Source organism: Megalobrama amblycephala, linkage group LG12 (assembly GCF_018812025.1).
Source record: "Megalobrama amblycephala isolate DHTTF-2021 linkage group LG12, ASM1881202v1, whole genome shotgun sequence".
Lineage (NCBI taxonomy): Eukaryota > Metazoa > Chordata > Actinopteri > Cypriniformes > Xenocyprididae > Megalobrama > Megalobrama amblycephala.
In genome coordinates this window covers 32,937,795-33,458,582 of record NC_063055.1, presented here as the reverse complement: position 1 = coordinate 33,458,582, position 520,788 = coordinate 32,937,795, and the positions used below count along the sequence as shown (strand labels likewise).

Below are 520,788 nucleotides of genomic sequence, written 5' to 3'. Positions count from 1 at the left end.
AACTTCTGAAATCACGTGACTTCGGCGCTCCGAGTCACTGATTCGATTCGCAAAGCTCCAAAGCAGTGTTTTGAAATCAACCCATCACTATATTGTTGAAAAGTCCTAATTTTTTTTTTTTTTTTTTGGCGCACAAAAAGTATTCTCGTCGCTTTATAATATTAAGGTAGAACCACTGAACTCACATGAACTGTTTTAAATATGTTTTTAGTACCTTTATGGATCTTGAGAGAGGAAATGTCATTGCTGTGAATGCACGCCTCACTGAGCCATTGGATTTCATCAAAAATATTTTAATTTGTGTTCTGAAGATGAACGAAGGTCTTACGGGTGTGGAACGACATGAGGGTGACTAATAAATGACGTTATTTTCATTTTTGGGTGAACTAACCCTTTAACAATTTCTCTGACAAGCGGATGCAATGAGACCAGGTTTTCAGTTTGGTCATGTGACGTTCGACACATACCCTATACGGTTTTGGGAAACAGTCGTGACTAGTTGATTTGTTCAACGATGCATCGTATTGTGGTAGAAGCAGCGAGTTAACATACGTTGTTGTATAGGAAACGCACCCCAGAACAGCTTAGTAATTCCATATCAACGTCTCAGCAACCGCCCATAGTGTCTTAGCATTGTGGTGCATTGTTTTCCATGGGCAAACACCACTCATATTTTCTCATAGTTTTTAAATGTCATCTCTCAGCTTAAACTGAGAACTAGACTGAGTTAATTTCCTGGCTCCTCCCAGCGGGTTGGTTGTACAGTAATCTGGTTGTAATCTTCTTAGCTCACACAACGTGCTCTCTGCAGTTTGAAGGTTTCTCCCACATTTTATACAGATCATTAACTAAAGATGACACAAAATGGAGGCATTAGCAAATATAACATGCTGCCCCTGAGGGTGAGTGATTTTTATAAATACTTTACAAAACAGCTGTAGCCAAATGATTATCATAATTGCCACTGCATTATCTAAATGTAAGAAAATAAATGTTTTATCAGTTAACATTTAAATTATTAGATCTTTCATTGAATTGTTTGGAAGTTCAGCATTTTTTAATGCAGACCTCATGGTTATGCATGAATATTTTATTGAGCTGATAGAATGAGACCTTGTTTTTAAATGATACCTGAGCAGATCTGTATTGAGATGGCAAAATGTGAATAACAAGCAACATGCCGTTGCCTGAGGAAAATGCTGATGAGCCTCTGTATGCTCAGAAAGACAGTACAGCTTCATACAAGAACACACCGCTGAGCAAACTTCCCTCTATTCTTACATTTGGTTCTGAGCCCTTCATTCAGCAAACACTCTTCAAGAGGGGAACAGACTGCACTTTTGATCTTCCTCACCACAAGAACATTTATTCGGTTTCAGAGAGTGCAAGTGGCTCAAAATATGCCAGAAGAGCTACAACACTAAGTGATGCTACAGCCCTCATATGTTGTAATACAGCAGCCAAGCATAAGTGTGAGCAATGGAAGACCCCAGAGAGGGATTTTACTGAGTATTCCTCATTATCCACAATTTCAAAGAAAGACAGACCGCCGACCTGCTTTAAATCTGCAGACATTGCTTATAAACCCCAAAAGGAAGCACTCGCTTTTCAAAGACAAGATGAAAGGCTTTCATCCTGTACCTTTCATGAGCTTCTTGAGTCCTCGTGGATGTCTGCAAACTTGCATTGCTCGATGCTACACTTCAACTCAACTGAACAAGCAGTCTCTTTTTTGGAACATCAAACTCCCAACTTATCCGTAACCACCTCCGCGGTTTCCTCTCTCACAATACCTGTCGTCACGGAAAGTGAAAGGCACAGTAGCTACATTCCAAGAGATATCAAAAGACAACCAAGAAATGAGCAGCTTCAGTGCTGTAATACAAGATTCAGCTCTAGTCATGTCCCTAGAGTATCTATACATAGCAAACAACCAAACAAATCTCGACAAAATGAAGATTTTGTCAGAGACAGAAGAACTGATGGTGACAAATTGGCTTTTGATGGCCCTACTGAGATTAACCCTCATAAAAGGCTTGAAATGCAGGAGAATTTGAGTCAAATGCACCCACTGGTGATTCATAGAGAGGATGTAAAGAACCATACGCAAACCATGCAAAGAGTTTATCTTAAAGAAGCATATAAATATCCTCCAGGACTGGCAGGAAGTAGGAATGAACTAGTGTCTACTGATGGACAATATTTTACATCTCATCAACACTCATCTTTTGCAAAGTGTAAAGCCATGGCTGCAACAGAAGCTCGGATTTCTGCTCAGGTATGTTGACATCCAAAATCCCATAGTGAAAATATCCTAAATGAAGCCTACTGAAATTTCTATCATTATTTGGATCCAGTCCAAATGGAGAATTCCTTGGGAATTTTAAATAATAAATACTAAACTGTTTAGACTATAGTTTACTAACAGACTTACAGTGATTAATGATAAAAATAACATAAAAAAATGATTTTAAAACTGATTTCCTTTTCTTTTCTAGTAAGACATTTCAGTACAATACCAGTAGAGTTCTTATATGGATGACACATAATCCATTTGTACAACAAAAGTTAAATTAGAATCTAATATGTACAGTATACAGTACCCTCCACTAATATTGGCACCCTTGGTAAATATGAGCAAAGGTGGCTTTGGAAATAAATCTGCATTGTTTATCCTTTTGATCTTTCAATAAAATAACTTTTAATTTAAGTAAAATAATTGAAAATGGGGGAAAAAGCTCATTATGAAATAAATGTTTTATTTTTATTTTTTGTCACGTTTGTTTAGTTCACGTTGGCCACAATTATTGGCACCCAATTATTGCAACTTCCTTTTGCCAAGATAACAGCTCTGAGTCTTCACCTAAAATGCCTGATGAGTTTGGAGAACACCTGACAAGAGATCAGAGACCATTCCTTCATGCAGAATCTCTCCAGATCCTTCAGATTCCCAGCTCCATGTTGGTGCTTCTTCTCTTCAGTTCACTCCACTCATTTTCTTTAGGGTTCAGGTCAGGGGACTGAGATGGCCATTGCAGAAGCTTCATTTTGTGCTCAGTGACACATTTTTGTGTTGGTTTTGATGTTTGTTTTGGATCATTATCCTGATGGAAGATCCAACCACGGCCCATTATAAGATTTCTAGCAGAAGCGGTCAGGTTTTGATTTTTTATCTGTTGGTATTTGATAGAATCCATGATACCATGTATCTGAACAAGATGTCCAGGACCTCCAGCAGAAAAATAGGCCCATAACATTAAAGATCCAGCATTTAACCGTGGATATAAGGTACTTGTTATCTATGCGTGCACCAAACCCATCTGGTGGGTTTGCTGCCAAAAAGCTCTTTTTTTTTTTACTTTCATCTGACCATAGAAGCCGGTCTCTTTTGAAGTTCCAGTCGTTACCAGTTGTCGTGTCTGACAACTGAATATGCTGGAGATTGTTTCTGGATGAGCGAGGAGGATTTTTCTTGAAACCCTCTCGAACAACTTGTGGGGATGTAGGTGTTGTTTGATAATTTTTTTGGCTTTCTGAGACTCAAAACTCAATGAATCTCTGCAATTCTCCAGCTGCGATCCTTGGAGAGTCTTTGGCCACTCAAACTTTCCTCCTCACCGCGCATTAGGACGATTTAGACACACGTCCTCTTCCTGGCAGATTTGTAACATCTTTAGTTGATTGGAACTTCTCAATTATTGCCCTGATGGTGGAAATTGGGCTTTTCAATGCTTTAGCTTTTTTCTTACAGCCACCTTTCTATTTTGTGAAGCTCAACAATCTTTTGCTGCACATCAGAACTGTATTCTTTGGTTTTACTCATTGTGATGAATGATTAAGGGAATTTGGCCCTTGTGTTTCCTCATGTTTATACTCCTGTGGTACAGGAAGTTATGGCTGGGCAATTTCATGTTCATGATCACTCTGGTGCGCTAAAAAATGTAAATATGAATGGGAATATACTTCAGAGATATTTTACTCATAAGAATTTCTAGGGGTGCCAATAATTGTGGCCAACATGTATTGAAGAAAAACATTTATTTCATAATGTTAGTTTCCCCCCACTTTCAATTGTTTTACTTCTATGAAAGGTTAGAATTTTGTTAATTTTTTGAATAAAGATCAGAAGGATAAACAATGCAGATTTATTTTAACAGCTGCCTTTGCTCATATTTACTAAGGGTGCAAATATTTGTGGAGGGCACTGTATCTTATGGCCTGGTCACACTGTCATAAATGGAGATTATTAATAAATTAAGTTTTTATAAAGCCTTTATGCCTTGATTGGATACTGGGTGGAGAGAGAGGAATGGGATCAGCAAAGGACCTTGAATCCAAATCAGGTTGCCAGAAGCGCACTTCCACTATATGTCGGAGCCCTGCCGACAAGGTTATTGGCTCCGACATATATTGTACACCACTCAATGCTACCCCATACCCTTGCCATCATTCAAATGAAGTTATAATTAATGCATGTAAAAAAAAAAAAAAAAAAAAAAAAAAAATATATATATATACATATATATATATATATATATATATATATATATATATATATATATATATATATATGTATATATATATATATATATATATATATATATATATATATATATATGGTCTGTCTGAATACTTGATTCTGATTGGCTGGAAGGTGTGCATTCAAACTGTGTAATGCATTGGTAGTTCCACACAGTTTAATCACCATTTTATAATTAATGTGTTGCTTTCATTGAAGCGCACACACAGTGAAAAGAGATCACACAGCATGCATATACAGAAACATTCAGGAACAAAGAAACTTGTTGTCAACGCTGCCCTGAGGCAATTATTAATAAATTAACTTCACTACTGAATCAATACATTATATTACTCAGCAACAAGTTTGTAACATCACTGTTTTTGAAATTATTAATAAATCCACAGCTTCATTGTTAGTAGAGAGACCTGCACAGATGAAGGGAACTGCATCTCTCTCTCTCAATTATTCATTCAAATAAATGTTATAATTCAATCAAATAAATTTAATCATAACACACTACTTTATTTCTGTATCTTCTGTATCTTTAAAGAATGCTAGATATAATGACTTTTACCTGACAAAAATAAACATCATTTACCAATAAAATTTTGCACTGCAAACATCAGACAACCATGACATAAGCAGGATAATCGATGGCTGGGTATGCATTACACAAGTTTAATGTAATGTACTTAATGTACGGAGGCTTCATGTGGGGTGTTTTTTGCCTCCACATTGTGCATTATAATCATGTAATGCCATGGATTATCCCTTACATATACAAAAAAAGAAGTTTGCATTCCAATGAGACTGGGTTGTAAATTTTAGATCATGTTGATTCCTGAGTGTACAAAGGTGGGCACTGGACGTCAATGTAATGTCAGAAAGACAGACTCCAATGTTGAACAAGTAAAATTTGGGCAGAAAATGAAAATCGGTTAATGTCAAAGCTCAACATTGGCTTGACGTAAACCCTTACCACTGGACAAACAGCATTTTGGTTTCTTAATACCACGACTTCAACAAAAATCAGCAAAATATCAAAGTGCAATAATGTTATTTAACTTTGTGTGGCTGTTAGCATTATGATGTTTAGCAGATGTTGGGTTTTGGATACCTTGCCTCATGACTAAGTGTAACAACGTGCCTACATCAGACACGAATGGCACAATGCGAGCGCTTGTGCTACTTCTGACACAAAGAAAAAATGGATTAGTGTTAGACACAGTGTTTGTGTTTGATGTCAATATAATGGGATGAGGCATTTGGAAGAAATATGATTACTTAATACCATAATGAAAGTTCATTGGTTTTAAGTTATTTTCCGACGTAGCCATTAGGTTCTCATTCGACTTAAAGCTGCGCTGTGCAGACCGATCGGGGTATGACATCAAAATTCGATTCAAAAGCCTATGGAGCCGTCTGCTCTCTAATCACTCTCGCTGTACTTTGATATCATACACTGATCAGAGCAGCACTACTTTAAGTCACACACCTATCGTCCTGACATAGAATTTTGGTCACCTGACATCAGAACCTATATTCAACCAAATAGAAATGTCTTATGATGTTGGTGGCAGCACTGCTGGGAAGATTCTTATTTAATTCCATTAGGATTGGTTTCCAATAAGAAAACCTATTCGCATTCCTTTAAGATTTTTCTTGACTAGCGTGTTTTGAAGGGATAATATAATTTGATTTTATAAAACTGAACATGTCTTTAACATTTTTCTTTTTGTTTGACAAGCTTGATGTGGCACCAGAGGCTTATGATGGCTTTGATGAAAAGAAAATAGAAGAAAGGTAAAGGAAATAAACTCTGTATCTGTGTCAAATGCCTGTTTTTGTGAAAGCATAAAAATCCTTCTGATAGAGCTGATATAACTAAATCTTTTAACTTGTTGTGACTTGTACCTGTAATTTTGGGCTCAGCTGAATTAATAGAATTAAATGCTTTTTAGAGCCTATGTACTGTGTTTAGATTAAGAGATTTATCTGGAGGTTGGGCCCTGAAATATGTCCGGTGACTGCCATTGATGTGCCATTGTGTGTTATATGCAGGTGTGAAGACCTGTATAGGTTCCGTCTGCGGTTGCGCTGTCTGAGATTGTGGTCCAAAAGACTCAGGTTACTCTCTCAAGCCTGCTGTCATGACAGAAGACGGGTTTTAAGCAAAGCTCTGTATGTTCTGCGATGGGCCGCAAAGATTCATTGTTCTCAAAATGATGCAGTGGAGAAGAGGAGATGTAATTTCCTGCTCTATCAGAGTTTTTACCAGGTGGAAAATTTGTACAACAGCACAATACTCTAACACTAATATATATAAAAATATATATAATAATAATATATTAACTCATATATACTTAGTCAGATTACGTACTACATTTTTATTGAAGATTAAAGGTTTGTTATTAGAATTCTAATATATATTTAACAGGATTGATCATTCATTTTAAAAATATTTTGAAATTTTTTTTTTTTTTTTTTTTTTTTTAAACAGATTTGAGTTATGCTGCATATGCTATTTAACTATTACTATTCAACTACTTAAAAGGTTAGTTCACCCAAAAATGAAAATTATGTCATCTATTACTCACCCTCATGTCGTTCTACACCCGTAACTTTCGTTCATCTTCAGAACACAAATTAAGACATTTTTGATGAAATCCGATGGCTCAGTGAGGTCTCTATTGCCAGCAAAGTCAGTGAGTCAGTGAACCTCTAAAGATCCAGAAAGTTATTAAAGACATATTTAAAACAGTTCATGTGACTACAGTGGTTCAACCTTAATATTATAAAGCGATGTAAATACTTTTTGTGCGCTAAAAAAACAAAATAACAACTTTTCAACAATATCTAGTGATAGCTGATTTCAAAACACTGCTTCGAAGCTTCACAAATCTTTTGTTTCGAATCAGTGGTTTGGAGCGCCAAAGTCACATGATTTCAGCAGTTTAGCAGTTTGATAAGCAATCCAAAACACTGATTCAAAACAAGAGATTTGTGAAGCTTTGAAGCTGTGTTTTGAAATCAGCCATCACTAGATATTGTTGAAAAGTCGTTATTTTGTTTTGCCGTGCAAAAAGTGTTCTCGTCACTTTATAATATTAAGGTTGAACCACTGTAGTCACATGAATTGTTTTAAATATGTCTCTAGTAGTGTTGTCAAAAGTACCGACTTCGGTACCTATCGGTACTGAAATTTTAAAAACGTGACGCTTTGAGCGCTGTTGAGCGGATCTCTGATTGGCCATTGTGTTGACGCGGTCATCGGATATGGCTGTGATTGGCTACAATGATCAGCGTGTGGGAGCATTTGAAAGCACACGGAAGTGTTTGAATTTGAAAGCGTTTTGAAAGTGGGAGCTCGAGCGATTGAAAGCAGGCGTCTAACAGTGGACCGATCCGCGATAGACGCCTGCTTTCAAACGCTCCCGTGTGTATCTGTGTAAGCGCTTAGTGAAGAGATTAATTGATGACTATTTACAACGTTTTTACAGTGTTGATCATTGAAGCCTATCACAGACATATCCGATGAGCTGTGAAAACAACGGCCAATCAGAGATGGTTATGAATCCACTCAACAGCGCTCAAAGCGTCACATTTTTTAAATTTCAGTACCGACTAGGTACCGAAGTCGGTACTTTTGACAACACTAGTCTCTAGTACCTTTTCTGGATCTTGAGAGGTTCAGTGACTTTGCTGGCAATAGAGGCCTCACTGAGCCATCGGATTTCATCAAAAATATCTTAATTTGTGTTCTGAAGATGAACGAAGGTCTTACGGGTGTAGAACGACATGAGGGTGAGTAATTAATGACAGAATTTTCATTTTTGGGTGAACTAGCCCTTTAAAATAATAAATAACACTGTGACAGGGTTGAAATAATGTAACGCTTTATGAATGGACTAGGGTTGGTAGTAATAAATAATAACTGTATCATGGTATGGATTCCCATGTGATCATCCCCAGATGTTTTTGATATACTATGGCACAGTTTCCTGAAAATATGCCGCAGAAATTTACAACATAGTTGACTTTGATAACTATGATTTTATAGACAGTATGACAGTTTTTGCATGGACAAAAGCCAAAATCTGCATGGTGTTAGACAGTAGACATACCATTTCAACTTCATATCTTTAAGGTAATAGTACCTGACATATTCTGTTACAGTGGAAGAATCACTATGAGAGCAGACACCTGGATAACTCATTACACAATGAGCGCAACACAGATGCTTTGAGAAAACGACTCATTCAGCCCAGCAGAACTTTGGTTTTGATGACCACATGTTCCACCTGGAGGAACCTACGTGTGCTCAGAGCAGCTGTGATTCATTATCAGTAAGAATCATCCTGTAATCTGGATCAGATCTACAGTTACCTCACAATGAATAAGAGTCAATAGGGATGTCTGAGTCACTGTCTTGGACAGGAATCAGGATTTTCCTTTGCTATTTATCATGAGTTTAACCTAAGTTGTGCATAGCGTAGGTCCTGGTTGGTTTGTTACCTCTTTTAGAATAGGGCTCCCATGCGCTTTGAAAGTACTTGAATTTCAGACACATGAATTCAAGGCCTGGAAAGTACTTGAAAACAAATATTGGTCCTTGAAAGTGGTTGAATTAAATTTGAAATAATTTTTGTGAAAATTATAACATGCCCCACTTAGTCCTAGTATATTTGTTTTGGAATATTATTTTACAATCAGAGTTTTCCATTGCGGTACTTCCCCTTGCTTGGTTATTAGGTGGGGTTTGGACATTTGAGCAGCTGTGACACTTGCTGTGTCCGAAATGAACATTCTTATAAGTGTGTGCGATATTGATTGTGGACGATTAAAAGGTCTCAGTGATCTGCTTTAGAAGAAATATTGTTGTATCTTGCTGTAGTGCTTTCTGCGCCTCCATCTCAACACAATATGTAGTACAAAGCGACATACATTCACATCACGTTAACACAGCAGTAGAGTTATACTCACGGAACACTGCAGTTATTCACAATCACAAAAGTTTATTATTTGCATGTGTTTTAAAGCCTTGCTGGTTAAACATTTTATCTGTGTGCTGGTCTGACGTGCTTTTCTGAGCGGGTACACCCGAAGCACGAACACTTTAAAAGCCTGTCATACACTGCATTTACTGGACAAAGTTATCATTTGCATTTTATTCTGCTAAAAACTGTCAAATACACACAAGTGTGAAGTGAAAGTAAACAGTTGAGAGAAAATCAGATGCGTGTCAATATATTAGATGCGCGCATAAGCCTTAAAGGGAGAGACAACACATGCTGCTACTTGTCCTTAAAGGTATAGTTCAACCAAAAATTAAAAATGACAACTCTAAAGTTGTTCCAAACCTGTATTAATTTCTGTCTTGTGCTGAACACAAAAGAACATATTTTGAAGAATGTGGGTAACCAAACAAATTTTTAATATGGGGAAATAGTTTGACTGTACTGCTCAGTCACTGGCAAGATAGTAAAATCAACATGAAAAAGATTTGTGATCAAATCATGAATCGTTAGCCCAAATATGAACGTAATTCACCAAATTGAATGTTATAACATGGTCTCATGAATTTATTCTAAATTTATTCTTTTAATATTCACTGTCTAAACGCTTTGCATGACTTAAAGGTGCCCTAGAATCAAAATTTGAATTTACCTCGGCATAGTTGAATAACAAGAGTTCAGAACATGGGAAAGATTCATATGTTGAGTTTCAAACTCCATTGCTTCCTCCTTCTTATATAAATCTCATTTGTTTAAAAGACCTCCGGAAAACAGGCGAATCTCAACATAACTGACTGTTATGTAACAGTCGGGATCATTAATATGTATGACCCCAATATTTGCATATGCCAGCCCATGTTCAAGGCATTAGACAAGGGCAGCCAGTAACGTCTGGATCTGTGCACAGCTGAATCATCAGACTAGGTAAGCAAGCAAGAACAATAGCGAAAAATGGCAGATGGAGCACTGATAACTGACATGATCCATGATTACATGATATTTTTAGTGATATTTGTAAATTGTCTTTCTAAATGTTTCGTTAGCATGTTGCTAATGTACTGTTAAATGCGGTTAAAGTTACATCGTTTATTACTGTATTCGCGGAGACAAGAGCCATCGCTATTTTCATTTTTAAACATTTGCAGTCTGTATAATTCATAAACACAACTTCATTCTTTGTAAATCTCTCCAACAGTGTAGCATTAGCCCGTTAGCCACAGAGCATATAGCCTCAAACTCATTCAGAATCAAATGTAAACATCCAAATAAATACTATACTCACAGGAATCGATGCATGAATGACGAACATATTGTAAAGATCTATTTGAGGGTTATATTAGCTGTGTGAACTTTGTTTATGCACTGTATAACTGCACTTACAGTCGAGAGCTCGGGAGGGCAGGGAGCGAGAGATTTAAAGGGGCCGCGCAGCCTGAATCGGTGCATAGTTAATGATGCCCCACAATAGTCAGTTAAAAAAATTAATTAAAAAAATCTATGAGGTATTTTGAGCTGAAACTTCACAGACACATTCAGGGGACACCTTAGACTTATATTACATCTTTTAAAAAGACGTTCTAAGGCACCTTTAATGCATTTTTCTTTATAACTTTTCTATAAGTGGAATGCATCGTTATATTATATTTTTAGTATCTCAAACTTTCCTGAGCAGCGTTTTGCACTCACAAGGGGAGTATAGCACCCTCAGGCGAGCGCAGGTGGGGTAAAATGCCCCCAGTCTGACAAAGCAATTTTCTTTACACATTTCCAGCAAAATCAGAGTACAGGACGTTTTAGCTTAAAATTAAAAAGAATATAATCAATTATGAATAACAAAATTATAACACACTATTTGAAAAAATATTGTTTGCTGATGCTAGCTAACTAGCTACCTGATGTTAACTTTTAACTTTGGTCATTTTTAAATATAAAGTCCAAATATTTTTATTCAACCATCTAGTTAGATTACATTTGATGGAAAAACAAAGAGTTTGATTCTCAGAACAGAGTAGCTACAGTAATTATGATAGAAGGAAGCCATTCCCCTGGGGCATTTTACCACACGTGGCTGGGGGCGTTTTACCCCAAAGACTAGGTTTGAGTTTTGAGTTTGTAATTTTGGGAAAAACAATAGAGGGGGGCGCTTTCCCCCACTCTATGCTAAATTCACAATTGTGAGTTACAAAGTCAGAATTGTGTGATATAAAGCCACAGTTGTGTCTTATAAAGTCAGAATTGTGATATATAAATTGCAATTCTGATTTTTTTTTTGTTTATATCTATATTATATCTATATTATATTGTATATATTCTTTATAAGCCACAATTACAATCCATATAATCCTTTTTTTTCACTCAATTGCAAAATTTATTTTTATAATATTCTCTCTATATTATAATGTTTTTACTCAAGTAATGATTCAAAAAAATGAAAACCAAAACTAGTGTGGAATAATTGTTAACATTAGGGATAAGAAAGCGGTTTTAATATATTTTCAAAATGAATGTACAAATGATTCTGTACCTCTTTTGGGTTAAAATGGATGCAAATGCAATAGGAGGGTTAAAATGTTAAGTACTGTCAGTGGACTTTCATGACGCTCCATATGCTGGGATGTGAATTTGATAGGTGCTAGATATAAAATAAATGGTGCTTTAAAAAGTCCTTGAATCTGTGTTCATGAAAGAGTGGGAACCCCGTTAGAAACACCACTCTCCTTTTTTTAAGAACATGTAAATACATAGTTGTGTATGTAAGTGTGCCTGTATGTGCTTTAACCCTGCAGTCTATCTGTACTGTATAAGCACTGGCTTCTGTGGAGGCAGGCGTGTTTAAAGCAGTTCTCTAGAAGACAGCAGGAGTGGTGGGCATGTTCGTGGTGGGGCAGACAACTCCAGAGCAAAGTCTGGACCCTGTGGATAATAACCTATCAGAGAAAACAGCTGGCCACTGATCAGTACAGGTACAGACAGAACATTCTGTGTCATGCACAAGTCTATTTCTGTCTCCAAAATGTTGATTGCATTCTCAGAATTTGCTATCTTATATAAATATCTGTTAGAATGAGATCTCTGTCTTTCTATAGCATGCGTTTATTAGCATCAGCATGGATGAAATGGAAGATCAGTAACCGTCAGAAGAAGCTGGAGAAGTTGATGCAGTCCACTCAGATAAACAAGCTTCTTCACTTCTTCCATCATTGGCAGAAAAGGACAGAAACCTGTCAAAGAGAGAGAGAAAAACAGTTCCTTTTGAGTCGGTAAGAGTCCATCTGCCTCTCATATTATCACCCTCATGTCATTCACTGCATGACTGATTTTCTGCCATAGAACACGAAAGGCACCAACACTGTCAGAAAAACAAATGTGCTTTTAGGGGTACAGCAGCTTTGGGACACTGGGACAGTACCCTTAAAGAGACGACCTTAAAGCTTCAAGTCAAGTCAAATTTATTTGTATAGTGCTTTTCACAATACACACAGTTTATAATGCCTTAGTGCTTTGTCATCAAGTTCTAGTGCTGGACATTATAACGATATATAATGATACAAATGATTTAGATCTTAGATCTACCTATATTGCATTTATAGTGTTGTGAGAACATATAGTGCCACAGTCACTCGCATCGTATGGCAATTAAGAGATTTAAATATTAGTTGGTCTTGTTCTATTAAGATATTTAAATATTGGTTGTTGTTTTTTTTCAAAGTGAGAGTAAGCTATTCCCAAAAAGTATTTATAAAAATATGAACTGTTGTTGCAGGTGTACATTTAAATAAATAAATAAAAAAAACATTATATTATTATATTCGGGCATATGTTAAGTATGATGTCTTATGTCCGGTCCAAATGCTTTATCAGATGCCAAAAACAAACAACAATCAGTGCTAATATACAGTTTGTAATACTACCAAATAATCATGATCCTAACCTTTATCTCCATATCGAAATCTCAGATGGCCAGACAGTGATTCATCTTTTATGAATCGTTAAAATATTTGTGTCACTAAGCCTCAAGACTGCAGTGTACACTGTGAGTTTTTTAAAAGCTTAGCTTAAATGTGTTAGGGTGGAACACACCAAGCTGACTGTTGGCTGTCAGGCAGTTTTTGTTCGTTGGCTGATGCGACCTCCGGGCATATGCTTTGGACCCAGACGCTGCCGACATGAGCTAATCCTGCAGTCTGCTTTCGTCGCCACTAGTTCATCGCCGTCAGCTTAGTGTGTTCTGGCCTTTATATGAAGACATAGTGCTTATAAACTGCTGTTGAAATAGTATTCTCAATTGAAATCAGTAGAGGTTTGGACCACAGAATATTCCTTACATAATGACTTAACAAGCATATTTGGGCATTTAGATAATGTTTTTTTTTTTCTAAGCTAGAGTGCATAATACTCAAAAATCATCAATGAAGATACAGTAGGCTACTATTGGTTGTAATGTTAATTTCGTCAGACGAGACGAGACGAAATATGTTCGTCAACGACCTTTTTTTTCATGACTAGAGGAGACGATGACAAGACTGCACCACTGTCCAAAAACGCTGACTAAGACTAAATTAACATGCATTATTGTTGACGAAAAAAGACGAGACAAAAATGTTTTGTATAAAATAAAAACTAAGATAAAATCTCTCTTCATTTTCGTCTACAATCGTCTCTGCTTTTTCATCAGCTGTTCAGAACGAGTTCGCGGCTTTGATACTGACAAAAAGTCAGAATGTGTCATCATAACTGAGGGGAAACACTGCGGACAAAGAATTCACATTAAGCAGGTTATATATATTTTATGTTAACTTACTTATTTCGCCACATGCATGTGTGGGTCTTCACATCACGGGCGCGGAAAGTGGGGGTGCTGTAAATGCATGTTTGTTCATTAACATTTATTTGTAATAAACACTCTGAGTTGGCTATTTAAAAAGTTTTATTTTCATGTTAAATTATGTAAGGGATAATGCAGAGCGAGGCGGTTTTTATAGCTAATACAACCCCAACAGGCTGATTAGGCTGACTACCTACCAAATAAATCAATAATTTGACACAAAATGATGATTTAAAAAGGAGTTTATTGATTTAAAAACGATTGTATTGCTTCCGCTAAACAAAATAGTGCGCTTCGTCTCTACGGTTAGAATCCTGTGTGTCCATGGCAACGATCTGTTTTTCATGGCAACGGTGTGTTATAGTTAGCAGCGGTCTGTTATCAAGAAATAAAATAGTGTGTGCGTAGAAAGAATTCGTCCACACACCGCTCAAAAAAAAAAAAAAAAAAAAAGCGCAAGTCCACCGTCTAGGCAGGCTTTTTGTGTTAAATTATATTTCCTGTCGCTGCGCAGGCTCTTTTATTGTACATGACAGCTTATGTCCCGATGACCGGTCTTTGCATTACGATTAAAAGAAGTATCAATAAAGTAAAAAAATGCGATGTGCAGTCAAGTTCGAGTGTATGCACTGTTTAAACGAGTGTTCCCAACTTCTCACTGATACTTTTGTGATTCGCGGAGTTTTGACAAGTTTTATAGCCTTGATATTGTTTCTTATTCAAAAGTGGTTACAGAAAAAACTAAGCACCCCAACCTGAAACCTCTTCCCACGCCCCGTCACAATCACATCATAATCAAAATTAATAATTAGGCTTAAAAGCAAACGTATATGTAAGGGAATCAAGTTTAACAATTACATGTAATAGTGCTCCAAATATCAATAACGGTGTGTGCAATACCATGTATAACTTGCATTAAGTTGGTAATTTACTTTATACTATATATATATATATATATATATATATATATATATATATATATATAGTTTTGATCTTAGGCTTTTCATTAAGTTTCATTAAGTCATATTTATTTCCACTATAACACGTGTGTTCCTGATATTATTGCATTTAATGAGGCCTCGTTGTATTTATTCTTACAATAGCTTTTAGATGTGGTCAAGCAACCAGCCAGGAAAGAGGAGAGGCCATCTATGTCCGACTAAAAACCTTTGTAACTTAAGTTGTCAGTCGGAGTCTGTTGGGCCCCCAGCTTTTGAATTGTGTTGGTTAAAATAAAATACTCTTCAGCACAGGTTAATCATTTGTGAATGTGTCTCCTAAATCAGAAATTGAAAACCAGACACGTTTAACATTTGCATTCAACAAAAATCATTCAACAAGTGTATTTTGTCGGGTAATTATGACATTTAACCAATGTTTGAGATATGTGAAACACTTTTTTTACTGAAATGTTTATCAGTAATAATCTCAGTAATAATGTGTTATTTTAAAAAAAGACTAAACATTTTTGACTAAAACTAGACTAAAATTAAGACTTTTAGTCGACTAAAACTTGACTAAGATACCTTGAGTTTTCTTTTGACTAAAACTAAACTAAAATGACGAGACGTTTAGTCGACTAAAACTTGACTAACAAAAAAAGATATGTAAATGACTAAAACTAACAAGGACATTTGCCACAAGACTAAGACTAAGACTAAATTAAAAATAGGTGACGAAATTAACACTAATTGGTTGAAAAATAGCACTTGTCAAAGAAGAAGCCATTTGTCTTAAAGGAAGAGTTCACCCCAAAATGACAATTTTGTCATCATTTACTCATCCTCATATTGTTCCAAACCTGTATGAGTTTCTTTGTTCTGTTGAACAAAAAGGAGGTATTTTAAGAAGATATGTTTCCACTGGAACCTGGTACGGCACGGCATGGCACGGCACGGCACAGCATGATTACAAACCGTTCTTGGCCCGGAATTCTCGTGAAGTGATGTCGACACACAGGATTGGTCACTTGTCTGTTGCCTGGCTACCAGTTTCTCCCTGGCTGGCTAAGCGCTCTATTTGAGTGACGTAAACACAAATTAATAATACAATTAAAAGAAATATCTATTCATCTGCCATAACACGGTCATTATTTACATCTCATATCATAAGTAAGCCTTTGCATTATCAAGGCAATGACTGACGCTTTTATATTACATTCCAAAGAGCAGCCGTTATCAGCCCCACAGTGGAAAACAAAACCAGAACCGTACCAGCTGGTCCGGATCGGCAAGGAATGCAACGGTTACGCAATGAGAACCGTTCAGCTGATGGTGGAAAAGCGGCTATTGACTTCCATAGTATTTTTTTTTCCTACTATGGAAGTCAATGTCTACCGTCAAGTATTTGATTACCAACATTCTTTAAAATATCTTCCTTTCTGTTCAACAGAAGAAAGAAACTCATACAGGTTTGGAACAACTTGAGGGTGAGTAAGTGGTGACAAAATGTTTGGGTAAACTACCCCTTTAAGACAGCCATAAATATTAGAATTGTAATTTTACAGTATATCAGCAATTCAATTTTTTTTTCAATTGTGCAACCCATGTAACATGTATCCTTAAGGTACTACTACAAACCTTTTAGGGGTAAATAAGGTAGAGTACAAAGATTGCCTTTTAAGGGTATTGCCACAGTGACAAGCTTTTGAACCTCTAAATGTATAATTTTTGCACTTTTTTTTTCTGAGAGTGAATGGTCTTTATGATGACTTTCACTGCTCTTGGGAAATGCACTTTGAATGAAACAATAGAGAGTGTGTCAGTGGTGTGGTACGAGAGATATGAAAGAAGGTCCGGCCCCAAATACCTGGATGAGCAGTCATTATAGAGTCTAGCTATTGACATTATTGGGGAATAACTGACCTTGGGATGTTGCGACTGATCAATAAGAATTAAGTATTTCAGAGAGCAATGTAAAATATAACCCAAGAAACCATCTAAAATAACCTAGTAACTGCATAACAAAGCAATAGCAACCACCCAGAACACCACAGCATTGTGGAGGCTTTTTCTTTGTATGGTCAAGTGGTTCAAAAAATCTAGTTTTTAGGTGAAGGTGTCAATGCAAATTGGAGTTTACCAGTGGAATACAGTAAAAATGTGCTACCACATCATTTGTTTCCTGAACAGACGTACCCTGCACTACTGGCATTGCTACGTTCAGAAGACAAAACTAACACGTTTGAGCACCAGAGTCCCATGGGTGCTTTCCAGACAGATGTTAGCAGGTAGGTGGAGCCAAAAAAAAAGAGAGAAAAAAGCCAAAAACCCCCTCCTCCAGATAGGAATGACTGACAGCATTCAGTAACAGCCCCTGTCACTGACAGCACTTTGCCTGAGGCCTTTTCATAACTTTGATGAGGGGAGTCTGCTGAGGTGAGAGACTGAGGATGCATTAAACTCCACTTTTAGACATACACTCATGAACTTCCCTAAGCACTTTCCCTCAGGGGAATCCCCACCGCCATTTTGAATTGCGTTCAACTTTGTCAAGTGGACGAGGGAAGTCTATTTGGACAGACCCATGTGGCAAAATACATTGCTGAGCAAAGAGGACACTGACAACACGTCGACAGACAAGAGAGAGCAGGTTACTTATGATATTAAACAAAGTCCCAGCTTTCAAATTGTGTAATTTTTTTTAAAGAAATTCGAACAATAAAAACCGTTTTGTGGCTCTTTAATGTGTCGTGACAGACTGCTGTAGTGCCTCAGCTCAAGCGGCTTGTGAACCGATCATCTCTTCCTACTTGTTCATTTGGAGTGTCCAAACTCTGTCCTGGAGGGCCACTGTCCTACAGAGTTTAGCTCCAACTTACCTTAACACACCTGCCTGAAAGTGTCTAGTATGCCTAATAAGACCTTGATTAGCTGATTCAGGTGTGTTTAAATGGGGTTGGAGCTAAACTCTGCACAGTGGCCCTCCAGGACAGAGTTTGGACATCCCTGATTTATAGCAAATAAACATTAATGAACATGAGAAGGAATGTTGTTTCAAATGCGGAAATACGTAAATGCACACCATTTTTCAAATTCAAGTCCACCGAGGTTAATCTCCTAACTTCTGACTGCTTTGTCGGACAAAATGGCAGATTCGGCATTATGAGTGGTTAGATCGCTTGTCAATCAAACTCCCGGCGGAGGGTCAATAGTGTATGATATTGGAATTATTTTGACATTTAACCGCATTTAATACTTGTTTTTTACACCGTTATAGTTTGTGTTATCATTTTAGTTTATGTATATTTTAATATTTTATATAAATATATTAATGTATTCATATTTAATATTAATGTATTCATATTTTATTTGTTTATATTTAATTTTTATATTCAATTTTTCAAGCATACATACAGGCCTATAGAATTATGTGCAAACAAATTTATAAGGAAAAAAATTACAAATAATACATCAGCTCCGCATCGGATTCAAAGTGATCAAGGGCTTAGGGTGTTACATTTAAACACATTGCAGTGTAAGCAATGACGTACATTCGAGTCAACAAGACGGAGGGAAGTTAGCAAGAGAAGGGCATAAAAAATTTGACGTAAACGCAGGCTGGGAGTCATGGCTGCTGTTGAAATCTGTGCAGTAAACTTCAGGAAGTGGAGAGATTTCACAGGAAGGAGGCAGGAAACAAGGAGATGTCTGGAGAGAATGTGCCACCTGCAGGATAAAGGTAGAATGCAGACTACATTTATAATGTGGCGTCAAAAGGCTCGGGCAAGGAAAGAGTTAAGGAGACTACGGGAGAATTTACAAAAAGCTCAACTCTCAAGGTAAGTCAGCTTGTTCTCCTGTGCTTCATTTGCATTGTGGCTGTTACATTCAAATGAGATGTTGAAAAGCTTGCACTTTATACAAATAATAAAGTACAAACACTTTTTTGAAATGTCAATTGTTCATAAAAATGTTAGTGAAAGAGTTTATCTTTCACATAGTGTTATTCACCAACATCAGGGGGTCAAACTAAATATGAGCTATTTTGTTTCATATTCATTTCATATGACCTGCAGATTGTATAAGACTTTGGCAGAGGACAAACTGCTCTCGCTGAAGGCAGTTTATGCCCCTGGACACTTGAATCTGGGTGCAGATATCCTGTCGAAGCAGGACCTGAGGCCTGAGAGACTCTACCTGAATGTGGTGGAGTTGATTTTGCAGAGGTACAACAGAGCGGAAATGGACTTCTTTGTCTCAGCTGAGTCTACCCACTGTCCTCTCTGGTTTGCCCTCACACCTCCAGCTCCGTTAGGGCTAGATGCCATGGTTCTGACATGGCAAAGGCTGCATCTGTATGTATTTTCCCCAATAGCTCTGTTCCAACAAAAGTATGCCAATGACGGAGTATGCCTGGTACTTGTAGTTCCATTTTGGCCAGCTCAAGTTTAGTTCTCGGACCTAGTGTTTCTCCTGGAAGGCTCTCCGTGGGATATTCCGACCAGGAGGGACTTTTTGTCTTAGGGGCAGGGGTCGATCTTTCACCCCGACCGGAGATTTGGAAACTGTGGGTCTGGCCCCTTAAGGAGATCAGCTCCTAGAATCTGGTCTTTCAGCCGAGGTTGTTGAGAATTCCCTCCACAAGGAAATTGTATTATCTTCAGTGGCATCTTTTTGCATTGTGGTGCAATCAACGACACTTGGACCCAGTCCACTGCCTGCTTGGTTCAGTGCCAGAGTTCCTGCAGGCGCATCTTTCAGCAGGGTTGGCCCTTGTTACACTTGCCACATTCACGTTGATGGAGATTCCCCTGGTATCTTGTTTCTTGCGCAGTGCCAGATGGCTGAGGTCTATCTGCAGACCGTCAGTTTCTTCATGGGAGCTTGCTATAGTCTTGGAAGGCTCATCACACACACACACACACACACACACACACACACACACACACACACACACACACACACACACACACACACACACACACAAAAAAAAACTTTACTTAGCCCAAACCTTTGAACACTAGTGCATTTATAGGGTGTTGTTATGTGGTTGCTAAACTGTTCATTGATGTTGTGGCACTGATTCTCTGTGTGTTTATGGTAGGTGTTTATTGGCGTGGAAAGCACTGGTCCAGCGCAGTGCATTGCTTCTGCATTACTGTTATCACAGAAAGGCTCTGACACTCAAGACATGCTTACAGCAATGGAGCAGATCTCTACAGCTACACTGTCTGCAGAAGGATTTCCTCATCCACCAGTTTCATACAAGACAGAAAAACACAGGTTAGATCATTTCATGAGTATGATTATGTGCTTAAGATGTAAGCTATCTATGATATACACCATCATTCAAAAGTTCAAGGTTGGAAAGATTTTAAATAAAGTTTCATGCTCACCAAGGCTGAATTTATTTGATATAAATACAGTAAAATCAGTAATATTGTGATCTATTATTACAACCTAAAATAACTTCAGTCTTCAAAGCTAGTCTTCAAAGCTACATGATTCTTCAGAGATATAATCCTAATATGCTAATTTGATACTCAAGAAACAGTTCTTATTATTATCATCAATGTTGAAAATCTATTTGGATTTTAGGCTGTACGATGGAAGTGTTCAAATGGAAAACAGGCATTCCAGCTCAAGAACTATCAGCAATGCTGCTGCTCCACAACACTCTTCATAAGTGGACAGTGATATTAGTGAAACAACAGTTGGCACAGTATGATGAACTCCTCTTTTTCTTTTTCTCTGTAACTATGTCTCTCTACCTTTCCCTGCTCAATTCTTTAATTTCTTATTGAGATCTCAGAGATCAGCTCAAGATAGAGCTGTTCAGCGGGCTGCTCTTCTGGAGTGGTACAGACACACTCAGGCTGTTTTCTCTGATGCAGTTCTGCTCTTCACAGCCAGACTGGCTCATGTTCATCCATCCTCCTATTCCTCGTCCAGCTCTGATCCTCTTATGTCCACTGCTGTACCTCAGGTACAAGACTCAGTGCTACCTGCCAATTGCCTGCATTTTGTTTGTTTTGTTGTTTTGTTTAAATGAGCATTTTTCCAGCTAGCAGACCCAGACCATAGCAGAGCCCTTAAAGGGATAGTTCACACCAAAATGAAAATGATCCCAGGATTTACTCACCCTCAAGCCATGCTAGGTGTATCTTCTTTCAGATGAACACAATTGGAGATATATTTAAAAACATCAAAATTTGGCAGCCCAAATTTTGAAAAAATACACCCATCCATAAAAAATGAATCCATACGACTCCAGGGGGTTAATAAAGGCCTTCTGAAGCGAATCAATGCATTTGTGTAATCTATGCATTTTATAAAGTAAAATAAGACGCTTCCAGCACGACAGCCATATGCATTCGACATAACTTCCGCGACGTAATACACAATGCCATGCCATTCTACACTATGCCATGATGTGCTATGCTATAATGCGTAGTATGTCATGTCATTGTTTACTATGTTGCAGTATGGATTAATTTTTTATAGATGGGTGCATTTTTTTGTCTTCAAAATTTCTGCTATTCATAACCATTATAAACCTTGGAGGACTAAGAATATATTTTTTTAATATATCTCTGTTTGTGTTCGTCTGAAAGAAGATGAGTAAATCATGGAATAATTTTCATTTTTGGGTGAACTATCCCTTTAAGACCTAGACTAAGGCTTCCGGAGACCGGAGGTACTGTTAATATTGTAGTCTTGTTGATACAAAAAAGAGATTGATTTGATTGTCAAACTTTCTGCTCTTTAGCTGAGTAATTCCTAAGGAACATAATCAGTAGGAAAAGTATAGGTTTTGTATCATCAATAAGCATATTGTTAACCATTTTTTGGCATCATGACTGTTCAATCATTCAATCAGGTTTCTCTGGTAGAATGTGAAAACTGCACAGCAGAAGATGATAGTTTGGAGCGAAGTGTGTTGACACACAGAGAGCAACACTGCCCTCTACTTGCCACAGAATCACAGCACAGCCACATGTCATGGACTGTATCAGAGGAACACAGATCTCTGCCGTCAGTTATCAGGTTAGCTACATAAGACAAAATTTTATTTTAATCGTACAATAATTTTAATATAAAGTTTAAAGACCATCCTACTTTGTTTTTTCTCCTGCAGTACAATTTCTGAGGAACACAAAGGCCCAGGAGATGAGAGAATGGTTTATAGTTGTTTCTGGGGCTCCTATGATCACTGCAGACTTTGCAGATCAAAGGTGGTATTGGTCAACCAATCAATCAGTTGCAATTTATATTGTTTATACATAAACCTTTTGTTTATAATATGTCCCTGATATCTAACATGCACTTTCTGTTAAATCTAGTAATATTTATTTATTTAGCAGTTTAGCTTTTTTCCCCAGTAACAGTAACTAACATCCTATCAAAATCGAAACATTTACATTTGCATTTTGATATTAGGATTTTAGATTTTTATTGCTTTTTATTGTTTGTTATAACTTAAGTATGGATTCTTTCCACCAAATTGTTAATCAACCCATAATAGGAATCCTGTTTTTGGATCATTCTGGCATTAAATAATTTAAAACTTCATAGTGTAACAGTTCTGATCCAGAGTCAGCTTGGCTTCTACTGTTATATTATTAATAGTAGTGGACCAAACTGTGGCAATTCAGCAGTCAGTTCTATTCATATAAATCTTCCACTTTTTCATTCTTCCTCAGGTTGTGCTGCTAAGAGCCCTCGGCAGGATGATGCATCCTGATTTGAGTCTGGCTTTTTCCCAGTGGAGGAGTCTAGTGCACACTAACAGAGATATGAGACTACAGGCGGATCTCTGTAGAAAAAGCAGGAGACGTAAAGAACTGACTGTGGTTTTCAGGGTGTGGAGAGCTCATACTCAAATGCACTGCAGGGCTGTCCAGCACTGGGTATATGATATTCTTAATCAACAAAATCATTTATATTGGTCCTCTGGCAGAAATGCTGCTCTATAGTAACTATGCCAACTTTGAAAAATGCTGGATGTGCACTGTGACAAGTTCACGCTAAAAAAGCTCCATTCACGTTTGTCAGTCTTTTCAAGGGGAGAGGGACACAGTTGTCTTTGCCTTGTGGGATTCCTCTAAGCCTTCTGACCAGTCTCCAGGGGATTCTTGGAGACAGGATCAGAAGTCAAGTGTGGCTGCTTGTGCCCCCACTCTGAGGAGCAGGGGGCGGAAGCGCTGGGCTACGAAATGGAGGAGGCAGGACCTCAGGGAGGTTATTACTGAGAAGTGCTCTGAAAGAGCAGCTGATCAGTGATTGTAATATCACCCTCCCTCCCCCCACCCATGACCCCTACGTAGAGCTCTTTTTATGGGCCGCATGAGCTCCTGTGAGCACTGATATCTGGCTCTGTCTTGGACTAATGATGAAGTGTGTGTCTTCAGTATTATACTGACCCATGATCTGATCCGGTCCATGGACAGGCCGGGAGGATTACGTTACTGAGGGTAACTGCTTGGTGAGATGATGTGATCTCATGTTAATTCAGTTGCCCTCATTATGTACTGCTTCAGTAGTAATTTCAGTAGTCATTTTGTTTTTTGATTTTTACCAGAACAAATAGCTTCCGCAATAGCCTTAAGCAATAAATTGAAGCATTTGTGGCAACGAGCACTCAGCATGATTTCAAAAACACACTCCAGCGACAGATCACCACTTATTTAACACAAATGAACTGCTAATCAGACGGAGATGTTTCTTTTATATTAAGTACATCCATGCAGCGAAATGTTTCAAAAAGTGGTGGGGAAATGTCCCTCCCGCAAATTATGCCCATGACTGTATCATACAAAAACACTTTTTGCAAAATAATTTGGGTCTGGAACAAAATTAGCAAAAATTAACAAAATTTTAACTTTGGGTGAACTGCTAATAAACTATGTTAGGTAGTTTGAGGGACTTTGGGACAAAGTTGTTTAATTAATTAATTTATTTTTTTAATTTACAGGAGAGGAGGGTGCTCATTCACTCTGTCCTTCAGTGGGAACTAATGGTTTGGCAGAGATGCAGGAAGCATATGTTGGAACAGCATGCAGCACTTACCCATGACACCAGTCTACTCAGACACTGCTTCTGTACATGGACCAGACTGGTAAAATAATATAAAAAGCAGATGTTATGAATTTGCCCTAGTTACTCTAAATGTCAATATGGTCAGAAAAACTCCCATCAGTACTGGGGAGTCTTGTTATTTTATTTCCTTTTGTATTTAAAGCTGTGGTTCTCAACTTTTTTACCCACATATGGGCACTTGTAGTTTCTGTAAAAAGAAAAAAGTAAGAAAAAGGAAACTAAAATAATTACATTTCAGGATTACAGAAGTTGAATGCTGAATGTTCTTCAGCGTTCCCACTCTTTTTAAACCAATGAACTTACATAACTCTTCTAGTTGTTTGTGATTTACTGAATTGTAAAGATTGAGATCATTTAAAGCTACAATATGTAAATTTTTCACCGTTAGAGGTCGCCTAAACAAAGGCGTAGCTTGACGATGCCGAGTTTGAGCGTGGAATCTTGGGAAATGTTGTCTTCACAAAACGTACTGTATGATGGAGAAAAAAAATGCTGTATTACTTAGCTACTTGACAAAATAGTGTTTTTCTCGAAGGCATGGTAAAAGCATGGTACTCTCGGAAAATCAAGAAAACTAGATTTAAACAATAAGACTAAACGTGTTGAGCTATATAGCAATAAATCGTTTTCTTTCTATAAATGTAACCAAACAGTTGTTAACTTGTCTAATAAAACATGTAATATATTAAAGCATCTTTAGTGTTTCCATGGTTTCTACAAAATAAAAACGGAAACCGAGGGTAACGCGGATATGACGCCATTGACAGGCGACTCCATACACGTCCCGTATCCTTGGTTAAAATTGCAATTTTCTCACGATTTACAAATAGTTGGGAACATTTTACAAAGTACACAGCTGAACAAAATATATAACACTGGCCAAGTGGTTTTTGGATATTTTACTGCAAAAATCTTACATATTGTAGATTTAAAGTCGTCATGAAATCAAAATTAACACTATTTACGATTGTTAGTGCATATTACTAGTCTTGTGGTGAACAATTATTCCGTACAGGTTAATACACAGAAAAAAATTGTTTGTCGTGGTAATCTGGTAATCTGAAAAGTTACTTCCGGTCTGGAATGGCGTTCCTTCTCAGATGATGTCAGTTTGACGGCTTGAGTTGAAAATGCTGAAACCACTCCCCTCCAACCTGACCCCCTGGTTGAGAACCACTGTTTGAGAGTTTGAGAGTCCACATGATCTCATAATGGACCCTTTTGACTTCCTTATGCTGCCTTCACATGCTATTGGAAAATTCCTACTTCTCGCTTCTGAAGTTGTGATTATGAGTTTGTCGTATTCAAGAGCTTTGTTGTTGGAAAGAACAGGAATCATGGAGGACAGCAGGTTTTTTCTTGCTTTGTTGTTGGAAAGAACAGGAATCATGGAGGACAGCAGGTTTTTTCTTGCCTATTTATTGGGGAAATCTTATTAAAGCCAAAATTATATTTGGCATCCCATTAACTGACAACTATATATACATCCACCGCGCTATCAAGATAGTCAGCTTGCTGACAATTTTAGAATTTCGGTCAAATACAGCCTATTTTCACTGGATTTCAGGATTTGTTCTCCCCTTCGCCAAGTGTATGGCATGCCCAACTCGGGAACTTGGGTATCAAAATTATCCCCGAGCTTCCCAGTGGTAAATATGACTTGAGAGGGTATTTATGTCCAATTTTTAACTAGGAAACTCGTATTTACGATAATTCAGATAGCACATGAAGGCAGCATTAGTACATGTTCTTATTCATCAGTAATTAAGTCCCTTTGAGGCAAGTCAGTTCACTTGATGGCCATCATGGTAAATAGGTCCAGGTTATTTTCTCTATAGGTACAGCCAAACAAGCACATTACATTATTACCTAAATCTTTTTTTTTTTTTTTTTGTTAAGATTACATCTAAACAAATATTTCTCAAATTACAAACAAAATTTGGCAAAAAAATATATGATCATTTTTGTTTCTTCAGCGTAAATAAAAAATAAGCAAAAGGAGTTAAAGGTCCCATGTGATCCCATGTTTCAAACTTTAGTTAGTGTGTAATGTTGTTGTTAGAGTATAAATAAAATCTGTAAAATGTTAAAGCTCAAAGTTCAATGCCAAGCGAGATATTTTATTTAACAGAAGTCGCCTACATCGAACGGCCAGTTTGGACTACATCCCTCTACTTCCTTCTTTAATGACGTCACTAAAACAGTTTTTTGACTAACCTCCGCCCACAGGAATACACAAGAGTTGCGTTTGTAGAGTGTGTTTGTCGCCATGTCGTCGAAACGCTGTTATTTTCAAAGCTTCAAAAAAACACGAAAAACGGGACCTTTAATGTTGTTTAATGTTGACTTTAAGAAGATGTTGATAAATCATATTTATATATTTAAGGCTTTGACTGTGGACAAATGTAGCTTATATCTGTGACCCCTGGTTTTTGTATGTGTTTTATAGGCCGTGGGGCCCTACTGTGAGCAGCAGAAGTGTGCTGTTGAATGGATGGCGAGAAAAGCAGAGATACACAGACTGAACTTGAGCTTCTCCACGTGGGTAACATGTGTAAGCCAGCAGCAGACTGCCAGAGCCGTTTATATTCGCACACTACAGAACAGGTACATGTCATGTCTGTGAAAATAGCACTGGGCTGTATTTTTAGCTGTTTTACACTGGATATCAGATGTCGTGTTTAATTTATGCACCGTAGCTGCATCAAACAGAGCTGCAAGTCATTCAAAACAAGTCATTATGTTTGCAATTCTGGTTGGTGCTGCTAGATATTGTACATATTGATGATACATCGATATACTGTATCAGTCAGACTGATTAATCACCCAATATTTTATTTTTTACATTATCAACAACCATGTCTGTATAAAAAAGTATAAAAATACAAAAATTATTTAATAGGGAAATTTCAGTAAATGTTGTATAAAACAAGCAGGGTTATTATTAACTAAAACTAAAGCAATAAAAAAAACATTCCCATTGCCTGAAATAAATAAACAGTAACTGAACTTATCCCTAACTTAAATTGTTTACTTAACAAAATTCTGAAGCATGTTCAGGTAATCCAACCAATCAGCGAAAGAGAGGCCTGTATATATAGCTGTCTCTCACATTTGTCCGGTGACAGTTTTGTAGCATTTGGCCCACTCAAGTATTGTCATGCCGCAATCTGCTGACCCAAGGAGCGATCCCTCTCCACCCAACAACCCTATCGAGCCCCCGTCCTCATCTCGGGGGTGTTGGATCACATGATCTGCTCCACACATGCCAAGACACAGAGACCTTCCCACCATCTCTACCCCATTCTCCTTTTCTGCCTCCGTTAGCGGCTCAGACCCAGATGCCACTTTTTCTCCTTCCTGTTCTTGCCTCTGCAGTTCTCTCTGTTTCTCCCTGAGTGGCCGACTTTAGTGTAAGATTACCTCCACACACCCAGCCTCGGCCCCCTTCCCTCCTAATAATCTTCTCCAAGCTCGATCGCCCTTTTCTCTCTTCCACTGCCCGTTTTGTGAATGTTCAAATTTTCAAATTCTCTCAGGTGTGGACATTGGTGCTTTTCCACTGCGTGGTACTGCTCGGCTCAGCTCGGTATGGCACGGCTCGGCTCGGCTCGCTTTACTTTCGGTTTGCTTTTCCACTGCAGTTTAGTACCGCTTCAAAGCGGGTGGGATTAGTCTGATCGTACAGTTGAGCCACCTCTACTGCCGTGGATCCGCTCCTCGTCTACCAACGAGTCTGCACCTCGTTTACTGACCACAGTGCAGAATTTTTTTCAAGTTGCATATGACAGTCATTTAAAGCAAGTTGTTTCACGAACAAATGATACTGCAGTGGCTGTTACTGACTATTTAAATTTAGCGGGTTTGGTATTTTGTGTTTCAAAGTCTTGTTTCAAATTCTCTCTGACTAATGAGTGATCTTTCAGTCTTTGCAGAGAGATAATTTGCTCTGCATTTCCTCATAGATAGCACAAACTGAATTATTTTCTCTATAATCATGGAGCTCTCGCTGGCTTATGGCAGTAGTCATTTTTATATGTATCATAAGCTGTTTTCAGCTAAATGCGCCGTCCGTGTTATCCACTGGAACCAGTGTCTGTTTTGGGGTGCTCTAGGCACTGATCTTCACATCTTCATAACAGGGTCTTCCTAGGTTGCTGCAATATCTTGTGAGTAGTTTGCAAATAATTCCACCATGTTCTGCTCACAAATCAGTCCCCTAAATCAAAACAAAACAAAACCAAATCAAATACACCAGTTATGTTCCGCAGCCCGCAACCATCAGGGCACATTCCATGAATTCTTGACAGAATCATAGCATAGCTGTTCAAATTTCATCCAGCAGACAGGTCTGTAATAACTTTAATGAATGTACAAGTGTGCTCTCCCCTTGGACAGCATGCCATTACATTTACGTGTGAATTCGTGAAATGAAGTTTATTACACATTCAGGTAATCCAACCAATCAGCACAAGAGAGGCCTGTATGCTGTATATAGCCATCCCTCACCTCTGTCCCATGACAGTTTTGCAGCATCCCTTCACCACCCCATTGCCTCACTCTTGGCTGGTTCCTATCCCAGTCAAGGATGGGGGAGTACTCTGGGTTCAGGCCAAATTCCGAGCTCAGATCCCTCCCCTCGGACAGCATGCCGAATATGCATACTTTACTGATTAAGTGTACATGTGTGTCACGGATTCAATGACTCCATCAGCACCAGACCCTGCAACTATACCCACTCATTCACTTTTACCCGAATTCTAACCACCGTCACCAGGCCACACTCATTAATGTCTCCCATATATACTCACCAGTTCATGAATCTCACTATCTGGTCTCATCATTCACTACATTGTGTATGGACTTACCTGATACCTATATTACCCCACCATTCAGCTGTGGTCATCCTCTTCAGCCTTCCTCATCCTCCTTCCCAGTGCCTAGGAATCCTCAGTCTGCCCTGTCCGGCAAACGACAAAGATAAGGACTTTTACCTTTGAGCTAAGTGCTAATGTTTGTCTGCATCCACATACAGTACTTCTCACCTGTCTGTTTGCACTCTTATGTTCAATTAAGCCTCTATTCTATTATCCTGTTCTCCGTTTGTGACAGTGTGAACTCGTGAAACTTATTTTATTTCAGCTCAAGGCAACATTTTCCATTTTCATTTAGTTGAAGTACTAAAATAACTAAAACTAAGTAAATTAAATCTTAGTAAAAATTATATAGAGATATTTATTAATAATAATAATAATAATAATAATAATAATAAATAAATAAATAAAAAAGGACTAAAACAACAAAATTACTAAAACTTTAACTGAAATTAAAATTAAAACAAAATTTAAAAAGGAAAGCAAAAACTATATTAATATGTTAATGATACTAAACAAGCGTTCATTGCATTTCTCATTTGCTGTCTTTAAATTATATATAGAGTGTGTTTATATAGAGTGTGTTTATATCAGCATTGGTCACTGAAACGGGTAACCACTTGTTTTAACCTTAGATGATATATTTTGCTTTGTTTTATCTGTCTGCAACATGTAAATTGATTTAAGTGTTAAGTGCATGTTAATGATAGTGTGTGTTGGTGTGTGTCTGTGTCTGCATGTTTAAGAGTGTTTTTGGCATGGCTGAGTTGTGTGCAGGCCTGTAAGCAGAGGCAGGCATCAGCTCTGTCCTTTTCACACTACAGACTGCGAGTCTGTTTCTGTCAGTGGAGAATGATCTGTGCTCAGCAGCAGCTCGCCAACAGCAAAGTACAACACAGACTCCACCTGAGAGTCAAAGCCATCTTACAGCAGTGGAGAAAACATGCACAATGTGAGTCAAAATCATTACTGAATTAAGCCAAATTTATATCATTGATTTTTTTTTCTTGCTTTTCTGTTGTACTGTAGTTTAAAATAGGTTTAAACATTTCCCTTAAAAGGCATGTATATGATTAATATACATATATAATGCAAAAAAGTATACATTGCCTTATAATACACATTGCAATGCAATATTGCTGTATATTGAGTGTATGCATTATAACGTAACAAATAACTAGTAATAATACAGTATAAGCCAATGCGTATTCTTGACTTGTGATTTAGATAAGGCTCATCGACAGGCTCTTCTATGTGAGTATGATGAGAGGAGGAAGATTGTCATGAAGAGAAGAACATTTCGAATCTGGAGCCAGGCAGTGGAATATTTCAGAAGATCTCAGCATCATCACCAAAGAGCCTTAAAATACAGGTGTGTGTGTGTGTGTGTGTGTGTGGAAATGAAAAAAAGCACAGCGTATTATAAGTTGTCATTTAGTGGACACTTATCCAAAGCAGCTTGTGCTAAGGGGGATGCCTGAGAGGTCATCAAATAAGTGTTTTTCATTGGCTGATTCTTATATGTGAGAGAATTAATATTTTTATGTTCTTTTGAACTCTCTATTCATCAAAGAATCGTGAAATAAAGAAACTTTTCAACATTGAAAACAATAAGAAATGGTTCTTGAGCAGCAAATCAGCATATTAGAATGATTTCTGAAGGATCATGTGACACTGAAGATGAAGAACAGGGGATCTATTTGCAGCAATATTACTTTTACACAAAAACAAAGAAGATAATTCAAACGCAAGGAATGTGATAGCATTGTAAAACAAAGACAACACTGAATAAAAAGAGAATCAAAGGGGTCGTTTACACGACACTGTTTTCAACTGAAAACGGAAAACTTTGTACGCGTTTTGGCCATTCATTTACACAACAATGGCGTTTTGGGGACCTGAAAACACAAACTTTTGTCTCAGTGTAACTACAAAAACGCAAATTTGTGAAAACAGTGAAGTCATAAGCAAGCATATTACATCTTCAGTCTATAGGCATCTTCAGCATTTTTAATAGATTTCGCGGATCAGTGTGAACGGGGATCATTTTGACAACGTTGTCGTCTGAACGTGAAAAATGCAAAGGAAAAACTTTTCTGTTTTTGAGTAAACTGTTTTCTGGTAAATGTACCTAAATATACAAGACAAAGAGAACTGAACAAGAAACAGGTGATAAACATAATCAGTAACTAATTGAACAAATGAGAAACCATGACAACCAAGGAAACAGGAACTAAACAGGAAAAGGTAAACCAGGAAAAATTTAACAAAATAATCTTCAAGCTAATAGTCTGTGAACATAAACAACCAAAAACCATGACAGTATGTTTATATTTATAATAACAATAATAACTGCGAAATGTTTTTGGGCTGAATGTCAGTAAGTAAATAAGCACATAAGTAAAGAAGTCATTTTGATGGGGATTTTTGGGGAAATTTTTTTGAACCATCAAGCTTGATTATGCCAATATAAGTGCAAACAAAGTTAAATGCTGCTAAAAACCTTGTTTTAACTTAAATAAAAAAACATTTTGTGGTGAGGTCAATAAAATTCAGTTCTATTCTACCTACAGATATTTCTCTCAGTGGCTTCATGAGTTCTGGCATCAGTCAGAGCTGCTGTGTATAAGCAGAGAGCTGGAGGAGGTCCGGACGCAGAGACTACAGCGTAGTGCTTTCTGTCTCTGGCAGTTCGAACTCAGCCATGTACATTCTCACATACTTCACATCACAAGTCTCATCCACCGCTGGGAAGACACTCGGCGTCTCCGTCTTTATCTGTATGTGTGGAGGGAGAGACTTGTTGATAGGAAGAGGGCCCGACTGGCAATGCATCAGTGGAGACAGCACATCTCACGGGCCAGAAAGCAGAGAAACAACATGTGGAGGATGCAAAACATGCTCCTGTGCTGGAAAGCAGCTTTCAGACAGAGGGTCAGGAGCAGAGATCACTGTACACAGAGACAGCAGAGGAGGTGAGACTGGGTATTAAAGCAAGACACCACAGGTGAATAGAGTAAAAAACTTCATCTAGATATTACCATACTTCCGCCAGTTGATTATAATAATTATAATTCTTATAGAATTGCAAAATTTATTGGTTTTCTGAAATGTTATGTTTAAATATGCAAGTGAGGCATTATCTAAATAAATATGCACTCATTTGCATACAGAACATTGGATGAAGCCAGGTTTAAAATTCTTGTTTCATTTTGTTGACAAATTAAAGTAAAAGTTTTTACAAAGGAGATTTTGGAAATCACTTTGAGAATCAGAAAATATTGTCAACAGCCAGAAAAAAAAAAATCACCACATTTTTAGGTATATTATATAAGTCAGGTGAATGATATATGAACAAACCCCTTTGTAAAAACCTTCAGAATATAGATAGGGATAAAACTGTAAAGTTTGGTGTATATAAGCGCTACTTAAGTGGAGATTTCTGGCACTGAAAGAAGGTATGTTATGAGAGTAAAATAGCCCCAAATCTCAAAATAGCCAGTGCATGAAGTGTCGAAAAAGCAGTCAATGTGACTTGTGTACTGTATATTATAAAACTTTGGAAACCAAATGATAGATTTGTTTTAGGAACAGTCCAAAATTGAACAATAATTTTTAACCAAATTTTATGGTCTTTTGTGATGTACTTTTTGAAGTTTGACAGACCCCAGTTACATCATTCTTTTTGTAAAACTGTTTTCCAAAACCTCTGATTTTTTCCTGCTAGCTAATAATGCATGCGATACCAACCTTAGCCTCAACAAACTGGCAAAGCCCCTCAAAATAATAATAAAAATACTGATTAGCATTTCTGTGCTGTCGTTAAAGCTTTTGGCTTTATCAGGACTTGTTTTCTATGTAGGGTTCTGCTGGCATGGCACAGACAAACAGTATTAGCCCAGAGACTGAGGTACAGAGAGGCCTGGTTCCAGTACAGCAGTGAGATGAGACTGCTGGCTGCTGTATTCATAGAGTGGAGAAAAGCTCTCATCCAGGGTCAACAGAGGAAGTGTGCAATGGAGAGCCAGCTCATCATCTATCAGAGCAGAGTTAGAGGTCGAGCTTTTCATCGCTGGAGAACTGCTGCCATGGAATGTAGAGCGATTAAAACATTTAACAGCAGATTACTTCACAAGGTTTGATTCAGTTCTTTAATTAATTAGCTATATTTTATCAGTTGTTTGGCTGATTGATCTCATGTAATTTAAAAATGAGGTCTAGATGTAGATTGCAGTGCATTGATCTATTTTTAAAAAAATGTCCAGTCAACACCAGGCTTCACTGTTAACTAAAACTATTCATTATTTCCGTGTACTATCTTCATTATTTGAAATAAGCTAATATTAACTGAAATAAAATAATTTTTTTAAATTTAATTATTAATAATATTTTATTTCAGCTATTTGCAAAGGAAACATTTCTCATTTTTATTTACTATAACATGAAATAGGCCTACTAAAATAGCTAAAGCTAAAAACTAAAACTTAAAAAAACGTTTGTGTTGACAAAACACAACAAAATGATTAAAACAAACATAAAATATAAAATTAAAATCTAATTCAAAATATTAAGGTTAATTGTTAGGGTCTCGTTTGATTAGTGTTTGAATTTGACATTGAATTCCTGTTTCGTTTGTTCCTTGTTCCTGCTTCTTGTTACTTGTTACTTTCAATGGTTACTCATTAGTTCATTGTCACACCTGTCCTGTTTTACCCCTTAATAGTTTGTGTATATATCTAGACCTCAGTTTATTCTTGAGTTTGTCCGTTATTGTCATTATCATGTGATTGTTCTGGTCACGGTTTCCAAGATCACCTGTCATATATACTGCTGCGACTAGATCCTGCTGCCCTTTTCACCTTTGCTTTAACCCCAATGTAACAACAATAGTATATCAATGATACTAAAATGCCACTGGTCAATACAAATGTTTATTCAAATACACAAAAAAATGAGGGTATCTAATTAAAAATTGTTTTTTATAAATTATATTACAAAAAAATTAAGTTACAGTTATTTTTTTTTATTTAAAGGTGCCATAAAATTGAAAATTGAATTTACCTTGGCATAGTTGAATAACAAGAGTTCAGTACATGGAAATGACATACAGCGAGCCTCAAACGCCATTGTTTCCTCCTTCTTATGTAAATTTGATTTGTTTAAAAGACCTCCGAAGAACAGGAGAATCTCAACATAACACCGACTGTTACGTAACAGTCGGGATCATTAATATGTACGCCCCCAATATTTGCATATGCCAGCCTATGTTCAAGGCATTAAACAAGCCAGTATTAATGTCTGGATCTGTGCACAGCTGAATCATCAGACTAGGTAAGCAAGCAAGGACAATAGCAAAAATGGCAGATGGAGCAATAATAACTGACATGATCCATGATATCATGATATTTTTAGTGATATTTATAAATTGTCTTTCTAAATGTTTCGTTAGCATGTTGCTAATGTACTGTTAAATGTGGTTAAAGTTACCATCGTTTCTTACTGTATTCACGGAGACAAGAGCCGTCGCTATTTTCATTTTTAAACACTTGCAATCTGTATAATTCATAAACACAACTTCATTCTTTATAAATCTCTCCAACAGTGCGTAATGTTAGCTTAAGCCCATTAGCCACGGATCATAGCCTCAAACTCATTCAGAATCAAATGTAAGCATCCAAATAAATACTATACTTACATGATCTGATGCATGCATGCAGCATGCATGACAAACATTTTGTGAAGATCAATTTTGAGGTTTATATTAGCTGTGTGAACTTTGTTTATGCAATGTATTAGAGTCGCAAGCTCGGGGGCGGGGAGCGCAAGCATTTAAAAGGGAAGCAGCCTGAATCGGCGCATATTTAATGATGCCCCAAAATAGGCAGTTACAAAAATTAATAAGAAAAATCTATGGGGTATTTTGAGCTGAAACTTCACAGACACATTCAGTCTACACCTTAGACTTATATTACATCTTGTGAAAAAGCATTCTAGGGCACCTTTAAATAAATTTAAAAAAAGAATCGAGTCGTCACCTTTTTTACAACACTTTTTACAATACAGATTTTCAAAGCAGCAGTGTTAACAGGAAAATGATTCAGTGATGCCATCAGAATTCAATTCTGCTGTGAAGCAGCTCTTAAAAAGTTCAGTGTTGATTCAGTTTGGTTCAATAACTGTGTAAAGTTCATCAGCTGAATAAGTTCAATAGGGCTATAAAGCAGCAATGGAGAAAACAGTGATGTCATCATCCAGCTCAGTTCAGTTCTCATCCAAAATTGTCCTTGTAATCAATCAAGTTAATAATATTAATGAATATTGAGTGCTTTAATTTAATCTAATTTACCAATGTGTATTTACTTCTCTTTACAGATGTTCAAGCGTTGGACACATAGCAGGGATTTGCTGAAAGTAGCAGACATGTTTTGTGTTAAGAAGGAAAGAAGTGAAGCCCAGTTAGCTCTAATGACGTGGTCACTGTGGGCCAAAGGTAAACTGGCATTTCTACACTGCTGCCTTGTGGATACTAGGAATTATATATGAAGCTGTTTGCTTATTCAATTGCTATACCTCATGCAAATATAATGTGAACTACAATATAGTCAATCAAGTCACCTTAATTTATATAGTTCTTTATACAATACAGATTGTTTCAAAGCAGCTTTACAGTGATAACAGGAAAATTATGCATTTCAGCTGCTGTTAAGCTGAAGTCAGTTCAGTGTTGATTCAGTTCCGTTGTAAAGATAATCAATTATTAAATTAGTTAATTTAATCTAAAAAGCAGTTCTGCAAAAAATGCTTAGTTCTCATACCACAGCATCAGTACAGTCAGATCAGTAGTGTTGTTGAATATTAAGTGTCCTCAACTAAGCAAGCCAGAGGTGACAGTGGCAAGGAACCCAAACTCCATCAGGTGACAGAATGGAGAAAAAACCTTGAGAGAAACCAGGCTCAGTCTGGGGGCCACTTCTCCTCTGGCCAACGAATGAACATGGTGTGATTTTGATTCAGGCTGTATCACAAGTCAGAATTCAGATTAGGACAGGTAGCATTCAAACATTCATCCAGTTTCTTTTGCTTGAAGATCAGATTCATCACGCCGGTATGAAGCTGAAGCTGGCCATAGGGTCTGTGTGGGCGACCTGTCTGGTTCTAGTGGTCTTTGCTAGGATCTGTGCAGATGGCTGTCATGTTGACGAGGTCTTTACAGGGGATTGTCTAGTAGACGCAGTCTCTGCTGGCATTCAGATCTGAATAATAGAACATGATAATGTGTAATGTTTATACAAGGTTAAAGAGATGTGTTTTTAGTCTAGATTTAAACTGACAGGGTGTGTCTACTTCGCGAACAAGGCTAGGAAGACAATTCCAGAATTTGGGTGATAAATAGAAAAAGGATCTACCACCTGTAGTTGATTTTGATATTCTAGGTATTATCAACTGCCCAGAATTTTGAGATTGCAATAGACGTGAAGGACTATAATGTGTTAAGAGCTCGTTCAACTACTGAGGAGCTAAACCAGTGCTTTGTAAATAATTAGCAATATTTTTCAAATGTATGCCATGTTTAATAGGGAACCAATGCAGTGTTGACAGAACTAGGCTAATATGGTCATACTTCCTGGTTCTAGTAAGAACTCTAGCTGCTGCATTTTGGAACAGCTTTAGTTTATTTATCAAGCGAGCAGGGCAACCACCCAGTAGAGCGTTAAAATAATCTACTCTTGAGGTCATGAACACATAACTTTTCTGCATTTGTCGTTGAGAGCATATGTCGTAATTTAGATATATTTTTAAGATGGAAAAATGTGGCTTTTAAATTAAAGATTGGTTTCAAAAAGCACACCCAGGTTCCTAACTGACGACGAAGACTTGACAGAGCAGCCATCAAGTGCTAGACAGTATTGTAGGTTATTATGTGCAGAGGTATTTGGTCCAAAAATTAAAATCTTTTTTTTTTTTTTTTTTTTCCCAGAATTAAGTAGTAGGAAATTACTAGTCATCCAATTTTCTATATCAACTATGCATTCCGTTAATTTTGTGAATTGGTATGTTTCATCAGGACGCGAAGAAATATGGAGCTGAGTATCATCAGCATAACAGTGAAAATTAACACCATGCTTCCTAATGATATCTCCCAAGGGTAGCATGTACAGAGTGAAAAGCAACGGTCCTAGTACTGAGAGCTGCGGTACACCATACTGAATTTGTAATCGATATGACACCTTTTAATTTACTGATAAGTATGATTTGAACTATGTCAATGCAATTCCTCTAATGCCAACGTAATTTTGGAGTCTATTCAAAAGAATGTTGAACAACCACAAAAGACCGCCTACTCTCTTCGCCTACTGACCTAATGTGTAAACATTATGGAAGCGTGCTAGCCAGACAGGATTTAAACTTTGTCAGCTGAAGACCCAAGTTTGACTATTAGAGAGAAAATTATAACCATGCAACCGTCTACTACAGTATCGCATCAGATGTCGTGCTATAGACCCCTGGAGGAAGTTGTCAAAATCAACAACATGAAAGTTAGACCCCATACTGACTATGCTACTGAAAGAGATGCTTTCAGAATTCATAGATCCTCTTCCTTATATTATTAATTTCATCATTGTTGTTATTAAATGTGCCCTAGAATTAAAAATTGAATTTACCTTGGCATAGTTGAATAACAAGAGTTCAGTACATGGAAATGACATACAGTGAGTCTCAAACTCCATTGTTTCCTCCTTCTTATATAAATCTCATTTGTTTAAAAGACCTCCGAAGAACAGGCGAATCTCAACATAACACCGACTGTTACGTAACAGTCGGGATCATTAATATGTACACCCCAATAATTGCATATGCCAGCCCATGTTCAAGGCATTAGACAAGGGCAGCCAGTATTAACGTCTGGATCTGTGCACAGCTGAATCATCAGACTAGGTAAGCAAGCAAGGACAATAGTGAAAAATGGCAGATGGAGCAATAATAACTGACATGATCCATGATATCATGATATTTTTAGTGATATTTGTAAATTGTCTTTCTAAATGTTTCGTTAGCATGTTGCTAATGTACTGTTAAATGTGGTTAAAGTTACCATCTTTTCTTATTGTATTCACGGAGACAAGACTGTCATTATTTTCATTTTTTAAACACTTGCAGTCTGTATAATTCATAAACACAACTTTATTCTTTATAAATCTCTCCAACAGTGTGTAATGTTAGCTTAAGCCACGGAGCACCATCAAACTCATTCAGAATCAAATGTAAACATCCAAATAAATGCCATACTTACGCGACTAGACATGCTGCATAGCGAACACTTTGTAAAGATCCATTTTGAGGGTTATATTAGCTGTGTGAAGTTTGTTTATGCTGTTTAAGGCAAGCGCGAGCTCCGAGGGCAGGGAGCACTAGAGTTTATAGGGGCCGCGCAGCCTGAATTGGCACATATTTAATGATGCCCCTTGATCCTAGAGAATTAGTTAATTACAGACCGGCTCAGTATTGGCCAAAGCCGTACACATGAGCAGCACTACACATGCGTGTGATACTGACGCAGGAGCCGGCCAATAATGAGTCTACGTTCTGACGTAGTACACGGAAGCCTGCACTGTGCTTACTGCGTCAGCTGCGTAAGGAGGCTGACAGGGAAGAGAAGAGATTGTTGAATAAATTCGTTTTTTTTTTTTTTTTTTTTAGTTTTTTGTGCACAAGTATTCTCGTTGCTTCATAAAATTAAGTTTGAACCTTGAAGTTGTCACGCTGACTATTTTAACAATGTCTTTAGTACCTTTATGGACCTTGACAGTGGTGGTTAAATTGTCAGAGAGCTCTTGGATTTCTTCAAAATATCTTAATTTGCATTCTGAAAATGAACAAAGGTCTTACGGGTTTGGAACGACATGAGGGTGAATAATTAATGATAGAATTTTCATTTTTGGCTGAACCAACTCTTTAAGCTACACTTAAATAGGTCCAAATGTCATTGCATTAGATAACACAATGTCAATGTGACATTAGTTTTAAATAAAAAAATTGATAAATTTGAAATAATAAAACAATGAGGATAAGATAATATTTAAATAAGACGCACTGAACAAAAGTATTGTGACACTTTGTGGTTGACAAATGTTAGTGGAAGATGTTAATGTGATGAACTTCACCAGTGGTTTCTCTGATATGACATCTGTGTGAACTTCAGGGAAACTGAAACTGACTTCATATAGCCACTAAAAATCACCAAAACAGCAAAGTCATTGTAAAAATGGTACAGAAAGTAAAAGTTCCTGCAGCTCTTGTTTGATATTTTATATTTAATGCAGTAACATTTACACATTGTAAGTGTGGCTTAAGTGTCCAAATGCTTTTTTTCTTCACCAGAACATAAAGCCCAGAGGCAGATGGGGGAGGCTGTGAGTCTCTGGCTGGAGGGCAGAGGAGTATCTAGAACTTTCCATCATTGGGTCAGAGTGTACCAACAATACCAGAAAGCTTCCCAACACAGACAGACACAGTTTTCACACAGGTAACTATACTGGTTTTAAGTAAAAGATAAATAAAACAGACTCATACTAACAGACACAACAATAACAAGTTCACATAGACTACACAAAATTCTTAAAACTCAAGAATTGCCACAGTACTGATACATTTAGAGCTAGATTGTAAAAAATGTACAACACCATATGAAAAAATTTTTATGTTTGTAGATTTTAGAAATGAGCTGTGACTGTTTTTGAACATTGGTTATAAAGATTTGGCTAATATTGGCTAATAATTAGTGATATTTTTATGAGCCATTTCAGAGCTGTGAAGGGAAGAGTGCATGGACTGACCCATCTGTATTGGACCTGTTGGAAAAACCAAACTGAAGCATCATTGCTGTACACACAACAAGTAAGTAATCAACATGAATGAACATTTATTATTATGATTGACAAAATCAGTCTATGAACTGCCAAGTAACTAGGGCCATCCCGTTCTACAGGCAACACAGATGGCCCCAACTTTTAATCACCAAATGACAAATAACTGACAAATAACTTAAATCCAAGTGACAATCAATACAGCAACAGTATAAATAGATGCAGAAAACAGTGAAACAAAAAAAAGTAGTTTATTCATGTTGCATAGCATCTCTGGTACATTAAATTGTATTATTAATTGTATTATTAAAAATGCAAAAATGCTCAAGTTATTGAAAATTTACAAAATAGGTCACAAAAAGGATCGCTTTGCAGCTATTTGAGATTGTTTTTTGTGTCAAGCACAACTGGATGGCAGAAACGGCACTTCTGTTGCCAAAGTCTTGTCATGTTTTCTCAAGAATATTCTGTGCAACAAATTCTAAAACTGTCAACATAACGATGCCAAAAAGACTGCTTTTTAGACTGCTTACATAAAATCCATATAAATATCACTCTATATCTTCCAATAATGTCTTAGTTGTCACAGTCATGTTCTGTTTAGTTTTATTGCCTTCTTATTCATTCATTAGTTGTCATGGTTCCTGATTAGTCCACACCTGTTCCCTGTTCCATTAATGGTCTTTCCTTGTGTGTTTAAGCCCTCTGTTCCTTCTGTTCATTGTATCGCGTTAAAGTATGGTAGTAGTGTTATTGTCTGTATTTATTAAAGTAATTCTTTAGCATTCCTTCTGCGTCACACATCGTCTACACTAGTAGGCTTAGGGGCCAACACAGACATTATGCTATACCTCATCGCCCTCCACTGGATGTATAATGAGCAGCAATAAACTACATTTTAGCATTTTAGAATGCGTAGTCACACTTTTGTGGTTATTTTGGTGAAAGTAACTGAAAAGTAACTCAAAAGTAGTGTAACACATTACATTTCAGAGACAGTAATATTGTAATGTAACTAATTACTTTCAAGTTGCAGTAACTAGTAATATATATCCTAATGTATTACATTTTGGAAGTAACTTACCCATCTCTGAAAATGTTATTTTGTCAACAAACTATGTACAGTTGTGCTTAGTTTTAGTGATTTCTTTTTCAGTGTAACTGTTACGTTTGTAGAGGCTATATACTGTAGTTCTAATATTGTCAGTATCGGTGAGTCCCATTTTCTTGCCCAGGGCCCACAAGACCCTGCAAGCAACCAGCAAGAACACAAGCCACTAACAACCAAAATATCCTTGTTTTTACAATAATTTGAGAATATTACCATGACAAATAATTATATAAAGGTGCCGTAGAACGTGTTTTCAAAAGATGTAATATAAGTCTAAGGTGTCCCCTGAATATGTCTGTGAAGTTTCAGCTCAAAATACCCCATAGATTTTTTTTATTCATTTTTTTTAACTGTCTATTTTGGGGCATCATTAACTATGCACCGATTCAGGCTGCGGCCCCTATAAATTCTAGTGCTCCCCGCCCCCGGAGCTCGCGCTTGCCTTAAACAGCATAAACAAAGTTCACACAGCTAATATACTGTAACCCTCAAAATGGATCTTTACAAAGTGTTCGTCATGCAGCATGTCTAATCACGTAAGTATGTTATTTATTTGGATGTTTACATTTGATTCTGAATGAGTTTGATGGTGCTCCGTGGCTAAAGCTAACATTACACACTGTTGGAGAGATTGTTGTGTTTATGAATTATACAGACTGCGAGTGTTTAAAAAATGAAAATAATGACAGTCTTGTCTCCATGAATACAGTAATAAACAATGGTGACTTTAACCACATTTAACAGTACATTAGCAACATGCTAACGAAACATTTAGAAAGACAATTTACAAATATCACTAAAAATATCATGATATCATGGATCATGTCAGTTATTATTGCTCCATCTGCCATTTTTCGCTATTGTCCTTGCTTGCTTACCTAGTCTGATGATTCAGCTGTGCACATCCAGACGTCCTGCCCTTGTGTAATGCTTGAACATGGGCTGGCATATGCAAATATTGGGGGTGTACATATTAATGATCCCGACTGTTACGTAACAGTCGGTGTTATGTTGAGATTCGCCTGTTCTTCGGAGGTCTTTTAAACAAATGAGATTTATATAAGAAGGAGGAAACAATGGTGTTTGAGACTCACTGTATGTCATTTCCATGTACTGAACTCTTGTTATTCAACTATGCCAAGGTAAATTCAATTTTTAACTCTAGGGCACCTTTAACTTTATCCTTATCTTTCTGGTGCAGTATGAGCGTTCTGTGCTGCAAAGAGCCTGGCTTACCTGGAGAAAGAGAAACATCAGGAACAGAGTGTCTGCTGATTACTCATCCAACTTTAACAACATGCTATTGGCCCAGGTGAAGCAGACACAGTCCACAACTCTTTGAAATCTCACCATATTTGCACAAGATAAACAGGGTCACCATGCACGTATAGTATCTCTAATAGCTATTAGGTCACTGTAATCTGGTCTGTGCTTAATCAACCCAGTGTGCCTATGAATACACTCATAAACATTGACTTTCACCCTTATCGTTCACACTGTCTTATCAGTCTTTAAGAATGTTTTGCAAAATTTTTGATTTTACATGGAGAAATGAGTCCTAGAAAGCTTATCATCTAAGGCTCCCTTGAGAAAAAGTGTGCTTAATTGTATTGAATACGTGTAGTGACTTCAAACTTTTAAGAATTTTTTAAAGAACATATAATTTAATATTATTACTGAAATAAAAGACCATTGAAGTGTACTTAAAGAGAGTGCACTTTCATGACAGTTTCGTAACACACATAAGCACACTTTTAAAAAGTTCACTTTGTAATAATGTCAAATGAAAGGTTTTACCATAGTACATTTTAAAGCATTATGTTTTAATAATCTTTTTGTCATGCTTTAAAGAAGTACACTTATTTTGATGTGTTGACTAACATACTAAAGCATAAGGATTTGATTATAATTTGATTATAATTAACCATAGTGTGCTATTCAAAATCAAATTTAAAGTTCATATATTTTAAATGTAATAAATTGCAGTTGTAATTACAAACACATTTAAATACAAGTGGCATACAAGTTTCAATATGTTCAATATTCAATATTATATTAAATATTCAAGTATATTTAAGTTACAATAAATGCTTGTCAGTACAATCTACAGCACACTTTAACCAAATTCCAAAGATGTACTTAAGTCCTACTTAAGTGGATCAAAGCACTAGTTGCATTTAATATAAATTAAAATGGCAAATAACATGCAATTAAGTATCCAAAAACATTACATTCAGATCACACTTAAGTATATTCTTTTAAAGTAGGCCTATATTATTTCTTTAAGGCATACTATGCTAAATCTACATAGTAAAAGTATGATATTTTTAACTAAAGCAACATTTATGTTTTTTTTATTTATTTATTTTTTTATTATTCTATTTAATCCATTAAAATATAATGTGATGAATGGAGGTATGCAAATTGGGTGATGAAAAACAAACAAGTAAGACTTGGATAATAATGTGAATATGTTCAGTATTCTGTTAAATATATCAGTGAAGGGAACACATGGCACAAAAATGGCACCATTCCATAAGATTATAACAAACAACTCTGTACAAATAGATAATTTTTTGTTTTGTTTTTATTCTGCTGTTTTAATTGACAGGTGTTGCAAGTGTGGTGGCAGCGAGCCCACGGATCAGACTTTGAGCCCTAACAAGTTCTGTTTACAAGCAGAGTGTTAACAGATGGAAACCAGCCAGGGCAGATCAGATCATACCAGACTGCAGTAACTTCAGTCATCACTACGACATCTGCAAAATAATGACAGTTCACCTGGAGTATTCAGTAACAGTTTAAGAACACATCTACACATTTCTACATTTCATTATGTGATGTAAAATTCTCATAAATATTTATTACCACCCCCATCCACATTTGAATCAAAAAAGATTTTATTGTATTGGTCAAATGTGTAAGGTTAAAGAGCAGGGCCTAAAACAAACTTTTTGCCACACCTGCCAATGGTCGGTGAAAATATAGAAAATATACCGGCCATATATTTTTTTTACCGGCCATGAAACACCAGTTATAACACCAGTGACACCAGTGAAAAATCACAATTTTCTATTCAAATTTCGATACTAGGATACGCGCTGAGACTGGCATTTTTGACATCATTTTGTGTGAATTTGTCCGTTCAAGCACAAGATGATGTGAAAAAGAGCTCAATTTTGTATTCGCATGCTGCCTGAGACACAGCTTTCTGGGTGCGCCCTCCAGATCTGTGCGCACACAAAACTTTCCACGGGGTGCGAGCAATGAATAGAGTTCCCTTTCATGTTTTCTTGCACTTGAATATTTAAATTGGCAAGGCTTAAACTTTCGTGACGATGCAGCACTGGCCCATCAACTGTCCAGAGCGTTGTTCATGTTTGTTCATGTTCATGTTCTCACAACATGGCATTTTTAGTATTCAGAAAAATGTTACCGGCCAACTGCCGATTGACAACGTTTCATATATTCGCCAACACCAATTTTTACTTGCATTTGGCGCTTGGCGAGTGTTCATTTTAAGCCCTGTTAAAGAGTTTACCAAGAGTAAGCCAAACAACAGGTGTTTTCAACCTATTGCATTATCCACCAAGTCCACAGCATGTAAAAGTAACATGACACCTCTCCTTAAAAAGCTGCATGATTTGAGATATCATTCATCTATGTAGCTGTAGCACAAACCAAAAATATTCAAACCATTTTGTTAGTGACTGCAAGAACCCTTATAGCATATTAGTATAACTTTTTCAGTTACCGTTACTTTTAAAACATTCTAAATAAATTCTAATTGTCTGTCTTAAGTCTTTAACTCGTTCGGTGCTGTGAATGAGCAGCAGGTGCTGATTAATGCTAACTAATTGTGAAACAGTTCGCTAAACGGTCTCATTTTCCACTAGATAAAATGGTTTAAAGTACTTTGACATTCTGCCCAGTCAGTCCGCCTTCATGCTGATATTTGTGCGCAGGTGTAGATTGATAGTTCCAGAAGAAAAAGAATTCCCAGAACTTCCACGAGAAATGCCAGCGGTTCAGAGGGTTCACTTATGTAACAACCCTATAGTGAGTATAGAATGAGTGTGTCAGGTTACTGACTCCTCCTCCTCTCCTCATGTGGAATGAGTACTCAGTGGAAGAACCAAGAGTGTTTCAATTTCTCAGTGGTTTTTGGAAAATGGCACTTAGGTTCCCAAGGTACTAAACCACTTTTATATACTCTATGTATTTAAATCAAGTATCAGTGTAGAACATTTTCATGCCTTTTTTGTCCAATAAAACTTAATAGGAGTTTTTGGGTTTTGACGCCTTTTGATTAATGAAAACCTTTTCAGTTTCTATGATTACTAGATCATTTTTTTTAATTCATTTTATATTCAAACCTTTTAAAGGGATAGTTCACCCAAAAACATTTACTCACCCTCAAGTTGCTCTAAACCTGTATGAGTTTCTTTGTTCATCTTGAACTCAAAATATTTTGAAGAATGTGGTTAACTAAACAGTTTCTGGTCCCCATAGACTTCCATAGTATTTTTTTTTTTCTTTTTTTTTCTCCATATTATGGAAGTCAATGGGGATCAGCAATGGTTACCACATTCTTCAAAATGTCTTCTGTGTTGAGCAGAACAAAGAAACTCATACAATTTTAAAACAACTTGAGGGCGAGTAAATGATGACAGAATTTTTATTTCTCGGTGAACTAGCCATTGAAATATTTCAGAGCAAAGTATAACTAGTAAAAAAAAAATGTATTTGGGTAACACTATTTTAGTCTTTTTGTTATACATGTTACATTACTATAGTATTAACAGTGAATTGTGCATAATTACAAGAAACTAACCCTAAATCAAAACCTAACCCTATAGTAAGAACATATTGTTCATTAATATTACCCAGTATTTAATTGTATAATTACAATGTAACAAGGACACCTTAAAATAAAGTGTAGCCAGTATTTGCTGTAGAATTTTCCATGATTTTATTTACTTTATTTTCCACGATAGCCTATTTACAGGCCTGCAAATCACAGTTTAAAAATAACCTGATGTTTGCAGGTTTTCTATAAAAGTGGGAAACCCGTTGCAAAAAATAACTGATTGTAATTAGTCATGACTCATTACTCATGCTTGTTTGTTCATTTTAAAATATTAAGTTTTGAGAAGAAATCTTTACTGGAAATATTTGTTGCGGAATATGAGTGTAATAGCTAAATAAACTAAAAACTTAAAAATGTTTGAATATGCATACTAGCTTAAAAAAAATACCCAGAAATTTAATTGATTTACCCATATACAGGGAAAAAGAGACATTCAAAACACAAACGGCACCAATGAGAAATGCTGAAAAACAAATGCACATAAAAATGAACATGTCTAATAACTATGTTTAAGCAATGACATTTGCTCAGGCCTGGTCAAGCTCGTGCTGTTGGCTTCGTTCCAACAGGTGTCATGTTTTATCTTACTATGAGATAAGACAACGCACATGAATTGAAATGTGTGCATGCCTTCATGTTTAACATAACATCTGCTGATGGCAGCGCACCGAATCCTTCATCCTCTTCCAAATCTTCACCATTATCAACAAAGCTTCCAACAGTGGCATGGACTTTGAGATATAGGTGAACTCCAAATATAAAACGTGAATCACAGGCAAACAAATCATTATCAGTGATAATGTCAAACTTGGACAAGTTTGCACAGGGGGAGGAGCACAAGTTTATTGAGTTTTCTTTTGGCAGCACAGAAATGATCATACTTCTCAAATGGTTAAAAAAAAAAAAAGAGGCCAAATAGGGAAAACAAAGATTCAAAAGTGATTCACAGATCACTACTGTCACAAACCAATAACTCCACTAGTATTACTTCACACACGACAGTAGAAGACTATGAGGGAATCTCACAAATAATCTAAATCCAGGCAGGTCTTATTTAAAAAAAAAATTCCCATTATTTTCATTACAATTATAAGGATCCCCGCACATGACATGCAGACAAAAATATAGGCCTTATATATCGTGGCCATGAATTAAGAATTCATTCTCTCATTTTAGTAAAACATGGCCACAATTTACTAATTTGTTCCCTCGTTTTAAGTAAATTGTGCGTACAATATAATTTGTTCCCTCGTTTTACTACAATGAGCACCTGATATAATAACTTGTTCTCTCATTTTAGTAAATTGAGGCCGCATTGTACTAATTCGTTCCCTCATTTCAAAAACTTTAATAAAACAAGGAAACAAATTATTATAGCGTGCAGACAGTTTACTTAAAATGAGGGAATGAATTAGTAAAACATGCTGATGCATTAGTAAGTCGTGGGAACGAATTGTTAATTAATGGGCATAATATATATTTTTGTCCGCTTGTCATGTGCAGAGCTTTGTACAATTTAACATGTTCACTCCCAATTCTCATTGCCGTAATATGGCAAAAATTCTATACAAATTCAATTGTAAATTATTTATATATCATGGTAGTAGTTTTTTTTTTTTTTACTACAGTAATGAACATCAAAAGTATAACATCCAGTTGCAATATGGTAATGAGTATCTAGAGTGAAAATGTTCTTAATTGTCATGGAAAAAAAACTCTTAAATCTTTAAAGGGATAGTTCACCCAAAAAATGAATGATCAGCATTTATGTCATGTCATTTCAAACCCATGACTTTCATTTATCAACAATTTTTTTAATATACTCTCATCACTTTTTTTCCATCAATTGGATGTTTATGCAACCACAATTTTCAAACTTTAAAAAGTACTCTACATTGACATCAAAATTTTAATGAGTCTTATGAAGAGGCTTGATCGCTTTTATATGATGAACAGATTTATCTTTTATTCAGATAAAAACATTGATCAACGCATATACATATAGCACATCTGGTCGATGGCCATACTTGCTTGATGCACAAGAACAAACCTCATTGTTTTGCTGAAGATCAAATGTGCTTGCTTGACACGTGAGAACAAACTTCACTGGTTCTCATGCATTAAACATGCACATTTGAGCTTCTGTTGACCATATTTGATGTGCTCAGTGTATGCGTGTTGATCAGATCTGTAATGTGAAGTGATTGTATTTCTTCAGAAGTCTTGGATTACACAACTAGATCCTTATGAATTACTTGAAAGCTTGAAGATTTTGGTTGCTTGGACTTTTAATGGATGGGCAAAAATGATGAGAGAATATTAAAAATATTTTAATTTGCATTTTAAAGATGAACACAAGTCTTATGGTTGGAATTTTTGGGTGAACAAACCCTTCAAACAAAAATTACTTGTTATTTTCTCTTGAATTTAGCAGGAAAATAACCTTTTTGACATAGGATCCACCTATTTCCTATAAGTGAAATACAGTAGCCAAATACTGTATTTGTGTCCACACATTTGACCTGACTTACAAGAGTTCCTTGCTTTTACAATCATATATTGACCATATGCAGTATCCAAAACACCATCTATAAATAGTTAAAAACCTAGGTTAAAAATATAAGAAAATGGCACTCAAAACAGCCAACTCAAGTCCATTTAAAGATTAAGGCAAATCATCTTGTGTAGTGCTACATTTGGCATAATTTTCCCTATATATTGACTGTGATGACAAATTCAACGCTGAAAATGACTAAAAATACTGTGTCATTACAGTAAAGTACTCTGTGTGTGCGTTGAGAGGTCTCTGGATCAAATAGCAGCGCATGCAGACTTTTTGAGTTCTGTGATGCTACAATTCACTTCCCTCATCCTGAGTTACTTGAGGAGAGTCCAGGAGCACAAACATGTCTTCAATCACTTGCCACAGGCAGCTGTCCAGCGGGAAGTCGTTGTCCACAAGATTGACGAGGAAGTAGTTGTCGTGGATGTACTGAATGATCATGCGTGAGGGCGATTCGTCCTCATACAGCTTTGCCCATTGTTCAATCCACAGTGCGAAAGCCTCGTCCTGCGGGAACAGACAGAACTGAGCTCAGTTTCTAGTCTATTTTATCTTTTACTATAGCACAGAATCGCTCTTATCACTGAGACAATAATGGTGAGTGTGTCTGTAAGAGTGCTAAGGTTGTCTAAACTGGGGCAGTGTGAATATGTGAGGTCAATGAGGGTTTTGGAAGTGTCACACATGGATAAGCAAGCCATTTAAACACCTTATTTAGGATCAAATCTGTTTAAAAGCAATGTGAAATTTGCATTGCAAGGTGGTTCTAGGGTGTTAAAAGATGGTTACTAGGTGGACGAATCATCACCTTCCAGTACATAAAGCTGACTGGATCCACCACGGTGGGCTGAACGATCTCTCTGCCTGGGAAAATTCCCCATGTCACAGCGTTGGGCTGCATGTCAGGGGCATTTGTGATATTCCTACCCTAAAAAGAATAGAAAATACTACAAAATGTCAATATTAAAAATTGGAGATTACATAATGTAATATGGATCATGTAGGGGTACAAGTGATTTACCTGAACGTTGACTATATGGTAGTTCACACGAGGTTCATATTTCTTCAGCACTTGCAAAAGTGCAGTAACATTTTCACTTGATGTGAAAAACTCCAAATATGCCTGTTGATTTCAAGAGGTAAAAATAAACATGCTGAAAGAACTATTTCCAAAAAAGTCAGCCAATTCCAAAAGCACCTAAAATAAAACAAACCCCAAAAATAAACCCACAAATCACCGAGTGTACAGTTCCCACAGTTTCACAAGCATAACTAGACCTGATAAAAAACCTGTATGGATTTAGTGTTAGATAACGATAATTATGAAAGCTTGTTTCCACCACTGAATAAAAAAAATCTCACAATTCTGACTTTTTTTCCCTCACAATTGCGAGTTTACATCTTGCAATTCTCAGAATTGCATATGAACTCGCAATTGCGTGTTATAAAATCACAATTGCAGAATATAAAAACTTGCAATTCTGAGAAATATAGTCAAAATGGCAAGATATAAACTCGCAATTCTGACTTTTTTTTTTTCCAAAATTGTGAGTTTATATCTTGCAATTCTGACTTTAAAACATGCAATTGTGAGATAATCTTTCTAAACCTCTTATGACTTTCTTTCTGTTAGAAATCACAAAAGATTATCAGAGTCCAAAAAGTAGTCCACATGATTTTTTTGTGTGCTATATTCAAAAATATACTCTGAAGTCATATGATAGCTTTGTGCAAGGAACCAAATAAATATCTGCACATTAAAACATGGTACACTGCACAAGGGGTGATATCATTTACATCATCATCTCTGGTTATTTCACGTCACATGAATGACAATGTTACTTTAGTATTGTAAAAGTTACCTTGGCAAATAACCAAAATAAAACATGTTTTTTATATATATTCTATTTTACTTCAGTTCACATTTACTTTATTTCCAGTAACAAATTTTTTTTTTTATGGTTTCAGTTTTAGTTAATGACAATAACCTTAAAAGTGTGATTGCAATGAAACATGGTTTAATGTTTTGAATTAAACTAAAAGCAAATGAGATTTTAAATTTTAGAGTGGAAGGGAAGATTTTCAGCATAATGACTTAAATGTCAGTTTGTTCCTCAGACAAAACTATCAAAAGACTTGGAATGTTACACACAAGTCATACAGATTACAGATTTATGGTAGTTGTTTTGGAGCTCAACAAATCCAGTCCCTGTTCCACTTTCACTGTATGGAAAAGTGCAACTCGCTCATTCTTGAAAATATCTTATTTTACATTGTCCACACCGTTAAATAGTGTTTTGCTGACCTTTTGAAAGACGTATCCCCCTGCAGGGCCCCAGCCCACAATGGGGTCGGATGAGGCTTTGCCGTTAATGTTGGGTTGAGAGTTAATGGTAAGAACACCCCTGCGGTTCACCTTCTCCAACTCATCCTTCAGCAGGTTGGTCTCTGGAGCCAGAGGGTCATCGTTCCATGGCAGACACATGACCTACACAAAGCATAAAGATATCAATCATGCATGCAAAATTGTAGTATTTATATATAACTTGCAGCACATACACATACATAACTCAACTGATGACATGAGTGGGCAGGATGATCAAAATTTCATAATGGAAACTGTCAGTTCAGCCATTTTCATTGGTAATTCAACCAAAAAAGTAGTTTATATATTAAGTAACTATATGGAAATGCCCTTTTTTGGATTATCTAGTGAATTAAATGTTACAAACCAAAGTCTGGTTAGTGCAAAAACCACTGCTTAACATTGTTAAACAAAGGACTCAAAACAGTAAAACCATTATTATAAAACAGATGTTCTGTCTGTAAATTCAGATTGGATGATTCATGTTTTCTGATAAACACCTGTTGAATTCTATATTCATGAGTTGTGACATTGTTCGGCAACCACAAAAAAAAAAAAAACTTTCCCTTGTGTCGTTCCAATTAATAAACACACCCTTAATAACAAGTTCTTGCCCATCTTGACAGGTTTAGAATATGCTGTGCTCTGCTTTTGTGTACTATGTGTTCCTTCACAAATCAGTCATGCCCACACAAGAATATCTACATGGCTGTATACTGATACTGGCCGTACCACTCTACCTTGTGTCCATTGCGATTGGTTTCCCCCGTGATGTAGTTGGTAAAGACTTCATAAACACTCTCCTCGCTCATTAGTTCCTCACCCCACATCTGCAGCAGGGCCTCTTTAGGAGACTTACTCTTCAAGTAGAATAGGTAGTAGTCTGTCAGCTCACCAAAGGCTGGTGAGGAGGAGTTACCCCTGAAGAAATGGCGGACATGTTAATTAACATTTTTGTTCTCTACATCTTGAACAAGCCACATAAAGCCCAGAAAAGAGGGAGAAAACATGTTGTGTACCATCTTCCGTTGGGGAAATCATCCCAGTCCTGTGTTCTGTAGATGTAGCTTTTGGGTCGAGAAGCCCAGAATATTGGCCTGACATCTTCTTCCTTACGCTTTGGATGGGCGCTGATGGCCCAGGGCAGGGGTCGCCTAAATTTCACATAATATCAATGTAAATAGGTGAATATCGTAAAAACTGTCAGAAACATGTCCATATTTTCCCCCCCAAATTAAAAGAATAGAATAAGGAAAAAAATGACTTTATGCATAATGTGGGACTTTTAATGATAAAAAAACTAAAATACACTAGGACTCTTATTTTGAAATGTCTGTTCTTTACTACTTTTAGTTGCTCATTCAAAAAGATTGAGATAAAATATGAAGTCTTACAACAATCAACAATTACAATATTAAAGGGATAGTTCACCCAAAAATGAAAATGTGATGTTTATCTGCTTACCCCCAGGGTATCCAAGATGTAGGTGACTTTGTTTCTTCAGTAGAACACAAATGATGATTTTTAACTCCAACCGTTGCCGTCTGTCAGTCGTGTAATGCATGTCAATGGGAATTCCATCTATAAGAGTAAAAAAAAACATGCACAGACAAATCCAAATAAACTCTTGCGGCTCGTGACAACACATTGATGTCCTAAGGCATGAAACAATCGGTTTGTGCGAGAAAACAAACAAGTAAAGTATTTATATCATTTTTTACCTCTAATACACCACTAGGTCCAACTGCTTTGCGCATCCGGTTGGTAAGGTCTGAAAACTTGTTCTGATGACGGAAGTGATCTCTCGCGTGTATGTCAATGAGTGCGAGACATCACTTCCGGCATCAGAGTGCATTTAGACCTCACACACCGAATGTGCAAGGCAGCTGGACATAGTGTTGTTTTAGAGGTAAAATATTATATAAATACTGTTCGTTTTCTCGCACAAACAGATCATTTCGTGTCTTAGGACATCAATGTGTTGTCACGAGCCGCAGGGTTTAATTTGGACTCGTCTGTGCATGTTTTTTTTAATCTTATATATTGAGTTCCCATTGACATGTATTATAAGACTGACAGACCGCAACAGTTGGAGTTAAAAATCATCATTTGTGTTCTACTAAAGAAACAAAGTCACCTACATCCTGGATGCCCTAAGGGTAAGCAGATAAACATCAAATTTTCATTTTTTAGTGTACTATCCCTTTAACACCTTAAAGTAAACATTGTCATATTTCATCAACAGTAGATCATAAGCGATCGCTATAATCACTGATTGAGAACTGCTTTAAAACTGCCAGCCTGTAAAACGCGAAACAGTGCTACTGAACATGCAGCACTCACATTTACTTAAATCATGCCTTTTGAAGTTTAATAATCCCATTAGGCCTTATCGCAATTCCTGTTTTTCCATCCCCAAATATAAGACCTGAAATATGAGACCTTTTTTTTACCATTTAAGATGTTTAAGATTTTTTTTGGCCTTGAATTTGATTAAACTGGACCCTGATTACACCTGCTGCTGATATATAAAATCAATACAGCACTCAGGGCCATCACAATCCATAATCACCTGAGAGCATAGGAGTTGCTAAGAGAAGCTATACTAAAGAGATGAAAAAACTGTTTTTTAGCCAACAACCCTGCATCAGAGTGGAAAGGCCTGAAAGCCATCACCAGCTACAAAGCACCATCCCCCAGCACTGTGGCAATTCAACAACTAGCTGAAGACCTGAATGTGCTTTACCGCATGTTTGAAAAGCCCAGTCTCACACCCCACACCCGCTCTGGGGTGCGTTTCCCATACAACGATGTAACTCGTTACTTCACTACCATAGTACGATGCATCGTTGAACAAATCAACTAGCTAGTCAGGACTGTTTCCCTAAACTGTTTTTGTCACAAACTTGTCGTTCAACCACGTTGGTGAATGAGGTCATGCAAATGGTGGAGTAATAACTTCTTTAAATGAATCTGCTTCAGATCGAATTAATGATTGATTTTTTGCTATAAATTATAGGCATGGCATCTGAGGACTAATTCTCATTTTCCTCAGTTATTTTGCTTTTTTTCCAGATTCAATCAAATGCATGTTCTTACAGACTAGAGCACGTACGCACATGCGCACTCTCCAAAAACGGTGCTTTAAATCTCTTGACAAACTAAAATATATAAATGACATTTGTATATATTCGAAATAAAAGATATACATTGTACTTAATGTCAGCTTGCTTATTTTGCTCATGATAACGATTAAGTCCACATGTCATAAAAACAAGAAACTATGCTTCTAACCACAGGTCGAGAGCTGTCGTTCCAACCACACAAGTTTGCGATGCAGTTTGCGAATGTTCGTTTGAACTGTGCACCAAATCGTTGAACTATGTAAGTAATGACGGAACTTGCGATGTTAGTTGGCTAACGATGCTTTTGGGAAACGCACCCCTGACCGTCTCGCCACACAACTATTAACATATATAAAGCTCATTTTTATTCAGATTCTGAGCCATGAACGCCAGCAGCATTTTCTGTACTATAATAGAAATTTCTTTTTGGGGAAAAAAGAAAAAGAAAAAAGGAGAATCTTCTTAGAATCAAGTTACATTTCAAAGCCACTCACCGTGGATCCTCTGCCCATAAGCCCAGCTGTCTGAGCACTTCCATGGTGGCCACCTCTCTGTTGAGCGTGTAAAAGTGCAAGCCCGGGACCTCTCCACTGGCCAGTAGAACCTTACACATCTCCACCGCCTGCTGGATGCCATAGTTACGAATGGCGGCGTCGTTATCTTTAATGGGCTCAATCACCTGCTTGATCTCCTCTGGCACTTCAAGTTTGGATAGTTTGACCAGCTGACGGAGTGAGTGATACCCCTGTGCAAACAACGGAAATTACAGTTTTTAAGATGCACAAAAATCACAATAAAAGTCTGAAGGCTTATGATAGTTTTGTGTGAGAAATACACTGAAATCTAAAATGTTGTACCCTCCACAATATTTTATAGAATATAAAATTGTGACATCAAATCTGGTGACAAAATGATTCTTCCTTGCGCTTTGGATGGGCACTGATGGCCCAGGGCAGGAGTCACCTAAATTTCACATAATATCAATGTATCATTTTAGTCTAGGACTAGCTTAAAGGGATAGTTCACCCAAAAATGAAAATTTGATGTTTATCTGCTTACCCCCAGGGCATCCAAGATGTAGGTGACTTTGTTTCTTCAGTAGAACACAAATGATGATTTTTAACTCCAACCGTTGTGGTCTGTCAGTCGTATAATGCATTGGTATAATGCAAATGGTAACTCCATCTATAAGAGTGAAAAAAACAAGCACAGACAAATCCAAATTAAACCCTGTGGCTCGTGACGACACATTGATGTCCTAAGACACGAAGCGATCGGTTTGTGTGAGAAATCGAACAGTATTTATATCATTTTTTACCTCTAATACACCACTATGTCCAGCTGCCCTGCGCATCCGGTTAGTGAGGTCTGAACACACTCTGACACAATGCAAGTGATGTCTCGCACGCATTGAAGCAAAGCGCAAGACATCACTTCCGTCATCAGAACGCGTTTTTTGACCTCACTAACCGGATGCTGAACACAGTTGCACATAGTGGTGTTTTAGAGGTAAAAAATGATATAAATACTGTTCGGTTTCTTGCACAAACCGATCGTTTCGTGTCTTCAATGTATCGTCACGAGCCACAGGGTTTAATTTGGATTTGTCTGTGCGTGTTTTTTTTTCACTCTTATAGATGGTGTTACCGTTTCAATGCATTATTTGACTGACAGACTGCAACAGTTGGAGTTAAAAATCATCATTTGTGTTAGAAACAAACATACTGAAGAAACAAAGTCACCTACATCTTGGATGCCCTGGGGGTAAGCAGATAAACATCACATTTTTATTTTTGGGTGAACTATCCCTTAAGCCTTATCTGTGAAACCAGGGGTTAGAGTTTATTTAGAGGGACATTAGATAGTTGTTTAACTCTTTGCTAGTTGCATTAAACTGTATTTTATGTCTCATTTATTTTCAGATTATTCTTAAAAGTTAACAATTAACAAGAGTCACTTACAGGAATTATTAAACAGAAAAATTACAAAATAACTGTTTAACTATTATAGTATTTGATATGCTGCATTAGTAGTAGACCTTAATTGATCTTTTCCAATGGTATGACATCATATGGCAGTTTATGCTGCCGTATTTGGCTGATAAGAGAACTGGATGACTTCCACATCATCAAGGTGCAGTGATTGGTTTGTTTATGTGTTTATGTACCTGGATGGGGAAGATTCCTGGGAGAATGGGGCAGGTGATGCCAATGGCCCGACAGTCTTTTACAAATTTAAGAAATGTTTCTGCCCTGAAAAACAGCTGGGTGACGATGAAGTGTGCACCAGCATCAACCTTCTCCTTCAGGTGCCTGAGGTCATCTTCATAGCTCTCAGCCTCTGGGTGACCCGTGGGGTAACCTGTCATTACATTTGTGAGGGGTTTGAGCTGGTGAATTGAGTTCCATGTGGAAATCACAACAAACAAATGCACACAACTAGATCCAGAAATCTAGAACGTCTGGAAAAACAACTTGCTGCCAAAATACTGGGTGTTGCTATGTGGTTGTAAAGTATTCTGAGTGGTTGCTAGGTGCTTACTGGCTCTGGACCCAATGTCTTGATCAATGAACAATGTTAATTTGCCTTAGCAAACACCATTAATTGTTTGTCTGTCTAAAGCTCACCTGCAACACAGATATCAAAATAGTCATCAAATTCACAGCGAATGTGCTTGACCAGGTCTGTAGCATAGTTGAAACCTCCATCTTCCTCCACCCAATCTTCCCCAATAGGATCTGCAAAAAAAGACAATTTGGGTCAAATTGAGTTTGCTCTTGAGATTATGACTGCTCCAAAGACTAAATAGCCACAGTATGCTGCTTTCTAAAACACCTAATTTTGGCCAAATTCTACAGTAATACTGCATGCAATGTATCCTTCATCGGGAAGGCAAACTCAGAATCAAAGACAACCACAGTGAAAAAAAAAATCCAAGATGGCAGATGGACTAGAGAGAAATGTTGATTATAAGCTATATACCTAAATCTCAGAACTGAAGTGTTCAGAAGTTCAAACATAGAAGTTACCAAATATCTTACATACATTACAGTAAAACTGCTGCTGCCATTCAAAAGTGATTCAAGTCAGTCACTTATGAGGATCCGTAACAGTAAAGGATGCTGTTTTAGAAGGCAGTTGAATGTGTAGACATCATGACGGTTTACTAGGTTTTGAAACCTAGCTTTTTTGGGGGGAAATGGCACGTAAAAATGTGTTGTTTGAACCTATAAGTAACTCTTACAGATTTCAAATGAGTCTGTGTTCATACCTCCTCTCAGGGCCATGATATTCTTTAGGCCTAGCCGCTTGGCTTTATTTAAATGGGCTGTTATTTTCTCCTTCGTCTGATTGCAGCATGTCAAATGCAGGACACTCTCCAGGCCGCAATAATTGACTGCTGTGCTTGCTATCATCATGGAAGATGTTTCTTTATCTGAGCCTGGATCTCCAGCGGGATGCCAAGTGATGTCAATGAAGAGAGGACCTCCCGAACCCATCCGGTCAAATCTAACACACAAAGAACAAAAATAATATTTTTTTTTAAACAAATACCATTATTTTTTGCATTAAAGGGTTAGTTCACCCAAAAATTAAAATTCTGTCATTAATTACTCACCCTCATGTCATTCCACACCCATAAGACCTTTGTTCATCTTCAGAACACAAATCAAGATATTTTTTGATAAAATCCGATGGCTCAGTGAGGCCTCCATTGACAGCAAGATAATCAACTTTCAATGCCCAGAAAGCTACTAAAGACATATTTAAAACTGTTCATGTGACTACAGTGGTCATACAGATGAACGAAGGTCTTACGGGTGTGGAACGTCATGAGGGTAATTTTTGGGTGAACTAACCCTTCAAGGTAATAAGAATTTGGAAGGAAAATAGGATGGATTTTCAAATATGTCACAATATACAGGTGCATCTCAATAAATTAGAATATCATGAAAAAGGTTTTTTTTTTTCTGTAATTAAATTCAAAAATATATTCTAGATTTACTAGACAAAGTAAAATATTTACAGACTTTTTTGTTTTCATTTTGATGATTACAGCTTGCTGCTCATCAAAATAATAATAATAAAAAAAATCAGTATCTCAAATTATTAGAATATTTAATTTCAAGTTCTATTAAATTACCATTCTCAGGGTATAAATACTGGGTTTAGGTCAGTAATCCCAACAGCAGTCATGGGGAAGTCTGCTGACTTGACAGTTGTCCAGAAGATGATCATCAAGACCCTCTACAATGAGGGTAAGCCACAGAGGGTCATTGCTGAAAGAGCTGGCTGTTCGCAGAGTGCTGTGCCAAAGCATATTCATGGAAAATTGACTGGAAAAAAAAAGTGTGGTAGGAAAAGGTGTACAAGTGAAAGGAATGACCGCAGGCTTGAGAAGATTGTCAGGCGAAGCCGATTTAAGAACTTAGGAGAGCTTCAAAAGGAGTGGACTGAAGCTGGAGTCAGTGCATCAAGAGCCACCGCACACAGAAGTCTTCAGGAAATGGGCTACAAGTGTCACATTCCACATACCAAGCCACTTCTGAAACAAAGACAACATCAGAAGTGTCTTACCTGGGCTAAGGAGAAAAAGAACTGGACTGTTGCTCAGTGGTCCAAAGTCCTCTTTTGCATTTCATTTGAAAATCAAGGTCACAGAGTCTGGAGGAAGAGTGGAGAGACATGTTGCCATGTTGCTTGAAGTCCAGTGTGAAGTTTCCACAGTCAGTGATGATTTTGGCCGCCATGTCATCTGCTGTTGTTGGTCCACTGTGTTTTCTGAAGTCCACAGTCAACGCAGCCATCTACCAGGAAATTTTAGAGCACTTCATGCTTCCTTCTGCTGACAAGCTTTATGGAGATGTTGATTTCATTTTCCAGCAGGACTTGGCACCTGTCCACACTGCCAAAGGTACCAAAAGCCTATTCAATGACCATGGTGTTACTGTGCTTGACTGGCCATCAAACTCATCAGACCTGAACCCCATAGAGAATCTATGGGGTATTGTCAAGAGGAAGATGAGATACACCAGACCCAACAATGCAGATGACCTGAAGGCCACTATCAAAGCAACCTGGGCTTCCATTACACCTGAGCAGTGCCACAGGCTGATTGCCTCCATGCCACGCCACATTGATGCAGTAATTCATGCAAAAGGAGCCCCAACCAAGTATTGAGTGCATAGAAATGAAGCCTGACATTTCTGTTTAAAATATCCTTTTTTTTTACTGATCTTATGAATTGTTCTAATTTATTGAGATAGTGAATTGGTGGATTTTTGTTAAATGTGAGCCAAAATCATCACAATTAAAAGAACCAAAGACTTAAAGTACTTCAGTCTGTGTGCACTGAATTTATTTAATACAATATTTATTTAATTTAGAGTTCCACAATTTGAGTTGAATTACTGAAATAAATGAAATTTTCCACGACATTCTAATTTATTGGGATGCACCTGTAAATTGGAAAAAATATAACCTGGACATGTTTTTTGTTGTTGTTGTTGTTGCTGGTGGTGAGATTCACCAATTTACAAAAACATAAAAGTAAAGTAAATCAGCAATGTTTTGCTTTCCTACCTAGAGATAAGATTGACTGCTCCAGATGTTGTACGAGGTGGGAAGAACTCTAGAGAGAACCAGTGGTCCCCAGACTCGATCCGCCGTTTCATCTTGTCCCGCAGCCGGTCAGTGCGGTCGGCGTCCAGTACAGGGGTCGAGCACCTGGAGCTCTCTTTGGAGCTCTCTCCACTGTTACTGGCCCCACTAGAGTCGCTCTTAGAGGACTGCCAACCTATGTCAGCTCTTTGGTTCACCATGTTTCCTGTACCATGTGTAGAAAGTCAACCCAACAAAACAGATAACACGATCACTTCGAGCTAGGTTGACTTTTTTAACGTCTCTAAACCCGTCTGTATGGGAGACTAGACTAGGAGCAGTTTTTTAATTGCAAACAAACTACATTGATGATGCTGCCTATGTTCAGAATGGAATACTAGCTTATCACTTAATACTGCACAAAATCACTGTATTCTGATAATTATAAAAAAATATTAAGTTATACGGTATTCACAATCTTACACATCACAATCAAAAAAAAAATGTTTAAACAATATTATATATCATCCTGCAAATAAAAATTAAAAATATATTTTTAATTAAGTTTTATGTAAAAAAAAGTCTTAACGTTGGCAGTATGATCATGAGTCCAGAGAGAGGTATGTAAAAAAACTGCATACGTAATGACTTAATATTACACTGTGACCATTTGTCACAGTTCAAATGGAAAGTCAGGCCTACTGTATTGTGGGATATACAGTATCTTATATTGTGCAGTGTGCACATGACATATTAATCTTTAAATTGTGTAAAATTATGCATCAGTATTTCAGTTACATATGTAGTTGAATAGATAAAAAGCACATTACAATTATAATGTAAACATTTGATTTAAAGTTTACTACTCAAACATGTGTAACTGACAGCTAAAATACTTAGTAGCAAATGAAGGTGATATGTGTTACAATTGTCCCCCAGCCACTGTTACAATCACTCCAATGTTTTTGCATAAAAGTCAATATCATGCTCATGATGATAATCCTAATAGCTAAATGCATTAAGTCAGTCTATAACGAGTCTCGTTTGACTTATAAGGAAGAAACGTTCATATAAAAACGTTGCTTTTAAAGGCATGATTTAAGGCAAAGCAATCAATGCAAGCAACAAACAGCGTTTTATATGACAAAATAACTTATTTTAGAAATTATTTGTGCATCTTTTGATACTGTCCATTGTGCGACAGGGTCTAGACTGGGACACGGGGGTCCGCGCGACTGCACCCTTTAAATAGCCGAAAGCGAGTCATGCAAAGTCTGTAATCATTTAAAGGAGTCTTTGCTTCATTACCTTCAAACTTTTCCCGATCCCCTATGAGTTATGAGAGGATAGTACAGATCCAGGGCGGCGCTTGTACCCGTGCTCTGGCTAAACAGCGTGTGCGGACAGCATGGAAGACAAAGAGGGTGGTGTTATGGTAGGCCACGCCGATTTTACACAAGTCACGCCCATTTCAGTCCAAACGATCGTTCCATTGGCTGCAGGGTCTGTTATCGCTTATGATGTAAACACACCACATGTACTTATTAATAATTAAATGAGCTATATGTGTATGTACAGGCAGATACGCCCACGTTCACACTGAAAAAATAAAAGAAAAGAAAAGTCAACCTATTTATCCAATCTGTTCTTTATTCTTTGAAGTCTTTTTGTTTATTTTTCCTGAAATATTTGTAATGCATATTAACCGGTTCTGAGCAATTATGAGCTTGTGTCCCTGCTGTGTCGGACCTAGAACGTTACACATGCGTAACTGGTGCGTGCTTGAAAAAAAAAATCAGCTTTTCTGCGTTAAATCTGCGCAGCTGGTGCGCGCTTGAATACCTCAACTCTCGTGTGATGGTCATGTGATCCGGTGCGCTCTAGTAGCGGTGTGTTGCTGAAGATGGCGTGCTGTGGAGGATGTTTGTGTTGTCAGTGCTGCTGCAATGAAGGCGAAACAAGAACACCAGAGGAGCTGGTATGAGTTAATATATGTGTATTATCTGTTTCCTAACGCAAAGCGCCTTGTTGAATGAAATGCGCGTGTTTTCTGACGTGGTAAACGATGCTGTATCTGTTATTCTCCACCCAAATTCACTGTAAACAGCATCATGTAAATCAAGTGTACACTAACAATAGGTTTAGCAATCAAACTGAGTCTGCTGAGAGCAGTACAACTCAACAAGTTGTTCAATTCATATGCAATATTATCACTGAAAGTGAAAATGTAACTGTTTCTGAATCTAGTGTGCTCCCTATCTAGACGACATAGTTGGGCATATTTAGCCAGTGCAGCAGTTTTGTATAATAGCCTATGTCACTAGGAGGACATCGTGTAATTTGGTCGTTATATCACCAAAATATTGTCTAGATAGGCAGCTAAATCAGGTTATGAGACACAACTTGTATTTCTTGATATTGTGATGATTTAATAATACTGTTAATGAGTTCCTTATTATTGTAAAAAATTAAAATAAAAAGTGTTGATATTGTAGAGAAATATTTTGCATTAGCCATTATTCTAGGTATAATAGAGTGAAATGTCAGACATGTGCACAGAAAGAGTCCCTCCATTGTTTAGAGTCATCACAGGCCATCTGTTCATTTTGAGGACTGAGATCCCATTCTTGGAAACCTAAGAACCACCTAAAGGAAACCATCAGATTGGGGGTTTACTTTCTTAAGCATTTGGTCTCTTTTATAATTGTGTTGATCTGATTTTATTATTTTACTGCTGGCTTTTGCTTGTTAGACAATACTGGGTGAAACCAGAGAAGACGATGATGAAATATTGCCAAGAAAAGACTATGAGGTCAGTGAATAATGTACATAAAGTAATTCTAAGACTTGAAACATGATCTTTTGTCTTTAACTGTAGTGTTTGAACAGTATGAATTCTGCATGTAATGTCTTTATTCATATTTGACATTTCAGAGTTTGGATTATGACCGATGTATTAATGAGCCATTCTTGGAGGTTTTAGAGGGGTTGGATAATAAGGTAAAATGTGTGATGTCATCATTTATCGTATTCAGTGATGTCTAGTCCCTGTTTACCAAGCACATCATCTCATTTCTCTTACAGAAAGCCAAAAAGTATGAAGCCATAAAGTGGATTTTGGTCTTTGCGATTGGAGTATCAACAGGACTGGTACGTTTTGGGGTGGTTTATTTATCTTAAATAATTTTGATCAAGGTTTATAGCATACAATATACTATATTTCTACAAAAGAATTTGACATTTATAGAGAATTATAGATTCTGCAAATACTTGAATTGCTCAAAATCAAATGTCATTGGGAATAGAATATCTGAGATATTTAATATAAAATGATAACTACAATATAAAATGAGAACGAATGCCTTTGTTGTGGTAAGTAGTTTGTTGATAATATTAATATTGGTTATCTGTAATTTTATGTTGTAAACATTTAGTACATACAAATATATTTAAACTGATAAATGTGCCCAGGTCACATTTTACCCCAAAATTAAATAAATAAAATACATTCATTTCAATAAAGAGGTCTTTTGGGACCCTTAAGATTCTTAATGTCTTAAGGGGGGTGAAATATTTGACATTTCATCTCTGTATAGTTTATATGGTTATTAGAAATGATGATTTCTCTCTCATTTTTCAGACTGGCCTGTTTGTGGATTTCTTTGTGCGGCTCTTCACTCAGCTGAAGTTCAGCTTGGTTGGACAATGTATCTTTTCTGCTCAATGCTGCTTTGTATTTTGGTTTGTGTCATTTTGCACTATTTGCTGAGTGGAGTCCTTGACGTGTTGTTTAGCTGTGGAGGAATGCAGTGAGAATGGCTGTTTAGCTCTCTCATTACTGGAGCTGCTGGCTCTCAATATGATGTTCATATTCATCTCCAGTGTTCTGGTGCTCATTGAGGTAAGAACATCTAAATATTTGTTAAAAAGAGTAAAGTCAATAGAAACAAACCTTATGTTAAATCCCTTCTCAAAAACAACAAAAAGAAAAAAACAAAAAACTGCTCATTTATTTATTTGATATTTTTGCTCTCTCTGTCAACATAAAATCAAAATTGCATGCTATTATTAAAAAGGCAGATTTAATAATTGTATAGAGTTTGTATGTGGGGGAGAATATTATCAATCTTTTTTTTTTTTTTTTTCCCTATATATAGCCTGTTGCAGCTGGGTCTGGCATCCCAGAAATTAAAAGTTACCTTAACGGAGTAAAGATTCCAGGAATTGTGCGGCTGCGGACCTTCATTTGTAAGGTCACTGGGGTCCTGTTTGCTGTTGCTGGAGGTAATTATGAGGAAAATAACCTATATCAGCAGTACAGTGATTAGAATGAAGCCTGGGTCTGTACTCTATTTGACTTTTAATGGTGATTGCCACTTAAAACACTTTTTGGTTCAGATTTTTAAGAAATATATTTGTATACTGGCCTGATACTGCTAATATGTCGAAAAGTTATGTGGTTTTGTTCAGAGCCATGCAGAACGATGACAGTGATATGTCTTTTAAAAGTTGTTCCAGACTGACTCAGTATTGCTGTTGTTGTTTCAGGATTGTTTGTGGGTAAAGAGGGACCAATGATCCACAGTGGAGCGATAGTAGGGGCAGGACTTCCTCAGGTACTCCTCCATATGCTGAGGTTTCCTATGTGAGCTGAGTAATACACATGCTGATTTCGCTAATCTTTAACCCTTCTGCCATAGAAAGATGTTAAGGCTGACAATACTTTAGATCAGAGGTCTCCAAACTCAGTCCTGGAGGGCCGCTGTCCTGCAGAGTTTAGTTCCAAACAGCTCCAACACACCTGCTTGAAAGTTTCTTGTATGCCCAGCAAGACCTTGATTAGCTGGTTCAGATGTGTTTAATTGGGGTTAGAGCTAAACTTTGCAGGACAGTGGTCCTCCAGGACCTCTGCTTTAGATGTTTAATGATTTTGTGCTCTGAAAGTTACTTGGTATGTAATTTATGCTTTATCTTTCTTGTCACAATCATAGTTAAATCTTTTGAATGCATGTTTGTATGTCTGGTTAGTTTCAGAGCATCACCTTCAAGAAGATCCTTTTTCACTTCCCCTATTTCCGCAGTGACAGGTGAGCAATACATCACACCAAATACTAAGGGCCCTATCATACACCTGGCCCAGTGCGGCACCAGGCACGACGCAAGTGTTTTTTGCTAGTTTTAGCCCGACACAGTTATCATTTTCACATCCTGCGCCGCATTGTTTAAATAGCAAATAGCATTTGTGCCCATTTGTGCGTCCATGGGCGTGCTGGTTTGAAAATGTGGTGTGTTCAGGCGCATTATTGGCACGTTACTATTTTGAGGCAACTGAAACAGAATGCTCCATTGACCAACTGAATCCTGGTCAGAAGTCAATGGCACAATATTTGTTTTGTTATTTAAAGAACCCGTTAGTAATATGCGCCTGTATGTGGGTGCACAACATGCATACACTCTGCTTATTACACACACAGAGACACACAGCAGCACACAAACAAGCCAAATATTAAAAGATTATTATGGTGTGCATAAAGATAAAAATGCTTTGATGGAATCCGGCTTGTCCCGTAGATGGTCTGCTCGCGTGCATTAACCTTGCCCACGAGCAGATCCCTTTCCTCGCTAGAGAAGAGTTCATTTTTTCTGCTTGCAAATTCCGCCATGTAAATAGCAAATTTGCGCCGCCATGGCACGAGTGCAACTGGCTTTTAAAGAGAATGGGAGATGAGACTAATTGGTTTATTTCACGTTACACCCAAAACACACCCATGACTCATTAAGAGAATAGGGATGACCCTTTTAGACCATGCGCCTGGTGCGGCCATCATTCAACTAGCAAAAGTGGATTCGGACACATCCTAAGTGCACTTGTGCCGTGCGCTTTAGACCATGCACTTAGATCATTAAAATAGTGCCCAATATCATAGTGTAAAATGAATGTAAAACAGCGTTTACCTCCACTGTCTGCAACCCTTTACTTCTGTAATGTTATATTTCCATGTGAAAAAAATGCAGTACCGAACATTATATCCATTGATAATTGTTCGGATCAAAAATGGGAAATGTAAATGCTTAAAGCTTGTTTAAAGAAATTGTTTATTGATTAACATGATCCAATAGCATGTGTAGCTTTGGTCAGGCAGATCAAGATATTACATTTTATTTCATTTTAAAGCTGCAGTCCGCAACTTTTTTTGGTTAAAAATTATCCAAAATCAATTTTTGAGCAAGTACATAACCAGCCAGTGTTCAAAACTATCTCATTATCTTAGCTTGATTCACAACGGTTAGCTTGTAATAATGTTTTATAATAAGAGCGACATGGCGGATTTCCGCGGGAAATTTGAGCCTGCAGCAGTTCCTCTGTGCGTCATTACGTCACGTACGTAAACAGAAAGGAAGGAGTCCCGTTCAGGCTAGTCAGTTTTATCACGTGAGGACGCTGCTTGTAGCGAATCATTTATAGCCTTTTCAAACAGCAGCTTAAATAATTAAACTTATCATTTTGATGGCGGATTGTAATCCAGAAAGATCCAAATGACAATCATCAGTGACAACTGGAAATTCAGCCGTAGTCAAAAAGCAAAAGACTTTGGACTGTTGAGTGGCTACAGAAATTGAAATCTACAGGTAACGCTAATATTTACATTTACATTTATTCATCTGGCAGATGCTTTTATCCAAAGCGACTTACAAGTGAGGAATACAACAAGCGAGTCGTCATGATGAGGCAAATAGACAAGAAGTGCTCACAATAAAAGTTATAGGCAGTGCTCAGAGTATCATAAGCTACAATAGAGAGGATAAGATACACATAGTCACGCAATATACACATAGTCACACAATCACACAATGCTGATGTTGTTAACATTAACAATTTGAGAAAAATATAACCGTAATAAAAATTTGCACGGTTTGGCGTGATCAGAGCTAAGCGATCGATAGATTTAATCATCATTGGCAGCGCGATTTATTGTAGGCCTAATGCTTTTCCCCTCAGTTGGTCAGAACAAAAGTGGCAGAAATGTTACTTACTTGTTCAGATTATATTTTCCAGTGAAAATTCTTATATTGGTCATACTTTCAAGATGTAGAATCTGTGATTCTGGAGTACAGTGTCCACACCGGTGCGGTGACTGACAGCAAGCATTAGATTCATCCCCGCTGACGACAACGCACGTACAGATAACTGTTCCGCATATGACTGCAATTGCAGGTTTTAAACAAGAGATGGAGACAGAGGAAAAATCACAGACTGCAGCTTTAATAAAAGATGAATATTTACAATATTATTATTGTACGATGCCATTTTATTTTTCATTAGTTCATTATTATATAATAATTTTATAAAAAGATTATTTTAAAAAATATTTATTCATCTTTAGAATAATGTGCTCTGCTGTAACATGCCATAAGACTGAATTTGTATTAATCAAGTGAATGGGGAAATTTTGATTTCTCAGTGATTTATTTTATGTTGTGTTCAGGGACAAAAGGGATTTTGTCTCAGCGGGTGCAGCGGCCGGAGTTGCAGCTGCCTTCGGGGCACCCATAGGGGGCACACTCTTTAGTCTGGAGGAAGGGTCATCCTTCTGGAACCAGGCTCTCACATGGAAAGTGGTATGTTGATGTTTGTTGTTTTTTGTTTAGGCTTTGTTGTATATTTGGTGTGTGCTCAGAAAGTGCTACTCAGGGCCGGTTCTAGACATTTGGAGGCCCTAGGCAAACTTTATGTTGGAGGCCCCCTGCTCCACACCCCTCCTAATAAAAAGCACTTAAAACAAATACCTTTTCCTTACCTTTTTATTTAACATCTGTTATTACAATTTTTATATTTTTATATAGCTACACATTTATGTATATATTTGTTTTATTTTTATATGTCCATATTAATCAAACTTAAGGTAATCTCTTATTTGTTTGTTGAGGATGCTATCTTTTTTTTTTTTTCTTTCTTTTTTTTTTTTTTTGGTAGTAATTTGTTCAGTAATTTATTTACAGTAGCCTAACACACCTACCCACTATTTGGAATAACAAACTGTTTAGGCCTACAGTAAAATGAAAGAAAAGGAAAATCACTTAAGTAAATGAACATCATGCCTTAATCATTTTTGGACAGGATTTTCCCCTCCTGTTGAACCAATTTAAACTATATTATCATATGTATTGCTATGCAATACTTCAAATATGCACTATACACTCTTAAAAATAAAGGTTCCAAAAGGGAGTTTTTACACACTGATGCCATAAAAGAACCACTTTTGGTTCCCCAAAGAACCTTTCAGTAAACATTTTACTGCACTCTAAAAAATGATGGGTTAAAAAAAACCAAGTTGGGTTGAAAAGGGACAAACCCAGCAATTGGGTGAATTTTTTTTTTTAACTCAACTATTGTTTAAAAATGACTGTATTGCTTGCTTAAAATTAACCCAAAGTATCCTGGAAATTAACATGTATTAATATGTTTAATAAATGAACATTTATCAACAAGTTTAATGAATAACAATTAAACAATAAACATTTAAGTTGCTTATTAATAAATGTTCACCTTTTGATTATTATTGTTGCTTCTAGTAATTATGTGTCTGATTTTTAATTTCAGACCTATTTTTGGTTCATTTTAAGACAGCCATATAGTCATTTTTAAACAGTTGGGTTAAATAAAACTACCCAGCACGTTGGGCAAACATTTAACCCAACCACTGGGTTTGTCCATTTTCAACCCAGCATTTTTTAGAGTGTGGAGCCATTTTTTTTTTTTTTTTTTTTTTTTTTTTATTTAGTGTGAAGAACATTCTAAAACAATGTAATGGAACTTTTTTTCCACAGTAAAGATCCTTTTGTGTTATGGAAACGTTCTGTGGATTTTAAAGGTTCTTCATGTAACCACAGAAGAGTGTAGTGTAGGCTACACAAATCAACTACTATATAGTAAAAGTGAAAGTGACAAACTTCTAAGCATAAATACTTAATTATTTTATAAAATTGTACGCTGATTTTTCAAAAAAATATAACAACAATAGCCTATTTATGTTTTGAAAACTGAAAGTAAGTATTGCGGTAGAACAATAATGTAAACAGCAGAATTTAAAAGATACAGACAGTTGAGATACTGTTTTTGAAACATTAAAAAAGTACTCTAGTGCTGTAATAGCATACTCTAGCTTTTTGACTTTGAATACGAACTTTGCTTTTACTTCAGTATTGGTAGTCCGCTCCCGACGCGATGTCACTCATTACGCACAAATTTAAAGTGTCTAACAGTCTGGACACATCGATAGCGCTCATGCTCGCGCTCTTTTAAACTCATAAACCGGCAAATGATATATCCAAAAATAACGCCGATCGACAGAACAAGTTTATTTTTAGAATACATTACAATCAGTCCAAAAGAGATGATGACAGCTCGCACACCTACATTACGAACTTCTTTGCATGCCTGTTTAGCCTTTCGCTTTGCATCCCACGAAGGATGTTCGTCTCGGCGCAATCATAATTCAGTTACTTAAAGCAAGTCAGCAGCAGAAAAGTTGCATTTTCGTAACTTTTTTTTCATGTAGGCCTATTTAGAAGGTGGGACCCACTTTGATACGGTGACAGTTGGTTTCATTATAGGTGAGAGTCACTGTGAATTAATTTATATCCAATGGAAAACGAGCCTAGTATTTTGCTAGGGGGATGTTACGGTAGTGGAGGCAGGAGGCCCCTCCTCCATGCCGAGGCCCTAGGCAACTGCCTGCTCTGCCTATAGGTAGCGCCGGCCCTGGTGCTACTTTACCTTCATCCACTATAATTCCCTTTCTCTCTGTCTCTTTTCTGTCTTTTAGTTGTTCTGCTCCATGTCTGCCACTTTCACACTCAATTTCTTTCGTTCTGGGATCAACTTCAATAAATGGGGATCATTCCAGCTCCCTGGCCTGCTCAACTTTGGGGAATTTAAGGTGAAGAACTACAGAATGAAAACATTATTTTCCCTTTATTATATGCGTTTTTATTGTGCTGATGTAAATTAGGTGATAATATGGTAGTAACATGACACATTTTAAATGAACCAAATTCTTTCGTGTTCTACTCTACATTTAAATATTTAATTGGCCTATTACTTTCTTAATCCTTAAATGCATGAATGTTTCGCCAATCATTATTACATATTCAGGTCTTAAGCGACCCGGATCTAAGAAATCCATCTAACAGGGATGGATTTCTTACTGCCACAGTAACATAAAACTCTACTAAAATTTTAATAACAGTTACCAAAGAATAAAATAATTTTTGTTTTTGTTTTTACAAAAAAATGAATTTGAAAATAGATATTCTTTTATATTTTTTCTTATTATTTTTTTAGAATAAATAGATTGAGGAATTCTAAGAAGGTTGATGTCTAACCGAGGTATACATTTAAGGGTTAATGCACATTCTTACTGTGAAAAATTAATTATTGGCGCACAGTATTCTAAAAAAACATGTAGTTATAATATTTTATCAAATTGTAATATCCTTTTCACCTGATGTCACCCAGGCCCATTGGGTGGGGAAAAAAAGAAAAGAAAAAAAAAAAAGTTAACCAAAGCCAGAATGCTTTTTGATTTAACCTAACATTATACTGTAGGTAATGCAGCTTTTTTAAAAATTAAAAGATAAATAAATAATAGTTAATGTAGTAATTTAATGTTACTGTCATAAATGCTAGCTAAGATGCTCTTGAGGGTGAACCTTAAGCTTCCACATCCTGATCACTTGAGAAATGCAGTTTCCTGTTGACTTTAAAAAAATGATCAATGAAAAACAAACTGAAGCAGGTTTGTGGTGATGCCTTATTTGTTTTTCTTTGCTATCTGCAGTGCACAGATGGAGATAAGTCATGTCATTTGTGGACGGCAGTAGATTTGGCATTTTTTGTATTAATGGGGGTGGCAGGAGGTCTGCTTGGCGCGCTGTTCAACTGCATCAACAAACGGCTCGCAAAATACCGCATGAGAAACGTTCATCCCAAAGCAAGATTCGTCAGGTGCCAGAGATGTCTCAATTATATGGATTTAATATTGAATGAAACTATTCATAACAACTTTTAAAATTTAACTACCCAGATATGAAGAGAGTAGCTTTCTGACTTGTACATATGGCAATATTTTATATTTCTTTTATTGGCAGGGTGTTGGAGAGTCTGTTGGTATGTATGGTGACTTCATTAGTGATCTTCATGGCTTCAGTGACTCTGGGGGAGTGCCGCGATTTAGTCTCCACCACAAATAACACCACATCAACACAGGTCAGTCTGAGACCAGCTTCCTATCTCTCTTTTAACTTCATTTCTTTCATTCTCTCTTCTAATTCAAATCTATCTTTTTCTTAGCTTCTTCGGTCCCACTTTATATTAATTATCTTTAACTACTGTGTTAAAGATAATTAATAATAATAACATTTAAATTAATATCGTGATATTAAAACTTGACAATTTTTCTCAGGTGAAAAGCTGTCTCGCGACATTAGCATGACTGAGTTGAGTTTGTGGCAAAACCTTTTACAGTGCTTGCATTCAATTGTTCTGTCTTTTACTGCATATGATAATTAACACTCAGAAAGTAGAACTGAAGTAACATTCATTAGACGATGAATAGTGTAGGGCGTATAAATTAGAGTTAAATGAAATACCAGAAGTGGTGTTATTCCATGGATAAAAACCCATGAGCCCCATTATTAGATCATTTTCTAAGGCTACACGATGTATTAAAACAATTTAAAAATCATAATATAGCATAGCGTTATCATTTATAAACCTACACTAACACAGGAGAATACATCAGTATGTTTCTGAATTTGCAAACTGTTGTTTATCGCGATTATCAAATAAGTTTAAACCCTCGCTCTGAGTTTGCGTGTTTTGATGTCCACACATTCTTGTTCAAGAAATTATAGTGGCTGTAGCATTGCTTTTGTAAAGATGTGGCCAAATTTTACAGATTAAATGGACACTTAAATTAAATGTTGTTTGGCCAATATTAAACAAGGATTTAATCATGCTAAAGTGTAGCAACAATAATAACCAGCACCCTCTGCTGGCATTTGTTATAATATATATATATATATATATATATATATATATATAATATGATGTATAATATATTATGCATATTACATTTTTTTTTTAAGTGTCGTTCAATAAAACCATAAAATTACTTGCTTTATGTACTTTATGTAAACCAATTATTATTGCCTCATTGTTACTACATATGTATTTTAAGTCATTTTTAAGGGTATTCACTTAGGTCTATTTGTATCACCACAAAAAAAAAAAAAAAAATCAGATTGCTCAATTAACTGTAAAAATAATTACTCGATTACCAAAATAATCATATTATGATGGATATAATTGAATACACAGCAGATGCATTTAACTTAATAATGCATTTTGTCACCTAGAAATACACTTGAGAGGAAAACACTTTTTGATTTTGAGCTAGGATGCAGTAAAGTAAATTTACTGGTAACACTTTACAACAAGGTTCATTAGTTAAACATTAGTAAAATGTATTAACTAACGTGAACTAACCATGAGCAATACGTTTGTTACTGTATTTTCTAAGCTTTGTTAATGTTAGTTAATGAAAATACATTTGTTCATTGTTTGTTCATGTTCGTTCACAGTGCATTAACTAATGTTAACAAGATTTTAATAATGTATTAGTAAATGTTGAAATTAACAAAGATTAATAAATGCTGTATAAGTGCAGTTCATTATTAGTTCATGTTAACTAATGAACCTTATTGTAAAGTGTTACCAATTTACTGCTATTAAATTCTGTCATCATTTACTCTCCCTCATGTCATTCCAAAGCAGTATGACTTTCTCTCTTCTGTGAAACACAAAAGAAGATATTTTAAAGAATGTTGAAGAGGGGGAAAAAAGACATTTATCAAATTATCTTCTTTTATGTTCCACAGAAGAAAGAAATTCAAACAGGTTCGGAATGACATGATGATGAGTAAATGATGACAATTTTCACCTTTGGGTAAACTATCCCTTTAAGAACTATACCATTTGTAAATAGTTACCACCTAATTTATATAAGACACTGATAATTATCTTTAATTGGGCTCTTATTGAATTAACATTACTTCAGTTAAAATTCATTAGAAGTAAACATATTTAAAAAGAAAGCTTTGTCCTTAATTCATAGGATCCAGGCTTTAAAGCTATTTTGTTAAATTATCCTTTTTAGTTGCCCTAATGAAATTTACAATAGTTCTTGCATAGAATCCAGAGTTTAACTGTAGACTAGTCCTTACCATGGTTATATGGTTTTTCAAATTAAATAAAGTAATAATAAACTATGGAATTTGTAATAAAAATACCTTAAACATGTAGAAACTATAAAAACAAATAAGGCTGTAATTGTGGGTATTGGCTTTTTCCAATTTTCCAATTTACCTTTGCATTGGGTAGCGCCACTTTGTCACACTTTTGGAATATTTGCTTTTTTCAATTTTGCATGTGCTGTAATTTAAAAATGTAATATGGGGAAGGTCTCCCTCGCTTCAGTGATTGGCCCACCGGGAAAGTCCCGATGCTCCCCATGGCTGGTGACAGCCCTTAATTAGTTAAATAATAGGTTAAATGCACCTGCATTCTTTTGCATTTTGTGACTTTCATTCAAATAAAAGACACTTTTTTTTTCCAGTCATACTTTGTCCTTGAAAATTTCATATAGTGTTTCTTTAAAATATCGCCTTTTCTCGTTCTCATGAACCCAATATCATGTATTGTCTCGTGAGCTAAGTGTATAATCACACCCCTAGTATATGCAGTTTTTTTATATTGTACTAATATTTAAAAATCCCTTCATGTAATTACATCTGTAATTTAATTTCTGTGATTAAATTTATAATTACACCAATGACCCTTCCCTTACACCCTTACAACCTACCCTGAAATCTAACCACACCACCAAACTTGTCCCTACACTTACCCGTATCCCTCCTCAGTTTGTGTTTTGCAATATAACATGAACAATATACCAAACATTCTTTTTTTTTTTTTTTTTTACTAAGACACCTAATATAAAGTGTAACCAGTTCTTTTATTTCCTGGGCATTTATGCATATACACACTCCTCAAAAACGGCGCTGATAGTTGACACGCTAAAATATATAGATTCAAATGTGTATATATTTAAATGGGATGAAAGATCTAGAATGTACTAGGGCTGGGCCATATATTGCATGCGATTCTCACGCGCATTTCGTCAGTAAAGCCGGTTCCCTGATAACCTCTAAATCGCCATCACCTGCTTTAAAATGGAGCGCCTTTTAATAGACAGAGCCGTAGTTCACTGATAAGCCACGCAAAATCGGGTTCATTATCGAAGTCGATTCGTCTTCGATACTGAACGCGATTTTGCGTGGCTTATCCGTGAACTACGGCTTTGTCTATTAAAAGGCGCTCCATTTTAAAGCAGGTGATGGCGATTTAGAGGTAATCAGGGAACCGGCTTTACTGACGAAATGCGCGTGAGAATCGCATGCGATATATCGCCCAGCCCTAGAATGTACTGAATATTAGTTTGCTTATTGTGCCCAAGAGCATAATCTATTTAAGTCCACATGCCATTTTAACAAGAAACTATGCTTCTAACCACAGCTTGAGAGCAGTAGTTCCAACCACGCAAGCTTGTGACACTGTTTGCGAATGTTCGTTGGTTCGTTGAATGTTTCCTGGTTTCAGGAAACTCCAAATTGTTGAACCATGTTGGTAATGATGGAACTTGCGAGTGCGACCATAGTTGGCTAACAGTGCGTTTGGGAAACACATTCCAGGTCCACACTTCAGTTTATTTTTAGCAGATTATAACTTCTAATTTCTAGAAAGCTGTCCTTTTTCGTGTGCAGTATGAATCAGACAGTCAGTACAGTAATGGTTTGTGTTTTGTAGGGGTCTGTAAATGAGGAGGTGAACTCAACCATACGGCGATTCTTCTGCTACAACAACACATATAATGACATGGCGACTCTGTTCTTCAACCCTCAAGAGGTGGCAATCCACCAGCTCTTCCACCAGAATGGTAAGAAAGTTAGATGCGGCAATATACTGTTTATGAGCAGATTTTGTTAATTCACAGCATATTTTGCTATTTTGAATGTGCCACCACTTTTTTTCCCAGCAACCTATATTTTCCAAAGGCTTTTCAGAAATTTTTACCAAAAGGATTTTTAAGCCTTAAAGACCTTTACCGAAAATATAAAATGTCTGTCATTTACTCCACATCAACCTGTTTTAGGACTGCTCAATTATGGCAAAAAATGTTTTTTTTTTTTTTTTATTAATATTAAGATCACTATTACTCAATGACTTAAAAATAATAATACACTACAATAATATGTTGTTTTAGTTTTTTAAACAAATGTTATATAAGCCTCTTTTGTTCACCAAGGTTACATTTATTTGATAACAAAAACAGTAATATTGTGAAATATTATTACAATTCAAAAGAACTGTTTTCTATTTTAGTGTATTTTCAAATGTAATCTACTCATGTGATGCAAAGCTGAATATTCAGCAGCCATTACCCCATCTTTAGTGTCACATGATTTTCTGGAAATCATTATAAAATATATATACATAGTATATATATAAAATATATATACATAGTAAAATATATAAAACACAGAATTGTTGACATTTTTGCAGATTTATTAAAAAAGAAAAACTGAAATATCACATGGTCCTAAGTATTCAGACCCTTTGCTGTGACACTCCTATATTTAACTCAGGTGCTGTCCATTTCTTCTGATCATCCTTGAGATGGTTCTACACCTTCATTTGAGTCCAGCTGTGTTTGATTATACTGATTGGACTTGATTAGGAAAGCCACACACCTGTCTATATAAGACCTTACAGCTCACAGTGCATGTCAGAGCAAATGAGAATCATGAGGTCAAAGGAACTGCCTGAAGAGCTCAGAGACAGAATTGTGGGAAGGCACAGATCTGGCCAAGGTTACAAAAAAATTTCTGCTGCACTTAAAGTTCCTAAGAACACAGTGGCCTCCATAATCCTTTAATGGAAGATGTTTGGGACGACCAGAACCCTTCCTAGAGCTGGCCGTCCGGCCAAACTGAGCTATCGGGGGAGAAGAGCCTTGGTGAGAGAGGTAAAGAAGAACCCAAAGATCACTGTGGCTGAGCTCCAGAGATGCAGTCGGGAGATGGGAGAAAGTTGTAGAAAGTCAACCATCACTGCAGCCCTCCACCAGTCGGGGCTTTATGGCAGAGTGGCCCGACGGAAGCCTCTCCTCAGTGCAAGACACATGAAAGCCCGCATGGAGTTTGCTAAAAAACACCTGAAGGACTCCAAGATGGTGAGAAATAAGATTTTCTGGTCTGATGAGACCAAGATAGAACTTTCTAAGCGGTATGTGTGGAGAAAACCAGGCACTGCTCATCACCTGTCCAATACAGTCCCAAACAGTGAAGCATGGTGGTGGCAGCATCATGCTGTGGGGGTGTTTTTCAGCTGCAGGGACAGGACGACTGGTTGCAATCGAGGGAAAGATGAATGCGGCCAAGTACAGGGATATCCTGGATGAAAATCTTCGCCAGAGTGCTCAGGACCTCAGACTGGGCCGAAGGTTTACCTTCCAACAAGACAATGACCCTAAGCACACAGCTAAAATAACGAAGGAGTGGCTTCACAATTCTGTGACTGTTCTTGAATGGCCCAGCCAGAGCCCTGACTTAAACCCAATTGAGCATCTCTGGAGAGAGCTAAAAATGGCTGTCCACCAACGTTTACCATCCAACCTGACAGAACTGGAGAGGATCTGCAAGGAGGAATAGCAGAGGATCACCAAATCCTGGTGTGAAAAACTTGTTGCATCTTTCCCAAAAAGACTCATGGCTGTATTAGATCAAAAGGGTGCTTCTACTAAATACTGAGCAAAGGGTCTGAATACTTAGGACCATGTGATATTTCAGTTTTTCTTTTTTAATAAATCTGCAAAAATGTCAACAATTCTGTGTTTTTCTGTCAATATGGGGTGCTGTGTGTACATTAATGAGAAAAAAAAAAAAGAACTTTAAATGATTTTAGCAAATGGCTGCAATATAACAAAGAGTTAAAAATTTAGGGGGGTCTGAATACTTTCCGTACCCACTGTATATTAGTTGCAAGAAAAAGTATGTGAACCACTTGCAGAAATTGTGAATAATTTTAATTAATTTTTATTTAGTACTGTCTTGAGTAAGATATTTTACATAAAAGATGTGTGGTCCATATATATATATATATATATATATATATATATATATATATATATATATATATATATATATATATATATATATATATATATATATATATATATATATATAAAAAAAATTGCCCGGTTCAAAACTTTAGGAACCATTTATTCTTACCTGGTTTTTTGTTTTGTGATGGTTGTTCATGAGTCCCTTGTTCCCTTAGCAAGGGTGAAATCACACTGCTGTAAAGAAAAAATAACAGAGAGCTTCATTGTGAAACTGAATGTGGCACAGTAATCGTTTTATCTTGTTTTCATAATTGTCAGAATCCAAAATGTAATTAAACATCCAGCCCTCACCTCTATGTTATGCTCTGTAGAAATCAAGTTGAAGTTTGACTGTACCACTCTATTTTCTAACCCCCTCTGCCTCTCTTTCTCCCTACTTGGTCTGGTTTTGTTCACAGCTACCTTTAGTCCGGTCACCCTCTCGCTGTTCTTTGTGCTGTATTTTTTTCTGAGCTGTTGGACATATGGTGTGTCCGTCCCCAGTGGTCTGTTTGTCCCGTCTCTTCTCTGTGGAGCTTCACTTGGACGCCTGGTGGCTAATATCCTCAAAATGTGAGATTTATTCCTGTGTATAGTGCCTTAAGAACTACCAAAGTCACCTTTTGGAACAGGACACATGTATTTAACACATTTTTTTTCATCATAATCTTTTGGCATGAATGTAAAATGTTGTTTCAATATGTGTAATTGCAGTAACTTCCACATGCAAATCTATTCGGGGACCTTTGCCTTGATTGGAGCAGCTGCTTTCCTAGGAGGTGTGGTTAGAATGACCATCAGCCTGACAGTCATCTTAATTGAATCGACCAATGAGATCACCTACGGACTTCCTATTATGATAACACTAATGGTAGGAAAACAAATCATAAAACTGATATCTGAATTTGCTGTTTTTATGTTTTATAGAAAATCATCAACCAGGATGTTTCTGTGATAATAAATACAACTATTTTGGACAGTTTGTGAAGGTGAAGTTGTGAAGTTGACTTTTCAACTATCAGACTACACCCTTTATGAATGTCTTCTCAGTAGAGCATAATTAGAATTTAATACAGTAAAAAAAAAAATCTACAAATAATGTCTCCATTCTTCTCTTTAATGAAATATACACTTCTAACTGCCATTATTTGTCTCAGGTGGCCAAATGGACAGGAGATTTCTTTAATAAGGGAATATATGATATTCACATTCACCTGAAAGGAGTCCCGCTGCTGGAGTGGGAAACAGAAGTCGAGATGGACAAGTGAGACTTTTGTATTGCACGGGTCACAGTGGTTTTTATTGTGACTTACCGAGGCTCCCACAAGTATTTGGACTTTTAAGATACACTTTAAAATCTCTGCATTTCATAGCATTATTTGTCAAATAATCCAAATTCTAAGAAAATATAATTTGTAATGCAGTGATGTTCATACATGATGTGTCTAAATACTTTTGGAGCCAATTTGTTCCCCATCCATCCATCCATCCATCCATCCATCCATCCATCCATCCATCCATCCATCCATGCATCCATCCATCCATCCATCCATCCATCCATCCATCCATCCATCTGAAAATAATTTAAATCTTTAGTTAATTTCTCAAATGTCATTCAAATGTTCATCTCTGTTCATTCGTTCATTCATTCATTCATTGCTTAAAATCATTAGTTCTTAGAATCTCTCAAATTTTCACTCAGATCCTTAGCTTGTCTCTCAAAATTCATTTGTCCATTAAAGGTGCTCTAAGTGATCCTGGGTGGAGTAACTTCCTGTTGACGTTCGAAGTGTTGAAGTGTTGTCAAACAAAACAGAGGCTAGCTAGACCCCCCCCCCCCCCCCATTCTTCCTGAAACAGTCATGAACGCGCATTTAAAATCATTCTTGTCGGTTATTGGCTGGAGCATGTTTATTATGATTCGTGGTCCAGGCTGCACCAGTTTGTTTTTATTGCCGTTTTCGGAGCTTGTGGCGACTACAGAGACCGCGTTTTTTTACTGTGTGTTCAGGGGACAGGCAGCTAGCGGATAGTGAGGAGATGTTTGCTGTATGTGACAAAAAATGTTTTGGCCTAAAAATGTGTGACATCACTTAGAGCACCTTTTAATGAATGCATGAATGCATGATTTGTTTTAATGTCTCTTTATCTTCCTGTTAGATTGACAGCCAGTGACATCATGGAGCCCAACCTGACATATGTGTATCCTCACACCCGTATTCAGTCTCTGGTCAGCATCCTGAGGACCACAGTCTATCACGCCTTCCCTGTCGTCACAGAGAACAGAGATAATGAGAAGGAGTTTATGAAAGGAAATATCCTCATAAGCAACAATATAAAATTCAAGGTACAACATTATACCAGTGTTTTGACCACAAGATGGTGCAAATGGTCTACTGTCCTACTCGCTCAGTAGCACAGAAATGAGCTTTATTTGATACTCAGATCATGTACTTTTTAGAGGAGAGGCGTAGTATTTCTTCTGAGTGATTCGACTTGTGATTTTTGCCTGGCGGATGATAAAATGGACTATACTGAAGGTTCTGAGCCATAATTAAGGATCAGATTATCATAGAGACTATGGGGTGATTCTTTTGACTTGAACTAATACAGTTTTTCTCAGTTGCTTGGGCACATTTTTTAAAACATCCTTAACATTTGCAAACCAGTAAGTGCATTACTCAAAACAATTCATACAAACACATTGAATTACCTGCAAAAAGTCTGTAACTTTCTTAAAATCCTTAGTTCATCTCTCAAAAGTAAATATTTATGTCAATAAACATATCAGTGCCATCAAAGTGATAAGTCACTGTTCACAAACAAGAATGCCCATGTTGTCAATATAACAGTGTACTCCATCAGTATTTCCTGATGTAAACTATGGCTATGCTTTTGATGACAGTGATTGAAAATGTACAAGGCTGCAGTTTGTATAGCATTGCATGTATAAATTTCAACAATGCAAAATGTACACATTGCTGTATGTGGAATTTTGATTGCAAGAAACTGGACAGGTTTCACATTTCACTTTACTGTTGGTCTGTCAACAAATTACAGCACAATGTCATCGCGATACAGAGAAAAATAGAGAAACGAGAAAAATACATAACCATTTTACAGCACAAAGGGAAAAATTCAGAATTCACTTGTTTCAGAATTCATTATTCTATATGTTATTCTAAAGAAAAAAGGTTGGTTTTTATACTATCTCATTAATATATTATAACTTTATCCACTTCTAAAATAATGTATCCATTCTCCACTTTCAAAACTTAATTCCGATGGGCAGACAAAGTCCTACAATATATAAAATTGTAAATAACATTAGTTACATTTTAAAGTTGTAAAGTGTGTTAGTTTATGATTCCTAATTCTTTTTGTTTCTATGTCCAACAAAAACACGTTTCACTTTTGATGTTTCCGCTCCTTCAGAAAACCAGCGTGTTGACGCGTGCGGGGGAGCAGAGACGGAGGTGTCAGTCAATGAAATCATACCCGTCAAGTGAGCTACGCAATGTATGTGATGAGCAGGTTGTTGTGGAGCCAGCGGAGGAAGGGCAGGACATGCTTCAGCAGATGCTGGAGAGGAGGTCAGTTAGATGAACTTTGACCTTTTACCTCCATAACTATTATCGCCCTGTTCTGGTTGAAAAGCATCTATATTATGAGAACACTGAGCATTGAGGCAAGATGAATTTGTATGACAGTTTGTATGCAGTGTATATTGTCACACAATTATGTAATTGCTCCATTTTCTCCTCTTTTGAGCATTTAAAGCTCAATAAATCATATGTTAATATGCTGACATTTTTCAATGAATATTTTTGCAGTTTATTTTCAATAAATGGTGTTGGTGCACTGGGGAGGAGTTGTGACAGTATTGTGCCTTTTATTTAAAATGAAAAGATAAATCTATTTTCTCACATGAGCCCTTTTGTTGACGTTGACAGGTATGTGCCGTACCCAAACCTTTACCCAGACCAGTCGCCCAGTGAGGAGTGGACCATGGAGGAGAGGTTCCGCCCGCTCACCTTTCACGGACTCATCTTGCGTTCACAGCTCGTCAACTTGCTCATCCGCGGCGTCTGCTATGCTGAAAACCAGTCGGTCAGTGTCATTCAAACGCCTCCTCCTATTCCCCTTCTCCTTGATTCTTCTCTCTTCTTCCCTTTTGTTTGTTCTCTTCCTGTCTCATCACCTTTTCACTTGCCTTCATTTCCCAGCTCAATTTTTTTTATCTTACTCTCATCATTCTTTGAGGCGGTCGAATCATCCCTGTAGTCCCCTTATGTTTATGCCTTATAATTACTTGAGTGTGCATGGCTTAAAAATGAATTTAATGTAGTTTATTAATAACTGCTCCTGTTTTGTTTTTTTTAATAAAACTTAATAGCTTTCTCCACCATTTTGCTAATCAAGGCAGCATGAGCAGGAAAGAATATTATTAACCACTGTCATTAAAGGGGTCCTGTTATGCTTGTTATACATTTTCAACTTCTTTAGTGTGTAATTTTGCTCAAATTCCACTCCAAAGGGAGTTATTCTCTATATCAGTAAGCACTGTTTCTGAACTCCCTGAAACGGCTTGATTGTAGTCTTGAGTCACAATACTCCTCATGCAAATAATTCATGCCCAGGGCATATGTAAAATAAAGGGGTGAGGCCTGGTTGAGTTGCATTGAAAGTGTGCTGAAACTCGTGGTTATGGTAAGGGGCGTGACAGTTCCCAAACATGCTCGATGTGGTTCACCAATCACAACACTTTGGTCCAGTTGACCAATCAGAGCACATTGTGCTTTTAGGAAGGAGTGACTTTATAGACACCGGAACTAAACAGAGTGTTACTGACAGACTGGGAAGAGAGGTGCTGCAACAATGTGAAATATGTCAAAAATAATGTGTTCTTTGAAAGTTCCAGCATGAAAACCCTTTCTAGTAACCAAAAAAAAAAAAAAAATCAGGACTTTGAAAGAGGGCATAAACGATTTGCCGATAACGATCTTCTACAAGATATATCAGTCTGGTCAGTCTGCCCTCCGTCGCGATTCGAGTCAACTCCAAAACGTACCGTGCAATCAGATCCGTTTATTTCAGTGACGCAAACAGGGTCACTCTAGTGCGGTGAAAGTCCCTTCAATATCAACAAAGATTGCGCACGGGAGACCTGAGAGTTTGTTCTATTCAGCCGTGAATTCAGTTTTAAATGACCAAAAACACATTAATTATTTACTTTTCGCTGTTGACTCTCTTGTTGCTTTGCTAACGTCATATCCGCCCTTCTCTGATTGGTTTACTCCGCTTCCTGTTTGCTCGGATTTGCTCCGCCCTAGAAATCGTATGTATTTTAGAAATGTATTTTATTTTACCATAAATGCTTTTCAGTACATTTGGCAGTACACTTCTTACACTTACACTACATAAGAATTCAGTCCAACTTAAAAAAAACAATTGCATTTAAGCTAATTGCATTTAATATAAATTTCATTACATTTTCATTTCATTCCAATTAATATGCAGTTAAGAGTCCGAAATTCAGTTCACACTTAAAGGGGCTCTATGTAAGAATGACAGCTATTGGTTGAAATGGGTACTGCAGTTCGCCCCGCCCCCTCCTCCTCAGGATCGACGCTCTCGTGGGTTGCCAGTTTGAAGACATGTGATGGGAGCGACATTGGAAGGCGAGGTGACTTACACACTGTAAAATAATTAGTTGATTTACTGATTTATGATATCGCGTTTTAATATGCTCCCGTTTATAGAGATTTTTAGATAGATGCTGAGGCTCTTTAGGTCGGGTAGAATCTGCGATCTCTGACCCAGTTTGTTCACTGGCTTCAGATGGCTGCAATTCGCTGCATGTGTTTTTTGACAACTGGCAACCCGGGGTGGAGAAATACTATTGGGTAAATTATCAACGTGCAGTCTTGCACAGACGGAAACAAAAACAGAAATTCCGACACAGAACACAAATTTCAAAGTAAAATAACTGGCTGTAGCTATGGTTTTCAGAGAAACAAGTATGTGAATTAAGCATGTTTAATAAATATCTGCAAACATATTATGGTATTTTTATGCTTTGGTACAGTCAAAAACTTATATAGAGCCCCTTTAAGTATATTCTTTTAAAGTATATTTCCATAATAAGTACTTTTTTTTTTTTTTTTTTTTTTTTTTTTTTTATTTACAAGAAAAAAATGCTTAATTCCTTTAGTGAAATTAGTGGTAATCAGAGTTAGGAGTTTTTATGCTTTAATTTGCCCTTGTTTGAAGTGTACACAGCACTATCAGTTGCAACCAAATACATGTGTCAACCAACCGTTTGAGACCAGCCTATCTCTCTCTTCCCCCATCTGTAGAGCGCCTCACAGCCACGGCTCTCTCATTCAGAGATGACTGAGGACTACCCACGATTCCCTGACATCCACGATCTCGACCTGGCCCTTCTCAACCCACGCATGATTGTGGTAAAGTCCTCTGACCTATAAAACTCATCACGGAATGTCGTGACTCTCACAGCAGTTCATAAACTGCTGTATATGTCAGTTATTCGTGATGTGTGTTGGTGTACATAATGACTATTAATTGGTGTTAATTGGAAGTGTTGAAGAGCTCTTGTTGTAAAGTGAGCCATGTAGTGATGACAGTTTGTTCAGTGGTCTCTCTCAGACATAATTAACCTAATTTATCTCAGCATAAACTTTTTTTTTTACAGGATGTGACTCCTTACATGAACCCCAGTCCGTATACAGTCTCTCCAAACACGCGCGTCTCCCAAGTATTCAATCTGTTCAGGACCATGGGGCTTCGACACTTACCTGTAGTCAATGCAGTGGGAGAGGTAGGTCTTAAACTGAGGGGGTGTTTACACTACACTGTTTTCAACTAAAAACTGTTTTATGCATTTCATTTAGGCTGTTCATTTACATAATGTGTTTTGGGGGCCTGAAAACAAACTTTTGAAAAAAGGTTTCAAAGTGCACGTTTTTGAAAACAAGACAGTTATCGCCTCCGTGTAAACTACAAAAATGTGAATTTGTGAAAATGGTGATGTCATGCACATGAATATTACGTCTGTAGTGTAGTGTTTCTTTACAAAGTGACATCGCCAACTACTGGCCTGGCAGAATAATATAAAGTTTTTAGTTGTTTTCGCAGACCCGTGTGAATGGGGATCATATTGACAAAGTTGTCTGAATGCAAAACTTTTCAAAAATACAAAAGAAAAACATTTCTGTTTTAAGTTGTTGTGTAAACATGTATCCTAAATAACACAAACTTCGAAACACGTTGATGGAAACAAAGTGACAAAGGAATATAGAAGTAACTTTCTCTGTCTTCAGATTTGTCTTCATTCATTTTGTCCTTTTAAGGGAATAGTTCACCAAAAAATTAAAATTTCCCTTTATGTCATTCCAAACCTTTCTTTGTTGGGTGGAACACACAAAGAGATATTTTGTACAGTGTTCATGCTGCTTTTTTCCCATTCAGTGAAAGTATATAGTGACCAGGAGCTGTAAAGCTCCAAAATGAACAAAAAAAGCAAAAAATAAAAACAAACCATATGACTTAAGGGTGAGTATATGACAACAGAATTTTTATTTTTGGATAAACTTTTTCTTTATTTTTTTTCTCAGAATATATTTCCTTGGATGAAGCTTAGTTAATTATGCAAGAATGGTTTCATAAATTTATGTTTTGATGTTTGTGTCTCTTGCAGATTGTGGGAATAATCACCAGACATAATCTTACCCACGAGTTTTTAGTTGCTAAACTTCGACAGCATTACATCACAATCTAAGACTCCACTGGCGCCATCTGCGATCAATCAGCCAAACTTGAGTAGTGGCTCGCTCGAGATGAGATGAGCCGAACGCTCCAGGGACCTGAGACCAGATCGCCTCCGGACCTGAACCCCCGCTTCAGGTCGCACCCTTAAGCCATTCCTAGTTCCTGCGTGGACCACTAGAGTTCGGTATCTGACCCGTCCAGGCACAAACACACACAAACACACATCATGCTAGCACTAATGCAGGTGAGGTACCGTTAATCAACACATTTCAGGAAAGCATCCTGATTTCCTTGTACTGACGATGTTCGCTGCCTGTGCTTTACCAACCTCACTGTAGCACTTTTAATTTTGTCTCTTTTGAGTTCTGAATGTTTTAAATTGTGCTTACCATTTCTGTGCATTTATGAATGTTTGCTTTTGCACAAAGAGTGAGATAAACCACTGACCACAGTCCCTGGTCAAAATCTTTTTACTTAAAGGGTAAATATCATGAAACCAAGAACATGTCTGCGTCATTATTCACCCCAGAATCAAAAGAAAGATTTGTTCGTTTATAAAGAATTGTGGCACTGGTAATGAAGGCTCCAAATGATTACTGTACTGCCAGAGTAATATTTAAATTCTATTGCCATCATTTATTCTGATTTCAATAAAATCATTGTATTGCAATAATACAAATATTTTACTTTTAAATATTTGTTTTAAAAATTATTGTATTAATGTAGAGAGTCATCAATACATAAATAATTGGAATGCAATTGGTACATAGCAGTAATCTGAAATTTTGCAATTAACGTTAAAATGCAACAAAATACATTTGTTAAATAAGGCTTAAATAAGGTTCAATAAGGAAATCATTGAAAATGTGGCGTTAAATAAATATTAGAAGACCTCTTGCTAGGAGTCATCCATAAAATATATGCATACAGTTCTGATTGATGATTCATTAAGTCATGCCATTATTTCTATAATGCCTTTTTCTAGTGACACGTTTGCTCTACTTTGAAAAGCAATTTATAGTTATTCAATTCCAGTCTTTTGGCATTTATAAGTGGAAAATATTCCAACTGTAATTGTGGCATTAACAGTATTTTTACAGTTATCATCAAATAATCGTTTTTGCCCATTCCATTGAAATGTCCTGACATTCTTAACATTGCTTTGTCAGGAAAGAAAGTTCTCAGGGTGTGTTTGTAATAATAAACCAATCAAACCACCATAAAGTCACTAAATTACAGGGATTTATGTAATATTCTTCTTTTTGTAATCTAACATCCACTGTAACGTACAGTCATGATATCGGTATCATTATACGACTGGGGTTTGATTTCAAGGGACTTATAAGAGCAGACTAAATAGTATTATAGGAAATGGTGGCACATTTGTACACTACACATTCCTTCTTTTTTCGTTTATTGTAATTTTTTTTTATTTGATTTATTTAAGATGAATTCCACTGAGGAGATTTTGTCACATGCTGCAAATAATGTTTAATTTATGCTTTAAAATGTAATTTATCGATTGCAGTTTTTTTATTATGATGTGAAACAATCACAGTTTTATTTGAAGTGTCTTTTCAAATGTATGTTTTATAACATACGGTTTATTTGAGTTTTCTTTGTTGACTGAATATGTGCTGCAGGTATGGAGAGTTGACTGAACACCATCCGTCTGTTATTAGAGCTTCATAAAGTGACATGCAAATGTTATGTGAAAATCATCTGTAATCTCAATACTCGATTGTAGTGTCATGTACTCTATCATTATGGTTTTTCAGGTGATGGATTCAATGCAGTATAGTTAAAATAAAATGTATTCCCTTGTAAACTTGTGTGAAAATGTGTTCAGTTTTGGTCAGAATTTGTACAGCATGCCTAATAGCATTTATAAAACTTTTTATATATCCTAAAATGGTTAAGGAAACTAATTTTATTCATTTAATATTTGTTAAATGGCATACTTCCGCTAGAAGTATTCCAGATGGACTAAATCAAGTCCTGTCCTACATTTTTTTTCTTGCATGAAAAGACGTTTCACTCGGATACACGTCACAATAGGATAAAAAGGACGGTCACCGCTTCCATTTCATGCTCACTTTAAACCCAGACATTTCAGCTTAATTATGCCATGGCATTAAAATTAACTGGGTTTACTTTTAAATACACAAAAATATATTTTATTTTTTGTTTCTTAAATGGCATATACACACTACCATTTGGTCGGTAAGATTTATGGTGACGCACATTAAGGTCTCATTTGTTATCATCATGACAACTCTGTTGAACTCTCTGTTAGTATGGTAATGGATATGACAATGTTAAAGGATTAGTCCATTTTCAAATAAAAATTTCCTTATAATTTACTCACCCCCATGTCATCCAAGATGTCCATGTCTTTCTTTCTTCAGTTGAAAAGAAATTAAGGCTTTTGATGAAAACATTCCAAGATTATTCTCCTTATAGTGGACTTCAATGGACTCCCAGCTTCAGTGCAGCTTCAAAGGGCTTAAACGATACCAGACAAGGAATAAGGGTCTTATCTTGACATTCCAGGATTATTCCAGGATTATTACATTACATTCCAGGTCAAAGTTTGAACTAAATTGTCATATACAATAGTATATAACAATTAGTTCAAACTTTGACCTGTGGAGGGCAGTAATACACTTAGCAGTGTCTACACTGCCGAAATTCTAATAGAGAAGAAGAAGAGAGCTAGTTCAAGATGCGTCTATGGTTAAAACGTATATAATTAAAAAAATTTTTTTTAGAAAATGACTGTTCGTTTTGTTAGATAAGACCCTTATTCCTCGTCTGGTATTGTTTAAAGCCCTTTGAAGCTGCACTGAAACTGTAATTTTGACCTTCAACCGTTTGGAGGCCATTGAAGTCCACTGTAAGGCAAATAATCCTGGAATGTTTTCATCAAAAACCTTAATTTCTTTTCGACTGAAGAAAGAAGGACATGGACATCTTGGATGACATGGGGGTGAGTAAATTATTTGGAAATTTTTATTTGAAAGTGGACTAATCCTTTAATGTATTTGGTCTTGGCCGAATAGATTAGCTATGCTGCTGCTGCTGTAGATTATAGCTGTTGTTGTAGATTATTGCTGCTGCTGCAGAGCAAGTACAGGAACTTGCTAATGCCAATACATACACCGATACGCTGCTGCGACTAAGACATAGTGCTGCTGCACAAATAGCATATATATACAGGTGGAGCTGGGGAAGGTGGAGGGTTTTAGAGGAACTCTGAAGCACGCTGCAAACTTGTATCCAGCCATTTAAATGTGTGAGCAACAAGCTCATTGGCTGCAGATGTGACATGGACCAATTAGCTTGTGCCAGCAGTTAACACTGTAATTATCATCAGCTTGCGTTAAGAACCATCATCCTGTGCCATCTAAAGCTTCATGACAGAAATATGTATTTAATACTATGTAACATGAACTAACAATGACCAATACATTTATTACAGTATTTATTCATCTTTGTTAATGTTAGTTATAAAAATCCAGCTGTTCGTTGTTTGTTCATGTTAGTTCACGGTGCATTAACTAATGTTAATGATACAACATTTGATTTTAATAATGTACTAGTAAATGTTGAAATTAACATTAAGATGAATAAATGCTGTAGAAGTATTGTTCATTGTTAGTTCATGTTAACTAAAGTAGTTATTGTAAAGTGTTACGGATTTTTTTAATGTTTATGTAAGCATGTCTCTTATTCTCACCAAGGCTGCATTTAATCAAAAATACAGTAAAAAAAAAAATGTAATATTGTGAAATATTGCAATATAAAATAACTTTTCTATTTTAATATATTTTCAATTGACCACTAATGCAACACTGTTACTTTCTGGAGGATGATGGCATTAAGGAAATTACTTTTTTTAGTTTAATGAATAATACTATGAAAGTGATATTGAGGAGTGACAAAGGTAAAACTTGACTATAAATTAACTATTAGTAAAAAGTATGCATATTTCTTTAAAATATTTCCATTAGAGATAAAATTGAAGAAACATATGGACATGTCAACATCTGCTCAAAGCAACATATTGAAATGATTTAAAATTCACTTCATTGTGATATAGCAATACATCATATGATTTCCATCTATATACATTGTGGGTTTTGTTTTATCCAGTATGAAGATATACAGTGCCCTCCACTAATATTGGCACCCTTGGTAAATATGAGCAAAGGCAGCTGTGAAAATAAACCTGCATTTATCCTTTTGATCTTTCATTTAAAAAAAAATCACAAAATTCTAACCTTTCATTAAAGTAAAACAATTGAAAATGGGGTGAAAAGCTCATTATGAGATAAATGTTTTTCTCTTGTTCACGTTGGCCACAATTATTGGCACCCAATTATTGCAACGTCCTTTTGCCAAGATAACAGCTCTGAGTCTTCTTCTATAATGCCTGATGAGTTTGGAGAACACCTGACAAGAGATCAGAGACCATTCTTTCATACAGAATCTCTCCAGATCCTTCAGATTCCCAGCTCCATGTTGGTGCTTCTTCTCTTCAGTTCAATCCACTCATTTTCTTTAGGTGTTCAGGTTGTTGGATTGGGATGGTCATTGCAGAAGCTTCATTTTGTTCTCAGTGACACATTTTTGTGTTGATTTTGATGTTTGTTTTGGATCATTGTCCTGATGGAAGATCCAAACACGGCCCATTATAAGATTTCTAGCAGAAGCGGTCAGGTTTTGATTTTTTATCTGTTGGTATTTGATAGAATCTATGATACCATATATCTGAACAAGATGTCCAAGACCTCCAGCAGAAAAATTAAAGATCCAGCAGTATATTTAACCGTGGGCATGGGGTACTTTTTATCCATGTGTGCACCAAACCCATCTGGTGGGTTTGCTGCCAAAAAGCACTTTTTTTAGTTTCATCTGATCATAGAAGCCGGTCCTGTTTGAAGTTCCAGTCTTGTCTGACAACTGAATATGCTGGAGATTGTTTCTGGATGAGAGCAAGTTTCAAGTTTACTTTATTTATATAGAACATTTAAAACAGCCACAAGACTGACCAAAGTGCTTCACAAGAGAAACAGCATCATATCTAAGTATTTATCACAGTTTGAGAACCAAACATATAGCCAGACTGCAGAGGATACAGCAGAGGATTTTTCTTGAAATCCTCCCGAACAACTTGATGTAGTGGTGATGTAGGTGCTGTTTGATCTTTTTTTTTTTTTTTTTTTAGGCTTTCTGAGACTCAAGACTCAACTAATCTCTGCTATTCTCCAGCTGTGCTCCTTGGAGAGTCTTTGGCCACTCAAACTTTCCTCCTCACCATGCATTAGGGCGATTTAAATACATGTCCTCTTTCAGGCAGATTTGTAACATCTTTAGTTGATTGGAGCTTCTTAATTATTGCCCTGATGGTGGAAATGGGGATTTTCAATGCTCTAACTATTTTCTTACAGCCACTTTCTATTTTGTGAAGCTCAACAATCTTTTGCTGCACATCAGAACTATATTCTTTGGTTTTACTCATTGTGATGAATGATTATGGGAATTTGGCCTTTGTGTTTCCAATTTATACTCATGTGGAACAGAAAGTCATGGCTGGACAATTTCATGTTCATGATCACGCTAGTGTGCTAAAAATTGTAAATATGAATGGGAATATACTTCAGAAATATTTTACTCATAAAAAATTCTAGGTGTGCCAATAATTGTGGCCAACGTATATTGGAGAAAAACATTTATTTCATAATGTGAGTTTCCCCCCACTTTCATTTGTTTACTTAAATGAAAGGTTAGAATTTTATGAATTTTTTTAATGAAAGATCAAAAGGATAAACAATGCAGATTTATTTTCACAGCCGGCTTTGCTTATATTTACTAAGGGTGCCAATATTTGTGGAAGGCACTGTAGGCTATATGATGAGTAACCTACATGGAATACAGGAATGAGCACTTTGGCATCAATAAAGAGTCCCTGCACCTGCTTCTCCATCAGTCATATTCACAGTAGAGCTCAGTGCCTGATTCATTAAGTTCTTCACGGCCGAGTGCGTGGAGTTAAACACGCTCTGACACATGCATCAAACCTCCTAATGTAGGCTGATGTGTCGGACATGGACTATTTCAGTACAGATCCAATTTCCACCAAGGAAACAAGGCTCATAAAATGTTGAGAGCTAATTGTGGCTTTCCTCAATGGCAAATTAGGATGTTGTCATTTTGTTTTCATTCCAGTTCACATCTGTGGCTTTGAACTAAGGATGCATAGTGAAGGAGGAAGGCAACATGTCCATGCACCAGTGTACATTTTCGAAAGTATTACAGGTTTCCAATCTTTAACAAAGATGGTTTTTGATATGTCACTGACACAGACTTTTCTTGACAAGACTCAGACACTATCTGTGATGTCATTTTAGTTCATAAGTGCTGAAATCACTAAATCATAATCTTATAATATAGCAGCTTCTGTCTAAATTAAAAATTCTCTCAAGAAATGCTTGCAAACAGTAAACAGTATCGAAGAAGTTCCTGTATGCTGCACTTCTTGGCTCTTCCCCTTCACTATCCTTTGAAACACATGTATAAATAATAATAATAAAATAATAAAAAAAAGTTTTTTTAAGTCAATTAACTAACTAGCTAACTATATATATATATATATATATATATATTTAGTTAGTTAGTTAAATAAAGTGTGTGTGTGTGTGTGTGTGTGTGTGTGTGTGTGTGTGTGTGTGTGTGTAATGAAATTTTTCTCCAAAACACATTGGCCACAATTATTGGCACCCTTTTATTCAAAATTTTTGCAACCTCCTTTTGCCAAGATAACAGCTCTGAGTCTTCACCTATAATGCCTGATGAGTTTGGAGAACACCTGACAAGAGATCAGAGACCATTCCTTCATACAGAATCTCTCCAGATCCTTCAGATTCCAGCTCCATGATGGTGCTTCTTCTCTTCAGTTCACTCCACTCATTTTCTATAGGGTTCAGGTCAGGGGACTGAGATGGCCATGGTAGAAGCTTCATTTTGTGCTCAGTGACACATTTTTGTGTTGGATTTGATGTTTGTTTTGGATCATTGTCCTAATGGAAGATCCAACCATGGCCCATTATTGGATTTCTAGCAGAAGCAGCAGGTTTTGATTTTTTATCTGTTGGTATTTGATAGAATCCATGATACCATGTATCTGAACAACATGTCCAGGACCTCCAGCAGAAAAATAGGCCCACAACATTAAAGATCCAGCAGTATATTTAACCGTGGGCAGGGGGTACTTTTTATCCATGTGTGCACCAAACCCATCTGGTGGGTTTGCTGCCAAAAAGCTCTTTTTTTTTTAGTTTCATCTGACCATAGAAGCCGGTCCAGTTTGAAGTTCCAGTCGTGTCTGACAACTGAACATGCTGGAGAATGTTTCTGGATGAGAGTAGAGGATTTTTCTTGAAACCCTCCTGAACAACTTGTGGGGATGTAGGTGCTGTTTGATCATTTTTTTAGGCTTTCTGAGACTCAAGACTCAACTAATCTCTGCAATTCTCCAGCTGTGATCCTTGGAGAGTCTTTGGCCACTCAAACTCTCCTCCTCACTCCACATTAGGAAGATTTAGACACATGTCCTCTTCCAGGCAGATTTGTAACATCTTTAATTGATTGGAACTCCTTAATTATTGCCCTGATGGTGGAAATGGGGATTTTCAATGCTTTAGCTGTTTTCTTACAACCACTTTCTATTTTGTAAAGCTCAACAAGCTTTTGCTGCACATCAGAACTATATTCTTTGGTTTTACACATTGTGATGAATGATTAAGGAAATTTGGCCTCTGTGTTTCCTCATGTTTGTACTCCTGTGGAACAGGAAGTCATGGCTGGACAATTTCATGTTCATGATCACCCTGGTGTGCTAAAAAATGTAAATATGAATGGGAATATACTTCAGAGATATTTTACTCATAAGAATTTCTAGGGGTGCCTATAATTGTGGCCAACATGTATTGAAGAAAAACATTTATTTCATAATTTGAGTTTCCCCCCACTTTCAACAGTTTTCCTTCAATAAATGGTTAGAATTTTGTGAATTTTTTGAATGAAAGATCAAAAGGATAAACAATGTAGATTTATTTTCACAGCCGCCTTTACTCATAATTACTAAGGGTGCCAATAATTGTGGAGGGCACTGTTTATATATATATATATATATATATATATATATATATATATATATATATATATATATATATATATATATATATATATATATACACACACACACACACACACACACACACACACACACACACACACACACACAAAGACTTTATTTTTGCTATGTATCGATTTTATTATCATACCAGACAGACTTTTAGTCTTAAACTATGAAAACCATTCTAAAAATATGAATTAGCCTATTATAAGTTATGATCTAAACAAAAAGTTAAATAAAAAGCCTTAAATATTATCATTAAAAATACATTTTTCAAGCATTACTGTCTTGCATTTGTGGCATCATTTCCATCAACAATTTTACCACAAAACATTTTTCAAAAGTTAGTGTACAGTCGTTTATTGTTTGTTCATGTTAGTTCACAGTGCATTAACTAATGTTAACAAATACAAATTTTGATTTTAATAAAGTAAATGTTGAAATTAACATTAACTAAGATTAAAAAATGCTGTAGAAGTATCTTCCAATACTTATTTAATTTCATTCTTATTTAATGTTAACTAAGTAGTTAACTAATGTAACCTTATTATAAAACATATTGTCATTTCCATCACTGTCATTAACATAATTGTTATATATATATATATATATATATATATATATATATATATATATATATATATATATATATATATATATAATGTTCATGACTTGATGAATCCATGATCATTATGTATTAGTATCCATTGATATTGTTAGTGGACAAATGCAATAAACTAGTGAAGTGTTTTATAGAAAAGTCAACAGAACTACAGTATACTACAGAAACTACAGTAGGGGAAAGTGGGGTGAGTTGTGCCAGTTTTTACTCAAAGTGACTTTAAAGTGAGGCCATGGCAGTAATGCCTTCAACTTAAGAATGTACATATATTTCAGGATGTGGTGCATCCCTGAGAACAATAACTTTGGATCTGAAATAAATTGTTTCAGAAATATAGCTTTTGGGAAAAGAAGTGGTCTCGTGGCACAACTTGCCCCTGGTGCGGGGAAAGTTGTGCCTTTGGGGAGAATACGTAGGGGTAATTTGTGCCAGTCATTTCTGAAGTAAAACAGAACATTTTAATGTTATGAACTGTAATGCTATATGAAATCAAGACAAATTCAATACAAAATTACTCATTTAAGGTTTATTTAGATATTGTTAACACTCTGGGGTTGGCGGTCACGCCGGCGTGACCACCGCGTTTTTTTTCTAACCAGTGTTAAAGAGACTCAAAATACTTTGTCAATGTTGCACATACAATTAAGAGCTATACACCATTTTAATCTGTGGAATATCTTCTTTTATTTGTGTACACTCAGAGTAAAAACAAAATGTTGTGCTTTTTGCAAAATAAAGAAAACTAACATGATGCGTGATCTCTCGTCTGCCTCTGAACGAAATCTGATAGTTCTTAGAAAATTAACTGTAACTTAGTGAATAATAATCACAAAACAAATCCAATCTGATAGTTCTTAGAAAATTAACTGTAACTTAGTGAATAATAATCACAAAAAAAATGTGACTTATGTCTAAAAAAACGTTGAAATGTCAGGTTTTAAATCATATAAGTCAAATCGAAAACAAAAATTCTGTGTTTATGTAATCTGTATGAAAAGTGAGCCATGTCAGATGCCAGTAATTCAGCTCATTATCCGCTAATGCGGCCACGCCCACGGAGTCAGCGCTATTCAGAGGCAAATTCAGAGGCAATGCATGCATTCATCGTCTCAATCGTGTATTTATTGTCTTGAAAAGTGTTTATCTGGATGTTAAAACCATGGTTAGCGAGCTCTAGAAGACATGCAATTAGTTCCTGGTTCTTCTTCTTCTTTATATGGATTTGTGGACTAAAGGTGTACAGAGCGCCCTCCGGCTGCAAGTATGAATTGAAAACAGTATCCAGCGTTCATAGTGAAGACAATAAATATTGAATAAATATTACTCCTCTGTATAGAAAATTGACAAACATATGAGAATCCATCAATATTTCTCCAAATGTGCATGCTTTTAAGCTAAAAGCCTATATGAAATGCCATAGAGGTAACATAACTGTTCAGACACTTTGCATCACAGAAATGCATTACATTTTAAAGAATATAATAGAATACCATTGTTTTAAATTGTAATAATATTTCACAGTATTGCAGTTTTTTCTGTATGTTTGATTTACACCATGATGAGCTGAGACATGATTTTTTTCACAGCCTACCTGACTGAAAGAGCTCATTATTTATGCAGGACATTAGAGCTCTTTATGTGATTCTTTTGAGAATCACCCATTATTCAGGATGATTCACGCCTCCACGCATACTGTGTTTCTTGATGTTTTAGAAAATTTAAATCTCTCTATTGTTTTATATGAACAAGCAGGCAGCATAATTTTTACCTAATTTTGAAGCAAAAACTCTAGTCTACAACCTCCAATACCCAGAAGTCTTGTGAACACAAATTTAATATATATTTTTTGGCTTTATTTCAGTGACTTAAGTTTTTTGTTTTTTCAATAACCACGCATAAACATTATTCCTTCAAAAACACAAACATGTACATACATGTTCCTCACATATTATTGTAGCCTAGTTTGTGCTGAATACAGTGCAATGACACTTTTTCCATTAATATGTTTATGAACAACTGAAAAAAGCACAAATGTCAGGGCATGTCAAACCTTCTCCAGGGCCCCAAAAAACCTCAGACCCCTGAGGGTTAAACTGTTGGAATAGGCTAAGACATATTTTGTAGTTTTTGGGAAAACACAAAAAACTTAAAGGGCACCTATTATGCCCCTTTTTACAAGATGTAATATTGGTCTTGGGTGTCCCCAGAATGTATTTGTGAAGTTTCAGCACAAAATACCCCACAGTTAATTTATTATAACCATTTGAAAATGTCATTTTTGGGGCCTGTTTTAAAAAGAGCTGTTTTGGTGTGTACCACCTTAAATATAAATGAGCTGCATATTCCCGCCCTGCCTTTGGATGAGGGCGTAACTTGCATACCTATGGCAATAAACAGTTGGTAGAAGCAGAATGGCTGAGAGTGAGAGGCCCACTGTTTTGTATGGCATTCAGCCGTACATGTTTGAACCGGAATCAGACCCAGATGATGAAGAGTAGTGATGGGAAGTTCGGATCATTTTACTGACTCGGACTTTTGAGTCTCGTTCAACAAAATGAACGAATCTTTTTTCGAGTCATTTCGTTCATTTCGTTCATTTTAGCAAAATGTAATTAAAATGTTACGTGTTACTTCCCCAACACATCTACTACTTATGCAAACGTTGATCCCACTACAAACAATACAAAACTACAATGCTATAAGATTCAGAAATGATTAATTCTTTACCTGAGTCTTCAGTTTATGACAAGCTGATTAAGCTCACCTCACCTCTTGTCTGACAAGTCTTCGGGTTTAAGTCATTCCTTAATGACGTGACAGGCAGTCCCATGCTAAACCAATGCAGTCTGAGCCGATAAGAGAATTGATTAGTTCATTTCACTTTCGGGTTTTTGAGTCGTTCCTTAAACACGTGACAGACCCATACACTAAGCCAATGCATTCTGAGCCGGAAAGAGAATTGATTAGTTCTCTTCATGAGTCTTTCGGGTTTTGAGTCGTTCCTTAATCACGTGACAGACCCATACGCTATTTCTGACATTTATGTCACTGTTTTTGTTATGAGGATCTGTGGTGTGTTATTATAAATAAATAAAGCCCTGTTATAAATAAAATATTGATTAATTTATCTTTTTGACTGTCTATCTGTAAATAAACACTAGGCTATATAATAATATAATAATCCAAGCCTACAATACAAAGTATTTATAGCCTAGTTTGTTCATTTTTACTCCAATTTTGAGTTTGCTGTTATAATAATTGCTTTTCCTAGGCAGACTTGACATGTTGGTCTAATATAAGAAGATTGCTCAAAAAGGACATAATGACATAAATTAAAAGCAAATAACATTTTGAATTTGAGTTATTAATGTTAGTTTAAAACATCAAGGTTATGATAACTTCAGCTTTAACAGTTGTAACACAAACTCAAACAAAACTGGAGAGTTAACGTTATTTACTAATAAATATAATGTGCTTGGGTCACACAGCATAGTGTATGGGTATGTCACGTGATTAAGGAACGACTCAAAACCCGAAAGACTCATGAAGAGAACTAATCAATTCTCTTTCCGGCTCAGAATGCATTGGCTTAGTGTATGGGTCTGTCACGTGATTAAGGAACGACTCAAAAACCCGAAAGACTCATAAAAAGAACTAATCAATTCTCTTTCCGGCTCAGAATGCATTGGTAGCCTATGGGTCTGTCACGTGATTAAGGAACGACTCAAAACCCGAAAGACTCATGAAATGAACTAATCAATTGAATCATCAGGTGAACTACTTCTAGCAGTACAGAACCTGTAGAATATTGCACATGCGCGACTGAACGAATCACCCCCCGAGACGACTCGTTCTTCCCGAGTCACATTAAAGATTCGTTCAAAATGAACGAATCGTTCAAGAACGACACATCACTAATGAAGAGACTCCGGCAGAAGAAACACAATTGAGAATGGAGCAGGACGTCTCTGAATGGTTATTTGATACATTTATGTACTTATAGAGTTTTAATCGCGCCCCCTTTGCAATTATGGATGTGCAACACACACACACACACTGTGATAACGTTCGCGCAATTTTTTGAAACTACAAACACAAATACTGTGATAACGTTTGCTAAGTAAACATACACAGTTTTTAATACAATATCTTTAAAAAAAATATATATATATATATATATACACGTGTGGATACACACTATACAAACAAGGTTTAAATTATATACACAGACATTCTACGACGACGACAACAACTTTAGACGCATTTGTTATTGAATTGGCTGACATCGACTGAAATGACTATTTGCTCAAAAAACATTAAATACACTTACTTCTTCTGGAGGTGACGTTGGATCGCGAACAGTAGGCAACGATCCACACTTGAGGATTAACTTTGAAGCAAGACCTGCTTTGAATTGACCCTCGTTCTCAAAACAGTCAGTCAAAAAATGATTCACGCAAACATAAACGTATTTTGGAATTTTGAGTGGCGCCTTTCTTTCGTAAATAAAATCCATCCACTGCGTTTTCAGTGGCTCTGATGTCGGAAGTAAGTGAAAACTACTATGTTCATTATTACATCCCACAACAGAACACTTATGTTTCTTAGGAGACATTACCGGCTGTCGTTGAAACAATGGAGGATGGTTGACCGATCACCGAGGTCGGGGTCTATGCCAAAACCAGATTGTCAATCAAACCACGTGGGTGGGGCTTAGCGCAATTCTACGTCACAGTGAGAGCAATCTTAGAACAGTGCGTTCTGAGACAGTGCTTATGAATTATTGAGATTGTAAAAAAAATACTGGGTGGATTTTTCTCATTCTAGGGTGGTTTTGCTCACACACTGCCAACACACATTTATGGTCAAACACCATGTAAAAGTGAATTTTGCATAATAGGTGCCCTTTAAATACACAATATATGATATTTGTGAATCATTTCAGGCAAAAAGGCTTTGGCAATAGATGCCTGTTGACATACATAGAACGCTGTCTGTCAATTATAAGAATAACATAAGAATGCGCCATGTTACAAATTATTATGCAAGTGACATATCAGTAAGATTTCAGTAGAATAAACATTCAGATTTTAGTTTTTCCTAAGAAAATGTTTGTTTGTTTATTTATCCATGTCTTATAACTGGTATCAATCTCAGACAAAATAATTTGCCAGGTCTATGGAAACCCTACTTAGAGATTGTTCCACATTATTAAGCAAGTCACAGTTTTCATGCAAAATGGGGAGGAAGAAAGATCTTTCTGAAGATGAAAATACCTGTTTGCTGCTAAACACTGGCTTTTTTTATAGCTGCCCTTTTAATACAATTAATTTTTTTTGACAGGAACTTTCATTAATAAGACTTTATCTGACCGAGTTCTGCTGTGCTCTAAATCAGTCACAAATCTTATGATAATTCGATAATCTCCATTCAGTTTTCACACAATATTCATTGTTTTCATGCCTTTTGCACAACACTGGACCATTTAATGCTTTTCATCTTCAGAAAGTGCGTTTTATAAGTGCGTGGCATGATGGGTTTTGGTCTAAAATCAAGAATGTCACATAGTTTAACTGCTCAAATGTAAGAGTACAATGTACAATTACAAATTAATAATATGTTGAAAATAATCATACGTGGGGGTGAATTGTGCCACTGCCAAAACTTAACCCAGGCCCTCTGGCACAAATCACCCTAGACCCACAAGTTTGAAAAACTAGCATGATCCAGCAGTTAAGAGCTAACATCATGCTAACTGTATAGACTCATTGTGTAGCCTGCTAAAGCACTAAAACATGTGTGAAATGTTTACAAACTTATCTATAATTGTTCAGACACTACAATCAAAAAACCTTGATCCTAGAAATTTTACTTTGAAAGGGAAAAAACAGTTTTTTTTAGCTAAAATGTGCTTTCCTCTCATGCCATGTGTCTCTCTTTTTTGGAGGATGAGTAAAATGGATGGCTTTTCAAAATTATGTGGTCACATGACCAATTTCCAGTTGGAACTACTTCCCCCCTGGCACAAATCACCCCACTCTCCCCTATATGGTGAAATTCAGGTACACTGAGTCACTTTTTGACAGTCATCTCAATTTACCTGAACTGACCATATATATACTCTCTCAGTGGGTGAAAAATCCTGTCTTGGACTACCCAGTAAGTGCATATGAAAGTATAAAAAGGATTTTCCGCCACCTGGAGTACATTTTGCCTATGGTCATACATCATATCTGCCACTTTATCTCTCAGTGTAGTGGATTAACCTGCTGGCTAACACCAATCCTCACCTTCAGGTTTGACACGAGAGTTCCCAGAGGAGCGCTCTTGCAGACTGCTCGTCTAATTGGAGGATATGAAGGTCTCGCTCATTCTCTTGTCAGTGCTATCTAAGTGGATTCACAGCAGAGAAATCCATCTCTGACAGTCTGTTAGTATGTGACGCACTCATCGCCTTGGACCGGCGTGGATATCTGAAGTTTCTAATGAGAGCCGTCCACTGCAGCAGCAGTCTGAAACGGAGGCATTATTCATGCAATCAGGAGAGACCCCGCCGAGCTTGTGTAATAGGATTAAGGCTGACATGGCTGTAGTTTTTTAGGGCTTAGGGCAGGTGTTGATAAGCTCAGGAGTAATAACCACCTGCAGCTGTTCGACTCATTATAGTGTACTACTGATGTGTGCTGTAATGAGACCATTAGAAGAGTTGGTGTGGGTGTTAAATGTATCACAACCTAGATTCCTTATGAATGGGAGAAAGGGGTAGATGGTGAGTTTCTATGTTTCTATGTTGAGTTATTGAGCTCTCTCAAGATCACCATTAAACAATGATTTTAAACCAGGACTTTATTATCATTCAACACTACAGCTCAAAGACCTCAAAGCCCGGCATCCAAACATACTGTTCTTGAAAGAAAAACGTCAGGAGTTTTACATTTTATTTCTAAGTACAGTTTCAGCTGTAGAAATACGTGACACACAAAAAGAATAACAGAAGTGCTATTTTGATAAAGCCCAGCAGAACTGAACACCAGCAGGAGTATTAAAATCTCATAAACCTCATAAATGAATGCAGATCAAGTAAAGCATTAATAATGCACATAATTATGTCATATACTGTATGTATTTTAACATTCCTATTAGCACTCAATTACTTGTACATAATAATAAATATATCAAACAAATATGAACCATGAGATAATGTAAAGCAGATGACAAAACAGGGATTGCAAAATATGGAAGGGTTTTGTTACAAAATCTTGTTTAATTTCCACATTTTACATTAGTTTTCATGTTTAAACAACTTAAGATTTAAACATTTTTCATACAGTTTCAGTTTACCATACATTTTGTAACATTTTGCTTTCATTTCCCTGTTTTCTACTCCTTCTACAGATGTTTACTATAATTACTAATGCAGTTTTATGAGCTCATATTTATATGAGAGACTGCACTCTAAGAAAGGTCAGAAGGTCACTGTGTTAATATGAACTTTTCCGTTTTAATTTTTCACAGGTGTTACCCATATTTTGAATTGCACATTGAATTGTGTTGTGTTTTAGGGTTAAAGGAAATGTCCATAAAATGTTCTGGCAGAAAATTACAAGTAACACTGTTAAAAAGAACTGTTGGTTTAACTTAAAAAAGTAAGTTACCTGGTTGCCTTAAAATTTTGAGTTCATTGAAATTAAACATTTGAGTTAATACAATGAATGCGATTGGTTTAATCAACAGAAACTCAAAATATTATGTACCACATCTGAACCACATTAATTATCTAAGGTGATAAGTGACAGTTACACGACCTTAGATTTAGAAGTACTTCCCCTTTTTAAATATATGTAAATTTTAATCTAAAATCCTAATTTTTTATGAAAAAAGTTCATGGACAACTATCCACATGTAAAATAATTTATATACCATAAAAATATACTGTAATTTTAATGTCACTGTATTCACTCATCGTAGCTAACCTTTTTTAGAGTTGCACCCAAGGGAGCTGGATGACCCTATGCGATCCAGCCTTCCCCCAAAACACCCAGAAAGGCTTTTGCTCCGGGTTGACATGAGAAGATCAATAAGACGATTTCTCTGTGTCTCAAATCCATCTGGGGGGTTGGTGTCCTCCGCTGGAGGTGCTTCTTCGTCTCTGTCTCTGTCCCAGAATGTGGAAGCGGGGCTCTGCTCCAGCACGGTTTTGCTGTCTTCATAATCTACGGCTCTCTCGGAAGCTTCTTCTTCGGTCAGGGCCTCCTCAAACTGCTGCAACAAGCTCTGGTAGAGCAGCAAAGTGTAAAATGAATTGAGTAATAGCCTTTTCGTTGAAATATTTTCTTTTTCTTGAAATCTGTATAACTTTATTCTTCTTTGCATGCTTAAGCTGATAATATACACTCTTAAAAAATAAAGGTCCCAAAAGGTGGTTTTTGCAATGATGCCAAATAACCATTTTGGGTTCCTCAAAGAACCTTTAAGTGAACAGTTCTTGGTAGCACTTTATTTCGATGGTCCACTTCAGACATTTTACTAACTATAACTACATGTCAACTAAATCTCATTAGAGTATTAGTAGACGGTCTTCTTAATATCTGCTAACACTTTATTTTGATGCTCCCCAACAACAACATTCTACTGACTATGAGTAACTTTGCAACTACATGTCAACTTAATCTACCAACCCGAACCTATAACAGTCTACTAATACTCTAATGAGAGTTATCTGACATGTAGTTAGAATGTCTAAAGTAGACCATTTAAATAGAGAACATTCTTAGAACATTTTAATAATCTAAAGAGGCTTTTTTCACTTTAAAGAACTTTTTGTGAAATGGAAAGGTTCCATGGGTGTTAAAGGTTCTTCTTGGAACCATAGATACCAATAAAGAGTTTCTTGCCTCACAATAAATCTCATTCAATTCAAGGCCTTGATAGGTAAACAGATCCAACAGATTTTAACAGCAAGTACTCTTGATTTTTAAGAAAAGGGATTCAAAGCAGAAATACCTTCAGCTTGGCCATGTTGGTGGAAGAACTGTGTCTGCTCAACGTATGCGCTTGTACATCCATCTGGTGCCAAACCAGGACCAGCAGTCCTGTAAGAATTAGTCCTCTGATCATCTCTGGGTTCCTCTGGATGCTGTTTCTTTCCCTCTGAACTGGCCGTCTGCCTGCTTCACTGTTATATATGGACAGTTGACTGTCAGTCGCTCATCCTTTGTAAACTGTGTGAAGTGCATTCCGACACCTCATCTCTGATAACGCTCCTGGACTAGATTTCCTTTTAAGTGGCTGTTTGGTGCAGTGTGAGGTGCCTTGCTGGAGAACTCCTGATCTGCGGTGGGTCCGGTAACTTGGACACAAACAGTGACCTCAGGCATCATCGGGAATGCATCCGCTACACGAGTGTCTCACATGGTTCCGGCATCACCTCAGAACTGATACAAAAGACAACTAAGTATACCATAGGGGGTTAAAGCAGATGATGGTCTATATATAGCCCAATGATGTTGACTGAAAAGATGACTTTATGGAAAAAGAGTAGGGGTGAGTGGGGCATGACCTAACGTGGGGCTAACTGTAACTCACATGGTTTAAAAGTTTCCACACATGCCAGCATGACAAAACTTAATGTATTTACTAGTTGCCATATCAACAGAACAAAATGCACCAAAATTCAAAAATCTTTGGAAGATATCCCTGAACATTAGACCATATTAAAAGTAAATTTCTCTCTGAAATTATTTTTTTTATTTCAGTTTTTAGCGTTTATATAAAATGAGACAAATCTGATATTATTTTAATCTCCAATCTGGCAGTTTAGATAGTTCTTTAATGCTTATCTAACCAGCAGAAGACACTAGTATGGTTTAAATCCCAGTTGCGCAGATGGGGCTTGTTGTAACACTGCTTTGTTTTATGATGTTAGAAAGAGAAATCAATGTTCAGAAATAATTAATTATTATTATTGTTATGTTTTAAACTGTATAGCTGTGTTTTGTGGTCTTTGTTGTCAAACTCAAAAGTTATTCTATTTTTAATTATTAAAAGGTACCAATATTATATATAAAAAAGTGAGTCATTTTATTTATTTTTTTTTTTTAATAAAATATTTTAGTTTGTCTTATATATTTTTTTTATTAGATCAGGCAACATTTTAAGCTGCCATATGGTCACATTTCACTTCCATTCCTTTGGGGTATATAAAGAAAAATGTATACACTGTATTAATGAAACAAAACCACATAATTGTACTAGACATGTGTGAAATTAATGTGGGGAAAAAATAAAAAAGTCAAAAAGTGTGAGGTTGTGCCCCGCTTTCCTCTAAATAAAAATGCACCAGAACTTTTACCCCTGTGCATGTTTGTGCGAACTAAACTAAACTGGTTAATAGACACATTTTAATACAGATGACAATCTAAAACCTAGAGTGATAGTGTTTTCAGTGCCATACAGGTAATCTGAAATGTTTCAGAATAAACATAATGGTTATGATATCATATGGAGTGGCAGATAAAGGAAACTGAGGCTGTTTTTACTGTGACAAGCAATACCCGGAAATATATAATATAATATAATATAATATAATATAATATAATATAATAAAAAGTAAGTAAAAAGTAAGTTACCTGGTTGCCTTAAAATTTTGAGTTCACTGAAATTAAAAATTTTGAGTTAATGAAGGCGATTGGTTTAATCAACAGAAACTCAAAATATTATATTATCTGAACCACATTAATTATCTAAGTTGATTTGACAAAAGAAAAAATGTTCATGTTATTTTCATGATAAATCATGAAAAAATTTTTTACAGTGTAAATACTATCTAAAGTAAAACAAGCCATCTTCCATAATGTATCTGTATTTGAAATTTAAAACAATTATGAAACACAAACAATTCAGGAAAAAAGAAAAAAAAAATGCAATGTAGAAAATACCAAACTGTTTTGGCCACCAGAAATTGTAATTAATGATTTGCTATATATAAAACATGACCACTTGCCCAGACCCGGCATTTTAGTTCACTTAATTAGATCAATTAAATAGTTCAGTTTTCCCATGTTTATTAACAACTTTAGCTGCAAGACTATTGCTGTAAATTCCACTGCCAAACCTTGTGACAACATAGACCTAACTTATAGTCATAGTCAGGATTGTGACCTTGAGTTCCCTTGAGTAATGTGAAGTGATGTTGCTCTCCGTGGTGCTGAAACAGGTTGCATTGATAATGATGCCCTGAGGATGGACTCCGTGGACAGTTTGATCACTGGAACCATGTTGTTGTCATCAGGCAAAAAGTGCAAGAACATTATCATTTATCCTTTTTATTTGTATAACTATAGTACTTATAAACATTTTCCTGTACAGTGACCTTGAGTTTGGGAAAGGCACTTTATAAATAACATTTATTATTATAATTACAGCCTATTAGAGGAAGCAGACCAGAGTTCATTATAACCTCATCACATATGATTTAAAACTTGAAAAGAAAAAAAAGAGAATAAAAGATGTCCAAAACCAAGGCATGTGTAAACATTTATTGTATATTAAAGAGGGCATGTACAACTGATTTAACTGACAATTAAATTAAAGATGCATATAAATATATAACTCCACTATTTAAATAATTTAATAAATATCGAAATAAATATAGTTAAGAACAATTGTTGGAGTCTGTCGCAGATAATAACATTAAACAATATTTTGTCGGGTAACCTAAAAATGTGCTTCAAATGGTAACATTTTTTTTGTTTGTTTTTTGTTCAAGTCAACATCATTATTTAGTATGACTGAATCAACCTGAATACATTAGGTTACGCCAACAAAAGTCATTGTAAGGTCAGATCAAGTAAAATAACAATTGCACAGTTTCAATGTTTACAGTGTAGAAGTTTATGATCATTAAGACTTCTTAGGACCTGAAAGAGAGAGAGAGAAAAATAGAGAAATGTGTAAGTTAGTAAACCACAGGCCTGTACATCAAATTGACTCAATATATTAAGGGGTTGAGAAAAAGCAGCTCTTTAATTTTTATTATAAAGTAGGCTACGCTATATTCCTATTAACTTTGGCTGTGCTATATAGAAATGACGTCGTTACCTGACCGCCTGACAGTGTTACATCCCAGGGACGACATGGAACCGATTCTGTCCAGTTTGCTCCCGAAACACCCGGAGTATCGCTTGGAGTCTTGTCGGACTGTTCTCAAGTCCCGAGCAGACAGATAGTCTCTCATGTCAGTCTTAGGATGAGGTTCAACGAGGGTTTCTTCAAGATTTGCCGCCCCTTCTTTTCCTTTCGACAGTATCTGGTCTTGAGAAGAAGCAGGAATGGACTCTTCCAGTCGCTGTAGAAGAAGCTGAAAGGGCCGCACGTGGCTCATTATTCACTGCCCTATTGTGCGAGCATTAATAAGCAAGTTTTTCCCCTCTCATTTTGGTCTTACCTTTAAGACATCCATGTCCTCCGTGTTTTGCAGCGGGAATGCGCCCGTGAAGTGAACGCTGAAGAGTAAGAGAAGGCCGACTAGAGGAATGTCAAGCGATTTCATGTTTCCTGATCTTTTTGCTGTTCTTCTGTCTTCTCTGTGTCGTTGTCTGTATACACTCAGTAGAGCCTCAAGCTCTTTTATACCTAAAAGTTTGACACAGTAATTTGAAGAATGGCTGCTGCATTCCGACACCTCAGTCTGATAACGGCTGCTGTCGGAAATGAGTCCTTTAAAGCTTAGGCTATAGACGAGTCCAAATGGGCCACACCAGTGACGGAAACTCTTTAATGATTACATGATACTCTCTTCCCTGAAATCATTTACATCAAGTGTCTTGCATGTCACTATAAAGCAAGTTACAGTACATGAAGGTTTTATGATAACATTTTATTTAACTTAATTAATATGTCACTAACAAACACTATTCGCCTATGCTACAATGAGCAGTTAATGTAGATCCTTAATCATTTAACTACAATACATTAGAAGTGAAAATACATTAGAAGTTGCAACTAATAGGTACATTGTGAACAATAAGCAACAATACACTCAAATCAATACGATTTCAATCAAAGTTTCGTGATATGCTCGCGCTCCATGCACCGAGGGTTAGGTATATGAAGCTTATCGTACGATTATGTATCGTACGGGTTAACTTTTTAAATTACTTTTTTGGTCCCATTATATTAGGTGGCCTTAACTACTATGTTAGATCAAAAATAAGTACAATTTAATTAGTGTGTTCATATTGTATTCCAAAACACTTTTGCTGCTATTGAGGTGGGATACGGGTAAGGTTAGGTTTAGCCAGGTTTATGGGTAGGTTTGGCTGGGTTAAGATGTAAGGGAAGGGTCAATAGTGTATTTGTAAATGTAATTACATAAATTAATTACATGTAATTACATACAGATATTTTTTTTAAATATAAGTACAATGTAAAACCATGTGTGTACACAATAAGTGCATTGTATCAAAGATTAATTTAAATGTAAGTAGGATTGTAGTTAAAGGATTAGTTCACTTTCAAATGAAAATTACCCCAAGCTTTACTCAACCTTAAGCCATCCTACACTGTAAAAAACAATAAATAAAATGTACTTAATTTCTCTTTCGCAAGTTTTTGCACGCATATTTTTAAAGTAAATTTCAAATTAAGTAACTCTACTTAACTAAGATAAGTAAAATTAACAAAGAAAATAAGTAATTTTAACTTGGCCAGTAAAAGGTTGATAGAATGGTTTAGCTCCCCAGTACCTGAGCGAGCTCTTAATGCATTATAGTCCTTCACGTCTATTGCGATCTCAGAATTCAGGCCAGCTGATAATACCTAGAATATTAAAAACAACCGCATGCGGTAGATCCTTCTCCTATTTGGCAACTCTGGAATAATCTTCCTAGCATTGTTCGGGAAGCAGACATAATCTGTCAGTTTAAATCTAGACTAAAAATGCATCTCTTTAACCTGGCATACACATAACACATTATCAATTTATATTTTCAGATCCGTTAAAGGATTATTAGGTTGAATAAATTAGGTCAGCCGGAACCGGGAACACTTCCTATAACACCAGATGTACTCGTTACATCAGAAGAAGAATGGCAACTTTCTGTTTATCCCGAGGTTTACCGTAGTCAACCGGATTCGGGCTGTATCCAGGTGAGATCGAGGACCTGCGCCTTGACACGACCACAACGCAGCCCTGAAGTATCAGCAGAGATTGAGTCAACTGTGAAGGCCTCATCAACATGACAACCAGTGGCGCAGCTCCTTAACAACCGTCCATACCGGCGTGATGAATACGATCCTCAACTGGATGGAACTGAAATAAATACTTTGAATGTTGTGATCCTATCGGACTTATGATAGCAACCTTATTCGTAACAAAGCACTGTTGGCCAGAGGAGAACTGGCCCCCCGACTAAGCCTGGTTTCTCCCAAGGTTTTTTTCTCCATTTTAACACCTATTTGCCACTTGTTTGCCACCTGATGTCACCTGTTGGAGTTTGGGTTCCTTGCCGCTGTCGCCTTTGGCTTGCTTAGTTGGGGAAACTTGACATTTGACTTGACATTTGATATTCAACAGTGCTTTGATCTGCCTGCATTGACACTATTCTTTAAGAGCTGCTGTGCAGCCAAAATTATGTACCAGTTATCAATGTAAAGCTGCTTTGACACAATCTACATTGTAAAAAGCGTTATATAAATAAAGGTGACTTGACTTGACTTGACTTGACTTGTTGAAGTTTCTTTTGCAGTACATTTTACTCAAAAAATATAACACTGAATTAAACCATGCTTTGAAAGTGTATGCTTTACTTAAAAAAACATCTAAGTAAATAAAACCACAAAAGCAATGATAAAACAGTGTAAAAACAGCTGGAAAACAGCGAAAAATCTAACTTATTAATTATTCAAGACCCAGCGCATGATGGGAACACCAGTATCAGAAAGGTTGAGTAGTTTTACTTAATTTTGTTGTGTTGATATTTATGCTTTAATTTCTACAAGCTTAAATTGAGTACTAATATAGAATTTACTTATTTTTTAATTCTTGCCTGAACTAACTTTTTCATGTAAAAATTACATTTGTTTTTTGATGTAGTATTTACTCCACCATAAAATCATTTTTTACAGTGTAGGTGTATATGACTTTCTTCTTTCTGATGCACACAATCAGAGAAATATTAATAAATATCCTGACGCATCCAAGCTTTATAATCGCAGTAAGCATTATCAAATGAGTATGAGCTGAAGAAAGTGTCTCCAACCACATCCATCCATTATAAACATATTCAGCACGGCTCTTGGTGGGTTAATAAAGGCCTTCTGAAGTGAAACGATTCGTGTGTGTAAAAAAAAATCCATATTTAACAAGTTATGAAGTAAAATATATATAGCTTCCGCCAGATTGCCTCCTTATTCAAATTACGAAGAAAATTTAAAATGGCTTTGCGTCAGTTACACTTTTTCTGTAAGTTGAATAGGGAAGGCATAGGACGTAGCGTAATCTTTTTTGAACTGCAAGTTTTACACTTTCTTTGTAAGTAGAATACGGAAGGCGATCTGGCGGAAGCTAGATATTTTACTTCATAACTTGTTAATTTTTTTTTTACAAACACATCGCTTTGCTTCAGAAGGCCTTTATTAACCCCCCGGAGCCGTGAGGAATATGTTATTGATGGAGACACTTTCTTCAGCTCATACTCTTTTGGTAATGCTTACTGCCATTATAAAGCTCAGATGCATCAGGATATTTATTAATATTTCTCTGATTGTGTTCATCAGAAAGAAGAAAGTCATATAGGTTGGCTTGAGGGTGAGTAAAGGTTGGGGTCATTTTCATTTGAAAGTGAACAAATCCTTCAAGGCCACCTAATATAAAGTGGGACCCTTTTTTTATTATTTATTTATTTTTTAATTTTTGTTTTAATAATTATTTTTAGATACCTGCACATTTGGACCAGCTATTGCTATGTGGAAGTATTGTCTACTAGAAAGATCTCATTAAGACTGTGGGATTTCAGATAGGGGAGGAAAGCATATCTTAAATAATGTTTATAAAAGACAGCTGGGTGTAATGTGTTTTATACAGTATCAAGCAATAAAAGCTATCATGAAGTCAGTAGTAAAATATATGTTGGTCAGATGTGCTTGTATAAGTATACAGTAATGGTTTAGTGAGGAATTTACTAGGTGTAGGCTAATGTAGCGATATGCAAAGGCATATATTTGACAATGAAACTGAAACACCTGGTGTTAGACCTCAATAATTTATTAGTATGGTGTAAGGCCTCCTTTTGCGGCCAAAACAGCATTAGTTCGTCTTGGGAATGACAGATACAAATCCTTCACAGTGGCCAGAGGGATTTTAAGACATTCCTCTTCAGTGGAACAGTGGCCAGGTCACATAATGATAGTGGAGGAAAACGTTTTCTGACTTGCTCCACCAAAATACCACAAAGTGGCTCAAAAGTATTTAGATCTGGTGACTGTGCAGGTCATGTTCTTCAAGCCATTCTGTCACATAACCAATACACACAGTTTTGCTGTGTGTATTTGTGCATTATCATGCTGATACATGGCATCCCATTCAGGGTACAATGTTTGAACCATTAGGTGCACATGGTCCTCCAGAATGGCTCACAGTAGCATGATTTTGCAGCCCAAACCATCAGTGATCCACCCCTGTGCTTCACTCTGTACTCATCAGAGAACAGTACATGTTTCACATTGTCCATAGCCCATGACTTGCACTGCTGGCACCATTGAAATTGACATGTGGAATTGGCACAAGTGGCCAAAGTTTTGGCTATAGCAGCCTGACCATGAATATTGAGTCTGTGGAGCTCCCGAGGAACAGTTTTTTTGTGGAAACGGGAAAATTGAGGTACGCATTTAATTCTGCAGTGAGGTGGGCAGCTGTGATTTTATGTTTTTTGGATACAATCTGGGTTAGTACCTGGACATCCCTCTCAGCCAGCTTCCCTTGCGTCGACAGTTACTCCTGTTGGATGCGGTTCATCCTAAGCGGTGGTATGCCGACATTACCCTGGATGCCATGGCTCTCTATATACCACTTGCTGTCCTGGTCACAGATAAGCCAGCGAGATGCTCACATTTGTCCTCTTTTGAATTCTGATATGTCTCCCATTATGTTGTGTGGATTGCAATATTTTATTTACAGCTGTGCTATTGCTCTGCAAATTCAGCCTTCACACTCTGATGGAATCTGATGGAATGTAAAATTAGTGAAGAACTGCCACCAGGCTGTGCATATATAGGCGTGAAACCTCCAACAATAGTCAGTGTTTCAGTTTCATCATCCAACCCCTGTATGCCTACAATATATTTAATATCACTGCTGATTTAAAGGTCTCAGCCTTCACTTCCAAATGTTTCATTTTATTTGAAGTTTATAACAAATAAAGGAAAACAGATCGACAGAAACATGGTTAGGTTTATTACTGAATATGAATGAATGCTTGCACTGGTTGTGGGAATTACCAATCACCAATTATTACCAGTTACAGAAGTTGCTTCTCTCAGGGAAACATTTCAGTTATTTTGTGCTCAAATCGTCTGTTTTAAGTGTTCAGCTTGTTCTGTGGTCTGTTTATCATCAAGTTTTCCATTGTGGAGTTTCACAACAGTTACTTAAAAACAGCCTATATATGCTTCAACACTTAAAATATAATAATAATTATTATAATAAGGTCAAGTTTCATTACAAAAGTGGATCAAATTTAATAAAGTCTTTGTATTTTAGTCAGTAGCAAATTATGTATTAGCTAGTCTAATTTTGTCTCTCTGGGTACGTTTGGTCATGCCTAAATTATTACTAGATATTTATTTAATTGATTTTGTCAATAAATGATCCAAGTGATCACAATAAAGTAGACTAGTTCTAGCATACACTGTAAAAAGGTTTATCATGTAACCTAAATGTTTTAGTCATGCAACAGCTAAATAAAACAGATTTCTTTGTCAAAAATCGATGTCAAAATCGATTGTCAAAAAACGAAGCAACTAAGACATGAACATACGCAGTAGCCTAATTTACATTCTAAGCTCATTGTCAAATTTACTGTTTAGTTTTAGACCACATTGACACACATGTTATGCAAAATATTTATTTTGCAGCAATATACATTATCTTTAACACGAGTGGATTTAGAGAGGACATAAATAACAAAATAAAAATAAATAAATAAATAAATAAATAAATAAACAAACAAACAGATGCAACAGTAGGCTACAAAGCAGCAGTCATGGAATCTTCAAATAAAAACTATTTACATGTCTAAATCTTTAATAAATAATGACCAACACATACAGCATCACTTGAACACAAATCTACAGGAAACTTGCAGTCAGCACTTCTTTTTCTTTTCTTCTTTTTTTTTTTATCGAATATGTGCCCAAGTGTGTCAAGTGAAGTCCCAACCTGCAAGAAGTGACATGACATGTAGTAATAAGACATGACTTATTTTATTTCTAATACGCGTTTGAACAATTCCCCATGTTTAAATCTCGTCAAGATGACCTAACGTCTCCTAACATACCTTTACTTAACACCCGAGCCCGCTAAAAGACCCGATTCTTTCGAGTCTGACCCCAAAGCAGCTCCTCAGTCCGCCTTTCTTGAATCGACTCCACGAGCGCTTGGATGTGGACAGTAAGTCACCTAGGAGACGCTCGAACGCTCCGTCTTTTCCCGCCAGCGCCGAGTTGCGCGCGTCTGATTCCCACAGTTGCTCCGCTCGCTCGTCCAGTGCGCTCTTCTCCGCTCTCGCATCTTTCTGCTCCAACACCGACTCATCTGACTCCACAAACGGCGTGTTGACTTCTTCATCTAACAACTGCTTAAGACTCTGCCATTAAAAGTAAATGATTCGTGAGGGTCTAATAAATGTTCAGTAAAAGACCAGTGAGCTAAGACTGAAAGACTCACCTGTAAACTGGAAACTGGTTTGGCACCGACCAAGTTTAAAAGTAGAAGTGAAGACACGCAGAAAATCGAGATGTTGGCGATCATTGTTGTTGAAGTATTCTGGAGAGCAGCACTCGCAGCGGTATCTGTGCGCGGCTCTGTTTACTCTTCGCTCGTACCCAAGCACCGTGTCCAGGTGGGCTCTTTTATTTCGCTGATTTCGTCACGGTCACCCAGGGAAATCCAGCAGACCCTACGGGGAGGGCTCTTCATTTTCATCAAGATCCCACCTCGTTGACCGATCATTAAATGGTGACGTGCAGGAGCCTCCTTCAAATTGACAATGCATTGTATGTCAAGTGCAGAGCATCATCTCGTGTCTTGTCACGGAGGCACACTCTATAGGCGCACTTACCCATCTCATCCCATTGTTTCATACAGAAAGCTCTACCCAAATCAGTCTTTTTATCCAATACTTTGTGCGTTTACTTCAAGTCTTACACAAATTGCCAAGGCAAGAAATAAGTAATGGCATTTTACCTGTATAGAAGCTGCCATGTGTTTGGTCTTGATATTTTCATTTGCAATTGCCTATTTATGTTCTTAAAATTAGACAAGCAAAAAATCACTGAACTGGCTATAGCTAACCACATTTTGACTTTACGAACACAACATGCAAAGATGAGTCTGTTTCATGACAGCTGAAAAACACTGCCTTAGCAGAGAGTAAATGAAGGTTTTGAAGGCAGCATAGATGTATCCTTCATTTACCCGTATAACATTCCACAGTCCTGTTTGTGTTGTTTTGTGGTGCTGAAAAAACTAAAAATGGAATCTGGAGCAGTTTAAAATGTAATTTTTAATTTTAATTTCTACAGAGAAATAATCATTGTAGTTGAATTTGTTTTAGATCATTAGAGGCAACATTATGAAGCCCTGGAAACCTGTCTAAGTTTCCTTAGGAGGTACTTTCACTGGATTCCGGCAACGGCCATATGCTCGTTCACAAGATAGTCGAGTGCTGGTGGAAGGTGACTTCTGATCTGATGTATGATGTACAGGACGTATGACGTTAAGCGTTGCGAAAGCTTAAAGGGTTAGTTCACCCAAAAATGAAAATAATGTCATTTTTATTACTCACCCTCATGCCGTTCTATACCCTATACCCTATACGGAACACAATTTAAGATATTTTTGTTGAAATCCGATGGCTCCGATTTCAAAACACTGCTTCATGAAGCTTCGGAGCATAATGAATCAGCGTATCGAATCATGATTCGGATCGCGTGTCAAACTGCTGAAATCACGTGACTTTGGCGCTCCGAACAGCTGATTCAACACGCTGATTCATTATGCTCCGATGCTTCCTGAAGTGTTTTGAAATCAGCCATCACTAAATAAGTTGATATTTTGTTTTTTTGGCGCACCAAAAATATTCTCGTCACTTTATAATATTAATATTGAACCACTGTACTCACATGAACCGATTTAAATATGTTTTTAGTACATTAATGGATCTTGAGAGAGGAAATGTCATTGCTGGCTATGCAGGCCTCACGGAGCCATCGGATTTCAACTAAAATATCTTAATTTGTGTTCCGAAGATTAACGAAGGTCTTACGGGTGTGGAACGGCATGAGCGTGAGTAATAAATGACAGAATTTACATTTTTGGGTGAACTAAACCTTTAAATGACAATTGACGAGCACAGAAGCTCAGAGGATAGAGCAAGACAAAACGCCAGTCACGAATTAGAAGTCTAAAATGAGAAGTTTTAAAGAAAAATGTCAGAGGATTTCGATGTAAGAGGAGCTACGTACTAAGTCAGATCAGAGGTCACCCTTCTGCCAAAACTCGTTGTACGACTGTTGCCGGAAGCCAGTGATTATAGTTTATACAGCTTTAAATATGGATATTTTTCTTACAAAACCCCATCGCATCACTTCAGAAGGCATTTATTAACCCACTGGAGCCATATGGATATCTTTTATGATGGATGGATGTGCCTTTTGGAGCTTCAAAAACTCGGGCACTATTAAAGGGATAGTTCACCCAAAAATGAAACCTATTTCATGATTTACTCATCCTCAAGCCATCGTAGATGTATGTGACTATCTTCTTTCAGATGAACACAATCAAAGATATATTTAAAAATATCCTTAGTCCTCCAAAGTTGGTTGTGAATGGTACCCCAAATTCTGAAGACAAAAAAAAAAAAAAAAAAAATGTATCCATCCATAAAGAAATTAATCCATTTGACTCCAGGGGGTTAAAAAAGGCCTTCTGAAGCATATTGATGGATTTGTGTAAGACAAGTATCCTTATTTAAAACTTTATAAAGTAAAATAACGAGCTTCCGGTGCAACAGCATTCAATATACGTCCAAAAAACTTTAACTTCCGCAACGTAGTACACAATGCCATGATGTTCTAAACAATGACATGACGTACTACGCTTTTTAGCATAGGACATAGCGTAGTCCGTCATGCCGTAGTGTAGAACGTCATGGTACTACGTCACGGAAGTTAATGCTTTTTGGACGTACGTCGAATGTGTATGGCTGTCACGCCAGAAGCTTGTTATTTTACTTTATAACGTGTTAAATAAGGATAGGCCTACTTTTCTTACACAAATCCATCAATTCACTTCTGAAGGACTTTATTAACCCCCTGGAGTCATATGGATTCATTTTTTTATGGATGGATGCATTTTTGTCATCAGAATTTGGGGTACCATTCACAACCATAATAAACCTTGGAAAATAAGGATATTTTTAAATATATCTCCGATTGTGTATGTCTGAAAGAAGATATAAATATAAACCTAGGATGGCTTGAGGGTGAGTAAATCATGGAAAAATGATCATTTTTGGGTGAACTATCCCTCTAAATGTCATTACAAAGCTGGGAAGACCCAGGACATTATTTAAAATAACTCAGATTGTGTTCAGCTGAAAAAAAAAGAAAGTCATATACACTATATGATGGCTTGAGGGAAAGCAAATTATGGGATAATTTTCATTTTTGGGTGAACTGTTCCTTTAATAATAAAAAAAAAAAAAAATGCTGCCTTCAGTTTTGAATAGCCTTTTTATGTCAGTTTAGTTTCCAGGTTTTCATGCAGGCAGTGTGTGGTTAACTCTCAGTCTGGGAAAGGTTTCTCAAAAGAGGCCCCTTGCATAGCAAGCAGTAGGATTTTGATGTAGTGGTGATGCAAAAGGTCAGAAGTTTCTATACACATAAAGATGACTTAATATAACTGTAGAAATATGTTTTCAAAAAGCTTCAAACATTACAAAGAACCACACAATAGAAGTCTTCAGATGATTTTTCCGATACGGCTGGCTGACTTTGTGACCACCTGTATTTGGTAGATGTTTGAAACACAAACGAAATGAAATATTTGTAATAAACATAACTCCAATCACAGAAACATACAATACACAATAGAAAGCAATGAAATACATAATTTTACAATCAATGCTAAAATACGTTCTCCCATTCCTTGTAGAGACAACTTTAAGTAAGCCTTTTGGAGGTTTATTTTTCCTCAAAAAGTGTAAACACTGTGACTTTGTGGTGCTATCACATGTGGTGTGTTTGGGCCTGGCATAGCAACCTTGTCTCAGCCAATGGCGAGAGCTTGAGGTGAGACTATGTGACCAATGGCAGACAGGAGAAGTGTTTAGGAAACCTATTTGAAAACAGTTACTGTTTTGCTTTTGGTGACGCCAGTGGCTCCAAAATTACACAGTTCAGCTTTAACCCATCTTTGTCTCTCATTACAATCATATTGTCTGTTGGCTTCGTTTATTATATTCTCTCATATTTCATTTGGGAAGCTCTTAACTTCAAGCACAGTTCACTGAGCACTGCTCTTTCCCTGATGAGAAGCCGATGGGGCTAATTAAGATTTTAATGACAGGCTGCACTGCAGTCTGTTCCAAATGTCATTTATTTGCTAAAGAGATCATATTCATGATGTATAACAAATGTGTTACAAATAAAACAATTGGCACACAGCAAATTATGATAATTCAGTATTTAGATATTTTAAAAACTTAAATTTCAACATCAGCCATTTCAACACAACAATTAGTGTTTAAAATTTTTATAGCCATATGTCATTAGACTTGTAGAGGGAACGATATCTTCCAGATGGCCTCCGACCTGTTTTCCTAATAGCTGCTCTAGATGCCGATGGCCGCTAAAATGCTAATCAGTCCCTGTTTGCCTTCATACTGTGCTCCAGTGGAAAGCTTGCAAGAGATCATCAGTCAAGACTTTGCCACCTGTCCTCCTCATGCTGGGTGGAAACCAGCCTCAGGGCTTTATTGGTTTGAACCAGGCCTCTCTTGGTGTTCAACCCAAAACTGAATAGCCAGCGGCCATGTTAGAAGGATGAGGTACATTTATCTTAAAGTTTCTCGCCCTCCCTTGATCTTGCCATGAGACTCAAACATTTTTACAGGATTTAGCTGCTCACATGCTTCATGTTTGAGATCACTGTTCATAAAAGTGGCTTACCTAATTTAAGTGAATATTCTAAGTTAAACTTCATTGACAGCATTTTTTTAGCACATAAAATAATTTTGACTCATCCCATTTCCACACTGAGACCATGTTAATGCTAATATTGCTTAGTGGCTGTATAAAACATTTAGCATTTTAATGTTTATGGATTGGCCCCATTCACTTCTCCACTGTAAAAAATTTTTTTTACAAAAACAAAAACAAACAAACAAGAATCCAGTAAATCCAACAACACACACTGCTACTAAGATCTGTTATGTAGCTTTAACATATATTGACAACCACCATAATAATGCAGATGGTAGGCTGGTAGCCAGGAGGAAGCCACATGAAGAATCAAACTATTAAGAAACAATAATTTAAACAAAATGCCTTCAAATGTGAAGTGTCACACTTCTAACAATAATTGTGTAATGTTTGTGCTAAGAGCTAGTCTCGCTATCACCAGACCAAGCTCAATTTAAAATTGAACATTGGTCTGGGGAGTTTGCTATGTATTTCCTACTGCACAAGAGGCGTGATCAACGAGCATTAGTCACGCAATTGGATAGTCCTTCAACCAATCAGATCAACGATCCGGGTGACGTACTTTGCAGAGCGATGCGAAAACTCCAGGCAGGTTTACCGTGTGTCTCAATCAGCTCCCTAGTTCAGTAGTCAGGGCACTGATCAGGGAATCAGCCACATTCACTTGCATGATATACTGATTCACGACCTAGGGAAATAGGGAGCTGATTGAGACGCAGGTTTAGTTTGTATTGGTTTGTAGCATTGATCCGCGGTTTGCAGAAGCAGCAATGGCATCGAGCGATTTTTGCAGGTTGTGCAAAAAAACATGAAAGTGATTGGTATTTACACCCACTCGAGCAATTTGTTTGCTAACTAAAGAAGTCATTCAACATCATCGAGAGTTTAAAAGGCGACTCTGAAACTGTTCTGGTTCAGTGTAAATGAACGCGGAATATAGCCGCCCTAAACTACGTCATTGTCATGACAACCAAAAAGAATCCCAGTCAGCTCAGGCGGCGCGAGATTCAAGAAGCAGGGATACGAAACATATAGAGCAAATAATAAAAATATTGTCTACCATCAAGGGGCATTGAAGTAAAAGAGTCCTGTACTCACATCATGAAGCAAACCACCAAAATAACAGCAGAGAATCATTGTGTGTCATTAATCGCTGTTTGTAATCTTCCTATGAAGAGACTGTCGGATCAACGCTCTGCTACAAGGTAAATGCTTAACACAATCGGCGTCACTGTGATTGTGCATTGTTATTTTGGAGAGATGGGTAGATCAGATAGAGTTTGAAAGCTACATGCCGTCGCTTCTCTATCGTCATCGTGTTATACCCGCCAATAGCGAGCAAGGTGGATAAGCCAGTCTGTGATTGGTTCCCGCAAAAGTGTAACAGCGCAGCAGGAATGAATGCACGGGTTTCCAGACTGAGTTGCCGAGCGAAATCAAATCGCCGGCAGATCAGGCTGGGTTTACCCAGACTAGCTAAGAGCATGAATGATACCTCAAATTGTTAACTCTTAAGGATAGACAGTACTTTTCATATGTGCTCTCACTTAAGGGTACACTATATAACTTTTGGCCCTCTAGCAGTTAAAAAACAAAACTGCATGCATTTTGTGGAAGAACATTGTTTTGGTTGTGCTTTGTTTCTGCGTGACTGTGTGGATGAATATGGTTATCATACTGCTCATAAAACATTCACTAATGGGCTTAAGAGATATAACCAGTTTAGATTGAAAGGATCTCAAGCTGACTAGCTGAAGACGGTACTGTAGCTATACCCATTAATAGACACAGTACTTCCTTGATAAAATAAATTCCAACACAGCGCTACAACTACCATAATGAAATGATCCTTCACAATAGATAATGCTTTACAATAAACTTTGTTAGAAAGCTACATATGGCAATTTATCTGTTCAATAAAATACCATACTCACCTGTTGAGTAGTAAAAACGGCATCTCCACGTCACTTTTCCAACATTTGTAATCCCTCAGTTCCTGCCATCTCTGAAAAGCCAAGCCAATGTTGATTCTCATTTTATTAGGAGCTGTGTTGTGTTCTCTTTTTGCAGCAGACTCTCCTCTGTTCAGATTTTTTTTTTAATACAAGTGATTCCCCGGAAGTTTGAGATTTAGCTGCTTCATGTCAACCTTTTTTTTTTTTGCTCGTTGTGACAACATCTTGATTACTGTCATAACACTTGTTCGCTGATGGAGGGAACGGAGACATTATGTTGAATGACAAATGGGATCTCACTTGGGAGCCCCAATCACCTCTGAGTTTTAGAAAAACGGTCAATGAAATTGGCGAGTGGAATTTGCATGCCAAGTCACTCCCCTGTACATATGGGTATACAAGATCGCAGCATACATCCACACATTTGGTTTGTGCTGAGGTGCCGAGACAGTGTCCCGGCCATTCAGTGGGGTAGTTCAAGGTTGTGGCAGGAGGGACATAACGTCTCCGCTCAGGGAATGAGGGTTACGACAGTAACCAAGACTTTCCCTAACTGTCAGTCACTTCGACTTTATGTACTTATGGAAAGCGCCACAACCACTGAACTGTGTTATGAGTACTGGCGATGCAGATGCTGGTAAGCTGTAGTATGCCTGTTGGCTACTGCCCGCGCTAAGTGGTAACCTACCCAGCGCACTGCATAAGCCAAAAATCTTAGTCCTCCATGTTGTACGGGGTGGAATGGACAGAGTTTACTATGGAGACAGTTGTTAGCTGTGTTAGCTATACAGTTGTTAGCTATACTTTCACGTTAATGTACTTTAAGGAAAGAGTGCTTTTTTTCAGCCATGAACAGTCTGGGGAAGCGTACCTAGTCCAGGTGGAGAGGGATGCTACAGAGGCCACATCCTACCTGTTGGGAGGAACATGTGAAAATACACATGTGGACTGACCTTTTGGGCAGGTTACATATAGAAAAATCTCTGTAATAGGTCCTACCAAGAAAGAGATAGAAGAAATGGGGCAGAGCAGAATCTGCCAAGGGAAGACATGGGTTCACTGACAAGGAAATTGTACCATGGAAGAATACACATTTGGAATTACCGGAGGGGAATCACAACATATGGGGCATATTGCCCAGTACAATGGATGACCAACCGAGCATGCATCTCAAGTACTGGGCATGGCATCGGATGCCTCCACAGCGCCTGATTGCCGCAGGATGCCTGGAGGATCCCATGAGGAAATCTCATGGAGAGCAAGAAGGTGCTCACATTTAATCTCTTCCTTAGAGGGGAATGGCGCTGCAAGCGAGACACGAGCCAGTCTTCCCGCACTTTACCTGTTTGTACCCAACACACGGGAAGAAACAGATTCCACCTGAAGACTGTAGAATCTCGCAAAGGTGTTAGGTGTCACCCAGCCCACAGTCCTGCAGATGTCTGTTAGAGAGGCGCTGTGCACCAGAGCCCAGGAGGAGGCAACACTCCTGGTGAAGTGAGCCCTCACTCCAAGGGGGCACGGCACACCTTTGGATTGGTATGAAAGGTGATGGCATCCACTATCCAGTGGGCCAAACTCTGCTTGGAGACAGCCTTTCCCTTCTGCTGACCTCCAAAGCAGACAAAGAGCTGCTCAGAGCTTCTGATGCTCTGTGTACGGGCCATGTAAATTTGCAGGGCATGAACAGGACACAGGAATGCAAGGGCTGAGTTTGCCTCCTCCTGGGGCAGCGCTTGCAAGTTCACCACCTGTTCCTGGAAGGGAGTGGTGGGAACTTTGGGCATGTATCTGGGCCAGGGTCTCAGGATCATGTGAGAAAAGGCTGGCTCGAACTCAAGGCATGATTCACTGACCGCAAATGCCTGTAGGTCCCCCACCTTCTTAATGGAAGTTAAGGAGCACTGTCTTTAGAGACAGGATCTTAAGCTCGACTGACTCCAGTGGCTTTAGATTTAGATTTAGCGTCTTGGTGCCTCTCAGGAACCTGACGATCAGGTCGTGCTTTCCTAGTGACTTACCGTCCACTGCTACGTGATGTGCTGTGATGGCGGTAACATACTTTCAGGGGGACAGTCTCGGTTCCAGCCTTTCTTGCAGAAAGAAAGCACAGAGCTGATAAGACATCTCCGGGGTTCTCAATGTTTAGTGAAATTAGAAAATATTTTAGAGATCGTTAATTTAGTTGTATATATGTGTCAGAGTCAGCGTTGGGGATAATGCATTACAAGTTACTTAAGTTACGTAATCAGATTACTTTTCCAAGTAACTAGTAAAGTAACACATTACTTTTCAATTTACAACAAAATATCTACTTTTTCAAATAATAATAAAATATACAAAATAAAATATAGTTACTTTTTCAAATAAGTAAGGCAAGTTACTTTTTTTTTTTCAAATTTATTGACTGACAGCTCTCCTGTGCCCGTATTGAGAGAAATAAAGTGCAGAAGTGTTGTGTTCATTGTGTAAACATGATGGTTATTGTAGTTCTAGACTAAATGTGAAGATGAATTCACTCATCTCACTTGCACAAAAACATTCAGTATAAAAAACAAGCAAGCAAGCTCCTAGGTAAGAAAAAGTCATAATGAACAAAAACATTTGCCAAAAATATAACTTGTTTGTTGTTATTAAAAAACAAGCAAGCAAGCTCAGCCTAGGTAAGAAAAAGTAACGCAAAAGTAATGTAACGCAAAAATTAAAAATTAACTAAGTAACGCAATTAGTTATTTTTTAGGGAGTAACGCAATATTGTAATGCATTACTTTTAAAAGTAACTTTCCCCTGTCGCTGCGGCTCCACCTCTGTCTCCAGTGCCAGCAGTGTCATGTGGGCCCTGTGGCATGTCAGCTCCACCTGGGTCTCCATCTCCATTGGCGTCCCCAGGGTGGTACCGCTCAAGTCTCCACCATGGCTCCTCCCGCCTTCGACCCCACTCTGGGGCCTCATCATGGCTGGTCTCTGGACCACCTTCTGGCTCCCCCTGCTCCTGGCTTTCCCCTGGCTCCTCCCACCCTCCACTCCCCCATGGACTGAATTGTTTGCCTTGGACTGTTCTTGTTTTTCTTTTGTTCCCCACCCTCCCTCCCTCCTTGGACCATGTACAGCATGAAGATGTGCTTTTCCAGAGGGGGCGTACATTCAGAGTTCATATGTTTCATTGTGTTTCCCAGTGTGTCTGATTGTTGATTTACATTCACCTATTTAGTTAATTATCTTATCAGCCCTCTTTATTTAAGTCCAGTGTTTCCTGTGTTCTTTGTCTGGTGTCGTCCATTGAATGTGGTTGCTTTTGCCTGTTCTTACGTTTCTCCTCTCTGGATTTATTAAAGTGGATTTATTCCTGAACTCATCATGTGATTCCTGTTAGCAGCCACTTGTGACGTTCACATATCCATATATTTTGTTCTAATGTCACAAGTACAGGTAATAACTTCAAGGTTTATTAAATGATTAATAAAACTATTTAAATGTACATTTAAATAGTTTTATTAATCATTTAAATAGTTGTCTTATCAGGTTCTTCTTAAATTCGGAACAACCACAAAGCTTTTATATTTACATTATTGGTACTTTATATATGTTTAAAGTATCATTTTAATATTCTTAATATTATTTAATATTCTTAAGACTAAACAAAGAATTAACAATCCCTTATATATCCAAGCATTATAACCATGCAAAGGGGTAATAGAGTTATTAAGAACTCTGGCACTCTTTGTTAGTCACACATATCCGTGTCCGTTAAAGGAATCTCAGAGCTGATAAAACACAGGACAGCCTGTCGGACATTCAGCCTGTCAGCAACATCCTCAAACTCCCTAGAATGACACTCTTGAGTTTTAACATGGGACCTAGTGGCAACAAAGCAAGTATATTACCGTAAATGAACACCCAACAATGATTCCTATAACTGCATAAATTGTTCCCAACATGTAAGAAAAAAAAAATGCCACTTGCTTTGATATTTTATTATCTAATGGCATTCACACATTCTTTTGTTGCATTCTTTTTTTCCTAATAATTTTGGGGCCTTTATATAATGGTCAATAACAGCAAATATGCATTAAAAATATGTACATAAACTGACCTTTTAACCATCCAGGGGAATGTATTTCAGTGATGAAATAAAGGTCTGTGAGCCTGCTCTTAATGAACTTCATATATATTTATCTAAGGAACTTGGCTGTACAGAGCATTGAATTGATAGATCAATGGTGTTCAAATTCATTTACACTTCATAATGCTTCATCTCTTTGGGTTTTTGCCTCTTTCTCAACACCTCTCCCACATCCCCTAAATTACATCATAGTTCACCCGTGGTTCAACGTTTGTCCAGCCCACTGCGTTCCAAACTACTGAAAGCGCTCCACACTACATGAGTATTGTCACCTCTGCACCATCAACTATGATGCTATTTTAGTAAAGATAAGGCCAAGTTAAGGCCTAGTTTGATATATTTAACCTTGCCCTCTGCTAAATTTAACTTGTATGCAAATAGGACTATTTAAGTTTTGCTTGACAATGTTATAAAGTCAAAACAGAAAGAAATATCTTGTTACCCCTCTAATTATGCCTTCAGACAGGTATTCATTGCTCTGGGTGGTTACCAAGGTGTTGCTACACAATTCTAAGGGTGTTCTTTATGGTTACTAGGTGGTTGCTAGGGTATTATGGGATTAGCTGTTTTTGCTTTTTAGACTAAGTCAGAAGAGCTCAGCACTTGTTTCTGTGATCGCTCAGGTCTTTCCTTCAATGTAAGTAATAACATACCTCTCTTCAAGCCACATAATTTGAAGTAGAATCTACAAGTGATGCAGGAACAGGTTAGGTGCAGAAGTTCAAGTGTAAGTAGCAATAGTAATACTGATATTTGCCTTAGCAAACACAACAAATCTATGTAGGTCTGTGGGTAAGGTACAACCTATATCTCTCTGTTGCCTTGCTTTATCTTAATGAATTCCATTGGGAATCAACTGTTTCCATTTTCACACAGACTACCACAGTAATGTGGGAAATATTCTGCCCTGAAGCTGGAACAAGTGTGTTACTCATTGGCCATTGTTGCTCTTAAAGGACCCTGTATTTGGTTCAGATGTGTTTTGGGAAAACCCAAAACAATTAGCACTTTTAGTCTATCAGCAAGTGCAGTTTTTGCAAGCAGTCTTAACTTGGAACAAAATATTTTTTTGTACATTTTGTGGTAGTATATACTGATGAGCACACTTTACATCAGTATTTGGGTACACTGAAAAAAATATTCACTTTTTTTATTTTGTAATTTATTTAAAGTGCATTTTGGGTCTTTAAAGGATTAGTTCACTTTCAAATGAAATTAACCCAAGCTTTGCTCACCCTCAAGCCATCCTAGGTGTATATTACTTTCTTTTTTCTGATGAACACAATCAAACGAGTATGAGCTGAAGAAAGTGTCTCCATCCACATCCATCCATCATAAACATATTATCCATAATATCCATATTTAACAAGTTATTTCAAAAAGCTTACGCTACTTCCTACACCTTCTGTATTCAAGGTACGAAGAAAGTGTAAACTGTCGTCGTGTCAGTTACACTTTTTCCTTAAGTTGAATAGGGAAGGCGTATGATGTAGTGCAACCTTTTTGAACTGCTAGAGATTTACACTTTCTTTGTAAGTAGAATACAGAAGGTGGTCTGGTGGAAGCTAGATATTTTACTTCATAACTTGTTAAATATGGTTATTTTTTTACACAAACGCATCACTTCGCTTCAGAAGGCCTTTATTAACCCCCCGGAGCCGTGTGGAATATGTTTATGATGGATGGATGTGGATGGAGACACTTTCTTCAGCTCATACTCGTTTGGTAACGTTTACTGCCATAATAAAGCTTGGATGCGTCAGGATATTTATTAATATCATACACACCTGGCTTGAAGGTGAGTAAAGCTTGGGGTATTTTCATTTGAAAGTGAACTAATCCTTTAAATAAAAAGGTCATTTTTGGTCTAAGACTTTAGAAATTTTGGACAATAAAATAAATATGCTTTTCAACACTTCCCATTTCTTTTGTTGTTGAAAGCTGTGCATTCAATCAAACTCTATGCTCTCATCCTCGAAAAACATGAACAAAACTACACAAAGTAAAAGAAAATCATCTGTAATTCAATTGACATTTAAATATGGGACAATTAATTATTTGCTTTAACTTGATATTATATATTCTTGTCTACAGTAAAAAAAAGAAAAGAAAAGAAAAGAAAAGAAAAGAAAAGAAAAGAAAAGATTAACAGAAATTAGTACTTTCTCCCCATCTTGCACGTCATCTTGCACATTCAACTGAATTAACTAAAAGACAGGTTTAGTTTCTTTTTTTTATATATATATATATATATATAAATATGTCGCATTAGCCCTTCCAGACATAGATTCTATCCCATCATGCATTCATTAGCCGTCCTTTCAGCTTCATTAAACTGTCTTTGCTAACTTTCTGACAGATATCTATGACTATCTGTAGGGCTTGGGTTCCCTGCGGAGGCTACTGTTGGCGAAAAACAAGAGAAAAAGGAAAAATGAAGCCGTTCTAGCCAGGGTAAAAGACACATTGCCTTACTTTTTTTAACTTACTTGCTTTTTTAACTTCAGTTAGTCTGGGAGATTTCTTTATTCTTCGTGTGGTGTTTCAGTCATTACTCTTTTGCCAAGTCACTAACCAGCTGCTACATTATAACCTTGTGTAATTAGTCTTATAATTAATCCTTTTTTTAATGAACAGATTTGAAAGAAATTATAAAGCAACATGCTGGTGAAACCTTAATCAATCACAGCTCCATTGTTATTCTGTGAATGTATGAGGTATGACTACCTTTGAAATCTACCCAAATGCCCAAAAGCACTAGCTGTGCCATTCAAACCTGGAAAGCCACTGAATTGCATTAACATGAGCAAGAGTTGTACAGAGTGATCTGCATATTTGGTTGTTGTGTTGTCAACTCCTGCTGGAGCTGCTGGCTCTATCTGCCCAACGGCACTGCCTTTTTTGGGGTGGAATGTGGCAGGCCCCTCGGCAGCCACGACCCCCATGCGAAAGCCATGGATATAAGCGCAAAATTTTGCTTAATAGTCCATGGGTTTTCTCTCTTCAGATTTAGGGAAAATATGAAAGAGGTTGTTTTCTGGACAGATTTTTATTTTAGTGTATTTTCAATATTTTATCTAAATATTGGAAACTGTTCCTTCTATGATCCTTTGAATTTTTATCAGGTCATTATATTATATTATATTATATTATATTATTATATTATAGGTCATTTTTGACCAACCATTTTTGTTGTTGGTATTTGACCAAAGTTACATTGAACCAAGTACTAAACCATAAAGGGAAGCATGTGCTGCCTGAATGTGATTCACTGTATATTCCTAAATATTCCTAAAGACTGCATTGCTTATGTTCTTAAAAAAGTAGAGCAGTGGTTATCACTTTTTCTGTTTGGAGAAAAATTAAACGGTTGTGAGGTTATGGCTTATTGACCAACATAATATTAATGCCTGGAGTATAATTTGAAATCATTTCCCGAGTGGATTAAATGTACACTTGGACAGATGAACTGATATTTACTAAACGTTCTTTTGCTTCCAAAGCATTATTTGGACAGAGGTACTAAACTGCACCATCGCTGAAGAGTTACCATGGTGACACTGCTTCATATTCCTAGAAAAAGGTTGCCTGGTTTATTGCGCTTGTCTGAGTATGGCTTAACTTTTTGTCCTCAGGTTGGTAACCAAACAGCACTGCAATGCTTGACTGTATTAGCCTATATATAAATGGTTTGTTCAGAGGAGAAAAAATGGTTACACTTCATTTTGATGGTCCCCTTTATACATTCTGTTGACTAGTAATGTTGCACCTATATGCCAACTAACTCTCATGAGAGTACCTTTTGGGGCAGGGTTAGGTTTACTAGAATAAGGAGTTAGGGTTAGTAGAATAAGTTGACATGTAGTTGCAAAGATACTTATGTCTGTAGAATGTCTGTTGGGGAGCATCAAAATAAAGTGTTAGCAGATATTAAGCAGACAGTCTATTAATACTCAACTAATGCTCTAATAAGAGTTAGGTGTAACATATAGTCAATAAGTGGACCATCAAAATAAAGTAGTACTGAAAAAAATTCAAATAAAACTAGATTTAATTGATTAGATTCTTAATTAGATGCTTGTCTTAGCAAACACCACTAACAAGTTCTAAAAATTTGTACCGATAGTAACTGATAGTTTGTTTTTATTGCATATGCAAGCTTAAACTAAAGATGCCTCGCTGTATTATTAATTTATTCGCCAGCGTTACGCACTTCTTCATAACTTTACCTCAAAACAGACTATTGATTGTGAACGAGATGCAGTTAGTCAGCGAGAGCTGTGGATTATGACTGTCAGCGTGGGGAGAAAAGAGGCTCTCTTTCTGATCTCAGAGGTGGCAGGTCTGGCCATGAAGCGTTCCTGGTGGCGTCTACCCCCGTGACGACCGCATTATCTGCAGGAATGTGAGCCGAGTCATTTCCAATAATGATTCCGCCAGCTTCCACACCTCCAGACAAGTGAGTGTGGGTGACATGGGGCTGGAGAGGGAGGGAGTTTGAGATGCTTGTCAACTTGACTTCCAAGCCCCTCATTCACTGTAATGTGATGCAGAGGTTAATTGTGGAGCTGTGTAATAAGTGTTAATGTTGTTGCCTCTGACGTCAGTAAAGATGCGCAGGGGACATTTGATGAATCCCTTTCTGTACTTGTGAAATAATCATTTACATTATTGTTTTAGAACAAAAAATATATATGATGTGTAGCCATTAAAGAGATTGGCAATGTAAGGAATAGCTTACTTACAACCTCTGCTGTAAATAGTTTTTAAGTTATAATCACAAAGAAAGAAGTGTTTCTTTACAATTTTTTAAAAAGTGCACTTTTTAATAATGTCACATTAAATGTTTTAATTCAAAGAAATTGTTTTAATAATCCTTTTTGTACTTTAAAAAGGTACACTTATTTTGATGTACTAAATTAAAGCACATGTAAGGAACTTATAATTTTAACTGTGTTATTTGATATTACAGAAAAGTTAATATATTTTAAATGTACTAAATTGCAACTTCATCATTACAAATGTGCAATTAATTTAATACATGACATAAATTTCAATAGAAATGACATTAAAGTATGTTAATTTACAATAAATGCTTGTCAGAACATTTAGCAGTACACTTTAACCATATTTAAAAGACAACAGAAGTAATTATGAAAGAAGAGATGTATTTAATTCCTACTTAAGTGGGTGATAAAAAACACTAAAGTTCAACTAACTGTATTTAATATAAATTTAAACTATAATACATTTTCATTCACTCGCAATTAACATGCATGCATTTTGCGGAAGAACATTGGTTTGGTTGTGCTTCGGCTCTCTGTGACTGTATGGAATCTGTTAAGCTGGGGACACACTTAACGACTGTAATTATTAATGTGATTTGATACTTACAACAGATCATGCCCAAACACACTGGGGGCCATGACTTTGGCAGTTTGATACACGCTCCGAACCACTGATTTGAAACAAAAGATTTGTAAAGCTTCAAAGCTTCATGAAGCTGTGTTTTAAAATCGCCCATCACTAGATACACAGCAAAATCTCCAGAGTTAAATCAGCTCTGCTCAGAGTACATATGGTCCCTCTCTAAATAGTGTTAAAATAACACTAAAGCAGAGTTAAAGTTAATGAGATAATTAAGCAATTAATTAAGTGATGATTGTGCATTAGTGATGAACACCTGCTGTTAACAAGCAGAATCACTGAAGAAAAGAGAAACACAAGAACAACAACTGACTTCAGTCACAGCCTTATTAATTGCTTAATTATCTCATCTCTGCTTCAGTGTTACTTTAACATTATTTAGAGAGGGACCATATGTACTCTGAGCAGAGTTGATTTAACTCTGGGATTTTACTGTGTATTGTTGAATAAAGTCGTTATTCGCTTCATAACGTTAAGGTTGAACCACTGTTGTCACATGAATTGTTTTAAATATGTCTTTCTGGGCATTGAAAGTGTTAATTGTCTTACTGGCAGGCCTCACCAAGCCATTGGAATTCATTAAAAGTATCTTAATTTGTGTTCCGAAGATGAATGAAGGTCCTACGGGTGCGGATCGACATGCGGGTGAACTAACCCTTTAATCTAAGCCTAGTCTTTGAAACCGGGCCAAAGTAGCACATTTTATTGGTTCAAAGATGAGTGTATTTTGTACAACATTTGCAAATGCTTTTTATAACTTAATTAGAAGCAACACAATTACTAAATTGTGTCATCTGTTACATAGCCAAACAGACATTTAGAAGTTTATTTTAAAATGCAAAGTACTGAAAATCAAAATCAAGCTCTTTATGCACTTTTAGTTTTACTACAAGTGTGCCCCATTAGGTAACCAAAAGTTCTACACACACTTGCGGTCTTCACGCCCATTTGAAGACTTGGGCCAAATACAGGAAATACGTCATGTAAATAGACAAGTGGTCAAGAGCAAGACCAGTATTTGGACAGGCCCATAAACACTTATCATAGTGAATCAGGGTAAGACAAAAACACATTTTGAAAGAAGGATTGATGATGTATTGACTCATTATTTAAATTTTGAACAACAAAAAAAGTTACATAACTTTAAGTATATTCTTTTATATTATATCCTTAATAATTACTCTTTTTAAAAGTATGCTATCTTTTAACAAGTAACTTTTTCAAATGAGCTGTTTTCTTCCCTGTTTATCATATTTGTAACATATGTGTTGTTGTGCTAGATAAAATTCTAGTCAGATTTCTCTCTGTAAAATGCATTTACTTCTCAATTTCAAGGTTATGCTTTCAATAATGATTCAGTCAAAACTCATTTTCTGTGTAGTGCTTGAAATACTTGACAAACACCACTGCAACAAGGCTCCACTTTTGTGTGAAGTGCATTAAAGAAGCACGGTTCAACTGGCTGCTTCATCTCATTAAGGGTTGTACAGAAGTTTCCATGTGGGACTATTCAGTTAATCACCAAAGTTTTGCAAGGCTACTGTATTATGAATAAAATACCAGTTAAACTAGCATGTCTAACAAGTTTACCCATTCAAAAACATAACAAATGTTTACTGCTGTCAGGGTGCAGCAAGATCCAAATTGATATTATGTAACACTATCTCACTACAGCACAGAAATAGAGCCCATATGATTGCTTGAGGAACGCACCTGTTGGCACATTTGCATTATTTCCCCATGTCTGGTGCTGACTGGATTGATCTGGTTGAGGATGAGAACATCAGCGCAGTAGGTAGCCTACAATCTGAGCTGAGCTCTGAGCATCTGAGGTCATTCAGTTGTATTTTATTTTCCACTTCTTGTGGTCGATTTATTCTTACAGAATTCATTGTAATTGTCATGTCAACTGTTGATTGACACTCTTTATGCACAGGAATGATGCACATTACTGGCAAATGATTCACGATTCGATACATATCACAATACCGAACTCACGATAAGATATTATTGCGATACTCCAAGACAATATGGGTTACAAAAGGATAACAAGAAATGTACCGTTGATTAAAATGCTAAATTTGGTATTACATTGGAGGTGAAAAAGAATAGGTTTGGGCTTGGTGCTGGTAACCCAATGCACAGGACAATGGTGACACCAGAATAAAAATATTCATGATTCTAATGCTGAAACACATATTTATTTTAGATGAATATGTTTGCACTCTCACTGACTAGATATATTTAAAACAATGCAGGCCACTTTTTACTGGTAGGCTAACATAAAACATTTGGCATTATCAGGACCCACAAATATCACAAACATCTCCATTGCATTATTATACATTATATTCAACATTATATATAGGAGTTTATTGTAGTAGTGACACTAAAACTCTGTAAACTTTATTTTTTTCTCAAACGGTAATTTTCATTTTTGGTGAACTATGCATATTGTCAATATCCGTGATACATGTATTTTTTGTATTTTTGTATTGTGATATATTGTGATACGATATATTGTTACACCCCTATTATTTTATGTTTGCAGTTTTTACATTTTTGATTGATCCTTCGTCATTAGATTTTTAGACCATCTTAAGAAACATTATTTAAAGCACTTAGCTATTTTCACTTTGAGTAAATAGCATATTGCCAAGAAAATGATAATGAAGAAATTATGAAGAAAACTGATTATGTTGTAGTTAATATATGCTTTTTTTTTCTGTGAGCCTTTTGTTTTTCTGTATTTTTTTATTTTATTTTGCCAATTAATTTTGTCAAATAAATACCTTAAGTGTTTTGTTCTTCCCTCAAATTTAAAATATTTAAAAGATATCAAATATTTTCCTCATATTATGATGGTTTATTTGAACTTTTAGGGCCATTATACACAAATATTCCTTACTGTATACCATCCCTATGATGTACTATACTCTGAATACTATTTGCACTGTGTTTGTGTGTGTGAAATATGGTATAATGTCTCCTCCCTGTGGTCAGACTCCTAAACGTGAAACTGCAGTCTTTGATGCTAGGAAAATATAACTCATGGCATTTTGACTGATAAAAAAATATAAAATGTCAAAAAGTAAGTAAATCTAAAAACATGTTACCAAATTATTTCTGAGCCTATAAGGTTGTAATCTAAAACTGATAATAAAATGAATTATTTTGTTTCTTGATATTAACCTGAAAGTCATACAGCCATTCATTGCACTGCTGAGAGAAAATTTAATGACTTGGACAGCAAACTGACCTCATGCTAGTAGTGTAACTAAATACTATGACTATACTATACTTTATATACTTTGCTGTCTTAGCACTGCTTTTGCTTTCTATAGAATGGTTTGGCCTTTGTGTGTTTGTTTTTGTGTGTGTGTGTGTGTCTGTATGTGTCTGTATTATTGTACCCTGATTAGCTTGTGCCTCAGCCAAAGTAATTACCCCCAGCCTTCATTTAACTGGAACACAATGGCTCTGGGCGCAGGCCTTTGTCATTTTAAAGCCTCTAAATAAGAGCTTCTCCATCCCTAATCATTCATCATGTGAGCTGGATTTCTCTCTCATTATCTGCCACTTCTGCTAATTGAGATGATTTGCTCAGTGTTCTTTGAGGATCTAGCTAAGGACTTGCTGCCATGAGATACTGCAGGCTGAAATGAAGGGGAAATCACCCTCACAGATTTGGCTTATTGCATTTTACCTACAGTGATTTCCAGGTGCAGACCCTATAAATTGATTATAAACTATAGACTGAGGCACAGATTAGCAAATTTCTCTCTGTTGTGAAACACCACTGAATTGAGTCATAACTAGTGGTAGACCAATATTGGGTTTTTAATGCCCGATGTCTACTGTGATGATCTAATTAAAATGAAATGAACTTATTTCATGCAGTATTTACTCAAAATTCATAAATGAATATTTGTAAAATATCTAAATTTTTAGAAAACGTTTCTTATTAGAATATGTATGTCACATATACTCCAAATAAGACGATGATGATAGTAAAAATAAAACAAGGTTTATTAAATAACTCCAAATGGAAAGCCACATGTGTGTAAACACAAACGATACCAGACAACTAAAATGTGAAAACAGAACAACTAAAATACTAAGCAAATGAAAATAAAATGATGAACACCTGTGTAGATTAAATGAATTACCTTGACAACTAAAGAGTGGTGGGAAAACTGAACAAAGGAAGACAGGTAAACTAGTGAAAACAAACTAAAAGTGCATGATAATAAAACAATGAGTGTTATAACAACATAATTTTAACTGTATGGTCAGGCCCTTATTTCTCTATATCTCCCCAATCCACAAATAGTAGAATTTGGTCGAATCCACAAATGTTTATTTGGTCTATTTAACAGTTGAATACTATGCAACTCATTTTATATGTACTGTCATCAAAAAATACCTATAAAATGTGATAAAGAAAACCACATGGGGAGAACACTTTATGGAATAAAAACTAGGACTAGGATAACAATAAAAAAGTTTACAAATAAAGAAAGGAGACAGAAAAAAATCTAATACACTAGGCATATGAAAACATGAAAGTGGAAAAACATGACATATAACAGAAACATTGAGAGAAAAAACAGGTAGGCCTATAACTGTGAACATACTTGGTAACTATCCTCACTTCACAAATAAAGGGCTAAAGTATTTAAAAAAAAAACAGCTTGATCTTATCCTATATATATATATATATATATATATATATATATATATATATATATATATATATATATATATATATATATATATATATATATATATATATGTTTTAATACATCACTTTCATACAAGACACTAAAAACATCCTGGGTGCATTACTTTGTTAATCTGGACATTGTAGATCAGCTGTGAGACACTGCACCAGGAAGCAGAGAACTTTTATCGTTGTGTCGCTCGGGTGGATGATCCTCTGTCTCCTGTTCCCTCTCCAGTGCCCCCACCATCGAGCCTAATGTGCCAAAGCTGGTGGCGCAGTTCTCCACCTGTGCAGAAACGCACAGTGTGACCTCTGACCCCTCCAGTTTGGGCAGGACTTCAGGTTGAGAGACTGGTGTGATACTGTCACCTATACTCTGGACAGTGATGCTGGACTGCAAAAATGTGGTGCAGATGTTGTAGTAATGTATTCTCAGTCTAACAGAAATGTATTTTCTTGCACAGCTTCTCCAATAATGTACAGTGATATGTAAGTGCATGATGGAAGTTGAAGAGTTGCATTATGTCCTAACCAGGCATGACGTGACAGTATCTAGTGAAAAGCTATTTATCCCAACTGAATGTGAAGCTGCTATGGAACATTATCAGAACAAATATTATTGATGTTATGTGAAGGGCAATTTTGGATCAGTGAGTGCCTACACCAGAAATTAAAACCAAGTGATCAACAAAATATTCTATCAGTTTTTGCACAGTAGCGGTGGGTATGGACAAAAACCTACATTTACATCATGTCATGCCTAGTTAGGACAGAGTGTTCAGGAGGAATTTACTAAGAATTGCACAAGCTCATAGTGTTGTTTATTTCAGTCATCATCTATACGCTGTGTAAACACTTTTCAGTGTTTACACAGTAAACAAAATTTTCAGTAAACAAAATTTTCAGTACATAAATTAAAGGTGCCATAAGTGATTTTTAAAGGGGTGGTATAATGCCACTTTTACAAGATGTAAAATAAGTCTCTGGTGTCCCCAGAGTGTGTATGTGAAGTTTCAGCTCAAAATACTCACAGATAATTTTTTATAGCATGTTACATTTGTCACTTTTTGAGGGTGAGCAAAACGCTCTGTTTTTGTGTGTCCCTTTAAATGCAAATGAGCTGCTGCTCTCAAAAGGGGGCAGAGTTTCAGGAGCTTGTGTTAGCATTTAGCAGCTCCGATTAATGTTACCTCACTGAAAATGTCAGAAACTGTACAGCTCTTTATGTTCAAACCGGAGTTGGACAATGATGGAGAGACTCAAGAAGAAATGACAACATGTAGAATGCAACAGGACATTTCTGAACGGTTAGTTTATGAATTTATGTAGCTGATGTGAAGTTAACTATCTTAAAGTCATTGGTTAGCATATTCTGTCGTGATAATCTATAAATCGCTCATGTGGGAACTGTTGTAAGATCCTACAGAGCCAGAGAATATATGCTGCATGAAGATAGAACAGGTAAAGTTTAGTTTAATTATGGTTATAACTTATGTTGTAATCTTGCTTTTATGACATGCTTTTGCATTTGTGTTACTTACAGTAATGCAATAACATGACATCACCCCTTTGTTGCATGTTCTCGGGGGCAGGGTTTACGTAAATGTTAGGGTCAGTGATGTCACCAATCCGGGAAAAAGCTTGTTGTAGTCTCTACCAGCCGTTTGTTGTAGTCCTTAAACCGAGAATTCTTTAAAAGATAATATCTCTCTTTGCTTTGAACTTTGAGCGTCGTAACTTTGCAGATACTGATTATGCTCAAGCAGCAACAGTACACACTAACTAAAGTTAAAAAAGTGAAATCGCAATGAACCACCCCTTTAAGAAACGCTATTGAAAGTGGATCCCTCATGATGGGGGAGGAGAGAGAGTGAGCAAGACGGAGATTTGAAGAAAGACTGTAGAAAGAGAGATGGCTGAGAGACATTACAAAAGCAACCTGGTCTCATGGAAAGATGTACCTGTGGGAACGTTTTCATGAGTCGCAAAAATACGTACCAATACGTACATATCACTGCAGTTTCCAACAGAAATGAACACTAGAGGCAGTAAAACAGCAAGCACTTTTATGGTTTTCATACACAGTTATGATTACAGGGTCAGATTATGGATTAACAAAGATCGTGTCTCCTTGCACAATATTATGTTATGACTTCAAAACACATTTTACCAAAACGCATGATTTGTAAACAAATATATGTTGAACTTTGCATTAACCAGCTCCATATGTTTCGCTTTTCTGACATAACAAGCGTGCTCGGTAGCTTAGCTGGTACAGAGTTGTACTTAGGACGAGGAAAGCCTTGGGTAGAAATCTGGTGAAAAACGAGTCTCAGTAAAAGAGCTCAAAGAAAGAGATCAAAACAAGCTAAAACGGCATGATTATGGATGCTTTTTATGTCACATTTACTTTTGTTAACACTATCGGGTAGGTTTAGGTGTTAGTGTTGGTGGTACGTTAATTTAAAACTTAATGGAGCATTACACTTTTAGCGCCACTCACTGGACAAATTTCAAATCAGAACTGCGGTGATAGGTATAAAACCAATGTCATAAAAACAAACCATATTCATGTTTATCTGTTCTGGAGAAAAATGAACATGCTTTTAGCGCCACTCAGTGGGCATTTCACATTGAAACTGCAGTGATATGTACGTATTGGTACATATTTTGCGACTCCCACGTTCCCACAGGTAAGTTTTTCTAATGAGACCAGGCTCTACAAAAGAGAAAAGGTCAGAGGAATATCACTGGAAAAAGAAGGGCTATGATCAGGAAAGAAAAGTATTAGAATATAATAATAATATTAGAAAAGTCACTATTCAGCTTTTTGCTTCGGAGCCGAGCATTTGTGCTCTAAAGACTATCTTCCTGTAACTACGAGTGTGTGGAAGCTCTTCAGTGTTAGTGTGTTAGTGGTCGCTCCCTGCATTTCCTGCTTAACTACAACTTCACAAGAGAGCCTTTGAACATTGCAGATTACAGATACAGTCTGTCTGGCATGCTGCAACCTTCCCCTTTGCGCCTTAGCACTTGAAAAGAGCATTATTTCCCTAAAAGAGCAGCACAGGTGCATCTAAAGATGTCATTTCACCATATGCAGTTGTTTCCTATATTCATTGACAGCCACAATCACTGTCTCACATGCTGGGCATAAGCATGCTGAGACTGCGTTCGTGGGTAGCTCATGTTCTTGCATAAGAGCATGACCATGTTAGCACGCTGGTCGCATTTAGCTTTTCTCGTAAGTGCTCGTGCTTCTCAGCGTGTTGTTTGCCATCGAGCTATCGGCTGACATCGCAAGTTCTCATGGCAACCCTGCGTGTCATTTGGCGCTCTAGATGGGTGCTCAGTCGAGACATGAGTACCTCAAATGAGGTGGAGTCCCCTCACCTATACCCCGATCTAGTTGCTACTTCCGGGGGAGGGCTATTTTGGGGAATAGCCAAGGTGACGTGAGGATTACAGTGAGGGATTCCCCCACCGAGTACATCTCTGTGGGCCCCCCACTCCTCTAGCGCATTGCAAGCTGTGATGTTTCCGGATGTGATTACTGGTCCTTCTCATGGGGGACCTAGCATTTCATTTGGGGCTCCAGCAGAGGATCAGATGTCAATCGCTGCATTGGAGAGAGGGCTGTTATGCTCTAGAGATGACGAAGACGTTGAGTTTCCTGCTTCAGTGGTGTCTGCTCATACTGAATTGGATTCAGAGTTGCAGCCATGCTTGCCTGGGCTGCTGCATGCTGGGTTGCTGACCCGCTCTGAGTGATCATGGCTGGATGATTGGTTTCTGGGGGGTGCAGTGTGACATGTAAATTGCCTTGCCCTGCCCCTGTGCCTTTCTTCCCAGAGGCACACAAAGAACTAAGGCAGCAGGGAGGCAAATTTGTGTCAGTATGGAATGCCAAATATGCCAAAATTTGCTTTAAGTTTTTTCTCTCTCACTTTCCCCGCAAAGTACTGCCACCTAGTGGTGTCATCCGCAAAACCCGCCCAGCACCGGTAAGAAAACTGCATCTCCGGCTGCTAAGTCTTACAGTACTGCTGGGCAGGCGGCCTCTGCCCTGCATGCGATGGCCACCTGCAAGTGTATCGGGCAAAAGCACGAGTGTAATTCTAAACTGGGGATGATGCACAGTGACTGACTGTGATGAAAGTCACAGTGCAGGCCCTCGACCAGGCGATATCCACCTTGGTGGTCCAGAAGCACCCCCTGACTAAACCTTGCAGAGGTGCGGGATGTCGTCAAAGTCCACTTTCTCGATGTTCCCATCTCACAAGGTGGCCTTTTCAGTGTGTCCAGTGGTTCTCTGCAGTCCAAAAAGCAGGCTGAGGATGTAAAGAACGTGCCCCAACATGCTACCAAAGCGTTGTGGGCTGTTCCTTAGTCTGCTCGTCGCCAAGGGAATCCATCCCTTGCGGCAAAAAAAAGAATTCTTCGTGGCCAGCTCAACCTTATGGCATGTCCCCCGCAGGAGGACATCACCACCCATCTCAGTGGTCGGCAAAACACCACCCCTGAGACAGGCGACCCGGAGACGCTTCTCCGGAAGAGGGCTGGGTGGAGAAATCTTTGTTCTGCCACTGTCATTAAAAATCATGGAGGCCATACAAAGCACAAGATGTAGTAGTTTTTTGTTGTGGGGTGTGCTCATTTTTGCGTCACCCTAATTTAAGTAAAACTGAAAAATGTGTAATCTAAGTTATATTATTAACCTTACTTTCATGTTATAAGTTAAACAGATGTTATATTAAACTTAGGCCCTATCCCAATTCTACCCCTTACCCCTTCCCCTTTGTTTCGCGCGTTCACGTGAAGGGGTAGGGGTGTCCCAATTCTCATTTGGTTGGAGGGGAAGGGGTAGGGGGAAGGGCCAGGTAGCCCTTTAAACAAAGATTTTTCAGGACCACACTTCAGACGAAGGGGTATGATACATTTCCAACATGGCCGACTGAGCGAGCAGAGAGACCCATAAATGTAAGTATTTTTTTACGGTAAACAGTATTTTAGTAATAAATAATCACTTGTTTTATGTTGCCTTTAATCTTGTGTTCATGTATACGGTTATGTTCTCCGAAAAAAGATTTGTTAAAATCGCTATGAAAAAAGTTCGCTAATGTTTTTTACTTTATGATAGTTCCACAACATATTTTTTTATATTTTATTGAAACCGGCGTTGATTTGACAACATAAATTCAAATCCGGTGGCAGCTAACTTGTCTTTTTGACGCATGCCTGATTAATGTATTGTTTTGTTGTGGTTACGTCCATAAATACGTGTACGTTACATGATATAAACAAAAAGTGCATTCAGTTTGCGTGCTTATTCATCAGTATTGTATGTAGCTGTCGCCCAAGCAACAGAGATCACTACAGCTATCGATGGCATCTTAGAAGTGTGTGATAAACATCGGCGCATCTATGACGTAGGAGCTAGCGACGACTTATGATGACGTGTAACGGTCTAGTAGTGGTGTCCCATTTCTTAGGGGAATATTTACAGCCCTACCCCTTGACACTCTGTTTCAAGGGGCACGGGGAAGGGGTAGGGGTAGGGGTAGGGGAAAGGGGAAGGGGTATAAAATAGAATTGGGATTGGGCCTTAGTCTTGTTAACATTTTGGAAATTGTTTTTGTGTTCATTAAGATATTGTTTAAAATGTTACTTTTCAAAGGGAGTGTACTCATTTACACTGACCACTACAGGCTGGAGCCACCTCAGAGACATTCCATATGTTGCACTGCCCTAAATGCCCAGTTCATATGTGTAATCTCCACATGATACCTCCCTGAAGGCAGGATGTGGATTCAGTGGCATCCCTTTTTTACCTTGAAAGAGCACACTTTCCAGTGCTATCCAATAGTCTTACTGTATAGGTCAAGCGGAACAACAGGAACCGACTCTCTCCACGGTAGCACTGTCCTACCTTCCGCCCCAGTAGGTGTGGGGGAATCAGGTGGCTTACTAGGGGCGCTGGAAGGGGCAGCAATAGTGGCACTTTCATAGGGATCCCAATTCGTCAGTCACTGACGTGACGTCAAATGTGACTGACTGAAAGGGAACATCTCTGTTACGTATGTAGCCCTCATTCCTTGAAGGAGGGAATGGAGGTGTCACGTCCCGTTGCCACAATTGCTGGACCAACCGCTGAGTGGCCAGGTCACCGGCTCGGCTCCTCAGCGAAAACCTGAATATGCATTGTATCTACTTCCGCATTTATACCCGTGCTGCTGGGTGGAGCGCGAGATGCAAATCCCGCACGGCAATGTGCATTGGCTCATTCAGTTTACACTTGGAGGTGATTGGGCTATCAGGTGAGATCCCAATTTGTCAGTCACTGAAGTGACGTCTCTGTTCCCTCCTTCAGGGAATGAGGGTTACATACGTAACCGAGACGTTCTCCATTTTTTGATCATCCTTTGACAAAAATCTCTTTAAATCTGTATTTTGGCCAGCACTATATCAGTATCCGAATAAGATGGACTGCTGATGTTTTTTGCTTGTTTGTTTGTTTTTGTTTTTTTGGTGCTGAATCAGCAAATGGTAAAGTGGTGCAAATGATTAGTAAATTCACCCTTGACTGTTTTGTTAATCTTTGAAAGATTATCTCAAAAAATTGTGCATATGCTTTATACTGTCTATTAATATTTAAAAGTCCAGAGTTTGTAAGGTTTTGTTTGTTTGTTTGTTTTGTTAAAGAAGTCTCTTATGCTCACCAAGGCTTTATTTATTTGATGAAAATACAGTAAAAAGAGTAATATTATTCCATTTTAAAATAATGGTTTTCTATTTTATTTTATTTTAAAATGTAATTTATTCCTGCAATAGCAAAGCTGAATTTTCAGCATCATTACTTCAGTCTTCAGTGTCACACGATCTTTCAGAAATCATTCTAATATGCTGATTTAATGCTTATCATCACAATTGAATATTGTGATGCTGCTTTTGTGGAAACCAATGATATTTTTTAAAAAGGATACTATAGTTAGTCTTTACTGTCAGTTTTGATCAGTTTAATACATCCTTGCTGAATAAAAGTATTAATTTCTTTGAAAAAAGTCTCACTGACCCCAAACTTTTGAACGGTGGTGCATGTTCCATGAACAAGTAGTAGTACAAGTAGAACACTTACATTCTCTATGGACACGTTGCTCCCCACAGGGGCCTTTTTCTTTCTTGAGATATTGGGGTTCCAGTGACACACCAAACTGTCATTCTGAACACTGTAGTTTTTGTGACCAATCAGCCAATAGGTGTTCATTTTTCCTTTTCCCTGAAAACCACATCAAACACATTTATGTCATATTGTTAATGTTATTTTAACATCATTGCATTTTGATTAAATATTACGAAGAAAAACAGATAATTGTGGTTTCAACAGCTTAACCAAAACTGATTTTAAGCAAAGTACTTCTACAAAATGGATTCTCACCTTTACTTCAATCTCGCCCCGTAACTGCAGTTCATACGCATTGTCCTTCATGAGTGCCAGGTATGTAGCAGAGCTTGCATGAACTTTCTGCGCTGAAGACCAGATAAAAGAAACATTAAATGATTAGTTCACTTCAGAATTAAAATGTTCTGAAAATGTACTCACCCCCATTTCATCCATTTCATGTTTATGTCTTTCATAAGTCAAAAAGAAATTAAGGTAAAAAATTAGTGCAAGACGAGCATCTGTGGTTAAAAAGTATATAATTTTAATTTTTTATTTTAGAAAATGGCCTATTGTTTAACTAGATAAGACCTTTATTCCCCGTCTGTGATTGTGTAGAGCCCTTTGAAGCTGCATTGAAACTGCAATTTGGACCTTTAACCCTTTGAACCCTAATGAAGTACACTATATGGAAAAAAATCCTGGAATGTTTTCCTCAAAAACCTTAGTTTCTTTTTGACTGAAAAAAAAGAAAGACATAAACATCTTGGATGACATGGGGTTGAGTAAATTATCAGGAAATTTTCATTCTGAAGTGAACTAATCCTTTAATGATCCCGTCATGCAAAACGACCAAAGAACCAAAGCTATATTGGTGCTGAGGTGAAACTCAGAGACACTATGTTGTTAGCTAAGCCACATGCTAATGTCATGGTTGAAATGGAGGCTGTTATGAGCTCAATGGAGGAATATTATGAGGTCTCTATGGTGATGTAGATGTGATGTATGGTGAAAATATTCATGAATCCTCTGAATACAGAAGAACCAGTGGTGCTAAAATAAAAAAAAAAAAAGGTCAGCAAAAGATAAAAAGGCTGCACATGTTAACTACATAGATGAACATACGTAGACTTGTAGATTCCATTCGAGAGGCCGTGTTGACTGTGTCTCCAAATAAGCAGTACCGGGGCATCTTGTAACCAACAATGCCAGCTACACAAGGGCCTTAAGAGGTATGAGAGACATGAAAGACAACACTGTGAATTACTATAACATAAAATCTATTGTTATGCTATTACTGTCATAATCTTTATTACATTAATGCTAACCGGCATTGATCAAATATTGATTTTAGAAAGAGTTTAGGAAGGCTGCACTGAAACTGTAGCTGATGAATCATTGACAAAAAAGATCAGGAATGTTTATTACAATAGTAAAAATGGTCGATTTGTTGACAGGCCTAACAGTAACAATACTTCCGCTCTTGAGTCTATGGCAGTCCATGGAACCTTTTGCAGAAAATAATGAAATTTGGCAAACAGATTGTCTGAACATACAACAATTTTTGTCTGAACACCACAACAATTTTGGAGTCTGTAACTCAATCCCTCTAGTGCTACCAACTGTCCAAAATTGCACTCATGTTTATGCTAATAACTTTTGAATCATAAGGGCTAGAAACAAAATGCCTTGGTTCAAAATGATTCGATTCAATTTGATTCAATTCAATTCATCATTTTCCATAATAAGAACATTTCCACCATTTTGAATTTTCGAAAAACATACTTTTTTTTTCAAACTCATCCTAGATGGTTCGTCCGATTTTCACCAAAACTGGCTCACATCATCTTCAGACCGTGCTGGCAAAAATATTTCAGAGCTTTTTAATAAACCACACTGTTCTTGAATAACGAGTGTACGAATTAGACGGAGAGCATGTAAAAATGAATGCGAGGCTATATCTCCGCAATGCTTTAGCATATTGAGATGACTCTTGGTACGTATCATCAAAAGCATGATTTGAGGCTATGTGCAGCATTTTGGCACAGCACCACCTACTGGTCAGGAGATATGAAATATGGCTTTTATGCCTATAACCTTTGAACGGTTTACCCAAAAATCATAAAACTGGTCTCTTTTGATTCAGTGCAGCATACCGAGTCAAATGATACCTAATGTGTAGGTGTAGGCATTTTGAATTTTGTCATAAAGTGTTGTATTTGACAAACATCACGAAACTCAGTATGTGTTAAGGCCGGAACACACCAAGCCAACGCCGATGAACTAGTGGCGACGAAAGCAGACTGTGGGGTTGGCTCACGTCAGCAGCATCTGTCCAAAGTTGGCCTGACACACCAAACCAACGCTAGACAGCCGACGGCCAAGTAGCATATCCGTTCTGCGCCTGCGTTGAGATGAAATGCCTTTCCGAACCAGAAGGTGGCAGTAGCTGAACAGCCAATCAGAATGATCAGATGGCCCGACGGACCGACGAGCTCCGACAAGCTCCGACGCCAATTCAAAATGTCGAATCGGCCAAAAAAAGCAGACAAGGACCAACTTCAGCCGACGGTGCGGAACACACTGAGAAAACTTAGTCGGCCGACGAAGAAAAACTGCCCAACTGCCGACCGTCGGCTTGGTGTGTTCCGGCCTTTATCTGTTACCATGTGCTGATGGGACTCAAAAAGTTAAGACAGCACCAAAATAGAATTTGCAAAAAATAATGAAATGTCCAAAAATGCTAATAGATTTTGATTCATTTTCTCAATGTTGATAAAACTAGTGTTGACAGATTCCTTGAGTCATACTGCAAACAATTATGCCATAGTTGGTCAAAATGTCTGTCCACCATATTGAATTTCTTTTTAATCTAAAAATGTCTTTAATTACTCATTGTTGAAGGCTGATAGCTCCTCATTACTCAGCTCTTGACCCCTTAATTGCTGCTTGCAGCTATATTTATTAATAAATCTGTAATCACCAGTTTTTGTGCAAATAGAGGATACACACACCTGTGTGTATGCCGGCTCGGAGTTGAAGGCGTTTGTTTGGCATGTGGGGTATTGTCACCTGTCTGACCGCAGCCACCAGATCCAGAGACATTTTAGCGATCTCATCTGCATGTTTGTCTCCGTTTCTCTCCGGCAGTCCACTGACCACCATGTATGCATCTCCTATAGTCTCCACCTATTTCATTCAAACACAGAAGCTTGTTAACTAATGATTGTGATGGACATTAGATATATTTGATTAAATCAAGGAGCATTAAGAATACCTCTTTATAATTACATATATGTTTTGCATATCTTTTGACTGATATATATATATATATATATATATATCAGTCAAAAGTTTGGAATTTGTAAGACTTTGAATGTTTTTAAAAGAAGTTTTGTCTGCTCACCAAGGCTGCATTTATTTAATTAAAAATACAGTAAAACAGTAATATTGTGAAATATTATTACAATTTAAAATAACTGTTTTCTGTTTGAATATATTTTATAAAGTAATTTATTCCTGTGATCAAAGCTGAATTTTCAGCATCATTACTCCAGTCTTCAGTGTCACATGATCCTTTGGAAATCATTCTAATATGCCGATCTGCTGCTCAAGAAACATTTATGATTATTATCAATGTTGAAAACAGTTCCTTTAAAGGTGCCATCGAATGAAAAATTGAATTTACCTATGAATAACAAGTGTTCAGTACATGGAAATGACATACAGTGAGTCTCAATCACCATTGTTTCCTCCTTCTTATGTAAATCTCATTTGTTTAAAAGACCTCCGAAGAACAGGTGAATCTCAACATAACACCGACTGTTACGTAACAGTCGGGATCATTAATATGTATGGCCCCAATATTTGCATATGCCAGCTCATGTTCAAGGCATTAGACAAGGGCAGCCAGTATTAACGTCTGGATCTGTGCACAGCTGAATCATCAGACTAGGTAAGCAAGCAAGGACAATAGCGAAAAATGGCAGATGGAGCAATAATAACTGACATGATCCATGATATCATGATATTTTTAGTGATACTTGTAAATTGTCTTTCTAAATGTTTCGTTAGCATGTTGCTAACGTACTGTTAAATGTGGTTAAAATTATCATCATTTCTAATTGTATTCAAAATTTCTAATTAGTATTAGACAAGAGCCGTCGCTATTTTCATTATTAAACACTTGCAGTCTGTATAATGGACAAACACAACTTCATTCTTTATAAATCTCTCCAACAGTGTGTAATGTTAGCTTTAGCCCGTTAGCCACGGAGCATAGCCTCAAACTCATTCAGAATCAAATGTACACATCCAAATAAATACTATACTCACAGGAATCGATGCATGCATGCAGCATGAATGACGAACACTTTGTAAAGATCCATTTTGAGGGTTATATTAGCTGTGTGAACTTTGTTTATGCTGGTTAAGGCAGTCGAGAGCTCGGGGGCGGGGAGCGCGAGATTTAAAGGGGGCGCACACTGAATCGGTGCATATATAATTATGGCTCAAGATAGGCAGTTAAAAAAATGAATAAAAAAAAATCTATGGGGTATTTTGAGCTGAAACTTCACACACACGTTAAGGGGGACACCTTAGACTTATATTACATCTTGTTAAAACTGGTTCTAGGGCACCTTTAATAAAAAGTTCAAAAGATCAGCATTTATCTGAAATACAAAGCTTTTGTAACATTATACACTACCGTTCAAAAGTTTGGGGTCAGTAAGAATTTTTATTATTTTTATTTTTTTTAAAGAAATTAAAGAAATTAATACTTTTATTCAGCAAGGATGCATTAAATCACAGTAAAGTGACAGTAAAGACATTTATAATGTTACAAAAGATTATATTTCAAATAAATCCTGTTCTTTTGAACTTTCTATTCATCAAAGAATCCTGAAAAAAAAAATTACACAAATATTTTGTACAATTGTACACAATAAATGTTTCTTGAGCAGCAGATCAGCATATTAGAATGATTTCTGAAGGATCATGTGACACTGAAGACTGGAGTAATGATGCTGAAAATTCAGCTTTGATCACCGGAATAAATTACTTTATAAAATATATTCAAACAGAAAACAGTTATTTTAAATTGTAATAATAATATAATAATTGTAATAATAATATACATAATACGCTTTATGTCACGTCAAAATCAGACTTGAAATGGACTGAAAACATGATGACTGCAGGGTTTTTAGTGCAATCAGCTTGGTGAAATCTAAAATACATCTTCGTGTCTGTGACAGACGGTGTTTACGGAGCATAACTGATTATCCAAAATAACCTAAGTTGACTATTAAAAAGAAAAACATCAATACACAAATAAAATATATTGTTTAAATGGTTACAGCCTTTAGTTATTATTTTGGAATTAATGTAGAAATGCTTAAAACACTAACTTGATGAGATTGACTTGGTTTTGATAAATGGGAACATTAAATTGTTAATGTAAAATTACAAAATAGAATTGTATTTGGTTTCTTTTTTCTTTTTTGATGTAACGTAAAGTAATGTTCATTACTCAAGGAAGATGTATCAACGTTAAGAGTAATGCACATGAATTTAGAATTTACATTTGATTCATAAAAAAAAAAAAAAATGTGCCTCCTCATTTCAGAACACCACTGCACGCCACTGATATATATATATATATGATTTATATGTGTGTGTATATATATATATATATATATATATATATATATATACATACATCATACATACATACAGTATACTACATACTATACCACCATTCAAACGTTTGGGTCAGTACAATTTTGTAATCTTTCTGAGTCTCTTATGTTTACCAAGGCTGCATTTATTTGATCAAAAATACAGTAATATGGCGAGATATTTTTACAATTTAAAGTAACTTTTTTCTATTTTAATATGTTTTAAAATGTAATTTATTCCTGTGATGGCAAAGCTGAATTTTCAGCAGTCATTACTCCTGTCTTCAGTGTCACATTAGCCTTCAGAAACATTTCTTTTTATTATAAATGTTGAAAACATGCTTAATATTTTTGTGTTCTTTACAAATTCAGCAATATATCATTTCCCCAATTTATTTATTTAGCATTATGGTAATGAAAATTTAGAGTCACAATGCAAACAAAAAAGTTCCTAAAAATAGTAATATTTCATTTTTTAAATATAATTCTTTTGATTTTGGGGGGTAAAAATGGACTCAGACATGTTCCTATAACCACTGTAAGAATAACCTTAGCATAAGCCAGACATGCTATGAATATTTTCTGTATGGTAATTTATATACATTATATATGATTATGAATTACCTTGTAGACATCATAGGAGTCAATGCGTGTGTCGAAGCACATGTAGAGGTTATTTAGCATCTCAACAACTTGTAGTGGAGTGCAGGAGGCTGATATAGCAGTAAAACCCACAATGTCAGAGAAGAAAATAGTCACCTGCAAGACAATAAATATATCAGTTGCATCCTAGTAAAAAAAAAAAAAAAATCAACCAAGTATATGAATGTCTACATGTCATAGCTAATCGAGAAAAGCATGATTAACTAGATTACATTTTCTGAAAAAGTGGTGCTTGGCCATTATTGGTTTGTTCAGATCACTAACCTTAATTATGAGGAATAATAATAGTAGCAATTACAGTATTAAATGTAATAAGCCACTAATAAATGTAACATGCTCATATGAGTAATGTTTATTTACCTTACACATACTTGACACATACTGTGTTCCTATTTTGAAATTTATACTTATCCTGCTACATGTGACTATAAGTCCAGTTCTTCGAAAAATCTATTTGCTTTAAGTGCTCTAAATCTAAGGGGACACGCTTCTGGTGCACAAATTTGCCCATACAGACGTGTGTCATTTACCCCACTCCCTCATGAGCTGTTTTATCTCCTGATGAATATGGAATACCATAATTACAGGCAATTACTACAACAAAAAGAACAAACAAAATGGGACCATGTGCGCTTTCCTGACACTGCCATCTTGCCAACATCCCTAATGAATATGCTTGTCTTTTTTAGACATGAGTTTGATTTGTTAAAGGGAATGTTGGACGAAGGGAGGATTTCTTCCGTTTTAGCAGATCATATGGGGATATACAGTATATGTTATAACGATTTACCTTCTCATAACTCTCAGCCTCTACGTGTTTGTTTTGGCGTAGCTGTTTGGCCACGGTTTTGGGCAACATCTGATGAAGGAGATCTTCTGCGAGACGCCTTTCTCTCTTCAGGTCTTCTGTCTTCTCCCTAAGGCTCTGAGCATAGTCTTGGATCCATTCTGTCATTTGCTTAAAGGAGAGCAGCACTATGGGGTAAATGAGACAGGCGATGGCAAGCAGGCAGATCTTCAGACTGATGTTGGACGAGATGTCTCTGGATTTCAGTTTCAGAGCCCACCCAGCTCTAGAATGAAAACATCTCAGAGTGTTCTCCAAGGCTAATGTCAACTCTGTGGATCCTTCGAAAGTTGTGGCAGTAGAGTAGATGAAATATCTTATATTAGTCAGGTTTAGCTCAATATCAGGGTTTTCCATCCAGCAGTGATGGAGGTTTTCAGACATGTCTTTTATGACTGACATAAGTGTTGTAGCATGCCATATTTCATCCTGAATATCTTCCTTCTTTTCACCTGCTATCAAGCGATAGTTCAACTCATGGACTGTTAAGAGCAGTTTCAGAGCAAGGACATCTGTCCAGTCTGGGTTGTGCTTGAGGAGACCAATGTCAACATCTTTGATGCCCCATGTGTTTAATATATTCTCAATTGCAAGAGTAAAAACTGTTGTACCGTTAGAATCCATTAACTCACCTCTCCCTGTAGCATTGAGAAACTCTGAGAGGTTGGATTGAAGATGCTCACAAAACGCAGGTAACTCAACACCACATGGCTGACCCAAACTGTCCGTATCAGTACTAGTACAACAACGGTTAACTGTGAGCATTATCAAAGACCAAGAGCTCAGGAACTTTTCATTCTTGACATTTTGAACTGTTTTCTCTCTGGATGAACTGAGGTTTCTTAATGTTTGGAGCTCAATAATGAGTCTGAGTGTGACGTTTGTCCTACAGGACGTTAGCTTTTTAAGTGAAGCTTCAGTGGCTTGCCATTGAGCCAAAGATGAGTTGAAGTCCATGGTCACAGCAGAAAGCAGAGCCAGGAAAGATATTACACAAGCAATCAGTATTCTGCGAACAGTACGGCTGCGACTGCCACAACTGAGTAAAGACAACCTGTGAAAAGAGCATAAAATAGAGTCATATATGGTGAGTATTTAAAGGGTTAGTTCACCCAAAAATGAAAATAATGTAATTTATTAATCCCCCTCATGCCGTTCCACACCTGTAAGACCACAAATTAAGAACACAAATTAAGATATTTTTGTTGAAATCCGAAAATCCTGCATAGCCAGCAATGACATTTCCTCTCTCAAGATCCATAAAGGTACTAAAAACATATTTAAATCAGTTCATGTGAGTACAGTGGTTCAATATTAATATTATAAAGCAACGACTTATTTAGTGATGGTCGATTTCAAAACACTGCTTCAGGAAGCTTCGGAGCATTATGATTCTTCTGTGTCGAATCATGATTTGGATCGCGTGTCAACCGGCTGAAATCATGTGACTTTGGCGCTCCGAACCGCTGATTCGACACACTGATTCGACACACTGATTCATTATGCTCCAAAGCTTCCTGAAGCAGTGTTTTGTAATCGGCAATCACTATATAAGTCGTTATTTTGTTTTTTTGGCGCACCAAAAATATTCTCTGCGCTTTATAATATTAATATTGAACCACTGTACTCACATGAACTGATTTAAATATGTTTTAGTACATTAATGGATCTTGAGAGAGGAAATGTCATTGCTCCCTATGCAGGCCTCAAGGAGCCATCGGATTTCAACAAAAATATCTTAATTTGTGTTCCGAAGATTAACGAAGGTCTTACAGGTGTTGAACGGCATGAAGGTGAGTAATAAATGACAGAATTTTCATTTTTGGGTGAACTAACCCATAAAGACTTTGTGGTTGTGAAACCTTAGTGCAACATGTCAAGTCAAGTCACCTTTATTTATACTGCACTTTATACAATACATATTGTTTCAAAGTAGCTTCAAAGTAATAAATAAGAAAAAAAAAAAAAATCAATAATGCAAACTTAAAATATGAAACAAATTCAAATTCTGCTGTAAAGCAGCTCTAAAAAGACAATAGTGTCATTATTCAGCTCAAATCAGTTCAGTGTTGGTTCCTCAATTGTTAAACTATTTAATTCCAATTCTGTCTCCATTGTTATATGGACTAGGCTTATACCTCTGCCATGACACCTCTGTGAACTTGAAGAGAACTGACTTCAGACATCCACTTAACATCATCAAAACATCAACTGATTAAACATATATCACAAATAAAGGCTCAGAAAGTAATGTTAGCTCTGAGAAAAGCTCTAGCAGCATTTATTTAATCATTTCTGATTTTTTTAAATGTAACTTAAGTGTCCACAACTTGAAATACATATATTCTGCATCCTATTTGTTAATGTGTCATAATGTCATTCGATAAATCATTTATTTGGTTGCTTTGGTGTTCGTTTTACAACATACCAAACCATATTAATAGATATTAACTATCGTAGTTAAGTTGACGACATATATTAACATTAAATAGGCGACATATGCTATTAATTGTTTAGCTAAATTACTAGTTAAAACAAATGGTGTATATCTTTGTAAATAAAAACTGAAATTGCGTGTTACCTGCATAAGTCACATTCTGCTTCTGGCTCCTGTTTTTTTTGGGGTGAGATCTTCTTTCGAGCTTTATGTCTCCGGCTGTTGATTTTAGTTAAAGTGCCTTTCAGAGAGGCCGATGACAGAGTCCCAGACGCAAAACAATCCTTTTTCATGTACTCCAGAGATGACATGAGATTATACTTGTATTTTAAACCACTTGAACTTAAGTTTCTGGCGTGAAAATCCAAATCAAACGCTATAATATCATATTTGACTGTCTTCTTTTCCTGAGAATACTCTCATGGTGTCCGTGTCTCTGCTCTTCTTTGATATGCAATATGTGACGTAGTTTTAATGACAGGGTTGAAGAGAAATGGTGAAGGTACAGACGGAGACAGAACATTCGAGTAATATTTTCTGTATCGTGTGATTTTTATTCTTTTTTCGAACGCACTTTTGTTTTTCGTGAGCACTTCATCAAAAATAAAGATTTTATTCATCACTATTCGTTTAAACAACTACAACACATAAGCATTATTCCGAGGAAAAAAAGAAGGGAAGAAAAATTACTTTAGGCCTAAGCATGTTTTGCAGCGGAAATGTTACCGATTACTACGTGTCGTGCTCTTTTCTGAACTAAAAAAAAAGAGAGAGAGAGACAAATATATGAAATATATAAAATATATTCACCAAAGTTTAATAGCCATTTGTAATTTTAACAACATAAAGATCTGTTACGCATTGTTTATTAATGTTATTAAAGCGATTATAAAGAGTTACCAAATTATAATTTGGTTTATGTAAAATAAAATAGGCCTATTTTCTTAAAAAATATATTTTATAAAACAGAACGCAATAAAGCATCGAGATAAGTTCACTCTTCAGGTTTTCAGGTTACACGTGCAATATATTATACATCAACAATTTGTTACTATATAGGTAAATGCACGACAGAGAAAAATGTAAAAAAAAAAAAAAAAAAAAAAAAATGAAAACAACTTTATAAAACCTAGACATTATTCGAAATAACAAAGAGAAAATCCTTTAAGACTCCATATGCACAATTGAAGTGCACTGAAAATAAGAAAATAAATAAATGGCTTAAAATAACATTTTATGTTTAATGTAGGCGCAACCACTACTCTTCTTCACACGCTGCCTATCAGTAAATCACATTAAGAGTAAACCTCTTGTTATGGTTTACAAATATAAATGGCTCCTTTTTTGTATTAGTAATAGTAATTGTAATAGTATCAGCAATAAACATCATATTATAAATAAATGCACATGCTTTCAAATGGAAATGTTTTCTTTTCTCCGCCAGACTGACATACAGTTAATGTGGCATTTCTCGCGCAATACGTTTTTTTTTGTTGTTGTTGTTTTGTTTTTTTGCACACAAAGGTTTGTATTGGGAAAAAAAAAAAAAAAAAAAAAAAAAACTGATTGCACTTGCAGAATTAGATAAGTTCTCAAAAGTTCTCAGAGATGAGTGTGCAAATGAAAACCGAACAAACCAAACGAGAAAGTGTAAGTAAAGCGCCATCTAGTGGTTGACAATTGTAAACTTTTTGTGTTGCTTATGACACTGACGCCATAATACAGTACCCCCTGGTTTCACAGACAAGGCTTATGCTAGTCCTAGACTAAAATGCATGTTTGAGCTGTTTGAACTGAAAGCAACTTGTACTGACAAAAATATGTCAGTTACATTGTTTTGACTCAAGATGCACACCAGTAATGTTTTTCTCTAGTGTACGTTTAAAAGCTATTTAAATATCCTAATTGAACTGAGATCTAATACTGGCTTAGGCTAACCCCGTCTGTGAAACTGGGCCTACGTGTGTTTTTTTTTTTATTTTATCATGATGTGAATGGATTGTATACATATACATTTGAAGCAGAGGGAAAGGTAATGTCAAAATTTTCTTCTGCTTTTCCTCTATTTTTGTTATAAGCCTTTCAGTCCCCCTGACCAAGGTTCAGCTTTTTGAAAGTAATTCAAAATGTTCCCAGTTGTTTTACTATTGCCTGCTATGATTAACAAGACCCCTGTTCGGCATGTAGTTCAGTTCCTCAAAAACTACAGTTCCCACCATCTCCTAATTATCCTTTAATTATGTCACTGGGGCTGTACCCTAAGGTACAAAAGTGAAAAGGTACACCTAACTTACCCCTAAATGGTACATATTAGTACTTTAAAGGTACATATTAGTACTTTAAACACACACACACAGTATTTGTAACTTTTCACTTTTGTAGAGTACTGCCCCAGTGACACAGCTGTACTTTTTTTTTCTTCTAAAAAATACTGTATTTACAATTAAATTAAAATTTATTTATGAATTATTAGAGTGCTTTTTGACCCACTTAAGTGCCACTTTAATGTCGAATGCACTTCATGATAAAGTAAAATAATGTAATTTATATGGAAATTACACATTTGTAATGATGTTGCAGTTTAGTAGGCCTACATTTAAAATATATTAACTTTAAAGGCAACATGGAATAAAACACTGCAGTTAAAGTTAAAATCAAATATACTTACATATCTTAGTCAACAAATCAAAATAAGTGTTTGCAGGGACGTGCACAGGAATTTTGAGGGGCAGTTGCTCTGACCTAAAAAAAGGGCACTCCCTGCAGGCAGGGGCCAGCAACCAGTCTGGGGTGGCACAGAAATCTTCATTATAACATAAAAACAAGTCTGACTATAAAGTACTGAACTATGCCTACACAACACAACTGAATACAGTTCATTTGTACTTAATTAATTAAGATGAGTGAATGTGACCTTTTTTTTTCTTTTCTTTATTTGCGTTCCTCACTTGCAGGCATATTAATAAAGTGGCTCACACTATAGCTAAATTTCAACTTGTTCAGTCAGCTTGTTCTGGTTCACAAAACCCCCAATAACTTGTTCTCCGTTGTTGCATATCCATGGATGAGACATCCAGATAACTACATACTGTACTTCAAAGATTATTCTGTTTCAAAAATTATCCAAAAAAGTAAACACTAAATTTTAAACTTTCTATATTGTCAAAATAAATAATTGCAACAGTTCTATCATACCTAAATTAAACTCATACAAAGAAAAAAAAAAGTGTTCTCTTTTGAATTCCCATTTGCTGATGCGGAAGTCAACAGCACCTAAATGCCAGAATGTAAAATTAATTATTTTATGCATTTAAATGTGATAACTTTTGTTTGTACTTTATAAATTATTGCTTCTAATACAAATGCACAGTTCTCACATTTATTTATGCATTAAAAAATTACATATCAGTTTGTGCCTAACTGTGATCTGACATAGCAGAATATTTTAGTCCAGAGACATGTGACGCATAAATCTCAAATAGGCCTACATACATGCATGCACCGTTTTAATGCAACTTTAATCGCCTTTTTGGATATTTCATGACTTAACAGACGACAGAACTACGACGTTGCATGCTCGTAGTTTCTTTTGCACTTTATTTATAGTGAGTAGCCTAAAATATAGCGCGCCGTATTTGCGCGTGATTGAAAAGCGCGCGTCTTGCAACCCACCAGTTGAGAAACATTTATGTGAGCTATATATAATGTTCGCCGTTCACTGCTGTTCTGCTGAAGCTCATTCGGCACCTGTATCATTTCCGCGCGCGTTTGATTTGCGCCTGGCGCTGAGGTGAAGATGGAGTGCGCGTCTGAATAGTCTCCCGTTTTTTTGTGGTCTTAAAGAGACGGTTCTGCGTTTAAATAAACGCAATTCTTGTCAACAAAAAAGGATTCAGAAACAGCGGTTGTGAGCGGGGTGGCCAAGCTTAGGCCAAGTGTGGCCACGGCCACCCCTGGCCACCCCCTGGCTGAATGTTTGCTCTATGAAAGACATTGACAAAGACGAAAACTGAGGACATTTAATCTATAATTTTATTTTATTTTAGTTAGTTTTGCCAAACACAGATTACGGTTTTGGTTAGTTATCGTTTTTTTTTTTGTTGTAATGCCTCGTTTTTATTTTTATTTCAGTTAACGACGATGTTTTTTCCCCACCTAGTTTTCGTTTTTTCGTTCGTTTTCGTTAACGATTATAACCTTACTCACCTTTCCGACAACGTTAAGTCGTCTCACCCGACAACTGCGACAATCTCCGTCTAGTGCAGCTCATGCAGGCTCAGCTCAGGTGCCGGTCGCGTGCAGCGCTGCAGCCACGTAAACAGAGTTTGCCCTTCCCCTACTGACTTTCACTTTCGGACGGGTGCCCGAATATGGAAGTGAATGAGGCTTTGCGATTTTTTTTTTATCTAGGCCTACGTGAAATTCTGCATCCATTGTACGATTTTTTTATTTATTTTTTTCCACCTCGGAAGGGCAACGTGAGTCGAGAAGGGCATATGGGCAGTTGCCCAGGCAACCTGAGCAACCCCCCTGTGCACGACCCTGAGTGTTTGCCTCTCCGATGTTGGAGGCATAGCGGAGAGATTATAAAGATCTCCTCTGATCCTGAAACCAAACAACATACAACATTAAATGGGTAAGACAAAACAATAAACAAACAATCCATCTGAATGTATGCGTGTAGGTGCAACGTGTGTGTTATACTGTAGCAGAGGGGAATATGTGCAGTGGTTTGAATAACCAGGAGGATAGGTCCCTTGATCTTTCATTGTATTGATGCAGCACAGGGCCCGATGATGGTCAGTTTCTAGATCAGACTCCCTTCACAGCAGGGGCGGAGCCAGACGTGAACATTCGGGGCTTAGCCCAAATATTTTGCCCAGTGACATTTTAATTTTCTGTTAACAGCTTTACTGTCATGAAAGGAACTTTGTTGTTTTTTACAGTCTATGGTTTTCACCAACGATGACTGCAGCTGGAGAAGTAAGATGTTTAGATTCCGCTATCACGTCTGTAATAAAAGAAATCGACAGCGCATTAATTTTAAAAGACGAACAAAGAACCGCAATCAAGGCATTTGTCGATGGGAAAGATGTGTTTGCCGTCCTTCCAACGGGATTCGGCAAAAGTTTAATGCTGTGTTCACACCAAACGCGAATAGAGCTTCTGGCGCGAATGATTTCAATGTTAAGTCAATGTAAAGACGCGTTTACGCGCGTCTGGAGGTCTTGCGGCGCGAATGAGGCGTTTAGCGCGGCGCGGAAGACGCGAATTCGCCGCGAATGGTGCTTTTTGTGCATTTAGCGTTTGACGCGAATTCGCGTCTGACGCCCGAGTTGAAAAATTTGAACTTTGGCGTAAATTCGCGCCGCGTTAACCAATCAGGAGCCTGCTTGCTGCTGTGGCGGCAGGCCCGCCCGGAGTCACTCATTCAAAATGGAGGAACGACTGATATTATCAGTGAGCAGTCACCCAGAGATTTATGACACAAGTTCATACTTCAGACAGGAATAAAAAGGACCTCGCTTGGAAGAGTGTCGGTGAGGAGATTGGGCTACCTGGTAAGTTGTAAATACACATTTTACTTTTGAGTCACGTACACGTTTATCGACCCGCGGCCTTCTCGCGACGCTGACCCCTACGCCGCTGTTCTGCTCTCCAGAGCAAATACAAAGCGGTAGCTCTCTCGATGAACGCACGATCAACATCAGCCATCTTGCAAACAGACAACCGCCTAGCACTTGCCCCTCCCACAAGAAGCGGATTTCGCCTCGGACGCGCGTCAATTTCGCTTCAAACGCTTGTTTTTACGCGCGTCTATTTCGCTCTAGACGCGCGAATGCATTCAAAGTGTTCAAGCGGCAAACTAGACGCGGTAGACGCGAATTTGACGCTCTATTCGCGTTTGGTGTGAACGCAGCATAAGTACAAGTTCAACATACGTCACTTACTGCGTTGCTCTGATTGGTTGTAGGTCTATCCAATTGAGTGCAGAGGTTTTTTTTTTTACTGGTTCAGTTAAGACACGCCCCATAATTCAAGTGCAATGGAGCAGTATCAGACTCATATTCTGCCTAGAATATGAGTATGACGAAGTCAGGCTACAGATCACCAGTTGATCTCGAGCAAATGTGCGCACTTCTCTTTAAAACACGCAGCACAAACAGACTGTATACTTAATCGCTGTATTTTGCTGTTTTATAAAGGCACAAAGCCATATCACGGTTTCGATTTTAGTTCGTTGGCAAAATACAACGTTACAGACCAGCTATGTTTTAAATTTTCGGTTCATTATGAAACAATGGCGGCAGCACAGGGTCATTGATGGGAAACACTGAATGAATATTTAGCTGACATATGTGCTAAAGTTGTCATATCAGTTATATCATAACAAAAACCCTTCAACCGGACCGAACGAGCATCTCGAGGCCTGCCGCTGCTCTGAGTGATTGACAGGAGGCGCGTCTGTGTTCAGCTGCAGTGTGCGTGAACTCGCTGTCGGAGAGAAGAGAGAAAGCGCTGCCGGTGTATGGATACTGTAGAAAAGCGGTATTGAACTGCTTAACATATTTTAATAGAGAGATATGTTTAGAAAATTATATTTTGACAGCACTGTTAAGAAACCTCAAACCTGAAAGATTCGGGGCTTTTGGAAAAACATTCGGGGCTCCAGCCCCCTTAGCCCACCCCTAGCGGCGCCCCTGCTTCACAGTAAGTAGTACCAGAGGCTGTCTCTGGACTAGGGTTGTAACGGTATGAGATTTCCACGGTATGATAACCGTCTGAATATCACGTTTCCGGTATACGGTATTAAACAATCGATTTTTATTTATATCATGAATTAAAATGACCAATAAATTAATTAAAATGTTTGTTTTCTCTATTCAGATTTCAATAATCAAAAACAATCAAATACATTTAATAAATTATTTTGGATTAGAAATTGAACAACTTTTATTAATAGCCTAATTAAAATTCAGAAATTCTGCTTTGAGTTCTTCTGGCTTTTATTTTTTTAATACAAATATTATCAAAAATGATGGAAATGAAATTAACTTTTTTATAATTATTTTGAGAAGTACATTCTATTTAACAATCATAATAAATTTGTCAATTTCTTCGAGTTAAAAACCGGTCTTTTATTTTGACGGGATGTAGTTAAGAGCTTTGTGTTTCAGTGTATTTGACAATGGTTTTTCTCAAATAAAATGATGAAATGCTCATTAAGCGCTATCTCAGAGCAACCGTGGATGTTTGTGTTCATGTCCTCTGATAAGAGACGGCAAACACTTAAAAAACAATAAGAGCGCCGCGCATACTTAAGTATGTAGTATACGAAACAGCGCAGCTCATTCACACAGGCAGACACGTTAAACAGACAGATATATTTATACAGCAGTCTGTTTGCGTTTAATATTCAAAGACCCCGCCTAGACCATGTCGCGATTTGATTTATTGTACAGCTCTGCTTTCGTTTTATTCATCAGTCCAACAAATCGCGCGTTTTTACCTGACATCGCTCGCTGCGTTATACTGTACATTACATTTTCATGACTGGATTCCGGGATTCCCTCTCCATCACGCATATCATACGACCTAAGTTATAAACGGAACATACCTGCATCTACACGGATGGTGTTCTCGAATAGCCTATAGGTCAACATGTTAAAAATGTTTGTATGTGTTTGCATGTGTTTCCTCCTTTTGCAGGTAGGCCTACTTTGCGCCCGCATTGTTTTTGGATATCCACACTCGAGGACATCCCCGCCTTTGTTTTTCTATATAAAGTATTCCCATACTGCAAATCGTAACTTATTTTTCAACGGGGCACAGAGAATAGAGATAGCAACTTCTGTCTCTGACATTGTCTGCTGTATGTGTGGGTGTGGAGCAAGTTTAGTGAAGTGGAAAGTTGTTGTCTATGCGCAAGTGAAATTCTGCGTCTTGAATTTTTTTTTTTTTTACCATACCGTAAGTAAGCAAATGTACACGATATGATAATCGTACGTGTTCATACCGTGATATATCGTTACAACCCTACTCGGGACCACTTGATTGGCACACTTTTTTTTCCCCCTCCCCGTCAGAATCGCTGGGAGAAGTTTAGGCTTTGCGGGACTGTGTGAGAGCAAATCCATACCTTGAGAGTCTTGAAAGCACTCTCACACTCCTCTGTCAATGGTAGCTGGTTCCTCACAGCTTTCAACATCTCAGTCAGTGGTGTAGCTATAGAGGCGAAGTCTGGGATGAACTGGGAGGAACCACTTCAACTCCATCTTGGTAGTCGATCATGGGCTGCACTGAATTGCCTCCACTTTTCTGACCACAGGTTTACTCTTAGCTGACCATTGCCTAGAACATATACTAAGTAGCAGGTTTCCTATTGGGTCCATCAGCATTTCCCCATTGTGGAATGTGGCCGGTGCCCCATGCAGTCGGAGTCATTTTTATAAATTCAGCTATTTAAAAAAAAAAAAAAAATTGTCTTGTGGATTATATGTAAACATCTTTTATGTTAAATATCTTGTTAAGGACAGTACTAAATAATAATAATAAAAAAAATGATCCCTCTTATTTTGTTAAAATAATCAACATTTTGCTGATTCTGCAAGGGCTATGTAAACTTTTTTTATATGCATGTGCCTACAATAGCTTTAAAATTGGACTGTTTAGGTTTTTGAAAGAAGCTTCTTATGTTTGCCAAAGCTGCATTTATTTGATCAAAAATTCAGTAAAATCACCAAGCACCATCATTCTGAACATTTTAAACTCGTATGTAAATAACTGTTGGGGTCATCCCTTTTTCTTTTAATCACCACACACACAATACATAGTTCTGTTCTGTAAACCTTTTCTTGCACTAGACACCTTCATATCAGTTAGCTCTCTTCTGGAGCATAAAATCTGAAAAAGCTTTTCTCATATATATTTTTTTCCCCACATAAAAACAGAGGTATGGTGAACATAAGGCAAGTAGGGAGGTTTTGCTGGAGTCAGAATGGAGCACACATGAAATCTTTCTTCTCTTAGACTTTGAGGTTCTGGTAACATCACATCCCTTAAATGTGAATTTATCGAAATTCTTCAAAATCGCCATTGTTTGCCTAGATTTCAGCTCTGCACACTGCGGGCATTTTCTCAACCAACTGTCATCCTCATGAGTCATGGACCAATACATCTACAGGATTTAGGAAAAAAACAGCATTCATATAAAAAGCACACAGGTTTTTATTGCATATCAATTTCATGTATAAATTCTTCATAGCATTGGAAAGATTACATTTGGTATACATATCTATTCTACAGAATTAACATCAGAATCATGTCTTTTCCATGAAATTGCTCTAAAGTACATCTTCAGTAATCACAAGCATCAAAAAAAGAACTTCAGAATTTTCAGTATTATTCTACAATCCTTAAATTTTGTCATTATTTCTCTCCCACAAGCATATTGTTCAGTTCAATAACCATCTGCCCATAGTATTTAAGGCAGTAAACAGGACTTAAAGTCAAACCTACTAACCTAACCACATGTACAATAAGTGCATCTACAAATTCATTATTTTTTTTTTTTCTTTTTAATTTAAGATACACATTTCACAAATGGACACCATTATGACCTCTAAAACACAAGTCATGCACAATATCTTTAATAAACATAACAGAAGCAATATACAACTCATATCCAAATGAAACAAGCACCATCTATTTTCAAACCCATGTTTAAAATGAACTTTCGGACATCTCAATGTCATTTTTTTGAAATACTATACACTTTTTTCTTTCTTTTTTTTTTTTTCTTTTTAGAGAAACCACGTTATCTATGGTTTTTGAAATGATACGTTTGTTTGCAATGTAACAGTGGGCCAAGGAGATCTGCATTGTTCATTTTTTGACCATTTTCCATGATGATTTTAACAGTGTGGGTCAATCTCTTCACCTACAGCGCTTGCTAAGTACAGTAGTATGTGACATGACTTCATACTCATAATTCCATTACATCCCTAGAAATCCTATGCATCCCACAGGCTTTTTACTCAAGGATTTGAGTAAATTATATAGTGAGGAGATACAGTATGAAACAGGGTAAGAGTGCCACCTGGTAGTATGTTCAAATACAACACTGCTGCAAGTTTTTAAACAGCACATTATCAAGCAGATTCCCTGTGATAGGCCAGTCAAATCCATCTTGTTTGGTCTGTGTTCGCAGTGACACCTGAACATTCCTAATTTTCAAAACTGACAAGCTCTTCTGGCAATGCTTGGATATTCCTTGCTGTTTTATTCAAAAGCATCTAACAAAAATGCCTGTTTGACCCATGAGTTAAAGTGCTTGTTAAAACCAGCCTTGCTTAAAAAATTCATTAAAATCAGTACTAAGATAAGAGCTCAGATGTATAGGAAAGTATGAACTAGGCAGACGTGGGTATGTGTTAGGCAGACAGGGGTGCGCTCGGTTTAAGTGCTGATTCCAGAGAACGTCGAGTCGAGAGGAAATAAAGGTATGAAATCCTGTCCAAAAAGACATTCAATCAAGAGAAGGTAACTTTATGAGGAAGTTTGACTCTTAACCTACATATTAAATCTACTCTACACATTCATGATATGCATTCAGCTGTTTACGATTCATTCGCTGGCTTCACAGTTCAGAGAAGTTGGGATAAGGACTCATGTGTATTCATGGATCTCTCAGAACCCTCTACGCTCTTGTGAACATTTAATGTTGCTGCTCACCATTTGATCACAATCCCATTGTTGCCCTCTCCATTACGGTGTCTCTTTTGAGATACAAACAATATTAAGAATTATGTAGAATTTGATATGATATTTAGGACCAGCTGACAAACAAATGGGACATAGGAAACATGCACTTTGAACCCAGAGATACACTGTCGACCCAATTTTTTTTTTTTTTTTTTTTTTTTATGAAGATGTTTGACCATGAGTGATAAAATGTGTAAGAATGTCAAAATATAATGCCCCTGTATTTGAGTTACCTGATATTTTAATTACATTTTTTTTCTTTTTTTAATCACGCAGTGCCTACATTTCTAAATGGTTGAACAGATGCATCATAAACAAGACTTCATGATTATGTGCTCATAAAGGAAACACAGTCTTTTGTAATTCAGATTTTGGCAACTTTCTTTTCTACAAAGAGCTTGAACAATTCTGAATTTCCATGATATTTCAGTAATTTCATTCCTTCAAAAGAGTGGGTAAAACATTTTTTTCTTCATTTTTTCATTAATCAAAAAGAAAAATCAAACAAAACAAAAAAAAATAAATAAAAGACAAACACTCATCAATGTAAGTAGCAACAACAGAGGGAAAAAAAACTACTAACAGTGGAGGCGACCACTTGGAAAAGAAATGATTGTCAAAGAAAAGGGGGTTATTTGGCACACAACACTCTCTGCTACCAACTGTTAACTTAGTTTGTACATCATACAACAATATTGTACAAATTTGGTCCTTCACTAAAGAATTATATTAACATTAAAGCACAGATGTGCTCAAAAAGAAACAATACTGTTTACCGAGGAACAAATCACATAGAAAAAAAAAAAAATCATAATATTACTGAATTCAAGAAGAAGGAGAAAAGATTTTCCAATTGCCCCACTGGAGAATAATTTAACTCTTAAAAACAATTTTTCAGTTGGGACTAAAGGCCTGTATACAGCTAAAATACTTACCATAACAACAATAATTACAATGACGATGATGCTATACACACGAACAACCGTGCTGCGTGATATATCGTATGAAGGTTCGTCTGCTTTTATCTGACTGTTGAGCAGCCGAACAAAAATCACAAAGGTTTCCCAGTGACTTCCAGCATAGACTTTTTGAGCCAGTGGCTTGCAAACCGCGGTCAGCCTTGGGGGAAAGTTAGCATGCTAGTTGCGGGCTAGACTTAAGTGCTTCTATTGCCATTGGAAATCAATGTCGGTGTCTACATTAATGATCTACTGTAAGACTTCGGTTGCGAGTTAATATAAAGGAAACCTTGGTACAGTGCTGTAGAAAATCAACTTGAGAATGGAATGCTGTATAGAAACGGTTAAAATCTCCAGTTGAAGAAACACATCAACTACCCTGTCCACTCAATCCGGCCTTGGGCTTCTCCGAGAACATGGTAAAAAAAACCCTTGAGAGCAGTCTCTGTGAAATGCATATAATTGAAAATGAGGTGGAGAGGTGATTTCAGAGTCATTCAAATGCATCGTCCCCTCTTGATTCAGCTGCTGAGGAGAGAACATCACTATAGTGGCTAGTTGCAGACAGGAAAAACGCTATGGCTGGGATTCGATGATTTCATTCTTGCTTTTATGCTGGGTAATAAAACTCCCCCATCTACGATTGGTTCCTGTGTCTGTTTCGCTCAACAGTACGTTCTCCGTCTTATGCGCATAGTGGTGGTTCGTCTACTGTGGCATTGCTGGTCTTCGTGTTGGTCTCTTCTCCCATCTCCTCCTTTCTCCCTCCATCTCTTCTGATCTCTCTTTTGTCTTGTTCTTGTTCTCAGATGTTGTTGAGGGGGTGAAAGGAGCTCGTTTCCGACGGCCCTCCTCCCATGTTGAGCCAGGCATCCAAGGAGTTCTGGGAGGATGAATGCAGATTGGCGTTCTCAGACAGAGAGAGCATCATTGCATAAGCCTGGATGAAGAAAACAAGAAAAGTTTAATCCAAAACCAGAGCCAAAACACACATCTTTTTAATCTATTGTCATTCCAAATCCATGTGCTGCTATTTTCAGCTGCATGTAGGTTTGTAACACCACATCGCTTTTTGGGAAACATTATAATGCAATCTAAACTATAAATTCATTACATGACAAAATATCAATTGGATATAAATCCTATAAACATAATCAGGGATTCCAAATCGGATATTTTCCTGCCGATAAACAACATTAAAGGAAAACCATTAACTGCGTTCACACATATAAGACATGTAACAACTCCACATGAAATGTTGAGACCAGAAGACAATTTAAAGTTAGATATACAAAGCAATGATACAGAAAGCTAATAGTGTTAGTTATGTTAATGTCATTCAGTTAATATTCAGTTAACATTGAAAACACTATTTGTAAAACAAAATAAAAATGACAATGATTAGGTAGTTTTATTATAACATCTTTTTCTACATGGGCTTAACTTTGCATAAATATAATTCATTTTATCTTTGCATATATATATATATATATATATATATATGCAAAGATTATATATATATAATCTTATAAAATTAAAAAAATATATATATTGTGCTATAATTGTTAATTAAACTTTTATCTAAAATGTCAGATTTAATATCTTCTTCTTGACTACTCAAAACATACAATTTCATTTACTTTTATTTATTTTCGTTTTCCAGTGCATTTTCTGACAAAGTCTACCACAAAACCCCTGGTTGGAAAACCCTGGAAAACCTTTAAGGCAAAACTAAAAAGAACTGCGTCCATATTCATAAGATGCTCTTTAATTCTCAGTCCTTCTCTCGACGTAACGAGAAGATACGGGCTCGTGGCATAGTGGAAGCTCTCTGGAGCAGGTACAGTCACATACCTGTGTTTTAGCCTGCCTGAAAAGTGTTTCTTTCAGCGCCTCCGACTCTACCGAGGTGCTAAAAATGTCTTTAATGTCATAGGGCTCCTCGCCAGCCTTATGGAATTCCAGGCCTTTGGGGAAACCAGCCAGAGGTTCCAGATCTAATAGGCCTGCATCCTCCTCAATACACCTGTACCGGGAAGGGGAGGGGGAAAGGGCCAGGGGTGTGGAGAGGGGAGGGGACCCTCAGTTAGCCCAAAAACTGAAATCTAAATATTGGAACTGGATGCATTTGAGGAGCATGCAGTGGATGAGATGGTGACGGGACATGAACAATATAGGTGGTCATCACACTAGCGGATGAAAGCACAAAACAAATGGACACAGCTTTGGTGTCAAGAACTCTCTCTGTCCATGCAGAATTAAACGAGATGCTGGGAAACACTGAATAAGTCTCCCTTGCTTTTGAATACAATATGCCATAAAATATTGATCATTGAAACATTTAGATGCCAGTGGCATTCCAACAGCAATACTGTTCAAGATGAGAACAGCGAAAGAGGGAAGAGGAACTGAACGCTTTGAAATTCCATAATTCTATGGAATTGTATGGGTGCAAAATTGCAAGAAAGCAGCAAACTGTTAAACTGACCGTTTTTCTTTGTTTTGGCAAACCAAAGTTTCAATGATTAAACACAGATGACATGTACTGACAGATGACTAGTTGCTGATTAGTTGTGTTAGTTATTGTAAGAGGACTGACAGACAATGAGGCAATGAGGCAACAGTGGCAAACACTATGGGAAACAATGAATGTGTATTCAACAACATCTAAAGGTTACAATGGGTCTCATATTGGCCAGTGTTACACTGACACTCTGTTCCTCAATCTGGTGAGTTGCCTTGCTGTCTACATCTGCAATTAAAAGGCAGCATACTAACTGAATTGATTTGAAACTGGGTATAATTTTGTTGGCTACCTTCTGGAACAGGCTTTTCCTCATCGCAAGTGTGTCTATGCAGCTCACTGGGTTTTGGAACAGAGCTATAGCATTGTAGGCCCATTGTTCTTTTACTTCTGATCTTCTTAAATGAACACTCAAACAAAATCGATTCCTTTTCACTTTATAAAAATGTAAATTTAGTGACATTCACAACTGGAGTTACACAATATGTGTTTCTTTAGGATCATTTTAAATATATTTAAGTGTTGAATAATTAAGCTTTGTATGTTTTCGAAAGAAATCTTTTATAACTACCAAGGCTGCATAAATAGTAATATTGTGAGATATTATTACTTTTATATTGTAATATATTTCAAAATGTAATGTACTCGTGTGATGCAAAGCTGAATTTTTTTTAGCATCATTACTCCAGCCTTCAGTGTCACAAGATCCTTCAGAAATCATTCTAATATGCTGATTTGATGCTCAATTATTGTTGGTGCTCAATTATTATTAACGGATCTTATTGTTATCCATGTTAAAAATAGTTTCTGTTGTTTATAGGGATAGTTAAAATCTGTCAAAAACCAAAATTCTGTCATCATTTACCCCCCCTTAAGTCGTTCCAAACCTGTACAAATTTCTTTGTTCTGCTGAATGTGTCCTTATATGTGCTAAATAAAATGATTAATTTCTTGTAAATGAGAATATACCACTCTCTTAACGTTAACATGAGATCAAAATCAACCCGCTTAATGTTTCTCATCTTATTAGACATATTTCATCAATGCATTTACTCCAAACAAACAAACATAGTAATTACTTGCACCAAATGTCTTTTTTGCTAATGTCACAAAGGCATCATATTGCGGTAAAAAGGATCGAAAAGGCTTAATCATACCAACTGTAAGATCTACATTTTCGCATCTTTAAAATACGAGTGTTCATTTAAGTGAGAGTGGCTCTTTAAGCTTTTCTTAAATAGACAGACAGATGTGTTTTGCTGACCTGCGCGTATGTTCGTAAGACATAGGGAGAGGGGTCGGTTCCTCATCCTCGTCGTAAGTGCCCTGCACCATAGTGGCGGGAGAGGCCGTCTCGTCCTGTGACTTTTCTGTCAACGAGCCCTCCTCATCTTCATCATCTCCCTCCATCTCCTCTTCCTCCTCCTCCAGTTTGGAGGCAGCGTGAGTGTGACTCTGAGGATGCTCTTCTTCTGTCAGCTCTGACCTGTAATGCCAAACAGTCGTCATTTAGTTTTACATATGACCATTTTCATTGTCTTTTTGATGCTTTGTATTCAACAGGCTGATTTTACTACTGTACCTTTAACATGTCTACATGCAAACAACTTCTGTTTTTACTGGCTAAGCTCTTTGCAAACAAAATGAGTAAAAATTTGAATACTTTGATTTTGAATACAAAATTTTTGTTGATATGTAAACAGGGAAGGTCATATGCCATTGCGCAGCAATGTGTGGGGGTGTGTGTGTGTGTATACTATCCCTTGTTTTAAAGGGATAGTTCACCCAAAAATTTAAATGATGTCATCATTTACTCACCCTCAAGTTGTTTCAAACCTGTATGAGTTTCTTTCTTCTGCTGAACACAAAAGAAGACATTTTGAAGAATGTTGGTAACCAGAAAGTTGACGGTAACCACTAGCTTCCGAAGTATTTTCTTTTCCTACAATGGCTACCGTCAACTGTTTGATTACCAACACTCTTCAAAATATCTTCTTTTGTGTTCAGCAGAAATTCATACGGGTTTGAAACAACTTGGGGGTGAGAATATGATGACAAATTTTTCATTTTTGGGTGAACTATCCCTTTAAGGATACTTATGTATTGGAAAACAGAACCAAAACCACGCTTTTGGAAATGAATGAATGGAAATAATTTTTGCAGTGTGATTTCTGTTTCTGAATGATCCATTTTCAGTTTAAATTCCATGAATTGTGTGGGTGGATGGGCGAGGGAGCTTTACAATGTAAATGTTATGTTCATATGACTACATAGTACATCAAACTGTTTTATTTCAAAAAGAATAATAGTTTTCCACATGAAATATCCCCTTTAAAATATTCAATTCTTACAATGGCCATATTTTTGGAGTGAAACAGTATCCCTAGCAGAAGGACGACTCCTGTTTTATGTCTTTTGTCTGCATTTCAGTGCTTATTTTTTCATGTTCAAAGCTATCATCTTGCTTTTTCCCATCCAAGTTTCTACCAACTTGGGAATTAAACTTGAAAAACCTTTCAATTTGAACAGGAACAGGAACACACACACAATGTGGATGCATATTTTGAGAATTCCTGTACATATCCCTGTAGTACTGAAATGACACCAGATTTCTAATGGCCACTGGCGATGAGTTTTTATGTCTTCGGGAAATGGCTATGACATATACTGACACCTCCCCAAAATATCAGATAAAAAAATAAACTATTTTCACCCTGAGAGTCCATTGCGGTAATTCTCTCATCATAATCTGACTGCCAAATATCAGTGCTATGCTGCTCTCTGGGTTGTCATCCATCATTTTTGGATTGGTCAGTAATTCCCCTGCCTGGCCCGAGCTCGAAAACACAGATCCACGGATGACAAACACACAGGTTTTGCAATTAATGACAGACGTTTCTTGCAAGCGTGGCAATGATGAATTGGCTAATTTCAGAGAGGCGAGACAGAGCGCGCTAGGCAGGTCAGGAGCAATCATCATGGTTTGTCTCATTGCCACCAAGTTCCAGAGAAAACGGTTGTTCTGCAAAGCAGCTATCAGCACCGCGCCGTTCCACTACCACTCTTTTTCCAAACGTTTCAGCTCATGATGTCATTGCGCAAACCCCTCCAAAGTCGTTTTTACTTCAGCGCTCTGAAACGAACTTCTATTAAGGCAGACAAATGTCGAGTGCGCTGTGAGGGGTGGGGGGGTGGGTCGTAAGGTGGGTGGTTAAGCTATGTGAGGTGTAGACTTACCAAAAACGAAAAGAAAAAAAAAGGAACAAGAAGAACTGCTTGTTTCCCATTTTCCATCATGCTTAAATATCCCATAATCAAATTTGCCCTGGCCTGAGAGAAAGTCCATGCCACGTGGGAGACAGCAGCGGTCCTGCCACAGACCTGTGCTTTGTCTCTCAGTCTAAACATGTCAGAGCGCTGTTTGCGTTAGCTGCAAGGGAGGGGGGCTCCGTCAATGCAGCGCACAGATAAATGTCTAAGTCTGAGAGTCCCCTGATAGGGCTAAACCTGCAGCCCCCTACAGACTGACAGTCAAACTCAGACAAACCAGCCACACACACTTTGAAACACCATTAACCCAGCTGCAGGTAAACCCCCATCATGTCTCTCTGTTTATTGTGAAGAGAACAGATCACGTCTATTTCCACTGCCATTCATGGAGGAAGAGAAAGGAAGAGTACCTAAATTTCTCATTCATGGCTTGTTAGACTTAATGGAGCTCTTTATTGAGGTATTGATTTTGTCTCTCCTAATATTCACATTAGTGAATAAATTAATAAGGGCAACACTTTAGTTTAGGGTCCAATTCTCACTATTAATTAGATGCTTATTAGCATGCATATTACTAGGATATTGGCTGTTTATTAGTACTCATATTAATGGCTAAGGGGCCGTTCACACAGAACGCATTTTTCCATTCCAATGCGCTACTTTTCCATTGTTTTTCTATGTAAACGTGTATGACTGTTCGTCCGCGTTCGCATATCGAGTCTCTTGCAGCGCCTCGCACATGAGCACTGCGTTTTTAAGATGGGTATAAAGAATTTCAGCTTTTACACGCAACGCCTCTCATCAATGTCAGTTCCAAAACAGTGGACCAATCAGAAGAACTTGGAGGCGGGGCAAGCGTTGCGAGCTTCTGTTAACAGTAGCAAGTTGGCGTGGCGAATGTTTTATTTGTTTGTTGTTACCATTATTGCATCACATCTCAAAATCACGTCTTGAGACCCTCACATTCTGTTCTACGCATTCCATTTGCGTTTTTAGATGCAAAGATGAGAACGAGAGCTTATTCTGCCTGAACATATTCAACATCCCTTCATCCTACCCAATACCTAAACTTAACAACTACCTTACTATTTATAAGCAGTAATTAAGAGTTTACTGAGGCAAAGGTCATAGTTAATAGTTAGTTAATAGTGAGAATTGGACTCTAATCTAAAGTGTGACCAAAAATGGATAAATTGTTGACACAGTAAAAGTATAAAGGGCCATACACACAGAATTCCACTGAATTTTGCATTCCACTGTGCTTTTTCATTGTTTTTCTATGTGCTAGATGGACATGTTTGACCAATGTGCTTACGTCTCGCTCATAAAACATCATTTTAAAAATGTAGCACCCAAGTAAAAAGAACTTCAACTTCTAGATTAATTTTTTTTTTTCTCCGCAGTTTAAAACGCAAAAATGCGTTCTGTATGAACAGCTCCTTTAAGCTATAAATTTAATTTGGATAGCATGATACAGATGATGTCATGTCTCATTTGAGTATTAACTTTTTCTCAGATGTTACTCATTAAATTCCTTAGTAATAGCAGAAATAAAAATGGACTTGAATGTGTCAGCTGTTCAAACAGTAAGCATTTATTTATTTAAATATGCTGTACAATTAGTTTGGATAGCATAGCTCATATAATGCATTTCTCAGTTATGTATCATTAAGTCTCAACTTTCTCCAAATAAAAACAAAACTGAGACAATTGTTGTATTTATTTATAAAATAAATTGGATAGCATAGCTTGGAGAACAAAGTCTCATTTGACTATCAATGAATGTTTCTCTGAAAATTACAAATGTGATCAAATGACAGTTGTTGTTGCCAATGAGACAATTGTTGTATTTGTCTGTTAAATTATATTGAATAGCATAGCTCAGATGGGTGTTCTCAGTTATGTCTCATTATCAACTACTGTACATCTTTACTGTTTCTCCAAAAACTCAAATGAGATGATTGTTGTATTTATTTAAAAAATTCATTTGGACAGGATAGCTCAGACTAATGTACTCAGTTATGTCTCATTTGAGTATAAACCATGTCTTGAAGTTTCTTTGAAAATGCTTTGTGAGACATACAAATAGGGTCAAATGAGACAGTCGCAGCTTGTATGGAGCAATGAAGCGAATGTGTATAATTTAGCTCAGATAATTGAGTTCTCATTTATGTCTCACTTGAGCGAGTTTTTCTGAAGCTCTAGAAGAGGCAAATGTCAGACTTGCATTTTTCTCAGGACAACAATCTAAAAAGTAGGAGACTACCAAAATCTCAATTTTGTCTGCTTCTAGTCTCATTGCTTTGTAAGAGAAACAAATGAGATATTACATTTTGTATTATTTCCTACAGAGAAGAAATTAAAAGCAGAAAAAAAGTTCCACCATGAATGCAGACTGGCTGCACAAGAGTGACAGAAAACGAGAGAGAAACAGGCAAACGTCATGAAATAAGATGCATGAGCGCATAGGGGAATATTGCAGCTGCCTGTCCACTTGAAGCGGGTGTTTCTGTGAGGCCGATTTGCAGGGAGACAAAACAGAGCACTTATTTGAATTACAGATATTAAAATGCCAGGCCTGCTTGTTCGAGTCAGGACAGGACTATTGATCCCAGATGGCAGTGTGAGGTTTCAGTCCATGGCAGAGCTTTTAAGTGATGAGGCAGACGCATGGAGTGTGGAGGAACCGGCAAATTGAGGAGGACCATTACACGTCCAAGAAAGAACTCGTGTATTTGGCCATGTATCTGTTCGTACACATTTGTCTGCATGAATCAAACTCTACGGCACCTAAACCAAAATCTGAAGCAACGTGAACCTGGCCACACACCGGCAGGCGTGCTGACGGTTCATGAATTTGGCAGTAATGAGCTTTTGTTTGGTGTTTTCATAAGGCGATGGAATGTGCTCCCTGATGTGTATCTGGCTGTGCTTAATGCAGAACAGAACTCAACAAGGTGAAATGACTCATTGAGATGTCCCTTCCCTCTGCCCACTGAAGGCAAAGTCTGCTGCTACACACACATGCACACACAAGGCTGGAGGGAGTGAAGCAGTTCCACAGTCCTCAACTAGAGGGCAGACTGTAACTTCATTAACAAGCATGTCTGATTCTATACAGTAGGTTATGCGGTCTGTTGCCATAGTTTCAAAACATATTCTGTCCATGTGTGTGTTTGTGCATGCGTGCGAGTTCGTACCTTTTCTCTGAGGAGCTACAGGCCTGGTTCAGCTCACTATTGGAGATGAAGTTCCTAATCTCTGAGAAATACGAGTCCTCCTTCTCATCCAAAAGTGCATGATTGTCAGACTCAGAGTTCGGTGAGGAAATATTTGTTCCTAAATTTGAGAGGATCCCAGACTGCTGACTCACTACAATAATAAACAGATAAACAGACAAATTAATAAATTGATTACTCAACAATCTAAACATATGCAACCTCAAAACTACAGTTGCATGTGCTCTTGCTAGATACTTCTTGCATTTACTAACTCATAGTTTATATTACTTATTTATTCAGGTATTTTAGCACTAATCACCTCCTAAAAAATAAGATAAAATCATAGTAATATGATTTCAGGTTTTCTTTAAATTGGATTATTTACCTCAACTGTTGTTATGTTAAAATAGAAAAAGACTATTAACATCATAGATTTGCATTCAAAATAGAAGGAAATTGATTTTACCTGGAATATTCTCATGTTCATGTTTCTTTAAGTGGCGGTCCAGATTGGTCTGTTGACCGAAGCAGCGATTACAAAGGTGGCACTTGAAAGGCTTTTCCTTGTTGTGAATGTTACGAACGTGTCGCTGGAGGTTGGAGGAGATGCTGAATGAACGGTCACAGTATTTACATCTATGAAGCAAAGAAGGAAAAGAAAAAAATCAAAGATTTCATACGAGGTTTCCGCTGGGCTGAAAACAATAATCAAAAGCTATATGATACATCAGCATGCACACTGACACCATTTTGGGGCTTGTAGGCATTGTATGATTCAAAGGTTTCCTACATATCTGTAATTTCAGTCAAGTGTTGATTAGAAATATAGCACATTTTGTTTGCTTAATATTGTATCATTAAATACAGTATGTACAATGTTTGGTGACAATGACCCCACCAAGAGGCTGACAAAGGTAATGCAGACAGCTTTGCAGGTGTTGACCATTGCTTTCTTCTCTCAGAAAGCTCTTATTTCATTTGTGCATGAAAACAAACACTCCCTTATGTGCTTTTATGGCTCATTGTTTTGCCATCATGTTTTTCCTTCACGCAAGCCAATGAAATTGTAAACATGATAGAAAAACTGCAGTACATTTCCCTTTTTTGATATTCCCTATTTTGATATTTTTGCAATATGTGATATCCTCTGTGTGCTAGAGAGTCTCAAAAGTCACAGTTGGACTTCCATCGCTGTGGCTTACTTGTCAGATCAGCCAGAATAGGCAGGAGAACATCAGTTTAATGCGCTGATAAACAAACATCGCAGCGAGGCAGTGTCAGGAGTTCGTCGGACAGTGCCTCCTTTGTTGGGTGGCCGCTGTAGCTCAGACTCCCGCGGTCGCTGCAAAGTTGACTTTCAGGGCTAATTGCTTTGGGAAAATCGCTCGTCATCAAGTGCTCAGAATCAAGATGCAGGCCCCTTTTCATGTTCCAGTTTATTTGGCGAGCAAATGTGTGTGCGCTTCTGATTTTCCAGACTTGGCACATCACGGTTCATAGAGAATGGTAAAATGCCAAGGCGACATTCTTTTTTTTAAGCCAGTCTTTTCTACCCCCCATTTTGTTTATTTTCATTACTTGGTCCAGAGGGACTTTAAATTACTTCATCATCTCAGTTCTTTTTTCCCTCTGTTACAAGGACTGTACATGAAGCGTTACAATACGAATGGGGTCTTTCAATGGTCAGACCTAGTGGGCCAATTTCGCTACGTAGAGTAGCTGATAGCATCTACAGCAGGCAAATAACCTACTACAATGAAGCCTGAAGCCGACCCGCTCTGATATTGGCCTGACTCGGCCTTTTTTGCTGAAAGTAAGATGGGGAGATGCTGATGATGTCTGCTATTTGTTAGGGTAAATTGTTTCTAAATGAGCTAATCAGGGGATTGTTGTGAAGGAGCCAAGCATGTAGCGCCCGCGTCCCACGGGAGGCTCTCTATCTCGTTGAGTGTGTTCACAGGGCTCTATGGTAGATTTGTAGAACTCAAAGAGGGGTCTGATTCCGCCTGACCTTTTTTGTACGCTAAGGAAAACTCGTGTGAAACCGATATACATTACAGAACTTCCAAATGCTTTTAAGTAGAATGCCAAAATAGATAAATAAATAAAAAATAAAAGAAAGAAAAGAATAATTTTGGAAGGAAACAATGCAGACACCCACATTTTTACACTTTCTGAAGAAAAGGCGATTAGTAGTGCAAGTTGGTGCCGTGATGCTACAGTGTTCTGGGTGCTTTCCCAGTGGTGCTATGCGGGTATTGAGGTGTTGTGAGTGGTTATCATCATATTGCTATGTGTGTTCTTGCTATGGCATTGCAGGTAGTTGCTAGACAGCTCTACGTAATTGCTAGCAGTCTCTCCATTAATGCCTATGGAATTTTTCACTTGTTTTATCAAATGCAAAAATCATTTAAGTCTGTTTGCTTAGAAAGATAATAACATATAGTATGTCAAGAAGTCACAAAATTTGAGGTAACATTCATGTCTGTTGCGCAAATGGTGCGGGATGGGTTGTGTGTCAGTTTATTACTTATGGTCAAGGGTTTGTTCAAATCCCTAACTCTGAGCAATAGTAAAAACCATGTTTAAGCACCACTATTAAGATATTTTCTCTCATAAATTAATGCTTTAACTTGAATTTGTTCAGAAGTTGGACCGTTAAAAAGCCTTTGGCAGTAAAAGTCTTTCTTCTTTTACATCTTAGTCATGCCTAGGTCAAAATATCACTTAAAAATTTGCAAGCCCCCCGTCTTCAGTGCCCTCATCGCCCTCGTAGAGGACTTTCCACAGCTGGTTAGAAGCCAAATCAATGATAATTAAGCTGTTCTATAAACAGAGCGTGGATGTCTCCAGGGTGCTATTACCAGCCAACATTGTCCAGAGCTTGCTCTACCTCCAAAACATCTGCACAGACAGAATCAATCTTCTTTCTTTTTTGATCGTGCTGCCTTTCATGTCTCATGACTTTTATTGTTTCTATGTGATATTTCTCAGAATGAGCAACACTTGTATTGCAACATAATACGCCAGAACACATCTCATGTGCTGATCACATAACTTAAAAACTGTGTGTGTGTTTTTGTGACTACTTGTATATCAGAGTCTAGGAACATCAAGCATGAGTGAAATTTATTTCTCATGTTTTAAAAAGCAGGTAACACTACCCACACTAACACTAAGAGGGAAGAAACCTTTGGATTATGGAGTGATGTGGAACAGTTGGATTTTAGGCTATATTGTTTGTGTTGGATGAGTATGTGGCCTCACACCAAGCAATGTAAGTTACTTGAATGTATGAGTATGTGGTGCAAAAACTCAAGCTCTGTTCCAAAACCTAATAAGCTGACTACATCAGACACGTTTACAATACAAGGGCTATTCCAACAGGTAGGCAGCTTAATAATTAGCAAATGATTTGCTATGTATTTTTATGCATATTAAAGTAATGTGTTGTTAGCTTAGCAACATGCAAACATCAAACTATTGGAATAAATTGTGATGTAAGTCTAACACAGGAGGTATAAAACTTTAGAATTTCAATACTGCATGTGTGTGTGTGTGTGTGTGTGTGTGTGTGTGTGCATGAAAGAGTGTATGTATAAGAGTGGCTTACCTGTAGGGTTGTTCTCCTGTGTGTGTTCGTAAGTGCCTTGTAAGATTAGCTGACCTGGGAAAGATTTTCCCACAGTACCTGCAAAGGATGGAAACTAGACTTTGATACAGTCATCTAGCATTGTTACAACTCTCATATTCAGAGAGTTCCAACTCAATTTCTGCGGACATTCAATGTAAATTTTGATGACTAATAAAACAAAAGCAGAACAATGGTAATTTTATCTCTATATACTCTATTTCTCAATTATGTGTGTATTAGTGTGTACTTCTAACTTCAATGCTATGGTAGAAATGCTCTAAATAAAACTGTAGAGTTAAAGGAATCCTTTAAGGATGTGTTTACTCTTGTTTCATGAGCGGCGCTCACCTGCAGGTGTATCGCTCCTTGCCTTTGCGTAAGATAGCATCGGAGAGAGAGGGAGGCGGGGAGCGGAAGTTAAAAAGATGGTGCGAGGGGTGCTGGAGGGAATTGGGAGCATCCAGTTTCAGAGCGCTAAAGCTTTCCAACTTCTCAGTCATGTTTTCCATCGCAGACACCTGAGGAGAGAACATGAGGCGAGTTCAGAGAGGAATACTCTATGTTTGATGCACAGCTCAGGGGCTCATTTAATCAGAAACTTCTCTCGAATTGATTTTGTGTGAGATTAGGGTCCCTCTGGGACTAAGAAACTTTTTTTTTTGTATTTGTTTAGGGCAGATACATGAAGAACAAAATAACAGTGGTGGTGAGGAACTCTGACAGAGAGCCTGGGAGTTTGCATCATAACCAGACAGGATGGAAAGCTGGAGGAAGTTATATATCAGAAGGTCGAGTCTTGATTGTGCTGTTGAAGAGTGACCTCCCTAACCTATGGCACGTTGGCAGCCACTCGAGCAGCCCCCTGGGAGCCCCCGGCTCCTACTTTGTTCCCAACAAATCTCTGAGAGAAGCGTCTGAATGAGCCATTCACCTCCGTGAGCGGTAACCATACAATGCAGTTTAAGATACCCCTCGCTGATAGTACTTCCCCTGTTGCAGAACAAAGGCTTCGCTATGTGGCTCTATGGCCAAAAACAGCTTACGTCCTTCCTACTTTTGGAATATGGATAAACACAGAGACAGACAGTGTGTTTTCATTTATTTATACATGTCTTGGTATCACCTTGATTCTGTCAGTGTTTTAGCTTAGAATATTAAAAGGAAATTGTGCTCTTGATAATGCTTATACCTTTTTAAAAGCATGATCACACATACAGTATTTGATCTTCGATTCTTGATCTTCTAAGATCTTCTAAGACAAATAAAGATAACATAATGCACATTTTAAAAAATGCAGTAATATGCAATGCCAGACAGATAGACAGACAGACAGACAGACAGACAGACAGACAGACAGATAGATAGATAGATAGATAGATAGATAGATAGATAGATAGATAGATAGATAGATAGATACTATCACCTGTAGATAGACAAACCATAGATGTCAGAATATAGAGATTTGGATAAATAAAGGGTTTCTGAAAAGAGAGAAGGAAAGAGCTAGAGAAGGTTTTGGATTTGGGGGGAGGTAGGTCAGCATTGATGGAGGCCAGATTTACAGGTCAGATAAGACAGTTCCCAACAAGAGAGGCCATTCTATTACACACAAACACAGGAAGTCCCTGATCGACATGCAGACATTATCTAGGCAGCCAGAGCAAGAAAGAAATGCTAGGAAGTTATTAGCGGTGGGACTCAACGGAGAACTTCCCAGAGACAATGGTCTACTCCGAAAGTATGTGGCATAATTTGTTTCAATTCAAAAGGCCATTATTAATAATATTTTCATTATTGTTGTCACCGTTCAAAGGTGGGAAAGGTTTAGAATACTAACACAAACAATGGGGGTTGTTTTTCTAAGCAAAAGATAAAGAATTTTGAATGCACAACATGCCAGAACAGGCAATACCTCTTTTGAGATTATCTTCATGATGAAAATAATCTAATGAAAATAAATACCATCAGAAGTCAGAACTTTTTAAAACATCAAGGCTCCCCTTGAACCAAACAGGTCTGAGGTGGAGGACACTGGGAATGTGTTTCTGACGTCTCGGCATACTTCATTGTACTTGAATGCAATGAAGAGCAGGATCTTTACCAAGGCACAAGAGGATGTAAAGCAAATATAAGAAAAAAAATACCTGAGGATGGAAAAGTAGTGGTGCCGGCCTCAGGTACTTCTCCTTTAGAGCTCCTACTGGGTCTAATAGCTTCCTCTTCTCCACCCTGCTGGACAACAACACCAAGGGTTACGTACGAACGAAGGTTGATTGTAAACCTACTGGGCACCAATACTTTTTCAATAACTTTTCACATTTCAACATATCTCTAGCTACAGCTTTGGATTGTCATTGTGTTAGCTCATACAATAAAGGCCTACTCGGCTTGAAATACCTGTAGATGGGGTCCATGAAGAATGGCGAAGGCTTGGCGTAGTGGAGCGACGGCTGCTGCTGGGGAGGAGGTGGCTGGGGAAGGGATACTTGCGGCTGAGGCATCTGGGGCTGGTGCAAGTTCTGGGACTGAGTTAGTGCTGGGTGTTCATCTTTAGCTGCTTTGCAGTTTGCGCCATAGACGTGATTCTTGCGCTGTTCATGTGTGCCGCCGTTCTGGTTGGCTCGGCTTCGACTGCCTATGCTAAGGTCCAGAGGCTGTTCCTCACCAGGGGCCAGGAGGGCGTTGGATGGCAAGGCTGGCTTGCTGGGGGGTGGAGGGAGAGGTTTGACCTCCTTGGGTTTGGTGGTTAGGTCAAAGGGTGAATCCGCACCAGTGGCTGTAGGTAATTTCTGTATGTGCTCACGAGGGGATTTAGGCTCAGGTTTGAAGAACATGCCAGGATTGAGTGCTCTGTCTGTGAATGGGTACAAGGAATGTGGGAAGTTGGGCAGAAACTGGAAAGGAAACATGGAATGGTAGTTTAAGGAGCCCATCTTCTTCTCCTGCAAGCCCATGAATCCCGGGCCAAAGTACTTTTCTGCAATGGAGGCAATGGCTTTAATGGAGTCAGTGGTGGCCCCGGAGGGTGGAAGTGCTTGCTCTTCTGGTGGTGGGAAAAAGGAATGCTGGGAGGAGAGGAAAGGGCGCTCACAAGGGAGGTTCCCTGAACTGGAGACAGATACTGAACTGCTGCTCACTTCGTCCTGCTTGCTCTCCTGCACCGGTTTCCTCCTGCTCTTCTCCCGTTCGCTCTCTGCCTCGCTTTCTAAGTCGGAGCCAGACACAGTGCCAGTGGTGGTGTCTAGATCTGTGCCACTAGATGTGTTAACATCTTCCAAGTCACTACCATCAGACATGTCGTTCATCTTCACTTTATTCTTGTTGTCTGAGAATGATAAGTCCAATTTGGACTCTCGGTTCTCCTCTGACTGGCTGCTGAGACCACTTCCTACATTGCCATTGCTGTTGTGCATGGATGAGACCACGGAAAGAGTAGGAGCATCAAGAGGAGGCAGCTTCCCATCTTGACTGTTGCTAAGTGGGCTCTTAAGCAGTGAACTAGGAGGTAACAATGGCGGTCTAGGATATAGTGATGGGGGAAAGATCCCTGGGAAGCCATGGGAAATGGCTGGGAATGCAGGGGGTGCTGGGGAAAAGGGCAAACCTGCATGATGTGCCCTGGATGAGAAGTAATCACCGAAGCCAAGTCCACCATGATTCAAGCCAGGATGAGACTTGGATTTGCCTAAAATGGGACTGGATGTCATTGGTATGCCCGGTGTGAACATGCCTCCGGGATTATAATGGTTCTTGCCCTCGCAAAAGCGCCGGTGCTTGTTGAGGGAGGAGGTAGTGCTGAACATTTGCCCACAGTCTTTACACTTGATCTGGGTGCGGCAGTCTGCATGCATCCGCTTGTGACGACACAGGTTAGAGAACTGGGTATACGATTTGTGACACACCTCACCTGGGAGAACACACATGACTGGTTAATTCTATTAACATACTGTTTTCATTTGGTGTTCATTCAATAGAAGTGATAATCCGGCAGCTGTGCATGCTGTTTATTATGTTCAACAATCACATCAGAAGTAGCTAACCCTGCTCCTGGACGACTACCTTCCTGCAGAGTTTAGCTCCAACCCTAATCAGGCACACACCTGAAACAGCTAATCAAGCTGTTCAGGATTACTTGAAAATTACAGGCAGGTATGTTGGAGCAGGGCTGGAACTAAACTGTCCAGGAAGGTATACCTCCAGGAGCAGGGTTGGCTACCCTGGTCTACATTGAACTCTACTCTGTTTTGAAGGTGGAAAAAAAAAAAAAAGTTAAAACTATGATCAATTAGCATATTAATAACTTGCTGATGATATTCTTTATTAATAGTATAACTATTTCAAATAATGTTGTATACATACAAATACATGTACACTGATACAGCATACATGCATTTGGACACTGAATGGTAACACACAGAACATTGTGAAGCCAAGCAAAAAGAAAACGATGTTTTCTCAGAATTGGTAAGAGGGCAGCTAAGACATGGCAGAGACATTTACCTCTAAACATTAAATCTGCCTTGGCCATATACAAGCCTTAATGGGCCCTCAAAAGGAAATGCACAGTTACAAAAAAATAAAAATAAAAATAAAAAAATAAAAAAATAAAAAAGGGTGGGGAAAATGGAGTAATTAAAAGAGCGAAAAAGAAAGCACGAAAGAAAAGCGCAACAAATGTAGAACAAAACAAAGAATGGCTCTAGAATTTCATTTAGTTTCTCTGACCTATAAAACAACAGCTGTCACAATCTTGGGGTGGAGCTAGCCGGGAGGTCTTTGGACACTGGTAATTGTATCTGAGGCTTAGACAAGACTGCTCAGACTTACAGATGAAAGGCTTGACACTGCTGTGTATGTGCTTGTGCTGCTTGAGGCCCGAGGAGGTGGCAAAGGTCTTGCCACACTCAGGGCAGGTGTGGGCTCGGGCACCGACGTGCTGAGAGCGGATGTGGCGCTGGAGGTTGCTGGGGTCTGTGAACACCTGAAGAACCCAGAGAAATATGCCAACTTAGTGCCAAGTGTAAATATACAAATCTAACATTATGTAAAGAAAGGCAATGTAAAATGAAAATAAATGAAAATTAATTGTACTGTTAGCATTATAATGTTTTTAAATTTGAAGTACAGGGGAAGTGAAAAGTAATACTTTTGGAAAGTTGACGTCCTGTGGTGTGACATCCATCTAAAAGAATTTTAAACAAAATTTGGCTAATAAATTTTATAATTATTCTGCAGCTTTCATGACCTCACATTAATCAAGAGACTACACGGAATGTTTGTACTGTTAAAAATTCATTTGTCACATGCATTGCAGGATCGTCTAAAACAAACTACTGAATGTAAAAGATATACATTTTCTTCAAATACATTTTAAAACATAAAATCTTGATATTGTCCATGAGCACGTAAGGTTTCACCCTCCCACATTTAAACTGATGAACGCTTTCAGAAATATAAGTGGTCGCAGTAACCTACCTTATCACAGTTTTCACACTCAAAGCGCTTGCCACTGTCATGTGACATCTGATGGCGAATGAGGTTGGATTTCCAGTTGAAAGCTTTAGGGCACTGGTCACACTTATACTCTCTCTCTTCTGTGTGCACGATCATATGCTGCCCGAGACTAAGAATAAATGAGAACACCGTAAATATTTTCTGTGACCACCGTGTAGGCCAGTGGTTCTGAACTGACCTGTTCTGATAAGATTGCATATCACATCGAAGAATTTATTTTTAATGTATAATTAGAATAGTAAAATCTTTTAAAAGGGTGTTTTCATTTCTTTTTTGACATCAAAGCACATTCAAACTCATAAAAAAAAAAAAATCATCTATCACTTGGTAGCCAAATTAGGCAAATGACCTTTTCCTTTGCGGTCTGTCACGTTATTAATTTTTCATAATGTTTATCTATGTGGCTCATTGTAATTTTAGTAAATTTCAATGTTTGATTCTAAAGACATTTTTGTTTGCCTTTGTAAGATAAACATATTACTCATGCACAAGTTTATTGTACGCATGTTTATCATACACATTTAACATACACATGTGCAATAAACAATTTTGGTTCTGTGTTGGGTCACTGGTACAATGTAAAATCTGGGTCTTAAAGCAAAACCAGTTAAAAACCACTGATGTACAAATAAACATTAGAAAGCATTTTTTTTTTAATTATTCTAACAGCTACAGTAGGGGTTACCTAAAGCTTGGTGGATAATTACAACAATTAGTGCAGTATGGTGGAGCGTGCTGACCTGTACTCGCTAGGGAAGATCTTTTCACAGTCTTTGCACTCGTGCACTGGCTCATCGCTGTCTTCACGCTCCTGTTTGAAGTCTTCGCTTAGCGAGTCAAAGATAGAGTTGCTGCTACTGCAGGAGTATTTCTGATGCCGCCGTAACTCCAGCTTTGATGTAAAGAGTTCATCACAGTGTTCACAGCGGTACATCTGCTCATCTGTTGGGACAGCGTCATACAATTGCTCATGAATAACAATTATAAGGAAATTTTCAATTATAAAAAGTTACAGTCTGCAGAATAAGACCACAAAACGTATTCTGAAACTTAAGCCACATTTAAGTTTGGAATGTCATTACATTAGAGGACAAAATACTTTACTTTTCCAGCAGGACATCTCACAGAAAAAGAGGTTTTAAATGATAAAACAATAGATATGCTGTTTAAAATGAAAACAAAAATATTTGAGCACTTTCTGGTTGTCAGATGTTAGTGGAACATGTCCATAGATAATTTGATGAACTGCACCTGTGGTTACTCTATAGGACACCTGTGTGAACTTTAGGAAAAATCACTGAAACACCAGCTGCTTTCAAAAATGGTTCAGAAAAGTTTATGTTAGTTCTAAGAAAAGCTCTAGTATTTGTTTGCAGATGCCACTTGTTTTGATATTTTGTATATCATTAATGTAATGAAATGTATACATCTTTAAATCTAGCTTAGGAGTACAAATACTTTTATGTTTTATTATCAAATGCATAACATCCAAAAATGCTTGTAGTTTTGATAGTAAGCTTATTTTCGTTGAGTGTAAGGCTATCAAGTATTGTATAGCACACACAATTGTTTAAGATCAATACTATTTTACAAACCTTAAAAAAAAAATCACATAAAACAGTAAAGAGATAACAAGATTAAAGATAAAAGAGTCATGGTTTTCGACTTGCTTTAGACTGAAAATTTGTCTTTGGAGTAATTGTTCATATGACCCGGGGTTAAATGGCTAAAAACGTGGCTGTTTTATCCTTAGTGATATCCTGATACGAGAGCCAAGTTCACAGATAACCCTGGAGTCATTCGAAGGTACTAAAGTTTGCTGCATTAGCTATCATCATCCTCAAATTAAACTCACTGATAACTCTGATATACTCCATGCACGGCCCAGATCAAGCCAAGTTTGATGACATTCATTATTCTTTGACTCGATATTTTGAAAGCAAAGCCCATGAAATGGTTGCGTCGATGCTGTTTTAACAAGAATTACAGCATATATTCTGCTTTATTTTTCAATTCTGTGTAATGACACATATTGACAGAACACACTCCATGGCAATGCTCATAGACTTCCTGCAAAATAAATGAGTATTTTGAATGAACTTCTCTTGTAACCTCAAAGAGGCCTTCACGGGGAAAACTAAAGTGAAAAAAGTCATGAAAAAATTCTGTGCAGATTTAATTTCTGTACTGAATTTAAGACACTATCTCTCCGTCCCATCAGTAGCACTAATGACAAAGGCAGGAATGTTGGGGAAAAAGACAGGGAATGGGAAACTAATAGCTCTTGGAGAGACGTAGGGGGAACACAATTATGTGCAGTTTAGCGGCTAATCTGTGAGCATGGGTGAGGTCCCCCGAGACTCCTCTAGCTCCACTCCAAATTCCACCACCGATAAGCCATGAGAAGGAGGTAGATGTAGAGAGCCCTCATTCTGTCTTTCTCTATCTGTCTGTCTCTCTCAGCCTCTCATCTGACTCCTCTTCGATGACCGTGTTCATTCTACTCTACATTTCCTTTCTTTTGTTCTCTGAATTGATCTGTCTGAGTGGAGCCTGGCTTGCATCTTTTGGCGTCCCTGTCTCTCCTAGCCAAGGTCTTTCTCTCAGAGAGCTTTCTTCTTGCCTTTTTGGCAGGGAGATCTGAGGACACATCTCTATCAGATAAAACATTTTGCATGTGTTGGAGAGTGACTGCTGCGCTGTGACACACTTCAGTGCCTTTGCAATTTTCTAGTCTGTATCAACTACTCTGAGCTTCAAATACAAAATTACCAGATCACTTGGAAAAAAGATTCAGAAGATTATGAGCTTGTTTCAAAATTGCCAACATTCTGTATTCATAAGGAAACTACAAGTGACAACCTCTGCTTAAAATTAAAATAAGGAATTAGGAACGTATTTAGAAAAAAAGGAGACAAAAAACAAAACAAAACAAAAAAACACAATAAACACTGCTACTGTGTACAGTGCAGCCTCTCTCTCTCTCTCTCTCTCTCTCTCTCTATATATATATATATATATATATATATATATATATATATATATATATAAGTGCTGTCAAATTAGTGAATCATGATTAAATCGCATCCAAAAGTTCGAGTTTACATAATATACGTGTGTGTACTGTATATAATTATGTCTATATAAGTACACACACATTCATGTATATATTTAAGAAATATTTGCATGTATATATATTTATAGAATTTATATTATATATAAATATAAATTAATTTTATATAAATATTTTTTCTTAAATATATACAAGCATTTATATAGACAACATAATTATATACAGTGCACACTGTATATATGGGATGCGATTAATCGCGATTATATATATATATATATATACACACACACACATACATACAAACATATATATATATATATATATATATATATGTGTGTGTTTGTATGTATGTATAATACATACATACATATACATACAAACATACATTCATATATATATATATATATATATATATATATATATACACACACACACACGTGTGTAAAAAATTTGTTTTGTAAATGTAATGAGCCACCGAAAATAACTACACATGTAGCAACTTCTATAGTGCGGCAATTTCATTCTAAAGTTCGTCGAATACAAGTTCTGTTGGCTCTGGGCACTTTAAAAATGCACTGAAATGCACTTTAATATTTCTTCATTGCCGAACTTTGTGTAACAACAAGACATGCAAAGGCCACATAAAGCATCTTAGAAACTGTTGGCAGAGGTGAACGAGTGTGGTCTGTGTGAGTTTGTTTAAAAGAGTGCCTAATGACTTGCATTAATCTCACCTTCCAGGTTCGGTGCCATTGAGCCCTCGGGGAAAACTCCGTCCTTCATGTAAACCAGTAACTCCTCCCCTATTTCAATATCTCTAATAGCTTTATAATAGATCTGCAAAGAGAGAATAAAAACGCGTAAGCTTTTTTTAAAAAAACAACAAAAAACATCTTCAATTTTGCTATTATTATTACTATTGTTATCATTATTTTTATCATCATCATCATCATCATCATCATCCGTGTTTTTTAGAGAAATAAGGCTTTATTTTAAACATAGCAATTGAAAAGCAGTAATATTAATTGGTTATATTTTATAAAGTTTTTAAGGATAAAAAAAAAAAAAAAAACACACACACACACACACACACACACACACACACACACACAGCAAACAATCAGAAAGAAGAGGATAAACGGATAAATCAGTAATTATTAAATGCAAAGCGCATTTGAAATCGTCCATGATTCTTTCAGTAATTTACTGACCGAAGGCCAACAAGAAATACATGAAAACTCACGCACACAAAATAAACCAGAGCATCACGAAAATTCCTCTAATAAAACAGGTGAAATTAAAGAATACAATAATAGAATAATATAAATAGAATTTGGACATTTAAATGTAGTAAAAACAATGTAACTAGTTAATCCGATGTGTTTTCGTTTTTAATTTAGTAAAACAAATGAAACACGCAAGCAAACAAATACTTTATTATTTTTAAAATACAAAAGCCATGATAGTATTGTGTTACACGTGCGACAATTAATGTGTAGATTTCCGTATAGCCTAATATAGTGAAATTGTTCATTCAGGGTAAATGTTTGTATTTGTAGCTATTTGTTTTAAACATAAAATCTAAATCGTAAATACAGTTTTATTATCGCGGTCTATTATCAATTTTTCTAAGTCAGTTGTTTTGCTGCAAAGTTTCCTAAATGAATCACAATTAAAATCATTCAAGAGCGCACTGTGATGACAAACCACATCTGTTGTGTGTTTCAACCGAAATACTGACTTTAATAATGCCTGCGTTTATTTTGTAAAATAAATTATTTCTAGAGTGCAACTCAACTAAATACACTTAAATTATAATCATAATACAATAAAAGAACTAGCCCAGCGCTTTTGACTCGGAATAAAAGACACCACAGACTCTTCACACACTGAAAATGACAATACCAGTTGCTCCCTCATGAGGGCGCTCAGGGCTAGGAAACAGCTGCTGATCTGGGCCCCTCTCCGAAATCAAGACATACAGCTAAAAACCTGCACAAACTTCATCTCAGAGCTCTAATGTTGTGACAACTCTAATGTGTGTTACAAAAGTAGGCCAGGGCATCGGTTTGCCGCTCAAGAGGGGTGGCCGATGTATAACACAGCTATTATTATTGTTAATATTAATATTACATTTACATTTAAACGAAGGTAAGTGCATATCTGACCTTTTTCTTTCCCGAGAGTTGATAAAGTTGGGCTAGTTGTTGAGCGGTGGATCTCAAAGCCTCCAGTTGTAATAGCAGCTCTGGTCCCGTAGAGTTCAGCACGCAACCCATAGTATCATGACACTGCGCGCGACAGCAGCGCTAGACAGAGTCCGAACACGCGCGTCTTTGATGAGGTGAGTCGCGCTCATTAGTGATTCTCTCTATCGGCCACTCCTCCTCTCTTATCTCCAACCAAAAGGATTGAACCCCTCCCCATGTCCTCTCCTCCTCTGACCACCATATGAATCTATTATTGATGGAAAATGTATCTTTCCCAGCTAATGAAAATGTAAAAAATACATCAGCTGTTGGGTTGAGCGCGAGCCGTGCCCTGCGCGATGTTTTCCACGGGGCTTTAAATATATACACCTGTTTTTACTCGCTGTCTTCTGCCACAGACGTTTAGCAGACATTTTAAACGAATTGTATTTGCGTTTTGAAGGACTAAATTCAATATTTGCGCCGACAGAAACACGTTATGTCGCCCGAGACGCTTAATTGTCATATTCAGCAGCAACAAAAACAGTTTAATCTTGAATAACCTGTCCATGAATAACCATTACGTGAATATTAGGCTATGTGTAACCTGTTATATTGATACTGATACAGATTAATAGCGTTTTTGCGGGTTGTTGTTCTCCAATTATTCAATTTTTATATGAATAATAGTAATAATTTCATCCACACATGACAATAAAGCATACACTGTAGCCTGTATTATTTAATGTATTATAATATTATTATAGGTCTAATTCTAATTAATATAACTTTAGTTTAAAAAAAAAAATTGATTCCCATTTGATGAATTAACAAAATATATATTTATCACATATTTTCAGAGGAGAGTTTGTTTTTTTATTGCTTCTAAATTATTACACATTGATGAAATTAAACGACTGATTTCATTTCATTTGAAAATTATAATTTGTGCATCTTATATTATCTAATGTTAAAACTGTTTGTTATTGTCAGTTTTTTTTAAGCCAACTCAAATGTATATTATTAAAGTCAATGAATCAAGAAATAATAAAAAAAAGAATATATGAACACATAATATAAACCATGTACAAATAATTCCAATCATCGGAATTCCATTTATAAAATAATTACATCGCAAATGACAAAAAAGTACCACAGTGCCGGTGGTAAACTTTCATTATTTAATGGCTAAGCAAACAGACTGAATCATTGATCTAAAAGATAAAAGTTGGATGTCAAATTGTGCTGTAGTCCTATGACCAGTTCTCATTTGCTCTGGGTTCGTGGTAATGCCTTCCTTTCACCCCTAAAGCAATCTATTATGATGGGGCTAAGCTGTCTCTACAGTAAATCTTTTCAGGATCTGACAGCACTGAGAGGGCCATCTTGACCCCCTCACAATGCTTTCAAGTGCTGGGGGCCGATGCATCATCCATCACTTAGGTGACAATAATCCCCTGTCTGTCACACACATGAACAACACACACACACACACACACACACACACACATTCATATAAGTGCAAGCAGACACAAACTGATGTGAATATGTGGAAATACAAATTCAAAAATAACTTTTGTTTGGGTGTGCTTGTTCACCTGATATAATTCTGATTCTGACATGATTCACTAAGACAAGATCAGAACAAAGTTCATCATATCTTAGGCAACTCTTTGATCAAATGCCAAAACCATATAAAAACTATACTGCATGACTAGACGTCAGGGATTTTTACAAGTTCCTCTCTAGCAAACATGTATATAACTTATATTGCATTTATCAGTCAGTAGCTAATAAGTAATTGAATGCAGACAGTTTCAGCTTGTTTGACAATTGTTATGAAAGTGTTACATGTACGTTTCAGTTATTTCAATTTTTTTTTAATACAAAATTATTTTTTACCATGAAAATCTCATAAAATGTCATAATAAGATCAAATTTTGACTAACAGAAATATTTTTGCCATCTTATAATTGTGGGGTTTGTCTGTGTGTGCGTATGTGTAAACCCTACTTTATGAGGACCAAATGTCCCCACAAAGAAATCTTTCACCTTGTGGGGATATTTTTTGTCCCCATGAGGAAAACAGCTTATAAATCATATATGATATGTTTTTTTTTTTGGTTTTGTTTTTTTGAAATGCGCAAAGTTTTAGTAGGGTTAGGGTTAAGGGATAGAATATACAGTCTGTACTGTATAAAAATCATTATATCTATGGAAAGTCCCCATAAAACATGGAAACCCAACATGAGCGTGTGTGTATGTGTGTGTGTGAGAGTGCGTCCTCAGCCCTTCAGAAACAGAAGGCTATGGCATGGCAGATCTGGCTGTGCACTTCAGTTGTTCTGACAAACAGTTTAAGTGCATCTTGAGAGATGAGGGAGGGGGGTCAGAGGTCAACAGTCTTGCTGAATGGACCACGCCATTGTGCAAAAGCCAGAATACGTCCACCAGCTTTATGCCTATTGTCTCTTAGTTTGGTCCAAAAACCGGATTACACTTTCTCAGTGCAAGTTGATAACATCAGATTATGTGGTCCAAAGCATTCTTTAAAAAACATACTTTTACACATATGAAAGCGTTCTCTTGTCATTTTTTTTTTAAATTGGCACTTTTTTGATTGGTTTTCACCCTCAGAGTTAATTTTGCACCCTTTATAATAACACAACACAATATTCTTTTCTTAAAGCAGAGTGTTGTAACTAACACCCTCGCCCTGCTACAGCACATAACTGCTATTTAGAACCATTCACACCTCAAATGACAGCCATAACATAAAAAAAAAAACATTAAAACATAAGGCCTAAAACTGTGAAATGCACCACTACAACAGTTGAGTCATGTTTTCAGGGGCCCGAACACAAAAGACAAATGCGTAAACAAGTAAATAAATGATCCAGGTTGATTTTAAAAGGTTACAGGCACATCAGAATTTGCTGGGCGTGTGCATATTTCCATACGGCTCATGCATTGTGCATGCTCAAATAGAAAAGCAAAGTACAAAGTTCAATGAATTATGCATTTTTGCATTGTGTCGCCGTTCTGAATAAATAATAGGCTGTTGTCCGTAAGACTGGCTAAAATGTGTACAAAAGATAAGAAAAGGGGTAAAAAAAGGGAAAAAAACAACCGAAGTAGGGAGAAAGTAAATAGAAACCATGTATTTAGTGGGGCGATTTTAGCTGGAGATATTATTCTCCTGTGGGCCCAGCGGTGGCCGCTCATTGAAGTGAAACGACTTTAATGATTGGGTTATGTAGTTGAAGTCAATTGGTGGTTGTCAGTCTCAGAGGTTGTCCCTCTTCTCCTCCTGTCCTCCCCTGTTTGTTAGCCTTGTGTTTTATGTGTCAGCGTCTAAAACTACGATGGCCACACTAGTTGCCCCTGTTAGTCAAGAGACAAAAGCTAAGACTTTGACTTGTTCCACGAGTCAATCAGCTTGTTTTAAGGGAGACAAACAGCCTAAAAGTGGCAGAATAATAACAAGGAAAGAGACCCACTTACGCATACAATCTAAAACACCCCCCCAAAATGGGACACTTAAAGGAACGATTCAGCCAAAAATGAAAATTCTGTCATCATTTACTCATAAGCATCAAGAAGCATTGGCATAAAAAACATCATTAGATTTCGTGCTTCATTGAATCTTGAGGTGCCACATTTGCATGTCCAAGAACACAAATGAGATTTGAGAGTTACCCCAGGTAAGAAAAAATGTGTCCGAAGAACGTTTTGCTAATGTTCCCATTAAAACTGTATTTCTGAGTGATCTAAAAAAATTGAGCTAAAGTTTTAAGCACATTTGTAAAGAACTGATAACTTGGAATGAACGTTCTGTTAACATTACTAGAAGACAGTGGATGGGAATGTGTAATAGACTTAAATTTTAGATCTCCTCACACAGAGCTATCAAATGACTTAAGAAGATTTGGAGTATAGCGTACAAGTGGTTTAGACACCTTTTATGATGTTTTTGTTTTTTTTGTCATTAATGGAGCTTCACTGTCTCAATCCTCATTCTTTTTCATTGTATAGAAAAGAGCAGGTAGGACATTCTGCCTTTTGCAAAAGAAATAAAGTCATACATGAGCAATATCACACTAGTAGCCGTGCTAATATCGCTCCATATCAGCACGGCTGTGATTTGGATCCATGGATTCAAATCTCAAGTTGGCAGTTTAACAGATGAGCCCAAGCCTCCGTTACTAATTCTAAAATGTCATTTTAGAACTAGCAATGAAGGAACGTTGAGCCGCTTAATTGAAGCTTACTGTATTATGTAGAGTAGAGTATTATGAAAGAGTGACTGACTAAGCGAGTGCATTACCTGCATCTAGCTGATATTCTTCAGGTCAATCTTATAATCATAATCAGTTTGAATGTCTGCTGAAGAAAGCGATGTCTTTATCTTTGTCCTTTTAATAATTAAGGGGATTTCCCATTACAGCACAAATCAATGCATTTGTCAGTTGTGTCTTAAAAGGTGTTCTTTAAAGTAAAAACTATGTCCTTGTTTACAACCCTATTTCAGTCCTTTTTAATATAATAGTCTTTGCTACGGACTCACACATAAAGACAGTCTTTGCTGCCATCTAATGATGCGATAATGTAACTTTCATTGTAATCAAAATCATAATCACTAACGGACCCTTTCTCAATACCCAAATATGGCATGTAATTTATAAAAAACATTATTTATTGAAAAATATTTAAATACACAATGTTAGCCATTATAAAATTATAAGATGTTTGTACAATAGGAATTAAACACAAGCAAACAGTTCAGTCAAAAGTACAGAAGCAGCACTCTAGTTAAAGTACAGGATTTCAGTTAAATAAAAATATAAAGTTATGAAACTTAACTTTGACCATTTGCTCTGGAACAAGTAATAGATTAATAAGACCAAAGATTGCCTGTTTGATTTACCCATAATGAACATGTGGCCACTCACATCTCCGAAAAAATGTCAAATAGGCGCTATGTTTATATACAAGTCACATATTTGAGGTCTAAATAACTACATTCTGGCCTAAAAAAACTTAAAACTACATTCCGTGACACAAAAACAGAAGTAATTGAAAAATTATGGTGGGTTTGCTCATCCGCCATGACACTCGCCGTGAGAAATGCTACAAAGAGTGATACAAATAGTTCCCATGGTGATACTGGTAGAATATCGCATGACTGAAAAAGCCTCTCAGCCAATCATATTCGAGAACCAGAACAAACTGTTGTATAAAAGTTTGTAATTACAAGAGGGTGAGAAAATATTGACAGAATTTTCATTTTTGGTTGACCTGTCCCTTTAAACAAGAAAGCGAGCACAAGCTAGATAAGGCAACCACCAAGGACCCCTCACTTAATCAGTTAGATATCATGTAAGCAAAGGAAACAATCCACACTCAACAACAACTACTACACAAGAGCTTCATGATCAGATTAAGACCTCCGCAGTTGCACCAACAAAATTCCTGGTAGGATTTGACTGAACAAAGCCCTCCGTACAGTAAACACACAGCAATCTTTCCTGCTAGACAACGAGCCTGTTATGAGATCTCTAGCTTTATGAGAGATCAGATATCTTATCTTAACAGACAACTGCTCGTCTTTTCAAAGGAAGCAAATAATTGAAGACAGAGGATTGCAAGATTCAGGAGTGTCCAAACTCGCTTTGTACGTGATTCTTGTAAATGACTCCTGAGTCACTTCCTCTGACAAAGACAGGGAACAGCCTTCATCAAACAATAGGCTGTTTTTATCTATTGTTTAAGTGGTGACATCTTGACAGCAGCAGGCCCTGTCCTCATCTTCCTGACAGTAACATGTGCTCGCTGTCTCTTCAAGCTTCTCACAGGATGTACTTGATGGGGATTGTCTGCTAGTACTCTCAAAAAAGGCTCATATATTAAACTGTAGGTCCCACATCCTATTATATGATAACTGTATTTCAATAACAACTACCAAAATAAGCATGTGATAATAAACCGTGCTCCCGCAATACATATTGATAACCTGCGTACATTTATGACTGCAGTTAACGCTCTGCTGCAATTTTAGAATTGATCCATTCACTGTAGGAGTATTGTTGTGCGGATATATTAGTCATGTACATCATAAACTGATTTAGAAATAGTTTTGGCCTTGGATGCAATTGGCCAATTAAACTTTCCAGACATATTACTGTTCAAAATTTTGGGTAAGATTTTATTTTTGTTTTGTTTTTGAAAGAAGTCTCTTCTGCTCAAGAAGGCTGCATTTATTTGATAAAAATACAGTAAAAACAGTAAAATTGTGAAATATTCTTAGCATTTTAAATAACAGTTTTCTATTTTAAAAAATATTTGAAAATGTAATTAATTACTGGGATAGCAAAGCTGAATTTTCAGTAGCCATCACTCTATAGTCTTCAGTGTCGCTTCCGCTTTTCAGGTCATGAGTATGAGGTAACGCAGCTCTGTTTATCATATTAGATACATTTGAGTGTGTTGAAAATGTTATAACGTTACTCTGTGCGTTCGCTCGGCGGCTGCTGTGAGACACTTATTGCACACTGCAGTAACAGTTTATACAACAGCTTGAGGGAGTAGAAGACAACCAATCAGAGAGCGGGGATGACAGGAAAGAGGAGTGACAGAATAACAGCTAACCTGATCTTCGCTGATGTGGCACATGACCAGGTTGTGCTCTTCATGGGAAGGGGCTGTGCGCACATATTTGAGCCAACTCCCACTGGCCTCCAGAGACCCATCCAGACAGAACTTCACACTGCCCATGTTGTCCATTACCTGGAGACAGAGAAACATAATGCATTTTAAAGGGTGCTGTCATTAAAACATCTGCAGACAGTGACAGTCAACTACAATGATAAGAGATGCAATATATAATGGACGTCATATAAAGGAGCAGATGATACCATCTAAATTGGACCATCGAAACCATGATAATGCTGTTTATAATTTGTTATGTCTTGGGATAGGAAATGAAAAATAAAATCCACAAAAGTTAGTGGCAAAAAATATAGGTAACACTTAATTTCAACAGTCCACTGTAGACATTCTACTAACTGTAAGTAACTTTGCAACTACATGTCAACTACCAGTCATTAGAGGATTAATAGTCTGTCTGCTTAATATCTGCTTATATGCATCAATTCTAACACTTTAACCATCATTCTACAGACTACAACTTGTAACTTTGCAAATACATATCAACTTATTCTATTAACCCTAACAGTCTACTAATAATGAGAGTTAGTTGACATGTAGTTGCAAAGTAGAATGTCTAAAGCGGACTATCATAATGAAGCGTAACCAAAATATATTTACTTTATCTGTAGTTTACATGAATCTATTTCTTTCCTCTCTGCTCACATTGTTATACATCGAAAGGGTGGATTTAAACATTGAAGACGTCTTCAATGCTGTGTGAAGTCTCAGAGGCTCACGTTGATTAACTTTGGTTAACCTGACACTACTAGGGAAGTAGAGTTTGGGGTGTCTGGTTTCTTGTCAAGGGAAATGGAGAGAGAGATGGAGAGACTGAGAGAGGCAAAGTGAGACAGGATGTCAGGAAATGACCGGAAGGAGAGTGGACGCTGTTCTCTCGTGAGATTTACGGCGCTCTTTTGTTGATATATTACCCAGCAAAAGTGAGAAATGCCACTGAAAACTGTGGAGTCTCTCTTTGAAAACAGAAACTCTGTGTAAATGTTTGCTTCAGCTCTATGAAGTTGAAACCAAATATCAAGTGTGCCGTGAGCGATTAAGACAGAAACGGAATATCCACACAAGTAGCGTGAATCCATGCTAATAAATCTGTCTCTGGGCCCATGTTAGACCTGAACTCCAGAGTGATTATATTCCAGCACATTAACACTCACAGTAGGCTGTATTTGGAACATCTATACGGAGTTAAATCAAGACAAAGTAGTTTCATAGTAGTTTTGCAATCAAATATTTAATTTTGTTTTTGTTTTTTTCTTTTCATAAAATTGCATTGCTTCTTACAGTACAAAGTTTTTGTGAAAAATTCATCATAAAAGGGTTTTGAAAACATTTTCAAGGTAGGAATGCTTGTTAATGATTGTATGTCTGTACATTTGTGTGTGTTTTTACCTCTCAAATACACACACACACACACACGCACACACACACACACACACTTAATTTTAATAACAGGTCATTATGTGTACATGAGCCCTCAATTCTGTTTATTTTACACAGTCACAAAATAGAGATGGGAAAGATAATATAGGCAAGAAGGAGAATAAATATATGAGGAATTCAGAGTGAAAACTGTGCTGTGATCAGCTTAGGACAGAAAACAAATTCTGCTGAACTCTAAATGCTGCGATTTACAAATCATATTCTTTTTTCTTGGAGCACATATGTATAAATGCCCAATAATGCTATCCATAGTGCCTTATAATTAAAAAGCCATTCACAATGCTTTAAACACTGAAATGCATAACATCTTTTCATAAATAATGCAATCAAATTCCAATACTGTCAATATCAACATTTTAGGTTGGAATTTATATAAATATATACGGGAAAGTAAATAAATAAATCTATTGTAATCAACTTTTGCCTTTACTAACAGTCCTACATTGTGGCAAATGATTTTTAAACATACAAGCATTGTATGTGGCCAACCAATTAATATGGGCTCATGAAAGATGTATGTATAATAATTTTAAACAAAGTAGTAAAAATGGTTTTTAATGAATATGTCAATTTTCTAAAAAATAGTTCATGTTTACTATCCACTTATGAATGGTTACACCTTAAACAAGTATAATGCATTGGCGTTGATCGTGTGTTAAAATAGCATAATCTTCAAATGGGTACCTGTGAATGGGGAAGTATTATAATGTCTTATTATGGTGATTTCTTCATGTACTTGGATAAATTACTGTTTCAGAAGCGGTGTTGGCTGTGAGAGAGTAAGACACATGTGTGAAGTTTGTTAAAGCTGGTTAGGGACACGTTCACATCTACTGCGGTCAAATACAGAAAGCTGAACAACACTTTTAGAATAATTCACCCATGTGCACATTTCAAGTACCGCAAATGAACAAGGATTTAAATCAAGATAAAGGAGTTGTTACAAAATGAACAACTTCAATTTGTTTTTTAAAAGCGCAAAGGTGTCAATTCATTTCTCATTTTTTTGCATTACACTTTATCTAATTGTAAAAAATAACGATAATAATTGATGTGTTTCTGTATGTCGTTTTGGATAGCTGAAGTGATGCTCTAAAGCCATACCTAGACATTCTGGTGCTGTCGTTTACCTGTAAAGACTCCTGATGATGTTATGCAAATTTCCAGCTGTCACTGAAATCTACTGAACACAAGCCCATTCATTCACAAATATGCATATTCAAGTAAGGTTGAACTCATCTGTCTAAACAGACTAACTATAGGTATCACTCACGCTTTATTAAACGATGAGAAACAGGTTTCTCCGAGGAGAGGTGGAGGTATTGGGGCTGTAAAAGGGTTTGCAAACAATGTTTCTCCAGGTGCAACAGTGATTTACACACATCGTAATAAGAGAAATATAACCTATGTATAAATTAGTGGTGTTTGCTATGGCAAGCATTACTATTACTATGGCATTTGAACAAACCTCTAAGTATTCAACTTTGGCATGTTGCATGTTCATGTGCTACAGACAAATCATAACTTAAATCGGCTGTGGCTTTCTGAGGAGAGGTGTGCTTTTAGTTTTCAGACTAAATAAGATCAAATGATTTGCACGGTGGATGATAGGACAGGTTAAATAGGCAAATCAGACTTACATGAAAGGATAGCAATCAGAACACCCAAGCAACTGCATAGCAACATTCAGGCACCCAGCCTAACTGATGTCTTAGTGACACCTTGCTGGAAAACTGCTTCATAGATGAAATTAACTAATTTAATAATTGATGACCTATTTGATAACCGACTTCAGCTGAACACTGACACTATTTTCTTTTTAGAGCTGCTTTACAGCCGAAATGAACTGTGTTCGCATCATTAAATCATTGTCCTTTTATCACTGTAAAGTTGCTTTGAAACAATCTGTATTGTATAAAGCGCTATATAAATAAAGGTGACTTGACTGTCGATAGTGTAGTGATGTATGAAGCATCGCTCACAAAGAAGTCACTTTAAACCAAGGAGCTTTCTGTTGGTCAATGCAGCAAATTCATGCGACCAACTTGAACAAGAATGAAATCTGCATGGGGAACTTTTTCTCCCTCATGCACAAGTACAGCATGTTCCAGGATCAACATCTTTGTTGATCCTGAAACAACATTCCAATCAAACAATCAGATTTAAGAGACAAGTTTACAGTTTATGTCAAGTTTAGGCTTAAAACCAAGGTTAGGTGCTTCTGCATCAGTGTTATTCACCTACCATTTCCCTCTGATTTTAGGGATAACTTATGGGTAGGGTTAAGTTAATGATATGATTAGGATTAAATTTTCGGATAGGAATGTTGTTCCAGGATCAACAAAATATGTTGAACCAGAAATGCGTGTAAGAGGCCGTTCACGTCATGTCTGTGTGGAAAACGTCAGCTGTTCCACTTTCTCCTTATTTCCAAAGCGCTCGGGAACTTGCGCTCCCATGATGTCTGCCATTGATAAGCAGTCATGAGCCAAGAAGTTTCAAAGAGGAAGTTTCTGCATATGATAAATGGATTTCCAGCATTAGCTCTACTACTAGATATATTTATGGAGATGAGAAATAAAAAACCCCACCCTGTACAGCTATGATCAGCTGTTCGTCCATTTTGGCTCAGCTTTCAATGTTGTTATGGAAAGGGCAAAGCTAATTGGTTGATTCTTGTCACATCACCTGCAATGGGCTTGTGGCATTCTGAAAAGTTGAGATTTTTTCGTTTCGCTGCGGTGTAGATGCGCCTGAAATAAACGATCGCACCGCGTCATGGCGGTGTTGCTCTTTATTTGAGCATCTACATTTAAAATAAATTAAGTGAGCCAAAGAAGCGAAATGTGAAAAGCCCTTAACTCTGCAAAATCAGGTGTCATAGCAAAATACATCAATTGCACAGGCGCCCAACCTAACTGATGTCATACTGACACCTTGCTGGAAAACCAGCTGTTATGTTGAATAAATGTGCGGTGACATAAGAGGAATTTTGGCGAAATTCAACAGAAAAAATAGGTTGACTGTCCATGTCAATAGAGTAGCGATGTGTGAAGCACAGCTTACACAGAAGTCACTATCAAACCGAGCAGATCTCTGTTGGTCAGTGTGGCAAATTCATGTGACCAACTTGAACAAAAGCGAAATCTGCATGGGGAACTTTTTCGCCCTCACTCGAAACTCCAGATTGCGCAGATTCCTACTGAAATTACTGGATTTTGCCTGTGAAATTAGCAATGGTAAATGCAAGTAACCACACATTCTGAACTAATACTGTACACTGCAAGCGAGCAGTGCGTTGCGACTAAACTTATCTCTCCTATTCTAATCAGTTAAGCTCTTTACAATACAAGCATGCAGACGTGACATGATACATTCAAATCCAGGGGCGACTTGAAATCAGGTAAGGTTTTTCCTCTTATCTCACTCTCCCTTCTAAGTTTCAGGCCCATTTTCTCTCTCTTTCTCTGCTCTCCCAAAAGTTTGAAGGGTCAAATACCAGAGGGACGGCTCTCGAGTCTGCTTTGGGGTTAAGGAGCCCCTCTGTGCCGTTTTAAGAGCCCAATTACTCCCATCAGGTGTGAGGAACTGCCTTTGCAGACGAGCTGGTACAAAAACACACACACACACACACATGTGCCACGGGGAGTGTTTGAGTCACAAGGTGAAGAATAAGTGTGCTAAACAGCTTGAGCCAAGCTGTATTTCTAAAATGTCGACAACTTCACAGGCTAAACGGGCATAAATGAGTAATATAACGTGATTTTAGTTGTGCTGATCAGTCTTGTAGCTGAAGAAGAACAGAAAGAATGAAAGGAAAGAAAGCATGGCAAGACTGGGAGAGTGAGATGACCTCTAACCTCGACATGGAGCTAATCAGAGACAGAAAGAAAGGAGACAAAGACAATGAAATAGACAGAAACTTAACTAACATGGTTTCAGGTACACATACACACCCAACCAAATGATGAGTGCAAACAGTTTTGTTGATTATAATGGGAGTGATTTAGTTTTGATGCCATTCTTTATGGTTGTTTATAGTTTCCAAGTAATGTTTCAACTTGCCGCATTATCATAAAATTCAACAGATGTGCATAAATATTTTACAGTGGCTTTAAATGTGGCTCATCCAGTCATATTTATAATGAATTGCTTTTTAGCATTATATATTGGGAAGACTGTTTCTGCACTGCTGTACATATACAAAGTTCTGTCATGAAACTCTAGATGGCACAGGCTAATAGGTCCTTCAACTCAACCTGCTTGTAATCACATTGTTATCTATAGGGCACATCTGATTGGTTCCTGCTATATACTATATCGTAACAAAGCACTGTTGGCCAGAGGAGAACTGGCCCCCCGACTAAGCCTGGTTTCTCCCAAGGTTTTTTTTTCTCCATTTTAACACCTATTTGCCACTTGTTTGCCACCTGATGTCACCTGTTGTAGTTTGGGTTCCTTGCCGCTGTTGCCTTTGGCTTGCTTAGTTGGGGACACTTGACATTTGATATTCAACAGTGCTTTGAATGGCCTGCATTGACACTATTCTTTAAGAGCTGCTGTGCAGCCAAAATGATGTACCAGTTTTCAATGTAAAGCTGCTTTGACACAATCTGCATTGTAAAAAGCGCTATATAAATAAAGGTGACTTGACTTGACTATATATTTGGATAGCATTTGCCTTAGCAGTGCAGCGCGCTTTCAGAAACCCTCCACCTTCCCCAGCTCCACCTGTATAGATCTGCTATGGGTAATTCATGTACGCTATATTGTATAGCAGCAGCAGCGTTGCAGACCAAACATATGAACATTGTTATACCCATATTACCATGCCAAACACTCTGAGAGTTGTCATGACAGAAATATATATATTTTCACTTTGGTTTCAAGTTCACAGATTCAAAAGTGGGAGCAAATTCCTTTTCAGCACAATTTCAGTGCAAAATCCAGCATCTGATTTTACCAGCAATCCATCTTAATCAGGTGCTAAATGTGTTAAAATAGCACTGCATTGTCTGCTTCAGTTATGTTCTGTTCAAATATGACTCCTTTCTATGCAAATGCGGCCTACTGCATATTGCGTCTATATTAAGCGTGCGCTGTTTGCCTGGAATTCATTTTAAAAGAAATGTTTGTGTACATTTTCTAATGATAATGGCAGCAATAATTCATGAAATAATGGGGGAGAGTGCTATTTCCGCTGATGATCCAGATGTGCGATGCAGTCAAACACACTTTTGGCATTTTGAAGAGATGATTCAGGTGTCTAGATTGCAGTGGTGGAGTGATGCTGCGCAATTCCTGTAAAGAACACCAGATCACAGTGGTCTGCTGCATCCTCCACAACTTAGCATTCACTATCGACATGTAAGATGGGGATTTGATTTGTACATCCAGCAAAGACTTTTTGTGTGTTTGCGCAATTACCTAATTTGCATAATTCCTTTAGTGGTAATCAAAAACAATGCTACCAGTGGGCTAAATTCATTCTTGGTTAATTCCTCCCTCATTTTAACGTGCGTGTGTGTGTGATTTCCTCCCTCCGTACAGAAGCCCGACAGGATATATGATAAGACGGACCCTGAATTGAACACTTTTGTTTCTCACAAAGGGAAAAGAGGGAAATTCCCCTACAAACCCTTTTAAACCGGCAGCTGCACACACACATGCAATCCACCTTTACGTTATACAGCTCCTCAACCTGCATGACTGATGTAGTGTGCAAAGTGAACATCTCATAAAACGTCACCTGCAGTCAGGCCTACATGTACCTGTAACATATCAATATTTTACAACGCCAGCAAACGCCATTTCTGCAGCCATATATAACCGGGGCCTGCAAACGACTGAAACGCAAAGCATTCACACATTATTCATAGTAATAAAGGTCTGAAAACATGTTGAGCTTTTTGTTGTGGCGCTAAAGTTGAAAAACTGTGAAAGTGGGTCAAAGCACTTATTTAAGTGTGAATGTTTGCAGGGTTTGGGTTCTTGTGAAGTGTTTCATTGATTAGGTGTTGTGTGCACTGCCGAGAATAAAATCGCATTGTGTTGAAAGTTCTTATCTCTCACCTGTGTATGTATTTATGTAAAGCAGGGTGTGTGTGTGTGTAATGTTCGTGAACAGCCCTGCTTTACCCTGAGGTGGTTTTCTATCCTAAACCACAGTGAGGAGAAGTTTCACTTTTTTCACATACAAGACTGATACTCAAAGGACGACATTAAGACAAATTTTCAAATATAGCCTGTATACAAAGTTTTGGGGGAAGATTTATAGTATTATTATTTATTTATTTATTTTTTATAATAAAATTAATACTTTTATTCAGCAAGCATGCAATAATTTGATCAAAAGTGACAGTGAAGACATTTAAAATGCTACAAAAGATTTGCATTTGCTGTTCTTTTGAACTTTCTATTCATCAATTAATCCTGAAAAAAATGTCAGTTTACACAAAAATACTAAGCAGCACAACTGTTTTCAACATTGATAATGGTTTCTTGAGCACCAAATCCACATATCAGAATGATTTCTGAAGAATCACGTAACACAGCAGACTTGGCTGCTGGAAATTCAGCTTTGCAATCACAGGAAGAAAAATAAACTCTTTAAAATATTTATACAGAAAACAATTATTTTAAATTGTAATAATATTTCACAGTTATACTGTTTTACTGTATTTTGTGATCAAATAAATGCAGCTTTGGTGAGGATAAAAGACTTTAAAAGACTCTTTCAGAAGGATAAAAAACTCTTTCAAAAAAAATAAGATGTGCACAAAGTAAATATTTTATACAATATTTACTCAAAATTGAGTAATTCGGTTTGAAAACTGAAAATACCCACTATCCATTGTTCAACATGATGGCATTTTTTGGAATGACCACTTCCCCTCAGGAACAGTAACCATGTCAAATTATTCACAAATCTAATATTTCATAAGCCTAACTATAGATGATATTTTAAATATGTTGGTGCATTGATATAAAATGTACCTAATCCATGTTTATATTCTATTCTATTTAAATATGAAATTTCATTAGGCCTTTATTTGAAATTCATCGTCCATGTATTGATAATAAGACATAACATAAAAGATTTCTTAAGTGCACAGCCGTCACAAACGTCTCAGGCGGTGTCTGTCCTAATTCAGGCTCGAGCACTTCAGAAATGGGGGGCGCTGAGAGAATTCTCGGTGCTTGTCACCCTCATTGTGTAAAACAGGAAGGCTTAGCTGACACCTCTGTAGAGAGCGGCCCAACACAATGGCTAATGCAGTGACACAAGAACAAGCATACACACTCTCAGTGCTCATATCCTGGGGAAGTGTGTGTGTGTGTGTGTGTATGTGTGTGTGTGTGGTCCTGATAAACCCTACATTGTGAGGACCAAATGTCCCCACAAAGACAGTAATACCAGTAATTTTCGACCTTGTGGGGGCATTTTCTTTGGTCCCTGTGAAGAAAACAGCTTATAAATTAAACTAAATGATGTTTTTTTGAAAATGTAAAAATGTAGAAAGATTTCTGTGATTGGTAGGGTTAGGGTTAGGCGATAGAATCTACAGTTTGTAGTGTAAAAATCATTAGGTCTATGGAAAGTTACCATAAAACATGGAAACCAAACATTACTTACTGTTGTTGTGGTGTTTTGTGGTTCTGTGTAGTGCATTGCATTATATATTTTGTCCCCCACAATCTAAATATTTAAATATCATCCTACCAAGATGTATTATTGAGAATAAGCGACAACTGATAATTAAGTAGTGCTATAATAGAATTTAATCTCCTCAATTATGAGCCTCATCACGCTATATGAGCCATAAAAGCTTGGTGTATCAAATATGATATTCAACAAATAACAGATATGCAAACGTTTTTTAAAAATGTTTTTGTTTAAAGGTTCAATAAACTGTTCCATAAAAAAAAAAAAAAAAAAAAAAAAAAATGACGAATGAAGTCTTAGGGTTATTTTTGCTATTTTATCATCTAACAGGTTAAACTTTTAGATGGTGAAACCGAAGCAGAGAAGGCAATAAAAATGGGAAGTGAGCGTCTGGCAGCTAGAGGGCAGTCATGTACGGGGGCCGTGGAGACTGGGGACGGACAGAAGAAAGGTCAAACACATCCTCTTCCTTCACACTCACTCTCCATCCTCTCACACTCAAGTCGGCTGCTCCATCAGTTGACCTCCGACTTTAACATGTGTCCCCATGCTGTAATTAACAGCTCTTGTTAGAGTTCATTAAAGTCAGATCCAGGATCAGTTTCCCATAATCAGATTCTTATCGCACACATTACGTCTGGAATCCAAAACTGGCCACGGATCAGAGGAGAAGCACACCTCGTACAACAGCCACTTTTATTATGCTGAGTAGAAAAAAACCCAACGCAGCGTGTAAGGTAATGCAGAGTCACATGATGCGCTATGAAACAGGGATTGTACATGATTATTCGGAGATTATTTTTTTCCTTAATTTTTATTCTTTTTGCTTATGGATTTTTTTTTAATAGGTTGAAAGGCATGGAACACATTTAGAACATTTTAGAACGCATTTAACTAATGTAATATGATGCATTACAGAGTGAATATTTTGCTGGAAATCATTTAATTCATTTAATTACCGAAAATTTGATCAGACTTGTGATTTCAGCAGGAAGATGGGAAGATGGGAAAATCCCATATATGGAGGGACCAGAATCTCACTTGTGTTTTATTTTTTTTTTTTTTACTTGAGCTATTAAGAATCTACCTAGCAACCACCCAGAACACCTTACCAACTACACAGCAATGCCCTGGTAACACCCAAGAATAAAACATTTACATTTATATTTTGACAACATAATGAAAAGCTATCCTTTAAAATACATTCACTGACGAATCATGAGCAACAAGACCCAAGAACGTGTTAAAAAAGCTCAATTTGATTCTATATTGTCTTTAAAGTTCCGCCTCAGGCTAGATAATTTGCACTTTTCTACCATTTCAGAGGGCCAGTGGGTTATATTTATACATATGGCAGTTTCTTGACATTGGCGCACCCCCCTCCAGCCCTCGCCCAGACAGACAGACACATATACACACACTCATGTCCATTCATTATACCTTATCTAGCCAGGGCTAACCTGCAACCCTGACACAGGATATCCTGCTGCCTTCATTACAGTGCCAGAAGTCATTACTCCACGTCACACACACACTCACGCAGCCATACACCTCCTAACTCTTTCAAGCTGCCTCCAGACGCACGCCACACACACCAATGGCAAAGCTAGCATCAAAGTCAACAGTGTAGTCTGGGCTGCCAATGAGGTGAGACAGAACAACAGCCATCTCCAGACTGACAGACAGACAGAGAAGAAACATTATTAAAGAGGAAGTCTCACTCAATATGTGGTCATAGTAAGATAATAGTGCAGTGATAACGCTTATGAGATGAAGATGTGTATTTGTGAGTTTCCCGATGGACAAATCTTGGTTTACCCTGAAATACACTCACACTTAAAAATGGGTTCCAATTGGGGGTTGCCAATGAAAAAAAAACATTTTTGGTTCTCTTAAGAACCTTTCTTTTCTTAGTGTGGAGAAAAATCTAAATAATCATTTTTTCACTATAAAGAACCTTGAACCTTAAATGGAAATATGGATATTAAACTTGGTCCTTCATGGAACCGTAGATGGCAATAAAGAACCTTGGAAATTTGGATGTCGTTTCATGTGGATTTAAAGGGATAGTTCACCCAAAAATGAAAATTCTGTCATCATTTACTCACCCTCAAGTTGTTCCAAACCCATATGAATTTCTTTCTTCTGCTGAACACAAAAGAAGATATTTTGAAGAATGTCAGTAACCAAACAGTTGATGGGCCCCACTGACTTCCATAATATTGGGAAAAAAAAATTAAAAAATACTATGCAAGTCAATGGGGCCCATCAGCTGTTTGGTTATTGACATTCTTCAAAATATCTTCTTTTGTGTTCAGCATAAGAAAGAAAACTTGAGGGTGAGTAAATGATGACAGAATTTTTGGGTGAACTATCCTTTTAAGTGCACTGCTGTCTTCTGTCCCCATTGTTCTGATGGACAAGACCCTGTGGAGAGGATCCGACCCAAATCGTACATTTCAGAGGGATAGAGAGAAAAGTCCAATAATCCTATTTTATTAACTTCACTGGACTCGGTCGGACGTGCGTATAAATGTGATCGTGTTGCCAGATCTCTCCCGTCATTCTCACCCCCTCTCTCCAAAATCAATCCCAGACATGTATCAATAAAAGTCAGGCCACTGCTGCAGTCTGCAACCACAAACCGTCCGTACGGTTCAGGCAGACAGCAGCAGCTCTGCTCATCAGCATGTACTCTGTGACTATCATAACGCCCGATGAGTAATGACTTCACTTCACTGGCTCAGCCCAAAACACATCTGCAAGTCCTGCAAAAGAATATTTGCTGCCAATGCAATGCAGATCCAAACCCTTACAGCCGTACGGCTTCTATTGTGTAAATGCAATGTCATGGAAAGCATAAAACAGCTTCCTCCTGTCAAACAAGTTTATGAAATTCCTCCAAATGTGCCCAGAATTGTTAAATGGGACCTTCTTGCACCAAACACATTTGATTTTGGAGAATAATTACAGTGGAAAAAGAAATTACAGATGAAATTACAAAGAAAGAAATGACATGCTATTTGAAAATTAATTTCACAATAGCCATTTATTATAGCGGTTCAGGGGGACAAAATACAACAAAATTAGCAAAGCAAGGAAAATTTTAAAACTCTCACCAGAATTAGTCTACAAAAATGGAAAATGAGCCACAGCACAGCTAAAATAGAATACAAAATAGAAATCACAGCCAAAAGGAAACCTCAATACAACAAAAATAAACCACAATACAAAAATTATCCATAATATAGTGTTTCCATTATTCCATTAACAGAATGGAAAAACCACAAAAGTGGTAAAACTGCTGGAATTTTGCTTGAAATCTTCTGCAAACTTTTTTTTTTTTCAAATATTACGTTTTTATTCATTTGGTGCTTTTCTTGAATTTCCATTGTGTTAATATTGTTGTTTTCATGGTTGGTTACATTTGATAATTTCATCTTTATTTATTTATTTATTTTATATAAAGTTAACATTTTTATTTATTATTTATTTATTTTTTAAATTTATTTTTAGTCTCTTATGCTCGCCAGGCTGCATTTATTGGATCAACAATGTAATAGTATTATTATTAAATGCTATTGAAATTTAAAGTAATAGTTCCCTTTCGTGGGAACTATCGACGCTATGTCAGTGACGTGATGGGATTCCCATCACGTCACTGACGTAGCGTCTCGTTCCCTTACTCAGGGAACAAGGGTTACACTCGTAACCCAAGACGTTTTCTATTTTAATATGTTTTCAAATGTAATTTATTACTGTGATGGCAAAGCTGAATTTTTAGCAGTCATTGAGTCATTCAGTGTCACATGATCCTTTAGAAATCATTCTGATATGCTGATTTGGTGCTCAAGAAACATTTCTTATTATTATTGTGTAGAAAACAGTTATGCTGCTTAATATTTTTATGTAAACCTTGATACTTTTTTTCAGGTACTTTTTTCCAGGCGCATTAAAAAAAATACATCTTTACTGTCACTTTTGATCATGTATCCATTGGTTTAAAAAAAAAAAAAAAAGAATAGAAATACTGACCTCAACTTTCAGAACGGTAGTATATGTATCGACTTTGCTCATTTTAATTCATGAATCATTTACATTCATAATATCCATTAGCAAAAAGGGCATGAATTCTGTTCTTTGTTGTACTGGTTACACCCAACAACAGCATCTGGAATGCCTCCTCCTACACACACACACACACTAAAATGTTTGTGGTTTAATCAGGTGTTTGTAGGTGGTGTGAAGGAAAGCCTAGGTGACGGGGATACAAAACCCCCCACCCGATGGCCATATCAAGAGTCCGTCTTCTTCACATACACCCAACACCCTCTAATACACCAGTGACTGGCTCGCTGTTTGGGTACGTAGGGCAAAACTTTCAGAATTTACTACCTGTTTCCCCCTGTGCTGTCATTACGGACGGAACACACAACACAGATGTACCATTACGTACAATAATAAGAGCCATTACCCACACACACACCTTTGTAAATCTGTGAGGAGTCGTAAAATTTATTAGGAAAACCCCCTATTCTGCCGCTATGCGCATATGTGGGAATGTTGAGCTGCGGTTTGTGTTTCGCCGTCATAATTTCTGTGACTCCTCATCTTGCGAGGGCAGGCTCTGGTTAATTAAAAAGCGGGTGAGTCTGGCTGGCTGGCCGGACGATCTCGTAAAACACACATCTGGGCTGCGATATGATTGGCGCAAGGGTGGGGCGGTGCTTCACTGCCACTGTTGAGAGTACGAGCGCTCCGATAGTCCCACTGTCACTCTGAGAGCGAGACAGGACCGTGATAGATTACAGACGTACAGTACATGCACAGAGACGCATGCAAGATGGTCTGTTTCTCTCAAACATAGCACAGCTGCCGCACACACAAATGTACTCATTACACAGGGCTGCAAATTGTCATTTGTATGGTAAATATAATTTATCACTGATAAAATAAGATTTGGTCATGCTGGAGGACAGAGTGCTGCAGGGATGATGTATTTCTGTTGGCTTTAGCACTTCAGGTTCCATCGCCCCATAGTCAATGCGTTTTTTGAATGGGTTTTTGGTTACATGCCTGAAATGGTTAACACAAGCTGAAGATATTTCTAAAAGATATTCTACATCAGAAATACCCTCTTAAATATTTTGCTTGTCTTGAAAACGGTGGTTGCTAACAAATGGCTAAATGGGACTGCAGCACTGTTCGAAACAGAAAAGTCAATTCTACAATGCTCTGCAACAAGTTCCATGAGAAAATAAAGGACATGTAGATTATATATTGATTTAAATTGATTCACTAGTCAAAAGTAGATTCTTTTAGCCAATATTTCTATTTTCTGTATTATGCTTATAGTATCTTATCATTAGCTTAGCAACATGCTAATGTCAAATCAATTGCTTAAAATGAGACAAACTAATGTACTTGTTGCTCATGTAAACTCTTCGAAAATCAGTCACTTATGAGGTTCCATCTCCCTCATATGGAAGCTTGTTTCCGCCATGAAATAAAAAATAAAAATGGCAATTGCAACTTTTATCTCACAATTCTGACTTTTTTCCTCACAATTGTGAGTTATAAAGTCAGAATTGCATGATATAAAGTCAGAACTGTGAGTTATAAAGTCAGAATTGCCAATTATAAAGCCAGAATTGTGAGATATAAACTCTCAATTGCGTGTTACAATGCCCAATTGTGAGGGAAAACAGACTGATGTTTTCTTCTCAAAATTACGAGTTTATATTTAAAAATTCTGGCTTTATAACTCACAATTGCATGTTATAAAGTCAGAATTGAGATATAAATTCTGCTCACAATTCTGACTTTATAAGACAATTGCGAGTTTATATCATGCAATTCTGACTTTATAAATCGCAACTGAGAGTTTAAATCTCGCAATTCTGAGAAAAAAGTCAGAACTGTGAGATATGTCAGAATTGCGATTAAAAACTCGCAATTGCAAGAAAAAATTTAGAATTGCGACTATATCACGCAATTCTGACTTTATAACTCGCAACTGAGAGTTTAAATCTTGCAATTCTTAAAGGAAAAAAATCAGAATTGTGAGATGCAAACTCGCAATTGCAAGAAAAAAAGTCAGAATTGTGAGATAAGAAGTCGCAATTAACCTTTTTTATTTTTTTATTTAGCGGTGGAAACAAGCTTCCATACCCTCAGGATGCTGCCTTAGAAGATAACTCCTACTGTATCTAGACAAGTTTATTCGGTTGAGGAAAAGGACCTTAGAGATGGTGTAGAGTAGAACTTGAAAACAGTGGAGCGACAGCCGTAGGACTCATTTTCCTGTCTTGACCCGTCCTCTTGATAGCACAACGGCTGGTATGTATTAAGGTTTGACAGCACTAGGCCCCCATTAGACAGCCAGACAGATTCCGCTTACAGAAAAACGGCCCATTATCAAAGACACTCAGATGGAAATACAACACTGATGGGAGGAGGAGTGGAGAGGCACAGGATGGGCCCCTGAATACTCATTTGGTCACAGTGGTCAAAAAGCCCAACCACACAAACTTTCTCAAATACACTCAACTGCATGATTCACAGTATCGTTCATGACCATTTCAATGATAAATGAGTTATGCACTGAAGTTTAATACTTTGTAATAGTTATAATAACTTGCTATCTCTGGATCATCCACTAGCTTTCGATAAATGGCCAAGTAGGCAGTTTTACGCAAAGAAAGAAAGAAAAAAAAAAAACCTAGTGGTTTTGCAAAAAAAAAAGAGATACATTTCAGACTGCACCTCCATAATGAAACCCCCTGTATGTAATTTATGGGTCCTCGTTAAGGTCGGCTCAGGAATGGCACTATTGCATTATGCTTTCCTTCTTTACTGGCCGGCTTTGGAAGTCCGCGTTTTACAGCCAAGCTTTATGATATGTATTTAGGGCAATTAGGGTGGAGATATATTGACTCATTACGACAGAGCAGGTGCAGGGGGAGAGAGTGGCATGTATATAAATGCCCCACGAGGGGATTGGAGCCCTGCTCCGACTGCATAGAGACGCCACAGAGCGTGTCCTCTTGCCTTAAGAAGTCCAGGGGTCCATCGCAGGATTTCATCTACGCCTCAACAGGGCCACATCGCCCTTGTTCTCATTTAATGCCCGGTCTGGGCACTGGATCTGTCATGCATTTGGTCATAAAGTCTAGTAGGATTGGGACATTAAGGGCTGAAAACCAGATCAATGCTTGTAAATTTCCTGTTAAATATACAAAGAGAAATATGTGCAATGTAGTGCACGTTAACAAGTATGTAAAAGCAAGTTCTAGTCTTGAAAAGTTCAGTTGGAATACAAGAATTCAATTTAAGTTTTAAGAAAAGAGCCTGATTAACACTATAATATACATTTATACATAATAAATTTAAAAGAAATTAATAAAACCAAATAATTCATTTTAATATAATTGTAAAAAAAAAAAAAAAACAGTAATATGTTGTATTGTTGTCATATGGCCTCAATGTCTGCATCCAGTTATTATTAGTTATTAATACATTTGGTTATTTTGCATTTTTATCAATTTTTGTGTAAAATGTCTTAAAATATGGCAATCTGATTAAATTATTGAGTCAAGAAAGAACTTAAAAATTAAGCTGATATCATTACCATTAGATTTTGAATTAGATTTTATTTTTATATTTTCTGTTTTCATTTGAATTTTAGACTTGTTTGCAAATGTAGTATGCAATCCAGATATTCCATGCATATAGAAAATGTACATATTGTGCACATTTTATAGTAATAAGAGTACTATGGTAGTATGCTATTCCAAACATAACCTGTGATTTTCTTTTTTTTCCTTCACTCTAAATTGACCTTTTTTCATTTGCATGCCTCATCATAAGATCAGGCCCATTATAAAATGAGTACATATAGACTCTGATGGCAAAAGCACTAAACTAAATGACTCTTAACTGTGAGCACACACTGACTTTGAATAATGAGGCTAATCACGGCTGTGCCCCCCACATGGCAAAAAGGAAAATGTGCCACACATGGGGTAAAATGACACGGCTTCTCTAATTGTGGCCAAGGACTTCAACAGAGATCTGTGGCCGTTGACTTTGACCAGGGAACGACATCAGTCGGTGCTCATTGTGGCCTCTTCAACATTTTCATGACTGGATCTTGAAAAGAAATTCATATGCCAATTACGATAGCCAGAGCTTCACAGAGAGAATTTAACAGAATGTGAATATTGTACAAATTACTAGACCTTCACTTTAAACATCAAGAGCAATTGAACAAGCTGAACTTACAGCAATCAAGAAAAGAGTCAATTGCGTTTTTCAACCTGAATTGATCAGAGCTTTCAGTGTCTTGGATTTCACTTACATGACTTTTGTTTGCCATGTTTCAGACGACTTAAACATCATTGTCTCTTCATTTAGTTTAGTTTTGTTCAGAAAGATTCTCCAAAAGATCTAGGCTAGTGGCACAGAAATTACACCTCTATGATCAACATGCTTTTAACTGGCCAACTAAAACCCAATGACTAAAATATTTCTATATTTCTTTAATATAAGCAAATAAGCTGAGGGTAAAGAGATCGAGAAAGAGGATTTCATATTTATATTTTTAAATGCACCCAGCTAGGACACATTAGTTTAGGGTCAAATTCTCACTATTAACTAACTATTATCTATGACTTGTGCCTCAATAAACTCCTAATTACCGCTTATTAATAGTTAGTAAGTTAGTTGTTAAGTTTAGGTATTGGGTAGGATTAAGGGATGTAGAATATGTTCATGGAGAATAAGGCATTAATATGTGCTTTATAAGTACCAATAAACAGCCAATATCCTAGTTAATAGTGAGAACTGAACCCTAAACTAAAGTGTTACTGAATTAGAATTACAATTAAAACATTATTGAAAGCAGACATTCACTGAAAACATGAAATATTGACCCAAACTTTTAAAACGGCCCTTAAATGAACCTTTACCAAACTTTTTGGTAGTGGTCTTTTTGTTGCCCCAAGGTAGAAAACAGACTCTCTAGCAAGATATCATATTTATCAAAGTCACTTAAATTTGTAGATGTTTCAGGTGTGGGACAGTTCTATTCCTAACTGCAGAGAAAAAAGCCTAGGAAAATCTCCCTGGCAAGTGATGGTACAAAAGCTGTCATGTACCATTTAGGTACTAATATGTTCACTTTTGGTACAAATATGCACTCTTCAGGTACCTTCTAACCACACTAGCAAAGCTTTTGTACAATTTTTTTTTTTTCCTGAGAGCTTTCCAGAACTTCTGCATGTGCTGATCAGTCCAGAAGCCATTTAAACTCAGCTGATATAGAAAGCAGAACGTGATCTAAAGGTAAAAGGTGTCAGTATGTGCTGTTTAAGCCTGTAAACTCTTCTTATGTTAATATTTCTTGGCCCTTTGTTGTAAGAAAGAAAGAAAAAAAAAAAGCCTTCTTTTGAACGGGGATGTGACATCATGTTTATGCATTTTCAAGATTTTTTTTTTATCTGAAGAACTGCTCCAGTTGCATCAAATCCCGGTTATTGTCAGAAGGACACAGCGAATGAAAAACGTTGCATTGTTGCCAGCCTTTCACAATTTTCAAGCCTCACAAACAACAGTGCTAGTCCCGCACTTGTCTAGTATTAATGTAATGTGAGATATTAAGAGATGCACATGCAGCAATAACATGATGACATCACGGAAGAATGAATTTCTCTGGACGTAAAACAAAGCCAATTTCCAGAAACCATAGTAGAGTTCATTTTTAACTAAGCTTTTCCTCAAACATCAATGAGGTAATGTTCTTCATCAGATCTAACAGTGTTTGGAGACTTATTTTAAGATTTGGTGAACAGGTCTCTTGGGGTGCTATCAAAAGTAAAAAAAAAAAAAAAAAAAAGACTCCAGCTAAAACGTAGATTTTCAAAAAGAAAACTTTATGAACGCATACTGGGAGCACAAATGTTAAAAATAGAAAATTCACATGTTGCTTTATTTCTAGGAGAACATCTAAGACACTTTAATTTAATTTTTATGGAAGAAAAGTACAAGACAGACAGACAGAAAATATGAAAAGCCCAATAGCTTTAACAGAAACAGTAAAATACAGAAAAACCAATTACATTACACCTTTACCACACACACACAGCTAAATGCAAGCTCATATTTAAAAGAAATACACCTAACCACCTCTCCTGGATGGCATTAACAAACTGTCTTTCCCCCCCAAAAACTAAGCTTGGTATGTGTGGTTTTCCCTTTCCTCTCTCCCTCCCTCTCTCTCCCTCTCTCTCCATTCTTCCCATATCAAGGGCCTGGTAGGATTAGCCTCAGAAATTACAAGCCAGCGTGGAAAGACCTCCTTATATCACAACGATAAATGTTAATTAATATCCAAAAACTAAAAATTAGATTTGGGTGGAAGGGGCTGGGGTAAAATTTAAAAAATATGTTATAGCTACAAAAAAAACAAAAAAAAGAAGCCATTTCATACAGGTAAATCTTGGAATATAGCTATGCTACAATGAATATTTTGCATGCTTTCAAATATGACTGAAGGTTTAGATAGCTTCAGCCAATGCATTCCTGACATTACTGTAATCATGCATTTTAAACAGTTTTATACAAATTCATTTTCAGTAATTCAATGCATACATTTTGTTGTTTTGTTTTGTTTTGTTTTGTTTTTTTATAAATTGCTTGTTTTATAAAGTCTTAATCCATTAAAATGCACTTTATCAAATATAAAGTAGCATTTGTTTCAAATTTGGAGATGTTGCAGTAGTACTGCAATCTTTTTACCTGACAAGCAAATTTTTTAACCATAATGATGGCAAATAAGATGTTGCTGACTGTGGTTTGATTTATTTTCTTATCTTTGATAGACATATGACAAAAAGCGAGAGAGAGAGAGAGAGAGAGAAAGAGAGAGAGAGGTCCCAATTATTCCTTAACTGAAAACAGACAGAAAATCTCCAATTCCAAACAAAAATTTACAGGCATACTCTGTGGCATACCTGCTCAAGATCAGACTGAATCTATACAATCAACGGCTTGAATATTTCAAATCCAGTGCAATTTCTCAAACTCAGTTTGTAAATTTGCAGTGATATAGAGTAAACAGTTGAGTCAACCCTGGCAATCGCATCTGCCTGGGACGAAGAAGTGTTCAATTACACCTCACTTGGAGTTTCAATGAGATGGAGGATTTTCGAATGCACCTCATTGATGCTAATTAATTCAAGACGTTTACTTTTCAGTAATACGATTAGCCTGCAAGCTAACATGCATTAGCCAGCTTATTCTGTGCAGCACTAGCTGAGCAACAAAAGTTAAACTGAACTATAGAAATTTGAATTAATGTCTTAGTATTTGGTATGTTCTCCAGCATGATTTGAGAACGTTCCCAAGTACAACCTGAGATTCAGTGGAAGCAAGAAAATCTGACTTATTGTACATGTGACAAACATCAAAAATTTGCTGAAAAAAAGTAATCTTTTTATTTTATTTTACGTCATTTTTTCTTGTTTCCATGCCAAAATGAAAAAAAAAAAGTATGTATCTGGAGGATATTATTCAAACCAACTGGGGTAATTTTCCCATTTAGTTGAAAGGTTTAAGCCTATAAACCCTATACTGTATCATGTGAATGTAAGAATAGCTTTTATATTGTTAGTAATATTTCAACACGATCACTTACTAGACTGAAACAACTTAGTTCTACATGATAAGTTCTACGCCACATGATTATCCTTTCATCATTTTTTAGAAAAAAAAAAAAAAACATGTCAAAATGTAAGTATCAAATATGATGCACCAGGTTTTTTATGAATGTTTATTTGTAAATCTCTCTATTATCATTGCTCTTTATTATCATCCCCCACCCCACAACCACATGCTCTGATCATACATTTAAGCATTTAAATATCATCTTACTTATACATATTATTGGGAGATATAGAGTGAAAACTGATATTTATATGCATTTTATGTTAATAGTCTGCTATAAAGATCTCATTGATTTACATTACAAGATATCAAAATTTCATTTTATTTTTTGGTCATATAAATATCAGCAACTGTGCCAAATTGCATATTTTTTAATAAAATTGAATCCGAATTAAATTGAGTTTTCCCCCTACTGTATATCATGTCATATGAGCCATAGAAGCCCAATGTATCGAATATGATACTAAAAAAAAAAAAGCCCTAAAAACAATTTTAAAAACATTTAAATTTCAATAAACTGTTCCATTTTTCCTTTTAAAAAAAGTTTTCCTGACTATTATTTCAGATGTCATGCTTTACAATGTGCCGACCAAACCGTAGACAAACATTTCTGACTGCAGCTCAGTGACCTCCAACAATACGAGACCAAATCGCAGGAACTCAAACAAGCGCATGAACACAACCCTCAGCTGCACCACAGGCTGCAGTATAAACAAAAAGTACAGAATCACTGGACCTCTGTGCTTTCTCACCGTGCCATTGGGCCACCCGTCCTCTCCCGACATACAGGCCCTGCGGTGCAGCGCATAATTGTAAAGTGCTGCTTTATGAAGACTGGAGGAGACTTTAAACCATTGTTTAAAGTCGGACGTTTAATATTTCGTAGCTTGTTGGCGTGTTGTCAAGCCTCAGACAATAAAGCTATTGAGCTTGAGCCGTACGTCTGGCTTGATTCATTCTAAGCGCTGGTTTTAGCACCCTTACTGTTCTCGATTTCAGCACCAGAAGCTCCAAAATCTAGTTCTGACACAAAATCCTTAACCATCAAGTTTGATCGTGATGAACTACACTTTTTTAAAAGCATTATCAAGAATAGGTATTAAAATGTGTGTGGCTACTTTTTTTTTTTTTTGAGAGGTACTGTATCTTTATTACGTTATTGTGAATGCTTCATAATACATTAATAATACATTTATATACGTTGTGTGACACAAAATTTCTGAAATGAAAGCGCTGGTTTTAGCACCTTTTCTGTTCTCGCTTTCGGCACCAGAAGCTCCAAAATCTAGTTCTAGGATTCTAATTCGTCTGACAGTTGCCGTACAATATATCACTGTAGGTTTACACTGAGGGAAAGCTCCTCTGCCCTGATCTTGAGAAATGTTTATGGCTACCGTTGGCCTTAACCTCCAGGCCCTCTGGCCTCAACCTTCACCCTTACAAAAGACTCGGCCCCCTCCGCCCCCCCAGCCCTATGATGGATTCTCAAAGAGACTTGGCCGCTAAGGGGGCCGATATATCTGACAGCCCTTTTAATTAAGCCACACGTCTAATAAAGGAGGTGAGCCATTTGCTCATTGTTTAACACAGTATGGAGAACACACCAGTCAAGCCCCAGGACGTGCATTAATTCACCTCTTGGATTGGGAATGAGGAGGGCTGGACGGGTGGGGGCGGCTTAATGTATGGACGCCACAGTAACGGGCCTGACAGTAATGGCCGATGCTTGTGCATTAGGATGATTGCGAGGGCCAGGCACTTTCAGACAAACCAATCCACCACGCGGAGATGCAACAGTCACATGATCGGGCTCTCAGCCCCATTAGAGACAGCGGGAGAGCTGGCTGGGTAATCAATGGGTGTGGGTGTGTAGGATGGAGGATGGGGGCAGAGGCTGGAGTTTGTGAAAAATTCAAGCAATATTAATCTCTTTCTGTCTTGAGTCATATTCCTCTTGCCATATATTACAGTAAAGTGACACTTGATTTTCTCACAGGAACATTCAGAACGCCTGCTATTACATGGTAGCAGTGCCGTGTTATGCCATTTATAGGAAAAAAGTTTCTACGAAAATTTCTATGAAACCTAGAAACGGACTGCATTATAGGATATTCTAAATGCATCTCATTAATCATGAAGTTTGGTGCTGATCGTGATGAATTACACTTTTTAAAAGCATTATCAAGAATAGGTAAGTATTATAATGTGTGTGGCTAAAATTCTTTGTGAGAAAAATCTAATGGTTATGAGGTATCTTTATTACATTATTATGAATGCTTTATAATGCATTAATAATACATGTATAGATTTTGTGACAATTTGTTGTTTGAGTAAAATGTTTTAAAGGATATTTAAAGTGTAATTGAAAATAGAAATCCATTGATAATGCTGTTGGTATTGTAAGTCAAAACGATCAAAACTAAATTATATGCACAAAAAAAACCCTTCAACTAGGCTATGTTAAAGGATTAGTTCACTTCCGAATTAAAATGTCCAGATCAAATTTTAAATTAATTTTCCTGTCCACAACTTCACACATTAAAGGGATAGTTCACCCAAAAATTCTGTCATCATTTACTCACCCTCAGGTTGTTCCAAACCAGTATAAATTTCATTGTTCTGTTGAAAAGAATGGAAGATATTTTGAATAAAGTTTGCAACCAGGCCGCTTTGGGCCACCATTGACTCGATTAGTATTTTTTTTTTTTTCTACTATGGCAGTCAATGGTGGCTCAAAGTGGCCTGGTTAAAAATATCTTCCTTTGAATTAAACTATCCCTTTAAGTATTCACATTGGAAAGGTCATGTATGAAGTAGGCGGAAGTACCGATACAGTGTCTACAAAGGAAACATGCAATAATTAAGTCAAAAATCCTTTACAAAAAAAAAAAAAAAAAAAAAAAGGTAAAACAATGACGTTGGATGATTTTAAAGTTGGAGGAGAAAATGAGATCGAGTTTTTCACCCTACCCTACCTTCTGCCTACATCACGCGTTACCTTTCCAATGTGATTACGTAATGCGCGAAGTCCTGGACGTGAATCGCAGAGCTATTGCAAAATGAGCATTTGTGGTTAAAAAGTTGTTTTTTTTTGTTTGTTTTTTTTGTGAAGATGACCGATCATTTGGTAGATACGATTCTTATTCCTTGGCTGGGATTGCGTAGAGCCCTTTGAAGCTGGATTGAAACGGCAATTTGACCTTCAATCTGTAGGTATTATTGAAGTCCACTATATGGAGAAAAATCCTGAAATGTTTTCCTCAAAAACCTTAATTTCGACTGAAGAAAGAAAGAAATGAACATCTTTAAATTCTGAAATGAACTAATCCTTTAAGGTGGTTGGACCTTGGCAAAGCACACTGCAGAAACAGCAAAACTTATTATTTTTAAAATATATTTCCTGATTGTAATTGATAAGGATCAATTGGAAGTCTGAAATGCTGTAATATTCTAGTAATTATGTCTGTGTATGTGTATTCATGAGAGAAAAGGAAAGAAATGTCTTGTTTTTTGAACATTTGGAGAGATGAGACAGTTTAGTCATGCTCCTCCGAATAAGATAACATTTATGATAACAAGTGGCTGACAACAAATACAAAGTTAGTCATTAATTTCCTACATACACAAACTCATAGTTATGGATGAGTATCAAGATAACACTTTGAAACTGTTCCTGATTTCAGTGGAATTTCCCCCCCAGACTTTTTTCCCTAAATGTCATCATATCTACTGACACTGTGTTGTACATTTTGATGTATCTAAGATTTAATTAATGATTTGTCATGCAGATTCTCTATTAATCATTAGACTGGATCAGTGGCAAATGAATTTGTTTGTTTGAATTCTGAAGGTCACCTAACAAGCTATGCACCAAGGGTAACACAGCTTGACAGTTTCTTCCATAGCATTCAATGAACTGGGGAATGCTGACGTAAATCATGTGCATTTAGCTTGAGTTGAACTTGAGGAACAAAACCGTTTTTTTGACATTCTTTTGCTATATGTCATTGCAACATGTTATTGATTGCAAGGGTGTTACCAAGATGGTTGCAGAGGGGACAGACTTGCTTTAAAAAGAACACAGTTAGAATAAATTACTGAGTTACTGAGATCCCCCATCCTGCCCGACCTTGAGAGAGTAACTAAACACCAGGGTGCTCTGGCACCTGCAGTTAACACTTAGTACGTCACTTTGCCATAAAGTATCTGCTAAATGATGAAGTAACTGAATGTTTTATATTATCATGCTATTTCACTATGAACCATAAAATAATCTTTGCTTTCCTCAGAGCGGTTTTCCGCTAAAGAGCTACTGATGAAAAAGCACCGTGTGTCGTTTTATTCCGTAATTAACTCAGCGGGGAGACACGAGTTAGCCTCTGGTCATTGAGTCATTAAAACCACCCGTCTCTGATGACTCAACTAACGAACGAGCTGTGCATTTAGCCGGTTAGATAACAATGGTGTAAACTAACAAACGGTACTGTGTGTGTGATGCGAAATAAATTTAACAGCTCTGGCATCCTCCTGTTTCTATCTTCTATCTAATCCAGATTTAACAGGCAAAAAGAGTCATTTATTACTGCTCCAGCTAGCCTTTCTACCTGGCACTAGGCTGCATGCTAATGATGTGGGCTTGTTTGTTTTTGTGTTGTTTTGTTCCCTGGCAGAGCTGAGAACTAGTGTGCGTGTGTATCCTTTGCTGACTGGACAGTTCCGTTGTTTTGTGCTATGAAAATAGTCTGAACCTCCAGAGAGAAATGTAATGAAACACCCGCAAGAGCTAATGTATCCACGCATGATCGGTACAGTGCAAACGATGCTATAAAACACACACAAACACAGAGGCAAAAATAGCTGTAACCTGTCTAATTGATTGATTGATCGATTGATTGATTGAAGAAATGAGTGCTGACTTACAGAATAAAAGAGAAAGAAGAGAGAGAGAGTGAGCAGGTTCAAGACCCCCAGCAGGCCTGGCTAAGATCAGAGTTCACAGGTTATCACTCAAGCTCTCAGCTTGACCTCATTACGTAATGTGGCGGCATTGGCTACTATCTCACTCTTACAGCTGTTAGCACTCCAGCTGAGCGTGCATGTGTGTGTGTGTGAGAGAGAATGTGAGCATACTTCACTGAATTCATAACAATAGTTAGTGCACTTTCAATAGGAATCAAGAGGGTTGGGTGTTATGACAGTATTTTTTGACAGTATATAATAATAATAATAATAATAATAATTCATTACATTTATATAGCGCTTTTCTGGGTACTCAAAGCGCTTTACATATGGAAGGGGGAATCTCCTCAACCACCACCAATGTGCAGCATCCACCTGGATGAGGCAACGGCAGCCATATTGCGCCAGAGCGCCCACATATTATGACAGTATTAGTTTATTTCGAGATTTTGCTTTACTGTGATACTGCACATCAGTCAGCAGGATTGCTTTACATTATTTACAAGTGAGAGCTATCAAAAAATATGGAGTAATGCAAAATCACAGAGTGGGAAATTGTCCCAAACAAGTAAAGATAAGGTGTTTTTTAGGCACAACACAGATGTTTAATTGTTTACTGTCGCCAAGCAATGCATTAATATACAATTCAACTGATATACAACTGACACTTAGTCACAGGTGTGCCAGCATCTGCTAATATAGAAAATAGAAGCTAATGTTTTAGAAAATATGCGCTAAATTAACCCTCGTTTTAGGTTCAAAATCTGGGTACAATTGTTCTAATTGCACTCAATACAATTCACCAAAAACACACTATGAAAAAAGAAAAGAAAGAGAAAAAAAAACACTTTGCAGGCATGTTTATGACACTAAATGAAAGAAAGTCATAAAAGATTAAGAAGGTACTCAAAAAATGATTAACCCACAATCTACCTGTTTTTGTTTGTGTGTTTTTTTCTATTTTGCAGTGTTTGTGTGTCAATTTTATTCCCATCTATGTTTGTTCACTGGTGCGTATTTATGTGATAGGATAATTACATTCTCAAAGCAAGGGCATGATTATTGCCCTATGGGTTCACTTTTGTGAACCCACTGCCAACGTCGGGCTGATGCGTAGGTGTGAAGTAAACAATTCAAGCCACACAAACACACACACCAAACTATTTACTCCCACAGTGAGAACAATTCACCCGAGCAGCTAATTTGGACTAAACATACTTCTATGCAAATGAGAGACACAAAGCAAGCTGATTAATGAATCACACAAAACTCACTCACACACACTCACAAACACACACACACAGGTGACACGGGTACAACAACGCTATGCTAACAGCTCACACGGGGCTCATAACTAAACAAAACTAATTAAAAAAGCATAACAAGAGGATGAGTTATTACTGACAGCTGGCTATGTGTGTTTGTGTGAAGGGGGAAACTTGACCCCTGCCTATCATCTGTTGTGTGAGCTTGGTCCGCACAGGCACATTAGCTATTAGCCATTAGTGACATAAGGCCATTACAAAAGACATTGTGGTACAAATAAGCATCTAAATGCCAGCTCCCATTAAAGTATGATACCGTAAGCAAGAAACTTTTATGAACAATAACACTGAAACTCCATTGAAAAAAAAAGCACTAAAGAAATCCACCAGGGGTGGTAAACAATAAAGCAAGCGTTTGTTCGAGTAGGACAGTGGTGGTACATTGATCCTCACAGCAGAGCAAGAGGAAAAGAGATCACCCCGCTAGGCTAAAACACGTAGCTGTCTAGTGGCAGCACGCCAGAACCGTAGGCTAACAGCGACTTCTCTAATAGTGTCTGTTTCAGTGTCCCGCTATCATCTGACTATTCATCTCATGAGCCGCATATCCCCGCTGTTCTTTACAAAACGCACACGCGACCTTAGCGCGCTTGCACAAACAGATACATGCAGACAGCAAACACATCGCCGGCATCTGCTAACATTTACTTAATAATTTAACACCATGCTGCCGCCAATAACATTTTCATAAGAGAGAGGAAAGCCTGGTGAAGGACAGAGGCAGAGAAATAAAACAATTGTAGGATCGATGGTGCAAAAAATTGGTTTATTGAGTGTTCTATCTCACATTTCCCCGCAGACACGGACAAGAGAATGGAGCACACGCCGCCAAGAGAGACGGGGGGAAAAATAAATGAGATTATTGATGTTACACGTCAAAAATAATTGCTCAGATTTCTGCTCAGAGGAAAGAATAAGATGCTGATGGATTTGTTGATCCATGAAAAGGCTTCATTTCGCAGGTGGGCCGAGGAGTCGGAACCTTTCGGGTTTTTTTTTTCTTTTGACCCCAGGAGTGTTTTGCAGGTACATGTGGTTCCTCAGATGGCTAAAATCTTTACTTCATCAGATGGAATTCACTGTAAAGGATTGGAACGCATAGGGCCTAGGGACATAGTAATGACTTGATTAAATAGCGGCTGTATTGTGATGTTCTGTGTTTTATTTATTAAGTCAGTGTTCATAGTGTAACAGCGAGACATTGGTGTCAGTACACATTATGCCTTCTATTTATGCACATGAATGAACCTGATCCCCAACTTTAATCCAGCTAATTAGATCTAATTTAACAGTGTCAGTCAAGACAATTTCATCCATATAAATTAACTGAGATAATGTCATCAAAGTAAACAAACTGATGAATTGATAATCAGTGATGAATGAGCAAAGTATGCTAAATAAAAGTCAGTCAATCATATTAATAAGGGCATATCCAAGACTGAATAATAAAAGAAAAACAATCACTGAACGAATGAAAGGCCAGAAACATACTATCTACCGTTGGTTTCATGATTTTGTATACTGTACAGAAATGTGATAGAACACAATTCACAAAGCAATGCAAGTACAGTTGCAAGAAAAAGTATGTCAACCACTTACAGAATCCGTGAAAATGTGAATAATTTTAACAAAATAAGGGAGATAATACATATAATAAATGCATGTTATTTTTTATTTAGTACTGTCCTGAGTAAGATATTTTACATAAAAGATGTTTATATATAGTTGACAAGAAAAAAAAAAAAGCTGAATTTAATAAAATGACCCCGTTCAAAAGTATGTGAACCACTGGTTCTTAATACTGTTTGTTGTTACCAGGATGATCCACGACTGTTTTTATGTTTTGTGATGGTTGTACATGAGTCCCTTGTTTGTTCTGAGCAGTTAAACTGAGCTCTGTTCTTTTGAAAAAAATCTCCAGGTCCTGCAGATTCTTCAGTTTTCACGCATCTTTTGCATATTTGAACCCTTTCCAGCAGTGACTGAATAATTTTGAGATCCATTTTTTCACACTGCGGACAATTGAGGGACTCAAACACAACTGTTAAAAAAGGTTTAAACATTCACTGATGCTTCAAAAGGAAACACAATGCATTAAGAGGCGGGGGGTGAAAACTTTTGAATTTGAAGATCAAGGTAAATTATACTTAATTTTTCTTCTGGGAAACATGCAATTATCTTCTGATGCTTCTGAAGGGCAGTACTAAATGGAAAAAAAAGATATTTCAACAAAATAAGAAAAATTGGGGAAAAAAATAAGAAAAATCTTCATCCTGTTCAAAAGTTTTCACCCCCTGGCTCTTAATGCATCGTGTTTCCTTCTGGAGCATCAGTGAATGTTTGAACCTTTTTTAACAGTTGTGTGTGAGTCCCTCAATTGTCCGAAGTGTGAAAAAATGAATCTCAAAATCATAGTCACTACTGGAAAGGGTTCAAATATGCAAAAGATGCTTGAAAACTGAAGAATCCGCAGGATCTGGAGGATTTTTTCTGAAGAACAGAGCTCAGTTTAACTGCTCAGAACAAACAAGAGACTCATGAACAACCATCACAAAACAAAAAAAAAACAGTCATAGATCATCCAGGTAACCACACACAGTATTGAGAACCAATGGTTCACATACTTTTGAACGGGGTCATTTTAATAAATTCAGCTTTTTTTTTTTCTTGTCGACTATATATATAAACATCTTTTATGTAAAATATCTTATTTAGGACAGTACTAAATAAAACATAACATGCATTTTGCACGATCTCTCTTATTTTGTTAAAATTATTAACATTTTCACAGATTGTGCAAATGGTTCATTTACTTTTTCACTGTATGTGTCGTGCTACAATGGGTTTTATTGCAAACTGTCTTCTGTTGTCATTTTTTTTTTTCACATTCAAGTGAACTACTGTCATGGCTGAGCAATAATCTTAATCAAGTAACTTAAAGTTAGTTAAACTGTCATTAGCATGATTGAGTTGGAGCCATGGTTCACATCAGTGTAACTTAAAAAAAAAAAACTAACCTTAACACTGGGATTAAAAGAAGGGAAGAGGAAGAAAACAATGTAGGCTTTTCAAAGGACATTTTGATGTTGAGTGTCTTTAAACTGTCGGCTCAGACTCTCTGATCATGGTGGGTTGCCGTAGCGTAGGGTAGTTGGACTACGCCCCACTTCTAAGCGTAGAGTATATCTGTGGGTCCCTGCCAGCGCTGATGTACAATAGGCAGTGTCGGGCGATTGAAATTCACTCCGGCTTGTCCCCGCTCTGTCCTGAAAGCGATCTGGGCTGAGGGGGAAGATAGGCGCTGACCCACTGGCCTCAGCGCCTCCTCTGAGCTGGCCATTTGAGCGCCCGTCTGAATGAAAGCGGGCCTACGTCACACACGGCACACACACACGTGCAGCGGCCTCATCAGATAGCGTTTCTACAAGCTAAATGGCTCCAATGCTTGGCCACTGTGTGTGGCATCAATGGACACTTTTCATTTTGCCGCCTTCAAATGGAACGTCGGCAAGTGTCTCTTTTCCACATAGATTTTTTTTTTCTAACCCTGGCATTGATACAGTAGCTGATGAGATAAGAGCTCTTAGCCATTGAACTGGGAGTAAAGCAGACTGCATAACAATAATATTAATTGGGCTTTTCTTTAAAATGAATCAGACCAAATATATGTTTGAAGAATTATTAAGCATCATGCAAGACAACCGCAAATCTGTTAGACTTCAACAATGGAAATCACAATCACAAAAAGCTACTGGAAGAAAACTGGTAAAGTGGTAAGTGGAATTTGTAAGAAACACCTGAGAACAAACATTCATGTAATAGGAGACAAAACAAAGACAGCAGTGATAATTAACTAAATTCACAGCATGTAACATGCATGCATGTCTCCCCATTTAGCTCTACAGCACAAATAGTCTTTGCAGCCGCCTTTGGAGCGGTGAGTAAGTGTGTGTGGCGAGGAGATAACTTTACGAGCCTCATCTCGATGGCCAAATGTTTCCAGGCCTCGTGTTCTGCTCCCGGGGGCACTTCCTAGCCCTCTCGGCTTACCCGTGAAGGGGGCATGGCGTAATCAGATCGCAGTGGTCGACCATTGTCTCCCGTTGTGAATCTCATCTTTTCAAGCTGACCGTTTTACTATGGAATCTGTAAAATAATTCGGCCAGACCCACCTCTCGGCTCTGGGGTCAGTAAATAGCTGTCATCAAAGTGTCTCTGTGCGGTAATGTTGCACAGATGGGGATGAACTTGTTCAGTATTTTGAGAGGAGGTGGGATGTTTGCTCTTTCAATCTCTAATCTCCCATGTCTTAGGCCATAAATGATCATTATAATGTAGAAAAATCATTAAAAAATTGGATTATTTTATCATTTATTAAGAAGAGACAAAACTGACTGAATTTAGTTCAACTGAGTTATTGAGTATGTAAGTAAATATTTGTGCCCAGATACTGACTGCTTTCTTTGCAAAATGTTTAGTTTAGTTTAGAGTTGGTGCTTCTAAGTTTTTGGCCAGTAGGGGTGCTAGGCTGCCTGTCTTCAAGAAGACTCTATGGCCATATCTGGACATAACAGCCGCAAACAGGCCCAATGCATTGATCGGTTTCACCTTGAGAGTCGAGATCAATGCTATTGATGGCCACCTGGAGTTTTTCTCCAGTTCATTTGTCATAATCACTCAATATGTCAGCATAGTAGAACACTATGTTCACATGAAACTCGTTCACAGATGGAGAAGCTCCACATCAAAACCAGAGCCTCTATAACCTCTCTCACTCTGTGTCGCCTTTCCCCTCTCTATTTCTCTCTCAGTCTCTCTTGCACGGCCGTTATTGACATTTTACCTCTAACCTTCTCTTTTACACTAACTTTAATGCGGAGTCTGTTATCAGATGTGCTGGAGGTGTGGAGTTTCAGCTGCCCTCCTCCTCCTTTTCTCTACGTTATTCATCCCTTCTTCCTGTGCTCTGAAAGTCAAGCTTCCCTTTACAAAACCCCATGGCCTTATCTTCCTGACCCTCCTCCCTCTCTCTCTCAAGTCCTTCTCTCCAATCCCCCCTGGCAGTCAGTAGACCGGTGCCCCCTCTCCCGGGACGAGCCATGGGCACAGGGGCACAGCACTCCGCTGCTTCTGAGGAGCAGGATCACTGATCAAACTGCGGGGCCAGTCCCCCAAGGGACACAGTATTTACTGCGGCACTGTTCCGACATGGCTGATAACACGGAGGGTGAAGCGCCGCCGCATGCGCTGTTACGTACTGTATAGATCTGCCACTCTTCCAGTCTTTTCCTACAATTTACGCAGAGAAAGAACTTTCTTTAAACATGACCAAAGAGTTAGAATTGGCAAAAAGCCAATTCTCATTAGAACTGTGAGAATTCAATTTTAGAAGAATGCAGACACTGGTAACAACTGCAGGAACAGTATAAATCTCTATGGTGAACATGAGTGGTCCCACAAATTCATATCAATAGTGCAATATAACACCTTGAGTTCATTATGAAGTGAGACAAGTTAACTAGCTCCTAGAGGAAGTTTAGAGACTCAGGGAGAAGAAGAAATTGGTAAATACTCAAACTGGAGTTATCCATGAGTACCACAGCTAGAAAACAAGACATAACTAAGTCTAGCTTTATCAAGAATTATGTGTGGTACGGAATTCAGTCCATAGTTCCACGGAACACTCAACAGTTGTAGTTGCAGACTGTTGTACAGAATGCACATACCAGAACATTATAACTATTATAAGTATTGTTTGGAGTTTTGATGGGTATGAGGTTCTGGAAAGGGACACAGGACAGAGCCACAAGCTGGGTGGGTGGTCAGATATCAGTCGTCCTGGCTGGCTCAGAATTCAATCTCGTTCTGTCTGCAGGACTCTTACATCGTCACCCCAGTGATAGGGATCACGGGCAGGGAAAGTAGTGGGGAAACACAGAGCTTTTAAAGAGGCCCCAAGCTCCTCTCTCTGGCCCCTCAGTCAAAGTCAAGAGGTGCCTCCCTGACTCTATAATGCAAGTTTCATTTCACTCCAATTAATTGTAGTGAATACTTCAATATGTGTAAATCATAAATCATGATAGATGGACTTTTTTTCCTATCCCCTAACCTTGAACACATCACACCTTCATTCAAGGAATTGGTCAATAAATAGGCTGGACTGGAGTTTGTGCATGAAAGAGAATCAGTGTTTGAGAAAGATGAAATGACCAGAGAGATAACTATACTGAGGTCACGTTTAATAAAGACATACAAGGGCTGTCTTCTCCACTTTTTGAGGAGAGGATGTAGTCTGGAATGCATCCACCGGAGTGGGATTGCCTTTCCTTTTCCTTTTTTTTTTTCCTGCGTGGCCTTTTGTCCGGGGGGTCTGCAGGTGCTCAAGAGGGCACAATATCCCCATATTCATATCCTGAATCTATTCTGATGCCAAAGCCCTGTCCCAGTGGACAACACCTGCTCCTTCGGCCGTCTCAGCCTCACACAATGCCTGTTGTTCTGGCCGGTACATTCTCATCCATCCCCACATAGCCAATCAGTGTCTGAGACTGAGAAACAGCCTGGGACTAGAATCCTTTCAAATACACCCCCCATCCAACTGGAGAGAGCATCCTGTATCTTGGTTCCCATCCATGCAAACTTCCAGTGATATTAAATTCGATGGCAATTCAGCTTGGACACATTTCATTGAACACTCTAGAGTTCTTTATAGGTGTCTATGGGTTTTACTATTTATCCAATTCATTTTTATTTGACCCTCGGTCTAAAAATTTCCTCCAAGTGTGATGCTAAACTAGGTGCAAAAAAATAAAAAAATACTTTCACTGACATCCTTGAAGTTATCCGGAGCTCTCCGATTGTAATCACAGGTTAAAGCGGGAGGGAAAGAGTGTCCGCCACCCATCTACTTGGCCGACAGTAATTGTGGTGATTTTATATGCTAACGCAGAGCACTCCATCTTTGTGCTTCTCCATGGTGACGAGAGGTGTCAGATCAGGCGTGAGGTGGCTGGAGACGCCATTACCTATAAATAAGGTACAATTTGGTTGTCACAAGGTTGCCTATAATCTCGCCCCAGATCTGCAGCTCGGGCTGCCTGGCTAAGCTGCAGGGGCCACAGGCCAGGCCTCCGGTGAGAGAGAGGTTAGAATAGCTGGGGTGGGGGGTTGAGAGCTAATTGAAAGCTGATTCCTGTCAGGAGCTCCTTTCTATGGGAGACAGAGGGGACATTGTGTCCCTCTGAGGTTGAGTGTGGCCTCAACTGCTGCCAGAAACCCACCTTTTTATCCATGAGACAAAACAGAGACCCCCTCCTTCCCTCTTCTCTCTCTCTGTTGGACCTCTCTGCTGGCCGATGAAAGGGGATATATTAGGAGGGTAATTCTGAGAGGGAGATAACTGCAGGACAGGATGAAAAATGCTGTCTATCTGCAGGATGAAGGACTCAGACCATGTCAAAACTACAACTTTAGGGCTCAACAGGCCTTGGCGAGCTTGCCGAGGCTAGCCAGCATCTAATTGAGTTCTTTGGCCTCTCCTCTTACTGGGCAGGCTACAGTACAGCACAGGATCCCGTTTAAATAATGTTAAATATGTTTAACATTAACTTAAAGGGAAATGTGTTGCTCAGAGGTTGCACTTTTATGGCAACTTAATTGAGTTCTCAGTTAAGTCTCATTAAGTATCAACTTCTAAGCAGCAGAAGACTCAAGCAAAAGGTCTCCATTTGCTCTCATTTTTATCTCCTGGGTAGCTACAGTCAACATAAAGCCATTTATATAATGCACATTATGTGATGTTGAGAATAGGGCCTGAATCATAACAGTCTCATAGAGGTGTACTCCTGCAGATGGCTTATCTGCAGTGTTTGGGGAGACAGGCTAATTTCTTGCAGCTGCAGTAAAGGGAGGGAGAAACGACAGATTTACTCTCTTTTTAAACACCAAGGACAGCTTCCGTCTCCACGAGCTGTCAGGGGGGCTTGTTGGAAGGTTTCCTGTTGCTGGACACCACTCATTGTGATCTCTTTTTATGACACACACTTATTACATCTATGTTTTGGCTTTCTAACTAAAGCTAAAAACAAAATAAATGATGCTTATTTACAGACACCTTTTGGGATGTTTTATTTTATTGATTTATTTATTTATTTGACTAAGACATTATTTGACCCATTGATGACATTTTTACGAATTGGATTAAGTAAATTTGACTTATTTCCAGAGATTTGTCTCTTACAAGTACAATGAAACAAGCACACACACACGCACACACAGCTACACACACACACACACATTAGTCATTCTCAGTGGGAAGGGAGACACTCACAGAGATGTCTAGGTTAATCTGTAGAATAACATTTGAACAATGGGTCATTTTAGCTAAGTGCACTAGAGCACTGAACAGTTTTTTTTTTCTTCACTGGGACACTGGGTGCACTAACACAGATGGGGAGAGTGTACACTTGATATATGCCGTTAGTTTTAAAAAGTGTCTATGCATTGAAAAGAAAATTGTATTTAAGACACATATGTACACACCCATATATGTGTGTGTAACACAGGGGTCAGAGCACAGTGGACAGCCAGACTGTAGTGCTGGCGTCACTGCCACTGAAGCCAATCACTGGCAAATCCCCAGCCAATTTACAACAGTGGAGGACACGGGGCCTTACCCCATAAAAATATTCACTCATAGCTGCTTAAATCTGATACTGCAGTGACCACGTAGAGGCTGCTTGTAAAGCTCTGCTGTACCAAAGGGGAAAAAAAGCACCATAACTTCATTAGCTGATGCGGCGTATTTTACATGAGCATGATTTATGAATGGTGGCATGTCAGTTTTGTAGTGTGTGACGGCACATATTGAGAATATGGGAGGAGTACAGAACAGAGATCTAGTTTATGATAATAAAAAGCTCAGGATTTGTGAGAAATATCATTTAGCAACAGACATAAAAGTCAAACTTTAAATGTTTCGCATCATTGAATAATTAATGAATAATAGTTCCTCTGATGCAGTTAATTTATATATACTATATATACTTCATTATTTTTTTTTTTTTAAGTGGTCCAATATGTTGTAACATGTCCTGGTTTGTGCAAGGGTCATAAAGGCCTCATATGTGTACAAGTGCTCCCAAGTTTCATCTTAAAGGTTGAACAGAAAACCATAAGTGTAGAGTGTAGTGCGTGAGAACGAGGGGAGAGCAGCCTCTACTCCCTCTGCGTCGGACCTCTGTGGCATATATTTGGACAACCGAATAAAATCAGGTAGAAAAACAAACCTTGTTGGCTCTGATAATGTGTTGGCTTAGAGTTGAGTAAAGCACCACAGTGAGGTCACCACACATGTGTTTCTGTCTCACTTACTACCACCACATTCCTGAAACACTTTCAAACCAATACCATACTCAGTAAATATGAACAATGATTTACTTATCAATATCAATATCAATATCAATTTCAATATCAGTACTTCAAGTTATTTTATTTTATGTTTGGCACAGGTTATAAGCTTCAACTATGCACTTCTTCCACTGAACATGTAAACGTACACATGCAGTGATTGCAGTTTCGAGATTCTGCAATTTTGACTTATGCTGAGCTACTGATATTCACTGAATTTCACAATGCAAAATGCATGAGCAGTAGAGCTAACACCATAACACACCTACACACCACCACAATACAGTATGTAGTCTTCAAAAACAAAGGGAGAAGTAGTAAGTGGAGAGATTATGAGGGGGGAAAAATACTGCAGTATAATTTTAAATAATCAGCCGCTGCATGAAGCAGCAATTACACAGTGTCCAGTAGCTGCTGACTGTGGGGAGTGAAGGTTAAATTTGATAATAATAATTTTAAATGTCCAAAAGTTTAGTGGCCTCCATGTTCTCTCAACTAGCTGGTGGATTTAATAAGCTCTTTCTGGTCTAAATAAATGATAATGCATCATAAACGCATAGAAGTATCACAGAACTGTGTGATGACAATTACAATGTAAATGTCTATTAAACAAGAAGTGAAAACAACATTTTGCTACCATTATTATTTTACATCCTTTTTGAAGTTTGAAAGCTGCAGTATTAAATACAATTAATGAAAGAAAAAGTAACTATAGTTAACAGTTAGATATAAAATCATATTCGTTGGTAACAATGTACATAAATGATGAATACATTTTTATTTTGTACTAAACGAAACTAAATGTTTCTTTAAGATGCGTAAGGAGATACACACACACACACATAGAGACAGAGAAAGTGAGAAATCCCCTTCTCTGAGACAGAGCGAGGTCTTTATCTGTGTGGTCCAGCTCGCCTTTCTGCAAGTCCTCTGCCGCTCAATACCGCCTCTTGTTCTCTGTCCGGTGGATAAAAGCGTGCATGAAGTCCGATATGCTCCCATGAGATGTCATTTAAAGCCATTGTCGGACACACAGTGTCATTTCAGCGTGTAACCTCCATCTTTCTATGATTCCCTCCATCATGGCCCTTCTCGGTTGCATCTCGTTGCTTGTATCCTCCTAGACTTACACCACGTCTACCTTTTAAGTGCCCAATGGCCAACTTTATTATAAGAAGAACTTTGCAACGGCAGATCTGTGATACCATCATTACATTCAGGAGCAGGTTCTGACTAGTTTGTGCTAGAACTGATCTAGGATCAGGCTGATCTAGAGTTCTCTTCTTCTATAATGGCCATAGTCACGATGAGCTAAAGGGATCAAACTGACCCACAAACAGATTAGCCTCCTGCAGGACATCTTAAGTAGAAGCTCTGAACCTTTTCGACTGTGTATTATTCCTGTTGAGATAAAACGCTGTCTGTGAAAACAGGATATGTCCAGGCCCCTATCAGCTTTCATCTTGTCTGCATTAATGATGTCAAGACGTGTTTTGAAAGCAACTAAGCCTCCCACAATTCCATTCAAAGAAAATACACAGTACTGAATAGTGTCGATTTTAAAACATGCCAAGAGCAGAGGTTCATTTATTTTCATGTGGGGCTCCTTCACCTTCACAAGTGTGTGTGTGTTTATCTTGTCGCACAATTGTGTGTGTGTGTGCGCGCATAATCCTCGTCATGTCCATTGCAGATTATCTTTCAGGATTTGAGAGGGCTTCACAACACACAGGATTTCTGGACTCAAAGAATGTGTCTGGAACCCGCTGAAGACAAATAACTCAGAAAAGTGCTGGTTGCGTGGTAAGGAGAGGCAGCAGGTGTTTTCATAGATTTAGAACATGCTGAGTGAACAAAGAGAGGGGGAAAGAATTTAACAAACTTTTCCTCTGTCTTGAGGTGAGACATTCCTCTATCTATCTGTCTGTTTTGATTGTGAAATATTTTAAAAGTACATTTTAAAAAAAAATCTGTTCTTGCAGATCTTATAATATTAATGAAATAAAGGCCACTTGAGAGTACACTTTCATGACTATGTTTCTGAAGACACTTAAAGTATTAGTTCATTTTAGAATTAAAATTTCCTGATAATTTACTCACCCCCATGTCATCCAAGATGTTTATGTCTTTCTTTCTATAGTCAAAAAGAAATTAAGGTTTTTGAGGAAAACATTCCAGGATTTTTCTCCATATAGTGAACTTTAACAGGGTTCAATGGGTTGAAGGTTCAAATTGCACTTTTAATGCAGCTTCAAAGGGCTCTACACGATCCCAGACGAGGAATAAGGGTCTTATCTAGTGAAACAATCGATCATTTTCTAAAAAAATTAAAATTGTATACTTTTTAACTAAAATGCTGGTCTTGCACCAGCTCTGCAATGCGCCACACATTACGTAAGCAAATTGGAAAGACCACGCGTTATGTAGGAGGAAGTACCAAGCAAGTGTTTACAAAGCGAACGTGCAAAGACTAAGTAAGGCCTTTACAAAAGGTAAAACAACAATGTCAGACAATTTAGAAGTTGGAAGAGAAAATGAGAAAGTTTTCGCCCTATTTCGGTACTTCCGCCTACGTCATGCGTCATGCGTGACCTTTCCAACGTGATTACATAATGTGTGGTGCATCGCAAAGCTAGTGCAAGATGAAAATTTGTGGTTAAAAAGTATAGAATTTTTGTAGAAAATGACCAATTGTTTCGCTAGACAAGACCCTTATTCTTATCTGGGGCACAAGACAAATATTTGGATGACATGGGGGTGAGTAAATTATCAGGAAATTTTAATTCTGAAATGAACTAATCCTTTAGAGGTTTTGGTAACACTTTATTTTGATGGTCCACTTTAGACATTCTAACAACTACTCTAGTTATTCTAGTAACTTTGCAACTACATGTCAACTAACTCTCAATAGAATGTTAGTAGACTGTCTGCTTAATATCTGCAAACACTTTATTTTGATGGTCCGCCAACAGACATTCTACTGACTATAAGTAACTTTGCAACTACATGTCAACTTATTCTGCTAACCCAAACCCTAACACCTAACACTAACAGTCTACAGTCTACTAATAATCTAATGAGAGTTAGTAGACATGTAGTTGCAAAGGTACTTGTAGTTATTAGAATGTCTAAAGTGGACCACGTATAATAACGGCCGCCCAAGTATATTGGAGACACATTTTTGCTTTTATTATTTTTATCCTCTTATACTTTTATATCCGCCCAAGATAATGAAACCATCCGCGATCGATTAACTAGTCGTTTCGTACCTGCTCGTTATGTGTGCGTCAGAACTGTTTACTCCCGCTAACATTCCCACGGGCACTGCATTTTGCAAAGTCACAAGGGGGCGCTGTTGCACGTTCTACAAGCTCACGCAACAGCGCTTCAGACTGCTTCAAAGTGATTCTCAATCAATGAAAAGCGCAGATTTATGCTAAGCGATTGCTAATGAAGTCAGTTTGATTAATTATGGCAATGTCTACTTCATGGCCTTTATATAAAATGTTTTAGATGATTGTAAGAATCTGAAGGATCAGCCTGCAATAGTACAGACATTTCAAAATAAGAGTACCTGTGTATTTCGGGCTTGTTTATAATTAAAAGTCACACGCCAAGTTTTTTCTTTTTCTTTTGGGAATTATTGGTATTTTGGTTACACAATAAATTGTATTTAATTTGATTTCCATTTAATTCATAGTAAATTATTGTAGTCTCCCCAACAGGAAGAAAAGACTAAGAACATTATTTGACACATATATTATTCATTTTATACATTTTACTAGTAAAATCTGTGTCACTGAGAGAGACACTATATGACAGCAAGGAGAACATAGGAAAAGGTGAACCATTTAAATGCTGTAGATTATGCTTTTGCATAATAATGCATAATATTATTATGTAATTAAATGTAATATGCTATGTAATTAAAATTAATTTCAATAAATAAAATTATTGTTAAAAATCACACATTATTTCTTTGTCACATGTAGTAGACCATTTTTGTGCCGTGGGTAAAAGGAGGATTTTTTGCCCGGCTACCACCACAAGTATATTTCAAACCTGTGGCAAGCACTGTTTTTATTAAGTGCTCCTTATATTGTCAAAGTAAAAGTTTTACTTTAAAGTTATGCGGGTCTTTGTCTTCTCAGGTGTGAATCACAGCATTATTCATGAGGATTCATGCCTCCCGTATATTGTCTTTCTTGACAAAAAAGTGTCTTACAAAATTTAAATCAATATATTGTTTTATATGAACAAGTAGGCAGATCATTTTTACATCATTGTGAAGCAAAAATTCTAGTCTACAACTTCCAATACCCAGAAGTCTTGTGAACACATATTTAGTATTTGTTTAGTGGCCATATTTCAGTGACTTAATTTTTTTGTTTTTTTCAGTAACCACGCATAAAGGTTATTCTCTCAAAACATGTACATACATGTTGCTCACATATTATGGTAGCCTAGGTTTTGGTAAATACAGTGTAATGAGAATTTTGCCATTAATAGTTTTATAAGCAACTGAAAAAAGCACAAATGTCAGGGCATGTTAAAACTTCTCCAGGGACCCAAAAATCCTCAGATACCAGAGGGTTAACCATTATGTTTTAATCACCTTATTTTAAAGTAGTTATTTTAATGTGTTTATTAACATAAAGCCCATGTAAAGTACTTGATTATAACTTAACTGTATTGTGTTATTCAGTTTTACATTTAAAGTTAGCAGTTGCAACCACATCACTACAAATGTGTAATTACAAATAAATGTAAATAAATTACATTATCCGTGGGTCTAAGTAATAAGTCTTATATTATTTAGCAGATGCATTTATCCAATGTGACTTATAGTACACTTATTGCAGAGACCGTTCTGAGCTTACCCCACATCAGATTTCAGTTACTGCTGACACTATTTTCCAAATCTTCAAAATTTTCTTAACATTATGCTGTTTTCCAGACCTATAGCACTATGGAAACCTTGCCTGTGGAAATCCCAACATGCCACAGCACCTGTTTTAGACAGGAAATGTAAGACCTCCCAAAAATAAATGTCAACTTTTGCTAACAGTGTCAGAATGACTCAAACAGAACTTGTCTAAAGGTAAATTTTAAGACCAGCAGAGAGTAAGACAGAGAGAGTGAGAGCTTGCATTTTCCAGAGGTAGTCTGGGCAGGGCAATCGATGCAGCCACACCACTGGAATGTGTTGGCCAACCACTCAACTTCCTCTCTGTGTTTAAAGTAAATCAGACACTGGCACCTGCTGCTGCAGCCTGGACCTTTTCCCTACATGTTTCATAAAGAAATGACTAATTATTAGAATTATTTGTTAAAGTGATCATCACTATAGGCCTAAATTACAGATTTATGTATATTGCACATAAAATTTCCATCTATTAGGAGTTTAACACAAACAAACTTAATGTGGTGAATATTTGTCAGTCATATATAAATATGTTTTTTATATGTATTTATCATCAATAAATCCAACTTGTTTCAATCACATTTAATTTGTTATTTTGTTTATTTATTTAATTTGTTATTATCATTTGTTATTTTGTAATTTGTTTCAATCTCATACATTTTAACTAACTGAATATTGCTTGTTCCACAGCTAGCCATATTTGAACCTTGTTCATACCTTTTTACTGAAAAAATGTAATTGTTTTCACAATTAACACATTTATGCTGATTCTGAGCAATTGAAATAAATGCATTTTGGTAATAATAGGAAATAATAAACTATGCCATGATTTTCATACCTGTTTCTTACCCGTTTTCTTTCTTTATTACTGACAAATATGCAGTAGTTTATGTTAAAACTGTATAATTGGATAGAGATTCAAATGGCTGGAAATATTATATGCAATTTCAATACATAAAAAATCATACATCTAGGCCTAAATATTTTTTGAGTTTAATTAAGTGTATAGATTTCCACTATTTACCAAACTGATTTCTAGATAAAATTCGCAAAACAAAAATCGGCCACTGGAAGTCAAAATGCTAATTTCCTCGTCAAAAATATGAAAATATAAAGTGGCTATAAAAATATAAATATAAAGTGACTATAAAATATACAAAACATGACATGTGGCTTGAAGTAAAAAATGTAATCGATCATGATGTTTTTAGTAAAGTTTAGTCAAATTATAAGCTTTGTTTAATCTATATAGATGATTGTTTAAAATCTGTTATGGTTCCCAGATTCTTTCAAAATATCTCATTTGTTTTGGGATTTGTGATCCCATGGAGGCTCAGACGGACAGACAGCCTCCCGCTGTGAGCGGCCTTTGCCCCACACACGACAAAATAGTTTCTAGGCAAGATCCTGAGCCTCTGTGTTAGAAAACACTTGCGTGCTCGAGTTGGAGCAGGGAAACCATGTAAAAGGGTAAGGTTTGGTAAACAAGCCAGAAAAAATAAAGAAACTGTTTTCTTTGGCTGCCTGGTCAGGACGACACAGCAGTATTTCGATGACACAGATGTTTTTTTTTTTTTCTTCTTCCCATTTTTTAAAGAATAACGGAGGAGCGAACATAAGTGAGAGACTGATAGAGTCGGAGGGAACGGGCCCCGCTGCAGCGGCGGCGGCCCCTGTCAGCACTCGGGGCCGCGTCCAGACTGAACGCATTACAAGTGTTCCTGCTGTAAGATTATATTTGGATTCTCTAGGCTCTCTTCCAATTATTACTGGCACTTAATACTTTTCACACCATTCACAGATCCCCTTACCCCACCTCCCTCCGGTTTGCACCAGTTTTGGCTTAGAGCAGCACTTTCAGCAGAAGAAGAGAGAGAGACAGAGAGAAGGACAAAAAGAAAAAAAAAATGTCCAGCCCTCTCAAGCTGCAAGGAAAAAAGCTTGATGCATTCACCGGGATCCAGGATAGTAAAACCATTAGTGTTGAAAAAAGCAATATAGATGAGTGCAAATAAGTGAAATAATCATGGGTTGTAATCATAAGACTCTTGTTCAGATAAAGTGTGTAATTTCTGTGCTACTAGCAAAACTGAATGGAACTGCAAAATTAATGTGAATGACGTTTCATTGTCGATTTCCTGTCCCTTTACAATTCTTTAAATTCATTTTTTTAGAAGCAAATCAGTGAATACTGATTCACTTGAGGTTAAGAACTGCTTTGACTTCAATGAGTAAGTGAGTCATTACACCAATTCAAACCAATAATTCATTATTACACTGTAAAAAAATTCCTGTAAACTTCACGGTAAAAAAAGCGGCAGCTGTGGTTGCCAGAACTTTACCGTAAAAAATACGGTAGCAACGTAAAAACGTATATCATTAACTGATATGTTAATTTACAGTATTGAAGTACTAATATCCGTTTCGTACCTTTGTAATACACTGACAACCACCAAATACAGTGGTGAAAAGAGTCACATGATGAATCAAAGTTCATCACAAGCAGCTTTCCCACAAGCTGGGAGGAACAATAATATATAGAAGGTGCACACAGTGAGATTCACACAAACACTAAACACCATCATAGTAACACGCACGAAATTTTAAAAATGCAATAAACATTAATTTAACAACATTAGATGTAACAAAAAACCCTAATGTACATAACTGATTAGAAAAAACTAAGAAGAAACAGATTTCAACAAAAATATATCAAATGTGAAGTGTCACGCAGGGAATTGTGGAAAAGTCAATTTACGGTTTTTCACTGTAAATGATACAAAGACTTGTTATTTTTCACTTCCAAAAACTGTAAATTTAATGGTATTTTACCGTAAAATTCCATTAAATGTACCGTTAGATCTATTACAGTTATTCACCGTATATAGTACGGAAACTTTCTGTGAACTAATTAACTGTTCTTCACCATAGCATTTTTTCAGTCTTTTACCATTAAAATCACAGTAATTTTTACAGTAAGAGTGAGTCTTTTTGACTGGATGGAATTGCAAAATAAATCGCAAATGACTTTTTTATGTTGACTTTAACAATACCGGTCCCTTTACAATTATTTTAGTATTTTTTCATAAGCAATACCTTCATTTGGCTCATATGATGTTCAGTGAACAAGTCAAGAACCACACTGAGTTATTGAATCATTAGACCAATTCAAGCCAATAACCTATAAAACAGAGACTAATTTGTGAGTTGTTTGAACTCAATTTATTAAAAAGAGTCAGCCATAAGTGTCATTTGTAAAAGTCATTCAGTCACTGATATTTAAGTATGGAAGAAGGTTGACCTTGAAGAACCGAATGACATTCATTTCATTCAAATCATTTGGTAATCGGGGTTTCATATACTACATGCAGAGCCTAAAACTAACTTTTTGTCACACTTGCCAATGACCGGTGACTTCAGAAAATGTACCGGCCATGAAACTGTTTTTGCAAAAACAGGCAGTAATGACACCAACATTTTAGATACCAGTGAAAATTCACAATTCTGTATTCCAATTTCGATACCACAGTAAAACTACTAGCCTCACTAATATAAACATTATTAAAGATAAGTAAATAGTAAAAAAAAAAAAATAAAAAAAAATAAGAACAAATAATCAAATTACAAGCAATAGCCCAAATAAATACAGTAGAACAAAGATACGAAATAAATAAACAGTGCTTTTCAGGTTTTTCAGATAGGTCTAACAGTAGTTTTCAGGTATAGAAATTGTAATCAAAAGTAATCAAATGTAAAAAATAACTGCATATACCTTCACTGTATAAATATACCTTTTTGTTTAATTAAAAAACAGACTGCAACAGAAATATTAGGCTGCTGTCATTTTAAGAGCTAATGCACGGATCCAATATACTGATACTGTACACATGCTTTGTCTTTCTGGACTGTTTATGATCACTTTAGCCATAACTGACTATGTTTAATAGGATACTCGCTGAGAGAGGCTTTTTTTTTTTTTTGTGTACATAAATTTGTGTGAATTTGTCTGTTCAAGCGCAAGAAGACGTGAAAGAGAGCACAATTCAGTATTTTTGCACCGCACGCGATTAATAAATTGAGTTCCCTTTGCGTCTTCTTGCGCTTTATTTTTTAATACTTAAATTGGCAAGGCTCAAACATTCATGATGATGCAGCACCAATAACTGTCCCGAGCGTTGTTTATGTTTGTTCACGTTCATGTTCTCACAATTCAGATTCACCCGCGATTTACATTGTTTCATATACTTGCCAATGCTGAATTTTACCTGCATTTGATGCTTGGCGAGTGTCAATTTTAAGCCCTGAAGTCTATACAGTATTTTTAAGACAAAAAGTAAGTTATAAAAGAGGGAAATGGTGAAAAAAAAGAAGCAAACACTCAAGAGGAGAGAATGACAGGTAGCAACAGAGCAGGGATTGTTTGACGGCTCTTCTGGTTTTCATTAGTGAGTTGAGGTGATAGACTTAGATTGAGCAGAATACAGGCCCCTTTTCTAACTCTAACCCACAACCCCTCCTCGTCTTCCTGTAGATAGCTACATCTTTCTCCTTATCCCAATATTTCTTTTGCTCTCTTTCCATCTATTTGAATCAGATGGCTACAGTAACTGAGAAGAGAAAGTGTCTCATTTCCCTCCACCAATCATAATCTTTGTTTTCAGGGTAGGCAGGAGTACAACAGATAGAGGGAGGGAGGATATTTCCCTCCAGGGTTTGGTGGTCAACACTGACAAGCTATCATTCGTAAAGACGGTATTGATTTATCACACAACACAGCCTCCCCAAAGACATATCCTCTCTCTCACACACACATGCGACTTTTAGACCCCCATACATCATCGAAAAATTAGAGCACACACACCACTTTCTTTGCATACTGCTCCTGTTTTTGAATTTGAAAAGGAAATATACCGATATTTTAATATGTTAATTTTACATCCATCTCTGACTGCTGCCCGCAGGCAGTTGGAGAGTTGGAAGTCTATACCCGACTTCCTCTGGAGAGTCAGGGGTGAGTGAGCTTGAGCTTTTGGTGTGTGTTAACGCATAAATTCAGCTCTCATCTGCACAACATCCTGCAAAGTGAAATACTAAACAGAAAATGGTACCACAAAGTTACAGGAACTTAAACGTATCCATAGTCAAAGAATTCATAAACATGGTATACCTAAAGAGAGACTCAACAAGAAAGAAAAGTTTCCGATATATATATCCGCTAACAGTAAATTAACTTTTTTAGGTAGAAAGGTAGAAGGTATCTTATCGTTTAAAAGTTTGTGATCAGTACGACTTTTATTTTTCATACTTAACTGGGATTAGCCTTCTTTCATCATTTACTTTATGAAAAACAGCAAAGATTTCACAGAAAAAAACTGTTTTTATAATTATACTAAAAGACCTTTTACTTAGTAAAAAAGTATAAACTATCAATGACACGACAGAAGGCAGATTTTGTAACAGGTTTGTGATCATTTTGATAATTTAGACGCCTTAGAAATTTACGTATCAAATATAATACCGTAAGCTTTATGGGGTTAAATCTATTTGCATACTGATTTTTATTTTTATTTTTGTGCTATTATTTGCATACTGAAATGCAATCCTTTTTTGATACATTTATTTACATAATGAATCCATCCATTTAACCACCTACAGAACTTTTACACTGCCAAAATGGGAATGCATGGTGTATTCTTTTAAGCACTGCTATTTCCTTAAGGAAATACAAATCTAGTTTAATCCAGATATTCCTTCGCAGCATAGTCTGTTATGCCATAAATATTCTCCTTGAGCAGTGATATATCAGAAAGCAGACTCCTCAAGACAAACAAATCTCTCCACAACCCGCTCACACCTGCCTGAAAACTCATTCGGAAGAAACAACAACATCATTTTCCCGCTCTGCTCCGGGGCTCGCTCCCTCGTGACCGCCGGTTCACGCCCTTGTGTACCTTGCAGCTTCCTCAGCTGTGAGAAAATAATGGAATTATATTTACTAGCAACGCATCAAAGTTCACTGGGCTGATGAGCTAGCTTACTGCCTCCGGCAATACAGTCTTTCCCATTACCGCCATGTCCTGTTTCATAGATGGATGGATCTCGACAGAGGCATCCATGCGACATTCAACCACATATTATTACTGGAATCAATGTCCATGTCCGCAAAGATTTATGATTGCGAGGTCTACGGCTTTATGATGTAAATGGAACGTGGTTTGATCCTGTATGAAGCTTTTGCGTTTCAAGCTCGAAAAAATTCAAGCTTGAAAATGGCATAAAACATTCCATTAGAGAATTATTAGCAAAACTATTTTTAGATTGCTCTTTTAAATTTAGCTGCGTTTAATGAAAACACATTCTTTCAGCAACACCGCAGAGAGACGAGACCCCGTGGAATTGAAAGATGTGCTTTTCCACTGACGTTGGACATTTTGGAGATGAATCCTGGTGATGACACGTGTCACTGATGTGGGTGGGGGTGCTATGACAGTCGTTTTCAGCACCCTCACAAACAGTTTTAGACCCGCGAGGCAGAGGAGAGCACCATTGCAAGTACTTTTCTCTGTACCAATGGAATGGAAATGCCATCTCAGAGCCTAGAATCATCAGTTTGGCAGTCTTAAACATAAAGGTTCAACTAGAAAGAGTTTTGGCTTTAAGTTTAAAATGCTTGTGCCAAGTAATCATGCAGGTTTCATGTTTTTTGAAAAATGTTCAAACCATTTTAAACAAAAGTTTTCAAAAATGTCACATATTCATTTTAAATAAATAAATAATTGTATTCAAATTATTATTATTATTATTATTATTATTATTTTTGTAATTATTGTCCTTGACACACACAGCGAGTTAATTATACCACTGACTATAATGTGGCGGACAAACTTTTTTATATAATAAATTCAGCCATAAGATTTTTTATTCTCACACTGTAAACCCTAATGCTCAAAATAATTAATTGGTTAACACAAACTTAAATTAAACAAATTAGTTCAGTCAATTGAACTTTTATGAGTATTTAGCACTTCTTTTTCTTTCAAGTTCACAGAACTGATACATTTTAAGTAAACTGAACTGTGTCATTGTTTTGAGTTTTATAAACGTATTTCTTTTAATTTAGACGAACTTAAGTTTGCCCATGGCACTCGAAACTGCACTCATTCAGATAGGGCTATACCATGCTATTTCTAACATGTTAGCAAATTAGCAAGTTAGCATTATCTGAATTAGCTTGTTATAGTTTACACTAATAAAATGTTCAGGTTACATGAAAATTTTAAGTTAAATGTATGAATTACTGTACTCAAACATTTCAAGTTAAGAACAATTAAAATGTATGAGTATAAAATAAAAATCTGACAGTTCTGCTAACTTAAACTTTGAATTTCTTAACTTAAAAAAAATGATTGCCTCAATTTTTTTGGCAACTTATTCAGTGCATGATAGCTACACAATTTTGAGGAAATTATATATAATTATATATATAAAGGTCCAAACATCAAGTGATAGATACAAAAACCTGAAAAACATTTGCTGAAGAACTTTTCATTCTCTAGTTCTTTGGACTTAGTCTTAATTCTATGCATTTGTGCCGACTCCAGGGTGTTAAAACCTAGAAAACACCATGCTGATCTGTAAAACTTCTAATTCACTAAGAACTTTTTAAATCACCAAAGCACCATATACACTCTAAAAATGATGGGTTGTTTCAACCCAAATTTGGGTCAAAAATGGACAAACCCAACCGATGGGTTAAATTTTAAATAACTCAAGAACTCTGTACAGGTTATTTGCTGATCAAAAGAAGCATCAAATAACCTTATTATTATGAATATACTGTAGCAGAGCAAAAGGTAATGTTAAAAAAAAATTATGTCCATCAAGCCACAGATACAGATTACTGTGAGCGTTAGTGTGTGTCACACACTTCATCTACTACCGTGTGAAGACATTATAACTGTCCCTGCAAATCAAATGGCTAAATAAACATATTCAATTCTGTCTTAATAACAATGTAAAAATGCCAAAAGGTTTATGTCAGTGTTAGGTTTAGGGGCAGGAGATAGACACCATTTCTAGCTCAGTATAAAAACAATAAGAGTCAATGTGTGTGTGTGTGTGTGTGTGTGTGTATGTGTGATGGTGACTCTTCACAGCTGGTGGAGCCAGGGAAGCGCTGGGAGCACTCGGAGCTGGGAGCGTCGCCCACCCCTCATAAACTCACAAAGACACTTAATAAGCCCCCTGACGAGTGATGCTTATGGATTTCTGCGCCGCTAATTTCCGTAACTATCACTGTTTGAAAGATAGCCCTGAGGATTTGGGGAGCAGAAGGGCCCTTGTCTTGGCTAAACACAAGAGACGTATTATGCTATAAAAAAAAATAAAAAAAAATCTTGTTGCGTCCCTTTCCTCTCACTAAGCTCTGTATCTTGCTTCGATGCAGCAATGTCATTCGAAACCATTATATCAAAAAATTTCAGCCATCTAATGTCCATAAAACATCTCAAGAAATATCTCATGAGCACAACAATTCATATACATACCACCAAATGATCTGAACAAGACGGTATTGTGTGAAGGAAAACAAAAAGGATGCCAATTTGGGACAGAACATAATGTTCTGCAATTGTCTAGTCCACTACAAGAAAAAGAAAAGTTGTAGTTGGCTGTGAAATATGTGATAAAGGTGTTTTGTTACGCTATTGAGTTGGTTTCTCCAGGCCACTGCCCAAAAATCCCTTAATTATATAGTAAAGACACATGCAGGCAACTTGAGCTTCAACAGCTGAGCGAGGCTGAGGAGATTAGGACATTGCGATAAAACTCGCTTGCCATCGCAACACGCAAATGGGTCTGACAATACTCGCTGTTTCCTCCCCTGGAAATAGTTCTTCTCTGATATTGAGCAAATCATTTGGAGCGTCACTGGCCAGTTTAATGAGAACCATGAAGCCATGGCTTGAACTGATTACCATTGCTCTGTACGAACGGTCTGTAAATTGAGTCAAAGCAAAGAAACAGTAGGATGAACGTACATTGTGTCTAACAGATTTTCATGGCTCTAAACCCAGACGCTGGTGAATGGAAAGAGTCTGAACCTGCAGACATGTTCATTTCTTGTTCATTCGTTTATTCTTGATGGACTGGTTCAGCAGTCGCAGAAATTTGCCTGGCTTTGGACTTAGGTGTGATTTACGGCCTTTTTCCACTGTCAGAACCGAGCACATGTCAAATGGTACCAAATTGGAAGTTGGGTCTACTTTGGACCACTACTGTGATCAAGATCATGTCTTTATGGATTCTGCTGCTCAGTGCACATGCTTTCAACATGACGGAGAATGAAACGTTCATCAAATATGACAGCAGCATTGAGGAGGAACTAAGTAGCAATTCATTCCCTCGTTTTAATTTACTTTCAGTTTTTAGTTTTTAATTTAATTTAGTCATGGCCATGAGATCGAGTTTGAATGAATCCGCCATGTCCACGCTTTACCTAAAATGAGGTTGAGGGAACAAGTTCCTAATTAATAATAAATTAGTGACCACAATATATATATTTTTTCTTCCTATATAAACATATATATAATTTAGATCATTTATCCCAATGATAAACAGCAGCAGCTGCCGTTCAAAAAAAGTTTGAGATCAGTAAGATTTTTAAATGTTTTTAAATGAAGTCTCTTATGCTCACCAAACCTGCATGGATTATATAAAAAAAAAAAAAAAAAAAAAAAAAAAAACAGTAATATTTTGAAATATTATTACAATTTAAAATAATTTTTCAATTTAAATATATTTGAAAATGTAATTTATTTCTGTGATGCAAAGATGAATTTTCAGCATAATTTCTCCAGTCTTCAGTGTCACATGATTCTTCAGAAATCATTCTAATATGATGATTTGCTGTTCAAGAAACATTTATTTTTATTATCAATGTTGAATTTGAATTTTTTTTTTGAAAAAATTTGATGAATAGAACGAACAGCATTTAATTGAAATAGAATCTTTTGTAACATTATAAATGTCTTTACTGTGATATTCATGCATATTCATTTAATGCATCTTTGCCGAATAAAAGTATTAATTTCTTTCCCAAAAAAATAAATAAATAAATAAATTAAAAAAAAATAAAAATAAAAAAAAGACCCTAAACTTGTACTCTTACTGCTGTTTATCAATAGTTTATATAATAATGATTCAATGTTGACTGAAAAATGAAAGCTCTAAAAAGGAAATGGTGTTATTGTTAAGCTGAGGTCAGTTCAGTGTTGATTCAGTTTGTGTCTGCAGAGTGGTTCATAATGTGTCTGGGTTTGACGGTCTAGCTTTTTTAAAGATGATGTTTGGTAATTCTAGTGCTGTGGATAATTTGGAACATTCAAGTGTTCAGTGAATGATTCATTTCTGATCAAACACTACAGGAGATATATATTGCAAGACCAGATAAACTGCCAGAACATGATCCCTGCATTGAGTTGCCACTGCCTGTTTCAGGTCCTCAAAGTTATTCTAGTCTCAGGAGTCCAGTCAACAGGGTGCTGAGGTCTCAGACTGCTTCTCAACAAACTGTTCAAAAGTTGTGTTTTCTCTGCATAGCTTTCAACCCAACCACAACTATAGATGAATTCCAAAAAAGGTCTCAGCTCTGGAAGAGTTTCAAGAATCATGTGTGTTCTGATATCCTCACATCTCTAACCCATGCCCTAGATACATATGTCTCTTATGTTCACAAAATGTTAATAAAACATACAGTGCACAGCATAAATGAGTACACCCCTCTCTGAAGAAATGCAAAATATGTATTTTCTTCATGATCACTAATACAATTCATGGAAAGATGGCAAAATTAAAATGTATTAAACATATACATAATATAAACTGAGAAATTTGTCATTAATAGTCATAAAATAAGTAAATTAGCCAATTTTGTTTAAATTAAGGATTGCAGAAATGAGTACACCCTAGATTTAATTCAACAAATGTATAATATTCTAGTATTTAGTATGCCCTCCATAATTTGGAATATACTGCTCTGACATGAGTGTACAAGTTCATGACAAATTGTCACATCTGTCCTGTTTAACTCCTGGATGATGAGCTCCTTAAATGCCCTGATCTTTAATGGAGAGTGTTGCTCAACTCGTCTCTACAGAATACCCCACAGGCGCTCAAGAGTGTTAAGACTGAGTGTAATACATGTCCACAGAAGGTTTTTCACCATGGGAGAATGCATATCCTCATTGTCATGTTGAAAAAAATGCATAACAATGCAGGGAATGAGGAAAGGGAAACATCTTCTGTTTCAAGTTTGTGTATTAAATTACACAGTGGTGTGGGAATTCATGACAGCATTGATAAAGCACAACTCCCTCACACCTTCAGCACTCATACATCCCTATATAAGAGCTTTACTACCACTGAACTTTACTGTGGGAACCAGGCACTTCTCACTGTACTCCTCCTCTAGCAACACAATAACATTTTGGATGCTGTTAGATCCAAAATGACTGATTTGGTCTCATGAGACCAGAGTATTGATTCCCAGAATCTATATTTTGTAAATATGGGCTTTGGAAATGGCTAACTGACTTACATGCATGTCATTTCTGCAGGCTGCATCTTACTCTGTGAGATAAACAGTCACTCTTTTCATAGCTTTTGCTGGCTCTGAGACACTCGCTTGGTATTTCTCCTGCTCTTTGTCTAGCAAAAAAATCCCTCATCACTAAATGAAAGCTTAAAATGAAGGCATGATTATTTCAGGGGCCTTGTCACAAGTCCATTGTTTTTGAATTTCTGTGTTACTTCTGCTATATTTTCACACTTAAAACAATGATTTGGTAATCCTCTTGTACCACTGTCCTCTTTTGTGCTAAGAAATAAGTCTCCTGACAGTTCTCTCCCAAATGCTTCCATTGTTGTCAGCATTAAGTCTGAGAAAGATTCAGTGGGCTTTATAACACTTTTAATTGTCAAGAAATTACTTTTCTTTAAATGTTTTGGTTCAACATACTTACCTGTTGATCAAACACTGGCTTAAACTTACACCAGACACATTTTTATTTCGTTTTATTTAGTAACTTTTAGGAGAGTGTACTCCTATTTTTGCTACATAACATTTTATCACCGTGATAAGAAAATCTTATTTTCTTGAATAATTTTGGCATGCTTCTTTGGTAATTGAATAAGCAGACTTGCTGGAACATTATACCTCTAAAGAACCCTAACATGTCTTCTAAGTAATTGGTTAATTGCTGACTTTCAGAAGTTTCAGAAGGGGTGTACTCATTTATGCTGTGCACTGTAAAATAAAACATATTTAATAATAAGAAGAAATGGTTCTTGAGCACCAAATCAGCATTTTAGAATGATTTCTAAAGAATCATGTGACACTGAAGACTGGAGTAATAGTCACTGAGAATTCAGCTTTGCCATTAAAATATTTTTAAATTGTAATAATATTTCAAAATTTCAGTATATACATGGATTGTACCGTAATCTGACAAACTGATTGAAGATTGTCTAAAAAGCAAGAATGCTCTTGAAAAGCAAGATCTTCCCTGTCAAACCAGCATTACTTTGGACAGTGTACCTGACCTTAATATACTGTCTGATGTCAGTTACAATGCTACTGAACACTCTCATTGTTATGCAATGTAGAGAGAGTAAGATGACAAATATCTTACTGACACTAGAGCTGTTAAAAATGACTCAAATGACTCCAAAGTGGGCCTAAAATTGATCTAAATCATGTGCCTCATTCAGATGAGAAAATAGCATGATGTTTGCTGATTTTGCTACCTTTTCATGCAGAACTTGAGTCAGATTGTTTACCTGGAATTGTGTGGAATGTACAAACAACACTCATTTCTAATGAATTTACATTTTCCTCCTTGGGAGGCTACCATGCAATCAATCTTCTCTGATCGATGTTCCTCGGCTTCCTTGATTAATGGATTTGTCATCTTTAGTGTTGTATGTCTGGTCTCTCTCTTTCTCTCTCTCAGAGGGTGAGCGCTCTCTCCTCCAGTGCCAGGGATGCCAGAGTACCTGGGCCGACGCTGCGGCAGCTGCCAACTTTCTGTCAGTCAGGAATGTAATTAGTAAGAATTAAGCTGCTCCGAGCTAAAGAAAGGGGTCAGCCAGAGCTGGGAAGGTCGAGGCGGGTCATTACCGAGCATTTTCTTCTCAGCCGGGGTGAAAAGGTGTCATGTTTACGCAGCACTGAGGTGGGCTTAGCCTGTGACTTCCATTCTTTCCTCTTTTTCCCTTCAGTCACTCCAGTCTAAATAGCTCTGGCTTTTTAGACCCATCTGACATATTGTTTTATGATATGTTTTTACAAAAATGTATAATATTTGGTAATTTTCTGTCTTTTGGAAAGCTTTGAATCTATTATTTATTTTATGTTTAATATCTGTTCTTGACATTAAACAGTTATTTACAAATTTGATACATTTCTAATAGTGCTGTTAAATCGATTACTCATCATTAATCACATTTAACATAAAAGTTTATACATTTATAATATGTGTGTCTGTGTTTGTGTGTATATATATATATATATATATATATATATATATATATATATATATATATATATATATATATATACAGTACACACACACTTTATACATATACACACATATATTTACAAACTTATGTTATGTTAAATGCAATTAATCGATCTGACAGCAGTAATTTCTAACAATTTTCCATGGTCTTACTGAACATGGTTCATTGGTGTGCATTATATAAAAACAACAACAACAAAAATAAAAAAATAAATAAAAAAAACAGGATCACATTAACATATGACCATCCACATATCTATATTTATTGAGTATTCAGCAGTTAGGTTACAAATGCACACTTTAGAGGATCTAACAGCTGGATTTGTTAAAGTTTGCGAAGTTAGTGGAATTACATTTTAATTAGCTATTCAAAGTTGAATGCCATCCCAATGGTAAAAATAGAAAAGGGTAAAAAAAACAAAAAAAACATCACACAGCTCTTTATATAAAGTTGGCTATATATAGTATATTCAACTTTATCCGCATACATACAGTATGCTCAGATAAAAGACACGAAACGATCGGTTTGTGCGAGAAACCGAATAGTATTTATATAATTTTTTAACTCTAAAACACCACTATGTCCAACTGCGTTCAGCACTCGGTTAGTGATGTCTCACACTCATTGAAGTATAAGCGCGAGACATCACTGCCGTTGTCAGAGCACGATCAGACCTCACTAAGCGAATGCTGAACGCAGTTGGACATAGTGTTGTTTTAGAGGTAAAAAATAATATAATAGCTGTTCGGTTTCTCACACAAACTGATCGTTTCGTGTCTTAGGACATCAGTGTATCATCACGAGCCGCAGGGTTTCATTTGGATTTGTCTATGCAAGTTTTTTCGACTCTTATTGATAGAGTTCCCATTCACTCCCATTATTTGACTGACAGATGGCGACAGTTGCAGTTAAAAATCATCATTTGTGTTCTACTGAAGAAACAAAGTCACCTACATCTTGGATGCGCTGGGGGTAAGCAGATAAACATCAAATTTTCATTTTTGGGTGAACTATCCCTTTAATTCCAAGTGCCACAGTAAGGGTGTCAGGAAAACAAAATTATAACTATTGAACACCAAGGTCATGGGCTTGATTGCTTTCATTGAGCCAGCTCTAGCAATAATAACAGTTTTGCTTAAGACAATATGTCCTGGTTCAAAAGCCAGTGGTGATTATGAAGTCACAGGAAGTGAGCTAATATACTGATGTAGCCAATAAACTATGCAAAAGCACAGTTACTCTTATTTATGCAGGGCCACAAAGGGGAAGTTAAGGTGATTCTTTGACCTCTTTGTACGGTTTATAACGACTACTGTGGCATCTGAGAAAGTGGGATTGTGTAACAGCAGAGCCTGTGGTAATTACCTCTGTCCAGCACAGACACACAGACATGAAGTCTGCTATGAGCGACACGACTTTATCAGAGGCCAGAGAACAGACTCTACACATTTAACTTTCCCGTCTCAGTTTCCTCGCTGCAGCTGGGTTTTTATTGCATCTATGCGGAGGGGATTTCCCTCACGGTGCAGCGAGCTGTCAGAGTCTGCGCTCGTCTTCAATGGGCGGCTCCTGCAGTAACGAGATGACCAAGAACTACCAAACATTTTCTCACTGGCATCAGAATGCCTTAAAGACCTAACAAGGGATTTACAGCGGTACCTTGTGAAATGAAGGCCAGGTCTTTCCCTCCTTTGTGTCATCCTTCTTTTTCACAAATTATGAGATTGATAGTCTCCGTTTCCCCCTGTCCTCTTGCATTTCACTTAAGTGCCGCTTTTATGGTCTCACCGAGGGCTCAAACACAAAGCGTGTTCTTAAATGTGTGTGGTTTCTATAAGGGGAGCAGTTACATAAAAGGCAGAAAGAATGATAGAGCAGAGTTGTGGGGGCTGCGCACAAACACATGATGAAGGAGGTGCTGTAAAGATGAGACAAGAAAGACAGTGGGGGAAGAAGAATGAAAAGAAGTAATGGAGCAACTCTAAGACCAGATAAAGTTATTGTGAAACTCCACTAGACAACACATACAAATGATGGGTTTAGCCTAATCTGTTGCATATGGTGAATCATGTAGATGTCCCTGTCACGTAATTGCATTCAAGCAGCACTCTATTGCAGATTTAGGAATGTCATCTGTAATCGACATGCTGTGCTGACGACACCTTCGTTTCACCACCAGGTTCCTATCAGCTCTTCTCAGACACTGAAACCTGTCAAGGACACGTCCAAGTCACGTTTCATCACAAAAGGAAAAAAAAAAAGAAGTAATAAAATAAACCCTTACTGTACAGCAAGGTGTTAGTCAACATTACTGTCTCTTGCAATTAGTGTTATTTTAGTATCACTGATATACTAGCATGGTTTTTGTTAATATTTTGAATTATTTTATTTTTATATTTTCTGTTTTCTCTTTCATTTTAAAGTTAAGTTTGTTCTGTGCTTTCTCTCTCTCGCTTTGTTTTGTTTTTGTCACATTATTTGTCACATTATTTTTTGTCACAATTAAGCATATTTTCTCCCAAAATTCTCATTATCATTTTTTTTAATTCTCATTATCATTTTTTTTCTACTAACGACACTAACCATATATAAAACAATATTAAAACATGAACTGAACTGAAATAAAACACATACTTATTTTATTTCACATATACAACATTTTCATTTAGTTAAAGTACTAAACTATATATATATATATATATATATATATATATATATATATATATATATATATATATATATATATATATATATATATATATACACTGCGTTCCAAATTATTATGCAAGTAACATATCAGTAAGATTTCAGTAGAATAAACATTTAGATTTTAGTTTTTCTAAGAAAATGTTTGTTTGTTTATTTATCATGTCTTTTTAGATAACTGGTATCAATCTCAGACAAAATAATTTGCCAGGTCTATGGAAACCCTACTTAATAGGTTGTTCCACATTATTAAGCAAGTCACAGTTCTCAAGCAATATGGGGAGGAAGAAAGATCTTTCTGAAGATGAATAGCATGAAATGGTGCAATGTTGTGCAAAAGGCATGAAAACAACTAATATTTTGTGAAAACTGAATGGAGATTATCAAATTATCATAAGATTTGTGAGTTATTTAGAGCACAGCAGAACTCGGTCAGATAAAGGCTTATTAATGAAAGTTCCTGTCAAAAAAAATAATTGTATTAAAAGGGCAGCTATAAAAAAAGCCAGTGTTGAGCAGCAAACAGGTATTTGAAGTTGCTGGTGTCTCTGGAGTCTCAAGAAGCTCTCCATGCAGGCTGGCAGTTGTGCGTAAAGATGCATTTTAGACACCACTAACCAAACCTCACAAAGAGAAACATTAACAAACAAGAACAAACTTCCTAATTTTACATCATATATGTGTGTGAAAGAGAAAACTGCAACAGACAATAATGTTGACTAACAACTTGCTGTACAGTCAAGGTTTAAAAGCAGAAATATGAGGTTTGTACTTTTGTTTAAGCACTTTTACAAATTATTTAGTAACAAGGTTGGGCACTGCAGCTATAAAGTTGTCTAAATCATCCCTTTTGAGGTGGTACTTTTAGGTGCAGGATCTTCTGGTGTTATAGTTCCTTGTTCCTGTGTTTTATTCTTCTCACTATTATGAGTTATAATAAAAACAGCAAGTAGCGATTTACAAATCTTACTTGCCTCTGGCTATCGGGCTCAGGTACGCCTGTGCTCCAGCACACATCTGCTGAAGAGTGACCCGGCCCACCCCCCTTCACCCTTCCGCACCCTGCCAGTGTTTCATTAAAGGATGGGTGTAGAGATGGTTCTGCTCTTTAATGAGCACTGGGGGATTGGATCCAGACCCGCCAAGCTGCCAGAAACAGGATGGGTGTCAGCTGCGTTCTACTGTTCATAAAACAAGGGCTGCATACACAGACATGTAGACGCTCACATGCTCAACCACACACATGTGGGACTTGATTTCCTTCGGCGAGGTAATAGGCGACCCATCTCTTCAATGAAGATATATCCTTCATCAGAATGATGCTGGACCTTTAAGACATGAGCCGCTATATGGGCCCACTGGCTCTAACATCTGGCTCTCATCACCGGCAGACGTCAGGTTTTTTGGGTTTTTTTGGGTGAGGGGATTTGGGAGGGGAAGTGGGAGGGAGGCATTGGTATTGACTTGATTCAATTACTCGCACCACTGTGAGGGAACACTACCTCAAGGGAAGAGAGAAGAGGAAACGCATCACTGCCCTTACACTGCACTACAAGGAAGCCAAATTATTAGCATAAAGTCTGCTGACTTTATCACTTTGGCTGAAAAAAGAAAAAAAAAAATCCAATAATTGGCCTCCTCATTTCACACCTCCACCAAAAAGATGACATTTACATTTTAATAGTGTCGGACTGATAAAGGTAAAGGGTCAAACAAATATGTGTGGTGATAGGATTTCATTTTTTTATGTCCCAGCCTGAGGTAAACTCACCTTTAACGGCTTGATGACTTCTTTCTATTCTTTTTGGAAAGGGTGGTGAATTGTTTGGCAGATGTTCATAAACATTTTTTAAAATAACGTCATGTTCAATGCACACCTCATCCCAGTGCATGCAAAAATTGATGCAATCCGTATAAAATGGTTTGTTCCGGGAACAGGGCACTTCTCTTCCAGAGATGACTGTAATGCAGGGTGACATTTATCATCCAGAGGAAAAAAACAGGTAAATGTGAATGTTTCAAGAGGAAAGGGTGGGCTGCCTTATTTATAATGGAAACTTTAAGAAGGAGCCTCAATATAAACATTACAAATGTTACTTTGGATATAACCATACCCGAAAGAACCTTTAGTAGAAAATAAAAAATTAAATGGACAAACATTATCATTTATATCACACTATTATATATGTAAAGACATAAAAAATTGCCCCTAAATTTTCAGAAACTTTTCTGCCAGTACGGCAACATTTAATATCTGGAATGTAAGCTGTGATTCCACCGAAATTACCTGGAAAAATTTGTCCTAGGAATTTTTTCCCCCAGACCTGTTGCTGTCTGCATTTCCATCGCGGTCTAAAGTACAGTGAAGTTTGGGCAAATTAGTCCGGTGACGTAGGACTGCGCATGACTTTCCAGTTCCCACTGGATTTCGTAATCTGCATATAAGCTTAATAAAGCCTGGACCTCGTCGTCGGTCCATCTGTCGTATTTTTAAACTCCATTGTTGATTTGAATCGCAAACAACTCTTACTGAATGCACCGCAACAGACTTTTAAAAATGGTGGTTGAAATAAAATGCTGCGTGAACTCAACCAATCAGCATGTTCAGCAAGTCCCAACCCTGAAAGTTCCTGAACTTTGAAAAAGTACTACCTCACGAGCAGGGACTTTCTGAGGGGGAAATTTTTACCCGGAACCTTCATTTAGACCCTGGTCCCTGCAGTCGAAACACATCGAGTACCACTCCAGAGTCCCTAGTTCCTGGGGAAAGTTCCTGCGGTGGAAACGCGGCTATATATGTTCGAGATCGGCACTAGATCCGGGTCATGGCACCAGATTTCTCTATGTGAAAGTAAGAGAATGTGACAGTCCTGTCGATGTGCTCAGTGTGCTTACAGCTTATTTCACTGTGTCTGATTTCGGTCTATCACTCTATCAGACTCCCGGCAGCTGCAGGGGCTGCTGGGATACGCAAATATATCTAACACAGATGTATCAGTTCATTTAATGCTGCCGTCTGCTACTGTTCTCTCAGAAGCACATGTACTGTAAATCTCAGTAATATCTGTCAGGCTCATCGCAACATTCTCACATATCTAATTTTACTGGCATCTGAATGAGTTACACGTGTTCGAGCAGCCGCACTAACATCATGCTAGTATAAATAATGCATTCCTGTGTCAGATGCAAACATGCAGCCCTATGCAACAATTCCCCAGTCACTGAATGTGTGTAAGTGCTCTCTCCTTCCAGACCACAAACCAAATGACTCTGCCTGCAGTTTGAATTGGAATCAATTCACTAGTTTGCAGACAGACGTTATTGTGGTTAAGGGGTTAACAAAACCTTCAATGACCCCCTGCTCAAAACTTACTCCTTTCTGCCTCGTACACATCTTCCTTCCCCAAACTAAGAAGAACCATCTTGAGTTAACCACAAATTTGGACTGCGGCTCACAGCGCTATGATATCACGACAACGTTGCTGAACATGAACAAGTATCACTTGATTTGAGATATTAGACACAACAAACTCAGGTAAAGTATGTGGAGAACGCAGGAAGTCTGAAGCGACTTTTGTAGCTACACGTGTAGACAAGGAAAAAGACTGGGAAATAAAGAGGATTTGGCAGGGACAGCATGTGCCATAGAGAAACGGTGAAATATCAGCGGGTTTGCTGTTGAGGCGAGAGCTGATAAAAGAGAGGTTCTTTTATGCGAAGGGGCAGAAATTCACATGGCTTTCTCACGCCTCTCAATCTCCCTCGCGCTGAAACAGACCTGCATCTCGCAATATAATACTACTCCTGGACAGACAGAGATGGAAAAAAATCCAGCAACGATTTAAACTCTCAATTTCCTCTTTCGTTTAAGAGCATTTGTAACCTTCACTTATAGAGGCTGAGTGTGAAGGTATCAGTGCAACAGTCATTTCTTCACAGCTTTTTAGACATAAATCTTTGCAGCATTTGTCTCAATAAATTAAAAACTAAAATCCAAGATAAATTCAATAATAAAAAAATAAAAAAAACCCTAAAGGATTAAGTGTTGTAAATTAGGGTAGTAATAATAATAATAATAATAATAATAATAATAATAATATAAATAAATATAGTGCTGTCAAATGATTAATCGGGATTAATCGCATCCAAAATAAAAGTTTGTTTACATCATATATGAATGTATATAAATACACACATAAATACATATTTATATATAAAATATTTATTTTTATATACAATATAAATATATATATATATATATATATATATATATATATATATATATATATATATATATATATAAAAACACACACACACACACAAATATATACATGTAAATATTTGTAAATGCAAATATGTAAATGCATGTGTGTGTATTTCCACAGTATATACATAATAAATATATACAGTACACACACATATATTATGTAAACAAACTTTTATCTCAGATAATATTAATCACGATTAATCGTTTGACAGCACTTATAAATATTAAATCTAAATATTTAGTATATAAATATTAAGTATAAATATTTTTTCTTTTGTCAAATCAACTTCAATAATTAATGTGGTTCAGATAACATAATATTTTGAGTTTCTGTTGATTAAACCAGTCGCCTTCATTGTATTAACTCAAATTTTTATTTAAATGAACTCAAAAAGCAACCAGGTAACTTACTTTTTTAAACTAAATCAACAATTCTTTTTTACAGCGTAAAAGAAAAAAGGTTCAAATTAGCCCTTCATTTTATCAGATATTAATTTATCTCTAAATATTACGGCTAGTATAAATATCAAACCAACAAAAGAAGGACTATATGGAGATTGGATTATATACGGTTATTCATATTTCATATTCTGTCATATTCCACTATGTTTTATATTATTAATAATAAATGTATATAAGTAAAAAAAAAAAACATACAGGGATTTGTGAAGAAAGCAACAGTTCACAGACATGCATTCCTCAATGCTCTACATTTCTTTATTGAGGAATATTAATACAAAGTGAAGAGAAGACAACGAGCATCTCTTGAAGCGAGCACAGGCTGTCTGAGTTGTCAGATGGCTTCATTGAGATCAGAAAGTGTTGAATGGTAGCTAAGGGGGGCTAATTTGTAAGAGCCACATTCACTGTATCGTTTTCAGAGCGCAGCGGGAGAAAGCCAAACATTCAGCAGTTGTCTAAACAGATTCTGAGCGTAACACTGGTTAGACATGCAACTTTTATCCAAAACATCCTCTTTTACTTCTCCGTCTTTGTTCCAGATAGGGTTTGCTGGTCTATTGTGGTGGTTTGATTTTGTATCTGAATTTGTCCATTAAACATTGCAGATATTCAACTAGAAAATATGATACACAGCAGAGTACTGCAGAGCAGCACAAGACTGAATTTGGTCGTGACAGTTCATACAACATGGAGGAATGGAGATGTGCTTTGTTTACTTAATGCAGACGTGCACTGTAAAACTGCATATTTGGTTTTTATGGCACATTACTTTAGTATAGTGCTTGTTTTATACTGCACAAGACGTAGTGGAGCAGTCCCCATGACGAGTCCAGCACACACACACTGGGCTTTGGCAATAGAGGGCGCCTGTGCACAGCAGGATTTCCTGCAGCAGGACGGCTGGCTTTATAGCACACACACACACACACACACACACACACACACACACACACACACACACACACACACACACACACACACACACAAATATAGGACACAAATTCAAAGCATCAAGTCCCCAAACTCAATGAAATTCACAAATAAACCCAACTGAACATTCAGAACATTCAGCTGGAGTGCCAAAAACTGCCTAGTCAAACTGTAAGAGGGTGCACAACGCATCACGTTTGATACAAACAAGAAAGTGATGTCATAACCAGACTGCACAATGGTTTTTCACCTCCGCGGAACCAAGTAAACAGCCGTGATGGAGGCCGGAGCGAACAAGGGGGCTTAGGGTTTCGTCCACCCTCCACTGTGACGTTTGTTTATACTGTTGTTGCTGCCTAATGCAAAGTAAACTGTTGAGGGGGCTTGGGACGAGAGCTCGCCTTCCCCGTCTTGCCTTGCCACGCCTTATCATAATACACAAACTAATTGTAGCCTCCTGCGATTGTTTGAAACACGGCCGCTTCGCTTCGCTTTCCTTTTTTTTTTTTTTTTTTTTCTCAACGAGCAAGGAAACAGGGTTTTTTTAAAAAACAATATGTGGCTCTGGAGGAGAGGAGACAGGAGGGAGGTCCCAGTGCCTTTCACCATGTCTCCGTAGCAACACAAACAGACCTTTCCTCCCGGTGAGACCACAGGAAGTTGAGAGAGAATGGCCCCGAGTGCTGTGAACGCAGAGATTCTTCAGCACGTCAACCTGCTGGGTCCTGACCCCAGATCAGCTACCAGAAACCCTGCTCACTATGGATGTGTTTATAAGGCTTCAGAATGTATATTAGACATTGCTTTTTTTTTTTTTAAAAACTATTATTATTAAATAGCTGGGAAAGACATATGTGTCCCTGGACCACAAAACCAGTCATTAGTCACACAGGTATATTTGTAGCAATAGCCAACAATACATTCTACAGGTGAAAATTATCAATTTTTCTTTTATGCCAATATTAGGATATTAGTAAAGATCATGTTCCGTGAAGATATTTTGTAAATTTCCTACCATAAACATATGAAAAATTTATTTTTGTGAGTGGATATGCATTGCTAAGAACTTCATTTGGACAACTAGTATTTTCTCAATTTTTTTATTTTTTTGCACCCTCAGATTCCAGATTTTCAAATAGTTGTATCTCGGCCAAATATTGTCATATCCTAACAAACCATACATCAGTGGAAAGCTTATTTATTCAGCTTGATTTAATTTTATAAATAAAATAAAAAAAGACCCTTATGACAGGTTTTGTGGTCTAGGGTCAAAATATGTATTGCTCTGCATGTAATTTCTTGAATGTTTTTTTGAAATACTGCCAAATATGAGAAACTTACCAATGTACTTGATAAAAAAAAGTATTTTTTTAGAACATAATATTTATTATGGTTATATTACATCCAATTGCACCCTAAATATTATTTAATGCATTGCTACAAAATGGAAAAGAAAAATAGTGCAGACTAGCAATGCTGATTTTTATATATATATATATATATATATATATATATATATATATATATATATATATAAAATATATCATTCACACAAACATTAATTTTCCCAAATGAATGAATTTGGGAAAATGTGCTTACCAATGTGCTTGTCAAAATACATTTTTTTTCAGGATGTAAAATTGACCATTGTTCTATTTTATAAAACAGTTCCTGTCCTTGATTCTGATTGGTCAATAGCTGTGTTTTATTCACGATAAAACACGGCTATGACCGCTTCACCCAACGGTTCTGTGTATCACTACACAACACCCTTAGCAACCACCCATAAAGCAACATAAACTGTATGTTCTCAATTGATACTGTTCATTGAAGCTAACTGTATTATGTAGAAAAGTGTTGTAAGAAAAAGATCGAGTGAGCGATTTTATTACCTGCATTCAGATTTAGCATTTTCCTTCAGACAGTCTCAATAAAAAAATCTGTTTAAATAAATCATCTTGTCCTTTTAACATTTAAGAAGTTTTCACTTGACTGACAGCGCTAGTCAAAGCATTTGTCAGTTGCGTCTTGTTCCGTTTTCAAAACAATTCAGTCTTTTCAAAGTAAAAGTCTTTGCTACTGACTGACACACTCATAAAGTGTTTGCCGCCATCTAATAGAGTGAAAATGTAACTTCTGTTGCTGTTCACGGTCAGGGACTATATTTCCGGCGGAAGGAAGGCTTTTAGAAAAAGTTTACTTCATGAAAGTTGCATTGATACATAATTCTGGCTTTAATATTTGTATTGTGTGGGAACCGTTTTATAAAAGCAATAAGATACTCGAGGTTAGTGCTGTATCGTGAATAAGTCGCGTCGTGCTTAACAACGCCCTTCAGCCGTGACTTATTTATGATACAGCACAGCCTCTCGTACCTTATTGCTTACATATAGGTCAAATCGCACCCAATAAATGATTTAATATTACTTAAAGCAAAACACTACAAATCAAAAGAGAACAAAAAAAAAAACAAAAAAAAAACAATCGAAACAAAACAAAACAATGGGATTCAAAACAAAACAAGCAAAAAACAAAACAAAACATTAAAAACAAACAAAAACAACAAACAATTCAAAACAATGTTGTTACCCAATTTCTCCAACCATCCCAATTCAAAAAATTAGAGCAGACTCGCATGATGAATAAACCTTTTTTATGAAAAATTTTTTTTAAACAATATGGGAAAGTTACTTTTTTTTTTTTTTTTTATTAAACTGTTCTTAAAACTTTAATAAAAAGGTTCTTTTGTATAGGTTAAAATGCACCCTATGTTTAATTTAATGCATTAATAAAAACAAAACAATGCATTCGAAATAATGTTGTTTCCCAGTTTCTCTAACCACTGGTTGAAATAATTAGTGCAGAATAATAGTGGAGAAACATCTATGGAATCAAGCGTGCAATACTGTTTTAATGGCATGTTCTTCCCTCTGACACCCCCTGTTGAGCACTTCAGAGTTCTCACATGAGGAATGGGACTCAATAGGCGGGTCATCCAGGATAACCCCTATATCCTGATTGCTCATATAACGTGCCCTTCGCTACTAAACGAGGAAATGGCAGCCAACTATGTCCTCAGAGTCAGAAGTATCCTGATTGGTAAACAGCTTGGATTGAGACCGGCATGATGAGATTAGCTGGCATTAATTTTCACACAACTGCTTTCAAAACATTTCAAAGTCCAATGTTTTTAGAGAATGCCAACTTATATTTGCCACTGGAAATTTGTTGTAAACACTATTAACCTTAGTGTTTAACATTAACCTAAATATGATTTTTTTTTTATTTTTATGATGTAATATTTTTTTGTTATAAAAGCAATAAACAACTCCAGCTAGTGCTATAGTCTGAATAACAACCCCCTTTAGGAATGACTACATACACAACATAGCACAGTCTTATTGCTTAATTATTTGATCAAAACATTAATTACTACTTAATTTAAAGGAACTTTCTAATAGGTACCTTTCTTTATTACTTAACACGCTGACCTTTCCTAACTGTTCAGATTTGCGATGCATTGCTGCAGATCAGAGCGGACTTGAGCTCGTGGCTGGTGTGTTTTAAGATCTCATTAGTCTCCAGCTGAAGAGGAACGGCTACATTTGACTGGGTTTGCTGACCAGGTCAATGGAGGCACTTTTGTCTTGACTACGAGCCTCTAAGTGTGCAAGCGCTGGCAGATTCATGTGTTCTCCGAGCGCCCGGGACGACACAGCTTCTAAATAACCACGATATGCCCAGAGAGTGAGCCAAAGGGAGAGCTGGATGTCCATGAATATCCCTTTAATCATCACTACTGACCCATGTGCAATAAAACACAACTGATGGAGTGAGCAGTGGCATTCTTTAACTCTCGGGACGCTCTCAAAAAGCTCTGAAAACCCCTCTTATTTTTGGTGCTTTCACCTTCTATATCTTCTTTTCACACACACACACTTTCCTTCCCCTCCCCTTCACATGGGCCATTTTCTAACAATGCTTTAAGAAGCACTTTCCTCACTGACTGCTGCCCTTCCCTACAGCTCTGTTTGTATTGAACATTGTATTGTGTCTTTTTGCACACTCGCGCATGTGTGTGAGTAAGTAATAGATGTCTGATAAATGTTTTATTATCATGACCTCTTTGTGTGTGGATATCACATTAGAAACATCATTCATCTTCTGTCCCAATCAGTCAATATTGCTTTAAGGGCTGAATCATTTGCTGGAATGAGGCTTGGAAGTATCACTGAAGGACTTCATGTAGAAGAATAGATGCATTTGCATTTAAGAAATAGTTCACCTCATGTTGTTCTGAACCCACACTCCTAAAAATAAAGGTTCTTTATCGGCATATATTGTTCCATGAAGAACCTTTAGCATCCATGGAACCTTTCCATTGCACAGATGTTTATTATTTGTTTTAATGGAAAAAGGTTCTTTAGATTATTCAAATATTCTAAGAATAAAAGTGTTCACTGAAAGATTCTTTGTGGAACCCAAAATTGTCCTTCTAGGTATCACTGTGAAACCCCCCTTTTGAATCCCTTATTTTTAAGTGTGCATATGACTTTCCTTTTGACGTGGAACATTTTATATGTAAAAATACAATGATTTTCTTTCGGCTCCATCATACATTGTATGTGTTTGCCCAAACAAACACACACACCCTGTTGTATAAGAGGTGAGTACACTCATACGGTTCGCCTCTGGCCCTCAGAGCGGCGCACGGCAGTTTATGGGGTACGAGAGTCCGCCCCGGGGCAGATCTGATGTCCAAGAGCGGGACACTTTGATGAATAGCCAGTTTATTGTGCTGTCAAGCTCTGCATGTCTATTGGGAAATTGCGGCAGCCGGGACAGCCCAGCTGATTGCCAAACCTGCGGCCTTGCTGATGATCAATCAACCTGATTGGCTATGGCAAATATGCTTACCAATAGGGAAGAGAAAAATAGATTACAGCACTGCATAGGGGTCTGGAAAAGGGGGGTCAGGGTCAAACAAATGAAACATGAATGAATGAGAGAGGTCAAAGTACACTGACAGAGGAAAGAATGGCTAATATCTCACTCCAACACAAACATACGGTCGTAGATGTAGCAGCAGGCCAAGTTCTCAGGTTTTTTGAGCAAGTGTAAATAACCTATGTGTGAAACATTTCATTGCAAGTTCATTGTACTTAAGAACGGGGATAGGGGTATTATGTGTGTGTATGTTTTTGGCAGTTGTTTAACCATCCTTTTGATCAACGTGTTTGACACAGAGGTCATCTTTGATCTGGTGTCCAGCCGAGCGCGCTCTACCAAGCACATCTTGCTTTAGCATGGACGACATGATGTGCGCACTATCAAATTGGCCTTTAATAGCCATTTTCTCTTCATTTTCTTCAGCCCAGGGGGGACTAGGCAGCAAGAAGGGGAGAATGGGTCATTTTTTATCACTAACTGTATTGTCTACGAAGGAGCTTATGATCGTTTTCAAGAGATCATGACACATGGAAAAAAGGGAAGGTTGTCATACTCTTTACTTAAGTGAATATTTCATATGATAAAAATATATACACTACTGTTACCAGTTTTTTTTTTTTTACATTGTCCTTGTTACAATGTTACATGTATGTAATAACTATGTAACACTGTAGTAATAACAGTATATTATGCAAATTTACATGCAACTAACCTAAACCAAACCCCATTCCTTACCCTAACCCTAGTAAGAGCATGCTATTAATTAATATTACTCAGTACTTAAATATATAATTACACTGTAGCATGGACATCTTAAAATAAAGTGTAACATTAATATTGTGAAATAATGTTACAATTTAAAATAACCATTTCTATTTTAATATATTTTAAAATGTAATTTATTCCTGTGATCATTACTCCAGTCTTCAGTCTCACATTATCCTTTAGGAATCATTCTAATATGCTGATTTGGTGCTCAAGAAACATCATGCCCCTTAATATTTTTGAAATAAGAAATGTTTTGTAATATTATTGTCTTTTGATTGATTGAATCCATCCTTGTTGAGAAAAAATATATATATATATCTCACCAACCCCAAACTTTTGAAAGGTAGTGTACCTTCATTATATTGGTGATGATCTCATTATTAACATTAACATACAAAAGATTGGACTTTAACTGGACTTAATTGGTCTCATGCATGCAAATGAGACTGATCTTGAAATAAACTAAATTCCATTTCATAATATTAAATACACAAACCTACTTATTAAATTGAGGAAATAGGCTACAGATAAAGAGAAAATGAACATTAAACCAACTTCAGGAAGCGAGCCGTCCTCCCCTTCAACCCCCACTCTCTCTCTCTCTGAAGTTGAGAGCAAAGATATATAATTTCTCCAAACACAAGAGATGGAATCAAAGTCCATTTCTCCATTCTCTCCCCCGTCTCCGCCGTCAATCATCTCACAGTGAGCGACGCGTGGAAGTGGCGGGCTGAGGAAGCCATGTGGCGCATCCCTGGAGTTTTATATATTCCAGGAAAAGATGCAGGCGCTGCACGGCCCTCATTAACAACGATCCACCCCGACCTCTCAGGCAGGTGCTACTGTAATTAACTATTGTTTGACTATCAAAAAGTCGGCCGCTGATTAAATGCACTATAAATGCAGAGGAGCACTTTCTCGGCCGCCGTAATTTCAGAGGCAGCGTGCGCATGCTGGGACCCTTTCAGCTCGGCCACTGCCTCCAGCGTGAGCTAAGAGCCTGTTGCCAGCGGTAATCAAAACTCACATGTACAGAAAAGCTTCCCGCGCTTCGGCTCAAGCAGCGCGCCTTCCATTACAAACGTGTTACTTTATGAAATCCGCCGAAAAACGCGCCTTCTCGAGGCAATTGAATGGCATCTCTTTAGTGATTAGAGCCGCAATAATGGGCACCCCTGCTATTAGGGCTCTAAGTCCATTTTATTGCTAATTCATTTATGTGCTGGTTCAGAAAATACTTGACGCAAATCACCTGCTAAGAAGTCATGTTTGTCAAGCCGATATTGCCATTATGGGCAAGATCTTAAATCAAATCATGCGTAATGACAAAAGGGAATGGGTGGTAAAGCAGCTTACGAGGGGCTGATAACTCCGAGAAAGCATTTTTGTGATCAAAGATGAAAATTTACCAACTAATCATCTTTTCTTGTAAATTAAGGCACTTTTACTTAGGTGGGGGTGTGCGTCAAATCGTGGAAAATCCTGTCATACATGGAGAAATTTAGTGAGACAAAAAACACCGCATGCTACATTCATTTCAGGTTTTTATAAAACGAAGACCTTTGCTAAAAATACAAAATTTCTCCTTTACACACTCGCGTACAAAATTGCACTATAAAAACAGATGAAATTGCAGGAGCGTTTCGATCAAAATAAATGGCGGTGCTTTGTCTGTATCGCTCAGTATTGTGAATTATTGCACCGGGGTCTTTGTGATTTCCTGACTAATGTTCTGGATCGCATCATGTAATAGCACATTTTATATGATAATGCCTGCATTAAGGGGGTATTTGCATTTTTTCCATCTGCTTGTGTTCTGTGTCCAGTACAGACAGTCTGTATTATTTGATTTTTTTTTTTTTTTTTTTTTTTTTTTACAAAGAGAGAAAGGTTCAGAGATTCTATAATCATATACATATATACACACACACACACACACATACATACTTATTTACCAGAACATGATGCCACGGTGCACGACTTAACCGCAGTCACAGACAGAGTCTGAAAACCCTTCATGGTCTTTATTCTCTTTTCATCATAGCTGTATAAAATGTGAATGGGCTATTTCACAGACTGAAGGGATTATTGGGGATGAATTGAAAGGAGCAAGACCGGCGTATTGTGTAGGACAGCACCGAGGGGTCCCGAGCATCCCTGCCCCCTGCTTAGGATAATCATTGTTTCTCAATCAGATAATTCCAGTGTCGAACCCTCCTCTCGACGAGCAGTCAGTAATTAACACGACACTCTCTCCCCTCCTCACTTTAATGGCTTAATTAGGGGTGACAGCCTAACAACCTTGTTTACTCAATTGCTTTTCCTCTTTAATTATCCTAATGACTTGCGGATATTCAGACCGTCCTGTTCCTCCGCATTCGTTTATTTAATGAAGCCTGCTGTTTGTGACACTAAACGATCTGTGTTTGTGGTGATGAAGGCCTTTAGCACCCTGAGAGTCACGAGGTTATGTCGCCACACGCCATAATGTGTAACTGGCGCTGATCATTATGTCCTAATTAACAAATAGGGTGCAACTGTTCATTTGCATAAATGAATGTTTCCATCCTAGAGGCAACATAAACGGAGCTTTTATTTCATTAAATAAAGAACTATTCTTTATCTGGGTCATTGCGCAAAACGGGTCTCACGTGTGCGTCAAGAATAATAGCACATAGCTGATGCCAACATTTGTTAATACATGTTTCTAAACCTCATCAGAAAAAAAAAAGTTACTTTATATTATCAATATGCTTTCTATTTCTTTCCTCATAAGGAATTTTTGGGCCTAATCCCCACTTCCCTCTTCTGGATTAGCAAATATGCACATTTTATTCTCTTCTCGCTCTTTTAAAGAGTAGATAATATTGTGTATTATTGAAAAGACTTTAAGCTATGCGTCAACTCCGTTACCCTAGTGATTTTTCCTTTGTAAAGTAATAAACTCTTCTTTTAATAATGAAAAAAGGCATATTGACATTATCATCTTTTAGTTAATGTCTCATTTTTAATAACTTTACAGTATGTTTTGTTATATTTAGTAATTGTAAACAATCTTTAAATGTCAACTCTGTTGACACAGTAACAGAGTGAAAACTGATCAATTAATAGTGGATATTTGTAGAAATTTCTGAGTTATTTCTCTTTCTAAGAAGCACCTTGTAGTTTCACAACCTTGAGCATGGTCAATCCTCTTACAATCCACCCTGAAATCTTATTTATGAACTAATATGTATTAAAATGTAGCTTTATTTAGTTTGAGATACACTTAATTACAATGTTAATCTGACAGAATGTTTACATACAAAACATTATATACTATCAAACTGGAAAAGTCACCCTTTTAAAACAATGACACAGCCAAAGACTTAATAGCTGCTGTTTGATAAAATAAACAGCTTTCTTATGGAAACAAACCGTTAGCATCAGTTCATCTGAATCAGACTGGGCGATAGAGGGTGATGTAGACTCTGATTATCTTTTCCTTCTCAATTCCCTCATGCTCAAACCTTCTTTGCGGGATTCAAGTAAGATTGTCCCGAGATGCCCGCCACTTTCTTCATGTATAATTAATGATAAATCTCCAAAGCCTAAGAGCTTGATTGATGGACGGAAAATGGATGTTCCAAGCACCTATTGTTTCAGGGGCTCAGGATTAGGTGGAGTTATTTAACAGTTCATTTGAGCGGGTGAGGTCTGTGTGTGTGTGTGTGTATCGGCTCTGCGGTGCCAGGCGGGACCAGAGAGCGCGCAGTGGGGTAATGCTCCATAATAAAGATTAAACCCTCAAAGCCCAAATGCTGAGGAGGGGGGTGAATCCCTGTTTTATTAACATATCTGAAAAAAGGGTGCAAATTGTGAAAGCTTAGCAGAACTCGAACTTTAAACCTCCCCATGTTCTTATTGACTAATTCCATCCACACGTCCTTTGTTTTTATGTTGCTTTATTACCCTGAACAAGAGCTGCTTTTGTTCAGTAACTGGATTTTTTTGCGAATTCATATGAAAACAGGAGCTAAAAATGTGAAAAGCACCATTCCATTGAGTGAAATTTTGCTATCAATGTGATAAAATTCATAAAGGGAACTGTGTCTGGCATTTGGCTATAAACTTATTAAAGAATTAATGATTAATCCTGTTAAGACTTCAGAGACCCAAACTGAGAACAAATAATACATTTGGTGCAGTTGCTGTTATTTATATGGCCAAAAAGTAAGATGGAATTCTGATAGCTTGTAATGTAAATCAATCAATGAAGCAAAAAAGCATATACTGTAAATATAAGTTGTCAGTCTATATCTTCCATTAATATGTCTTAATAAGATAATATTTAAATGGTTAGTTTAAGATAAAAGTTCTGTAGTTTTTATTGTGGGGGGCAAAACATAATACAATGCAATACAATGATTATTGAATAAATTGTTCCACTAAATCTCAATTTCTTAAAAAATAAATAAATAAATAAATAAATTGTGGATAATTAAAGTTTTTTCAATCCAATTAGTGTTCATCTTAATAATATTGCTAACAATATCAGTTATTCTTATGTAAAGATAAAAAAAAAAAAAAAAACACTAGAAAAAACAAACATACTATCTATCAGATGACAGAAGGCATGTAGTAGATTGTGAACAACAGGTTATTCATCATTAAGTTTGATCATGTTGATCATTTAGAGGCCTTAGAGATTTATGAATCAAATGTAATACAGTAGGGTTTATAGAGGTAACTTTAATTTTAAAACCTTAAGGAACTTTTTTGGCTGTATAAGAATTTCTCAAAAGTGTTTGTTTTTGATTGAACAAACTCTCAGAGTTGATTTGAACTTATTATTATTATAAATCTTGCTAATTTGTGATTTATAATTTAACATTGACTAACCATTTTAACTATTAAGTGACACACAGGTTTTAATCGTGTGTGTGTGTGTGTGTGTATAGCTTGGCTCATTGATAACAGAGAACCTGTGAAAAATCAAGGGCTCAGGCTGCGAGTGACCCTGAATTGTTCCCACTACTACACAATCTCTCCCATGTGTGCCACAGATGGAGTCACGTTAGCTTCCACCCGCACATCCACACACATCTGGATTCCTCTAGAACAACACTCAGCTTCAAGAGGGCTTTATCTGCTCATGTGTGCGGTCCTACAAAACAGACACATCACACCGCGCTGCATACACTCTACTAATGTAAAACAGTACAAATACATACAGCTCCTTCTGACAACAATTACACATTTCTGCCAATAATTTACCTGTCATCGACCATTTAAAGCTGTAAAGTCACATTTGAACAATATGACATATAGAGAGAAAAAGTATAATTAATAGTTAATAATTATAAACTAGATAATTATGGTTCTGGTAGGTCAATTTTCAAGTTGACACTATAAAATGCTAAAATACATGATGTATTAAAGATGATGTGCAACACCTGTTCACCAGCATATCACTGCATAGCACCAATAAAGACCCACCTGTTAACCTACTGGAAGGATGATACTTAACCCTATTAAGACTGTATCACTTTTGATGTGCAAATTTCTTCTAAGGCCTCAAAACTTTGCTGCAAGTAAAAGCCTTTTAGTCTAATTCTAAAAATACCACCTTCATGTCTTTTTGCTGTATTCATTTATCATTTTTTAGAAAAAATATAGTAAAATGTGAGTATCAAAGTAATCAAGTGTGAGCTCCCTATTCTCACTACTGTATATGAGCCATAAAAGCCTTTTATGGCTTTTTTGGAACATTTTCTTTTGGATTTTAGAAAATAGACAATTTCATATGTCAGGCTTTACGAGGTTAATGTTAATGTTAATTTGTTTAATGAAACAATGTTTTAATGCAAATTTATGTAATATATATTGTTACTATGTAATAAACGTTTTATAACTGTTGCAAGGCACTCAATACCTTGTTGTATTATGAATATTATGAATTATGAATGCTAAAGGGGTTGCAACACCTTTCATACTACCTTATTGCTTAAGCATACTCTACTGTAGATCTAAATAGTTCAGCATTACAAAAAAAAATCCAATACAAACGGCACAATATCATTTTCTTTAAGGAATCATCTGATTCATTATTATTCTCATCAGCTCTGTTTGCAGCCTTGTTGACTAAAAGAAGATCGATAGCATCATAACCCTCATTTTCAAACAATAGCAGTGCTCTGTTACATCCTCATAACGATTATTATTTCTTTGCAAATATAACTAGGAAGCTTTCAAAGATTCTTTGGCAAACAAAAGATTTCTCGAAGCGCATGATCAGCGCTGCAGTCCGGCCTCCGCAGTGCACTCTCAGGTCAGCCATCCTGAACGCTAGCGCCGTAGCATTTATCACATGATCTCCAAAACAAACGAGGGATTTGGGTTCTTTTCTGCAGCCATGGGCTGAGGTGACAGCCACCACAATAGGATGAGAAACGAGCTGTTTGTGAACTTCAGCTCGATCTGCTTTTGAAAGGGATTTTGCGAGACGGTGGAGTGTTCAGCGTGCTAGCGACAACAGAATTCAAAGAGATAAGAGTGATTCAAAAACACCATTTATCAACTAATACTAACAATGCTAAGAAATGGGGTCAGCTAAGTAGAGTGACATCAGAAACTGGCTAAAGTTGTCATAGGGATAGCAACTCTGCTGTCTGATGGGTTAAACATTTTCAGCTGCCCTGAAACATTAGATTCAGTCAACATGCTAACTTGTGTTCCAGCATTTCCACGCTATCAAAACTTTAAAACACATCCTACCTGTGCAGAAATACACTGGAATGCAAAAACAATGAGCCAAATCACTTCAAAACTACTCAAGAATAAAGCATGCTATTATGGAGAGTTCATTAAAACATATCAATCAATAAAGTGAAATCTGTATGGAGGAAATATATTGTCAGACAAGAGGCCTAAGCTATGGAACATGCACTGAAGGTTCCAAAATGGGGTTTTCACAGCAATGCCACTGAAGAACCATTTTTGATTCCCCGACGAACATTTCAGTGAACAGTTCTTAAAAGAACAGTTATTTTCTTAGTGTGAAGAACATTTTAATAATTTAAGAAAAGAATGGAAAAGTTCAAAGGATGTTAAAGGTTCTTCACTGAAACCACGGATGCCAAACAAGAACCTTTATTTTCCAGAGTTGCTTCATACATATTTCACTTGTTTCTGTCATATTATTTCTCCAATAAAATTTAGGGAGAAAATTTGAGAACAACTTCTGAGCATTTGAACATTTGAAGCTCTGAACATTTTCCTAACCGGTCTAACATTCTCTTCACTTCTGCTATCTTTGGTAAATCCATTTCTTTTGATTGTTTTCTATTGCTTAGATGAAGTGGTCCAGATTTGGTGTGTCCTGGAATGATGTGGTTTGCTTTCACATGACCTTCTCTGCGTCAGACAGTGGCTGGCTGGCGGAGTCTCTCGCCTGGGCATTCAGACATTCCTCTGCCCTGCTCCTCTCGCTATCATTTTCTTTTCTTTTCATTCTTTCTCATTCTATTACTCAATAAACATAAGTATTAGCATTACATTATGAGAGTTAAAGTTACCATGAAATCAAAATTGACGATTTATATTTCGGTCACACTTTAGATTAGGGTCAAATTCTTACTGTTAACTCTTTCCCTGCCAAGTTGCCAGCCAGCACCAGCATTTTTGATCATTTTTACAAAAGTTTCAAGGCCCCCAGAATAGTTTGTTGTATGAATATCTGAACATGCAATATATCATGCAATAAGAAAGAACAGACCCTCTGCCTTTAAACAAAAAGCTGAGAAAATCACATTTTTGTCAAAGACTACATGTGGATCGGATTCACAACGATGATCAAAACATAGATGGAGTAGATCGAGCCCACCAACACCCCCAAAGCTTGCACAGTCCTGTAGCTCATCCTGGGTCAAGGCAGTTTTGATTTATATGCTGTTTAATGTTAATGATCGCATTATTTTACATATGCACCTGCTTACATATGCTATCGCTTGTTTCTGCTTCTTCACCTGTTTTCTGTGATTCTGTACTCTTTCAGAAGATGCATAATTGCGCCCCCTACCATATAACAGTGAAAACAAGGAAATTAGGAAAATTCCGGAGAAGCGTTGTCTTTTGAAAAAAGTCCAAAATAGAAGTAATAACTTCTGACGTTCCAGGAAATCCCTTATAAGGACAAAGGCATCCAGCTATAGCTTTATAAAAAGCAGGAATGTTTTGACTGATGAAACAGACAATAAACACATGATTGTGATGATGTATGGTTTATGTGTATTCTTAGGTCATCTGGGGGTATTATCATAACAATATGAATAATGCAGTGCTAACTGACATAGCATTTATTACAGTATAGAAACTATAAAATATATTTTCTTCCTCTTTCTGTGATAAAGAGAAAAAAATTGTGCCTAGGAAAATATAGGAGAAAATATTATAGAATACAAATGATTGGTTATGGCTCAGAAGTGTATTTGAATTATTAGCCAATTAAAAGCAAGAGAAAAAGTCAGAAAATATAGACTTCACTCTGCTACACTGTAATTTTTTTTTTTTCCATTTTGTCTATGGAAATTTTCCACTAACATTTGACAACCACAAAGAGTAACAATACTTTCTTTAACAGTACCAATCATTTTATCACATTAAACCTAACAAAACACTTTTTTATTTTGCTTGAAAACTGTGTTTGTGCTAACTTTCTTTAAAATAAATGCCACTTGGTTTGATATTTCGTAATATAATGCTGTGACATTTTAGGAGTTTAGTGTCCAAATAGTTTTGGGGCCACTGCACACATAGTTCCAGGCCAGAAATGGGCCTGGGGACACGGCTGTCCCTGCTCTGAGACGGCGAAAAACAAATGCATCCCCAGTAAAGAGTATAAGAGGGTCCCAGACCACCATTACCACATGGGCACCCCAACCGTCCCGAACCTATAACGTCTTTAGAAAGGGTTTCCATGTCAACCGCAGCCCGGTCGCATGTTATTATATGAGTGCAGCTCAGACTTCATTCATACAACTGAATTAATGAACACCCACTCGGAGAAATAGAAGAGGACTTTTAGTAAAGACAAAGCAAGCCACTTTATCCTGTCTTTGTTCACAGACAGTTGAGGAAAGTTCCCTTTCAGACATCATAGAGAAAAAATAGAGTGATGCCGTTTTAAATAGTTAATATACTGCTCATTCAGCAGCCTTCTATTTGCTCTCCATCCCTCTTCACTTTCTCCCACTTGAATTCCAGCACAGCCGAGCGGAGCTGTGCCGTCACAGACCAGCTTCTGTCCACAATGGATCATTCCATCCTCAATCACTGATCTTTCTCTTTCACAATCTCTCTCGCTTTCTCTCTTTCTGCCCCTCATACCCCTCTCGCTCTCTCACACACACACATTTTACTTTTCACACTGTATCCGAGGCTCTAGTTCAGTGAACGCTGGGAAGATCAGGGATAATGACAGCATTCTGCTCTGGAAAGGACAATTCCCACAGATGTGGCAGAAAGAGACATTTGTTTTCTGTTCTTGTCAAAGAGGAGCGATAGTATGACAGGAGATGCCTTTGGGAATAAGAGGCCAGATAAAAAATGTCTCGCATCCGCCTTCGCAAACAACCTTCACATACTTCAGTGGTTTCATGTACATGCATACATGTGTATGTGCGCTCTGAAAATTGAAAATCAAAAGACAATGTTTGTATGCTTGCATTCGTTTGACTCATGATACATGAATGAGTGTTTTGATAGCATCAGTGTCATTCTGTCCATTACCAGAGAAAATCATTTCACCTCATTCATAAGTTTGGAAGAACAAACAAAAATTGAGTGCAATGTATAGTAATGCTCTTATAGTGGAATATTTAAAATCAAAATGTAAAATTGCATATTAAAGGCTTAGTTCACCCAAAAATGTCATTTTTCTCATATTGTTCTAAAACCCACGAGACAGTCACTTATCTTCAGAAACACAACTGAAGATATATTTAATGAAATCTGAGAGACTTCTGTCTCTCCATCGAAAGTCCATTTCACCAAAAATTTGACGCTTCAGAAAGTTCATAAACACATTATAAAAGAAATCTGTACGAATCGAGCGGTTTAAGTCTTCTGAAGAAACAAAATCGCTTTTTTATGAGAAACAGATATTAATTAGTCTTTTATTCACATATAAACACGGATGAACGCACATACAGAGAGCACATCAAACATGGTAAACGGAAGCTCAAATGCGCTTGCTTGATGTGAAAGAACCAATGAGGTTTGTTCTCGTTTATATGGATTACTTTTACAGTTTCTTTATACACTTTTACAATAAGGCTTCATTAGTTAACTACGTAATGTAACATGAACTAATGCTGGGTACACACTAAATCAACATGTTGAATATTTACAATTCTTGATCGGGCGGCTCTGATGTCAAAGACTATAGAAAGACGCTTCACTTCTATTAGTTATGAATGGGAGAAACTGCAACCCACAATATGGTGGAATATACGTCCCGCCTTCTACGTAAAAGAGCTGCAGCTGCCGTTAGAAGCTCCGGTTCCCATAGAAACCTGAGACTTGCACGTAGGATGGCACATGTGCATTGCCTTGTCTAGCCTGAAAAATAAGCTTTTTTAATGCTATTTGAGCATAAGAAACAACATTTTTTCAAGCAATTTTTGAGATTTCAAGATTCCCCCATTCAGTTAGAAAGGACTTGGTCTTGGATGCCTGAAATAGGCCAGAGGCGCTGTAAATATGGCCGCCAAGTGAACAGACTTTCCTTGAAAGGGACTTTGCCGACGTTCTTCCGAGCAGATTCAGAGTCACTCTTAACAAACCTCACACCACCGGAAAATCTGATAAGATCATCTGTAGAACCATCAAGATAATCGGGACATTACCTAGGATTGTCGGAAGGGGAGATATCGGCCCAAAATCAGCCCAATTATCTTGTGGTGTTTACCCAGCATTACAATGAAAAATACCATCTAAAGCATTTATTAATCTTAGTTAATGTTAATTTCAACATTTAGCAATACATTATTAAAATCAAAAAGTTCATCTGTTAATATTTTTTAAAGGACCAACATTAACTAATGAGAACTTATTTTAAAGTGTTACCAAATGTTTTTGTCTAAAGCATCAACATTTTGGTGGAATGGACTTTCAAAGGAGGGACAAAAATCTCTAATCTCATCATTTGTGTTTCAAAGACGAACGAAAGTCTTGAGTTTGGAAATGGAACAAAGTAAATGATGACCAACTTTAAAATTTTGGGTGAACTATCAATTTAATTCATGCACATTAATTCTTCCAAATATTTAAGTTCCGTAATTACTTAGTGAAATGATCATTCAGTGAGAAACGAATGACATCAGCTGAACTGGAAGGTTGTTTCATAGTTATTGCATTCTGATGACAGATAAAGAATTTGTTTTTGTTTTTGGAAATACAAATACTGATCAATTTTGCTTCCCCCAATCCCCCTCAGAAAAAAAAGTCCATTTTTATTTCCATTCAACTACAGTATGGGCTGAGTATTAGCTATTGCAGATAAAAGAGTATGTACACAATCATACACACCCTAATTGATTGTTCTCCTCAAAGAACAAAGTATCTTTATACTGTACAGTATATGCCACTTCAGCAAGCGCACACAGAAAAAAAAGATTGTCAGTCAAGGGCCAATAAACGTAACCCAGCCAGGGGGCAAAAAGGGATATTATCATTAAGTCTTCTCATAGTCATGCTAAAAACCACAAATATTATTTCTACACAGCCCTCCTCCCCTCGTAGTGAAAGAAAAGGCTAAACATCTTCAATTGCCCCGTGTTTTCAGACCGTCTAGCGCTCGAGTGCATGAGAAAGCTTTCCGTTTTAATTGAACAGGCATGTTCCGGCGTGGAATCACTTTCCTTCAAATGAGCTCCTAAAGTGACAGTTAGAAAGCGCTGTTAAAAGCGTTCAAGGGGGTGTGCTCGAATCGCTTAGATTTGTGTTTACAAGCATACAGAGGGACACTTGTAAAACTTTTAATGTGCTTTGAAGGACTCGTTCCGAAATGTAATTTTTGAAATCGCATCGATTGTTATTCAGATCGTACAATAATGCATGATTAGCTTGTCAAGTTTTCTTCACACTTTTTAAACGACGTCATGTGATGAAAAAGGAGGAAAGATTTTCAATTCCTTTCCCACCGGCCTCAGATTATGTGTTTGTGTGTGAGTGAGTGTATTGGGTGGTCAGGACCCCTCTGCATTCTTCAGGTCGATCTACTGCCCCTGGGGCTGCCTGGCCTGGCGTATAATTGCCCTCCGCTACAGATAGTTACCAGCCTTCCCTGTCCCTCTCCTCTTCTCTTCTTCCCCCTGTTTATTCTCTCTGATTTCAGGCTCCTTTGGGTCATCATTCATCAATGGGGCCCCCCAGCCCCTGAGGACCCGACCGGGAGGCCCCTGTTACTACGCCTCCATAACCAGAGGCCATTTCTGATGGAGGCGCATTATACGGGGGAACAAGAGCATGAAAATGCAGCACGAGGCAGGGGGTGAACGGCGGTGATTATTATATCCAGATAATCATTTCAAACAAATTATCATGATAATCAATCAATCGTCACATTTGAAGCAACTTGCCTCAGGGTTGCACAACACCCCTTGTGACCTATAATGTATTTTGAGGCATAATCAAATGCCCTAAATTTACAGGGTTGCTTGAGATGATATTTTTACAGGAGCGGATTTCCCTGGTTCGGTTAAGCTAACATTAGAGATTCATCATTTCCCCTGCAGACAGACCTCCTTGTGCTGATGTTAACGGGTACAGCAACTCTCCTTTCACATTTTCATGAAATGTGGTGCAGTGTATTACATTATTGAATGCTAGCGATTAAGGTACAATATGTAGTTGACCATAAAGGTATATACACACACACACAAATATATAAATATATATATATATATATATATATATATACACACACACTGACAAAAATTGTCTTGTGATTGTACTATCAGACCATAATCATTAGTCGATAAAAACAGTGCAAGTTAAAATAACACTGGGCATTTTTTAAAGTCTATGAGAGATCCGTCACAGCAGGGGCCACAAAAGCACTGATAGCGTCTCAGAGAGCTTGTCAAAAGAGCCATTAATCTCTTTCCCATTAAAACATCAGCCGCCTGTTTTAGCTACATTTACAAAGCGAAATGTTTTAATATCCAGCCAGACACGCAGGCACAATGCCGGAGGCGATCTGTTTCAAATACAATTACAACACATTGATTTTCTATAATTAATCTATGTCTCTGTGTACTATCATTGTCAGTTCACTGTAAGCTTACGTGTCTCAGACACACTCACGCTTACATGCACTTTTGGGACAAAGTGTGGTGGATTACATCAAAAAGAGCTCAAATCAAGGCTCAGGAACGTGTGTGTGTGTATGTGTGTGTGTGTTTGTGTGTGTGTGGGCACTGGACAGATAGACTCAGATAGGCATCTCTGTTTCAGAGTGTTTGTGTTGTGAAGGAGGGATAACTGGTTAAAAGCAAAAGATAAATAAATAAAAGAAGCTCTTTTCTCTTTTGGTCTATCTGCTGGGATTTGACTTAATAAATCTTTCAGCTCTCATAATAACAGTGTTTTTTATGTCTGAGCAGATGCATCTCAGAGACAGGGTAGGATGTGAGAAAAATAGATGGATGATGTTATAGATTATCTGGCACAGATGCTTTCATTACATAACCTCAGGGCTGGTTCTGCCCTCACACACATGCACACACACACACACACACACACACACAAATATTGGCCACATATTTGAACTCACACACACATAAACACAAATATTGGCTCTTATTTGCTGGCTCATTTAGACGTATTCAGACGTGTGACAGTGCATTTAGTCTATTTGGGTAGATGATGAGTGATGCAGTTATTCATAACGCCTCATGCATAATTTATGATATTAATAAAGATGCTTGGATCATGTCTGATGAGTTCTTCTGGTGACTCAACTTAGTGAATAAAAGATCACATTCTTAGTTCTGAAAGACTTTGATGTGCAACACAATTTTGTTGAGAGGTCTCGTTAGTTTAGTGAATCAGTTCATTTGGACAGTGGAAATGCTTTGTAAAATTATCACTCTATATTACTACTGGAGGTCCCTGTACAGTAATATTTAAGTTATATAGTGTCAAATATTGCATTGTTTAAAGTGCAGTTAAACTGATTGTTTCACAAACTCTCTGCAAATTGGTTTGTGTGAATAATAATAATAAAAAACAGTTCAAAAGAAAAAGTTCATTAAACATGAATCAAACATACTGAAATCAAGATGTACCGCAAGAAAGAAAGAAAAACACTACCAGTCAAAAATTTGGAAACATTACTATTTTAAATGTTTTTGTATGAAATATCTTATGCTCATTAATGCTGCATTTATTTCATAATAAATACAGAAAAAAAAAAAAATAATAATAATAATATTGGGAATATTATTACACTATATAATTATGGTTTTCTATTTTAATATACTTCAAAATATAATTTATTCCTGTGATCAAAGCTGAAGTTTCAGCATCATTACTCCAGTCTTCAGTGTCACATGATCCTTCAGAAATCATTGTAATATGCTGATTTATTATCAATGTTGGAAACAGTTGTGCTTTTATTAAAATGTATAAAACATTATAGTAAAGATTTATATTATTTGAAAAAATATATATTTTGAATAAATGCTGTTCTTTTTAACCATTTATCCATCAATGAATCCTGAAAAAATATCACAGGTTCCAAAAAAATATTAAGCAACACAACTGTTCGCAACATTGATAATATATCAGCATATTAGAATGATTTCTGAAGGATCATGAGTCACTAAAGACTGGAGTAATGATGCTGAAAATTCAGCTTTGCATCACAGAAATAAATTATATTTTAAAGTATATTAAAATAGACATTTTAAATTGTAATAATATTTCACATTATTATTTTTTTTTCTGTATTTATTATGAAATAAATGCAGCCTTAATGAGCATAAGAGACTTTGTTCAAAAACATTAAAAACAGTAATGTTTCCAAACTTTTGAACTGGTATATATATATATATATATATATATATATATATATATATATATATATATATATATATATATATATATATATATATATATATATATATATATATATATATATATGAACTGAAGGCAAAAATAAATATATTCATAGTTCAGTCACGAAACTCTTAGCTGACTGGTTCTCTTAAAGCCACTTTGGCCAGTCAACTTGTTGGTTCTATCTATGTAACAAGCTTAACCAGTGCACCAAGGGAATTTCCCTAGCCCTCCACCTTCCCCAGCACCACCTGTCTAGATCTGCTAAAGGGTTCTCCCTACTTTCCTTGCAGGCAGCTCACATTCTATTCACTGTATTTATGTGCATGTTATGGCAGTAGCATTTCACTCCTGCAGCAGCATAACAGATCTAGTCCGTAGATACAAATATAGATATACAGTGCTGCTTGAAAGTTTGTGAACCCCTTGCAGAATCTGTGAAAATGAGACTAATTTTAACAAAATAAGAGGGATCATACAATATGCATGTTATTTTTGTTTAGTATTGTCCTGAGAAAGATATTTTACACAAAAAATGTTTACATATAATTCAAAAGACAAAAAAATAGCTGAATTTATAAAAACCACCCGCTCAAAAGTTTGTGAACCCTTAATTCTTAATACTGTGTGTGGTTACCTGGATGATCTACGACTGCTTTTTTGTTTTGTGATGGTTGTTCATATGAGGCCCTTGTTTGTCCTGAACAGTTAAACTGCCCAATATTCCAGTATTTTTTTGCATATTTGAATCATTTCCAGCAGTGACTGTATGATTTTGAGATCCGTCTTTTCACACTGAGGACAACTGAGGGACTCAAACACAACTATTAAAAAATGTTCAAACATTCACTGATGCTCCAGAAAGAAACACGGGGTGAAAACTTTTTAACAGGATAAAGATGGCAAATTTTTTCTTATTTTGTTTAAATATCTTTTCATTTAGTACTGCCCTTCGGAAGCAAGAGGAAACACTTAAATGTTTGCCAGCAGACAAAATAAGTACAATATTCCTTGATCTTCAAATTCAAAAGGTTTTCACCCCCCGGCTCTTAATGCATCGTGTTTCCTTCTGGAGCATCAGTGAATGTTTGAACATTTTTTAATAGTTCTTTGAGTCCCTCAATTGTCCTCAGTGTGAAAAGATGGATCTCAAAATCATACAGTCACTGCTGGAAATGGTTCAAATACGCAAAAGATGCTGGAAAACTGAAGAAATGTTTTGTCTTGTGGACCATAAGTAAACATTGTTTATGTAAAATATCTTATTCAGGACAGTACTAAATAAAAAAATGACATGCATTTTTGTATTTTGTTAAAATTATTCACATTTTCACAGATTCTGCAAGTGGTTCACAAACTTTCAAGTAGCACTGTATATAGATATATAGATAGATATATTCATTATAGTAATATATAAATATATTCATACTCCCTGTCTCTGTGATTAATATATACATTAATTTTCACCTTCAGTTAGCATAAAAACCCCTATAAGGAGCATATTGCTGTTTCTCATTTTGCTTTTGTGTCGTTCATATTTGTGTGTGGTGAGATCAGCATATCCTTTAGATCTGTAAAGAGGGATGGACTGGCATGAAATAAATCCTACCTTTTTAATACAGCTGTCTTGAGACGACGTTTCATGATCATTCAGCATTTGCTGTGAAAACAAAAGATAAACAGTTAATGATTAGCTACTAAACATTAGTTAATGATTACTAATGACTACTGACATATACAACATCATGGCATTTTTATGACCTGAAATCAGCACTTCATTGAATATTGAAAAGACTAATGTACAGTATGACTTCAAATATTCTCATTTTACACTGTGCAATTGTTTCAGAAGGTTTAAAAACAGAAATGATATACTTTGGTTTGCCAGTAAAATTAATGTTGAACCTGTAAAAGTGTCCATATGATCGTGTTGATGTGATACTACTTTTGTAGACGGAGGCACTTGTGTTTTTTCAATGGTAATTGTTAGTATGCCACAAATGCTCTTTATTTCAGTATGAATCCGAATATTGTAAAAACTGACTAGCTAAGATTAGATGTGGGCTTTGAAACGTGTCGAGAAGTGAGCATTAAATGGCTACTGAGTGATGAATCTGTCGTTTGAATCTGCACCCCCCGCTGGGCTGCCACTACAGCAGCACAGGTTAAACCATCCCGAGTGTGATGAAATGAATGCTGTAAAGTTTTAACCTAGACAGTTGGAGGAGATGTGGAATTAGAGGCCTTCAGGAATATTTATACAGAGTGGGTTTTTGAGAATGCACCCAGTGTCTTTAAGGGCTCCTGCTCATTTGAGAAGCGAGCTTGTTCCAGGTTTGGAGATAATGGGACCTCATATGAATCTCAGTGGCCTTCATTCAGAGTAGAACAGGAAGAGGCTGTGCTCTGGGATTATTGGGCCGTACGCAGGTTTTAAAGTAATCTGCAGTGCCCACAGCCCACCCATTTCCCGTCTCATCCTCTGAATGAAGGGTGTGTGAGCGTGTGCAAAGATTCTGCTGGATACTTGTGGCTTGTTTCCACCGAACGGAACGGTTTAGTACAGTTCAGTACAGTTCAGTACGGTATGCAATTTTTCTCGTTTCCATTGTCAGAAGTTGTGAATGGTACCCTAATTCCGAACCGTACCATACCACATTTTTGGGACCCGGCGGATCAGGGTTTACCGTTCCGAATCGTACTGTAGTGTATTGAACTGAACTGTACTGCTCTGTGGAAACGAGCCATTGGATCAGGGGAGTAAATTTCATTTGACAGAAGGGGGGGACAATAAACATAAAATTTCTTAAGAGCAGTTTTTGAAGGGGACATAAATAATACAGCCAAAATTGTACTTATAAAGGATATATATAATGTTACACAGAAGAAAACCTTACTACTATTATTAGTGTAGCATGGAGACTGTGCCATTATGCTCATTGTTTTTCTTTGGTTCAATGAAAAAGCTGACTAAATTGACCAAAATATTCTTCTTCAAAATTATTTATTTACTGGAATATTTTTGAAGTTGTTTACAACCAAGTCACCAAAATACGATGAATACACATTGAGCAAAACCAAAGTCCCTTTAAGACAAGTCATTTCACTTGAAATCCCCAATGAAATCTAACAACAACTGGCTCATAAATGTAGTTTCTAAACTCTCGAATCTTGACAAAATCTGTATTTTTCAGGCTGGATCAAGCTAATGCGCATGCGCAGACCTAAATGCGCGTCTCTTCGTCTGACTGTTTCTATAGAAACCGGTGATTCTAAGGGCCGCTGAAGTGACGCGATGGCTTTACCAGTCAGCGATTGGCTCTTATTTAGAAGGCAGGACTTATTCCGCCATATTGCGCGTTACACTTTCTCCCATTCAAAACAATACGAGTGAAGCGTCTTGTGTTATTCTATAGACTTTGGCAAAACTCAACACACAACAGTAAATCTATTAGCCTTATTACAGTTCACATATGCTTATCACAGTGTTAATTGTTGTTGGTGTGGGTGACTTAGTATCCAACAAGCTATTGTAAACAAGCTAGCAAACAATTTAGGTAACATTATAATCGCTAAAATAGCGATCATCAGTTATCATCTATTTTTTTTTTTTTTAGAACTAATTATTCAGCATCGTCAGTATTAAAGAGAAAATAATCACTTCATCCGATGTGTTTGAATAAAATAGCCTTGACAACCTACTTACTGGAACTCCTCTCAACTAACGTTATACTGTCTGTAGAACTGTTCTCTCCCGCCGGCGCCGCCGGACTTCTACACACACGAGTGTGACGTGTGCGGTGGACCAAACCACTGTGAGGCAAGGGAGGGGTGACTCAAAATGTTTCTAAACTTAAAACGCCCGTTTACTACTTACAGAATTATTTTAAGTATATATAATTTATTTACAATACTTAGCGTGGTTTTTAATTATATTCTTGGGGGGGACAGCACTCAGATAGGGGGGGTCCTGACCTACCCCCCCCCCCCCCCCCCATTTTATGCATAAATAAATAATAAATGTATTTTATCTTAATAAAGAAATGAAATCTCTTTTTTTTTTTTTTTTTTTTTTTTTTTCAAAAAGTGAACTCTGCAAGTAAATGTCTATAAATACCATCACACTTATCTTTTTTTATCTTTCTTTTTTTCTTATATTTTGTTTTAGGCAATAGCCTTAAATTGTCAACCCTGTTATCATGATTATGTACAGTAATTATTTTTTCATCAATTGCTGACCTAAGTGATGACCTTAAACACAATGCTACACTGTAAAAAATTATTTTCATGATTTGTTATCATTACATTTTTTCTTTTGTCAAATCAACTTAGATAATTAAAGTAGTTAATAATAACATAATATAACATACTATTTTGAGTTTCTGTTGAATAAATCAATCACCTTTATTGTATTAACTCAATTTTTTTATTTCAATAAACTCAATTTTAAGGCAACCAGGTAACGTACTTTAAGTTAAACCAACAATTATTTTTTACAGTGTAGCAATGGCCAAATAAACACAGAAATACCCTATAATATAGCATACATCTTGGTTTTGCACATTCAGTCTGTAAGTAACCAAGTGAATGAGGTGAATGTGATTGCAAAGGTGAGTCACTGAGGGGGAAAAGCAAACAGAATAAGTGACTCTTTTACAGAATACTCTCTACAGTCTGTACCGCCTTTATCAGGGTTTGATTGACAGCTCTGCAGACTGCCCAAAAACTGTGGTTCTCTAAATTAGGCTGTCAATGTATCCAAGCCGCCCGAGTGGAAGCAATTACATCACAAATACTCAAACAAGTCTACTTAAACTACTTACATCCATAATTCAATCCTGCAGCTATGTCAGAGCAGCACGTATCCAAAACAACCTTACGCTTCTGCCATGTTCACATGACACATTTTAAACAGGAACCTCAACCCAATATCTACATATTCCTCATTAATTTATTTATTTTTTCTCATTCATGTCTTTCGTTTTTTTCACCGCAGCATGTGAAAGCAATAATCTTACACATATGCACAAGCACATACAGTGTGTGCAATCACATGCATACATCAGCCCACGCTAAACACACACACACACACACATACTTACAGTCGTGTAAGTGTGTGTAGTGTAATTACTCTGCAGTTTGCTGCCAGACCAATGCTCTACATTTGCTCTGGGAAGAAGGTGAGTTTAAAGGTGTTAAAATTTGTTGAATGTCAAGGAAAGTAATAAATGTGACTAAAAAAATAGTGCTGAGAGTTGTGAATTGCTGGTGGGGTGATGAGAATGTGTGAAACACTGTGAAACAGAATTCATAAACAGAGTTTACAGCACAACAGCTCTGTTTAGATTGTAAAACACTACCAGGTGCTCTCAGGTAAGTGAATAGTTTCATGCCAGATGTAAATACGCATATCAAATTGTGCAAAACATTCCATTTTTTTTTTTTTTATCAACTTCAGAATTGCTGAAATTTTGTGTAAAGTATTTAAACAGATGAATGCAATTTTCTCAGTATGATCAATAGAATGGTAAATTCAGGAAAACATGGCATTAACATGCTACCTGAGCTAAATCTGGTAAAACATCAGACTTTCTTATCCGCAATCAATCAATCAATGAAATTTAATCCAATGAAAAAAAAAAAGTTTCTATACTAATGTAAGGATTGTTTATCTAAAGTCCTTTTTTAGTTTTTCATAGAATTCTGTAGTATGTCCTTACTGAAAAATCTCTATGTGTGTGTGTGTGTGTGTGATTATCTACATGTGCTTCGGCTCTCGGCCATACAAATGACTTACCCTCACGTGTATGTGTGTGTGTGTCAAGCAAATAAATAATGTATTAATTAGACGGTTGGAAAAAATGATTTGCCACAAGTGCTGGTGTGATTTATGACACGTCAGAATCATTTTAACTTTCCTCCCTATTTTTTTTTTCTTTGGCGACAGGACAATTTGTGCCACAGATAGAGAGGCAAGAGAGTGAGAACGCTTTTCCCAAACAGACGTAAAACGCACAATTGAACCTCTCACAAGCTTCTCGAAACGTTTGCTTACACAAGTTTGTCAGGGTTTCTTATGTAAATGAAAAACGCTGTGAAGCTCTAGTGATTAGCGTGTCATGCTGACAGTGCTCGAAAGTGTCCGAAAACAGAGGCACTATGGTGGAGAACTGTAAAAATAAATACGAGCAGGCCGTGCTTGATGAAAGCGTAGCCACCTGTGCGGTGATTCAGCGCAAGTGTCTGAAGCAAATTAGCACCAGGGAGTAAGTGTGTGCTGTTATTACTGTTATAAGCCCACCTTTGTTAGCAGGCACCATCAGGACTTCTTCTTCTCAACCTCAGCCCTATTTATATTGACACACAGACTGAACAAAAGAAAACAAGCTCACCGCACACATTCTAGCAACATTTTCCAGCACAGCTGCCCTAATAGACACACGACGGACAAAGAAAACAGTGCTTCGCCTCACAGGCTGGATTTTCCTGTGCTCCGCGCGACACTCGACGTGCCAGTTTGAAGAGACGACAGCCTCGATCAACGCCTATAACAAAGAGTCCTTGTCGTTGGCTAATTGGACTTTGCTCTAATTGCAATTAGAGAAGCTCAGTAAACCTTGGTGAGCCAACGAGGCAGTTTGTCTCCCAGCTTGACGTTGGGGGTATGGAGTAAAACAAGCACATTTTAAGGGCTTTGCAGTGGGAAAATTTCAGAGAACGTTGCCAAAAACAATTCCCCTCAAGTCTGGATAATGTGAGGCAATACAGCAGCGCGGCCAATAGATGGTTATGGATGTCAAAAGCCGCAAGTTTCCAAAAAGAACCAGTAGAGACCAACCTCAAGGCCTTTTGAACCGAGTGAGTGACATCCTGTTGGCTCGGACGACCACACCAAGAAAGCCACAAAGTGAAAGTTTTGCTTTGCAGTTATTAAGAATGTGCTCTCGTTTTGGTGAGCGTGGAGAGTTTAGATATGTAAATGTGTGATTGTTATTGATCTTGTCAATTCATGCGGAAGCGGTCGCTGCTCAGTTTGTGGCACATGCAAACCTGAACCCAAGATATGACTGCAGAACGAGAGAGAGGTTTTAGAAACTGGGGTTTGCTCGTTCTGGACATCATTGTTCCAGTCTGAAACAGAACAAAATCATGATGTAAATCATAATAAAGTGGATTAATTACTGCGATCACACACACACACACACATCTAAACCATTTTACTAAATCATGCAACCCAGGCTGACTGGAAAAACGTGCCTGCGATGACATTTTTGCAAAATGATTTTATGTTGTTTCTTGCATGCATCACGACTTTTTCAAAGCGAAATGTATAGTAGTGCTAAAAGCTGTTCAATTTTCCTGAAACTGATGAACGTGAATCTGGCAAAGTTTTATGACGTTGGTTGTTATACATATTGCAGCAATTCGGTAATGAAATATCCGGTGAGAGGCACTAAAAGGTTAACGCTATATCGCATTTAAAAATTACGAACACATTAACCCTTTAAGCCTGAAGTGTACCGGTACACCACCCCCCACGAAAAAATTCATAATCAAATTACTAAGTAACCACTGACAAGAATAACACAAAATAGTACAAAATAGTATCTTTACAAAGCTTAAAAACTCAGCTTTTTAATGCATCCAACAATTTAGATCAACTATTTGTACCGTCCTCAGCGCCACCTAGCTACAAAAAAATTAATAATCATATTTTTCAAAAGTACTGCCTAGATCAACACAAAATAGGAGTCATTTGAAAGCTTAGAGTCTGAACTTTACAATGAATGTAGTTAATAGTGTTTTGATTAACTCCTAAGCAGTGCTGAGTTATTTGCTGATAAAAAATAATTTATGAAATACTTTGTTGTACTACAGTATGTACGGCAATGTGTCAAAAACATCATACAGCTCAGATAGTCATGTGTCATATGTCATTTTTAAGGTCTCATGGAGTAGAATACAACAAGCATAATTGTTTTGGGCTTTGACTAATTTGAGCGAGTTTTTGTACGTGAAGCCCGGCAAGACACATACGTAAATAATATACGGATACTGCATTTATGTTACATTTTCGCTCATAATTTCATGAAACATGCTCCAATCATAGAAAATGGCACATCATTATTTACAGCAGATTCACATGAAAAAAAAAAGCCCATTAGGGAGCATCAAGGGCTAAACAAAAAGACTACCTTAGTTCCAAATGCTGTAACTTTTGATTACTTTATGCTATCACTACAAAATTTGATCCAGATGCAGCTCACATATAGGGGAACTTCAACAAAGGTTACAGCAATAACTTCCTATATATATATATATATATATATATATATATATATATATATATACTGTATATATTGTATTTTATCAGCAGTTTCTCAGCATGAGAATGTCCAAATGTAATAATTTCTCTATAAAAATTTAAAAAGTTTTCTATCAAACGATACCTACCTTTTGACTCTTCTTGCTATAGATTTGGAGTTATGAGTCTTTACTTGTGTCTGTCACTCAGAAAGAAAAAAAAAAAAACTCTAAAAGGGCTTAAAGGGTTAAACCCTTCCCTAAACACAAGTGTTAGCGTTAACAAGTGTTAGAGATAGTGTTAACAAAATAGATAAAAATGCATTTGCTGTGCCATTTTAACTTGCTTCTACGAGTCTTTGAGCTATTTTATCAAGTGGTGTGACTCGTACCAGAGCGCTAGTGAAATGCTGTGTCAGGTGAGCTGCCAAGCAAGTTTACTACATCAGAAAAGTCATACATATGGAGCTGGTTATGTGATGCATACATAAAAATGTTTGGCAACGGTTCTTTTAACCCTAACAGATGGAGTGTGTAGCTTTTCATTTCTTAAACAACCATGTTGGAATACATCATGGCCATATTCCAGGATGACAATGCCAATATTCATCAGGGTTAAAACTGTAAAAAAACAAAAATAATGTTTCAGAGAGCACGAAGAATCATTTTCACACATGAATTGGCCAGTCCAGACCTTAACCTCAGTGTAAGTCTTTGGGATGTGCTGGAGGACACTTTACAGAGTGCTCACCTCTTGCATTGTCAGTACAAGATCTTGACCAAAAATGTATGCACCTGATGGAAATAATATCACAACATTTATTTCCATCAAGAGGTTAGCAAATTTTTTGCCAAGATCTTGTATTGACAATGCAAGAGGCGAGCACTCTGTAAAGTCTACTCCAGCACATCCCAAAGACTTACACTGAGGTTAAGGTCTGGACTCAGAGGTGCCAATTCATGTGTGAAAATGAGGGCAAGCGGTTTGGATGGATGGATGGATGGAATATTCTTCTAAAAAATGTAGGTAAAGGGAAAGTTTTCCAATGTGTTTGTCCCACAAACACAAAGTTCCAGCATCATGCAGTCGATGTAATGACTCCATCAGTTGCATGTGAATCAAAGTTATCTACATGGACCTATGCTTTTACTGTACAAACCTTTTTTTTCCATCAAGGAGTTGTCATGGAAAAACTTCAACAAAATAAAAAACAGTTCTGCTGTAAATACCAGGAAGCCAGCAACAATCTGATAAACCATATATCATGAGTTTAATAAGCTCATGGCTTGCCGCTTTTTTTGTTGGCCAAGGCAAACATTAAGAGTGCACTGATAGCGAACGCTCCACCGTGGGTAATTAAAAATAATCGCTCCCAGCTTACCATTGTTTGATTCTCTATTATACTCTTATCAACATCTCCTGTCCTGTCAGTGCATGTGAGAAAGACACAGCGGGCAGCGAAACGGATGACTAAAGGAATGTCAAATTCCCATTGTGCGAGCACAAAGGTGAGAAGGGAGAGAGCCACAGAAAGTGAGTTTGTTTAACACTTATCACATGGCTAGAGCTAACAGAAGCCCTGGCACTTGGGTCGGGATGAGATGGGTGTGGAGAGAGATAGAGGGCAAAACACAATGACAGATTTAATAGACAAACACTCAAGACTTTTGTGCGGAAGGTCACGGTAACCTTTCATGAAAGATATATATGTTTTTCGCACTTTGTGACTGCTGTTTGTCCAGGATGATATCATATGAGATGTGTGTTTCAGTTAACTTTGAAGAAGTTGAAGAAATAACTGAAGAACACAAAACAACCTTTTGAATCGCTTTTGAATCATTTATCTAATGTGAAACCTTCAGATTGATTTTGCAAAAAGGCATTTTTTTTCTTTTACTGCTGAAGAAATTTGATTGTCTCTCTTCAATAGAAATAGGAATACTAAGAAAAAGTAATAGAAAATAATAAGTGCTGTGGGTCATGTGACTGAGAATTCACACTATATTTTGAACTTATAATACCTAATTTGTATTGAACTGTTACATGTAGTTATTTTTCGATTCTGTAATTTCCAATATTATTAAGTTATTATTAATATAATAAATATATTATTACATTAGTTATATTATATTAGTTAATAAATATATTAATAAGGACCATCATAATTCAGCTGAAGCTTGAGTTGATTTCATATAAGGTAAATAAAGTTATTATAAAAAATTTATATTATAAATATATATATATAAATATAATAAATAATAAATAAATAATTATAATATTATAATTATAAATAAATAATTAATAAATATATATAATATAAGTAAAGCTGCTTATATATATTTATTTTCTATTACTTTTTCTTAGTATTCCTATTTCTATTGAAGAGAGACAATCAAATTTCTTCAGCAGTAAAAGAAAAAAAATGCCTTTTTACACACACACACTATATAATTTTTCGACTACATCTGATTGCCATGCCACAGAACATTTTTTTAACACGCACAGCAAATGAGAACTCAATACCAAAATGAATGACAGTTACTGCTCATAATATTCCTTGATCCAAAATCTGATGCATGCTCAGCCAGCACTCTTGTACAAAGCTATAACCAGAAGAAATTGACATTTCTGTATAACAATATGGTTGAAATATATTAAAAGGGCCATATTCTAATTTATGATGGCATCATTCATTCGTTCCTTCAGTGCAGCTCATATTGACAGAGTGATACAGATAAATAATGGTGTAGACAGCATTTATTGACAAGTCATTTGTGAAGATGATCAGTAATAATCAAGGAGGAATAAAGGAAATATCCCACCACTGACTGCTGATTCCTCAACAGCCTGCCATTCAACACACTATCAAATAACAGCAATGACAGAAACCATATCAAAAACACAGGGAGGAACAAAACTACAATACAATATAATGTTGGCATCATTATATGAGAGCAATACAATTACAATAAAATCTGTAGTTTTAATAATATGTATGAATAAAAGCATTTTTTTTTTTTTATTATTGTTGCTTCAAAAGTGATATATCACTGTGTATTTGAAAAGAAAAAATTTTTTTACAGTCTCAAAAGCACTTGACATGCATTTTTTAGCATAAATATGCAGCTAGAAAATATCTAATTTTATAAATGCTTTTATTTATGTTGTTGCCAACATTATGATTGACTGTTTGAGAAGCGATACTGCTTCATCAATATGTGCAGAATGTAAAATATTGACAATCTATCAATATTATGCCGAGTCAGACTGAGCAATATGCTTTTGGATGAAAGTGCTTCTGTAGTGTCTGTGAAAGATCAATAAGAGCTCTTAATTCAAAGCAGGACTTCTCGAGTATAAAAATGTATATAGAAACATACTTGCAAGATTAGATTATTCATCATGTGCAGTCTGAAGGCAAGCCCGAGGGAAATTGTCACATGATGACAGACACAATGAAGAAGTAAAAAATTAAAAATACCATTCGGTTTCTTCCTCTAAAATAAATGCTCTCTAAATATTTGCTGCATATTCATGTTGGAGCATCGATGAAATAAAAAAAAACTGTTCATCTGAGACATCTGAAGAACCGCGGTGTGGTTGCATTAGCTCAGAGCTCAGGAGAACAAGTTTTCCAGTCTTCTATTTAAGTTTCACTCTTCGAGAGTTTGACATATGGAAGGAGAAAAAGGAGAGAGGTTAGGAGAAGTCACTCTAACATCCGGACTGCGGCTCTCCAAATATGAATGCGGAAAGCAGACTGAGCCCTGCCAAACGTTAAAGTGAAAAGTCTCTTGTGAGTTGCATAAGTGCATATATATGTGGGTCGAGGGGCACAAACGCTGGCTTTCTTCGGTTTGGGGTTGATGCTGGGGTCAGCCCCATCTGACACCCTCCAGCCCAGAGAAATGCAAAATAAGTCACTGATGGGATTTTTTTTTCGTAGATAAATAAATGGCTGATGTGTGTTTCCTGCCTGCTCACGCTAGCTGATGTCAGAGCGGAGAATAAGAGGTGAGCACACCTGAGGGAAGCAAACTTTGTTAAAGTCTATATAAAAGATTTAGTTTAGTAATACATGGCCCCGATCGCATGAACGCATTTTCTGTACAGGCTATTCTTTAATAAAAGAAAAGTGTTTTCTTTTCCTCTGAAATGACTTATTTTGTACTGATGTAATCAAGGCCTTGTGGGTGGCAAAAACCAAAACAAAACATTAATATCATAGCCTAATCATTGCTGTTTGGGTATTATTTATCCGCTATTATAGTGTTTATTACAGTATACATTCATAACAAATAGTATATAAATGTACTTTTATATTTTCAGTTATCATTTTAGTTTTTCATGTAATCATGCATTTCAATTTTATTTCTATTACCGACAATGTTTTCAATAGTCTTAGTTAGCAATAACAACATGTTCTAATCCCACCCATAAATTCAAATCCTGCCCAACACTATTTCCAAATAAATATTGCTTTTTGTTTTAGGAAACATGTCACATTACAGAAGTTAAATGTGTTGTTTGCATACTGTTTTTATTTAGAGATAGCATATATTAAGACAAAGGACAAGAAAAATGATGTTTCAATGAGAAATGTGGGTGTGGGGATCACTAAATCTGTCTCATCATAATCACAGCGAATCATTCCGCCAATCAAAACACAAATTTTATGAGCCAGCCGTTTGTGTCTAAACACACACATGCTAACCACTCCGCTCTATGGACTCTCCATTACATCCCACATATTTGGACAATCTAATTCATTGCTACCACTGGTGGGTCATATACAATGAAATTCTGTGCAGCAAATGGAAACCAACATTTTCCAAAGAGACAGTGAATCTTTTTACGACTTTGCAACATGTATTTATGGACATGTGATAGAATTATGACAACACAATCATTTTTGGCTGCATTCTCTAGATGGAAACAATCCAGCTTCAAGATGTGCTGAAAAAGCACTAGGGTGATGAAGTTGAGTTGGGCATGTCCGTAGCATAGCGTGATGTGACCTTTCCTTGACATTAAAGTCAGTTGGTAAAGGGAACACACCATGAAGTCTGAAGTCTTTTGTGAAGATTTAATGCTTAAGATTCTTAAGACACATTTAAGGTTCTTAACTTTATGGCTGGTGTTCCAAACTTCCAAAACATATTTACATCTGACAAAAGAGAACTTTATGAAGAAGAGCTTCTTTAGACCTACAGTCTGTTCCAAATCCTATACTGTGCTGTCTACTTAGTCAACATTTCAAGGTATTACAAACACGCTTCAAAAGGTAGGCAACAACATTACTGCCTAATAAGACATAAAAATCTCTGCAGCTGCTTAAACTAAACTGTCAAACTGAATTTCTCCGAAAGATACATATTTCAATAATAATCAATAGTGCTATTCAGAGGTGTAAAGAATACTGAAGTAAAAGTAGACATACCGTACAACAAAAATGACTTCATTACAAGTTAAAAATCATCATTTCCAATACCACTTGAGTAAAAATCTTAGGGTACATTTACACGACAACGATGTACGAAAAACTGAAACTTTTTTCATTTGCGTTTTTCAGGTACAGACGACAAAATGATCCCCGTTCACACCAATCTGTGAAAATTACTAAAAATGCTGTACGCTGTACGTCTACAAATACACGTCAGAGTCTCAGTTAAGCTCTTCAGCAACTACCAGTCAATGCACTCAAATTTGCCTTGTTGATAAGTTTGGGCAAAGCACAGAAGATATAGTACCTTCAATGCTCTGTAGATGGCGATATATTTTCTTATGAAATAAACTGCTGCTGAAAAAGTTGGATGCCATGAAAAATTAGTATTTACACTACTCATTACAAATGTATTGGAGTAAAGAGTACATATTCAAAAGAAAATCAAGAAGAGAGTAAAGTTACTAATATCTGTGATGCTCAGTCAAAGTGTGAAGTAGCCAAAAAGATACTGAAGTACAGTAACCAATTACACTTGCTTTACATTCATTACATTAAAATATTCTGAAGAATTAAGGCCTGTTCACTTCAAGGATGATAACTATAATGATAACGATAAAGATATCGTTCTAAAAATCGGGTTACGCTTTATTTTACAGTGCCGTAGTTACATTGTGATTACTCAAATAAGTACTGAGTATTATTAATTAACTGCAAGTACTTACTATAGAGTTACAGTTAGGGTTAGGGTTTGGTTTAGGGTTAGTTACTTGTAATTATGCATAATTTACTGTTATTACTAGAGTAAGTACATTATAGTAACGTGACTACGGCACTGTAAAATAAAGTGTTACCAAAAATCATTCTAAATATAAAAGAATAGAAGAGTTCACACTGCAACTATAATAATAATGGTACAGAGAAACAATATCTTTGGAATCTCTTTCAGAACGATTTTTTTGTCAGCTGATGAACAACAAAAACATTGACAACCAATCAGAATCCATCTTGAGCACTTAATGCACACGACAAAACTGCAGCACGCTTAGAATAAACAGAACAATATCCTTCGCTGGTGTGGACACTAATATAGTTATCGTTCTATTTATCTTTAAAGTTATCGTTCTTGGTGTTAGTGAATTAACTAAGGTAATGTCAATGTACCACTTTTTTGAGTGGTATAATGTTATAGATAGATACTTCTAAATTCAGTTAGATGTATCAGTACCTGTCTAATTTCTTTTTAACTAGAGGACAATTTGACTAAAATACGGCACATCTTACCCCACTCTCACATTATATAAACAGCAATGTGCATTTTCAGTACCTTGTAATGGCCATTTATTAAACCGCTGAGCTCATGTAATATCTGAAGTATCTGCTGTGAGTCAAACTTTCAAAAAGTCATTGTTCATACAAAAACAGCACAAGGAACAAAACAAGCCTCAACTCTATAATCAACCCTATCAAACCAGGTATCAAGAACTGCTTTTGCCCATCAGCTGGAGCTGAGTGGAAAACAATTACCTCTGACGATAATTGAACCAATGCTTGAATGAGTGAATTCACCAAGAATAACACGACTCTAATAGTTTTAATTGCAGGATAAGAATTTGTATCATTTTAGCTCTCCATGCTCAGGCAACACAAAACACGGCTGTGCGCGTCAAATGAACTGTAGCTAGAGAACCGTTTACCCTCCTGGCTTGAGAGGCGTCCAAATCAGATTAGTCGTCGCATTGACCACTAAAAAATTCAAAGAGTGAAATCTAAGGCTGCAGCCAAGAGATACCGTCTGGAGATACAGGGGAGGGATCACAAACAAGATATTTCCTCTACCAGTGTGGTTGATGAGGGACAAAGTTCATGCAGCCAGGTTTATTCATCCACTGCCAGCGATCTCAGTTGAGGGAAACGTTTCAGTAATTTCAGACTGTTAAATGTGAAGGGAAGCCTTAATGTAAAAAAAACAAACAAACATGCAAACAAAAACTGGTGTACAGTGAAATAATAATAAAAAAAAAAAAATAAAAAAACTGAATGTTTGTAGATTTAAACATCAATAACTTCATTTAAAAATGAAGTCAGCGTTTAACTTATTGACGTAACAACACTGTCTCAAGCAGTGGTTTGAGATTGGGGTAGGACTATCTGTTTGCATCCAATGACAGACAAATAGCATGTTCAGGAAGTCTGTCTGAAAACAGTAAAATATTTTGCAATTCCATTTAGTGACACTAGTGGCACAGATATTACACTCTTCATTCTCAAGTTTATTTGAGCGTACTGGTAAATCAACATACCACGGGTATTGTTTAGATCGTTGTAACATTACCTTCCAAGGTAAACATAATAAGTAAAAGACAATGTATCCTTTGCATTTTTGTCCACTTGATTCTGCATGAGCTAATGGTCACCAGTGAATTGCTGACTGTATGTAAATGCAACAGTAATAAGGATGAATGTATAAATCTCCCTAGCTTGCCAACTCTTCTTTCCCACAAAAGACTGTAGTCTATTTATTCTCTCTTTCTAGAGATAGCAACATTTATCACTGTAGCCGCCTGTCCCCGAGTCCACCAGATCAACCCATCACCACCACAATAAACGTCAAGCGCCGATGATTGATGCAGCTAATGAAATTGATTAGTCTGTCGCCGCACATTGCATTCCCATGATTCACAGCGTGCTGTTTACTTTAACCACAAAGATTAGCTGAAAGATGAGACGTCTGAGGCGTATCGCGTGATGTTGGGAACATCCTTGGACACTCTTTATGACTGGCCTTGACTCACTCTCCTTTTTTTCCTGCGGAAAAATCAATATGGAAGAGTGGTAAAGGACAGCGTTTAGGGATCACTTCAAAGGGATTGTCAATTGTTTTTCTCTAGCAAAGATCAATGTATAATTATGCTCTCTAGTGAGAGAAGAATGTTAAACGTTCTTGTAAATTTCGGTCACAGCAAACTTCTTCGACCAATAATGTGTTTTGTGTTTAATATTGTTAGGAAAAGTGCTACAACAAAATATACTTGACCATATGCTAGGGTAGTAATATTAAAAGCATCTTCTGAAAAAAAAACGTTGATGCAGTGTCCTCATCGTTGTTACTTCAAAGATTACGACTACTCCCTAATATGGAGAGGATGACTTTCCTAATCTGACATCCGCTCCAGAGACAGGTGTCGTCTGCAGCCGCCTCTCTGAGCGTGAACTTCGGCTCATCACAAATGACTTTATTAGCCGCTAGATAACGCAAAACAGCCCTATCAGCCCCCTGAGCTAGGTGATTACTAGTTTATCTGTCTGGGACAAACACTCAGATGAGTATTAAAAAATATCCAAGATGACTTGACACCCAGCTAGAGGCAGATCTAATTACCGAACCCCCTCCGAGACCATGATTGTCATTTTTCTGCTATGGTCGATAGTGTTAAGTTGTTTCTATAGACGCCATCGTCATCTTGTCAGCGCTAGTCGACGTCTGAATGGTGAGAATCTCACCAGCCCCAGACGCCTCTGCTTGACCTATGGTTTATAATGGTCTCATCATCATTTATGCTGAATGATCACTTTATGAGGGTGCAAACCGTCTTAACTTCACTGGAACTTTCCATTAGTCATGTAAGTAGAGTAATCAGCAGGGAAATTGTTTGCAAAAGCAACTCCAAGCAATTTTTTTCTCTCGCTGTTTTTATATCTACACCCACATTGAACCAAAACATCAAAAAAGAGAGAGGAATGAAAATGAGCGCAGCGCAAAGGAAAAGGCAACACGTTTCGCATGGCTTGCTTAGCCATGTTGCTTCATGGGCCCTGAGATTTTATGGATGTGGCCGGCGGTGGGATGCAGCGAGCTGGCAGTGCTGAGTGAGAACTCATCCATACCTCACATGAGAAAACACAAATCCAGCCTTATGCACCCCACGGCCTTAAGTTAAGTAACGATGACACACTCATGTGGCGAGCATTAGACTTTACGGTGTGATTTGTGAAATAACAAGAGACTCTTGGCCAAAAGCAAGGAGACCGGGGGAAAAATGCAGCTAAGGTCTTCTGCCAAACGAGCAGTTTCTTTTTCAATGTTAACATTGGACGACATGCAAATGCGCCGAGGTAGAGCGGGGGCTAAGATGTCAAAGCTTAAGAACTCTCTAATGTGTCATGGTGGCACATAGCTGTTGTTAAGAGCATTATCGCTGTCGACTATCTGAGATAAGTGGTGTTGTGCTGATGGGAGAGACGGAGGAATCTGCCTCTGCTCAATGCCAGTGGGCAGGGCGGCACACAGGGGTTGGGGGAGGGAGGCAGCGGTGTGGCCACTAATGTTGTTTGGGTTTGCATCCAGACAGGAATTCTGGTTTATCGGGGCCTGGGGACCTACCAGAGTAGCCCATCCCCTCAAAGTGTCCATTATAGGAGCGATAGGGCATGAGCTCAGTGTTTCCCATGGAAGTGGCCTCACAATGTTGAGTGACATTGGGTCTCTCTCTTTCACTCACATAAATATACACACTCTCTCTCTCTCTCTCTCTCTCTCTCTCTCTCTCTCTCGCTACGTTATTCATTCCTAACTTTCTTTACAAGGATCTGCTCGTTGGAAAAATGTTGCTCTTTATGAATCCGAATAGCTTCTTCAGTTAATATACCTAACTGGATTTGTTCTCTACCACATCACACAACACTACTGTATCTTAACTACAGTTTGCAGCATTGTGACAGTAGCTTAGCTAATAAGCATAGCATTTTGTGTGTTGCAGCAAAATACTTTTGAGTTTCAATTGCTTGGTACTGGGTAGCTTTGCTAGCATCTGTTAGCAGCTTATACTGTATTTAACTACTTTAAAGAGTAGCTTGACTGTAGTTTACCTACTGAGTAAGCTACAGTGTGATTATGATTAGCTTAACAGGGTATACTTTCTATTTTTCTAGAAAACTCTAATAGTGATGCTAATAACTTAAAGGGTTAGTTTTACCCAAAAATGAAAATTCTGTCATTAATTACTCACCCTCATGTCGTTCCACACCCGTAAGACCTTTGTTCATCTTTGGAACATAAATTAAGATATTTTTGATAAAATCCGATGGCTCAGTGAGGCCTCCATTGACAGCAAGATAATTAACACTTTCAAATGCCCAGAAAGGTACTAAAGACATATTTAAAACAGTTCATGTGACTACAGTGGTTCAAAGCGACGAGAATACTAAGCGATATCAAAACACTGCTTCATGAAGCTTCGAAGCTTCACAAATCTTTTGTTTTGAATCAGTGGTTCGGAGCGTGTATCAAACTGTCAAAGTCACGTGATTTCAGTAAACACGGCTTCGTTACGTCAAAAGTGTTTCGAAACCTTTCGAAATTTCAATGGTTCACGTGACTTTGGTAGTTTGATACACGCTCCAAATCACTGATTCGAAACAAAAGATTCGTAAAGCTTCGAAGATTCATGAAGCGGTGTTTTGAAATCGCCCATCACTAGATATTGTTGAATAAAGTCATTATTTTGTTTTTTTTTGGTTCACAAAAAGTATTCTCGTCGCTTCATAACATTAAGGTTGAACCACTGTAGTCACATGAACTGTTTTAAATTAAAAAAATTAAATTAAAAGTCTTTAGTACCTTCCTGGGCATTTGAAAGTGTTAATTATCTTGCTGTCAATGCAGGCCTCACTGAGCCATCGGATTTTATCAAAAACATCTTAATTTGTGTTCCGAAGATGAACGTGGAACGACAAGAGGGTGAGTAATAACTGACAGAATTTTCATTTTTTTGGGTGAACTAACCCTTTAACTATAGTTTGGTAGCAGAATGACTGTAGCTTAGCTAAACAGTGTAGCATTTTGTGTATTTCAGCAAAATAGTGTAGCAATTGTTTTGGGAATGTAGCACCAATGCTATATTGGTGATTTTTATATAACATTGTATTGCACAGTTACAAGTGCTAAAAACTATCTCTACTGTATGTTTTTGTTTCTACTGTAGCCATTCCCACCACAAGCAAAGTGCAACACAGGCTTTTGTGTCAATCACTTGGTTTCAATTTTTGTGGTGTTGCACTGAGTAGATCTGCTAGCATACGTTAGCAGCTTGTAGTGTAGTTAAGTGCAGTTGACTGTAAGTTACTGTCTGATTATGAATAGCTTGTAGTTTAACAAGCTACACTTTTTTTCAGTGCTTAATGAATCAGCTCACTGTTCTCAGAATTGGTCTGTTGATAGATATGTTTGCCCAACTAATTCCTCAAAACTCCCATGTCTCGTTGACGCCTGAGAGGACAAAAAGCAGAGTGGACAGTTTACTGTCATTATCATATATGTTGTGGCTGTTGATGGTAAATTTAATACTGTTATATGCTAGTCTTTGTTCTAAGAACAACACTCTGTCCACATGTCTGCCAGCCAAGGCTAACAAGTCTTAGTGATCTCCTGTGCTCTCCAGCCCCCTGAGGAGCTTTGGGACTCTAAGGCAGCTCCAGACAGACAATACGCATGTTGTTACTATATGCTGCTTTTGCAGAGAACAGACAGTTGGGGCTGGTGTTGTGCCCGCTGGCCTGACCCTCTTTAGAGTCACTGGGTGGCTTTTGGGGGTATGTTCAATGCTGTGAAACACTGTCAAATGCCGCCTTTCATGGCAATGACATGCTGAAGATTAAGACATCAAGGCCTGTCTGCCAGCAGGAAATTCACAATTCTTCTTGGGTTAATTGGAAATCCAAATGTTTTGAGGTGGAAGACAGTGGGCCAATGCAGAGAGAGCCTTCGTTTCTTACATTTACAATCCTTTCAAAGTGTTCTATCAAAAATGCTAGAGTAGAAACATGGTTAAGATTATACCTGGAAGCCTTTTAACCAAACTAGTCCTTTTATGCTCCATCAGTATTGCTGAAATGCACTTTCGCAACCACACACACAAACAATCGCATCAGGCCCCTGCTGGCTTGGAGCAGCGCACTAAAAGCCAATGAATAGCTTAGTTCACTAGTATACAATGTCGAAACACTATGAATTGATTTCTTCTTCCTTTCTTCTATGTAATTGGCGTCGCCAAAGATTTTTTTCATCTCCTTTCGGTCTATTTTTGAAAATGAATAATGCGACAAGCCCCAGATCCAACTTTTCCGCCATGCTGTTTATTTATCTATTCCCCCCTCCCCTCTTCGTCTTACGACACTTCGGATGAAAAGTGGCCACAGAATAGTGGTGACAGCCATGTCTAATATCTCTTTCTGCCAATTTTGGCTTCTTTCCCCTCCTCCGCACTTGATGTCTTTATATTCTCCTGAGAGTGCAGTGGGAATGAAAGGACGAGGCCTAGCCGCTGACCTCCGAGGGAGGAGAGTATTAAAAGACGGGAGCGAGAGAGAGGGCGAAGGATGGCGGGAGAGAGAAAGAGAGGGAGCAGTCTTTCCTGCTGAGAGCCGGCTATCTGGACTGGCAGGCTAAAGCTGGCCTTCAGACGCCTTTTGTCAAACGGGTTGAGAAGAAGAGAGCCTCCTCTTCACTGGAGCTGAGACAATGCTGGGTTTGTCATCCCTGAGGAGTCTCCCGGTGAGAAAGAGAAGAGCTCATCGTGGTCAGGGGTAGCCTTTGGGCCTTGCAGATGTTGAAATAGGGATGATTTATTAGGCCCGGTGTCCTCGGTGGCACTTGGCCACCGTCCCAGACAAGAGCGCGAGAAGAAGACAACAGGGGAGATCAGCGGGCCGCTGTGGATCAGAGACATCTTAATACCGTGTATGGGCATGGAGAAATTTGCTCTGCGACCGTCATGGTATTTTTGCCCTCTTTTCACTGAGAAAATAACTCAAGATTAAGCCAAAACCCCACAGAGGAGGGTCCTCACAAAGATCTCTTTCTATCTCTTGCCTTTCTTTCTCTTATTATTAGAAGATCTGAAAAAAAATATTTGACTATTTATTGGTGGCATGTTGTGTCCTTTAAGCCATTAGAAATCATTTAAAAAATCGCATGTTGCAACTGCAATGTATCAAACTGGCCATATTTACGTCAACACAGCACAACAGCAATTGTATTTGAATGGTTCAGTCAAACTAATCATTTTTTATTTATTTTCTCAGAGTTTAATACTTGGAATTTTAAAGTAAACTCTTTAAGCATAAGAAATAGTAACAATTTCGTTAACATTTAATATTACAATGTCGTAGTTACATTATACATTATAATATATTAATTAACTACATGTACGTACTATAGAGTTACAGTTAGGGTTAGGGTTTGGTTTAGGGTTAGTTACTTGTAATTATGCATAATTTACTGTTATTACTTTGGTAAGTACATGAAGTAACGTGTAACTACGGCACTGTAAAATAAACTGTTGCTCAATGTCCTTGTTACAGATGTAGTTACGACTGCAATTATTAAAGGGTTAGTTCATCCAAAAATGAAATTTCTGTCTTTAAGTACTAATAAAATTTTTGGGTGAACTAACCTTGTAAGGGTAAATTATGCAAAATTACAAGCAACTAACCTTAAACCAAACCTAAACCCTATACTCATTACATATTTGTGTATTTACACTGTAACAATGACACCTTAAAAATTTCTACTTTCTACTAACGATCTTCTAGAATCAGACAGCTTGAAGAAAGTCACCCAAAATTAAGTGTTGTTGTCCGAGAAAAACAACAAGAAATGGCTTAACCACCAGCTACTTCTCCATTCTTAGACAGCAATGTTTTCTGGAGCTAACTGTTGAACCCAACAGCCTCACTCGTTCTCCCAAAGAAACCACTTCTCAAGCACCTCTAGCAGAACTGAATGGCTTTTAATCTCAGCTGTTGTTTGTCCGGTTTACGTTGGGCATTCTTAATAGACCTCAGAGGGTTAGTTAAAGAGCGAAAGTTTAGACAGCTTTCATCAAGTCGGTGGAGAAGATTGATTGGCAATGTAATTTACCCCCACCCCAATGTCCAGCCGGTAAGTGCCTAGAGGAACTGTATGTGTGTAAAAGTGAGAGTGCACAGATGAAAAGACTGATTGCTTCTTGGTGTCAGGGACAGAGGTCCATTGGTGAGCAGTAGCACAATGTGGCATGTGACCAGCTAGAGTAACAGGGCTGACGGGACCCGGAGGGGGGGTCATCAGTCATCCAGGCCGCACGCTCTTGTGCCGTCTCTCACGGCTGTCATCTTCCTATGCTTCCATTTTGATGGAGACATGCACAATAACACCAACATCAACCGACACAGCTGCAGACAAGCGTGAACTCACCCAAACGCACCTTTTCAAATTCAGGATCCTGCGTTTCCTGTATCAAACTCCGGTCATAAGCAGAAATGTGAATGAGGAGCTAAAGGGCTTATTTTTGATGGACAGGACACTGTGACAGCACAGAGAAAGCACGGCAAGGTAGATGGAGAGAAAGAGAAACTGTCAGGCTTCCCGGCCAAATTATTTTCCATTTCGCTCATTCAAACCACCGACGGTGTCCACTCGGATCTTTGCGCTCTGTTGTCTGTCAAAACTTTTTGCATCAGCATAAAACCTTTCAAAATGTTTGAGTTTTCTCCCACTAGACATGATTAAATGCTTTTTTTTCCCAGGGTGGTAAAAAAAAAAGTGCTGTCTTTGTATAAAAAGTGGCAGCTCCATCCGGGAGCTACAGCAAAGGTTAATGACAAACAACGGACAATGAACACAGGACAAAGAGTGGCATACACATCGCCTCTCTCTCTACGTTTTCCTCTCTCTCTCTTCCCCCTCTTTTTTCTCATCCTCTCAATAGCTGTTTTTCATTTCTGTAAATGGGTCATTCTATGAAATGGGTGCCTCTTCCAGTTTGATGAGTTTTCTTAAGGTTTTTTTTTTTCTTCTTTTTTTTTCTCTCAGTCAAATAATACGTTGAAGACGTTTTATTATATATTTGGACATAATTATGCTCATTAAGGTAACAGGGTGGATGATATTAGGGTTGAAAGTTTAATGGATTAATCTGGTGTTCACAAATTTGTGAAACAAGGTAAATTTAATGCTGATATTTCTACAAATATCAACTTTTAAATTATCAGTTGGTTGCTATATATTGTCTTTTTAGAGGTGCTTTAAGCAGAATTTATGAAGTTTGCATAATTGATTTTGTTATTTTGCTTTATTAGCTGCTTTGAAACAATCTGTATAGTATAAAGAGCTGTATAAATAATGGTGACATGAATTGACTTGCTATCCAAAATCAATGTAACAGGGTTGAAATTTTAAGATTTATACAATGCGTTTCAATGCTTATTGTAGACTGTAGACTGACTGGCAATTGTAGACTGACTCAAATGTATTCTTCACAACGATCGTCTCTTCCCATACACTAGCTGGAAATGAACAGAGAGACTGATAGAGTGTTGATGGGAGTGAACAAGTGAGAGAAAGTTGCAGAAATGCCTCCTCTTCTTTCTTTCTAAGTCTCATCCCTTTCATGTCGGGCTCTCTGCCGTTTCTTTGCCCATGTGAATCAGAACAATGAGATGTATGAGCGTCTGAGGGGGCAGCGCAGAGAATACTGGCCTTGTCCTCCAGTTGAAGCTTGACGTTGATTAATGAGAGTGCGGACATGGGCAGAATGTTGAGGAAGGTTCCGGAAGACCTCAGGGGTGTAAAGGGAGGAAGAGGGTATGGGCGGTGACGAAAAACATGGGCTGCCTCAGGAGGGGAGAGGTAAGGGCCCACGGCTTGGACACAACTCATGAGTCATGACCAACAATTCACAACTCAAGAAAAACAAGAGTTGAATGGGGCACCTCATAAAATCATTAGCAAAGACAAGTGAAAATCAACCCTTGGGATTTTGAACACAAACATTAGGACAAGAAAGTAATAGAAAAACTAAAGGACAATGACCTGTAAGCATTTAACTGTGATTTCAGACACTAAGGATCATGTATTAAGGAAATGTATTTATTTAAGTTTGATGGTATAGATGGATGTGAATTGGCAAACTGACAAACTGTTACCTCAACCAGTTTAAAAAAAAAAAAAAAAAAAGTAAAGTAAATGAGGAGCAAAGCAACATTGTTTTTAATTACTCAAACTGCCACAAGCAAACAACACAGTGAAAAAAAAAAAATGTTTTAGTACCTAATAGCAACAATTATTAAGTTAAGTTATATTTATTAGTTTAAGTTTATTTAGTTTTAGTTATTTTAGTAATTTCAGTTCAATAAAAAATAAAATAAAATAAAAAATAAAATAAATAAAGATACATAAAAAATAATAAAATAAATAAAAAATAAAAATAAATAAATAAATAAATAAAAGTGAAATGTAGCAACAAGGAGTTTTTTTTCTTTATATTTAACTTTATTTCTGGAAATGTTTATTTTGTTTCAAGTAACTATTTTTATAGCTTTAGCTTTAGTTTAATTTAATGATAATATATCTTTATTTATTTATTATAACTATTATATTTATTATAAAATAATACAAAGAAAAAATAAAGATTTCCAACAACATTTTTTTTTATTATTATTATTTTTTATTTTTAAGTGTGATATTTAAAGATCCTAAAAATGACTTTAGAACTAATATTGCAACTAGTAAACTCTTTTTATCGTCAGATTCGATCTAAAATTTTCCTCACTTTGATTAAAACTACTGTGGAAAGTTTATTTCTTTTGCTGTGTGTAAGATGCGAAACCCATCATTTTAAAGCCGTACCCTCCTCCTGAAAGCCTGTCCTCCAGCGGTCTCTCTCTCCAGTCTGTGCCGCGCGGCTCCATTGTCTCAACTTTCATCTGTAGGTAAGCACCTCACTAAAGCCCCAGCCACTTCAAAACACGTGACAATAGCCAGATTTCCTCCCAATTTGCTTGTGGAGAAAGAGCCCAGAAGCTTTTCAGGAGGACCTGAATAGTCTGGCTAATTCAAGCACAATCCAGGCCTGACCCCCCATTTCCCCTTTACTTCTCAGACCCTATTTAGGTGCCCCTGACTTTCCTAATTCAAGAACAATCCCTGCTGCTTTTCATAAGCCTGTGTTTCACTGAAAATATGTGAGTGTGTGTCTGTATCTGTGTGTGTGTGTGTGTGTGTTAGCGAGAGATCACAGAGCAGTGATTCTCAATGTGGGTTGGACTGCAGGTCTGTTCTGATAGCAGCGAAAAATTAAATTCAACTAACCGTAAAGTTAAAATTACAAAATAAATATCAACTTTTTTACTGCCATTTTCAATTTATTACATCACAAGTAAAACATTTTGGTGTTATTCTTTGCTTAGTCAAACAAAGAAATAGTTTCTAAGAAATCAGTTGCGAATTATTTCTAAACTTAAATTGTTTTTGTTCTTTCAGGTTTTTAAAGAAGTTATTCACATTTTTATTATATCACGACTAGAATATTATAGTTTCCCTCTACCTTGGCCTTTCTCAATACTCATTTTTGTGCCTACATATGATGCTGCAAAGATGTTGTCATCAGCCAAAAAATATGATCATATTATCCCAATTTTAGCCTCTCTTCATTAGCGTCCCGCTTACTTAAGGATTCAATTTGAAACACTGTTGATAAAATACTGCCTTCAATGCCCTTAACGCTCAGGCCCCACCATTTACAGTTGTGGCCAAAAATAATGTCCGACCTAGGAAAATTGGCTTCTTTGCACTTTATTCAATCATTTTACTAAATATTTATTAAATGTTTTGTATACATGTTGTGAAGTTGTGCCTGCAGGTTAAAACTAATGTACGGATTCCATGTTTCAACAGTTTCATTTGTCGTCATGATGCAATGAAACAAAATTGCGTGGACGTCATTTTTGGCCGCGTAGACATACCAAGCTTGCACTCATTATTCCAAGCCTATAATTTCATAAATCACTATGTTAAATGGAAGGAGCTGTCCTCTGCAACCAAAATAGCTATACGGATCAATAGGTTTTGGATATTGCTCATGCGCTGGATGTGAATGGTCACAAAGTCCACAGAATTATTTCAAATCACGGTGAGACCAGTACCACGCAGAATGAAAAGTGCTGTGGCTGGTCAAGGAAGACTATTAGGCTTTTGACATGAAAGAGGATGAAAAACACCTGAATGTGGGACCACCTCAAAACAGCTTGAAGACCTGAATGAGACCTCCAACCTCCATTTTCATCTTGAACTGTAAGCCAATGACTATAAGAGGCTGGATTGAGATGTTGTGTACAAGGAAAGAAACTATTTATTAGTTTTATCAACTGCAAAAAAACATCTTGTATTTGCCAAGGATTGGAGTATGGAAGATTGGAGCCATGATCTGCAACCTAGCATTGGATGGTGTCAGGTATGTTCATCGGAGACGACTGGAATGTTTTAATTCCAAATACATGTGCGCCACCATTATGCATGGCAGGGGAAACATAATGGTATTGGGGATGCATGTTTGCAGCAGGTGTTGGAAGGATCTACAAAGTTGCTGGCGCTTTGAAAACGGACCAATACTTAGGAATCCTGCTGAACACAATGTAGCCTGTTTGGAGAGCAAATGTGCATTTTCCAACAGGATAATGATTCAAACACATGGTGAATGCAACAAAGTTCATGTTCAGCATTTTGAAGTCTTAAAGTGACCTCCCAGTCCCCTGACCCTAAAGGTATAGTTCACCAAAAAATGAAATTTCTGTCAAAGACATTGTTAAAATAGTCGACATGACTGCAGTGATTCAACCTTAATGTATGAAGCGACGAGAATACTTTTTGCGTGCAAAAACAAAACAACAACGAGAGTTGGCATTTTGACATAGAACACGGAAGCTCTGTAGTGTCTTCAACGTAAACTGCAAAGGAGAATGACAGGGTATAGAAGAAACTGTCGAATAAAGTTGTTTTTTTTTTTTTGTATTCTCGTCACATCATAACATTAAGGTTAAACCACTGTAGTCATGTTGACTATTTTAACAATGTCTTTACTACTTTTCTGGACCTTGAATGTGGTAATTTCATCGCAATTGAATTGCGAGATAGAAAAACCTCTCAGATTTCATCAAAAATATCTTAATTTGTGTTCTGAAGAACTTTGGGAAGAACATAAGGAGGAATAGAAAAAAGTTAAGTACAACAGATAAGTACGAAAAAAGTTAAGTACAGTACAGTCCAAAAGTTTGGAACCACTAAGATTTTTAATGTTTTTAAAAGAAGTTTCGTCTGCTCACCAAGGCTACATTTATTTCATTAAAAATACAGTAAAAAACAGTAATATTGTGAAATATTATTACAATTTAAAATAACTGTTTTCTATTTGAATATATTTCACAAAGTAATTTATTCCTGTGATGGCAAAGCTGAATTTTCAGCATCATTACTCCAGTCTTCAGTGTCACATGATCCTTCAGAAATCATTCTAATATGCTGATCTGCTGCTCAAGAAACATTTAATGTGTACAATTGTACAACATATTTGTGTACAATATTTTTTTTCAGGATTATTTGATGAATAGAAAGTTCAAAAGAACAGTGTTTATCTGAAATCTAATCTTTTGTAACATTATAAATGTCTTTACTGCCACTTTTGATTGATTTAATGCATCCTTGCTGAATAAAAGTATTCATTTCTTTAATTTCTTTTCAAAAAAATAAAAATAAAAATTCTTACTGACCCCAAACTTTTGAACGGTAGTGTATAATGCTACAGAAGCTTTGTATTTCAGATAAATGCTGTTCTTTTGAACTTTCTATTCATCAAGGAATCCTGAAAAAAAAGTACACAACTGTTTTCAACATTGAAAATAATCATAAATGTTTATTGAGCAGCAAATCAGCATATTAGAATGATTTCTGAAGGATCATGTGACACTGAAGACTGGAGTAACGATGTTGAAAATTCAGCTTTGCATCACAGGAATAAATTACTTTGTCAAATATATTTAAATAGTGCACAGTTATTTTAAATTGTAATAATATTTCACAATATTACTGTTTTTTACTGTATTTTTAATTAAATAAATGTAGCCTTGGTGAGCAGACGAAACTTCTTTTAAAAACATTAAAAATCTTAGTGGTTCCAAACTTTTGGACTGTACTGTACATGAGTCAATTCCCAGGAGAATTGCTGCTGTAATAAAAAAATAAATAAATAATAATAATAATAAATTAAATGATTACATTGTAGTCAGTGTGTGTTTTATTTCCTGTGACCTTTTAGTGTATGTATATATATATATATATATATATATATATATATATATATATATATATATATATATATATGGGAGGAGACAATGCTTTCCATATCTTTTGTTGTGGACATCAAAGCAAGTGTGTGAAGCTCTCATTTGGCAAAACCAGCCAAACTACATATTCCAACATGGACAGGTTGTATAACATGCCCTTGTTCCTCAAAATACATGAAGCTAAATACATTAAATACATTTTTTATGATAATTAATTATTGTTGAGAACATAAAACCATCAAACTCTGAGATATTTAAAAAGCAAGATTGTCAGTTTTGCTTTTGATGACGTTTAGTTTGCATATTGAACTCAGTTCATGAAAATATTAATACATTTCAATTCATACATTTTTGTTGCATTTTGTACAACGAAAATGTTGGTACTGTCCAAAGTAAAATCTAAATAATAATTAAAAAAAAGGGTTAAGCAGCACTGTTTGTTGAGAATGGAGAAAGGAAGGTAAAAATGTGTGTCTGCTTTCTAACTATTGCTTGCTCGATCTATTTTTCTCAGGTATTTGTATCTCTTTTTTCTCTTTGACACTTCATTGTGACCCTAATCAACCTCCCCAGTGCCAGAGAGCAGATTTCCTCCTTATGCGTGTTAATATGCTCCTCAGTAGGGCCTCTCCAGCACCTCTCACTTCCCAGGCCGCCGTATTGTTATTAAAGCAATCAAGGCCTTTCTTCGCTAGGTTAAGTGCTAAGAGTTCATAGGGAAACACGTTTGAATTGTGTTTCAAACAGTTGGTAATCCTCGTTTCAGATAAAAAGACAATTTAAAGAAATTTAAACCACAAGTGATGACATGATGCCAGAGCAAAAGGAGCACCGTGCGGGAGAGAATCATATTTTTGTCGATGTCATTTTCATGGTTTGGTTTTCTCAAGGAAACCACAAAGCCTTTAAATACAGGTCAGAGGACGTGGTATTGAGGTCCATTAAACAGCCAGAAGCAGACGGAGAGACCCAGAGAACTCAAAAAGAGGGGTGAGATATTAAAAACACCAGTGTTGCGGGTAACACATTATCAAAAAAATACTACAATAACGTGTTATTTGTTCAAACCCCCCTGAGATTTATGTTTTAAAAACTTCAGAACTGCTGATAAACAAAAATAAGTCTTAATGTATTAGTAGTCAAATTTACCATTGGTTTGGCTTGGTTTGAAAGTGCTTCATACATCTCTATTGGCCATGGACACTGGACTTGTTTTGGTAATGTGACCACATACATTGCATTAATGTAATGATGTATTATGAGTAGTTTTTTTTTTTTTTTTTTTTTTTTAAATGAGCACTGCAATATTGTAACTTATAAAAGTAACGTCTCCCAACACTGAAAGGCAGTAAAAGTGCATTGAGGAAAGAAAAAGAGAAGAATGCTTATTGTTGCCGTGTTACTTGCAGGCCATGAGAAGATCAGCTTTCTGCAAGAGCATTCAGGAGCTGTGCATGGCCGCCCTGCGCAGGATACAGTGACCGGACGGAAGAGTGAGAGGGTTTTATCTTGAAATGTGATGGCCGTGGCAGAGGAGACTATGAGAGGTGTGCTATGACTGTCCAACGAGCATGCAACTGTAGATTCTTAAGAACTTCTCAAGGCGTCACAGGAAACCTAGAGCGTAACACCAAATCCTTCCCATCTATTCCAGTGCGTAAATTATACGGTGACTTTCAGAGGGAGTCTTTTAAAAACAATTTAAATGTATAATTGTCAGGCCACAATTTTGTCATTTTGATTTAATATGCCATTTGTTTCTCCAAGCCAAAATAAAAGAAATGGAGTACAAAAAAGTCAAGTCAAAACTAATTTTATAAATCTATATATAATGGACACTTTTCACGTTTTCAGGATTCCCAGAAGTGGAAGTCGTCACAGTTGGGTAAAAATCTTTAGTGGTGAATGGGAGACTACATCAGATATGTATTCTCATTTGCTCCAATAGCAATAGAAAAAAAAAAAAATCCACAATAATGTTTTCACGACTTTGCAAAAGAGGAAAAAAATACTGCAGTAACACTTTATTTCAACAGTCCACTTCTGACATTAAACTTACTATATGTAACTATACGTCAACAAACTTTTATTAGAGTATTAGTAGACTGTCTAACACTTTATTTCGATGGCCCCCAACAGACATTCTACTGACTATAAGACTATAAGTACGCTAACCAATTTTACTAACCCGAACCCTAACACCTAATAGTCTACTAACAGTCTACTAATACTCCAATGAGAGTTAGTTGACATGTACTCATAAGTTACTTATAGTTAGTAGAATGTCTACTATAGAGTGAACATCGAAATTACAGGTCGAAATTTTTTTTAATTTAATGTCAAGGAAATATAACACAAAGTATAGTGCTATGAATGTGCATTAAAAATATATATATATATATATAAAAAGCTAGATTTACAGTATGATGTTAATAACTGTGAAAGTGCATCATCACAGTATGATAAAAATAATAATAGTACTTATTTGTTGAATATAGAATATGAATTCTAGAATGTGATTTACATACATTTGAGCATGTATTAATTCAAATACAACTTTGTATTGTTTACTAAATCAAACTTAAGTGCATCTTATAGATCTGTAAATAGTGTCTCAAATGCAGTTAGGTTTGTGGTTACGTTAGAACAGGTAGACTTATCTGTCCGTAGCAGTGAAAGGATATACTCTACTACCTACACACTGACCTCCCTGTCCCGCTCTTGGCCGTGGGCCATATTAAGTGCCTGTCGTAAACAGACTTGATTTCCTGATCTGCTATCACATGGAGTCAAAACAATCTGTCTACAACTGCCGTGCTGATTTGTTCATGGATGGAATCAGTCGTCTTTGAATAAATCAGAGCTTCCTGACTAAAACAATTTTACCATAATAATGACTTTTCTGTAACATAATTTCAGACTTTTAAGAAATTATTTACCTTGACAAAGCACTCTAGTTTCAAATTAAAGCTTATATTGTCTTTTAATGATGTAAACACTTAATGATCTATTTTTTTATTTCATTTATTTTTTTACCGTGACCACCTGTTTCACCCACAATGTGCACAGACTACACTGAAAAAAAAAAATCCAAGAATAAAAGAAAGAAAGAAAGAAAGAAAGAAAGCACAGGGACACTGTATGAGCCGAAATCCTCTCTCAGGACCGTCATGTGAAGAATTCTCTCTCTCTCTCTCCTCTGTCACTCCCTCCTGCTCAGCCTCTCTTCTTCTCTGTTTTTTAATAAAGCTGTTTGCTTGTCAGCTCTTTTCAGGCACGGACCCCCAGCCATGTGAAAAGTTAATCCCTGTGTGTCTGCGAGCAGGCTCCATCTCCCTGGGAACCCCCTCGCTCAGGCAGACTCAAGGACGACCCTGACAAGGTTGGAGTGGGCGGCCCGGGCCTGACCAGCCACTTGAGGCTGGGCCTCTCTCAACCACTTCTGCTCTATTCCATCCTTTCAGGGAGCTTTCGATGGGACAGCCTGACAGACAGTGGGATTTTGGATTTACATCTTCAAGTGCTAATCAAGTTGAAAGATGACAGTGGAGGAAAATAGATCTTTTAATGTACCCCCTCCATCACAGCTTCCACCCTATTCTTCCCTAAGACAGTGCTCAGAAGACTTCAGGTTTCATGTCAATAATAAATGTGAATAAGCTATGACAGTTAAAATTGGAGACCGGAATGCACAAACTAGTCCCAAACTAGATCCATTTTAGATTTTACCCTTTGATTTAGTGCTTTTCTAATCAAAAATTCAAATGCCAATTTAAAGCCCCAAAAGCTGAGCAGAACATCAAGAAAGTTTATATATTTAAAAAAAAAAAAAAATTTTTTGCAACAATTAAGAATACAGTATTATGTTTAGGTGTGTTTAATACATTTTGTATGAATCACTACGGAGCCCCAGACATGACATGCAGGAAAAAATTGTAGGCTAAATCGTGCGCACGATTTACTAATTCGTTCCCTCGATTTACTAAAATGTGCGCACGATTTACTATTTAATTCCCTCGATTTATATATCATGCACATGATAAATATATAAATCGAGGGAACAAATTAGTAAATTGTGCGCACGAATTAGTAAATCGAGGGAATGAAATAGTAAATCGTGCGCACGATTACATTTTTTTCTTGCATGTCATGTGCGGGGCTCCGCAAATCACAAATAACCATCTCATAAAATAGTTATGTTTTCTCATGAGATTTAGCTTGTCTGATCGAGCAACAGTAACCTATGAAGGCTGGAGCTTAGCAAAGAGTGAATTTGAACTTGTATGAAATTTGATGAGAAATGTTTCAAAAAGATTTAATATCTGTCACTTTTGATTGCAAACTTTAGTATCCTGGCAACTCTGAGCAAAGTTTGAAACATTGTCGAGATCTCCCCTGAAAGATTACTGGGATCGTTGCTGTCTTGGAAAAACAACTGAGATATTAATGAGATTCCATGTGTGATTTTTCTTTCCTATGGGGAAGGTCATTTGCACCAGACTGCATGCGAGTATGAAGAGACTCAAAGCAGCTCATTATGAAGAGGGATGTGTTTTACTGACTAGTGTGGAAGAGCGCAGCCAGGGGCAGCCAGCCATCTAAATCCTCTCTTTCTCCCTCCCCCTCTCCCACCCTCCCTGTTCATCCCCCGTCTTACGCTCTCCCAGGCCTGAAAGCAGCAGAAATTAGTTTTGAGGGAAACAAGTGCGATTGGGTCTGTATAGGTCAAGACGGACTTTGTTCCGTCTGAGGGTTTATCTAAACTACAGCTGCGTTGGACAATGGGCCAGGGGTGGCTGACAGAAACCCAAGCTGTGAGGGCTAAATTACTGCACTGATAAGACTGAATTAGACGCTATGAAGTCCAAGAGCTCAAGAGACACTGAAGAGGAGACGAGAGACTCGGTCGATGACACAGAGGAAGAAATACAAAACTAGAAAAAAAAAAAAAATCAGTGCCCTAAAACCTGAGAAGCTGCCTATATAGACAGCATCCTAACTGAAAAATGAATGTCAAATGTGATTGATTTGGAAAACATAGACAGCAACTCTTATATCACACAAATGGGGCTCCTTGTAAAGCAACTGAAAGACTCGACTCTATATTGACTCTATAGTTTAAGTTTGACATTAGCATGTTGCTAAGCTAACCCTGCAGTTGAAGTCTGCGTGGGATTGATTTTTCAGTCCCACTCCTGCAAGATTCTGTCCCCTCTTGCGAAAAATAAGTTATATTTCTTTCCGCTCCTGCCGCAACATTGTTTTGCAAAATCCGCTTGCAAAATCCTGCAAGTAGAGATCAATGTGGATTTATCAGTCCTGTTTCAGTACGATTCTGTCTCGCTCTGGTGTCACAGGATATTTTTAGAACCTTACATTTTAAACCTGAAACATAAGGCAAAAGGAAGGTTTTTCATTCAGAAAATCTAACACTGTGTCATACTCGACCCACTCTGAGCGGGATTCAAACCGAAGTCTCCAGCATGGGAGGCGGGCACGGATGCTTTAACAAGGATGCTAAAGACAGCAGTCTCTAGCGTGCACGGGGAGGGAGGTTTTACCTGCACAGCTCTTTACTAGCTGGCTTCTGTTACACTCACCCCCCTAAAACTCACTCCCATCCGGGTCACGGCACAAAATTTAAATGGTCCTACTCGACCTGTTCCAAGCAGGATTCGAACCGGCTTCTCCGGCATGTGAGGCTTTATTTTAGAGATACTTATACCTTATTAGGTAGATATGTATATTATTTTGGGAGTGCCAAACACAGTTGAGTTGGGTCCTGCAGGAATTCAGACCTCTACCCTGCAGTATAAAAACATGTGCACATAAAATATTAAAAATCTAAATGTTCTGTTTTATTTTAAAAGGTATATATTAGTAGTTTGTGTCAAAGCAGTCACTCTATAAGGTAAAAGTGGTCCAGCGCCAGCTGATTTAGCCCAAACCCCATGCAGACGGCAGACTTTTCTCCATGCTTCTTTAGGAACATATATGCATTTTGACCTCATTAATTGATTTTTCACCCCTCTCCAGCAGAGGGTGGAGAATGCTACTAAGAAAAGCCTTAGCAACATCAGATTTGCTCATATCACACCTTGCATACTGCTAGACGACTTTTGATATCCACCAGTTCTATTAAACATGGTGTGTCTTTGACTTATTAAGCCATGTGACGTGTATTTTAAGAATATAGATCTTGTTACCCACCTTGTTTTTCAAGTGCACCTCTCTGGCATTATTGTCAAATCTACCCTTGAGCCACCAGACACATACTTTAGTTCAACAAAAATGAAAATTCATCATTTACTCACCATCATGTCAGTCCAAACCAATAATAATTTGTTCATCTTTGAAACACAAATGAAGATTTTTTGAATTCTATTCCAGCAATTTAATCTGAGTCTTCTGAACTCATCCGCACATCAAATATGCTAAACAGAAGCACAAACTTGCTTGCTTGATACATCAAGTAACCACATTTTCATTTGACTTTCAAAAATAAACAAATGTCTTTTAGTACTTGATTGATTAGAGAATCTTCAGTTATGGGTGGAGAAACCTTTTTAAATAGAGTACCCTACATATACTGTATCTGTGTCATTAAAAAGCACTTAAGCATTAGAAAAGCACATCACGATATCCTGTCAAGAAGGTGTATGTACAATATATTATCTTCAATTAATGCCTTATGTTAAGAAAGAAAGATTCTCGTGATCCTATTGGCAAACAGGATTTGTGGTACCACCAAGTACTAGATGTCTGACACTGATTTTTCCCCAACAAATGAGATGTTGTTTTACTGAATTAGTGCAGTAAAGAAACTCCAGAAATCTGTTTTACAAAGGAATTAGTCCAAATATTTAATATGAAAACTGATTTGACAATTATTCTCATGGCAGACATTAAGTAAACACGAGGGGTGACGGTTCCTGTTGATACATACATGATATCACTTGGACTCGTAGCCATCTTTAAATAGGCTCTGTAGAAAAGCAAGTGGTGTCATTGATGGAAATTAGTGTGAAAAATGTGTCCCACAGACCAGGACGACAGATTTACAGGGATGGGTTAAGCTGCCGAGAGACACAAGCACAGAAACAGTCATTATTCCTACAACTCAACCACAACTTGACACACGGCTGGGTTTCAGAAAAAGACGAGAGAGCTGGTGAACGGGCCAACTCTCCTTTCCAGAATAATGACAAATTTAACATTTCTGCACAGTGAAACAGAATGTCGTCATTGTCTTTGGGCTCCTAAATGGCTGTTATTTCACATAGTCGTCTTGAGGAAAGAATAACAGTCAAACATCAGTCTTTTCTGAAGAGAGACACACACATTATGGCGCACCTGGGGCGCTTGAGTGTTGCTCTAACTATGACAAAGAGCTTGAACTTTGAGTGACTTAAGAGACGTTTTTTTCCACACCGTTATTATGCTTGTCTGGTTATTAATTTATTGTATTTTGTATTGCTATCATGGTTGGTAATCAAAACAGTATTATGCACCTATTTTTGGCCGTAATGATCTGACAACATTTGCGGCCAACAAAAAGAGGGTGGGGAAAACTACGCCTCCTATTTTTCTACGAAAGAAATGGTGGACCTTAAATACATAGACTTTCCATTTACATTTTAAGTCAAATGACAATGCAGGATGACCTGTGACCATTTATTTTATGATGTAAGTTTATATTTATGCACAATGTGCCATTTAAAATAAAAGCAGTGGGTCTCTTTCAGGAAATGGAGCTTTATTATCCCTCAAGAGACAAATGCTTACAGATGCTTACTTTTTTACAAAATGTTAAAAAAATTGCATTGACCTTCAACCCCATAACATTCAACGCCAAAACATTTTGAATGTAACAGGGCTGAATAGTCATTGAAAAATAAAAATGTTTTTAGACATTTTGAGGTGTTATTTAAGGAGCCCCTAAAGCAGAATTCCTTAAATTCGGCTCTGGAAGGTTGCTGTCCTGCAGAATTTAGTTCAGACCCCGACCTACCTGCAGTTTTCTAGCAACTCTGAAGACATTGATTAGCTTGTTCAGGTGTGTTTGATTAGGGTTGGAACTAAACTCTGGCTCTCTTTCGCATGCACAGGAATTTTTTATATGCTCGCGTTTGACAATTTTCGGTTTATGTATACTGTAACCTATTTCCTTTGTGCGTCACTACCATTACTATTAAGAAAATTAGTGAAATGGGATGTTGCCGCTATACGCAGCTCAGTGTGCATTGTCCTGTATGCTAAAAAGATTGGTACAGTAAAAAGTGCTCAAAATTTGGACTTCGTTAGAGCAGTTCGTCTAGCACGGGGATAAATCTAGCTACATATTCATTTGGTATTAATTAATGCTTGATCCTCCCCGTTATTATAATGCAACGCTTCCTTAAAGGGTTCACCTAAATGTTCACCCAAAAATGAAAATTCGGAACACAAATTAAAATATTTTTGATGAAATCCGAGATGTTAACATTAAGGTTGAACCACTGCTGTCACATGGACTATTTTAATAATGTCTTTAGTACCTTTCTGGACCTTGAAAGTGGTGGTTCGATGATCAATCTGTCTATGGAGGAGTCACACAGCTCTCAGATTTCATCAAAAATATCTTAATTTGTTTTCTGAAGATGATCGAAGGTCTTACGGGTGTGGAACAACATGAGGGTGAGTAATTAATGACATCATTTTTGAGTGAACTAACCCTTTAAGCCCTCTGTGTTTATGGCACTGCTCGCAGTAAGTGCAGCTAGAATTGAATGAAGAAAGTTCTCCAACACCTGTAAGGATGCATTAAATATGACAAAGTGGTTTATTAAAGGGTGTATTGATGTTTTTTAAGCACATTTTACTGTAGCAATATTTTTTTAATTGGCCGTTATTTTTTTTATGGGACAATATATATGTACTGCCCTAACAAAATCAAAATTCTGAGCACTTTTTACTGTACCAGTCTTTTTTATGGACCCTTGAACTTGGCAAATAGGACAACGCACACAGCGGTATTGCGACATCAGCCCATTTTGCGGCATGGTTTCTCGGCGGCAACAGAGGATGCAGACATAAGGCCTTGATATTAGCAGTTCTGCCCAAATGAAATCCAAATTTTGAGCAAGCAGATTTCTATTAATTCATGTGCATCCATGCTCTAGTTTTCTTAATAGTAAGATGGTAGTGATGCACAAAGGAAACGCGCTATAAATGTAACGCGTGAGCACGCAAAAAAAAATTCCTGTGTTTCAAAAAGTTTCGTGAGCACAAAAATGTTTCTCGTGTGCACACAAAAGTCTGAATATTTTCCATTTTTGCAAAGGTCCCTTTAGGGGCTTCAATACAGTAGTTATTAGCTATTCATTAGCCATATTTATGTACAATATGCTGTATAAAATAAAAGCAGTGGGTCACTTTCAAGAAACAGAGCTGTATTGGTCCTCAAGAGACAAATGTTTAAAAAAAACTGTATTCACCCCAGCCCCCAAATATTTTGAATGCAACAGGGCTTTAAAAAAAAAAGTAATTTTAAGCTGTTTAACAGCCATTTTTTAACTGTCATTCAACTCTGAAACATTTGAAATGTAACAGGTTTGAATGATCATTGCACAAAGCATGATTTGAAAGAGAATTACCATTTTTGTTCTTTTTTGAGGCATTTACTAATACACACCAATTCAAATGCCAATTCAAAAGATAAATATATGAATTTCAAATGAACTCTGTGACAGAGTTGAAATAACGTAGCACTTTAGGGTGTTTTTAGAAATGTGGTGAGCTTCAGCAGTAACCGTTTCAAATGAAATAAATAAAAACTTTTCTGAAAATGTGATGTACAAAAGGCACAGTTTCCTGACAATGACCCCAGTGTCAAAGCCACACATCAGTTATTTAGTACGACCGAACGGACTGTAGGAGTCATTGATCTTAGCTTCTGTAAAGAAAACACAAAGTCGTTGAAAACACTGACTTGAATGTGAATTTGATTAACTTCAGTGAGAAGAGACAAATATCATCGTGAAGAAACAAATACACACTTTCAATGTGAAAATATCACTGTAATTAGCAACATAAACATCCCAGACAAACGTCATCATTCAGTGTAGTGGAGAGAGGAGGCAGTGTCTGCAGTGGCCTCAGGGCACAAGAGACCGTGATGGGCCTATTCATCAACACGTGCATGAATGATGGGTTTTCACTGCACGCACAACTCACAGGCCTCCAGTAACCTGCTCATACCCAGATGGAAACCGAGGTTAAGGGAATGTTTGATTAATGTCGCTGGACGATCCACCTGGTACTTGGTCGGGAAACTTGCATGCATCACAAATCAATGTAAATAACGCGTACAGAGCACCGATTGCCCACTTTTTCGGTTTGAGTAAAGTACCAGTAGAGATGCTTGCCTTAGAAAACACGTCTGCTATGCAAGATGGAGAATAGCAAAAGATGAGAATATCGAATTAAAGACCTTGTTATCGCCCGGCTGTATGAACAATTTTCATTAAAGTGCAAGATTAATTAACAGATGGGGTAATTGGTTATGAACAAATGATAAGGCATCAATGCACTAATAAATCTTGACATTTAATTTGCTGCCCGCTTCCCCCGCTATCAATTACTGTGTTCCTGGGAATAACTGACAATGTTTCAGTAAGACGTGAGAAAGGCGGGCATCTTTCAAAGCTCCTAAAATGCTCCTTTGGTGTAGACACCGCAGCATGGACCATATGTTTAATATTAGGTGTAATCTGTCCTACTCAAGTGCTCTGAAAACTGGGAAAATTGGATTAAATTGGCTAATGGCATGTTTAAAACCTCCATAAAATGAATGCGAGTGGAAGGTATTACAGTGTTTTTGACTTGCGCCTTCTTCTCTTTGTGCATAAACAAAGGTTGGCTCTCAATGATGCAAAACTAATATATGCTGGTCAACAGAGATCTCAAAGTCCACAGGAGACATATTGATTAATATCATGTGGGACGGAAAGTGAGAATATTTGCACAATATATGAGCCCGCGGCATTATAATATGTTTTTCCAATAAATACACCTACCTACCTATCTACCTATTTATCTTATACAACTGTCTAAGATAGATAGTTCAAGGGATAGTTTAACCAAAAATGAAAATTCTTCCATCATTCACATTGTACCTGTATATGTCATTGATGTCCTCAAAAAAAAAAAAAAAAATTGGCAGATTTTAAAGAGCAAGTTGCCTTGAGATGAATGGAAACGCTAACATAAAGCTTTCTTCAGGTATTACTGACTTCCTTGATTTTAAGATTGAAAAAATTACTCCCATCACCTTTAATGTTTCTAAATCACAGAGGATATTTCATGCTGCATCTCTTTAAATCTCTCGTCTAATTGTAAATCATTCTCAGTCTTTCTTTCCAAAAACCATTAGCATTGTTCACCTTTAAGGCAACCCCTCTGTACATTCTTCACGAGATGTTCAACAAACTGAGCAGACAAGTTGCAACTGTGCCGATGGAGTATCTCCACAAATGCTTAGCGGCTAAGCAATTCGACACAAAAGCTGGCAAACAGAAAGGTGAAAGGCAGGGTCAGGACAGATAGCGCCGAGGCGTGGCGCTCAAGTCAAGAGGGATGTTAGCGTAAGGACAAACAAAGTCAACCACGGGCATGAAAGCTGCCTGTCAGAGGTGGATCAGGAAACAAAAGAATTCGGGCAAAAATATGAGGAACAACCATGGAGAATCAAACATCTGTCACGTAGACCAAAGGCGCAAAGCGAACACTTCCAGCACCAGGTATCGCTAAGTCAACATCACGGCAAATATGAGAAAATGGCGAGGTAGAGCTTTTTTCAGCAGGATGAATAATGCTGATATGGAAAAGTACCTTGTGTCATAAAGGCAAATAGAGAGTTTGCGTTGCAACAAAGTCATCTCTAGGTCAAAGCCTTTGAAGTTTTCGGAGAGGTGGAGAAATAGAGGATGGGTGGCATCGAAATCAAAATAGTAATAATAGCAGCTTTGGTCTAGAGATCTCTATGAAACAGAATCGGAAGTAAATGCTGAAGCACACATTTGAGCGCTGTAAAATCACTGTTGAGTTTTACTGGCAAAATCAATGAGAGGTTATTCATTACATACAGAGAGGACAAAAACCTTCGCCAACAGATTTCACTGTCTTGAAAACTTTTTTCCTGTCTTTTTTAATTTATTTTTGATATTAAATGTCTTTTATGTACAGAATTAATTGTTTTACCCCTATGTTTATATATAACACCTGATTGGTGTGTGTGTATATATATACACTGCCCTCCGCAAGTTTGGAAACGCCCTAGAAAAGTAGAGTTTTTTTGACAATATTGGCATGAATCCTTTTTAATTTGTGATATTTTGCACTGATAAGGGACAACACAAACTACGAAAACATATTTTATTATATAAACAGTTTATACATAGAAAAAAACTCACATTTTCAATTAATCAAAATATCCACCATTAGCAGCTATCTGACTAAACTGGGTTCTAATTTGTTCATTGTATTCTAAACTTAATTGGCAATCAATTGTTGAAGCTATTAAGGTGTGCTGACCCAAAAATCTTTTACAAACCTGGGCCAAGTTTAAACCAGTAACCAGGCATCACAGCTGGCAAAGGGGCATGTCTGACTTTGACATGTATATATTGCCATTATTATGTAATCAAAATGAAAATTATTATTGCTGGTCTTCAATGATAATGTCAAGTTACTTTAATGCATTTGCACCAAAAAATGATAAGGCTTTATGCTGATATCGTCCAAAACCACACTTTGCCAGGGGTGTTTCCAAACTTTTGGAGGGCAGTGTATGTGTATGTATATGTATTTCCACTCCTGACACTTTCGGCGGTGGACGGGGGTCAGCACGGGCAGCCTGACTAGTCTGCGGCTATGCACCTTTCTGTCAGAACCAGCATTAACTTCTTGAGCAATTTGAGCTACAGTAGCTCGTCTGTTGGATCAGACCACACGGGCCAGCTTTCGCTCCCCATCAGTGAGCCTTGGCCGCCCATGACCCTGTCGCCGGTTCACCACTGTTCCTTCCTTGGACCACTTTTGATAGATACTGAACACTGCAGACCAGGAACACCCCACAAGAGCTGCAGTTTTGGAGATGCTCTGACCCAGTCATCTAGAAATCACAATTTGGCCCTTGTCAAACTCGATCAAATCCTTACACTTGCCCATTTTTCCTGCTTTTAACACATCAACTTTGAGGACCAAATGTTCACTTGCTGCCTAATATATCCCACTAACAGGTGCCGTGATGAAGAGATAATCAGTGTTAATAACTTCAACTGCCAGTGGTTATAATGTTATGCCTGATCGGTGTATATATAAAATTTAAAAAGTGTGGAAAATATTATGTAATATTAATTATGTAAATTTGTATGTTTAATATACATGAAATGCTAGCTAAAACATTAGCCTAAGCAAGGCTAGTATTTTATTATTTTATTACATTAATTTTGAGATTTTTGGTTACTATGAAAATGACTACTCATAAAAAAATAAAAAAAATAAAAACATGACGGAAGTCCTGTGATGCACATACATTTATTGCAGTCAGGTTTGGTATGTGTATCTTACCACAGCTTATACCTGGATTGTTCAGTTTCGCTCAAGCATTACAGAATCTAATGATTCTTAGAAGCAGTTCCTGTTACATGATGATAACAAATGAATTAGTCTGACCTTCCGTTTTCATAACATACTTAAATTTCTGACAGTATAAATCAGAAATTTATACTGTCATAAGGGATGGGTACAGAAAATCTTACGATAAATGACACTAAACAGCATCACTGAGGTCAAACCGGGTTTAACATCAAATCTACCACACCCACTGACACTGCCAGGGCACGGCGTGTGTACACATCATTTATCTGGCTTTTGAAGAAATGCCATAGCAAGCTTTCTCCTTCTCTGATTCCCTCATACATTGATTCTTTTGTTTCTTGGTGGAATAAAGAGTCTCCTTATATGTTTGTTGTTGAAATAAAGTTCTATCAGTGTCACCACCCACATAAACTATTCATTTACTGCTAAAAATACTCACTGAGGTTGCTAATTTTATTTACATGTAAAAATCATGTGTCCTGCACCAGAGGACCAACTTTTTTCTGAAATTTAAAGCACATTAAGTTAAATAAATAAATAAATAAATAAAAATAATAATAATTTTGGCAAGAAATGGCAGATATGTCATATCACTTCCCTGGCAGAAGTCTTGCAAAATAGGTGAATTATCTATTATTCATGTGAACATTCAAATATGATGCACCGAGACATTTTATGCAATGAGAACAAATTTAATTTTATTTCACAGACATCAAATAATCTTACTGCGTTTTTCTTTTTGTGTTTTAAAACAGTGTTAACTAAAACTTAATGGAAATATTTTTGTTAGCTGAAAAATAAAGCTAAAATGAAATAAGATTTAAATATTAGAAAGAATGTTAGAAAGAAACCTTAAACATAAAAACATTACATAAAACCCTTTAACTTAGAAAAAAATTACAATTTGAAATGTTGCCTTGGCAAATGAGTTTAGGTTGAAGTACTGAAATGACTAAAACTGTAAACAAAAGGCTAAATTGGCTCATTGTCTAGAAATGATTTAAAAAAATGACAAAAAGCACATAAAACTTCCAAAACTTACACTAAAATTAAAAATAAAAACTGAAATTATAAAAATAAAAGCTAGTACAAAAAATTAATAAATACTATATATAATAATAATATATAAATATACAATATATATATATATATATATATATATATATATATATATATATATATATATATATATATATATATATATATATATATATATATATATATATATATATATATATATATAAAAGTATATGAATAATACTAATGTAACTGGTTCCACACAAGAAAAAAAGCAAGGTTTGAAACAAAATAAGGGTGAATAAATTATACCAGAATTTCATTTTTTGGGTGAACTGTCCCTTTAAAATCCAGTTAAATAAACTTGAAAGTAAAGATACACTATGTAACTTTTTTGTTCAAAATTAACAAAATGTAAATAATGAGTCAATACATCATCATCAATCCTTCTTCTAAAACATGTTTTTGCCTTACTCTGATTCACTATGGTAAGCCTATTATAAGTTTTTATATTTTGGACCTGTCTGGGTGTTTTTGCAGGAAATTTCAAACATACTATTATCTATAAATAGAGAAAAGTTGCTCCAGCTACTTTGAGAGTGGCATAGGTTAGTTGTCACAATGAGCAAGAAAGGTTGACATGAAGCATGCTAAATCTTGAACCTCCGGGGAATCACCCGTTTAAAAAAAAAACGGCAAACAGAGGAGAGCCTGCTGGAAAAAAGGGGAACGTGACATTTGCTTGGATTTTCAGAGATGGCAAGAACTGTAAAGACAATGCCGATATGGTGTTTTTACTACTCACCAGGTGAGTAAGGTATTTTACCTGCCCTCTCTAACAGATTTCATTTTAAAGCATTATCGACTGTGAAGGGTCATATTCATCATATGAAAACTCACTGTTGATTTCACAACAATGATTTATAGCTGTTGTTTTTTGTTGTTGTTGTTGTTGTTTTTTCTTTCTTGCTCTTGATGACATTCCCTATGCCAGTAAAGGAAGACGTTAATTCAGAAACACACACACAGCCTGTGCTCACACTGTCCCCTCTAGTCATATCTGGCAGTAGACGGACACACACACAAAGGCACGGTGACGGCAGTCCCCTATGGAACTAATCTGACAGCATCTCACGTTGGATTGCCAGCATCCCACCTCACGTTCTATAGTGTGTTCGGCACTTCCGTCAATACCCCAGCTAGTGCCATCACACCATCGACCCCCTTAAACCGACAGGGCCACTGGCTATAAACCTTCCTCTCTGGGACCCCAGAGTCCCGCTCAGAAAAAGATCTGATTGAAAGCGTCTGTGTCCGGGGTCGCTGTTATAATATGTTGTGATAAAGAGAATCATAATGGCTTTTAAATAGACGGGCTCTGTCTCTTGTTCCTGAGCAGTGCTTTGTGGGTAGAGAGAGAGTGTCTCTGGGAGTGAAGCCCTGGGGCTAAGCATCTCGGAGATTGAGCTGTCCGTCTCGCCGAAATGAATCTGAGTTAACACCTCTTCAGTCGAGACAGGACAGCCTGGGGGACAGACAGAAGACGACTTCCTGTTCTACCTGCAGTCTCTTCTCATTAACCCACACCTGCAGCACCAAGCAAACGCTCACAGACATCAGTTCGGTTTGAAAGCCTGGTGAGCTGCCTATCTAGACAGCATTTTAAGGCATATTCATGACTGTTGGAGGTAGGCAGCATGATTATGCTGCCACGTAAGCAGACTAAAACGTACTGCCCTCTCATTCGTAGCTGAAGACAATTGAATAACACAAAATATTAAAAAACAGATTTTGTTTGATTCGGCTTACAAGAGGTGAAGGCCATTCCAGAAAGCTTTGCCATGAGCTCAGATAACAAAAATCCCTCTAAAATGCCAGACAAGAGAGAGAAGTGTTCTGTACTTAACCATGTTGAAAAAGTTTTTCTGGTTTAGCTGTTTGACAAGCCTCTTGTGAGAAAGAAGTGTGATTAACTGTATTGATTGTGCACTTGTTTTTTCAAATCTTAAATGTATATTTTTAAAAAAGTACTTACATATAACCTAATATTTATTAAATAAAATAGTACACTTTTGAGACTAGGGCACTTACACTTAAGTAGACTTTTAATAATATCAAATCAAAAGTGTGGTAACATTTTACTTGAAGCCCTTATTTATAAAGCATTATAAAAGTATTTTGAATGCATTAATAATGCCTTGTAATGCACCTTATAATGCATTGTATGGTCTCATGAATAATTGTAACAGTTAATATACATTATAATACTTGTGTTGTGCTTTTAGAAAGTATAATCCATTAAAACACATGACAAATAACTAGTTTCAGATGAAACAAGAAATCTGCAAATATCATAATGCATTTTAACTTTGGTTACAATTATTTATGATATAATATATAAGATATAATGCTTTATAACATGCATTATGAATACCTTTATAATGCATTATACATAAAGGCTTTAAGTAAAGTGTTACCAAAAGTTTTACTTTTGTCATGCTTTAAAAGTAGTAAAAGTAGTTTTGATGTGACTAACATAAAGCACACGTACAAGTAACATAAAGGACAAGTATTTGATTATAATATTAACTGTACTGTGTTATTCGATATTACATGCATCATTACAAATGTGTACTTTCAAAGTCTAATGCCATTTCATGCATTCTGACTTATTTACACTGTTAAAGAGTTGGATTCCTTTGCTAAACATTGGCAAAGTTTCAAAAAACGAGTTGCACGTATGACGGAGTATTCCTGTGCCAAATACTCTCTTTCCGGATTCAAACAAGTTTCGGAAAGTTTTTTTTCCCGAGTATGGCCCTGTATTACGTAATAAAGGGAGGTATTCCTTGAATGGGCACTTCTCCCGGAAGAGCGCGCACACACACATCAACCAGAGAGAGAGCAAGAGCCACCCATCAATGTGCTTCGTTCGGGTTACGCAGCGCTGCACAGGACTTGCTCAAGAAAAAATTTAGCACTTTGTTTTTAGACCACGAAATCAACAATGTCACCAAAGAAGTGTGTTTTTGGTTGTGAGGTAAAGATAACCTTGCTTCCCAAAGTACCCAGCGTTAAGTGAAGCTGAGAGATTTGTGCTCACGCATTACATTGATGCACTCACAACATTTGTCATTAAAATAACCATAGAAACTAACTATCAAAATAAGGATAAAGTTGTGTCTGAAAGTTGCAATCACTTTTTTATTGGTTAAAATGAAGAGAATATCTTGTGTTTTCCATGGCTGCTCAAGCCCTCAGGATCAGCGCTTATGGTTTTATAAACAAAGCCCAGTTCCACACTGGATTTACAGATCGTTTGAAACTGAAAGATGGAGCGGTCACAGCGGTAAAATATCCCGTTTTGTTGGCAGTCGGCGCATAAGTGCATATAAATGTAAAACAACACAAAGGTATAATGAATCAAAAGTTATCCATGGATAATGCGATGGTGTATTGTCTGTGTTTAAAAACATTAGTCTAGTTGACCATTGATAGATTCGCTACGCAAAAGTTGCGCGTGCTTGTCACTCTTTAGCTTTGCCCACGGCACGCCTCCAGGAGCTCGGCTGTTTTCGGAAAGACTCGGTACAGCGTTTCTTTCTTTTATAAATCTGATTAAACTAAAGACTGTTCGGAGATATGAAGGATGCTAAACTACTCTATATAGGTACCCAAGATTAACATGAGATTGGCCGAAACTGTGTGTGTTATGTACCCTTTATATACATTACATACAAGTTTCAATAGAAATGACATGTATATGTAAGTATATTTTAGGTTTCAATAAATGCTTGTCAGTACATTCAGCAGTACACTTTAACCATATTCCAAAGACAATAAAAGTAATTATGAAATGTAATATAAAGATGTTCTTAAGTTCTGTAAGTGGGTCAATAAACCACTCTAAAGTTTAGCTAATTGTATACAATATAAATTTTCACATTTTCAATTAATTGCAATTAATTGTCTGAAAGCATTACATTCAGTAAGCATTTCCTTTTAAAATAAATAATTTTAAAGTAACCTACTCTTTTAAAAAGTATTCTTTTTTCACAATGGGCTTGTCTTCCAGTCTGGGGTGCATTTCCCATACAACTAACTTTCATTTTTCTCAGTTATTTTGCTTTATTTCCAGATCCAATCACAGGCTTGTTCAGAAATTGCGCTATAAATCTCTTGACAAACTAAAAGACAAAAATGACACTTATATTCGAAATAAAAGATATAGATTGTACTGAATATCAGCATGCTTATTTTGTTACAGATAAGGATTTATTAAGTACACGTCATGCAAACAAGAAACAATGCTTCTAACCACAAGTCGAGAGCTGCCGTTCCAACCACACAAGTTTGCGATGCTGTTTGCGAATGTTCTTTGGAAATTTGGTTTCGGGAAACACTGACTCATTGAACTGTGCTAACGATGCTTTTGGGAAACGAATCCCTGACCAGCTGACATGTACAAATATTCTTTCAGAAGGAGTCGGCTTAGCAATATGTCAACTAAACTTAGCTTAGCAAAAGCTAATGCTAAACTCAAACACTATTTGTGTGACGTGTGAAGTTGCTGAACATGTAGAGCCTTACAAATTGGTCACTTATACGATTCTTTTTCATGTGTATGTGTAGACAGTGGACAGAAAGGAAGTTCAAAAATTAAAGCTATATGAATAAGGCATTGAATGCTTTGTTTGCATGTATTTAGAGCCTAAAATATAGAAAAGTCATGATTGTACCACAGACGGAAGCCTTAGAGAATGACATTGGTTACCCAGCACGTTTTGCAGTCATGAGAAACCACGTGAGCTCTTAATGCATATGAGCCGTGATTCAAACACTTGGTGGATATCTGTCTGTGTTTGGCCCATTGTGGCCGGTCTGTAATCCCACTCTATTAACACCTCTGACTCTTTGCTCTTAGCTGCTCTGCTCTCTCACTTCTGTCTATTTGTCTAAGGGTTGGGCGGTGTGATGACGTAGCCAAGTCCAGCTCCTCAGGGACAGCGGCGATGGCTATCTATGTCTGACTGTTATGACTATCTCTAATAAGAGCTCAGAACCCTCCAACCATGGCGAAAGGGGGCAGACAGGATGTGGCTTAAGATGTTTTCTTTTATTTTTCCACCTTTTAAAGCAGATGTTTTATGAGCTTGAGGTTTCTGAATGATTGTTTTCACTTTTCTTTTCAGTAAAACATTTAATGCCCTATAACGTAACACAAAGTATAACTGTAATAGCCGTGAGGGAAATGATTGCCACACAACAACCCCTCACCCAAAAATGAAAATTATCCCATGATTTACTCAATCTCAAGCCATCCTAAGTGTATATATCTTCTTTCAGATGAACACAATCGGAGATATATTTAAAAATATCCTTGCTCCTTCAATCTTTATAATGGAGTGAAAGAAGGGTGGGGGGGGGGCAAATTTTGTCACCAAAAAAAAAAAAAAATTGCATCCATCCATAATAAAACTAATCCATACAGTTCCAGGGGGTTAATAAAGGCCTTTTGAAGCGAAGCGATGCATTTTTGTAAGACAAATATCCATATTTAAAACCTTATAAACTCAAATAACTTGCTTCCAGTGGATGTCCGTACGCATACTGCAAGAAGATAGTCATATACACCTAGGATGTCTTGAGGGTGAGTAAATCATAACCCTTGTAAAGGTGAAGAGTGTGGTTTCTGCACCATTAGCAGCAACAAAAGAATTGCAAAAAATTTTCAAAACACTCCCCTGACTGTCATTGGCCGGACAAGCAGATAGCCCCGCCCCAACATCACACCATTGGTTGTTGCTGTGTGAGGATGCTCAAACAAACAAAGCAATGTTTTGAAACTGCCACAGAGTCTAAATACTTTGTAGTGGGAATTGGGGGAAGTATTTTAAACCTGAAAAAAAAAGGAATAATGCAATTAAACAGAAAATCCTAAAATGAAGGCAACACACTGTCATCTGCTTTCTGGCAGCTGCTAACAAGTATCATTTTTATAGATGGTTTGTCACAGATGGTCCAACAGATGTCTCTCTGGTCTTTAGCAAGTGTGTGTATGTGTGTGTGTGTGTGTGCATGAGCAAATACCCATAGATGTGCTCCTCGTCAATCGTTACGCTGTCAACCAGGGCCTTGAGTGTACTCTTTATAAAACATAAAGCCAAAGTACTTGAGCGTGTAAATTAGGGCTGAAATTTGAGCGTTGTGTCAGGCAGACAGAGACGGCAAGAGAGAGAGAGCTTTCTCTTGGGGTCGGATTCTGATGAGCATCATTAGTGGCGAATCCAACCCAAAGCAGCAAGACAGTTAGAATGCCTTTTTCTGGGGAATTAAACTAGGCATGTCGAAAGCAGAAATATGAATTCCTTGAGAAAAAAAAAAAAAAAAAGTATGAAAGCATGGTGTTGAGCTGATGCCTCTGGACTGATTATTGCATGCTTCAATGGCTATTTATGGAACGCTAGGGTACTGCATACTGCCAATTGCTGTCAATCGATAAAAATAAAAATAATTAATCACACATTTTTCTGTAATTAATCACAAATAACAGATTTTTCAATATATTTTTATATTGTAATAATTTCACATTTAATCTAAAAATTAATCTAGAAACAACAAATACAATATATTTTAAATATTTGATCTAAAATGACCGTGACTTTAACAGTAAAAGACTGTAAAAATGCTGCGGTGAAAAACTGTCAATTGGTTCACAGAAAGTTTCCATACTATATACGGTGAATAACTGTAATAGATCTAACGGTACATTTAATGTAATTTTACGGTAAAATACCGTTAAATTCACAGTTTTTGGAAGTGAAAAATAACAATTCATTGTAAAATTCACAGTGAAAAAACGTAAATTGACATTCCCACAATTCCCTGCGTGACACTTCACATTTGATATATTTTCGTTGAAATAACTCTGTTTCTTCTTAGTTTTTCTCATTTTTTTCTAATCAGTTATGTACATTAGGGTTTTATTTTACATCTAATGTTGTTAAATTAATGTTTATTGCATTTTTAAAATTTCATGCATGTTACCATGATGGTGTTTAGTGTGTGTGTGAATGACACTGTGTGCTCCTTCTATATATTAGCATTGTCCTCCTCAGCTTGTGGAAAAGCTGCTTGTGATGAACTTTGATTCATCATGTGACTCTTAACACCACTGTGTTTGGTGACTGTCAGTGAATTATAGAGGTACAAAACAGATATTAGTACTTCATTAGGTTGGTAAATTAACATTATATCAGTTAAAGAAATTTTACCGTAAATTTAACAGATTTTTTTTTTTTACGTTGCTACTGTATTTTTTACGGTAAAGTTCTGGCAACCACAGCTGCTGGTTTTTTACCGTAAATTTTACTGGGATTTTTTTTTACAGTGTGTAGGAAACATACAGAAGTTGAATAAAGGTATCAAAACACTTCACAGTCTTTACTTCATAAATTATAAATAACCATAGATGTTTTATTAAAGCTACAAAAGTTACTCAATCAAGAGCAGTGAGTGAATTTCTCTTTTTCTTTTGTTCTATGATTAATAGGGGTGTGACGAGACAGGTATCTCACGATACGAGACGAGACAAGATTTTTACACACTATTTTTAAGAAATCCTCAGTGGCGAAATACATGACTAGAAAAAATATTCTGCAGGTGTATTTGAAATGTTTTAACTAATAATCTTGTAATGAATGTCATTTCAGTTCTACTTTCTGAGTATGAATTATCATATGCAGCAAAAGACAACAATACTCAAGTACTGTAAAAGGTTTTGCCACTGACTCGACTGACTGACTTCTCTTCTGTATGATTTCAGTCTCTTCAGACCTTACTGTACATGATTTATGAGCTTCTACAACTTTTGACCTCCTAACTGAACTCCTTTCCACAAACTGATCATAGAAATAAAAACAGTATAAATAAAAATGGTAACACTTTACAATAAGGTCTTATTTATTAACATTCATTACCAACATCAACTAACAATGAGCAATATATGTGCTACAGTATTTATTAATCTTTGTTTATGTTAAAAATAGTCAGTTGTTGTTAGTTCATGATAGTTCACAGTGCATTAACTAATGTTAACAAATGAAACCTTATTGTTTGTGCTTAATAAGATTAAGAGAAAACTGTTATTCATTTTTATGGTAACACTTTACAATAAGTGCAACGGCATGAGGGTAAGTAGTGGTTTATTAGGCTACTGTCACTTTAAGACCTGACACAAATCTGACACGAATACCATTTTCTCACAACACTTTACGTTCATTCAAGACTTTATTTAACTCATTTAAGATTGTGCTTATGAGGATACTAGATCAAACTGGCATTTTGGCATAATTTTGTGTGTTTTGTTCATTCAAGCTCGAAAGAGAATGGATGCTTTGTTAATTGCGCTAAATATCTAACGCATTAAACAGAAAAAAAAATATGTGTGTGTGTGTAACTAAGAAAATGTGACAATGGACAAATGGTTATTTTGCATAAAAAAAAAAAAAAAAAAATTCTTAAAAATCTATGTTTTCCAGTTTATTCTTTGCAATAAAAACGAAAGGTCAAGTCGAGTGTTTTGTGCGAAGCTCAAAGCATAAAAAAGTCCAAATGTTTCAGAAATAAATTCTCACTCAGGCCCAATGAGTAGGAACTTTGTGGGCCCCCCTCCATCACAGGGCCCAGGACAACATTTCTGGATGCACCCCAACAACGGCCCTGCTCATATGTAATTCTAAATGAGTGTAATGGTATATATCAGTGGAGCTGAGTACACAGAGTGAGAGAAGAGAAAAAGAGAGAGAGCGGCTCACGTCTGATCAGTCATGTGGGGGGAAATCAGCATGTGCCCTAATGAGCTTACCGAAGCAACTTCAATATCCTCCGATGTCATGTTGAAATGAAAATTAATAGTTCAATATGGCTCCACGCAAATGCCACGCGTCTCCCATAACCCATATCATGTGGCGTGACCAAATGAGTGTATTCTAATAGATGTAGGCAGAAGAGAAAAGCTGATATCTTCAGTAATCAGGGTTTTGAAAATCACCATTAAATGAAATTCAGGGATGAATGGAAAAGAAAGGGGGAGATGAAAAAAACCCCCAGAGACATGGAATGAACATCTTTACCCCATAATGTGCTCATGTCTTTCCCACAGCTGTGAGCTAGTCACCGCAGGGTTGACTTACCACATACACCAGTCAAATTGGCCCTTGAATCACTGGAGGCCCTGTTCATCTTCATAGTCTAAACTAAGGTTCTGTCTCAAATGACCCCCTTGACCCTTGCAGACCTCCTACGAGTCCACACTTTGGTGAAGTAGTGTTGCTTGAACATAATGTTCTTGGGTCCTAGAACACTCTGAATTCAGCCAAAACAGTATGGACATGCTTGAAAGAAGCTTAAGAGACTGGATGTCCACTTCAAGTGAGTCATTTGGGACAGGGCCTAAATTGTGTCTTTCAAATTCAAATCGAACGATTTCAACTTTCTAATGCTAATAAAAAGGAATATATAAAGTGCATGCCATATCATCTCCACGTACCTCCCATCCATAAGTGGTCTCTTTTACCGTGGCGCTCTGCAGTCCGTTGTATGGTCCGAAGCGTTCTCCCATCCGAATTTTGACTTTAGCCCAGATCCCAAGGCCAGCCCCTGGAACAGACGACTCGCGGAGCTCCAAGTCAGCAGGGATGGGAATATCATCGGGAATGTAGACGGGCACCTCATAGGGTGAGCCCTCTTTAGGAGTGAAGTCCTCATTGCAGGGCTGAGGGGACGTGGGCCCCACCGCAATGGGGGACATGATGCTGTCTTCTGTCTCCTCTTCTGCGCTCTCGCCAGTCACGAGATTGGGCTCTGTGTCGTACATGCTGTCTACTGCATCACTGTCATCTGAAAGACAATACAGAGACATTTGCAATACATTAGCAGAATAGAGATGCAAAGCACATCAAATGTTCCTCAGCTTCATTTCTCCAGATCACCATTGTGTTTGATTTGCTGATTTTGAAAGGGATATTTCACCCAAATTTCAAATTCTGTCATTAAAACCCATATGATTGTCTTACTATTGAACACAAAAGGAGAAATTTTGAAGAATGTTCATGCAGCTCTTTTCCATGTAATGACAGTCCATAATGACCATGTGTTTGAGGCTCCAAAAAAGGACCAAAAATAACACTATAGCTTTCAAATCAACTCAAATGGACATCATTGGCTGCTCTTACTTAATTTTGTGGCGTTTCTTCCTTTTTGGAGCTTGATAGACACCATGAATTGTTAGAAAAAGAATTATGTGAAAATTCTTGATTAAATAATTAAATGATGATTAAAAATCATATTTCTGTTCCACAGAAAAAAATAACATCATACGGTTGGAACAAACTGAAGCTAAAAAACAATGGTTAAATAATTTACATTTTTGTGTGAACTATACCTTTAAATATACAATCATTTGCACTGCACATTGAACATTCTGTGCTTTGAACATCATCTTTTTATATGTATGTTGTTTTTAAGAAAATGTAAGCGGTGCGAGTCCTGTTTTCACCAAGAATGATAACTATAAAAATAACTGTAACAATAATTATTAGTGTCCACACCAAAGCACAATAATGTTCCATTTTCATAAGCGTGAACTGCAATGATGTCGTCTACCACTTTGAATGCTTGAATTTTGATTGGCTGTCAATGTTTTTATCAGCTGGGGAAAAAAAATATTCCAACAATATAGTCTTTCTGTATTGTTATGTCGTATGGACTTTCTTATTCCCATAGAATTAGAATGATTATTAAAACTTTATAGTTATTTTCCCCGGTACGAATGGGCCTTTAGTCTGTTCAAAACTCACTGTAACAATGCTAGGATGTTCTGGCAGGTTGCCAGGGTGTTGCTAATTGGTTGTAAGTGGCCCAAGTCAAAAAAGTCAACACTCAAATCTCTATGATGTTCTTGTCCTTCCAACCCCACCCCCATTTTATCTTCTAAAAGGCAAAAATCATAAGACCAATCACTTTGAAAAGTAATAGCATATACTCAACAAGCCATACACTTTAAGGTATCATTCTTATCATTGTGAATGTACCAACGTTTAATACTTAGGGATATGGGTTCTTCAAACCACTAACCATAAGTATAAGGAAAATAATATCATTCCATGTGGATATTAAACCATCACCCTTTTTTCTGTCACATGTCCCCACCAACCAACAAGAGACCACCAACATCACCAAGCCTTTCAAACAAGCATGAACGTTTCAAACCAAACTTTTATTTATTTTTTTAATCGCTGGTTATACAGTGATGTGCACTGATCTGTGAATAATGCACTCTGCGTAAACCAAAAAAAAAAAAAAAAAAAACAGACACTCGTGAAGAATTCAAGCTTTGTTAGATCTTTCACTGTAGCTTAGTGAGTCTGGCACAGGGAGGATCCCATTTATTTCATAGTCACCGCCATTTCCTGTCTGATCATTTTACAAATAATGGCAGCAAATGACCCTGTGGCCTGACGCCACTGCCAGCCATCTATGTTTATTGTCACTCTTTGCCTGACAGCATAATTATGGTACTCATCATTCATGCTAGCAAAAGGAACAACTCCGTTTGCTAAAAATAGGTTCTGTTTCTCTGCATTAGTTTCACACGTATCGCAAGGTACAAAGGACGTGAAAGCCCTTTAATACCACACTGTAGGATCATCGGAGCTGGAGCTGTCAATCTTTGAGAGATGTCACCTGCATCGGTGTTCTAAAATTTCTTAGTTGAGGGTCTGAGGCAGGACACATGACACTTTCGATCTGTATCCATGACGACAACTACGCAAGTACGCATGGATGGACTCGCTGTAATTTGTAGCAGCACCACTGCAGTTTGCTATCCAAACACAGGACCAGCAATCAGGGCTAACTAGGCCGCAATTACACCAGGAGTGCTTCCAATCAACCAGACTCGGCCCCCCTGCCAGCGCTGCCAAGAACACAAGTTTATGACTCCAAACTGTTTTCTCTCACATTCAAACGCTACTTATAAACAACAGCAAAGTCATGAATAAGTATAAATTGTAGTTACTGCTAAGTTGGCTTTAAGTCAAACGACAGCGGTTTCATCCAGTCAGTTAAAAGGTAGGGAGAAAGAACAGAAATGTTCCCCATAAAAACCCTGGGAACTTTGGAAAGTTTGACCTTTAATACAAAATTAATAAAATACATTATTACTCTGTGCTCTGCAATATTTGATTTTGATTGGTCAATCGCAGCTAAACTGCATTATCGACTGTTGATTCTCTACACAGTTGTGCTAGTGTGTTGTGTCTCTTTCTTTCTTGCATAATAAAATAATCTATATAGCATGATTTCAAATATTTCATGTCATTTCATGTCATTTCTGAGGTCATGATCACCTGTCATTCCCAATCCATAAGACTGTTGTTCCTCTTTGAAACATAACTAAAGATATTTTAATGAAACTTGAGAGAGTTCTGTCCCTCCATTGAAAGTGCATGCGCCTAAAATGTGACACTTCAAAAAGTTTATAAAAGCATTGTAAAAGTAATCCATATGCTTTGAGCATTTTGAACCAAGTCTTCTGAAGATTTACAAACGCTTTATATGATGTTGCCATATAAACATTGATCACCACACATTCTGCTGCAAACAGAAGCTCAAAAGTACTTTCTTCACAGATGAGAACCAGTGAGGCTTGTTCTCATGTATCACGCAAGCATGTTTGATTTGTGAGATTTGTTCTTAGAACATGAACCAAAGTCTTTTGCTTTAGAAACGACATGAGAGTGAGTAATTGATGACAGAATTTTCATAAGTACGTGAACAATTTCTTTAAAATCAAAAGATGTCCTACCATCCCATGGTAACTTACAGTATGCAAAAGTTAGGACTGGAAATGCAAATGTTTGTGACAAAACCTTTTTCAGCAATTCTCAACAATCAGGGAATGTATCATATAAAAAGCTCCACAGTAAAAAAAAATTAAAAGCTTTAAAAACAGATCCTGCGTCATCTTGCGATTTTGAGGGCAAAGAAATGTTTTACCAATTTCTTTAATGATCAGACTTTCATTGGAGTCTCAATGGAGTCTCAAAGCAGCCAGGCAATTAACTTAAGAACATGTGGCCCAGTAGTAGCTTCCCCTTTTCACAGATCAGTTAAAGTTTTATAACCACTGCCTATCTGGTGCTGTTTGCAAGAATCAAAAGTGTTTTCAAACCATTAAAACTTTTTTCCCCCCTTCTCATTTTTGGCATATGACCTGAGTAAATTTTCAACAACCATAGAAAGGGTTGGAAAATCTATAAAATACGCCAGTTAAAAAGGCTGTAGTGTACGAACAGATAGCTACACTAGAAGAGTGATTTAAAAGACATTTAAAGGACTTAATTGTGATGAACAAAACATCCGAACCATCAGAACGCAACGCAGTTTTCGCAAACATATAGCTACGTGTTATATGTGTTGCTTATGACTCAAAAAGGGAAGTTTTCAGGGTGTTTTCAGACAGATAATGTGCTTTTTTCCAAATTATATTGTTACAATGTTGCAGTTTCTTCTTGGTTTGGTTCGCTTTCACAAGGAAACATTTCAAAGCATGCCAAAATGTTTATAAAAATCACATGTGAGTAAAACTGTCCTCTCATTGGTCAGAGTAAATCTGTTTATCTTCTTCATAGCATCATCAAGATGGATTGAAGTTAGCCGCTGCAACACATTTCCCATTATGAATTATGATACAGATTGGTTTGTTGGTCCGTTTGGTCAGATTGCCTTCTCACCACAGAATGCGTTTTCAATTGGACCGAGACCACCTTGTTCAGGCGATCTCGAATTGATCGTTTTGGTGCGGATCCAAACTAAGGGTATGTTTACAAGACAACGATGTACTAAAAACAAAAACGCTTTTCCTTTGTTTTTTTTGCGTGCAGACGAGAACGTTGTCAAAATGTAGCTGTGTAGCTGGTCCTACTCAACCAGCTCCCAGCATGGGAGGTGGGCACGCTAACAAGGACGCTTAAGACTGTAGTCTCTAGCGTCAGTCACTAGTGCACCTCTTGAGGCCAGGGGAAGAAGGTTTGCTTTCACAGCTCTTACTAGTTTGCTTCTGTTACACTCACCCCCCTAAACCTCACTCCCATCCGGGTCACGGCACCAAATGTAACTGGACCTATTCGATCTGGTCTGAGCAGGATTCAGCATTTCTGGCACCCCCACGGACCGCCCAAAATCTGTTCACTGACTTTTTGATACACTTTTCATGTAAAAACAAAACAGTGTGACAAAGGTTGGTTGGTTTCAATGTCAATCAGACGGTCTCTTCCTGTCTAAGTGAGCGGTTCTTGGCCAGAATAAGCTGCAATGTGAACCAGATTCCACGCCACAAGTCAAAAATCTATAAAACTACCAGAAGAGTGGATTGAATAAAGAAGCATTATAAACCAAGGCTCTGATGTTCTTGGGATAGGGATCTCTGTTGGATCCTGATGTTCAAAATGTCACCCGGAAGTGAAGTGCCTTCTTATGTCTGTGTTTGCTCTCGCTCTCATACTGAACTGTTTATCCTGATTACATCAGGCCGTCATCATTAATTCGCACCTTGGGGGTCCTTCTCTCCTCTGAGCTACGGCCACAATGAAACGCTTGTTCTGCTTTGTTATTCCACTGGAAACTACTGTGCAGCCGGGCCGTAGACATGAAGGCATCAGATTTATTTGATAAATTGTAAAAGCGTCACTTAAGCAGGAGAACAGGGGCCTTTATTATTGCAAGCTGCTATAGAGTCGAGGGGAGACACTGCTATGCTCTGTGTTCTTCTTCCTGAAGAGCTGATCTGTGCTAGTCCAGCAATCTTAGGCCTTTGACCAACATACGTTTTCAGTGTCATTTCAACACACCAAAGTGAATCTGTGCTAGAGCTGAGTATCATTATGATATCGAGCGAACGCTCTCCACACATTATACGTTCATCAAATACTTTCGCTTCAAATTTGCTAAATCACAGCATCAGTCCATTAAGAAATACCGGTTTGCTTGCAGAAACCACTAAACACTACTTCCCTTTGTCAGCAAAAGCCTCTAAGTCCAGAGAAGGACCAATCGGTAGACACCAATCGAATCATATGATTTCAAGACGGTGTGCGTATGAGTCGGCTTTCAATTGCCAAGCAGCAAGATTTTGTCATGTTTTGAATATTGTTACAGTGGCAATGACAGGATTTCACAAGTAGCAAGTAAACACAACAGTGTTCCTTTTGCTGCTGTAAAGCTGATTGTTTACTATGTCTTGTTGTCCAAAGAGAAAAAACACACATGGACTTAGCTGGTTTTGCAGCAAAAGACAGTCAGATTTGTTAAATACCAATGAATTGACTGAAGTGACATTTTTTAAATTAAGGCATTTCAACAACTAACTAATAACATTTTCATTGCCACAAAAGTGAAATTACTGAACCTAAACATAGGAGCCTGGTAAAAAGTGCACATTTAACAGAAAAGATGTAAAATGGACTTAGAGGTTTTTGCAGTGGAACTGTTCATATATATGAGTGCCGCGGGCTGGCTTATGATTCAGTTTGAAGCGACAACTTGACAACTTGGATTGTGCATGTATTCGGCAGCAGCTCACTCTGTGTCCTTTGTTATTTTTCAGATGTGTCTGCAACATCAAAGTACATCATTATAAATGATATTGTCCCATCCTGGGGAGGAAACTTTTGAAATTACATTTCACACAGAAAAGTTACGAATGTGCAGTTGTCAAAACAACACTGTATTCATTCCATACACATGTGAACTGAACCGAAAGATGTACCAAAAAACGAATACATGTACCGTTACACTCCTTGCTAGCAGCACTCAGCACTCACATTTTCTTCATAAAATGTAAAAATCTATTTATATGGACTTGCATGTGTTTCTCTTTAGAGATGTCAAGAAGAGAGACTTGAATGAAAAAAAAAAAAAAAAAAAAAAAAAAAACTTTATGGAGATAAATATAAAACAAGCACATATTGTGATATTCCAAATAAGGAAAAAGCTTCAAGTTTTCAGAGACTGAAAAAAAAAAAAAAAAGGTCCTGGCCAGTTTAAAAACTTTTGTCATCATCATAATCACAAAGAAGCCTTGTGTTCCCCTTGAATCAAAACTTGATGATTTTCTATTCTCTGAGTTTCTATACTTAAAAACTTTGCTTTCCAGAAACATGCTCTGTTTCCCCTCGTAAAAGCAGCAGGGATCACTTCCAAGTAACACTTAAAGTAGCACTATTGTTTCTCCAAAAGGTTGGTGTCATGGGGAAGATATATATCATATTATATTATTATTATATATTGCTCTGGTACGTAAGCTTACTAAAGCACATTTACATGTTCCTTTATTCAATACTCACACCTCAAGCAGTCTACACACACACTAACAGTGTCAGCATGTACTATATATACTCTGCAGGCCAGAGCAAACTCAATATATGTGTGCGGTCCAGCCAACATCTGAAGAGAGTGCTGAAGTAAGTGACCTCAACCACCTCAACTGTTTGAACAGTCAATACACAATGATCTGTGCCGAGCTGCCGGACGCACTGGCACACTTCATCAGCTTCATCTCAACTGAATATGTGAGCCATGAGCTCCATGAATCACACTGGGTCATTTTTTTGCAGCATATATCAGGAGTGATCACAAGCCACTACTGCCTCTGAGAGCAGAATAAATGTTTCACTAATTATGCACAAATATTTGCCCAATAAACATACTCGAACATTATTTTTATTTTATTTCATATTTAAAAATGTATTATTTTGATTATTGTAATGTAGCACTATTATATTATATGATATACTGTATTATTATATTAATATAGCATGGTAACTGTTGTCTTTATAAAACAGTTGCTACATAAAATATTAACAACACAGATTTTCATTAAAACAATATATTTTTTAAGCATATTATTAGGTAATTAATTGCCATTATACCACCAAAAAATATAGACCTATTTTTGTTATCAGCCTAATTATGCCCATGCCAGTAATTATGAAAAGAGGAAGCTTATATTGGCAAATGCAGATATGGTCTCTGATAGATTTGACGTAAGGCAGTAAAACTAGATCTTTTTTTGAATCCAAATGGTTTTAATTATATTTTGCTACATATAAAGGTATTTTAAAGATTCTGAAGTGTCAAAAGGTCATTCGGTTTAACCGTCCAAGGACAATACAGCCAGTTCATTTGTAATTAAAATATCTTAAAATGTAATAAATATATATTTTTCATTCTGGCATGATTTTATAACATCATATATTAACATTATTTAATAAATAATAAAATTATGTGTAGAAGTCGTTGCTTTTTTATGAGAAAGAATGCCCGGAAAAATAATTTCATTGATGTCATTCGGAGTAACCAATATATAGGGGCTATTTTGGATCAAGTCATGTTGTCAATATCATGTGACAGGATATGACATCATTTAGACACCTGCAAAGGACCACATGTTTTCACTTGCTCATACGCATGTCCCGAAACATCAGGTCATTCAGTACAACCGCTATAAAACATGAAAAATGTTGTAATATTTAAAAAATGTGTACTAAATATAAAATATTTGATTGTTCTTTTGCTAGCTAACTAGCTAGATATCGGCCTGTTAGCATTGTTTAAAAATATCGTCATTCAGTATAACCAAAAGTATTATTCGGTAAAACAGAAATTTTGGTTAAAACAAATGACTTTTTGGTGATACATTTTGTCCATCTTGTAAAAAATGACAAAAGCAGTGTTAATTGATTATAAAAACCTCATAATCTCATTGTTAAGACTTAAAGGGTTAGTTCACCCAAAAATGAAAATTCTGTCATTTATTACTTGCCCTCATGTCATTCCACACCTGTAAGACCTTCGTTAATCTTTGGAACACAAATTAAGATATTTTTGTTGAAATCCGAAAATCCTGCATAGCCAGCAATGACACTTCCTCTCTCAAGATCCATTAATGTACTAAAAACATATTTAAATCAGTTCATGTGAGTACAGTGGTTCAATATTAATATTATAAAGCGACGAGAATATTTTTGGAGCACCGAAAAAAACTAAATAACGACTTATTTAGTGATGGCCGATTTCAAAACACTGCTTCATGAAGATTCGGAGCACAAATGAATCAGTGTATCGAATCAGCTGTTCGGAGCGGCAAAGTCACGTGATTTCAGCAGTTTGGCGGTTTGACACGCGATCTGAATCATGATTCGATACACTGATTCATTATGCTCCGAAGCTTACTGAAGCAGTGTTTTGAAATCGGCCATCACTAAATAAGTCGTTATTTTGTTTTTTTGGTGCACCAAAAATATTCTCGTCGCTTTATAATATTAATATTGAACCACTGTACTCACATGAACTGATTTAAATATATTTTTAGTACATTAATGGATCTTGAGAGAGGAAATGTCATTGCTCCCTATGGAGGCCTCACGGAGCCCCCGGATTTCAACAAAAATATCTTAATTTGTGTTCTGAAGATTAACGAAGGTCTTACGGGTGTGGAACTGCATGAGGGTGAGTAATAAATGACAGAATTTTCATTTTTGGGTGAACTAACCCTTTAATAAATCTTCAAATGTAATTATATCTCCATTATCTTCTTTTTACACTTTTAAAAAACTTATTTGTCAATGACCCACTTGCAAAGCAGAGTGTTAAGTTTAAAGTTTACACAAACAAACAAACAAAAAAAAAAGACCTGGAAACCCCTTTGCTGTAAAACCAGAGTTATGAACCAAAACAATGCGGTGGTACAATGATATTCACCATGCTACAAAGCACAAAGATTTCTTACACCTTCAGCATTTAATTGATGCACATAATTAGAAGGCTTAAATCCCCACACCTGGTTTTACAAAGCCTAATCAGTTACCAAAATCATATTAGGGCCTGCGGGAATCTGGCTCTGTGTCTGTGTGTGTGTGTGCGCGTGTGTGTGTGTATGTGTATGCCATTCCTGTCAGCCTCTCCTGATTGCCATTCTAGTCTGCCTTGCTCCCCGGGGAGCAGTGCGAGGCCTTGAGCAGACATTTATTAACACGACAGATTAATAGCACCAGGGAAAAGACATTTTCACAAACATGATAAATATTAATAATAATCAATACTAACTTACATTTGCCAAATTGAGTTGCAAACATCACCCATGGGGGGCAAGAAAGAGGCAAATAGAGAGAGGAGGCAGACGGGGACATGGATACAGGAAAAGGCTAAGGTTTGCTAATAAGTGCCAGAAGGTCTCAGGCGTCTGGATAATGACACAACAGCATATGCTCCATCTACTCCAGAAACACTGCTGCTCATTCTCTTGCTACTCTATATTATGGACATTACGCAAGACCAAAGCCATGATAAGCATTCATTTTAAACTCATGAAAGCAATAAATAATAAAATGTTTCATTTTAAACACTGTGCCACCTTGCAATCAAAGCAATTTTATTTCAGTGGGGAGACTGCACTAAACACACTCCTGTAAGCAAAGCAAGTTTTGCAAAGCAATGACAACTCAAAAATCTGAAAATTAAAGCCATGATCAGAGAGATTTCTGAATATACATTTTAATTCAATTATCTATGAAATATAGATGAATGTTCAGATTTTACCATCATCATCATCATCATAACACTGCTGTTGAATGCAGCATGTACATGGGAGTATTGGGGAAAAAAGGTGACCACACACACAGCACCATATACATTCAAAATTAGGAGTCTTTAAGTAGTTATAGGAGTTATATATAAAGAAATTAATACTGATCAATATTGACAGTAAAGACTTTTACATCGTTCCCAAAAAAAATCTATTTCTAAAAATAGCTGTTCTTTTCAACTATCCTGAAAAAAGCAGCATATTAAAATGAGTGAGACACTGAAATCTTGAGTATGGTTGTCATCACAGGAAGGAATTATATTTAATAAAATTAAAGAGAATTCAGAAAGCCTTGTTATTAGCGACACCGGTGGCTGTTAAGTGAACTGCAGCCAGCAGCACTTGTGCACCGCGCACGTAACATACGAGAGACTGAACGTGACTCAATGCCCTGATATGCCCGTTCTTTGCTTAGAAGTAAAAATAAATTGGAAATACCTTTGTAGCAATCTATTTTAACAAACATACCAACAATGCTGCTAAGAGTGACGTTTAGATGAATATGTAAGTATGTGCTGTGCGCTTTCCTCTCAATAACAAAATAAACACACAACAAAAATGACAGCGGTGAGAAAAGAGCAGTTAAGAAAGCATCTGATCATAGCGATGTGGATATGTTTACACCAGCTCTGCAATTCACCGACATCCTGTCGACAGATAAGGTAAAGCTAATTAAAATTACACAGTTATGATAGTATGATTATAAAGTATATTTGAGACTATAGAATATAGCTCTGACTATGTGAGACTATAGTTTAAATTAATATCATTTCTTTACATGACACATTGACATTACAGTACAGATTATCTCTTTCAGCATTATCCTGAACATTGTATAAGCATTCATTTCATGTGTCATTCAACAGAAAGGATTTTCCCAGCAAAACTGTCTCGAGTCCTTCACATAAAAATCAGTCTACAGGCTTTCATAGACAAACTAGTAAGGTCTAATGTTGTTAAGTTCCATTACAAGCTGTTCACGCATTGGCAAAAAAAAAAAGTGACTAATACATGAAAATTCTTACATATAGCCTCTTTGAAAAAAAGAAAATTAATTTAAATTATAATAATATTCACAATATTACTGTTTTACTGAATTTTGGTCAAATAAATGCAACCTTAGTGTAGTGTTGTCAAAAGTACCAAGCGCGATACTGAAATTTTAAAAATGTGATACTTTGAGCGGATTAACACCTCTGATTGGCCATTGTGTTCACGCGCTCATCAGATATGTCTATGATTGGCTTCAATGATCAACGCTTCAAAAACATGTTGTAAATAGTCATCAATGATGCTCTTCACCGAGCGCCTACACAGATACACACGGTTTCAAAACGCTTTCATATTCAAACACTTCTGTGTGCTTTCAAATGCACCTGTGCGTTGATCATTGTACAAATAAACCATTAGTGTGTTTTCAACATTATCAAAAAAATAAAGTTTATTCATTGATTGATTGATTTATTTTATTGTGACGATTGCATGATTGTTTTCACCTTTGAGCACAAGCTCACAAACTCAGATCAGAGCCATCTTATGGGGCATCATGAACCAGAAGAACATACATTCTATATTCATTTCCGTTTCTATCCTGCCAAGAAGTAAAGTCTCAGTTTTGGGTGTATTATACAGCCTCATTTAGTTACCCAGTGGGAATAACAGAGAAGAGAGAAAGAGAGAAATGCATTAATTTTTATTAACAGGAAAAGCCATTGGTTCGGTTTGTGATGGTATCTGAGTTGGGGGAAATGATTTTCACCTCTGGCTCGGAGAGCACTCCCCACCTATACATCACCCGATTACTCCTGGACTGGCCCCGGTCTTAGTCATTAGCCAGTGAATTAACGACAATCCAGCATGCTATTAATCACACTGACAAAAGTGTTAGCATGCCACTGACCTGCCGGCGCATGGGGACGTGAGCAAAAGAGGGAGATTTCAGAGAGAGAGAGAGAGGGAGGGAGGTAAAGCGAGGGAGGTGAAGTGGGGTGGTGGTTGAGGGGGTTGTTACTTACAAAGATACAGTACAAGAAACTGGCAAACAGCAGGGAGAAAAGCCAGAGTGGGTACAAAGAGTACAGAATGAACACTGGAGCTATGAGCCACTAAAATTTGATAAAGTTTTTTTTTTTTTTTCATTCCCATTCCCCATCAAGATGGAAATCATCCTAGTTTTCCAGGCAATACTGTTTAATTGGTGTGTATATATATATATATATATAAAATTCATTACAGTATATATATATATATATATATATATAGTGATAGTTGTAAAGTTGGAAACAGCACAAAGACTGGAACTGTAATGAATTTTATTAATTATGTTTGCATGTTTTGTGGTAGTTTTAAACATTCAATTATATCTAGCTCTGCACATGTCAGAAAAAAATTTAATAGATATTGTAGCCATTAATCAAGAATTTGTTTCCGACGTATTAATTGGTTTTTTTTTTATTTGTTTCCTAATTTTAGTTCAATTGTGGCCACATCTCTATAATTTTCTCTCTGGTTTTAGGTAAATCATGACATTGTTGTATTAATTTGCTCCCTCGTTTTAACATAGTTAAATGTAACAAAAAAACGAGGGAGTGGATTAGTATAACATGACCACAATTTACTAAAATTAGAAAAACAAATTAAGTCTTAAGAATAAATGGTAGCTCCGTACAATTTTGTTAGATAAAAGACATCTGTGTAATATTATCAAAATTTCAAATGATGTGTAAAAGTATCAAAATTAACTTGACACCCTTATGGAAACTAACTCTCAGTACCTTACTGTACAACTTTAGCTCTTAATTTCCATACCATTTTATAGAACTTCCTTAATTTACAGCACAAGCATATTCATTTCTTAAAAGTTACAGAGTTGAAAAGGTACTGCAGAACAGGAATGAGCCGTCTTGCAAAAGATTACTCAGCTTATGAAGAGAGGAACTCAAAAATGTTTGACTTCATGCAATGGCAAAAATCACTGCTACATTTCACAGCAGAGATATTAACAGTTGTTCATTAATAGTTTAGTTTACTGTATCAGACTAGATCAGAACACATACAGCCATAATGTTACAGAACGCCTGCCCTTCTCCACTGGTCTTTTCATGTGTGTGGACTCGGGCGAGCAGGTCAAGTGAATTAGCTGGGGTCGTTCAATAAGCCAGCCACAGCACTGGGCCGTCTAATCACACTGTTCTGCCTCATTGACCCGCCAGGAAAGAGCTAAAGGAGCCCAGACTGAGGACTCAATACAGAAGCTGGAAGCAGCGCAACAACACCAGAACGCTCCACCACCATCCCAATACTAATTGTACTGTTGTTGCAGCACTGCAGCACGCACATTTTCTGCATGGAATGACCGGATAACCTACTTTGGTCAAAATGTGGAGTATACAACAGATCATGCATGGTATTCTGAATCCCACAATGCAATGCATTCACATGAGCTAGATGAATTAACTGGAAGTAGTATCAGACTAAATTTACTATCTCTTTCCACCCTTTTTTGGGCTTACAGCACAGTATATACTGTGTATACTGCCTACTATTTAAAAAATTGCATGTCAAATAGCAATATGGTAAAAAGAGACATTTGTTCACACAATCGGATTAAAAATTAAAATCAACTATTTTTATTTAAACCATGATTACCTTGTGAAAAAAGAAGTGTGCACTTGTAGTGTACTTAAAAAAAAAAAAAAAAACTGTTTTTGCAGATAATATAATATTAAGTAAAAGGTCACCTAAGTGCATTATAGAGAGTACTATCATCACTAAGTACAATTTAAAAAAGTTAACTTGTCCAATTCAAATCATTACTCTAAAGTCCATTTTAAAAAATTGTTTTAATAATCTTTTGTTGTGCTTTAAAGTAGTATACTTATTTTGATGTGTTGACTAACATACTAAAGCATATCTAAAGTACTTGATTATAATTTAAACTGTAGTGTGTTATTTGATATTATATTTCAAGTTAATATATTTTAAACTAAACTGTACTATAAAACTATATGAAATTGTAACTTCATCATTACAATGTGTAATTATCAACATGACAAACAAGTTTCAATAGAAATGCCTTTAAAGTATTTTAGTTTACAATAAATGCTTATCAGTACACTCCGCAGTACACTTAAACCATATTTCAAAGACAAGAGAAGTAATAGTGAAATCACATAAAGATGTACTTAAATCCTACATAAATGGGTCAAAACTAATTGTATTTTATTCAATGTAAACTATAATACATTTTCATGTAATTGTGAATAACACACATTTAAGTATCTGAAAACATTAAATTCAGTTTACAAGCATGCTACTTTTTCACAAGGGACATCATATGATGTAGCATATGAAATATTTATCAGTGCATGTTGCATTTTCTTCTTAAGTATACAGTGTACACTGCACAGTAACCTACACAGTGAGCAGTATATCGGAACACAGCCACATTCTTACCTATCCTGACAATCTTAAATCAGCTGAGAATGACATTTATACAGAAATGACCACTACTTGGAAAAGCGACTATAAGAAATGTCACACAGGAGGAGATACGCCCTCCATTCTCTCCGATGAGAGATAAGAAACAGGCTTTCTTCATTAAACTTCCCATATGTCTGATAAATGATACGGGAACTGTTACAGAGACCCAGCTGAGCTTCAATCAAATCACTATATGAAAGAAAAACTCATGCAAAACCTAAAATCTTGCACAGTTTGTTCATATCTTTTCCAGTGCCAGTATGATAGTGCTATGATGTTGATTTAGAAATTAAGTAAATGTGAATTATATGCATTACAGAATTGATATAGATATAGATAATAGAAATGTTATAGTAATTTCATAATGTAGAAACTTTAACATTTACATGTAGTGATAACTAGAGAGAGAGAAAAAAACGGTACAGAAATTTCAGTAAGGAATAACTTTTTTACTGTGGTATTCTATTCCCTTCAAAGCATCTCCTATATGGCACTTCTAACCTGTGATCTGAATTTTCTTGGAGCAAAAGAAAGACCACTAAAAGAATAAGACGTCAGGTTTGATTAGACCTTTTAAAAAAGTGCATTTATTTGGTTCTGTTGCGAGCAGGGGTCAATCTACTTATGTTCAAGCCCACTTAAACATAAGCCAGGGAAACTTCTCTGAATGTCAGAACTCACTAACGTAAATATGATCCTCTATTGCTCATGAAGGCCTACATGGTCAGTCCGGTCATTTAGTCCTCTTCGAGAGTGATGAAACATACAACACATCACATCAGAGGTGAAGTGAGAGAGATCTGAACCTAATTTGCTCAAGCGTTTTTATCCTTGTAATGAAAGCTTGACTGGAGAAATGCAGCAGTTGAAAGAAATAATATCTCTTAAAGTGATTGCAGTGGATAGTTTTGAACAGCAGGAATTTAAACAAAATTCCAAAAAGCACAGGGCAATTTTGTCTGAGGAGGCAAGCGAGGAAGTGACTCCTCAAAAACCTTTTGGATGAGAAAATAATTGGCAGTGCAGAAATAATAATAAATAAATAATAATAAAAACACTATGATAAAATCCCTTATTGTGATTGGTCAGTGGTGGCATCACTGATAACATCATTGTTCTGATCTGCGTCATTGCTCAAATGAACTCGTTCCATAATTGCTGAACTTTTCTTGAACCAAACTGAATCAACTCTGAACTGACTTCAGCTGAATAATGACACTATTGTCTTTTTTTACAGCAGCAGAAATGAACTCTGTTTGCATCATTGATCATTATTTTATCACTGTAAAGCTGTGGCTAAATAAGGCTAAACTGTATCTGGCTGTACAAATGTACAAAAAAATGAAGGCAAGGGTTAAATATAAAATAGCTTAAAAAGAATTAGAAAAACCTTCACTAATTCTAAATGTATTTAGAATGTTTTATTACTAAATTATACTTTATGCAATATTGAGTGAGTTTATTAACTGCATTGCTGAGAATTCTCTTGTTGGTTAGAGATCTAATCATTTAGACTCAACATGTGTATTTATTGTAATGGAATATTGTAAAGGAGAATGAAAGTTCTTAATATGTGACTGTAAATATAAAGTTGCTTTGAAACAATCTGTATTGTATAAAGCGCTATATAAATAAATGTGACTTGAGTTATTATGAAACACACATTTCTCTTAAGTAAGGCAGGGTATGTTTTGTCTTCCTTGAGCTCATTGCGTTCTCACTGAGGTCCTATAGCGTGGCAAGGTATAAATGTGAGGGAGTGGATGGCAAAATACAGGTGAAAAGTAAAGTAAGTGTAAGCAATGCCTCCACAACACTGATATTCAACAGATTTGGTCTATCAATGTGATAATGTCAACCTATGATGCCAGCAAATCCAAATCAATGGGACAAATTGGTGGATTAAACTAGATAGAAATAAACAACTTAAAAATTCACCCACTCAGTTTATACTAGTTTGAATTTGAGTTTTAAATGACTTGAATTAATTTTTGGTAACACTTTATTTTACAATGCCATAGTTACACGTTACTACATGTACTTACAATAGTAATAACAGTAAATTATGCATAATTACAAGTAACGAACACTAAAACTCTAACCCTAACTGTAACTCTATAGTAAGTACATGTAGTTAATTAATAGTACTCAGTACTTATTTGAGTAATTACAATGTAACTACGGCACTGTAAAATAAAGTGTAACCATTATTTTAAATGTGTTTAAATGTTTAAATAGTTTAATTACAATTATTATTAAACATTAAATCAATATTATTATTTTATTAATATTATTATAATTTTTTTCTTCGCATAATATTAATGGAAATGAACTACGATAAAAAAACATTAAAAAAAAAAAATCAGACAGTGGAATTTTCCTAATTTTCGAAGACCACCACACACCACTTGTGAGAATATTAAAAATAAAAAATTATGCAATCCATACCCATAACAGTATAATTCATTCTCTTACTTTCCTTAACACTCAGCATTTGCTTTTCAGAAGAAGAAGAAAAAAAACGCTAATCAATAAATCTGTCAATTCATTCTCATTTTCACTATTTTTCATGCAGGGCAGAATAACAGGTCTGAAAAGGAAGTCATCATGTTGTGCCGTGGGAAGGAAGCAGGAAAACAGATGTGGCAGTAGAGTAAATGGTAACAAGTGCATTGAAGAACAATGCGGCCGGTTCTCCTGCAGAACAGAGCTGAGAACCTGCTCGGGCGACAATCAGTCATAGCACAATGCAATACATGCCTGACAAACAATGGGCTTAGCTCTAAGAATTCTGGGAAAGGGGGCCTGACCTCCATCTCCGATGGGTATCCAGACCAACGAGGCACCTACACCGTTAACCCGTAGAGACTGCATGGAGCATAGCATGGTCCATACCTGATGGTCAGTTTAATATCTTGACCTTAATTATTTAATAAAAATGAAATATACAAATTGCATAATGATGAACTGTGTCATTTCAAAAGGTTTAGACAAGTTTCAAACACTGGTAGGCTGCGCAGTAGCCCCGCCCCAATCTCATGCAATTAGTTGAGACAATGTTGTTATGTCCAACCCACTTGACTCGCTCAAAAATATAAATTGCAGTTCCATTTGGTGCTGCTAGTGGCATAGAAATCACACACTGCATCTTCAGTGTAATTTGCTATATATTAATTTTTTTTTATTCCACATGTGATCTAGAACACCTGATTGTGATTGGTCAGTGGTGGCTTTCTGTAGCCTTTTTTTTTCCCCCTTGCATAATAAGGCTAAACTGTATTTGGCTGTACGAATGTACAAAAGAAATGAAGACAAGGGTTAAATATAAAACAGCTTAAAAAGGAATTATGAAAACCACTAATTCTAAATTCTAAATAAAAATGTATTTAGATTTTTTTTTTTTAAATGATACTTTATTCAACACAAAACTGGGCTTTGGGTGAGTTGATTAATTACATTACTGAGAATCATCTTGTTAGTGCTCTAATCATTTTAATATTTTATAGTGATTAAGAGCTTGATTAACAAGAATTCCAAGATATCTCAAGTTTTAAGATATCTCAATTGAAGGCTAAGTAAGAAAGCCTATTTATAATACACAACTATGTCCTAAATATGCCCAAACAACATGCAAGTTGGCATATCACAAAAAAATATGAGAGCTTTAGTGTATGAAGCTGTTCAGATCACTTTTGATTCATATGAATTTGTACAATCTCATTCATACATTTTCACCTGGACCTTCACTTACGTTTTTCATACAAATTTAAAATTTTCATACGAATCAAATAAAACAAATTCTTCCGAAATCACCACCTCATAAAATAGTCACGTTTTCATTTAGTTACGATCGGAAACAATCTCTAAAACTGTACCTTTATTACACACTATTATTAACCAAAAAGTGCCATTTTTTTAAATAACGTTTTGTTTAAAGTCATCTCAATACTACCGAGGTCAGGCCTCATGGTAAGCTAACTAGGACAGCCTCTTCATAATAAACTCTACTATGTCCTAAATGCTTAATGATGCAACGTGTTTCTTCACTTAATTAACATTCACCAGAGCATGTGACTTCATTAGCAGCAGCGGGCTGGTTTTCGCTCACATAAATAACGCCTCGTACCTGAGACAGCGGTACACGTGAGGTAATACAGAGGTGGGACGTGGTGAGCAGTTGGAGAATGAAAGGCAATTTTCCTGTTTAAAGCGCCAGCGAATTGCAGTGAATTCCAGATAATTGGCTGGTAATTAGGGGGGTCGTCGGGTCGATTTGGGAACAAATGGCACCCTTTAACGGAGGTGGTCTCCTAGGTAATCTGAGCTGACCCCCCTGCTTTGTCTCTGTTATCTCTGCCTCTGCTCACTGCGTGACATCCTAAATAAGGTGTCCCTCTCCGGGGACGAAACGGCGCAGAGCAACTATTTGTCATGAGTCAGACAGTGGCGCTTAGAGCTCTTTGCCGCTCCCCGCGGTACCTCCGCAAATTTCGTTTCAGCTGTCTGACTAGACATCCCATTGCCGGGGGAAGCATGTGAGGTCAGAGTGGACGCAGGCTGAATAAATATCCCACCGGTCTCCTGAGATTCAGCAGGTAGCTCACTACCGTGCCTCCGAGCCATGCGGAAGACGAGCAAAGAAAGTAACACAAGAGCCAGATGCGCACAGACTCCACAACCTTTACTGCCACAAAGTGTGTTCGGCACATACAACCCAGGCCATTAACCGCAGCCAGAGGCATCAACAGCACTGCTCCTGCCTCTAGAGTGCCTCCTCGCAGAGTATGTTCCAGTTTGGAGTTTTAACAAAAAAATTGTGACATAATGTGGCAGTTTTTAGCCCACTTAAGTGCTAAGTATGGCAGTGAAGTTTAAAATAGAACAGCAAAAGTAACCCGATATTGCTTAAAACAACCAATAATGGTAAACTACAGAGTGCTGTTGTACTCAATATAAGCACGACTGTGATTTTGCCACACACAAAATGGCCAGTCTATTTTTGCTCCGCTCCACTCGGCATCTATGTTATTAATACATTAACCTAATGTGTTATTTTAATACATGTTATTTTGAAGAGTTTATAAGATTGTAGAAGGCTGTATTTGTGTTGCATGTCCTAAATGTTGATTTAAATGCAGATTCCTATTTGATATTCTCCTTTTTAACTGTTCAATGTTTTTAGTCTCTTTTGAATAGATTATAGGTTTCAGACAGTGACTCACAGATAACTTTATTTTAATAAATATCCTGACGCATTCGAGCTTTATAATGGCAGTGAACAGGAGCTGAAGAAAGTGTTTCCAACCACATCCATCCATCATAAACGTACTCCACATGGCTCCGGGGGGTTAATAAAGGCCTTCTGAAGCGAAGCAATGCATTTGTGTAAAAAAAAAAAAAAAAATCCATATTTAACAAGTTAGGAAGTAAAATATCTAGCTTCCGCCAGAACGCCTTCTGTATTCAAGTTACGGAGAAAGTGTAAACTGGCGTCGCGTCAGTTACGCTTTTTCCGTAAGTTGAATAGGGAAGGCATAGGCTTTTTGAACTGCGAGAGTTTTACACTTTCTTCGTACAGTGAATACAGAAGGTGTTCTGGCAGAAGCTAGATATTTTACTTCATAACTTTTTAAATATGGATATATATATTTTTTTTTACACAAACGCATCTCGCTTCAGAAGGCCTTTATTAACCCTCTGGAGCCGTGTCGAAAATTTTAATGATGGATGGATGTGGATGGAGACACTTTCTTCAGCTCATACTTGTGGGTCCCATTCACTGCCATTATAAAGCTCAGATGCATCAGAATATTTATTAAAATATCTCTGATTGTGTTTATCAGAAAGAAGAAAGTCATATACACCTAGAATGGATTGAGGCTAATTTTCATTTGAAAGTGAACTAATCCTTTAATGCATTGTAAAACACTACTGTAAAATTTTGGCAAATATGCCTTTGAACAGATGTGTGCCAATTCCAAGTGTGGTTTAGTGCGTTGATCAGAATCAAGTATTAAATCAATGCATTTTATACACACAAACCATTTTAGATATATGTTATTAGTAGTAGAAGTAATAGACGGGGGAAAAAATAGTGTAGGATTTACTTTCATTCAGAAATTGCTAGTAAATTTCACAAAATATTACAAAGAAAAGGCAAGTAACACATTTAATTTAATGTAAAAATGTCTTTTTAGAAAGACTGAAAGAGTATTTTTTTTTTTGTAAAGCATACTCCATTCATTTTTGTTTTATTTACAACCTTATTTACTTATTTATTTATTAACTGTGAACAGTATAGTCTGAAAACACAAGAGAGAGGCTAACCCGCCTCTGTGTGACCTAGTATTTCCTCATACAGGAAAAAACAGAATGGCAAAGAATGCAATGCATAACACAAAGGAAAGAAAAAGGGCCCGAGTACAGAGTGGTGTGGGACACCGGGGGTAAATACACAGGGAAGGGAGATTTCAATGACACGACGTCTCTTGGTCATGTGATTCAGCAAGAGACATTCAGCGGTGGCTTTCTGCTTGTATGAGCACATAGCGAAAGGAGAGAGAAAAAGAGAAAGCAAGTGAGCGTTTGTGCTGGCTGAGAGAGACAGAAACGAGAGAGAGGCAGATCAAAGGCTATGTCCAAATTTGCTACTTCCCTTCAGATAATGTGTGACACAATTAGACGGGCTTGACAATTTCCATTACGCCTGATCAAATATTTATCATGCTTTGGAGATGATGTCGTACCCCTGGCTCTCACCCGTCTCATTTGCATAACAAATGGGAGAGACACTTAACAAATAAGTGAAATAGGGAGTAACGAGAGGGCGGACGAGTGAGAGAGAGAGACCGAGAGAAAGAGAGGGGACATGGAGGTGTCAGAGATACAGTCAGCCTCTCTCCATTTGATTTGCAAATGGCCAGCCTCTGTCATCAATTCAGGGCGCGGGGTAGAGCTATCACCATGACGAGAGGGCCGAAGGAGAGGACAGCTCCCCGATGCTACCTTACAGCACTATTAATCATCCAGCAGTGGGAGAAACGCAGCCAAATTGGGCTCATCAGTCTCTATATTAAACAGGAATCAAGGTACAAGGACAGGAGGGGAGGGCTGTGGAAATGCACTGATAGAACAGCCTCTATTTTATCGCTTTCTTCTATCCTTGTATTCATTTTTTTTATTATTATTATTATTTTTTTTATTTTTTTTTTGAATAATTGCACACCCAAAGTTTGGTCTTAGAAGCAATGTTGATTAGCAATGTGCTGATTAAGAAAGCAAAATATATAAGAGACCATATTTGTCAGCCAATATTATTATTATTATTATTGCACCAGTCACAGTGTTATTTCATCTCATACTATGATATATTGAATAGGATGTCATGTCAGTTTATATAATTCTTTTGGGGGTGGGTTGTTTTTGTTTTTTAAATATGTCTATATAGTTATTTATCAAGTTTTAGTTTTAGTTATTTTAATACTTTAGGTTAAGCTAAACTACATTTTTTTATATGTTTTATTTTATTTCAGTTAATGTTTATTTTATTTCAAGTAATGAAAATGGTTTTTATGGTTTTAGTCTTAGTTAACACAAATAACTCTGATCATTTCATATTGAATATACATTTTTATAATATTTTTATAGTGAAAAAAATAGTTCTGTCCATCATTATGTCAGATACTGGCCATAACACGAAATTTCTGTGTTATTGGTATTGGACTTTTTTCTTTCTTTTTTTTAATAAGTTGCATTGGATATTGGAAATTATCTTTCTTAATATATTGGTTTTGGATATTTAACTGTGGACTTTTATTTTACTTATTTTTTATGATAAATAGCACAGAAAAAAATACTACATTTCATCACCAACTTTTGTTCTTTTAGTTGTATTTTTCTAATTCATTTTCCAAGGTGTTCAAACCAATGGTATTACAGAACCATGAAATATTAGCAAACATATCGGTATGAGTCAATATTAATGTTTTCTTCTTAAATTATTCAGTTGGTCCATAATGCAAATTGGATTGTCTGATATTGAAAATTTAGCTGGATTTACGTAGCAATTTCTAATTTAGATTTACGATATCAGCCATCATCATCTACAACATCAAAATAATTATCTGCCAATTAGCAAGTATTTCTAAACTGGCACACCCCCACATATGATATTGTGCAGGTTCAGAGATAACATTTCTACTCATGGCATATGAAAGGAAAAGGATGCTGCTGTTTTACTGTTTGAAGTGATGAAGTGTGACCTGGGGGCAAACTCTGTCTTTTCTGAAGACTCACCCCAGCTGTAGATATCACAGCTTCCCTGGACCTAACAGAAAATGGGCATAATGAGTAGTGGAGTGGAGGTTAAAGGTGAGTGGCCGGGCTGTCGGATGGAGAGAGAGGAGGACAGACCTAACAAGACGATGAAGAATGACTAACTCCTCTTAGATTTAACAGGCCCACACGACACAATATGAATGACCCTCCGAAGCAGCCACCGACCGAGATAAACACAGCAAACATGTGGGAGGAACAGAGAGAAACAGAGCAGGAAAACAAATTTCATTTCGTTTCCCTGTTAAATATTGATCTTACTGTCATAGCAGGAAAAATGGAAGATGACCTTGAACTTAAAATCACTATAAATCATTGTACTGATAAATAATGTGTTATGCAGTTGAGATAAAAAGAGACGTATAGAAGACAAACTGAACTGAAGCTCTAGATTTGCTGTTTTTATGATGCTAATAAAGAACCTGTGAGCATAACGTAAGGATAATAACAATGTTATCTTGTCCGTATAAAACTTTCACTCCTGGAGAATACATCTAAATACATTAAACTCAAAAGAGGCAAGATACATCTACGTCTTGCACACTCTCACGCCACAGCTACAACAAATCATTTAAAAATACCAGACTTACTTCAAAATTATCCAAAATTAAACACTGTAAAAAAAACTCACCAAATGCAGACATGGTCTACGATCGTGTTCGAAAAGCTCTTCCAGTTTTCAAAAACTCTGGTTACCAATTAACTGAGAGGCCACGATAGTTGCTGTCACACACACACACACACACAGTCTCAGATAGGGTGTATAAGGCTGGTGAAGAGGCTGTCCACTGGGGTGATGCTGCTAACGTGAAAGAATGTGAAGCAGATAGCAGAGGTGCAGACACTCAACGAGCTGAAGGAAAGGACACTTCAGAGGTCAGGCACAGAGAGGGCCGAGAGTCAAACTAGGAGCCCTCAGACCTGAGTGCCTGTCTATCCATGTAAGATGACTTTAGCTTTATCTTCCTTTGACTGTTGATAGATCCAACGTTTCAGGATGTTTAGATGTGTCAGACAAGAATGTATTTAAAAAAAAAAAAAGCTTTTCACACTGGAAAAATTACATTCATTGGGGATACTTAATATATCTAGGTAGATTCATAAATAGGAATAAATTCACTTAATTTAGATATTTTTACGTTGCCTGACAAAACTTTTTGTTTATAGTTATTGTTTACTAAAAAAGTTAAACTATTGAATCTATTGAAGTTAATAGCTGAACTATGATTATTCAGATTGACCGATACCGTTAGTTTGGATTTCTTAGGAAAAAAATTCTCCCAACTAAATGTCGAAAACTAGGCAGTGAACCCTCTCATTTAGTACATTACGATAATATTAGAGGTTAAAATTAACAACAGAGCCCAAACTATTATATTTAACTGCTATATATTTTAGGATATAATATTTACACTCAAATAAAAAACTGAAATGTTAGTATACAACTCAGTTAAGGTAGTTTTCATAAACACTTGTCTTCATGACAAATTTATTCAAACATATATAATTAACAGTAAATAAGCTTCTGTGGTGTTTTTATAGCTAACTAACAAACAATGTATAACTTTTCTGAGGGTAATGTTAAGACATATTGTTCAAAAGCTTGTTTATTGAGGTCTTTACGCAGTTGAAACATTGATAGTGTGATTATATGAGACATTATACATTTCGGTAAGTTGTACTCTATCTTTCAATATACCTTTTGAGGTTCATCATACGTTTTTTTGTGCTATAGAGGGTATGCATCGACATCACTTTCCCGCCGGAACGCGCTCCCTCAGCAGGACTGAGTGGCAAAAGAACCTGCTGTACGAATGGATTTAATAGGGGAAACTGCGAAAACGCGAGTAAAAGAAACGATTACTCTAAAGGTTTGGCTCGAAAGTGTTTCTTACAACTTGTCAAATAAACCTAATCCATGGAAATTGTCATGCAGCCAGGAATCGTGTTTCTTGACATTCATATGTGCCTGATTTCGACGCGGGGGAAATACATAAAGCAAATCTGCCTGTGAATATTTTATATAACTACAATATCGGTAGGTCTAAATCCGAGTAATCACTATATCGTCATATCGTCCAGCCCTAAAACTTGTAGAGTTTTTGTCAGTGTTTATTTAAAAACACCCAATTTTGCAGAATTTAAGATGGTAAATATTTAATTGATGATTTGTCAACACAATATATAACAATACAATATACAGGGCATGATTTTACCCCAAAAACCAACATTTTGACAAAATGATAACTGCAAAACATGTTTCTCTGCCTGGAGTCGAGTTGTTTCTGTGAATTGCAGTGATCCATTTGCTTCTTTTTTCTGTAGCTTTCAGCAGTCTTTAAATATATACATCAGGTTTTGTGTCAAAGCTATTTGTACAGTCAATCACAAAGCTCTTTCCCGTTTTGGATGTGTTTTGTGCGTTTTTCGCTGCCGCTCAGTCTTTGTGCCACTCAGTGCGCGTAACCGCAGTCATAACAGTCGACGGTGACGTCACGTGCATACCCTCTATAGACCTTGCGTTGCTCCGCCCCTTTTCAGCGCTCGTTGTGTTCTGTCTTCCGGTTTGTATTTCCACAGCATGAAGGTAAGTAGATTTGTGAATTAACTGCTCGTTTTAAACTCTTCAATGTTAAAGGACATTTGTTATGGCATCCACTTGCAACAATGTAATACTCATGATCACTTCGTGAACTCTACAATAAGTAAATCCACTTCACCCACTAATTACTCTTCAACAGCGATGCCATTAAAATATACATAGCTACCGCAAAAACGGAAGTTCAAAACAAAATCCAAATTCGAAAGAATTTTGCACGCTTGTTTCTCTGGTGCAAAGTGGGAGAAAAGTGCTCCACGCTGCTGGTGAAACAGCGATTCGTCACGTCACATTTAAGAGCGTCAAAACGCCATTTAGCGTCTAAATTGTGTGATAAAATGGTTCGAATTTGAAAGCGGAGACTTTGTTTTTTTATCAGAAGTAAGCATAATCTTTGCAATTATTGGATGGGAGGCGCTACAAATACTGTTTTGTGTAGGGAAAAACCGTAGACCTGGCAACCTTGGCTTGAACTACGGGTGATTCATAGGGTCATATAGAGTGTGCTTTAAGTTCGCTATTTGATTTATAGGCTACAAGCTTTACATTAAGAGGGAAATAGCAGTGTTCATGTTGTAAAATTCATCAATGTTCAGTTGAATTCAATAACTGAACCAATGTTGCAAAGTTCTTAATTTATGAAACAAGTTCAATTCAGCTATAAGCAGCTCTACGGAAGGCAATACTGTCTTTATCCAGCTAAATTCTGTAAAAATTGTGTTCTCATCTGATGTCATGGATGTTCGCTCCGTGTCAGTACAGTTAATATTAATGAGTATTAATTTTATTTTAAACCCTCGGTTATATAAACTATACATTTAAAAAATAATAAAATAAAACAAAATAAAGTAATTGTGCTTTGTATGGTAAGATCTAAATTGTTAAGTTTAAAAAGTCTAAAAACAGATTGAATATGACTGAATCAACTTGGCTGCACTAGTTTACACTAACAAAAGTAATTTTAAAGTGTCGAATCAACAGATCCTTAATGTAGAAATTGTGTGTCACCACTTCTTACAGTGTCGAAACAACAAACGGTCATGTGTAAAGGATAAAACGTGCAAGATGGCAGATGTGTGTACGTGTGTGTTTATGCAGCGGGCTGGCAGCGTCGCTCTGTCCCCTGCACCTCTCTGGACTGGCACACATGAGGTGGCTTTGTGGGAGATCCAGGCGTAGGCAGCATTCCTTTGATAGGATGATACAGGGACTAAAGCTCTTCCATATGACACCCCTCACATGGCTGCTGTGTCTAGCCACCCTCTATCTCACTGTGTGTGTGTGTGAGGATTTCACAGGCACAACGAGGGGTTTGTGATGACAGGAGCCAGGCCTCGTTACACACCAAAGCATCTGTGTGTCTTTATCTGTCTCCGCTCGCCCACCGCGGAGAGAAAGATATTGACGCAAGGCCACAATGAGGCTTTCTGAGTTTATCGATTATCACATTCGGACAGAGATATCACTTTCTCCAGCCGTCTGACCTGATGAAAAGCCATTTGTTGTGATTTCTCTTTCTGTTTTGGAATCTTTTCGATTTGTTGTAAGTGACAGCACATATTAAAATATGTTATTCAAATATGGATTAATGAACACGGAATTTCATTGTGATTTACAGTCATATCTTAATTGAATGTATCATTGATGTATTTGATTTGTTTTCATTTTTAAAAAGAAGTCCCAAAATGTATAGGTATATAAAGTACAATGAATACAAAAAAATATTATATTTGTTGTACACTTAAAAAATAAATGAATTTTAATGGTAAAAGATTGTAAAAATGCTACAGTAAAAAACAATAAGTTCCCTTACTCTATACAGTGAAGAAATGTAATAGATCTAATTGGACATTTCACATCATTTTCAGTGAAATTCTGTTAAAGGATTAGTCCACTTTCAAATTAAAATTTCCTGATAATTTACTCACCCCCGTGTCATCCAAGATGTTCATGTCCTTCTTTCTTCAGTCGAAAATAAATGAAGGTTTTTGATGAAATCCAGGATTTTTCTCCATATAGTGGACTTCAATGGACTCCAAACGGTTGAAGGTCAAAATTACAGTTTCATTGCAGCTTCAAAGCGTTCTACGCGATCCCAGACGAGAAATAAGGGTCTTATCTACAGAAACCATCGCTCATTTAAAAAAAAAAAAAAAAAAAAAAAAAAATTAGAATGTTAAAATGAGCAATGGTTTCTCTAGATAAGACCCTTATTTCTCGTTTGGGATCGCGTAGAACGCTTTGAAGCTGCAATGTTGAAACTGTAATTTTGACCTTCAACCGTTTGGGCTCCACTGAAGTCCACTATATATTTTGAGAAAAATCCTGGAATGTTTTCATCAAAAACCTTAATTTCTTTTTGACTGAAGAAAGAAAGACATGAACATCTTGGATGACATGGGGGTGAGTAAATTATCAGGAAATTTTAATTTGAAAGTGAACTAATCCTTTAAATGTACAGATTTTGGAAGTGAGAAGGAACATCAGAAAGTCATCATATTATTTACAGTGAAAAACTGACAGCTCACATTTGATTGTCAGTATATTAAAAGTGTATTATAAGTATATTATAAGCACTTTTTTTAAACTAAATTTAAGTTCAATCTGTAAAACTTAAAATGTTGCTATCATATGATTTATAGTAAAGTTCTGGCAACCACAACTGCCTTTGTTTACTGTATTTTATTTTTATTTTTTTTACAGAATGACAACACAAGTTTGTCATTCTGGTAAAACAAGTAAAACATGTTTGTTAAGTTTTAGATCAACTGTTTAAAATGAAGACAAAAGTATTGTGACACTCTGTGTTATTAAAATATGTCAATAGTTAATGTGATTAAATGCACCTGGTGTTACACTGCCTGGACACTGTGAACTTGAGCGGAACTGAATTTATACGTCCACTAAAACTCATCAAACCACCAGGTTATTCACGGTCATTGCAAAAAAATGGTTTAGAAAAGTAAAATTAGTTCTGAGAAAAGCTCAAGCAGCATTTGTTTGCAGATGCCACTTGCTTTGGCATTGTTACTAATGAAATGACATCCACACATTTTTAAGTTTGTTTTGGAGTCTCCTACAATAGATTTACATGCATCCAAGGTCAAAAAACACTTTAAAGGTGCCATCGAATGGAAAATTGAATGTACCTTGGCATAGTTGAATAACCAGAGTTCAGTACATGGAAATGACATACAGTGAGTCTCAAACATTGTTTCCTCCTTCTTATGTAAATCTCATTTGTTTAAAAGACCTCCGGAGACAAGAGCCGTCACTATTTTCATTTTTAAACACTTGCAGTCTGTATAATTCATAAACACAACTTCATTCTTTATAAATCTCTCCAACAGTGTAGCATTAGCCCATTAGCCACAGAGCACAGCCTCAAACTCATTCAGAATACATTTCAGAATCACCTCAAAAATGGTCCGTTCAAAGATTCAGTCTCTCTAAACCCCTCCTTTCCGAGAGCCTACTCCGCTCTGATTGGTCAGATGGCCTAGTCTGTTGTGATTGGTCTACCGCTTACAGCATCTGTCGGAAATGAAACGCCTATTACCATATCTAAATTTCAGCTCCGGAGTCTTCCTCAGCACTTGTTTACACAGTGATATGAAGAGTAACGATGACGTCGGTTTTTCCATATCAATTACAGCGCAATTCCATCCCGATCCCTTAGAAGTGCATGCAAAGTAGTTTGCAGCGCTCAAAACACGAACCAAAATCTTCTAGTGGTTGAGGGCAGGTCAAAGTAGACATTGTTCACTGGTAGCCAATGAAGACCATAGGCTGGCATTATGCAAATTTGTTACATTGTTTCGCAAGTATGTAACATGAAGTGACTCGTTTCGACAGTTCCGAATTGATTCTTTCTTTTCGGAGACAACTTTATTTGTCATGCACAAATTTCCATACCGTTTACATTCACAAAAATCTATATTACACACTTCATGAAAAGTAATATTCAAAAAAGCATAATATGGATACTTTAATGCACAAATGATTTTCAGTACACATTTTCTCTTATTGCCCTTCGACGTTCAACCTTTTTATCCTCTCCGCCTCTTGCGTCACTCGCCTCCGCTACTGCCGTGACCTCCTGGGTGGGCCGAACACCCCCTTCTCCGGTCCTAATATTTTTTTCAAGTGCTGTGCTGGTAGGTTGGAGTCTAATCCCTGTCTAATTCCCGGAGCTGATTGGGTTTACAGGGGCAGGGATCAGCAGTGTTGCCCGGTCCCGCACACAGCGACTCGGAGCCAGGCCCCTGCCCGGCACTGTCCGGCCCCTCCACGGGAACAAAAGAGCCCCTGTTTGCTCACCCCTCGCGCTCAAGAGGCTTAGGGACATTTTTCTCATTTTTGAACAGCTAATATCTTGCAAAAGTTGTCTAATCTCTTTAAGTTAAAGTTGAGCTTTTGTAAAAGCCCAGGCTAGCTGTGCTTATGACTTGACTGCTATCCAGCAGCATTTAATTAGGTCAGGGTGGGCCTCCAATGTGCACAACACACTGAGGATTGTGGGTATGCAAATGCGTCATATCATATCATCTTTATTGCCTTCCAAACACTAACATCCAGCATGGAAGAACCAGCTGACTGAAGAATACATATGATGTTACAAATATTTTCTCCAGGTTTTTGGAGGAAGCTGCACTACAGTGACCTGCATTAACCTAATATGTTACTGAAAGAGGATGGTTTACCAAACCAGTTAGCTACAAGAAGCCACGCGATGAAGTGATTTTACCAATGTTAAAAGGTGTTGTTATTCATGACATAAAGCGGTTTTAAAGTCAAAAATCACTTTAACGTCGAAAAGTCTACATTGACTTGGCGACAGAAATGTGATAAGACACCAATGTTCAGTAAATAATTTCATTTGCATCACAAAAAGTAAGTGATTTTGTGATATATAGTGTGTATTCACATTGTTACAGCTTTGAGCATCGATTATCCAATCAGATGCTCATAAACTGATGAGCACTCCCATTTCCTTCAGGAAGCCAGTATAGATATCTTCTTCATCACCATGATGAACCAACCAACTCAAGCACTTCCACACAAGTTATAAGAGCCTGACTAATCACATAATTACATACAATACAAGCTTGAATAGAGAGGGAAAGCACATGACATCAGCATGAACTGCAACGGGAACACTTGAATTACAGTTTTCTGCTCTTCTTATTTACCTTTGTAATGGGATCAAGACACAAGACACCACTTTCGACAATAGCCTGTGCATTCTGTGCAAGTACATTCTAATTCTCCTTTCCCCCCTCTCTTTAGAGTTTGGGTTACAGGAAGTTAACCTGAGCCACGCTCCGCCTCTCAGAGCCGTCAAGCTGTAAAAAAGATGAGGCGTTGAACACCTGGACGTGCTTTTGAGAGACAGGGTCAATGAGACTAAACGATGACGATACCGCACAAACTTGGGAACCTGGCGGGGCTGTGACCTCAATGTTGATGCTCGAGGCCTTGTCAGAGTTGTGCTTTGAGCTGCCACTGTTTGCCCAATGTGGTGTCTGTTTTGACAAGCCTGTCTAATAAAATATATGGCGAGCTTAAAGCGCTCCTCTGGCAAAGGCACCACATCAGCCGCACAAATCCATGAGAGAGTTCATAAAAAAGTCACAAGCAAAGATTTATAGAATTACACGCTAATCTTCATGCCACACATTGGCACTAACCTCATGAATGCAAGTGTTTAACAATTCAAACTATTCTGATGAAAGTCAACAAACTGTGGGCAAGTAAATGAAGGAAAGGTTACATTTAAACTAAAGATACTAGGGGTGTAACGGTACATGTATTCATCCTGAACTGTCACGGTTCGGTGCATGCAGTCAGACGACAAATACAGTCAGTCTCAGGCGATCCACACTCCAGTCCAGAAGGTGGTGCGTGGTAATGCAACGCTGTTTGCTAACTGCCCCAACAGAAAAAAGCGCAGAAGAAAAACAGACGATCTATGCATAGATATGTTTACGTGTAATCTCTCAACCAGTGTTTCAACTGTGGAAAGACATCAATAAAACAGCTTGAGAATAATATCTCATGTAGCATTACATTTACCTCAGGCAAGTCATTTAGTGTCCACAGCATGTTAGTTCACTAGAGAAATTAACTTTAGAGGGGAGCATTTCACTAAATATATGCACTATGTTAGCTTTTATATTCATTATATTTACTTTACCTGTGAGTAATGTCTTAATTATTTAATGTTTAAATAAATGTGTCATGAAAACAAGACATGACAGTAATTGTGAAAATGATCATTTTTCAAAAATGAATTGGAGTAGAAAAATAATTGAAAAATAAGAGATTTAGATTTAGAAGTTAATGCAAAACCAGCCTTATGTGCAATTTACATGTTTTTTTTTTTTTTTTTTTTTTTTTTGTTTTTGAGTGTGGATTATTATATCTAAAAATAAATAGCAACTGAATTTAATAGTTTGGGCTCTGTTGTTAATTGTAACCTTAATGTGCAAGAAAGGGCTTCCTGTATATAGTTTACAGCATTAGCTGAGATAGATTATTTTTATCCTTAAGAAAATGTTAGAGACCAAATTTGTTCAATAAACCACTGTTTAATAAAAAATAAAAAAAAGAAGCAATTTTATGTTTAATTTAGTTTTATGTTTACCGAGGTACGTACCGAACCGTCACGTTTGTCTACCGTTACACCTCTAAAAAGATATGTTTTGAGGGTCAAAATTACTGAGCAGAGTAATGCATTGCAGGATCCAGACCAAAACCAAAACTACACCCCTTGAGGCCCAAACCCAGAACAAGACTTGTTAGTCTAAGAACCAAGCTGCCCATGTTAATGAATGAATTGAAAATAAAAAAAATGTTAAATATATTGCTGTGCTTCATACATGGCTACACTAGTAATGGACAATGGACTTTTTTTGCCCACAAAATGAATGTGACCACACCATTTATGTCACAACACCAAAGTCACAAAATCACATCCACATTCGATTTCATTTGACATGGTCCAAGACTCTCTATTTGCCACAATTAAAATGTTCAGCAAAGGAATCTCTTCTTATCAAGAATCCTTCATAAGATTCATGACTTTAGCTAAATGGACATCTTTTGGATATTAAATGCTGCTCTGTCATAAACTGACATCTCAGATGCCCCTAATTTTCATAAAACTAGAAACAAATAAGATTAGAAACCTAGAGTACAGTATGATGTTATGATAAGACTATATAGTTATCAAACTGAATAGAAGAGCGCGGAAAAATAATTGATGAGAGAAGCTTGAGATTATTTTGAAATCTGTGACCATTTTATTGTTGACTGGTATTCTGGCAAATCTAAGCATAATTTGTGACACCCTAGAGGAGACATATGACAGATTATTGGGGTCTTTTCGTCAGGAAAAAAATATGTAACCCAGGCTCATTGGGAAAACGTGCCTATGGTTATGTTTCTGCAAAATGATATTACTTTGCTTCTTGCACGTTTCACAATACTGTCAAAGCATAATGTCTAGTGAGTGGCGCTAAAACTGTTTAATTTTATCCAAAACAGATGAGCATGAAGCTGGCAACATTTTATTACATTGGTTGTTGTAGATATCGCGGCAGTTCGGAAACGAAATGTCCAGTGAGCGCTAAATGGTTAACGCTCTATCGCATTTGAAAAGCATGCACCACCTACGCTGAACCCTACCCTAAACCTAACCAATAGGGTTCATTTCAACTGAAAACTACAGTGATTTGTATTTATAGGTACGTTTTTGAAAATGCAGGTAGAGGCACATTTTCCAATTTTGAAAATATCTTAGAAAGTTTCCATGTGCTTTCCATCTGGTTCCTTTCTTGGAGACACAACTGACATTAAAGAGATCTCATTTGTGCTTGTTCTTTCCTATGGGTTCTTACAAACTCCTCATACCGCATCCATCCATCCACACTGTTCTGCCGCCCACCACCCCTCATCCCCATCTCTCTCTCCTTCCCTGCGGACACAGATGTGCCAGAGCTGGTGAGTTGTAAGCCGGGTGCGTTGGCACAGAGCGAGAGCTACAAAGAGCGTCTGATTGGAAGCAGCGGGTGAGGACCTTTAACGAGAGCCAGTGAATAGGGGACAGCAGCGGCCTGGACCGCCTCCGCTCTCTACACTTCTTCACACACCCAGCTGCCTCTCTCCATCAAAAGCCACACGCAACAGGCGTCCATCTTCTGGCCAGCTTTACCTTGGAAACACACACACACACACACACACAAAGCGAGGTCTGCGCTTAACAAATCAGCTACACACACTCTGAGCCTTGGCTTAGAACACCGCTATACACAAGGGCATTCAAAGAATCAGGATCTCTCTCGTTGGCCATAGTCTTAACCCATTAATACATATCCGATTCCACATATCCAATAAAATCATCCCATCGTTTCACTCCTGTCCCCCCCACCCCACCCCCCATAATGGAAAACAAGCCAATGTGTTTTAGATACCTGCCCGTTTACTGCTCCGTCAACCTTAATGTGGACAACAGAACAAAACAACTAAGCGACACAGTAGAGCTGTCCGGTTCGGGGCAACGGCACATATTTCACCACTGACATTTCAGACTTGTGGAGCCAAAGGCCTTTTAGCAGAATGACCTTTGGTATTGATCCAGACCCTCTGCATCCATCTGAGCCTCACGCTGGGCAGAGAGGCTGATTTCCATCAGAGGTGGAGGAGAGAAGGTGAATGTAGAGGTGAGAATAGCGGTGGGATAGGTGCACTTTGGAGAAATAGAGCAGCATTTGGAGAATGTCAGAAGCTTGAGAGGTATAGTGCCCATAAATGTGTTATCATAACACACGTGATATACAGTCAATGCTTCAATGTTACAAATTGTCTATTTTGACACCTATTTGCTTATTCAATTGTTCAAAAGGTAGAAGTGAAAAAACCTTCTCTAGTTTGTTATTACATTGTAGTAACAATGTACTGCAATTATTACAATGTAATTACATAGTTATAACAGACCCAAAACATTTAGTCATGAAATTTAAACATAATCTGTGATTTCGTAGAATAATTCCTGCAGTGGTTTACATTTAACAATCCATGGATGTCGTTGTTAATTGAGTGACTGTATAAAGGTTAAGTCAAAACAATAAATAACAATGATCTAATAAAGAGGTGATAATAATGTTTAGAGTAATTCAGGAAATGTGATAGGACAACACGAGCTCCTTAAATAATGATCCAAACGAAGCAATGATATCATTCCACTCTGCTTCAAAAATAATCACTCTCTATTCTATTAATAGCAGCCAAATTTCTTGACTTGGGAATTTGGCACGAGTTCCCAGACATTCTCTTTCTTCTGCCTCATGGTTTGGACTAGGAAAAAAACATTCTGCCACTTTAGTGATGCAACATAAAAAGTATTCTGGCTATTTTAAACTCACTTGTGCCATGCTTATGTATCAAAATCCTGCCAGCAATGCCAAGAAAATCAACAATTCCCCCCCACCCCCAGCCATTTTACCCATTCTCCTCAACAATGCAGAAAATGAAGATGGTAGTGTCTTGCAAACACTGTTAGCATCTTAATTACCAATGCTGATAAACAAGCCTAATGACTAGGGGTTAATTGGCGACTCATGCTTGTCAAGAGAACAACAAACAATTTGAGATCGGCACTTAGTGTCTGTGCTCTAAATTACAGACACTGCACAAAGATCAATGTCCAATCAAACAGCAGACGAGCCTTTTGAAGGCCTGAAAGCACGATAAAGCTCTCCACTTTCCATTCAGACGTAATTAAGGCTTGTTAATTGCCACAAAAGCCAATTGCCATACATCCACACATTATTCTCCAACTCTAAACAGAAACAAGAGAGCTAACATCCATGAAAATGTTTATTTGGAACAAACATGTACCTGTTTCATTTCACACTCTGTGTGTTTTGTGAGAGAGAGTGTCTCTGTGCTTGCATGTGTTTTATCGTATTGATTTGTTTAAATAATCTAACTTACCCATGAGTACCATTTTGAGTCAAAGCAAACTGGCGCTAACAGAAATCATTTATGAGCACAGCTGAAACGTATGTTTTAAAAAATATCATTTTCACATTTTGTATCATATTTGGTAACACTTTACAATAAGAAACCATTAGTTAATGTTAGTTAACGCATTAACTAATATTAACTGACAATGAGCAATACATTTGTTGCAGTTTTTATTTATCTTTGTTAATGTTAATACAAATACAACCGTTTACTGTTAGTTCACGATAGCTGAAGTCAAATGATATTAACAGATACAACTTTTGATTTTAGTAATGTATTAGTTAATGTTTAATTTAACATTAACTAAGCTTTAAAAATGCTTTAGAATGCTTTTCATTGTAAATTTATGTTAAAAATTGGAACCTTATTGTTAAGTGTTACCTTATATTTAATATAGACTTTTAAAACAATGTACATGGTATATTACACCATTTAACAACCTGAACTAACCAGTCCATGTCATAAAAATTATATCATATTTCTATGAGACTTACTAAACTCATTAGAGATATGAATAAGGGGTTATAATATTTTAAACAATATATAAAATAATATTTTTTGAAACAAAACGTTTTTAAGAAAATTACTTTTTATTTCAGTCATTTAATTAAACTTTAGTTCCCTTTATTATGATATTAAAGAAAATATTGTATTTATGAAATAATGTATTTTACTTCAGAAACTGAAAGCATGTTGATAACAGAGGTTTATTCAATTAATTGTATGATATGCACTGTAATTTATTTTTTAATAAATTCACAAAAAAAAAAAAAAAAAATCAAATCAACTCACATATACATATTCTAGGAATGTACAATTAGTGTTAAATCAAACTGTGGTATATTTAAAAGCCGGGAAGGGTAAGTGCATACCAACCCACATGGCATGCTACAAAGCAAGGGTCAGTTATTGACTAACTCTCCAGGCCTTCGGTATTGGTATTGACTCCTATCGGCTCTCACTAATTGTGTTTAAGTGCCGGGTAATCGGCACTCTATTGTCGGTTTCCAAATTAGTAATCAACTCTAACAGGCCTACACAATTACCGCCCTCGCTGTGGCACATTCAAGGGGCCTTCTAAACGATATAAATATCCTCTGTCAGTGGCTCAGGGAAAGTTTGTCTTTTCTTGCTCCCACTTAAAGCCAACACAATGAAGACTAAATCCAACGGGCTTCGATAGCTAGTCCATAGCTTCTCATTCTTTCTGTGATTAAACAGACAATAATGTGGTTTGGTTATACAGCAGTCTACTTTGAAATGTGCTATTAATTAAAGATGCCGTAGAACGTGTTTTCAAAAGATGTAATATAAGTCTAAGGTGTCCCCTTAATGTGTCTGTGAAGTTTCAGCTCAAATTACCCCATAGATTTTATTCATTTTTTTAACTGCCTATTTTGGGGCATCATTAAATATGCGCCGATTCAGGCTGCGGCTCCTTTAAATTCTCGCACTCCCCACCCCGGAGCTCGCGCTTGCCTTAAACAGCATAAACAAAGTTCAAACAGCTAATATAACCCTCAAAATGGATCTTTACAAAGTGTTCGTCATGCAGCATGTCTAATCGCGTAAGTATTATATTTATTTGGATGTTTACATTTGATTCTGAATGAGTTTGATGGTGCTCCGTGGCTAAAGCTAACATTACACACTGTTGGAGAGATTTATAAAGAATGAAGTTGTGTTTATGAATTATACAGACTGCAAGTGTTTAAAAAATTAAAATAACGACAGTCTTGTCTCCGTGAATACAGTAAAAACGATGGTAACTTTAACCACATTTAACAGTACATTAGCAACATGCTAACGAAACATTTAGAAAGACAATTTACAAATATCACTAAAAATATCATGATATCATGGATCATGTCAGTTATTATTGCTCCATCTGCCATTTTTCACTATTGTCCTTGCTTGCTTACCTAGTCTGATGATTCAGCTGTGCACAGATCCAGACGTTAATACTGGCTTGTCTAATGCCTTGAACATGAGCTGGCATATGGAAATATTGGGGGCGTACATATTAATGATCTCGACTGTTACGTAATAGTCGGTATTATGTTGAGATTCGCCTGCTCTTCTGAGGTCTTTTAAACAAATGAGATTTATATAAGAAGGAAGAAACAATGGTGTTTGAGACTCACTGTATGTCATTTCCATGTACTGAACTCTTGTTATTCAACTATGCCAAGGTAAACCTTTAAATAGTACCTTTAGTAAAGGTAAACCTTTAAATAGCACCTTTAAATAGTAATGAAATAATAGTCCCATAGACTTTCAATGAAAGATGAATCCGAGCATATCATAAAGAGTCGGGGTGCACTGTTTTAACCAACCTGATCTCATGGAAAAAACATACCTGTGGGAACATTTTTGCAAAACGCAAAATAAATACAAAAACGTACATATCACTGCAGTTTCCAACAAAAATGAACACTAGAGGCAGTAAAACAGCAAGCACTTTTAATCATTTTTATACACGGTTATGATTACCGGGTAAGATTATGGATTAATAAAGACCTGCTGTCACGTCTCCTGGCACAATATTACATTATGATCTCAAACACGTTTTACGAAAGTGCATGATTTGTAAACAAATACATTTTGGACTTTGCATCGGTTAACCAGCTCCATATGTTTCACTTTTCTGATGTAACAAGCTTGCTCGGTAGCTCAGCTGATACGGAATAGTACTTAGGATGCGGAAGCCTTGGGTACGAATCCCATGAAACATGACTCAAGATAAAAGAGCTCAAAAATGAGAGATCAAAAACTAGCTAAAATGGCATGATTACAAATGCTTTTTAATTATGTCACATTTTCTTTTGTTAACACTATCAGGTAGGTTTAGGTGCAGTGGTGGTACGTTATTTTAAAACATAATGGAGCATTAAGCTTAGCGCCAATCACCGGACATTTCAAATCTGAACTGTGGTGATACGTATAAAACCAACGTAATAAAAATGCACCATATTTAAGTTTATCTGTTTCGGGAAAAACTGAACACGCTTTTAGTGCCACTCAGTGGACATTGAAACTGTCACGAAACATACATGGCGCTACATATTTTCTTTTGCAAAAATGGTCCCACAGGTATGTTTTTCTAATGAGCCTGGGCTGGTTTTAACTCAAGCCAGTAACCAAGCAACCACCTGACAATGACCTAGCAACAGCAAGAAACACCTCATGACAAGTCTCAGAGTGTTTGGCATGGTAATAGATTTGACAGTGTTGATTGGTCTTGGCGGAATAGATTTGCTACGCTGCTGCTGCTACTGCTACTGCCAAAACATACACAACATAAGACATGCTGCTGCTGTACAATATAGCATACATGAATTACCCATGGCAGATGTATACAGGTGGAGCTGGGGAAGGTGGAGAGTTTCTGAAAGCACGCTACAATTGCTACAGCAAATGCTGACCAAGTATTTGAAGGTTGAGCAGTGAGTTCATTGGCTACTGATACAGCAGGAACAAATCAGCTGTGCCCTATAGAGAATGATGTAATTGCAAGCAGATTGAGGACCAGTGCCGTCTAGAGTTTCATGACAGAACTTTGCAATTATGAGTAAACACCAGTCAGGTTTTCTTCAGAATATGCAAAAAATGGTTTTTAATAATGGGAATAAGAAAACAGAAGCTGCCAATTTACATTTTAGAAAAACTCAGGCAAAAGTAGTGTGGTGAGGGCTGATTTTAATATTAAAGAACAAGACTTCTATCATTCTTGTCATATCACTTTCATCTTTCATATTTTCCACAGATCAACTGTTGCAAGAGAGATTAGAAGGCAGTCAATGTTTTAACAGTGCAGTGCCTCGATCCAGAACAAGGCCGCCTCACAGAGCCGAGAGGAAGATCTCGCCCGCTTTTCATAAGAGACTGTTTCCTTTCCATTGATTCCATCTGACGGCAGTATCTGAAGGTGCACTGTTGGCAGTGAACTTCCTTTAAAAACTCCCTCATGGTGTGACTTGGCCTGAGTAAATACCTGTATTGTACCTTTTTTTTTTTTTCTTTTACATAATATCACTGCTGTTTGCATTTATAAAATGCTCTAATAACATGTTATTTTCTAGAACATCTGACTTCTGTTGATTTGAGCAAAGTCGTCAACTAACAGAGAAAGGAGCCTGAAAAAAACAGTTGAGTTGAACACACTGATGCATCTCCTGTATCAGTATTTAGTTTATATGCTGCTCAAAAGCAGAATTAAATTAAGGTTATTATTGGTTATGTTCAATTTAATTTCTGTCGAGCACATCCATGGTATTGTGTCGATGTCCACAGAGAATAATTTTGACTTCTCGTTCAGTTTGTAAAATGTATTTTGGTTAAAGCACCTACAGTATGATTTCATCAGTGAAACATGATGAAACATATTTTAATGCAGCCTAAACAGTTTTTTTTCTTAAGTGGGACTACTTTTTTAGGTGGAGGGACTGCTAGTTAAGCATTACCAATTTAATTCAGAGTTTGCATAACTCAGTTATAACATGTAAACAGTGGTTTATAGATAGTTGCGTTACATTTCTTTTATCTCCCTTCCTGGTATCCTTGTGCAGACAGGGTCAGTAATTCAGTCGATTCTCAGTGGCTTCATGCTAAAGCGTGTAATGTACAGTAAGTGTTATACTTATACTTTCACAACAGTGTGATAGCTGCATATTTTAAACATTTATTTGCAAAGCAGCGCATGGCTTTTAGATTTCAGTTTAATTGTAACACTGGCTCTTGTTGATTTACACACTGAAGTACAAATTAAAATGATTATAATTATCTGAATTTAAAAAAAAAAGGCAAGAGCTGTACAATATATAGAAAATTATCGAAATATCACAAATGTACAAATGTCGCAACAGCTTGTGATAACTGAATGACTTTAATACTTTAAAATCATAAAATGTCAAAATTTGAAGTCAACACAGATAGCAGGGAATAGACTCCGATGACGAAATGTATGTTGGTTATATCATTTTCAGTTTTTAAATATATTTAAATATCATTTAAATTGATTTTAGAGAGTTGTTATTGATGTAACCGAAAGTTGTTTCGCATTAACAAGTTATTGCACACTGTGAAGCCCTACTGTAGGCTAATGATGGTTGCCAATCAATGTAGAATATTTACAAATAAAACAATATATATTCAATGTAAATGTGCATGAATATAGAAAATATGTTAACAACTGGACATTTATCTGGATTTTAAAACAGCTTTGAATGTGGCTTATCCAATCAGATAGTTGGAACTATCCATTTTATAACGTAAATGTTGCTAGGCTTTTTTATTACAAATGAGGTCAGAACGCATTTTTTGCTTGGCGTTTCATTACGATGCAATAAGGCCTTTAAAAAGAGCATGAATCTCTCATTTATCAGACTTGCGGAGGCTAGCCAACTGGACGGAAGATATCAGCGCTTAAGTGTTATCCAAACAAAATACGAAATCTCTGAATCCTTTTCGTGTTAAAGTCTAATTTGCAGTTTTCTCCTCCGCGCAGGCTGAATGTGCTCCAAGTCTGAGCGGCAGGGCAGCCAACAGGCCTCTCCATTTTTAACAGCCTGCAAAAAGGAGGAGAAAGAAGGGTGGTGGGTGAACGAGGGTGGATAAGGGGATGAAAAAAGTGTGATGGAAGAAGGCTCGAAAACAATAAGGCACTTTTCCTGCGCAGCCTGAACAAACACGGATCCTTATTTACCTCCTGTTTTACCTTTCCCTCAAACCCCGCGCAGACACAAAAGGCATTAAGGTATTATGTGGTAATGTTTTTGGAAGTGTATGATAGCAGAGAGGTAGAGGCGGCCCCTTAAACGCTGGTAAAACTGCACATGGCAACCATTAGCGCAAGACCCTCGGTAATGCTTCTGAGACGGCCCGAGTCCTGCCTGTGTGTGTGTGTGTGTGGTGTTTGGACCCTGTGTCAAGAGGTCCGTGGGGGCACGGTGTTCACACACTCCTCTATCCCGGTAGATGACAGTTGGAGTGCTGAGGATGTGATGACAGTGTGTAGAAAGTAATTTGTTTGGACGTTGCTTCAGGCTAAAGCATTGATTTAACGAGGAACAATGAGGAGCATAATTTCAAAACATTACATCTATCAGCACTCAACTCCCAAAAACACAAGCCTCAGAAACTGTGATCACAATAGCACAGATTGTTTTCACCTCAAATTCACATTGTTAAATGCTCATCTACACTGCAAAACATACAATATCAAAACAGAAGCCCATTAGCCCATTTTTTTCACTCCTGGCTTGGTGGCTTGCTAGACTTAGCTAGTTTAGCTGGGCCAAACTGATGTTTAGCTGGTTTTGCTGGTAAACCGAATGGTCCAACCAGCTGACGAATGTCCCTATAAAACTAACAAAGTATACCAACTAACCATATTTATGGGTAGCTAAGATCAGCAAACCACCTTAGGCTGGTTTAAGATATTTATTTTTTCTGCATAGCATTTGTTTTTTGGTTTTGTTTTTTTTTGCAAGTGTTCTTCACGAATGTATTGCAGCCAATAATACAGTTGAGCTCAAAAGTTTTCATACCCCTTGCAGAATCTAGAAAAATGTTAATTATTTTAACAAAATAAGAAGGATCATGAAAATTATTTTCATAATTTTCATTTCCTAGTTATTTTTTATTTAGTACTGTCCTGAATAAACTATTTCACATAACAATTGTTTACATATAGTCCACAAGACAAAAAAATAGCTGAATTTATAAAAATTATGCCATTCAAAAGTTTACATACCCTTGATTCTTAATACTGTGTGGTTACCTGGGTGATTCACAACTATTTTTTTTTTTTTTTTGAGATGGTTGTTCATGAGTCCCTGTTTGTTCTAAGCAGTTAAACTGAGCTCTGTTCTTCAGAAAAATCCTCCAGATCCTGCAGATTCTTTGGTTTTCCAGCATCTTTTGCATATTTGAACCCTTTCCAGCAGCGACTGTATGATTTTGAGATCCATCTTTTCACACTGAGGACGATTGAGGGACTCAAACACAACTATTAAAAAAGGTTCAAACATTCACTGATGCTCCAGAAAGAAACACGACGCAAGAGTCTGGGATGTAAACTTTTTGAAATGGATGAACAGAATAAATTGTACTTTTTTTGTCTTCTGGGAAACATGTAAGTATCTTTTGTAGCTTCCAAAGGGAAGAACTAAATGAAAAAAATATGTTCTTTAAACAAAATTAAAAAAAACTTTCACATCAACTTCTTGTTCAAAAGTTTTCACCCCTGACTCTTAACGCGTTGTGTTTCCTTCTGGAGCATCAGTGAATGTTTGCAGCTTTTGTAATAGTTGTGTTTGAGTCCCTCAATTGTCCTCAGTGTGAAAAGGTGGATATCAAAATCATACAGTCGCTGCTGGAAAGGGTTCAAATATGCAGAAGATGCTGGAAAAATGAAGAATCTGCAGGACCTGGAGGATTTTTCTGAGGAACAGAGTTCAGTTTAACTGCTCAGAACAAACAGGGACTCATGAACAACCATCACAAAACAAAAAAACAGTCGTGGATCATTCTTGACACAATGCAAACAACTGTTATGTGAAATAGTTTATTAAGGACAGTACTAAATAAAAAATAACATGCAATTTTCATGATCCTTCTTATTTTGTAGTTAAAATGATTAACATTTTTGCAGATTCTGCAAAATTTGAGCTCAACTGTATATAAGTAATCAGTAAAGTCTGTTTTTTATGGTATTGAGTCTGGCTGCAGAAAAAAAAATGTGCAGTTAGAACTGTAAGACTAAAGACATCTTTTCATAATCTTGGACAAACTACAGACCAGAAGATATTCATTTATAGTGGAGAGCAGTACGGGAGCTGTGTGGAATTCTGACCATATGCGTATGGAAAATTTTAAGGTTCGTTTTGAGCTTTCGTTTTGCATTTGAAAACCAGTGTTGTGAAAAGTACTGACTGCGATACCAAGTCGGTACTGAAATTTTAAAAGTGTGACACTTTGAGCGCTGTTGAGCGGATTCGTAAACACCTCTGATTGGCCATTGTGTTCACACGCTCATCAGAAATGCCTGTCATTGGCTACAGGGCCGTGCACAGACCTTTTGAGGGGCATGTGCTGAAACTGAAAAAAAGGGCACCACCACCCCCCAAAAATTTAATTAAAAATTAACACAAAATAATAGTCTCACAAGCTTTATATCTATTCACTATTAATGACAGTTTTATATATATATATATATATATATATATATATATATATATAGATAGATAGATAGATAGATAGATAGATAGATAGATAGATAGATAGATAGATAGATAGATAGATAGATAGATATACAGGGTTTCAGGGCTTCTTTAAAAATTATTACAACAGCAATCTTCTGTGAGCCATGTGTTTGAAGATGTTTGACTTCACTGTGATCCAGAGATGTCCCTCTCAACACATTAATACACACACAATGCATTCTGCATTATAAAATATAAAGAAGCACAGTGACCTGATGATTCTGTAATGTTTTTTAGTTCCTACAACATTACTGTAGTAAAACCATGTTTTACTGCGTTTATACATGTGAAGAGCGGGGAGTATACAATACTAGATTAAAATTATCTAGCGAGCAAATACATATTAACATAGTAAACATTAACCATACTGTGTGACCATATATAATACGATTAAATGTTAATTAATTAAGTGTATGCAGATAGCCATCATAAATCAAAGAAAAAATTCCTTAGAAATGTATTTTACCTAGCTGACGACGGGGATCACTCAGTCGCTTTTTTGTCAAACTCAAATGCAGTTACGCCGGGTTTTTGACCAGCGAATATGTGCAAATGTGCAATTTGTCCGTCATTAAAACGATGGCATCACATTAGGCTACGTGTTACGTCGTCATCAATAGGTTATGAGCGCTCAATTTTTCCTGTTGTAAAATACGTTTGGCCAAAATCTCAATTTATAAAAGATGTAATACTACTGTACGGTATGCACAGGCTATTTAAGGCTATTGTAGGCTATTGTAGGCTATTGGTATTGGCTATGACTTAGATGGCAAACGCTAGCCCCCTCCCTCTCCCTCAAATGCATAAAATATGAAACTTTATAGACATACTAATGTTTCTTTCGTAAAGACAATGTTGTAGCCTACTTATTCAAACAACAAGATATTTATTTACCGTAGCAAGACGTTCAGCTGCTCTGCTGTGGAACTTCAGTTCGCTGCACTCAGGGGGCGGAGTTAAGAGGTTTGACTGACAGTTTGAGCGGATCCAAAAAGCTCTTTTTAATACCTTTATTAGGCTAAATATATTTGTAAATTTATTGATTTTTCCAAGAAAATTCATTGATTTATTCAAGAAAATAAATAAATAACATAAAACACGTCAAAAAAAAAGGGCACTTCGGAGTGTAAGGACAAAAAGGGCATGTGCCCTGCACAGGTTGAGCCCTACCTGTGCACGTGCCTGATTGGCTACAATGATCGATGCTTCAAAAACTTGTTGTAAATAGACATAAATGACGCTCTTCACCGAGCGACTACACAGATACACACGGGTGTGTTTGAAAGCAGGTGTCTATCAGTGTACCGGTCACTGATGTCCATTTACAACATGTTTTTGAAGCGTTGATCATTGTAGCCAATCACAGACATATCTGATGAGCGTGTGAACATCAGAGGTGAATCCGCTCAACAGCGCTCAAAGTATCACATTTTTTAAATTTCATTACCGACTTGGTATCTCGGTACTTTTGACAACACTAGGTTAGACCGTATGCAACTGCCTAATCGGACAGGTTTTATTCTAATCAAAACTATGAGCAGGTAAGAATTATCAATATTTTTACACTAAATGATATTCTGTGAATATAATTTCTATACACTTGGAGGTTATTAATAATTATGTTAGAAATAATTGTTTTATAATTATTAATATTTTGGTTGATTAGCCCTAGAAAACCTTTTTTCCTTTAAAACGTATTGGCAGTCTTTGGTTTTATGTGTATATAATTCATATATTCATTATTCATTCATTGTACCATAGTAAATAAGCAGAGGGTAATGGCTGCTTCATAACATTAGTTCAGATATGAGCAATAGTACCTTAGCAAACAGCTAATCAAAAGTAAAATGCTAAAAAAAAAAAAAAAAACTTAAATTATGCGAGCTCCCAGATTCATATGACAAAGCGAGGTCAGCTGACTTTTTATACAAACATCAAGCAACATTTCAGCTAAAATATGCAGCTCGTTAAGCCTCACAGAACACACAAGAAACAAAGGCACATTGTGCAATGCAACCAGTATTCTTCCTTTTGGTTTACAATGTATCACAAACTCACACACACACACCTGAATGCCTCAGGTGAGCTTCTGCACCGAGGCGAGCAGTACACAGACCACACACCAACATGTCTATGCTAACACAGCCCTCCTACAAGTAAACACCACATCAAAACCCCAGTGACTTTCCACTCTCATCCCTATGTGGTATAATTGGTAAAACGTGTTGGCCATTAAAACTTGCTGACATCACATTGTGATGAACCAAGCTTCCGAATGCTAACAAGGCTATAGTGGATCAGCCCTCCAGACACACAAACGCCTGTTCCGCCTCACATCCGAACAATGGGATGCCTTATCAGAGCAATGTAAACAAAATCCAAATGCCATATAAACAAAGAACAACTCAAAACACATTCTGAAATTGTTACTCATACAGTATAGTTGATGTTTTACCTATTCTTAAATCTTAATTCCCTAATCTGCTGAACGATGCAAATAAGAACCGAAAGTGATTAGGGTCAATTTTGATGACTAAGTTCATGTTGACTAAGTTTTGCACATATTGTTTGCTCATGTGCAATATACATGTGTGTGTAAAACATTATACAGCTACTATAAAATATATAGCACACTCACATAAAGCGATATAGCAAATCTCACCTGCCTGACTTTTTTATATTTCATTTCAAAATGTAACTTTATCATCACCCAGCTCTTATAACCGCATATGTACATGTGTAGGACGATACATACTATTTAGCACTGCTTGATTACTTGTATTATTACAAAATGTAAACTATATAGGGTTAGCTTAACCAAAAATGTAAATTCTGTCATTAATTACTCACCCTCATGTTGTTTCAAACCCGAAACACTTTTGTCCATCTTTGAAACACATATGAAGGTCTTTTTAATGAAAGCAGAGCTTTCTGTCCCTTCATTGACAGCCTACGCAACTACCACTTTCAAGCCCCAGAAAGGTAGTAAAGACATCATTAAAGTAATCCATGTGACTCCAGTGGTTTAACCTCAATTTTATGAAGTGACGCAAGTGCTTTGTGTGTGCAAAAAAACATAATTTACCACTTTATTTGCAAATTGTTAATCTCCAACATGCATTTTCATGGTCACGTGGATTACTTTAATGATGTCTTTACTACCATTCTGGGGCTTGAAAGTGGTAGTTGCGTAGGCTGTCAGTGGAGGGACAGAAAGCTCTCAGATATCATTAAAACATCTTCATTTGTGTTCCAAAGATGAACGAATGTCTTGCGGGTTTGGAACGACAAGAGGATGAGTAAGTAATAACAGAATTTTCATTTTTGAGTGAATTAACCCTTTAAGATTATTAAGATTAAGATCAAAGCTGCTTTGAAACAGTGTGGATTGTGAAAAATGCACTTGACTTGACTTAAAACAGTCACAAATGTTTTAATTAAAAGCCTTTAACACAATTCACTTCACTTTACACACACACACACACACACACACACACACACACAAAGACACACACACTTTCTTGAGTCTATTCAGCTCACTTTAGAGGGCAAACAGGAGAAACGTGAGGTTTAGTTTCAGAATGAAATCTAATTAAAACATGGTTAAGTTCACTCACAGAGTTCCATTACAGGCCTGCATTGGAGATTCAGTCTTCAGTCACTGTGCTGGTGCCATTAACACCTGCTTCTATTCCAATTAGCCTTCGCAATAAAGACAAATGATCTAAAGGGGGTCCAATTAATTCACTTCTGTCAAACACTCTGCATCCAAGCTCTATCACTGTACTCACAACACACACACACACACACACAGCTTTGTTTTGCTATCTTAGTGAGGACATTCCATAAGCGTAATGGTTTTTATACTGTATAAATTGTACATTCTATCCCCCTACACTTCCCCTACCCCTAAACCTACCCATCACAGAAAACATTCTGCATTTTTACATTTTTAATAAAACATTGTTTAGTATGTTTTTAAAGCTATTTTAAATGAGGACTCATGAAATGTCCTCATATTTTAATGTTTACATTGTAATACCAGTGTAATACCATGTCATTATACAAATTTGTGTCCTCATAAATCACAAAAACACGCACACACAAACACACACACACACACGTGCGTGCACACACACACTGATTTCCATGTTTTATGGGGACTTTCCATAGACAAAATAATTTTTATACTGTACAAATGGTATATTCTCTCCCCTAACCCTACACGGAAAACTTTCTGAATTTTTAGATTTCCAAAACACTTAATTTAGTATGATTATAAGGTGTTTTCCTCAAGGGGACTGAAATAAATGTCCCTATAAAGGTTAAAATTTAGTCATATTACTATCCTTGTGGAGACACTTCACATCTTTATATGGCTCCTCTATCATAATAATTTAATTTTGCATGAACAAAGTTGTTCTAACAATGTAACAATGTTTTTTTTTTTTTTTTTTTTTTTTTTTTTTTAAATCAGCATTACTTACTGTTTAAATTAATGTGATTAGGTGGTTATCAGGGCATTACTGTGCAGTTTTTGGGTGTTCTGAGTGTTTTTAGTGTGTTGCTATGCAGTTTCTATGGTGTTCTGGGTGCAATTCTGAGGTCATTTTGAAAACCAGGATTGAGTACTGACAACACAGCATTCCGCATCATTGGTCATCAGTGAAAACAGATTTTGTTTGCAGCTGAATGGTATAGTTACAACAACAGGGCCATGCTAACTTGCAAAAGTTTGTCTCCTTGGTCCAAAACATTAACCCCACAAATAAGCAACAGTAATAATGCTTCTAAAAGTCTTCTAAAAGTCAGAGATAATCTCACATAATCTCACCTGTCTACACTTAAAGTGAGCAATGCAACAGAAGTGTCTATATTGTAAGCGTGCAACTTTGCAGCATAGAGAGCACAGAGTGAATGTCTTGAAGCAGAGATGAAAGTTGAATTACTCACAGAGATGAAATGAGATTCATATTGCCCTTCACTTGAATTTTTACTGCTGCAGCTGTAAGAACATTTGGCTGGAAACCCGAATTGTAGACAGACACGAGCCCCCTGCACTGGCAGATCACTTTTACTGACACCGTTTGAGTTCTCATATGGATCTTTATAGATCATGTACCAAAGCTGTATAAATGTCTTGTGGATTAAAGTTTCTTTTCTCTGAATATGGAAGCAAAAGATCAGGGTCAGAAGCAACGGAGTTAAAGCGGAACATTAATTTGGACGCTGATGTTCCCTATTATAATTTAAACTTTTAGGATGCATTTTAGTTTTTCAGTTTTATTTAATGTAAATGTATCAGGTTTTGTACCAAAAAAGGCTAAATTCTAAATTGTAATTACTCAAAATATATATATTCAAAACATTGACTATGGTTTATCTACTTTAAAACTGTAGCATGTCAAATTACAAGTGAAGTAGCTTCTGCAACACCAGTATGAACTCTTCTTCTACATGAAGATGACAAAATCTTTTGATCTTGTTTGAGTTATTTGTGTTCACACAGGTCTCATCATTTATCACACACCACTGTCTTCTTTTGTTTGTATAGCTGCTATTTGCTCTACCTGTGCTTACTACCACCTAACTGGAAGCAAACAAGACAAAAGATCATCTCCATGATCTCCTCACATCTCCCCACCCTGAGTTTGAGAAGGTAGGCCATTCTAACAGGTGTCAGCATGTCAGTAGACAGTCTAAATCTACATTTGTGAAAATGAAAAATCTACGGCTGTTCCAATTACTGTTGCACACAAACGCGCTAAGCTCTTTGTTTTTTGAAGGCAAAGGTCAGCTCAATGTGAGAGGTGTTTTGGGGAACTAATTTTGCTTTGAGTGGATAATATGTGTCCTTGAGTCACTAAAATGAGATGCACCTCTGGCTTATCTGTCAGCTTTTCCCAGCAAAAGACACACGTGACTTTTCCCCCACACATCTGATCAAAGATTGACAAAGGCAGGTTTGTTTATTTTTAACCAACAGATAGATGTGAAAATCACCTTCACGGCTTGTGTATCAATTCAATTAATGCATGAATATATAGACATTAGAGGCCCAATGGATCATGTTTTAAAACTCTTATTGTCTTTTTATATCCACAATGGAAAGCAAAGACAGCTCATTAGAAAATGAATGTGAGAAATTATGATGAATATGGCAAATTGTTTTGGAGATTTCAGTATTTCGTTCTAATTTGAAGCTTTATGCTTAGACCAAGATTGCTACCAAGATAAATTGACTTGTCATTAAGGCACTTTGACAACACCCAGGTATACAACATTGTGACAAATTGAATAGACAATCTGTCCTCACAACTTTGTTCCATTTGCGTCAAATTAAATGTAGCATAAACTATATTGGAGAACTGATAAATAGAACCTATTTGGTGTATTCGTGTACAGTTTGTTTAGCAGTGTTGGGGAAATTTACATTACAATATTGCGTCACTCCCTAAAAAAGTAACTAATTGCGTTAGTTACTTTTTATAAAAAGTAATGCGTTATATTACTTTTGCATTACTTTTTCTGGACTGGGCTTGCTTGATTGTTTTTCAATAACAACAACAACAACAACAAAATCTATTTTTGGCAAATGTTAAGGCCCTTTCACACCAAATGTGAAATGAATAAGCCTCAGGCTGAAGGAAATGCATATTTTCGCCTGTACAGTAGAGTGTGAAGCTTAAACAAACCTTTCAGCTGTGCTGCCATTCTGAATTGAAGAAAAATAGGATACAGGAGAAGAAAGTTCAACACTCTTATTTCTAAATCTATTTTTACTTATTAGTATGGTTGAATTGGATCATTGAAGGTCAGCAGCAAAGACATTGGTTAATAAAGTGGGATTAAATACATAAAGTATATTTGTGTAATTTAATATAGTTAATTATTACAGGTTTGCATACAATTCTACAATAACCATCATGTTTACACAGAACACACAACTCCTCTGGACTTATGATTTCCCTCAACATGAGGACAGGAAAGCTGTCAGAAAAAAAAAAATGTGAAAAAAATGTACTTGCATTACTTATTTGAAAAAAGTAACAGATATTTTGGGTTACACTTTATTTTACAGTGCTGTAGTTACTTTGTAATTACTCAAATAAGTACTGAGTACTATTAATAAACTACATATACTTACTATAGAGTTACAGTTAGGGTTTGGTTTAGGGTTAGTTACTTGTAATTATGCATAGTTTACTGTTATTACTAGAGTAAGTACATGTTGTAACGTGTAACCACGGCACTGTAAAATAAAGTGTTACAATATTTTGTTGTAAATTGAAAAAGTAATGCGTTACTTTACTAGTACTTTAAAATGTAATCTGATTACTTAACTCAAGTTACTTGTAATGCGTTACCCCCAACACTGATGTTTAGGTAATGTGTCCATTGTTGAAATGTAACCAAAATGCACCAATTTTAAAGGGGCTAGTTTAATTTTTTTTTACAAAAAATAATGTTGTAATGTCTTTCAAAAAGTTCTTGAATGAAGCAATAAAAGGTGAGGAGATCACCTGCTTGGTTTCTAATCATGTCTTCCAGGCAATCTCTAAAAGCGGTTTTGTTTTTGAGCATTAGTGAACCTGGTGGGATAACTAACCTTTGGACATGTCAACCTCTTTGTGAGGGCAAGAATTGAGAGGACCCGAGTGAAGCCAATTTAAACGGGATCTCTCCCGCAGATACTCGGCAGAACCCTATGCGGCTTTTTTGATTAACTCTTTTCTATTAACTTCCCGGGCCGATAAGATCTTAATCAGAGCCCTCAAATTATCCGCCTTGACATTTATCAAGTCGAATCATCATGCTCTCAGAGCAACCCGTCCGTCTGCGGACGCCTATTCTTTTCCAGCACTTTGAATGGAAGTTAATTTGGAGTGCATGATTTATCTCGCCGGGACTAACCGCAACGAGGCGACCACCTTTATTTTGTTTTTCAAAGGGAGCGCATTATTGCGGGGTTGTCCGGTGATTGCATTCGGCAGGGGAGGGTGAATGGTGAATCGGCGTGTCGCCGGGGCCGTGGCGCTGGGGGCTTTTCAGAGCACACTGAAAGGACAGATTAGGCGTCTGACCGCGGGGATGACGGACGGACAGCCGTTATACGTGCTGACAATAGCGTGAATACCTGACGGGATCAGGGTTGCTGTGACTAGTCCTGTTATCCACATTCTCCCACTTTTTCCCTCTTTTTCTTCTCATCTTAACAGGACAAAACCGTTCCAGTTGAGTTAACACTTCCTCCGTTTTGAGTAGGGATATCACACGGCAGGCTGATTCGGTCGGTGAGGCATAGGACATGTCGTACGGTGCATTACAATTATAGAATCAGAAAACATTAGATGTAATTACTTTATATCATATCACATTGTGTGTGTGTGTGTGTAGTAAGGGTGAGTGAGTGCGTAAACCGATCCCCCTTGTATCATCAAGACAGTTGACAGTTGTAATGTTGTTGAAGGCCAAAGTGACTCACAGCTGCTAGCATTCACACACACCCTGGCAGTAATGTTCTACATATCACAAAGCATAATGTACCAAACAACATCATGAATCGATAAATATAGGCAAAAATCTCACAAATACAACATGCAATGTGCATTTAATTCAGTTACATGTACTAAGCGTGCGCTTTCAAGGCAGGTTAAGAATGTGCTAAGCTTTACTGAGACTTCTCTGCTAAGCTAGAAGGTTAGCGTTGGAATCTTGGGCTCAGACCGCTCATTATCTGCGTGGCTCTAATCACTGTCATAAGGAAGGGATTGCACCAGAGTGCTCCTGCCACTTACCAGAGACCACTATATGTGTACTCAACCCATAATTCTCAGAGGATGATCTTTAAAAAATGGAGCCAAGCCTATTAACAAGGCGTGTTGTTCTTTGCCGGTTCTACTTGACTAAATGAGAAATAGTAGTTCCGCAACAGAATGCTGAGGAAAAGAATAGTAGTAGTAGGTAATAATAGTAGCTTATAAGGAGAAACACATGGAGAATGATCTGAATTGGAATGCCATTTCATTCAGAAACTTCTGTCTTTTCCATGTTTCTTTGTTTGATATTGCTTTCACAAAAGTAAGAGCGCAGATAGCACACGGATGTCTCCAAGATGTCTTATAAGAAGCACTTTGTCTGGAAAGCAAAGTTTAACTAGTTGCCTATAAGCTTGCATATTACGACGATATTGGCTGATTATTAGTACTTATAAAGCACATATTAATGCTTTATTCTACATGACCTTATTCTACATCCCTTAATCCTAGCCAATACCTAAACTTAAATGCTACAAAAACTATCTTACTAACTATTAATAAGCAATAAATTAGGAGTTTATTGAAGCAAAAGTTGTAGTTAATAGTGAATATGTGTCACCAATACATTTTTCTCCTCAAAATCAGAGCAAAAAGCTTTTTAATAAAACCTAACTAAACCCTATAGTATACACTACAATAAATGTCAAAATGTAGAAGCAGTGCTAAGAATCAGTTTTTGATGCCATTTGGTTCAAAGCTCAATTGTATGGTGAACTTGTCTGGTGTCAGGCTAAACCATTCAGATAACTCTCAAATTACCTCCTGAATGCTGATCTGGAACTAGTCAAAACAAAAATAGATCTTACTTTTGAAAGTATGTGTGTCTTTATCTATTCAGTAATAACATGGCCTGGGTGGCAGGTCAAGTGGTTCTGTTTCGGGCCTCTTTTGAACAATCTGTTTGAGACACACTCTTTTTTTTCTCTTTCATCCATGTGCGACATCCAAATAGATGTGTTTTTAGGAAGGATCAGCCCTCTTAAGAATCAAATGACCCTAAAAAATCATGGGAAAAACTGACCTTAACTATCTAACCTCTCCACCTCAAAAGAGAGGGGGGGATGATTGAGGAAGATAAAAAAGAAAACGTTGTTGTTTTCTTAATATTTTAGCAAATATAATCACAAAACCCAGTTGATGACTAGGATATAAATAATATGCCAAGCTGGGTTGAGAACTTTAACTCAAAATATTCTTGTTTTTTTCCCCCTCCCTGTCGTTGTGGTCAGCGAAAGCCGAAAGAGTGTTGAGGTAGCGCCTAAAACATGGCAAGGACACAGTTCACACATCTGCAAGCATTTAGTGAGATGGATTTGGGTATTCTGTCCTGTGTTCCTCTACTGCTCCTCTGACATCCTTGGGAAAGAGAGACAGATGAGGGCAGACACTTGCCAAAGGGGCTTCAATACCTCATGGATGAGGAATTTCCTCTGACGAAGCTGGGGTTACCTGTCCTGACTTAGAAATAATCCTGTTAAATAAAAGTCAGCTCACCAAATAAGGAGTAACCTCGAATATCTGGATTAAACCACTCACATCAAAAAAGACAGAGGTCATCTTGTTGCTATCAAATGACATTTGGAGCAACAAACTAAACATACACCCACCCATAGAGATGTAGTAGTCAGTAAATTGAGATGTTTTCGGGTTTGACAGTCCATGATTACTGTATGCTTTTGTGTTCTACAGAAGAAAGTCCTAAATATTTGGAACAACATGAGAAAAGTTCCTAAATAAGTTTTTATGATGCCATTTTTTATGGCACTTTTGCTTTTTCACTGCTTGGTACAACTCGGCTCAGCTCGGCACGGCACGGCTTGGCTCGTCTCGTCTCGCTTTACTTTCGGTTTGCTTTTCCACTGCAATTAGTACCACTTCAAAGTGGGAGGGATTATAGACTGATTGTTATATATGCTGCCGTGGGTCCTCGGCTACCAACGAGAGGAACGTCTGCACCTCGTCTACTGATCACGATACCATTTCTTTTTTAAAGTTTGGTGCAAAGGTCATTTAAATCAAGTCGTTTAAAAAAGTTGTGCGAACAAATTATACTGCGGTGGCTGTTATTGACTATTTAAATCTAGCGGGTTTGGTGTCTCGTGTTTCCAATCCAATGAGGCTGGTAGTGATGATTCTCTCTGACCAATCAGTGATCTGCAGTGTTTACACATCCTATTTTGGTATTGGTACCAAACCCTTGGCACCTCAACCGAGGTGGTACTATTTAAGCGAGCTGTACTGTACCGTACTGTACCGTACCAAGCCGCACCATGCAGTGGAAAAGTGAGCCATACCGAGCCATGGAAAAGCGCAAATTAGGTTCCTCCATTGGTGAATAACAACTAGAAGCAATATGCCGTTTGATCTGAAAAACCTATATTTCACATCAATAACATTTTTGTCTCTAAAGAACCATGCTATATAGTCAACTCAAGAACCAAATGTAGTTTTTGATAAGAATAGGGTTCTGCCGAACCCAAGTTGCTGCAGAGAACCATCAGAGAACCGTTATTTTCAAGAGAGACCCAATGAATAGTGAATGTGTTTCCATGGCTTTAGAACACAAACTCCTCGTGGAGCCCCGGTCATCACTGAATAAGGCCAGTCAAACATCACCTTGACAGATCCTTCTACCCTCAGGCCCCAACACCCAAACACCCAAACAAATCAGCCTGCTCCTTTTGTATCCTCCTGGTGTAACTTCCGCTTGCCACAAAACAACGGAGCCAGCATCCGCTCTAGAGGATGCCATGACTGGGCAACAATGGCCTAGCTGCCTCATTGTGATAATTCTTCCCTCTATCCCCCCACCATCTCTGTTTCGTGCTAATTAATTTAATCCTGTAAGCAGGTGTAAGCCTTGCTTGTTAAGGAGCCAAGTCCAGACGGGCCAGAGATGGCAAGAGCACAGCTCCGGGATTGTGAAAGAAGGGAATTAAAAGAGGGCATAAACAACAACAGCGAGTTGCAAAAACGGCAAGCGGAAAATCCTGTTTAGGGAGCAGACAGCGGGTGGTAAAGAATAGACTCTCTCTCTCTCTCTGCTGTGTGCTTTCTTGTTTTGTTCCTGTATGAATCATCAATATCTATCCTTACTCTCCTCCTTCAGTACACAGAAAGGAGTTGCTGAAAAATGGGACACCCACTTTCTCTTTTCAGAGAGGGGCAGTGTCCACAGAAGTTCCTTTTTCCTTGTCTCTTTCTCTTTCACTTTCTTTCTTTTGCGGCTTTTACAAGGTCTGTTTTAAATGCACGCAGAACATGAAGATCCTTCCAGGGCCCTGGTGTGAGGGATCAGTTTTTGGCAGGGCAGCCCGCTGGAGAGCAGATAAAGGGCCGGTGAGAAGGAGCAGAATTTGGCGAGGGCGTTTGCTGGAGGACAGATAAAGTGATGCGGCCATGGGCTTTTCATATGTTGCCACCGCTTCGCAAGCCAACGGTGCCATAGACGGATCGCTTTTCCGGCGTGTGACGCGCTTCCAAATGCCGCTTGGCATCGGAGAGGGAGAGGGTCAGGGGAATCGAAGGAAGGAGTGAATATTGCTAGCTTTCAAAGGCCCAGAGACAGTCAATCAACCTCCCTTAGCGTTGCACCCCCCTCCAGAGGCTATCGTGATCCCGGTCTGCCCAAATGCACATCCTCTTTTAAGTCCCTGAGCTCCACAACACCCTGATTTGCTCTTTGCCCATTGCTCCTTATTTATTTTTTTCTTCATAAGGTGTCAGCAACACAAGTTCACCAAATACATTCCTTTGGGCTTGTAGCGCAACAAGCTATTGAGCAGAGATAAGCCTCTTTTAGAGGCGAAGGAGAATTTAATTCAGGTTTGAGTGACAGCAGGAAGATTTATCCCCTCGTCAGACAATGCCGTCTTTTCGGGACTTTAATCTCCTCCAGACAATGGGCTGTTTTTCGCCCCTCATCCTGGGCTTTTCCCACGATGCGCGCTGATTAGCTCTGGCCGATTGGACACTGGCCATTATCTCTTGTTTTCTGTGAATCGTCTGCATTTGTGAGGAGAATGGAAATGGAGGCTAGGATGAAAAAAAAGAGAGAGAACAAGCAAATGAGAGAGAAAGAGAGAGGATGAGAGGAGAGAAGAAAAAAGTTCTATGTGCCAAGTTCATTCACTGCTCAGGACGTTTGCATGCCGGAGCGCGTCAGGAGACACTATCATAGCCAGAGACGAAGGAAGGCAAGTGAAAAGAAGCAAGTAAACTGTAAGGATGGAGAAAGGGTAATGAGAGAGCAAAGGAAAATGCAGATTCGAACTTGGGTCGGTCGTGTTAAAATCTAAATGCAATTTCTCTCCACCTCACTGCTCCTGTCATCAAACAATTATCAGACACACTGTATAATTATTAATGATGATTCTTCATCATTTATAATTATTCTGAATTATTATAATACAATTATAAGAAGCACAACGTATAACCGTTGAAGGTAAATACACAAGTGTGATGCATAAACATAAATTATATACTTTTTAGGCTAAATGTCAAAAATATAGATTAATTTTGCTTTTATTTTCTATGAAATATCACCTACAAGGGAAATATCACTACTCAATGAATCACTGCGATATCATTAAAAACTCTATATTTTTCCCATTGTTCCTAAAAGGAAAGTAAGAGGGCCTAATGTCAGCTCATATATAGTTAGATATTAATAACTATAATAAATCAGAAAATAATATCAGAAAACGCGATTCTTTGCGTTTATTTTTTTTTTAGTGCAGCTTGGCAGTGAAGTATGCTCCAAATGCTAATCCATCTGAAAGCACTACGAGTTTGAGTCGCTTATAGTGTACATTTGAAAAAGTAACACGCATCAAACATCTTTCCAGACATGAGAGGCATTTATTAACATCTCGTCCAACAAAAGACAACATTTAATAACATGTTTTTATTCCAAACTCACTTCATAACGATAGTTGAGCATCCTTCTGTGAGATGATGTGGCTCCTTCACAGAATAAGGCAGTCATGTGTTTATTAGTCATGTTTAATCAATCAAAGCATTTCTGTTTATTAAGCTACAGCAATATGACGTGTGTTATCTTCTTCTGCGGCAGGGCATATTTGGAGTTTCTGCGCAAGAGCGCCCTCTGGCTTTCACATGGAGAGGCATTTACTACTGATCACAGAGCCGTACAGCTCTGACAAGCTGCGCATAAAATAATCACAGCCTTTGCCAAATCGCATGCGATTTAATCGCGATAAATCATGCAGCCCTACTACAAAACATGAAAATCATTAAAAATGATTTTACTCTATTGACAACCTTAAAACATGCGCTACATTTGAAACTGTATTTTTGTATTAAGAAGCATGATGTTTTGCTCATTATTATCTTTCAGTAGCTTATTAGCACATTAGCTTACTTTTCCTTGTGATTTTTGAAGTGGCAAATAAAGTTTGAGGTTGTGGTGGTCATGTCCGTTATGCTAGAGTTGAAAATTCTGCATTCTGCAAATATCTTGTTATGGATATGGTCAATTTTGAAGTGTTCATATCCAAAAGAAATGATCTTTGGAAATTCTCTTCTACCCTCTATCACATTTGACACTGTATTTTTGTTTGTGCTTGTGCAGTGACATGCAACCATGCTCTGATCAGTGGTGGTGGTAGTTTTGTGGCTTGTATTTTGTAAATCAATTGATATCACAGTGTTTTTTTTTTTTTTTTTTTTTTTTTTTGAAAAATTGAAAAAGATTCATCATAATAATAATTTAATTACTGTTGTTAAAAAAGTCATTCTCTAGTCATGCAATGCAAATTACAGTCGAGTCATTGCTTCTCAAGTGAAAGTCAACTCATTTTGTTAATTTAGTAAACTAGTGACTCGAGTCAGACTTAAGTCATGTAACTTGAGGCTCCCACCTCTGATATCACAGCACCTGAAATCAGACCTGCAACTTGGAAACTTGCAACAACAACAAAAAATCACTCAGATTTACGTCCCCAATATGGAAGAAGAAATCTGTTGCTACTTCCGGTACATCACAACTTTAAAATTTGCAGAGATGCAGGTGCATGACGTCACACAAATATGGCAGCGTCCATGGCTGTGTACACAGTTAATGGTAAACATTCACTTTTAATGCATCGATTTAATGCTCCTCTCTACCAGTATTGTACAGCACTTTGGATCAACTAGTAGTTGTGTGAAAGTGCTTTATAAAGAAAGAAAGAAAGAAAGAAAGAAAGAAAGAAAGAAAGAAAGAAAGAAAGAAAGAAAGCAATGAGTCAAAAGGTGGGTCCCAGTTACTTACGCACTATTCTATGACATTTTGTAGTATAAATAGTGTGAGTAGTGTTGTTCACACTGACAATTCCAAAAAGAAAAAGTGCACTTTAAAGACCCGGATGATGCAAAAAATGCACTCATGCACTCAAGTGTACCTTTAATTATGTAGCAGAGGGGGAGGGGCTATCAGATTTTGAATGACAAAATAACCTTAAATTCATACACTACAAGGTTGAGTATATAGTGCATTTTGGACCCAACTAAAGTTTTGTTTCACAGACGTTTGCAGAGGCAGGTGTGTAAACCACAGTAAATGATCCTCTCTATTGCTAATCATGCACCTGCAGAACAAATGCTGCCACTAGCATCATTTATCATCTGCAATTTGGTTGCCAAGAGTCTTCCATTAGCAACCAAATAACTACAGAACCAGCATTGCTATTTTATTTCTACACTGGTCATCTTCCAAGAGTTGGGCAACGGAAGTCATAGATATTGAGTGATCTCATATCCAACTTTAAATTGAATGCAGCATATAAACAAAGCAATTGCCAAAACTACACAACTAAATCAGAAATACATCAAATTTAAAGGTACACTATGTTACTTTTTTGTTGTTCAAAATGTACAAAATTTATATAAGGATCAAATGGGCTGGGTATTGACACAAATTTCATGATTCGATTCGATGTCGATTCACAAGCTTGAGATTCGATTCAATTCTGATTCGATTTAGTATTGATTATTTTGGATATACAGTATATCAGGTACAGAACATGGCAAATTTTCTCAAGGAAAAAGGAATCTCCCAACTAATGCTGTAAACTATACATGAGAGTCAGTTAGTACTACATTACAATAATATTGAAGGTTAAAATTAACTGATTTGTTATTAATTTATAATACTAACTTTACAGTCACATAGTTATATTTCTACTCCAATTCGTTTTTTGAAATATAAACATTTAAATGATGTCTGTCATAAAAACTTGACTGATTTATTCAAACATACATTAAATATTGAAGAACATTAAAAATGATAATGAATATGTAATATGGTGCATTTGTAATGAGAGATATGGTTATTTAGCAAAATGCTCTTCTCTTTTCATTTTTCTAGCTGACCAACGAGTTTATGGTCACTGAATATGGTTTTCCTGAGGTAAATGTGACGTTACTTGACATATAAGCTGTTTTATTGATGTTTTTCAGCGGTTGAAACACTGATTAAGCGATTACATGAGACATGATACAGAGTTCGGTAAGTTTTTCCATACCTTCAGATGTTCATTCACATTTATTTCGTGCTGTAACTGGTATTAAAGCGGAAGAGATGATCAGTTCATGTGCGCTTCACTTGAACTGAGGCGCTACAGCGATCTGTCACGCCACATTAAACAGCGCTTGAATTTCATAATAAAATGTAGAGAATTTCAAATCAGAGACTTTGTTTCATATCAAAAGTAACAATGCACAAAGTTTATTGTGATTTATTAGATGGGGGGGGCGCATCTACAATGTTCCGTTCATTCATCAACTGAAAACAGGATAGACTAATCGATTCTTAGGATTTAAGAATCGATTAAAATTGAGAAATTTATATTTTTTACTCAGTCATACATCATGAATTTATGTTTTTGTCTTATCCTGAGTCACTACGCCTATAATAAGTGTTTATATTCTGACTATTTTAGACTGAGTGGGACGCCAACCGCTGCGGAGTAGCCCAGTCGTGACTCGTCATAGACATAAACAGAGAGACGCTCCGATTACAATGTTTTTCCACAAGACACATGCAGTTTTGTTTATTAACCACTAGAGCGTCAAAAGTTACATATAGTGTACCTTTAAGTTAAATGCATAAGAAATGCCATTTCATGATGTCTTGAAGCGTCCTCCAGTAAAACATAATAGACACGTATTGGTCTACACTGTGTTTTATGTAAGTAATGTCTCTCTTATGCCGTTTGGTGGGCAGCAACCATCAGTGCAAATAAGCATGTCAAGGTTAACCAAACCCACCAAAGGAAATTAAACTGTTCTATTTATGTTATGATTTATCCCGGCCTGGGCCTTGCCGAGAATATATATCATTACTCTTCACATAATAACTCAACGTTAAATGCTTCACCAATCTGATGGAATACATGCATGATCGATATGGAAAAAGCCTAATCTCAGCCATTGACTGATATTGATCAGAGACCAGCTGAATAAGTGAAGGTATAGATTATGAATAAGTGAATGTATAGATTTTGCTATTTATCTTTACCTCAAAGGGATGAAGCGTTTAGATTTACACACTGAGGGATCACAGAAAACAAGCAAATGTGATGAGATACAGAGATGCTCTTTTTGTTTCTTCTCATTTCCTCAAGCGAACACATGCACATACAACAGAATTGCAAATTCTCATCGCATCAAATCACAATAAACCTCTTCTCCTTTATTTCTCTTTTTTGTTTGTCAATTCCAAAAAATTAGACTCACAAATCTTCACTTCTTGGACAGGCCATTTCCTGGTCCTTCACATCGTCCACAAAACCCAAGCCACATGATGTGCCGTCTTCCCAGAGTGGATTGAAGGAAAATAAATATTCCTATAATTACAGAAGAGAAAAAGACGTAGGCAGATGTCTAACATGACAAACCCCAGATGGATATCTCAGTCGGAGTTGAGTATGCCTCCCAACCGCGTGCCTGCGAAGAGGTCTGCTGCTCTGGAGCATCATGGGCACTTTGTGTATGTTCAGATGCTATTGTGGGGCACGTTCTAGAAAAAGAGGCGACTTCATGTAATTTGGTAAAATAAATATTTGCCTCGGCACTTGGCAGCCGTATCTCTGTTGGGTCTTTTCCGATTCAAAATTGTTCAGAGAAAGCTGCATTGTACATTTGGATTTGTGACGCCGGTCGAGTACGTTTAAAGGTATTTGTTTTCAAACATTTGAGATGCAGATCACTTTATTAAATTTGAAAATGATCACTCTAAATTCTACCGAGCTGGCAAGGGAAGGCCCAAAAAGGCACCTTCATGTGGATTCTTTACAAAAAAGACAATCCCACAATGCATTGCAACAAGTTAAAATCTTCATCCAATAAATTTTAAAATAAATATACTTCATTTATTTAAATATTACATTTACAAATAGTTTATGTATTTTTTTTATACTTTTAGAGTACCATACCATTAGCTTAGCAACACTAAGAGAAAACACTAACCTAACCTATTAACACTGACCTATTGATTTAAATGGCAAGCTTCATATAAACAGCACTACTTTTATGCCACACATAAGTTGCTACCTGTTTTTAGTTCAATTTCTTTAGGTTTCTCCTTTAAAAGGTAGTTTTCAGCAGACTACAAAGCAGCTAGGTTGGAATATAGCCATGTGAATGTCATGATATTCACATTAGTAAAGATTTTTCTTAGTGCATGCTGATGTTTCTCATTACAGTACAGTGTAGTATTGTCCAGCTGCATGTTCTGAAGAGGAAACGATGGGTCATTGTTCCTGTGGCAAATCCCTTCCTGCATTCATACCTGCTCGTACCCTTCAGATCTATTCAGCTGCCTGACTTATAAAATGTCTTCTACGAGAAAGGGTCAGGAACCCATTAAACACCAGCTTTGATAACAATGACCCCCAGCCATGCTAAGACCCCACTTCCTCCATCTGCCCTTGTGCTGTCTATACCCCTCATTCCAACCATCCATTTTTGTGAGTTATATTTGGTCGTAAGATTTGAAATTTGCAAAATCTTTGTAAAGACAAAATCAATTAAATTCTAATAATATTCAATAATATCCAGTATTATGCATTTTAAAAAATAAAGGCTCTTGGAATCTATGGTTCCATGAGGAACCTTAACATCCTTTGAACCTTTAGATTTTTAAAATGTTCTTCACACTAAGAAAAAAAAAAAAAAATGGTTCTTTTAGGAATTGTTCACTGAAAGATTAGTTTGGGAACCAACAATGGGTCTTCTATAGCATTTCTGAAAAAAAAGTGAGTGTATACTCTTACAAAATAAAGGTTCTTCAATGGTACTTTGGTTCAGTAAGGAATCTTTGTTATTAAGAACCATTTTTCGCTCTTTGAGAATGAGAGTTTATTGTTGATACAACAATTGGAGGTTCTTCAGAATAGTATATTGATTTCTGGTTTATTTGAAGCAGGTTTATAAAGAAGTTAGAAATAATATTAACTTTGGAACATAAAAAGGTGATTTAATTTCTGGGGAAAAAACATTTAGATTCTGATTGGAAGAACAGGTCTTGGTGATATTTTAGCACAAAATCTAATAAATTAATAATAATAAATTATATTTTGGTTGAAGACTAATTTTGACCATTACAATTTGTTTGCATTAATACACTATTTCATGACAATTTTTGTTTTGTTTTTGCGCACAAAAAAGTATTCTCGTTGCTATATAACATAACGACTGTTTTAACAATGTCTTCAGTACCTTTCTGGACCTTGAAAGTGATGGTTAAAATGCTGTCTATGGATGAGTCATATACCTCTTGGATTTCATCAAAATATCTTAATTTGTGTTCCAAAGATGAACAAAGATCTTACTTACGGGTGTGGAACGACATGAGGGTGAGTAATGACAGAATTTTCATTTTTTAAAATCTCTCTATTTTCCACCATGCTTGACAACAACACTTTTTCTGTTTCATAACCATCTACGAGATCTGTCTCTTTTAGCTGCACTAGTCATCTCTCTGGTGCGTAAAGCACATTTTTATCAGAATGACTCTTTCTGTGGCACTGCTCCCCTTTGGCCCGCTCCATCCGAACCAGTCTAGGTCTTAACAAGCCCATGCCCATCTTTGCCAGCTATAAAAACAGGCCTTGCTGAAGATGCTTGGAGGATGTGGTTATTATTGCACAGAGGTCCAGGCCAGTTTCAGTAAATGATGCTCCAAACTTAGCCAAAAAGGAATGACTCGGGCTTCTTCTCATCATTTCTCATTTGTGCAGTGCATGAGTCAGCCCTAGTGATATTATTTGTTCCAGAGCAAACACACACTCTGTCTTTCTCTCTCTTAGTCTGTCCGTTTTACTCTCTCTCTTTCTCTGTCTCACTCCTCTCCATCTCCCGCCTTGAAACGCCGTGATTTCAGGCCAGCCCAAGAGTAAGTAATTCAAAAAACATGCTCATAATTTGCTATGACATGTTTCATTTCTGAACTCAGATCAGATAGCATCTCTATTCTGGGCGTCCTGCGGACAGAAAAGTGGGGATATTTGGGCAAGCTGGAAATGAGTTTTGCATGCTTCAGAAAGGTATTGTGACTGGATGGTATCGATTTGTTTATCCTTCGTTTGCGTCTACAGAGCTCAAATGAGCCATAATCTCTCATACGCATGTCGACGCGAAAACGATCTAGCGGCTCATTAAAAAATGCCTGAATAAAGCAAATGACAGATGGGGTGGTGGGGCACATTTAGGCTGAGCATGTCCATTCTACTGGATGAGAAGTTTAGAACAAACAAAAAGTTCAGAAGACATGAATAAACAATTCTGTGTCGAACAGGGTCAGGGTCACATTCAAAATCTACATTTCAGCACCAGCGTGCTGCCAACACAAGCCACAAATATGAGGATTTTCCCTGAAAAGTCAGGCTGAGGGGAAACAAAGCGCTTGGAGAAACAGATATAAGGAGGGTGAGATGTGGGTTTAAGAGCTGGCCAGATACCTGCTGAGCTTTAATTTGGGTGAGAGTTGAGCGAGAAGAATGACTCAAGCGATAGTTCCACTCACACACGGTTTCTAAATGAGCACATACAATATCATAGACTTGTAATAGTTTTACACATATTTACTAACTGCAACCCCAATAATAAATTCAAGCAATTATAAAACAAACATTATGACATTAAACACGATTATGAAATTTCATGATTTTTAAAATAATTTTTTTTTTTTTTTTTTTTTTCAGATTTAGCTAATTTTGGTGATTTTTTTCTATACAGTACCAGTCAAAAGTTTGGAAACATTAAGGTTTTAATGTTTTTGAAAGTCTCTTAATCTCACCAAGTCTGCATTTATTTCATCAAAAATTCAGTAAAAACAGTAATATTGTGAAATATTATTACATTTTAAATTAACTGGTTTCTGTTGTAATATATTTTAAAATGTAATTTATGTCTATGATGCAAAGCTTAATTTCCAGCAGCCATTACTTCAGTCTTCAGTGATACGTGATATTTCAGAAATATTATTGTCAATTTTGAAAACAGTTTTAGCTGCTTAATTTTATTATTATTATCACTATTATTATTATTTGGGGGGGAATCATGATACAAGATTTAAAAGAAAAAAAGAAATTAATACTTTTATTTAGCAAAGGTACATTAAATTGATGAAATTATAAAAAAATATGAAATGAATAAATATTACAAAAAAGTTCCATTTAAAATAAATGCTATTCTTTTGAACTTTCCTCAAAGAATCCTGAAAAAAAAAAAAAAATCACTGTGTGCTTAGCACAACTGTGTTTAACATTAATAATAATAAAAAATGTTTCTTGAGCAGCAAATCAGCATATGGGAATGCTTTCTGAAAGATCATGTGACACTAAAGACTAAAGTAATGGCTACTGAAAATTCAACTTTGCATCACAGAAATTAATTGCACTTTAAAATATATTACAACAGAAACCAGTTCATTTAAATTGTAATAATATTCCACAATATTACTGTTTTTGAGGAACAAAAACATAAAAATAAAGAAAGAAAGAAAGAAAGAAAAAACTTTACTGTTTCCAAACTTTTGATTTTTTATTAATTATTATTATTGGTTATTTTATTTTTATTACAGACTTGGAAAATGAAATGTGTAGAATATATTATTTATAGTATTTATGACCACATTTTCCATTTGAGGACATTCTCAAAAGAGGTTTTGTCAGATTTGGCTTACTTCTGGGGACATTTTGCTGCAGTTTTTGTCCCTAATGTATAGCTAGGTCAGAAACACACTCTCACTCACTAGGGAAATATCTCTCTGCCCTTCAGTTGCCTTCCAGCACCTTTAGTAAGGCCCATTACCTCTGTACCCCCTCCCTAATGTCCCTAAAGCCCGTCTTATCACCTCAAGCCAAAAAAACTAAAATGACCCCACAACCGCAAACAACAAACCTTCTCTTAAAGGACAATGTCAAAATAACAACACACAGCACACATGAATGCCAATGAAGAATATTCTGTGTGTTGGCCACTACTGAATTTACTACTACTTCACATTTCGCCTTTATGATTGTTCATATTCTTCATTTATTGGACAGCATTGTGGAAACTGACATAGAAATTGGTCTTGTTCTCTATAAAGACATGTTAGCATAAAGCTAGCTGTTTTCTCCTCAGGCACAGAAAGACAGATGCTATCAAACAATTAGGCAAATCCTCCTCTGAAAGCTGTCTGTGAGCAGAGAAACCCCCCGAAAACAAATCCTGGAAAAAAGGGCATTCCACAGAGCCCCAGAGAAAGCCCTCACAAATCAACAGCGGTAAACGGGTGATAATTGCTCTCGTTGCTTCAACAGCTGTACAAGCTGATGTGCTCACGGGAGGAAGAATAGCCTCTTTCAGACAGACTCTCTGTCCTGTTCGCACCACTTTTAATCCCAAAGAAACATCCTCAACCGGCCCGTCCAATCCTTTCTCAACCATTTTTAGTCTTTGAAAGCACTTTTAACCCTTTGTCAAAATGTGTCATCCTGTTTTTTTTCTTTTTTTGTCTCAAAAAGAGCAGGCCAACAGTTTGTTGAAAGTCAGGGAACTTTCCAGAGGTCATGTAATTCAAGACCACTGGCCCGGGGGTCAAATGCAAGCGTGGTCAAATTGGATTTGTCTTTACCTGCCTCTTCACTCCAATGAAAAGGGTAATTAACAATGTCTGGCTGATTGAAACAATAGGCCTTCACTGCAACAGATAAGGAGCTCTGGCTTGGGGGACAGAGAAAGTTCCTCCACTTCAAAGCGGACACTGGACGCTATCGGACACCGACCTGATTGAAAATCCAATTTAAGGCAGGGTAGGAGAACGTGCGTACTATTGAAGACCTGAAACAAAACCAGTTGTGACCCCCCCAGATCTGATTAGTTCAAAAAGTCTGTCAAGACAATGAGAAACACGAAGCATGACCTCCTTCAATTGAAAACGGACTTGAGATCTGAGAACAACCCAGCGTTGTAATTGAATCAAGCTTTGCGGACGCCGCAAAACATTTGGGGGAGGGAAAAGACGCTTGGCATAAATCTCATTATTAGTACTTCAAGAAGGATCCTGGCACGGTCATTGACGCTGATGGTCGATCTAGGATGGCAGGGTGGCGTCTTTCCGGACAAAAGTGTGCGATGAGGCTAAAAGGTAACGTGAGATATCGCTCGGTTTGGTGCAAAGGAAACAACTTACAAATACTTAAATTATCCTGATGACAGTTAACATTTTGCAGTTGTGGCCCACCAGTAGAGCGATGAGCTCATATGTGTGAGCACTCAAATTCTATCATACCCGAGAGGCGCTTGGGAAAATAAACCCCACTACTGCATACAAACCCGTGGAGGGACAGGAGGGGCCGCATAAAGCCCAGGTGCTCAGTAAAATAATATTTAAAATTTTGGTTTTATACCCTCAGCAGTAAAAACATGTTCCAGAGTATCTCTTTTATTAACATTTGAAATGTTTTATCCTGCACTTTCATTTTTGATTCCAAACAGATTATTTAGTTGGACCTGAACTTCAAACAAAATATTTGAAAAGATACCAACTATCTTAATTTTAAACACATTTGATAATTTTTTTCTTACATGAAGATTTTGTGTTTTGTTACAGTATGTCTATTCTTGTTTTGTTCTTTCCCTTTTTATTTCTCAATTCTCTCTCTCTCTCTCTCTCTCTCTCTTTTCCCATTAATCCCTCTTTGTCTCTGTCTACATGTTAATACCAGGGAGTGCAACCAATTTCATGCATCTGTAAAAGGTCTTCACTGCCTTCTTGTAACTTCATTTCCCAATTTTGTGTGGATAGAACTGTCAGTACTTCTCATCCACATTCACTACACTTAAAACAAGTTCAAGTAGAGCTCCTGGAAACTTTGAAAACTGGTATTTCGCAACCTTTTGAAAATCCCTATTTACTTGTACTCACTGCAATTGTCTCGTGGAGTCACATGGACTACTTAAAGAAGAGATGGGCATCTTCGATCCTGGAGGGCCAATGTCCTGCAGAGTTCAACCCTAATCAAACACCTAAACCAGCTAATCAATGTCTTCAGGATTACTAGAAAGCTACAGGCAGGTGGGTTTTTATCGGGGTTGGAGCTGAACTCCGCAGAACAGTGGCCCTCCAGGACCAAAGTTGCCCATCCCTGTCCTAAAGTGATAGCTCAAACAAAAACTTTCTTTCTTCTGTGAAGAATACAGTTTTGGAAGAACATGAGGTGAGTAAATGGTAGATTTTTTTTTTTTTTTTTTTTTTTTTTTATGAACTTTCCTATTAAAGTCATGAGTGCATTATGTGAACACTCTTAACTGTGGTAAAATCACTGTAACACACTGTGTTCAATGGCTTAACTCTTTTATTAAAACTGTAGCATGTACAATGCTATAAAATCTTTATTTCATCAATTGTAATAATTGAATAACTGTATTGTTGCCAAACATGCTTGTTGCATTAAAGGGTTAGTTCCTCCAAAAATGAAAATTCTGCCATTAATTACTCACCCTCATGTCGTTCCAAACCCGTAAGACTTTGGAACAAAAATGAAGATCTTTTTAATGAAATCTGAGTGCTTTCTGTCTCTCCATTGGCATATGCAACTTTCAAGCCCCAGAAAGGTAGTAAAGACATCATTAAAGTAATCCATGTGACTCCAGTGGTTTTTATGAATTTTATGAAACGACATGAGTGCTTTGTTTGTGCAAAAAAAAAACCAAAAAACCCACATATTTTACCACTTTATTTACTCACGTCGCTTCATAAAATTGAAGTTAAACCACTTGGGTCACATGGAGTATGTCTTTTCTACCTTTCTAGGGCTTGAAAGTGGTAGCTGCGTAGGCTGTCAATGGAGGAGCAGAAAGCGTTCAGATTTCATTTTACTCCGAAGATGAACGAAAGTCTTATAGGTTTAGAACGACATGAGGGTGAGAAATGAATGACAGAATTTTCATTTTTGGGTGATCTAACCCTTTAATATTGAATGTACTGTCAAAGGCATGCATTTATCTGCATTTTAAATGGGTTGAAACGTTGCTCATCCATTTAGAATTAAGTGTTGGAACTATCCATTAAAACCCAGTTAACATCTCTCTACCATTATTGCTAGATATTTTACTGAAAACACACATGCTTACAGTACTCACTCCTTAAAGACACACACATCCTCACACACCCTTGACCTTTAGCAGCAGGGCTCTTATTTGTCAATGAGTGCGTTTGTAGCCATAGCCTCTTCACCCCTGATCGGGACCAGGCCATGGAAAATTTTATCACATTAGCCACATGTTGCTTCTAATATCATTTCAATAAAAAGGACGCTGCCCTCATACACATAAAGCAGCCATGTAAAGTTCACCGGTCGTTGCTGCTAGCCGCGGAGAGAGCCATGGGGGTCTGCTGCTAATTTCCCGCCCCAAGCTATGTAATCTATGGCAGAGATTAGGGTAAAGCAGTTATTCTTGACTATTTTATTAAGAGGTGCTTTAGGCGCTGGAAGAGGGGCTTTATTGCTTTTCAAACGGCGTGCCATACAATACAAGACAAACATTTGCTGTTATTTCAGCAAACTCAAGTCAGATGTGGCGGATCTTTTTTTCAGGAGGAACTTGGCATCAAAGAAAAGTCTCTTAAAACAAAAATCTTCCCTTCTGCACAGGTCTCGCCCTGAACTGTGTCCGGTAGATAAATAGGGAGGTGTCAAAAGAACAGGCAGGAGTCCCACACCTAGTTTTAATTAAAAGAGAGAGTGCTGACATGCACGGAGGGAGGGACGAACGGATTCGCAACTGTTACCATTTCAGCACGTTTATGTGCGCGTGTGCATTTCCCAGATTATAGCAAACGCTTCAGGGGTTCGGAACTATCATTTATAAGTCGAGTTTACAGTCATGACAATCAAGTGTAAGACAAGAACAAAAATATATTATAAAACATAAATATTTTAAAATATATAGCAAATAATATTCTATTCATCAAGAAATACAATAGAAAATGTATTAGTAGTATAATATTATGTAATACTGTGTGTCTTGGTTTGGGGTAAAGGTTATCTTGGTGTCTGACGAAGTACATAGTGAATGATGCTCCGTGTGTATTGAGATCTCATATACTGCAATGTATACACATAACGCATGTGTATAAATGATAATGCTCCAGGCATTTGCATACATTTGCAAATGTCAAGGAAAGTGTGTGGTATGTGATAACATAGAATCTGTTGACAGCGGTCACGGCGCAGAACTCGATTTTACCAAGTACAACATGTTCCTGGACCAGCATCTTTGTTGATCCTGGAACAACATTCAGATCCACCAAATCAGCTTTGAGGAACAAGTTCACAGTTTATGTCAAGTTTAGACTTAGAATCAGGGTTAGGTGCTTCTGCATCAGTGTTATTCACCTCTTTCATTTCCCTCTGATTTTAGGAATAACTTATGGGTAGGTTTAGGGGTAGGGATATGGTTAGGAATGTTGTTCCAGGATCAACAAAATATGTTGACCCAGGAACGCGGCTAACTCAGCAAAATCAGGACGTGCGGTCACGGCTGTCTGAAAAGCAATTATCAAAAACAAAATCGGACTCATCAAAGACCAGGCCAAAACTTGTTTTAAATTTTTGATTGATTTTCTGTCTAACTAACCCTGTACCAGGAAAATTAGTCAGATCTCCTGTCACACACATAGCTAGTTGAACTTGATCCACATGCTGTAACTGTAGTAAGTAGAAAGGGCAACCGGTGTGCTCTAAAACAACCTAAACTAATGACCTTTAACCTCCTGACATTCCAAATATGCCATTCAAACACCAAAGAATAATAAACAAAATGTGGGTAATGGACCCCAAGTGGCGTATAGGTGCAGTAAGGGGACAGAGCAATGCAGATCAAAAAACAGTTACAATGAGCAACATCACAAAAAATAAGTAATAAATAAATAAATATTGGCAGCTGTCAACAGTATTTTAAAATTCCCGCACCTCTGACATCTATTATGATGACGTTGCACTGAATTTCACAATAGCTGGGGAAATGAATCATATAATTGGCTAGAAAAGCAAAAGTCAGTTTGAGTGTGAAAAAAGTCTTTGTTTCTCAGGAGACGTAACAGAAAACATTTGCAGGCCTGTCCGGAGCTCATCTGACTGCTGCTGCACATTGGCAACACCAGACATGTTGAAACTGGAGTGCTTTGTATAAGATACTGCCTGGTATTGTGTATATAAGTGTATATTGTGTGTGTATATATATATACAATTATTTTCTCATGCATTATTGGCTTGAAATCCGAACCCTAGCCGTGGCTATATTGCCTGTTTACATCATTCCCTCTGTAAAGCCGTAACAGTTGCCAAAGTTGTCACAACAACAAAATGTGCTGTGAGACTGTGTGGAACTCCCTAAAAACCTCAAAAGCCTGAAAATAATTTCAATAATGCCAACATCAGGAACTTCAATTTGACTGACAGGCTGTCCTCGGGAAGAAAAGGCATTTGTTTCGAATAACTTATTTCCAATTAAAACTTTAATTGACATCTTCAAAAACCTCAGAGACATTTGTGAATGGTCAGCTTAGGAGAGGACAAAAAAACCACACAGGCTGGTATTCTAACCGCTCATAAAACACTACTCCGAAACCGGATCTTCACTTTATGCGAGCTGAAGGATGTGGGTTGAGTCGACGGAGAGAAAAAGAGTGAGAGGGAGAAAAAGCAAATATCAGAAGTCACAAAGTAGACTTGTGTGAGTTAAACGCTGCCCTCTGCAAGCCTCCAAATGCTCTAAATCACACAAATCCACTGAGATGCCCAGAGAAAAGGTCTCATTGATGGAAAAGGAGCAGCCAAAATGCAATAATTCTTTCTTCTTCTTCTTCTTCTTCTTTTTTTGGTATGGTTTCATCCTCATTTGCAACTGCAAATTATGAGCCCAACCTTGCCTGCTCACTTTTTCAATTGCTTGATTCTAAGAAAAAAAGAGTCTGAAAATAATTTTTGAAAAGATTAAAGGAGACCTATTATGCCCCTTTTACAAGATTTAAAATCCCAAGAGTGTGTATGTGAAGTTTTAGCTCAAAATACTCCGCAGATCATTTTTTATAGCATGTTAAAATTGCCACTTTTGGCATGAACGGCATGAACGTGCCGTTTTTGCGTGTGTCCCTTTAAATGCAAATGAGCTGGTCCTCCCAGAGCTCATGCTCCGGCATATCAGTGTAGGACAGATTGCCAGAACACCAGCAACAACAAAACAGGACAATCTCACGCACTGAAAATGTCAGAAACTGTCAGTAGCGGTGGTTAGCCTTATATGTTTGAACCGGAGTCGTTAAAAAGAGCCTCGTTTGTGAAGCAGTCTGGCACAAAATGATTGGCGCAAATGTATAAGACTTTCTTTGGGACATTTCCTTCGAAAATGAAATTTAACCACGATGTCCTCAGTGAGTCAGATGGCGGGAGTCTATAGAGACTCGTATGTGCATTGGTACATCCCAAAACACAACACTTGTAACTTCAAACTCAGGGATGTGTCTATAATAATAGGGCAGATCATCATCACCTGTGGCCGGGGCTTCTCCCTACGGTGACATCATCGCAGGGTGGAATCAGTTCATTTGAAGAGACTGCTTTTGATTTATGGGAATTATAAAAAAATGAGTGTGTAGATTTTTACCATTATAGGCTGGTTGTTCTCACACACTGCAGACACACATCGGTGTTCAAACTCCTTATAAAAGTGAATTTTCCATAATAGGTTCCCTTTAAGAGCGTTAATCTAAATTACTTTATAAGGGAATGAACTACTCATCTCACAAATCATTGCAAATGGTTGCAAACAATTCACTTAATTAGAATAGATGAATAGACAAAAAAGTGTCTTTAAAAAAGTCAATATTTTGTTTTACATATTTGCATAAACTGCTTTACTTCCACTGAACATAAACGATCCATTCAGCAACAAATTAGTCAGTCTGTTCAATGTCGGTTTTGAGGCTGTTTACACAGAAAGTGTTCTTGTCTTCATCTGCAATTTTTTTTAATTGTTGATTTAACCTAAAGGGAATAAACTATTCATCTCACAAAACATTGCAAATGGTTGCAAACTATTCACTTAATTCACTGGTTATAAGAAGAAGGGGAAAAAAGCAATGCTTAACAATTTTGGTTTATTGGTTTAATTTATTGTTCTGTGTATCTGTGGAGAAAACGATAGGAATTGTATGCCTAGTTTCAAAGCAAACTTGGTCAGACTGAAAAGGTCAAACATTGCCTAAATATTTGTTTGAAAAGGCCGGTGTACTTCCTCCTCAAGCACGTGCGCCACACCTCTAGGTGGACAACTCTGGCCTGCCCTCTGCAGAATGTCCGAGCAGGCCAAACAGAAGCAAGCTAGCGAGCAAACTGCCGTGTGTCTTTGTGTGGGGGAGTTAATGATTATCTCCCGGGTGGACGAAGACTGTGGCGCACTGCCAGTACAGTGCAGGAACGTCCCTCTTCCCTTTGTAGACGCTTTTAATCTGGTGAAAGCCTCTCCCCTGAGACCATCCCATGATAATGTCATAGACACAGAGGGTATAATAGAGCAATTTGTTTACCTTCCAAAGCCTTGATCTCTCTCAATCCTGCCTTTCTCTATCTCTCTTGCTCTTTCACGTGGAGCTCTGCACTGCTGGAGTGGGATGAGAACATATTGATCGGTGCTTGGGTTTCAATAGAGCACTGCAAATTAAACTCAATGGAAAACAAATTTGTTTCGGGATTGTCACTCTGTTGTTGACCTAAAACGTCCAAACTGAGATTCACTAAGGGAATAGTTCACACCAAAATGAGAATTCTTTTAGCATTCACTCAGACTCATGTTGTTTCAAACACGCATGAATTTGAGAGCGACTTAAAATATGAATCTTAAAAAAAAAAAAAAGTAGTTTGTCAATATATTGATTTATTGGAGCTGTCAAAATGTAATTGAGCCGTTTAAAAATAGTAATTTGCTTAATTAGCACATCATTAATCATTATTAGTGTGTATATATAATACTATACAAATTATACATATATTCTTATTATTCATCTCCTCAATACTAATTACATATTACATTATTTTAAGATATTAAATTATTGTGGCAGACTAGTAAATCAATGAATAGACAAAAAGTGTCTTTTTAAAAAAAAGTCAATATATTGTTTTAAATATCTGCATAAACTGCTTTACTCCCACTGAACATAAACAATCCGTTCAGCAATAAATTAGTCAGTCTGTTTACACAGAAAGTGTTCTTGTCTGCGTCTGCAATTTTTTTAAATTGTTGATTTAAATTTTCCTCCTGCTGTCACCATGTATACAACAGGCACAACTGAAATCATGTGACTTTTAAAATTTACACATTTGGCAGACACTTTTACCCAAAGTGCCTAGATTGCATTCAACATATAGCCTACGTTTTATCAGTTCACGTATTCTTTGGGAATTTAACCCATGATATTGCCGTTGCTAGTGCCATGCTCTACTGTTTGAGCTACAAGAATGCATAGATTTATGACTAATCAAAACAGATCCAACCAGTGGCAGTGCTAACTGACTAGTCTGCGCAACCCCTACCTTTGCAGTCAGCAGCGGACTTGTTACATACTTGCACCAACTCTCTTCAATCCCATCAACACTTTTGCCCCCACCAGTGCTCATTCCTGTTCCTGCTCTCATCTCCTTTTCAGCAAGAGCAGTTTGTCAGGGTCAGAAAGCAATTCAAAACCTCTATTAATGAGTGAGAGAGAGAAAAGTGTGGTACGAGAAGGAGGAGGAGAGGGGTGGGGTGCCTGCCATCAAAGCCGACAAGAAAAGAAGGCCAGGTGGTTGTGGGAATCTCGGCTCTTTTTGCAGAGATGGAATCTTCAGCGTAATTAACAGGCTGGAATCGGGGCCTTCTGAAGCCAGGAGGACAACCCCTCGGAGGGGACAATTTGCACTTTTACAAGAGCTGCTGAGGGACGGGGAGAAAGGAGAGGAAAAGGGAAACTATGGCATCTTTTATCGGCGAGACAAAGCGCCGCATCCTTTCAAAGGCCTGCGCTGGAGCTTCCAGAGCAGAGGAAGAGCGAGTGAAATAAAGAAGAAGAAAAACACAAGAGAGAGAAGGGGGTAGGAGCTGAAGAAGTGGACAGCAGTCGGAAAAGGGGCACCGGTGCCAACATGCGGTTCACAGAGAGAAAAGGGCCGGGGGAAGTATAGCCGAGAGGGTGTGGGGGCGAGGGGGGCCTGACATGCGGCCAACTTGTAGACCCTCCCAGAATTCAACAGCTTCTCTCATTATCATTATTGCACAGGGCCCAAAACCAGCAACAAGCCTCTAAATGGACCTAAACTAGAGGCATGCACCCTCTTGAGACTTTGACGCTGCCTAATATATACACTATAAAAACTACACACGTAGATTAAAAACTGGCAAAAATATTAATATGCATTAGTATTGCCTTAACTTTTCTTTATTACATTACACTTTGGTGTCACATATTTTATTAAATTATTCTCCACAAACGTTTATGGGGTCATTTTAAAGGATTAGTTCACTTCAGAATTGAAATTTCTTTCTTCAGTCAAAAAGAAATTAAGGTTTTTGAGGAAAACATTCCAAGATTTTTCTCCATATAGTGGACTTCACTGGGGTTCAACGGGTTGAAGGTCCAAACTGCAGTTTCAGTGCAGCTTATAAGGGTTCTACATGATCCCAGCCGAGGAATAAGGGTTTTATCTAGTGAAACAATCGGTCATTTTCTAAAAAAAAAAAAAAATTATGTACCACAAATGCTCATCTTGCACTGCTCTGTGATGCGCCACGCATTACGTAATCATGTTGGAAAGGTCACGCGTGACATAGGCCAAAGTACCGCAGTAGGGCATTTTCTCCTCCAATTTCAAAATCATCCAACATCGTTGTTTTACCTTTTTTTGCAAAGTGCGTTTGACTTTGTCTTTGCATGTTCGCTTTGCAGACACTGGATCGGTACTTCCACCTACGCCACGCGTGACCTTTCCAACGTAATTGCGCTTTTATTTATTTTTTTTAAATGACCCATCGTTTCGCTAGATAAGACCCTTGTTTGTTGGCTGTGATTGTGTAGAAACCTTTGAAGCTGCACTGCAACTGCAATTTGGACCTTCAACCCATTGGTAACTGTTGAAGTCCACTATATGGAGAAAAATCCTGGAATGTTTTTCTCAAAAACCTTTCATTTCTTTTCGACTGAAGAAAGAAAGACATAAACATCTTGGATGACATGGGGGTGAGTAAATTATCAAACTAACTGTAGTGAGTAAACTAACTACAATTGCAATTTTACAGTAGCTCAGCAGTTTTATTTGTGGTTTATAGTGTACATTTTTGTCGAATTGGTATTGAAGGCTTCAGAAGTAAACAATTTTAAATTATGAGAAGCATGTAGCTCCATAAAATAGTTTCCTCAACTCACAGCTCAAAGCTCTGAGCAAAACTTTCATACGCTTGATGTACTGAAGTCATGCTTGCCTCTGACTGACAAAAAGCCATATTCAGGTTTCCATTTCATTCGTTAGGACGCGTCAGACTGCAGTGTCAGATGTCTGACAGAGGCGGTGAAATATCCAGGGGTCAGATGCACGGCTGATAACGGCCCCTCAGCTTGACTGCCAGAGATGGGGCGTCTGCCCAGCACAAAATGCCATTTGTTGTCCATCACTCAGACACTGCGAATTTAGCGCCGGCTCTGCGCTGAAAGGCACATTCACACAAGCTCACACACTGGATGTTTTTGCAATTCAATATTTTCACACACAGCCTCATCATTACGCTGGAACCGGAGCCTCACTGGAGAGAGCCTGCGCTTTCACGGACAGGCAAATCGCAGTTCGAGATTGAAGTTAATAGCCCATCTTGAAATGTTTTGCTGACTCCCTAAAAACCCCTTCTCAGCATTTCACTAACACTCTGACGAGGGCTTTCGGTTTTTTTTTTTTCTTCTTCTTCTTCTTTTGACTAGAGAGAAAACACCCATATGCCACACGCTTTAGATCTAGTAGCCAACCGAGAGGTGACAGTAAAGACCACATTATGCAAATACCCTCTGAAAATACAAAAAAAAAAAAAAAAAAACACATTTTGCACATAGTTTTCATAAATATATACATTTTTGTAAAATACTGTCCTGTGTAAAGGTATTTAAAAGCACAACTTAATGAAAGAACATTTATTTTATGACAATTTATTAAATAAAGATTAATGAGCCTGAAGCTTACATGAAGTTTAAGTGTTCACCTGTACAAAAAAATTAAAAAAAGGCAGAAAGTGCAAGTGGCCAGGGTTTGGTGTATGTGCCAGTAATGATTTGTTTAGGATGTCGGCCTTAAAGTGGTTAAAGAAAATGGCGGCAGCTTGAGGTTTTATATATTTTTCCAGTAAGCCGCACTGTAGTTAATGAAATTTAACACACCAATAGTGCCGCCTCTCCCTCGAGAGCAAGAGCTTCATAATCAGCGTGCCAACACTCTCGTTTTTTATGAAAACAAATTGCAGCCAGGGAGATGGACTAATTGTGTTGCGACGCAGAGCAAAAAGAAACAACCATTCACGTAATTAAGCCAATTTTCATGGACAAAAATAGTTGAAGGGGCAGTAAGCAAGAGCATTCATCTGGTACACAGCGCACGATCCCACCCCCGCTCATGCGTACAAAGAAAAGTTAAGCATTAAGCAAATATAGGCTGCCTCACCCTGAGAAAGTCACTGGATAATGATGCTTCAATTACAGTGGATCCCAGAATACCGGACTGTCCAATTATGAAAAATGATGATGGGCTGACAGAGGTCTTTGGGAACATGAAAGACGTCTTTATCAAAGCAAATCTAAGCACTCTATCTCTAAAGTACAAAACAACTCTACCACCGCCATTACGGCACGTCATACCATCTTAATGAGACAGAGCTGCCCATCTTCCCCCGTAATGACAAAAGATGGAGGGACAGAAGATGAGTTCAAAAGATAAATGTGGAGGCCGGGCCCTTTGAAAATGTGCTCTCTAGTAAAGTTGAAAGTGAGCGGCGAGCGGTAATGCTCTGCTCGAGTGGCCCGCTGGGGAATGACATCCACTCTCTTATCGCCAAAGGATGCAACATCAAGGTCTGGCCAAACAGCCTACGGTAGCTGCACGGATGCATGGGAACTTCAGCGGGGAATTACGGAATACGTGCGTGTGCGTGTCCTCACTGCAGGGGTGAATTGCCACTCTAAACATCCCAAAAGTTGCCAAAACCACCAGCCTAGCCTGCTTTGTATAGGAAATGTGTACACTTCCAAGGGAGAATTATGTTGCTACATGCAACAAGGAAAAATTTGTCGTTTTTAGAGAAAATTTCCCTCCAAATATTGGAAACAAATTTTGGAGTTTCAGTGCATGTAAATGGACTCCTCACATATTATAACCTCTTGTTGTTTTTACATAATAAACACACACTCTCAGAAAAAAAAAGTACAAAAGCTGTCACTGGGGCAGTACCCTTTCAAAAGGTACACCTTTGTACCTAAAAAGTCCATATTAGTACCTCAAAGGTAAATATCGGTACCAAAAGTGTACATATTAGTACCTAAATGATACATATTAGAAACTTTTTAAAGAGTACCGTCGCAATGACAGCTTTTTGTACCTTTTTTTTCCCATGAGAGCTGATTTGGAGCCTAGCTTTTGTTCATATTGTAGAGTGTTGACAATCCACAACAATATTAAATTGGCTCCCCATTAAAACGCAGCACAACTGGGTGCCTCAAAATGTTGGATGGAAATTTTCCTGGCACTTTCTGGGCAGCACTTACGACACCAAGACGTTTTACGGCCTAAAATTAGCAACCCTGAACACATGATGCAGGGTTAATTATTTCTCACAGTCCTTCCCAGTTGGGTGTACAAAGCTACTTTTTCCTTGTACAGTATCGACCAAATCCAGCAACGGAGATTTCAGAGGTCGCACAATGTAGAAGATGTTGTAAAAAATAATTTTCCTGATTTGTTATCACAACATTTTTTTCTTTTGTCAAATCAACTTAGATAATTAATGTGGTTGAGATAACATAATATTTTGAGTTTCTATTGATTAAATTGCCTTCATTGTATTAACTTTATTGCCTTCATTGTATTAACTCAAATTTTTAATTTTAACTTAAAATTTTAAGGCAACCAGGTAACTTACTTTTTTAAGTTAAACCAACAATTCTTGTTTACGGTGTGCCCACCTGCTGAAGAGTTAAAACCAGTGTTTGTTTGCATAATACAAGAGCAGCGGATGCTGATTCCAGATCAGTGTTTACTTAATGCTTACTTCAGAAAAGGATATTCTGAGAATGCCGTGATTATTATTTATGTCTTCCCACAGATGCCAGTTCACTGAGGCTGCTCTTGTTACGCCTGCATTTCCTGAAACCTTTTACATTTTTTGAGTACTTTGTGATTGTCAAAGACTGACTTGCCACTGAAGAAAAATATTATATATAAACTGTTCCTGTCATAAATATTATAATATTTATCACATATTATATTATATCATAAATGTCATAAAGATTATAGATTGCATTATTGTTATTTAAAATGAATAACCTTCAATATGAGGTTGTTTGACCAGCACTGTAAAATAAAAAATAAAAAATGAGTGTATATTTACTGTATTAAATTAAAGCAAACATTTCTAAAATAAAATAAATATAATAATTATATAATAAAAAATATATAATAATTGCAAATAGACTAAAAAAATTCATTACAAAAATCCAATGCAAATATTTTCAGCAATTTAAATAAATGATTACTGTAGAGTTCAATGGCAAATACGAGACAACACGCATAACAAGAAAGAATAATGAGCTGCAATTCACTCAAACACCTTAAAAAAACAGCAGTGCGTCCGCTTCTACGGCCAAGGAGTTGCAGACAGCCTGGGCTGTAACATGATAAGCACGTCTCTCTCGCAGACATGGCTTTAACAGTTCTGTAATGGCTGTCTTTCCCCTACTGCACACTGCACCCTACTCTGCTCCACAGCATGGGGGCCTGTTCTTAAATGTCCTTTTTTTTCCCTTAAAAACAAGGCTTGAGAAACAAATAAACTGCGTTATGCTGGGAAGAAACACAGCAAGACACTAAAGTCATCTTTAAGGTATGCACATGACTGCCAAAACATAGTCAAGTGATAGGCTTAGACTTTTCCTACAACTGGGTGAACGAAAAAGGAAAAAGAAAAAAAAGGGTGTGCAGTTCCAGTGCGGCAGAGAACAGCTGAAACAGTGTTTAGACACACGCGTAAAAGGCCCTCCCACGAACGAGTCACTGTGATGTCATAAAGAGGTGCCACAAGCGAACAATAACAGCGCAGTACAGTAAAAAAAAAAAAAAAACTAAAGTAGAATGAATGACGTGTGACAAATGTGAGCAAGGTTGAGATCGAGCTGCCTCACCTTTGGGAAGCACAGGGCGATTCACGCAGTGAGCTGAGCTCAGGTGGGCAGGAGCTCTCGACGGGAAACAGTGCCAGCTCTGCCTGCGTTCCATAAGCCACCCATCAACCTTTCCTCTCGCTCAAGATTGGGGTTAACTAAGCGGGCAGTCTGGTCAAAAGCTGCCCTACAGGCTCCCATTGAGGACGAATATGTGTACGCATGCATTCTGTGTACAGTATTACATGCCAAGATGATTGTAACATTATCAAATACAAATTTAAACTGGTTTCATTATAGTTATTGTCAGTCAGTATGTCAGCATTGGAACAAAGACGTGCTCACCTGTGTGTGTGTGTGTGTGTGTGTGTGAGAGAGAGAGAGAGTGAGAGAGAGAGAGTGTGTGTGTGTATGTGTGTGTGTGTGTGTGTGGTTGTTTTATGAACTCACACACTTATGCACTGCACACACAGACATTAAACGATTTTCTCACAATTCTTCCAGTCTAACTGGCACTTTCATATGGCTTTTAACAAGAACTTCTTATCAAACACAAACTTACATCTCACAGATTACATGCGAGGAGTTGTACATCTCTAATGGCTCATGCACCATTAGTCTGTTCACCAGCTCTCATGTGTGAAAGCATATTGTGCACATACACATTCAGCTAGCTTGAAGCTAAATGTCAGCCATTTTGCCCGTAAAAGCCCAGTTTTGAGTGCTGACAGGCTGTGTCTTCTAGCAAGACATCACACACAGCTTCTATTGTTGCTTTACAGTGTTATGGCTTGATTTTATTATGTCTGTCAAAACAACAAGAACTTTTTTTGATTTGTTATTCATTGCTATTTTATTTCTATGTGCAACTTTTTTTCTCTTCAAAGACAGCATCATAATGTAAACAGCAAAAAAAAGGGGGGGGGGGGGGAGCCCACATTTAAGTGAAAGAGCAAAAAAGTTTGATGAATTTTGCCCTTTGAATGAAAACATATTGTAAGATTTAAACAAAGTATAAATAATAAGTAATATAAAAAGTATATTACAAAATGAAATATGTTTGGAATGTGCTAAATAAATAAATATTAATTTATTTTTACAATATATCTCTGTGGCACTTTATAACTGTCACTTCACTGTATATTTTAATTAATTATGAGTGTTCCGACACACTTTTTCAGTGACGTCATTTAGCCTACTGTATGCATACAGTCTATATGAACTAGCCTGGAAAAATCATCGCCAAGAAAATACATGGACAGTCTCTCGCGTATGGCGGGAGATGGCCCATAAAATCACCCAGAGTCGGACACGTGTGAAATGGTTAATGAATGAATTCATGCATATTTATTGTCGCTCAAAACCAGAAAAAAAATATCCTTCAACATTGTTTTTCGTGACAGAGCCAGGCCTCGTTTGAGTTCATTATTGATTAGACACATAGCTCCAACTGTAGATGGTTTCGAAATAATTCATATTTGTTTCCAAAAAATATATTACACAAATTGCACATACCCCCCCCCCCCCCCCCCCCCCCCCCCCCCCCCCCCCCGGGATTTAAACTGTCATTTAAATTAAAATATGATTTTACCATTTCAAAACGGTTACTAATGGTTCAAATAAACTACACAGAGAAAGAGAGGGAGGGAGAGCCTGTATCAGGCGAATATACCTGGGCGCCAGAACAAACTGATTTCTCTGTGAAACTCAACTTAAACTGTCGTATAATAATAATATATCAAAGGCGAAGCTTGAACTAAGTTGTAAATAAACCACAGAATATTAATGTTAAATCTGAAAGCATTAAACGCTCGTCGAAAATGAATGAATGGCCTAACATTATGAATCAAGCTCTTGTAACTACCTGCGTTTATGGCCACTTGATTCGTTCAGTAATAGCAGATGATCCAGCCGCCAGATGGTGATTTGTGCCTTACTTGGATCCCACATTAACCTATTATAATATCGTTTAATTAAACACAATTATGGCGATGATATTTGATTGCACTTGAGGTATGAGAAATAATTAAAAGCAATGACCGTCGGTGTCTTATAAAACCTTATATTTAAGAAGCTTCTCGGCGATACCTGCGATTGCTTTTGGTAATGACGAGACGGCAAACTGTTGAGTTAATAATAATAATAGGCTAATAATAATTTTGTAATGTATTGATATTACATTATTTGCGTTTTTAAAATAGTTTGGACGTAGCTATATTTCAAAGAGAATATATTGTGGGAAAACAAGAATAATAATTGTATGCATTATGCTATAATAATAACAATACACATTCTTATATCCTCTGTATACTCCCTTCTTCATTTAAATTAAAATGAATACAGATACATTTGAAACAGTAGGCCTATTATATCTGTTTGATGATCTGTATGAACACGGGAACCCGTAATAAACATCTTAACTCAATGAAATCACACACAGATTGAATGCAGTTATAAAGTAAATCTGTCGAATATGAATCTGGAAGAGCAGAACACTGGTTAGCTATTCAAAGCAACGAAATGAAATAAGTTCTAGATGAAATAAGGAAACTATAGAATATGCGCCATATATCAGTAGTCTTTAATGAGCGCTTGTGTTTTAAAAATTGAGATCAGGCCCTCCAACACAAAAACGAAACCTTCAACTCTCAGAGAACTACACAATAAATGCCTTGAAATGTGACTAAAAGAAGGTCTGATATATATGGTTTGAGCACTCGGGAGAGTTGACCTCCAACACAAAAGCGAATTAATCTTGAATGACCAACAACAAAACACGAAAAACGACAGTCTGACCTGTTAATAGCGATTCTCGCAAGTCATCGCAAAACACGTCTCGTGTGCTACAGAAGTCTTGAAGTGTGCATGACAAAATATCAAGGCCCACATTTCTGTCCCAAAACAAACCGAGTATCAACAGGTCATCAGGCCCACGCGAGCTTTACTATGTTCAGATACTAAAATGTCCTAATATTTTAATAATTGTCGCAGCGTCATTGAAACATATAAAACGGGCATTTTCAAAACTGCGCACTTTCATATAGTCTACTAGTTCTTCAGTTAAAAAGAAATTATTTTTAATGATCATTTTCCTCTGGAAACAGAAATATGTATAGCTCATAACATAATACTTCGTTATGACTTCGTTATAACACTTATTAAATTGCTACCTAATTTAAGTATAATGAAGCCTTTTCTAATGAATTGTCCACATTGCACTGAATGCTATAATCGCATGCAAAAGTTTCACGGGCACTCAATGTAAGAAAATAGTTTGAGTGTGAAATCCTACCTATTACAAACAAGTCGGAATACAAATGAAAGCCAAACAAACAATAAGCAAAGACATCGTGCAGAGTCCAGAGGAGATTTACACACTTTTCCTCGCCTTCGAAAGAGTCCAGAAAATAGCTGACTCTATTTTCTTCAATACGACATACAGCCTATATGCATTATTGATTTGTCATTCGCAGATGAAGCACACCGGACCGCAACAGACCCCAAAAAGGACAAGGATTCCTAAACGCGACCTCCTAATTTTAGATTATCGGAATGAATTGTCCGTTTTGTTTCATATTCCTTCTTCTATGGCATCCAGTGGACAGGCAGAAAGCTCTGGAGATCTCCACACTCGGTCTGTGCGTCCTGGGGTCCATGAGCAGTGCTAGAGCGCCCACTATTTCAACAAGCAGGAATATGATTTCACAAGACCTGGAACCACTCAATAAAAAAAGTTACTATCCCTTTCGACAACTCTTCGCTAACTTTCGCGCAACAATTCTCTACGGTTTCTCGACTTCGCTAAAACACGAGAGTGAAACAACACGGCGTGGAAACGCTCTCCTGACCATTTCAGCCAAAGCACCACCACAAACGAAACTTGTGAACAAGCACACTACGGCAGCATCTGCTCTAAAGGGTGGACGCGCGGATCACGGAGAGTTTGAGCGATTTCAATGCAATTGAGAGCTGAAAAACAAACGCACCGGACAAAGACGCGCTCTCAGCAGGAACTGATCAATGAAAATGACACTTTGGTGATGTGCGCAAGGGTTCAAAGTGCCGTGCGTCCGCTCAGGAGCGAAAGTATCGCAATAAGGACCTACTTTTGGCCAGTTTTCTCGCCCTCGCCTTGGATCTCATCTTGTCGGCTTGTAGATTCCTCGCGTCCTCCTTGAGCTCAGAAGCAGCAGCAGCGCTATCTTCATCTCACGAGCATTGTCAGTTTGGACACCTTCGCACATGCGCACAGGCCATTCAATCTGACACCCTCGTCAGGGCCAAAAACTTTCCAATGTATTCATCATCATCACTTTTTGTCCTATCGTGTCTCCTTTAGATCACTTATCTCTTTCCCTCCTCCTCCACTCGCTCCGCAACATCTCGGATCGCCCCCCACCTCCCCTTCTTGAGCTCCTGAAGAGGAATAAGTGCTATTTTTCAGGGACCTGCGGAATTCGGTACGACACTGGACACTGAATCCTGGATGGGGTCAAGGTCGCAGCCCTCAAACGCAAGGTGATCGCGAACATTTCACGCACTCAAATAATAAGCGACGATTTAAAGCATGAACATATTGTACAAAAATATTTATATTAAGCATATTTCTTCATAAAATAAATTATTATTATTCATGCTGGTTCAAAAAAAAAAAATAGAATATGAATGTTCTCTGGGCATATTACTCATTTTTAACTTTTTTTGTGAAAGTCTTTGTACCTGACGTAGATTTAAGAACATTGGTGAGTGCCTCATATTTATATATACATAAAAACTATTAACATTATTAATTTAGGTGAGCTCTATAAATAGGTAAAAGGTGTGTTCAGTTTCAGTGTTGCTATTGAGAGCCACCCGAGTCTCCGCGCGCTAGACTCCAGACGGCCAGGAGCTCCCGCGTGCGTGCATGTGTGTGTGTGTGTGTGAGAGAGAGAGAGCGCGCGCGTGAGAGAGAGTGTGTGTATGTGTGTAATGTAAAAAGAGTAGAAATACTGTATGTATGAGTGCACGCGTGGGATCCGCACTGAGAAGGTATGCATATAAACTCTCTCTTGAAACAATGCACTCTGAGGTTTGTTTGGGTCTTAGGTCCAGATTAAGTTTTGTACATCAGTATTGGTATAAACAAATTCGTGGCAGTTTATGTGCAGGTAAAGCAAGCAGGGAACGACAAGGCAACCGATACACTCATGTAAGTATGATTCTGTTGAATTATTTGTTGTACGTAGCCTATAACAAACTGCAGTCATGTTTGCATGTGCACAATCATTGCATTTTAATGGTCATTGTAAGGCTGTAGGCGTGCTGTCAGAATCAAGCCTCAGGAGTGCATAGCAGGCTCAACATCCGCAGTTATTTTCTGCAATTGGGACGTAATATAGATCCTGTTAGACATCAAAAAAACAGGAGTCAGTATGATGCGGAAAGGTACTGTCGGAAATTAGCGTTTCTTGCTAACTACATTTGAATTATTTTGCGTTTTGCATTATTAAAAACTATATAATACAGGCTGCCGTTTTTTTTTTTTTTTTTTGCCAAAATTTAGCCTAATACAATTCTATATTATTATTATTAGGCCTATTATTATTAATAATAATAATAACTATTAGCCTATTATAATTTCTTAATTGTATTGGAATTCACAGTACAAGATGACGGCTATTAACCTGACAGTTTTTATTTATTATTTCTCTTTGTAATTAGAAGACCATTCTTCAATAAAAACGGATCTCGTGTTGTCATCAGATCCCGTGGGAGCACATGGGCTCGCGCAGGTGTCTTTCAAGATATTTAAAGCAGCCATTAACAGTAATCCATGTCCACTAACTTTCAGTCTTTTTCCGTTGATATCATTCCCGACATATAGGCATTATATAGGTTACTCTTTTATGCTTTTATGAATATGAGGATATTGAAGAGGTCCGAGCTCCTCGCGTATTAAAATCAATAAATATGATTGTGAATACTGTGAATAAATATTGTGAATGTTTATCAAATAAATATATTAGGCCGCACATAACCCTTATGTTCTTCTCTGGTGGATTGCTGCCTTTTGATTTTGTGCAAACTAACTCCAGAGCCTATTTCATTCATAAGTGAAATAATAATTTTGCACCTTATTTGCCTCATCTGCATTTGGCGCGTTAAAGAGGTTTAGATGCTTTAACAGGGCGAAATGCTTTAAACACTTTTACATATATAAACCTGCCGTTACCTGCTCTGAAGGAAGAGGTGATCTTGTTACTAAGCCCCCACTGACGAATGACATTTATAGGTTTATTGATTGACTCCATATTAAACGTTTTATCGGTAAAACCTTCTCTTGTCAAAACAGATGATACGACACGAAACACGTATTGCCATTAAACTTGATATGTGAGATACAAAGATTCTGAGTTTATTTCTTTAAGAAATGCTTCTTTTTTTTTTTTTTTTTTCAATTACATATAAATTATACTTGACCACAAGATGTACAGGTGTTGGGTAAGCTATTAAAAATTTGATATTGTTGAATTATTAATCTTCATATGATTTAGCCTATAATTTAACTGTTGTTTTATTTTAGAGCGAGCAAAGATGACTTGAGATATAGTATATATATATACAAGTTCGTCCATTCGTCCGTTCCTTACACAACAATTCAAATGAAAATCTCTCTCACGCATTGGGGCTGGGCTTTTTTCATATACGGAGCAACACCTTTGTAAAGGCATTTAACTGTAATTACACTTGTAAAGAAAAGTGTTGCTCCTCATCACTAGCTCATTGGGGAATAGTTTTCTGCGTCATTTAAACGTCTGCCTTTTTACAAGCTCCTGGAAACGTGACGGCTATGTAACTACGCATTTGGACTATTTTCTTTCCAGATTGTTGCCATTTTCCTGTGGTTTAGCACAGGAAGGGAGGGATGCTGGCCCAGACCCCGGAAGAGAGGTGTTCTGCAAACCAGGCCTCAGAACATCCACACTGAGAACTGATGTCAATGACAGAGTTTGTGTGATCTTAATTAATTAAGAGCAGAATTCAAGAGGTTTGTCAACTGAGTATCACAAACAATCAATCACATAAATCCCTGTAATTTAAAATATATTAACCCATTATATATGTTTGAGTATGTCTACAGTTGTAAGTGTATTTTATTAAGCTCACTAAATAAAATGTATAAGGCGCCATTTTGTCGTCGTCACTGTGTTCGGTCCAATGAATTCTAATTGTAAAGTGTTTTAATACAATATAATTACAATAAAATAACATTTTTTAACAAATAATGAAGTTGTTTTTATTGTTCATTATTTATTTTTATTGTTGATTTTATTTGTGTGGTTGCTTATGGGTACAACAGACTGCAACAATTTATACCGTCATTAATCGGCACACATTGTTTGATTTTACCATTTATTTATTTGAGCAAAAATTATAACTCCTATTAATAGCCAGCTAAACAATAGTGTAAATACCAACAAGTAAAAAAATTAAATACTATTAATAATAATAATATTTAACTGTTATAAATAAAACTGATTAGAATTAGATGGCCAAGATAAGTCTCTGTTGTTATTGCTATACGTTCGTCGAAAGCAAATGAAACCAAATCTTTATTCATGGTAGGAAAGGGCTCGGCTTATGTGTTACGCACTGATAGGATCTCACCACACTCAATATGTGAAATGATATCCACCCAGCAGTGGCCACAGTCGGAATACACGGGGAAAAAACCCACTTGTTGCGACAACTACGGCTGTGCTCTGATCTTTACATGCTAATACAGTGGATGTAATGGCAAAGTAAACACAACTTCATGATGACGGGGCTTCAGGCAAGTTCCCTCTCTCTCTCTCTCTCTCTCTCTCTCTCTCTCTCTCTCCACTGCACACGAACACACACACACACAGTCCTAGAGAGTGTGTGTGCGAGAGTGAGAGAGAGTGAAATCAGAAAATTGGCAAAGGTACTCAATGGCTGTAGTAACAAAACATTATCAAAGAAGGCAATAGTGGTTGCCGTAAACACTCTGACAATGGAGAGGTGAGGCAGAGTAATTGAAAACAAATAGGCGCGTGTCGAACACTTACAAAAGCTCTTTTACAGATTTCAAGTGAATTCAAACTTAAGTACAAACCTGACTATTAAATATATAGGCTATTAGTGTGTGTGTGTAGTGATGTAGTAGGCTAATACATTCCATCGCGCGCATTTGAATTGGTGACACGCCTGTGCCCTTATAACATAAGGCGCTCCACAGCTAATGAAACCGCGAGAGCAACTACAGTTAAGTTCCCTGGGTAATTATTAGCCATTAATTGGGTTCAAGACCTTGAGAGTGTATGGGAAATAGGAAATCTGACCACTAATCCTAGACAGACTTTTTTCCTCCGTTGTCCCTCGTTCAAAGAGAAGGACTACGGGCGCCACGGGCTACTTAATGCACACACAACCTACAAACAGGATCTAAACATACAATATAACCTAATGCATACATAACCTTCAAAGAAATTATCTCAGAATCGACAACATAACCTACAAACACAACATGACCTACAAACACATTTTCCATAATGCACACATCTAATATAAATACATAACCTAACACAATAATTTACTGTTAAAAAAAGAAAAAAAGATTTGTTTGTAAAATTGATAAGCGCTTATAAACTCCAAATTTTTTATTCCGCTCAATAATGATCAAAATCAGCATTTTCATGCCTGTCACTGCCGTGCTGTTTTATAGAGTCAAATTAAATATTAGGCTACAATGATTTTGTTTGCATTATAACAGTGCTTTAATTTAACAACAGCTGTAATACTGAGCACAACCCCATGCATATGTGATACGTGTATAAGCCACAAGTCTTGAATAAGCGGCATAAGGCATGTTACATTAATTATACTGCAATGAGTCGCCCGCTTTCATTACGCATCTTCATAACCGCTTGTGATTAATTGCGCTGGAAAAAAAAATTGCGTTAAGTGCTTTTCCTGTCAAAATCCCGTCTCGGAAAGGTAAATTTCGTTGTTGTCGTTGTTATTGTTGTCATCCCTGCAGATGAAAAGAGACGGAGTCTGGAGACTTCATGGAAACGCACATGTGAGGATCGCCCGAGGCAAGCAAAGAAAATTACCCCGTGCAGAAACGACCCCTAATATGATGTGATCAATCACTCTGTCTGCGGGAACACCACGGTCTCTTTACATCCCAAATATGTGCTCATATATCGGCAAACAGGAAGATGATCAAATGATCTGATTTCTGAGCGTTTTATAGGCTGTAGGGTCAGTGCAGGTGTGCAGACATTGTACTGACACAAATTAGAATTCACACGTGATTTTACAACAACAACAATAAACAAATATTTATTTAAATATTTATAAAATAATATGTATTTCATTTCTATTTAATATATCAATTATTCATTAATCATTCTTATTAATAAACAAATAAATATTTAAATTATTATAAATGTTTAAATAAAAAATAAAAATAATATAATAATGTTTGTAAATGTTTTAATTTCACTCTTAACGTTTAAATTCTTCAGTCTGAAGTAAAGAGTATTCAACATAATCAAATTTTCTAAGAATCTTGCTACAATCATTTTTATGATATTATGATCGAATTCATCATGTTTAAAAAGAAAACATGCAGTTCTTATATGTCAGTAAAATTTGATGCGAATCACAAACTCTTTAGTAGACTCTTCTTAATAATATGATAATATGGTTACTTTTTTTTTTTAAATTATCATATCAAAATTAATCATTTCAAGACGCACTTAATATATGCCATCTATCTTTATTTAAACAATAGAGATGTACATGAGAGCCACCGCGATTGTGCCATGCGACACATTTCAATATTCCCCCAGTACCTTTACTGTGTTATTCTGATGACCAGGGCTAAATGAAAAGGTTAATTAATCATTTATTACATTTAGGAGCTGTGTGTTCAATAACATTTTGTTTTTGCTCAATAGTACACACGGTGTAAATGGCTAAAGGGCATCAGCAGAAGTCTCGGATCCGCATCGGACATGAGGGAATAAACTGCGTCTGTCGGTGATGCGTGACGGGATGTTTGAAAACCTAAGCGCGCTCACACAACTCACATAGCTTGATCGATTAAACACATTTTTGGCGATTTTGGCGATTTTTGACGATTTCAAGTCAGATGTACCACTCTAGCAGAAGATAAGAAACAACACATACACAATTTGAGCTTTTATGAATAAAGTCTTGAAGTAACATTGCGTGATGTACAACAGAAATTTTATGGCATAACAAAAAGTTTATTTTTCTTGAAGGAAAATTGCTTCCTTTTTGTGCAGAGTGGGTTTAATTAAACTACTCAGTAATTAATGTTCTTGAAATCCTTCCAAACCCTTTAAAAACAATGCATCATTTTTATTTAGGCCCATAGATACACACACTAAACTGTAAAATCGAACAGTACTACTAACTTATAAAGATTGAGTGCACTGCACTTAAAGTCTGTTAAATCACTGATGCAACTTAAAACAATTACATTTTTTGAACGAGGAGTTTAGTTTTATTTTTGTGTCGCTCAACATTTTTGAGTAAACTCTTATAGTTACGTAAAGTGACGTCATCCAAGTCGCGTTGTTGCTCTAACCGACATTATCAGAAGAATCCATTCAACATTAAACTAAATGTTAGGTTATTTTGGTATTTAAAGTAGTGCTGTCAAATGATTAATCACAATTAATCACATCCAAAATAAAAGTTTGTGTTTAGCTACATAATATATGTGTATGTACTGTGATTATTTATCATGTATATATAAATATGCACAAATGTATGTATATATTTAACAAAATATATTATATTTATATACAAAATATTTATAATTATAGCCTATATACTATAAATGATATACAAATTATATATATATATACACACACAAATATAATATTACACATATATGTAATTATTTCTTAAATATTTACATGTATGTGTGTGTGTGTATTTATATATACATAATAAATATGCACAGTATTATGTAAACACAAACTTTTATTTTGGATGCGATTAATCGCGATTAATCATTTGATAGTACTCATTTAAAGGTGTTACTGTGATGTTGAAGTTTTGTAGGGTAAACAATATTTTTTAGTACAGTGGACTGAAACATTAAATAAAATTATAATAAAAATTTTCAGCTTAATTATTTATAATTATTTTTACTTAAAAATGTGGAGCTGCTGTACTTAATTTTTTGAGGCAATCAGTGTCTACAAAAATTGAGTATTCTGAACTTATCAAGTTTTACAGTCACAGCCTACACTTATTATAGGCTATCTATAACATAACAAGGCTTGGCAGAGGGGGTGGTTTAAACGTCTGAAGTATGAATGGCAACATTAATTAATTTAAACACTAACCAAAAATCAAAGTCCCCCTAATGAATTCATTGCTCAGCCTGAGTGTTGACTTTGACTTGCAGATGGGACTGCCTGAGTGGCTCATAAATGGAAGAGAGCAGGTTTCAGTGAAAGACCTCTCAGTGTTCCCCTCCTCTTTCTCATCAGCCCTTCCTGGAGTGACTGTGCATAGTTTCCTTTTGATTAGGACCATCTCCTCACCAGACGTCCCAGCAAAATCAACACATTTGTGTTTTTGCATATGGAGGCCCCAGAGTCATGACAGCAGCTAAAACATCATTAGGTCAAGCATGTAAAGGTGTGGTATAAATTTAAAAAAGTGAACATTTGTGCACTGTTAAAGATGGCATTGTGGTTATTTAGGTAGTCAGAACTTCTTTATTTCTCATATTTTGTTGCTGACATAAAAAAAAAAAAGAGAGACAAAAGCAAATTGCAGTCGTTAAAAAGCTTTCACAATGGAGAAACCCATGCACATGTGCTTGTGAGGGAACGTCATGACAGTTGACAAATATGTAACGAACACAAAGAATACCAAACCAATGCAAATACTAGTGAGACATGCCCTCAAACACACTCACACAAAGACACCAACACACACACTCACACACTCAGAGTGGTAAATCACTCTTATTGTCCCTCATTTAAGCTGAAGACTGCCTCTCGTTGCTTATGCGCTGCTGGGATTAAGACTCGAGCTGGGTTGCTTATTTACCTGTTTATGAGTTTTATTAGGCAGTCGATCTGAGGCAGTGTGCGTGTGACAGCAAGATTAATCAGCCTGCTGCTCCGGCCAAACTACACATCACAACACACATGCAAACACCTCACTCTCTGGCGCTCATTTCCTCTAAAGAGCAGAGATAGATAGATTTCTACTGCTTTGAGGAGAATGCAACCTCTTCCTGAAGACGGGATATTTATGAAGCTTTCACAAACCAGAGATAACCAGTTTACTTCAAACGACCTGATTTTGTTTTAGTTTAAGATCCAAGAATGCGAGTGGATAAAATTTCGCACTAAAATGCATTAAAATGTTATGCACTTATTAGGAGCATTAGAAGAGAAGTGTGTAATGACATATTCTTTAAAAGCAACAACCGTAAAGAAATTAAGCGCACTAAAGAGTCAGTTCAGCAATCATAATTCATTTCCAAATGCATAATAAACTGGAAAACTGAGAGGGAGTTTTGATTCCAATCTGTGTGATGAAGCTTGAATATCTCACATTACAAATTCATCTTCAGAATACAACAGCAAAGAGCACAGACATTTCGTGTTGTCCATTTCCAGGAACATTCAACATTTTTCCTAATATCAGCTTTTGTATTGTATTGCTTTGATTTGCTGCAATCTGAAGCAGTTCTTTGAAGCTGTGTTTGGACACTCTGCACCATATGCACTGTAAACATGTCTGAATATCACTGCATTAGATTGCAAAATATCAAACCAAGTCACATTTATTTTAATGAAAGCAAACAAAGCATCACAAAAAGGACAGTTGTTTGGTTTCGAATTGATAAAGCAATAGATATACTGATCAAAAAGAAGACAAAAAGTATTTGGACTCTTTCTGGTTGTCAAACATGATCATAGTTCATGTGATGAACAACACTTGTGGTTACTCGCCTATATAGGACACTGAAAGTCACTGACGCACCAGTTGATTATAAGCCATTGCAAAAATGGCTCAGGAAAGTGAAGCTAGATCCATTTGTTTGATATTTTGTTATTTAATGCAGTGACATTTATGCGTTTTTAAGTGTTCAAATACTTGTATTTTGATGTGTTTTAAATTAAATAGGTGCTGCACACTGTGCAGTTCCTCATGTGGGACTGCTATTAGTGTCTAAAGACTGCCCTCCTGTGTTCCTCATACAAAGTGATTCAGTTTATCCCACCACCAACTCTACCAATTCAGCATTCCTTCTCCTCTCCCGTCATTCCCATGTGAGCTACACCCCCAGCATCCCAGACCACTGTACGCCGCGTATTACATTGTTTCAAATTCCATCCTACCTCAATAATCCTTACTCATAAGAACATTCGACACTGATCCAGAATCAGCATTGCCACTATTGATATGAGGATACTCACATAAAAACAAGCTCCAGATGTAACTTAAGAAGAATCTGTTTTATAAAGAAAACTGTGTGGGGATGAATTCTGGATAAGAAGAAGTTTTACCTCACCATTTCTTCTCATACTTCTCAAAAAATGTGGCAGATTCAAGTTCAGTTCATATCCACTTTCCTCATAATAAAATAAAGATTAACTTATCTGTTTCAGTTATGAACATTTATATTAACAGTATAAATAAGTCTTAGAATGAGAGGTTTATCATGAACATAGATTAAAACCATAATAAACATCATACACTCTAAAAATGCTGGATTAAAAACAACCCAAGTTGGGTTGAAAATGGACAAACTCGGCGATTGGATTGTTTTAACCCAGCAGTTGGGTTAAATGTTTGCCCAACGTAAAAATTACTATATGGCTGGCTTAAAATGAACTCAAAATAGGTTGGGAATTAAGAATCAGACACATAATTACAAGAGGCAACAGTAATCAAAAGGTGAACATTTATTAATAAGAAATTTAATGAATGTTTATTGTTTAATTATTATTTATTAAACATATTAATAAATGTTAATTTCCAACATACTTTGGGTTCATTTTAAGCAAGCAATACAGTATTTTTTTAAACAACAGTCGAGTTTAATAAAACTACCCAGCGGTTGGGCAAACATTTAGCCCAACTGCTGGGTTAAAACAACCCAATCGCTGGGTTTGTCCATTTTCAACCCAACTAACGCAGCATTTTTTAGAGTGTACAGATAAAGACGATGACAAGCTGGATCCAGGACAATCCTTATTTCTGAGTAAAATATTTTATTTTAAGCCAATGCATGGTTTGAATTTTAAAAAATATATAAAATATGCAGTAGGCTTAGGGAGCATGAGGGAAACTCTTACAAATAAAAGGTTTTTATGGGCACCTCCATGAAGAATCTTTAAAATCCATGGAACCTTTCCATTGCAAAAAAAAAAAAAGGTTCTTTATAGTGGAAAAAGAATTCTTCTTTTAAAAAACTGTTCACTGAAATGTTCTTTGGGGAACCAAAAATGGTTCTTCAATGGCATCACTGTGAAAACCCCCTTTTGGAATCAATTTAAGATTATAGTTTATGTTACAAAATGCATCTTGCACTCTTTCTTCCATCATGCTCAAGTATCAATATACAAATTGAGCAAAGGAAGGCACGCGAAATATGAATTAATTTGCGTGCATGTCTTGCGTTCTGTCACCGGCTGAGTTTAAGCAGCCGTTCACCCGCGGCTCAGAGGGGAGATCAGCTAGCCGTAGAGGAATGTTGTATCTACACGTGAAAACGAGGCCGCCGTGGCTCTGGATGGCTTAAAACTTCACAATTCATGTCGTACCTACCACATAGCCAGTGAACTCTCCAGTGCTTTACTCATAACTACGGCTTTAAGAACATGCTCTCTTGGCGATTATGATTATTCTGTGTGACAAATGCAGCCTGGAGATATGACAAGTGTTGGCTGTGCATTTATGTTCTCCTTAAAGGTACACTAGCCTTCGCTCATAAACAAAGAGTCGTTGATGTCAAAAAATGAAAATACTCTCAAAGCGTTTAACGCACAGGGTCGGCAGTCAGTGTGTGAGAGAGATGAAGGGACGGAGAGAGCATAAAGGAAACGTGAAAGAGTGTGAGGGGGAAAATGAAGTGTGAACAAAGAATAAATCTTTCTGCAAATAGCAGACTTTTTTCTCCACCTTTCCAGGATCGAGTTATGCTTTGCTTTAATTAAAATGTATTTCTCTCCAAGATGGAGGCATGTTGATGGACCCGACCCCGAGCCGTGATGCCAACCTGTCAGACCTTTATTTAGACTCGACTGTGCGAACGACACCACAGCCATTAATCAACACTCCTGTTACCTTTTCTCTCCAATTTATTCACGTCTTAGATTTGTCCAAAAGGGTGGCTGGGAGAGTGAATCTCCAACAGTCTTGAATCAACAACACCTTCCACAACTAAACCTCTGGAAAAACGTGCAAAAACATACCTATACATACAGCTGAACACTAGAGACAGTAAAACACCAACAGCTTGTATTCCTTTTCACACAAATTATGATTACAGGGGCAGATTAGGCCTATCAATTAAAGGGGTCATTGATTATGATTTCACTTTTTTAACTTTAGTTAGTGTGTGATGTTGCTGTTTGAGCATAAACAACATCTGCAAAGTTACGACGCTCAAAGTTCAATGCAAAGGGAGATATTTTCTTTTACAGAAAAACGCTTTTTAAGGACTACAACAAACGGCTGGTAGAGACTACAATGAGCTTCTTCCCGGGTTGGTGACATCACAAACCCCAAAATTTACATAAACCCCGCCCCCGAGGACACACAACAGAGGGGGTGAGGCCATGTTGGGCTGCTTTAGAGAAGAGGAAGAGTTGTTGTTAGTAGAACGTTGTTGCAATGCCATCATTTTACGCCGGACTGCTTCACAAACGAGGGTCAATTCAACGCTGGATTTGCACAAAAGATTAACATGACGGCACATGCTAGTCGATGAGTTGAATCAACTCCACAGCAACTACATAAATTTATTCACTAACCATTCAGAAACGACCAGTTTCATTCTATAAGTTGTAACTTCCTTTTGAGTCTCTCCATCAGTGTCGACTCCGGTTTGAACAATGTAAGGCTGAACACCGTTACTGACAATCCTCATTTTGTCTGCGTGAGATTCTCCAGCTTTGCTGTTGTTGAGCTGTTAAAGCTCCGCCCTCTTCTGGAGCAGCAGCTCATTTGCATTTAAAGGGACACAAAAACGGCATGTTTTTGCTCACACCCAAATGGGGGCAAATTTGGCAAGCTATAATAAATGATCTGTGGGGGATTTTGAGCTTCACAGACACATTCTGGGGACATCAGAAACTTCTATTACATCTTGCATTATAGGTCCCCTTTAATGAAAATTTTTTTTATGCGTTTTCTTACATAATACTACCTCAAACACTTTTATAGTGCATGATTTGCAAGCTAATACATTTTAACGTTTGTATTACATATTCAGCTACAAGTGTATGGCTTTTCTAATGTAGGCTAGTGTACAGTGAAATCCAGTGAAATTTGGTTTGACAAAACAAGGTAAAATGTTTTTTTTTTTGCTTCAGCAAATATATTTTGATCTGGTGTTTGCTTTTGTTAACTCTATTGGTTTAGTTTAGGATATGGTTTAATGTAGATGATATGTCATTTTCAAACATGATAGAACACTAAACTTTCAGTGCCACATTACATTTCCGAACTGCCACTATATGTGCTAAACAACGTAATAAAATGTTAGCGCCACTTACTAGACATTTCACTTTGAAACTGCCGTACAAGGAGCAAGGTAATCTTTTTTTGCAAAAATGTCTACACATGCATGTATTTTTCATGAGCAACAAATCAACTTTGGAAAAACATTTTCCCTCAAGTTGTTCAAATCTGAAACAGGATTTTAGGTGTCTGGTGACAAGGTAACTGCTTAACCCATTAATAGATAGAAGGATTTTTACTTTTACTTTTTTTTTTTTTTTTTTTTTTTTTTTAAAGAAAGACTCCACACATGGACCACACAGGGAGACAGCTAAACTCTAATGTGTGCAATGTCAAGGATTTGCTCACTGAAGCTTTCAAATCTGAGCCTGGCCCAGGCTGTCGGGAGCGCAGGATTGTGGGTAATAGGGGCAGCTCTGTGCCCGGTCAGCCCTGCTGGACACACGTTTGAGTGAGCAGACACAGGGCAGCGTCTGTGCGTCCAGACCAGGGGCTATGCTTTTTTTCCCCCCAAGAGTTCTAAACTCTTGTTGACAGATGAATCTTCGACTCCCTTCTCAGAGTCTCCTTCCCTTTCTCTCTCTATTTCAAAAGCTCAACTGACCTGATGGAGAAGATCCTATTCTGTTCCCCTTCACTTTTTGGCATCGGTGAATGTGTTTCCATCAACCAAATTTTGTTTTGTTTTTTTCTTTTTTCTTTTTCTTTTTCTGTGCCGAAACTCTTGTTACTGAGGAGCGGTTCACAATCTTCTACCTTACAACTTTTATTTTTACCTTATTACCTTCTTCCTCTCTTCCCACCTCTGATCTCTTTCTTTCTCCCCCTTCATCCCACTCCTGAAAGAGCATCTCTGGCCACACAATAAGAGCCGAAGGGGGGGAGAGGAGGAATTTGCCGGCCTGGGACTGCACCTGGATGCCCAGAAAGGCCGGTCCTGCTGTGAGGAGCTATTGTTCGGCATGTCAGCGGCTCCCTGTTCTAATGTCCCTGTATATCATCATTGTGATTATGTCAGATGACTGGGGTGGCCCCTGCACCATGGAAGGCTTAAATGTGGACCCCGAGTCCCACTGGATGAAATCTTAGCACTTAACCCCAGCTATAAGCATTGTTTACTACGGGAGGGGTTTTTCCTCTTTCTCCCTCTCTCGCTCTCTTCCCATTTTTTCGCCTTCTCCTATTCTTTTAAAAGGCCTTACTCGCTTGACCGTTCATTCTGTTTTTTACAGCTTTTCTTTGTGATCTTTGCCTCAGTTTGGTGTGGGACAGGAATCTCAAAAGCACCTGTCTCCTCAAGTTCCACATTATATTAAAGGGAAGTACAAAGGTCATGCCACCAGGTCAAAATGCTATTTTCTTTTAAAATGACTTTTCACAATATATTCATTAAAAGAGACTAAAATATATTATATTTGTGAGCATGTTTTTACTATAGGCAAACGTTTCATTACATACAGTAATGCGCTAATGAATAGCCATAAAAGAATAGCGAGAGAGAAATTCAGCACTGAAAATAGTAAATCCACTATTTGCACTTTTTACATTAACAGCTGCCATTTCACAAAATGTATTTTTTTACAGTGTATGAAATGCTGAGAAATTCAAATGTAACTCACATGTCTGAAATTATGGTACTACGCATACTGCATAGAAGGTATTTGGTTTTAAACTTACTTAGTGTCTGTTAAAAAAGTGTGTTCTATATGTGTGTAGTATGAATGAAATTCAGACGTACTACATCCATCATATTTTTACTGTCAACTTCACCGCCATTCACAAATCCTCTCCCATGGCTTCATGGGATTGTAAAGGGTCCATCGAATGTGCACTTAAGAATTTCAGCTGAAGTAATAGGTCAACTTTGTATTTTCTATCTACTGTTTTTCGAATACTAAAACCCATTAAGTTACGATAACTAAAACCATTTGAAGAAACCCATTGCCTTAAACCATTTAAGTTTTAAAATCAATAAGTATGAGTTCTGTAAATTCATATACATTCAGTTAAATTCACTTATATTTTGGTGTTGGTTCAGTCAATCATCAGAGTAAACTCAACTTAAAGATTTTAAGTTTATTCCACTCATTCAGTTTGAATTCAAGTCTTAACATCTATATAGCTACTTAAATGATTTGAGGAAACTGATTGACTTAAATGGTTTAAGTTCATCAAACCCAAAGTAATAAAGTTGCATAAGAATAAGCAAAAACTAACATTGGTAAAAAGCAGTGATGACAGAACAGGAGATTCATGTATTTATTATTGTTTATGTATTTATTTGATTAGCTTTTAGTTAATTGGTTATGAAAGATATAACCTATTATGACACTATTTAAAAAAAATTAGAAACTATGGAATAAGTTCCAATTTCTTTTAAATTTGTGGTGGTCAGCCATAGACGTAAGCAACTACATTAAATGAATTTCTATAACTTAAATCATTAGAGTTTAAAATAGTATATTATTTCTAGTAACATATTCAGATTGAGTTCTGCTTAATATAATTCATTTTTTGAGTTCACATAACAAATATTTATTAAGTTAAATTAACTTTTTAAAAAAATTAAGTAAAATGAACTTATTTCAGTTAGGTTTTACAGTGATGTATTCGGACATATTACTTTGCTGGCGTACTGTTTTTCACCTACTATATAGGAAAGTATTCAATTTCGTACACAGCAACTGTGTGCTGGCTTATTACTTTCTACATAGGTTCTTATTAGAAGATAACAATTTTCTGTGCTGCTATTTAGTCACCATTTAAAGCCTTGTTTACTGTATGTTTTTATTTATGTTTTTATTTTGTTACTGTATGTTTTTATCATCCCTTTTGCTGAGAAAAAAAAATTAAAACTCCCCTTGATGCCAAAAGCCTGGTGAAAAATAGCACTTACTTCAGAACTCTTGTCCCCTGTGTATCTGGGTTGATTTCCCAAGACTTAGCACAGGACAACCCAAATTCATCATAACACCGCCTCCAGTGCACAATACTGAAAGAAAACATGCATGCATTATTAAATAAGGAATATCTTATAGTCATTCTTCCAAAGTTGCACTTCCTGTAATGTAAGAATGATCACCCTGTCTGAAGTATGATACATTTGAAATGCATATGCAACACTTTTTTTTTTTTCTTCTTTTTTTTTTGATTTTAAGGGTCACACTTTTTTTTATTACTGTAAATATCATGTTACCATTTTTAATGTTTGGTCACACATGTTGGCATTGGTGTTCATGTTGCCATGTATTTACATATAATTACATTTCAAATAATTACAGAATAATTCTTCATATACATTTTGGAGTGTCATTATTTTTAAGCTGCTAGTAATTATATAGTTCTTATTAATACTATAGTAAGTCATTTTAGTAATGTAGTATGTGTGACAAACACTAAAATGAAACATTACCAAATAGGTGCAACCAGTCAACGAGGAACCAGCTTAAATGTATACTACATTATCGCCTGGTTCTAATCTGCTAAATGAAATTAGGAGATATTGTGATATATAAACATTAACATCATGATTTTCTGAAAAGCTGCTTTGAAGCAATGTGTATTGCGAAAAGCGCTACATAAATACATTTGATTTGACTTGGCTTGGGAACTCCTAAATAGCATCCCAGAATGCACCTGATGTTGTTTTTGCAAGCTCAAACATTGGATCGTTTTACATATAAGTTTAACATACTTCTGTTTGTATTATTTCATGTTTTCATATTCTAAAATGTGTAAAATTACAACAATAAAAACTGATAAAGACTGAGCAAGTGTCTCAGTGTAAATGCAATTAATGAGATTTACATGTAATATGTGTAAAACGGGCACTGTGATGTAAAACAGTTACCGATTTAAGCTCATGAAATTCGACATGAAAACAAAGACTCAATTTTTCAGCGGCAGCACAATAAAAACGTCTTGTCATGTCAAAGGTGAGTGGGCAGGTCTGGGAGGTGAGTGGCTGCAGCGGGTCTGTGACGTGAGGCACGTAGATTTACAGCGTGTGAACAGTGTCTGGGTATTTCTGAGACTTAATGAAGCCTCGGGGGAGGTGTAGCCCCTCTATAAAATGCATAATCCCATGGGACTGTGTCCTTTAGGAGCCATTTCAAAATATAGCACTGCTTTTTTCTCACCCTCTGTGAGTTAAATGATATCCAGCAGCATATGTGTCATTAATTGGATTGATAATTGATAAATGAAATCCTATTCACTCTTATATTAACAGGATTTCCTTACTTGCACCAAGAATAAGGTGATGATGTTAATTTTGCATTGAATAATATTAGAGTTGGAAACAGACCTGTGAGTCCCGCATGAGGAACAAGTGCGCTAACCGCTAAACCACAGTTCTCACACTCTTATTTTGATTCCTTCCAGACCTACTGTTCATGTACAGCATGAGGATATTTCCATCAGATTTTCTAAATAAAATAAAATTGAGCGCAGTGAAACAGTTAAGTCTTCATGCAGCAGTTCTTAAACACCTAAATCCTGCTGTATGCAACAATATAAATCAGCTACAAAAACAATTTACTTTGTGGCCAAACTACAGTATTCATTACAGTGTAATTACATAAGTATTACTACGTAATACACATGAACTGCATGTAATTAATATGTAATCATTTTGTGAAGCTGCATATAATTATGCATTGTTGTTCTGGTTGCTATTGTAATCAATTACTATAACATGTAATATGTGCACCATATGTAACATATGACAAAAAAAGTAAACTGTTCTTTCCCCTCCTGACAACGATGGGCAACAATGAACTTTGCTAAATCATTTTATGTGCAGACATTTCCCAGAAAGACTATGTCACTACTTTAAGTGTTTCCAGTAACAGAGATTTCCCTCGTCAGTCCTCGTATGTGCAATATAACCATATGTTGTCACATTGCAAACAATTTCCTTGGTCTACGCATGACCACTACACATTTTCTAGTCTATTTACAGACATGGCTTTTGAAACACGTATCCTAGCTGCCTACTCGAATGAATTAAAACAGCATATTCTTTAGAGAAAACATTGAGTATTTTTACAGTACGACCGTTAAAATCAAGAAACATTTTCACATTAAGCTTTAGTAGCAAAAATCATCAAATTCTAACAAAATCTAAACAAAATCCAAATTGAATAAGATACATTTGATTAAAAACATTTACATCACATTTTATTTATTTACTAAATCCATTGACTGAATTTATTCCTCATTACCACGGAAGTTGTAAAAAACTACTTTATCTTTGAGTTTCACAGCTGTTTTAAAATTTTGAAAGACAGATCCTTTCACAATGTGCAGCGTTTAATAATTACGGTTGCGGTGACCAACACAGCATTAAGTGTAAAAAGCTTTTAGGATTATCTTAATGGACACATGTTAGTTCACTAATCTTTTCAAAATAGGAAAACTGTGATTGCAAAATCAACAGTAACTTGATGACATATGGTACTTAAGGGATGGTGTAGACCTCATTAACACTCGTGAACTGACATTCACGCAACACATTAGCTCAATAATAAACAAAATCACTATCGGAGATGCAGGACGTACATCGTGAAGGATAGGGTTTTCTAAGGGCTGCCGGATTTTCTGAAGTCAAACAATGTTAATGCACCCATTAGAATGAGATTTTCCACACTGGTTGACACAGTTTTAGTGTTTGAAACCGGTTTTCCACAATGTTTGCACTGTTTCGGGATTTGTTCTTGTCTTGGGAACAAATGTATTTCTTCCGTGAAAACAAAAAACAAATGTGCTAATATCTTCCTTTTTGGATCGGTGCAACAGTAGCAGTGCTGGGGGCTTTTCTATATTTACGTCACTTCAAACGCTCAGTCCGTTCACGCAAACATTATGAAGCTTACGCGAGTTTCGAGCTTTGATCCTCAAAAACAAGGAACAAAGTTAGTTAATAGATCTGTACATTTGCATTTCATTTCCAAGTAGCTCAGTCCAGGGAATCTACACACAGCATATTCAAACAGACAGTCAGAGAAACGAAAAAAAATTAAAGCTAACTTACAACCAGAGAAACCACTGTGACCTGCTCATGACCTGTCCATGGAAATTTACGCCCACTCAACCTTACATATACGCAAATAGTGAGTATACAGCATTACAAACAGATGGCAAAAGGAGATCTGAAATCATGGCCAATGAGAATTAACTGTATTGGATTTTGCAATTATAAATAGATGAAAAAGATACAAATTATATATTTGTTTTTACTTATAATTAGGCTATGTTAAATATGACTTCATTAATAATGGGCATTCAAATGACTTGTATGTTGCTCTTTGTGTTTTCCATTAGATTCATGATTCAAACAAGCGTTATTTACATGATAAACAAAGATTTACATTGTCAAACATTATGTACATTTTACATTATACCAGCACATATTCTGTGATGACACAACTAGTGAAAATGTTTCTCTGCTAGTCTAATTTAATAGAAAAAAAAAAAATATTTGGACCCGCTTTATATTAAGTACCTTTAACTACTATGTAATAACATTTAAATTGATCATTTGTTACATGCACTTATACATGTTTGGTTTTTTTTTTTACATTGTACTTGTATTTAAAAAATGCCTGCATGTAATTACATCTGTAACTAATTTCTGTAATTACATCTATTTACATCTAATACTCCTACCCTTTAACTCAACCTTAAACCTAACCATACCACCAAACCTGTCCCTAACTTTACCCATATCCCTCTCAATAGCAGCGAATATAAATATGGACCAAATATTTTATTATATTTTATATTCATATGTTATACACAGTATTTGGTTACACTTTATTTTACAGTATGTGCACTTATAATGTACGTACCCAAGAAAGTACTAGTAATATAAGGTAACTACATGGGTTAAGGTTAGGTTTACTACAAATTATAAACATAATAGTTGGTTAAAAGTTGACATAAAATAGAGTGAAATAATTTCCAGTGTGTAAATGTTTTTTCAGCACTTGGATCTTTTTATGTTGTGTTTATAAATAAATGTTGTTGTAGTGAAAAGTTGAAATTCAGAATGTCTTAGTATGTGGTGTGTCCCTAGTTTAGCTTTAAAAAAGAAACGGGCATGAACTCCACAAGTTTGTTCAGTACCTGATGATTCATGCTATCCAGTATGGTTTGATAAAACCAGCACACTACAAAAGAAGCAAGAAAATCTGACTTTTCATATGGTCAGTGTTACAGAGTTGCTTATTTGGATTAGTGACCTAGAAATATAGTGCAATCTTAAATAGTTCTTTTTTTACATCAAGACTTTTCTTTGTTTTAAAATGTTCAAAATTCCAAACCGTTCCAGATTTAAAAGGGATTTTGAAATCCCAGACTTCTGCTTTGGTGTTTGTGTGCCATTGGTTGGCTTTTTCTTTTGGCAAGACTTAACTCGTAGCTCGATTTGGGTGTGCTGGGGTTGTGTCTAGCATACATGGTTGTGGTGGTGGTGTAGAATCTTCCCATTTAAAGTAGGCTAAGCCCAAAACTCCATAATTGTACTATACAAGAGAGTCAGCAGGGGGAGTAGAGTTGAGATTTATACATTTCTGCTTTACTTTTAACATCCTCATTCTCCTGCCAATCTAAACCAGGCTCATTTGAGAAGGATTTATTTCCCCTATTTACACCTCTCTGTATTTCTGAACAGTTTTTTTCCCTGTGCTCTGTGATTAAAGAAAGTGTAGAAAATAAATGTTACTGTGGAACATTTACTGGACACACAAGTTTCACATTCACTTGAATCAATGACACAAAACCCTTCATATACAGTATCTATTATAGATTGCTTTGTAACAGAAAAACAACATTATAGTTGCCTACATTCAAAACTGTTTAAGAGTGCATGTTGTGCCATTTTAAAACATTAACTGAGCATCTCAACCAGCTTTGTCAAGCAATGCTGTGAGTTTGGGGGCGGAGCAATGTGTTTGTCGACCAATGGAAGACAGGGGAGTGGCATAGAAAGAATACGCTGCAACTTTAGCACATATTTAGCAACATTTCCTTTTCAAAATGCTGAATATTTGTTTCTAAATAACCTTACTGTTTCTGCAGCATGTGTGGATCCAATGTCTAACCTTTAGAGTTAATATCACTTGAAAAAAAAAAGACACTGAACTTCATCTAAAATGACATGGTGATGGAAAAAATTTTGAGATGGGAGGAATGTCAATGCTTTTGTGTTGTCTCGCAAATGTTTGCATTCCCCCCCGAAAAAAATGTGTGTTCGCTTGCAAAATTTTTGCGTTTCGCAGAGAAAATATTTGCACCCCCCCCACCCGCCCCCCAGGAAATTTTGCATTCGCTCGCAAAATATTTGCGTTCCCCCAAGTTTGTGTTCCCTCATAAAAAGTTTGCAAAGTTTCTAAACGCAAACGCAAATATAAACGCAAAAGTTTCTCACAAAACCATTGACATAATTTTTACTTCTATCTCATGTTTTTTTTTTTTTCATCACCATCCGTAAAACTTAGATTGAAAATGAAATGCATTTTTGATAAAGTAGAAACTGTTAATAATAAATCAGCCACTATATTCTGTCATCAAAACAATTCTGTCTATTACTCCCAAAGGTCCAAAACTGTGTCATTTGTTTGTATAAGATGGCAGCAACATTGATCACTGATATGGCAAACTAAAGTTGCCTCATATAAATTAACCATTAAATATCCCACAAGCCATTAGCTTAATTATTATTTCACTCACGGACCATTAAATACCATAAAACAAACATTTAACCACTGATTACATTACAGCAGAAAGCCGCATTGTTGCACTGCATTCACTTGCATCATCTAGTTAAAAAAAGAATGTGCCATGCAATGGAGATTGACAGCTTGTTTGTCAAATAAAATGAGGGCTGTGAAAGGCACCAAGTTGAATTATTGATGAAGAGTTACATGAAATGCTCCACCTAGAAAATAACAGGTTTTTTTTTTTTTTTTTTTTTTTTTTACATGTTACAATGAGAGAAAAAAACACCCCAACTTTTAACATCAGGAAATGGATTTATCATTTTTTTTTTCATGTCACAGCTCAATCCTAGTGAAAGATTTAACACAGTTCCAATCACTGTTGTCCTTGCGTCATCTTTCTGCTGCTCCAGACTAATTAGTCACATGGCATGTGCAGCTCAGTTGATTAGTTCAAAATTCCTGTCTGCAGAACTGAGTACCCATTATAAATTATGGGTAAATAAAGTCCTGTGCCAAGAAAGAGCTAGGCCCAGATAAAAAACTGGGAATGGAATGGTTATGGGAATTTTACATTTTAATATTTTGCTAACATTATGGAAATGTAACTTTTGAATGTTTTCTGAACATTTTGAAACAAGAAGTAACATTTACAAACACCCAAATAAAATGTTTCAGAAAGAATACGTACCATGAATGATGTTTAAAACATTTTGAGAACATTATTAAAGGGATAGTTCATCCAAAAATGAAAATGTGATGTTTATCTGCTTACCCCCAGCGCATCCAAGATGTAGGTGACTTTCTTTCTTCAGTAGAACACAAATGATAATTTTTAACTCCAACCGTTGCCGTCTGTCAGTCGAATAATGGGAGTGAATGGGAACTTGGATCAATAAGAGTTGAAAAACCTTGCATAGACTAATCCAAATTAAACCCTGCGGCTCGTGACGACGCATTGATGTCCTAAGACACGAAACGATTCGGTTTGTGCGAGAAACTGAACAGTATTTATATCATTTTTTACCTCTAAAACACCACTATGTCCAACTGCGTTCAGCATTCGCTTGGTGAGGTCTGATCGCACTCTGACAACGGAAGTGATGTCTAGCACTCATTGAAGTATATGTGCAAGACATCACTGTCGTTGTCAGAGTGCGATCAGACCTCGCTAACTGAGTGCTGAACGCAGTTGGACATAGTGGTGTTTTAGAGGTAAAAAATGATATAAATACTGTTCGGTTTCTCGCACAAACCGATCGTTTCGTGTCATAGGACATCAATGCGTCAACACGAGCCGCAGGGTTTAATATGGATTTGTCTATGCAAGGTTTTTCAACTCTTATTGATCCAAGTTCCCATTCACTCCCATTATTTGACTGACAGATGGCAACGGTTGGAGTTAAAAAATCATCATTTGTGTTCTACTGAAGAAACAAAGTCACCTACATCTTGGATGCGCTGGGGGTAAGCAGATAAACATCACATTTTCATTTTTGGGTGAACTATCCCTTTAAATACCAGGTAACTGAATGAACGTTCTAGTAATGTTACCAGAAGAATGTTTGTTCATAACTTTGACAGAACATTAGCCAAAGCTCTGAGAATGTTTTATGTTAGCTGGGGGATGTTAACAAAATGTAAATATGAGCAGATAACTCTGGCTGGTTATTACAGTAGACATCATTCATTGGTTTACAGAGGGTGACTTCTCGCACACCTATTTAATTGATATCTGTCAGTAAATTTTTTTGACAATTGCTTTTAGCAAAGGAAACTCCTCGTCTGGAGTTGAAGAAGGAAGGAACCACCACAGACAGCAACTAAAGAGATCCCAAATATTATCCTTACACTAACTTAATCAAATATACAAACTGTAAGATATATGGCATTACAAATCGTTCTTCAGACAGCGGGAGACCCGCCACCTTCTGCTAGTACCTCTGACCACTGATCCTCTGCTATGTTTGTGTTCATTCCGCTATTGGTTGCATTAAATTTCATAATTCTGAGACTGGCAGGCCAGATGCTGTTTTCTAAAACTGGGCAAGGCCACATGAAAAACTGGAAATATAAAACATTGCTTATGCATCTGGCCCCGTGCTTCAGTTTGCTTAGTGTTATGAACGCTGGTCAAACATCTGTAACCCACTAACCTAAATATACTCTTCTGTGGTGAGAAATAACAGCTTATGGGTAACATTTACTTGCCAAAAGCATGTAGCTCAAAACAGTGGCTGAAGCGTGTGCAATAGGCTTGGACTTAATTTTTCATAGGATGTTGTCATACAAGATTTTGTATGAAGTGTTCCAAGTTTCAGGCACAGATGAATCAGAGCCAGCTGCTTTATCAGTTCGCAGATTTTATCCATGACTGTTTACGTTTCTTTGCTATCACTTCTGGTACTTGTTTACTGCATGTGGCTTCATTCAAAGCATAATGACTAATGTGTGTAGGGTGAAAAGCCTGAAAATATCATCTTATCTAAAGTCCAAAGCCTTTCGCAACTCATCACCAGAAAACGTATCCATCTTCGGGAATTTCCGTTTCTTCAAGTGATACGGTTAATTGTATTTCCTGTATACAGGACATTAGTCTGTTTGTGAGGCTGATGACAGAAAGCATGAGGAGAGGTGAAGAGGAGTCTGCATATGAAGGTCCAAAAAACAAGCATATTGAGAGCGTCATATCTTTCCGTGCATTTCGCTAATTGTCTGCAGAGTCATACTCTGACATCTGCTGCAGATTTTTGCTGATAATAAATCAGGTTTGTTTCCTCACTGGCTCTTTTCCACTGAAGTTTCTTTTTCTCTTTCTCTTTCTTTTTGCCTGTCTTTCAGGGGTCATGGGCCATTTTAAAGGATAGTGACAGTTTCCGATAGGGATATATATACATGTGCACGGTGAAACCTAACAGTCAGATTTACTAATTGAAACAAGTTAATTCACTCAAATGCTGAATGTTCACTGCACTTAACAGAAAACAGTTAAGTGAACTCAATAACTGACTATATTAAGCAGAACTCAAACTGAATGTGTTACAGCAGATTCTGATTCCCAGCAGACTCGGTACAGATAGTAAACTTAAAAATTTAAAATGAAGTGACATTTTATGTGTTTTTTGCACAATATTAATATAGGGGGAGATGTGTTAGTATTTCATGTTCTGTTATTTTGTTTTTAAAAAAGATTTCTGTTATGTCTCAGTTCTGAAGGTTTTACAATTGTACTGAAGAGTAGAGTCTGTGAAGGTTAAGGATCGGCCAAAAATCTTAATACTATATTAATGTTGCAACAATCTTTAGGTAGGTGGCATGTGTCAATATAATGTCAAAGACTTTATATATAGTAAGATAGTGCACTCGTTTATGAATGGGAGAAAGTGCAGCGCGCAATATGGCAGAATTAAGTCCCACCTTCTGAATAAAAGAGCCAATCGCTGATTGGTAAAGTTATCACGTCACTGCAGCTGCCATTAGAAGCTCCGGTTGCTATAGAAACAGTTAGCACATGGACATTGGCTGCTCCAGCCTGCAAAATAAGCTTTTTTGACACTATTTGAGCATAAGACACCACATTTATGTTATGGTTGTTGTCAGATTTCATTGGTGATTTTAAATATGATAATTTAATTGTAAGATTGGTGAACAGCTTTGGAGAATTTGATGTTTCCTCATGTAAAGAGATAGGAGCTGTACTGAAAAAGCTGCCTGAGAGGCATTTCAAAGATCACACGAGTGAAATGACTTGTTTTAAAGGGACTTTGATAACATCCACATAAATACCAGGACCCCAATGCTGGCCTGCCCTCTTCTCATAGTGCATCCAGCTAGTCATCTGATCTGAAAGAAAACATGATTCATCAGACCAGGCAACCTTTTTCCATAGCTCCATGGTTCTGTTCTGACATTTACATGCCCATTTTAGGTGCTTTCGGCAGTGGACAGGGGTCATCATGGGCACTCTGACTGGTCTGCGGCTACACAGCCCCATACAGCAAAATGCAATGCACTGCGTGTTCGGACACCTTTCTATCATGGGCAACATTAAGTTTTTCAACAGTTTGAGCTGCAGTAGCTCTTCTTTGTGATCCAACCGGACAGGCTAGCCTTCGCTCCAAACATGCACCAATGAGCCTTGGCCTGCCATTACCCTGGTCCTTCCATGCACCACTTTTGGTAGGTACTAACCACTGCATACTGGGAACACCCCACAAGATCTGCTGTTTTGGAAATGCTCTGACCCAGATGTCTAGCCATCACTATTTGGACCTGGCCAAAGTCACTCAGATCTTTTCTCTTGCCCAGTTTTTCTGCTTCCAACACATGAAATTCAAGAACTGACTGTTCCCTTGCTGCCTAATATATCCCACCCCTTGACAGGTGTCATTGTAACAATATAATCAATATTATTCACTCCACCTGTCAGTGGTTTTAATGTTGTGGCTGATCAGTGTAGACAAGAAATCTGAAAACTGAAATCTGTGCATTTGGTGTGACAAATCAAATCTATGCTTCTACAGTATGATTGTTTCTGAAGTTTGGCGGGTTTGATATGACTGATGTGGCACAGAAACTGTCACCACCAGCTACATGCCCTTCCAAACTATCAAATACACCAGTAAAGCTTTCAGATCCCTTGTCAAGTCTCGGTGTTAAACAGATGTCTCTCACCTCTTTTAAAGGCAGGTAGGTGATTTGTTGCAGAAACATTTTTTGTTATGCTGGTTGAAAGTCTCTTCACATCCTGATAGCAGTCACTAAGTTACATCATGAGTGTATACGCCCCCTATGCTGACTGGCTACAAGAGTGTTGTGGTGCTCCGTGGATCTGTCCAATCTATTTTGTTTTTTCTCCTATTTACACAGCCAGGACTATGGCTTTTTTCAGCACAGACACAGAACTGACATCTAGCAAACATTCACAAAATTGTTTGTTTAGGTGTTGATTTCAATTTTCAACAGCGTTTCTCAGAAATCACCTACTGCACCTTTAAAAGAGATCATTTTGATCATTTTTATGTTGTCTTGAATAGGATGTCATTTGCCTTGCATCCAAAGGGAAGACTGTTGGAAACTTGCAGGTTTGAATTTGTCAGAGATCAGAACTCCTGTTACATTTACTGACTATTAATCATGTTTTGATGAGTTTACCATCATCTGTGTGGTCAATTCTCCCACGATCATCAGAGCAGATCCAGTGGTCACCATGGCTCCCATATCGCTATAGTCCACTGAGAGATGTCATTTAGGACATTTACATCTCATTCTTCACAATGCTGTCACATTCACAACTGTGAAAAAGCACCATTTTCAGCCACCCCAAATATGAATATGAGCACATAAGAGAGAAATATTTGAAAATATATGACCTAGTTTGGTGTATCATTAAAGTATATGGAGCGATACCCACACTGTGCATATGGTCTGTGCCAACTTTACTGCACATTTATTGCATGCTGAAGAAGTAACCTCTTTTTTTTCTTTTTTTTTTACCAGAGAAAGTCTTGACACAGTGGACTGAGGCCCAGGTGGAACATTGACACATGGGAATTGGAGATGCAGAAAAATGTCTCTCTGCCTTTTTTATTAACTTTCTTTTCTTTCTGTCCGTCTCATCACAGATGGACATAACCTTTACCATGGTGGAAAACTCTGTATAGTTCCATATAAAACAGACTTTCTTTTCTCTGTCTTGCTACATTTGAAAGGTCCTCTGTAAAAGCAAAGCCATGTCTGAATGGTCTGTATAAAATATATAAACCAAATAACACATTTCACAATCCCAACCCAAGAACCCAAACTATTTTTTTCTGCAATAAGTCATATAGTTCAACACAGTTGAATGTTATTTATCAGCCTTCAAAATGCAGGACCATTTTTGGGGCATAGAAGAAACAGAACCCCAGAAGACCCACTGTAGCCTACTGTAGTTTTTATTTATTTATATAATGTTGCTACGTGTAATGGAGATCTTATTAATGCTCACTCTCACGGTACAAAACATCAACAGTACTAGGGCCAGATTTACTAAACAGGGCAAATTAGTGTGAGAGCGCAATTCCAAAAAAGCGCCAATTGGAGTGGGATCGTTTCCATAACGACCAACTCAATCTACCAAGAGCAGGGCAAATATTGGGGGGCAGTAAATAATGGCGCAAATACCAGTAAAATGACTAGCGCAAACCTTAGTAAATCGCTTTGCATGATTCATTTAAATACTCTCCTCCCATAAATTTTGCATCTGAAAGGGAAACCTCTACAAATGCATATGCAATAAGGTGAGCTGCAAAAATAACTGTGTCCATGCCTTTTCAGCGCTAATTTTTCACTGCATGTCTTAGTTTAGTAAATCCTGACAGTAGTTTTTTAATGCCAAAAGAGTGTTTGTGCTTTCCGCAGTTAGTAAATCTGGCCCCTAATGTGATAAGCAGTATTAACAAATAAAATGTAAATGTAAAAGGCACAATTGTATTTACAATTTATCTGAGTTTCTTTTCTCTATGTAAACAGTACTTTTCTGGTATAATTGTGAGGAATTTAATGTGCTTGTTGTGGGCTTTACAGGGTCATGCCAGGAGTAATATAACTTACCACAGAAAAGGTTAGTAGGGGATTTTTTTTCTCATGTAAACATGCACAACAAAAAGAGAGAGCTTAAATAGTTAAAAAGAATAAATAAATAACTTAACTAAATTAATGTAATAAATTAACTAAAATGTATTCTTTATTCTTTATTTTAAATGCACATTAGTTAACATAAGTACTTAAGTCTATCATGTAAATGTGCCAGATTTACCTATAAATGCTCATTTTTATTTATTTATTTATTTATTTTAAAAAAGCTGTATACTTGGAGATATAAAATTAATAAAATAAGCATATGTAACTGATTACATTTTCTTATACATTCTTGTACATGTACATGACATTTTCACCATAGTACATTTTAGCCTTCATTTAAAATTTTAAATGGACCAAACTAATTAATTTTTAAAAGTACAAATATAACACTTTAGTATGGGGAACACATATACACTATTAACTAAAATTTTTCCCTCAATAAATTTACTGCTTATTAATAGTTAGTAAGGTAATTGTTAAGTTTAGATATTGGGAAGGATTAAAGGGTTAGAAAATTCTGTCATTAATGACTCACCCTCATGTCGTTCCACACCGTAAGTCCTTTGTTCATCTTCGGAACACAAATTAAGATATTTTTGATGAAATTTTTTTGAGGTTTTTTTTTTTTTATCCCCCATAGAAAGCAATGTCATTACCATAATTACCAACATAATTACCACATTCAAGGTCCAGAAAAGTAGTAAAGACATCGTTACGTCGCTTTCTAAGGGGGATAAAAAACCTCGGATTTCATCAAAAATATCTTAATTTGTGTTCGGAAGATGAACAAAGGTCTTACGAATGCGGAACTACATGAGGGTGAGTAAGTAATGACAGAATTTTCATTTTTGGGTGAACTAACCCTAAGACAATAATTATAAAACAACAAGAAAACGCTGTTTACAGTAGTGGAGTATAGCATGACATCAGCTTAAATATACTGCCAGAGGTTAAAAACTCCAGCATTTACTGGCCTTGGTTTTGTTAAAAAAGCAATAAATATATAAATAAAATCAAATAACACACACAAACCCTCAACATGATTGTTTGCCACTCATGATGCCTTACAAATGGCTCATTTTTCCAAGAAGAAAGGCAGAAAATATCCTGCACATCATCTTAGACACAAAGTTGACTGTAAAAATGGTTATCAGGTTAACCACAAATAATAATGGCATTTCTAGTGCCCACTCTTACGAGGGCCTCAAAGCTCAGACTAAGCCCTGGCCAGCGTCAAAACCCCCGACCACAGATCTTCTACTCAGCTTCCTGGGAAAGTGAGCTTCCATCCCCATGTGTTTTTCCCATCAGCCGTGTGCTAGGCTAGCACTGTAGCGTTTATCTGTGTCTATAACACTTAGCATTCAGTTCTGGTCACACCTCTTCACATAGGGAGAGGCCGTAAAGCCGCGGAGAGAGGAAAAAATCATGCACGGCGCTCACTGAAGACAGCCGCTTAGCCCGCACCATGACTCACGTTACCCCCGCCACCATGTCATTCAATACTGCAACTGTAAATTTTACATAAAGCGTGTGAAATCACAGATGCCTGTTCCACAATGGGGTCGTAAACGTAAAATGTTCTGTAACTCATGACTTATTTCCCATTGATAACAAACGTTAATGCACTCAAGAGATACTGCACCATTAACTGGAAGTTGGCTTAAAGATTGATATATGGTATCAGATTATTGTTTCTCTTATTTACCATTGATCATCCACCTTTTGACAAGAAACATTACACTGGTGCCAAAAACGATTTGCACAATTAAGTCACACTTAAAAATGTATGAATGTGTGGGTTTTGCAAGCTTTCTAAAAAAAAGTGATGTACTTAAATATTTTAAATAGGGCCTATGTACTTCAAATCGTAAAACAGTACTTGCAGATAATATTACTGAAATGAAATGCTACTTTAGTGTAGGCCTGCTTAAAGACAGTACACTTTCATGACTATATGTCTTAACACACTTAAAAAGGTCACTTTGTAATGTCAAATGAAAAATATCTTAATGACTTATCTTAAGTCATTATGTTTTAATAATCTTTAGTCATACTTTAAAGAAGTTCTCATTTTGATGTGTTGATTAACATATTAAGGTAGGCTACATGTAAAGTACTTGTGATATATTTAGTATTAGCTAAAGTTATATTATTAAAGTTAAATATATTTTAAATGTAAACTGCAACGTCATTATAAATGTGTAATTTCAATAGAAATACATTAAAGAATATTTAAGTTTACGATAAATGCTCGTCAATATATTCGGTAGTACACTTTAACCATATTAAAAATATATATATATATATATATATATATATATATATATATATATATATATATATATATATATATAAAATAACATATACAGATAGGTATGCAATGTAACTTCTTTGTTTATTAACCGCCCTCTAGTGGTTCATCTCAAGATGACTAGCTGAAGACGTTACTATATCTATACCCATTTATAGACACGGTAAATTCCAGTACAACGCTACAAAAACCATAATGAAATGACTCATTCAAAATAGACACTGCTTTTTATACTTAATTCTGTTAGAGAGCTACATATGGTTACTTATCTGTACAATTAAAAACGTTACTCACCTGTTGAGTAATAAAAACGCCCTCTCTGCGTCGCCTTCACAACATTTTAAATCCCTCAGTTCTTGCCATCTCTGAAAAGCCAAGCCAGTGTTGATTCTCGTTTTATTACGAGCTCTGTAGTTCTCTTTTTGCCAGCAGACTCTCCTCTGTTCAGCATTTTTTTAAACAAAAAAACAAAAAAAATGGGTGGTTCCCCGGAGGTTCGAGACTAGCTGCTACACGTCAAACTTTCTCACTCCTTGTGAAAACTAACTTATGCTATGCCACACCCCCACAATATAGGCATCAAAGGCCCTGTCTCAAATGGCACGCTAAAAGGTGCGTTCACGTGGCCTCGTAATTCCTGTAGTTACGAGATTCTAGCTTGTAAAAAGCGTTCACGTCCTCGTAGAGCTCGTAATTACAGCTTGTAAGCTGGGAGTTTTCTGAAAGCTCCCAGATATACCACGTGGCCGCGCTGTACCACCTGACAGCTGTAGATTCATTTAGGCGTTGACAGTGCTGCCATGGAAACGTATAATTCCCAGTTCAAGGACCAAAAGGACGTGAACAGCTCCGAATATAACGTCACGTGTTGTCATTTCAAGATTCCGGTAAATACGAGGTGACGTGAACGCAGCTAAACACTCGCGGTCTTCCTATGAGTCCGCACTTTCGTGATGTAACGCCGCTTTGACTGTCGGGAAGAAGTCGGCTGAGCCAAAGAATATACACTAACAAGGAGCGACAGTCAATAGAATGTTCCATTGCAACACCGGCGCCCAGCAGCAGCCCTGCGTTTCCGCCATTTTGGGGTGAAAGCGAGTCGGCAGTCCACTAGTTTCTATGGCGATATCAGCTGCTTTGTTTAAAAAAAAAAAAAAACGTACATTAAAGCTGAAATCGAACCTGAATGATGACAACACAGAATAAAATACTACCACTAGTGATCATCAACTCCTTTTAACAGTTTATTTTACAGACTTTGTGTTTAAGTCTTCCACTTTTTTCACAAAACTGCTCTCTAAACAGTCAGTTTGGGTTAAAATTCTTTGAAGTTCACGTATTAGCATCATAAACACTAAATTAGTACCAACATATGAAATTAAATTAAGGACATGCATCAGAAAAACTGGGAATGTTGGACAATAAATATATAACAGAAAATAATACCTTGTTTTTGCAGTGTTGTAAAGCAAAAGTGTCCAAAAGTGTGAATTATGCGATAATGGACACAGCAATGCATCATGTATTATATAATTATGTTTGTAGGGTGATCCATTAAAATGTACAATATATATATTTCAGTTCAGATAGTGGAGTAATACTATTATTATTCCATTAGGTCTGATCTATATTGTTCGCTGCAAACATGATGATCTTAAATGTATTAATTATTAATTTACTATTAGTAAATGTGTAAAGTTGTATAAAATGGAAATACTCAATAAAGTAGGCTAACTACGTTACCTCAGATGGTTGAATTGTTGGATTCCACAACTGGTAAAATAAAACATATATAAGACAATACAACATTTACTGTAGGTGCCATAAAATGTACTGATGACTTAATTTGAAAAATGTTATATTGCGCTTCTGATTTGGCAGTGAAATTCGCCGATTTTGGGTGTGTAAGATGAGAAGGATTCTATGGTCCAGATGGCATTTTCACCCCATAATGACGGCCGCGCTACCAGAGCGCCATCTAGTGGCTGTTGCCCAAAAAGGATAAGAGTTTCACCTCATGGGTTCTATACTCTTTGGCTGAGCTTGCACCAGTGTGGGCTCAGCAAAAGTGCGCATCGAGGGCACATATCGGCCGCAAAGGGGGCGCTCGCGAGCACCCTTCTGAAACCTAAAATTGACAAATGGGGCAGCCATTGTAATGTTGCGTTCCAGAAGAGGTTGGATGTGGGAATATCTCAAATTAAATGTCCCCCTTCAGACCTCAGTGCGTTATGGTCACAATACGTCACGTTCGCATGTTGATCACATGATGTCGCCATGACACCACAAGAGCATATTGTGTTTTTGGGTCAATTATGGCAAAACAGAATAAAATAACATAAATAACATCACGTTGAAAACAATAAAAAAAAAAAACTAAAAACGAACGTAAGAGTACATTAACTTAACATCTAGTGTTGAAGTTTGTTTTTACGTTCATATTCATTGGAAGCAGGACACACTGACATCTTGGAAGTGATGTCAAATGACGCATCTCACTGAGGTCGGGGTTGATGATGTACCTCGAGTTCCCACGCTGAATGTCCGACTTTGAGTGGCTTTCCAGATGTTGGAGGGGAAAATCCAAAATCCGATCTGTCTGAAACGCAGCATAAGTCCACAAGTCCGAAAGTGCATATGAAGAGTGCCATTTGGGACAGGGCCAAAGTAGCTGAAGCAACTTTTCTCTATTTATGGATATGACGAGACACGCATGGGCGTCTGACATATTTAGCCTGCGCAATTTCCCACGAAAACCATCCAGACAGGTCTAAAATATAAACACTTATAATAGGCTTACCATAGTGAATCAGGGTATGACAAAAAACACGTTTTAGAAGGATTGATGATGTATTGGCTCATTATTTAAATGTTGTTAATTTTGAACAAAAAAGTTACATAGTGTAGCTTTAAGTCCTATGGACCAAAAAAGCACTGCAAATTAAATTGTTTATATTTTTAAAGTATATTATTTCTTTTATAAGCAGCCTATTCGACTTTTTAAATGTATACTAAAGTGTTCTTTTTCACAAGAGAATATAAAATATAGACGATTTTCAAGATGAAGACAATAAGTATTGTGACACTTTCTGTCTGTCAAATGTTCCTAATTAATTTGATGACTACACCTGTGGATTCTCTCATACTGTATATGTCCATTGAAACAACTGCAATAATAAAAAGTAATTGCAAAATGTTGCTGTCTTTTCTGAGCCATGTCAGCAATAAGAGCTGATAGAGGAACACAGATATGATGTAAATGTGGGATGTGACTAAAAACAAAACAAAACATAACACATAGGTTTGAAATTAACGAAACACTGGGATTTTGAAAATTGCACTTCAAACGTATGGTTTTTAAAGCACAGAAAGGATCATTCTGGGAGTTTTCAGCCTTCTGTTCATTTAGTAAAGGTGCAATAAATTTTGTGTGCACCCGTAGGAGTGTAGGAGGGACATTAAGAGTGGTCACTTGTAAACTGAGCTGCTAAGTTTAATTGATCTAAAAGAATTTAATGTGCCGCAGTGAATCGGTGCCGGCAGTGCAGATTTATCTGCTGGCCTCAATGAGAACATAATAGTGCAGAGGTTTAGAGAGGAGGATATTTAATTATAGCCACAAAAGTGAGTTATTCTGTGTTGACTTAAATTACAATGCAGTATTAGAGCTTTTGATGATTTAGACAAAAGGGGAAAAGGTAGCGAAAACATTATCTAAATGCCTACTCAAAGTGCAATAAACGTCCACTTTACAGTGCGAGTGAATCTCAGTAAACTTGTCAATAACATGCCCGGGACATATTTTAATACTATGATACCACAAAATCAAAAGAAAGAAATATTGAGTTATTTTGGCAAAGAAATAAAGGAATGAGTGAGAGAAAAGCCTGTTCTCTCCCCAGTTCTCACATTAGGCCTACTTATTACATTACTATAGTAGTCAACATTTGAAGTGGATCAAAACCTTTCATCAAAGATGTCCTAAAACCTTCTTCTTAGGACAACTTAGTTCAACTTTGATGAACTTTTTCGATCCACTTCAAAGACTACTGTGCATGTACATAATAGTAATAATTGCACTACGTTTAATTTATTGATTTAAATGAAAAACAAAATAGTGTACAACTAGTTTACTTAAATAGCCTACAGAAAAATGAACTGGGGTGCGTTTCCCAAACATCGCAATTTCCGTCGTTACTAACATAGTTTAACGATTTGTTTTTCCCCGTAAACTTCGCAAACTTGTGTGGTTGGAACGACAGCCCTCGAGCTATAAGCATTCTTATTTTTATGACATATGAGGACTTAATAAATCGTTATCTTGAGCAAAATAAGCATATATACAAATGTTATTTACATATTTAGCTTGTCAAGAGATTTTAAGCCGTTTTTGAAGAGTGCGCATGCGTACGTGCTCTAGTAAGAACGAGTCTATGATTGAATCTGGAAATAAAGCAAAATAAACTGAGAAAAATGAGAATTATTCCTCAGATGCCTTGTCCATAATTTATAGCAAATTAATTCAATCTCAAACGGATTAATTTAAAGAAGATATTACTCCACAACCTGCGTGACATCATTCACCAACGTGTCTGCTGAACATCAGGTTTGCGACAATACGATTTCGGGAAATAGGCGTGACTAGCTAGTTGATAGTGGCCACTTAGCATGTTAGTCCAGAACATTGTGTTTCTTCTCAATAAATGCAACCAAGTGCCAAGTTCTATGACAGCATGAACTAGTAAAATATTAATGTTATTGATATATTGTTGTAATTCCCGTCTAACTAACCCAAACCTTAACCCATGAGCACTCAATGCATCATGTAGCATCCTGTGTCTCTTGCACAGAGAGGAAAGAGAGATTTCTATCAAGAGTAGGCCTATACCTACTTTTTACTGGTATAAACTGGCATTAGTTGTATAAACCTTTACTTTTAAAGTTAGTATGTGTCTTGCTTTTCTGAAATTCTTCAAATGTACTTTTATTGGTCATGATGAATTGTGGTGAAAGTTGTTCAGCATTATGACCACTTCCAATGTTTGAACTCGATGTTTCATGATGTAGAAATCTGCTTTGAGGCTAGATTAAAATGTAATCTGAAATCTTGAAATCTCTATGCTTTTGTTCCTCACCCTCAATCTTTACAATCATGCCCTGAAGAGAAATCTGTTCCCTGAATAAAGTACACACACAAAAGATGGTTATAACTATAACCTGCAAGAAGATATGAAAAAAATTGAAAGTTTGAGGACGATCTAAAATAATTAAATTATTAATTTGTGATTTATAAACATAACATAATGGAAAAAATCTAAAAGCATGTTTAAAAAATGCTCAAAAACTGAAAAAACATGCTCAAAACTTTTTTGTGAAACATTTAAATATCACAAGGAAAATCATTCATTCAGTCAACAACTTTCTACACAATGTAATTTCTCTGAGATGCTGCAGTAACAAACTGTTTCATATGGTTTCAGGAAACACCGGAATGTTGGTAGGGATGGAACTTGCAACCATAGTTGGCTAACAATGCTTTTGGGAAACGCACCCGTTTGATATCAGACATATATTATGTTCTTGTGAATAGTCTTATCCATGACATGAGATAATCATAAGGGCTTCATCAAAAACTCTATAAAAGGACAGTTTCCAAGGAAACAATATAAGAACTCAATCTTGGCTCCATGCCGGAGGTCTCCACCTCTCTCTGAGGGGGCTCAAGCCATTGCTTATTGGCCTTCTACCCATTCAGCCTGAAAAACAGCAAGACATGCAATTAAATTACGATCCCTCAGTATGCTCACTGAAAGAAAAGGGGAAAAAAGAAGACGATGATGAGGAGGAAGAGGAAACACATTTCGGGGGGCTCGGGGTGGATGAATTACTGGAATGTATCAGACATTGGCTCTTAACCAAGCCTCAGAGCGATTGGCTCCGCAAATCAGAGATGCAAGATGCAGTGACCCAGCAAAGAAATTCAGAAGGCGACTTTAAAGGTGATAGATCAACCATTCTGCCCAAGGATAGGGCCGTACTTAAGGCCATTGTCATTGGTGCAGGTGCAAGACCTTTGATGTTTGTCATTTTAGTGACTCTGCTTTTGAATTCCATCAGCCGCTTTACATACTAATTAACCTGACCAGCCACTGAAACAGATAAATGGACAACCTGAAAAGTGTGCAGGAGGCCAAGAAAGATCAGACAGTAAAACTCATTTATGCTAATCGAGATGTTTGAAGAGGAAAAGCCAAAGGGTTCAGGTGAAAAGCTGCCTGACGTTCCTCGTTCCCCGTAATCACAAGGATCAGACGCAAGGACATCTGAATGCAAATGTTGTATTAACTGGTCCAGCGTATATTTCTCACCGTACACCCAGAGGAAAAATCTTGATGCTCAGATGTTCCTCTTTCATAGGAGTTCAAGGAGTTCTCTATTTCGTTTAACTGAAGTTTGTCTCAGATACTTTTCTATGAGTAACCAAAGTAGAGAACAATTGTGTTCAAACAATGTGGAATAGCTCAGATCATTTGGTCTTGGAAAAATTTGTTGAGAAATATTGAGATTATTTGAGCACAGTTTGGGACACTGATGCTTTCTGAAATTCTAGAGGAGACCTGTGAGAATACTGAATACTTTTCCCAGGATAATTTCTCGATTTAATCTCCTCTTTATCTTATCTGTTTCAATAGGAAACAATTGAGATGTTGCAGAGATCTCATTTTTCTTTCTTATGGGCGTTTAGTAAACTCTGCTGATGTTGGGTTGACTTGTTCACAGGAGAATAACTGGGGGCTCTCAGTCACACCTGAAGCTCAGTGGCACACCTTCCCCTTACAAATCACAACCACATGCTGTCAGCAGACCACAAAACACCCTCCAATCCCAGCAGCCCTCCGCACACATGCACGTAGACGCGCCTGTTCCACAAGTAATCACCAATTACTCAAGAAAAGACCTCTTTGTCTGAAAAACTGCAGAAGTGTCTGCTCCCTCATAATGATGCTGCATTAGCTGGGCATTTACAAGTCCAGTATGACTCATTTTGAGCTGGATAAAGCACTAAGCAAGTTAGAATCCAGGTTATCTGCTTAGCTTTTCTGTGCATGCTCTATTTGAACTCAAATCTTTCATGGAAACTGAAAGAATGCCTGTAATTTTAGACTGCTTTAATACGAGCTCTGATCATTAGGAACGACCAAAAGAAACTCAAGACTGCAGCTCTCAAACATCTTGCTCCAAAACAGCCAGTAGACCACAAAACTTAACCATGAACATAACTCATACTCCAGCTGAAGGACCTTTAATGATTTTTCAGCAGTTTTGTGTTTTCACGGTTTGTAGAAGTTCTTCAGCTTGCTTGATGAGGGCAAGGCAACACCTTAGCTTTGACATCTTAGATGTAATGGATATTCAAGGCCGCAGGACTGCTTCTAACACCTTTTGGTGTTACCTGAGCATTCTTGGTCTCAAATGAATCTGATCATTTGTAGAACAAAGGCCTTTGTAATGCAGTTCATGAGAAATGTCAATCAACATACATGTTACAAAAGATATTTCTGGAAACAATCACTGGGCACTGGCCTGTTAAGTGATTTGTGTCGGTGGCAAAATGCTAATATTTTTATTTGGATTACTTTCAACATATAAAAAATAAGAAGGTTTACTCATTAGCATAACTCATGACAATATTAATGCATAATGAATTAATAATGGCATCACATAATCACTATACTTGCAACATTGCAAGTGTCCACCAAATATACTTCTATAACATATATAACATAGCGTCATAATCCAGCTCTTGACTAGCATATTTAGCATGCTAAATCCTGATCAGTGCTTCAAGAATGAATCGCAAACCCATGACCTTACATTTGGCATAGGTAAGTTGTTGCTAATCAGGCTTAGTGTCTCCCTGCACCAATGGCTCTTTTAACTAAATAGCTCCCCCTAGTGTAAACTACAATTTCTCCACTGGGAGAATATGGAAAAAGAGATTATTAAAGGGTCTAGATTAGAAGCTACAAATTCAGATTCTCCTCAAATAATACTAAGTGCAGTTAATAGACTAATAGCAGCAGGGAAGATGTGAAAAGACATTAACTGTGGGCTTGTGACAGCGCAACAACTCTATTACTACAGCAGCCCTGTGAGGTTTGTTGGTTTGAAGAAGGTAGCTATTAGGGATAACACCTTTCTTAGATCTTTAATAGGTTCACCTGAACAGCTGGGGAACAAAAATAAGATAAAAACATCATAGGATCACCATATACCTTATACTTCCACCCTGACATGCTTCAAGGTGGAAGTGTATGACTAAATGACTAAAACTAATGACTAAACATGAGTGAGAACCAAACAATGACAATTACATGTTAATTAAATGAAAATGTATTATAGATTACATTTATAATAAACACAGTTAACTGAACTTAAGAGTGTTTTTTACTAACTAAGTAGGACTTAAGTACATCTTTATATGGAATTTCATAATTTCTTCTATTGTCTTTGAAATGTGGTTAAAATGTACTGCTGAATGTACTGACAAGCATTTATGATAACTAAAATACACTTTTAAAAACACTTTTATGTCTGTTGAAACTTGTATTTAAATATATTTGATGAAATTGCAATTTATTACATTTAAAATATAGTAACTGTAATATTGGTTACACTTTATTTTAAAGTTTCATTTAAATACTGAGTAATATTAATGTACTTACTATAGGTTTAGGATTAGGGCTTGGTTTGGTTTAGGGTTAGTTGCATGTAATTATGCATAATTTATAGTTATTACTACAGTAACTACATGTAACATAAGTAAATACAGTTACAGTTGTAGTTGCAGGTTCCCTGGACTTCAAACACTGGCACAATATGTTACATATACTTGCTCTTTCCTACAGAAGATCATGTTGAAATTCGGCTAAGGCACAGTCAGGAGTGAAGATGAAGGGTGATGCCGCAAGATCCAATAAAATTCAAATTCTCAGGTGACCTTATCATTTTTATCCTGCTAAAATACAAAGAAAAGTTCCAGTGCATTAAGCATTGTCCCTCAGGCGGATGTACCCTGGTGCCTCACATAACGTCTTATGCTCAGTAACACACACTTATGTTTAACTAGAGTCATAAAATAGATACCAGTTTGCATGAAGGTCAAGATCAGGCCAATGTCTGCCAATGTCAAGCTGGTATGCTTCAGGAACTTGAACTGTGCATGTGAAAAATGATGTGTTCAGCAATGTGCAGGATGATGTGCGCTACAAATAGCAGTCCCTTCACAGACATCATGTGAAACCACAGTGTTAATATTCATGCTATATGGACATTAATATAGACAGATACATAAAAGAGTGAGCATAACAAGAATAATACATAAACACACATACAATATTCCATTACACTCTATTAAAGTCCCACTCCAGACATGGTTCTTGGTCGCTCTCTGCATACTTAAGGTTTCAATATTCACAATGTAAAACCTGCTGTAAAACACATGGCTGTAATATATTATTTAGCCACTCCCTGTAATAAAAGACATTCAAAAACAGTCCTTTTTTGCATTTTCTTGACATTGTTTTTCCATTATTTTCTCTTTAAACATTAATCAGTACTTTTTTTGGCCACCCTTTCTTTCTCTCTGCTGCTTAAAGATTTAAATGTTGCCCCATCAGGATCTGGCTCGGGCTGTTTTGACAGGGCTCAGACAGGAAAATGTTTGGCAAAAATCTGCTGAATTTTTTTTTTCTCTCTTTCTCCTCTCCATCCCATTAACAGAAGATTGCTGGGGCTGCAGTTTGCAGTGCTCCGAGAGAGTGCTGAGTTTGGCCTTTACAGGCTCTCGGCTGTTGATAAAGGAAGTAGCCCAGTGTTAAAGAATTCCTCCATTAGCCCTGCTTAGGATTTATCCACACACACACACACACACACACACACAAAACCTCGGTCTCCTGTACACTAGGTCTTATGACAAGTCTTTTAAATATAATGATATAATATTTAGTCAGTCCATTATATGAATTAAGTAAAATGTAGGTACTTGCATCAATGCTAAGAAAAAAAAAAGACTTTGTATGTAATCATTTACAGTTTGTAATACACTTGTATGGTGCAAAGAAGAAATGTGCAGATAGAAAAAAAAATACACTTGTATGGTGCAAAGAAGAAATGTGCAGATAGAAAAAAAAAAATAAGATCTTTAATTTTAACTTTGTGTCTGTGTGGTAGAGTAACTTTATTTACTACACAACTTATAAACACATATCCTACAGTACCCTAAAACCACCAAAGACATTTCCAATAGTTATCTTTATTGAAAAGGAAGTGTTTATCATCAGCAAACATCTGAACAGCTCAGTGTTGTATGATCTCTTTTTCATTTTTATTTCATTTTTATGTCATATTATTTCATATTTCAATTATGGATTTATTTATGTGGTCAGCTATGCTTGGAAATGACACTAGGTGTTGAAGTATCTCACATACAGTACCCACTAAATGTGGTCTTGTGATTTTCAGAGAGTAATGAAAAGTACAGACCCATGCAGAGATCTGTAAGATTTATTATTACAAATTGCGAGAAACCGAACAGTATTTATATAATTTTTTACCTCTAAAACACCTCTATGTCCAACTGCCCTGCGCATCCGGTTAGTGAGGTCAGAAAACGCGTTCTGATGACGGAAGTGATCTCTCGTGCTTTGATTCAATGAGTGTGAGACATCACTTCTGTTGTCAGAGCGCGTTCAGACCTCACTAACCGGATGTGCAGGGCAGTTGGACATAGTGGTGTTTTAGAGGTAAAAAATGATATAAATATTGTTCGGTTTCTCGCACAAACTGATCGTTTCGTGTCTTAGGACATCAATGTGTCCTCACGAGCCACAGGGTTTAATTTGGATTTGTCTGTGCATGTTTTTTTTTACTCATGCATTATATGACTGACAAACCGCAACGGTTGGAGTTAAAAATCATCATTTGTGTTCTACTGAAGAAACAAAGGCACCTACATCTTGGATGCCTTGGGGTAGGCAGATAAACATCAAATTTTCATTCTTGGGTGATCTATCCCTTTAACTCAATGAGTTTTAGAATTTCTATTCATTAACATACAATTGAAAGGAGAAGGTTTGTTCAGTGTGTTCCTCACCGTCGGCTGAAGTTGGTCCTCGTTGGCTTTTTTTCGGTCGATTCGAAATGTTGATTCGCCGTCTGAGCTGGTCGGTCCATCGGGCCATCTGATCATTCTGATTGGCTGTTCAGATACTGCCACCTGCTGGTACGGAAAGGCATTTCATCTTGCGCAGGCGCATAACGGACGTGCTACTTGGCCGCCAACTGTTTAGCATTGGTTTGGTGTGTCAGGCCAACTTTGGACACAGACACTGCGATGTGAGCCAACCCCGCAGTCTGCTTTCGTCGCCACTAGTTCGTCGGCTTGGTGTGTTCTGGCCTTAAGAGAGTTCATTGGCGATGGGACCAGAACAGCATGGAGACTTAGGGGGTGGCCTATTCAACAGACTTCATAATATTTTTGTCTGTTATGATATTCACTGTGTCAAATTATGCGATTTTAATTCCTAAATTCTTGTCGTATCGTGGACGTATCATCCACGATACGTAATTCTTGTCGTATTGCCTTGTCGTAACATGTCAGACTACACGTTGTTTTCCGACCAATCATTGTTTGCCATATTTAACGACGTGCATGATATCATCGAGATGGCAGAACTAGCGACTGACTTTTGGAAACAAGAGCGTAAATAAACTACCAAAGCAGCATGTTAGCTTAGTGCTAATTCCAGTACTCACTGGGTTGCTGAAGGGCCTCTGCTATCGTTCATCAGCATTAATCTTATTTCACTCTGTTGTGGTAGTCCCTTGAGGAAATGTCATTAAGGTAGGAGTATTGTTGCCATAGCTCCACAAACCTTTCCTCCATTGCATAATTCCACCTAACAGCACCGATTCCATCTCTCTCTCGATGTTTTGAAAGCTGTATGGAAGAGCTTCTGTGCTCCTATTAGACAACTTCACAGATGTGACGTAACCCATCGTGGAAAAACATGTAACGGAGGCCAGCTAATGAGAGCTGTGCAGGTAAACCTCACTCCCCTGATCTTAAGAAATGCACTAGTGACTGACGCTAGAGGCCGCGGTCTTTAGCATCCTTGTTAGAGCACTGCCTCCCATGCCAGAGACACCGGTTTGAGTCCCACTCTGAGCGGGGTCACCGTGATTTTGCCAAGTAAGACATGTTCCGGGATCAACATATTTTGTTGATCATGGAACAACATTCCAGTCTGAAAATTTAGTCTTAACCCTATTCCTACCCCTAAACTTAATCCTACCCATAACTTATCCCTTGACGTAGAAGCACCTAACCCTGGTTGCAAGCCTAAACTTGTCCCTCAAATCTGATTGTTGATTGGAATGTTGATCCAGGAACATGTATTACTTGGCAAAATCACGGTAACCTCCAGAGTGGGGCGAGTAGGACCGGAGGAGTTACATTTGGTGCCGTGACCCTGATGGGAGTGAGGTTTAGGGGGTGAGTGTAACAGAGGCCAGCTAGTGAGAGCTGTGCAGGTAAATCTCACTCCCCTGATCTCAAGAGGCACACTAGTGACTGCGTCTAGAGGCTCTGGTCTTTAGTGTCCTTGTTAGAGCACCCGCCTCCCATGCCAGAAACGCAGGTTAGAGTCTCTCTCAGAGTATGACCGGAGGGGTTACACATGCTAGTCTTTCTGTTGTGACATCGTGAAGCATCATAAAGCAGACGCAGTGTCAGTTGTCGTCCACTACGATACACTATACGAGATGAAATGATCGATTCTTGCGTCTCGACGGCCATTGCCGTTTACGAATTACTACTACACCCTACGTCAAACAGATCATATCAAAATTGGGCTGATATCGTGTAGTCTGAACCCGGCATTAGACAATTAAGAAACCACTCTTAAATATAAAGGTTCCAAAAGGGTGCAAAGAACCCGTCAGCAAACAGTTCTTAAAAGAACATTTTTTTTCTTATTGCGAAGAACATTTTTACATTCTAAAGAGCCATTTTACACTATTAAGAATGTTTTGTCCAATGGAAAGTTAAATGGTCCATGGACGTTAAAGGTTCTTCATGGAACCATAGATGCCAATAAAGAACCTTTATTTTTAAGTGTACCTACAACAGCCTAACAAAAACTTTCTTTAAAAGAAGTAATTCAGAAGACCATAGCAAGGCCCTGAAGAGTTTTGTGCAGGCAATCACCCTCACATTTTCTTCAGAGTAGTTTTTATGTTATTTGTGTGTTTCTTTGCAGCAGTCACTGGTCACTTGTATGGCAGGGGCATTCTAATCGCCTTGTATCTTGATACAAAGGTTTGCAATCTGTAGCTTCAAAGGGCCTGGCTAACCATATTAATTAATCAGTGGACTGGGCAAACACCTCATTAGAGTAGGAGGTGACCCAAGGGCAAGGAGAGTCCTTGCACAGTGGCAGGAGCGTGAACCAGAGCCAGCGGCGACATTATTAAGACACTGCCAGCTAATGAAGGTGACAAGAGAGGAAGGCGGCAAAAAAAAATCATTTACCGAGAGAGATATCAATCCCACGAGCTGCAAGAACAGCGAAATTGAAGATATAGATCACCAATCCCTTTATGGGGATGAAGGGAAATGTGGGATAATTTCTCTGATAAACACGGCGCTGACATTGCCATATAAACGAGCGTGGATTTATCCCTGCGGAGGCAGATGAGATGACTGCGGTTCGGAGGTCCTGGTGAACTCATAACAGCACTGGCAGGCAAAATAAAAATCAACAACTCGGCAAGGCGCTGATAGCAGCCATCCATTCCGCGCAAATTGAACTGTCACCTTTAGTGTCACTTTTCCAGCCGAGCAGATGAAAAAGACAACCGCGTGGCGGTAATGTTCCGCAAAATTAATTCCTGGTGGGAGAAAAAGACGTCGAAAACATCAAACAGATAAAGACTCTCTGTGTGGAAACAGTCTCGCGGGGCCTGTTTACGTCTGCAGTGATCTATTCAGCGGCCCTCCTTTGTTAATATGACAGGGTTTGTCATCCATCCCTAAATAAATGGAGCTAATTTATCCCCTGGGAAAGCATGCAATGTCAGCAAAACTAACGACACGGCTTATTCTCCAAATCATGGTGACTGTGCCGATAACGGGTCATATGACCAAACTCATTTGGCACGACAAATGACAATAGCACTAACATTACATTGTGTATCTCGGTCAGTAAGCAAGAATGAAAACACCATAAATGATCATTCTGATGCACAAATGAGGTACGATTACACAAGCGAATGCACAGAGAAAGCATTTATATATACATATATATTGCATAGTTTAATCTATAATACATATTTAATTGCAATTAACCTGAAATTAAGTATGTGAAAACAGTACATTATTGTCACAATGAGTACTCTTTTTAAAAGTATGCTAAAGTGTCTGTTTTTTTTTTTTTTTTTTTTTTTTTTCACAAGGGAAGGTAACTAAAAAAGGGCAGCAGTATTAAACCAGATATAATTGACATTATAATGAAAAGGTAAATGACTGCCATATTCATTATAGCATGTATTTTGCACGGTACTTCAATGCACTTTAATATTATGGTTTATATAAATATTAAATAATTATATAAATATTGCATTAAAAAAAAAAACATGTTTATACAATTTAAAAATGTGTTGACTTTTGTTGGTGTAACTGAAAAAACATGCTATATTTTCGTTAGTGCATTTGTTGAGTTATATTCAAAGGGCATTGAGCTAATTTATGTTATTAATAACATGTTGAAAGGATTTGTGTTCAAAGCCAACATATAATTGCACCTAAAAGCTGAGGAAAGCAGAAGTGTGTGCCTGCACTCTGGCTATAGTTCATCTATATAAGACTCTCTCCTTCTCACATTCACACACATACACGCTAGTCCTAATCCACTTAAATATTTATAAAGATTCCTATTATTCTATTAACTATTCATTGATTTATAATTTAAAAGATTTATACTTGGCACTTAAAAACTGCTAGAATGACTTTCACCTATAAGAGATGTCAGGGGCCATTTATTTCCAGCGAGTGTCAAATCTAGCCCCCTCTGCCGCTCAATTCCAAGAGATCGACATGCTTGGAGTCCGTTTTCAATATTCATGCTGTTTGGCTGTTGTGTAGAGTAGCTTTGCCTATGGCAGGTCATGCTTAGTTGATTCTGGCTGTCGCTCCACAATGAAAATGCATGGCTGTGCCCAGTCTACTAGCTCCACTTATTGATTTATATCTAAAACAAGATCTTTTCCCTCTCACATGCATACACAGAAGCTAACGCCCACATGTCACGCTCCTGTGCTCTCCATATCTCCCATGCTAGAGGACAATGTGATGACTACTTCAGAAGGGCAAATCTTTCACCCTCATTCAAATGATCAGTGCTAAAGATAGCAGAATGTCATTTAGCTTTAGGGATTTCTTTTTTTTTTTTTTTTTTATCTTGAAGTTCATCTTAAAGAAAATTATGTTTATTTTAGAGTCTTAAAAATATTTATATTTTGTATTGTGACATTTTCAAAATTTAATTTGTGATAATTAAGCACATGCCCCATAATCCTCATTGTGGTGTCACGCTTTGCTGGCCAGCACTCACAAAGATGATGGAGATTCAGTTAACACATTATATTAATTATCCAAAATACTCAGGAGATCACAGGAACACACAGGATAAACGCAACCCAAATAATACATTAATGAGAACCAACAAAGAGCAACTGAAACACAGGGATTAAATAGACAGTTGAAACAAAGGAATCTTAATGAAGACAGGTGGCAATCATGAGTACTTAAATTAGGGCGCAGAGCCAGAAACACCACAGAGGAGATGGATGAAGGAGCAAGAAGATTACCCAGAGTACAGCCAGGATGAGGGCCCTTGGAGGAACCGATGGTGAGAGGAGCCGGCGTGGAGTCGGCAATCTGACCACCAGCAGTGGTGACAGGAGAGTTGGAGACTAAAGGCCCCGGTATACTTCAAATGAAGTTCTTTTTCGTTATTCGTTTAGGAGTAAAACGAAGTTCGAAATGCGTGACCAGCGATATACTGTAAACGAACATCTGACACCGCCCACACTGCTGAGAGTGACGGTTAGATGAATATGTAAATACGTGCTGTATACTTAAATAAACAAAATAAACACAACAAAAATGAGAAAACAGCAAGCATTTATTATAGAAAGCATAAAAAAAGCATCTGATCATAACAGCATGGGTATGTTAGCATGAGCTCTGCAAATTAGCACTCCAGTCACGTCACGTCTTCATATAGCACTTTATTCAATAGATTGCTTAAAATCAAGCAGCTTTACAGCATCAAACATGAAAAACAATGTTAGTGCCTCATTTTTTTACAAGCACAACTTCATTTTGTACTATAAAGTGGCTATCCATTGTGTTCATGTTTTCACCCGCGGAGCTCTTACCTCAACGAACTCAAACAAAAAACATCCCACGCGAGTGAAGGCGGAGCCTCAGCGCACACCTCCTATTACGTTATCATCACTGACCAATGGTAGTACGAAGGTGTTTTGCAGCTGGAGCGAACTTTTCCTGAAAGTTTGCTTTGGCAAGCCGTTTCCAAAAAGAACACAAAACGAACTTCATTTTGGCCTGATTTTGTTCATTACGTCACATCAGTTCGTTCTTCGATTTCATTTGAAGTATACCGGGGCATTAATGCAGAGCCAAGGAAACACAGAGACTGGGCAACAGAGTAGGTCCTGGAGGCCAAGGCATTGACAAGTGGCTGAAGTGGAGCCAGGGTGCCGGCGGACTGAGGCGCAGCCAGTGGGACTGAGGACCAAGGAAGAGCCAGAGGCAAGGCATATCCCGATGGAGTCGAAGACACGGAAGTCTATGGCAAAGGCAGAGCGACAACTGACCAAGGTGAAGCCTGAAGGATGAGGGAGCCCAGTGGAGCCTTGAGGATGACTGTTCCAGGTGGAGCCAAATGGGCAAGGAACAAAGGTGGAGCCTACTGGTCAACAGACCGAGTTGGAGTGACAGGCTCAGCGGCCTGAGGTGGATCCACTTGCCAAGGCAGAGCTGGAGACTGGAAAACCAAAGGCAGATCTGCGCAGCAGAGTGGGCTAAACTGAGGAGGAGCAGATGAACTGTAGAGAACCAGTGGAAGCAGGGCAGAGCAGCTGGCTGTCTTAGGTAGAGGAGGGGGGAGAGGGAGGCTGGGCGGGACCAGCAGAGACACAGCCGATCAGGAGCCAGGCAGGACTAGCGGAGACGCAAAAGAGACTTGGAGCTGGGTGAGACCAGAGGTGTCGAGAGACTACAGGGGATAACCTCTTCCATTACAAATAAAATAACAGAGAGGCTAGGCATAGCTCACCCTCAGTGGCGGGAGTGTAGGCGGGGCTTCTCTCCATGCCCTCGTACTCCACAAGCACACCCACTGGGACGGATGATGTTGCTGGCTCACACACCTGGTCAGACTTTCCATTAGGTTCGGTTCTGGGGCGATGATTGGCTCAGGCATTGTCTCCGGCACTGACATCACGGCAGGCTCAGGCTCCATGTCTGCGGTGGAGCCTGGTGGCTGGTTTGGGCTCTGGGTCTAAAGGGTGGCTGGTGACGTCTTCCTCTGCAGCGCAGACAGTGAATGACAATCCGCAGTTCACCAGCACCCACTCCACATAGGCAGCAAATGTCCCTCGGGGGCCATCAACAGCCATGCATGCCTTGGTCCACTCGTTTAAGCTGTTAAAATAGAACACACACTGAGAGTGGTCAGGGAAGGACGTACAGTAAGGCATGCCAGATCTAAAAATTCTCTTATGTGGTCCTTAAGGGCTTGATCTTTTTGCTCTAAACAGAGCAACTGGACAGCTGTCCATTTTATAGGGTCGGTTCATTATCCAAGGTGAGGGGAGAACCAGTTATCCACAATGCATACACAATGTACTGGAGCAGGGATAATCAGTTTTTCACGTTATGAAATAAATGTTTTTCTCCAAAACACATTGGCCACAATTATTGGCACCCTTTTATTCAATACTTTTTGCAACCTCCTTTTGCTAATATAACAGCTCTGAGTCTTCACCTATAATGCCTGATGAGATGGAGAACACCTGACAAGAGACCAGAGACCATTCCTTCATTCAACAAGATGTCCAGGACCTCCAGCAGAAAAATAGGCCCACAACATTAAAGATCCAGCAGTATATTTAACCGTGGGCATTGTGTACTTTTTATCCATGTGTGCACCAATCCCATCTGGTGGGTTTGCTGCCAAAAAGCTCCTTTTTATCTGACCATAGAAGCCAGTCCCGTTTGAAGTTCCAGTCTTGTCTGACAACTCAATATGCTGGAGATTGTTTCTGGATGAGAGCAGAGGAGTTTTCTTGAAACCCTCCCGAACAACTTGTGGTGATGTAGGTGCTGTTTGAGAATTTTTTTAGGCTTTCTGAGACTCAAGACTCAACTAATCTCTGCAATTCTCCAGCTGTGATCCTTGGAGAGTCTTTGGCCACTCAAATTTTATTCCTCACTATGCATTATTTAGACACACGTCCTCTTCCAGGCAGATTTGTAACATCTTTAGTTGATTGGAAATGGGGATTTTCAATGCTTTAGCTATTTTCTTACAGCCACTTTCTATTTTGTGAAGCTCAACAATCTTTTGCTGCACATCAGAACTGTATTCTTTGGTTTTACTCATTGTGATGAATGATTCAGGGAATCTGGCCTTTGTGTTTCCTCATGTTTATACTCCTGTGGAACCGAAAGTCATGGCTGGACAATTTCTTGTTCATGATCAGCCTGGTGTGCTAAAAAAAATGAATGAATGAATGAATGAATGAATGAATGAATGAATGAATGAATGAATGAATGAATGAATGAATGAATGGGAATATACTTCAGAGATATTTTACTCATAAATTATTGGGTGCCAATAATTGTGGCCAACGTGTTTTGGGGAAAAACATTTATTTCATGATGTGATTTTTCCCCCCACTTTCAAATTTTTTCCTTCAATGACAGGTTAGATTTTTGCTAACTTTATGAATTAAAGATCAAAAGAATAAACAAAGCAGATTTATTTTTATAGTCATCTTTGATCATATTTACCAAGGGTGCCAATAATTCTGAACACAACTGTAAGGACAAAAGTTGGTCCTCTGGTGGAAGTGGAACTGCTGCTAGATCCATTCTTCTGTCAAGCTTTGCTGGTCAGTACTCACAAAGACGAAGGAGATCAAATTAACACAATTTACTAATTATCCAAAATACTCAGGAGATCACAGGAACACACATGGTTAGAACCAACCAAGAGCAACTGAAACACAGGGATTAAAAACACAGTGGAAACAAAGGAAACTTAATGAAGACAGGTGGCAATGATAAGTAATTAAATTAGAAACCATGACAACTAACAAGCAATGAAAACACAGGCAAAATCAAAACCAAAACACAAAAGAAACAAACATGACCCTGGCATGTGGTGATGGAAAAAAAATATATATATTTGCATTACTTAATGCAATATTTATAGTAAATTAAATCAAAGTATTTATAAATATATCTCTTTTTTATGCTATTTTAATTTAAATGTTACCATAATCAGAATCTAAATAGAATTATTATTGAGGAAAAAAAATCTAAAAAAGCATTGCATTGCAGTAATGGGAATGAGTTCAAAATTCGGACCTGAAGAGTTGGCTCCCTTCCAGTTCATGACTTGTAACTTGAATTCAATTGGCAACACCCCACAGGAAGTTGCATTGTAATTGGAATCAGAATTACAGGAAGTTGAATTTTGTAATATGCAGAAATTCAACAAGTAAGGGCATTCTGGGAAATGAAATCCTGGCTAATACAATGAAAGTAAAGTATACATAAATTAGGTACAGGTTTTGACAAACCTTTCAGACAAGATTTTAACAAACCATCATTCAAAGCTTGTCTTACTTTTTAGTTAAAACTTACTTATTACAGATACACAGATTTCTCTGAATTTTAATTGATTTTAATCTACTTCCTTAAATTTATTTCTGCATCCTCTTTGAGTAATGCATCCTACTTTAAATCGAATTCTGGAATTCTGTTCATTTATAAATGGTGCAAAGTCTCATCTTACATAATTTCGCTACTTAAGAAAAATTATTGTGTTTTAAAAGTGTTTAGATGTTTTTACTGGATTAAGAAAACAATTTGTTCCAGAGCAAACAATAACTTTTCATTAACTGCACAAAAAAGAAGAAGTAGAGAAAAAAAAAAAAAAGAGAGAGAAGCCTAAGAAGTCTACTTAATATGAGGACAGGAAGTGAGTAATTTGTTCTCTCATTTGAGAACTTGAAGGCGGACTTTGTGCCAGACTTTAGCTGGATTCATCATAATTCCCTTCAGCTGAATCAAAACGCCAGGGAGAGGGAGAAAGAGGCAGAGTGAAAGAAGAAAAGGAGAAGTGGAGAGGGCCAGGGAGCCTGCGGAGAGCAGATCAGAGTACTGAAAGGAAACATGTTTTCTTATAAGTCCAGTGAGTGACAAGGAAACCATTAACACACGCCGTCAGTGGAAGGGATTACGCCCCGCGCATGCTTGGCTATTATTCAGCCTAATTAAGTCTTTTGGCATGATTTCCCAAGAACAAAGCAAAAGGGGGAGCAGGAACAGCTTAATAGCTTTGGGGTGCCTGGATTCCAAAGAAGAGATATTAATATGCGCCTTCCTTTGGCGTATTATTTTTTCAGAGTTTATTAATCCCCTTTTTTTGACAAACCACAATATATGCTGCAACTCCCAGAGTTACCGGCTTCTAAAGATGATTCTAACGCAAACCATGTGCTCCTTCAATCAGTATTTTTTAAAAATGCATTAATTCTATCCTTCCTACTTGTTTCAGTATGACACATGAAGGTTAGTCAAACTAAAGCTACTTAATTCAGTTTAACTCTAAGTTTAGTGACTGTCTGAATGAATATAATTAGCTACAATATATTAGCTTAATTGCCGTCAATGCAAAATTAAATTACTTACACGATTTTGTCTTGGTAAAAGTATTTTAATTGTTAAAATGATTCACATATAGTAATAACATAGTTACAACATGGTAACAAGTTGCCTTGTGTTTCCATTTACAGTGTTCGTTCCAACTAATTAAAGCACAACACAGATTTTGGGTTATGTTTGTAATAGTATACACTCCGCTCATACTATTTCTGCAATATGTATGGTATGCAGTATGTGTACTGTGTAATTTTTATTTTCTGTGCATCAAATACCAATATGTGCAGTATACAGCACATATACACTCAACCTTTCATTTACAATTTGACTAATGAACCAGAAGTTATATGAATATATTTTTTGCCAAGACATTTTCACACAAAATTAAAAATAAAGTCCAAGATGGTAATATGCACATAAAAACTGATATTGGGATTAATGGGAATTCTAAAGGATACAGTAGTTTTCTTTATGTCCTCCATAAATTGAACAAAAAAGATGATGTGCATCTCCAACAAAAAGAATCATTTGCTTGCTTTTCAAAACATTTGGGCAATTTAATGACTTCAATTAGCAAACCCTTGTTTAAACAGGTGTGACAAAAATGAATGACATGACAGCTTTGGCTCCCTGAACAAGATAACACACCGTCATATTATCCACAATGCATCAGGAATGAAAGAGATTCCTCGTGCCGCAGGGGTGATGTGATGTCTTGAGTGAATCCACAGTATCTCTCTCAAGCCATTAGACATGAAACCCCTGTGGTCGAGCGCTGAGAGTGTGTGAGTAGACATGATCTCTGATGCACTGACACACAGCAGATATGATGAGACACGTCTAATGGAGCAGAACGCCAGAGACCTCAAGAGACACTTAGAAAAGAGAGAGAAAGACAGAGGGGAATCTTTGGTAAATGTAGTCACATGACTGACAATATTAAGTTTTCAGTGTGCCTGTGTGTGCGTGCGTGCGTGTGTGTGCGCCACAGTGCATGTGATGTAATGAAACTGTAGTAATCAGTCTTGATATATGAGGAACTCAATTCATAATACATACTGGCAATACTTATTTTGTTCATTATCAATAATGTATTAATAGAGTAATAAATACTTTATATTTAATGGATGTTTAGATTCAAATATGTAAAGATGGTTTACAAAAAAATGCTTATGATGTATGGTTACTACATCTAATTATATAATGTTTATTATTATTATTATTATTATTATTATTACTAATATGTGCAGTGAAAATATTCTTAACAGGCCATAACAATGACCTCTGCATTGTTATATGGTATTGTGACATAATTTCTAAACTTTTGTTTAGTCAACAATAATGTATTGTAGATACATTGTGCATCATTTAAATTTTTTTAACCCGATCTCACGGGAAAACTCAAGTATTTTACAAGGTGGCGATTTCGTATGAATTCGTATGATTTGATTTGTACAAAAACATATGATTTTCAAACTAATCTCATTATGAAGGACCACTCCTAAACCTACCATCACTGGTGTTTAAACAGGTCGTATGAAAGCGTACAAATGAGATCATATGAATTAGCCACCAATTCAGCAAAACGTGAAATGGTTATGTATTGCAAGTCTATAGCCTTGAAAAATAAAATCCGTGGAAACATCTATTTTTTTTAATATAGTGGCCACCAAAAGTATTTGAACATTTAAACTACACTTAAATTGTTATTGCATTAGATAAAAAAATACCCAAGTAGCATCTGCAAACAAATGCATCAGGAATTTTTTCTTCCAACTGGTTTTTAGTCAATATATGAATTTTATTCTACTCAAGTTGTCAGAAGGGTTTTTCACAATTGAAATAGTTAACCCTGGGTCATTCTAAACCTCGGGTAAACAGAATCCTGGGTTATCATGCTTCACGTTTCACTCTGTTTATATTTTACCCGGGGTTAACAATTCATCCTGGGTATTCATAAACTGGCATTTCACATTGTACATTGTACATTGCTAAATCCTGGGTTAACTTCCTTATTTGCATAGATGTCAGCGTCATTGATTGGATAAACGCAGCACGCGACCTGTTATAGCTCTAGCATTGCGCATCCTCGTATTGCCAACTGTTCTATCGAGTTTATACTGAATGGACATTTCGGACTATAAAGCTAAGAATGAAACGGTCTCTTCTTCACTCAAATTGTCACGTTTTCTGTCAGCAATTGACACTTTTCCTCTCAAACGTTGAATTTACTGTTTATATACAATGCGCAGTGTTTCTGTGACTGTCTAAAGCACGTGAATATGAGGCACGCTACTGGTTATCCATTGCTAAGCGTCTAGCTGTAACATTCTAACACCGCATCATTTCACACTGTACAAGTTTGGCACCGCAATGTGAGGTTAAAGGGTTAGTTCACCCAAAAATGAAAATAATGTAATTTATTAATCACCCTCATGTCGTTCTACACCCATAAGAGCTTTGTTCATCTTCAGAACACAAATTAAGATATTTTGATTGAATCTGATGGCTCAGTGAGGCCTGCATTCACAGCAATGACATTTCCTCTCTCAAGATCCATAAAAGTACTAAAAACATATTTGAATCTGTTCATGTGAGTTCATTGGTTCTACCTTAATATTATAAAGCGACGAGAATACATTTTGCGTGCCAAAAAAACAAAATGATGACTTTTCAACAATATAGTGATGGGCCGATTTCAAAACACTGCTTCAGAGCTTTACGAATCGAATCAGTGATTCGGATCCATTATCAAACGGCTAAACTGTTGAAATCACGTGACTTTGGCGCTCCGAATCACTGATTTGATTCGTAAAGCTCCAAAGCTCCAAAGATGAACAAAGGTTTTACGGGTGTAGAACGACATGAGGGTGAGTAATTAATGACATTATTTTTATTTTTGGGTAAACTAACCCTTTAACACTACAAAAGCGGTGCTAACTCTGCTAACATTTGACAAAAGTGATCTTTGACCTACATTTTGGACAATGTATAATTTAGAACTTTAGAAGAAATGTTTTCTTGCTTTTGCAATATTTCATTTTTAAGCATCTATGACACCAAAATGTGCTCAACCTGTGCTATTATGTTTCACTGCTCCCACAGAGTTTGATACAGTACATCGCTATGGAATTACCATCTCTTCTAGCCCTTAAGCATGCAAAATGGCGTGACCAGTTAAAAGCAGTCACACCAATAACGTTAGTCGCAGGCTTCAGCCTCTGGATCTATAGGCTGCCACCCGAGCACATACATTTTTAATTTGCCCTCTCATTCTGTCCCCGTCTCTTCCTCATTCCTTGCCCAGGCCTCTGTTTAGAGCCTAATTATCCTTTGCCTTCTGTTCAAGACTCTCTTAAATGTGATAAAAAACAGTCACTTCCAAAGCAAACTAGTTCTTAATTTTCCCTGACAGGCTCCTTTAAACATGTGGGCAGAATGCACAGTCTAATTGAAAGCACATTCCTATTCCAAACAAATTAAGCACAATTAAGGCCTCTGAGTTATGAGTATCTATCATGATGAGATGTTTTTGTAAAAATCACCACATTTAGATCAAAGTCGGCCAACCCTTTCCTTAATAGCCTCATTAGAGTCCTCTGCAATGGGCTTCATAAATACAGGGCCAGCGAGTTTCATTTGGGAATTACTCTAAAAGAGGACCCTAAAACTAATTGTTTCCACATTTCCATAAAAGCTTCATCTGTTTTAGGTAGAAGCATAACGAGATATATTTTTTCTGTGCTTTCTGTCTCTTTGTGGCATATAATTCAGTGGTCGTTTTATCTAAACCATGATTTATTCCTTCTTTCGTGACCGTTGTAGGATGCTGCTAGAAACAGCAAGATGAAAATGAAAAACGAAAGAAGTGCAAACACTTTTAACAGGCCATAACAATGACCTCTGCACATCATCAAGAACGAACGCAAACAAATCAGTCGTATCGTGACATCATCTCTAAACTTTTGTTTTGTCTAAAGTACTTAAAGTGATTCATGAATAGAGCACTGCCGAAGAACAGAACCACGGCAGAGAAACACATCTTGCTCTTCCTAGCAAAACTGCCACTTCAGCTCAGCTATGGTTTAATTCAGCTTCTTATATGTGCAAGCACACTTTATATCTGACATGTTTTTCCAATTTTTAAGGAGCACTTTATCGGTTAGATGCAGAAGGGAGGGAGAGACTGTTGAATGTGCAGATGGATAGCAGGTTTAGAACATTTGCAGCTGTTTTATTGCATTGGCAATTAAATAATTCAATTATAGACATTATTTTTGATATTTTTTTACAACAAATATTGGTGAGCAAATGCAAAATAGTATTAAAGTCAACATAAAATTATATGTTGCCCTATTTACCTAAACATTGCTGGTTTTGTTGTACATAATTCATTGGTACTCGTTATTCCAAAGAAAAAAAATGTTTGCCTTTGTGATCTTTCATCAAAATGACTTGCTCCGCCTCTGAAACTACTTTTCAACTTTTATTTTTCAACAAGAATGTTGCACAAAACCAAACACTTCACTAGCAACTACGATGAACTATGACATCAAAGTCCACATAAAGTAAATATCAAGATTTTAAAAGCCCTCCAAAAAAGAAACGCAACTGGTGAAATGTCTACTATAATGTAATGAAATACAATGCTCTACATCTTTTCTAGTGGAATATTATGTTTCACTGAGAACTTTCAGCCTTAAACTGCTCTGAAAAAAAAAAAAAAGTGTGCTTTATGACACCTGAAATATATAATATAATATATAATATCTGAATAATAAAAAAGAAGTGTGCTAGTAGTATCTTTTAAACTAAAAATAAGAAAGTATATGTCTACGTATGTCTATGTACTTCTCAGAAATATACTTCAAATTTCATGACTTATAATGACAGAAAAGTCTAAGTTTGGTTGTAATATTATACGATACTTGTACTCAATCTTTTTGATCAAGATATACTTAAGTGTAATTATTAATTTTAATAATTTATAATTTATTATATTTAAGTATACTTGATTTTGACTGAGTACCTGTTACGTAACGTGGTATTTAAAATCTCAGGACAAGGAAGAATACTGGAAGGCAGACTTTAATGACAAAATACTCAGGAACCAGAAATCAAACAGAAGAAAACCACAATACTATAAACGTTAACAAGAACCGACAAAGGGAACAGAAACACAGGAAAATATATACTAAGTGCAAACAAAGATGATTGGATCAATACAGGTGTGGCAAATGAGGGGACTGATGAGTAACCATGGTAACAAACAATACTGAAATGAGTAACCTAAATGAAAAACTAGTGGCAGGAAACTGAGAACAAAGGAGACATGTGACTAAAGAAATACAAACTTTAAACATGAACAAATAAACCAAATATGTAACATTACTCCCCCTCCCTGGAAGGTGCATCCTCGCACCACAAACTGGGGTGGGAGGGTGGGCACCCTGGAGGCTGACTAGGAGTGTCTTTGGCAGGATAGGAAGCCTCCAGGGTGGTGCTTGCAGCTCAGGGAGCCAGGGCGGAACCGGCAACACAGGAGACCAAGGCAGAGCTGGCAACTCAGGGGACCAGGGCGGAGCCGGCAGCTCAGGGGACCAGGGCAACCGGCAGTTCAGGAGGCCTGGGAGGATGGGCCTTTGCGGCCATCTCCCGGACCCCAGGCTCGGCCACTATGGCCATGGGCATACTGGACCGGACTCTGGAGAACATACTGGACCAGACTCTGGAGAACATACTGGATTGGACTCTGTAACATGCTCAAGGGCTGGAGCATTAATGGACTCTGGTCAGGGGCTGGAGCCATATTTAGGCTCCAAGACATCCCCTCATACTCCAGCAATACTTCTAGGGTCACATGCATGGCTGCCATGATGGGACGGGGCACAGGAATGGCGGCCATGATGGGACGAGGCACTGGAATGGCGGCCATGATGGGATGAGGCTCTGGAATGGTGGCCATCTTGGGACGAGGCTCTGGAATGGAGGCCATCTTCTTGGGACGAGGCTTTGGAATGGCGGCCATCTTGGGACGAGGCTCTGGAATGGTGGCCATCTTGGGACGAGGCTCTGGAATGGTGGCCATCTTGGGACAAGGGACAAGGCTTTGGAATGGCGGCCATGTCGGGACAAGACTCTGGAATAGAGGCAGCCATGTCTGGAAGAGACTCTGGAAGGGAGCCGGCCATTTTGGAATGAGACTCTGGAATTTCCTATTCACTGGGCTGAGGACTGGGATGATCTTAGGAGCTGTAGACGGAGGAAGAGAAGTGGACTTCAGCACTGACCTGACAGATGTAAACGGCGGGTCTGCAACTTTGGCCCCCAGGTCAGTGTTGTTAGAAACCCAGTTTCGGACACAGGGAAATGCAGGAAGGCAGGAATGGATGGAACCATTGGAGCGGTATTAAACATGAACAAATAAACCAAACATGTAACAGTACCCTATTAAAAACTTTTTTCACATAGTTTTACATACTGTCTTATAAACTTACATTGTTTGAAAATTTTGATTTATAAAGAAAAGAGATATGTTCCTAATTCTGAGTATGTACATTTTTGTGTAGTCCACTTTTAGTGTACATAGGAATTTACTTCAAATCTACTTAACTCTTTCCCCGCCATCATTTATGACACAACCCTTCCCATGTTCCATGTTTTCACTGTTATACAGTAGGGGGCGCTATTACACATCTTCTGAAAGAGTACAGAATCTCAAGATCAAAACACAGGTGAAGAAGAAGCAGAAACAAGTGAAAGAAGCATTGCTTACGAACATGTAAATGAACGTGATCACCAAACATTAAACAGCATATGTGACCCTGGATCACAAAACCAGTCATATGTCGCACATGTATATTTGTAGCAATAGCCAACAATACATCGTATGGGTAAAAATTATTGATTTTTCTTTTATGCCAAAAATCATTAGGATATTAAGTAAAGATCATGTTTCATGATCATTCTTTTTGTGAGTGGATATGCATTGCTAAGGACTTCATTTGGACAACTTTAAAGCCAAGTTTCTCAAAATGTGGATTTTTTTGCACCCTCAGATTCCAGATTTTTAAATAGTTGTATCTCTGACAAAATTGTCTTATCCTAACAAACTATAAATTAATGGAAAGCTTATGTATTCAGCTTTCAGATGATGTATAAATCTCAATTTCAGAAAATGTATCCTTATGACTGGTTTTGTGGTCCAGGGTCACATATAAATCAAAAATGCCTAATGTTACTGAATGAAATGTTGACCAATGAAGAGGTACAGGACTGTGAAGTTTTGGGGGTGTTGATGGACTCGATCTACTCCATCTGTGTTTTGATCATCGTTCTGAATCTCATCTGGATGTAGTCTTCAACAAAAGCACTCATTTTCTCAGCTTTTTGTTCACAGTGTTGCTTTTTTATGTAACACCCATATTCAAGATAAAAACAGAATGCATGAAGCTAGAATAAAATGTTTTTGTTTTGCTTTTTAAAGCAGAGGCTCTGTTCTTTCTGATATATTGCATGTTCAGATATTCGTACAACAAAATATTCTGTTTTGAAGCCCCCCAAAAATGCGTCCATCCATCATAAATATAATCCATACAGCTCCAGGGGGTTAATAAAAACCTTCTGAAGCAAAGCAATGGGTTTTTGTAAGAATAATATCCATATTTAAAACTTTATTAGGTATATTTATTAAGAAGCTTAGACTGAGCTTAAGACGTCTTAATCCTTGGATTTGGGGCTAAAGGTATGTTAGCATTATTATGTTGCCTGTTGTTTTAGAACAGTCTTTGTGTTGCGATTGCACCTGTGCCTTGAAATGCTATATGGTATCCAACTCACTAGGATTTGGAACAGAGCTTATGTTCCAAAATGGCAGTGCAGCAATCACAGTGCAGTCAGTGATTAAACTGAGAGACTGTGCCAAGTCATGGCTGGAAGGAAGTCTATAAGTCACCCCCATTCAAGACAGGAAGATGACTGATGGTACGAGAGCAGCCAGAGCCCCCTTGCTGGGTTTATTGCCCCCAAAGTGCCCCTTACCACATATGTCCCCCATCCTGCAATGACAGCACTAATAGAATATGCATAGCCCTATTAGCATACAAGCTAATGGTGCCCCAGAGGGAGGGCAAAGACATCAGACTTTAAGTAGAAATCAAAACATGGAAGAGGGAGAGGACGGGGAATTCAAAGGACACCAACACCTTAAGAAAACCAAGCCTGAGGCGCAAGACAGGATCTAATGCTCTTATCAAGAGCCCATCAGTCTTGCTGATACGCATGAAAACAAAACAGGAAAAATCCAATGAATGTCACTGCAGTGGGAAAACTGCACAAGGGACACTGGTGTAAATATCTACAATGGCATTAAGTGCATACAACCTTCCAGTCCTGGGAAAACTACAGTATACTTTGTTATTGAACTGCTTGTCAAGCTATTAAGCTCCTCATAATTTTAAAGGCATAATTCACCCAAAATGAAAGTTCTGTCATCATTTACTCACGCATGTCATTCCAAACCTTCCCTTTTTGTGTAAGAATTTAAATTTTTAGGTGAACAATCTACAGAGAAAAGGTAGTTAGATTCTACATTGAGGTTAATAGGGGCAATCTTATTATGTTTAAAAAGTTATAATTTCTCATTTAATTAGAGTCATATGTTCTAGCCAACATATCCTCCAACCAATACGACCATATAGGTCGTTTGTCACTTCCCTGAAATACGACCCACAGGAGCGTTTACTAAAGTGGTGCCCCTATCGACAACAGGACACTTTCATTTTAGTTCATGAAATATGACCCATAGGAGCGTTTGCTAAAATTGCGCCCCTTTCAACAACAGGACACTTTCATTTTAACACATTGTTCCCTTTTATCTGCATCATGCTAGAGCATTGTAATAACAATATGCAATCATGTGATCATGCAATCGTGGGTTCGATCCCAGGGAACACATGTGCTCATAAAGTGTGTATGCACTATAAATCACTAAGGTTAGGTTTAGGGAGTAGTCGTTAATAAAAAATTTGTTTTGCTAAATGGAAATAGGAGATATGGTGTAAAAAGTCAACACACTGCATTTAAATGAACACGCATTTTGATTGGTAACGACAGTCATACGTCATTTCATGACGACAGACGTAACACGACATTATTTTTTTCACTATTTTTATGCCCACTAGAGGGCGCATGACTTCAAAATGTAAATATAGGTCGTAATAAGGTGCTTGAAAAACGACCTATAGGGTCGTTTTTTTTTTTTTTTTTTTTTTGGAGGACAGTCTCGTTCTAGCATAATCAGGGTTGTCAGGTTTTCACATCAAAACCCGCCCAATTGCTCCTCAAAACTATCCATTTCAAGGGGTTCCCCTGGTAAAATTTGCATTCCAGGTCGTAATAAGGTGCTTGAAAAATGACCTATAGGGTCGTTTTTTTTTTTTTTTTTGGAGGACAGTCTCGTTCTAGCATAATCAGGGTTGTCAGGTTTTCACAACAAAACCCGCCCAATTGCTCCTCAAAACTAGCCCAAAACTATCCATTTCAAGGGGTTCCCCTGGTAAAATTCGCATTCCAGGGACTAAATATCGCGTTATTTTGGGTCGATTCAACCCGTGGACATGAAAAACAATACACTGCAACAATGTAAAAGTAGCCCAATTCTGCAGGAAAACCGCTGAGCATGATGGTCACACTTTAGATTAGGGCTCACTAATAACAATAATTCTCACTATTAACTAATTATTAACTATGACTTTTGCTTCAGTAAACTCATAATTACTGCTTATTAATAGTTAGTAAGGTAGTTGTTAAGTTTAGGTATTGGTTAGGATTAAGGGATGTAAAATCCACAGAGTTAAATCAACTCTGCTCAGATAACATTTGGTCCCTCTCTGAATAGTGTTAAAATAACACTGAAGCAGAGTTAAAGTTAATTAGATAATTAAGCTATTAATTCAGGGATGATTGAACATTAATGATGAACACCTGCTGTTAACAAGCAGAATAACTGAAGAAAAGAGAAACACAAGAACTACAAGTGACTTCAGCCAAAACCATTTATTTGAAATCAACTGAAGGTAAAAAACATTAAATCTCTCAAGATATGATTTACTTATTACTAACCATATTGACTTTATTTCTGTCACATGTCTAAATCATTTCTTATTGAGAATTAACAGAGGTTTAGATGTTGGTGTTTTATTGGTCAATAAATTATGCCACCATCGTGGTGGTCAGGGTTTGTTTTAGTTGGGCCTATTTCTTGACCTATTTATGTTTTTAAAATAATTTGTGTTTGAGCAATTGCAATAGTGTTTCACAGCAAACACTTGTGCATTGCCGAATTAAAAGACTAAAGGAGCAGATCGTTTCTATGTTAGATTTTTCTCTGCAACAATGCATATGTTGTTGTGAAGTCAGTGCTCATATGCTGATATAGTCATTGTGAGATGGCCTGATTGTATCCAAAGCAACTGATCATATGTTTAGTCATTTGTACATTTTGGTTTTGCATTAGTAACCCTGTGAAACTACAACATGAGAAGAAAGTGCTGCAGCAAACAGATATACTGTTTAATTTTAAAACCATGCAGTGCATAAAAAAAATTGAACTACTGCATCACTTAGACACACACAGACATCAAGAATCAGCATATGAATCTCAACAATGGTGATAAAAATAAGATGCTTCATGCTACAATGCATGCTGGGTATCACCATAGGACAAAACTCCCATCATGCACTGCAGTATGAATAATTATTGTCACCACTGTTGAGGATTGTATGCTATATTTTCTTGTATAAGCCTGAGCTGTAATAGCTGCTCATTTTTAGCACTGAAGTATTATGGTGGCATTTGTTTAATGGAATTTTTTTGTTGCAATTTTTTTGATAGCTGAATCTCAGTCAAGAAACCAAAGAGAACGAGACCTCTTTGTGATGCCTATTTGAAATGGCTTTCAAGCTGCAAATTTATGTGGATCTGTTCCTTTAGTCTTTTGATTCAGCAATGCACAAGTGTTTGCCATGAAACACTATTGCAATTGTTCAAACACAAATTAGTTTAAAAACATAAAAAGGTCAAGACCCCAACTAAAACAAACCCTGACCACCACGATGGTGGCATAATTTATTGACCAATAAAACAACAACATTTAAACCTCTGTTAATTCTCAAAAAGAAATTATTTAGACATGTGACAGAAATAAAGTCAATATGGTTAGTAATAAGTAAAACATATCTTGAGAGATTTAATGTCTTTTAACTTCAGTTGATTTCAATTAAATGGTTTTGGCTGAAGTCACTTGTAGTTCTTGTGTTTCTCTTTTCTTCAGTTATTCTGCTTGTTAACAGCAGGTGTTCATCATTAATGTTCAATCATCCCTGAATTAATAGCTTAATTATCTCATTAACTTTAACTCTGCTTCAGTGTTATTTTAACACTATTCAGAGAGGGACCAAATGTTATCTGAGCAGAGTTGATTTAATTCTGTGGATTTTACTGGTCATGCAGAATAAGGCATTAATATGTGCTTTATAAGTACTAATAAACAGCCAATATCCAACTAATATGCATGCTAATAAGCAAGTAAACAGTGAGAACTGGACCCTAAAGTGTTACCCAATATCTAAATCATTTACTACAACAAAAAAAAATCTAAAATTTAAAACAAGAAAACTGTTTTAGTGTTCAATACTTTGTTGTTCTGCAAAAAAAAAAAAAAAAAAAAAAAAAAAAAACAGATTTTCTTTTGTTTTCTTTTACAGATTGTTGGACACATGACATTCACAGCTGAATTATCCAGAGGTCTTGTCTACAGAGATTTGAATATCAGATCTTCGGTCCAGCAAATTTGCTCAAATATTTTGGCTGTCACCCCAGATTTATTGGTGGATAAACACAATGTGTTCTCTTTGAACTGAAAAAATTCAGCAGAACAAAAAAAAAAAAAATCTACATAAGAAAGCAATTTTTCACAAAAATGCAGCATGAGACTAAAGAAGGAGTAATTTAGTCATGTCGGTGAAATAGATTATAATGATGAAGATTTCAAAACCCCTAGGATATGAACTGAAAAATCTGCTTTGTCCTTTAATTCATACTTCCACCTAGATTTTTAGATCTTCATGATGAGCTCAATGCAACAAAAATTAAGTTTTATGAACAAACATAACTAACTTAATTTTTGTTGTTTAAAATATGAACAGAATCCACAGAATTTTTTTTCTCTTTTTTGCATTATTACTTTAATTTCATTCAAGATTATAAACCCATAAACATATGCTGATCTATACTATTTATTATTATTCAGTCAAGTTCTCAAAATATGACAGAGAGTGGTGTATGGAACACTTAACGTAAAATTTATTTTGCTTTTTAGTGCAGTTTTGTTTCTAAATAAGATTCAGGCAGGCCAATGATAAAATGTCAATGCCTCAAAAAGCAAATATATTTTAGGTTTCCAGAAATTGTTCATACTCAGTTGTAAAAGAGTGACGGTGACTTGGAACGTGCCCAAGCACTCTACTGCCCTAAATCTGTAGGTACTAGGAGGTCTTGAACCCAAAATCAAAAGCGCTTGACTTTCACATTCACAATATTAGTTGAAAATAAATTCAAGTAGTATGGGCTGCACTGTAAATGTCTGGGCTTCCCTCTGGTCCATACAGATGGTTTGGCAGAGTGACAAAGCAAACTGGACCCGGGCCCAGACTCCAACCTCTATTTCATGGTGGCTTAGCACTCTCGCCTTCACTAGATTACAGTCACAGCGCTTCTCTGACACCAGGCCAAAATCAAATCATTTACATAGGGCCCATCTGCTAGAATGACAGTAGTCGAAGCTAGTGAATAATGATCAACTGTGAAAATCATTGTTGTGGTTGCGTATGGTACGGTCATAGCATTTGGATCTGATCCTGTGTGCCTACGATTGATGGTGAAGAGGCGTTAATATAGTCAATGATCAGGTGATTAGTACCAAACATAATTTTATTGTGTGTACTGGGAGAGTGTGAAGTGAGAAGTGTGTTATGGGAAATATGTGTGTCCTCACACTCACACACAGACTATAGGAAACTCTTAACAGCAAGCAATGTCAAGAAATAACTAGTGAAACAGTGTAGTAAACCAAACCCTAATCCTAACCATAATCCTACAGTGAGTAGATGTTAATTAACATTACTCAGTACTTAATTGAATAATTGCACTGTAGCATGGACACCTTAAAATAAAGGGCAACCTTTAATAGTATTTTCTGGTTTCTTTTGATTTTGTTGTGAAATATGACAGTATGTTTTTGAAGTAAGTTGTAATATTTATCCATTAAAAAATGCAAGTAAAATAATTCATAGTCTAGATACACATGAAATACATACATTAGGTGTATTTAACTACTATGTACTATGTACTATGTACTTACGTAAAAATAATTAATTAATTATTAGGTACTGTGTACCTAATGTTGAAAAACACTTTTGCTGCTACTGAGCCTCTGCTAACATCATGATATAAAACAGCAGTATAAAGGAATTCTTGTAAAATTTCCAAATTGCGCTACATTCGCTACATTGTGCTCTTACAGAACTGAAGGACCAGAGAGTCAATGTCAATTTTCTGCTTGGAATGTTTGGATAATTAAATGCGAATGGATATGAAAGAGCTTTTCAAAGAATATGTGCATGTATAGCAGCTATGGCCTAGTGGCAAATTGTACCATGGTGTTCATGTGGAAGATACGAGTTTGAGTCAAGCTCACAATGTTTCAATATCTCACAAATGGAAAAATGGGGTATAAAGGGTACATATTGGTCCCTTAAAGGGATGGTTCTCCCCAAAATGAAAATTCTGTCATTAATTACTCACCCTCATGTTGTTCCAACCCTGTAAGTCTTTCGTTCATCTTCGGAAAACAAATTAAGATCTTTTTAATGAAAGCTGAGTGACTTCTGTCCCTCCATAGACAGCTACGCAACTACCACTTTGACGCTTCAAAAAGTTCATAGAGATTATAAAACTATTCCACTGAACAGATTGAATTTAGGCTTTTATTCACATATAAACAATTGATCAGCGAACACAAACAGAAGCTCAACCGAACTTACTTGACACACGAGAACAAACCTCTTCCACAAGCTCAAACTTGCTGTGTAACACTCGAGAATGAACCTCATTGGTACTCGCATGCATCAAGTGAACATGCTTGAGCTTAGGTTTACCACAACCGATGTGTGAGTTGATGAGTGTTTATATGTGAATAAAAGCCGAAATTCAATCTGTTCATGATTTAAAGTGAGTCTCTCCAGAAAATTTGGACTAAACCGCTCAATTCGTATGGATTAGTTTTACGATCTCTTTATGAAATTTTTGAAGCGTCAAAGTGGTAGTTGCGTAACTGGGACAGAAAGATCTCAGATTTCTTAGAAAAAATTTTCATTTGTGTTCCGAAGATGAGCAAAAGTCTAATGGGCTTGGAATGACATGAAGGTGAGTAAATTAATGAGAGAATTTTCATTTTTGACCCAAAGGACGGTTAGAATTTTATTCCTGACTGCATATTAAGGGTACGTTTGCACAACAATGATGTACTAAAAACAGAAAACTTTTTCATTTGTGTTTTTCACGTACAGGCGACAACATTGTCAAAACAATCCCCGTTTGCACAGATCCATGAAAACGATTAAAACCGCTGTATTATTCATCCCAGGCCAGTAGTTGGCGATGTCACTTTGTAAAGAAACACTACACGCATATAGACTGAACAAGTAATACACATTTGCATGATTTCACCGTTTACACAAATTCGTGTTTTTGTAGTTTACACTGAAACAAACTGTATAATTTTAAAAAATGTGCACTTTGTTTTAAAAATTTTGCATTTTCAGGCCCCCAAAACGCCATTGTTGTGTAAATGAACAGCTAAAACGCATACAAAGTTTTCCATTTTCAGTTGAAAATGGTGTTGTGTAAACGGCCCCCAAGTTAGTACAGGAGAAAGTATTTTATATAGCAAGTATTATACAGTACTTTAAGTATTCTATTGCAAACCAGCAATGTGACGTTGTAAAACTGTAATTGTAAGCATTGTAAATATGAACAGATTTTGTAAGCAAAATTGTAAGTAAAAATCATTCATTATCCTCCTATGATCATTAATTACTTGTTACAACATGTTGTAACATTGTTATAACAACGTTAATTATAATTTGTTGCTTGCTCTCATTGAGGACGGGGAGGAGAGCCTTCTGACTCCAGCCAGGCCCCGTTTTACGCTCTGCCATGCTTCGGTTGCATGCAAGATTGAGTGTAGGTGTACAAAAACGGAGCTGTTGTTGATTACTCATTACTTAACCTGTAATGTGTTCCGCCCCCTTTGTCTGCATGTCGCTCCCCTGTTCCCTCCCTCCACTCTTTCATTCTTCTCTGAAATAAATGGAAAAATATTCCTTGCCCCAGGGTAGTGCTGAACTTCTCACTCTCTGCATCCAATTTAGAGCCAGTACTCCCTGTGATGTAACCCAACAGTCCCACCTCAGAGGAGAGGCCACAGAGGGAGAGACCCTAGAATGCGTCTCAGACCTCCAAGGGTATACACTTCTTAACCTTGGTATTTAAAGTCCAATAACTCTTTATGAACATTGCCGTTTGGAGCAATTAATGCTGGATAGCATCTGTTTCTCAAAGAATGCAAATGAGAGGCTGCCTCGAGCTCTCGCTCTGCCTGTCTTTCGACTCAATCAGCGACTGCTTCAGCTGATTGGCTTGTGGAATACTTTAAGTTGTGGTTTTGCTTTTACATCTGGTTCTTTGATTTGATGTTAGATGTTATCAAATAATGATTGATGTTATCTCATAAATGCCATATTGAATGAACAAAGCTGAAAAAATTTATTTCATTTGGACTCACATTTTGCCCTCTGAAAAATGTAAACCTCTGTGAAATTTTCTGCAGGCAATGTAAGTGTTTTTTCCTCTTCAAAACATTATGCTAGGCTGTTTCCAATGTGTTGATGTGTGCTCACTAAACAGAAGTGTTTTTGGTACATTACTATTGACTTTCTTAGGTGTTCTGGACTGTTTTTAGCATGCAGTTGCAAATGTTTCTGGTCAAAAGTGCTGGATACTGTATGGCTCTGGTCCCTCCTTCATTGCAAGTCTACAGGATTTTTTTTTTCTTTTGGTTTTGCCTGTTTCATTGTGAATATAGTCAAAATCTTAAGTATGATCCAAGGGGTCTGATCCAAGGTTTACATGGGCCAATTAGCCCCTGCTGGTAGATGACACTTACTACAGCCAAGAAAATGTTGTCCATTTATGGACATTCAAGTGTAGCTATATATCCCAACAAACAAACAATAACAAGCAACATAAATGGATTTTCTTCAGTTATGGGCAATGAACATATTGTGGGTAACGCAAGGCATCGGGGGTTACTTTTTTCAAGTAACAAGAAAAGTAATGCATTACTTTTAAATTTACAAAAAAATATCTGAGTTACCTTTTCAAATAAGTAATGTAAGTTACTTTGTTTTTCCATTTATTGACTGACAGCTCTCCTGTCGCCATGTTGAGAGAAATCGGGAGTGCAGAGGTGTTGTGTGGGCTGTGTGTGAACATGATGGTTATTCTAGACTTGTTTTAGACTAAATATGAGCATACATTTACTCATTTACTTCTCCTGCATCCTATTCTTCTGTATTCTAGAATGGCAGCACAGCTGAAAGACTTGTTTGTTTGAGCTGCGCCCTCTACTGTACAGGTGTGAATTTGCATTTCCTTCAGCCTGAGGCTTATTCATTTCACTTTTGGTGTGAAAGGGGATGCGCTTCTTTTTTGGCGCCTTTACATTTGCCAAAAATAGAACTTTTTTTGTTGTTATAAAAACAAACAAACAAACAAACAGCCTAGCCCAGGTGAGAAAAAGTAACACAAAAGTAACGTAACGCATCACTTTTCTTGAAAAGTAACTAAGTAATGCAATTAGTTATTTTTTTAGGGAGTAACACAATATTGTAATGCAAAATTATAATATTGTAATACTTTAACTTTTAATTACTTTAATTAAGTAACTTTCCCCAACACTGCAAATGAACATATTTTTAAATTTAAAAATTTCCACGACATTTCAAATAATGTTTTGTGTTCAATAGCATTCTCTGAAGGAAATGACAGTTGTGGATTTCGTCTCGAGCTTGTGCTTCACTGATACTGTTGTCTCCTTGGTAAACAAATACATTAAATAGTTCAGAGTGGAGAAATTACATCACAACTAGTGGACAGTCATACTTTTTTAAATATGGATATGAATCTTTTTCATGCAATAAATACTGAAATAGTTTATATTTTTTCACTCTTTGTTTAGTTATTCAAGGTTCTAATTTTTATACAGATGTAAGTTCATATCTTTGTTATGGATTTTTTATATTGTTTAAAATTTAAAAAATAATACCCAGGTGAAAAAAAGTACATTTCTATAATGTACTTAAAGTGCTCTATTTTCGTGCACTAATTTTGTACTTAATATACTAAAAATTCTTCTTTAGTACTTCTTAAGATAATCTTAAGAACATCTAAGTGTACTCAACTGTGCTATTTTGAGTCAGCATAAAATATGAACTAAAATGTGCTTTTAATATACTATCTCTGTGTTTAAAAAATGTATTTAGATACCACTTACAGTGCATTTGAACCCATAGTGGTAGCTAAATATATTTTTCAAATACAGAGATAGTATATTAAAGCACATTTTAGTTCATATTTCATACTGTCTCAAAATAGCACAGTTGAATTAGATGTTCTTAAGATTATCTTAAGAAGTACTAAAGAAGAATTTTTAGTATATTAAGTACAAAATTAGAAAATAGAGCACTTTAAGTTCATTATAGAAGTGTACTTTTTTTTCACCTGGGTATCTATGCATAAAATACATTTAAAATGTAGCAAAAATAAAAGATGTGGCATGGTATATATACAAAGTTCTGTCATGAAACTCTAGATGGCACAGGCTAATAGGTCCTTTAACTCAACCTGTTTGTAATCATATCGTTATCTATAGGGCACAGCTGATTGGTTCCTGCTGTATCAGTGGCCTGTGAGCTTGCTTGCTCAACCTTCAAATACTTGGTTAGCATTTGCCTTAGCAGTGCAGTGCGCTTTCAGAAACCCTCCACCTTCCCCAGCTCCACCTGTATAGATCTGCTATGGGTAATTCATGTAGCGTACATATTGTACAGCAGCAGCATGTCTTGCTTGCTCACAGAAGCGTGTCATGTATATATTGGCAGTAGCAAGTCCCGTTTTTTGCGTTTTATGCAAGATCCTATTTTGCGCCAGCTGAGTAAGTGTCATTGTGATGAATGGAAATTCTAACGGATAACTCTCTCCAGGTATTATAGACTTCCTTGTTCTGATTGCTTGGAGAATCCTCTCCTCTTCACACTGCATGATTTGAAATATAATTCATGTCCATATGGTGTGGAACTAATTATGCAACTAAAACTGACAAACAAAGTTTGTTTGATTGCCATCTTTAAAACTTAGTAAATAAGGTTGAAAATGTTCATTTTCTGAAATAAATTTCTGAATCCATTCACAGTTGGCATGTGGCTGAGGTTTAGTACCTCAGAACAAGGTCATCACAATGAGAAAATCCTTTATCAGATGCTCAGGCAACCTTGACTGCTCCGGCATTCTGGAGAGTTCTGCACAGGAGTCCTGGCGAATCGAAGAAGGAGTAACTTCAATCTCAGGCATGACTTCATGCCAGGTTGTCACACTTTGCAGGCAGCATTCTCTTTAAATTGGCACAAACACTCTGGATACAACGCAGATGGAAACCACCATCAATGCTGTGCTTCACAGTGAATACATATTGCTTATGCTTTGACATAATCAAGGGGTTCTGCAAGTTCCCATCATTACGGTTTGCTTTATTTTCTTGAGCCCAAAATGGGTCTCAATCACTCTGTGCGTCAAAAGGGAGGCGCGGCGAAGCCTGGAAACGTGTAATGACAAAGATGACGATGATGATGATGATGAAGTATCTGTATATGACTTAAAGCAGGGCCGTTTCATTAGGGAGTGTGGTCTGGCAGGAGATGCTTTTCTAGCTCCTGACCCCTCGTGTGTGTGTATGTGTGTGTCTGTGACCCCCGAGGGCAGTCTTTATGTGAGTGTGTGTCTGTGCAACATCAGGCCCATTATGAGCTGATAAAAACTCCTCCGCCAGCATCCATCCATCATGTCCCGCCTCTAATCAGCATGTTTGTCACTGTAACTAAACAGAACCCTGAGCCGCGCTGTCATGCGATTGGCTGTGACAGGGTGAAATAAATCTGCCTCCAGCCAATCAGCGGCAGGCAGCGGAGCGTTACGAGCGAGGTGACAGGCGCTTGAAGTCTCAACTGGTGCGAGATTAGGAGAGCCAGGGCCAACCTTAGCCCCGAAGGAAATGACAAAACTGCGAGCAAAATGGCAACCGTGTTGGAACAGCTCTAGCACTTGCTTCAGAGACGGGGAAGGTTTGCTCGCCGTTTTATAGTTAGGCTACAGACAGTTCGATTTGGTTCTGCTTAGAAAGACAGCGGTCTCTCTCTGTAGAAGCACACATTTGTGTTGTGTTCACTTTCGTGCTCACAGTTACAATGGACACACACAGATCTATAATGTGACCTGTGGAAAAGGAAAGAGCTAAAACTAAATCTCTGGGTTTTTGGGACTTCTCGGCTCTTTCCCCAGTTACATATTACTGTAGTAAAATAATCAAAATTTTTAAATGTTATATATATATATATATATACAGCTGTGTTCAAAAGATCTGAAGATCAAGATAAATTTTACTTAATTTGTCTTCCGGGAAACATGTGAGTATCTTCTGTAGCTTCCGATGGGCAGTATTAAATGAAAAAAAATAGATATTTAAACAAAATAAGACAAATTTGGACAACTTCATCTTGTTCAAAAGTTTTCACCCCCTGGTTCTTAATGCATCATGTTTTCTTCTGGAGCATCAGAACGTTGGTCAGTTTAACTGTTCAGGACAAACAAAGGACTCATGAACAACCATCACAAAACATAAAAACAGTCGTGGATCATCAGGTAACCACACACAGTATCAAGAGTCAAGAGTATGTACATTTTTGAACTGGTCATTTTTATAAATTCAGCTATTTTTTGACTATATGTAAACATCTTTTATGCAAAATATCTTATTCAGGACAGTACTAAATAAAAAAGAACACACGTTTTGCATGATCCCTCTTATTTTGTTAATTTGCAGATTCTGCAAGGGATATGTAAGCACACACACACAGTCAAACCAAAAATTATTCAGACATTTTTGATATTTTTGATATATTTTTACTAGTGGGTGCAGGACACTATAGTTCATTTATGTAAGTGAGGATAGCAAAATAAAGTAAACTGTGACATATTATACCCAAAGATTCTTCATACAGTGGACTATGAGTAAAACTGATACAAATTTGGAACCAAAAATTATTCAGACACTTTGACCTGACCATGTTTTGCTTAAGTGTTATCTGACATAATTAGGATTAATTTTTTCTGACAAAGTTTCACTCTTGTCAAGGTCTTGTCATATTTTATTAGCATTTTTTAAACTATAGTGAATAAACTGTATTAATGAATGAAATGTTCAAGGTGTCTGAAAAATGTTTGGTTTGACTTTATAGGCAATTTATTATATATTGATATATAAATATTGATATATATATATATATATCAAGGCAACATTTTCAGTGAATAATGATTTTGTATGAATTTGTACAATGCGATTTGTACCAAAAATATAGGATTTCTAAAAAAAAAAAAAAAAAACAACCTAAAAAAACAAACATAACCTAACCGTCAATGGGGGATCATATGATTACATAATAATGAAATTGTACAAATTCATACAAATTAGCCACCAATTCTCATGAGAATGTGTTGGAATAATGGCTTAAATTTGGAGCAAATTTGGAGGCTCATGACAACATCATAATAGTATAGTTACTTAGTTTCTTCCATCATACCATGCGATCATATGACTTTACAAATCTTGTAATATCATGTAAGAGAATACGGTCTACTTTTATAGATCTTTTTGGTCCTTTTTTTGGAGCTTAACAGCAGCTTGGACATTCTATAAAATATCTCCTTTTGTGTTCCAAGACAATCAGGGTGAGTTTAATTTTGGGGAGAACCGGCCCTTTAATTACAACTGCGTTAATACTGATTCTGAATATATTTACATTGCTATGTATTGAAATTTGATTCAATTAAATTTTAAAGCTGATAGTTGTGATAAATGTGTGTTTTTTTTTCTCCTGGCAACTGTACACAGCCTATAGTTATGCTAATGATGCATTTTATTACTTGATAAGAAGAACTGTTTATTCTGTTAAATGTAACATGATTTTTATTAAATTGCTGATACTACAATTTTTTATGTATGGACTAGGAAACTGACCATAAAGTACTGCATTACTACATAAAGAAAAACAAACCGAAAAGAAATACACAAAACAATACCTTTTTAAAAAATGTGGTTTATAAACACTTGCGTCTAAAGTGCAGTTTGTGGTTTGTTGGTCTGGTTTTCATGTGGCAGTTGGGTTATTGTGTTTACTTCTCTTTCCGCAAACACCACACAGAAGCTCTGGTGTCGATGACCACTCTCTCTCTCACACACACACACACACACACACACACACACACACACACACACACACACACACACACACACACACACACACACACACACACACACATTTTATGGGGACTTTCCATAGACATAATGATTTTTATACTGTATATACTATACACTAACCCTAAACCTACCCATCACAGAAAACTTTCAGCATTTTTACATTTTCAAAAAACATAATTTAATATGATTTATAAGCTGTTTTCCTCATGGTGACCAAAATGTCTTGTATTTTTGAGGGGACATTTTGAACCACACACACACACACACTCAATACACAGACATCTGCACAGCTGATTTAAACAACAGATATCAAACACAATCATGATCAGAAACAAAATATTCTGACACATGTCAGCTGATTCATAACTCTGTGAAATTCATGACAACATCATAATAATATAGTTACTTAGTTTATTCCTTCGTGTCAAGCGTGGTCTCGTCCTGACCCTGGAAATGGACCAAGCAGACTCCCAGCAGCCCTCACTAGCTCTTTACGGCTCAGAGCAGTAACACACATTGGCTTTTTCATCGTCTGTCAAAGGCTCATAATCCGCCTGCTCTCCATCCCTGATCCCTCACTGTGAGGAAAGAAACAGCTCTATTAGAGGTGGGTGGTGACTCCAAGAGAAACTGTAATAAAATAAGACTGCATTCGAATGAGAGAGAGACGAGAGAGAGAGAATATTGAAGTATGGAGCAAGAATATGGTTTGAGGATGGGGAATAAAATTCAGTGGTCTGATAAATATATATTTTTTAAAAAAGGCAGCTTAATAAACAAATAATATATAAATTTGTTGGTTCACTAAGTTAGGATAAAAACAAACAATGATAGATAGATAGATAGATAGATAGATAGATAGATAGATAGATAGATAGATAGATAGATAGATAGATAGATAGATAGATAGATAGATAGATAGATAGATAGATAGATAGATAGATAGATAGATAGATAGATAGATAGATAGATAGATAGATAGACTCTAAAAAATGCTGGGTTAAAAACAACCCAAGTTGGGTTGAAAATGGACAAACCCAGCGCTTGGGTTGTTTTAACCCAGCGATTGGGTTGTTTTAACCCAGTGGTTGGGTTAAATGTTTGCCCAACATGCTGGGTAGTTTTATTTAAACCAACTATTGTTTAAAAATGGCTAGCTTAAAATGAACCAAAAATAGTTGGGAAATTAAAAACCAGATGCAATTAGAGGCAACAATAATAGACAAAAGGTGAATGTTTATTAATAAGCTTTAATATTTTATTAATATAAATTTAATACTTTAATAGTTTATTAATATAAATTTATTAATAAGCAATTTAATAAATGTTTATTGTTTAATAATTATTCATTGAACATTAATAAATGTTCATTTCCAACATACTTTGGGTTAATTTTAATTAAGCAATACCGTAATTTTTAAACAATAGTTGAGTTAAATAAAACTAACCAGCAGGTTGGGCAAACATTTAACCCTACCACTGAGTTAAAACAACCCAATTGCTGGGTTTGTCCATTTTCAACCCAACTTGGGTTGTTTTTAACCCAGCATTTTTTAGAGATAGATAGATAGATAGATAGATAGATAGATAGATAGATAGATAGATAGATAGATAGATAGATAGATAGATAGATAGATAGATAGATAGATAGATAGATAGATAGATAGATAGATAGATAGATAGATAGATAGATAGATAGTGTTTTATGGTTTAGTTGTGTGTAATTATGCACAATATACTGTTAATACTACAGTAAATACATGTAACATGTAACAAGGACACTGTAAAATAAAGTATTACAATAACAGTAAATAATATGGCTTATTCTCCAGTAGACTGTTAATGGTTTAATAATATATCTGTTTTTTAAAACTAGTAGTTAGGCTGGATCACATTTCTCACTTCAGTTAGGGAGATGAAAAAAAGACATATACTCATTTCTGCAATGTAAAGTGACACTACATCAAATCAAGCATTTCCATATGTTGGTTGTAGCCACAGTAGTTGAGTAGTGTGTGTGTGTGGGTGTGTGTGGGTGTGGGTGAGTGTATGCTGTCCCCACAAAGATGGCGATATCCAAAATCCTTGTCCTTGTGGGGACATTTTTTGGCCCGCATGATATATATGTGTGTGTGTGTGTGTGTGTATGTGTGTGTGTGTGTGTGTGTGTGTGTGTGTGTGTGTGTGTGTGTGTGTGTGTGTGTGTGTGTGTGTGTGTGTGTGTGTGTGATTTATGAGGACACAAATTTGTATAATGACATGGGTATTACACTGGTATTACGACGTAAACATGAAATATGAGTCCTCATATTTAAAATAGCTTTAAAAACATACTAAACAATGTTTTATTAAAAATGTAAAAATGCAGAATGTTTTCAGTGATGGTTAGGTTTAGGGGGATAGAATGTACAATTTATACAGTATAAAAACCATTACGCTTATGGAATGTCCTCACTTTGATAGCAAAACAAACCTGTGTGTGGTGTGGTGGGGGGTGTGTGTGTGTGTGTGTGTGTGTGTGTGTGTGTGTGTGTGTGTGTGTGTGTGTGTGTGTGTGTGAGGGCTCTGAGTCTCAGAGAGGTGATTTGGCGGGTTATGGAGCCACCTACTGTGAGGAGTGAAGAGAAACCTTTATACGCAAGGCTGACTTCAATACCACAGTGCTTACTCTATCCGACCTGCACTTTAAATTCTATATAATAGCATTTAATATACTTATAGTATCTTTATGTAATTTACGTCATGATATAACTGTGGTGTTATTAGAAATAAACTGTAAAAGCAAAACTTTCAATCTCCATATATAGATTATCTATCTATGTTTAAAATGATAATATTCAAATAAAAATTACTATTTTATGTAACAGAAAAAAAACACCTAACATTTAGTCATATTTTTAATATGCAACATCATGTGGTCATTCTGTCAATTTTAAAAGCTAATAATAAGAAAAACAAAATACTCTAATATGAAATCAAACAACGTCACAACTTTAAAAAATCTTCTGTAAGTGCTTTCCCTAAAAATGGAGGGGTGCACTGTAAACCTTCTAGCAATAAAAAGAGTGCTTCCTCTCTAGACATGAAATGAACCACTCCACTATGGCACAAGGCAGTGGCCTTTTCTTAGGGGCTTCTGTTGCCAAGCTTGTCTCAGCAAACATAAATTAACCTGAGTGTGCTTACCTAAAACGTCAGGGTTAAACGAAGATTGAGCAATGAGGTCGAACAGGGGAGATTCAGGAGTGTGGGGACCGATAGAGGCATGAACCGGTTCGCACCCCCCACGCCACTCCGGCCTGGCCCGAAACCTCAAGCTTGCGAGGGAGGGGGTCCAAAAACCTCCAGTACATTAGCTGGCACAAGCGAGAAGTCAGGAAGTATAGGAGACGCCTCCTGCCTGTCCTGAGAGTGTAATCCAAAACCAGTGACATAGCCAATACATGTCATATTCCCTCAGTATACATGAAGAGTTTATTTTTCAACCTAAAACCTGTCCCTCATAATTACTCTGATTTGTTTAAAACCGAGTTGAACGGCCCACGCCGAACCACCGACAAGAGACCACTGTTGTTGCCGGGGGGAAAAATAGATACATCCCACACGGAATTACTGAAATTTTCCTTAATTGATAAAACAATGTCTCAGACTATTACCGTTTCTGACGCCGTTAATATGTTAACTACAGCCAATACAATCAAGTGAAGGTACAAACGCGTTCAAGATGGTGGATGAAGAATTCCCGTAAAGCAGCTAGCCCTATAATCCCGACCACAGCGAGAGTGAGATTCCTTCTTGGAGCCGGAGGGTGTTTGGAACTCTTCCAGGTGTGGTTCCTGGCCTAAATAACCTCAGTCAGTGGATGAGCGCTGTTAAATCCCAAATACTGCCAGCTTTGGGTAAATATCTCAGCCGTCTCTGAGCAGTTCAGCGAAGGAACCACAAATATTACTTCCATTCTTAAAACTGGGTAATGTCCCAGCGCTGTGGTGAACCATATTGTAGGAAACATTTTTAAACTGGTACAACTGAAAGGTTTAAATTGGCTATAAAATCTCATTCCCTTTTTTTCTCTCCCTCTTCTGGAACCAACCGAAATTCTGTTATCTGCTAAAGCGTAATCTAGAAAAGCATTACTCGCAGTGCAATGTCGAACGGGAACTTAACAGAACACCCAGGTAATTTCCAGCAGCAACAGCCGCTCGGTGTCGGTTTTCGCTGGATTCCACAAAGGTTCGTTTGAGAAATCACTTGCTGTGTGTAAACATATCAGAGGCTCTGGATTAAAATCTATCGCTTTGCGCCGTCCTCCGAGCCCGAGCCAACAATACCGCCAGTTGCAAATGAATGACTGAATTACGAATTCATTAGCCGGTAAATTGTGTCCTACGTTAAACATCGTTACAATAACAATAACATACATGCGTGTGTAGACCTCCTCACACTCAACCACACAGAACAGAACAGAAAAAAAAAAAAATATGATGTCTGTACCTTTAAAGTTTTAAAAGCATTGCTAACGCCAACTTGGTGAGGGGGGGACCCAAAACATTTTTCAGTGTTTGTTCTGTGTAAAAACCCTGCGGTATTAGGGTGCACTAATCTTTAAAAGGTTAATTTATTCATAGAGATTTTGACAGAGATGTATGGGCCAGCCAACATCTCAGGCACCTCTTCCCACAGGGAGACGTCTAACATGAGGGCTGGGGGAGGGAGGGAGGGAGAGAAAGAGAGAGAGAAGGAGAGATGGATATAGAAAGAGGGAGGCAAAGTGGGCAGTCAACATATTCTAAACACACAGACATAATTACCTCATCGTTGAAGGCAATGACTTTTAACCTCACAAACGTAAAGCTCCCATTTCTCCCATTTCATCATAAAAAAATATAGTGTATGCATTTACAGTAAGTTAAATTTGAGCATATTTATCCTGAGCAAAAGCTGTTTCCTGACAAATTTATCTTAAATAAATCTCAGCGGTATTTAGATTTCATCCAAGTACACGCGTTGATTTAAGAGTTATGAAAAAAATATGCCGCATGTCACGTCTCTACTCAAATTTCAATACGCTAAACACACCGAGCGGTTTATGGCTTGCATATCTCCATATAAAGCACTCAGTTTAAACTAAATGATGCAGAAAGGATATAGCATACAGGAGGTCCCCGGATTTTTTTTTTTTTTTTATTGATTTTCTGAAATGATTTTCTGAAAATAAACAAAGCATTGCTGGTCCAAGTAAAAAAAAAAAAAGAAAGAAAGAAAAGAAAACTCTGGAAACTGTGTGCATAAAGCTACTTGAGAGATGAGGGAGGGAGGTTACATGAAATAAACTTTTGTGGCATTTCATATACAACTGTCACAGGAAGGATATATAAATCGTAGACGTCGGACATTTAGGCGTGAAACATACTTTTTGCAAGTACACAGTCATGAATGCTTGGCCAACATATTGCAAGTTTGTTGTCCAATATAAACACACTTACACTCTTTCAATGCTGTCCTGGTAACTAACTTCAGGGATAGTACTAGTTACCTTCAAAATTATTAACAGTGAGGTAGCTTGCTATAGACGTGAAGGCAGTTTTATCCCATAATTTAAATATGTCTGCTTCCCTAGTTCATAGTATGTGAAATGTGTAGTATGCCAATTTTTGCAGTATTCATAAAACAGTGACAAAAATACCTACTTTGGAGAAGTGCACATCCTATAGACACTTTATTATTCCACGAGGCTATAAGAGAGGAGATGAATGGCGGGAGGCGTCCCAACTGTGGGACTTGTGAAAAAGAAGTGCTCTTAACTGAATTGAATGTACACTTGTAGTGTACTTCAAATTGTATGTGTATTTTTAAACTGTACTTGCAGATAATATATTACTGAAATAAAAAGGCCACTTAATGTACTTAAAGAGAAAACACTTTTATGTTGTTTCACTTTGTAATAATGTCAAATTATAAGTTTTATACCTTATATTTTAGATCATTGTTTTAATAATCTTTTGTATTGCTTTAAAAAAGGACACACTAAACACGTGTAAAATGCTTAATTTTTACTGAATTTTAACTGTGTTACAGTTATTCGATTTTATAAATGTAGTAAATGTCAACCTCATCATTACAAATTTGTAATAATCTTCATATGGGGTAAGCAAAATAATCTTGTTTTTTGGTTTGTAATAAGATTATTTTGTTTACCCCCTAGGCAGATTATTTAGCTTATTTTAAATGAATTATTGAATAATTTTTTTCTGAAAACAAGACCAAAATTTTTACTTTAAAATGCTTCTTGATTTAAGAATTTTGAGATATTTGGACCAGAAATGACAAAAATTCTAAGTAAGAAAAGCCTTTTTTGCAGTGAAAGTTCAATCGAAATTACATTAAAGCATAAGTTACCATATATTGTGAGAATATATTTAGCAGTACACTTTAACTATATTTCAACAACAGTGAGAAATAATGAAATTACTTATATATAGTCCTACTTAAAGGGATAGTTCATCCAAAAGTGAAAATTATCCCATGATTTACTTACCCTCAACCATCCTACAGTAGGTGTATATGACTATCTTCTTTCAGATGATATCGGAGACATATTTAAAAATATCTTTAGTCCTCCAAGGTTTATAATGGTTGTAAAGGGGGAGGGGGCATGTTTTTTGAAGTAAAAAATAATGCATCCATCCATAAAAAAAGTATCCATGCGACTCCAGTGGGTTAATAAAGGCCTTCTGAAGTGAAGCGAAGCGCTCTAGTAAAAAAATGTATCCATATTTACAACTTTATAAATTCAAATAACTAGCTTCCGGCGGACGACCGTACCCAGAATGCGCAAGTTGACTTGACTTGCACCAAATGAGTAATCCTCTGACGCGATGTATGATATATGATGTAGGAATATTGCAAGCTTAGATGAATCTTGCAGTTCAAACAAATAGGGCTGTGCAACAAATTTAAGCTCCTCTTCTCTTATATCGAAATCCTCCGAAATCCTCTTCTCTTTAAAATTTACCATTTTAGACTTATAATCTGTGACCGGTAATTTGTTTTGCTCTATCCTCTGCCCCTCCACGTTCGTCATTACGTTGTGCGTCAGGTCAAAGAATACTCTTCCGTAAATTGACTTGCGCATTTTGTGTACGGTTTCTGTGATTGTGGCTCTTAATCGTTGGTCCTATGTCGTACAGTGAGAGAGGTTCAAAGATGGCCGTTTTCCTGGTCTTGCGAGCAAAGATAGCCTACGATCATTTTCTGACAGTGTCAGAAATTCAGCATGATCATCACACAATGTGTTTGCTGCTATCCTTTTTGCTTTATGCTTATTATGCTTCCTTTTTTTTCAGCACACATAAAAACTACACCTGCCAAAGTGTGATTCAACATGGTCTTTTTGTTTACCACTAGCGCATGCTGATGATGTTTTATTCTTCTAAAGAAACTTGCATCGTAGCCTACGAGTCAACAGGTATCATCATCGTCCGCCAGAAACTAGTTATTTGAATTTATAAAGTTTTAAATATGGATATTTTTTCTTACAAAAACGCATTGCTTCGCTTCAGAAGGCCTTTATTAACCCCCTGGAGCTATGTGGATTACTTTTTTTATGGATGGATGCAATATTTTTGTCTTCAAAACACGGCCCCCCATTCACAACCATGGAGGACTAAGGATATTTTTAAATATATCTCCGATTGTGTTCATCTGAAAGAATATAGTCATAAACACCTAGGATGGCTTGAGGCTGAGTAAATCATGGGATAATTTTCATTTTTGGGTGAACTATCCCTTTAAAGCCCGGGATACACTGCACAATTTTAGCAATCCTATAAGATCATTACAAATCATACTGTGCAACATGGATCTATTAAACTCGGGTACGACATGCATGTAGACTGTACGATGATGACACCTGTTGACTCGTGGGCTATGATGCAAGTTTCTATAGTAGAATAAAACGTTGTCAGTATGCGCTAGTGGTAAACAAAAAGACCATGTTGAATCACACTTTGGCAGTTGTAGTTGAAGGAAGCGGCGAAAGAAGAAGGGAAAAGAGCTTGAGGTAAGCAGTTTTAAGTTTTAGCGCCATGTCATGTTGATTTCATAACGCATTTTTATTGGCTGGTCAGTAGACGCAGGTCGTAGCAGCAAACACACTGTGCGATGATCATGCTGACACTGTCAGAAAATTATTGTAGGCTATCTTTGCTCACAAGACCGGGAAAACGGCCATCTTTGAACCTCTCTCACTGTACGACATAGGACCACCGATTAAGAGCCACAATCACAGAAATCGCCATGATTGTTTCACAATGCCAATCTTTCGTCTGGGACAGCCAAAAATCATGCAGTGTGTCCAGGGGTTTAGTGGATTAAAAACATTACATTTAGTTCGCACTTACGTGTATTCTTTTAAAGAATATTTTTTATGTAATAATTACTCTGTATACTGTAACGTGGGAGCTGTAGAAGAATACACCTGAATGCATCTGCATTCATTCAGTGTGTTTTAGGCCCAGAGCTAGTTTGTGTTACATTCTCGGCATTGTTGAGGGCAGGTAACAATCCCCAGCCTTAAATATTGAGGTTTGTTTGGCCTCAAGAATGTGTTTGGCCTTTAATGTAATTCACCACTGCCAAGAATGGCTTTTAATAAAACTTGGCGGTCTATGCAGTAGAATTTTTTTTTCTGAATCTGTGCTATATAACTAGAGAAAACGGACAAAAAAGGCTTTGCCTAAAACATCGGTGCCCATAATGCATATTTGATTTTTGCTCTGCTCCTCACACATTGTTCATTAACATACAAAAATATAGAGTAAAGAGTGTAAAATTGGTGCAAACACTTGTACTTGCAATGCAATGTTTCTGGCCATAAAAGTGTACATCTAACAGTCTCTGTGTTGATATCTCCTGAAAACACTTTTGTGAAGAGAAATATTTGACTCTTCACATGTCAAAAGCCTTCTATATTCATTTGTGGCTTCAAAGTGTCCTTAATAAGTAAGACCATATAGGTGAAGTGTTTATATGAACCTTTTTAATGTGCCTCCTAACTTTTTAATTATCAGTGAAACATCATAATGGGTTCTTAGTTTTTCCATTTGCAGAAGTCGTAACTGGCTCGACAGTGGGGACTCGCTAAGCCCACCTGTTGGGCCAATGCCAGGCTGTGCGTGTAATAATTGAGCCATTAACAAAACAGAGCTACTTTCAGCCATCTGTGCGAAAGTGAAGCCAGATATAGGGCGAAATCTCATGTACCACCATTTAATACCGATCGACTGGAAGCATATCTATTCAACGTCTTGCTGTTTCCATTAGGATGTCAATGACACAGCTCTGATTAAGTCATAGCTAATGCTGTAGCAATAACATTAGCATGTAGTCTCTGACAAGCCCCTTTATTCAACATGTGTGTGACTAAATGCATTTCTTACAGTCTACTCGTAAATGTTACGTAAACAGGCCACCTTGCTTTTCATTGGGTTTCGAGTAATGACTCGAGGCATCTTGGCAGGAGTATTGGTTCAGACATTGGATGATTGGTTCTGAAAGTCCAACACATGTTGAATCCATTTTAGTTTTTGAAAGACTGCTTTGACTGATAAGATTGACATGGAAAGTTTGAAATTATGCTAGTGCCATCTTTTATTACTGCTAAGCCCTAACATTTGAAGTTACCTCTACCCAGTAAGATCCCTATTACGGCCGCCATCATTCCATCCCTTCATCTGGGCTATTTATGTTGCATTCTCATCAGTTGAAAGTCTACTCTCCAAAAATACACCCAACCCTAGCTGGTGCACGAACATAGCACGTTATCTTCCATTAGCAACACTTGGACGTGACCCCATGCTCACCCCAGCATAGGTTCCTCCACCGAGACGCTTCATTCTCTCCTGATGCTGAATCTTTCACCAAGTCCCTCTCTCTCACTTGCCCTGGGCGCATCTAATTGAAAGCGATCTCGAGGCCTAGCAGAGTTCCGTTTCTTTGCTAATCCTCCGCTGGGGGAAGCTCACATGGTCCCAATTACGTCGTATACTGGTTTCTCTGACTGCCTTTCTCTTTCTCCTCACTACCCTTCTCCCTTAGACTGGCCTGTGCGGGAGTTTATGTTATTAACTACGCACTGCACAGTTCCTGCCTGTCACGGGGGCCTGGAGATGTTATCGCCGACGCTCTGCGTATATGGTTACCTTGAAAATATTCCATAAATTAGATTGGGATTGGCAATTTTCGGAATATGGAAGAGGAGACAAGGCAAAGGGGGGACAGGCTTCAGTGTAAAGAATAGGACAAGAGGATCTGCTGGTGTTTGTTTTGGACAGAGAGACATTAGAAGTATGTCACTGGCGAGCTGAAAGGTAATCCTTGGGAAAAAAGAAGCTGGGAAGTGCTTAAGGGACTCTTGGAGTCAAAACGAGACAAACAGTTCCTATTTTTATAGAAATTCCAATGGTCCAGTTCTGAATGAGAGACAGCACTGTTTTTTTTTTACTTCTGCTCAATGAAAGAAGTTCATTCCCCATAATCAAATAGGTCTGTGTATCAAGTTGAAAGAGCCTAAAGAAAAAAACAATGACCTTCCCAAATGAATATCATCCTAATGGATGCTCATAACTGATTAGGAATGCTCTAAATAGGCTGCAACTCTTCACACTATATAAATAACACTTCTCACGTGAAGCGCATAGAAGGCTGAACTCTTAATGGATTCCGATAGAATTTACCCAGTGTTCCTCAATTGTGGTCATGGAATTGCCTAGCACTGCAACTTTTGGATGTCTTTCTTATTTGACTCACATATTTCAGCTTGGAGCACACCTAAATACTGGGTTAAACACATAGATATTTCTCTCAGCCTATCCAAAATCTTTGATTTTTTTTTCACTGAGCCTGTCGTAATGCATTCTGAGATTGAGATCTCCACAAACCATATGCCAGAGGTCTTCAACCCTGCTCCTGGGGACCCACTGTCCTGCAAAGTTTATTTCCAACCTGCTTCAGCACACCTGCCTGTGTAGTTTTAAGCGATCCTGAAGAGCCTGATTAGCTGCTTCAGGTGTGTTTGATTAGGGTTGGAGAACTTGGAGTTATGCTCTGCAGGACATTGGGTCCCCAGGAGAATAGTTGAAGACCACTGCCATATGTAATGTTGCCATAGTATTTGGCCAAAATCTTAGAAGATATCATAAAATTGCTGCCTATGTTTTGGAATATCCTTTGCTATTGGAGCACACAATTGATCTGAAAGCATCGTTAGTCAACTATGGTCGTAAGTCCCATTTAACTCTATTGGTAATGACGGAACTTGCAACCATAGTTTGCTTTGGGAAACGCGCCCCAGGAAAATTTGGTTGGCAGCTCACTGGGCTTTGGAGCAGGTTTTTGCTAAAATACTTTGCTGCTGTTTTTTGCTAAAATACTTTGCTGCTGTTTTGTACATTCAATACCTCATAAAAACAAAAGTAGCTATGTTTCCATCCACCTATTTTTATATGCATTTTGGGATATCGCTTAAAAAAATACTGGATGGAAATGCCAAGATGCTCATAAATTCTAAAAATATACATAATAAACGTATGCACTCAATTGAAGCAGATATATTTTTTTATCGGAAAAGAAGAACACATGCACATAAACTACGATGGAAACATAATACCTAGATGCGCAACATAAAACTCACGTGACTTTTCCTCAGTAGAGGATGTGATTGGACAACTGGACTAACCAGCGGATCAGTTTCATTGCACAGCATCTCAAATGTTTGATCGTTCAGCTCAGACAAGTCTGTCATCAGAATGATTTGGTATAATGTCCTCCCAGAACCATCTCACAAACCAGGCATACAAACGCAAGACAACATGACAGCGTTTATTGCGTTTCGTCTACACACTCTGAGATGCAAGTCATTTATGATGGAGGAAAAAAGAGCAACAGTGGCTTCCCCAACTGCAGCATTTTTATTACAGATATTTTGCTCCAGTTTCCAAAGAAGTGACAATTTTGTTTTGTTAAATACATGGAATGTAAACGCTGCTTTATTCTCAAATGTTTTATGCGATATTCCAATTTTGCACAAAGTTAAATTCACAACTTTGGATGGAAACATAGCTAGAGTGTCATGATTCAGAAAATGTCATTGAGATATTTATTTTGATACAGTGATATAAAAACATCTGATACTCTTGATCAGCCCACAACAGTAAGCAAAAAAAGGTCTGTTTAAAAGACACGCCAAGATCTATCAATTATATATAAAAGAAAAAGAAAGATCTTTTTTGATTGTTAAATGTGAAAAATTCACAGTAGATTTAATTGTTTCACATCAGTTCACTTAATTTATACCAAAATTCTAAAACTGCAAAATAAATAATAAATTAAATAAACAAATAAAAGACTCTTTGTCACATTTGATCCATAATTGTAATGAGTCAAAGGTCGTCTCATGTGGCTTTTTAATGTAAAAGACATTTCCTAAGGAAAAACTACTTTTACTGAAAGGTCATATTTTTCACCTCCAGCAGTGTTAACAATTACAGTTCCTCTAAATTATCACACCAGAGAGGGCAAATTAAATTATCATTATTTCCTGGCCAGGAAGAGCATAACTACTTATAAAGATCATCATCATTACTCAAAAAAAAGTTTTAGTTTGTTCTATAGTTTTCTATGCACATGATTTGAGAAGGCAACATGTTTTTGAATCTACATATATATATTTATTTTATTAGATGTGATAATATATAAAATTGTCTCATTTAGTAATATGCAGTTATCACAAATATCTAAATAATTTAGTTACATTTTACATGTAAAATCATTTCCCACCATCAATACCGAGAGGAAAATAGAGTAGCAAAATAAGACAAGTTAGAGTGATTTCAACATTTGCAGTTAAAGTTTCTGCTAAAGAACTACAACAGTCCATGAATCAGCATCCATGAATCAGTCACGTTGTTACCATGGAAAGATAGATCTGCAGTGACCATTCACTTCAATGAACTACTGTGAATGACTTAGTTGAGTTGGTCTCAAATTATATATGGATAGGACATTACCAAACAAAGACAAATTACATAAAACTGACATTTCCCACAAAATCCAACCTGACAGTTAAAATTCTGAATTATTATTATTATCATCAGCTTAACGTTGTGAATCTGGAAAAGGGAAGGAGACAAGTTTTGACCACATTTATACATGCTCAATAATTGATTTCGTTCATTTTTACAAAGCAAAATCTTCCATAATGAATTTTTAAGAAGCCTTAACAGGGCAATAAAGAAAGGAGAATACAGTTCATAAAGCCAAATATCCATTGCATCACTGAAAAAAGTTTCAATTGCACTTTATTTTACAGTACTTGCACTTACCCAAGAAAGCACTGAGTAATATAAGGTAATTATATGGGTTAAAATGAGGTTTAGGGTTAGTTTCAAGGTTAGTCCATGGTATTACCCAGTTATGATAATTACTGCAATAAGTACATCATATTTTCAATTAATTTAATTTCAAACACTTTATTTGTCCCCAAAGGGACAATTTATGAGGTCATGTAGAGTAGCATAACACAATATACATAGAAGCATCATACATTAAACAAAAACATAGTGTGCACAATGTGCATATTAAATCAAATCTGCTACAGGCAGATACCTATAAAACAGTCCAGAAATGTGGTAAGAAACAGCATGTATGTAAAACATATACATGCAGAACTGGACTGTAAAATAAAGTGCAATCAAACTTTTTTGGGGAAAACTCATCATGTTAAATTATTTTGTTTGGTGTAATCGGAGATGGAAACTCAAGTCGCATTTAGCAAAAGAACTGACATGTGACTCGACATAGACTCGTAAACAATTACTTGGGACTCAGTATGAGCTCCAAATTTGAGACTTATGAAGCTTTGTAAAGTGAAATATATTCTATGGAAAGGAAATGAAGGAAGGAAAACTGCTACGCAAATAAATTGTCTTGAGACCAGATTTATGAAATGAACCTGCAGCATAGAGAAAAAAAAATATTAATCTAGAAGAACATTCAATTATAAACATAAAAAGAACCCCATTTCAGGAATGTTCCATATTAATTCCAATTTGTATGGATTATGGTTGACTACTCGCCTTACTTCTGCTTCATAAAACAGCATCAGCATGAAAAGACTGAACTTTGAATTATTTTCTTAATAGTACATTGCTAACAGCCACCAAGATTAATATGTCTGATTTGCTCTTTTCCTCAAATGCCAAACTTGAAACTTCCAGTAACTCTGTTTTAGTAGTTGCTACAGCCAAGAAAAACTCTGAATCCTCTTTCCGGAAAGACAGCTGATTTCCGAGATAAGTATACTGTATGTACGATTACCCTGTACTGTATGATAAGCTTAGGTAACTCCAAGATTGAGACCATTATTTAATAGAAGTGTTCAAATGTTCCTTGCAGTATTTTTTTTAATGACGAACAGATATGACTGATATGACTGATATGACGGTTATCCAATTTGTCGCTCTAAATAACTCTTATCTGTGTTGAAAAAGTCTTCAGGTCTTTCCTTTTTAGGTGATTCCCTTTTTTAAGGTTATCTCCTGCTCAACCAATTAGATTTTTCATTTATTATATAGGCCTATATGAAATACACATTCTACATGGCAACACCTTCAGCTTCATAAAACTGCATTTAAGGATAAAGGTGTACCTCTATCCATGATTTTTATTAGGCTAAAATACCACATAGATGTACGTCTTAGGGAATGTTGAGCTTTCAGTGTGTGTGGAAGTTTGCGAAATTGTTGAATAAAGTCATTATTTTTGTTTGTTGTTGCACACAAAAAGTATTCTCGTCGCTTCATTACATTAAGGTTGAAGCACTGTAGTCACATGGACTATTTTACCGATATCTTTACTACCTTTCTGGACCTTGAAAGTGAAAGTGAAAGCTCTCGGATTTCATCAAAAATATCTTATTTGTGTTCTGAAGATGAACAAAGGTCTTACGGGTTTGGAATGACATGACATTGAGTAATTAATGACAGAATTTTCATTTTAGGGTGAACTAACCCTTTAAAGGTTCATACATAAAAATCGTGTCAGCTTTGGCCTCACATTCTTCACTTTTAGGTATGGGGTAGGATTTAGGGATGTCGAATATGATCATTAATTAATATGCGCTTTATAAATACTAATAAACAGCCAATATCCAAGCTAATAAGCAACTAGTTAAAAGTGAGAATTGTTTCCCATACTAAAGTGTTACCCAAATTCTTACTGTGAAGCCCAACTTCAACCATGTCAGAGCAGTGGCTTCAGGAAAGGAAAACCTGATTATTCGTAACTTAATACAAACGTGCGCCGGTTGCTTAGAAACCCAAACACGGCTGGGCCGCCCAGAGGTCAGAGGTTCAGCCATGGCTTGGGGCGACCGACGCAAAATTCTGTTACCTGTTTGACTGTATCTCCATGCATGGCTAACAGGCGCGCGCTAGCTCGGTTTTTAACGAGGGGCCCCTGCCTCCCACTGCGGCTCGCTTTAATTGTGTGTCTTGAAAGCCAGCCACTTTTGAGAAAGCATGCAATTCCACATCGTGTAAACTTATGAGTGGGGAAATTACGCCTGCACTTAGAGGCATCTTTAAATGAAAGCAGTAAAATATATTCATTCTGAAACCCCTCTCTCAGTTCTTTTTTTTTTTTTTTTTTCCAGGCTGTTTAACGATGAGGCTATCGGAGAGGAATAAAATGCATTGGCTGCGGAGCAACAGCTGGCATCAGACACAGATGCACTTGGTCACCTCTTTGCCTCCTGCATCTCATTAAGAAAACAAACATTTCAAATGCTTCTTTGCATGTTATGCAAATATGCATCCAATGCATGAAAAACACTATAAGCAAACAAGTACGGCAGAATGTTGTATCTGAGTGCTGTGAGGTAAATATGTCAAATCTGAAACTACTGGAAAATGATAAATGTTGCAAAAATATTTTATGCACAGTTAGGTTTTAATTGACTTTTGCATGAAACAATGAAGTGCTTCATTGCATGGAAAATGCACTTGTTCTTCAAATCTTAAAGATTATTTTTGGAAAAATGGCATAGTACTTGCAGGTAAAATAATATTAATGAAATAAAAGGCAACGTAAGTGTACTTAAAGGAACACTCCACTTTTTTTGAAAATAGGCTCATTTTCCAACTCCTCTAGAGTTAAACAGTTGAGTTTTACCGTTTTCGAATCCATTCAGCCCATCTCCGGTACCACTTTTAGCATAGCTTAGCATAGTTCATTGAATCTGATTAGACCGTTAGCATCTCATTCAATAGCATTCAAAAATGACCAAAGAGTTTGGATATTTTTCCTATTTAAAACTTGACTCTTCTGTAGTTACATTGTGTACTAAGACCGACGGAAAATGAAAAGTTGCGATTTTCTAGGCTGATATGGCTAGGAACTATACTCTCATTCCGCCGTAATAATCAAGGAACTTTGCTGCGGAAACTTTTCATTTTCCGTCTGTCTTAGTACACGATGTAACTACAGAAGAGTCAAGGTTTAAATAGGAAAAATATCAAAACTCTTTGGTCATTCTTGACCAAGATGCTAACAGTCTCATCAGATTCAATGAACTATGCTAAGCTATGCTAAAACTGGTACCGCCAGATCCGGAGATTGGCTGAATGGATTCGAAAACGGTAAAACTCAACTGTTTAACTCTAGGGCAGTTGGAAAATGAGCCTATTTTCAAAAAAACTTTCCTTTAAAGAGAGCACACTTTCATGACTGTGTCTTAACACGCTTAAGTGCACTTTGTAATAATGTAAAATTAAAACTTTATTTTACAGTCATGTTTCGCATGAACATACTATGTGCTTATTGTAGTAATGACACTAATTAGGTACTAATTACTAATTACTTGAACCTAGCGCTAAACCTTAAGTTAAACCATGTAGTTACCTTACACTACTCAGTATTTAATGGGTAAGTACACTGTACAAGTACATTGAAAGTGCACATACTGTAAAATAAAGTGCAACCAGTTTTACTTTTACGTATATTTCAAATAATTATGTTTTAATCATTTTTGTCGTGCTTTAAAGTAGTACACTTATTTAAATGTGTTTTACTAACATACTAAAGGACATCCAAATTACTTGATTATAATTTTTGACAATAGTGTTTATTTTTTAAATGTACTAAATTGCAATGTTATCATTACAAATGTGTAATTACATATATATTTAAACAGGCTACATGACATACAAATTTACATTACAAATTAAAGTATATTTTACCATTAGTGCCTGTCAATACAATACAATACAATACAAAACCATTTCAAAGACAATATAACTAACTGTGAAATATAAACAAAAAGATGTATTCAAAGGATTAGTTCACTTTAAAATGAAAATTAGCCCAAGCTTTACTCACTCTCAAGCCATCCTAGGCGTATATGACTTTCTTCTTTCTGATGAACACAATCTGAGTTATATTAATAAATATCCTGACGCATCCGAGCTTTATAACGGCAGTGAATGGGACCAACGAGTATGTGCATCCATCCATCATAAACGTACTCCACACAGCTTCGGGGGGTTAAAGGTGCCCTAGAATTGAAAATTGAATTTACCTTGGCATAGTTAAACAATTAGAGTTCAGTACATGGAAATGACATACAGTGTGCCTCAAACACCATTGTTTCCTCCTTCTTATGTAAATCTCATTTGTGCAAAACAGGCAAATCTCAACATAACACCAACTGTGACACAACAGTCGGGATCATTACTATGTACGCCCCCAACTTTTGCATATACCAGCCCATGTTCAAGGCAAGCCAGTATTAACGTCTGGAGCTGCACAGCCGAATCATCAGAAGTTATGCAGGTAGGCTATTGTAAAGCAAGCAAGGACAATAGCAAAAATGGCAAATGAATCTATAATAACTGTTCATGATCCATGATTTCATGATATATTTAGTGATATTTGTAAATTGTCTTTCTAAATGTTTCGTTAGCATGTTGCTAATGTAACGGAGGCCAGCTAGTAGTCGCTGTGCGAGTAAACCTCACTCCTCTAATCTCAGGAGATGCTCTAGCAACTGACACTAGAGGTTGCAGCCTTTAGCCTCCTCGGTAGAGCGTCCGACTCCCACGCCGGAGACCCAGGTTCGAGGCCCGCACAGCTCGCTGTAGGACCTGGGCAGAGGGCTTACGCTAATGTACAGTTAAATGTGGTTAAAGATACCATTGTTTCTTACTGTATTCACAGAGACCAGAGCCATGTCATTATTTTCATTTTTAACCCGAAAACGCTTGCAGTCTGTGTAATTCATAAACACATTTTTATTCTTTATAAATCTCTCCAACAGTGTACGTTAGCTTTAGCCTTGTAAGCCGCAGCATACTATCAAACTCATTCAAAATCAAATGTAAACATCCAAATAAATACCATACTTACGTGATCTAATATGCTGCATCACAAACACTTTGTAAAGATCCATTTTGAGGGTTATATTAGCTGTGTGAACTTTGTTTATGCAATGTATTATAGAGTTGCGAGCTTGGGGGCAGGGAGCGCGAGCATTTAAAGGTCCCGTTCTTCGTGATCCCATGTTTCAAACTTTAGTTAGTGTGTAATGTTGTTGTTAGAGTATAAATAAAATCTGTAAAATTTTAAAGCTCAAAGTTCAATGCCAAGCGAGATATTTTATTTAACAGAAGTCGCCTACATCGAACGGCCAGTTTGGACTACATCCCTCTACTTCCTTCTTTAATGACGTCACTAAAACAGTTTTTTGACTAACCTCCGCCCACAGGAATACACAAGAGTTGCGTTTGTAGAGTGTGTTTGTCGCCATGTCGTCGAAACGCTGTTATTTTCATCCCGCAGTCCAATCACCGGGTCTGATTCCGGCTCAAATTGATAGGGTAAAATTAAAGACATGTTTACAGTAACACTGAGCGCGTGCATCTCCACGTTATGGTAAGAGGCGTGACTTTTCCGGGCACGGTGCGCTCAGAGCTGTCCAATCACAACACAGGAACCGCTGGCACAATCAGAACTCGTTAAGTATTTCTGAAGGAGGGACTTCATAGAACAAGGAAGTCATCAGCCCGTTTTTATGACAGTGGAAACAGCGGTATACAGATAAGTAAATTATGTGAAAAATACTGTGTTTTTTTACACGTGAAACATGAACACATGTTATATTGCACACTATAAACACAATCAAAGCTTCAAAAAACCACGAAAAACGGGACCTTTAAAGGGGACACGCACTGAATCAGCGCATTTTTAATTACGCCCCAAAATAGACAGTTAAAACATTGTGGAGTAAAAAATCTTTGGGGTATTTTGAGCTGAAACTTCACAGACACATTCTGGAGACACCTTAGACTTATATTACACCTTGTGAAATAAGGTTCTAGGGGACCTTTAATAAAGGTCTTCTGAAGCAAAGCAATGCGTTTGTGTAAGAAAAATGGCATCGGGTCAGTTATGCTTTTTTCGTAAGTTGACTACGGAAGGCGTAGGGCGTAGCATAAGCGTTTTGAACTTCAAGAGTGTTACACTTTCTTCTTAAGTTAATATGGAAGGCAGTCTGGCGGAAGCAAGATATTTTACTTCATAACTTGTTAAATATGGATATTTTTCTTACAAAAATGCATCGCTTCGCTTCAGAAGTGCCTTTATTAACCCCCCGGAGCCTTGTGGAGTACATGTTTATGATGGATGGATGCACTTTCTTCAGCTCATACTCGTTGGTCCCGTTCACTGCCATTATGAAGCTCAGATGCGTCACGATATTTATTAATATAACTCCGATTGTGTTCATCAGAAAGAAGAAAGTCATATACACCTAGGATAGCTTGAGGGTGAGTAAAGCTTGGGCTAATTTTCATTTGAAAGTGAACTAATCCTTTAAGTCTTACTAAAGGGTTAGTTCACCCAAAAATGAAAATTCTGTCATCATTTACTCACCCTCAAGTTGTTCCAAATTTGTACAAGTTTCTTTCTTCCACTAAAAACAAAAGAAGATATTTTGAAGAATGTCAGTAACCAAATAGTTGATGGCCCCATTGACTTCAAGTCAATGAGGCCCATCAACTGTTTGGTAAATAATGATTAGAATATAATGATGATAATAATGATGAATAAGGATTAGTTAACTTTAAAATTAAAATTACCCCAATCTTTACTCCCCCTCAAAAAGATTAAGTTAAACTATTTGCATTTAGGCCTAATCTATAATGCATTTTAATTTGATTGTAAATAACATGCTAATGAAGTGTCCGAAAACATTACATTCAGCATTTGTACTTACAGTAAGTATATTCTTTTTAAAAAGTATGCTAAAGTGTACTTCTTTTTCACAAGGACTACTTTCCTGTAAAAAAAAAAAAAAAAAAGTCAGCATTAGAAAAAAAATTCTGTTTTGTGTTAACGGTAGTTAACAAAACGCAGCAAATTGTGAACCTGTCAAAACAGTCAGCTCAAAGCGATCTGTTCCATAGTGCTTGAAATCACCATAAACCCCCACCCCCTTTCCTGCAACATGTCTCAAACCGAGTCTGTTCTTCATTTGAGCTTCCTGATACAAATGAAAATGTGCAATGTCCAACACCAGTGTGGCATGACTCGGGAGCCCGCGGTCCCCAGTTGAGCAACAGCTTCGCAATGCGATGTAAAGTGTGTCCTACACTTCGGAGCATGTGGTTTTGATTCCAGAATGTTTTATTGCTGAACAATGTTTCTGCCTTGGAGCGCAGAAGCATGTATAAAGAGCATATTGTCCCTCGGTGCCCACCCTCAGCACATATACGCCGCTAAAGCGGTGCGGTATGACATCAGTGCGGCTCTGGCTGGCATATTTAGTTTTAATAGTAAGTTCTGTCATTGACCAATCACTGACTACAGTTGCTTCTATTTGCCCGCACGCTTCAACTACTGCCTATCTGTCCACATGCTTATCTTCAGTGGCACGATTTTAATAGACATTAGTCTGTCTGCACCGGGTTGCGGCTGTAAAATCAAGCCACAATGACCAGGCTGGGCTTAAACGATAGCCAAGATGTGAGATCAAAGAGGGACATTTCAGCATGTGAAGCCAAGCACTGTTAGCTAAAGCTCTTAAAGAACACGGCTATCATATAAAACAGAAAGAAACAAGAAAACTTGGGCTATTACACACACATTGGGTTAATGGAAATATAAAACCTCAGACAGCAACGATCCACCCTCCCTCATTGTAAAAGCGAACCGCTTGTGTAACGGGAAATATTTCTGTGGGAACTGATATTATTGGATAAAACCCTCAAAACCGTCTTGACACCACAGACAGATATAATCACAACCACAATTTTGGCTATAGGCTAAATAATGGAGTTGGAATAATTCTATTATACAGCATGCATGCAGTCTTTATTGTTCACTTTAAGTGATGTTTTAGAAATAAATTATCTGATGAAATATATATATATATTTCATTTTATTGTTGGTCTGTTTCACATCCCACTATATAATGCAGTTTTGTCAAATTAACTATTTTATCTTATTTTTTAAAATATTATCTTCTATAAATAAACTACCTACAGTTAATTTGAAATATAGTATTTATAAACTCAAATCGAGGGAGGTTTTCAGGGCCATTCCTATAGGGGGAACACACTAAGAGCAGAGGAAAAAAAATCAGAAACTGTTGCACTTCATATAAATCAAACAAAATCATAGCTCATTTTGAACTATGATACAATAAAATGTATAGAAGTAGAGAAAGAAAGAGAAAGCAGGGCTATATGTTTGGGGTCTGTAAAAACTGTAAGTCTCTTATGCTCACCAAAGATGCATTTGTATGATTACAAATCCTACAGTAAAAGCAGTAATATTGTGAAAAATTATTACAATTTAAAATAACTGTTTTCTATTTTAAAATATTTTCAAATGTAATTTATTTCTTTGATGCAAAGCTGAATTTTCAGCATCATTACTCCAGTCTTCAGTGCCAGTTTTTGTTGAACAGAAATGTCAAAAAACACCTTTTATTTGAAATATTTATTTTTTGTAACAATGTAATGCTGAATAAAAGTATTAAAGGGATGGTTCACCCAAAAATGAAAATTATCCCATAATTTATTCGCCCTCAAGCCATCCTCCTAAGTATATATGACTATCTTATTTCAGACAAACACAATCGGACAAACAAAAATATCCTTGCTCCTCAAAGCTTTATAATGGTAGTGAATGGCATTTACAATTTTAAAGCCCAAAAAAGTGCATCCATTCATCATAAAAGTAATCCATACGACTGCAGGGGGTTAATAAAGGCCTTCTGAAACAAACTGATGGGTTTATTATAAGACAAATATCCATATTTAAAACTTTATAAACTATAATAACCAGCTTCCGGTAAACATCCGTACGCAAGTCGCCTTACGGCGAAAGTGTAACCTCTGACGCAATATATGACGTATTGACAAACACGGAAGCGCAGAGGATAAAAAAAAAAGGTCATGAATTAGAAGTCTAAAAGGAGAATTTTTAAATAGAAATGTCTAGAAATGGAGCATTTTGATATAAGAGAAGCTTGAGTTTGTTGACCAGCTCTATTTGTTTGAAGAGAGGCGTCTACTCTCCCCTACTCCTATATCCTACGTCATACATCGTGTCAGAGGTTACGCTTCTGCCGTAATATAATTGTTTGTGTTCATCTGAAAGAAGATAGTCATATAGGATGGCATGAATCATGACATAATTTTCACTTTTGGGTGAACTATCCCTTTAATTACTAGGGCTGGAACAATACATTGAATCTCAGTTCGCGATACGAAGAATAAGGAGCGATTCTGATATTTTCCCATGTATCGCAAGTCTCTCTCGAATCGATTCTGAGCTTATTTTTTAAACACTTCGTTTTTAAACAGCACTTGGCACTACTATACGTGCTTTAGAAACACTCGTACACTGCCTGCTTCCAGTTCCTTTTCACTCAAAGTTCGAAAAGGCTGAAGCGAATCTCACATCATAAAAGCATTCTGAGCCAAGGTGCAGGTATATTTAAAGGCCCGCTGAAGTGTCTTGGAACGCGCAGCATTATTCAATGTGTTGATGTAATCTCAACTGAAACAGGAAGACAGGGTGACATATCGAACAGCCCCGCCCCTTTTTTTAAAATAGCCAATAGTGTTTTGTTTATATCACAGCTCGGCCAGAACCGTTAAACTCAGTAAAACCTCTGTTTCCTTTTAATATCTAACCGTTTATCATCATAATACTCTAATATCTAACCGTTTATCATCATAATACTCTATATCACTTTAAAATACAGCATTCTGTGCAGAATTCAAATGGGTCCTATTACCTTTCATGATCTGAGCCGACTCGCGGATATGATCCTCTCTGCTCTCGTGTCCCTGACCCAGAGCAGACTATGCTCGCGCTGCGGCGGTTCATGTGACGCTAATGTGAAAACGACTACATTCGCGTCAACGGAAAGCATATTTACACTGTCTGAATCGCTCCCTATTCTCTATATAGTGCACTATGTGCCGTTCACCATGTAGAAACTAGTAAATGTGTGAACAAGAGACCAATTTCAGCCGCAGCTTCAGTGTCTGTTGATAGTGTAGGAGGGGGCGGGACTTAAGATTCTAGAGAGCATTTGATTGGACAGAAGATTTGATGCGAAGATGAAGTGCGATATGATGTCATGAAAATCCGGGATCCATTTTAGTGGAACTGAGAGACTGTAAGTTTTGAATGCTTATATCTCCTAAATGCAAATTTTGCCATTGTTTTGGAACACACCAGCTTATTCATAACATTAAGGCTAACACATTCATACTAAAAGCTAAAAAATGTCAAATTTTGATTTCTGGGGGACTTTAACAACTTAAATGACTCAGCCGAACGCACGAGCGCTGTCCAGCAGTCTTCTTCATGAGCGTTTGAGAGTGTGCAATTAAAAACTAGCCTAGAGCGCCATCTGCTGTTAAAAAAACTAAGCTCAGAATTGATTCGAGAGTAAAAATATCAGGATCGTTCCAGATTCATTGTATCGATCAAGAATCAATGTATTGTCCCAGCTCTATTAATTACTTTAAAATAAAATATTTTACTGACCCCAAACATTTGTACAGTGTGATGGTTGTCAGACCATTGCTATGTAGTTGCTAAGGTGTTCTGGGTGAATGAACAAGTCAAAAGAGCCTGCCTTGATATGGCTCTGGTCCCTCCTCCATTGTAACTCTATGGGATTTTTCCACCTTTATCATCCATAAGATAAAAATTAATAAAATACTGATGGTTACCTAGCAAACATTGTTAATAAGTACTTATTAATAGTGTTAAATAAAGATTCTGTCATGATACTCTAGATGGGGCAGGCTGATAGTCCTTGACTCAATCTGCTTGCAATCATATTATTCTCTAAAGGGCACAGCTGATTGGTTCCTGCTGTATCAGTAGCCAATGAGCTTGCTTTCAAATACTTGGTCAGCATCTGCTGTAGCAGTGCAGCACGCATTCAGAAACCCTCCACCTTCCCCAGCTCCACCTGTAAAGATCTGCTATGGGTATGTCATGTATACGGTATTGTACAGCAGCAGCATGTCTTACCTGCTCACAGCAGCGTGTCTGTGTATGTATTGGCACTAGCAAGTCCCGTACTTGCTCTGCAGCAGCAGCAACAGATCTATTCCACCAAGACCAAACACTCAGAGAGGTGTCATGACAGAAATATTGTTTGAGAAGTGCAAGAAGAACAGTTTTCGATTATTATTATGAATAATTACAGGAATGTGCAGTTACACTACATGCTTCTTAATGCGAGCACTCTGGCTCACTCAGGTTGGCATCAGACCTTCTCTGAGCAGAATGCTGATGAAGTGCTGCTTTCATTGCTTGCAGGTGATTGAGGATAAACTCTGTTATTTACACAGCTGTGTATACGCACATCTCGCTCCAGGAAGACATGCTCTTATTCCAAATCAAATTTCCCTGTCTTCCATCTATTCATCCATCCAGTGGAATCCAGAACGGAGCAGGAGTGTCAAGCGTGGCTTTGGCGAGCAGCATCAACATCCACACTCATGTTCCACAGGGGTCATAGATTCAGCACAGCCCTGGACTAAATTACACTAATTTAATGTGAATCCGACTTAATTAGGTGTGAATATAGGTTCATAAATCAAAAAATTATGAGACCACCCTTAGGTTTTTATATTGCCATATGAATATATACCACAAAATATTTGCATAACAGCCAGAAGTAAGACATGTGACCATTTGAGGAATTTTAGTGATGATAGCTTATCAATGATTTTAGTAGTGGAATAATGCCATGATTAAAAAAGATCAATATAGCTATTTTATTCAAAGGTACACTTTGTAAAAATAAAACTGCATGCATTTTGCGGAAGAACATTGTTTTGTTTGTGCTTCGACTATGAATACGGATGAATACGACCACAAAAGATAATGCTTTACAATGAACTCTGTTATAGAGATACAAATGACAATTTATCTGTTCAATAAAATACCTTACTCACCAGTTGTTTCTGGTTTTATTGAGAGCTCTGTCACGTTCTCTCTTGATGGCAGACTCTCTTCTATTCAGCATAAATGGGTGATTCCCCAGAGGTCTGAGATTTAGTGTGCAACTAATATACCACTTCCACACCATACACACGTCAAAGTAGCCGGAGCTCCTTTTTTCTACAGATATGAGGAGAGACGCAAGAGTGACGTATGTACGCAATTTCCCGTGAAAACCATCCCGTCTGGTCTAATGCTCCCTTCACGTTCTCTCGGAATTATCGTAATACAAGTTTCCTAGGTAAAAACTGCACATGAACGCCCTCTCATTACTTGAATGCGATGAGCTCATCATCACATCTTCAGAGGTGGGAACTGTCAAATTTCTGATAGCATGTGAGGGCAGCATAAAATACAAACACTTATAATAGGCATAGTGAATCAGGGTAAGATAAAAAACACTTTTTGGAAAAAAGGATTGATAATTGACATTTAATTTTTGTTAATTTTGAACAAAATAGTTACATAGTGTAGCTTTAATAATTTCTTTATGACACAGGACTATATACTGCATATATATTTAAGATTTAGTAGCCTGTTTCATTTTTGGACTCCATGTTAAACATAGTGTTTACAAACAGCCTGTATTGAAAAAAAACCCATAAAAATACTGTTAGTCAAAACTGTGTGATACAGTCAAATTTATGTTTCTCATGATCTTAAAAACATTTGACCTAAAGGCGTATGCCGCAATTCTGGAAACTGGTTCTGCAGAAAAAAAAATATAAGACAAAAGTTGCAAATAATTTAATAATAATAGGTTCTTGTAAAGCATAAGTTGGATCAGAAGGCACACATGGGAATGCACCTCATGAACTTGCTTGAGAGAATATCCAGAGCAGTGGTTCTCAACCTGCGGCCCGTCACGAATGCAAATGCGGCCCGCGATATGCCGACCAAAATTTAAAAAATAAATTATAGTTTTACAATTTATTTTTGTTTTTAAATTTAAATTAAAATGGACTATTTAATGGATTAGTTATTAGATTAATGTAGGTGGACTTGAACTTGAAAAATGGTGTGTACTGACGTCTTTCCAGATTTAAACAACATTTCTTATGATGTTAATCCATGTTTATTTGATGCTATAAATGAACTAGTAGGAAGAGATGATCGGTTCACTAGCCACGAGGCGCTAGTACAGCGATCTGTCACGACACAATAAAGAGCCACAAAACGGTATTTGTTTAAATTTCTTTAAAAATGAGAAAATTTGAAATTTGAGACTTTTCATATCAAAAAGTAACCTGCTCAGTCTTGTCTGTCGGCGCGTTGTCAGTGTCCTCTTTGCTCCGCGACGTGTTTTTCACTGCGAGAGAACATGATGTGTGGCTAGAGATCGGCATGGCTTGTCGGAAGTAGCAACAGTAACGTTAAAGGGGGCGGGTCTTTGCGAACGGTAAATAATGCAGTTAACAAACACAAACTCGTGCTTTGGCAGAATTCCAACAGTAGCCATTATTCTTGTAAATTTAGGGATCAAAATGGTCAAATTTATTATTTGAGGAGAAAAACGAAATGAGGAACATAAAATGAAGGAAGAAGAGTCGTAGCATCAGCAGCAAAGGTAAGAAGAACGGAATAATCAGTTTCCTGTTAATGAGCGAGATGGGCAGACTTCTTGTTTGCTCTGTAGTAAAGTAGGCATATGCAAAACCTACAATTTCAAAAGACATGTGAATTGTGAATTCGATGTGTTGATGTACTTGTATTTTAAATTAATAAAAATAACCGCATCATCAGCGCACCGCGGCTGGAATGAGGCCAACTCGGCCCCGCGCTCGCGGATCCGATGCTGCGCGAGGAATTACGACATGCTTGATATCGTCAGATTGTAATTACAATGCGCTCAATGTTGCTTATAAAAAGAGCTGAGTAACATTTGCTTATTAGGGCGTTTGTGGGATTGTTTGATGACTATTATGATGCTGTTGAAGAGAATTTACAGTCGTACAGTCGAGTTTAGTCGAGTTAAAATAGCTACTTAAAGGGTTAGTTCACCCAAAAATGAAAATAATGTCATTTATTACTCACCCTCATGTCGTCATGTCGACACAAATTAAGATATTTTGATTAAATCCGATGGCTCAGTGAGGCCTGCATTCGCAGTAATGACATTTCCTCTCTCAGGATCCATAAAGGTAGGCTACTAAAAACATATTTAAATCAGTTCATGTGAGTGGTTCTACCTTAATATTATAAAGCGACGAGAATACTCTTTGTGTGCCAAAAAAAAAAACAACAACGAATTTTCAACAATATAGTGATGGGCCGATTTCAAAACCCTGCTTCAGAGCTTTACGAATCGAATAAATGACTCAGAGCGCCAAAGTCACGTGATTCCAGCAGTTTAGCCGTTTGATAGGAGATCCGAGTAACTGATTCGATTCGTAAAGCTCTGAAGCAGTGTTTTGAAATCGGCCCATCACTATATTGTTGAAAAGTCGTTATTTTGTTTTTTGGCGCACAAAAAGTATTCTCGCCGCTTTATAGAACCAATGTACTCGCATGAACTGTTTTAAAGTGACTGTATACAGTTGTGTATGTTCATTGAGAATTATTATCTGAATACTGTAAAGCTAATGTCAGTAAGTTAGTTTTTATTTGGTGGAATACATTGTTTGCAACATCTTGGTATAATAATAATATTATCTGCTAATACCATAACATTAAATCTGATTGGTTTACATTGGTGACGTCATATGTAAATTATATGCGGCCCGTGACATTTGCCGTTGGACCATTGTGCGGCCCACTGGGAAAAAAAGGTTGAGAACCCCTGATCCAGAGTGAGTCTTGTAGATCTAGAGTGGCACCTTTGGAGAGCATAAAATATGAAAATTTGAAATATAATTTCTGTAGTAAAAATGAAAAACTACAGCTGCTCAGGACAATCATTAAGTGCGTTTGTTCATTTAATTCATTGATTTGTTCAATTAGCTTGCTAAATTTGTTTCACTGGTCTGCTGGAGGACATTACACTATGGGTTGCTTGAGCTTCCTCAATCCAGTTTCAGCACTATAGCATTTTCATGTACACATGTACACCCTTTTGAAAAAGAAGTGCAATATACCGTATGTATTATGGAAATATGCTACTTTGACTTGTAAAAGAATGTATTGAATGTTTTCAGACACTTAATTGCATGTTATTTGTCATTTCTGCAAATGAAAATGTATCATAGTTAATTTATATTAAATGCAATAAGTTGAACTTAACAGAGCTTTGTTGACCCCTTTAAGTAGGACTTATAAGTATATCTTTATATTTAATTTAACAAATACTTCTGTTGTCTTTGAAATATTAAATTGTACTATACTGACAAGCATTTATAGTCATTAAAATATACTTGTCAATGTCATTTCTGCTGAGACTATATTTGTAATTACACATTTGTAATGACAAAGTTGCAATTTAGTACATTTCAAATGTATTAAGTTTAAATGTAATATCGAATAACTTTATTTAAACATATAATCAAGTACTTCAACACATAAAAATAGCATAATTTAAAGTGTCTCTCTCTTTATGTACACTTAAGCGGTATTTCAGTAATATTATATTATGTGCAAGAACAGTTTTTAAAAATATACTCCTTAAGTGCACCTTCAATACAGTCTTTTTCACAAGGCCTGACATCTATAAGATGACTATAAGAAGAGATGTCAATGCATGCAGAAAATTCAAATACAGAATTTATGGATTGTGCCTTTAAGAGCAAACCAAGAGTATCTTCAATCACAAGCATGATTATGTATGAAATGTCCAGAAACTGTACACTGTAAAAAATTATTTTCATTATTTGTTATCATAACATTTTTTCTTTTTTCTAATCAACTTCAATAATTAATGTGGTTCATATTTTGAGTTTCTGTTGATTAAACTAATCACCTTCATTGTATTAACTCAAATTTCTAATTTCAATGAACTCAAAATTGTAAGGCAACCATGAAACATACTTTTTTAAGTTAAACCAACAGTTCTTTTTTACAGTGAGTCTCAAATCTAAAGTCACAAGACTAGACCGTTTAAGAAGTACATTAAAGCCAGTTAGTTAGTTATCTAATTTTTTTCCTCAAGACTGGTCCTAACTTTCATAAGTTACATAAAAAGTCAGTTACATAAAAATATAGATTGATTTAATTTGAATCAAAAAGAAGGACAAAAACGAATTATCTCTTGTCTAACTGCTATAGGCTTAGTTCTTAAGACACAGACTTAACATAAAGGCAAAGTTTAAGTAACTGTCCCCAGGTCTACACGTTTGTTGTTTGTCCTTGACATATTTTCTTTGTGTTCGAATAAGACACCTGAAACTGAACACAGAGCTCTGCTGCTCAGCTCCGACTCTTTGTGGTTCTTTCCAGATCCCTCAGGACATGGAAAAGGCTGCATGCTCCTGCAAAATTTGTGAAATCGAATCCATTCAAACCATATTTCTAAAAAATCAGACATGCACTCATCCATTTTCCAAAACCTCTGTTCCATGTAGGGTCAAAGGGATCTCAGCGTCTTGGCCGTATATGTGGATGTCCAGTTTCTAAAATAAACTCTCTTATCACTTACCTATTTAAGGCACATTCTGCTGAGAAAAAGCTGTAAGACATGCAGAGGTGCTGCTGCATTTGCATTGGTTTGGTAAATATCAACAGAGTTACATTCTAAAACAATATATTATCAGTGGAAGCAAGCTAAAAAGAGGTCTTTACTTAATTTGAACACAAATATCCCCTATAATAGAAAATTGATGACTAAAGTGATCCTAAAGTGATTTTGGTCTTATTTATGACCACAGTTGTGTTATTAAAATGTACACAGTAGTGCAGGTCTAAATCAACTTTAAATGCATTGCATAGAAATGAATGGAATCAATACCATGATTTACAACAAACAACTACTTTAAAAGAACCAAGGTTTTCATCAATTACTCAGTGCCCCACTTGTTTAAATAAACAAAGGAATAAATAATTTTAATACGCATATTAATATTACACATGCTGATTTTATGAGTAAAACGGGATTTCCTCTGAAACCCTAACGTCAAGATTTAATTGAGCTGTTTTTCATGGCGAGCCCTTTCACTGTTTCAAATGTGATGCTTTGTCGCCCTCTTTTGGTAAGACAGTTCAGAGGTCATTAACATGAGGAAATCCACCTCAACTGTTTATTTGACAGGCGATGCATTTCAATAAAGTCTCTAAATTAACATTCTCACATTCATTTTAATATGCATTTAAAAAGTTTCAAAACCATAGTAAATTCCCACACTTTTGTGTGAAAAGTTTTGTGTGTGTGTGATGGCTGTCCATATCTGGAAGACACTTAAACTAACGAAAGCGAGCGAAACGATGGTATTAGACACAGAGGGATTGGTATAGTTTGTCCTGTTGTGCTTCAGCGACATTCTGGGTAGCCAAAAACATGATTGAGCTGCTAATTTAGCTGTTATGGGCCCTTTCCCCCCATGACGCTAATGATAATTAACATGCAAATGAGCTCAGGGATGTGAGGTAGGGCAGCAGTGCTCTGTTCATTAAGGCCTTAATTACTGTTTGAAAACTGAAACATCAGGGTTATAAATGGAGTTTTTTCATGTAATGGGTCGGATAATAATTAGGGCTTGGACACGAACTGTTGTTTTGGACTTTACTTTTAGTCTTATGGATGGACAACAACTACAAAGTTCAGCTTTATTCACCAAATACACTTCATGTTTCTAACTTATAAAGTGTGTAAAAATGAATCATTGTGTTCTTTATAGTTTTTTAATGAACTCAAGGCTCACTGCCCAATGACTTTTGAGTACCCCAGAAATTCAAACTTTATACTAGTTTTCAAAAACATTCAACTCTCTTAATTTGATTAATTAAACAACAAATTGCAACTTTCAGCCTTGGCATATTAATGTATATCTTAAGGGACCTTTAATTAGTTTCCTTTAATTAAGTAGCACATTAAAATGTATTGTGCCTGTCAGAGAGTGAAGTCTTTGTACCATTATCTTAATATATGATCATGGATTTTAATTCCATAATATGCATCAGCTGTAGCGACAGTAGCATATACTGGTGGAAAAGATAAAAAATCCTCAAAAAAAATCTCAAAATGTTCATAAATTTACAACAGCCCAATTGTAATTAAAAGAAATTATGGTTGCATTTTATTTTACAGTATATGTACTTACCTGGGAAAAGACTGGGTAATATAAGGTAACTACATGGGTTAAGGTTAGGTTTAGCGGTAGAATCAGGGTCAGTACCTAGTTATTACCCAGTTATTGTAACTGCTGTAATAATAATGTGTATATGCGGAATTATTTATTAAAACATTTAATGGCATCAGAGATGTTTTCATCATAATCATGTCAGAATGGACTGATTTCATGAATTTTAGATGGTTTCACACTCAAAAAAAGATCAAAAAGATTGATTGAAGTGGACTATTTTAATCGCCTTTAAAGGAACACTCCACTTTTTTTGAAAATAGGCTCATTTTCCAACTCCCCTTGAGTTAAACAGTTGAGTTTTACCGTTTTCAAATCCATTCAGCTGATCTCCGGATCTGGCGGTACCACTTTTAGCATAGCTTAGCATAGTTCATTGAATCTGATGAGACCGTTAGCATCTCGCTCAAAAATGACCAAAGAGTTTTGATATTTTTCCTATTTAAAACTTGACTCTTCTGTAGTTACATCGTGTACTAAGATCGACGGAAAATGAAAAGTTGCGATTGATATGGAACTATATTCTCATTCCGGCGTAATAATCAAGGAACTTTGCTGCCGTACCATAAGTGCAGCAGGCGCAATGATATTATGCAGCGCCTGTGACCCCCTGCTTGCACAGGGATGGTGCCTTGCAACCATGGAGACATTTGTGAGAGACGCTGCGTAATATCATTGCGCCTGCTGCACCCATGGTACGGCAGCAAAGTTCCTTGATTATTACGCCGGAATGAGAGTATAGTTCCATATCAATCGCAACTTTTCATTTTCTGTCGGTCTTACATGATGTAACTACAGAAGAGTCAAGTTTTAAATATGAAAAATATCAAAACTCTTTGGTCATTTTTTTGAGCGAGATGCTAACGGTCTAATCAGATTCAATGAACTATGCTAAGCTATGCTAAAAGTGGTACCGCCAGATCCGGAGATCAGCTGAATGGATTCGAAAACGGTAAAACTCAACTGTTTATCTCCAGGGGAGTTGGAAAATGAGCCTATTTTCAAAAAAAGTGGAGTGTTCCTTTAAGATGTATTCATTTCCATGATTTTAAGGTGCAGTAAGCAATTTCTGAGAAATGCTGTTGATATTTGAAATCACCAAAACATACACGCCCCTACCCAAAAGGATCACACCCCCATCTTAATAGCCCCTCCCTCAAATTCACAAACAGACTATGGGTGCTTCTCAATATCCCTCCTCGTTTCCTCGCTCCTCCGTACTCCATCCTATGACCCAGAAACCGATCGAGCTCAGCCATCTTAAAGGACATCTCAGTTCTCTAACTGCACCGCAAGGAAGTGAGGAACGAGGAGTGAGGAGGCTTCCCGAGGAGTTATGAGCGAGGATACACAGGTGTATCCTTTGCGGAAGTCTTTCTCTTCAAGAAACCTGACGCACGCATAAATTCTCCTCCCCCTTCATATCTGTCACAATAATTTAAATGTATGCTTTAATGCAGGAGTGTCAAACATAAGGCCCGCGGGCCGAATACGGCCCACGGGATGATTTGATCTAATAAAAAAAAATAGCGATGCACTAGTCCACTGGTCATAAATCCAAACGTTTTTTTTTTAGGTTTATTTTGGTCAATCTTTATTCCGAGCTTGCAAACAAAGTGCTTTGTAATAATTTCCCAAAATTTTAATTTGTGTGGAAATATTTAGGATGTCAGTGAAAAGGACATTAACACAGGCACACGCTGAATACGGACACAAAGAAGAGAACAGACGTGCCAGCAGAGAAAATACTCTACCATGCACAAGCTCACTGTTCACGAAAAATAGGAAGAATAATATAAATATTAAATTGGG

General features: G+C 37.0%; 8 protein-coding genes across 19 annotated transcripts; 2 read left to right on the top strand and 6 right to left on the bottom strand.

Moving 5' to 3' along the window:
• The first annotated feature begins 403 nt into the window (after nt 1-403).
• On the top strand, nt 404-45,536 carry LOC125280296. Of its 2 annotated transcripts, none has more exons than XM_048210738.1 (26): nt 404-902; nt 1,140-2,278; nt 6,270-6,325; nt 6,584-6,800; nt 8,699-8,868; nt 12,324-12,500; nt 12,624-12,797; nt 17,494-17,591; nt 18,956-19,142; nt 20,408-20,586; nt 20,902-21,025; nt 21,109-21,289; nt 22,184-22,350; nt 22,442-22,538; nt 23,007-23,213; nt 24,278-24,421; nt 26,852-27,009; nt 30,023-30,228; nt 30,504-30,648; nt 31,850-32,251; nt 33,139-33,412; nt 35,649-35,766; nt 39,657-39,801; nt 40,073-40,172; nt 42,454-42,564; nt 43,864-45,536. In XM_048210738.1, exons 2-26 carry the CDS (start codon nt 1,178-1,180, stop codon nt 43,912-43,914), a joined length of 4,989 nt encoding a protein of 1,662 aa, XP_048066695.1. In that variant the 5' UTR covers nt 404-902; nt 1,140-1,177; the 3' UTR covers nt 43,915-45,536. The 2 variants fall into 2 exon arrangements, with proteins under 2 accessions (XP_048066695.1, XP_048066696.1); XM_048210739.1 differs by having other exon boundaries at nt 407-902; nt 40,082-40,172.
• Nucleotides 45,537-46,943: 1,407 nt separating this feature from the next.
• On the bottom strand, nt 46,944-61,263 carry mthfr (methylenetetrahydrofolate reductase (NAD(P)H)). Its single transcript, XM_048210742.1, has 12 exons — nt 61,085-61,263; nt 59,759-60,002; nt 57,447-57,685; nt 56,803-56,913; nt 56,343-56,536; nt 54,670-54,920; nt 52,070-52,204; nt 51,791-51,971; nt 50,991-51,173; nt 49,707-49,808; nt 49,494-49,613; nt 46,944-49,192 (listed from the first exon to the last, which is right to left on the bottom strand). The coding sequence occupies exons 2-12, from the start codon at nt 59,995-59,997 to the stop codon at nt 48,974-48,976; spliced, it is 1,974 nt and encodes a 657-aa protein (XP_048066699.1). The 5' UTR covers nt 59,998-60,002; nt 61,085-61,263; the 3' UTR covers nt 46,944-48,973.
• A 336-nt stretch (nt 61,264-61,599) lies between these two features.
• Nucleotides 61,600-86,680, top strand: clcn6 (chloride channel 6). Its single transcript, XM_048210740.1, has 23 exons — nt 61,600-61,754; nt 62,529-62,588; nt 62,711-62,776; nt 62,861-62,926; nt 63,417-63,483; nt 63,571-63,677; nt 63,934-64,060; nt 64,325-64,392; nt 64,805-64,863; nt 67,264-67,396; nt 69,604-69,717; nt 70,618-70,784; nt 70,928-71,045; nt 74,706-74,835; nt 77,481-77,634; nt 77,776-77,932; nt 78,219-78,325; nt 79,222-79,408; nt 80,497-80,654; nt 81,015-81,171; nt 83,421-83,528; nt 83,777-83,902; nt 84,782-86,680. The coding sequence occupies exons 1-23, from the start codon at nt 61,680-61,682 to the stop codon at nt 84,860-84,862; spliced, it is 2,592 nt and encodes an 863-aa protein (XP_048066697.1). The 5' UTR covers nt 61,600-61,679; the 3' UTR covers nt 84,863-86,680.
• A 13,828-nt stretch (nt 86,681-100,508) lies between these two features.
• Nucleotides 100,509-103,053, bottom strand: nppa (natriuretic peptide A). Its single transcript, XM_048210337.1, has 2 exons — nt 102,678-103,053; nt 100,509-101,948 (listed from the first exon to the last, which is right to left on the bottom strand). Exons 1-2 carry the CDS (start codon nt 102,789-102,791, stop codon nt 101,643-101,645), a joined length of 420 nt encoding a protein of 139 aa, XP_048066294.1. The 5' UTR covers nt 102,792-103,053; the 3' UTR covers nt 100,509-101,642.
• A 2,178-nt stretch (nt 103,054-105,231) lies between these two features.
• On the bottom strand, nt 105,232-106,766 carry nppb (natriuretic peptide B). The gene is made up of 3 exons (XM_048210501.1): nt 106,120-106,766; nt 105,774-106,032; nt 105,232-105,592 (listed from the first exon to the last, which is right to left on the bottom strand). Exons 1-3 carry the CDS (start codon nt 106,222-106,224, stop codon nt 105,576-105,578), a joined length of 381 nt encoding a protein of 126 aa, XP_048066458.1. The 5' UTR covers nt 106,225-106,766; the 3' UTR covers nt 105,232-105,575.
• A 5,291-nt stretch (nt 106,767-112,057) lies between these two features.
• Nucleotides 112,058-113,411, bottom strand: nppal (natriuretic peptide A-like). Of its 2 annotated transcripts, XM_048210195.1 has the most exons (3): nt 112,618-113,411; nt 112,229-112,537; nt 112,058-112,110 (listed from the first exon to the last, which is right to left on the bottom strand). In XM_048210195.1, exons 1-2 carry the CDS (start codon nt 112,699-112,701, stop codon nt 112,235-112,237), a joined length of 387 nt encoding a protein of 128 aa, XP_048066152.1. In that variant the 5' UTR covers nt 112,702-113,411; the 3' UTR covers nt 112,058-112,110; nt 112,229-112,234. The 2 variants fall into 2 exon arrangements, with proteins under 2 accessions (XP_048066152.1, XP_048066151.1); XM_048210194.1 differs by having other exon boundaries at nt 112,058-112,537; nt 112,618-113,410.
• A 20,008-nt stretch (nt 113,412-133,419) lies between these two features.
• Nucleotides 133,420-154,510, bottom strand: LOC125280647 (receptor-type guanylate cyclase Gyc76C). 3 transcript variants are annotated; one of them, XM_048211350.1, is made up of 8 exons: nt 154,380-154,510; nt 147,680-148,790; nt 146,851-146,985; nt 143,560-143,734; nt 141,671-141,769; nt 140,822-140,913; nt 140,522-140,662; nt 133,420-133,780 (listed from the first exon to the last, which is right to left on the bottom strand). In XM_048211350.1, the coding sequence occupies exons 2-8, from the start codon at nt 148,691-148,693 to the stop codon at nt 133,532-133,534; spliced, it is 1,905 nt and encodes a 634-aa protein (XP_048067307.1). In that variant the 5' UTR covers nt 148,694-148,790; nt 154,380-154,510; the 3' UTR covers nt 133,420-133,531. The 3 variants fall into 3 exon arrangements, with proteins under 3 accessions (XP_048067307.1, XP_048067305.1, XP_048067306.1); XM_048211348.1 differs by lacking the exon at nt 154,380-154,510 and adding an exon at nt 150,318-150,901; XM_048211349.1 differs by lacking the exon at nt 154,380-154,510 and adding an exon at nt 150,318-150,901 and having other exon boundaries at nt 133,420-133,672.
• Nucleotides 154,511-159,383: 4,873 nt separating this feature from the next.
• Nucleotides 159,384-414,210, bottom strand: prdm16 (PR domain containing 16). Of its 8 annotated transcripts, none has more exons than XM_048210729.1 (17): nt 414,091-414,210; nt 329,369-329,718; nt 277,866-277,916; nt 191,970-192,107; nt 183,867-183,969; nt 180,800-181,001; nt 180,021-180,168; nt 179,692-179,727; nt 179,271-179,526; nt 176,943-178,452; nt 176,690-176,777; nt 174,894-175,063; nt 174,525-174,602; nt 171,378-171,547; nt 170,891-171,062; nt 165,685-165,906; nt 159,384-162,836 (listed from the first exon to the last, which is right to left on the bottom strand). In XM_048210729.1, exons 1-17 carry the CDS (start codon nt 414,125-414,127, stop codon nt 162,824-162,826), a joined length of 3,744 nt encoding a protein of 1,247 aa, XP_048066686.1. In that variant the 5' UTR covers nt 414,128-414,210; the 3' UTR covers nt 159,384-162,823. The 8 variants fall into 8 exon arrangements, with proteins under 8 accessions (XP_048066686.1, XP_048066687.1, XP_048066689.1 ...); XM_048210730.1 differs by having other exon boundaries at nt 176,690-176,774; XM_048210732.1 differs by having other exon boundaries at nt 176,943-178,470; nt 179,373-179,526.
• Nucleotides 414,211-520,788: the final 106,578 nt, after the last annotated feature.

What these genes read in the sequence shown, in the direction of transcription:
- LOC125280296 (XM_048210738.1), top strand. Translation starts at nt 1,178, where the DNA reads ATGCCGTTGCCTGAGGAAAATGCTGATGAGCCTCTGTATGCTCAGAAA. An exon ending in TGTCCACTGCTGTACCTCAG is followed by an intron (nt 21,290 to 22,183) that starts GTACAAGACTCA and finishes TCATTCAATCAG; the next exon opens with GTTTCTCTGGTAGAATGTGA. An exon ending in GTGGTCACTGTGGGCCAAAG is followed by an intron (nt 35,767 to 39,656) that starts GTAAACTGGCAT and finishes TTTCTTCACCAG; the next exon opens with AACATAAAGCCCAGAGGCAG.
- mthfr (XM_048210742.1), bottom strand. Translation starts at nt 59,997, where the DNA reads ATGGTGAACCAAAGAGCTGACATAGGTTGGCAGTCCTCTAAGAGCGAC. An exon ending in TATCATGGCCCTGAGAGGAG is followed by an intron (nt 56,914 to 57,446) that starts GTATGAACACAG and finishes CTTTTTTTGCAG; the next exon opens with ATCCTATTGGGGAAGATTGG. An exon ending in CCAATCGCAATGGACACAAG is followed by an intron (nt 51,174 to 51,790) that starts GTAGAGTGGTAC and finishes TGCTTTGTGTAG; the next exon opens with GTCATGTGTCTGCCATGGAA.
- clcn6 (XM_048210740.1), top strand. Translation starts at nt 61,680, where the DNA reads ATGGCGTGCTGTGGAGGATGTTTGTGTTGTCAGTGCTGCTGCAATGAA. An exon ending in GTGTTCTGGTGCTCATTGAG is followed by an intron (nt 63,678 to 63,933) that starts GTAAGAACATCT and finishes CCCTATATATAG; the next exon opens with CCTGTTGCAGCTGGGTCTGG. An exon ending in TCAACCCACGCATGATTGTG is followed by an intron (nt 83,529 to 83,776) that starts GTAAAGTCCTCT and finishes TTTTTTTTACAG; the next exon opens with GATGTGACTCCTTACATGAA.
- nppa (XM_048210337.1), bottom strand. Translation starts at nt 102,791, where the DNA reads ATGATCAGAGGACTAATTCTTACAGGACTGCTGGTCCTGGTTTGGCAC. An exon ending in CCAACATGGCCAAGCTGAAG is followed by an intron (nt 101,949 to 102,677) that starts GTATTTCTGCTT and finishes CTGCTCTACCAG; the next exon opens with AGCTTGTTGCAGCAGTTTGA.
- nppb (XM_048210501.1), bottom strand. Translation starts at nt 106,224, where the DNA reads ATGAAATCGCTTGACATTCCTCTAGTCGGCCTTCTCTTACTCTTCAGC. An exon ending in AGGACATGGATGTCTTAAAG is followed by an intron (nt 106,033 to 106,119) that starts GTAAGACCAAAA and finishes CGGCCCTTTCAG; the next exon opens with CTTCTTCTACAGCGACTGGA.
- nppal (XM_048210195.1), bottom strand. Translation starts at nt 112,701, where the DNA reads ATGATCGCCAACATCTCGATTTTCTGCGTGTCTTCACTTCTACTTTTA. An exon ending in AACCAGTTTCCAGTTTACAG is followed by an intron (nt 112,538 to 112,617) that starts GTGAGTCTTTCA and finishes TTTTAATGGCAG; the next exon opens with AGTCTTAAGCAGTTGTTAGA.
- LOC125280647 (XM_048211348.1), bottom strand. Translation starts at nt 150,484, where the DNA reads ATGTCATCTCTGGAGTACATGAAAAAGGATTGTTTTGCGTCTGGGACT. An exon ending in AGGCTGAGAGTTATGAGAAG is followed by an intron (nt 146,986 to 147,679) that starts GTAAATCGTTAT and finishes ATTGTCTTGCAG; the next exon opens with GTGACTATTTTCTTCTCTGA. An exon ending in CCGAGCCGGCATACACACAG is followed by an intron (nt 141,770 to 143,559) that starts GTGTGTGTATCC and finishes ATACCTCTTAAG; the next exon opens with GCCCTTGTGTAGCTGGCATT.
- prdm16 (XM_048210736.1), bottom strand. Translation starts at nt 414,127, where the DNA reads ATGAGATCCAAGGCGAGGGCGAGAAAACTGGCCAAAA. An exon ending in AGTGTGAAAACTGTGATAAG is followed by an intron (nt 179,527 to 180,020) that starts GTAGGTTACTGC and finishes TGGGTTCTTCAG; the next exon opens with GTGTTCACAGACCCCAGCAA. An exon ending in CACTACTTTTCCATCCTCAG is followed by an intron (nt 175,064 to 176,689) that starts GTATTTTTTTTC and finishes TTCTCTCCTCAG; the next exon opens with GTGTCTGCGATGGAAAACAT.